The following is a 576,716-nucleotide window of genomic DNA, read 5'->3' on the forward strand; positions in this document are numbered from 1 at the left end:
ACCATCTATGCCACATCTCCTGAGCTTTTCTATGAGGATGCTATGGGAGACTGTATCAAAAGCTTTACTGAAGTCAAGATATATGACATCCACTGCTCTTCCCTCATCTACCCACTTGGTCATAACTTCACAGAAGGCTATTAGATTACAATACATGTCTTATTACTGAGCTATTTCAGTGGGGACTACTTGTCCATCACAGGTCAAATCAAGCCCTCACTTAACACTATGGTAACATTACTACATTAATAGAGAATCATCATCTAGAAGACTGGGCATGATTGGCTATGAATATTAAAAATGTGTCACATTTTTTCTTTTTCTGTATTAGTGTGTGCTTGCTTTACAACAAGAACTCACCATTGCCCACAAATTTGCAGAGGTTTCCCCCTAATTCGTCAGTCAGAAACCAGGAAAAGCAGGGAACATGCGCTCAGTACAATTTATGTATGGAAAAGAAGAAAGATTTGCTTAATTATTCCTTTTCCCCTGGCAGAATGCTATGGAGAAATATGAAGTAGGCAGTACTAGCCTCCAGTTTTCTACAAAAATCTCTCCCCCTCCAAAACAACACCTTAATACCACCTATCAAATAATTATACGATAAATAATATTAACTGTAGTATCAGACTGTATTAGTGTGATATAATATAAATATAATCTTTATGCTTGTCCTCAGAAAACATATTTTTTCATTACAACTACAAATTACAAAAGGAGAAATGTGATTAATCATTATAGTTCTTGGGATGAGTTTATAGTCAGTCTTTCTCTGCAATCTACGATTTTTCAGGATATTGAAATGTGTCAGATATCAGCAGACTTGATTCTGTATGCAAAGAGCTCCCTAAAAGGTTGCCACAGAGCAAAGCATGGATGCTGCTTAAACTGTTTTTAAAAATAGTGATGCTCAGATTTTGCAGTCTGCCATAGCATAACCTTCATGTAGTTTAGGTTCACAGGGTGGCCCTGTTTTACTGCAGCTCTGCCAGTGGTAAACCAGACTTGAAGAGGGAGTGAAAGGGGCATGTATTTTGACCCAAGACTATCTTTATCTGTTGACCTCTATGCTGACAGACGTTTGCCTCTACATGTAGTTAGCTTTCTCAACTTCTGTTAGCCTATGTTGGAAGACTTCACTATTTAAATATTTCTGTAAGCTAAGAGTAAGAATTCCTTTTTACTGCAGGAAAAGCAATTTTATGGTGAATGAAAGAATAAAGTAAAACATGGTGGACTATGGGCCATGCTATTTTATGTAAGCAAAGAATAGTTAAGCCCTTCACACCTTAAATAACTATGGAGGAGGTGTCTTTTATTCTCTCACATCTATAGGGTTTGTTCCTTTAGCAGAATCACAGCTCCACTTAGCAATGCTTTCTAGAAATGTTTTTTTATCCAGAATCGTATTTAACTGTTTTGCTCACAGGTGGAAGCACTTTTCAGTGCCTTACAGATTAAACTACATTTCTGTTACTCCGATCAGCATCCTAAAGCATCAACTTGAAGAGCAAGAAGGCCACATTTTTTCCCATGTTACATATGAGATATTTAATACTGTGTAGTTATTAAAACATACATGTTTGATCCTACAGTATGATCAAAGGCAATGACAGATGTAGCCTGTGTTGGGGTGCTATGCTATGCATCATTTATGTATGCTTCTGTAAGCATTTTAAGGTAAATATGCCTTGATTTGTTTTCAGACGATTTTACATTAATTTTTTGGGGGTGTGATTGCATCATTGTTAGGCTAAACTCCTATTAAGTGTCCAAAATGCATAAACAAAAAGAGTTCTGTTTGGAGAAAACGAGTTTTATGAGATGTACCTAGAAAGAGAAGCTATACCAAGGAAACACATAGAAATATCTAGATGGAAATTAGTTCTCATACTGTCACACAAGTAACTCTGAGGTTATCTGCAAAATCCCTGAACTCTAGTCAGTATCTGTGCAGGCAATATGTTGGGGTGTAAACAGTACAGGGGGGGTGATTATCCCAAAGTGCCTCTTCTTGAATAGTGTCTCGATTTTTGAATTCATGTAACCTCTCCCTGCTTTGGCAACAATTCTTTGCTTTTGCCTCTGATTTTGGGCATATTACTTGGAAGTACATATTACCCACAAGTATGGAATACTCAAAGATCTATTTTTTCAAGAGACAGAATATTTAAAGTAGCAGTTATCAGAAGCACAGTATGTGGAAGAAAATATGGATATTTCATTCAATCCCTGTATCAGTGTGCTTGAAGCCTAGGAATCCAATACTTAGCTCTCTTGGTCAGGTTGTAATTTCAGATACTGCTGGGCAGCTATCAGAATCTCTTTGCATGTTTATGTGGCCTATCCCCACATGCTGACAGTTTCACACCTGTAAATCTGATTACCAGACAATGTTTGACTTGATTAGTCAAGTGCAAAGCTCAATGCAGTCAGACGTTTGAAATTCAAGATTTCCTGGAGCTGTGTTAATAGATTTGAGACCTGAACTGAGTGCAAATGAAGGAACAGGAACCATACACCCCTACAAACAGTATTTGAGTTTCTTGTGCTAAAGGGATACTGAATCAGGAACCGTTTGGAAGTGACATGTCCCTCCCTTTCTTAATGCTTTAGGACAGACAGGACAGAGCTTTCTGGAGGTTCTTCAAATGAAAATTAGCAAATGTGTGTAACACTAACCAGAAAATTCAAGTTTCCTGATGACTATGGTCTGTGCATTTGATAGCCTCTAAAGGTCTAAAGGATGCTTTCAGATTATTCTTTCACATGAGAAAGGACTGTATTCTCCCTCTAGCCTTTTACAAGACTTAGCTGTTTGCAGTCTCTAAGATCATCCTTTTGTTTTTTTATTACTCTTCTGTTCCTGTGACTCCCATTTCTCCTCAAATTAATGTCAATACAAACCCTTCTTTCTCTTCTAACACTCTGTCTCAGTGGAGCATTTGTGATACCACACATTATGGATGCTCTGTGAAATCAGTTTCAGAGTAATGATACGCTATGTATGCTTAGAAACACACTTATGTTTCCAAATGTCTCTTTGCATATTATTAAGAATATTGAACCAAAAAGATGAGTAGTTCTGTCACCATAAGGAGACCAAAGAAAACACACCACTATAGTACAGATCAGTCCTAGTCTGTGTGAGAAAAAATCGTGTAGGTTTTGGCTTCTGTTATTTACACCTTCCCAAAAGACGACTAAATATGAGTCAGCATCCTGGCTTGTATTAGAAACTTCGTGATCAGCAGGAATAGGGAAGTGATCATCCCCCTCTAGTCAGCACTGGTGAGGCCACACCTCAAATATCGTGTTCAGTTCTGGGGCCCTCACTACAAGAAGGACATTTAGGTGCTGAGGCATGTCTAGAGAAGAGTAATGAGGCTTGTGAAGGGCCTGGAACACAGGATCTGTGAGGAGCATCTGAAGGAGCTGGGGTTGTTCAGTCTGGAGAAGAGGAGGCTGAGGGGAGACCTCATCACTCTCTACAGTTACCTGAAGGGAGGCTGGAGTAAGCAGTAGGCCAGCCTCTTCTGGCTGAATGTTGGGAATTATTTCTTCACAGAAAGTGTTGTCAAATATTAGAATGGTCTTCCCTGTACAGTGGTGGAATCATCATTCCTGGAGGTGTTTAAGCAGTGTGTGGACCTGCTGCTTAGGGACATGGCTCAGTGTTGACCCTTCAGTGTGGGGTCGAGGGTTGGACTGGATGATCTTTGAAGTTTCTTCCAATTGGATGTATTCTGTGAATGTGGCGCATGGTATTTTACTATCCAGTAACAAGACAAAGATCCTTGCCCCTTGATCCTGAAGGACCTAGAATATGTGAGAAATTCACACTGCCCTGAAGTAATTGCAGTATTGCAATCCTCTAATACTGGCACAGTTTGAAAGAAGCAAAACGAGATTTATTTTCATGCTGTGCAGTCTGCAACACGTTGCAATAAAGAGTCTCAGGAATAAGCTCTACTCTTGGCACCACACCTAAATATTTGTATTCAAACTTCCAGAATATTGTCCTAATATTCCATCAAAATACAGTACAAGAATAACAGGACATTATGACATAGCAGAGTAGCAGTGGAAGGAAAAAAATCAATAAATACAAAGAAAGGCTGAAAATTGCTTTGAGGCAAAGAGGGTTATTCCCACAGTAAGGTTCTTTGCATTGATTTAATTTCTGACATGCTTTGTTTTCAAGGCTTGTAATGATCTGTACTATTATTGTTCATTCCGAAGCACTGTCACAAGGCCTGAGCAAAGTCATGAATAAGCAAGAATAGGAAAGAATAATTTCATTGCCTCCATGCCATCTGTGAAGGGCAGGAATCACCTACAGCCATTAAAACATGATCTGGATAAACAGGGTAGGCAGGAGGCTGAAGTAGAACAGAGTTCAGAGAGCAGAACTGAGGTAAGAAGCTCAGGACTTAGCAGGAAAATCATAGGCACACTGCCTTAATAAATCATTGACCTTGCATTAAACAGCATGGGAAACAGGCAGAGCTCCAGAGATGTAACACAAGGCAAAAACAACAGCACCAACACTGAACAGATTTCTCTCTCCTGCACAAACTGTTTTCCTACTCATTTCTCCCTAGCCATATTAGCTGTGTCCCTTCCCCAGTATCCCAAGTCTACTCAAAGGCCTTTCTGAAACCTGCAGGGTAACACTTATATCCAAACTAACATTTTCTTTAATATGAGGGAACTACTTACCAATGAAAAGTCATAATTTTTGCGAAGACATTAAAGAGAAAATTATCCCAAACCCTAAAATTGCAACACTGTATTTAAACCGAGAAAATCCATGGAATAGCTGACTTTCATTTGGTGTTTATGTGAATGCATAAACGAATATCAAAGACTCTTCTCTGTACCATTTGCTTTATCACAAAGCAGCCACTGGGAAACTTAGGGAAGATTTCAGTGAATTTGCATTAAGACCAATGTTAGATACACTATAATTTTGCAAAGCACAAGTCAATTTAAGAATCTATTCATTTTCAGAGTAAAGCACTTCTTGCCCATAGACGTTTTCAAAATGAAGCCCATGTTTTTATAAAAAGGGAATCTCAGGGACTGACCTCCCTCTGCCATTCATATTTACATGTTCTGTCCTTCTCACATAATTCAAACACGTGAAGGCACTATTTTTTTGTAAGGGAGGTACACCTGGTGTGTCCAGTCACAGAAGAGGAAAGGGTGTATGGCTGCTGGAGGGCATGATCTTGCATGGTAGCATATTCTCTTTCCTCTTCTGTTAACCCCATGTATTGGGTAAGTCTGCTTGCTGGATCAAAGGTTCTATAATTAGAGGAAATGCAAGTGCTGTATGGTGCTCCATAAATGCATGTAATGTGGTGACATATAGAAGATGTGTTTTAGGAATTGGAATGATCTCCCTTCTCAGATCAAAACACTAGTGCACACTCCCTGCTTCTTCCACTTCCCACCTCAGCTGACCCAGTTCTCCTTTCATGATTCACCTTTCTCTTTCCACAGGTGATGGGGAAACTTTTCTCACATGGGCTTCCTTTCTCTCTCAAGTTACCTGGGTGCCTGTGGCACCTTCAGAAAAAAATCCTGCCTACTCTCCTGATGAAATACAGCTGCAGCTTATACATTGTACACACACACGCTTTGTGGGAAGGCATGAGGTAACCTACTGTTACACTGCTCTCCCAGTAGCAAAGGCTTCAAGGAATCCTTAGGACAGTATTTAATACAGCTTTGCCTTCACATAGAATACATTCACTGGAAATAAAGAGGACTAACCAAATTATTACTGCTTTGAAAGATGGGTACATGGCCTCCAGTTTTGGGAATGTCTGCCTCAGGGAAGCAGGCAGTGTGAATGGTATTTAAATGTTACCAGGGAAGACAGGGGAAGGTCAGTAGATCAAACAGGTGGGAGTGAATTTCCCTCTCATGATACACCATGGTCACCAAGTTGGCAGTGTATGTCAGCTGCCTAATCTGGGAGAACCATTGCCATTCAGCTGCTGGCACACCAGTTTGTATGAGAGCTTGTGTCATTTGATTCAGGCAAAATCATCCAGTCCAGTGTAACTCATTGGAATACGTGGTGTGAGTTTTCCTTGCTTATTTTTCATTTGAAACACCTGAGGAAGAGCTCACACAAACAGCTCTCCAGCAGAGCCATAGGAAAGGGGCAGCAACAGGCAATTGGTAGATGGTGATGGCTTAAACGAGAGCTGTTTGAAACAAGAACATCTGGGGTTTGGTCATTTGTCAGTACAGTCAGTGTTTGTCAAAGTGGTCAATGAGGCCATTTGTCAAAGCAAAACTCTGCTGAGTTCCCAGATGCCTCGTTCTTTCATGTGAACTTCCCTACGTAAGTGCAGGAATAAAAATAATGTTCTCATCATTACAAGAATAAATTCATTAAAGGCTAGAGCAAAATCCAAAACAATTACAAGGAAGCATTTGCCTCTCCACAGACAGCATCCCTCTATTGTTTTTGGCAGCAATTTGGAAAACTAATTAAAATAATGGATTATTGTGCCCGATGTTTTAAACTAATCAGTAATTCTAACATGCTATGCATTTGCTCTTTCCTATAAGCAGTATTTTTAAAAGCTTTCTTAAATTGACACTTTTAAATAAAAATAATTTTCTTGCTCTTTGTAATTATTTCTGTAAATAATAATTCTGTAAATAGTAAAGCTCAGCTTGATGATATTTGCATGAGTGCAAGTAAGCACAGGTCATTGAGCTTGGGTAGCTGAGGAGGTGTAATAGCCTTAAGTGTCTTTTCCCACTAGTTTGATCAAATCAAGCTTAGATAACAGTGACTAGAAAGTGTTAGCATTACAGAGAGACTTGACTCCCTTTCTCCAGGAGAAATGTCAGACTCTGATCCTATGATATTGATGTACAATTGCAGGTTCATCGACCGATACAGAATCCCATTAACTTAAATGGGGCTTTACACAGGCATCTGCCCTACTTGCAAGAAACAAGAACTTTATGATTGGAACCTAGTTCCTGAACAACAGGAGTTTGCATCTCATAACCTCCTTCATCCTCCATGCCCCAGTCCCATGTTGTCACACTGCCAATGATTTCAGGGAAGTTTTGAAAAATAGAAGTGAAAGTATTCACTTTGAAACTATAAGGCTGATTCTTCACTGCTGTGACTGAATTATGCTTATTGGTAAATACAGAAGTGTTCACAATGACGTGGTTCTGCACATAAACACTGGGACTACATCCACAGGAAGGCAAGATTTTAATAAATCTTTTTATACACTTGTCCTGGGTTTGGCTAGGATAGGGTTAATTTTCTTCACAAGGAGTTTTGAGGGGCCACACCCAGGATAGGCAGCTGAACCAGCCAGTGGGACATTCCATACCATACAACCCCACACCTGCTAGCATGTAAGTGGAAGGTTGGCAGGGGTAGGTGTGGTGCGTGTCTGGTGTGGTCTTCTAAATTTAAAAAAAAAATAATTAAATTTAATATTTTTTTGTGTGTGGCAAGTGTCAGGTGAGCTGTTTGTATTGCTCCCTTTATATTTTACTTCATTTTAAAAATTATTATTATTATTATTCCTGATGTTTCTTTGTACTGTTCTGTTAAACTTCCCTTATCTCAGCCTGTGGAGTTTCACATTTTGCTCCCAGTTTCTTCTTCCAATCCCACAAAGGAGTTGTTGTGTACATGGCTGTGTGGGGCTTGGCTTCCATCTGAGCCTAAACGATGATGATACCGAATATGTAATGTTTTGACATTTCACAGAATCACAGAATGTTAGGGGCTGGAAGGGATTTTAAAAGATCACCTAGTCCAACCCCCCTGCCAGAGCAGGATCACCTATACCAGATCACACAGGAACGCATCCAGGTGGCTTTTGAATATCTCAGGAGAGGGAGACTCCACAACCCCCCTGGGCAGCTTGTTCCAGTGTTCTGTCATCCTCACAGGGAAAAATTTTTTTCTCATGTTTACCTGGAACTTCCTATGTCTCAACTTCCACCCATTGCCCCTTGTTGAACACTTTTCAGATATCTCCTGGTGAGTGTTCCAAAGTAGAAGGCCGCTAACCTAACAGGCTGGAATACCTTGTCTCAGTGTTTTTCACAAACAATACATACCTGCACACTCAGCTTATCAAACATCTGTCTCTTCCACTTGCCTGAGAACTGAAATCCAAGGAAGGGAAAAAGATCTTCAGATGAGCTGTAAATAATGAATAGTTCTTCAGTGAATTGAACTTTAAAGCTTAAATAACAGAGCAGCAAAAGTCTTGGAAGCTGAAAGATATAGTTTTAATTTAGTGCTACTCCAAAAACTCAGTTAAAACATTTAAACATCTTTCTTTACTTTAACTAGACTCTTCAATGGACCAGAAGTGCCTCTGGGTAATCAGCAAAGCAGTCTGCAAGATCTAAAGATCTTGGGGGGAGGCCACGGGGGGAGCTATCTATACTTCAAAGTTTCCTTCACTATCACTATTTCAGATGAAGATTTACAAAATGTTTATTATTTATGCATTTAGTTATTTAAACAAATGTATTACTCAGAAGAGAACAAAAAGAGTTTGAAAGCATAATTTCTCTGCTGTTAAAATAATAAAGCCTATTGGACTGAAATTGCCTTTGACATTCCTTTCTCTCTCTAAAGAGATTTTTTAATAAACCAAACCAAAAATAATGGTGCATTCTCAAGGTATTTCACCTCCTCTTCATTTTAATATTATTTTGTATGGTAAGTATCTTACCAAATGAAGACTCTGTTTGTCTGAATTTCATTGAAAAATAACATGGAAGCAAGAATCCACCCTGAGAGTGCTATTTTCTATGCTTTTGATATAGCTACTCTAAAAAAGTCTGTGAAAAGAATAGAAACAGTAATTGAAAAAACACTACTTTTTAGATCTTCATAATTTACAGGCCCCATTCTGTACCTCCAACAATTTCTGTTTCTTTAGGATCACAGATTTACTATGGGAGATGTCTTCTTCAAACTAAACAAGCTAACCTTTCAAAAAACCTAATCTGTCAAGTGCAACAGATTTTTTTTTTTTTAAGTGTTAGTAAGAATCTCTCCTGTGTCATAGAATCATAGAATCAGTCAGGGTTGGAAGGGACCACAAGGATCATCTAGTTCCAACCCTCCTGCCATGGGCAGGGACACCTCACACTAGATCAGACTGGCCAGAGCCTCATCCAGCCTGGCCTTAAACACCTCCAGGGATGGGACCTCAACCACCTCCCTCGGCAACCCATTCCAGGCTCTCACCACTCTCATGGAGAAGAACTTCTTCCTCATATCCAGTGTCCTCTGAGCCTTTTCAGGACAAGTCCTTTCAAGAGAGGAGCAGTCAGGAAAAGCATGTACACCTGTGTTCTCAGTCGACCAGTTTTCCATGATCTTCCATACAATTGGAGGTTCTGCTCGGTATCCACAGGTCCTTTGGCATAATATTTTTCCTGCTGACGGACTCCTGGATGCAGTCTCACTGCTGTGCTGGGCCTTCCTCCTGACTATTCCCCCAGCTGCTCCTGCTGTGCCTGCCAAGGCTCTCTGCTGGTTTGTCCCAGTCTGCTTCACCTGCTACAGTAGCCAGGGCCCTGGGGAGCAGCCAGCCACCTGCCGCCTATCACAGAATCACAGAGTCAACCAGGATGGAAGAGACCTCCAAGCTCATCAAGTCCAACCAATCACCAAACCTATCTGATCAACTAGACCATGGCACTAAGTGCTGCTCCTCACAGGGCTTGTGCTCCAGACCCCTCCCCAGCCTTGTTGCCCTTCTCTGGACACGTTCAAGCAACTCCACCCTTGTCTTGAATTGAGGAGCCCAGAACTGGACACAGTACTCCCAGTATGGCCTAACCAGAGCTGAGTACAGGGGCAGAATGACTTCCCTGCTCCTGCTGGCCACACTATTCCTGATGCAGGCCAGGATGCCATTGGCCTTAGCCACCTGGGCACACTGCTGGCTCATGTTCAGCTGGCTGTCAACCAGTACCCCCAGGTCCCTTTCTGCCTGGCTGCTCTCCAGCCACTCTGTCCCCAGCCTGTAGCTCTGCATGGGGTTGTTGTGGCCAAAGTGCAGCACCTGGCACTTGGACTTGTTGAATGCCATCATGTTGGACTCTGCCCATCTGTCCAGCTTGTCAAGGTCCCTCTGCAGAGCCCTTTTACCTTCTAACTGATCAACACCTGCTCCCAGCTTGGTGTCATCTGCAAATTTACTGATGATGGACTCAATCCCCTCATCCAGATCGTCAATAAAGATATTGAACAGGATGGGGCCCAGCACTGATCCCTGGGGGACACCACTAGTGACAGGCTGCCAGCTGGCAGGGGCACCATTCACCACCACTCTCTGGGCCTGGCCCTCCAGCCAGTTCCTAACCCAGCACAGAGTGCTCCTGTCCAAGCCACAGCCTGACAGCTTGGCCAGGAGTTTGCTATGGGGCACAGCATCAAAGGCCTTGCTGAAGTCCAGGTAGATACATCCACAGCCTGCCCCACATCCACCAGGCAGGTCACCTGGACATAAAAGGAGATCAGGTTGGTCAGACAGGACCTGTCCCTTCTAAATCCATGCTGGCTGGGCCTGATCCCTTGGCCATCCTGTATGTACTTTTTGATTCCACTGAAGTTCCATAGTCTTGCCTGGCACTGAGGTCAGGCTGACAGACCTGTAGTTTCCAGTACCCTCCATCCAGCCCTTCTTGTGAATGGGCATCACACTGGCCAGCTTCCAGTCATCTGGGACCTCTCCAGTGATCCAGGACTGTTGAAAAATGATAGGGAGTGGCTTGGCAAGCTCATCTGCCAGTTCCCTCATTACCCTAGGATGGATCCCATCCCATGCCTCAGTACAGCATGGGAGCAAGCTATCTTCCAGCAGCTTCCAGGTCAGCAGGGGAGATGGGTGTAGTGAAGGTTCTATGCAATCTTTTACTGTGAAGGTGAGTTCCTAGAGCCTACCTAAAAGGCAGGGGTAAATCAGAAGCTTTATAATGGCATGTTGCATATATTAGCATGAGTTCAGTAGAAATGGAGGCTTTTGATGGATTTTTATGGTTCTATGAATGTTGTCATCTTGGCTAAGATATATGGAGGACAAAATGGAGTTAATACACCAATAAGACAAGAAACCTTTGCCAGCAGGGACCTCTAAAGCTCTAAATTCCCTAAGGCTGTAAGCAGGTGAAGCAAAGGTTTGGCTGGTTAATTACTGTTATTCTAACATGACTTTTATAATTCATACACCTGATGACAAATTCCTACAAAAAGAGATGTCTTGGCTATAGCATGCTTGGTTCTATTGAGAGTATTGTAATCTTAATTCACCTTTTCTTTGCTTGAAGTAACATTTACCATTGTTTAGGGAGTACCAATAGCAGGTTTCTCTAACACACTGTCCTTTATCTCCTTCTGTTATTTCCATGCCTGCTGAGAACTAGTCAGCACACTTTTTTCTAGATGTTTGTGCTTTCTCAGTTAGGGAGCGAACTTTCACTGCAATTAAGTTCTGCAAGAAGTGACTTGTTTCAAATATATCTATATTAAGGGAAATTCAGAAAAAAAACCCAAACAGTTGAATTTACTGTTTTGATAATGTTTAATACTTTTGAAATCTTTAGTTTTGAAAAATTATGTGGGTTATTATTCTGATTAGTTTTACATTATTTTTTATTATTGCATTATGGACAAGTTACCTGTCATTATTCAGCACTGAAGCAATATATTTTCAATTCTGTGAATTTCAGAATTACAAATAACCATGCAACCTGTGTCTTACCAAAACAACCTCCTACCTTTATACAGGGCTTTCTTCCAAACCTGAAAATACACTCTGGAATGTGGGAAATATGGTTAGAATCATAAAAATCTCACTTTGAGTTATGAAATCACCAGTTACTGAAATTTCTGTACTGAAAACTCAGTTATTTCTGCTTACTGTTGCCCTGCAACAGTTTGATTCAGGCTTCTCTTACTTCATGATGTGAAGGATGAGTTATTCTATTCAAAGTCCAGAAAATCCATCTCTAGTAACGCCAATGGTTTAAGTTACCATATTAAACTTTACCAAAATCCATCTCTAGTAATGCCAATGGTTTAAGTTACCATATCAAACTTTACCAAAATCCATCTCTAGTAACGCCAATGGTTTAAGTTACCATATCAAACTTTACCAAAATCCATCTCTAGTAACGCCAATGGTTTAAGTTACCATATCAAACTTTACCAAAATCCATCTCTAGTAACGCCAGTGGTTTAAGTTACCATATCAAACTTTACCAAAATCCATCTCTAGTAATGCCAATGGTTTAAGTTACCATATCAAACTTTACCAAAATCCATCTCTAGTATCGCCAATGGTTTAAGTTACCATATCAAACTTTACCAAAATCCATCTCTAGTAACGCCAATGGTTTAAGTTACCATATTAAACTTTACCAAAATCCATCTCTAGTAATGCCAATGGTTTAAGTTACCATATCAAACTTTACCAAAATCCATCTCTAGTAACGCCAATGGTTTAAGTTACCATATCAAACTTTACCAAAATCCATCTCTAGTATCGCCAATGGTTTAAGTTACCATATCAAACTTTACCAAAATCCATCTCTAGTAATGCCAATGGTTTAAGTTACCATATCAAACTTTACCAAAATCCATCTCTAGTAACGCCAGTGGTTTAAGTTACCATATCAAACTTTACCAAAATCCATCTCTAGTAACGCCAATGGTTTAAGTTACCATATTAAACTTTACCAAAATCCATCTCTAGTAACGCCAATGGTTTAAGTTACCATATCAAACTTTACCAAAATCCATCTCTAGTAACGCCAATGGTTTAAGTTACCATATCAAACTTTACCAAAATCCATCTCTAGTAACGCCAATGGTTTAAGTTACCATATCAAACTTTACCAAAATCCATCTCTAGTAACGCCAATGGTTTAAGTTACCATATCAAACTTTACCAAAATCCATCTCTAGTAATGCCAATGGTTTAAGTTACCATATTAAACTTTACCAAAATCCATCTCTAGTAACGCCAATGGTTTAAGTTACCATATCAAACTTTACCAAAATCCATCTCAAGTAATGCCAATGGTTTAAGTTACCATATCAAACTTTACCAAAATCCATCTCTAGTAACGCCAATGGTTTAAGTTACCATATCAAACTTTACCAAAATCCATCTCTAGTAACGCCAATGGTTTAAGTTACCATATCAAACTTTACCAAAATCCATCTCTAGTAACGCCAATGGTTTAAGTTACCATATCAAACTTTACCAAAATCCATCTCTAGTAATGCCAATGGTTTAAGTTACCATATTAAACTTTACCAAAATCCATCTCTAGTAACGCCAATGGTTTAAGTTACCATATCAAACTTTACCAAAATCCATCTCTAGTAATGCCAATGGTTTAAGTTACCATATCAAACTTTACCAAAATCCATCTCTAGTAACGCCAATGGTTTAAGTTACCATATCAAACTTTACCAAAATCCATCTCTAGTAATGCCAATGGTTTAAGTTACCATATTAAACTTTACCAAAATCCATCTCTAGTAACGCCCATGGTTTAAGTTACCATATCAAACTTTACCAAAATCCATCTCTAGTAACGCCAATGGTTTAAGTTACCATATCAAACTTTACCAAAATCCATCTCAAGTAATGCCAATGGTTTAAGTTACCATATCAAACTTTACCAAAATCCATCTCAAGTAATGCCAATGGTTTAAGTTACCATATCAAACTTTACCAAAATCCATCTCTAGTAACGCCAATGGTTTAAGTTACCATATCAAACTTTACCAAAATCCATCTCTAGTAACGCCAATGGTTTAAGTTACCATATCAAACTTTACCAAAATCCATCTCTAGTAATGCCAATGGTTTAAGTTACCATATTAAACTTTACCAAAATCCATCTCTAGTAACGCCAATGGTTTAAGTTACCATATCAAACTTTACCAAAATCCATCTCTAGTAATGCCAATGGTTTAAGTTACCATATCAAACTTTACCAAAATCCATCTCTAGTAACGCCAAGGGTTTAAGTTACCATATCAAACTTTACCAAAATCCATCTCAAGTAATGCCAATGGTTTAAGTTACCATATCAAACTTTACCAAAATCCATCTCTAGTAACGCCAAGGGTTTAAGTTACCATATCAAACTTTACCAAAATCCATCTCTAGTAATGCCAATGGTTTAAGTTACCATATTAAACTTAACCATGGAAGTGGCATTGTAAGAGCAAACACAGCCGTAGCAATTATCAGTTGCCAAGCTGCAGGGCAGTTTGTGCCTGGTAGTCCTTTAAACTCTTGTCAGCTCTCCTCCAGGTTAGAGAAAGGAAGAGTTATGGAGAGGTCCAGACTGCTGCAAACCATTTAATGCCTAACAAAGCATTATAAGGCAGAATAGTCCATATACAGCCTTGTGACTTAAAGGGAACTTTGAAGCAGAACTTTGATGTGAGGTTTGAAGATAGGTCCATACCAGTTCGTAATCTCTCAGTGTAAACTGTTACAGAAGAGGTTCAGATAGAAAGCAGTCAATCTGTTTTTTTGTTTAGTCTTAGGCCTAGTCTGATAAGAGTGCTTTGTTATTTTAGCCAGTATTTGTTTATTTCCTTAGAAAGTCTGTATCACTTTTTCTGTTGTATGTTGCTGCAACTATATGGTTTTCTATCAAAAATAAAATAAATCCAGATGTGCTTGGTATCTTAGTCTGCAACCACCAGATGCCTTGAACCATAGAAATATCCAGACACTGCAACACTTTGTTACTATACAGTTAAAGGGGGAATGAGTTACTTTTTATTTGACTATTTGCAAAATAGCTTTGAAATTGCAAAGAGCTTCTTCAAAACATGTGAAGATATTGTGGTTCTAACTTTGACTTATCTACAGCTGATACCAGCTTTAGTAAAACACCACTGCCTATAAACAAATTAGAAAATGAAAATTTAGCCTTAGATGATTGTTCTGCTTGCATTCTTCTTAATTTACTAAGCAAAGTAATTGTTTGATCTGGAGTGTTGCATAATAAATGTCAGTTACTTTATCAGGGAAGGAATTTTGGAACAGAATATATATTTTTTCAGCTTTTGATTCCATAAAAATGAAGGGGGCTGTGCCTATGATATATCACTATGCCACTGAAAGGATCTTAAAATATTACATATTACCAGATACTTACAAATGTGAAGTGAGGATAGCAATTTTTAGTAGTTTAAGGATGATAAAGTGCTTCTTTCAGTGAATGACTACTACTCATATTTCTTTCAGGATGAGCTAATATATTTTTTTTTTGGATAAACTGATCTTGAATGTGCTTAAGTTTGATATAGTATGTTAATTATTGGGCTATCAAAGACTGATGACAAAAACTTTGGTCAGAAATAGAGCTCTCATATGAACACATCCTTGTGAAAGGGTGAAAACATATTTATCAAATACATAGGATTTTATACCTTCCTCTCTCTTCAGAGTACACCAAAAAAAATTACTTTGATTCTGTTCTCAGTGGGGGAAAATATAAGATTGACTTTCCAGGTAATTATTGGCCAGCTGATGACATCTGATCAAAAAGGTGGGTAAGGGTTGCATGATACCCGTGGGTTAGGAAGCTCAGTGGCGTGTTTGCAAGTGTGTGGGTGCTGGCGGAGCCCAGTGGCACATTGCCCACCTCACGACCCAACTGCTCCTCAGTGGCTGCAGAAGAACCCCGCAGCTCATGGTGGCTGCTCCCACCTCATCTGTGGCAGCACAGGCAGTGCTTTCCCTGTGTAAATAGGCTAGGACAGATTGCAGAAGCCTGATAAATATTGATTCTACTAAGGCTTCAAATTAAAGTTAATTTAAATAGTACGTGTAAAGAGGTTTATGAATTGATTTCAAATGACAAAGAAATATTGGAAAAGCATTAAACTTAAGTACCATTTCAAACAATAAATTTACACTTATGGTAATTGAATGACGTGTTTCGGTGCAGCTGAAAGGTATATTCGAGGGGAAAATGCACCCTGTGATAAACAGGGGCTCCCTAAAAAGTGTCTTTTAAAGTAAAATGCTGTCTTGTGTGTGGAGGAGACTGGGGGAGGGTGGCTCAGCTACTCCAGGCTTCCCTTCCCAGCAACCTGCTGCAGGCTATTGCCCAGGGTCTGAGATGATTCTGGAAGGTGGGCTTCAGCAACTACCATTCAGGGAGCTGTCCCTTGGCAGGAGCTGGAAGCTGCCTCTTGGGCAGAGTGGGGCAGGGATGGTCAGCCAGCTGGGCTTGTGGCCTTGGGAGCTGCCATCCACATGGTGGTTGGGCTGGGTTGAAAGGAGAGGAAACACGAGCGATGTGAAGAGGCTGCCATGGTGTGGGAGGAGGGGTGGAGAGCTGGGTCAGAAGGAGCTCTTGGGACAGCCCCACAGAGACTAATGCCTCACGGGCTGGACCAGGAGGAGCTATAGCTGCTTCTTGTCACCTCTCTTGTATCCTTGTCATCTCTCACCACATAGAATACTACGTAACTAAAAACTGAAAGTTGGGAACAACCCTCCATCCAAACTCTACCACTGCTTTCAGTCCCAAGGCAAAAAACTGCTGCTGGTTAAGAGGAAATAGCAAATTCACATAAATTAGTGGTTTGTAACCTTTCTTCTGCGTCTGTTCACTGGTGGCACTGGTGCCCAAAACCTCATGGGTGGCCTTCAGGTGCTGCAACATCTTTGTGATGGATTGATTGCCTGCTGCCTTTCCTCCTCTGCCCAAGATGGAAGGGAAATGAGAGGCCTTTCTTCTCTTCATGTAGAAGGTACAGTTTCACAAAAAGCAAGCCTAGATGTTAAAACCCAAGCAAATGGAGTGCAGACTAGGCTGCCTGTTAGAGGAATTTAGTAGGAGTTATGCAGTCTCCTTAGATAATGATTTATCAGCATATTTTGTAGTGCCCTTTCATGAAGAGTTTATTGCTCTAGCACCACATCCTCTGCCTGTGCCTGGGGCAAGAATCTGTACTGCACTTTGTGCAGTCAGGCTGAAGGTCCAGTGCATGTCAGCTCTCTCTTAGACTAGGTTTTTGGATGCTCTGGGTAGTAAATCAACTGGCTGCTGGAGAGTTTGCAGGCAGCAACAAACCATTGTTCATAGTGTAATGGGTGAAGAATTCTGTGATTGTAGAGTCATAGCAGCAAACTGAACACCTGAATGCACTAAGTGCTTACCCTGCTTTGCCTGGACTAGGTTAGAAACACTACCACTGTTTGCAGGAAGATAGTAAATTCTAGGAGTAACAGGCCAGGAATGGTAACCTCCTTACCTAAGGCCACAGACAGAAGAATGTACCTAGCTGCAGAAAAAAATAAGCCAATGAAATTAGCTTAAAATTCTCCTGTTTAAAATAAGTGTTGTAATGGATATGCTTTGTTGTCACAGGTTGAGTTTTAGTCTGCTGTTATTCATACCATCCTGCTTCATGTCAGCTTCAAAAAGGAAAGTGCTGGCTGGAGCAAAGTATTATGGGGCTTGAAGTTCGGATTGTAACATGGGAAGCGACCTGTTCCAGTTGCTGCTTTGGGGTTCTGGGTTTTTTTGGGGTTTTTTTTGGGTGTTTGCTCTCTTCTGCTGAGATGGCAGTGAGACAGGGAGGGATGGGGGAGTAATTTTCTGGGCTGGGCTTTTGGCTCATTTGCTCCTGCTTGCTGCTGCTTTCCAATGTGCTTTTCCCACAAACAGGCTAAAGTAATTATGCATTTTGTATGACGATTATCTGATTTGCTCAGTAAACTCTTATCTCACTCTCTTTGTCTCAACACAGAGTTTTTTGTGTGTTGTTTTTTCCTCACTTCTGTGTTGGGGACAATAGACAGGTTAACCTGCTGGTTTGGTTTAACCTGTTGGTTTTGCTTTAAACCCTTACATCTGCCCATACACATTATACATTTGTATATTTTCTTCTTTATGCTATATGTAAAGAATAAAATAATCTTAGCTGATGGCCCACTAGTCATTGCTTTTGTTCTGAGAATTGCCCTTCCTCTACAAGATATCTGTGCTGTGAAAAGTTGGCATATGATAGGCACATAAATGTGTGAGCGACTTAGAGATACAGAATGAACTGTGACTGAGCTGACTCTGCAGAGGCCATCATGTCATTTTCACAGGTATACTGATCATGCATCTAAGTGCTTTTAAATGGGCAGTTTTATTGATATTTACTAATTATTTTATTAAAAAAAAATCTTCTCTAATGAATCCATTGTAAGCTTTAGTGGTAGAACATTAAATCTTTTTCTCTAAGAGGATTACAAAAGAAACAATAGTTGGCCTTGCAGTTTTCTGTTACAATTTGACAGTAAAATGTGTACTGGATTTTTTTTCTTTGTTCTTCTCAACTGCAGATGTCTAAGCAGAACTGTAAAGTAGAATTGCATCATGGAGTACTCTAAGCTTTTTTTGTAGCATGTCTAACAGTTTTTCATGTTAGATAATAGTACATCTTTCTTCTAGTGTGATAATATATGAACTTGCTTTTTAAAAACACTCCATAGTGGAGCAAAACTCAGAATATTTGTCCTTCAGAAGCCTCTTTGCAGACCTGGATAAACATTGCAGATGCCTGAGTCATTAGGGATTTGCTCCGCTAGCTAGGCAATTCCACCCCATCACCCTTTCAAAGTAAATAACCCTCCTTAATTAATGGAAATGGAATATGTACTAAGTAATGACAGACCAAGTAAATTAACAAATGCAGTGTAAAGTGTTGTAGTTCTGTTGAAGGCATTGGATGGGGATCTTGCTCCTTCATCTCAATAGTTTAAGAGAGTTAATATGAAGTATAAACGTAGAGATTTTTACACTGTATAAGAGCATTGAAATAAAATAAATTTTAGACTTCTGTTAGAATAAGTAACTGGAAGCACAAATAAATAATTTAGACACGTGACTGGATGGATTTGATTTGCAGTCCAGAACAGCTGTCTTTTGTACCCACAGCTACTGACGATCATAGAAAGGAAGGCCAGACTTTGAAAACCTGTTTCTGACAGTACATGATTAAACAACTGGGAATGAATTTAACAGTGAAGACAATATTAATACTACCCCTTTCCTGCTATCTTGGGATTTGGAAGATAAATGTATTTAAGCAAAAAACTGAATTTACCAGTCTGCATGTGGAGGCTCTTCTCTTCCTTTGCCTCCCCCTCCCTTGCTCCCCTTATCTCTTAAAATCTTCTAACTTCCTTTTTTATACCAGTCATCAATGAAATGCCAAATTTCCCTAGCTTGGTTTAATTATTCATTTATTTGGAATGACCAAATGTAAAAATAGAGCAACGCAGCAGGAACATAAGATGCTTTTACCCTCAGCTCTGTCTTTTGTGTTCTGCCTCCCTTTCTCCAAATGGCCATGGTTTTTCTCCCTTCCCTCAGTACTTCTCTATCCTTCCTTCAGACTTGAGAAACATCTTTGTGAGAGATGGAGGGAAAGGAATTGGGCACGGAAACTAAGATTTCATAGTGAGAAAACATAAGACAGGAGCCCTCTGAAATGTCACAATTTATCCTGAAGAAAACTAAATTTGCAGGTGCTATGTCGCTATGTTCTGGCTGTTCATAATTCCACTCTGCTGCAAGAGTGGTACCTGTCTTTTCTGCTGACTGTTGTTTCCATTTTCTCATGCGTGTCTCCGGCTGCAGTTATTTGTTCATGAGTTGGAAAACAAGTTTTTGCAGTAGGGATTGCTTTGTGGCTTTGTATGCCAGTGTGGTTCCCATGTACTTGGTATCAGGTAGATGGTGACACAAAACTATTCTCAAAATTTGAGACTGTGCTTCTATTTAAAACATGGGAAAGACTGATTTCTCTATTGAGAAATGGATCTGGAATAGCTGGTTGACATCTGGCTGAACATGAGCCAGCAGTGTGCATAGGTGGCTAAGAAACCCAACAACATCCTGGCTTTTACCACGAATAGTGTGACCAGCAGGAGTAGGGAAGTGATTATATCCCTGTACCTGGCACTGCTGAGGTCACACCTTGAATATTGTGTTCAGTTTTGGGCCTCTCACTACAAGAACAACATTGAGGTGCTGGACCATGCCCAGAGAAGGGCAGTGAATGATCTGGAGAACAGGTCTTATGAGGAGTGGCTGAGGGACTGGGATTGTTTAGTCTGAAAGAGTACTGAAGGGAGACCTCATTGCTCTGTGCAACTACCTGAAAGAAGGTACACCTTGTAACGTGTGATAGGATGAGAGGAAAATATTTACTGAAAGAGTGGTCAGGCATTTCAATAGGCTACCCAGGGAGGCAATAGAGCCACTGTTCCTGGAGGTGTTAACAAACATTTAGATGTGGCACTTAGGGACGTAGTTTAAAGTCCACAGTGGCGTTGGATTGATGGACGGACTCACTGATCTTAAAGGTCTTTTCCAACCAAAACAATTCTATGATTCTGTGATAGTGACAGTGTTAATAGAGTGTTTGGGCAATAGGTGTGTATTATCTCTTAGGTACACCAGTACTACTACTTGTACAGTATGAAACCTACACACAGCTTCTTGAAAGGTTGAACCATCTGTGTGCCACCTCTGTTTGACTCCCATATTCCAGTTCACTTGCAAGTTAGTTCTAGCATCTACACTATGGATGCTTACAACTTTTGTTCTTGCATAGGGGGGAACAAAGGAGAAGACAGTGGTCAGCTTTATTTCTTTGCTACTAAATAACATTAAACAGCAGCTTCAGAATGAGAGTGAAGCATAATGATACAGGTTAAAATACTGGTTGAAATGAACCTATTCCCTGCAAAGGCTGGATCTTTTTTTTTTTTTTTTTGAATGGAAGTGTTTTTGTCATAAATGACAGCTACAATTTATTCTTTACTACTAAGAGGTGATTTCATATTATTTGTAAAATAAGAGGTGTATTCTGCATTGCACTGTAGAAGTATTTTACAGGAATCATTAACATGGAAGGCAAGCATATGCTTTTTTGCTATAATATTTCTCTGAGTAAATGTTCCTTCTGGATGTATCCAGGCCAAAACAGTAATGATCTTGCAGTAGTGATGTGGTACAGAGTTCACTGATGGTGGTATAAAACAGCAGAAGAAGGTGAAAGAGGAAGTGCAGAGGCTTTTTAAGCATGTGAGTAAGTTTTCTTCTGCATCCTTCCTTTTGGGTACTTGGAAACTTGACATTTCAGAGTAACCTCAGACTTGTTCAGGATTTAGTCAGAACATGCTAAGCTCAGAAGTCTCACGTGCAGATCATTTTCAAAGCATCAAGAGATCATTGTGAAAGAGGTGAAATCATATGTACACACATGTACATGGAGGGAATGTGTTTTGCCTTTCTTCTGATAAATGTGCTGCAATACTGGCTGACAAATCATTTAATCCTAATCTAACATCATAAAACTATCAGGCAGAATCTACATTATTAACCTTTCCCTTACAGTTCCTCCAGGTAGTTCTTGGCCCAACTGAAAAGTAGCAGCAGTATTACATATCTATATATATGGACATTATCTGGCTGGCTGGCTAGCCTCGGGAGGGGTTTCCCCACCACTTTGTTTCAACCAGGCTTGGAGCAGTCCTGAGTAGCATTAAAGTGCTGTCTGATAGCTCAGAGCCACAGGTTTTGCCACAGGTGTAGTTTCCCCCAGGGAACTCTGGGTCTGAATGCTGGAAAGATGTCCTTTCTTGTCCTTGACCAGAAAGGAGTGAGTATTGCTCAGCAGGGGGTTTATTAAACAGCTTGCCTGTATCCATGGGGTAATATTAAGTAGTAAAATGCTAGTAGGAATTAAGTTTAGCAGGGGATACTAATTCCATGCTGCCCAGTATTAAGCTGTAAAAATCATCCCTGAAATAGGCCTCCTTCTGTGATGAAGTGGGTTATAATTCACCATGTACTAATGACTGCAGTGATACGCAGGAGAAAGGAAGACCGCTGCAGCAGTGGGAATGGAGATCACGGAGTAAGAAAAGCTAAAAAGAGAAATTACCTTTCATGACACTTGAGAATCATGTTTCAAACTTGGCTTATAATTGTATGTACTTTACCTGTCTCTAAAATTCTCTTACATATATTAATGTTACAGTGCTCTATATGAACAAGATGGGCAGTATGCCAAAGGGGGTTGTAATTTTCAAGTACCTTCGTATTGTTATTGGAGAGGGGAGGAGGATCTTCACTAACAGTGTAATTATGTGGCAATTCCAGGAAAATTGATTATTATTAGCTTTTTATGATCACACTAACAAAGTCAATGATCCAAGCTGAAATAGCAAAAATTAGTGCTTGAATGATATTCAGCAACAAGATATCACCAAGTGAGAGTGGATGTATTTGAAACCAGATAATTCCTGAAACTGAAATGGCCATCTCCCACCAATTACAACAATGGATGTGCTCTATTAAAGCCTGATCCACTTTAATGGGGGACTCCCAGGATGAGAGGCCATGTAAGTATGCAATGACACATACAGTATCAAGAAGTGGGTGGGTGTTTATTCTAAATACCCACATCGCTGGGGTATTTGTACCTTTAACCAACAGAGAGAATTACAGGTAGTGAATACAGATAAACTTCTTCAAGTTGGTTATTGCTTTAACAAAATCTTTTGTCACTTTTTCTAACATCCATCCTTAGTCCCCCAAACACAGCACAGAGACTGGATACCTGCATAGTCACAACTATTGCTTGCCAGCCATGTCTTCCTCTTTGAGGCTCTGTGGTTTTATAAATAATAATTAAAAACACTTCTCTGTGATGCAAGAAGGCTTTTTAAAAAGGAGAGTAAGTTGCTGCAATACAATAGCGTATTTTTGAAGGTCATAATAATAAAGTAGGGGAAAGAGAATAACCATTATTGCTCTTTCTTGTAATTAGTTCGCTTTCTGGTATCTCACACTGCAACTAGAACATTATTCAAGAACACCCATCACAGTGCTTAACAAGATTTAATGTACATTTATTCTTAACATGTGGAACATATAAAGATTTTATACTGAATAAATGAAATTCATTAAGCCAGAGGAAAAGGAGGAATTTACATCAAGTTTTTTCTTTTTTTAACTACATTATCTGGAAATACAAATGCAGATTCTTGTCACTGAAAAATCTTTGAAGTTGTGTTTCTTCCTTTTTTTTTTTTCTTGTATATATTTTTTGTCTGTAGACTGGTAACCATTTTCTTAAATCAATCCATACGTAACCATTTCCACACCTTGATTTATAAAGCAAATTGTGATCGGCTGCTCTCCCGAAATAGAGCATGACTTTATACATACAGAAACTTGTACATTACCCTCAGATGTTGGTTTTACTGTGTTGGGTTTTTTCTTTTTTCTTTTTTTTTTCCTTTTTTTTTTTTTAATTATTTTTTGGAGATATGGCCCAAATGAAAGAAAAAATAATTCTACTATCACTTTGTAGATACCACATCATGAAAAAGAAACTAAAAACTTTGTACTAAAAAAAAAAAAAATGAGGGTATGTTTAATGTACAACTTCTATATACATCACGGCCCTTAGGCAATAAAAAAATATTTTAAAAAATGATTAAAGGAATTGTGAAGAACTGTCATTGTAGAAGGTCAAAAAAACAGATGTAGACAAAAGACAGTTCTGGTGAGGAAGCAATTGATGTTTATCATCAGGTTTTGTTTAAAAATCTTTTAACTTGACTTTGTTTTGTTTTGCTCCTAGCCTAATGTAACCATTTCTCCCGAGGAGAAACCAGTATCGTTTTGTATTTTGACTACTGACTGACACCCTCCTTGATCCCCTACACCTACATCACTAGAATCTTCTATTGCACAGAGCTTTGGGTGATGGTATACAAGTTGTTTTTTTTTTAATTTTTTTAAAATTATTTTTTCCTTATCTGAAAAAATAAAACACACAGGAACTGGGTATGTTGGTTGTTTTTCACCTTTTTGTTTCAAAGTGGTGAGATTTTTCCATCATACAATGGTTTGCCATAACATTTTTTTAAAAAGTCACTAGTTCGCTTCCCAAAAAATATGCAATACAAACATGGAAAAGAACATTGAAAAGGATAATCTATGGAAAAAAAAAAGTGTGACCTTTGAATGTACTAGACAGCAACTTTGGTTAAAAAAAATAAAATAAAAAGATGTACTTATACACATAGACAGCAAATATTAATTTCATAACTGTTCAAATTAATAATTTCTTTAATTCCCAATTGGTAAATAGTGAATGGGGCAGAGGAGCAAAGATTCTTGTTTTTTTTTTTTTCTTTTTTTTTTTTTCCTTCTTCCTACGTTGGATAAACAAGAACAGAAAACAGCCAGTTATATGTGACCCTCTAATCTCCACTCACACATGCTTGGCTTCTCACTTATGTCATAACTGCCCAATCTGAAAAAGTACATCACAGATGACAGATGCAACCAGAGAGTTCAGGACAGCAGATATTGAGATATCCAGCAAACGACCCTCGTGCAAAAGGAACTCTGAGCGGTTCTCATCCACTCTAGCCATGGCCAGCAAGGCCTTGGCTGCCCTGCACATCATGTCTACGCTAGGTGGCTCCAGAGGTGGAGGCTGCATGTGCATGAGGTTATGCTGGCTCTGCTGGTACTGGGCCATAGTGACCCCATCCTCCAGGAAGCTTATCAAGTTTCCGATGCTTCCCTTCTGCACAGCTATTGCCCTTGCCGCTAGTGTGTCCCCCTGGGCAAGGTTCGATAAGAGCGCCATGGACATTTCTCGGCAGACCGGGTTCTTGCGGTCCCCAACGTACCTAACTAAAGTAGCGTAGAGTTTCTCCTGACGACTGAATGGGGGAGTGGCCAAGATAAGGTCCACATTATTGTCCTGGATACTGAGCTTACACAGGGTCTCCAGCACAAGTCTCTGAGGCGAAAGAACTGAGTTGGGCCCCACAGTTGGAAAAGGATCCTGTGCCTCTGCAGACGGGCACACCATCCAGTGCAGCAAGCCATCCAAAATTGGCAAACAGATGCTTTCTGTGTAAGCAGACAAGTCTAGCTGCCCAGAAATGTTGGCTAATGTGACCAATGTGTTATCCCTCAAGACCTCGAGGCAGTCCCACCACCACTCATCTTTGCTGCAGGCCACCCCTTTGTCCTCCTCCTCCTCTTTCTCATAAGTTTGCGGTGCTCGCTTTCTTTCTGGATGCTCATGGTGAAGAAGGATCAACTTTCCCAGGATCAGCACCAAGCCTGGATGTTTGGACATTTCAGTGTCGTTGCCAGGCACAAAAGACAAACTACGGACGATATTTGACACACAGATGCAGCGCTTGGCCAAGGAGTCTTGCCAGTGAGTTATGGTGCATAGAGGAGTCTCATCTCGGCTCCTTGGCTCATCCTCTAGCAATTTAATATTTCGGTGGCTTTTGGCTTGATGGATCCCAAAGGGAAATTTACTGCTCTCTGTTTGGGAGCCAGAGTTTGAGTCTTCAGGCAATGCTCCTGGCCGAGCCGAGAGGACATCATCAATGGTTGCTGTTATACTTTTTTCTTGTTGTTCCTCAGATTCACCTTTCCCCTCGAGGTCCTTCTTTTTGCTTGGTGAGTTCAAGGGAGGAGGGGCTTTCCTGCGTGGAGGAATCTCCATCTTGCTTTCAAAGTGAGTCTGGATATGCTCAGTTGTGTCACCGCCACCAAGCTGCCAGTGGAGAAGTCCACTATCAAATTCCTGAACACGTCCAAGTTTGTCAGATCGGTCAACAACAAATAGATTATTTTTCTTTACAATCTTTATTGGCAGCTTGTCAAATTTACTGGCTTGTTTTGGCCTCTCACTTGGATCAGCAATGGCACCAGGAGTGGAAAAAACAATGCTCTTTTCTTCTCCTTCTACCTTTTCATCCTCCCCTTCCTCCTCCTCTTCATCGAAATAGTCAATACATTCGTCGTTCTCCTCTTTTCCAGTAGCTTCTGCCAAGGACTGGCCATCATCTTTCTTGGCTGCTTTGTGATCAAGTGCTTTGTGGCCTGGATCTCCCACTTCATATTCCATAAGGATTCCAAAAATGTCAATCAGGCATTTTCTAAAATATTCTACTAAAAGCTCAAGAAATCCAGACAACTGAGGGGAGAAGAAAGAACATAAAAATCAGATAAATATTTTTTGTCTGCATGGAATTTTATTAGGAACACTGATGTATCCATCTGTGAAAATTTTCCCTTCTATGAAGTTGTGACTAGGCCCTACAAGGCAGAAGTTAATCAAAGGAAATCCTTCTAGCCCCGTCCAAACAGTATGTAATGTCAAACTACCACAGTGTCATTTGCTTAAACTGTAACAGCTAGGAGAAGTACAGAACTTTATTTGTATATCTCCTGTAAGCTACAGTGAACATCTAGCCTAGCAGTTCTGTCCCCTTCTGTCTAGTACTCTTAATTTTCCATACAGTGTACTGAAGTTTCTAACTATTTTTTTTCTGATTTACTTGGTTTATCTGATTTGTACTTTTATTAGATGCTTAGAAGTTACAAATCTTCCTCTTCTCAGTATCTAAAACAAACTGTCCTGTAAAAATCTGCAGTTCAAGATCCTAAGTACTGGCATTCTAGATTAAGATCATGTCTCCATTGGAACAGTTCCATTTTTTACCCTGTAATAGCTAAAAATTTTTACTGGAGCCTGAGGGCTATAAGTCACCCTTTAGAAACAGTTTTTGTCTAGGTTTAATCCTCTTAATTAACTTGTACTCACTTTCTTATGGAAAGGCAGTAGTTGGACTTGGTATTAATTTACCCTCGCTGGCTTTATTATGAGAAATTCTTTACTGTTATGGTGTATTTAGCCTGATTGTCTGGCTTCTAATGTAGGATTGTTTGTTTTTTATCATGGGCTAATAGGTTTTCAGAGAAATGTATCCTTTTGTCCATTCTGTATTCTCTTAGTGCTGCCAAACCCTTGAAGAATTAAGAACAAACTGATGATTATGAACTGCAGGAATTATCAGTCGTCAGATGAAGTCTTGACTGCCCACGGAAATACAGTCCAAGGCAAAAGTAACAAGCAAAGAGCATTTAAAACACAGGTGATATTCTGTGCAACTTGCAATGTAATCTCTAATAGAATTCAGAGAAGATTCACCTCACTTAACTTCAAACACCTGCAACACTTACACACCTAACCTAATTGTCTAGATTCCTTTTTACAATCAGTGGTCTTTTACAGGCCATTTCTAGGGTATGATTCATCTGACCTATTTTAGATCTCTGCTTCAGGATGAGATGAATCATGCTATAGATAATCCCTAGTTCTAAAGTTAGGTGGGATGAAATGTACCATTTGTGCCTGTATTTTTTTAAAAAAAAAAGGTCATTATATTTAAAAAATGATGAGTTACGCTATTAGTAACCAAGGAATGAACGGAGCAGAGAAACTGAATATTTAATTTCCACAAATTTTAGATGATGTGCATGATCAGCATATCGTCTATTACTACCACCTAACAGGCCAATGATTAGAGCAGGGCTGAAAAACGCTAGAAGGTAGTGAGGCAAAATCACACACTGTTAAATCTCGTGCTACTTGCATCCTTTGACAGCCTTTAAATTGCAAATCTGGCATGTCTGTGCAAAATTAATTACTGGAAGAAGAAACCAAACAGAAAATAAGATGTTGAAACAATTCCACAGCCTAGTATGGAACTGCTGAATAAGTCACCAAAAGGCAGCCTCAAGTCAGCTTAGTATATTTTTGCAAAGCCTTTCATGGAAACCCAAGTTAAGGAGGATTACTAATGTATTGCTGTTTTCTGGGATTGTCCTTGCACTATTGTGTGAACTTACACATTAGCCTTCTTACATTCCCACATGCTCCTTTCTACAGGAGATATCCTTCTTTCAGGTATATTATTTCCCCTTAATATTTGACCTAAAGCTTCTCTCTTGTTGCTTACTGGTATCAATCAGGAAAAAAGGGAAGTTTCACAATATTCAGGTTTCTATTAATTACAATAAATTTTAAAGGACTTCAGCATTTCTGTGGGTATCATATTTAAGTTTTCTTTCCTTGGGAAGTTGAGGAGTATACTGCTTTCCCACCTACCTGAGAGAGGTTGAAAGTAGCGACGGTGCTGTCATCATACAGAAGAATATTAATAGTGTCTAGCGCCCAGGTACTTTCAGCCAAAAGACCAGATTTAAGAGACATCATCACTCTCCAGGCCTCAGGAGTTACTGAAGAAAGAAAGCAGAAGTAAAACAGTGTTAGCACACCCTTGCAGACCGTTAATGAATTTTGAAAGACGAAACTGTGATGTTCTGAGGATGCAGAATTTAAATTAGTTACTAGAACACTGGTTAAGGCCCTGCTTTCACCACTTAGTTCTGTTCAGTTTTTCTGTAACTGCTGCTCAGCCTTCATACTGGAGAATGTTGTAACAAAGAACAGGGCCATTCTTCATGAGTTTGCTGAAACTGAAATAATCTTACAAACTTAGAGAAGCTGATGAAACCAAATAATAGGAACATAAAAGTAAAATACTGTCAGGAGTGTGGGAACTTGAAGTATGAGAACTTCAATGTATATACAATGTAACAGGAATTCAAGATAAGAAGAAACTTGGGAAAGAATAGAGGGAGAAACAAACATGGCAATAATATGGAACGAATACATGGGCCATCCAAGGGAGGCAGAGACTGTAACCACAGAGCAGAACAGCTGGCGTTTCTATGGAAGGCTTTGCTCAGCTAGATGTTGTGTTGGTGATTTAACAGATATTCTGAAGGATTTTTCAACAAATAATTTGGAAATGTGACATAAGCTTAATTTTAATGTACTTCTGGAGACCTCAGGGCTCCACTTTAACAGTTTTAATTTCCTCTCAGATTGCCTGGGATGAGTTTTACCCATCTTTCTCACTGCTGTCTGTGTAACTACATTTTTATGGAAGACAAACACATTATACCTACCAAAGTTAACTATTTGTCAAAATAGTGAAATAAGTAAATGGTAAAATAGTAAATAGTAACTATTTGTCAAAACGTAAAATAAAATCACAATCCAAGTTCCTTTCTCCCAACCTATTTTGATACCTGGGTTTTGTTTTGATGCTTACCAATATCTTTTGAGGTAATCTTTCGTCTTGGTTTCAAGACTGGTTGGGATGCTTCTACAGAGCCTGGAGGAAAGGTAATTTCTCGCCTAATCGGTGGGGGCTGGGGTGGAGGTCCTGTGACCTGTGACACTGGAACTGTGGGTATAACCTTTTGCATCTTCATGGAGGATAGGAAAGGAGACTTGCTTGGAGACATGCGGTTTTCCAAAGAGCGCTGGAAGGATGCTGGACTTGGAGCTCTGGAGATGTGGTTTGGCATAGAGGGTGGCGTCTGGTAGGATGACTGAGGAGGTCTAGTGATAGGCTGCATGGAGGCTGAGGATGACATATAAGAAGGCTGACGTTGGTTGACATGAGAAGGCCACTGACTCTCGTGGTTTATCCTCTGGTCAGGTACCATCATATCATCAGTGCGGTTCATCCCTGGATATGGCGGGGCCTGTGCAGGGCCTCCTGGACCTTGCCTGTTCTGGTAAGGGTAAGGCATATCATTTCGTGTTGGCCACATGTTCTGCTGAGGACCTTCGCTGGAGGATGATGACTGCATGGGGCCACCAATCATCTGGGGAGGTATTCCATGCTGCTGCATTTGTCCTGGGCCCTGCATCCTCTCCCTGTTATATGGATAAGGATACTGCCCCTGCATAGGCCTCCTGTCAGGCCCTGTGTAAGCATTGCTGTACTGGTTATACATTTCCTGTTGCTGGTTGCCATACTGCATGTTATACATATCCCCTTCATGGCGTTTGGCTGGAGGCCCATACATGCCATCCATGTGTCGCTTATAGTTCTGAAAAACAGTTTTGGAAAGAAGATGCAGCACTTTTAGTCCACACACAATACAATCATATTGGCTGAAAGCTCATTAAAAAAGCTGAAGGCACTTAGTTCTAGAAGGGTCGTGCTGATTCCAGAGTCAGGCATGCAGTGCTGTGATTAGGCTTGATCCAGTGCTTTCATTTTAAGCCCCTGTCTTGATGTGCTTACAATTTAATACTAAAAGTAAACTTATCCGTGGGCTATATTTTCTTATGCTTGCTCTCATTTTCTCCCTTTCTCTTTCCTTTTGCATCCACAGATTAAATTCCATTGGTCATTTCAGACATGCATGAAAAAGCAATGGTTTCACGAGTTTTTTATGCTTAGTCTACTAAGAAGAAAAATAATTAAAAAAAATTACAAACCCACTCAGTGACTCTTTTCAAGATACAAGCACTGAGTAAACTTTTAAAGTAACAGGATATGCTGCAAGCATGCATGTCTGAAACACTGGATCTTATGACAATCTGTCCTCTGATAAGACTATGTGCAGTAAATTTATTAATAAGAGAAAACATTCTGCTGCATTTACTGCTCTGTAATTCCCAGGAACAAGGTCCTGTTTGGGCCTTCTCAGATCCCTCTTCCCAAATCATCCTAATCACATTAATTTACAGTGAGGTTATTACAGCAAATGGTCACATCCAAACCTTCTGCTCTTACCTTGCTGATCAGTAATGAATTGAGGATTATAACTAACAGCTGCCACCTATAGTTTATTCCCTCTTTGTTCCTCACCCTCTCAAGTGGGGAATGTTGTGTGAGGTAAACTGTTTTACCTTGTGGGGAGCTGAGTTGCTTTTAAATCACACAAGCTTGTATGTATTTATGTTTAAGGTGACAGAACAAAAAAAGACATATTGCAGTTTGAGAGGAAGGTGGTAAGGTTTGCAGCAGTCCTTAGTTCCTGTGGGAGTTTGTTCCACAGTTCAAACCAAACTGAGTGCTCTGAAGCAAAAAAAGTGAATTAAATGGGCGATTTTTGAATATATGATCTATGGCAAATTCAAAGTTACAGCTCCCCCGGAAACTGTATCTCAGTCATACTGCACAATGTATACTAATGTACTAGAGTTAAGATCAGATAAAATTCTGCATGTATTCTATTGAATACATTGGGTCAGTTAAAACAGCTCTGGGATTCATAAAATCATCTTCCAACTTTGGTGCACATAAACCCACAACTACTATATTATATGGAAGTATTTTTTTTAAAACTTCCTATAGATTTGTTTGGCTAGCAGAGAAATACCTATTTTCAGCCTTATATAAACTTCTTGCTGTACTAAATTCTACTCTCGGGGCCAGTTTATACATTAAGAACTGACTTGGCAGTTGCCACACCTAGAAAGGTGGTGTTTGTTTTGCCACAGTAACTCCGAACACTTAAAGTAGACACTTGGGAATGAAGCATATGCCTTTCTAAAAGCAGTTCAGTGCTCCTGTAGATGTAGTGGCCGCATGTCTAATGGCACCCAGTGCTGAGAACAGTGATGCACCTGAACTCCTCTTCCTGTGTAAAGATTTGTCAGGAGACTGAGGCTACATGATGTGTCTCTCTCCACTGAGGGTGTGGAATTCTGAGACCTTGCAGAAGACTGAAAGACACCAACATGGGACACCTGCTGCATAATAGCTCTTGGGGTATGAGCATTTGTACAGGAATTGAAAAACCTGGCTCAGAGTGCTTCACTAGCCCCAGGAGTTCATGCTCCAAGCATGTCCTTTCCAGGTCATTCCCAGTCTCCATGTTGTAGATAAAGCTTTGAAAGGGCTGGTTTTCACATTCTTCCTGTACCACCACAGAGATTTAGGAAACTGAAAATAAGCTAGTGGCAATCTGATCTTTAGCTAAATGAAGAAGCGGAATCCTTTGGGAGTGGGAGGGAGAGGCTGAGGCCAGCCAGGATCCTTGCCCTTCATTCTTTACTGCTTTTTTTGCATGAATGCATTTTGCATTCAAGAGTCATTGTACAGCACTAAGTACATAAACAGCACTAAGGACAGGGCCAAATATGTTTTTACAAATTCTAGCTGTCTTCTTGCTTAAATGAACATGGAGTTGTTATATTCCCCGCACACGTTAGTTAGCATGGAATATCACCAACTGTTCTGTTATATATCTTTGCAATCTCCCCACTAACTCACCTAGACAGATAGCATATGCACTCATAAAGAACAACAAAACAGTTTTTTGATTATGCTATTTTAGAGATGTTATAAACCAAAGGGATAAAAAAGAAATTCTGAAATGTATATACATATGAGTACAGTGCAACCTATGCTGATCTATTTCAGGTTTCTTTCCCCCCCCAAATTTCCTAGTAAAACTCTATCCCAATCTGAAAAGGACTATCTGGAATTGGCTTAAAACTAGTTTACATTTTAGTTTTTGTATTATAAGGAAATGCTTTCTATTTTGGAATCAAACTTCAACTTAATTACTGTATGAGTAGAAATGAATTAGTAACATGCAGGAGGAAACTCTGATCCTACTGAAGTCAGTGCAGTTATGGTATTGACTTATAAGATGGGATTTTGTCCACAAGGTATTACTAATACACATGACAGAGAGACTGGCATGTACAAGTGTTTAAATGATTTTAACACTAATAATGTTCTCTCTCATATTTTTGTACCATGTTGTTACCACAGAGAATATGTGTAGGGAATATATTAGCTGATTTATATTAAAGACAGGTATCTCATATAATCCACAACAGTATTCTAAGTAACTGAGATTGCTGCATGCTTCACTTTGCTCCAGATTTCTGTTGGGTTCACTTGGTTTTCTGACATGAGTTAAGGCCATCAACTTGTCAGCCAAGAAAGCAGCTTTTCTATTTGTTTCTGGAACTAAAGCAGCATCACTTTACTAGCCTACGAGTTATACTTTCCCAGTCTGCAGGTTATTACCTTGGGGCAATCACTTGATACAAGCCTCAGAGTATCTGTTAAAATTTACATTCCTCCAGTGTAATGAACATATTTTCCTATAGCTGCAGGCACACTGCTTATCTGTATAGACGGTGATTTTGACCAGAACGACAGTGCTGCCATGTGCCAAAACATGCAAATGGTAGAAACAAATTTTTTATGTACACAGAATTTTGGGGTGACATTTATTTTAACAAATATTAGGAATATGGCTGTTTTCCCCTCTCCTACCTGCTGCTGTGGATACATTCCAGGTTGATGTCCTCCATATGGTGGCTGTCCTGAGGGAGGTCCTTGTCCTGGATACTGCTGTCCATATGGTTCATGCCTGAAATGAAGCACCCAAATCAATGCTTAGAGCTGCTGGAATTCACAAGTCACTGGGAAAAGTAAAGTACTCTGATCATCTTGTACCTTGAAGATATTTGCCATTTGGAAACAAGGTGAAGTTACAGTGTGGGTATGGTCCTGAGCCTGATATAGTAAACTCCGTGCAAGGAAACACGGAGCAGTGAAGATGCAATAGAGAGATTTAGAGGTAGCAGTCAGAAATGGGCACATGGTATGGTCAGCAAAGGGGTAAGAAAGGCAGCAATCAGAAATCCATCTCAGGTGTAAAAATATATGATGTACAGATCCGAGGTTACAAGTTAAAATTCTGGTGTTTTAACAAGTCAGCAAACTACTTTCTGGATTATTTAAGAATATAATCAATAATTAACTTATGATTTACACTGAAATAGTGATTTTTAGTCTGACAATAGCAACAGAAAGTGAGCACAAATTTCATTAACATATGTAACATTTAAATACAATGCTGCTGAGTAAAAATATTACTTAAAATTTTGCTACTGTCCCTGTGATTTTTAATTAAAGCTACATAATGAAGCACACATATAAAAGACAGAGTTGTGTTGCACTTGGAAACTTACCTGTGGCCTTTTAGACCTCTTAGGAGCACTATGGGGCAACTGAAATATTTTTAGCAAATCTGAATGAAATTTAGGTGGCTGAAATGAAGTATTAAGACTGATAAATAATACTGTCTTGCAGACCAAACTGCCAGTAATCCCCCTCTGTACATTACCAGTGAAAACACATCTACAATTTCAGCATAAGTAATCTACAAAGGAGAGTCAGAAAAACAAGAGGACTGGGGAATCTGACATGTTAAAAGAAGTAATGGGACCTATTTTTTCCAAAAGCATAGAAAATTCACAGGTTTTGAGAGATGACCAGTGAAATAAATAGCTGTTCAGTACCTCCTAAAATTGTGACATGGACTGAGAGAAATTACCTAATGGTAGTTAAAAGAATATAACTGATGGGAATTGTCTACAGTTGTGCAAGATGATACCTGCAATAAGACAAAACTGAGCACAGATATATGTATGTCATACATAAAGGAACACTTTCTAAATGTTCAATTTGTTAGCCACAGGATAACCACAAGCCAGGTGAAGTTGTGGAAGCTTCCAAACTGGTGTCATTTAATGCTGCTCTGGAGAACTTGGGCCTATGAAATACGCTCTAGTTCAGCGTTGGCAGGGAGATACACAAGGCAGAATTTATACTCCTAATATCTCTGAGTTTATGGCTACAAAAAGTCAACTGACTCACTCAAGCCTTTGCAGCCCCCCAAGAAACGGAACCAATGGTAAAAGCCTAAATAAGAACAAAGCAGAAGCAACACACCAAGAGGTCACGTAATCTGCTAGCTGCTAGCGCTTGTTAGCTGGTTATTGCAGATATTACACAGAAATCAGTGTTCACCTTTGCTGGCCAGGGTAATGATTAGGAGAGTACATGCTTGGGTCACTGTTTGAAGGCACCATGTTGCTTTGACCAGGTGGTCCCATACTGCCTTCAGGACCCAGCCCATGATCCGACCTAAAAAATGACAAAGGAAACCTCACTCTGTAAAAAGTGCTTATTCTCCAAAATTGCCAAAAAAAAACCCAACCCCAAAACCCAACCCTTAAAGAGAACATTCTCTGGACTTAACACCTTCCACTGGAACCTTTACTCTCACTGACTCCCCAGCAATGTGACCTGTTGAACAACATACTTCTGTTACTCTACACATCTACTACCTCAAACCACTGACTGAAAACTACTTCACCACCATACTTAAAAGACTCACACTGTATCACTTTGGCTACCACCAGGAAACAAAAAGTGAAGCTGAAGCACACAGCATACGGAAAGTAAAAGTAGGCAGAGTTGCAAAACCCACCAGAATACTCAATACAATCCCAAAATTCACAAACCATTCTGCTTGCTATGCCACTGCTTAAACATCAGTGATTTCACTAATCTTCCCCAAAGCCTTTCCCAGGCTAAACAAATTTATTTTGTGTACTTCACCAAAGACAAACTTATCAGGGGACTGATGCCCTCACAGCTCAAACAACAGACTCCAGACTCTCCAAAGACAATTCACTAACAGACCACAAACTAGACATATTTAGGCTGTGCATTTTTTTTCATAACAAGCCCACTACCAACTGTTTAGGTAAAACTGTGTCCAGAAGACTTACTCAAGCACTACTTTATGCCATCGCAGCCCAGTTGCCAGCTGAAGGCACTGTGAAACACACCTACGTGCTGATCTGCTGCAGCTTGAGTGACTTCCAAGGTGTGACAATTCCTCCTAATTAATTTCTGTGAGCAGTTTGACTCAGTCATTACCAGTGGTTTGACTGCCAGTGATTTAGTAAGATGCCATAGGAAATGTGGGCTGCTATGTTCTCCAGAAGGTGCAATGGGAAAATGAGAAGGGGAGAGAGAGGATCATTTTCACTAATGGACTTTGCTTTTCCTGAAGATTGACTCACCTCCTGTCATAGCCACTTCCATAAGAGAACTGCTGTCGCTGGCTCATACTCATGTTGGACATTGCTCCAGATGGACTCTGGTTATACATATCTTGTATTCCACTGTTAGGCATTTGTCCAGGGGTCATGAAAGGCTCATTGCTTCCAGGCACTGCAACAGTAAAGGAGATTAAATATATTCTGAGCATTTGAAGACGTCTTTCTATTAAAGGATGTATTTTAAAATAATGTTCAGATCCGTAACACTGCCAAGGAAAATTAGCTGGTGTCTGACAAGCTCTCCAGGGTCTGATGAAAACACATGAAGCAGTGCCACACCAAGATGATGATTATAACTTTAAGGAGCTGCAAGTGGGGAAAGTAATCTCATCCTATGGAACTCAGTTTATCAGGCACCAGGTAGCTTCTTCTCTGTGGTCTTCACAGCTGAAGATGAATTTGCCCTTGTTCCTTTCACTCTGAACAATGATAAGTAGGAAACTAAAAATAAATCTTACAAAAGAGATAAAAGCAAATCTCCCAGCTTGGAATACAAAGCTGTCAGAAGCAGGCTTTTCTTTTCCCCATAAAGCCCTCATATGTGTGTACATGCCATAATTTAGTTATGGAAAGGGCCTTGTATTCTAGTTTAGCTCATCAAGCAGCATGGGCATATTCAGGCCCAAGAAAAGGCATGTTGGACACTATTATCAGATATAAATCCCCAAGCAAAAAGAGGAACAGACTTTATCCTTTAGACCCTTGTAGTAGATACTGAAAAGAGACATTTCTGTTTTGACAGGATAAATATGAAATGTATGACAAAGTGCAATACACCTACTTAGTCACACATGGATATAAAATCTAAAGCTCACCTAAGGCAGAGAGGGTTTTCCCTTCCTCCAACTGTGTTATACTAGTGTCCACAGTCTAGGCATAACGATTTTAAGGGAAGATTAAAAAAAAAAAAATCACAACAGACTAACTCTCTCTTTTAAAGCATCTCCCCACTTCATCACATATCTTTCTTCCCCTGATTTCTGGACATCTTCTTCCTATTCCTCCCTTTTGTTCCCTTTCAATTTCCACTTTATTAATTTCATCTTCTTCATCTGCTCTTCTCTTTGCAGCCATTGTGAGCCCTGCTTGTGTTCTTTCCTTCCACTTTCCTATACACATGGCATGTCTTTATTCATTTAAAGCACATTTTACAATATCCACAAAACTATCTGTAGCTTAACGGCCCAGAAGGACAAGCATCAAGTTAGACATTAATGTTAATTTTGCTTTCTAAAAACAAATGAACTTTGAGTGTGTTTATCACCTTTTGTCAGGGCTGTCCAAGTGAGACTAAAGTTAGGTTTCCTGCTCTGAAAAGTATGTAAACTCACACAGAGAGCATTAAGAGACTTGCTCAATTCTGCACACTGAATTTCCATTTCAGCTGTACTACAACCAGGCATGTTGCTTCACCACTTCACATTCTAACACTAAAATCCAGCGTTTGATCTGCGGAGTAGGTAACCACCTTCAAGAAACATATAGTATTGCACAAACTCTAACCCTATGAATTTATGCCATTTCCTGAAATGTATTCCTTTAAACATTTTTAGGATTCTCTTAAATCTAAAATAAATGGTGTCTCTCAGAGAGAGAAAAATGTGAGCAGACCAGAATCAAACAATTGTACTGTACTTTTTCCTACAAGGACACCATTTTACCAATTGCAAAATCAGCAAAGTAAACCAGCTCATTCTGACCACTAGAACATCATAATTACATAGAAGTAAAAAAGAACACCTGAGCATCAAAAAAAGTAAATACCTTTTCTCATTCCACCAAAAGGATCTTTATTCGGCTCATATGGCATCCTTCCCATCATATCTGGCATGTTTATTCCCTGCTGGTATGGTGCATTTGGTGTCATGGAGTTTCGCTTTGGGAACGCTGAATCACTTACATCAGAAAAGGGATCGTGCACACTAACGGCGCTGTTTCTAGCAGATGAGAAAAAGGAGGCATCAGCATCATCATATAAGAAGTGTGAAACAGGCTGGACTGTAACACACCTAGCCTATGATGCTGCGGCAGTGATCAACACAGGATACGTCAGAGGAGGATGCAGAAAACTTTCACAGTGGGTAATCATTAAAAAAAAAAAGTATACTTTTTTTTTACCAACCTTATCTGGCTACTTACCTTAAAGATCAGGGTTTTAAATCTCATTCACTGTGTGTGTTGCTAGCATTCATATATAAGTAGAAACCTTTCTGAAATTTCACTAAGCTATTTGCCTCACTACCCCAAGGCAGTGAGCTCCACAGGTTAATCATACGTTGTGTCAAAACAGTATTACTTTTTATCAGTTTCATATTTATTACCTTTCAAATTTACCAAGCACCCCATTGCTCTCCTGCTTGAGGAAAAACTAAACAGCAGCACTTGACTTACCTCCCAAATACCATTCACTCTATGGAGAGGCACTAACCCTTATTGTTGCAGCCAGCTTTATCCTAAAGTCCTTAAGAGTCTGGCTTGGAAAATGGTGTTTCCCTGATAACTATCAGATTTATTCTTACTGCCAAAGAAAAATTTTTATAGACAGAAAGAAACCTCTTCTGAATTAAAATGATTAAAAAATGTTCTTGTTATCCTTTCTGTAATAGAAATAGAGAAAAAAAAGAACTTAGATATGTTAAGTTCAGAGTGACTCTGCACGTAGTTCAGAGCTCAGCTATATTTCCCTGCTGAAGTCAACAAGAAGTCTTTTTTACTGGAATTCAGTGGGCTAATGAATAGTGAGAAGGCTTCACTTCAGAATAAGTCAGTATGTGTGATTTATAGGGGACAGAACTGAAAGAGATCTCTTGGTCCATCCAGTGGAATCCTTTGCTATCTCAACCACTGTTACCGTATATGCTTTTCATAATTTGAATTACAGTAACACCTTAAAACCACACATTCCTTCTTCCTGAACATGAATGTCAGGACCTGTATTTGAGGGGGTAAGCGAGGCAAGGAAGACTGTGGTTCTAAGCTGCTGCTGCTGTGTTCCACCTTCCTCCCCACACCACATATTCACAGGTCTCCTTTTGTAGCGGTGTTTATCTGATCCTTCTCTGGTGTTTGTAAAGTTACTGCAGATCCTTCTCCTTCCTTCCTTCCTTTCCCTGTCTCCTCTCAAAAAAACCCAGTATTTTCTGCCACCTTCAAGGCTCTGACTGGTTCACCACAGAATCAGATGAGTGCCTGAGCAGTTGGGAAAGGGAAAGACTGTCTTAGACTGTTGTAGAATAACAGCCCAAGAAAAACCAAAGCAAATCCCTTTTCATACCTGCCACCCTGCATAGGTGTCATCTGTCCATGAGGTGTTGATGCTGGTGTTGGAGGCTTTAGATCGCCTGGCACTTCTGTCATGGAATTACTACCAGTAGATTGTGGAGTCTGCGGACCTTGCAAGGATCCAGAATTAGCTGGGAAATTAAAGAAAAAGAAAAAAATTAAAAGGTAGCAGCCAAATTCTACCAGAAATAATAATCATCAAAGAGAGATACTGGTTCTTTCCCCCATAAGCCTGCTTATACTGTGCATCTCAGGACTTTACAACTTCCTCAAAATCGTTTGGGATCAGGATATGCTGTGCAGTAATAGCCATCATCTTTCCTAGAACCATGAATTTATTCTGCTGCCTGAAGCAACATGAATAGAAATCATCTAGATGAAGGATCATTTAAATCAGAGGTCAGAGAGACAAAGTTAATTGTCTATAGTTTACAACAGAGTAAATGAAGGTTGTTCTTTGGCACAGCTTCTTTATATAATCACTATCACAACACATACGTTTAGAAGGCAAATTTCAGCCAGAAGCTTTTCCTCACAAATTTAAACTGCTATATTAATATAAATTCATAATTTCATTTACCACTAGAATGCACATATTTTCGTGGTGAAACATGGCAAGTGATTAGTGGCACACACTGCAACTCTATTCCATCTTTGAGACAGCATAGCAAAAGATTGTATTTAAGAAATAAAAAAGGCAATAAGAAGAAGCAATCATTGAAATCCGAAAATGGGATGCTTTAGCCAACACTCCTAATAAAACAGTAGAAATAGCAATGGACATCTTAACAAAATGTAGTTAAGGTTCATTGTAGAGCATATGTAGCAAGATCAGGTCAGTTCTGCAAACCATTTATTTCCTCTGTAAAAAATCCTATGCTGAGACCTCAGATAGTGATGGAGTACCTAGTGTCCTCCTTAACCACAATACATTGCTGTATTCTTGAGATGACAAGTGTACAAAAGGCTGTATGTCCCTATTCCAATAAGACTGAGCAGTAATAAGAGCATTAAGTAAATACATCACATAAGATAACGATAAAATACATCCAGATCCAGCTTTTCAAGGTTCTATTTTCATATGACTATTTAGGAGAAACATCCTCCAACCCCAAAGATCTGAGTAGTAGTTTTGTGATTTAGAAGGAGGTAAGTAGGAATTAGCAATAACATCTAAGCCTTGGATCTGACTTGCCTAGCAACAGAAATTCTATTTGAGGATAACCTGTAGGATGCAAATCTTTAGATACAATTGGGAAAGCAAAAATACCATTAGAAAAAGTTTGTAGATCTAATAGACTCAGAAAGACATGGTCTTGAGAGGGCCTTCTTTAATATGGACTGTCATGTAAGCATTTTACAATGTCTGATTATCTACATTCAACAACCAATTGACAAAACTTTATAAATTACTGTTAGAGGAAAAATTGGAACAAGCAGTATAGGCTTTCCTTCTGTATATGAAAGAAAGCATAGTTTATAATTGACTGAGAATCCTAGAACACTCATCAACTTGACAGGCAGAGCTTGTTTTTAACTGAAGAACAGCTTTTCTATGTGTGTTTCATTTATATCTGTAACACATGCTCCACTATCTGGAAATCAGTCTCAGCAGCAAGTGCATACATAAAATCCGCATTGTGTAGACCACACTGTTCCTGTTCTCAGCTTTCTGATGCATGTTTGGGTTATGCTCACATAGTAATGAAGTTCAAAAAAAGTTTAAGAAGAGCTCTCTGATTGTATTAATACAGTAACAGCAGCATTTGCAACAACTAACGCTGCAGTTGACTGAAAGCTTTTAATCTTACAATGAAACAGAAATGTATGATAATTAAAAAAATAATTACGTTTCCAGAAAACAAGGCCTTTCTACATATGACCCCTGAGTGAGTCAGGATCACTCTCTTGCCTTTGAGCTTTAAACACAATTCTAGATTACTTCTAAAAACCATGAGAGTGTTTCTGAGTGAAGCCACACATCGTCACATATTGTCTTGTTACGTTAGAGGCATGTAAGTAAACACCTTAGTGCACCCATATACTTACTGTAAACTATGATATTGCCTAGCCCTGTGTATTTCTTTTATGGTGGGCTATAAGCAGCAATTAAGTTCTTCCCTATCCTATCTAAGCAAGAACTTAATTAATATCTAAAGTAAGAAATATTTTTTCTTTATTTGTGGGCTGCATCAAGATAGAAATTTTATTATGAATATCAGTGTGTTTTATATAATCATCTTAGACAAAGAAAGGTTTAAAAGCAAAAAGAAGATATCTGACTCCTGTAGAATGGGAATCTATTGTTCCTCTGAGATGGATATTGTAAAGGTTGATTAATACTTTTTATAACCCACAAAACACAGGTGTAGAGAAGATGAGAAAAAACAAAGAGTAAATTTATAACCCTGCATTTGGTCGAAAAGTGTGGCACAAGGTCAGCTTGTGCACTGCAAAGCGAGGACAACAAAACGCTGAATTGTTGCTCATTCCCTGCACACTGTTTATTCCATGCACTAACACAGACATTCCATGGAAAAAATGTCAACGTGACTGTGTAATTAAGAGTGTATTGAACTGTATATGCACAAGGAAACATAATGAAGGTTGCAAAGATTATATCTCACTTTTGGCATTTCCTAACCTTTGAGCACTTGACTTTGCATCAAAGCAATTTATTTCAAACAGGTTTTAGGCATAGCATGTGCACACAAATGCCTGCATGCACACATGTTAAATACAGACCAGTGATGTTCTTTCACACATACATTTTATGCACATTGCTATCAGCAGTGTTTTCCAGTCAAAGAATACAAAAACAATCCTCTGCTCTGTAAGAAAGCACATATTACTTTGTCACGTTTCACCTTAAACTAACATTTGCTAAACTGCTCTATGAAATTTTTACATCTATCCTCGCAGGGTTTTTATTATGGCAGATGGTTAATTTTGATTGTGGACATTCCAAAACAGGAAACCTATCTTTAAAAGTGCTTCACAAGCTTCAGTATTAAACGAAGAACAAAGGAAGAAGACAAGCAACAATGTTCTCTTAGAATAGGTAATTTCTTGTTACATGAGCCTGCAGCTGACTTGGTGATGTCCATGAAAAAGCACGTGTGTACATAGCTCCTGATTTCTTCATCTCACATCTACAGCTAAGCAACACTTACCTTTCAAGTGTCATAACTAATTTGCAGGAATGTGCCTTTAACAATAGAAAATCCACATGAAATGAAATGAAATGAACATCTTTGTCAATGAGAAGGTGAGGCCCTACAAACTCTTTCATAGTTCACTCAACAGCACGTGCTAGTCTTGCTCCTTGAAAAGCCTGTGTGTCAGTAAGCGGTGCTTTTAGGAAAGACCTTTTATTTACCAGAACAGAAGTATGCAGTTAAAAATACATTAAAATCTTTCTCTTGCCAGCATTTTTCCCTTCAGGAAAAAAAAAATAAAAAGGAGAAAAAAAAAAAGGCAATCTTCTGAAATTCCATTAATAAAAGGCCTGACATGCTCGCTAGGATATCCCTACCTTTTGCCAGAAGCTACAAATGTATACTCTAAAGTAAACAATGGAAAGGTTACTGAAGGTTAAGTACATTCACATACTTCAGAGTGAACAGCCAGCCGCCACGCTGGGAAGATAATTTACACAGTATGAACCCAGTGCCCCAGTTAGGCCAGGCTGGGGGCCACTGGCTGTGGCAGGGCCCCCCCGTGCAGGCACGGGTGCAGGCATGGGATCACTCTGACTGTTCCCCAATGCACCCCTCCCAACACCTCGCCCATTCATCTTCTGTGGGGATTCCCTGGCTGGCCTCATGACATGCTCCATGACATCACCTGCCTGCTAATAATAGCTCTTCAAGTCAGCTACCCACCAGCAGAGATGGATGGGTTTGGTTACAGATGCACTCACTGAATGGCTGTGTTGTGTCCCTGCTGCCATCCCCCTCCCCAAGTCTTGTTTCTCTGCTGCCAAGGAAACACGAAACATACTCTTCGTGTACTCTCATTCCCTCTTTCCAACACAGACATGCAATTTTCCAGGTTTGCTGTAATGAAATCTCCATTGACATCAGGGCCAGCTGCTGAGTGTTACTTAGGAGCATCCTCGCCTGTACCACTGTGGCCATCCTGTTGATTCAGTATGGGATAAACACTCAGTCTGTAAGTTTGGGAGTCATGCCTACATAACCATATACTGTAGCTAACAATTTTAATGTGACAGTACAGTACCAGAAAACAACTTCATGCTGATGATGTTTTGAGATTTGTTCTCCAGCACCCAATAGTGCTTAGAATAATGCACCACAGAATTCTTTTCCGTTTAGAACTTGCTACATAACTTGTGCATGCTTTGGTCAAAACTATCAAACATGCATGACAGGAAGAGGGTTTTGTCTTTGCACCCATTTCTGGAAAGCCTTGAGTCCTAGAAAGATGCTTGTGAGCACCTACAATCCCTTTGTCTCTATAATGGATTTTTCTACACAGCAAAAAAGCAGCCAAGAGTTGACATGGACCTTGGCACAGACCCAGCAATCAGGACATAAGGCCAACAGGGTCTTCTAATAGCTAGCTCATCATTAGGCATCTGCTGCTGGTATTCACTGCTGATGGCATTACCTGACCCAGACAGAATTAAGCTGTGATACAAAGGCCTTGGCATACCACAAGCTTGTCTCAGAGGAGTGAAAGCCATACTAAAACACATTCGGGGCCTCACCTCTCCCTGGGAGTTTTATGAAAGAAAGAAGAGGCTCTGACAGCAATATGAAGCCAGAACATTGATTAAAATAGGCAGCTAATCCTATGCCTAATACCTTGGCTACTGTGCAAACCTCTGCTAAACAAAGCCAACAAGGCTGTCACTTCACTGCTCTACTCATTCCTTTTTTCAACTTTTTATAATTGCTGACAGTATTCTGAATTGCACTGTACATAGCATGGATTTTTTCACTCCTTTACATGTCATTTACCATATTAATACTGTTGTAAAAACCAGAAATGATGGGAGAATCCAAAATACAGTGCTCCAAGCAAATGGAATAACACATGGACCCAGATCACTGCCTTGCAGTCCCATTGTCTGACTTACACATCAGATCCTTATCCCTAATGGGTTCTTCTACAGGAACCTCCTCACTATGATTGTTGCACTGCTTCCCAGCGTTCTTGCTATGACGGTATTTTAAAGGTCATCTGTGAGGTGGTCACATAATCATCCCTTGGATGTGAGACATCTACAAGAACTGATTTGCTCTAAACTGTGCTTCAGCATGCTCCTGCCTTGCTTGACATCTGCCTGGGAACTACATGTACACAAGAACTGGATTCTTCTGCATACTAAGAAGGCTGCCAGTCCCTATGTATTCTTATGAGGAACTGAAATACTTAGATTTGAAAGTTTTATGAAGATCAGTGAATTTTTAAAATCTCAAGATTGACTTCATAGCATCAGCTGGTTAGCACTGGACAAAATATAACTCTCCCCCTTCAGATAAGTCCCTCTGCTTTTTTATGAGAATTACCTTCAGCTCTAATACCATAACTAGTTCTCTGCAAATGTATTTGGTGTCCAAGTGGCTCTGCCTACACTGAGCTAACTGCACAACAGAGGATAATGGTTAAAGCAAGGACCTTTGGAGGCTAGTGTTTCTTTTTGTACTGGGCTCCTGTTCCCTTTGAATGCCAAAGAGTAACTGATTATCTAAAGTACATCCACAACTTTTACTTCTTTTGTGCAGTTAAAATGTTAATGTTGGTATATACTAAAGAAAAAGGAGTAAGAAAAAAAAAAGCCAGCCATTAAAGAGAACAGGCTTGTACTCTCTGCAGCATCTATACCTCAGCGGGATTTCGTGTACTAAAGCTGGTACACACTGGGAAAGCCTTTCTCCATACGGAAGTGCAGTCCCATTCAGTGACATGAGCTCTTTTCTTGCCAGCAAAACAAACCTTGAGATCTTTGCTTGCTTCCCCCTCACTACGTCCTGCTGTGCTTTTATTTTAGAAAAATAGTTACAGTTCTCATAGACAGCTTGCTTGAATGTTACAATAAATTTAAATTTGAACTTTGCCATTTTCATCTGTAGCATCATGACATAAGAGAACCCTGTAAAAGTGGTACATCTGATGTGTCTATTCTCTTGTTTTGCTTTATGTATTCAAAGAATGATTCTTCATCTCAAAATTCAGACAATGTATGGTGATCATCCCCAAACCAACTACTGAGAGCAGTGCTGCAAGGAGAGGGGTAATGGAGGTGAGAAACCAAAGAAAAAATACTCTTTCATTTTTAGTACTGCTAGTTTCAGAAACAGATTAATTTCCTCTTCACCATCCTTAACAAGTCTAAAAGTTTCAGCTCCCTTTATCAGCCTTCTCAGAAGGTGATAGGCACGTCCAACACGCATCCATATATTCAGGACATTATGCTAATTTAAGGCAGATAAACATTTGGACTACGGGCTTCACTTCCAGTACCAAGTGTTTTTCTGTAAGTTCTTCTGAATCTTAATTCTTAAAATGAACCTAGATGCCATCACAAAAACAAATCATGAGGCTACCAAATAAACCTAGGTTGTAAACAGGTGAGCGAAATATTTAAGTTATATACACAGAGCTGCTTTACCAAATAGACAATCCACAATACTCCAGCAACATCATTGCCCTGAATTATACCCGTCTGACAAAACTGATCAATGCCTTATCGCCACCCGCTAAATCCCTTCCCATACTAAACAAATCACCAACTCATACATCAAAAACTGAACTGTACCCCACATAAGATTTGAGTCTTGCCAATACATTCCACACAATGTCATTCACGCATGAATCCTAGAATGCCAAAATCCATCCTATTCCATCCTACCTCACCTCGCAACCAACAGAAAAATAATTAATTTAAGATTTTCCTAAAACTGCCCTTCTAATGCAGGAAACTGTACTAACAACAAGTTACAAGAACAAAATTTCTATGCGAAACTAATTAGTGGTACTGTATTAACAAATATGTTATTAACCCAAATTAAGCCATATAATTCCCTCACGCCACACACTACACCCCAACAACCACCAAAATCAAAGGAATTTTATGTCATCCATACAGAATAGCCTCCATCACACACTCATCAAAACATCACACATCTCTTCCTGTTTAGTTAAAATGTTTTTACTTAAGAATTTTCCTGCCTTGAGTATCAATTATGACTATCAAATCTTGAAAGTCTTAAGTAAAATGAATTTAGAAAGAAAAGTGTGGTTATAAATGCCATATCGTACAAGAACAGACAAAAAGCAATTCCAGTTCCAGTTTTTCAGACAAGAAGATAAAGACTGTGGTGGTAATGGCTTATCTGACATACAAGATTATCAACAAAAGAACAGAGAGCATGCCTCCAAACTACAGGGTCTGCAGTGGGCATACACCACGCTCTCAGCTCTCTCCATCTGCCACATAGTCAACATGAGCTGTATCAGAGCAGAGAAACCAGCTAAGAGCCACTGATCAGTCCAGCATCTGCAATCATGACTCCAACTGAAGCTTTACTAACCAACGGTTGTGTTGAAAATGCAGCTTCAGAGTCACAGAAAGGAAATTGCAAGTACTAGACTGATCCTTAGACAAATAGAGGTTACTTTTAGTATAGGCTGCCTCCTGTCTTACAGTCGCAAGCACTTCTGTGCAGAATGCAATTCTTTTTACTATGCTGATATAACTCTGAATATTAAGGGTATGCTGGTGCACGTCTTTGTATGTTAGAGTGAGCAATGACTAAGTAGACATGTCTGTGGATGGCCTTTCAGCGTTAAATCTGACTTGACTCAGGAGCTAGCTCCAAGTTTGAAAACAAGATGGCAACGTACTTATTCCTCTCGTTTGTCCAGCATTAGCAAGACACCTCTAAATATATAAACTGCAACCTAAGAACGTTTGCATTCAAAAACTGGTTGTGTAAGAGGCTGCAGTATTTTTGACTTACCAGGAGATGGCGGCTGAATCTTAGGTTGTTTCTTAGTATCTCCAGTGCTGAAGACTTCTGGAGGGGGCTCCTCCCCTCGCTCAATCTTGCACTCGAAGGCAAACAGGTACTGAATGTATTGTTTTTTCAGGGAGCTGGCTGCACTGCTCGAAGTGCCGACATTCAAGGTGGTTGCCAGCTCACGCCACTTTTTGTTTTTATTAACCTAGCAAAATAAATGGCAGAATCATTGTTTTGCAGCACAGTGGGTTATTTAATGCAGGAGACAAAAAAAAAAAAAAAAAGAGGGTGGGGGGAGTGGTGGTGGTGGTGTTGGAAAAAAACCCCACACTTAATGTCTTGGTTTACTTTTTTTGTTTTCCTCTTTTAACTAATGATCATTACTCCCACACACAGTAATGTGTATCAGCATTTACAGTTATAAAACCATTAAGGACCTGCTGATAGCTACATAAAAAGCTTTGCTTGTGGAATCTTCTGCATGGTGCATCTTTTAAATGCCTCTCACTCTTCCAGGGCCTATGTTCCTCAGTTAGCAATCCATCTCCAAGCAAATTCATGCTCATTGTCCTCCACTCCAACACCCACCCACACACCCACCCACCCTATTCTAATTAAAAAGCAACTTCTAAAAATTAATGTAGAAATCAGTAACAGTATTATGCTGCAATTTAAGTGCCTGAACATTATATGAAAAATAATTTTTTCTCCAAAACAGCCACCGTCTGTCAGGCAGTTCAGCCTATCAGTCCTAGTTCCAGTCCTTTCACTTCAGGGTGTCTTGCAGGGACAGATCAATGATCCTTTGGCTAGATGAGAGGCAGAGTGAAGTAAGGCCCCTTAATTAATTAAGGCAGACTTCAAACACACAGGGCTATTCCAGCAATACTCTGTATTACAGTGCTGACTGCACAACTCTGCTGTGAGTCTTGTTTGCAGTGTAAGGTCGAGAATATTGAAAGACTCTGTTCATGAGTTCCTCGAACACAGCTGATCTGTAATAACGGTAAAGTAAATTTGTCATTCTGGATGATGCCACTGGCTTGCTCAGTTGCACGACTCAGAGCAGCCAGTATTTTTGCCTTAATACCTGATGCCCTGAAGTTCATTCAGCCAGTTGTGTAATTGCTAGGTATGATCCATGGAGGAGACACAGCACTGAAATAAATGAGCTTTAAACATCTGAGGATCTCGGCTCTTGCTGGGGAAGAACCCTGATTCCATGATGACTGCGACTGGCCCTGAGGGCAGAGATTTTAAGGACTCCAACTTAACTTGTATATCTACGAACCTTATCATTAGCCATACTATTCCTAAGCCTGCATGCCAGCAAAGGAAACATTTCTTAATATTTCGCTTGGTGTTTAATAACACTGTAAGTGCTGCCAGTCAGCAAAGATCTTTTGAGGATAGCATTAATAGTAAGCAGAGTGTTTTTATTTCTCTGGTACATCCTGCAAGAATCCAGAAGTTAAAGTAGATGAGGTTTATACCAACTGCCCCTGTTGAGGCTGGAAATCCACTTACACAGCCCTTTGTGTCTACTGACTTAAAGCTAAGTGGTGCGTAATGAACACATTGCATAATGCAAACAGAAACATTCATGCCTAAATGCCCAGTGTATTGGTATTTAAAAGAAGACTGCCAACAGCTGGTCTGTTCATGTTGGGACCCCATCAATTCCAGCTATTCAGAGAATATGCACCACTGCTGCACAGCTCCAGTCTCTGTCACTCACTTTACAAGATGTGGAGTGCAGCAGTTGGAGAACAGCTTTTTAGGGGAGCATTACAGAGCTACATTTAAATAAACCTCAGTAAGCAAAGCTCTGCACCTCTCAGTAGCCCTAGATAAACATACGTTTATATGTACACACCAGTAAAATTGGGAGCCTTTACTGTAACTGTCAGTATTTGCCACTACTGAAGCACACATATTTGTAACTAAATCTCTTTAAAAAATGAGTCTAAGTGAACAGCATTTATTCTTTGGCAATGCATAATGTCTGTCACTGCAAATCAACACTGAGTGTCCCAAAATAAAATTCATTTCCATAATAAGCAAACATGAATGACTCTCTAGAATATCCTGTCTGCCCCTCATCTTGCTTAATTTTTGATGCTAAGAGTCATACTATGGGCACAATCACACTGTATGAGGCTGAGCAGCTGCATGATACGATTTACTTGTAATAAAGTTTCTGAGCTAAAAGTAATCAAATCTTTATGGTGCTGGGGGCCATGAGCTGATCACTAAAGATGTCAGGATAACATCTCTTACCCATAGACAGCATTTAACAACTGGCAAGGTGAACTATATTAGGTTTGTCTGCCTGCCTTTGATAACAGGAATAGTTAAAATCTCTGGACTTAAAGGGCCAGTGATCTAATTTAGTAATGTGATTCAAATTCTGTGTTGTGAGGTACACTATTGAAAACAGCATTGAGAATGATACTTTTGATGTTGTGTATTTCTTTCTTGAACTAACTACACAGGTTATTAAAATGTGCTCTCTTTCTGAGGATCTAATTTGTTTGCCATATATTTTACTTCAGACTTTGTAAGTAGTGTAAAATCATATACATTTAAATATTAAATGTTACCTATTTTATATGAAATATTTAATATACGTATTTGCTTACATGCTATGCATACATTGCTATGTTTAAAACCTCATCTTGCAAAGCACTGAAAACACACACACACACACACACATACACAAAGGCTCTTAAATCCACAGCAATGATGGGTCTCAGCACTTCACAGTAGCTTCTATTACCTAGTCAGAGTGAGTACCTCAAATGCCAGGGATGCTTTGTAAAAGCATTAGGCAAGGACTTAGAATATCAGATCTAAGGCTGCAAATACTGGTCATTTTCTTCTGCCTTCCTTTTGGATGATGCTAGACAATGAAATGTTTAGTTTCTTAGAGAAGTCACAAATAATTTCTAAACATCCCTTTGCAAAACTTCCAGTTAAGTGGTGAGAACACAATCCAAACCTTCTCCCATCTGTGACTTTTTTATTCTTAGCTCTTCCTGCTTGCATTTTCCTTCATCTCAATTAAGTAACTCACCTTTTCCTTGTAATCACTATGTTTGTAAGGTAACCAAAAATATCTTCTAAGCTTTTCCGAACACAGGGAAAGCACAGTCTGTGTCTAAGAAACACATGTACCACACAAGGACACTCAAGAGATGAAAGGTTTGGGATGAAGGACTGTGTTTCAATAATACATCTGCCACTCCTCTGGAGACATTAATGGATTTGTTATAGAGCAGTATCCCTATCTGGGAATGATGGATTTCAAAATCTCCTTTTCCTTTCAGCTTTATAATCTGTTTCTTATTCATAACTTTGATCCAATAGCCTTTTCCTCTTTTCTTAGTGGCATTACTGGATTCTCCTGAACAGTAACAATTTAATCTGTCTATAGCAGCAGCCACTTTTGATTCAAACTCTAGAGTTTTAGGACAGTTATGCAGCCCAAAATGAACTCCAGACAAAAATTAAAGCACAACACACTATTTTCTTCAACAATGTTGTCAGGGTTGAAAAAGTAATGGTGTAATCAGCAGGAAATAATCTAGAAAAAATACACATGTTGATTTTTCAAAGGGTCCACTTTCAAGCATTTCTCACCTGTGCTAAACCTCCAATCTCTTTGACACAGACATAAAGCCTGAACAGGTCCAGGGGCTTCTTGCCCACAGCTGGCAGACTGGCCACAGGCGTGCCCCTCTCCTCCATGAAGGTGAGGTACCGATCTACCCACATCTTGCGCTCCGGTTCATTTCCTAGCTCATAGACTTTAGTGATCTTCTCTCCAGTTGTGGTAGAGGAACTCGATTTCTAAATTTCAAGAAGAAAAAAAAGAGTTGGGGAAAGGGTGGGGGGAGGGAAAAGAAAGTAAGAAACTCACAACATTGAAAAAGAGAAGATGTCAAACAAACTAAAGCTATCACACAACAGTCAGGAATGAAGGCTACTAGTTCAGGCACAAACAATACATTCTGTCTGTATATGGAAAACTCAGCTTTTTAAAATAAAGGGCCCAAACTCCCCATTTTGATATTTCTTTCACTGATCTGAACTTTGGATCCCAGAAGGCAAGTTTCTGATGTTGCCTCGTGTCATTTTAAGAAGAGGTATCTCTCACACAGTGGTTCTCATCCACTTGTTTCAGTGCTTTGCAAGTGTTAATTTGGATGAAATTAAAACCAGATTTGTTCCACACAAGTTTACATAATCTTAAAATCATGCCAAATTGACCCTCTCATCTTTGCCCCCTAAAAAGGGACTAGAAAAACTGAAGGTCTTCCTCCAGAACTGGACCTGCACAAAAGTAGCCTAATTGTGAGCCATGGTAAACTAGTACACTGAGTAGTACTCTTCAGAGAGTCACAAATGGTTATGTTTTACTAACTCTTCACACCACTGCTGGCTAAAAAGCAAGATCAGCAAGAGTGCCTACAGTACAAAGACACTGGTGGCAATACTCTTGTGAACTGCCAATTAGATTCCTGAGAGATCAATGCCTATGAGGAACTCCTACTCTCCTTCCTTGAAATGGGACAAGTGTCCTACCTTACAAAAGAATGTATATTATGACCTGGGGAAACACAGGGTTGTCAGCAACCAGAGCTGAACCACCACAGGAAAAAAGCAAAAGAGAAAAGAGCAAGTCTTTCTCATGTGGCAGAAATGCAAGAGTGAAGCTGTTTTCTTGCTGCTATTTGGGCTTTACAGCTATCGAAAGCTCATGTTATCTTGATGCTCTCAACTTCTCTGTGTGGAGATGGCAGAAAGTACTGAGGCTGAGACACAAGCTGTAACTTCTCACCACATCTTTTCTTTGCAATATAACCCTGTGAGCTGGGCTGTGTGCCATGTGTGGATGTTGTACACTGTTGCCAAGCTGCCTCTGATCTAAAGCAGAGAGGGGCGGCTGCTGCTACTGCCGGAAGACCTTCCTGCTGCAGAAGGTGAAGTGATTTGTTCAGCAGTGGAAGATGGGAGTTGTTCAGAATTAAATGCAAGAGAAAATGATTGATATAAAACTTTGGGAAAGGAGACATATATGAAGAGAAACATATCCTTTATGTCCGTATAGTAAAATCCTAAACTTCCTTGCTGACTTCTTTAAACTCATCTAGTCAATCACTCTTCCCCTCCTTTGCCTTTTCCTTACTTTGAACAGGAACAGCACTCTTCTGAAGGAATGGGCAATTATTTCTAGTTGAACAGCTCTAATGAAGACTCTAGCTGTACCTCACAGATGCTGCTAAACTAGCCATTTTGTCCATGTCCCCAATTAGCACTGGTGAGGACTGGCACTCAACACCAGGAAAGATAGAGTAGGATAGTATCCAAGTGCCAATGATTTTAAAAGCATGGCCATCATTCATCTTGCATGTTAGCCTGGAAAATATGACAGGCTCTGGATCTCCCTCCAGCCATTAGCTGAAACTTGGCAACACTGGAGAAGAGCCAGGAGGAAAAAAGACATGAAGCCAAAGGGGATGACCCAGTAGTTCCATGAACCATTGCTGTTCTTTCTACTGAATGGATATTAATTTTAATTAAATAGGCTCCTGTAAAAATTTCAGCCTTGCTTCCTGATACTGTAACTTCTCCGCAGAATTTGTTCATATAGACAGCTACGATTGCCTTTCTTAGAAATGATGTGCACTCCTGAATGTACTTGAGCCAGATTCTGTTGTGTTACAACTCCTACTAAAGCCAGAGCAAGGCTCAGCTTGTTTTAATACTAAGTGGCTGGCAGGAAAGTATTTTGAGATGGGCCCTGCAGATTATGCCCTGAATGCACTAACTGATTCTATAGCGGCAATCAGTTTACTCCAAGCATCACTTGCTATGTATCTGAGTGTTCAAGAAAATCAGCTTAACTCTTCTCAACAAATATACTTTCTCAAAGATATTTTGGGGACTGGGTGGAAAGAGGGAAGTGGCAAGATACATTGCTACTAATTTGATTTTATAGTGAGAACAGATAAATGATCACATAGGCTTGAAGAGCTGAATGAACTGGAGCTACCCCTCTCTCCCAACTGCAGTAAGAACAAAGTTACTCTGCTGTTCATCAGCACAAATTTTAATGTCACTTATAATGCTACAGAAATCATAAAAATGAAGGTGGAAAATGTCATCTTACACTCAGCAAACTTTGTATGTGCTTATATTCTAACACAGGAGATAACAAAATAACTTCTGTTTCACTTTTGTGGTAGTCCACGATTAAGAATGTTCAGATTTACCAGTTTCACATTTTCATTTTTACATAAGATTCTTTTTTCAAATCAGATTCAGAGCAGAATGGAAACAGTTAAGAATTTTCCATGCTAGGTTTTCCTACTATACATCTCAAATGATGCAGCTTTTCAGCAGTGTGGCAGCAGGCTCTAAAATGACAGTATAATCTGAAAACTTTTCACGGCTTACAGAAGGTAAGAAGTGTTTCTTACTGTGTGAGCTTTCAGGTTGTCATGCTTTGTAAAATGGGTGCAATTTTCTTCTAAAATGAAATGTTAACTTTAGAAGAATGCACTGGAGGGAAGAATGCTATTCCTCAAGAGTAAAGATTTTTTCTCTTCGTATTTTTACAAATGTAAACATATAAAAATGACAGATGTGTGCAAGCTAGTCTACACAGAAATAAACTTCAATTCCACATGGGCAGGTTCAGCTGGAAGCCTAAATTTGCCTATAGGTAAATGTTAACCCTCAGAAAATAAGGGTTTATTACAAAATGGTCCCATTAGTAGGTTGTTAACTAAAATGAGCACATGCCAGGCAACGCTGGAAGAATACAGATCATGAGCTTTTCTTCTGCTAAGTTTGCTGATAGAAGAATGCTAGTGCAAGCCTGTGGTATACACCTTCACTGATTTAGCTGTATCCTAACTCTGCCTTCAGTCCCCAGCATTTTTTTATGTGACACAATTTGCCACGATTAAATGGGTGCTTAAAAAAACTCACTAAATATGTGCATAGCAAAGCCAATTCTCATATTAACTATATTGAACCTCAGACTTTATTTTCAATACATCTACCACCTTTTAAAACTGTATTATGTACAGGCCCTTCTATGTTGAGTCTGCAGAATCCTCCAGCAATCGCAAATTTCTGTAGGAGTTCTTTTCACACTAAGGCAGTGGGTAGTTGTTTCTGTACATATCTTTAAGCATCTGTATTTATAGAAGGAACTTCCCCCACTTCAATAAAGAATTTGCCAATAATGCACTTATTACTTAGACCTATTTTACTACAGAACAGACTGTGCGTACACAGGCAGCAAAAACTGCCAAAGTCCCATCTCTGGCAGAGGCTGTCTCAGGACACAATCCACTGTCAAGATTTCCTCCTGAAGCAGTCTGCAAACCCCTCATAGCTATCATCATGCAGATGTAGTACTGTTCAGGTGTATTCACTGTCATGTTCAGGGGTACCTATGGACAGTGAACAGCATTTTATGGGCTTTTCATAACCTATGTTTTATGCACATTGCAGCAATCCTGCACATTCTACATTCAGACTTGAAATTTATCTTTCAAAGAATTTTAAAGCTGCTTCACCGCTATCAGGGATGCACACTATGTATGAAATTAGCATAGCAGAAGTGTCCTTTTACCCATGTACATAAAGAGCCCTCAAAACATGAACTTCAACAATTCTTTCTCCATGCCTCACTTTTATATAAAACTGCTAAGAGACAGGATCCACTTATTAGGGTCACAGGGATACTGTGATGTAAATCACAGACCATTCACCCTTGCTTTGATCCTCTGCTGGAACAGAGAAGTTGTAGCGCATGAAGCAGCTTTCGGATTTAATGAACAAATTCAAGCTGTTTTCAAGTGTAACAAAATGCCTGCAATCAATTGTACCAGTCTATGCTAGGCTCCTGTTGAAGTCAGTGAAGTTATCCAGTACACTGGCCTTCAGAGGCAGAAAAGGATCAGCTCATATACACCACTTATTTTTCTGCTGTTGCAAAGCACCGTATTTATCCATATCTGCGTACCAAGATAACTGAAGCTAAAGATGCCGCAGCATTTGGAGAGAAGGGTATTCAGAAGGAATTTAAAGAACAAACTTTCTTAGTTTATTTTTGCCAGTACTATACTCTGGCATATTTACATGCTAAAACTCATCATGACCCTGGGATTTGTTACATGCCTTATGCAATGAGCTCAGGAATGCATTATCATTTGGTAGCTTTGTAGAGGAAGAACTCAATGAGTTAGACAGCCTGTGCAGTAAGTCTCTTGCTTTCCTCTGGAAACTACCCAAATAAGCGATACCCAAAATATAACTGCAAAGAAAACTAAGAAGGTTTTGGTATCATGCCTTCAGAAATGCTGTTAAGAAAAAGATGAGACTTTGTGGGAACAAGTAACACCAGCTGCCTTCTGAGACTCAAAGTCACTGTCAAATAAACACCAAAACATTAAGGTGGTGCATTTCATGCCATGCTGCCCCTTTGCTCAGCAGAATCACTGGATGTCTTTTTATTGGATGGGTAGACATTTCCCTCTCCAACTGGCCTTCTGCTGTTTGCCCTGATACTCTTTCAGCGTACCACTTTGTGAAAATTGTTATTTGAGAGTTATTGTCAATTTAAATACACATTAACATTGGAAAAATAAACCCCTTTATATGCATTTTTCTACAGAGAAGTTATGATCATTATTACTTTTGGTAAAAAGAAAGAAAAGAAGAACAATATATATATATTTCTAATTAAAAAAAAAAAAAACACAACAAAACAAAAATGACCAAGTGGACATTTGCTCCCCATAGGCTGTTATCATCTTATGTCTGCATTCACTTTCTAGATATATATACAGATTTTATGTGTTTATATACCAAGATATATATAATGAAATTAATTTTTAGCTCCACACATATCTTTCAGGTTTTTCTTTACAACCCGTATGAGAAGGACAAAATATCATTAATCTAAAACACAGTTTTCTAAAACCGCATCAGGTTTTTTTCCTAACCACAATCTGGGTTATTTCAAAATAATGGAATGAAGCAAATTAGAAAGAATTTTGTTTTACACCGCACCTCGGTAACTTGATGATTGCATTTCCAAATTCACAATTCAAAATTAAAAATGTTTCATAAATATATATGGCAGCTTTTCCATGGTGCTGAGTCTGGAGTTCAAACATTGATGGATCTTAGTTTGAACAGGGGAGATGATTCCTCATTTTGTTTTGTTTTGTTTTTTTTCCTAAATAATCCTAGCAGCAACCAGAGTGAAGTCAGTTGTGTGAAGGAGTTTGGGCCCAGGAACAGAAATGGAATTGTCCTTAACAACACAGTTGGCATGCTTGGAAGCTGATGCATTACAGGAAGGATGTTTTCTTCACAACAACTGCTGTATTACCAGACAGCACACTTGCACAATGCACGCAATTTTACTCTTTCTTATTTCAAAGTACTGTTGGGACAAATTTTGCCCTTGGATAAGCATGCTCGGGTCCCACTGAAGCCAGGCAGAGGAACTTACAGTCATGTGTCCAAGAGCAGAATTTGAACACAGTGTTATAAAGAAAGAAAACTGTTTAGTGGATAAATAATGAAGAAAAGGAATTTACAAAACAAACAAGCAAGCATTAAAATATAATTAATTACGAAAAAGTAAACAAAACCCAAAAAAACCAGAGCCACTTACAGGGCTTGATGGAGTCTTTGGCCAGCCTGGGCTGCTAATGCTATCACTTTCATCTCCATGAAATGAGGAGATGCTAGCAGAGCTTGGGGACATTGGGGAAGGGACTGGCAGGTTGCCTGGGGTTGGGGGCTGAGAAATACCCTGAGAGCTGTAGCTATCCTGTGGTAAAGGAAAATAAAACAAAAAAATATGACAAAGGCAGGGCAAACTTTATTAAAAACAAAAAAAAATACATCCAGTTTAACAGACTGACCAATTTTTATATATAAAATATATATAAACAGAGAGACACATACAGAAAACACACACATATATAAATATTTTTATATATATATATGAGGTATTAAAACAACATTGTTAATTAGCATAATTTGGAAAGTTTGCTGGATGCTTGGCTAAAGTCATTAAGCCACCATGCTTATTTCAAGCTCACATGGAATGCTAAGCATGGGTTTCCCCTTATGAAAGAAAGGAAAAAAAACAAGCTGGTCACCTTATTTTATCAAATAAGGCAGGAAAGCAAAATATTAAAGTATGGTGCTGCTGCTGAGGCGGCCAAAACAGGAAGCTATAACTGAAGGCAGAGAAAAATGGCTGCAAGTATTGAAACCAGGCAAGACCCTTCTTTCCCACCCACCTGGCACAGCCGAATCCCACGCAACTTTTGGCTTGGGTTGCTTTGCCCCCGCAAGTTAAAATGCCGTAAGAACTAGTAACTTTCAGATCCACACAATGAAGGAAAAAAGAAAAAAAATAAAAGAAACAAAGAAATTGCACATGAATGGAAAGGCATGCAGGAATGAACAGTAGTGGGTAGGCCAAAACCAGAAGATGGAAGACAATACAGCAGACTTTTGCGGGCTGAACCAACACCACGTGCGGAGGTGATAAATACCTTTGACTTGCTCTCAGCCTGGGGGGGTCCTTCTTCTTTGCCATCTGCTTTGAGAGGAAGGGGTAGTTTGGAATCACCGGGTGTCATCATATCTGCAAGACCCATAGGTGCTAATCGGAAACAGGAGAAACAGTTAAGCATGACTATGTTTGGCTTTGTAGGAAAAAGCACGCTTCCTGCTGCAAGATGGTGTGCCATGTGAAGCAGGGGTTATTCCACCTCTGTCCTGTTATTCTAGCATCCGGAAACCTGGAAACCTCTCCAGTTGAAGTGAGGAAATAAAAGAGAATGAACGAGGGGAGAATATAAGCACCATGCAACAACAACTACCACTTTACAGAGTAAAATTAATTCTTCATGCTGTTGGTGGTCTTCAACTCTTTCCATGTTTGACCACTGCATTTTAACAGAGCAAGTCTATTTTAATAACTACTGCACCTTCCCTTTAGCAGCAGACAAATGTAAACGAAAATGATAAGCATTTTGCTTTCAATTTTGAATGCCAGAAAAAGGCTGAATTTCCCATTTACATCTGTATTAAGGTTGGTGTCCAGCAGATAATTCCTGCCCCTACTGATCTTGGTATGAATGGCTCAGCCACTGTGAGCCTTAACTACAGAATTACAAGCTGTAAACTGAGCTCTGCTGGAGAACATGCATTCAACTTCTTCCTCTCCTGCTAAAATGAGGTGGGACCGTAATGAATGCACAAATGTCTTTCTCTGATAATGGCACATGGCTGCTTCTCAGGGTCGTGTGGAGTTTGGTTTTTTTATTTGAAGATGCAAGTGCTAAGTATAGTGTTACTGCTGCTGAGCTGCTGTGTTTCTGGATTTCTAGAAATCTGCAAGGAGAAACATTCAGATAGACAGAGAACACTGGGCAGAGCAGATGCTAGGAGGTGCCATGACACCAAATCAATGCAAATAACCAGAGAACAACAGCAAGATGCGAGATGATTCTTTCCCTGCAGAAACCCACGTGCATAGCATTCCTGAAAGACTGGATTATTTTCCCTTCCTCTCCCTTTTTTCTGCCTCTCATGCCGTTCTTTCAAACAAGGATCTTAGATAAGAAAAACAAAGGACAGAATAACTTACAAGGCAATAAAAAGGCAAAAATAAAACTCTTGCAAATTTACAAATTATAGGAACTGACAAAGCATCACTGTTAAAAATATAAAAATAAAAATCAGATCATTACTAGACTAGCGTGCCTCTGCAAAATGACAATGCTGTCTTGCACTAGGCAGCAAGCACACGGCATAGCAAGCCAAAGATAGGAGGGGAAAGAGAGCTTTAAAAATACTTCACAGATTGCCCACTACAAAATGATTATTGCACATATTCATGTATTAATATGTTTTAGAAAATAATTAGTTTTAATTACAGCAGTGAGAGCACGAGCAGGACTCTGGTGAATATGCTGGCAAGCTTTGCAGTGCTAATTTGCTAATATCTTTAGCATCACTGCAGGTTGAGACTAGGGGTCTGCCAAAAAAACCTACCCAGCCGTGTGCCATGTGAGTTTACAACTGTATGCTCAATATTCAGCTTTCAACTGATGGTGTTTTTAATGGGCACATTTTCTTGTTTTTTTCAAAGAACATTTGTAGCCCAATCAAGCCCTTAAAATCATCACAACACATAAATCGTCATTGAGATTAAAAAAAAAAAAACTTGCAATACTTAAGACTTGAAAAATTGGAACAAAAAGCCTTTTTCAAGTGATGCAGCTGCAGAGAAAATCTATTGGGATCAGCTAAAAATGCTGTTATTTTTATGTATGTCTGTGAAACCTCAACAAAACAGCCAAGCAATATGATACTAGGAAGCCAGCATCTACTAAGTACTTGATTTGTACACATTTTGCCCTTATACTCTGAGTTTGGGCAGCTTGTGACCATTATGAAGAAATGGCAAGCTAACACATTTTAGTTTTGAATTTCACAGTTTAAAAAAAAAAAAAGTTGTTTTTCTTATAGAGATTTAAAAAAATTACATGTGTATAAAATGGTCAAATGTATGCCATAGTCTGATTTCAAACTGGGATGCCGAACTGCTACAGAAAATCCATTTTAACAGTTAACACATTTCATGCTGTGGAAGTGCTAAAAAAGAAGTCTTGGTTTTAGTTTCAAAGCAACCAAAGACGACCCTTCCACCCTAAAGCAATTTTAGAGAAGTCAGACAACGCAAAGTTAACAACCACAATTCTTCACCAGAATTCTGCATGGCCAAATCCTCTACTGATGCCTCACTGCTCTCCCAGTTGGCACATTGCATTTCTATTACAAAGAATATAATAATTGTGCCCACTCCTGGTAGTCCTGTTTCCATCAGAATTCATTTATAAAATCTGTTTTCCAGAGAGGTTAAAGTTAGCACCACATGTAAAGGGCAAGTAAGTCTAGTCTGCAAATTACCACACATATACTGAACGCACTAATCATGTATAGAAATGTAAAAATACCATTTTTTTCTGGCTTTTGAATATTTCCTGTTGGTATGTGCAAACATAACTATCAGGAGTTGGAAACAATTATGAAAAAAATAAATTTCCCAAATTCTGTTTCACTTTTTGTTCTAAGCGATAAGAATCATAAGAATTTTTGTTCTAAACTGTAAGAGTTTTATTACCAAACTGCAGGGTTGTGTAGTTTCCATATAGCTTTTACCTAAGATGTTTCCACAGCTACTTTTCTATCCACTGTTGAAACGCTGTTTCATAACTTCTTGCAAATGTACTCTCCAGTGATTTGCAAGAAGACATTCCTTCACTTATTTTTTTTAGCCAAGCGGCACAGCAAGAACATTTTTGTGACCCTTCCTGAGCAGTGAGATACTGTTATTGTCACGAAACTGCTAAAATAAGACACGGTCTCTTTCGACACAGGTACTAACAATTCTGTGTGCAGACCAAAGGATAAAACATTCTAGAGAGGAGGATGACAGGGAAATCTTGACTCCAAAGTGTTGTAGTGTACTGTGAATAGGTTTCAAGTACTAGCCTCTGTCTTCTTATAAGAATTTAAGAGCTAGAATGAGTTTGAAAAGTATGGGTCAAGGTCCTAAATTAACTATTCCACGCTGAATTTAATGTACTTAAAGGCAGATATTGACAAGAGCAAAAACGCAGCAAAATATTATTTTTTGCCAAAGTCTGCTATATCAGTCCCAGAAGATGATGAAATACTGTAGGAGCAGCAATACACAAACATCGTTTTTCTCTTTATTGCTAGTGCAATAACAAATCACACTCTACAAAACAGAATATTACACACTTTGTTAAGACTCTGCTTCCTCCCTTCTACTCCTCCTACTCTTATTCTGGAAAAAAAATGAAAAAGGGAAAAGAAAGCAGCAAATCTGTGACTCATACGGAGTTGGCATGAGGATCCCCACTGTTTTTATGCCCACAGGAAAAACAGAAGAGGGACAACAGCATTGCTTAACTTCCTGCCACAAATGATATTCCATCTCTGGGGAAAGACACAGCCCAGGGTGCTCAGGTACCTTATTTGAAAGGGATGAATGGGTCAACAAGGATCTCAGCGTTGCACCTCCTTTCTGCCTACCAAGTCTCATCTGAGGGATGACAAGCGCATGCAGTTTGGGACATGGGCATCTCTGTGCCAGGATTAGACTTGATTCAGAGTCATTACTTGTTTGGAGTATAGCTGATGGGATATAACAACTGTTAACAACTGCTGACATCCTGCAAAAAGTTTATTTAGGTGTGCACTATATAAAGGCTCATACAAAGATATGCACTAGAGCAAAAACAAACAGTGAAATAGAGGCCTTCAGAAAAACGTAACCGAGCTGCAGAACTGAGAAAACCAATTAAGAGTGTTTAAGAATGCTTCACATTCACAAAAGTGATTGCTTTCTTTATCAGAGCTTCACCCAAATAAAAAGTCAAATATAGATAATAATATGAAAAATAAGTGCTATATCTATTCTTAATGTTATTTTTAAGAGCACCCTTTTAATTTCTTTAGTGAAAATTACATAAAACATGGAGTTCTAGAAGAGAAGCATTACAATGATAAAAATTTGTTGGGAATAATAATAATACCCAGAAGATGGAAGGTTTCAGTAGGACAGAGGTAGTGAAATTAGGAAAGGAACCTTGTGGCAGTAAGGAGTTTAATGCCTCTTTGTTGTTTGTTCACCTCCAGAAGCAGCAGAGATTATGAGTGTCAGTTTCTGTGTAACCACAAAATGGAAATCTTTGTGATCCAAACTCCATATTACTTTTTTTCAAAAACATAATTTTCACTAAAATTATTATTTTATTTATGTTGGGGTTTTTACATTTCCTTTTATTGATATATATTTTTAAGGAAATAAATCTAAAATATACACACGGGAAACGTGAACTCATGTAATAAAAAGGACTGTGGAGTTTATCCAATTTTTCTGAATGGCAGTTTGTTCCATAATTGTGAAGGGATTCTGGCACTTTTTCCTGAAGCTTTTGTTATTTTTATGGATAGGATACTTTATCAGAAGGATCTGTCTTCTTTGATCTTATAATTTCTGTGTTCCTAAACTACTCTACATCAGCAGAAGCTGGTGATCTGTTCTTTGATCCACAGTGACTGCTGAAGTACCAGGATGCATAACTGCAACATGATTTTCCTTTCAATTGTGACGTTAATTAAGAAAAATATAGAAAAAAACTGTTAATAAGGAGTTATAAATACTACTAAAAACAAGTGGCAAAACCAGTGTTATACTTAGCTTAGTGAAGCTCCAAAACCATATGAAAACAGTTCCATCAGCATCAGCAATCTTCTGTATTTTAGAGTAAAAACCTAAAAGTGCATTTGCTTAAAATAAATATAACCAAAACTTACCTTCCTCCCTTAAAGTAGGCAACACAACTTCACTCTCTAAACCTCAGACAAACCAGAAACTGACTTTTCCCTATTGCTTATCCTAGTTTTTCATTGGCTTCTAATGGAAAACACAGTTGTTCACACTCAGTGCATGTGAGCAAGTTAACTAATGCACACTACGCTCCATCAGCAGCCACTCAGTTGCATTTGGTTTTGGCCCTACACATCGACTGAAGCCTGGTTTATTCAACAGATGTGTGACTGCAAACTAGCAGGAAAAAAGCCTCAAGAGCCAGATAGATGAACTGGTCTTTGTGCTGCAGAAAATCCCATTTTCAAATCTGTAAGAAGGTATCACTTGCAAGTTCTCCATCTCATCAAAAGCAGGGCTAGAGCTGACCCTGAAGTGCTCCCCCAGCTCAAGGCATTATAATTTTATGTATTGTATTTACACTTTGTCTTAAGCTCAGCCCTCCAGAATAGGAGGAAAAGCAGAATTTCCATTGCATGTACCCCTAGTTGTATATTCATGCCTGATTTTCAATTTTTGAGCCCGTGTCCCCCCACCCCCCTGCCCCACACCAACGCTGTCTGTGTTCTTGGAGGCCAGCTGCATAAAGCAATCTAGATGCATGCCTGCTCACACTGAGGAAAAGAGGTGCACTGAACTCCTCTAGTTCATCTCATACTCACTTTCCATTGGGTAATCTTTGAATTAATAAAACTGGAACAAAAGAAAACCTCACAAATGCACTGGCAGAAAAAACCCTGATAAATGTTTAAATTATTAAAAATCCAATATTTCAGAATGCATAACACAATAAAAAGAGTATGACTACCCCATACAAAAGACTGCTAGGATAAATGGCCTCGCATTGAACAGATTTCCACTGTATGAAATAACGAATGGCTGAATTATCTGAACAAAAAACCTCTGTGAATCTTCCTTTAAACTGGTTATTCCTTAGGAATACATAAATCTTCTTAGGCAGGGCACTCTGCCATCTGTTTGCTGTTGGTTATTTTTGCAGCTCTGGGGGGCAAAGGAAAAGGGGGGAAAAATTACTTCTGCTAATAGCAAAATAGAATTTATAGCCCAGTTTCAATGCTCAGAAGTAATTTTATTTCAGGAAGCCAGACAAAACACATAACTACACAAACAAAACATAATATTACCTGGGACAGCTCTGGTGGGGGAAAAGAAAGCTATTATCTAATGGTCTTTTCAATAGCTTTTCCCTCTACATCCAGACGATGAAGTGTAATGTTTGGACTAACCAATGGCTTCCAAGACAGCATTGTAAAAGCTCTTCTTTTTTTGCTTTTCTTATTTAAAAAAAAAAATCTTACTGATTAACAGCTTCCTTTCTGTTTCTTCTGCTAGCCAAAGCAGTAAAATAATATTCTTGAAAAATAAACACACTATTAATTGTCTCAGGACCTCCTATGTAGAGGGAAAAAGCCAAATACCAGATATACCAGACACTAGAATCTCACAGGGGCCATTTTCTGCCCAGGAAGCAGGGACATATAAAATTGATAGGGTAGAAAGACAGGGAGGAGGAAAAGGATGAAGGAATGAAATAAGCTAAGCAGGGCAAAAAGGAACATACCAAAACATAGGCTCATGATAAGATACAGTTTAAGTGGCAGGCCTCTTTAAAGAAATAAATAAAAGTAGAAACAAAACCAACTAAGAAACAACATCAAATCATCATAGCACAATTTGTCCAGCTTTCAGAAAAAAAGCCCGCCCCAACCTTCCAAAAAGGGTTAATGTAATCAATAAAGCATGCACAGAAAGTCCATGACTGGAATAAGTATTTGGAAGGATCCACTTCAGGGTCATTGGAACTCCATCCAAACCCACCCCAATCAAACAACTGATCTTTACTGAAGTATTATCTTGATGGAGGACAATTGTTAGGAGTTCACGGTGAATATGGACTATAAAATGTTTGCACAGAACTACATTCACCTCTGCTTTCTGTCACACACAAAGCTGCAAATAATTCTGAATTCACAAGTCATGACATGAAGAATAAATCCAGCAGCTCCACTGAATATGCTTTTTTCTTTTCTTTTTTTTTTGTAAAAGGAAGCTATGATTACATTTCATATATTGATATTTAAATCAGTAAATGAAGAAACCCTATATATGAATTTGGGAAGCAGTAAATTTGGCCTGTGTTTTCAGAACAGAGTAATTCTGTTAAGTGTTCAACTCACAGCAGAGCAGGTGTACATCTCTTTTTTAAATAAGTACCACATTATATATCTGAAATTGCAATCTTAGGAAGTAAGACACTGAAAAGTAACAGCAGACTCTTAAAAGATGAGATTTTTCTCCTTCCCTCTCTTGCAGACACATACACACAAATATACATATACTTGCTAGTCAACACCTACGTCAAACTGAGTCCGAGGTGTTGCTGGAACTGTTCAAAACATTGTACTCATCTACATGCTGTGCAAAAGGACTTCATGAAAAATGTATGAGCTACTGTATAAAAAAATGTGAATCTCAGCCTAGCATCAAATCACTCCAAGCCACCCAACAGGGATCAATCAAATGAAGAAGGCTGCCCCTCTGCCATCAGCCAAGGGTTGGTATTGTTAAATAGATTTATGGAGGAAAACCACTGCTGAAAGGTTACCCACCATTACCTGTTGAACTGTTCACCATGTTAGGTGCCATGCTGTAAGGAGGAGCCTGAGGGTTCATCAAGCCGGAGCTGTTGTTCATCGGCTGAGTGTAGGGGGAGCTGGATCCCATAATACCACTCTGATTCATGGCAGGAAAATTGCCTTGCCTACAAGAAGAAAAAGCACACACACGATGTCTCATTATGTACCTCGCTCCTGAAGGTGCTGTGGTTTGTCACAAGAGTACATCTCCTGTTTGAGAATAGTGAAGGAGAAAGCACATGATTAGTTCATTTAACCCTTCGCATTAGTTTTGAATCAGTTACTGCGTATCTGAGGCAGAACCGGACAGAAGACATATTTCAAGAGACATATACTATGTCCTTATACATCACAACCAATCAGCAGAAAAATACAACTCATTATTCTACAACTAGACAACAACGTGATCATAAGTCAAAATCAGAACCTAGCATTGGCATAAAAAGATTCCAGTGAATTTAAATTTTGACTGTGTAATAGAAATCCTTGCCCACTACAGCTTCAAAAACAGTGAGATAACCAGAAGAAAAATGGGTACCATGGAATCTGTTTCAGATTTCTGTATCTGATGTTACCACATTGAATACAATGTTCATCTTTTGTACATGTCACCCATGTCCAATCTTTTAAAAGACCACATACATGCTGCACTTTGTTGAAACAAGAAACCTCAGCAGAATTATTTTTGCTCTGAAAATTAATCCTGTGCCTGTATAATGCTTTTCCTAAGAGAAGTTTATTTTAAAAATTGCCCTGAATGGAGCTCTCACTTAATCCTCTACATCTTCAGATGTGAAGATCTTCAGATCATAGATTTTTGAAAGCTAAACCTTGATATACTCTTAAGTTATAAAATGCATCTAAGTACATATTGTACTTGTCAAACTCTGTGCATAAACTGAGGCACAAGGAAGAAAAATAATCCAATCCAAGTAAACAGAATGACCCAATGTAATGCATGATCCAACTTAATAAACTTTTGTTCTTCTAATGCATAATACAATTATCTACCTTTTCTTGGTATAGTTGAAGACTGCACATATTATGATATGGATACAGACTTACACAACAATAGATACATATAATTAAGAACACATGTAAAAATATACTTACTTCCATTCAGAGCCTACACAGAAAAATACGAAACTCTGACCTGTTTCTTCAATACATCCCCTGGAAGTTTTTCCAAATAAAAGAGACAAGAACGGACATCTCTTGTACATAGCTTTGGTGCCTGTCAGGGTTTTTTTTACGTCATAAAACCTAAGGCATTTAATTTTATCCTACAGGCAGGAAAAGCTGCATGTATTGGTAGCATGATGGAGTTTCGGTATAAATTCTACTTTTCATTATGATATATATTATATCATTCAAACAAAACAGACAAACCCCGAACCAACAACCCTCAATAACTTTATTGGCTTCTTGCCTTCTCCAAATCCATGGCAGGTTCTTAATGTAATTGGTAGAAATGGATTTATCTTTTTTAGGAGGTACAGAAGGAAGACCATTAAAGCACTATTTGGTCTAATTTTTCTTGACGCATTGTGAATTTCTTCAAAGCAAAAGAGAACGTGTTATCTAAATAAAGCATCTTTTTCCAGTTCAGTTTTGTCCTTTGCTTTCTGAAGACAAACTTTTCTTCACTTTTGCAAAGAGGCAAAGACTTTCTTTTGATATGGAGACAACTGCCATACAATGTCATTTCCCTGATGAAGCTTGCAACTAGTAGCAGAGGGAAAAGATTTAAAATGCACAGTGGTGTAATGCTCCAAGGGAAAATTACAAAGGGAAGAGAGAAGAGCAGGGTGATTTGGCAACAGCTTTTAAAGATTTTGGTCACACAATCAAGCTTTTCTTATGTAAATACTGAATCTTAAACACATACCCCCCCTCTTCTTAGCTAAAAATGGCTATCTTTCCACAAATGCAGTTAACAGAAGTTCTTTCTATGCTGGATAAGCAAGAGCCTTTCCATTACTGGCTTACTAGTCAAGATAAAGAAAGTGTGCAAGTGCATTTTTACACTTTAAAAAAGAAGTAATTGATCTTGAAAGGTTCTTTTATGGAGTAAGCCTGGGATTCTGGAAAAGACTGAAGTCTCTACAGGTATCAATCTCACCAATGTCCTTCTTTTGCTTTAAACATACACAAGAGGTATGCACCTTGCAGGTAAGCTGAAATTGGTCCTTATTTACTAATATTTCAATACTATTACTTTTTATAGCATGTTTATCTTCTAAGCTATGGAGCTGTTCATTGTCTCAAATTGAAGTACAACCTATTTCATGTTACCCACTACAGACATCGATCTCAATTGTAGCTCATGAAAGCATACTGATGTACAACAACTTACATCAAAAAGCAGGAAACTAATTCCAGTTTAGATGGAGAATAGAAATTAAATAAAAAGAATATAGTAGCTTTGGCAAGGACAGCAAGAAAACAACTGAAGCCTAAAAAAATTGCTTCTATACCCTGAAAGACCTGAATGGCAGAATCTAATTTCAAAATTTCATCTGGCAAGACAGTAGCTTTCCCTTTCATCCTCCCATGTAATGCTGCACTTGGAACAGACACAGCTCTCCATCTCTGGAAAGAGCCAAGCAAGAGAAAACACTCAGTACCCTCCCTGGCAGAACCTTCCCCAGTCCCCTACCAAAGCACTGACTGTAGCATGCTTGAGCTCATTCAGTAACACTGAAAGGTGACATCTTTTAAAGAGTAAATGTTATTTTATCCTGAGACTGGGTGCAGTGTGCAGTACAGAGCTACTCCACATATTCTGTTCTATAATGGTTTGGAATGGAAAGTTTCTTTAGGGAGAAATTATCAGGTATTACTTCAGCCTTTAATTCTCACTCCACAGTGGGCCTCCTTTGAGTAAAGACTGCCAACTGTGACAAATTGTGCTGCATCAGTGCTGTAAGACGAAGTGGAGTCCATTAAGAACCGAGCTGAGATCACCAAACTCATTTTGATTAACCTCCAGGTCACTAAACACTTATAAATATGTTACACAGCAGCTGCTAAACATATTTATATATGCTTAAGGTCACAGCATCATCTGTTGGTTCTGGACTTAAGTCAAAAATCTTACGTTTCCTTCTGTGCTTTCTTTAGTAAAGGCATATTCAACATACTACTTAAGTAGTTATGTCATAGCATCCTACCAGACTCTCTCCTACATCTCCCAATTCCCTCCTCCATTTTTCTGGCACGCTAAATAACAACCAAGTCTTTTATAAACAGTCTGCTGTACACATAGTGACATCTAATGGCAAAAATTAACTGACTGGCTATGAATTCTATAGCACAACTAAACTCAGTTGAGGATATGGTTTTACAGTGTTTACCACATAAACAGCAATGGCTGGGTTTCTAAGGGATGACACATGTAGTAATTATGAAAAATAGGAAGAAATTAAGAAAAGAAACAATATTACTGAGAATAATGAAAAAAAAGTCTTAATGGGGAGATGTAGCTGCTCTTCCAGGGAATGAAGGAAACCTCAATAATTGAAACTTTTGCACACAGACAACATGTTAGAAAAACATACTGGTCAGAGAAATCCTGCATTACATAGGAGCACAAGGGCAGGCTGAACATGGAAATATGTAAGGAACAGCAGAAGGGTTCAGAGGTAGGACAGTCTAGAAGAACTGCAGGTTAGAAGAGTTTGGGGCAGAAAAGATGGAAATGGAGGTGAGAGTAGATGGAAATGAAGAATGAACAACAAGGGCTGGAAGTGTCTTTCCTAAATGCTGGAGCTTTTTAGGTCCAGGAGGGTGATGATCTCCCTTCAGAAGGGAGATCAAACAGATGCAGGAGAAGGAACAGAGAGTAATATACAGAGAGCTGCTAATCCCATGATACACACACACAAGGTCCCTTCAGCACGAACATGGAGCCTTCAGCCAGGTCTGCTTGAAGGAAGGGATTCACAGGTGAGCCTCAAAAGCAGGGTGCTACCAGAGATGTGCCTTCCTAAAGCTCCTCTGCTTGTGCACTCTGCCATAAGGCAGGACCATGCTCCAAGGCCACCGCTCTGGCCAGCAGCTGGGTGGGCCCCAGTCCAGCAGCATGGCACAGTGGGATGATGCCGAAGAGGCAGTGCTGCAAGGACCAGAGCCTGGACAGGCAAACAGCTTAGGTAGGGAGGAGATGCCACTGAGTCACATCTCACACATCCTAGAATCTGCAAGCTTGCACCAATTATTATTTAGGCACCTCTGCACTGTGCTTCCTGGGACTTCCCCCAGCACCCATGTAACATCAGGATTTCTCCCAGTTATCCTGCCCTAGGCACTGGACCTGAAAAATCACCCTGTTACTGTGACTTAGCCACCTGAGCAATTGGCTGGGAGTTAAAAAAAAAGCCCACAAGCTTCTGGAAGTTTGCCATTTCTGCTCCAGATCTTTAACCTACATCAGTTTTGCAGCGAATGCAGTGCAGCACCTCAGGGGAGTAATTTGTGTAAACATTTTAAAAGGAACATTTTTTTTTTAATGCTGACACACTGCTAAGGTGGCTACTTGATTACAAACTGTGAAAATGACTGTGTTAGGCTGCAGTCACAAATCACAGTGTACTGACCAAATTGCCCTGTGCTTATCTGCGCCAGGTCTGCAGCATGACAATATTTCCTCTCTCTTTTAAATGTCAAAGTATGATTTGAGGGGTTGTTATTTAAACACACTGACCTGCACAATAACCAGAAGTACTTTATTTAAATCTGTCTTGAGCTGGGACTAGCCTTAAGCACTTATAATCTGTCATATTTTGACACCGAATGGGTTATTATAATGAGAGTAATTCAGGAGTGAGACCTGTGAATGCTTTCTCCACAGAGAATTTACACATAAACATGTGCATGCAGATACATATGCTCTTTTGTTATGGATTTTCTTTCTTGCTACATTATGGGCTTTCTTGGAGAAGGATATGAGGGAATCCCCAGGGGATACAGCAGAACTGGAGAAGGGAGAGAGAGTAAGGGAAAATAAAGCCCAACACTGCTCTGACTGGAAGTTCATTGGTGTGTCAGCACTGTTAGCAAAGGCCAAAACACACCAAATCCAAATACTGGCTTGAGCACCTATAAAACAGCATTAAAGACATTTCACAGGTAAGTAAAACAAATAAACGTAATGTCACTATATCTGAAAGCTAAGTATTCTGCTCATTAGGTGCTACTATAAGTGTAGAAACCTGGATTTACATTTCCTCCCCTGTTCAGTAGTGAAGCTTGCCGCTCACGATAACGAAGTTTTTAAAAGGCAGCCACAAAAGCTGATGATGTGACATGCTTGTGTGTGCGTGTATGTGAAAAGGGGAAACCTGAAATGCACTGACACTAAGAAATCATGAGGAAACATAGATGAAAAAGCATCCAGATTTGCACTGGAGCATGGGCATGCATGGGTATTTCTGCAGACAGCCTATCGACACCAAACTGCTCTTCCCAATGACTAGCCCTAAATGGCAATGCTAAAATGGGGAATAACTTCCTAGGATCATAATTGTGTGATAGTGCACATCACCTTGTAATCCACTGCAGTCTGGCTGAGCATGCTGCCTGTTTTCTTTGTCTGGCTGATCTAAAGATTATTTTGTAAGATACTTTTGGGAAGAATAACAGAAATAGCCTCTCTAAATATATTATTTTTCTTCTGATTATGCAAATATTTGTGCATTTAGCATCATCACCATTATTTAGCTTTCACTAAGAAACAATCATGGAAAGAGAAGAAATTAAAAAATTAGTTGTTCCGAGGCTGATTCAATGCTCAGCCCCTCAGAAAAGCAATCACAAAAACTGTTTGCTTACTTTCTATTATCATCACACTAACCATTTTCCAAGCAAAAACATCTGCTTGATGGGCTACCTATTTGGTAGTCATTTAAAGCCCAATAAAACACAGGAGTGTCACACCACATCAAGCACTGGAACAGTAACATAAGAGGTGTGTGTAAGTCATGAGTATTGGTGCTGTTAACTCAGCTACACTACATTGGTTTTGCTGAATGCATTCCGAGATTAGAATAAATCTTCCTATCCTATTTTACACATAACAAAAACTGAGGAAGAGATCCAAGAATAATAATGGTCCAAATTATGGCCAAATAATAAAGTAGTTGAATTCAGTGAGGAAAACATAGCACAAGCCTGCAGAAAAACAAATCCTTAATTTCATTTGATCCTAATGATATAAGGGTGTGTGACTGAAAAACTGAAGTACTGTAGGAGCTTTGTTTATATTTTTGTTTGTTTGGTTTTAAGATGCAGCAATTTAATTTTGTGGATTTTTTTTTAATAAAGGTCCTTCTATGTTAACATTTGTTTTTCATCTGAATTTCACAGTGATCACAGCATTTGCTCACCAAATTCTTGTTTCAAATTCTCAGGGATTCCCTGAAATGTCTTTATTCTGTGACATTCTTACAAATGCAGCAAGACCTCTGTATTTGGATTTATTATATAAGAACAAATTAAGCCTTCTGTATTCAGTGCAACCTGTACTGGGTAAATACAATGTAATGCTGTGTGACAGAAAACACGAGACTACTGAAAAGTGGGCCAAGCCAAATGGCTTGCAATCCCATCCTACTGACCCCTGCCTACCTTCCTGACAATGTGGATTTAAACAACATCTGCTTGCACACTGTCCCCTTTGGACATAATATCCCAGCCTTGAGGAGATACATTTCTGAGCTCAAGTGGAGTGTGTAATGGGTAAAAGAGGGCTGCTGTAATCTGTCTGGCCAAGCAGGACCATACATGAACTGGGTTTGCAGCAAAAAAGGGAATTTGCCCTGTATAGCATGATGCAGTCAATGTGAACCAGAAAGCCAAGAATAGTGATTTAGCGGAATGGGATTCGGTATCAAAATGGGATTGACTTGTATGACTGTCTCCCTGTGCACCTCCTATTTTAGTGCATGTTTATAAATAGCTGTATTAAAAAGTCGGAAGGGCCTATGAACTCTCTCCCAGAATGATTACTTGAAAGCGGGTAAGAGTCTGTTCCCAGCACATGAACAGCCAAGAGGTCACCAAACTATGGTGCTAAAAAGCTACAGGAAGCTAAGGACACACTGTGTGCTCTACTAATTTAATTTCCTCTGGTGGGCACTGACTTGGGAATGGTTTGACCCCTGAGCTCCTGCGTCTTCCACACGGGGGTACGGACCTCCTGCTGCCTCTCACCACATTCCTACCATGTTCAGGCACATCCTTGCACTGTTTCTGAGCATCCCTGTGGCCCCACAGATCTCACTGTGCTGGCAACCAGCTGAAAATCTAATAAAATCCTGATCATTTTGTGCCAGCTCTTCAGTGTGTCTTTTCACAGTAAAATGTCATCTGGCTGACAGTGGGCTGAATGCAACCGTGCATGTGCAACAGCATGGTGAGGAAGTTCTCCAAAGGGATTTCCCAACAGACACGATTTCAATTACCTATCTTTGCCCAATAGCCTGGAGCTGTTACACGTTTATCAATATTATTACTATTATCATCAGTCTCAGCATTTTGGCAACCCAGACAGTTTCACAAGAACAACGTGGTACATATGCCAGCATGGTGTCAGCTGGCTCTTCATGTTTGGCTCAGAACATGCCTGAAACCTACTGTGACAACTGCAACAGGTATTTAATGAGTTAGACGGATGGTCAGCATTAAAAAAAATCTTAGTGCTGGATGCTACTGTATATGATTCTTACAAGGTTACTTATATGTCCATTTAAAACTGATGCTCCCTTCTGAACTCCTACCAATATAGTGAAGGCATCTTCCCACTCATATTTCCCAAGTGGCATGGCTATAAAGAATAATTGTTTAATTTTCTTTCAACCATCACCATTTAAAACAACCTAAAGTATTCACTACTCTAAAACTTAAAACCCTCCTACCATTTTCTACGTCTCTCCAATTTTCACAAAAATCTTGGGCTGTTCAATCATAGTCTTGTACTTTTTTGTATGCACCAAATCACACAGGACAGTCACAGAATTAGCTTTCTTCATCAGCCCCATTAAACAGACAGCTATTCAACCAGTTTTTAATATTTTTTTTTGGTGGGTGTTTTTGTTTGTGGGTTGGGTTTCTTTCTTTTGGTAGTTGCTGTTTTGTGTGTGTGTGTTTTCTTCTTGTCTTTCTCCCCAACCCCGCCTAGTGCTGTGATTTAAACTGGTAGATTTTCTGGGTAATAGTGTGAAAATCCAGTTTTGTCATCTGAAACCACCCAAGAAAGAGCGCTCAATCTAAAGTCTTTCCTTATTCTTTACTCCTAGGCAGTAACAATTATTGAATTATTGCCTTCTTTAATGCTCTAAAGATCACCTTTCTCTTGAGAACTTCTACATAACACCTGACTTTGAGGCAGAATGTCAATAAACTACACAAAGTCCTACACTGCAACTTTGTTAAAAATAATTAGTACTTCTATAGAGGACAACAGCCCTCCTAAATAACCAAATCAAGCAAAAAATATTCCTGATGCAATAATAATCCAATTAGAAGTGTCTTTAAGATGAATTAAAATTCTCAGTCATAACTCTAAAAATCACCCTTCCTTCCCAACATGTTCTTGCTTTCACAATTTAAGAATGGTGACTCTCCAAAGGAGGGAAGAAGTAGGACTTTTGAGGTCTGTGGTTAATCTCTAATGGCATGAACAGTATACAGTAGTCTACTTGATTGATGAACATCCAAAGAAGAAAAAAATGCCTCCCCAAATAACTGGTTGACTGAATGAGCTCTGCAGCATGGTGACATCCAGGGCTCCAAAATGATCGATTTACCTTTTAGTAAAATAAAATTCCAGATAAAAATTTATTTCTCTTAGTCTCTCATAAGAAATGGCTTTGGTTAGCTCAGCATGTAAAGTTTCTTCCAATCCTTACATGACTTCATCAGCAATTTTAAGATGATGTAAAAAATGCATGATTTAAAAAAAAAAATCACAGAAGTGTGATTTCCAGCTCTCTCTTTACTATAATAAATACATATAAGCCAAACTGTACTTTATCCTTCATAATACACTGTAGGAAAAATAAAAGACATTTGTGGTTCTGCTTTGAAAAGCAAAACACAGGGAAAGGAAGAATCCTTTAAAAAAAAAGAAAAAAATCAGCTTGATATAAATTATTATTTCTTATCAAGAGTGAAGAAGCATAGGTCCTTTAGAAGGAAAATATGTCAATGTGGATTAATAGCTCCCTTAGAAATTACAGTTGCAGTAAGAATTAAAATTTGGATTTTTAGCCTTCAGATCACACAGAAACTTGGTGTAGAGAGAAGGTATTGCACCCATTATTGAAATACCACCAGCCCCAGGTGGATCAAGCACAGCAGCTATTTGGAGTACTCCAAAAGACTATACAGTCATTTAGGCCAGGAAGAAATACCATCCGGCTCAAACTACACATGGACTCTTCTTCTTCTTCTTCTTTTTTTTTTAAATATAATTATTTTTTATTTTGGAGGCCAAATGTAGTTTTATGGACTGAAATGTACTGCCTAGATATTCAAACAGCACTAATAGAAAGCAAAGTGGGTCTCATTATTGGGTGAGCAATCAGAATCCTTAAAGGAAATCTGAAATCTGGGAGTTTTGGGAGGAGCAGGGTAGGGGGGAATTGACCAAACACCTTCAGACTGGAGAACTGTGAATGGCCCGAATTTGAAAGGTAGTAACTGCTTCCCTGTGACTGAATGCTAAATAAAAGACCCGGCAGAAGGAGCCTTTCTGGCAGGGGCTTATTTCAAAGGCAACAGATAACATACCCGGGCACTAGCTCCAATTATGGCTACCAGTCCTATCGCAGCCTAGTTTACCTTTGGGGATTTCACAGCTGGCAGCCTTTCATCTAGAAGTAGCCTGGTTTGAATAAGCAAAGAAACTTGAATGAGTACTTAACCTTCCTGAACTTCACTCCACTTCCCAGCAGAGAAGAACAGCACCTTCAAGTTTAAGGGGAAAACAATGGAAAATATATACTCTTCTCCAGGGATTAAAGATAGTAGGTTTTACTGTAGCACTTCATGTCTTCCTGCTACATAACCACAGCTTTTAAAATCACAATCAGAATTTTAAACCCATGGTTCAAGATTAAAAGAGCAGATTGGAAAATACACTCTAGGATCTGAAACACCTAAAAGATTTCTGGTTTTTATTTATATTACTATTCTTTAGAAAAAAAAGATTCCCCATTTCTGCCTCATTTTTTTTCCTTTTGACATTTTAATGCACCATGTCCATTACTATATTTCCTCACCAGTACCTTCTAGTCTATCAGCAGTGCTGCATTACCCTGCTGTTGGAGAAAATAATACGGAAAAAGTGCTTTGCTGGCACCAGTGACATGGGATATGAATTATACATAGATAGCTGGAGAGAAATGCTGACGGAAGGTTAGTCTGCCCGTAAGTGCGCAAGCGTGTCTGCACGCGTACGCACACAGAGGCTAAAGAGAAGACACACAGAATGCTCAAACTCATTTACATTGTCAAGGGTTCTCTGTACAACAGAAATGCTCTAGTATCAGTGAAGCTTTTATAGATCAGTTTTAGGACAGAAAGAGAACTTACCTATATTCTGCTGACCTCACCGTAATGAGGCTGTCTACCTGCTAGGAAGTTTAGAACTAGAACTGCATTCTAGAGTGCCTATAAGTGTGCCAAAGGAATGCATCACTGCACATTACTATAGAGACTGAACTCCATTTCTCAGGTGGCATGGAGAGCAGCAGATAATAACGTAAATATCCACCTCAATTTAGCAACCCAATGACCAGCACTTAAAATGGCCAGACGTTGCAAATAGCTAAGCTGGATTCCAATTCTTCAGTTTAATAAATTACTATGTCTAAATCGTCTTCTCTAAAATCAATGACACTGAATTCTAAATTCATTCAATCTATAAGAAAAATTGCTTTAATTTTCAAAATAGCAACGTGCAATCCCAAGAATCGTAAGGTACTGAGGTCAAAGATGCTGTCTTCAAAGATAGGATTGCTCCTTATGTAAGCACATCAAAACTCATTTTATAGTAATTAGCTCAGGTATTGATAACTGTAGTTGCACCAGCAAGATGCTCATTTTAGCATCCAGTTGGATCTGTGTTTTACAACCAGCTAGTACTAAATTATGTCTTCCTAAGGCTGCACTGCAAACAGTATATGTCAGCTGTTTGACAGCTACATTTTTAACTTTCCATATACTACAGTCACACTGTCAACTGCTAAGAAGACATGCTCAGAATAATACTCACTGCTAGCATGAGAGATGCTTAAAATGATGATAAGTATCTAGTTCCAAGAATGTTTGTTGATTTCAGGTGTTAACCTAGTAAGTGTGCACTTACTGTAGGAGACAAAAGCCCACAGAGAATGAACTCAAAAGTTTCAAGCTGGGCAACTCCAGTTGACAAACTCAAAATCGACTGGTACTAGAAGATACTGTTTAAATTTGCTGCCTTCCACATCAACAGGGAAAATTCTATGTCATTTGCTTACAATTGTTTGCCTTTACTGAGGACTTACTGTGCTGCAGGTCCGTACACACGTAAATACTTATCTATCATTCTAAGTACATGTACTGTTGTAAGAACTACAGTGTGATAACAGACTGTTTTTTGGAGCCACCTGGTCCTCAGAGGTCTCTGATGGATTCTAACCTCCCAAGAATGAGCCCTTGGGGTCTTGGCCAACACCGATCTAAGTTTTGAAAAGTCTTCACTTGGAGTACAGTATATTAGGTTTTCAACATACAGCCCTTTACCAGTCAGTGGGTGTCCTGAGACCAAGACAGATACAGAAAGGAAAATGCTGTTTTGCAATTCCTTCACACCGTCTTCCTGAAAACAAGGGGAATTACTATACAGAGTAGTAGAAAGTTATTTAGCATTTCACCTGTTGTAAACTGTTACCCAGACTAAGCTTAAACGTCCTGGGTAGCATGAAACCACAGCTGGTTCAATGAAGAGGTCTTAAAAACACTCTCCTTTTCTTTAGCCAGACATGCTAGATATCATTTGGGAAACACTGAGCTGCTTGCACAGGACAGAGTAGTGCACTGTAAGATTTTAGGCTACAGGGAAGATATTATGTATGTGTAGAAATTAATCTAAGCTTAACATAGAGCAGGCTTCAAGATGAGGTCAAAGGATAATTCAAATGGCATAAACCTAGTATCTTCTACAGTCACCATTTTTATTTATATGATTTTATCTTCTCCTAATTAAAAAGGTGGTGGTCTGCATTGAGAATGATACCTAGGTATAAATGGCTGACACTCAGATCTTGATCATCCAACCCTAGTTAACGAACATTGATTTTCTGCCCCAGTGAAAGTGATTTTCTTCTGATACATGCAATTTAAATTCACATTATACAGCTGCTTAGTGTGGCTTGGCAAGGCAGAGGCAAACTAGCTTTCTATGCTCAAATGAGTCTCCTGAGCTGGTGAAGGATAGATCTCATGGATTAACAGCTGAAGATAAATTTCCCTCCCCTACTGGTACTTGGTTACTGATTCAACAAGTTGAACTTGAAGGGGATCACAATCAACTTGTACAGAAATACTACTGTGTAACCATGACTCTTGACACAGCCATTTCATTTTCTTCTTAATTCTGCATAGAGGGGTATGGTTTTGAATCCCACAGCTGGGGTCAAGATGTTCAAAGAAAAAGGGTGGACACGGTGTGATTGCTCACCCATTTCACTAATTTTTGCTTTTCAAACAGGAGAACCAGTAGACTTGTGACCTATTTATTTTTGTTTTGCTTTGTACTTTTTAATATATACATATATGAATGATGCTATTAAGGAAAAGAAACAAACCGGCAAACAAAAGCAGCTACAGAAACTGGGTAATTAAAACTTGTTAATAACCATGAAGGCAGCAGTAATTTGGGTATTATAGATTTCCTACAGAGGTAAAAACTGAAATAACTCGATGGCAGGGAAATTCATGAGACTTGGATTTCAGGTGAAGGTAGGAGGGAGCAACAGCCAGTGTAGATACTTTCTCCCAGTGCTGTAGTTTATGATATGGTTACAGAAACCACATGTGTGCTCAACTACAGTGCCTGTTAAGAAACCCTGTCATTACTCCTGCAGTACACTACCTCTCAGAAAGGGTTCATACTTTGGGAATTGTAGCTCACTGCCCAGGCAGCAATGACAATACCACCACCGAGTCAAGAAAATGGGGTTGCTGTGAGACAAGAACACCAAAAATGAGGGGAGAAAGATGTCTTTGTCAGGGAGAGGAGGAACTCATTCCTTCTCAGTGATGAGGTTCTTAATTTCCCTCTCAGGCACAAGGAAATGGAGCCATGCCGAAAGACATACAGGTGTATGAGCAGGTGACATGCAGAATTACACTGTACTGTCACAGTGGCATTAGTAAAAAGAAAACAAAAAATTAAAATTCCCTCTATAAATGCAAGTATTTTTGTATCTTCCACATGATTCTTATATTCTTTCAGCAGCCAAATGGCATGTTTATAAACATCAAAAAAATTGCTGAAGTCCCACAGAACGTCTAGTTTACATTGCTACCTACCCATACTAGACAGGCTGGTGCATCAAGGGAGCCTGAGGGTGGCCATAGTTGGGGTGCTGTGAAGAACACATGAGGTGTCCACCAGCCCCAGGCTGGCTGGGGTAAGCAGACGACCTAATGTATGGTGGCCTAAAGCAGAACTAAAGAGCAGCCACTTCGGATTTGCTCTGTATCATAAATATGAACCACTGACAAGTACATTCCTTCCATATGCAAGTACGGAGGACTTGCAGGAATAGCCAAAAGCCATTACACTTTCTCTCCTACATTTGACTTGAGATCAGAGGAAAATTCTGCTTGCATGTCCCTGGCATCAGAGGGGTCTGACAGGTTCTGCCCAATTTGCATTTTACAAATAGCCCTTTTGCCAGTATTTGCAACAAAGATTCCATGACTGCTTAAGCCCTTCCACAGATGCTGTATCACTGGAATGGCCAGTATATGATGGAAAGGCTCTGAAATTGTGTAGTTTTGTCCAGGCAAAGATAGAGACCAGCAGCAGTTTTACAAAACTGACTTTGGAGGAAGGTGTGAGATCGGGCTGATAATTGTTTAACCTTTTAATCAAACACCACACATTATGCCCAAAGTGTAAATGGAATCACAACTTCCCACTTAACACAAAGTCTTTTCTTGCTCTAAAGACCAAACAACGTGAGCTTTTCTTTTCATTACATGATTATAAAAAGTGTTCCTACAGCTGCAGTGATGGCCCATTTATTCCTTCCTGCCTACCTATCAGCTTATAGCCTAAACCAGACAGACAGAAACAGACTTTTGTAAATCCCACTAGGGGTCTGTTTAAACAACCAACGCTAGCATGAGACTGCTGGTTCACAGCTACCTGCTATTTTAAGGGAGTGATGTTCTATTTTACTGAATGAGAACATGAAGTACATGAAATTAATGATATTGTTTTAAAAGTTTGCTACTGGTTATCACTAGAAACCACCTGCCTTTCAAACCTGCCAGACAAGAAAGCATCAGATACAGGGACATATTAGCTTCTTGTTTCTGGTTTGACATTGTGTCTTGGAATTAGAGCAACACTAGTGTCCACAAACACTGGTCTTGAATGATAAATACCTGTCTATGTGCATCTGTGCACACATATGCACAAATAAATGCAAAATGCTTAATGCACACATACACATAAACATGCTTGACAGAACAGTGCAGCCAGCTTTGTGAATTCTCAAATGTAATGGAACTTCATGTAACAGAAGTAATAAATACAACAGATACTAAATATACCAGCAGTTATTTGGGTCCAGGGAAATGTGGAAATTATTTCATCTGTAAAATTTCCCAGAAAACATGATTTCATTGCAAGTATTCAGGAATCTTAGGAATAACCACAGATAGAAAAGTGCCTTTGCCAAAATTCATGCACAAATGGCAACATGCAGTTATGCTGTCCAAAGGGGAGACAAGAAGACAGATGGTGGCTCCAACCTTTACAATCCTGTTTGCAGGTTCTCTCTTATGGATGCATAAGTGGCAGTTACCAACTCCAGAAAACTACAGACTGCTTTTATGTCTCCTTCTGCCTTTCCCCTCCAGCTGCTCCCCTCAGCCTGCCCTTCTCTCCTAGGAACAAGAACATCCCATATAGAGAACTGGCATCAGCACTGCTGCTCACCATGTGGGCAGTATATGCAGGAGCTGACAGACAGTTTCATAAGCTTTCTTACTCTCTGGCAGGGGCCAGCTGCCAACAAGGGCATGTTGGCCTTCTCTATACCAGAGATAAAAAAATGAATATCCAACAAATCAATATTAGGTTGCAGAGGGCTTGTTTTCGACTCCTAATGTCACTGTAACCCTGTGGGTTTTCTTAAAGACTACAGTGCCAAGAACCAAATTAGAAGTGCCATCATCTCCATTGTCACAGCTGCTTTTTGAGAGGATCATTCAAACACACAATAGCATGCTTTCTTCTTACGTTTAAGGAAAAGTATCCTTCCCGTACACCATCTCCTCCCAGAGGTAATGGCACAGACAGAACATGTATTAATGCACATGCATACACCTATAGAGTGTTGCTGATTCAGAAATGACAATAAGAACTTTCCTACTTATTTAAGCTCCTTTCACCTGGATGCATACCTGCTCTGAGCGGAGTTTGCAGCAGCCTGCATCACTGCAGCAGCTGCCTCCTGTGCCTTACGATTCACAGTTGGCATAGGTGGGCCCATCCCAGGGCCTCCCTGCTGAGACATGCCAGGAGAATTGGGGGTCATACTGCTCATATTTCCAGGAAATGGTCTGCTCTGCATCCCAGTTGATGGCATCCGTCCCAAGGGCATGGTACTGCAAGGCTGGCTTGGGCCCTGTCCATGCATCTGACTGTTGGCATTTATACCCATGCCAGGTCCCGGGCCACTGTAACTTGTGTTGGGCACACCGCTGTACGTTGGTGGTCTGGAGTAGTTTCCTGAACAAAATGATAAAAAGCACAGAGAAAAAGATTAAACTTTTGTTTATATACTTCTATATAGGAAGGCAACAGCTGCAGAAATTAAACATGGGAACTGAAGTGAAGTGAAACACACTGGCCTCAAAGACACAACAATTTTTTCACCATGAGGAGAGCAAGCAGTAGAGGAAGCTTGGGAGCAAGCTGACCAATAAATTTGTGAAGACTCCCTCCTTGGACCCAGTTTGATAAAGCCATGAGTAACAAGCTTTGATCTGACCCTGATTTGAATACAAGGTCATCCAAGAACAACTACTGAGCACCCTTCCAAAATGAATGATTCTATGACCCTGATTTCCACGTACCCTAAAAAATTTTCTGCCTAACATATGTCACAAGGATAACAGTAAATACAGAAAAGCACAGCCTCCAGAGCATTAAGAATATAGCACACAGTACAAAACTGCCTTATGCAGTAAAAAGATACAAAGACATACACAGGATGTGAGAAACCCATTACATAAGCTCAAGGGAGAATCTTATTTTTGCAATTTCATGGTTTCATTCTTCATCTTTCTGCAATTTCAGAAACAGGCTACTCTCACTGGCTTCTTGCTCCTAACACTTCTGTCCATTTGTGTCAGAGATGCTTTGTCACGGACTGGTGAGGATGGCTGCTGGGCCCTGAAAAACATTGCCTCTCCCTCCTGCCCTACCCTGCCTTCCTGGTGAGTTCAAAGTTTGGCTATGCCAACCAAAGGTGTGGTAGCTTACAGCACATCTTTGGGAAAACAAGTATTACAGGAGCAATCAGCAATAGCACAAAGGTGTTAATATAAACAGGTGCCTTATGAGGGACGGCATGAAAACCTGGCTAATACTAATCTATGCTGTCACTGGAGCAAATTGCTGCACTTGAAGCAGCTTAACTCATTTGAGTATTGATTTTGCTCTCATTTGAAAGCTTGAGAAAAAGTGGGCGCACAGCATTCAGTGTTACAGAAACAAACCCAAGCAGCATGAGAAAGAGAGGAAAAAAAAAGGTAAAGATATGATAGAGAAGTATTTTAGGAAACAGATCACATTACACTACTTCAGTCATCAGTTTTGACTTGTCTGTATTTCCATCTCATCCAGATTAGTGCAAACACAACCCATTCCCTCCCTGTGGGATGCCGCAGAGCAGAGTTTCCTGACTACTCTCAGATATTCCCACGCTTGTTCAAAGGCAGCAGCCCTTGGACTCTTCCTCTGAATGTGGAGATCAGCCACACTTCTCCTCAGGCCTCAGCTACCAGGCAGAGGAGTTGGTGGCATGCAAGTCCTGTTTATATTTAAAATAAATATATCCATCCATCATTTCAATGCACACATGACTAATTCATACATTCCTGCTGCTGTGTTTTGGCTAATCCTCCTGACCTGGTAACTGACTCACTTTGCCACAAGTTCTCCTCCTCAAGAATACATGAGGCCTATGCTTCCTGAGGAAATGGAGCAAAAATTCTCTTCTGTTTTAGAGACCACGTTTATGCCGGGGGGTCTTTGCAGAAGGATCCCAAATATGTGGTTCAACAGAGATGAAAGGCTCCAGATTCAGCTTTATGCTGACTTCAGACTGGGCTGTCATTTCTCCTCCCGCTCCTTGTCTTGTTTTGGCTGCTGAGTATCTTCTGTTCAGTGAGCCATGGTCCCTAGCCAGTTTTGGTTGCTGAGAACTGCTTAAGCCACACTTCTGATCCAAGATACATGACCACAAACTGTAGGGTTCGCTGGTTTCATACTGCTCTGCTTGGTGTTAAAGGTGTAAATCACAACTTGGATGTTGCTCTGGTTCTCCTGTTGCTTTGTGCAAGAAAAATGTAATGCAGCAAGATGGGGTGTGTGTGCACTCAAAGGCTACACACAGGCAGTTAACACATTTTATGTACGTGCTATTAGTAACACTGCTTCCCGAAGTGAAACAAATTTCCTCCCTAGACGAGCAGACCTGATATCCATAATCACTGGGAGCTACTGTCAGACCAATTTACATAAAGCCAATTTGTTTTGTCAGTTAGGGTGTACGAAGTATGGTTCAGCAACATGCTTAGAGGAGCAAACATCACTGCTAAATACTACTAATACTAATACTGTTTTGATGCTATTTTCAGTCGGGACCAAAAATCTCGTCCATGCTTTGGCTTCTCCAGTACAACACAGAAAAAAACAAAAAGGCAGAATCTTCTCCATAAAAATATATGCCTTATTTAAAATAGCTCCTAATCATTTATCTCCAGGGATACACGTCCAAGAGCACAGGGAAGTGCTCAGTAAGGAAAACAACTTTCAATGTTTTTTCCATGCTTTTTTTTTCCCCCTAAGCATTTCCTCAATACCCTAAGTACTAGCTATTCTTATACCTTTCCCAGACCACAAAAAAAAGGTAAAACAAAAGCCAAGCAAAACACAAAAGGAATTGCCAGGAATGAGGAGCGCAATCTTATTTCCATGTTTCTCTAATAGATTAGTAATTTGTTGGCAGTGGCTTTGACAGAAAACAGATGGATGCAGCATTAAACACAATGAATGCAGCAGATGCTAGGCCAGCCCACATCAGCTGGACGTGTCAGGCAGCCAAGTCCAAGAGCCCACACTTTTCAAGTGGGTACAAGCTTGGCAACAGTAGCTGTACAATACTACTAAACTCCTCCTCTCTATATCTGAGAGATTTTTGATTCCAATTCCTACTAGGTGGAGTAGAATTGTACCCAGAGAGATGAAATCTCAAGTACAAGAGGAAAACTAAAAGTAGTCACTGGAATCAGGAAATTAAAAAAAAAAAGTGTAATGAAGATAAAATACAAAAAAGTCTACTAAAAACCTGCCAAAGACAGATGTTCATACTTGCTGCTGAAACCCTGATCCACTTTGTCCAGGTTTGCTGAACAAAGTGCTCTGATATCTTGCCATTTCTAGACAAGGTGAAAAGAAGGAAATATGAGAACTACCTGTTAGTTTTGTTCTCTGCTTTAGAGAATTAACAGAATTAAAAAATAGTATCTTAAATTAATTTCATTGTTTTTTTCTTACAAGTGCATTGATCCATAAAGCTTTTCTTGTACAAATTATTTAAATATATTCATCTGAAATTACTTTACCTGGGGGATCTCAGTAGATAACAGTTCATACTTAAGACTTAACTCCACAGGCTGTTGCATATGTGAGTCTGGATTAAGAGGTCCATACCCTTGAGTTACTTAGGGCATCTTATCCTTAAGATGCTACCACTTCTATTCAAATGTTGGACTAAAACCAGTGAGATAGCAAAGTGCTTTTGTGAAATGAGTTCAGCATTATGGCTTATAAAGCACAAATAATGAATTCCTTTTACTTTACCACAAACGGAAGGCAGTACAACTTACTGTGAAGTTCTGGGGTTGCAGTTCAAGTAGTGGTATCTGTCTTTGTTACGTCTGAACAGAACGATTTTACTGGTGAACTGAGTAGGAAAAGTTAGGGAGATAGGATGCATTTCTGACGTGTTTTACTGATCCACAGGGAGATTTCCTCTACCCCAGTCTTAAAAGACCCAACTGTCTACAGCATCTGACTGCTCTCCAGAGTGCATTAAAGGGACATTTTGCTGCGGCAGCAGTTTGATGCTTGAGTCATGACCAGAGCTTCATTAGCCCCCAAGCTAGATGTTGTCCAAATACAAACCAAAGAGAATATTTCTTTCAGTAACAACTTCCATTCTCTCTGCTTTTTTTTTTTTTTCTTTTTAAAAATTATTATTCTTGGGGACAGGAAAATGGTGGGATTTAATACAGAATTAAAAAGAATGTTCTGTACTGCATGCTCCTGTCTTGTATCGCAGACACACAGAAATGTGGAGCCAAAGCCACTTTTTATTATTGTAGGAAATGGTTTCCCAGGATTGGACTAGGTCCCCAGTACAGAACTGCTTCCTGGGAAAATAAATTTTATTCTTATTATAGATCTAAGTGTCATATAAACATATGAAAACCAAATAAATCAAGCATATGCATAATATGTATCACTCTGCTCTCACGAACGGGGGGCTAATTCCTTCAACCCAAACTTACTGGTGTAGTCTTTACTATGGTGAGCAATTCCACAGCAGAGGAAGGACACTAGCCTTGAACAATGTTTTTTGGGATAGCGTGCGGTAAAATCTAGCATTCAGACTAACAGCTTAATGTCACAGAATGCTTTGATGCATATATAAAAAACCAAGTAGCCCTGTCAAACTCAGCCTATGCTTAATAATATTCTGGAGGAAGACCTGTGTGAATAACACATAGAAAGCAAATAAAATCCTTGAGAACTATTTTAGTTTCATAATTTAAGAACTCAGTTGCAACCCAGATAATTTTTAATATATTTGTTGCCAATAAAAGGAAAATGAGGAAAATCTTATATATTCATCATTGCTGACATACAATTGTGCTTTGTAAGACAGTATGTTAAGAGTTGCAATTACAGATTACGTTCATTAAAAATTGAAAATGCCTTCAAAATACCACCACCTTCATCACAGATTATATTAATGGTCACATTAGCCTGGTGAAAATGTAGTATTCTTTTGCTCTAATTGTTACCTGTAGAGCTGAAAGTCTACAGGGCCCTAATTTTATGATGACCAGGGCAGAGGATCAGAGGTACTCTCCAAGAGTTGGCAGAAGAACACGCTTTTCATCCATCACACTATTCAGCATACCCTTCTGAAACAGCCTGTTAATGACAATGATGCTCATTTTCTTCCTGCCCCTCAAGTTCACTTTTTAATAGCCATTTCTTCCTGACCGCGACCCATAAAATCATTACATAGGCACTTTCATCCACAGAGGGAGGAAAAGAACTGCTGAACTCAAGCAAAAAAGCAAGTAGTATTCGGTGTGTTACTTAAATGCATTGATTTAGTACAAAACTCTTTCCATTCAATCAGTGTGGATGGCTAATGTTTTACTGCACTTGACACCCACTATTCCCATGGTTCGGAATCTCAGCAGCAGCACTACAGCTGGAAGTCAGGATAGCGCATCATAAATCCACTGGAGTTTTACCGGTTAAGCTAGTTGCTCACTGTGCAGATAAAAATAAGCACTTGGACAGCATTTTATGGTCACAAAATGCTTTCCAAATAAAAGGAAAGCACAAGTCAACTGGAGTTAGGTAATTAATCTTCACACATGGCTATAAGGCATTACTAGCCCCACTTTACAGTTAAGGAAAATGAATCAGAGAAATGAATCTAGTTGCCTAAGTTGAACGATGGTGCAAAAGGCAGAGTCAAAATTAGAAACTGGGAAATCTGGGCTTGTAGCCCTGTGCTCAGAACACTTCAACAAATGCTACCCAGAGATGAAACAGAAAGGAACATTGCGCAGGGCAAGAAGGCTTCCTGCAAACAAACATCAGAACCAGTTCTCAGAAACTTCAGAGACTAAAATAGCCATGCCTGCTATGGCTTTTGAGGTCTTTGAGCCCCCACAGAATTTCCCATCTGGCTCCAGCCCTTTTTGAGGATTTTAAGTAAGAGAGCAATAGAAGGAAGTCCTGAAATCAAAAGCTTCTTTATGCACCTGTAATCTCTTAGGAAAATAGTGCCCCTTACATATTCTGTGGCTTGACTTCAATTTCATTAAACCCCTAAACAGATGCATATTTTATAAAGGTTATCCATTAGAGGCAAAACAATAGACAAGTTCAAGGTTGTGCAGGGGCAGAAACTGTGTATTCTATTTTTTTTCTAGTCCTCCAATGATTTTGTCAAATAAGCAAAATAAAAGGAACTGTCTCTCAGACTGAAGGGATATTTAAGATTCACAAACCGTATGCATTAGAGCTCAATATTATATTCCCACAGTAGCCACAGTATTATTATGCTCGTTAGAAGACTTTAACCCTCACAGTTGCCACACAGTTTCAGATTGGCCTTGGGATTTCATCTAAAAAAAGAAGTCCTATTTTGGGATAGCTGTTGTGGCCCCTACTCCGTTCTTGATGAAACATGGCCTCATCACAGAGATGACATGCATGGGCTCCTAAACAATAGCCCTGGCAATGCAACAGATTCATCATTTCCTTTCCCAATTTAAGGACACTATTTTTATACAGAGAAAGGTGCTAATAACAGAAGCAGCTTCTTCCACAACATGCAGCTCTACTTCTGGATGATAGTTTTACTTGTTTATTTTTTTTTCCAAGGAGGTTGTTGTGCATGTTACATTTTTTTTTGTCCTTAAGAAATCACATACCTATGTACATGCATGACACATATGTATTTTATAAACATATAAATGTTTATATGTATTTTATAAACATATAAATGTTTATAACATATATATATATATGTGAAAGTTATCACATGTACTACCAGCAAGCATTTTACCTTGCGGTCCATACTGGCTCATCTGAGGCCCATAAGTACCACTTGAATTACTCTGTTGAAAGCTACCAATTCCAGGATGCACCTGGCCTCCAGGTGAGGGGTGTGGTGACATGGAAGGTCCAGTTTGCTGAGGTCCATACTGTGACATTTGAGGATTCCTCTGTATGCCTGACATAAAACCTAACAGAAAAAAAGCACCAAAGCAGAAATTAATATTCAGGTAACTGTTCTTTATTTATTAAATCTTTGACATTAATAATACTCCCATCCTCTTTAGTTATTTTCAGACTAAAGATATCCAGAAAATGCCTATATTTCATACAAACAGAAACAAATGTATCTCCAAGTCAGCAAAGTTGTCTCAACAACCGAAACCTTTATAGCAGGTTCAAAAGCTTTAACTTGTAAAACAAAGACAGGGCAGTCCTGCTTAGTTAAAAGGGGGCGCTGATTTCAAAACAATCTTTAGGAACAAAATGAAAGGTAATTATTTGTATTACCCTAATAAGTAGCAGGGAATTTGCCTGATGACTTATGGTGGCAGTATCACAACTTCCAAAATTACACATTGTTACCAAAAATTGTAACTTCAGCACACAGAAATCCACTGTAAATACTCCCTATTTCCCAGTTACTCTCCAGAGCTAAAATTTGCCTTTATGTGAAGACTAGTTATACCAGCTAGAAAAAAAAATAATTTTGATATGTATGTGTGCTCAAGGTCCTGCTGCTGGTCTTTCCCCAGCACACCTGCATCATATTATCTCCTTTTACCCTTTTGTAAATGTATTAATGAATCCCAATTTAATTTAAGGTTCAAAAGATGCAGCAAGAGACCTAGTGAAATGCTATAAAATCTAAAAGCTTCATATAAAAGAACAGAACTAAGTCTATTAAATGGGAAAAGAGAAGGGTTTTGTAGCAGGGGCTTTTACATTTTCATGAACTGGGAAAAGTCCTGCAGTCCCATCCATGAAATATCTGTACAAGAATGTTGGTTTTCTAACGTTTTACCCTGAAGGTTTTAGTGTTGTGTTCAGTGTTGAAGAGGATGTGCTGAGAAGACACTATGTTTTTTCTCTTGATTCTGGAGGAAATCCGCTTTCTTTCCTGTTCTACTTCCATGTTAAACTGCATCACCACAGTTCTCTGTGAGGCAGAACACGAGCGTGCTGAAGGACAGCATTTGCTCTGCTGTCACCAGCAGTCTGTGAGGCCGCTGGCAGCTTGCTCCTGCCCAGTGAGGTGGAGTCATGGCGAGCTGCTTCTCACTGGGCCAACGTGCACAAGCAAGTCTGTGTTTTGGCCTCATGCCTTGAGAGCTCAAGCATTGTTTGTGAAAGGTGCCTGTTTCCATGCCCCTCCATTAATTTTAGCAGTGTGTGTGTGGGGAGGTGTTAAGTTGTAAGCCAAGAGACACCTTTGCCTAGCAGCATTAATTACACCTTTCCTCATGTGAGGGAGGGAATAGATGAAAGGTAGGAGGAAAACTCCCTGACAGTGAGTGGACAACTGGAAGCTGCTGAAGGAAAAGATCAGGAATAAAAAAAAAAAAAAAAAAAAAAAAAAAAAAAAAAAAAAAAAAAAAAAAAAAAAAAAAAAAAAAGAAAGCAAGGCAAAGTTGTGAGGAAGGAGAGGTGACAGAAGGATGACTCTTTCAGAGGGCCAGGGTGTCCTCCCACTGGTTAACATCAAACACCACAAAGACCAAACACTCAATGCCTGAGTAATGAAGCGAGGTATTTTTTTCTGAGTCACGTATGGGCATGTGACCAAACTCTATCTGAAAACACTGAGTGCTAATGGCTCCCACAACCAGGCAGCTCAGAGGTCTCTCTGTGGGGACCACAGCCCCAGCAAGCACATCTTGAAATCAAATGTGTAAGTTTCTCACCCTAGTGTTGCTGTAGTGAGATCGGAGGTGACACTAGGCAAACAACCTGGCTGCCTTTCTGTAGGTCAGCCTCCCTGTTTATCCACTAGTGACAAAGTGCTGTATGAGAGGATAGACAATAGCCCATGATGAAGAAATGAAAGGTGGTGTGCACCTTACCAAGGATCAAGCTTTGAATATAGACACATGTAAACAGTTTTTGAGCCCTCCACAAACCTGTGCTATATAGTATACTTATCTATTCACCAAAACTCTCTGAGAGACAAAAAGGTCACAAGATGGAAAACCAGGAGCTGAAAATGATCTTGCACCCCCTTGTGCCCAGTTCTTTCATGCTGTGAACAGCTCAACCCATAATGTAACAACTGCAAGATCTGGCAGAATATATACAGAGTTTTCCTGATTTTCGTGCAAGCCCCAAGACAAGGAATTTGGTCACATCTGAACTGCAAAGTCAGAACCTGGCACACACTCTGGAGGAAACTGGATCACATGCATTGGCATGCAGCACAGGAAAATAACTGAGGGTGAAATAGTAGCTTGGAAACTGGTCTGCACTGGTTGGAAAACTCCACATTTCTATAAAGGAATGCTTGTATGACCATCTCTGCCTAGTTTTATTTTGAAACAGACCCCTCAATTTTTAAAATAGTTTCAGCCTGAGCACAAATCTTATTACAAAGTCTATGTCTTTTGCCAACAGTGCTGTAATGAATTTAGCAACCTAATACAATTGTATATCTGTATGAAGTAAGTGCTCATGCTCCTGACATGTACACCATATACGTCACACTCATGGGATTAGTTTAAATGAAAAATTTTGTACTGATCAGACTAAGTTTTTTGTTATAAAGATAGTAAGGTTACTCCTGTATCTAGCACAGAAGCACCATAGGCCTTTTAATCTATATGAGAAACTTTCCAAACATTGTGCTAGAGATAGAGGTTTTCCAGCCAAGTTATTATTGCAGGCAGTACTCTTCTTAACACCAGAAGGATGGATGACACATTGAAAAGCTATCGTTTGTATGGGCTGTAGCGACTTTCAGTAGTGACACAGAGATACTGATGGTTGCTGAATCTAATGGAAAACATGGACTAATGTCTAATGGAGAACATGGAGAACATAATTTTTAACCAGCTCAACTGTTGTCAGAAAGGGTCCTGAAGGGACTAGAGTAATAAGTGAAATCAATGTTTCCACTCGAATGACCTCTTCTTCAGGAAACTTCTCCTAAAACATTTCTGATGATGTGGAGTGGACTGCATGGCTATGTGTAATCATAAATAAAACATGCCAGGACCATGCCCTGGCCTGGTGAACAGTGTGGCACACTGGTGTCCATTCATTTAAACCTGCCTGCCCACTCAATCCTGATGGTATTATCTGTATTTCTTCTCTCTGTAGCCCCTTCTGCTGCCTGATCCATGTCATGGCCTGTGGCTCAGGGAACACTCTCACAGGCACCAGCCAAAACCATGCTGTAGGGCATGTCAGTAATTCAGTAGCAGAGGTAACTGTGTGGTACTACTCAAACTCATGCTTGCACTGCCTTAGATTACAGAGATGTTGATTAACACAGAACAGACTCCTTAACAGCTTTTAATGTCAGACATGAGTTTAATCATACCAGAGAATGTGAGATCTCTCTCAAATGAGGTTGGCTTTGCTATCTTCTCTTGAGCATGGACAGGTAAAGAATTAAGGAAAAGGAAGCCTGAAATTCAGGAAGGTTATCTGTCCCATATTATCCTCTATCACTACCTGCATGATATGTTGAAGCCTGGCCTTAAACCAGCACATACTACAACTTCCTTCCAGAGAGCAGAAGTCACTTCAGCTATAGTTGTGACGTGGAGAAGAAGGTAAGTTCAGGACCTTACTGTGATCTGTATTCCATTACAACAAACAGAAGTCTCTCTTCGTCCTTCTCTGTGAGAGCCCAGTGGAATGTTCATAGTCCAGTGCATGATTTTAAAGTGTTTCAAATACTTGCAGAAGGCTCAGATGTCTTAGAAAAGGAGTTACTGGCCAAGACATTTAACATTCTTGCATCACAAAGAGAAAACAACATCAATTCTAGGAATCTTATCAGAAATGAAAGGGAGCAGCTGGCATACATTCATTTTTCCTTATTTACACGTTATTTTCCCTAGTGTTCAACTTCATTTTATAACCAATACAAAAAGAAATAAATTTTCTTTCAAGAAAATTAGATCTAAGATAAAGCTTGCTTTTGTGAAGGAGGGAAGTAGGATTACATTAGAGCTGCACTGGAGTAAAGACGGAGTGATTAAACATCCAGACTGCGTCTGATGTGTCAACCTCTGTGACAACAAGGTGGGATTTTTGTCTTTTAAATAAACTGCTAGGAAACAGCTATGACTTAAGATTAAAAAACTGCAATTGCAATATGTTAATCAGCAAACAAATCTGCTCCCTTCCCTTAATATTAATGGCAAAAGAGATACAGATGACGCTTCACTTGCCTTCACAACAAGACATTACTCACGGAAAAACCACTTGAATGGATTTTGGCAAACTAAGTTATTTCAGGAGTAGGTGAATAAGGTGAGCCTGACAGAAGTATTCTCTTCCTTTTCAGTTATTTTTTGTACTACATTTACTTACCTAAAGAACAGATATCTTTAAAATCCAGCTTAAAAGCTGTAGAGTCATCTTTGCATTTTTTTAAGTTCTAAATGAAATAGTAGCACGCTATTAAGGGGCACAATGTAACTATAATAAAATAAGTTTGCATGTTTGAATAGAACATACATATAAGGCTTACAAATGGTCAGGTAGCAGCATATTTTTCTTCTTTCTTTTTAGCAAAATACAGGAAAAAAATAGAACAGGTAGTGCTCATGACAGAAGTGTTTCTGCTACTCTGATAAAGTAGCAAAAGTGAAGCTTTTGTTGTCCTATACGGTACTAACATCTGGTAATATTCACTATATAGTTTATACCATTTATAATGCCTTTGTAAAGAGTATTTAAAATCTTGGCTTTCCCTTATGCATTTATACAGAAAACAAACATGGTGGTTCACAGTGATAAGACAAGGAACAATGGGTTCAAACTAGAACATAGAAGATTTCACCTCAACACGAGGAGAAACTTCTTTACAGTGAGGGTGACGGAGCACTGGAACAGGCTGCCCACGGGGGTTGTGGAGTCTCCTTCTCCAGAGAGTTTCAAAACCCACCTGGATGCATTCCTGTGAGGACTACCCTAAGTGATCCTGCTCTGGCAGGGGGGTTGGACCCAATGATCTCTTGCGGTCCCTTCCAACCTCTGATATACTGTGACACTGTGACATAAACAACAGTAAATTACTAAAGCTTCCTGAAATTATGCACTAAGGTTGTCCTAATTACATTTGTACACTGACCGATACAAAACTATTTGTTTGTTGAATATGATCCCCTTAGCACTAACCCTGAAAAAACACCCAACAAATGCGCTGGGTGTTGCGGTAAAACCTGAAATTAGTTCTTTTGATATTTTGAAGTTTTGGCTTGAATATTTCCTTTCCAGGAAAGCAGGAGCTCAAAACACAAAGGAACTGACTGCTAAGTAAGAAGGTACTGTGTATCAGATGATGGACTGCAACTGTCTACTGTTGCACATGGTCAATGAGAGGTCTTTTGATTTAGTCAGGAGTAATGCATTGATTTTCATTAAAGAATTAAACCTGAAAACACATGGAACACACTCATTTTATGCTCAAGGAAAATTTGAAGTTTACAGTGATAGCTGATCATCATTAAACTATACATTGGATTAAAAGTGAGGAAAGATACTTTATAAAATAATAAAAAATAATAAAAAATAATTTACTTAAGAAAAAATACATCAGGCTATTGTTCTTTTTAGAGAAGCTGGCTTAGTGACAGAGCATGGGAACAAAATGACTGAAGAATCCTTCTGACCAAGGAATAAGGAAGTTCTCCTTATTCAAGGGCAGAAGCTAAAGAAGGGGCTAAACAAAATCAAATGGAATGCATTCACTAACCATCAAATAATTATAGAGAAAAAGAATGTAAAATTGTCTACTTACAAAACTGCTCAAAAAATTAAATATGTGAAAAGAGATATTTTCCACTACTTACATAAAGGAAAAACTTTGTGTGCGTGTATAATCACACAAATTTCTAATGCTTGATATGTCAGGAAGGCACTGGCCAGTACCCTTGAGAAAAAAGAGCAAATGACCCATGACACAGTTGTTGGCAGCCTTTCCTTCCTCAGACAGCTGTTTGCGTTGTAGTCACCATCTCAGGATTTTCACCAGAGAATAAAACAGAATTGAGACAGATCTTAGGTGGCAACTCCCAAATGTAGCTCATCCATGAGTAAACAACACCAAGATAAAAGTGGTAGGGCAAAGCTAAATAAAAAACCCCACAATATTCTGTTCAGTGTATATAAAAAAATGTTGGCAACTTGTTAGCATGGCAGGATGCTCAGGAAGATCACAGTTGTACTGAAATTCTCCTCACCCCAACCATTTCAGAGGGCAAGGACAGTTCAGTAAGTCTCTGGATTGGTGAACCACGTCTGAGTTTCTGCCCAGCTAAACATGTCCACAGTCAGCACCTCAGAGCACCTTGAGGAAATTTTCAGCAGGACAAGATTCACACATTAATGAAGTAGTTTAGTAATTGAAAGATAGTTAGTCTCATGTAAGGCTGAGATACCAGGACGCTAAGTGTGCAACCAAGTGGTCTGCACAGACTGTTGATGGTACTGGAGCAAACATCTTCAAATTGTGTGGTCAAACCTGGAGAAGAGCACCTTACAGACTGTAGGAGCTATGAAAATACTGCCATGCCATTGGTTTTGAGAGAGTCAGTGCTACTTGGAATGGCATCTCCCTAAGGTGTTAAAATGCATGTCAAAAAGAACACAGAGAGATTTAAATACTAGAAAAAAATCTGAGCTGGTAAAATTTTATACAAGTCTAAACAAATAACAGCAATGAAGAAACCAGGGATGATTTGACTCATGTATCAGAATATTACCACAGTAATGAAATGAAACCATGTTGATGGCATAAGAAAACTGGCCAGTAGAGCAAGCAGGCACAAGATCTCTTTACACTCAAGACACCTCAGTTCTTATCCTCACTTTTCAGAAACCAGCCTTATTAAAATATGTCCAGATGGACTGGTGACAACAAATGTGAAACCTATGTTTGTGAAACATGGAACATCTGACTTAATAATACGCACTACAGGGTCATGGGCTGGTGAGCATGAGTAGATCAGCTTGCAGTGTCAACCTCATTCAGATGGTGTAAATACTAATTCTCAATATTCCAATCCAGTTAGTAGGCAGGTAAAAAAAAACCAACAAAACCCAACCCAACCCAACCCAAACCCCAACCAAACCAAACAAAACCAAACCACAAAAAAACTTTCACGAGCAGATGGCAACTGAGATGCTAATCCATATACAGGTAAGTTAAAGCACTGCACCAATACAATACCTCTGGATTGTTCTGGTATAAACCTATTAATGTGTCCCAAGCAGCAGCACTGACATGGGTAATATCTGGGTATTGAATACAACAGATCTTTGCTAATATCCCTGCTATTGAGTAAACACTTCTGCTGACAAGCAGCTTGGGCAACTGAAGGGTAGCACACACACACACACACACAAAATACTGAGATGACTGTCATAGGACAAATTAAGAAGCTTGTTCTTTAGCCTCTAACGAGAAGGCTAAATAATCTTCTAAATACGAAGTTTTTCACTCATATAAAAGGCAAAAAATAGAAGACTTAAAAATTTTAATTTCTTTCTCCAATCACAATCTATTTTACAAAAACATATTTTATAAAAAAAGTCCCAAAGAGTTTTCAGGAGAAACTTGTTTTCCTATTAACTATGAAAGAAAAAAAAAATCTAATTTCTGCATTGAGCTCTTTTTCTGACCCCATAAAACCTTGTTGTCTTCTTCAAGTCCATCAGGGTGCCACTAAAAATAAGTTCTCTGGCCAGTGTAACAGTGACATGGTTTCCTGTCATTACCTGGACGATTTATTTCCACATTGGCATCTGCAGAACAACCACCGTGTTTCTTCACATCCATTCAAAATAGGATGTTTCTTTGCTTATGTGAAACAGAAATTACAGAAAACACCTTGTCTTAGCAAACTGGGGCTTCCTGCAAAGATCACTGCAGTATCTCTGCTTTTCACAAAAGGTTCAATGTGCTTTTTTAAGAAAAAGCACTGGATTGGTTATATTTTTCTTTAAAAGTATTTTCTTACTATGCTTTAATATCTGTCTCATAGTCTCCTCAATGTTTATTTGTCTGACTGCTTCTCTTCACAATGTGAATAGCTTCGGGGAAGATGGAAACTAATGACCTAGCTAAGGTTTTAACCCAGACCCCCTAGTGTTCTACCAGCTGTGCTATTAGGTTAACTGGCTGAATCTCCTCTGCTTCTCTCTCTGATATTACAAACCCCAGTATAGCATACAATAATGTTTAAATTTTTCCCGCCCCTAAACCTCCCTCTGCTACTGCCTCACCTTAAAATTCATATAATCTATCATTGATAAATTAGAATCCGGGGAAGGATCAGACAGATTACCCAGATGGTAGCTGGGGAAGAAATATCCAACCTTTCCTAATGAAAACCTCATGTAATGCCCTCTGATGTAAATTTTAAGTGCTATACTGAGGGCAGAGAAGGAAAGATATTTGTGGAGATGATGAACAGACATAACAAAAAACCCCCGCTGCTCATCCACAAACTTACAAATAATTTCTTACTGTAACATACCTTATAAAAATGCTTTTATTATGTTGCTTGGAAAAATCAGGGTAATGGTGAACTGCAAAAAGCACCCAGCCTACCCTCCCAAATAAACCTGAAGCGAATCCTCAAATTTGAGTAGGTAGCTTGGGCTGCCGGAATTATTCTGAGGAGCAACATGAAAAATCTGAGGAGTCCACCTTCTTCATGCAATCAACGTTTGTCTATGCTTCCCTAGTAACATTCACACCTATGAAAATCACAGAGGACAGCAAAAAAAGGAACAGCTTTATTCAGTATGTGATGTGCGAGACCTGCAGGCTTACTGGTCTAAATTTCAGACCTGAAACATTTACTCTCCCTGGAGATTCTTGTTCAAGGGTTTAATGGATCAACTCAGATCTTCCTTTTCGTGAAGTAAATATATGGAATATCAGAAGATATATACGGATTTTGTGGATGTGCCTTTTCTGTCTTGCACAAACATAAAAAAAAAATTTTTTTTTTCAAAAGTACAAAACCATTGTGTTGTCCTTAGCTCCAAAATGCCCTCATCTGGGTCTTATCTTACCATAATTTATGATTAGACTGACTTTTCCTTTCCTCCATTTGCAATTATTCCCGCATGAGTGTCCTTTGGAATGGAAGTTAGCACCCGGTGTTGCCTACTAATATATACGCTATATAGATTTCAGCTCACTGCCCTGTGTGTTAACTTAAAAAGACATGAAGGGTCTAGATCAGTAGTTCTTTATTTTGTGAAAAGCTTCATATAAAGGTTAACTTAGGTACTGAAGGAGTGTCCCAGAAACGATGGTACTGTTGAACAGCTAGACCAAGAGGAACCTCCCTGTTCATAGGCCATGATGGGGAGATGTCACAGGGACAGGGATTGTTCCAAGTCAGTTTACATCAGGTCTGGTGGCAGGAATATCAGCTGTCACTTTGTCAAGTTCTTATCTCACTCCCTGAGCCTAAAGGCAGCTGAGGGAGCTGGGGCTGTTCAGCCTGGAAAAGAGGAGGGCAACCTAATAGCAGCCTTCCAGTACCTGAAGGGGGCCTACAAGAAAGATGAAGAGAGACTGTTTACAAAAGCCTGTAGGGATAGGATGAGGGGCAATGGCTGCAAACTAGAGAAGAGCAGATTTAGATTGGATGCTAGGAACAAGTTCTTTACCATGAGGGTAGTGGAACACTGGAACAGGTTGCCCAGGGAGGTGGCTGGGGCCCCATCCCTGGAAATATTCAAGGGGAGGCTCAACAGAGCTCTGGGCAACCTGGTCTAGTTGAGGATGCCCCTGCTTACTGCAGAGGGGGTTGGACTAGATGAACTTCTGAGGTCCCTTCCAACCCAGACCATTCTATGATTCTATGAATCACTGAAGTCAGTGGAAACTTTTCTATTGAGAAGCCTCCCTGTTGGCAACTGTATAAACTCTCTCAGAATAATTCAATTCTGCTCCCTAATTTCAAAAATTTAGTTTTAAAAATTAAATAAAGATTCATCCGCAAGTTTAACAAGATTTAACATCAGCAAGAAGAAAGCAATGACTAGCTGCTAGTATACAAAATTTACTTGTGAGACCTGACTTTGGGTTTTGATTGTATGGATATTATTATCTACTTCAGATAGAAGAAGTATCTGCAGTTTTGCTCTTCCCAGTGTGGTTTACCACACATAAATCATACTCTTTCCTCCTTTGGTTCTTCTTGCAGATGGCCAATACTGCTGTATATTTCACAGAATCACAGAATCACTAAGGTTGGAAAAGACCTCAAGGATCATCAAGTCCAACCTGTCACCCAAGACCTCATGACTACTAAACCATGTCACCAAGTGCCACGTCCAATCCCCTCCTGAACACCTCCAGGTATGGTGACTCCACCACCTCCCTGGGCAGCCCATTCCAACGGCTAACAACTCTCTCCATGAAGAACTTTCTCCTCACCTTGAGCCTAAACTTCCCCTGACGCAGCTTGAGACTGTGTCCTCTTGTTCTGGTGCTGGTTGCCTGGGAGAAGAGACCAACCCCCTCCTGGCTACAACCTCCCTTCAGGTAGTTGTAGACAGCAATGAGGTCTCCCCTGAGCCTCCTCTTCTCCAGGCTAAACAGTCCCAGCTCCCTCAGCCTCTCCTCATAGGGCTTGTGCTCAAGGCCTCTCCCCAGCCTCGTTGCCCTTCTCTGGACACGTTCAAGAGTCTCAATGTCCTTCTTAAACTGAGGAGCCCAGAACTGGACACAGTACTCAAGGTGTGGCCTAACCAGTGCTGTGTACAGGGGTACAATGACCTCCCTGCTCCTGCTGGCCACACTATTCCTGATGCAGGCCAGGATGCCATTGGCCTTAGCCACCTGGGCACACTGCTGGCTCATGTTCAGCTGCTGTCAATCAGTACCCCCAGGTCCCTTTCTGCCTGGCTGCTCTCCAGCCACTCTGACCCCAGCCTGTAGCTCTGCATGGGGTTGCTGTGGCCAAAGTGGAGCACCTGGCACTTGGACTTGTTGAATGCCATCCTGTTGGACTCTGCCTATCTGTCCAGCCTGTCAAGGTCCCTCCGCAGAGCCCTCCTACCCTCTAACCACTCAATACCTGCTCCCAACTTGGTGTCATCTGCAAATTTACTGATGATGGACTCAATCCCCTCATCCAGATCATCAATAAAGATATTGAACAGGATGGGGCCCAGCACTGATCCCTGGGGGACACCACTAGTGACAGGCTGCCAGCTGGCAGGGGCACCATTCACCACCACTCTCTGGGCTCGGCCCTCCAGCCAGTTCCTAACCCAGCACAGAGTGCTCCTGTCCAAGCCACAGCCTGACAGCTTGGCCAGAAGTTTGTTGTGGGGGACAGTGTCAAAGGCCTTGCTGAAGTCCAGGTAGATACATCCACAGCCTGCCCCACATCCACCAGGCAGGTCACGTGGTCATAAAAGCAGATCAGGTTGGTCAGGCAGGACCTGCCCCTCCTGAATCCATGTTGGCTGGGCCTGATTCCTTGGCCATCCTACAGGTGCGCAGTGATTGCCCCCAAGACAATCTGCTCCATAATTTTCCCTGGCACTGAGGTCAGGCTGACAGGCCTGGAGTTCCCAGGTTCTTCCAACCGGCCCTTCTTGTGGACAGGCATCATACTGGCCAGCTTCCAGTCATCTGGGACCTCTCCAGTGAGCCAGGACTGCTGATAAATGATGGACAGGGGCTTGGCCAGCTCATCTGCCTGTTCTCTCAGTACCCTAGGATGGATCCCATTGGGTCCCATGGACTTGTGAGGATCCAAGTGGCTCAGCAAGTCCTGAACTAATTCCTCATGGAATTCAGGGGTACTACATTGCTCCTTGACCCCATCAACCAGCTCAGGAGGCCAGTTATCCTGAAGTCCTCCTGCCTTACTGGTGAAAATTGAGGCAAAGAAGGTATTTAGAACCTCAGCCTTTTCATCATCTTTAGTTACAATGTTTCCCTCCACGTCCAATAAAGAGTGGAGGTTCTTCTTGCCCCTCTTTTTAGCGTTAATACATTTATAAAAATGCTTTTTATTATTTTTCACAGAAGTGGCCACTTTAAGTTCTAACTGGGTTTTTGCCTCTCTAATTTTTCTCTAACATGGTCTAACAACATCCTTAAACATATCACTAGTTGCCTCCCCCCCTTTCCAAAGCCGATAAACCCTCTTTTTTTCCCTTAAATCCTTCAGGAGCTGCTTGCTCATCCAGGCCGGTCGTCTTCCCCGCCGGCTCGTCTTACAGCATGTGGGAACTGCCAGTTCCTGTGCCTTCAAAAGCTCCTGTTTGAAGTAGGTCCAACCATCCTGGACGCCTTTGTTCTTAAGGGCTGCTACCCAGGGAACTTTCTGAATAAGTTGCCTGAACAACCTGAAGTTTGCCCTCCGGAAGTCCAAAGTGAGGGTTCTGTTACTGCTCCTCCCTATCTCCCTGCATATTGAAAACTCCACTATCTCATGGTCGCTGCACCCTAGACAGCCTCCAACCATCACATCTCCCACCAGCCCTTCTCTATTTGAGAACAGCAGATCAAGCAGAGCCTGACCCCTGGTAGGCTCACTTAGCAGCTGCATCAGGAAGTTGTCATCCATGCACTCTAGGAACCTTCTGGACTGCCTTCTCTCTGCTGAATTAAGTTCCCAGCAGATGTCTGGCAGGTTAAAGTCACACACAAGGACAAGATTTGATGATCTTGAGACAGCTTCCAGTTGCTTATAGAATATTTCATCTGCCTCCTCATCCTGGTTGGGTGGTCTATAACAGACTCCAATCAGGAGGTCAGTTTTGTTAGGCCTCCCTCTGATTTTAACCCACAGGCACTCAATCCTTTCATCCACAACCTCAAGTTCTGAGGCATCAAGAGGTTCCCCAATGTACAGGGCCACCCCTCCTCCTCTTCTCCCTCGACTCTCTCTCCTAAAGAGCTTGTAACCCCCCAGTGCAGCATTCCAATTACGTGAATCATCCCACCGTGTTTCTGTAATGGCAATTATATCATAATCTTCCTGGTGGACCAAGACTTCCAGTTCCTCTTGTTACCCATACTGCGTGCATTGGTGTACACGCACTTCAGCTGGGCTGTTGATTTCTCAATTAACCCTAATTTATGTCCCAGTCTCTCCTCTCCAGAGAGAATGGTTTCCTCACCCACCCCCTTCAGACCTAGTTTAAAGCCCTCCCAATGAGCCCTGCCAACTCCAATGCTAGTACCCTCTTGCCCTTTCTAGATAAATTCACCCCATCAAGGTCCAGCAGGTCGGGTGCAGTAAAAGTTGCCCCTTGATCAAAGAACCCAAAATTCTGTTGCTGGCACCATCCCTTGAGCCAACTGTTGATGGTGTGGGTTCTCCTGTTCCTCTCAGTGTACACCCCTGACACTGAGGGAACTGAGCAGAACACCACTTGAGCTCCTGCCCCTTCAATCAATTGTCTGAGGGCCTTGAATTCCTTTTTAATCGTCCTGGTGCCCTTCTTATCAATCTCATCACTTCCAGCTTGGATTACCAGCAATGGGTAATAGTCAGTGGGCTGAATTAGCTTTGGGAGTCTCCTTGTGATGTCCCTTATCTGGGTCCCAGGTAGGCTGCAGACTTCCCTATGGGATGGGTTGGGGAGGACATATGGGTCCCTCTGTTCCCCTCAGGAGAGAGTCTCCAACAACTATAACCCTTCTCTTTTTCTTTATGGTGCTGGTCCTTATGGTTGGTGGGGACTGCTTTGCCTCAGGCATATCCTTAGATTGTTCCTCTTCAGCCCTCTCATCCACATTGCCCTCAGCCTGCAGGGCCTCATACTTATTGTGCAAGGGCAACGGGGAAGGGGAAGAGGGCTGTTGCAGGCCACAACTAATCAGATCAACCTAAAGCTGAGATTGCCTGGTATATGTTTGAAATTCAAGTACAGTCTGAAAACACCATCATGAAATGGCAACTGATTAAGAACTAACCTGGTTTGGCAGAGTAACATCATTACTAATACTTTCAGTCAAGAAAAGCAGGTCTTCCTGCAATGCTTGAGACAGAACTATTCACTCTCACAGCTCACAGTAAAAAACAGCAACCTTTTATCTCAAAGATCTTGATTACTAATCAAAGTAGACATGTTATAAGCTTTTTTTCTGTGCATAGCTACATCAAGTAGTACAACACAAACAGGTAGGAAAATGGGATTCTTGGGTGCTATTGCGATTAAAATGGCAAAGAAAAACTGTGTGCATAGATTAAAAAAAAGTTACACTAGACCAGCACTACATTTCAATTTACTTCACTTCCATTTCTACAATCAAATTAAAAATATAGTGGTAAAAAACCATGACAGCCAGATCCTCTTAAAAGACTGTTGATAAATTTAGTGCTCATTAATGTAACTTATTGAGTCACCAAAGTTGCTCAGCACATAGCTTTACTGCATGCTCTGTATGCTCCTCTGCTTCATGTTCTTACTGTACTACATGAGACTTGAGAAGAAAAAGAGTATGTTTTACAGAGTTAGTGCAACAGTTTCAACTGAAATCTCCTTTTCCTCCTTACATGCTGCACTTTTCTGGATGTTGAGGGCACAATTCCTCTAACCCCAGTTTTCTGGGCATGAAGATTTCCTCCCAGTCTGGTATGGTGTTCCTGTGCACCAGCTGGAGCTCAGTTTCTCTGCATTGACCCACTTGGAAAATGCTATGTGCAGAAGAGGCACTCAAACATACCTGTGGCTTTGTACTCAGAGCATGTCTCAAGTACCTTTCTATAAGAGCCTGAAACACTTCAGTCTACATCAAGTAAACTTATTACCAAGTCTGATTTAACCTTAAGTGGTGTCATCGTTAACATGGCAAGCAGAAGAATTTTAATGACAAGAAACATTTTATTCTCTGTCTCTTCAGTGCTCTGAATAGATCCCAAATCCCCAAATGAGAGCAGAAAACATACTCAGGGAAAAAGTATTTTTAAGATCTAAAAGCAAACTATAGTATCTTTTTGTTGTTGTTGCAGTAAGAATTCTTTGATCTATTTTCTCAATTCTGATTTCTTTTTTTATGAAACAGATTTCATGGAAAAGAATCTCTACCATCAAATGTCAGTATTAAGCCATAAATAAGATCAGAAACTTGATTGGTGTTCTGTGTCTTCCATGCAAGCAAAAGCATTTATATTTTTTTAGAAGAAAACACACAACAGTGGAATTTATGTGACGACTGCTTACAAATAAGCATGCCCAGTGAACAGATTAAAGGAAGAAAAATACCTATATGAAATCTAATGGGCAAATTAGGAAATTGTAGTTACAGGAATTCAGTTCTACTTAGTGTTTATAGGGAAGCACAAAGAGAACATCAAAATGCCTGATCACATCCCATCTGTTACTACTTCTAGCTGGATAACATCTTGGCTGTCAAAAAAAGCTATTTAAATTTACTACATTGCAGCTACTGATAAATATCACCTCTGTGAAGATCTAATATTAAATAAGAACTAGATCTGAGGATAAAGCTTACTAGCAGTTGTGTCAAAAAGATCCAAATTTTGTTTAATGTAACACCTGTACTCACACAAGCCTGCAGTTTCATACTCCCTGTCTGTGATACATTTTTAATAGAACATACAACTGTATAACAATCCTCAAAAGGCAGATCATGTCACCAATGGAAAGAATTACATAAAAAGGGAAAAGAATAATTTTTAAAAAGTACTGAGAGGAGGTGATGGAGAAGAGGAGGGCTACTATTTGACAATTTTGGAGGTGCTTACTCTGGGCACTTTGTACATAGATCTGACAGGCACAGAATGGTGCCATGAAACTGCCTGCAGCAATAGAATACATTTTCCAGCATATCACAGCAGCTGCAACAGCATCAATTCTGCTTGCAATCCATGTCCAAACAGAAAAGTTCTCAGTGGTCCTATTTCAGCATATCTCAAGGACTAATTAAATCCTCATTACTATCTTCTAATTATTCCAGTGCTCTGGGATTTCACTGAGCAAGTCCCCAATGGTGCATTAGATGAAAAGGGTTAAATAACCTGTGTTGATTTTGAGACTCCAGATCTATTTCAGACCTTTAGCATATCATCAGCATTATCATGAATATTTAACTATGTACCGCTGTGAAAATTATAAGGGGAAAACAATTAAAGATTTTTTAAAAATTAATTCTGACCCATATACATTTGCACTAATAAATAAGGCTTCTTTAAGTATCCCCATTATGAGAGTGCTTTCTAGAGTAATAATGTGAAGTCATTAACTTTTTTCATTAAATTCAATGGTTTTTAGAAGCTCCCAATTCACTATTTTAATATAAGACTGAAGCCTGACATGTACATATCCAACTGCAAAAGCATGAAAAATAGTACTTAAAAATAGTTAAGTTTTCCAAGTCTTTTTCAAAATTGAACCATTAATTTCTGTAGGGGTAAAAGTGCCTATTTCAACATTATTGTGACACATATTCTATCAATGTTTGCATAGTGGAGGATTCTTATATGCAGAAGGACATCTTTATTAGATTACAAAAGCAAGAGTGAGAATATAAGATAATGGCCAGGATAGAAGGCTTCTTTTTCGTGCTGCAGCTTCCGGAAATGGATATGCTGGATATGGCTATAACAGCTGTGGTATCCCTGCTGCCCTACCTGTGGGGGCTGATGTAATTAAAGCTTACAAAAGCACTGACTTCAATAAACATGGAAATTCAAAACCCTACTTTTTGATCATAGTAAAGAAAAGTCTGGAACAGCCGTATCAGAAACAAAGAGCAAAATATGTATAATGCTTCCCCTCAAAAGCATAACAAGTTTCACTGACTAGCTTGATTAGACCTGACTACATTTTCAGGTGGTATCCCCAGGGAACAGCAATTAAAACAGTTAAATGCTTATGTAGGTGAGTGGCCATGGCCACTCCCGCTTCTTCAGAAGACTTCTGACCCCAGTCCTGAGCAGCCTCCAGAGCTCTCCAGTCCATTAAGGTGTATGTAACTTCCTTTGAGTCCCCATACTTTCAAAGACACGAGAGTCGAGATAAAAAGTACATGTAATTTCTTACTGCCTAGGTAGATAATGTGGGTTGGTAGAACTCCAACAGTGTCCTTGATTTGGTGTCAAACAACAGTGGGCAGTTACTGATTCTCGGATGAGAACAGAAGTGGGCTGCCTAAAATTGCATGCTCCATTTATGCTGTCCCAGATCCTAATGTCCAACAGCTTGAGCAGGACATGAAAAAAAAGTGAATTATGTTTTAAAAGTAAGCTTTTATGCTTATTACAAATACTATGAAATAAACAATATAAAAATCAGGCTGAAGAACACAAAAAATCCAATTCTGCAAGAAATTCCCATTACTGTGCACATACCCCACTCCTTCCACACACAGAATGTACATGTGAAAATATGCTCATTGCTTCACGCTGCACTGTATGACAGGGGATGTATAGTGTTAGGCAGGCAAACATAAAAATCCCAGCTGGGTGCTGAGTAACCACAGAAAATAGGGTAAAAATCTCATCACTTTCATAATAAAATAAATGTGTAAACTTAACAGTTCAAGGTAGTGGTTTAGCATCCAGAAGTGCTACAGCTCAGACTCCACCTATCAATCAAGATCCATAATATCTGGTAAATAATATTTTTTCTTCAATTACTGAGAGGAGAGGATTCTGCTCAAGAAACTATTAGTAGTCTTTTGTGCATCCAATTCTCTCTCTAGACAAGGAAATAAATATGATACAAAGTGTTAAACCAAATAACATTACCTAATCCTATGGAAGGTCTCTGTTTTTTATGTTGTGGTTTTTTGGTTTGTTTTGGTTTGTTTTGTTTTGGTTTGGTTTTTGAGGGGGGAGTTGGAGTGGTAGAAAGTATATCAGTAAACCAAGAGTTTAAATTACTGTAAACAGATGCCTATGGATCAGGTGTTCTTAGCAACAACGATTTTCTGCTCAGGTTTTTATCAGTAAATGACAAGCACCTTCCCTTTGAGCCCCACTCCTTCCTTTCTTCAAGTTCAGTGGAAACCAGTTCAAGCACGCAAAGGAATCAACTAATGTAATAGCCTTTTTAAAAGGTGAAGTTTTCCATTTCAAAGGAGCCTCTAATCAATGACAGGGTGCAAAAGGGAATGCATGCATGTTTATGTGCATATCGCACAGACTTTAGAGAAGCTTTGGGGAACATGTTCTGAAAAATCAATATGACCTAGCTAGTTACAAATTTCGTATCTGCTGCATGAAACAAATGGACTTCTTGTACAAGCTGGGTCACAAGGATCATGACTATTATACCAGATTTTGCATATGAAGCGTGCATATGAACTGCAACATTCCCAAACACACTTTCTCTAAACATACCCACAACTCTCACCCCCTTGCACAGAGGAAGAACCTAAATCAATCTGTAAATTTTATTTCTCTCAGTGTTATTACCTGTTTGACTTCCCAGCTACGTAGCTGTCTTGTCTGATTTAACACTGAATACCTTTCTGCCTCTCTCAACCATTCAATGACCTGCCAGTTTAGTTCTACAGCTGCAGTAAAGAGGCTGAACCCTTCCAGCTCTGTCAGACCTGCCTAACTCATCCTCCAAAACCAAGAGAGGAACACACATTACAGAAATAATTGTTCCTGGGCGGTGTGACATTTGTGCCAAGATCCAGTTGTGCAACAACTGTGCACATATCACGCTGAGATGCTTAGGTCTTGTATTAGGTACTGATGCCATTCTTTTTTCACCAAACATGCATGTACATTACCTCTTAAAATCTCTTTTAAAAGAGATTAAAAATCTCTTAAGGAAAAAGTATGTCCTTTCACTAACATCTGACTGAAAAAGAAACAAAAACAATGAGTTGAGTGTGGCATTCTGTGAATGATCATTAATCAGTGTTCCTGGAGGAAGGGACATCCAACAAAGAAAACCAGCAAAAATTAAGACTCTCTCCTCTTATTTCTGAGTCTGCTTAGTTTCTCCTGGATGCTATCCCAGAAATTTGTCATTCTGTGAGTTCAACTTGTTTCACTGTGAGAAAACTTCTAGTATTTACGGTATCCCCATATGGTGCTACTTGGAATACTTCTGGTAGCACGACGTTTTAGGAGGGGCATTTCATAAATAACTCCATGTTTATCACAGTTATCATGCTTCTGTTTTGCAAGCTTGTCACTGGCACCTGTTAACCACTGCATGGACAGGATAACCAGTTTACAGCAGTTGATCATATTTATGGCCACACAACAAAGCTGTGACAGCTACTTTCCACGAGCTAGGGAGGAAGGAGCTGAAAGGAAAAGGACTTAAAGTTTATAAATAGTAGCATGAAAATACTTTGTTTATTTTTGTGAGCATTTGCTAAGAACAGTGCTGTTCGCTGTAAGGTTTTTCCTTGTGAGATCTCCAGATCTTTGAACCACTTCACCTAAATAGCTGATTTCCTTTTATACTTAAAGATACTTTTATTCTACAACTGTCTAGAAGATTAGCTATTGTGTCCACGCAAAGACGTTAGGAATAAGAATTTTAAGAACAGTACCAAAACTGCAGTGCTAATAGCTAGCACTATTTCTATACATCTTAATTCCAAGATAGACAACAAAAAGTTGAATTCTCTAGGACATGACTAAAGTATTTACAGCAAACTGCCTTTACACTCTGGGCATTCAGTGTATTTTGAGAATGCTTTGTTTTCAATTAGATTTTGGTAAAACCTGCTTTTCAATTGCTCTTTCCCCAGAAAAGGAAACCCTTCAAGCCTTTTACAATGAGGTCTGTCATTATTTCCCCTGGGAAAAGAAAAGAAATACCAGGAAATCTCACATTGCTATGTATGATTTAAAAAGAAGGTTGCATTTGGCACCAACTAAAAAAGCCCCAACACCTAACAAACCTCGGTCTTGTGGCATTGGTGACTGGCTCAAGGCAGGGTGGGAGCTGGATTCTGACTGGCTGCCAGGAGGTTGCGGTGGCATCTGACTGCCTGTAACACACAGAAAAAAGGGAAAACACTTTTTTTTTTAACATTGAAATGCAAAACCCCCAATCCTTTCTGCATTTTTTAACCACTTAAAGAAAGTACCAGCTGTACATGGTAAACATAGAACTCAACAGGTCTAGCTTTTAAAATTTGTTTCCTTTCTTCTCTCTGAAACCCATGGAGGCAACATGCATAAACACATTTAGCAACAGGCATGGCAAAATGTTCAATTTCATATTGAGTGAGTTCCCAACCTCACCGACATGATCCAATTTATAGCTGCAAATCTCCTGACATGTATTTCTGCTGAAGAGTTTAGCAAAATCCAAGTCTGCTGAACAATAAGGCTCATCCTGCTGAGCTCAAACTGGCCTCCAGCCAGGCAGACATGGACTGCTGCCAACAATATTACCAATGAAAAATGCGGTCAATACAAAAATGACTAACAACAAGAGTTTAAAAAGTATTTCAATGAATCAGTGGTTTTAATATTATTTGAACGTCCATGTAGAATATGGGAATAAAGAATACGTGGGTACATGTGGTGAAAGTGAAGCAAGTTTGAAAGACAGAAAGCGGATATCTTATTATTCAAATAAAAGCAATGGGAAATATTTGCTTATTAAAGTATCCATCCAGAACAGATAACCTCATTTTTATGGTCTCATCCAAAAGACACCCACAGTTTATTCACCGTTGTCTACCCACCCAAAGAAGAACAGCATTCACAGTGCTGCCTCTGAGGCTTAGGACACGAAATGTTGCCTTTTGATATTACTGCATAGTAAAGCAGGTGCTTATTGCACTGATGCAAGTCACTTGTCTGGGTTACCACTCACTGTGTCAAGCAGGGTGGTGCACATTACCACCCTCCCAATGTGCAACACCCCAAACATCACAGCCTGAGCAGGAGTAAGGATGAGACTTGGATGTCTCCTGGGACTCTTCTCCACTGCTGGTCTGAGACATGCCCGTTCCTGACACACTGAAGACCACCTCAGGTTAGGAAGCAAATACATAGTTTAAGCATTTAGATACTATAGTGACAAGCACGGTATAAATAGCAGCTGGCAGATTTATATCCCTCATCCTCGGAAACTGCTCAGATTGTTTTCCGTTTGAAAGAAATGGAAAGAATAAAAACACAGGCAATAGATCTGAGCCTGCTGAGACTCATTTCCTCCTGCTCAGCAGCCGGCCCTCTGCAGTGGCAGAAGTAGGAATGCTGCAGCCAGTCCTGGCGCTGGGAGCCCAGCTGACGGGGGCAGAAGAGGCTGCTCTTTCTTTAGAGCAATAAAGGGCCCCAAGTTGGGTGTAAATGCAGGAAAACAGATGTGTCTGCTCTGCCCTGTCCACTTCCCAACCTTAAAACAACTGGCTCTGAGCACCAACTCTAAAGAAAGGTCAGACTGATAAAGAAAAAAAAGAAAATCCAAAAATGAGTGTAACCACTGCCTAGCTATTCAGATGAGGTGCATTAGTACTAAAAACATGACAGTCAACATTACCAGGAGCAGCTGTGACAAACGTCTCAGAGATACAAATACTGGACTAGAGGCAGAATTCTCCTCCAAAAGACCAAACATGCCACTCAGTGCCCGAGGCTTTGAGATCCATGGCCCATTCATGAACTCTAAGGCATATGACAATAATATTCTGGCTTATGTTTTGATGTCAGTCTAGAGCAAGCTTTGGAAATGGTAAGTGCCTGCATATTATAATGAACGCTTTCTGCTTGACAGGAAGGATTTAGTGATTCAAGACAGTAAACAAACAGCAATTCCATGTTAACGCAGGGCAGTGCCACTTCCACTGTGTATGCCTGAGGCTCCACTATTAGACAGAATACTTCAAGTAGATCTGAAACATCTAAGATTTTTATCAATACTAAAGAAAACCCCAAAACCCAACCAACCAAAACCAAAAAACAAAGGCAGGGGTAGGCCTGACTGCACCATGCAGCTCCCAGTGAGATCTCCCTTTAGGTGAAGGCTTGGCAAACATCGAGAGACATTGCTAGTGTGTGGTAGATCTATGCTAGGCAACATATTTTGAATAGTCTTTAATTTTGTACATTGATAAAAATTTCAGTTATCTGGCAGGAGCCTTATCCTGCACAGGCTGATGTGCAAGCAAGGACTGGGAAAGCCAAAGCCTAAAACAGTGCGTGCAGGACATGTTATAAAGAAATTGCTTCTTTTCTGCATCCTCGGAGAACAGAGATTCAAGAGTTTTGGTACTTCACTTCAATGATCAGCCTCAGCAAACATTAACACTACTGTATTAGTTCTTTTTAAGTGCATTCCTGATTTTTTTTTCCATATTAAAAAGAACTAAAGCCTTAAAGCAAAATTTTTGTTTCACAAAGGAAAACAATTTCATAAACAAGACAAATTTACAAGAGTTTTCATTATGCTAACTAAATTATCATTGGGTGCTACAAAGTACCCAGGTGCTGGATGGGAAAGTATTGGATCAAAATGCTTTTGGTGACATTGCTGTTTTATATTTAGAAGTAATCTGGAAGGTAGAAGGAGGTTAAGTACCCAAGTATCTTTGGACACTTACACTGAACTCTTAATTTGGGTATCTAACTCCTATTGATTGGGAGCTGATGACAGGACTTTAAAAACCTTTGAAGATTCTGCCTGCCATGCTTTAAGTTTCTTTGTCATGAAACAACCTTAAAGATTTTCCATTTCTTTCTGTTAAATTATATTAATCCTTTTCTCTTTCAACCAGTATTGTAGCTGGGATTCTTGGGATATACTTTAAATAATACATGAACAGACTTTAGTATTTTATTAGGGAAGGAAAACTTCTACAGAACAACCTCTTTTAAAACAAAAATTCTACAGGTATTTAAGAGAGGACAACAGTATTTTTCACTGCCAGACTACTGCCTTCTTTGACCCAGTGATACACACATGGAAGACTAAACATGGATGACCTCTTTCCAGGTTTTGTATAGTATTGTTTCCACATTGGTAAGATATTCCACTTGCTCAAACTTACACAAATAGAACACTATGAATGTTTCACATTATTTTTATTATGAAAAATCAAAGGAAATACAATGATGCATGTTAAAAGGAAAGATGCTCCCACATCAGTTCTTCCACCTGGTTTTAACAATGGAGCAAACTGGTATCCAAACTTATATCTTGTAAAATTAGTTGTTAAAACTACCAAAAGCAGCAGCCTATCTAGTATCATATCTGCTATTTTTCTTAAAGCCAGTTGAAGAGATGAGAGAATTCTAAAAATGCTTTAATAGCACAGTTCTAAGGTGATTTTCTATTTTTAAGATTATGCTAAAAATGCTTTTAAACATTTTGCATGAGACTTTGAAAATCTGTACTTGAAATAATGTCACAAGAGACTGCACTGATCCTTTCGAAAAGGTGGACTGAGGAAAGCACTAAAGGGCAATTGCATTATGACTGCAGCCATGAAATCTGAAGTTAAAGTATAAAAAGTAAACTCCTTAGAGCCAACATAGCAAGAAAGCTAGCAAGAAAGACAGCAGACATTTGATATCCTGCCGAGGAGCAGTCCTTATGATGAATTATGGCCCAAATCAGTAATGTTGTGATACATGCCAAGGGCTCTTTGCTCCTGTCCCTGTCATGACATTGGAGGATGCTTAGCAGTGGTACCCTGTATCCGTGGACAATATCTCACAGAATTGTGCCTGAACAAATGAATTAAGAAAGCACTTCAGTGATAACAGATACCCCCTGGGAAATTACTAGTTAAGCATGGAAGGAGGGATATCAGCACAGGAATTTTAAGATGTGTGCGGAACTGGTTAACAGGAGTTCAGGGGACTGCTCATAGCCTGTGTAGAAAGAGGAACATTAGGCTGGAGAAAAGGCAGAAGTTAAAGATTTTGTGGGTTGTCTTTTGAGACATCTATTTTAAGAATTAAGAGCTAGGACTGGATTGATAACCTTGACTGATTACAAAGTAGGGAATCTTCAGTCAATATTGAAGATCACGAAAATCTAAGAAATGGGACCACCTTTTGGATTGGAGTAACAAAAATGCAAACCTCTATACTCACAGACCAGAAATCAGCCTTTTCTAACTGAAGAGCTGATAGGAAATAAAGGAAAAGCTGACCATATTTGTTGACCTACAAATGGTTATAACCTACAAATGGTTATAACTAACCATTTGATATCACCCTGATTCAAATAAATGTATTATTAGAATGAATTAGAAGACTTGTTTCCAGTAGAGGTGAGGAAACAAAACCAGAAAGCCTAATGCTAACTGGAACAAGAAGCAAGAACAGCAACCAGCATGATGTGACATAAGGCTGAAAGAATGAGTATTATTTAGCACGGCAAAAAACTAAAGCTGTGATTTTGTGATTTCTTTTTAAAAACGTATTTGCAGCTAAATATAAGGGAGGGGAAAAAGCATGAAGTTTAGGATGATAATCAAACCATTACTGGAATCTGAAACAATTTCCTTTTAGGAATAATGAGGTCCAGGAAACCTAGTGATTAAGATGAAACCTGATAAAATAATGGGATTATATCACACTATCAATGTGACAGTGAAGGCTCACAGACGGAAGGGACATTCTGGGTCTTGGACCTCTACATCAGAAATGAAAGATCATAAATAGGCTTCTGCATAGGACTGTTTTAAGTGAGCTTTTCAGAAAATTGAAAGTGAGGTGCAAATGACCTCAAAGGAAAGAAATTTTCCTACGGGTACTATGAAGGGAACTTGGTCATTTGGTTTGTGTTATCTTTTTCAATTTACAAAGCCTATGATCCCTTATAAGTAATTTTTTTTTTTAATTTATGCATTGCAACTTAGCTTCCTGTTGTATCAACAGCATTTCTTAAAGGACTGACTCATCTGAGTAAGAAGCAACGGCTGCCTGCATATCCCCCCAAATTAAGTGGTGCAAAATACCAAACCCTTTCTCTTATCTATACAGTATCCTGAGCACAGAAGCTTCAAAAGGCCAGCAACACAAGGACCACTTCAGATACAGCAGCCATGGCCCTGCTGAACCACTGTGGGGGCAATATGCAGAGTTAAGCATATTCAAACCAAGCTTTCTGGCTCCGCTCAGCAGCCTGCTGCAGTTAATAACCCCTTGTTAGCAACAGCAAAGCTGGTAATCCACTTCTGCCATCTACCTCTCAACCTGGGAGCTCAGGACCAAGCCCAGAGTCCTCCCACCTTGGGATGTTTCCAGTGGCTTGCTGAAGGCAAAATTACAAGTGGCTGATTTTGTTCTGCTGCTGCAGTATTGGCAAATATGAAGATTATCGACTTAAGACAGACTTAAATTATTATCTATCTAATATCCATCTGATAGCCACAGTAGAAAAAAATTATCAAGCCTGCTGTTGAGCCTAGTCCTGATTTTCCATATTACATCTTAAAACAAAAGTATCATGCTCCAAAGACACAAGACCCCCTAACATACACATGTATCACTCACAATCCACATAAAATCAACACAAGAGCCCATTTCTCATAAAAGTATGTAATTCTCATATTGCTAATCCCTGAAAGTCACACTCTGCTTTTTCATATTTTTGTTATATTTACCATATGTAAATGTAACTGGGTTGTGATAAAGTTCCAGAGATGTCACTGTAACCTAAGTGCTAAATTGCTCTCAAATCCCCATTAAAAAATGCAACACTGAATTAAGGTGGCCTCAAGAACCCTAGCTCTGACTTTTATCTGCACACAAGCAATAGTATAAACATCTTAATTTCATGACCAGAAGCTACTTGTTTGACAAGATATAACATTTAATTCAAAGCAAAGTTGACACTGACAGAATGAGGTAGCTATTCAGTATTTTGTTTCATCCTCATTCAGTGTGTAGTCCCAAGGTATTACTTATGGAACACCATCCAAATGTCACCCTCACTACAGAATAATTAATTATATTATGGACTTTTTGAAAAAAAGAACTAAGTAGCTGAAACTAGGGTCTGTCAAATTAGACTGTAACCTCTGAGTAAGGTACAAAGACTTTTAACAAATACTCAGGAGTATAAAGTGAAATAATTCTTAGTACTGCCTAAACTGACAATGGGCTAAGTGGCAAGGGGCAGGAAAGCAAATGTATTGCACCCCCAAGGCCAAAGCTCACTTTGTGTGGAAGGGAAAGGGAAAGCTGCAGCAGCCATTGCAAGAGTGTCTGTTTCATCCATGCCCCATCCGGAAGGTATTTGGAACTAAGTGAAGCACCAGAGGGTTTTTTTCTTGAGACTTTGGCAACTAGCCCAAAGCAAGCTGTCAATGGAAACCTTCAAAAGACTGTGACTCACCCAAATAATGAATGGATTTACAGTAGGCCACAGCAAGCATCTGTCTGCCTGAGGACTATTCCTTTCCAACAAATTTCAAAATCCTGCTGCAAACCAGAAAAGCACTAGATCTCCTCGAAATTAAGTATTATTTATTTACATATATAAGCAAAGACATAAATTGATCTATATCTAGGAATCACTGCTTCTCTATCCTCTTTAACACCCACCCCAGACCTGTAATTTTGCTTTACAGTTACGAGAAGTTTCATTTTGGATACCAAATTCCTTCTGCTTTTGCCTCTGCCTCATTCAGCATTCATTTAATGCACTATTTCCATTAAACTTGGAAGAGTTCCCAGCCCAGGGTCTTTCTGCTGGAGGCAGATCCAGAATGGTACAGCCCAGGATAGCAACCAGTTAAATCTTTTCTAATCTCCACATTCAGAAATGGTGGCTCACAGCAGCTGGCACGCAGGAATCGAACAGAGCAGGCAAGCTCATATTTCTCTCACCAGGCCAAATTAACCAAAACAAAACCTGATTTCTCCTTCTCGTTTTCCTATTCTTCCTGCTCCCCAATATTTTTCCTCTTTCAAACAATTTTTTCCCCTTTGTTTTGTTTGAGAAGCTTAATGTTTGGCTGCCTTCTGAAGAAATAGGCACAGTGACAGATGAAAGGCCGTATTCATTGCCTAATTCAGAATAGGGAAAAACCGACTGCTGTGCATTTAAGATTCTAACAACCTTACAATTTTGTATAGCCGTTTTCCCCAACCCGTTCTTTTGAAGAAATCTGCTTTTATTCTGTTAATAACTAACCACAGTTGCAGCAGCATGGATCCGATTAGCAGTTCTTACACTACAAAGGAGGGGGGGAAGGGCTGTGAACAAGGTTGCCAATTTGTCCACCTGGGTCCCCAGGAGAAAGATTAGATGAGGCGCTTGCTCCTTTCTTCCCCACTCGCTTGCTGCTCTGCACTAGACAGACTTCTTCAAAGCTCAGCCACTGACTTTTTTTTTTTTTTCTCTAAAGTCTCATTTAACTGCCCCTCCACATGTTTTGCACTCTGTGTCACCACGTGCCTCCAAAGCAACAGCGTGAATTGGGATGAGAGGGGTGGGAAAAGGCTGCAGCTGCAGCTTGCCCAGCACTTTCTCTCACACCTCTGAGGGGCCTCGGAATTGCTGTTAGATTTTGTACATTATATTTTCTTAAATTTGTGCAAGCTGTTGGAAAAAAGTGTCTATGTTCTTTAGGGAACAATCCAAACCATGTAATCATACCATTGTTTTTTTTTTTCACTTTGTCCTTTGGAGCCTTTGATAAAAATGACAGTTTTGCTTGCATTTAGACTGAAGTAGAAAATCGCAAAGGGTTGTGTGGATTTAATCATCCATAATTACCTGAGACACGACATTACATGTTTGTTAACACATATGCTCCAGCTAGAGAAAAAAACATTATCCATTTCTGTAGAAAATGTCAATTAACCAGAATATAAAATTGTAACTGATGCAAGTGCTAAGTATCTAAAACTTCTTAACAAAGACCAGGGTAGTGTTTCTTCCTTTTATTTGTCTCATTTCTTCTCATTTCTTCCTTTTATTTGTCTCATTTCTTCTTTTGAGAAATAAACCTTACCCTGCCACACACCTGAAACTTAAAATTTCAGAATTTAACTTAAAGAGATAATCCAAGTTCCAAAAGGAAGAATTTTTCATTATTAATGCTCATTCTCTAGACTGCATTTATAACTATGAGGAGAGGTTTTCTCATTGTGTCTACTGTTTTTAAAAGCCTGAGAACCACATGAAACATGGCAGACATATACTTCACGTATTTGCAACATAATAAAAACCTTAACTCCTAATTTCAGCATTACTGAATTATAACAAACAAGGTATCAACTTTCATTTATAATATTTGCAGTGTGAAAACATGTAAGATACTACGGAAAGAGTGAACGTGAACTGAAATTGCTCTTTCTTATCCGTATTTCTTTTCCCTCAAAACAGCTACACATAAGAACTGCTCAGAATAAATATTCATTATCAGGCGGCATTAACTCAAAAGACCAGCAGTGGTGAGTTTCACTCCTCCCTGCTCTTCCCGGTTCTCTAAAGTTCAGGCAAGCAGATGGAAATCAGGAAATCAGAACAGTGAACTGACAATGAACTATTTTGCTGGTCCTGTCTGCTACTTATCACACTACTCCACTGCTTGCAATTATTGGGAGTTCTAGTAGCAAATTCTATGTGCTCTCATTGACACTATCCTCAAAAGGAATAAACTCTTAGACAACCCAGGGTTTTTATTGCATTATATTGCATATTACACAGCCCTGGTCTCAATGGTTCTCAGGATGGGGGAAAAGAGAGCGAGCTGCATGCATAAAGGATAAAAGCACCTTGAGGCAAACTGGCTTCCAAAAGCCATTTGGTGGGTCTGATCTTTCTGAAGACAAGATATAACATGCCATATTTCATCTTGCCTGACAATGATAAGCTCCAAAGACCAGTGCAGAAGAGGAGCAATTCTTCATGTATTTTTAATCAACTGAGAACTTTCATCTGGTGAGCTCCCTCCACAAGGTCACACACACCACGCACAGCCATGTGCCTCTCATTGAGTTTGCAAACGCCAACTTCTATGTCAGCTTCTGTTTGGAAGGGGGAGTATCTACGTTAGCAAGCACTGGTTATATCATTTATAAACATGCAGATGTGGATTATTAAAGATTAATGCATTTTGCAATTGGTGTCGGCATTCCGTTTGTCTCATGCCGAAACCAATTCTGTTCTTCATTAGTCAACGACAACCCACATCACCCTGTTGTGGAAGAGAAATCAAAGGTGCAAGCATGGATTGAGAATAAGTGATAAAACTGATTACTGAGAAACTTAACGGTTGTAATCAATCAACACATCACAATAATTTGAGTCCGCTGTTATCTGTAGACGGGAAACAAACAGAAAAGTCTGCTGCCAGAGTGAGTTCTTTTTTGTTTGCTTTCTAAAAGCCCACTTTACAGTCTGACTTCCATATCTATCTACGGAGTTATGCTGTCAAAGGGCTATTCAAATCCTTCAAGCCACAGCTCCATCTGGATGAATTTTGTCCCTAAGTAGGAGAGAGAATACCTTGTTTTCATTAATTAAAAAAAAAAAAATCATTGAAGATCGTGAAAACATTCTTATTTGAGGCTAAATGGCTACTTTCTAGCTAGCCCAGAATTAATCCAAGCCATAATTGCAATTGCTCCTTCTTGTAAGGAGGGATGCAACACATCTCCATCCAGTCAAGTCACACACTAACTATGAAGCACAAAGGCCACTTTGAATATCTCTAATGGCAGTGATCCACAGTCCACTGAAAAACTCAAAACTGCATCTGCCCATCCCATCACTGAAACCAAACCACTAAGGCCATTTATGCTTTATTTTTCTAGGTGTAGCAATTGTCTGTCTTCAACAACAAAAACACTTTTCCGATTCACTCATCAGTCACAGCTTAGTAATGCAACCTTTTAATTTATGATAATACACAAATTAATGCCCTATTTGGCAACACAAAGAAGGAAAAAGAATCTATGCTTGTACAGCCAAATAATGACAGAATTAAAAAAAACCTCAAATGTTCAAACCCAAAGGTACGCTGCATTAAATTTCTTGGCAAAAACTGATTTGAGCAAAAAAACCCCCAAAAGCTAGAAAGCAATATATGACTTACTGATTAAATATAAACAACAATTACCCAATGATGGCCTTAAGTATACATTTAAAACTAACAACAAACATACCCATCAAATCTTGGTGGCTGTGGTCAAGTGTGTTTGAATTTTGTTACGTGAGCCAGAGCACATGCATAATTATGCAAAGATTTTAATTGGATTTCAACAGCTATCATACTCTAGGTGGATATATACCAGCATGGGGCTACCAATGACTCACAGAGCTACAAGAAGTGGCCTGCCATACGTGTGCTTCCACAGCGTGCACAGCAGCAGATGCCCCTGCCATGCTGGCCATTCAGAAACTGCCAGAATGGTGAAGAAACCTGGCACAACAAACCAGGTGTGGGCAGAGGACACTTATGGGGATGTGAGTGATACTTATCCAGCCTTATGGGGGAGCTTTATGTGAAGCCTTTTTAGGGTGCTGGATGACCCTTAGTGCCGTCTTCCTTGGGCCCTGCAGGATGTTCAGTCCCTTGGGAAAAATGTTCGTCACAGCAATTAAACACCAAACCTGAAACGTGTGACTTAAATATAAATACTGATAAATCAGGTATTAATTAACTGAAATCACTAAAAACGAACCCCCCAAGGACTACCTCTGAAAAATAACCACCCAGGGCATGCTGGGTTTGGTAAGTTATTGTTTTCCTATCTGACACTTTGAGCTGATGAAAAACAGCACGTTGATGGTACTGGAATATGAAACCCACTGTCATCAGGAAAACCCAGCAGAAGGAACTTGAACAGCATGTCTGTCTGATTTCACCTCTTGCACCTGTTCTGGGAAGACCACCTCTATGGAAAAGGACACCCCCGTGATCTCTTTGGCCAGCCTGCAAGTATGACAGCAGTTTTGATAGAGTCTTTTGTAGCATGGACTGTCCTCAAGAAACTAGATTTAGACAGCAGCTATTTCATGAAGCCTTGAGTACTCTTCAGTTGTGACCTGGGCTGAATTCTAATAGGTGTCACAGATTAGATGTGCAATATGCTGAAAGCAATGCCTTGAGATAGACCGTCTTACAATTTGCTTATCTTTCCTCTTGTCAAAAAGACGAAAAAACCTCTACATGTTATTCAACACCTTCAAAAGAAAGGAGTTTAAAATACTGCTATGTGAAACATTCACATATTTCACTTGCAAGTATTCTAGATTTGAAAAACTGCTTAATAGATGTTCTGTGCACTAGCAGTGATTCAGAACATAGCTGCGTCAATGGCATTTTGTGTTTTGTGTTTTGCTGGTCTGGGTGCCAATGAACAGCATGCATCTTCCTTACAACAAGCTGTTGCAATATTTTTGCCTCCAGAGAAACCAAGGGGGAAATATTGATAGATGTGTTAAAATAATCTTTCTAGACAGGGGGATCATGTCCATTTTGCAAGGATATAGTCCTCTTTCCTGTTTTGCATTTATTTTAGAGTATCTGTAAAAACCTCAACAAAAAATAAAGCATTATAAATTCAGTATCAGATGGTAGTCTTGAATAACATTTGAAAAGAGTCCATGCCATATAACATACCAGTAGTGATGGCCAATGGAGTAAAGCGTGTGGAATAGCTCAGTTCCAAGCAAAAGGTTTTTCCAAATTTTGTTTAAAACAAGATCTGTCTGACCAGCCTATTTTATTGCAGCCTCTTCTGGAAACTTGTCTACTTTTAGGTTTCTCCTTTTACAAAGTATTAAAGAAAGCATCACTCCTGTTCAGATTTTTGCATTAAAATGTCCTTTTGGATGATGGTAGACTGTTGCACTTTTTTTTTTCGCTCAGCATGTTAGTCACTCTAGACTATCCATGCATTGTGTAGCCTGCACACCACGGCAAGATTTTCTGTTATAGCTCTCTTTGGACATCCCATTCTTGCTCCTTTTTTCGCTTGGAGTGCTACCTGCAGTTCTGTGATTCTGACAGGTCCTGGATTTCAAGCTAGCTAGCTATCAACACATGACGGGAAGACCTCCAGGTTTGCAGAGAGCAGAGTGGATCACTGAATGGGGGACATCTACTGACTCACATAATTATGAGAATTAAAAATAGGGGGTCTTTTTAATCAGAGTAGGGTGCTGACCACTGGTTAGCCTACATTAGGATGACTGGCAATAATATTCTGAAGTGACAGTATCCACGCATGGATTTCTTCCTGAAAATTATTAACTCCAACTCTAGCAATCTCCTTGGTGAAAGAAGACATCAATACAATTGTAATAAAAACAACGATGCAGCAGATGCTTAACAGAATGAAAATAAGAAAGTAAACGTAATGTATTAAAAGTGCAAGTCAAAATATTAATCTATGTGAAAAAAAACCTTTTACATATTTCTAAAGATGGAATTGGCAATTTATTATTAGTACAGTGCACTCCTCTCTTCTAAACAGATAAAAAATGCCGCAGAGCTTTAAAGATAATAGAATCTATTAACTTGTACAAAATTGGCTTGTCCATCATGGGTTAAGGGATTCTTGGCCTATCAGCAATCTTCCACAGAACTCTTAATATTAAAAATTTTTGCTGCTTACACCGCAAGGGAGAAAGAGCTGACAAAAGCCTTTGGCCAGTGAGATCAAAATTGGGGATGGGGGGAGAAAGGGGAGTTTAGCTTATTTACATTTTTGCTTTGTTAGTAAACTGAAATGGTGGGAGAAGGAGGGAAAGGAGGGGAAAAAAAAAAAAGGAGACAGAAAAGTGAAATTAACAGCCTCTAAATCTTCTGGCAACAGCAGTGCATTTTGATGATGTGCTGTGTCAGCTTCCACTAATGGTTTAGGGTTGAATCAGGCACAGTTCAAGACCCAAACCAGTGCAGGCCACCACATCTAATTCTTTAGAAGAACACATACCCTAATTATGAAGCCGGCTACAAAATAAAGAGATCAGAATTCCTGGCAAAGCAGAATAACGATCTACTTAATCAGAAATCAGAATGCCGTTTTGAATCCCTAAAAATTATAAAGGTAAGACTTCAGTCTCATAATGAATGTGCATCTGAACAAGATGTGTTAACCTTTTGAGAAAAAAACTACTTTTCTGACAAAACTCATCACAGTTGCTTTTTCTGCTCATAGGGGTTAATCTTACTGGTCTATTCCAGTAATGTGAATGGAAACAAAGGCTGTATATATGTGTGCCACTTACCACACAAAATATCCCTCCAGTATTTCAGAGAGCACAGGAAGGAAATGCCCACTGAGCTAGGGATGTGCCAATGTCAGTGCTGCCTGTGCCAGTCCATTCCTGTGAAATTTGCGGCGTGTGGCAGAAAACATTGCGGGGCGGCAGGCTTGTGGTGGGGTGGGGAGACTGCTTAAACAGGCAGTGCATGAGAATCAGCCATTTGGGAGATTTAATAGGAAGCTGTTTGTCTGCTTTTTTGATGTTAAATTAGTCTTCAATTTTGTTGCAAGGAAGAAGGCATCGCAAAAAGGATGCATCTCTTCCAGTAAACCTTGGGAAAGGAACACCTTTACTTTAACGGCCTTCCCACCAAGAACCCCCTCCAACATTTTGGCTTTCCCTAGCCATAGCTATCAGCAACACAACAGCTGCTCATTTTACATTGACTTGCTGGAGAGAGAATGATTGAAAGAGCCAATCTATGTCACATGGAGAAGCTGTGGCACAACATCACAGGAGGTAATAGGAGAGGAATGAGGTCAGAACAAACAAGGGTAGGGTGAGAATGGAGAGGAACGTACCAGTGAAGAAAATTACTGAAGGCGAGATGCTGTGCTACACAATCTGTGTTTCAAAACGGCCACAACCTGAATGCTGCAAACAGCCACAGAAATGCAAACAAGCTCTGTGATGCTTTTTCACAGGGTCTTGTGAGCATAGCTGATGAAAAAAGCTACCAAAGTCCTAGTAATAAAGCACAACGGTGAGAACACACTTAGGTGAAAGCAGAGTCTAATTCATATGGTTTGAAAGCCTCAGTACCCGGCGGCATCCCAGTAGTCGCAGGCTTTAAATAGCAGCCTTGCTCGTGTCATTTTGTAGCTTGAGAAACGCCGCAGCAGCAGCAGCAGCAGCAGCAGCAGCAGCGCTACTGCAGCTGCCTAGCTCCCCTCCGGAGAACGCTGCATCACGCCTGGGAGTTCACCTTTAGCAAAAGAGCTGCAGAGACCAGGAGCTCGCCCACACCAGGGAAACAGTCATGGGGGATTCTGATTTAGCATCATTGATAAAAATCCTTCCTGAGGAAGAGCAGCTTTTGTGTTACTACACAAGACCAGAAAACCACCGTGCAAAATGGTGGCACAGTTTGTATGAAGGGGTAATAGGCTTCACTAGGCCAGTCAAAAAATGAGCTTTTCAGCTCAGCTGAAATGAGGAAGTGACTCTGACCTTTGGGCCCACAGCCCTTCTACTTTTACCCCACAGGGATCAATTGATTTCATAAAAAAGTTACTGCTTTTCCCTACACATTGTCCTGTTCCTGTCCTTATCTATCAGGGCTGCAGTAAAGTTATTTTCAGCATCACAACATTCTTTCCCTATTCAGCAATCAGGCTGCTAAAATGCCCATCCATTTACTTGCCTGAATCTGACTGTGGGAAAACATTACCTTTCCAGCTGGGCAGACTGTGGGCCTTCACTCAACAACAGGGATGAGTTTCTGCACCACGTACTGAGAAATAAGCTACAAATACAAAGCTACCATACTGCACATCATGAAAATACTCTGCTCTTGCTGCTGTCCCCACTATTCCTGCCTCCCTGTTGCACGTGCTGCTGGTCAGAGTGGGTGGATAGGGAAGAAATAACTACAGGATGCACATGCAGCGTCATGGCTCAACATGCTCAGACCACATGTAGCAAGCAACATTTCTGCATGCACTGAAGTTATTTCTCTTTTCTTATCTAGTTTAACCTTTGTATACAAACATATACATACATTTTACACAGATACCTTTGCACTGAATACCAAAACACAGGCTACTTACTGAATCTTAATCTGCATTTTTCCAGTACATCTAATGAAAAGGCACCACTGCTTTTGTTTCTTTTAACTGAGCTACCTGTTGATTTTTTTCATGGTTTTGTCTGCAACTGTTATCCCTAGAGTAATGTCAGCACTCTCCTACCCTTAGGAACTCCCCTAATATTCAAAATGTCAGGAAATCATCAAAACCTTGAGCATCAGAAAAAGAATAAACTCCTCTGAAATACTAAATACGTATTGCTGCCTGATCTCTTGCAAGTAACGTGCCAGAAGGGTGAGGACAAGGCAAGAGCTGGCATTAATGCATGCCTTTCCCCCCCTCCTTCTCCCCTCCTCCCCTTCTGAGTATCCTGAGAGATTTTCACAAATTTCTGAATGGACATCAATGACTGTGTGCCATATTCTCTGTGGCACAAGACAGCAAGTGGCAAGCATGCCATTGGCATTTCAATTATTACTGCTTACTTGAACTTTGGAAATATTAAGAAATATATTATATACTGTACTCATGTCCTAAATTATATTATCACAATATAGAGTTGGGGAATTTCTGACTCATCCAATGGGTCTGAAACCACCATAAAATTCCAAGAGCCAAATCCAACAAAAATACACAGTAAACCCCAAAAAAGGCCCTGCAAATAATAAAAAAACCAACAAATAGTTGACACATAAACCAAATACAAAAGTTATGATCAAGTATTCATCCTAGTTGATGATAAAGACATTTATCAAACATACATTGGGTCAAGTTCGGAATACTGAGCATTCCAAGGGCTTACCAGATGAAGTTTACATGCAATTTACCCCTGCTTAAGCACGCATTTTTTTGCTGAAAAAGACCCTAAAAATTCAGGATTCTCAGAAAATAAATTAATTTAGAACACAGGGTTATTTATTTAGTAAATCTGTCTAGTGATTTAATTTTTTTTGTAGGAACAAACTTACCTGGAATACTCGCTGGAGAAATAGGGCCGGATCTTGACTGGTTGCTTCCAACGGGAGAGCCTACGGGGGAAGGTGATGGGCCCCCAGGGATGCCAGAGAGATGTGGAGAAGCATGAGGGGAGAACGGAGACTGTGCAGGGTTGCTCTGCTCCCCTTGGCTGCTTGTAGAGCCTGAAGCACTAACAGCTGAGCTCAGGGTTGCTTCGGTTCCAGTCGGCAAGTCATCAATGGATCCAGATAAATCCTGAGGAAGAAAGAACACATGGAGTCATATAAGCTAATACTCAGGCCACAGGACTCAAGAATTGGAATGGCAATGGGGTCCATTTGTTTACTTATTGCAGCAGATAACTGAAAGGTTGTGTTTAACATTGGTTCATGTAGTTAAAAGATGGCAGAAAGTGAGGCCGGTATATGAAATACTCCACTTAATCTCTAATTCTTTCAAGAAAAGAAGAAGCAAGGGCAACAACCCAATTTGCTCAACACTGAATTTAACCTTTTTTCCATCTGGATTAAACTTTCAAAATTAATGCCACAAATTCTGCCTGAGCATACTAAAACTAATGAAAATGATACATCAGTTTCACTTTCACACAGTATTTCATTCTGGCATTTGCTACATTTGCAATCACAGCTTATACACTTCACTTTTTAAACCATCACCAGAAGCAGAGAAGGATGTGAAATACACAGTCCTTGTAACACTCATATGTAGCTCCTTAACCTTGCAGAAGAGTCGTAAGAGGCCTTGCCCTCACCTCAGCAGCAGCACAGGACCTGTTGGCCAGCTAAGGCCAAGAAAAGATGCTTCTCTATTTTGATCAAATACTAGCATATAACCCAGTTTGCCTTGAGTTTCATTTCAATAGACTGCTAAACCATTTCAGTTCATGATTGCTGCATTTTCAATGAGAAGTTTCCTGCACAGGCCAAGGCACATGTGAATTCTAGCTAAGTAGTGCTGGGCATATTCCCCAAAGCTGTAATAGGGCAAGAGTTACACTGCCTTTGGATCTGCAGGAATAATTTATTTTTTAAATAATTGTAAAATCAAATATGAAAGACAATGTCAAGAAATCTGTGACAAAGCAAGTGCATGCTCCTTAACTGTCAAGAAAAAAATGTTAATTCCTAAGCACCACAGAAAGATCTCACACAAACCGAAAAGCACAAAGCTGTGCTTCTGTGACTGTTAGCAAGACATAAGTCAAGAAGCATGTTACTATTTCTCTTAATGAATTAAGGTGCAAACGAGAGGCAGAGAGCTGCCACCTCACATATAAACCAGGTCAGTAAATGACCTTTGAGGCTTCCAATAACTGGGATGACCCACTGTGTTACTCTAGCTGATTCTGACTTCACTGGTCTGGCTCATGCAAGCGGTTACGTTGTAGGCAATGGGATTTGTCCTTGTTCCAGCAGCACAAAAAGAACTACACTGAGCAAAATACTCAGGAAGCAAAGCCCTACTGCTGCCTAATTTTCATAACAGAAAATAAAGCTATTTTTAGAAGTTACAAAACTTGGATGAAATGCAAAGTGTGTTTAGATTCCTGCCCAATGCTGACCATCTCCATTACAAGGGGGGTTCACAGCCAGTCTCCCATAATACATAAACACAGTCAGTCTTCCAAGGCATGGAAAGAGTAGGATTAACAACTTAAACACTGATAACATTCATTGGAAGCCACCTCTAAGGCTGAGTGTAATTCTCCCTCATACATGAAGGTAGTTAACACAACCCACCCAAAATAGCTCTCTGCAGGACACCTCACAGACTTTATTTCCAATGAATTTCCTCAAGTACTTCAAGCACAGCTCTCACCACAGGTTAATTTTGCTTTTTCTGACAAGCACAAAATTGTATGTGTATTTCATTAGGTATATAAAAAGCAAAAATTAATTCTGAAACTTCAGTCTTTGTGTGGACTCAGCATTCACTCATGAGCAGACTTCCAAATCCCTACAAATGGAAACGTAATTGTGAAATGGGCAATAAACTACTTTCATTGTTTCTTTTTCAAAACTATTAACTGTAGAAAATATAAACAAGAAATAACACCATCTGATACTGTATAGAGCCACGCTAGACGTTTTTCACAGTAGAATATACTCGACAAACAGGTAAGGAATTACTGCTTTTCCATACATAATATGCTACTCTTCTAAATGGAATCAAATTGCTGCTGTCGTGATGTGTAACAAATGCTGCAGGAAGTGCTGATAAAACAAATGCTGCTGAAAAGCATATAATAAACCCCTGAAAACTGAACATAGCAGAATAGAGCCTATTCTAAAGAAGTACAAAATCTGCGTAAAAAAAACAGATAGGCACCCAACTGATAGAAGATATAGAAAGCACAGGGGTTTAGGTTTAGATTAACAAAGATTTTTAAAGTGTGTGGATTAAACCTTTCATTTGTTTTGGCAAACCATGAAGTACTTGAAATGCAAACATGTCAAAATAATGAAAAGCCATGAAGCAGCTACCACTGTCAATGATTAAATTATCTGTTGTTCAGAGACATAGGCAAAACCACCTTGCAGAGCATGTGCATGGGGAAGAATTTAGGAAGAGGAACGAAGTTCACTTTTTCCATCATATCCCATCCAGTGCCTGCCTTCCAGGGATTTCCTCACCACCGTGATGCAATTTCTTTACAAAAGCCAAAAAGAAGGAGGAAAGCTTGCATGATGACAGCCTATTTAAAGAGTGAAACCACACCACTCTCTCCCAGTACATGCAGAGGGAGTGGCTGGGTAGTGCATAAAGTAGTGCCCTGTGGAAGCTCCCTACAAGCACTCAGGGTAAGCATTGGGATTTCCACCTGGGGCTGGGAAGCTATACAATCAACTTATCTGCTGAAGATGCTATGGTAGCATTCACTCATCAGGCCCATCAAGAAAGCTGGTAATGTGGTTGCTCTTAAGGCAGCATGAAAGGCGGTTGCTTGGGCTGTATGACACAACCTTCACCCTGTGTTACTGGGGGGGGGGGGGGGAGGGGAGGGGAGGGCTATAATGAGAAATACCAGCTGTTTTGCACAAAGTAGTTTGCAGATCATTAATTTGTATTTTTTGTTAACATACATTTCATGGCCTTACCTAGTCTTCAAAAGTAGAAAGGCCAAGTAGGAAAGCAACTGGGAAGCTTTCAGCATACAAAGGCTTTAGAAACACCTCTGTTATCTACAAAATCTAATTGGCAAATTAAAGAGAATGAGAAGAAAGACTTTATGTGAAGCACCCGGACAGAAAGAGCAGAAGTTGACTCACTGTTCTCCTATTATCAGTATTTTAATGCTTGCTTTTACCTCGGTTTAACAGAGCAGTAATGAAGTCATGCACAATTTCCACATGGCAAACATTTATTTAGATATAAAATACTGTACATGTATACATTATATACGTAAATCACACGGATATACTCGCATTTACTTAGCATATCCACATGTAAAGCTATTAAAAAGCCTACTAATAAGAGAAATTCACAGCGGTTTAAGCCTACAGCCTAGTTAACAAAGAAGCTCTGTAACTAATACTCCTCTAGAGGACAATTTAGTCAGCAGGGCACCAACTCTATTCTTCTTTTATAAGTACTATCAGATCTATGATGCCTGTAAAGAACAGAGAGACCTTACTTACTGCATCTCATTCAAACCAAGGCACCTTCAAGCTACAGTGCTTCCATTTATCTTGTTGGAAAGTTGGCAGGTTAGGTAATTGCTGGGATTCTTTTTAGGGACTGAAGTCCCCATACCCTAAGGCATGCCTTAAATTTTGCCTCTTTTCAGAGGCTTTATCTGGAAAGCAGTTGATTCTTCCAGGAAAATGTAGGGAGTCTAGAATTACCAGAAATATATTGTTTCTTGTAGATCTTCTTCTTGTAGAGCAATCTTATTATTCTTGTCTATAGTATTAGTATGAATGTATTTCCAAATGTGGCACCTAATCTACAAAAAAATGAAGGACAAAATATTTTTTCCCCCTGGCACAGATCCATATTACAGTTCTGTATTCTCTACGTCAGCTTTACAGCCTGTATTATTCAGGATATCCCAGACAGTTTTCGAAGTTAATTTCTAGATAATACCTTGATTAGAAAGTGGAATGTCCCTCTGCAGGATTTATCTCTTTTAGCAAAGTGTTTTATCTCTGACTATCTTCACTTCTAGCCTCACCTTCCACCCACGCACAACCTTTATTCTTGTCCCTTCGACAAGTACAAGAGCTAAAATGAACAGGATTCCATTGTGCTTGAGATTATAATGTTATGCCTTCCTGGTGGTATGATCTTATCGGACTGACAGGAGAGACAATCTTGAAACAACACACCAATTTACTATTGCAACATGGTCAGCAACGGGGAGAAGGAAGGTAGTTTGGGGCCCTCTTGCAGGGATTGTGCTGAGCGTATACAACCTGGGATTTATTTAAACTTTCTGACTATTGCCTACCAGTTCCTTTATGCTCAGGGAGTCGAAGAAAAGCAGAGGTATTCTGTAGATATTAAAGATAAACAAAACCTCCTTGTCTCCAAGAAGCTGAAAACCCCAGACTCTACCCTACCCATTTTGCTAGCACCAATCCCAGTGCTGCACCTAGGGAACTGCAGCAACTGACTGGCTGCAGGATCAAAACCCTGCTACTAACTCCATTCAGGCCTTTCTCCAGTATTTTTCATTAGGATAGTGGATGGTGCTGCTCAAAAGACAGGATCCTGCATGAAATACCCATCTTTGGATTGCGTGATATAAGCACAGTCTGCTGAGAAAACACAGCCCCATGACCATATGGCCTAATGCTCCCAGACAGCACACACAGAAAAGAGGCAAGCCTGCAAGTGCAAGAACCAGCAGGAGGAAGAGACCCCTTCAAAGCCTTAGGTATCCTTGCAGAACTGTTTCACTGTTCTGCAGACTGAAGAGAAGTACGTGTTGCATCATCTGAGACAGTGGAGCTGGGTAAGGCAGCACAATCTGCTCTCCTTACAGCAACTGGTGGCACTAGGAAAACGTAAGTGGCAGTAGTAGGTGACTCTCCACTGAAAGACACAGAAGCACCCACTTGCTGGCCTGAAGCACTGTCTAGAGAGGTTTGCTGCTTAACTGGAGCTTGCATCAGATAAGTCACCCAGAGATTATGAAAACTTGAACATCCCACTGACTATTGTTTGCTAGCGCTGTTTCATGTGGGCACCAGTATACAGCCAGGAACAGGCTGAGGACTATCTATGATTCTGTGATCTTCTTAACATGAATCACCTCTTTAGAAGTAAAATTATATATACACACAAACATATTTTACATGTAAGTATGTAAATATATATTCCAGCATACAAACACTCTGCTATTGTTTTGGAGCCATGGGGGATTATGAACAATATGCTCTGTAATTGAAATTAACTTTGAACAAATTATTTGGCTGACAAACACACATAGGCACACAAAAGGAAAAGCCACAATAGCTCTGTTTAAATTTCAAGATATTTCTAAGACCTCTTTTCATCACAAAGCTGCTTATAATAGCACGTTTCAAGAAGTCTTCCAAAGGTCCTGCTGGTCATATTGTTGAGGCAGGGAGTGAGCTAAGAGCCTCCCATTGCCTGTGCACAAGAAGAGCACAAGGGCTCAGCAACTGTAGGGGCGATGAGGAAAATCCTTTCATTTTCAAAGGCTGCTACCTCATATATGGGTGTCTTGCTTCCATGGCAGATATGTTACAACCCACAACTAAGCACATCAAAGACACTTAATGCACATCCCTAAAAAAACTCTTTAACAGGAGACAGCAAGGCTGCTGTTACATTTTTGACAAATTGCCTTTCACACTCTTACTGAAATGAATTCGGAGACAGAAACCAAAGTTCACTCTTTGAATCTTGTTAAATCAAGATTTGGAGAAAGAAAAGTAGACAAGATCACTTTCATTTCAAACACCTCCTTGAGGTAAAAGCTTGATTTTTATTGACAGGTACAGCTCTGTCTCAGAGCACACTGTTGTAAGGAAAGAATTTGTGTCATATTAAAGACTTACCTGCAAGACAAATCCAAACTTTGACAATGGCTGGGTAGAGGTACCATGAGAGGTAGTTAGTCATAGTACTTGTCAGTCTTACTCTTCTCCACTAACTAGATGTTTTAGTGTTTGTAACCAAATTTTTAACTTTAAACTCTACGTCAAACTACTCATGCACTACTCTAGATGAAGGAAATTCTGAGTATATGATAAAAACACTAGCTGCTTTCATTAAATTTAGTGACAAAGCACCACTTGCTAGAGAATGCATTCCCTTCACTCTACAGACCTCGCATGCTTCCCAAAATAACTCAGTTACTGAACTGTCTGCAAGGACTCCAACCCATATCAAAAAACCAAACCAACCAACCAAACAAAAAGTCATCTTCCGTACACTCATTCAAAAACCCAGAAAAAGCATAAGCAAACAGAGCAGTGTCAATGCTTCCTCTGATGCCTTTTCAACCTATGGATCCTGGAATTATATCAGTCATCAAGAAATTATCTACAAAAACTCAACTTGGAAAAACAGATTCATGTCACAGCTTACTACTTAATTTCTAAGCAAATTATTGTTTTAGACAGTTCTTACTACTAATTTGGATAGGAAATTCTTTACAATCCCTGATTAAAAGTGCACAGAAAACACTGTTTCCAAGAAAAGTGTTAGTCGTAATAAATAAATACCTGCTGAGAGTGGGGAAAGAGCAGAGGAAGGTTTGCTTTTTGGTTTTTTAAAACCTTTTTACCCTTTTTAAAACAGGTTCACTAAAGCTGGTATGAGTGTTTCTCCTGACTTTGACTGACTTGGGTTTTCCTCCAAACACTCATTTAACTGGAAAGTTTCACCTGCCAAATGCAAGGGGTCTTAAGTGGACTCACTGCAACGTCAGAACTAAACAAATAGTCCTACCTGGGTTTCCCCCATTCTTTTCCTTTTTTAGATAATTCTTGTCCTGTAATATGAACAGCAAAGCATACGTGATGAGTTGGTGCAGTGTCACTGGCTCAGATCTCAGAATAAGGACTGTTAGGGCTATGTAGACTGTGCAGAAGAGACTGTGGCTGAAGGCACACCTCTCACACGTGCCTGCAGGCTTGCACTTTCACTGACAGTGAACACCACTATGACAGCACAGTCCACCAGGGTCAAGAGGTGTAACTGGCTGCCTAGGCAGGACTGCCAACCTGATGAGAAATATGATTTTGTTCTGCTGAGTACAGCATATCTCACTGTAGCATTCAATTCCAAGTTCATTTAAGAAAGAATATTTTCTTAGTAAATTTGTTTAACAAGCAAAGGATATGGGTTTATAAGACAATCTTAACTTACAATAAAAATTGTTGACCTGTTGATACAGGTGTCCAAGAACGGAACACGATACGCCCATATCTGCCCGACACAGGATGAGAAGTTGCTAAGATGCACTTCTGTGCCTGCATTGATGCATGGTGGATTATTTGCTTGTCCAGACAAGAGATTTACAGCAAAAACAGCTTATGGCAATGAGAAATTCAAAACTGACTTTGTAGCTTTGAGACACCAGATTGAAGACCAGACAACTTGCACACCTTCCTGCCTGTGCTGAGTGCTGCTCATTACGGGATTTGTAGCTCCTCAAGAAGAGGGTTCCTAAGGTCTCCAGCTGCATCAAGAAATCTCCTAATGGCATAAAAAAAAGTTGCTAGTTTACAAACATCGATTTCTGTATATGAAATAATAAATACTAATGATCCATGTGCTATCAAAGCAAATTGATAATGTCTGGCAAGGATTGTAAACAGGTAAGACACAGTTTGTCTAACAACAATAAGTTTTTATATGGAAAATAAACAGTAAATCTCCAGAACAGAAAAACAATAACACAGCATCTCTCAAGATACAAACTTCACTGTTTATCTCTGCAGCAGAATGCTTACCACGTAGAATTTCTGGAAATAAAATTTAAAAGCAAGAAGCCACAAACCCTTAGGAGTCATTTGTTTCTTCTGTATTGTAGCAAAGAAAAATTCTCAGCCAACTCTTGTAGTTAAAGCATCAACTATTTATCATCAATAAATCATCAACATTTAAAACAACCAAATGAATGAAAACCACAATAAATTGCCCCTATGAAGAAGTTGCATTTGTGTAACAAAACCTAATAAAACTTAGTTGTACGCACATTATGTCCCATTCACAGTTTCCTCAATGCCACTCTTAACCATCCCCAAACATAAATCCCTTCAGTTAAGTATATTTTTATCATATAAGGCACAATGAGGTGAGACATAATAACTTTCTTCTTTTACAACCTTTTGGATTACAACCATTTTCTAGGACATGTAGCCTATAGCTACCTCTCCAGGGAGAAGACAGACTAAACCAGCAGGATAAAACAGAAAGGAAAAAGGAAACTAACTGAAGGAAAACAAGGAGTTATCCAGAACCTTTCATGCTCTCTGGAGGTTGCTATTTTGGGAACTGCTATCCTCTTCCCTCTCTGAAGTAAGCTTTGAATTTGGCCACTGGGTGATTCAACTGCTCGCCAGCCCATCCCGCTTTCCTTGCTGTTCTGGCCATGTTGAATCCAGCTTCACAAAACCACAAGGACAACCCTACATGCCTGCTATTCCTCTTCCCCTTACATACTTGTTCTACTCTCAGAGCTGATGTAGAATGAAATCAGATCAAGTAAGCAAAATGAAGAGCCTCAAATCACAAAGACAAACACGGATCTGGACAAAAGCATACAAGAAAGAAGGCGGCGGCATTACTGAAAGAACGTATCACAGTCTCACAGTATATCAGAGGTTGGAAGGGACCGCAAGAGATCATCAGGCCCAACTCTCCTGCCAGAGCAAGATCACTTAGGGTAGTCTGCACAGGAATGCATCCAGGTGGGTTTTGAAAGTCTCTAGAGAAGGAGACTCCACAACCCCCCTGGGCAGCCTGTTCCAGTGCTCTGTCACCCTCACTGTAAAAAAGTTGCTTCTCATGTTGAGGTGAAATCTTCTGTGTTCTAGTTTGAACCCATTGTTTCTAATCACTGGGTACCACTGAAAAGAGCCTGGACTCCTCCTACTGACACCCAACCCTCAGATATTTATAGACATTGATCAGATCCCCTCTCAGTCTTCTCTTCTCAAGACTAAACAGCCCCAGGGCTCTCAGTCTCTCTTCATAGGGGAAATGCTCAAGTCCCCTAAGCATCCTCATGGCTCTCTGTTGGATTCTCTCCAGTAGGTCTCTGTCTCTCTTGAACTGGGATCAGTAGAAACGAGAGACACCTAAAATTTTAGCAGGAGTAGCAGTGATACAAATCAGAAACCATTACTTATTGACTTTATTCCAATTACTCTGGCTACCATACTTTTGGAAACTTGCAGCACACACAGTCAGACATAGGTCATATCTCTTGAAACTACAAATTCAAAACCTAGAGATTTTGCAGTTGCAACTCGATGAAAAAAGAGCAAAGACCACTTCAGAATACCACAACATGAAAAGTGGTAAAATTCGCCCCACATCTATCCTGCAGTACATCCACATGTTACTGCAGAGCAGAGATTCCCAACAGGTCTATATGCAGGGTAGCTCATGTAGTAGAAGCTCTTAAACACAACCACACAACCTCACATGGTTTTACTGTGTTTACTACTACAGACACACCTTGAGTCACAACACACCTATTCTGGAATTATAAATTAACATCTTTCCACATGCGTTTCTCAGACTATGCCACATTGCACTCATAAGGTGTTAGCTGTCATGTTATGAAGCTTGGACCCACAATGCTATCTGATTTGGGGACTGCAGGACTGCAGTTGAGACAACAGAAAAAGCGTTGGCCCAATAATCAGTTGCCCACTGATCACAGAAAGCAGGTCTTTTCATTCCACAGTAAATTAGACAAGTTGATAATTAGCAAGCTGAGTACCTATACGTGGAGCACAATAAATATCTTAACTGATGAACCTATACACCTGTATGGCCAAGGTTTAAAAAGCTTTTGTTCTACAGCACTTTTTTTTTTCAATTTCCTTTTTTTGGGCATATTAATACCCTTTGTAGAGTTATGGTTTGATAAAAAGTATGTCCCAGCAGGTTACTGTGGGAATAAAGATCTACAAAACAGTTTTTCATTAGCTTAGGGCTTGTGCATGTATCATACTGTGCCTCTTTCTTCTCTTTCCCACAATACCCTGTAACCAAATACTACAATTCAATGAGATGGTAAATAAGCCACAGACATCTTCAGACTCACAGACTTCAAAAACACAGGTGCTCCAATAACTTCCTATCTCTTCCTCTTGAATCTGAAGCTGAAAGGAGAAAAAAATGTATAGACCAAAAAGTGATATGTTAGAAAGGCTTCCTTTCTACAGGAACTGAATAAGGTGACTTGCCTCAGAGAACAGTATTAGGTAAGTCTTATTTAATAAAATTGGAACAAACTGGATATGAAGTGTTATATTGGGGTATGAGGCAGAAATTAGCGTAGTAACATTTACTGCAGTAAATTTAGCTTAATTTGCCACTCCAGACTCTTTCAGCATCATGAAAGAATTTCTAATCCTCCTCCCTCTTTGTTTCCCTTTCCTTCTTCTGAATCCAACACAATCCAGCAGCATGTAGTTTGACAACCAGTAAAGCACCAACGAACAGGGCTATGATCGCTCTGATGCCACTTTGCTCCACACTTCCCACAACACACACAAACTGCTTACTCCTTTCTGAGGTTTATGGGCCACAGCAACAAAATCAAACAATTACGCTTCAAGAGTTGTTCATTCCACCCCTCCTATCTCTTGATTTTCCAGTAACCTGCAAAAGGTTTGAACAATGTTATCCAAGACAGTAATAAAGCAGAAAATAAACTTTTAGATAGTTTCTAGCTGGAAGCAGAGTCGCTCATCACCCCAAGTTCTGGAATTCACATCTATTCACAGTAATTCAGTGCTGGTTGGCACACTATTGTGCAAAATAACTGAGTGGCAAGGGAAGGCGGTATTTTGAGATGATATGGCTTTAACACACTTGGGTAGAACTTGCTCTTCAGAAACCTCTATATAAATTTCAAAAGGCTTTTGAAATTCTAGAAGTGTCTCAACCTCAGATTTCTTTTGAAATAATGTCTTGATTTTCCTAGTAGGAAGAATAACTTCTGGTGCTTCAATTAAGCTTGAAGAAAAAGTTCTGAAAGTCCAACACCCTCCTCTACTGCTAAGCATACTGCCCCAGTCATGGCCCCATCTTTGCTTTTGGGGAGGGGAACAAGCATCTCACAGCTAAGATAACAACATGGTTGTCCTGACTGTTGAATGCCTTAAGCTCATCTTTATCCAACAAGTTCATGATTTTAGGCATACTCTTCAAATCCAGCAAATGAGGAAACACAGAAGAGTCAGTACAGATGTGTTAAACATGTAGACTAGGCAATCTACAGAAAAAGCAATGTATCAGTTACTACTGTTCTTTAATTAATACATCATACAAAGGACAGATTTCCATGGTGAATTGTTAAAGTTAGCTTTCGTGAATTTTTGAATGCCTGAGCATGCTTCACATTTGCAGCTCTTTCTTATTGTAAGACATGAGTGCTGAGATCTTTTAGATAAAGTTCTCAGTAGGTTTTTCATCCACAACTTTCCTCATTTTGAAGGGAAGAAGGGTTGATATCGCACTTAACTACCAATTCAGTGTAATACTAACAAAAATGCTCTGAAAGAATTCCAAGAAATCACAGGATGTACAATTGTGATCTGCAAAAATGTGGCTGCTGCTCCACGAACCACAAAAGGTAGACATTTGGTAGAGCCTTACTGAACAGGGCACTCCCATTTGCCTTCTTGTATGATGGTGCTTTACCCTTCCCAAGGTGCCAACTGTCCTTCCCCAACACCTGCCATGCTATGTCCCTGCAGTGGCTCCCTCCAGCAAGCACCACTGCAATAAACCTCCCCTACCTCCCTCACAACTTCTAAGATCTACCTGATGGAACTATCAAACCAAATCTCATTTCATCCTCTGAGTAATTAATTAGATAGATCACCAAAAAAGAGGGGGAAAAAAGCAAATCAGTTGAGATCATCAAAGTCACAAAACACTTCTGAAGGGTGCTTGTCAGAACAAACGTACTCAAGGAATGAGCAGCCTTATGAATTAAGTGAAGAAATAAAGGGAAAACATAGGAAAATTTCAACAACCATGCCAATCTGTTGCGAGCTGTACCAGTGCCAGTGAGTGGCCTCGGGGCGCTGTAGGATTCCTCAGTGCAGTGCCAAGCTTCAGCAATATTGTTATGGTTAGAGAGGAATTTCTCACAAGAGCTAACAAAGGCAGAAGGTCATAAATAAACACAGCAGGATCGCCTTGTCAGTTCTCATTATTAGCACTGCAGGCACTTGCTTTTCTATGGGCTGCTTGCAGGTTCATTTAAGTGTAAGAGCTCCTCCCCAGAATTTCACATGCTCATAAATAAAGACAACATTTCTTAAGGAAGAAAGGCACACCTAAGTTATTTTTTAGTATTTTTTTATGCACACAGGGGCACATGAGCAAGAGCTACTCATTCTGTTTGCAGCAATCCTGTCTATACACATTCACACGTGCTTCCTGCACTGGTCAAAACCTCATGCACAGCTAACCCAGAGCAGCAACATGGTTCTACACAAGCCTTTGTCAGGCTGAACGAGGAGAGCCTTCCTACTGTAATAATGGTCACCAGAACTACATCTGGGCAGGAAATGAAGTTGAGCTTCTAAACTGATCCTGACATGCATTATACAACTAGGAAAGCACAGCTGTGTGATCATTACTGCAATTATAAAATGACATTTAGTGTTAACTTTCTTTTGTTAGTGAATTCTGAAACAGAGAGGGGGCAGTACCAGTAACTCAAACAGTACAAATGTGCAAAGAAGAGAGGGAAAAGTTCTTAAGATCTCACGTACTGGTTCTTCCTGTCAGAAGTTAACAAACAGCCAAGTGAAAGCACCTCACCTCTCATACACAAATACCTGTCTACTCCATATATTCATATCTATGTGAGTGAAAAGTGAGTTCTGTGTAAAAGTAGATGCAGTTTAAATAAATTAACACTCTCACACAGTGCATACTGATTTCAAATTGCATATGTAGTGCTCTTCAGAATATTAGTTGGAATTTAGAGATCAGCAATGCTATCTTTGGAATATTTTTATTTTCTATTTATTACACTGAGTATAAAAATGTAGGGTGCGAAGGCTCACAACCTTGGAAACATCATTGTTAAAAGTAAGTAAAATAACAGGTCTTATGTCATACAGGGGATACCAGAGGATGCCCCACAGGAGGAAGAATGCTGCTTGGTCACCATTCCTTTCAACATGAGAGGTGGCAGAGTACATAATTACCCACCTGCTAAAAAAACCAAAACCAAAATCAAAATACTGCTCCTTCCTGTGAACTGTACTGAACTCTAATGTACTGGTTTGTTAAACAGTTGTGCCTATCTTTCTAGTGGGCTAAAATTTTACTAAAATTATCATTACTATAATCTGTGCTATCGTGAATTTTTCATCCTTTAAAGCAACTCGCATGACTGACAAGCAAAAGCTCTGCTGCTTTGTACGTTTCCTGTGAGAAGCTTGGGAAATTAATTTCCTTCCAGTTTGCTTCTTATGCCATCATCTGCTAACAAAGGAAGTTGGTTTGTTAGTCCTGATGTGCTACAGAGGCAAAGCCGTGTTCAAAGAACTGTTTCAGCTGCACAGCCCTTCATTACACACCATTCATCATTATCAACATCAGGACTTGTTTGAACAGCCATTGTGAATGAAAAAGAAATCTCCCTGTTGAACTTGTTCAGTCTGCCAGCCCCACTCCCTTCTGCCTCCATGCTCAGGCAGGTTTTGTACTTTGGACATGTGGTGGTTTTAAGGCTATGAATTTCAGCCCACCACACTACAACAGGACAGCAGGCTGCTGGCCACGCTGTGTGTGCTTCTCAACACAGCCCACCCCAACAGGAGAGCAGCCTCTCTCTTCCACCAGCTGGTACAGAGCATTTTTCCAAATTGCTAACCCTGTTAAGCTGTCTTCTACCAGACACAAAACCAAAGGTGGTAGGGAAGCCACTTTCTTCACACCAGCAACAATGTCCTTCTTGGCTCTAACCTGCCCGACACAGCTTCTGGAAGTGGAGGAAGCTGGTCTAAAAGACAGATGTTTCCAGATGGTCAGTTCTTAGGGCTCCCTGACAGCAAAGTGCTGTCAGAGCACAAGGCAGTCTGTAATCCCACCTGGAAGCACAGGGCCAGAGATACTTCCTGATTTCTATCCTTTTTTACATTATGCTTTTAATACATCTAGATTTTGCTTCCCCTATCCATTTGCAAAGGATATAGGAAAACCGCCTACCCGATGTTCAAAGATCTTCACAAGTAATTAGTGATAGAACAAGAGGGAATGACCTCAAGCTATGACTAGGTAGGTTTAGACTGGACATTAGGAAAATTTTTTTTCACAGAAAGAGTGGTCAGGCATTGGAATGGGCTGCCCAGGGAGGTGGTTGAGTCACCAGCCCTGGATGTGTTTAAGGGTTGTTTGGATGTGGTGCTTGGGGATATGGTTTAGGGGTGAACCTTGTAGAGTAGGGTTATCAGTTGGACTTGGTGATCCTGAGGGTCTTTTCCAACCTGAATGTTTCTGGGATTCTGTGAAAATATGTTTGCTATCATGCCTCTTGCCAATTTGTTTCAAAATTAATAGTGATTGAGATCCCATAAAAATACTCTTAATTTTTACCCAGATTTCCAAGAACCCTAAAAAGAACGGACTTTTTCATAGTATTTCAACATCAGCATCCACAAACACTGAAATGTAGATGATTCTATCTTCTCCCTGTGCTCAGTTTCTCCAAGGTCTTGTTTCAGGCTTCCAGCTCTTGCACCAGTGTCATCTCGGCAGGCATCTCCTTTGCCAGCCATGCCAACCTGCTACGGCACACCTGCATTTCCAGCCGTGCGGCAGAGACCCATAGCGCTGCCAGCAGTGGGGAGCTCAGCATAGCAGGGCCCAAGAGCCTTATCAACTGATGAGCAGGTTGTCTGCTGCCTGCTGCTCAGGGGTCAGGGCTTAGGGCTGCACAGCTTCAAAAGACATTGTCCCTGCCATGGGCAATACACATACCCACTGGACACCTCACAGAAAGGGAATCTTTGTCCAGTAAAGTACAATCTCTCTCTTACTCAAATTTTCTCACCTCCTTCTTACAAATAAATCATCCATTAAAAATGACCCTCCAGAAAAGAAATGTGTAAACTAAGGGGGGGAAAAAAGAAAAGGAAAAAAGGCCCATAATAAACTATATTCAAAGGATAACCACATAAAGTTTAACATTTTTGTTCTTCCCTACTCACAGAGTAAGACAGAACTGAACTGGGAAGACAGCCTGCTTTGTGGACTACAAGCCATGAAGTAGGCCATCTGTGATCTAGCACAGTTCTCCTTACATGATCTGACCCTCCACAGCTGGAGACGATGAATAGTTTCATGTTGACTTCTCATAGCTCCAAAACTTCTTGACTTGTGGACCCCAAGGTTGGGTATTTCTGGGAGTGGGATACCTCAGCCAAAATAGTGCCTACACATTTTTCCTCAATTTTTCTTATGCTATTTAAAAAACATTTACCTATCAGACACGTTGCAATTAATTTATCTTCCCTGAACAAAACATATTTAGTTCTGTAGAAACACTCTTCTGCCACAGATTTCAAAAGAAGAGCTGGGTTTCAGCTCCCTCATTCAAACGCACATTTGTGCTAGTTCTTGCTTCTCATTAATTATTTTGGAAGGGGAGAATTCCTTATGTGAATAAGAAAATGACTTGAACCTACTAAGTGTTTTGTGCTATGAATGGTGGTGGACAGAGCAGATAAGGACATTTCTAAGGGGTCTCTGCAATGCTTCCAAGTTATGGTGAAAAGAACTTCAGGTTTCACAAACAAATTTTCTTTTTTATTTGTACAAATTGTTTTGTTCTTCATTGTTTGTGGCCATATTTCAGCATGGGTGTCATATTTCAGACACCTATGACTTTATGGCATTCTTTATATCTTAAACTTATTTTATGCAGCTCTACATAAGGAATTATATAAAACATTCTAAAAATGTTTCAGGGGGTTCAGATTTCGAAATTAAATAACTAAATACTTTCTCATATTCAGCTGTTACAGAAGCACCACTGTGGAATTTTTCCTCCAGGAGCAGGAAATACTCATTTTTCACAGTCTGATAAAGGTAATTTTACATTTTTTAAGAGTGTGAAAAAAATTGCAAAGAACAGTTGAAGAAGGAAAAAAGAACAGGAGGTTTATTTTTCCTAAGAATTACGAAGGTGTTTTCTTGTTACAAAATATCATCTGTTATTCTTCAATCAAAGAAAACTGCAAGAGAAGACTAAAAGGGTTGAACTGACTACTCTAAAAAATTGTGAATGTGTCAAAAGATCACAAATACCACGTTAATGTCAGAGTGTTGGCTCCCATTGACTTCTCAGGATTTTCAATTTGCTTTTTAAAGGGAGAAAAGAGGAAACAGAGAAGGCATCACCAGACTAAATCCATCCTGCCAAGACATAATTTTGTAAGCTAAAACTGCCAAACTGTGTCCAGGATCTGTATCGGTTTGTACCTGACCAGCTGTCCCTGACACTTGACCTGCTTCCGAAAAGCAAGAAGTCCAATTTAAGTCGATGGTCCTACGGGAAGGTAATGGTTTGACCCTTGGTCCCTCCACTGCAACCGTTCCAATTCTCTAATGATTTCCCTGCAGGGTTCATTTACCAGTTCTGGGTCAAAGCCCAGTGCATCCATGAAGGCAAGGGGCAGCACAAGCACTGCATGATGGATTTGAAAATAAGTGCATCGTAAAGGGATCCTCCATCAATTAGGGATGGCCTTTGAATTCCAAACAAAAGGAAGCAAATCATAATGTCTACTCTGTTCACTTTAGTGGCACACAGATAAATACGTTAAGAGATGCATTCTGGCTTAGGTGCAGAACCAGCAATCATCCTAGCACAAACAGTCTCCCTTCATGCTAAGAAGAGATGGCGTTTTGGTCTCTCTGAGCAACCTGGAAGTTGAAGGGATTCACTATTTGATTCCAAGCAAGCTTTTGGTACATCTCAGTACTTCAATATTATATGCGCTGTGACTCTTACCAGAAATATTAAGATCTGTTGAAACTAAGAAGTGAGAGATTATCCAGATCCCCTTCCACGAGGAAGTATATTTAGTAGCACAGAAAGAGATGCAGTAAGGGTATGGAAATATGAACACTGAAGAAAATGAAAGATACCCTGTGTTTGTTGCTAGTGAAAGATGGTGGGAATAAAAGTATTATGCCTCATATTAACACTGAATATGCAAATTAAAAAAACTACAAGAATGCTAAAAATAACTTTAAAAAGGTCATTGCCTTTCCTGCATGAAACAATCAGGCAAGGTCATATTAACATCTCAGATGATACTAGTCTTCAGAAGCCACGGCTAGTGGTCAGTGAGCTCTCATTTAGTGAAATCATGATTAGTTGTAACAACTACAGAGGTAGCTATATCCACCCATGCAACTCTTTTGTTGCTACAGCTGTAAACAATGGAAAAATTCTACATTTTAATATGTCTTCTTCATAGTGTTTCAACAGCAGCGTCTGAAAATCACAAGTCATCTTTAGAACTTTTGTCTACCTGCATCAGTAGCTCTTACTCCCTCTTCTCCAATATTCTGCCAAATTCTAATATGTGTGAATTATTTTCCAGAAGAAGTGGCATATAAGCCTCTACTCTGGACAAACTTCTCTAATATGACTTTCTCCAACAATACCTGTCTGGAAAAAAAATAGATCAAGACTGAGAAATATCCAAATTTAACTAAGGAGCAGAAAATTGCAATAGCCAAACTTAAAAGCACTTTTTCTTCACAAATTCAAAATGTGAATGCTATGTAAAACCGCTAGTATTGAGCACATTAAGCTCGCTAACCTTTAATCTTATGAATTACCTCTTGAAGTCTTTAGTATTTGCACTTCCACTTTACAAAAGTGAGGGATGGGCAACAACTCCTGGGATCAGATTGAACGGGGTTTGTCTATGTAATCAGGCTGCCTGAAAATAAGTTCTTGCTGCCAACCATACTGTATGTGACAGCATAACTTTTGTTAAAAGAAACCATATTGATACACTTAACAACTTGAACACCCCAATAATTGAATTTAAACCAGTTAACTAGTCACCAGGGCCTCATACGTCTGCCTCTACTGCGTTATTTCAAAGCAACTTTTACACCACCACAACCCATTCACTGTCATGATAGCTGGGAAAGTCTAGCATTTGAGCAGTTCAGGTTTTTGAATGAACAAAGGGGTTTTACACCTCTCTATAAAAACAGAAGGCACTTATCTGAGAGGTTCTCTTATTTTCAGTTCATCAGTAAGTGACACTGGTATGCTACAACTGGCTACCACCGAGAAGACAAAGTCTGTGTTCCTGACCTGGGGCTTGATCACATCAGTGTTTCTGTGGAATGTTTTGGGATTTTTAAATTTATTATTAAAATAGATAAAGGAAAGAAACAAAGCACTCAAGCCCCAGTGCAAAAAAATATTTAACACGTAAGTTTTTCAACTTCCTCATTAGCAACATTACTTGAAAGCTGAATATTAAATGTTGCAATTACAGTTTTCAGTATTTTTTTAAAAGCAGTAATTCTTTAATGCCTTTTCTCTTATTTTTCATCAGTAACATTTAATTTTCCTGTGAGTCAACAGAAGAGAGCTGACAGTAAAAGCCTGATGCAGCAAACCCTTCCGGAGGCCACTAAGCCAAGTGATTTTAGCTTATAATCAGGATATGCTATGACTTGTGTTCACAACTACTCTCACTATGGCTCCACCTCTGCTCAAAAGTGTGGTTTTGTATGATTTCCTCTAGGCTTTCTGCTTTTCTTGTTGTATGCAAAGAATGGTTCACTACAAACATTATTGGGGAAAAAAATACCTAATTTGTTTATTTTTACCTGAATTAAATTACTCTGCGTGCACCTCATTTATCTCACACAGAACACAATTTACTATTGTCATTTATTTAAACAAATTCTGCATCTGCTGAACTCCTTATTGCTGAGTACCTACAAAAAACAAAGACATTTCTCAGAGTAGTACCTCTTCCTCCCTAAATTCAGGTGGGAACAGAAAAGCTAATACCTGCCTTTATCTTAATCCCAGGTTTAAGACCATACAATAACCATACACGTGGCAACAGACTTGCACAACATTTGGGCAGCATCCTAAAAGATTGATAGCTTGTCTGCAGAGATGTGAACTTATCAAGATTCCGCTTAGCGTAGATACCCAGACAAACAGTTGGCAGCAAGGTTTCTTCTGTACTAATTACATTCTTTTCCAAAAGTTCACCCTGCCTGGGTGTCCAGGTAATTGCAATTAAGGCAGGAATCTGGTAATTAGAAATTCAAGTGCCCTGCCAAGAACAATACACTTCCTCTTAACGTGCTGCCCAAAGAACTAATTCACTTGGAAAGGACAGACGCTGATGTGAAGTGGCAGAGTAGATGTTGATTAAGCAACAACCAGAGAAATAAATTCCCTTCCCCCTAAAATCAAATTCATTACATCTCATTTAGACTCTTAGGAAGTGTTTTATTACCTTTGAAACATTTTTAAAAAAAAGAGAGAGAATTTAAAATTTCAGACCTCCAAAGAGCAGCATTTTCTGCTCCCTAGCCTGTATACTTAGAATTGCTGGGATCTCTATTTTGAAGCTGAAAATACAATGCTGGTCATAATTCCCTTCAATCTCCCAACAAAATGCTAACTTTGTATTATAACATGGCAAATACTGCTCACAGGCATTATTTGGTAAATATCAAATCACTTTGTAATCTATGACATGTTTAACACGGAAAAAATACATTTTAAGAAAAGTATAAAGCAAAGCCACTCACAAGTTAGCTGTTACTGGATAGAACAATACTGAATTGTCCTCTAAATTTCTTATTTTTAAATGGTGTCATTAGCTGGAAACACTACTCTCCTTATACATTTCTTTCTAACTCACAGTTGTCCTTATCATTTAGAACAACATCTCTTGCCCAAATCTTGGCCTTAGCCTCCTTATACTATTTTTTTCTTTCAGAAAACATGAAACCCCTTTTTCCAGTGGGGATAGGAAAACTCTTACTGTGTGTATATTGTGTACGTGTGCATGTGTGTGCATTTACATAAAGTTACATGAACACAGAGGTTTCTGTCCAGATTAAAGCCCTGAAATCATGTGCCTGGATAAAGACATAGCAGCCTCAATCCATTTTTAGATGGCTGAATAACTTAAAATTCAAAGTTGGAGAGTTCTGGGTTGATGCCATTTTAAATTATTTGAAAAGGAATGGGGTGGGGCAGGCATTCCCTCTTTCTTTATGAATAAAAATCTATACCAGTTCTACATTCACGCCAGACAGGTCAAGGGAAGTGCTCCCTTTGGGAACTCTGAGGTTCCCAAAAAGCTTATTTTGGATGACACTTCTACCTCTACTAACAAGCTACTCAGGCACTATCAAAGGAGGTCCAATTGCCTTGTCCTGTGTTTCACCCATGGGAGGCTTCGATAAATTCCCATCACTGGGATTGATCTAGGGATCAAAAACCACCACAAGCACCACTCATATAATCCAGAACACACTTCACAAATGGAGCCTAGAGCAGCACCACAAAATGTATATAGAGTCCTGATGGAAAACTATGAAAAGGAAAGGATGCTTTGAAATTCTCAAGCTCTGTTGTTGGTTTGCTTTCATAAAGCATTATAAGACCTGTTCTACTCTCCTCCCACCCCAGATATTTTATGTCTAAAAAATTACTTCATTCTCTCCTGACCTATGTTTCCTATTGCATTAGTGAGTTTCCAAGATTCCTTAGATCATACCCAGATGTAACTACTAAAGGAACAAGCTGAGATCATCAAAACCTTATGACTGAAACACTGAAAACAAAATAAAATGTACAGTTTTCACAGCCTACCCCAGAAGTACATCAAGTGCACAGTAAGAAAAGCCTATGGTAAGACATCACCTCTCACGCACTGCAGCAAAGCCTCAGGAGCTAATAATACAAGAAATAAAACTGCTGTTTTGATTGATAGATCCGTTAAAGTTTCTTATTGCTTATTTCCAACAATGTCAGTCAAGTATGCTTCATCTTTTATCAGTAACAAAACAAAGTTATTTTTGCCTCAGAATCTAAATTATAGATACTTACGTGTAGAGAAATAGCACTAAGCCAAGTGATAATTGAGGACTAGTATTTTCCAACTGACCCAACAACATACTAAACAAAAAAATAACAAAAATAAACTATTATGAACTAATATTCTGTTCCTCCCTGTAACACTTTTCAGCTGCTCATAAGCAAGGTGTTTAATTCAGGTATATTGGTTTTAAGTTAAACTTCCTGTCTTTACCTATTTTATATGTGTACAGCACAGCAAAGTAAGCCAAAATTCTCTGTTAAAGAGGCATGTGCATCATGCTGAAATACAGAAATTAACTGTATGGATTCTATATTCATGTAACACGTTTTTGCCTGTTTATCTGAACACATACAGACACATATACATTTCATGTGATTATGACCTTTTAATTGGAAAAGTACTGAAAAGTGGCTCACTCTCAATAATACTTGGCTGTTGCATCATAATGATTTTTATTTTCCTGGGTAAGTTAAAACGTATTGTTCAAGGAGTATGAAAATCCTCTAAACTGCATGCCGACTTCATAGTAACAACAAGCTGAAAGTCATCAGCTGCTTTGCACATGGCATAATAGTGGAAATAGTGCTTTGCTGGGAATTTGGACTAGAAAAGACTGAAAAAAAAAAGTTAGCAGCCTTATCCTCATTGTATTTACACATATTTACATGGGAGCACATGAATAGCTGACTGAAAATATGCAATTGGATAAGATAATTTCCCAGAATGCTAACACTATCTGCAAACAAGCAGGGCTGGCCCCATTCCCTTCTCAACTGCAGGGGTCCATCACAACCTGGAGAGCAAGAGCAAAGTGTAAACGGCCACAAAATACAAAACCAGCAGAAAGATTTTGACCTCAAAAAAGTTTTTTGTCATGTCAGAAATTACTAGATCCATTATGCTGTTTCTGCATGCTTCCTACAGGGACCAGCTCCCACTTCACACCCATGGTGCAGCTCCCCTGCCCCTTTCCATAACCTCTCTCTCATCTTTGTTCTGTCAGAATAGGACCACACCTTATATGACATTGGACCATTTTATGACAATGTTCTCTTTCATCAGCTCTGCATGGATCTTAAAGACCCCAGCAGTGTGCCAAGCATTGGCCACACTCCCCACCTCTGGCTGTCGTCAGTGGCATCCCACCTCGAGAAGCAAAACTGCCTGGATGTCTCTCTGGATGGGGAAAGTAACTTTTTTTTTTTTCTTTACATTAAATATATTATTGCAAACTAAGTCGTGTAGAATAAGCTTTCTTTTATAACATCGTTTAAAATGGTTAATAAGGGATTTTTGAAAGTTAGATTCTTCTATGTAACACTCCATAAAACAATAACATTAGGGCATTTTACTGCTTCTTCTTCAAAGATGCACAGCTTTTCTAAGAGCTGCATCCATTCAACTAATGGAAAGAAGCCAAGGTGCAAGAAGAAACACATTTTGAAATTGAAGAGGTCATTTTACAAAAATTATATTAACCAGCACATAGCAATATAAATCGCTCCATAAAAGCAGCAAACTACCTTATAAACTGGTCATTTAAAACTAACTTAAGAAAAAAAAATAATTAAGTTAACAATAAGCTGCAAAGCTGTAAAATAAGTTCCCAGTTCTGGACTAAGAGGATAAAAAATAACCATAAAGAAATTTTAGTGAATGGTAGAAAGAACACAGTGATGATTATATCTGAGGGAGTGGTCAGGCCCTGCAGACTCCACTTTAGCAGCAGAGTACTGCATCAGTCTCAAGTGGGCATCCAGCTCACAAGGCATGATATTCTAGACAAATCCATTATCATTCAATAATAATGGCTCAAGAGACAGTATTCTCTTGGGGGAAAAAAATGTACTGCAATGGATAAGTAACAGCCTCCCAGCAGTTAGACAAGTCTGGGGACAAGTCAACCACACTGGAGATCATCTCCCCCATGTTATAAAGGTTCGGTTGCAATGCAGACAGGTACCTTATTTTCCTAACTGCTAATTGGAATCTCTTCCAAAAAACCTATCCCACACATGTCTTCATGGACCAAACTTCGAATGTTTTTCTGAACCACAGGCAAAAGCTTGTGTAAATGCAAAGAATGACACAATGGGAAAATTACTAGCTGCCTTCATTGTTTTTCACTAGGTACTTTTTTATTTTTAAAGAAGGTAAGAGTTCATAATGACTTTCCCACCCAAAGGATAAGAGCTTTGTCACTTGTGAGTTATTTGTATATTCTTGCTAATTGTATTGCTGCACTATTCCAAACGCTATGAATATTCATTTTATCTCACTTGTCTCTGTGCACCTATTAACTGTGTAACACATATACTCAAGAGATGGTGTGGGTATATATGTATGTATATGTGCTCCTGATACTATTTTTGTAAAGCTGTACCTGACCTATGCACACCAAACACACTATCCAGCAGTCCTACCACAGCCCTTAGAAACGATGTTTCAAAGGTCTGAACTGCAACAGAAATTGAAATGGTTCCAAATCACCACATATCACCTCAAATAAACCCACATCCTTTTACAACAATTTTTTGGTGAGGATATGAACTCACCAAGCATTTCTCATCATCATTGTTACTATTATTTACTGAACACTAAACCATGTTTTGTCTTATATATTTAAATTCCGAGAGTAAGCTGCCTAAAAGACCTCGTCTTGTTGTGTTTGCTTCTATCTGCTGCTACAGTTTTAAAGCACATTTGCCTTTATTTCACTTTTCCACAAGCCATAAAAAAACTCATTTCTAATTCATCCGTTCGTTCAGCTTAACCTCTCTTCTCAGCAATTAAAGCACTCTGCGCATCCCTCATCTATCACACAGCCAGCTAAATAATGCATTGCGTCCTCCGCTCATCTTTTATCATCCCAAATGACAGGTATTAGCATATCTCCCCAGTCAATTACAGTGCAGCGGAATAATCACAGCATAATTGGGCGAAAGCCACTCTAATCACCAACCCTGCAAACTCGCAGAATAAAAACTGAGTGGCAGTTCAGACAGGCCTTGCTCTTGTCCATGACTCCAGCCAACGAGCTTGGCATGTTTCCATTTCCTTCTGCCTTTTCAAACTTGTTCTTTGGGGCTAAACTTCTCCACACATACACACGCAACTCATTTTGATTTTCTTAGAGGAAGATCATGGGCATTGACAAATGTTACCCAAAGACTATTTGCTAACAAATGCAAGCCTGGAATACAACACTGCTGCATTCTGCCCTTCAGATCATCCAGCAGGGCTCTGATTTCCAGACTAGCTTTGACAGATGGGTTTGTTGCTTGAGGTAGAAAGTTTTACATTTTACATTTCATGTTAGAGCAAGAAGAATTCCTCTTCCTTTAAGTATAAAGGATTTATGAGATCTAACACAGTTAGGTACTGCTTTAGATGGTGCTGCTTACTGCAGACATTAGCCTTCTGTTTCTCGACACTAGCAAGATGTCCACAAAGGATAATTTTAATTTGTTGTCTGTTTAATACATCTAGATTAAAATCTGATGTACATATTTGACCATAAAACAAATGTTTTGTTTGTTAAACAAAGAGACAGAAGTAAATTAACATCAGGTTGCTGCCTCATGTGCTCAATCTGAGCAAATGACAGTATCAACAGAAATTCTCTATGGCCATTATGCCAATTTAAGACTAACAGGCTCCTGGATGTGTGTGCTCACAGCAGCTCTCAAGTCAGTGGTGCAGGATTAATCTCAGCTGAGCTACCTGATCAGAGACCTATCTGTTCTGGGATTCAAGCCATGCTCCAATGGAGGAGCTACCCAGGAACAGTGGTAGGGCCATGCCAGACCTATGTATGCTCCTGGGATCTGCTTACCTTACAGGGCAGAAGTGTGTCAGCTCAATGCAGTCTGGGATCTTCTCAAAAGCAAGAAGTTTAGGGCATGGAAAGTGCCCCAGGAAATCAGGATATGTATTTAAAAGAAAATTTCCTGCAATATCTATTTCAGCACCGCTGAAATTTTCCAACATATTACAAATGTGGCGAAAGTCTTCTGAATTCCAACAGTCAAATTCTCATTGAAATTCTAAGTGAGATGTATTAGATTTGTGCTGCTGTCATCACTGGTAGCAGACTTGGGTTGTGCATATTTCCTAATTCAGGCCCAAAGAGAGAACAAAGCACTACTGAAGAACAGGGTCAGTTAGACATAAACCCAACAATGCAGCACATTCCTGCTGCTTGGTAAAGATCAGGCATAATCACTTGATGGGAGCAGAGTGGTTTTCTCTAAATCACTTTAGAACTTCTACCCTAGTGTGATTTTTGTCATCAACAGAGTTACACCAGATACATTTAACAAGTGGCAATCTTCTCATTGCTGTTGTCCAAAAGAGAGCTAAAAAAGATATGGACTTTCTTTCAAATTAAATTATTCTTGTACAACGTCTCATCATGTACAAGTGCTGTTCCATACAGTGAAACTTCGTGAACAAAGGACAAAGACACACACCTTCCTTACCCCATGTCTTCTGTAAGACCTATGCTACTGCTCTATACCTTCCACATATAAGATGCTGCAACCACAGCACAAGTGAGAAGGAGACAGCAAAGCTTGAGGCTGTTTCATACTGGAAATGCCAGTGGAAGATCTGTGTTTCCTTCCTCTCAACAGACCTGAGTGTCCGCAAAGAAATGGCAATTATTCGTCTTTCCATTCTGTTTCTTTCTTCTGTGCCACTGTGGAGCTCTCTGGAGGCAAAGCCTATCTCTTCCACTAAGAGCCACAGAGCAAAAGGTACTAACTGTACCCTTCCAATTCCTTTCATCTTAAGTTGCTTTTCATTCTCACTTTTGCTAAAAACAGTACAGAGTAGCTATAGAAATAAAATTTTCACTGTTTTTAAAATCCCAGTGTTACTCTGTTGCATTGCCTTCCAAGTCTGCTTATTTCACACAAATAGATGGACGACTCTTTCCAGATTCCAACTTACTACCTCTTATAATGTCAGGCACTGTGTTACTTCTCAACAGATTCCCTGAAAACAATGCAACCTGGGGAGAAGCCAATCAATGGGGGAAGAAAAGGCCATTAAAATTTGGCTTTACATCTGGGTTTTGAACCGATATACACTTTAATTAAAAAAAAAAAAATTCTCTCCTGTGATTGCTGATTTCACTTCTCCTGCTCTGCATAAATGCCAGCAAAGTCAACGAAGGCCAGTCCCTGAGGTTGTAACAGGTTATGTCAAACCCCAAACCAAGTTAGTTGCTGCTACAAAAACCTTTATAAAACCCTATAGACATTGCTTTTCTTTTTGTACTTTATTTATTACTTGTGAAAACTGTTCAATAGCTATTGAGAAAGAGGTTTCTTCATTTTCGCAATAGAAGTGAAACACAGCATCATGGAACAAGCCTTGCCAACACTGCCCTTCACATAATCCTCTGCTAAGATATGTATCTGCTTTGCTTTTGTTTTTCTTTTTCATGCTTCTGTTCTCCTGAACACCAATGTCCAGCTTTATGAAATGAACAACTTCTCTGTGAAGAAGCAAGCTAATACCAAATCCAATTTTGCAGAAGTATGCAAGTCACCCTAATTTCTCAACAGATACATCTGGCCAAGCCAAAACCCAAAAGATTTGGCAGTGTGGGATAGAAAACCTTCCCAGGGATTGAGGTGCAAAAAACCTTGTAAATTTGCTTCATGTATAGGAACCAAGGGCCTCTGGCTGTTATGTGGCTGGTAGCTTCTGGTAAGTAGCTAGGGTTAGTTAACACTTTGTGCACTAACATCTGTCAGAGGACCTCTTGGTAGGCACCTAACCTAAACAATGCAGAGATTATCCTCAAAATCATGCAACTTAAATTCTACAATTATATTAATAACATGACCTGTCTTGGCTGGTTGATTCTGTGATCTGAGGAAGCAAATAACAAACAGGCTCATCACACTATCATCAAAAACTTAGCCTAAGTTTTGCATATTACCTACTTGATGACACATCCAGACATATCTTTAAGAAAAGGATAATTCATCTAATAACAACACCCAAGATCACATGCAAATAAGTAATTTCCATGGGGAATATGAAAGGCTCTGCAAATAGTAGCTAAGACAAGGTCCTGGAACATCAGATGGAAGGAGAATATGTGATATAAACCCCTCCAACCAACATCTGGAAAGAAAAAAAATGCTTAGAAAGAAATTTCCAAATCTATCTTATTTGTAATTTAGGAAACAACATTTCCTTTCATCCATGAACATGATTCTGTAAGTGATGAATGGATCAAGTTCCACCAAGATTTCCTAGAGATGCAGTATTTTAATGTCTTCAAGCTGCATGCAAATTTCTATCCAGCACGGGAATTCTGTGTTGATGCTTACAAAGTGCAAATGTGACATGCTGCAGCTGTCTTGCACATTAAAAGACATATTTTCATGCTCTTGGACAATGCCTGCCTACCAGACTATAAAAACAGAGAGACATAAACTATATAACATTGTAGTCAGAGAAAAAAGGGAAGGAGGAAGCATGAGTATGTCACCAAATCCTGCTCTACAGCAATGACAGAGGATTCTTTTTGTTAGTCTTTGCTTCTATGAACATTACTCTGCTGACATTACCATAGTCTTTGAATGCAAAACAAACAAACAAACAAAAAAGGTCTGCAGAAAGGCAGGGAAGGTAAATCCAAGAACTGATGGGAAGATGTATTTTCAGGAGTAGTGTTTAGTAGGGAACCATAATATGCTACTCAAACTAGACTACTGAAAGTGTGAAGATCTGCAAAGTTTTGTCACACAGCAACTCCTGGATGCAAACTCTTCATGCTCTCACTAAGGACAATGCCAGAAAACTGGACTGAAGTACAGCACCTTCCTTCACTACTACACTGGTTTAGGTTTAACAAGTTAGGCAGCATCATCCCTTTATCACTGAACTTATTATCACTGTAGTACTATATTAGAAATTCAGGTTCACATTTGTTTTGTAGAGCTTGAGAAATGTTAAAATACTGACATTTTTATTAAAATGCTTTTCTTTTATCCAACAGGTCTTACAGCCCTAACACTTATCTTTTCAAGAATACTCTAATAGTGTGATAATGATGACCTCTGTTCAATTGACTTGATGACTAATGAGCCTTCTGTAACCCAAGTAAAAATTCCATGAGCTTTGGTAAATTGGCATAGATGTAACGTTGTAGCAACACTCAGCCACTACTTTTCCAGAGTGAAACAGAAGTATCAAGACAAAGCTGGGAAGGATGAATGTTTTTCCTAGAACATGTTTTCCCGTTTCCCTTTTCCTTTTTTCTTGGGAGTGTGAGGACAGAGTGGAGAAAATATGCATTATGCTCCAGCCCCAAAATCCTCGAATCTGAAAGGAAGGTTGGAAACAATGAAAATCTCTTTTAATTTAAAAGACTTCCTATGCTAGCTGTATTCTACCATTAACGCAAATGATGCCTCATTTTTCCCATGGATCTTCCATCACAAGTGTCTCCAAAGCAACGGCATTCTCCATCCAAGAGAAAATACAATTGTTTTGAGTTCAATCATCAGAGAGTGTAATACTCTGCAATTTAGCTAGTGCTTGGAAGACTGTAAGAAAAACATACGTGGTCTCAAAAAAGGGATTAGAGCTCCCTTTATCACAAGAATTCCTCTAAATATATGGAAAGCAGTAGATTTTTACACATAGCTATTCCCATTTCCTTGCTATATGTGCATGAACAAAAGTAGGCACATGTGCTTATCTAATTTCTTAGCATACACACCATATCAAGGAAGTGACACAATCTTTCATTATCTAGGACTCTCAAAATTTACATTATTGAATAACTTTCATCATCTTAAAGACAGGTTAAAATTCCCATGGTTTTGTTCTATACGCGGTGTTTAAGAAATGAGACAAATTAATAAAGCAACTGAATTCAGAGAATGGTCACCAAGAGTATTCTCTCCAAACGGAATCATTAAAAACATCCTATGACTCTCTTCCTGAGAAATATCCCCAAACCTGGATAATGTCTGAACAGTATTTTGCTCATCACATCAGCTACCTTACAGTTTCCTTGCAGAGTGGTTCCAGGCATTAACAATTTGGTTTGGTTTTTTTTTTTTTTGTTTTTTCTTTTTCAGTCAGGGATGAGGATCTATAAGCACAAAAAAATGCTCTGCTTTTAAAACATTGCTTTCTTTCTGATTTGTAGAATCATATGTATGTAAGAATAAAACCATTTGTAATCCTTGATGTCGATTTATGATAGAAACACCAATACAAATTACTATCACAGCATATCAGAGGCTGGAAGGGACCTCAAGAGATCATCAGGTTCAAGCCCCCTGCCAAAGCAGCATCACTTAGGGTAGTCTGCACAGGAATGCATCCAGGTGGGTTTTGAAAGTCTCCAGAGAAGGAGACTGCACAACTACCCACGGGCTGCCTGTTCCAGTGTTCTGTCACCCATCACACAGCATTTTGAAAAACAGAGACACTACATTCTGATGTTGAATATACTTCAATTATCAAACAAACTTTATAAATTAATGTTAAAAATTTGTCTTCCCATTGTTGCACAATACTTGAAAATGGGAACTTTTCTCCTTTGCTCAGGTATGGCAGGTGCCACCTCTGGGAGGAAGACATGCACCAGAAGTTTGCAGACCTTTTGAAACTGAGGGCTGGCATTGGCAATACTCTTCCTAAATTTATTATGCTCTTTTTTTATAGCTCAGCGGTGACACATAAGCAACAAGCAGAGCTGCAGGCAATCTACAGTGACAATCTCAGAGTTATTTCATGTCTACATTTAGCCCAGTTAATCTATCACCTGATGACCCCTAGCCAGCAGAGGAGGGGAATCAGAAAAAGGAGAGATCCACAGGTTGAAATGAAAATGGAATTAATGAAATAGTCAAATTAATATCAATGCCAATACAAGAAATGTAAAGTTAAACTCAATTCAGCAAAAGTACAGCCGTTATGATATCCAAGAAAACAGTCCTCAGGAGGAGGGTGAGAAGGAGCCTGAGGAACAGCACAAGAAGGAGGGTCCAGCAGTAGGTTCCCTTCTCCTCAGCAAACGGTCCCCTTTACTGAGTATGATGCTAATGGTACGATACACTCCTTTAAGCCAACTTCAGTCAGCTGTCCCAGTTGACTCAGAACTGCTAATGATCTATGGCCCATGCCTAGCCAGCGATTCCCTCCCAGCAAAACCAGGACATTTTCTTTTCACTAAAGAGTTTACCATTACTGCTATCCATACTGCTGGGACACACAAAATGTACCCAAGGTACAGAAAATCTTTGATTTTGTTACTTCCATATGAGCATTACAGCTCTATAGATATGCAGTCAGAACTTTATATACAGAATTTTTTTCTGCAAGATCTTCTCAATGAAAATATGAAAATTCAGTGCACAATAATTTGAAAATCGACAGAAACCGAACCTAGCTTTTCCACTTAGGCTTCTTAGCACAAACTTTACTGAAGAGGTGGTTGCCATAACTCTCACATACTAAGAAAAAACGTTGCATTTGAACACTTTTCCCTGTTATTTGGGATTGCCTCTTGCTTTTGATGTCTCTCTTTTTTTTTCCTTTTTAAATAATGAAATGACAAGGGGGTAAAAGAAATTATAGAAAAAAGGCAACCTGCTCTTAAAACTCATTAGCCTAGATGTCAAAATAGTCTTACTCACTTCTACTAAATATCTTTCCAGCAAAGCATATTCACTCTCTTCTAGACCAAGTGTTATGTGCAAGTGTACCTATGCAAACATGTACACTTCAATCTACTGACTGATGTTTGATCACAATTTACATAGTCGAGTGGCTCACTCAGACTCTCTGTGCTTTGAGGTTGCTTGTCCCAGAAGGTACTGAACTTGTTGGCATTTGGAAAATTACTTTTAGAAAAATGGATTACTTCACAGTTCTTTCCTTTAAGTTACTAAAATATTTAGGTGTAAAATATTCTACATCTAGATTAGGGGATAAATCAAAGATGAAGACAACGAACTTCAATACCAGCCCTTCTCTGCAGCTTTCATCTCCTTATCACAACACAGAGATGAGCCTTCAGTGAAGCATGCCCTGGAATGAGACAGTCCGAGTCTGCTGAAGTATGCCAGGAGACCGTGCTACAATGATCATATGTATTTGAGTGTAGCAAATCCCACCTTTCACTTCTAAAGTAGAACACACCAAACTCAAATAACTCTGAAAAGCAAAACTGGAAATGCAAGACTAAAATTAGAGACCACTTTAACCAGGAGAAAGATCTGAAAAATCTGTCCAGACCTGACAGGATTATTTTTAACCTTAAAGATGTTTCAATGGAAAAACCCAGAAGACTGACTTTTCTTCTCCACTGAAGCACAGCAATCACCTAGGCCTCACCAGAAGTCCATTTCAGATGTTGCACAGTGTAGCCCCCAGTTCTAGGGAGAGTTCAGGCTCCACAAAACTCTGCATTTGAAAAATCCCTCTAATTAGAGGGCTGTTGATATATTTAAGGTTAAGCAGAAGCATACTGCCCAGCATGGCACCTTGGCCTTGACAGAGCTGTGGCACCCAGCCCACAGGGTGCAGGGTGTGCTCAGAGAAGCCAGTGCTCCCCAAGAGGTAAGGTCAATGCTGCAGTTTATCAAGTAGTATTTTACATTCTGATGGTGTAAAGGTAAAGCACCCAATATCCTAGGCCAATGCCACAAAATAACAGGTGATCTTAGTATGGTTGTATTTTATGTGTGTGCACATTTGGGATTTGAAATTTGTATTTTATCAATTTAGCAGAAGGATGTCCTTTGGCAGAACGTGATGGAAAGGTATGTATGGAATGCAATCTCCAAATTACAATACCTGTCATAGTTTAGAGCATAATTCCTTTTACATCAGGGCAAAATATCATAGAATAATCTACCAAATCTTAGTGAGCAATTCTCTTACATAAAACATTTATTTGCAGCAAAGATCAGCAGAGAGAAATGGTGGCAATAGTTGCATCCAAGGAGAAAAAGAAAAGGGACCAGGTGATGCTATCTAAATTCTTGTTCATAATTACTGTAATTATTTCACAAGGTAAACTAATGTTTTCAGAATTCCTGTAAAAAGAATGCATTCCATACTTCCGAAACATTTCTCTTTCAGACTGAAGGTTTCATTCTGCCTGGTAGTCTGAAGGAAGGTAAGTGTGAGTGAGAGGAAGGAAAATTTTGCTGGGGGTTTTGGAAACATAGAAAGGATGCAGTTATCTTTTTCCCTTTTAATACAGGTTTTCTAAGTTTAACTAAGATTATTCATTTCAGATTTGATGGAGATATGACCATAGCACATTACCCATGCACAGCTTCCTTCCACTAACCCTAAAATGTTTATGAGCACCATCCAAACAAATGAGGGCACACACTTTCCTGGGAAGGATGTATTTTAGCTTATATCCAATCCAACTTATAGCTCAATTCCACTGAAATCAAACCTGTGGTGTAGAAAAATTGTTTTGCTGTCAATTCTGATCATAATGGGCCCTTGCAGACAGATGTGCTGCCAGCTCATGAGCTGCCCTGTACTGCCCTGCTCACTCGTCATGGAGCACCAGCTTGCTTCTCTGCGCAGTACCATCAAATTCACTGATGATTTTCAGTCCAGATCTCATCACAATAAAAAAATACCTGAAATTAAGCCTAGGAACACATTGGTTACTTCAAATAAGGCTGAATCCCTGTAAAGCTAATGGAAGAGTTGTGGAGTAAGTCATTCCCAGTTGAGTATATTTGAACATCTCAAACAGCAACTGGACCTGTGCTATAATGTGCATTTGTGTACACATAGGCCTACTAATCACAATGTGTTTCACATTACCTTCATGGAAAAAGTACAACATAGCCTAAGGTCTACAGCCACTGTTGCAAGGCAATGTCTGTGCAATTGCACTTGCTATGCTGTAAAACATTTGGGAAAAAAAAAAAAAAAGAACTGACAGATTACAAATTTAAGGTGATATGAAATTAGAATAAAAATAATTAAGAAAAAATATACTCTCCGTAAGAGAAAAACTGAACACTAGAGCATGCCAGTGGGTGATTAGGTGCAACTCTAAGCTTCTCCTGACTGTGGAAGGGCCCCACTGGTACCTGGTTGACAGGAGGTAAGGAAGGGGAATGGTAGTGAACAGACAATCCTGAGAACCCCTTTGCAGACATTGCAGGAAGATTTACTGCACAGGTACAGTACAAAGCAACTTAAAAAAAAACATACAAGATCTACAATTACCCCTGCTTTCAAGTCATGCAAAAATCCTGTCAAAAACAAAAGAAAAATCCTAAGTAACTAAACATAAATATAAAATAAATAACATTTTGCATATATATTTAAATACAGCTTTTTGTATACACATTCTACATTTTTCTCTGTGCTACAAAAATATGGTTTTGAGTATTTTAATAGAACTGAGCACAAATTGATTTAAATTAATCTCTGAACATACTGCAGAACCAGTACAGTAATTAACTGTGTTATTTATTAATTATTATTATTATAACCATACCAACTGTCCTTTCTCTTCATCTCTCCAATAAAAACAATTAATCTCTAATTCACTACAGCTGCAGAAACTTTTATGAAACATTACATAAGGTAATAAAATAGCTCGTTTCAGGCCTGTAGGATCCATTTCTGGCCTTCAATCATTCATGTCAGATTACAATCTCCAGTGAAGAGTTTCATGTTATTACAACAATTCAATACCTCACTGGCACACGTACAAAAAAATTTTTTTAAATCACACAGCAATAGTCTGGACAGGAGATCAGTCACTGAACAAGCTAAATCTGCATGAAGGAGAAAGACTGAAAGAGGAGGGAGGGGAGAATGCAGTGAGCAGTATCAGAAAAAGCAAAATAGAACTGAAAACGGAGGAGGAATCACAGAAATGTACCTTAGTTGAAAAGGTTTCTTGCAGTAATTGCTTGCAGTTCTGTTTTATCTGTGCAACTAGTTCCCACTGTTATTCTATTGCAGTCAATAACTTGAGTGAGCATAAAATAGAGAATTTATAATGTTTTAGATCAACAAAGGATGTAAACCACAACTGAAATATATTTCCATGTGCTAAATTCAGCAATGATTATTGTAACCCAATTGCTTATATAGCATACTTTGACAACTGAGGTGTTTGCTATTGGGAATACAGAGCAAAAAGGAAGACAGAAATATGTTGGTTCAGATTACTGCTCACTGAATTTACTTTTAATTTGCTAGTACATTGCTACATCCTTTTTTGTGTTTCATAGGAAGACACACATTTTGAAGACGTTTAGTCATAACAAGTTCTTTATTTTATTTTTAGTTTACAACGCCTATAATTTGCACACCCTGACACCTGCTGATTTCATGCCCTGTTTTTTCCCGTCAAAGCCCCTTCTTGGCTCTCCACACAAGGAAATCTCATTTATCAAAATTCTGTTAGCGTAAGAGGAAGGGCTATGCTGAGCTGAGCCATGGCCTTCATTAAACATGCAGAACATAAACTGCTGACACTAAGCACAGTCAACTTGCAGCACGGCAGGGGGCAGGGGTTGCAGAAAAGAGCAATGAGACAGAAAGAATGGAGCAATGGTGAGATGGGAATAAAAGCCACCGTTTTGCAAAGCATTTAAGTTGTACTGGAGTCAGTGAGATTTAATCACAGACCTGAAGTTAAGCATGTGCTTAACTTTGCCAAACAGAAATAGATCACTAAATTATGAATGGAACAATCTATTTCTGTTCCCAGGAACACGGACACTTTGTTCTCCCAACCATTCCATCAGGGAATGAAAAAAGTGAGAGGGAAAAATGATAACAAAATTGAAGAAAACAATCCTTTTTTCAGCTCAAAATGCCAGTCCAGATAAAGGAACTACAGAGTATATTTAACATAACAAGATTAAAAAACGGTTGGTATCCATCATTTAGGCTCCAGAAGAGAAAAAAGAGCAATTGCCATTACAGTTACTAATTTCAGTAGAGTACCAAAGGTGGGTGGTGCTCTGAACAAGAAGAAAGAAAAAACTGTAAATTTGGAAGAGGCAAGTATGAAAATAGAAATGCATTGAAAACTGGCATTAGGGCCGAAGGAGAACAAAGTGGCTTTTTAGATTTCCACTTCGTTTACTGTTCTTGATTGTTGTTCTTTTTTTCCCTTTAATTCTCAAAGATAGCTGTCTAATGCTGCCTACAATAGAAACTTGAATTTAATAGGCACGAAGCAGAAGGTATGTAGCATTTTCCTCTGATCACAAGGAACAAGCACTTAGCTGTAGGAGAGATCCACAATGAGTCACTGCAGGGAGGAATCAAATGCATCACAGGTACATGCATGTCATTTTACTATTATTGTACCAACCAAAAAATTGTAACTTACAGCTTTAGGAAAAAAAAAAAAACAGTTTCAAACCTTCCAGCCCCATAAAAATATAATACCCCCATCATATATGCCTGCATCTATGTATTTTGAACAGAGGTTAAGGCAGATGTAAGGGTACAGGTGTGTGGGAGTGGGAACCAACATTTCCTCTGTAAGCCTTTATTGTTATTTATAAATAAGCTATGATAATCTACTTCCAAATTGAAACTGCCTCAATAACAAAATTAATTACTTTCCATCAAGTTTCAAACAGCAACTTAAAGCTATTTTAATATTCATTATGTGAAAAATAATACAATATTTACATTTTCTGATACTTTGACACCTCTTAAAATAGTTCCCCAAAGTTAATCCGGAATGATAAATGCCATATTAATGCCTGGATTCTGTTAACCCTTCCCATATTGAATACCATCATGCTACAGAAAAAATGACGACTTGATTTTGATTACCTAACTCTTAACACAATAATAATTTTTCTTCCGTCTTCCAGGATTCTGCATACATGTAGCTTAGACAGGAAAGAGCACAAAGCAGACACATTTGTGGTGATGAGGCATGCACATTCATCATTCCTCAGAAGTAATTTCTGTATTTTTCTTTTTTAAACCAAAGTTGCATACATTTAACAGAAACCAATAGCTGCTTTCATAGTGAAAAAGCTCTGATAGAGTCGTTTTTCTTACCACCTACAAAACAGAATAGGATGGCTCAATTCCTCTACATTCTCTTTGGACTTGTAAACAGTGCTGTATTTTCAGCTTTTTTAGCTTTATTCTGGTCAACGAGATATTGTAGGCTGCCATATAAAGCTGCACACCACATGGCACCATAACTAGGTCAGCTTGCATTTTTAATGTGCTCCATTAGCTTTCTCTTGCTCACTGTATCAAGTTTGAACTTCACTTTCTCACTTTCAAACCTCTGTATAACTAAGCCAGGCAACACACAGGATCCTAAGAGTACCACGACCATATTCAACATCTGTTCCAATGATACTAGTTCTAATCTTAATTAGTTTCCTTAATTTCATGCCATTTCCAAGCCTAGCATCCCCAGATTTCTCCTTCCAGGATCCTTTTTCACAACACTGCTGGTAAAAAGAATTTACTTAAAAAATAAGAAAGTTGTAACTAATACAATTCCTCAGTAATATTTGGAGCACTTTAACAACCTTGACCTTAGCAGCATTCTGCACACACCAGAGCTAAAACCTACAAATTAATAAGCATATAAACAGCCATACCTACATCACTGGAAAGCTTCTGCACACAATTGTATGTGCTATAATGATAGTTACTTAGATCCCACAAAAGCCAGTTCCACATGATTCACTTCATTGCTTTCTTTCATAAACAGCAGTTAACACATTTCTCAAAATACATTTATTAATTGTTAAATTAGTGTGCATTCTAACTGCTCTTCCCACGTGTTCTAAGGAGTCCATCCCTCCACCAGAGCACAGCCCTTGCGCAAGGAGTGAACCACTCTAGATACAGATGACATTTACAAGGTACATATGTTCTGATACAAGGAATAACACTGTGAGGAAGCTATACAGGAGGCTCAGTGAGATTCAAAGAGATCTTGATAAAGGGGAGGAAAATCAGATGGTGGAATGAAAGCAGACAATAAATTGAGCAGTACAAAAAATGCTTATTTTGCTTCTGATTAAAATGTTAAGGCAAGCTTTACTAAAGAGACTGTAAATCCACCTTTGCTTTCTATTTCAGGTAGTAGCAAGGATTCCATAGTAAAACCACAGAGTGATTGTTACACTAGAAATACATCACATGGTTTACATGTGTATAATATTAAACAATTTAAACTACTGCAACAGTATGAAAATCATGCCAAAACATCTGTAATATTGCTCTTCCTATATAAACTGTTCATAAAATAAATGACCTTGAAGATTTCCTAGTATCATTCTAATCCAACAAACTTACCCATCAAAATCCTAATTTGACAGAAAACCCTGTCTTACAAGAAGAAATTCTTAAAAACCTAACAATAAAATAATTGAAGTTTCAAAGTTATAAAACATTGGTTTTAGTAAAAGAAACAAACATTCAGCAAAAAGCCCAAGATTCTGCATTATTGTCATGGTATTTCCCTCTTTGAAATCTGTGACATGTCAACAGCCCTTTTTCTAGCAAAGTACAGCTCTGAAGTACAACACACACCTGACCTTGTCTCAGGGTAAAAAAAGGGGGGAGGGGGGGAAATAATGAAATGCTAAATCACATCTGTCTACCTAACAACTTTCTCATGTTCCTCTTTGCAATTCCTATTCCTCAAACCTACCGTCAGTCTTAACAAGCCAACTATGCAATCAGGGGAAGCAGCCACATAGCAGAAATCTGAATGTTTTTCTATACATGAATTTTATACCATTAAAAAAAAAAAAAGAATGCCATATAAAAAAGGCAAACAAATTAACTTAATTAATTTTTTTTTTGGATGGCTTCTTTGTTGTTGCTTTTGAAGTCACAATATGAATTGGAGCATGCTTCCTGTAGCAAGGTGGGGTTAGTTGCTGCAGGGAGCAGTTCTGGTCCCACCAGTTTTGCAATCAGATAGAAATTACAGAAGAAATCTCGTCTAACCTGCTCTTCTAATCAAGACAGAACAGCAAACTATTTGCAAATACTCTGTCCTGCCCTCTTCCCACCCCCAAACAAAGAGACCACCTGTCTCAACATTTGTTTAAAATATGCAGGTATTTACAAGCAAACACAGTGCTCCAATGTTAGGTGGCTTCTTGGCAAATATGATACTCCATCAATGTTCAGACCAGCAGTATAAACGAAAAGGGCCACACAGAACTGTAAAGAACCCACCCTATCATCCCAGTTGCATACTAACAGGTGGCAATTGAGTGAGCAGCATACCCAGCCAGACACCAACAGCCAGTGCAGGCACCCCAAATTCAGGCCACTTAGGTGTGCCTACCAGGTAAAAATGTAGAGAGGATCAGAAGGAAGACTGTGGAAATAAATTACATTTTTTGATGGCAAATTCTAATGCTGCAACATAGTGACTGGTGCAAAACGGTGGTCAAATCCTCAAGGTGATGCGTGTTTCAACCGTGAAAGCAGTACCAAACTTTGCACTTTTCTGGCACTTCCATGGAGTTTGGAAAGGGCAAATCATATTACACACTGTCTCTTCAGAAAAGCAATGGGAGGAAGTATGGACTCCTGCTACTACTGCTGCCACAAGAGCTGGATAGTCCCAAGTTGCAGTAGTTAATTTAAACAAAGTGGTAATGTAAACTGGCATAGAACTGACTGAAGAAGGATACTCAGCAATCAGAAAATCAAAAACAGTTGCCAAGCCTTCTTACTTCCAGACATCACTTCAGCAAAAACTGAACAGTGGCCTTGAAATGCACAAGCATCTGTTTCTGAAAACTGCTCACTGATTTTTGTCCCTTTGTCCTCTCAGAAAGGTGGTGAGAGCTTTCACCTTGTACCAAAACCGAAAACGTGGCCCCATCCACAGTATTAGAGATGAAGGCTGTTTGTTATGTTTATGTTTGCCCATAAAGTAAAGACAATGCAGGAAGAAAGCTGGCAGTTCTTGGTTTTGGCACTAAACCCTACGGATTGCAGGGCACTGGGCAAAACGTGACAGCAAAGTTCAAGGGTGCTGGGGAGAGCATGATGTTCACCAGCTGTGCTCACACTGGCTTGCCACAGAGTGCTCAGGAGCTTTTTAAAACAAATGTTACCATGTACTGCCTAAGTCTAACCCTAAGGCCATTGGTATTTATTCTGCAAGCATCATGAGATGCTTCATGCTGGAAAGAAGCATTAAACATGTATTTATCCCTACTTTGGGTCACTGGCAAGAGAATAAACAAGGGAATATCCAAGACAGCCTGACACGCTGTACCTGCACAGGAACACTGCCACAGGAGTCAGTTCCTTCCCAAAGCCTTGACTTGCCTTGCCTTTCCTGAGATTACAGTCTAGGAGTATCAGCTACAGGGCATGAGGAGGAAAGAACCAACTGTTACTACACCATTTATCCAGCTTGATGTTCTCACATCCTGGGGGTTCTCAGCTAACACTTGACTTTTTCCCCTATTCTATGCATCATTTCATCTTTTCTTCTCCATGTAAGATTGTTTTGGAATTGTCCAGAACCACCTCCACTGCACAAGGAGGTGTCAGGACCTCTAAGAAGGCCTCACTTCCACAAATCTTTAAAATCCTGTCTATATGGGAAGTGGGAGTAAGCTGTGAGGAGTGGGGCAGCATAACAAGCAGGTGTTGTTTGGAATGGATTTTGATACAGTACAGCATTTTCGTTCCCATTTCATCCTCCATACTCAAAAGTGGTTAGATCCAGCCCTCTACAGCTCACAGGGCTCAGGACAAAGCTGAACCACAGCCAGGACTGCACAATGTATGGAGAGGAACTTACAGATCCAAATCTCTTCTTGTACCTCAAAATTTATACAAAACAAATTGGGAAGAAGCCTCCAAACTACTGAGATACTTAATAAGACTAAACCTACCAGACATTAAGAACTATTAATAGATTTAAAAGCCAAAAAAATGATCACAGTTGTTCAGTTTTGCATACTCTTCATTTGTCCCAAATAACATAGGAGTGATAACGTTTAAGTCAGGAAGAAATGTGTTCAAGTTGCTGCTACTTAGTCATAACTACTTCAGCACTTTGACACATCTGTAAGGAGTCCCTAAAAATATTAAAAGAGCATCTTGTTCCCACTGTAATGCTATTCCCTACTTTAGAAAACATGTGGTGCAGAAGGCACTTCAGCAATCCTAAACCACAGCTTTTTAAATGATTGAAAGGAAGAAGGTTGGTGAATCCTTTTAGTCAACCAAACACCTCAGGTGAAACAACTCCACAACCAAAACAGTTACCACAGAGATGGGGAAACATGTAATCCTACTTCTGCTCTGAGTAGCAAAACAGAAGTTACTGGAGAATAACATATTTCTTCTAAGCTGAAACAAATAAAAAAACCTATTTACAACCCTGATTTCTACCTATGTCAACAGTGCACAGACATGTAAATGAGGACTCATTTCTCTATACTTTCCCATATAGTAAGCAAACACATAGACACTCCAAGTGTCAACATATCAAGACAGAGATAATTCAAACACTTGAAAACATCCTCTTCAAGGATTAATTGGCTTTAAAACAATTTAATTTGGCTTTGAAGATGTAACTTTTACTAGCAACCACCAGATGGCAGAAGCAGAGGCTTCTTAGCTCTTCAACAAAAGAAAGCTGTCTTAAAGTGTGCATTAAAACAATTTTAAATGTCTTTTTCTTTTCCTTTAATGGCTCCTTTTCTCCTTCTTGCCAACAAGTAAGTACTTTTTGTTGAAATCAAACTAATACAAATTAAAAGAAGAAAAAAATCTCTTCAGAACATGCTTTCTCAATTTTATCAAATGGCATCTCTACTCCACCTCATAGCTCAAGGCTTTTGTGTTATGGATACTGCTAGAAGAAGTTTCCTTCTAGATTTGCACAGCCATAACTCATAGTCACCCATCAAATGTATTCCCTTTGGTATCCTATGCTTCAAACTAAGAAGCTGACACATAGCTACACTGTGTAGATTGATTTCCCCTCAGGATTTGAACTGGTTATCTGGAATTGTGAAAATAAGTGGGCTACAGAAGATGTAACATGATGTGCTGTGTGTTGCAATAAAGCAGCATTTGAAAGGTGGAGGAAAACAGGAAAAAAATAATCTTAACAAACTCAAGTAAAAGCAGCATGTTTTAGAGGTAAAAAAAAAAAAAAAAAGATATTTTAGTCCTAAGAACAGTTGCTTTTTAAAACCAGGTAACCTGTATCAGAGAAAGAGCATTAAAAAAATGCATCTCAGCAGTACATACTTTATAGGAACAGACTCTCCCAAGAACTCCCATTTACTAAATTATGAAGATGAGGTCATCACATCCTGCTGTGTCACAAAACAAAAATACAGCTACTTCCACAAACAATGCTGAAATCTCCACTGCACAGACACATCAGAAGCGCCACCCCTGCTGCATTTCTTTAATAGAGCTATGTCTCCATTATGCTGATTTCTCAATCAAAGAGAAAGCTTTTCTCTTGTATTTGTCTTTTGCAAAGGAAATGCAAAATCACTCCTACACACACATCCATCAGGAATGATTCTCTTTCCTCAATCCCAGCAGCAGTCCCAGAAACCAACAGGCAAAGCTCACTTCTACTTCAAGACAGTGTTAGATGCAGTTGCGTAGTTAATTCTGCCTCTTTACACTAGCAAACAAGCCGCTTGCAAAATATGAAAGGCTTTCTTTCTTCCCTGCCTCCCTCCCTTTTTAAATGACACCTGCAAATCACTAATCCAGTTGCTGTTTATTTCCATATGTCAAATTACAATCTTAACTTCTGCAAAGTAACATAATAGTAATGATTAAGCCAATTACATCACAACACAGCTTAAAATGACACACAATGGAAGGATTAAAGCTCACTACCAAATAAGAGAGTCCTGTTCTTGGTGGAGCTCCCCCACTGTGGGAATATAAGTGTCTCTTTTCCTGTTGCACAAAGTTGTGAGCCTTCTGACATGTAGCTGCTGGACTGTCATTAACAAACTTATTTATATTAATGCTGCACTAAGCTGGGATCACTGCACCTCGGCATTAGCTGCGGTAGGCGGGCTCTGCGGCTGTCTCTGCAAACAGAGTTTATGGTACTCTACACGTCCACAGACAGGTTGAGACACGTGGACAAGGTGATCTCATCCTGATTAACTGAAGGAAGCCTGCCTCCTCTACCTCTGTATTATTTGGGTCAGGTAGATTCTGACAGTGAAAGCCTTAGGGAAAGGGAGAGAAAGAAAAGCAGAGTAAACATAGTGCAAATATTTTAAAAGTCAAACATCTCACTCTTTAGGTAGGACCAGACACCATTTGTAGCCTGTCTGGATGGAGATGTGTGCTACTGCATTTGACACCATAATTCCAACTGATGCCAATATTCAGCTCCTTCAACAATAAAATGTGGTTTAAATCCTTGTATAATAACCAACCTTTCAGACTAAGATTTTCAACTCTACCTCAGGGATTAAAATGTTCTAATGGAAATTGAGCATCTAAATCTCTTAGGAGGATTTAGAAAACTCAGACACTGTTATTTTTATTTGTTCTTTGCCTTGGTGTTTAAATCAGCATCATTCAAAATGGTTAAATCTTTTACCTTTTATTTCTGCTTTGTGAACCTTATTCTTGTTTTTCTCCTCCTCCCCCCCCCCAGCTTTGTATCCCTCCTAATTTTCTCTACCATCTGGGAATACTGGGCCCATCTGCTAAAATGTATCTTCCTACTCCAGCTAAAATAAACACCAAATAAATTGGTACTGTTAGTATTTCACTTGTCATTGTTAGGCTTTAATAAGATTAATGGGACCGAAAGCTTCCAACTTTGAAATACATTCCTGTGTTGACTGCAGACTTGGGCTGATACAACTCTATCTATTTAATCTCACTCTGTGTTAGTTTCTTGGCAATTAAGGTTTTGAAGAAACTTATTATATATGTAAGCTTATACTTGGCAGAATTTGAATGAATCAGGCATAACTGTTAAATCTGTCCCAGAACACCTATCAGCTGTTTGTGATCTGCTAGGTGGTCATTTCCTCTACCTCTCTCCATACACAACCATCTAAACACTGAAACAGAAGGATCAGTCAAAAGAAGGATTTTTTTAAATCTTATTTTCTATTCTTTCAGATAAAAAAAAGCATGCACACAAATACAAAAATGCATGTGTAAATTAAACTGGACACTCTTTTCCAACCTTATTGATTGTGTGATTATGTGCACCATCTTCAAAAAAGCTGTTACAGCACACTAACAGCTTCCTCCTTCTGCAAAGATAGTTGCAAAGAAAGCGGAATTGTTGTTTCTACTTTTCAACCAAAGGAAAAGCGTGGACATCAACGCTGTCAAATCTGTGCATCTCTATACTCCTCAAAAAACAACTTTTATTTAAACTGATTGAAAAACTGCTTGCATTTTAACAGCCTTCTAAAGAGTACTGGTCTTGCATATGCACAGAAGAAAATGGAAAAAAATTTATATTAACACGGTGTTTTTTCTCCAATAAATGCCTTATAGTCTACCTTCATTTTGGAGAACGACTTTCTTATTAAAAAGGTGAGTTAGAGGGAACATTTGGAAGCGCTGTTGATGATGCTCTCCAATTTGCAAATGTTCTGTGCTTAGGGAGTAAAGATAAAGTTTGGTCCTTCAAGATATCTGCTCCCTGTGTATTTCGACAGTGGGCAACAATAGCTTTTGCTTGAATTTTCTTTTCTAAAATAAGATTTTGTCCAAATCAATATGCATACCTTGTATCAAAATTTTTCTGTAGCTGATTTCTATACACACATCATTGTCACCAGAGACTTAACTATTCAAGGGGCAAACTACATCAGCCAGATCTTCACCAATGATAACTACAATGATGCTAAACAATGTTCTGCCATCTCATTCAGGGTGTTTCCTTGGGAAATAGCCCCATTGGCTGCCAGTATGCATGAGACAGAAATCATGGGAGAATTTAAAACTAACAGATAACATTGTAAGCTCATTCAGCAGCCTAGAAATAGCTTTTAAAAAACAAAACAAAACCCACAAAACCCCCCAAACAACCAACATTATTCTAGCCTCTACAAGCAACACAGTCTGTCAACAAATCTAAAAATTAGTGGTGTCTAAGGATTGGTGGAATATAGTTAAGAGTCGTCTCCTGCAGCAAATTATACTTACACTTCTGCATATAGAGGATATGTTCTACAATGTTTCAAGATAAGGAATATGATACACCCAAACCCATAAAGATAGCTCCCTCAACAGTCTCCAGCAGACCTGTAGGGAAATTCAGGCTAAAACCTAGTATCAAGGACAGCATTATACAATGCAAACTCTTAACTATTAAAATATGAAAAACTTGGTTCTGAAGTTGTACGTTATAGAAAAGTTGCTTGGGACTCTGGAGGATGATGTCAAGGATTAGTGACAATACTGATTTAGTTCTGTAAAACCGACACTTGGTAACAGAAAATTGTTTAAACTTTGGGTAATAAAAAGGAGTTTCAAAGGATGACTCCAAGACTGAAAAAGACCTTGAAAATCTAGCCATGAAAAAAATAGGAAGCCTCCTCCATAGTACTTCAGTTGTGAGAGCAATTGGCTACAATAATCTTCAGTAATATTTCTGTTTACCCACCTAGTCTGAAGGATTATGGAGATGAGTTCACAAGAGCTGACCCTCAAGGTTTATTAAATATTCAATGAACATTCTGCATGCATGCTGGATATTAAATAAAACCCAGAAAATACTGCAGACTACCATATGTTAAATACTTCAAATAATACTGTAGTAGCTCTGTTTGGTTTTTAATAATTTATTTAAATCACTTTATCACATATCAACATAAAAAGTACAATACAGACAATGTAAATTCCATTATCATGAATAATTAGGTGCTTTTAAAGCTTTTTTTCTTTCATTAATTTTGTTCATTATATTCTATATAAAACTTAAAGAACTTATTTAATCTTTTCTTGATTTTTTATCTCGATAGTAATAGCATTCTATTTTCTCACCTGAAGTAGTATCACAGCATGTGGGCCTTTAGCAGTAGGAAACTCTTCACTGTCATGATTTAGCCTATTCATATAATCCCTTTATTCCCTTCCCCATCCACACTCTTCCCAGCTAACTAGGTAGAGACTACTCACAACCTGCACTGCTTAAAATCATCTGCTATTAATGCTCAATCAAAACCATGGTTGTCATAATAATGCTCTTTGGCCAACAAAACTTGAGCAATAACTAGGATACAGTCATAGCAGAGCCAGTCTAAAGTGGTCTCTCCAACACGCATACTGTGTACCATACATTGATCTACAATTGAACACAGGGTGATGCAGCTGTTCAATCTACTACTTTCTACTTGAGATGCACTGTGAAAGGACCATGGCTTAGTCACAAGACTGCAAAGCAGGTAACAACTATGAATTTTGAGCTGCAATTATATGGAACAAGAACAAATTCAGCATTTGTGCAAGTCCAATCTTAAAAGTGAGCTTCCATGTGGGCTTCTGCATGAAAAATTTGCTCATAGGTTTTACACCAAATAACAGGATTAAGACACTGTGTGTCACTCTCAGATTATCTCACAGAGGGAAAATTTTTAAATTGATGGATGTAATTCACAGGAGCCTCAATTCTCAGGTTGCTAATTATCATCTTCTGCAGCATCACATCCAACAATTTAAACTGATGGGACCTATGTAACAAAACTGCATCAAACTACACACCTTGTGTCCAAATGTAGCATCCTCGGAGGCCAATACTTCAACCTGAAATTATAAGGAGAAAGATAATTTCAAATTTAGCGACCACCAAGAACCTCTCTCTCATGAGCACAGCACCACAGTCCTGGCAAATAAAAGATCTGTAAACGAAGACACCAGCCCTAGGAAACCTACACACAAAAAGACACAAACAAGGTTTCTAAACCTAAACCATGCAAAAACTGACATTTGTCAGTGCCCCAAAATTTACTGTAATACAGCTGGAGTATTGTTCTCCATATGGAGCTTTGGCTACACCAAAAAGCTGCCTGAGTACAACCAGAATCATCTGCCATGACAACTCCCTGCAGAAAAAGCCTGGAAATATCTTAACTCTTCCCCTTCCATTATCCTCTAACCAGGCTGGGTACTCTTGCACCAGAGCTCCTGCAGCACTGGTACTCCAGAGCAGAGGACTTGCTTGCAGGTTCGTGTCCTGTCTTGAGCACAGCAAATTCTTTGAAAACCACAGAATTCAGGGAACAAAGGTTGAGACTAGCTGGCTGCAAGATATAGTGAATGTCTGAAAGCTTGAAGAAAATAAGTGCTAGGTCATCTAGTAGAGCTCCAAATCAAACTTCTTGATGGTTGCCACATACCACACATCTCCAAGAGTTGACACCCAGTCATCTGGGACAATGGGAAACAAGATGCAAAAAAGCAGGCATGCTGATTTTTCATTAAACTTCTTAAAACTACTTCATACTTCAGCACCTTTCACCTGAGTATCTCAGTGCTTTAATGAATCCTAATTAATTAAGCTTCCCAATATACCAGTGAAGTAGAAAATGTCACCATCCCACTATACAGACAAAAGTGTGAGGCAGAAAGAGGTTAAATAATCTCTTAGTAGTTAAGTAGCAAGCCAGGGACACACTCAGGAAAAGAATCCCAGATTTCTACTCCCAGGCTCACAGTTTAACAACTAGGAAATTCTCTATTTCTCTGATTTACATCCTGTTTTAAATGCCTACTGCCACATTGTAATTTATACAACTAGTATAACTATAACTAATGCATCTAATCTCCAGTTTAACTGAAGAAGAGTGGAGGATTTAAAGCAAATCAAGATAGAAAAAATTAATGTCAAGTTTCAGCCTGAAGCACGTTATAATACCAGAGTTATAAACCCCTGAACAAGAGGGTTTATAATGGAAAGGCTGATAAACTAACAATGATGGTAGCACTTAAATATATTTATGTCATGATCTAGCAACATATGGTATCTTTTCATCTCTAAATTAAAAGAGGTGGGGGGAAAAAAAGGGGAAAGGGGATAAAGCATTGATAGGAACTAGGAATCAAAAAGGAAAATGAACCTGGCCACCCAATTGTGTGACCTGTCCAACTGATTAAGAATGGCAGTAAGAGGCTGCAAAATAGCATCTCAATCAATAGGAGGAAGGGGGAAAAATTCAAGTAAATAAAATCAATCTGAAATGATATGTATTAGCTACTTATATTAAGCTTCTAATCCTTTAGGCACTTTATAAATATTAAACAATAAGTCCTGGTGAGACTGATAAATATCCATAATATATTTTACAGATGAAGAAACAGACAGAGGGTTAAGTGACTTGCCCAGGGCCAAAAAGAGAATAATCAGACACTAGATTGGAAATAAAAGCATGACTGCCTATCATAATACAGAGCCTTGCTCAGGTGCTCAAGTGGCTTCTGAAAAAAGTCCTTTCGCAATCAGAAGTAGTATGGTTAGGGTTAATGTGCTACCCATTTACACTTTGAATGCTCATCTTCACTAGCCTTACTGTTTTTGCACTACATTCAGCTATCATAACTAGAGAGACCCCAAAATTTGAACAATCTTGTTCAAAACTCAGTGTTCTTTATCCAGTATTGTGCCAGTCACATACCCTTGATACTACCTCCAGACCCACTGATGCTTATAACTCTGCCACTCTGTTGTGGAGATTCATTAGGAAAACCGAAGCCTTCTCTGCGTCACTACGCTTCTCTCTGACTCCCTCCCTGAATCCAGCAGGGCTGCTGACACCTTGAACGCCCCAGCACCCTGCTTCTCTTGCCCTGTCAGCAAATAGGCCAACATTTAAGCTCCCACTCATTCAGGCCAGGAGAATGCTTGCAACTACCACGGTTTCAAAACAAATGAATTAGCATGGCACAGCAACCAGCACATACACAAAACTCATTCCTCGTTCTTTTCACCAAGAAACTGAGAAGAGAAACAACCTGTGACATGAAAGAACAGAAAAGTTTAAGCCCACGTAACATACTCTTAAGTCTCTTACATATAGAAATATTTTCTGTCATGCTTAGAAGTTGCAGAGACAATAAAATAGCTAGAGCACAGATACTGGTGTAGATAATAATTGTAATGAAAAATGTTATTGAACAGGTATGGTAATGCCAGTTCTGTTTTTCCAAGGACCATCTCATCTTCTGTAGTCTTTGTTACTAATGTGTTTACCAGTGTATCAGTGTGCTTGTCCATTCATTTCAGTTTTCACCTCTGTAGAGAAGACAATTAAGATCAGTAAGAGATAAGTAACTGCTGACATCATAAGATATGCAATACTAGGACAATGTGAGGTTTTCCTCAGGCCAAGTTTAAAAAGCAAATAACCAACAGCAACAACAACAACAACAAAAAAAGGCCAAAACGCAGTACAACTTCAGCTGAGAAGACCCTGCTCTAGTGGGAATGAGAGTGTACTTTAATCAGCACCCACATCACCCGAGCAAAAGGGAACATTCCTTTAAAATCAGGCAAGCACCATCTCTCTCTTAGTCATCTTCAAAATACATCACTTCCATTCCAATAAACAAAAAAATGAACATGAGATTCATTACTGCTTCAAGATAATCAGACGTTAATTAAGAGCTTATTGTATACTTACTAGTGGTTATTAAATATTTCCTATTTCAGTTATTTTAGCTATCTCTTCTGAGCACACATACGTATATACATTATCTTGGGAGGTTCTCCTTTTTGTTTTACAGTGAAAAATTCACTGCATCATTACACAAAGCAGACTGAGTCCTTAAATGAAGCACTGTTGACTTTATGTATATGTATCAGATATGGTAGTTTTCCCTTAGGCACTGCTCCGAATCTTTGCTTCAGTCCACTTTCCACTTTTCACGGTGCAGCACTGTAACAGAATGGGCCTGTTTGCCCCACACTTTATTTCTATGCAAAAGCAACCTTTAATCACTGTTCATTGGTGTTTTTTTCCAGCTTATCTAAAGAATCAAAACAGCCTTTTTGCTTCTAAGAAACAAACCCAAACCACACTATTATGTCTTGCAATTCCAGGCTAGAAGGCTATCGTAAGCAGTGAGGGGTAAATGATGGAGTAGCATTCTAGAGAGTGTGCATGCTAATCACACACCGTGGATCAATCATGAGACACAATCAGCAGTTTAAGCAGTAGCATCCCATAGCTGACAGAAGCCACTCCTGCCTGAGCAATTCACCCCTCCTAGAGCCTGCTCCCTGCTGCTGTCCCAAGCTGAGGCACTCCAGAAACCAGGAACTGGTCAGAGGGCATCCTCTCTGGGGCTGGCCAAGATGGTGCCAAAAAACCCTGCAGGTCCTCCCCAAAATATGACAAGATGAACTTCCCAGCTCCCTACACAACTTACATTATCTCCAAAATAGGCAGCTGTGACCAAGACCACTACCACCTATGTAGTATTCCTTAATTTAATAGTAGAATAGAATAGCATTTAGTATCTTTTTATTTTACAAGATGGAAGAATTCATAAACATGCTCACACCAGCCTGAAGGACCCCTGATGAGTAATGTGTGGAGTACCCTGAAACAAGCTGGGGAGTAGCCCTGAGTCTTCTTTCTGCCAGAAATAATGAGACTTAGTATTTTTGTTTTGCTTTTCAATAAAGGACTCGTACAACTCCAGCAAATAATATTGCATCACAACCAAAAGATGTGCATTAAATCACGCAGAGAGTCATTTTTATCTCCCTGTCATAGAGAAATGGAGTTGAAACACATCAGAACCTCGAGGAGCAATGCTGAACAATATCTTTTAAGAACAGAGTTGTACAACCTAGTGATCAGATGATATAAAGAATTATTATAATCTGGTCTTCTCCAAAGCCATACTTGGCAATGATTTGGTCCTCAGCTCAGTTCAGCCCCCTTCTTCTCCCATCAAGACTTTGTTTGAGATAGGATTAGGCGGAACTGAGCAATAGCCACAGAAGTAGAATACCGTTAACAGGAAAAATTACAGCTATGCTTAATACCCAGACTGTTATGCAAACAATAGAATGTGAAGTAGCAAGTACACAAGGATAAAATAACTAACTCACAGAAGACATGGGTCACAGAATGCCCTCTCCACCTTTTTTGGGGGAATCTGAAAATACAGACTAGTATTTACTTCTGATGCATACCAATTCCCATATCACATCCTGTTAACAGTAATGCTGAAAAGGAACATCGATCTGCATTTAACTACCCAGGCAAAAAATTCCCAATACAACAGACACTTAATGCTGCTCTCAGCCTTGGGTCGGTGCTCCTCAGAGTTCTTCTAATGGAGTCACTATACTTGCAGCTGGCAGGTGAAGGGGTTACAGCTACTCTGGCAAGGAATGCAGTGGACTGGAGCAGCTCTGATCAAGACAAAATATTCTGCACATGCACTTGCAGTTTCTGTCGGTCACACACAAGAATTTGCCCAGCTGGCTGCAAATATTATAGGCTTTCTATTGTCATTTGTTTGACATTATTATTCTAGGAAAATTATAGCACAAGGCTTCTCTGATACCTTGAGGGTTTTTGCCAACTGCCTGCTTGCCATAAAGGCAGGCCTCTGGCAGTTTAAAATATGTTCAAAATAAAATAAATGTGTATATTAATACTCCCATTTTGCAATACTTTTGTCTTCCCTGTTCAGGAAAGATCAGTCATATCAGAAAGGACTTTCTTGTTCATGATAACAAAATCTGTAAACGATGAGGAAATAGAGGTGCTCTCTTCTGAATTACTGTCAAATTGTCTTCTCGTCATTGGGGTACACTTCTTCCTTAATCGTGGCAAGATAAACTGAATCACACTGCCCAGTTCATAACCAAACTGTTTGCTCTTGTACTTGTGTTTGGTCTCTGACCTAGACAGGACCTTCATGGCAGGTGGGAGGAGCCTCTCTAGTCTCAAAAACTTACAGATGAGACTCATTAGTCTAGATCCAGAGCAATGCAAATATAACTCCAACTTCTACACACCAATTTTGCTGAGCTGTTTATGGGAAATAACCTGCACAGAGTGAATCATGGAGGATGCTGTAGTGCCTGGTATAGATGGACCCTCATAATCCTTTTCTAGTTCAAATTCTCAGATTTTAAGATTTTCCCATCAGCCTAACCACCAGTTCTGAACTTGACTGTTTTCAACAAAGGTGACAAAAAGTTAATCCAGTTTTAATTTTTCAAAGTCCATAGAAACTTTATTTCAAAGATGAATATGGCTATAACCATTCCTACCTTTATGAAATCCAGCCTAACTAGCTATAGTAATCTCCTCCCTTTGCCTTCCTTTTGAAAGAATTTAGCATTCAACAATTGTAGAAGATGTTGTCCTTATCACTGGAACAGGGACGAACCTACATGACCCACAATAGTTTCTGGCAATTCTTCAAGGACATTCTGAGGGTAAACACTGCTTTTAATGTATGCAAAACTGTAGGAATAAACTTCGGTAACTGCAATGACCCTTCATTCCCTTTTTTTCTGCTACCTGCCAGCAGTTTTGTTTATTTTTAATGGTAATCATGCAGGTACTTCAGGCTTGGTTTCAGATTTGTAGTAGCTGAGGACTAAGCACATTCCCTAAGCAATCCTTGAACAAATACATGAACGACACACCTTTGTTACCACCCTGAATCTAAGCCTGAAATAAAGGCATGATAGTCACACAGTATAAATCCCATGAATTAAGGATAGATCAGCTGAGATATCCTCACTTTCTGTATAAGTCTGCTGAGACTACTTATTCAAGGCCTTCTGGTTAAGTAAATGCCAGCTCCTTACAGTCTGACCTAAAAATTGCATACAATGTGACTCACTTCAGGGCAATTATTCATTAAATCTGGCATCCACTTTTTTCGTAGAATTTCCCCTTAATTATTTTGCTTGTTCTTTCTGGTATCAGTCATTTATCAGGTCACTGGGTCTAGCAATAACAAAGATCAGTGTTCTAACTTTTGAAGCCACAACTCTGAACTCAAAAAATACAATAAGTAACAAAATAATCTCTTTTTAAATGATAGAATAACTTTGTGTGCTACTTTGTTTCAAAAGGTTTGAAAAGATGTTTAAAGAAACTATGCTCCAGATCAAAATGCTTATTAATTCTCCTCATTCTCCTTATTAGCATGTACAGACAACACGATGGCTCAAGGACGCAGCTCTCTGAAGCAGCTCTGTACTTGGTCAGCCAGTGTTCAAGATAAAAGACAATCATGCCTTTTACGTTCTTAAAAGCTGTTTAGTGGAACAAATCTGTCCTGCTCATATTTTTAATTTTATTCTTAAATGCCAGTGTTTTTCGAGAAGCTGATTTACAGCAACAACAACAACAAATATTCACGTCTTCAACACAGTGCCCAAAACACTTTCTTGGAAGTGCTATTGAATAACCTGCTGGTTCAGTTTTCTTTGCAAATATTTTGCAAAATCCTGGGAACAAGGCCAATCCCTAAGAAGCAAAAAAATTATATTCTAGATATTAGCTAACTAGAAGCAATAATCATCAGACTTATGAGATACAATACTTATAACAGAATTACATATATTAGAAGCAAATCAGGAGAAAAGAGTTGTGTGCTATGGGGCAATTCCTGTAACAACAAAAAGACAGAAAGGTAAAAACATATTTAAGTCTGCACCAGGAAGTAATCATTACAAATCCCAAATAAACTGACATTTGTGATTGTGTACATGTGTGCTTGGTGCACGCTCTCTGCAGGGGAACCGATCTGTGAGCACTCTCCCAATCCCTTACAACTCTGTGTTAACTTATCCCTCTTTAGGTACCATATAAAGAGCTGATCAGCAGCAAATTCATGACACTAACACATTCATCTGCTCTTGTCATTTGAAGATGAAACAGGTAAAATATGCATGCACACATCCACGTTTTTCTTCTGTAAACATATACTCAAAATCTTTTGTAATTTTCTGTCATACTGTTTTTCAAATATATATATATATGCAAGGATGTGTAGCAAAATTAGTTCTTTCAGACCAGAACACTGCATCAAACAGAGTAGCTGCACAGAAAATTAGCTTTTGTTATTTATCTGTTTGACAAGGTAGAGATAAAAATGATTGTTGTATTTAGACTGAAATCTCAGAGCAGTCATCATAGAATGGTTTGGATTAGAAGGGACTTTAAAGATCATCTGGTTCCAACCCACCTGCCATGACCAGGGATACCTTCCAGTTGCTGTTTAATTTCCCTCAAGAAAAGATTAGTAGATATAATAAAAGCAAATTTCCAACCTTTCAGCCTCACACATTCTAATATATGGGAAATCCTGAAAAACTGTTACTGTACCATGTAACATCGGCACAACAATTACTGCCATCAGTAAGCCTTTTATTTAGGTGGTGTGTCTGCACCTTTTCTATTCCATTTATATTGTTTCCTCTCTTGTTCCAACGCCATGATTTCATTTTAGTTCTCCACTTCCAAAATGGGGAATCATAAAACCTTGTCTGCCAAAATCCACCACAAAGGGACTCCACATCAGCCACTTCTGTGTGCTATCATACTGTCAGACTGTAGAGTGATCTTGCTCAGAAAACACTAAAAATGGTTAAAATGTTGCTGCCCTCTACTTGCAGGGCTGGAGACTCCCACTGTCACACCCTAAGGGGCCACCTGAACACCCCCTGATAGTCAGGTTGCTTAGCATAAATATGCCACCTGCAAGCAACAAGAGGGTGATACTGAACAACTGCAATGCCATAATGCTTCTCACTATTTCAGAATGTTCCAGAAAGACATGTTTTTAAAGCCACCCTCACCAAAAACGGAGGGAGAGGGTTTTTGCTGTTTTAAGGTCAAAACTGTAGAACACTCCCCTACTTCCTTTTCCTACCTCTTTACATAATTACTGCATGTATCACCTGTAGAAGTGGAAACAAATTTAGTCATAGCAAAAACTGTACATCTTAACACTCTTGCCTAAAACAAGTCAAACAATTTCCAGAAAAATTGAAGATAGGTGACCAAGGACAAAATCTTTACAGAAACAAAGCTTAACGTTTAAACTCCACACCATTCTGTCAGCAGCTTTCTCATTTAATTGAGCCCGTATACAACCCACATCAAAGATACTACGTTATTTCGTGCTGAAAATATTGGAAGCATGTTCGGAAGAGGTGGCAAACAGAAAGGATCTGTCAAAGGTAACAGATGTATCAAGGGCACCAAGTGCTGTGAAGAAGGCGTTAATTATCTATGCTGAAAAAAGAAAAGGTGTTTGAAAAACAGACACTGTTTTCAAAAGATTCAACATATTCCTATTGTGCTCAGGAGAAAAAGCTTCTTGCACCATAGACAACATTATTTTGGGTATGTGGACTAAAGAACTTTTTTTTTTTTTTACTTTATATTTTTCAGGTGAGGAGGCACACAGTTAGGAAGCACTCTATTTTAAAGTTAAATATGGTTCTAACTTCCAAACCTTTATTGTGTCTCACAACCAATTCCAACTGTAAATTGCATTCTTGATTCCTGCTTTAAATGTTACGAGTAACTTACACAACCTAGCTGAATGTCAAAAATAAGAGTAAGAGAACCTTTTTGTAATTTAGCACAATCTCCATAGTATTTGCAAACTTGTGTTTTTCATTTTCCCTTTTATCTGAGAAGTGGTGCTTTTTCAGAATAAAACACTAATAAGCAAAATAGTCACATCAAGGCAAAATTTATCACCAAATCTATCCTATAAACAGGTTATGTTCTCGTTAACTTTTTTCTATGTTGTGTACAGTTCTACTTGTGCATAACCTAGTTCTGAGGTAGCAGAAGAAACTGCTTCTTTTTGATTCTTACGCTCCCCCATCTCCACCTTCCCTCATAGGATTGCTGAATTGGGACCTTCTAAAGCACAATTTTAAGAAAACTGCTTAGTAAAAAAACTACTCTTTTCATCCGTAATGGGCAAAAAAAAAGGGGCAGATCAGAATGGAGATGAGCAACAACTAAAGCACAGCAACCCTACACCTTTTTTTTTAAAGAAAAAACACTGAAGCTTATTTCTCTGGAGATAATTAAAACATACAAAATACATGTCTGATAGTGCATACTCCTAAATTAACATTGTTGCCATAGAAGTGTGATGTGATCAACAAAAGAACCATGGTAGTCCATGCAACTGTAAACCACATTGGGAAATGGTCTAGGCAATTTCTAGCACGGATGCCACAGGGTCTCAGAACCCAGGCCCCACCTTCACAAGAAGATAGCTCTTCCTGACATCCTCTTCTTTATCAGTATCACACTATATCCCAACAGTGGCTAGTAGTGACAATATGTGGGCAATTCACTTGGGCATCATCTGGATATTGTCAGATCCAGAACACAGGCTTGGAAGGGGTGGTTTGTACAACAAAGTATCGACACACCTGCCAAACAGCCACGCAGGAGGAATCTCCTGGGTAATGTTCTGTATTTCATATTGCAACTGGAAAAGGTAAATATGTGGAACAAAACCTAGTTGAAATGATTTTTGACAATGACCTAAGCTTTTATTTTGAATTGTTTTACAGTGCATCCCTATTTCCCCCCCATGAGGTATGAAGATTGATAAACACTGCTGGATTAACTGCTGTAAAAATTACTCAGATGTCACTGCTGGGCAGCTTTTGACCCTTGTAGTATCAGGATTTGAGAGTTTACTGGGAAAGAACAAGTGGTCCAGTCTGTGCTGTAATTCCTGCACACTCTTACAGATCACAATAGCAACTCACTTCCTCAAAGCTGAAGGAAAAATTTGCTCTCGAATCTGGTCCAGCTTTACACCAAACATTTCAATGGGGTAGGCAAAAATACAAACATTCCTAGCAGTCACTTCGGTCCTAAGTAGCGTGCATAATAATAAAAGTCTAAACAAACTGACAAAGTATTTGTGTCGTTTGCCCTTTCACTTCTCTCTCTGTCATAACAGATACATGTTCCACAATTTACACACACAAAGCCCGAAGTTACACACAGGAATCAATTAGGTTTCTCAACTTCTTGAATTACTTACACAAATTGGGACTTTTGGTCACCCAAGTGCAGAACACATGATTTTGCAGACTGCTTCAGTGTTTCACTTTTTTGCTATACCCATTAAAACCAACGACAAATTATATCCAAAATTTTCTTGAAGTTACTTGTAGCAAATAGCAGCTTACTTATAAAAGCCTGATGAATTGCAGAATCTTGGCTTTGGAATTCAATTACATGTTAGAATATTAAAAATTCTAGAGTCCATAAACAATGACTATAAAACTGTTTATAGCATTTTTAGATTTTATTTGAATACCGCAATATAAACTACAAATGTTCTTTCTCCCCTCCCCCTTTTCTTCTTATTTGTTTGCTGCAGTTTCTTCACACCAATAGAACACACTCAGGGAAAGAGGAGAGGAGAAAGGATGTGGGAGGCTATTGACACCTCCTCACAAACTCTGATTCTTCATTATGCTTTATGCTGTTATGAGAGTTTTATTCTGGGTCTACAAGGGTGCTTCTGGATAATTACAGGATACAAGCTAGCTTTTTTTTTCAGGCTGTCTCAATTTCAAAGTAATCCCCCTATTCATGAGTTTATTATTATTCAAAGTAAAACAGCAAAACAAATCAATTTGCTAACAGCGTTGTGCAGTTTTCTAAACTTAGCCTGTCTGTACGGTGGTGTGCATATAAGGTATTATTTGGTGCAGCAATACATGTCCAGGCATGAGGGCCTGGTATAAATCCTCAACCTCATTGACCGTTTTTGTAAAGATTTCTTCTTTTTGCACATACATATTGGAGAATACAGCAAGTACCTGAGTAAAGATTTTTTTCCTATAACTTTTCCTGAAGAACTAAATCCCAATACTCATCCTGTTCTCTAGTTATGGGATCTACACCAATAACAGTAAGCTGGAAATCCCAAATACTGCCTTTCATATATATATATTTTTTGTACATACATATTTATTTATTTATATATATACACACACACACTTATTTTAGGCTCATTTTAGGCAGAATGTAAAGAAAGACTTGAACTACAATCTCAAAGGTGAAAGACTAGAGTTTTGATTACTGAACTGTGTTGCCCTGGCAGGTCTTTTCACACTTTAATGTTTTGTGAGTCCATTTTGTTTCTGTATTTCTGCTAATGTTCTCCTTCTCCCTTTAAAAGAAAGAATACATCACTGTATTTATAAGGAAGCCAGTCAGGGACAGGTTTTGCTGCAGCTCATTTATGTCTCATTCTGAGTTTACAAACAGCTGTCCCATGCATCTCCACTGGATACAACTTTAGTCTAGACAGGGGAAATCCAAGCTACTGCTGCCCAAACAATGTAAACACAGGAAGATTTTCAATCAATCATTTCATTAATAGGAACATGTGTAATAATATCAGGGGAGGGTGTTTTGGAAGAAAGCCTATTTCAAAGCCTGAAAAGAGTGTAATTGCATGGTATTGTTCTTGTGTTAGACAGGGCTATGGAACAACACTCACAAAACAGATTTTGGTACTATGGTAGATTTCAATAAAATAAGCCTTCGTTCTCCAACAGAAGTGGCTTTCAAGATCACTGACATCTTTGGATTAAATGGTAAACAGACAAAAGACTTACACAGCACTGGCATTCATCCTGGCTTTGATACAATCAGGTCAGTGCCCACACAAATATATTTCTAGCACGACCATTATTTCTAGTTTTCTTCAAATTGTTTTACCTGGGAAACAGCATTAAACACACCAGTTGCTAACATACCAATTACATTCTCCTTTTCTCCCTCTGTGCCAGCCTGTGTCTGTCCCCAAACATGTAAATGTCTAAAAATAAACTGCTTCCAATGCAGTCATTTCTATGTTGCTACGCTTTTAGAGAACACTGCAGCATCCTTTCATACATTTGGAGCACCCACACAGTAACACCTCAAAAAAGAAAATAAACATTAACACAATTATCTCTCTTTTTTTTCCCCCACAGTAAGAAGGGTAAGAAGCTCTTCTTTGGTCCTCACTTAATTTTTTATTCCTGAATAATAGCTGTCCTTCATCAAGAGGTTCAATTTAGAATCATGATCACAGATCAACTTTTACCAGTGGGTGTCAGTGTAACAGTGTAATGGTATAACGGGGGGGAAGACAGGGAGAAAGCACATGAACAAACAAAGATTAAGTTTTATTTTTAAATACCACATTTATATTAAAAGTGAAGAGTGAAGATGTTTCCTTTCAGAATCAATTTTACTGCAGATGTATTCTGCAAAGATGCTCTAGCTCTGCATGTGTTTGTGTTTACATGCCCAAAGTAATTCAGTTTTCCAAATCTATGCCTGTTTTGCATACATACACACATGCACACAGACATGCAGTAAATGTTTGGTATATAAATCTTCTTCATCGTTTTGGCAAAGTGAGACTGTCTCTTTAATTCAAATTTCACAGTGAACAGTTAACAGGCTCTGTGGACCCCAACTTATTAACCTGTGCCAATTTAAACCAGTATTACTCAAGAGGTTCAAAAACCTAAAAATAGGTGTTAATCTGTGCAGACTGACAGCAACTAATCAGTACCTGCCCTGTCACAACTTCTGTCTGTCCTACTCATAAAGCAGCAGGGGGGGAGGAAATACAGCACATGGGGAAGCCAGAAAAGGAGAATGCCAGTTTTGGTTGGGGGAGGTTGGTTGTTGGTGTGCGGTTTTGTTTTTGTGTGTGTACGTGGTTGGGGTTTTTCGTTTTGTTTTGGGGGTTTTTTTGCGCCCCATTTTTTTTAGACTACATTTATCTTTTCTGAAATAACAAAAAAAAAAACCACCACAAAACCCAAAACTGGTAGCGATCAATTTGAAAACTCGTTTCTGTACTAGTGAACAACGACTTCCTGAAATCAAGAACTGCTTGAACATCTACCAAATTAATCTACCAAAGTGATAAACACCTTTATTTTTACTTACCATACAATCAAACTTAAATAAACACTGTCCTTAGTTTCAAGTCTAGTTAGACGTATTTGAAGTTTTAAACACACAACTTTTTCTCTTTTCAAATGTTGCTACATTAATAACTTGGCTCACAGTCTCTCCCCGCCAAAGCAACGAAGATTAGGTACATAAACCTGAGCAGGTTACTTATCTTCTTCACTTGCCCAGTTCCCTACAGTAAGCTGGTCCTGTGCATTGGTGGCAACCCAGTTATGTGCTCACATTCTCAACTGCCTTTTAGTAACACAATTATGTGCTGAACCAAAATCGATTCATGTTGCAGCTCACAGATTACTGATTGCTGCGGCGGCAAGGATAACAACTGTAGTTCTGCCCCCGCCCCCCCCCCCAGCACTAGAAAAGTGGATTAAAGAAGTCAGTTGGACCAGCTCGTTACTGAATTGGCGAAAAATAAGCAATGATCTAGGTTGAGTCTTTCCGTATATAACTCGTGCTGTCCGAGATACGCCGGACTTCGTGAAAGAATTATTTTTCCGAGCAAGCTGTGACGGTCAGATTCGCAGGAAGTACCAAAATAATGTAAAACAATCCTGTAAAACCATTGTTAAGAGAAGGAAGTAAACAACACGGGATTGAAGAAGTGGGGAAAGGGAGCTGAGTACTTTGCGAGCCTCGTTTGTGTATAGCTCAGAAGCAGAATTTTTGGAAAGGCCCGGAACAGCCCTTCCCGCCGGCCGGGGCCCGGACTGGGCAGAGGCGGGCGGCGGGGGAACAAATGGCCGCGGCGCGCGGCGCAGTAACGGCCGCCCTGCGCCCGCGCCCCACCGCGCGCCAATGGCGGCCCGCGTGCCCCTCCCCCGCCGCCGCGCGCCCAGACCTGTTTTTGTCTGCTTCAGCAGCAGCGCTCCAGCTCGCCCGGCTTCCTCGCGCTGCCCGCCTCCTACTCCTTTCCCCCTTCCCCCCCCCCGGCCTTATTTTCCATCCCTTTTCAGCCATCATCCACTCATTTTAATTACGCACGACGAGTTGCAACTCATCCAGCCTCAAAGTTATATTAAAAAGAGAGAGGGAGTGTGGGGAAAGAGGACGAGAAAAGGAGAGATGGAGACACAGAAAAAAAATCAGTTGAGGGTGGAGTTACAGCTGGCGAGGGCATGATAAACAATGCTCCTTGCCTTATAGTAAATTTTAATGCAACGTTTTATTTTCAGCTTTCTCCGAGGTCAGCAGAAAATACCCCCTCTGTGCTTCTCCTATTCTCCTACGTCCTCTCAGAAAAAAACACGTCTTTGGTGCTTATCCCTTTACACTATCTAAATTCGCCCCGAAAGCCAAGCAGAAGTGAGGCTGGGCTGTGCTGAACGGACTTTTCTCCATGAGTTTCCAAGTTTCCGTATTTAGGCCGCCTTCAGGTTTCACTGCTCTTTAAGCCACTCTGAGGAATTAAACAAGGGCCATTAAGAGCCGGCGGGGGAACTGCGGCTGGGGGGGGGAGGGCGAAGAAGGGGAGGGAGGTGCGGCCTTGGGCAAGGAGAAGCTGCCTGCCATTTGCCTCAGTCCTACCCTCGGAGGGGAGGTTGTTTGCCCTCAGCACGCAATCCTCCTCAGCATTTATGTGGATTTACAAAGGCACATCTGTGCGTGTTGGAGGGCCAGCCTGACGTGTTTTCTGCTCGGAGCAGCTGCGGTTTCTGAGGAAACAAGGCTGATTTTCTAGTCAGGCTGGAAGGGCGCTCCACCCCCCCGCCCCGCTCCCCAGCCCCCCCGAGCGCCTACGTGCGGGGGAGGGGGACTGGGAACGGCGGGGGGAGGAGAGGCCGCGCCGCAGCGGAGCCTCTGGAGTAGCGGGGGAGGGGCGGCCCGGGCCGCGCGAGGCCTGCCGGGAATGTGGCAGGGCTTGCTTTCCCAGGGCGGCTCTGGCTGTCGCAATCCTGTCTCTGGGGTGTTGGTTTTTTTTTCACTTCAACCTTTGGAGGCGCGATGCTGTTGAGCGAGGGCTCAGAACTGTCCAGAGGCCAAAAACCCCTTTTAAGCCTGCCAACTTCGGGGCGGGGGGGGGGGGGAACCGTTTAACTCAGTCCTCGCACTTTTCGGTCCTGCGAAGCGGATTTTCACTCCGCTTCCCCTTTCTGTCTCCGAAGAGACGAACTCCTCCACTGGTAAAAACCCGTTAATTTAAACCACTCCACTTATTTAAACCGAGGGCAGAGTTCCAAGGCAGCAACATTCTGCATGGGATGAGCACACCTGAGCAGGAGGATGTCATTCCCTCGTTCTCACGTTTACTGAGTCCCTTTTTCAAAAACCCGGCCCTTGCAACCAGTAAAATCAGATAAATTCTCGTGCCCGTGAATGATTAACCTCGGCCAGTCCGCCTAGAGGAGACGGGGGCAGCAGCGAGCGAGGGGCCCGCGTAGGGAGGCGGCGGAGCCGCATAAAACCACCGCCCCCTTCAGCCCCCGCCCCGCTTTCCCGAAGGCCTGCGGTACATAAGTTCGCCTTCCCAGTAAATTTCATAACGCCTGTGCTACCTGCTTCGCCAAAAAAAAAAAAACAAACCAAAACAAACCCCAAAACCAACAAAGCCCAACCAACGAAACAAACAAAAAAAATCCCCAAACAAAAGAAACTTTAATTAAAAGGCTGTAGAGTAACCCTGAGCCCAAGAAAGACATGCCCGGCAAGATGAAATGTTCCAAGCTAAAAACGAGCGCAGTCCGTCAACTCCTCCGTTCTACCCCCTGCCCACTAAACCCCCCTAACTAAAAAGATTGGCGGGGAGAATAGGAGGTGGGGCTGCTGCTGTTCTGGCAAAGACGGGCAGAAGAAACATAGTAGAAAAAATGCACGTGGAAAGACTTTTGAGAAATTCGGTAAACGACTAATTGAGTGTAATAGGCAAAGGTGGAAGGTAAACAGTTGAGCTCTTTGTTCTGATACTAAAAGTGGCAGATGAAACTTTAATCCCTTGTTGCTGTTTATTTTTAAACTGTCCAAATATTTTCCTGTGCATACACCATAACAAATTAAATTTCACTGATGTTTAGCACTTCAGATCACTGTATCCAAGCAAGGAACTGATTCTGAGATATAAAAAGCTAATGTTACAATTTTTTCAAACTGTTTGCCTACTGTTAGATACCTATGTTCATATTTAGTCACTGAAATAATTGGCCTAATTTTCAGAAATTATAACCAGTCACATTTTCAATTAATTTCACATCTCTGAAAATTAGGCCATTATGTATCTAAATCTGACCTAGGTTTAAAAATTCTGGTTGTATCTCTGGAACAGAGAAAAATGAAGTGATTATAACCAAATCCTGGCATGATTACTTAAAGGTAGAGAACCCAGAAGGGAAAATTATTTACTGAACAGTGGTATACAGTTTACAAAAAACTATGTGGATAATTGCATTCAAACTACTCCAAACTCTTACTCGAATCTGATACTTAGATTGGTTACAGTTATTGTTGGGGGGGGTGGGGGGGGGTGGACAGGAGGGGAAGAGAGCTAACAACCACCACCACCAAAAACAGCCAACCAAAAACAACCAAACCAAACACCAAAGCAAAACAAGCAAACAAAACCAACCACCACCAACAAAAAATTCCCAACTCCAAAACAAAACACATACACACACACAAAAATAAAAACCCAAACCAACTAACCCCAAACCCAAACAACTGTCACCAAAACCAAAAATAGCCCACATCTACAAACTGTTAGTACTGATCCAAAACGTTGGGACCTATTAAGGACAATGCGCATTTTCCCCACAAAGGAATAAACCAACCCAATCAAACAAAAACACCTCCCCAAAACCACCACCACAAAAACTCCAAAACCTCTGCTTTAAAGAGGAGAAAAGGCAAGATTGGGTAAAGATTGCATGTATGTTATTTCAGTAAATCCAATTCAACTCTTACTTCTATCTGGACAAGGACTGCTTTTCCCACAATTTGAAATGAGCTTTTCTGTATGTTTGAGGTAAAAACTAGTATTAGAAATAGAGGGAACAAAGGTTCTCAGGAAGTGCAAAAAAACCAAGCCAGTTTCTTTCCTTCTGCCAGAACTGGAATCAGTGTTACCAAGAGGAAGCACTCAAAAATCCTCTGTTTGGGCTTAGAAGAAGGAAAAAAAGCTTTAAAACACACAAAACTTTTAGTGAACAACTTTGAATTCTTTTTATACATCTGATTTTTAAACCTGTAGTAGGTACTTAGATAATTACTCCCACATCCTTCTCATTGTATTTTACAAGAGCTAAAAAATGCCCCCCTACAAGCACTGGAATGTGGAGACTGAAGGGTTGTTTTGTTGTTGTTTTCTTAAATTATCCAAGGAATAGAAATCCAAACTCTGTTCCATCCTCATCTTGTCTTCCACTTTACCCTCCCTTGAACACTCTGAAGCAAACTCCCAAGTCAAAATGCCAGGGGAGCAGTCAGGGAGGCTTCCTAGAGTAGGCAGGATTCTGCCTCTGCTTTCCCCCCCATCCAGGGCAGCAGCAATAATCGCTTCTTCCTTGTGCAGCGTGCACAAAACCCAAGGTGAACCCAGTGCTCTGCTGTAATCGTTAGGCAGTATCTTAGCTTGATCTAGGTCCTTTGTGCAGGGAAAAATCAACTGCAGTGGCTTTAAAAGCACTGGAGTTCTTTCGTTGTTAGCAGGCCTACCCAGGCATATAGATTTGCAGGAGACAATTTATGGGTTTCTTCCAGGAACCCTCTCCCAGCCTTACTGCAATCAGGAAACAGAGCAAGCAAGGACGAGTTGTGCTCTGCATTAGGGATGGCCAGCATAATGTAACATTTCTAGCCACAATCATGCAGTTCTCAAATGATTTAACAAAGTTGAGAAATCCTTAGAGAAACCTAAGGGTTACCTTGACCTGCTAAGTTGAAAAAAACGAAATTATCTCATCCTCATCATATTACCTCATGGTACTTAACTTGCTAAGAATGCTGCTCTTTAATGACAAGTGCTTAAAGGCACAGTGCAGAATCTTAGCCACTGTACTTGCTATCCTCCATAATAGCTTTGGGAAGCCTTGTGGGAATGATGATCTGTCACTTTGTATGCTTCTGCAAGCTCTCTAAGACTATTAATGGTCAGTGTAATGGGCCAGGGGAAGGGAAAAATTCAGGAACTGAACAACAGAGGAAAAATCTAGTAAGCTTCTCTGATGTAGAGGGCAAAACCACAATTGAAGGCCACCACCTTTTGGAAAAGAACACCTGCTCTTTATCAGTACTTTAATATGGACGAAAGTTCAGACTGACATATAAGCAGCAGATGTGACTTCAAATAAGGCAGAAGATTTTTTTTTCCAGTTTTGTACTATGTGGGCAATAACAATTGAAAAATTATGCAACTATAGCTCATGTACAGAAAGCAAATGGTCTGTTTATACTTGAAAAGACCAAGCATCTAATATGTGGAGTATATTGGCTTACAACCTTTTCAAATGAAAACACTAATGCTTTGCATGCATGGTTCTCTAGAACTGCCAACAAGACCATTATGAGTTACGAAGCGTAAAAGACAAATGCCATCCTTTCCAATGCCTGTTAAACAGAAAGCAACCCCAATTCCTTGAAAACAAGCTTTCCAAAACTCTAAAAAGGGAAGAAAATTCCCTTGCCGGTAACTAACTCTCTATTTCCAAATCTTCCAAGATCCAATAGCAACACTTAGCACACACAATCACAAAGCTCTGAAAAATGCTTTAAAAAAAGTTCTAAGACACCCTGTGCTGCCTCATAGGAATTATTCACATCTCCTTCCAGACTGCGAAACTTATACTTGAAAGGGAAAATAAGGTATATATGCATAAATATTTGACATACTGGTCCAATCCTCTTAAAACGTATGAAAATATAAAACATGTGAAAGGAGTCAACCCAGACGAGTGTTTGCATGATTAGATGAGTGCTGCCTTCCATTCCCTTCCTTTTACCACTAAATGAAATTGTCATTAGCAGAGTGTCAGTCCCAATATCATCAACTTAATAAAGCAAGATTGAAATAGGAGACTAAGCCAGTTAATGCAGTTCTCCAAATGCAAACCGTGTCAGAAGAAAACTGAAAGACATAGTGCTGCTTCTACTGGAGAAACTAACAGACTAGACAATAAATCTTGTGGGGGAAAAAGGCAAAGATACTTGTTTTACTGTATAGAACATTGAAAACCTACATCTGATAAAGTTATGGGTAAAGAAGAAACATGAGAACAATACAGAAAGGGGCTACTTACAATTAATTTTAAATATCTCAAACTCTTTAGTAATGAACAGCAGACAAACAGTAGCTAGGTTAGGCACTAACCACCCTTGGGCACTTTAAGAGACTAACATTGAGATTAATTGCCACTGCTCCTGGATATTTCCCTTTTTCTCCCCAATTTGAATTGGTGTCATCATCACTGTTCACATGGAGGTGGGAAACACCCCCAAACCAGAAACAATTTCCTTACTGATCACACCAGTCCACCATATGCAAGGAAAATCCTTATATAGACTACACAGACTCCCTAACATGGATTCTCTGAAAATAAATCTATTATAGTAGATGTGGGTAAAAGTGAGAATTCATCATTGGAGAAGCTGAGTCTTCTTTAGGGACTGGAAAACTGGGATTTTTTTTAATACTGTACAAAAGCCAGGCACCCAAATCAATATAGAGAAAGCCAAACAAGTTTCAGCTTAGCGACAATCTACTGAAGTTCTCATCTTGTACCACGCATCAGAAGATTTACAAACAGAGTTCTACATGCTCCATAGCACAATGGGACCAATTTCTGAAACAAGAAACCGGTAACAAAGCTAATTTATTCCATAAGAATGAAGTATCCTTCATTAGGTTCCCCACAACCTTTCACAAACATGGCTTTTATTTGAAAATCTTCAAGCATAAAATTCTTCAGTGATTTTTTTTAACTGTTTTTTACAGTTATAGGAAACTGTTCTTGTATAAATATTGCCTATGTGTACATTCTCATTGTGAGTGAAACCACAGGCAAGCATCGTTAGCCTAAGAATTTTATTTTCTCACCAGCACCTGTCAGAGGAGAGAGACAAACATAACCTCTCCCCTGTGCTCTGCATACAGCTATGAAATCAGTGGCTTATGCTCCTCCCCTTCAGTACCTAACCTGAGGATTTTTTTTCTTAAGAGACTCCAAGGAGAAGGATAACAGGGTGGTTTGTGAAAATAGAAAAGAATAATACACCTTAGAGGCAGCATGGCCATGAGTAAATAACCTTCCCACAAAACACCACTTGCCTAAAGGAAGATTCCAGAGTTCAAGGGAGATTGAAACTCTGCTTTCCCCAAACCAGCATCAATCAGCCAGACTCCAACAAGGTGCAAAGCTTGGTAAACATAGGGAAAAAACCACCAATAACTCTAGGCAATATTGAAAAAAAAAAACTTGAGAAAGAAAACGTGCTGCTATTGCCTGACCTTTGGTGGGGCATGCCTGGGTCACCAAATGCCTTTCACTTTCCTAAATGACCCTCAAGCATCATTTAACTAGTGTCAGTCTCTGTGTTGAGAGCACCAGACACTAAGACTTTCTAGTCATCCCAGATCCAGAAAGCCAAGGGAGTCCTCCTGATAATTTTTTTTTGGTCTTGATCACAAAACATGTAAGATGTAAAAGGAACCCTCAGGCCTTCAGAGGAGAACATCAGCAGATAAACTGTGAGGACTCAAATGGAGTTTTGACTTGGCCTCAGGGAAAACTTAGCTTGTGTCCTAGAAGTTACCTTGTTCAGAAGAGTACTTAATTATGGTCCACTACAAGGCCCTCGATCTTTCCTTTTGGGCAACATTAAACAGACATGAAGAAAACTATTGGCTTCTCAGTGAAAATAATAGCAAGGACAGGTGGACACTGGCTGTAACAGATGAATAATCCAGAAGGTAAGTCTGATACTGACAATTCATGGAGGGACCTGCTCCACAGCCAGAGAAAAGACCGCATGGATCCTTTAGCAATCTTGAGGGTGGGGTGAATTAATTCACAGAAAATATCTCCTTGTGAGTTCCAGAGAGGGAGACCACATGCAACTTGAGCAAATTTAAGAGGCCCATTTCTTTTTGGTCAAGCAAATAATCCAGGATACTGGGCAGAGCAACCTGAAACAGGGTTGTGTTTATTTTGTTCCTCTGCAGATACTGCTGAGGAAATAAAAATTTCTAGCTTTCGCTGCTTGCATATGGGTTCACTCAGAATTTAAGCCACCCACCAAGCTGAAAAATGTAGTTTATTTGGCTATACACATCCATTTAAGATATATTCCCAATCTTCAGTGATTCTTAATTCAAGAATTGCTGAATCAGAGGTCACAGATCTTTGTACTAAATAGCATTTGATGGAGCTTTCATCCACTAATTTGTCTAATCTTTATTTTGAACCCATGTACTTTTTTTTTTTTTTTTGCATCTGCAACATCCTGCAGCAAATATATCTACTGCTTAACTTGGCTCTTTTTGGTTACTTTCAGCATGCTACCTTGCTTTGGAAAAAACAGAAGTCTCTGAAATGGCACCTCAAGACAAGACTTCTGCACATACGCATTTGGCTCCAGAATGCAAGAACATGAACTTTGAGTCCTAAAGCACTTAATATTCTTCCATCAGAAATATTCCTTATAAGCCAAATACCCAAATACTGATATTTATCTCTCTGCACAGACACATATATATAAAATGATAGCTTTATGATCAGGGGACCTGTTTCTGTGAAGATGTTGGCTGGGAATTAGAGGATTACAGGTGTAGCACAGTTCCTGCATCTGTCATTTGTTTTCATTACTGGGGCCAGAGCAACAATTGCAAACACCAAAACTGGTACCCTGACACTTTTTTGGTGCTGCTATTACAAGCTATCAGCACCCAAAACACATGCCAAGAAGTTGAGGGAGGAGTGTGACAACCAGAATACGTTTTTTGTTGGACAGTCTATGTCCAGGAAGCCACTTGCTGAAAAAGCCAGCCTATCAGTCTTGGAAAGCACAGCTTGAAAGATTAAGTCACTTTGATATTTGAGATATAGCAAGTATGTTGGACTACTAGAACTGGTTATGTTGACTAACTCACACTTGCCTTAACAGAAGAGAAATGTTCATTAAACTTGCACTAATCAACTACTAATTTACTTTAACTTTTAAAATCATGGCATTTCCCCAAATTTGAATTCAGCATTGTTTCTAAAGTAAGGTAAATACCTCTTGAAAGAATTACCAGAAATGTGGAATGACTGCCAATATTTCATTCCTTTATGAAATACATTTTCGGGAGAAAAAAACCCAAACAAACTGAAGCTATTACTATACTCTTAAAAAAAAAAAAAAGAGAGAGAGGAAAGTATAGGTTTTCAGTCCTATCCATTAAGAGACCTTGACCAGGAGAATAAGTTGTTATAAACAGTTAAAGTTTTTTTTTTATTTTAATTTCACTGCCCCCATCCCAGTTACACTTTTACCAAGAGTTACTGCAATAGCTTTTTGATAGGGCATTAATGAGAAAAGAAAGCAAAATTGCTGTGATTCTTTCTTCTGTTGCATGTCTTTAAGAAGGCTTGCTGAGTATGAAGACAATGAGTTTAACCTAATCCTATTTGAAAGGGGCAAAGTAACTATTGGGCTATAGAGCCAGACTTCTGGGCTAATAATGAAGACATGCTCTTCAAAACAGGAGTAAAATACAAGACAACTTACTACAGAAATGGTGTTAATTCAAATCCAACTATGACAGCTCAGAGCTATCAGGCAGATGTCTTCTCACCTCCACAGCATTAGCATCTATCTGAGTGCATATAAAAATAATTTCTTAATGTGTTTCTTTAACAGAAACTACTGTTCACAGTACTTTACAACTTGGACGGCATTTTAGGCTGGGAAGGATGATGACTGCAAAGGTGAGGCAGATTTACATTAAATGTAGCTTTGGTTCTCACAAACTACCTTTCAGTGGAAAATCATCTCTATTTACAGGGCACATAATTTACTTGTCTTCATGAAAGACAGCTGACACTAACACTACAAATACAAGACTGAGTCTCGATCACATTAATGAACTCCATTTGGCCTGGTGGGATTTTGTTCCCTAGCCTTGCTGCACCCATGCAATTTGCACCAATGCAAATTCTGAGCTCAGTCAGAACACAAATGACAGCAAATGTTAGGTTACTGGTAAAATGCCTTTCGTTATACAAACACACATATATGTAGTTCTCATCAGACCTCAGTTAACATGATGTAGAAATTTTTGCTTTTCAAGAGCTAGAACTTGTGTTGTGTCTCTCAGTACCAACTGTTAAGCCGAGGTTACTTTACTGAAAAACCATCCAGACCTCTGTGCCACCACGGCAAAATCTCAAATCCACAGGTGAGCAAAATGTGATCCACGGAGTTCTACACTGGAGATACCATCATCTTCAGTAACAAGCTGTAGCCTGCAAAGGGTGCATGTCCCAGCACTCAACACACCTCCACAGGGCACCTCTGCAGCATGGAAAATTAGGACAGCTGCACTAGATCTGCTACATTTTACAAAACCCAGCAAATAAACACCATGCTTACTATAGAGTCGGTATGTTATAGCCTTAATATGAATCTGTGTAAAAACAGATTTTGTTTGCATAATACAGGAAAAACTAATTTCCAACAAATCAAAAAACTTCAAATCATATAATCCAATCAGCTTTCAGTCATAAAGACACGGAAACTAAATTTTCACAATTATTCACAAAAGCTGTTGTTTAAATCAAGTAGTATTTTCAAAAGTAGGATGCAACACATTAATGCTATTAATTTTTTTAATACCTGGTATTGCGTTTACGCTTCAGTATGCATTAAAGGAACAGAATACAGGTATGTGAGATGTGATGATACTGAATTTTCCATTTTTCCTCTCCAGTTCTCTATGTGTGTATTCATGTGCATACACACACACACACACTCTCCCGCCTCCTCTAACGGTACTCATATAGTTACAATGTTTCACTGAGTAAGATTAAAGAACATTTCATTTTCCCGCCCCAGCTTTTTTACACTTTTTTAAGCATCAAGAAGTGTAAGATAAGAAAGAAAGGTCCTAATAATGATCCAGTTGGCTTCAAGTCATCAGCATCTCAATTTTCATTTCATGCACACTCCCCATCTGGTGCACCTAAGTGACCATAACACAGAACCTAGTAAGGCAGTCTATTAATGAGAGGAAGAAAACAAAGAAAAGGTTAATGGAAGACTGCAACTCACTCATACTCACTTTTCAGCAGCATTTGTTAGAAAATAAATTAGCATAACAAGGGATATATTCAAAGTTATATGCTTAATCACAAACAGAAGAGGACAAAGAAAAATTATTTTTGGTGTAAGATGTCATCCTATTGGATGGCTCAGTTTGTCTTTGGAACGAACAGTATAAGCAGGGTATCTGAGCTTTAAATATATGCAGTTAATAAATTAAAACTTGCTGTCAGTAACTCTCTCCTTAATCTTCTAAGTACTCTTCCCAAAGTCTCAAAGAACGTTTCCCTAAGAGTTTAATATTCTGACAATCTCTATGCCAAAAAATCTGCCCTATTCTACAGTTGTTGCACAGCAATAATTAAATTGATTCTTCAGGGCTAAATAGCAGTAATACTTGACTTCTACCTACAGTCGATTTTCATGCAACACACATTGTTCGCTGGGCTGATGCCTCAGGAGAGTGCTCCATTCAAAATTTAAGTTCTGCCTGTCCTACACAAAGAAGCTGATGTAAATCAATGTCTTGCTACGCCTTGGCTTGTTCTAAAAATCAAGGAAAACCTAAACCTATTTGTCCTTTACGGACTGGGTTTAGGAAGGTTTAATTCCTTAGCCCAATAACCTAAAAAAAATAAACCCCACAAACAAACAAAACACAACAAACCAAACAAAAAACCAAACCCAAGAAAAGCCAAAACAAATCACTAAAAAAACAGAAAAAATTCTCACCTTGGTATCTCCCACACAGCAGACCTCAAAATCAACTCTAGAGTTGTGTTACATCAACAAATAGGCAAGAAAATGAAAAGAGAATAGGGCAACAGGCTTGTAAGACACATACTGCAAGTAGAAAGTTAGCTGTAAGTGGCATGTTAGCTTTGGGGCCTTCTTCAGGCTCTGAAAGAAAGAGAGCAATTAACACATAACCAAGTTGAATGTTTTGTTTGTTTCTTTGGGGTTTGGAATTTCTGTTGAGTTGGTTGTTTTTTTTTGTTGTTTATTTTTTAATGCTCAAGAAGAGAGATTATTCATAATTTGCAGATTTCCTCAAAAGCCAAAGCAGCCAAGTAATATAACATTGTTATTTGTACTTGTTAACAACAGCAAGCAGAATAAGCAATAACAAAATACTGGAAGAGACAGTAGGGAAAGGAGTATGATGTTTCCTTTCTTCTCCAGCATTTGGAGAATGGCCTATAGGGAAACAGCACTGATTATTTTTCGTAGAAAAAACAACAGAAACTGTGCTTGGTCCCCTACCACTGAGGATTAGCTGCTCAAAGAAAAGATTTTTCATTTTCACACATGCACACGCTTCTACACGCACTTGGTTTAGATAAATTTGCACAAGCTGCTTTAACTAAACTGATGGGAAGCTTGGCTGCATCTGAAATACATGGTAATTCTTGTGGACAAGAGGGTGGCTACTGCATGCATGTTGTTCAGAATTAGACAGCAATTTAGGACTTCAAATTGACCTGGGAAGAGCAACCATGCTTTTATTCAATCACTATGAAGCAACCAATATTGTGACCATGGTAATAAACTCAGATGCAAGTGTGTGTGTGCAGGTGGAAGAAGAAATAGGACATCCTCTGATTTTTTTTTTCCGTTTCTAGAGCTCAACAAACACAACTTCAATTTCAGCATAGGTAGAGCCATTTAGCTGTCTGTTTTGTTTCACAGGAAAGCATGACTCAAATTCCTCTCTCCTCTTTCCCTCCTCCTCCTCTCCTCCCCTTTCATTTGTACCCTCTTTACATGACTCCCTTATAGTCAGATTTGATAAAACCTTAAAATTTTATTATAACATTGTCCAGAAGCTACATAAGAAATATGTCTGAAAAACCTCCATGACCACGCAGCTCACAGGGAGGTCACTCACCATGGCCCACTGTTTTAATGTTCTTTTTTTTTCATTACTAATTGCAGTTATATCTCTGCAATATGCTTAAGAAAGAAACTTAAAAAAAAAAATCCCAGCTCAGCAAGTGCCTTTTCTGTTGTTTGCCAGATTGAAGTCTGCTCAAAAACCCAGCGATGATGGGTTCACGATAGAGTCCACTTATCCTCCACTAGTAGAAAAAAAGTCCAGTGGGATCAAATTGTGGGAGAAAAAGGAGTAATATCCTTGTAAATTCAAGTATAAGTCTGATGAATTCTTTGAAACACTATTTAACTGCAATTCTAAAGAGACTTTTACAGACTCACACTTAGTGTAAGTCACATATGCTCTGTATTAAATGTAACAAAATAAGCTTTAATCTTTGAGATAGATTAATGTTGTAATATGTGAGAATGTAATCTTCTCTAAGAATATTTTCGCTATTATACACATTTTGAACTTGTACTAGCCTTCCCCTCGACTATATGGTATGTACATTTTGCTTAATTTTTAGAAGCATTCCTGTTTGCATATGGTATTCCCAAGGCAGATTAATGGCTTCCTATAAAATACATAATTCAGCTCTCTTTTGCCCTCTGCAAATACTGCCAACTGTACTTTGGTACACAATTTCTGAATATCATAAAACTACTCACACATAACATTTTCCAGTAACCTCAAAAACCACCACAACAAAAAACAACCACCAAACAAAAAAAACCCTCAAACCATCACAAAACCCAACAAAACAAAACAAAAAAAAAAAACCCGGCAACCCTCCTCCCCACCCAAAAAACAAAACCAACACCCCAACAAACCCCAACCCAAACCAGTTTTGTGGCACTCCATATATAATAGTAAATTTTTTTAACTCCATGCAAAGTCTGTTATAAAGTAAGGACATGAGAAGGGATTTTCAGAATAGTTCCTGTTTCTGTAGACACCATTTTATTAATTATTGCTTCATATACATGCTAAAAACCTAGGCTCACTTTAAATTTTTATAGATGTTTTCTACAGATGAAGACATGAAGGTACCAAGAACTTAACTTAATGGTAATGCTATAGCAAGAAACAGTTGCTGCACCTAGAACTCTTGATGCCTAAGACCAGAAAACCTTCATCCTCAACTACATAGAAATGGCAACTGCTGTCTGACCCCAAACTAAACTGCTCAGTCTCTTCCAACACAAAAATCCTCAGTTCTCTTCCTGGAAGCACTGAATAGCCTATTTACCAACATGCTGCCTGGAAATGGTGCAATCCATTGCTACTGCCAGGTCTGCTATTGCAGGAACTTCTCTCCTGGGGTCTAGTAGCATGGAGTAACTGTACAACACGCAGAAGGAAAAAAGCTACCTGTCATGGTGCATTTTCCCATTACATTTAGTCATCAATAAATCAAACTTGTATGCTGGGGCAAGCTTCTATCTCATGTTTTAGTTCACCATGGAACCTGTCATGACTACAAGAGGGCCAGGACTTTGGGTTTGCATCTGACCTGAATGACAGGGCCAGCAAAAATTATACTGTCCACTGAAACGATGCTGGTGCATTGACTCAGCATGGGTTTAGAGGAAAGAGTGTTACCTACTGAATCACAAATACCACTTACTAGAGCCATTTTTCTTCTATGTGTCACATCTAATCAGTACAGTACAATTCTCACAGCTGCTAGGAAGGCTGATAACATTTTCTTTCAAGGAACTAAAATTTAGTTTTGTTCAGGCAAGATACTAGCATTGCTGGAAAGAAAGGCTTTTACTGAGATTTGGAAAATCATTAATAAAATGTTATAGGGCCATGTGACCTTCAGTATTCTGGCCAAGCTAAAGACCATTTAGGGGTAGTCTAAGATGTGGAGAGTTTCACCACAATGGAAAGATCTCTGTGAGAGTGCAGAGATAATGAACGTAGAGATGGGTGACACATGGAGCAGCACAGTCACACTGCTCATCAGATCATTTTTAAAGTAATACCCAGGATTTCTTTTTTAGACCAAATTTGCTATTCAAAACATCCTAACATGAATGTTCTTTTAGTATTAGCGATAAATTTGCACAGCCTCTGTGCAGTGTGGAACACTGAATCCATGCTGCTAAGAAACTGGTTATGCAAGCAAGGCATATGCTTGAGGGGATGAAGAAAAACTGGCAAGATACAGCTTGCCAAGGCATGCCACACATTAGTTCTACTTTAAAACTGTTAGGAAATTTCAGCATTTGCAGTTCGTTTTTCTCTAGACACACAGAACAGGATGCATCTTCTTGAAAGAGTCATCATAAGACACTCTCCCCTCCCCACTTCTCCTCTATTTTGATCACATCACTTGGAAATTAATGCCCACCTTTCCCAGATGAGCTCCCTGAGCTAAATAACACCACCCTCTTTATTATTTAAAGTTAGGTATTTAAACACAAGCAAACATTTTTTAATAAAGCAATTACTACACATCTGTGAGCATATAACATTGTTCTTGGAAATGGCTTAAAATCTGTACAAATGAGTAAGAGAAAGATTGCACGTATAGTATACTGTAATGTTATTTTAAATAATTGCTTTACCATAAATTTTTCCCCCCCTTTTGAACCTGTTCTGAATCGTTTCAAATTGTAATCTTGGGGGTTGGAGGAGTGGGGAGTAGAATCAGTACCAGAAATCTTAAGGAATCAGTATCACCTACAGTGTATCTTAAGTAAATCTCTTAAGATGACCAACCATACAAACTATCTTCTGTGTTTATAGCATGAAGGGAACTAAAAATGTTAGAAAAATGTTATTTTATTATATAAATAGTTTAGAAAGTAGATATTAGGCATTGAACCAATCTATTAACATTTACCACAGCGTGGTGAAGTACAAAAATTTGTCTGAAAAAAGAAGCTAAAGAAAACACAGAAAGGGAATACAGAAGAGGAATTGTCTGGAAAATAAATGAGAATGACAATGAAGTAGATAATGAAGCATCAGATTAAATCATTAAACGTCAGTATTTACATTCCAGTCTATTTTGCAAAAATAAAATTTCCAGAAATGTTTAGAAAAACTCTATATTTTCAATGCATATTGAAACAGTTAAAATAAAGTAATAGGTTGTTAAAAATCCTGTTCGATACATCCAGACTATTTTTCCTCCTCACCAAGGTTACAATTAGCTTTCTGCTAACCTCTATCAATGCAGTTAGCATAATAACTGAGCAGCATTATATTTAAGCTTCTGCTTTCAAAGTGACCATATATATTTTGAGTGTTGCACCTGGAACCCTGCAAGCAAAATAGGAAGAGAAGGGGAAAAAAACCACCAAAAAACCCCCAAACCCCACCAAAAACCCCACCAAAAAACCCAAACAAGTCCCTTAATATTTTAGATGAAAAAGCAGCATTTGTCCAATTTCCTGCCCCCCCAAATTGCTTTAGTGTGTTCTTGTTATTTATATAGTTAAAACATTTTTAAAGAGGTAAATTAATTTAATCTATAGTAATGATGTAGCTCTTCTTTCTTCTCCCACTCTACCATTCTTTTGAATGGAGGCAGATGAGTTACTGTGAAGCAGAGGTTTTACCCCAAACTTCGAGTTCCACTCACACTGTAACTCTATACAATTTTACCTTATAAAGCAAAGCAAAGCGCAGAGTACCTTCCATGTGACCCCTTTATTTTATCCCCCAATACTTATTTGCAGAAGACAAAAATGACCCCATTAAACAGTTTGGGGGAGCTGCAAAGCTATTACCCTTGCTAAACACTTAGCAAACATGTAATTTACCAGGCAGCATTAGACAGAGTTCAAGCTCTTGCCTGGCATGCATTTAGTATCCCAGGCCCATGACATTTCAATGCAAAGCAGGCTTCCTGAGAAGTAAACTAATGCTAATCAATAGATCTGACTCAGTGGAAAGTCTTATTCTGATAAAAGAAGGCATCAGACATGAAGACAGATCATTACCTTGTCTAGCAGCTGTCTGTCTTTTCCAGAAAGGTGTAAGAGTGTTTCTTAAAACATCACTTTAACTCACTTCAAACTGAAACACTATTTCAAAAGCCAGCTTGGTGGGTTTACTGCCACTATCTTACTAAAATTGGTCAGATCCCATTCTACAATTGCCAGAAACTATTGTTATTAGCACTGCTCAACACTTCCACGAAGGCTGTTTAAAGTCTCCACAGACCGGTATTTGGATATCCCCTTCAAAGTCAGGTACTATAAAGGTTTAAATAAACCAACCAACCAAAAACCTTTAAAAAGGCAAAGAGTTTCTTGCTATATAAAAAGCTGTGGTAAAAACTGATCAAGTTTTCTCCCATTCTTCTATATAACAGACATTAACAGAGACAGCAGTTAACCCTTGAGCCCAAATGCATTCCTGATAGAAGTATGAACTTTCAGGAGCTCAGATAATCTTGGCTCCCACTGTGAATAACAGCCTATCAGTGGAACATTTAAGGTATTTAAAATTTTTATTAAGAAGTGAAAGGAGCTATATTAACATTTGGAAGGAAGATAAGAAAGCTTGCATGAAATTCTACCTCTTTTGTGTAAGATTTATGTGCCAAAGTCATACTGAAAGCTGGAAGAGCGTGATATCAAGTAAGATTCATAGGTAGCTTTGAAAACAGTACCTATGAGTCTAATAATCATGTTGAAAATCAGCTTTCCCACCACTAAAAAGTCTTTTGGTAACCTCATTTGTTTTAAGTTAAGCTTCCACGTCAGTTTGCAAGTACCTTCATAGACAGCCAACCAAAATGGAGGTTTTGCAATATAAAAATGATGTGCAGTTCTCATGAAGGCAAATTTCATATATATTTGCCTCAGACTGCAATCAGCTTATTTCAAAGAACCCTTCTGTCTAAAAAAAATATACAAATTTCAAGATACAACTTGATTGTTTAGAATATGAGCACTGGAGGTCACGAATGAAGCACATGCTTCATGAAATACAGGCTGTGCTTTTTTACAAATGCTTATGCAGTAAGGATATTCAATGTTCTTCCAAGGTCAGTTATTTTTAACACCCTTACGCACAGAGCCCTGTATGTTAAAACATTATATTAGGTCACAAAAATAGGATCAAAAGTTAAGATGTGAAAATTGAGGTTGCCAATGTCAACCTCATGTGGACTCCTTTCCCTGTCACCTCCTAGTTTGTGTCCTAGTCCTACTACCTTTCCCACGTGAAACTCTTTGTCTTACTCTCATGGCAAACCTAGAGATTTCACTCTTCTCTGAATTTCTCTCCACAGCTCCCAGTTTCTGCTCTCCCTACAGTCCCTATCTGTGGGGACTCATGCCCTGCACTCCCTCTGCCTTCACGCAGCAATACCCCTCCTCTTTCTCTGTGTCCGGATTGCTCCCTTTTGCTAGCAGCAGCATCACTTACAATGCTTATCTCCCACTCACTCACAGCTCCAGCCTTGCCATGGCTCCGCATTAGACCTTGATTTCTTCCTCTTACTTCTGGCCCCTTCCTCCAGCCAGTCATCCTTTCTTCTCGCCCCCATAATGGATTTTGCTCCTTTCCTGGAGGTGCTAAGGATCCCTCTGTACCACATCCTCAGCTCAGGTCTGCCACCTCCCTTGGCTTTCAGAACAGCCTGCTTTCTCCATTGCCAGGCATTGCCTGTTGCTGCTATCACAGGTGCGAGCACGATGCTGAAAGGCTGTTCAGGAATTTAGGACTGAGCAGGTGGTGTTATGAACTCGGATCTGCCAGGTGTGAGTAACATGGGCAGATTTATGGCAATGGAAGTGACCTACCCTGCATGTCAAGTACAGCAGCAGCTGATTTTTAAGTTTCTGCTAAAAACAATGGGTCTGCAAGGTCTCTTTTAAAGAGGTTGTGGTGTGGGGTTTTTTTAGTATGTCTAAGCCTGTTTTCTTTAAACTCATTTTTTATGAAGCTTACCCATTTTCATTAAATTTTCAATTTTTAAAAACACCTTACCTGTAGGCAACTTAAAACAGGCTCTTACAGTAGAAAAAGTTAGATAGCCTGAATATTAGTGCTATCGCACCTGTCCATAGTAATTTCCAAATTAAATTTAGATTTCGTGGTATATCTTCACCTAAACAGATTTCCATAACCACCAACCAGTAACTCTTCTTTTAATTTAGGAGTGGTGTGTTAGATGAATTTGTTCCCAGACTCAGACTCTGAGGCTAGCATCCCAAGAGACACTCCCACCTCTTCCTGGGGATAAACAAACCAGTCCTGGGAACATGAAACAAACAGCAAGAAACACTATTTAGCTTTTATAAATTTTAATAAACTAAACCACAGGATTGGAGCTTGAATTTTTTTTTTTTTTTTTTTACTACTAACATGAAGTGAAAATGGTGGCGGGAAGGGAACGGAGTATTTTTTTGCATATGCTTTAAATACAGTACACTTCCTATCTACCTATCCTTTTTGGCTTGCTTTGCTTCTTAAGTGATCTGGCATTAGGCAAAAATCTACCTTATTTTTATGTATAAGAAGAATGTATCTATAGTAGGCTTCATGATCCTAGCAAGTTGTTTTCCTGATCATTCTTCACTGCGAATATGGCAATTAAAAGTAAGTTGTGTCACTGCCATCATCACGTTGAGCACCACATGTGAGAAGTTACTTGTCCTACTTAGAAACTTATTGTGGGTCTGTCTTCAGAACTGCACATTGCTTTTTATTCCTTCCCCCATTTTTATATTATTATTAACATTAATCTCTATACTCACATACTTCAGCTAAATAAGCAATTTTTGACATGCCTAAATACTGAAGTTTACAAAGGATAGTGGTGATTAGAAGGGCCATCTTAGTTTGTTTTATCATTGCATCACTAATACTTATACCTAAGGTGTTACACAATGCATGTAAGGCATGTATTGATGGGTGGGAGAGGACAAGGGAGAACATGAGGGTACGTGAAATAAGTAACTTTGAAAGAGCGGAAGACAATAGATTACCAGGACATTAAATGTATGTTGTTGACACTGGGTTATTACCAGCTTTTGAAATTCAGCAATTGCTCTGTTTTATCATATAAATGGGAAATGAGGGAGCTGCAGACAGTAATTGCTCCTCTGACCTTCACCTTCCTGGGATAAGTAGTCAGAAAGGAAAACTGTAAATACCATTAGTTGGAACGCAACTAATCAGAAGATCCCAAACTACTCCACAGTGGGTTTCCAGTGACCCATACTAGTTGGGTTTTGTTTTGTTTTGTTTTCCCTGAAATGGGCAGTCTCCTCCCATCTTTTGCAGGCTCAAAAACTCAGAGATGAGAAAGCTGCCCTTTCAACATCAGTACTTGAACTGTGTTCTTCTCTATTCATTCCCCCAGCTATCATTCACACGTTCATTCCACGTGGTCGAAGAGACTCATCTATTTGAACTTGTCTCCACTATTTTCAAAAGGATGGGGGGCAGTGGAAAAAAGAAGAGAGGGAGGGAAGGAAAGAGAGAAAGAAAAAGAGGACACATCAAGGTGAGTTAGATTTCCACATCGCTTATCCTACAAGAAAGTACATGCTTTAATCTACCTCAAGCCAGACACAGGCATTGTCATGGTTGCATTTTGTCTACAAAGCTAAATTAGCAGTGAGTGTAGTATTATGCTGCTGTGTCAGTCTAGTTTGACCAGTTTCACAAGTTTGCTAGAAAAGGAAGTGTGACATTTTAATTTAGAAGAACATGAGTGAATCTTAAAAACGTGGCTAGGCATGCTGGAGTAAAAGGGACGACATGTTTCTGAACAGGAGAGAAGCTTGTTTTAAAATCAACTGAACATTTTAACAACTGATGACAGATTTGCCTGAACTTAAAATCTCAAATGAAGAAAATCTTACTTGAAGATAATTGGAGAAAAAGGAGAGATTTCAAACAGGGAAAGAAAGGTTATATATTGCCACTCCAGTTCTTTAATATTTACAGCTCATAGGTACACTCTTACAGCAGGTACAGATACAACCTTTCACTCAGGAAGGATGCCCTGTACCAGTACCTGCCTGGCATACCAGAGTGGTCCTTCCACATGCTTGCTCTCCTGTGCATGTAAACTGGAACATGCTCCGTGTCATGCCAGTTTTCGATCTGCCTGCACTATCCCAAAGATAGGAGTTTCAAAAAGCCTTTAAGGTGGGAGACAGAAGTGGGGGGAAGAGGAATTCAAACTGTGACTGTTCACATGGCTTGTGTGTTGTAAAGATCAGTTACCAATAAGTAATATTGGTTTTCAAACACTTATGTTCAGGAAAGGCAAATGAAGAGGGGTCCAGGAATAAGCCCCATTTACACTCAAAAACCTGGTAGTGGTTTCAGTATCTTTTAGGTAAGGAACTGCTCTAGGATCTTCCTCCCAGAGTACCCTGGGCACCAGGGTGGTGCCCAGGAGTTGAGCTCCTTGACGTTTTGGACAGTTCCAGGCAGGTACTTCAAGGACATCAGGAATGCTGGTATTCCTCAGTGTGTGAACATGCTCTGATGACTGAAGGGAACACCACCTCAACAGTCTTAAAAAGAGACTTTAATGCATCTAATTATCCAGTTGAACAGTCTCACACAGATACGGTTATGCTCTTTGTCCTTTCATTATTTACTATAAACGTCCTTAGGGACTGATCTGCTTCACTATAGAAAGAACAAACCTTTTGACACTGAGGATGCCAAGACTGGCCTTGACACTGGAAGTGCTTTGGCTATAAGGAGGTTGACAGCTGGGCTTAAGAGGAATTTTAAAACCACCTTGCAGAGAAACTACAAATGTGGCACAGGAGCACTTTGTTCAGTGAGAGTCCTGTCAGGGAAGGATCAGAAATAAGGACCTGCATTTCTCCCACCCTCCCAGAAAAGGTGATTACAAAAGGAACGTCACCTTCACAAGGTGAGAGAAGAAACAGATTCTTGTAGAATGAAGGTTGGGCCAAAGAGAATTGAAAGAGACTACCTGGAGATGGGGTTATCCATTACCACACAAACAAGATAATTTAAAAAATAAGCCAATCTCTTTCATGTGGTCCTGTCATCACAGGCAAGGATAAGAAAATTCTGCTCCTGCAGCCCTGTGTGTTCACAGCCAAAATGTGCTCCCTCATTAAAAATGAAGTATCTGTCACAACATCTCAGACAGAGGGGAAGGGTTTCTAGTGTTAGGGCTGACCATTGCTGAAGAACAGATTTCCTTGCTGGAATGTGAAGTGGTTGTCCAGAAACAGAGATGTCTATGAGAACCACCCATTCCTCACAAATCAGGAAATACTCAGGATTTTAGGTTTCACACCTGTTTATGAAGTTACGTGCTTTAGGAGGTTTGCACAGAACCATATTGATGGGAAAAAGGTGAGGACACCAAGGCAAACAACACATGATCTAAACCTATGCTGCTGCGAAAACCTTTGAGTCACTGGATCCAGATAATCTTTAAAGCCTGGATGGAGCTAACCTGTTGCTTTTTGGCATTCATCTTTATACCTCTAGCTCCCAAGGCATAAAATGCTGCTACAGAAAGGCTGTAAGATTCTTTATTGAAGCAGTTATTCAGATAAAGTAAAGAAGATAGAGAATTCCCCTGATAGTGAGTTCCCCAGCTTTTCTTAAGGTGCTCACTGTAGTACACAAAGAATTAGAAATGGTCTTTCCCCCTGCTTAGACATAGAATGCATCTGCAGGATGTTCTTACAGGGTCCCTGTCTTGAACTTGCAAACTATGGTGTTTTCCTAAATACAGAGCAAATTTAGGTCTGCTATTTCTCTTCAATTTCATTAAATACCTGGTTTAGGTATGTCACACACCTCATAGTGTATGAAAATTATATGTAAGGCAACCTATGACCAGTAAGATATTTATAATTTATGCAAAATAATGCTAATAAAATAGTCAAACAGGTTAAAAAAGGTTTGTGGAGACAACATACACACCATGAAAAATAATGGTGTGATAACGGTGTGCTGGACCCATGAATCTGATGCTGCATATGCTCCTCAAAAAACTTGATCTCTAAAGATAAAACTGCTGTGCACTTGCTACACACTATCACTGCAGGTAAAGAGAGAAGACTATACAAAATGTATTCACATTTAATCTACATCACTTCCCAAACCATAATAAATTTAGAAATCAGATGCTATAGGTAACATAATAATCAATGAGAGTAAAAAGGATGCCAGAAGTTCTGAAATACTGGATGTTGTGTTATGAATGGTTTCCAAAACTATTACTGTACAGAGAACTACTCCTATCTGCAAAGAAATTAGACTGCTATATTTATGTGCATCATTAGTTACAGATGAAGCATACCTGTGCAAAAAACTTACAGTAAAATAAACTACCTTAATTCAAATGATCAGCAGATAAACATGAAAGACAGCTAAAGAAGAGAAAGGGCAGTAAGCAGAAATGAGTAAAAACTCCCAATAATAGCTGTGCATAAATTTGAAGTGAGAAGAAGTTCCTAAGTAATGGTGTGACCTTCCAGTCAGGGAACTGAATAGATGAAGGTCCCCATTTGGAGTGAGGTAATGCAATGTGTAAAGGTTCCTCATCTGTGCCATGTGCAGAGCTGTTCCATCATTAAGGAGTATGCCTGTGTGTGTTGTTAACCTTGTCATAATGTTTACTTCAGGGTGAATGTAGAAGAATTAGAAAATAAGGAAACAGAAGTAATTTGCTTTCTCATTTTCTCCCTTCTTTTCCCCTTTTTTTTAGGGGTGAAAAGAGAGATGGAAGGGTGAGAAAGGGGTAGAAAAAAAGGCATGGGGAAAAACAAGGTAAGAAGGTATTTTAAACAAATCTAGAAATATACAGCCTGAATTACAAGTAAAATTTCCAGAACAGAATATGGCTGCCTGTACTTCTAAAACAATATAGATATATTTTTTTAAAGCAATATAAAAATGATGTGTACAACTTCGCTCTGTCTGCCCTTCCTCAAAGGCATGCTGGAGACATAAATGCATTCTCCTAAAAAATTGTGAATGGTGGAAAGATCTGTGTTTCAGCCTCAGGCTAAAAGCTGAATCTATTTCTACTGTATCAGTTTCCTTCTAAATACCAATAAACATCACAAGTCCTGGGTGATTCCTTGCAAGACTTACTGTTTCTGCTTCTCTTCATCCATTTATGTTTTCTATTATATTTCTGGTTAAACATATTTTGTTAATTATGCAGCAGGATAGGATAAGTCTTCCATTCACATGCTTTTAATTAAAAAATAAACACATGGCAATAGAGTTTTTTCTAGTTATTTTAAGTCTTTAAGTTCAGGTCAAAGCCTACCCACCAAATTATGCAATTATGTTTTATTTTCCTGCACCTACTTCTTCAGTGCAAGAAGAAAATCCAATGATAAAGACTTTTTCTTCATCTATTGCTGAGGAAGGACACACTGCAAGGCCAGAAAGAGAAATTATTGAAATCTGTCTTCATTACACTATGTTTGGTGGGAATCCTGGGGCAGGCAGCACTCAAACGTGATCACTGCCAGCCCATGTAGCCAGCTTGTGGCACATCACGAAAACAACTCAATAAAAGCTCTGGGATGCGAATACTGGTCACAGCACAACTGGGAGAGGTTTTGCAAAGACACCTCCGAGGCCAGAGACTGTGAAAAAGAATTATCCAATATTATCCAATATAAGAATTATCCAATCCAAGCAATTGTACAGAAGTCATCAACAATAGACACGCAAGTTATTCTTCCACAACACAGGAAACAAAATTATCTGACAACTTCATCAGCTAATACCTCATCTCCCATCTCTCTTTCATCACCAAGATCAGTAAGCTTGCTTCACCATGCCTTTCCATGTCCTCACCTCCATTTTCACCCTCTGCTTTTTCTAAACAAACTTCTGCTACTGGATCTCAGCTCTAACTCTTTTTCCCAAGAAGGCTTTTGAGCTTCATCAAAGGCCAAAACATTCCCATCCTCCCTTGTCTGCTCCAGCAGCCCTCCTCATGAACCCTCCTCCTCCTGACAGCTTCCTGGTGTCCATCGCTTTCCAGTGTTAACCCCACATGCAGTAACTTCTTCCATGTGCTCCTTGGAATGCCACTTCCACTCTTCTGCCATCTCTCCAATAGATCTTTGAGTTCTGGACACAGCATTTCACAGCAAAGACTGGTGCCTTAGAATGGGAAAACACTGAGCCAGGAAGACAACTGAAGTAAGGAGAAAGTAGCCAGAGAAAAACATAACTGCCAAGCTGTACTTGTATAAATCCTACACTTTTTCATAACAGACTGCAGAAAATGGCATTTTGGAGCACTTGAAATTTAATCCTTGGCATTGATATCTAAGTAAAGGCCACTGACAGAGGTGTTGCTCCCGTTCCAGTCTCACCTTTAGGACGGAAGATGACAAATAAGGCAAATGGACAAGCTTAACAGGAAAGACTTCATACGCACATATGAAAAGATGTACTGGGAGCCATCAAATCACTAAAAGGGAACAGGTTAACATATACTTTTAGTATGCTATTTTCAGTTGTTTTAAAACTCCTTTGTAATTTAAATAGTATCTTTCAACATCCTCAGAGTCTTATATTTATGTAAATTCTATTTAAGTGCTAGATTTGACTGACAGTAAATTTCAGTAAATTCTACATTATTCAATTAATCCAGAAAAAAAAATAGCACCAGAATTTACCATGCTTTTCTCTCACACCATTTTACATATCCTCCCAAAATATCACTGTTTTAATCTCCTAAATTCTGACACCAGAATGTTTAACAAAAAGTACTTTTACTGACTAAATGCAAGAATTTACATCTCAATATGAACTATGGCACTGCTTCCATAGTGCTACAATAATTAGAGTTAACATAATGAAAACTTAGGAAAAACACTATAAATTCACCATATGAGCACATATGGATGTGAAAAAGGAAATCAAATGAGTTCTCCAAACTAAAATTAGATGCAAAACAGAACAGTGTCCCACAGAAATAGCACAGGCCCAAAAAGTCTATATAAATTTACTATGCCAAATCCAATTTTATCTAACATTCGGTTTAATCTATTGATATTGCCACAGTATATTTAAGGTATTGAGACTAACTATTCACGTAAGTCTGTGCTGCAGTGTAGCTACTTCAGATATATTTTTGTGTTTGAAGGAAACCAGAGCTGGGTTCATCAGAGAGCTACAAAACCATGGAGCCCAGTCCACTGAGTTGTGAGTGTGAGTCTCCTAAACAAAGTTCTGCTCCAATGTTATGCAGTGCTTGCTCTGCTAATGTTTTCTGTATAACTGAGTCTTTCTTTCTGAGGACTTCAAGACAATGATTCATTTAAAGTATACCTTCTGAAGAGTGGTCTCATAAAAAAGGAGAACAAAATCCATTTATTCTCTGCTACTGTGTGTATTAATCTAAATACGGTATTAAAGCATCTGTGAAGATAAGCCATCTTTCAGCTCAAATAAAAACAGTTTTTAATACGATACTGCTTTTCTTGTAGCCTCTGAAACTTTCAGCCTTAAAACTTGTGTAAAAAGCTTGTGACAGAGCTCTGAGCAGTTTTTGCTTATGCTGCATCCTCCATGTCACTTCAAATTGCTGTGTCCCACATCTCCTAACATGTCATATGCATTGAATGTCACATCAAGCAGGGAATCAAATCAAGCAGTAGTAGTGTGTCCATTTTGCTTCTGGACCGCTCCAAATATGTTTGCTGCAACAGATGTCAATCATTACATCAGGATTCTATGAAAATTGCAGGCTCTCTTTTGGTTTTGTGGGATAAAACCAGTTTCTTCTGAGCTGTTTGACTACTTCTGGGATTTAGCTTTTCTTTAGAAAAGAAGTCAAATAAATAGCAAAGCTACACATCTATTGATGCAGCTGCAAGAGACACACAGCAGCTGAGGATCTGCTGCTGCTTCTGAGTGGGGAACTGCAATTAGGGACAAGCCAGTTCATCATTCTTGCCTAAATCTTTTGGTTTTGTTGCTTGGATGTGTGGCCATCCCATGTTTCACAAGCATCCCAAAATATTCAGGTCCTCTTTAATATATGAAAGAGAAACTACTTTAACAGATGATTGAAGATTCACATCCCTCACCTACAAAGTCTTATTTGCTGGCCCATTTTACAGGGTGTTTCAGCATTTCCACTGGTCTGCCATACATATGCTCCCCCATCATCTTTCTATTCTTGTTCCCTCTCTGAACTTTTTATCTTCTGCTGCATCTCTTGTTCTCAGCAATCCTTCTCTCAGACCTTCTAGGCTCAATGGCAGAATCTGTGTACAAAATACTGTAAATTGTTAAGGCAGAAATTATCTCACTACTTTTGTCAGTTAACAAGCTATGTAGCCTTGATAGAGAATGGTAATGCAACCTACCACATGGTTTTAAATAACCACTCTACTCATAAATTATTTGTAACAGCAATAGTACGCCTACACCAAAAAGCAGTAGGAAAGATCACATACAGCCGTGGTCTCTCACAGTCGTCCGTGCCATCTGGAGCTTCAAGCAGCTCACTCTGCTTGGCGGTCTGTGTGCGTATGAAAATATTTCAGGACTTCACAGTTCCTTCCCAAGTAACACATTAATAATGATCTTCCACCCATAGCTAGCACTTCCACTGCGAACACACTGCTGTTGACGAAGGCACAACAGGTCCATTGGGAAAAGAGCGATCAGCTTTGTCCACAGTACAATGCCCTAGAGGCAGCAAATGTGCCCTTTGCTCAAGCTGCCCAAGCTCTATCATTGTCCTTGCTGGCAGGTCCAGTGGGGCCTCTTGAGGGGTTATGGTAACTCTCTGAGGTCCATAGGCCTCCGAGAAGGAACAGGCCATCTTCTGATCCACAGCTGGGATGAACGGATTAGTGGTGAGCCAAACCAGCTGCTGTAAGCTTTATCAGTGTGCAGCCCTGACAGATGGGAGCCCATTGGAGAAGCCTCCTGCTACATACAGCCTGCATGGCCCTCATGCTGGCCTTCTGCTCACCCTGCGCTCACTGACATGAAAGCAGATATAAAATACATAAAAGGGGCAAACACATTTTAAAATACATGCACCCAGTGAGGGATGCTGCTTAGGTTCAGGAACACCATTTAAGGTGCCCTGGAAGAGCAAGCTTGTTTACTTGTGGTGAAATGCTTAATTTTTGTTTGAATTTGCAGTTATTAGGATTTCTAACAGATGACACTTGTTTCCACCAGAACCAGATCATCTGATGGCATTAAAATTGCATACATGAGGACTGCAGTAAGAGACACAAAAAAGACAGAAGAGACTATAAACCATAGAGATTAATTCAAACTAGACTATTTATATATCTAAAGTCACAGATGCTGGGGGGCAGGGGGAAAGAAGGGCATACCCCAACCTGATCCAGCAGAAACTGAAAATTCCGTGTTTCAGACAAGGTATATGAACTTGACTTTTAAGTCATGAAGCATGTGCTATTATTTGCTATTTTATCTGAGATAAAGGGCTGCAACAAGACCAAAGACAATTTTAAGTGTTACAATTTGTATTCATGAAAATTAAATATCCTTTTAAAATAACAGAATTCAAAAATTTCTAAAAAAGAAAAATACCTTATCACTGCCAAGAAAAAAAAAAAGAAAGCCAAACCCAAAGCCCAACAAACACTTTACACTTGATTATGAAGCATGTGCTACACTTATGCATAGCAAATCTCATTGTTTCTATTTAAAAAAGAAACTGTTAACAGATTGTTATATAGTCAGATAGAAGCCCAGCAGAGTCAGTGGCAGCCTTTGCATTCATTGCAAGGAACTTTTTCCCAGGCAATACATTATCAATATACATAGTTTCTCTTGCACTACATTTCATGAGTTTACAATTCATTTCTTTTTCTGTGAGCACAAATGTGAACAATATTCAGGGAAAAAAAAAAAAAAAAAACCATAATTTTCTAGTCTGGTATTTTCACCCTTTAGCCTCAATTTTCCCCCTCTCTTGCTTCTTGAAAGGGGTATCACATGAAAGTATATTCCAACTGAAGTCTAAAGCTCTTTCACTGCAGGAGAAACTTGAAAAAGCTGCCTGTCTCCAAGTAAACACAGTATTTAGAATTTATACAAGTTACACTTGTATCAACTTTCATTTATGTTTTTGTAGGTGTATTTCTATTATAACTCAAAATCAGCCTTGTAACAGCCAAGAAATCTTTACATCAAAACTCTTGATTTCTGCCAGTGATTCCAAAAATATAGCCCCCAATCAGTCAATGCAGCTTCAAACTAATTTCACAATTTCCTGAACTTTAAAGCATATTTAGTGCAGAAAAGTCAAAATACAACATTGAGAAAAAAAGCTAGAAACAAGTACTGCAATGAAACTTGCCTGAACTTTCATTGAGTCAAGATGTCTAGAATAGTTTATAAATTACTCATCCAGCTCAAACCTGGCTGTTTTATTTACATTTAAACACAGTGATTTTTATACTCCAATGCAAGTACATGTTGAGGACAGCCTTCTTATGATGCATTTTCCAAAAACTGAATGAAATAACTGTCATCGATATATGGAAAGCAAAGACTAAAAATCTATTCAGGCAGTGTCCAACTCTATAAGCAGATGTGGCCAGTACTTACTTCTAAAGACAAAGCAAGATTGCTTCAGCAACTACATCAAAATGTATAAAAATACCTTACAGAATATGTACTGAAGAAAAAAAAGATACAGATAAAGGAGTAAAGAATTTATTGTAACTCTAAGTATTTGACCTGAAACATCAGAATTCTTTATGGTATGTTCAAAATCAAAAGCAACACTTCAGCAAATAAGAACATACGCACCTAAATCATAAGTAAACAGCATTTGAGTATATCATGTTTATAAAAAAAATAGTCTTTCAAAAATTGTTATCAACAGGAAAAAAAGTATTCATCCCAAAAACAGCCAACAAAACAAAAAACTGCTAATGGTTAGGGAGACATTAGACTCCCAAAACTTTACATTATATCATTGCTGCAACATGGACACTTCTGTATCAGGAAACAAAGATACAGGTGCTCTCAAGACACTTTTGTTCTCATTATTCAGTAAAGGAATTTGCTTTAAAGCAGTAAGTACTTAAAAAACCCTCTAGACCAGATATAAAGACCAGTTAAAGAAGGTAAACGGTGATTAGGATTCCACACTTGCATTTACACTTGTGGGACTTCATCAGTTAGAGCTGAAGCCCATGTTTTATAAACACATCTATGAATACTATGTGTCATTTATAAATGTAGTTTCTGACACATGACTGAACTCAATGCCTGTGTCTAAGTGATTTCTGAAGTAAGTAATCTGTAGATCTCAGTCATTCACTTTTTAAATTCTACAACACAGAGAATATTGGGGGAATTTATGAATATTGCCAAGGAAGTAATTTCAAATGGAAGACTTTGGGGGTTTTGTTTTGGATTTGGGAGAGAAGAAAGGGTATTCAGTGCAGGAGGCATCTGTATATCCATATTTGAAGCCATGCAATGTTTGTTTGTAGTACACTGACCTAGTTAAATCTGGTGGCAGCGCTAACAAATACGGCAAACAAATGTAACAGAGGGGGAACATTCACCTTTCACATGGAAACAAGAACAGAGGGACAGCAAAAAATACAGTAGTTCTCACCCACTGATACATTAAACATCCAGAGCTGACTAACATCATTACATCACTTAAAATGCTCAAAGTCCAGATGCACTCTAATTCCTGCTTGTTACAGAAGCCTAATTAGTGTTGACAGACAATACCTCACAGTGAAGGCTGAAGATAGTCTACTTCAAAGACAAAACGTATAGAGAGGAAAAGCAAAAACACACAAGAGATGGGTTTGGGCAAATACTGGAGCAGCAGGTGCAGGTAATGCAACCAATTTTAAGACTGATCTCAATCAATCTACGAAAAGACCTATATGCTCTATCTGCCTACAGTGGTCCTTGGTTTCCATCACTCTTCTGCTACAACAGCTAGTTCAACATGTCCAAACATGACGTCCTCATGCTTGATTGTCTACATGGATCAAACCAGACTTTTTGTGTCATTTTAATAGATTAAGCTTGTGGGAGATCACAAGGAGGAAAAGAAGAGTAATGACAGAGAATGAAATCTCTTCAGGCAGGTCCAATGCTGCTCTGTTGTCTACCACCTTCATCAGATGTTCCATCATAACCACAACTGTATAATAAACGAGCAGTGGCAACACACTGATGTTCTCTCTCCCACTCTAAGTTCTCTGTGCCTTGTGACTACAGCTATATACACGAATCTGTACATACAATCACAAAAAACCCCAAACAAACCCAAACCAAACAGAAAGCATAAAAACCCCACCCCAAAACCAACAAAAAAAAACCCTCCAACCAAACAAAACCCCACTAACACACAAGCAAGCAAGCAAGCAAACAAACAAAACCCCACAAAAACAACCTCCCAAAAAACTCTGGCTGAAGAGCAGATGGTACAAGATGACAAGAATACATATATATAATCTGAATTCAACCACAGTTGAAATGACTAATGGATAAAAGACAACAGCTGGATAGAGAGAAATGAGATAGCACATTTAGTTGTTCTGCTCAGCAAATTTTGGAACATCACCATTGGACAGCATGATGAGCACCACATCCAGGTGTTGTAAGGCAGCAGAATGTTGCTGCTGATGTGAAAAGCTTTACCTGCAGGCTTTTCCTTTGCAGTGTGCACCTTCACAGCTGATTAAAATACTCTGACAGTCTCAAAGCTTGCTAAACCTATGAAATGTAAAAGTATGGATTGGTTTACAGAAAAACTAGAATACTGACTCATTTGTCTGGGGCAACCTTTTGCCAATGGTACTCTAACACAACAGGAATATAGCTGCCACTATTATTCACAGCTGACTGACAATAACGCAGTACAGGTGGTACACAGTACTCAGAGCAGAAAGCACTTCTCTCTTTGCCTATTCCAAATACAGTTGGAAGCCACTTAACTAAATTCCAGTGCCCAGCCCTGGTAAACAAAGCATGGGTTATGTGAACAAGTTGCTGCACACCAGGAGTCATTGACTTTCCTCCCTTGAGTGCTACAATGACAGCGCAAAGCACCAATGGTGATGGCATATCCATGAACAGTAACTACAGATTTGGAAAGGCATTGCAAGCTCATGCCCTGCAGGATGTGTGCCTGCACATGGCAGCAGGGGCACACAGACGTTGAAGACACCACTCTGCTCCAGCAGAACCCCTCAGATGCCACACACCATTCAAGGAAGCCTTGTGACTGTAGCAGCAACAGACTTCCAGTCAAAAAGCCTGTTTTAAGATTTGTTTATTTCCAACAAGTTATCAACAGAGAGAACAGATGGGAAGAAAAGGAGAAATGGTTTAAAGGAACAAAACAAAAATAAAACAAGGTGTGGGATAAGCCAAAAAGTAATGCCAGCATTTAGTTAATAAGGATGAAATATTTAAAGTATGATGAGAATAAAAACTTAGAAAAAGCAAGGTGCACAAAAAAGTATGGCTTTGGTTTGCAGCGCAGATGTTTAGGATTTACAATCAATATGGTTTGCTTTTTCATGCTATAAAATGCATATACAATTATGCCCAAGATGTGTGTAAATGCTTAAAAATTAAAACAAAACAGATATTCTGGATGTTTGATGCTTGTTTCTGAAAAAAAAAAAAAAAAAGCTATTTTACAATGATTCCAAGCACTAACATGGAATTAGCATAAAACAAACAAACCAGTGCAATAAAATAAAAAGCTTGAAACCAAGTTAACCAAGGTCATTAATGTCAGTTAAATGGCAAAGATCCATGCTAGCCAACATTTAAATATCAATTAAATGAAAGAAGCCTGCCTTGCAATTACACTTCAAAGATTTATTTCCACTTCTTCTATGGTTTATATTGTCTCTAGCAAACATACACGTGTTTCCTTAAATTTCTGAACTTTAAGTTTCCTTACATAACTTATCACAATACTCAAAAATTTCAGCTTTCTTCCTTCTAGTAAGTAGGACTAGCACTGATCTGCTAGTCCTACTTACCTCTTCCTATTGTAAATCTGTAACTAGTGAAACCATACGTTGAACTTCTCTATTTGAAAGAGAGAAAAATCTTGCCCACCTCTTCCCTCCAAAAATACCTCACAGCTTAAAATCTTGAAACAAAAGGCACAATGCACATTAGCACAAATTTAGTGTTTTGCTGACCATAAAAAAGGTCCTTAGATGAATAAAAACGGACGTCTGAAAGAAAACAAACAAAATCCCAAACAAACACTAAAAAACAAACAAAACCCCCAAACCAACCAAGCCAAAAACCAAACAAAAAGAACAACAACAGAAGTTTTGAAGTTTTTTTCATCCTTTGCCTCTGAGTGATACTGCCTGGATGGAATTTACAGAGAGCCACAGTCTAAAAATAGAGGCTAGGAACAGCAAAGCAGCTCCATGAATTACACTCAGCTCTTATAACCCTTCATAGTTTGATAGGAAAGCTGACTGCCAAAGCATCCATCAACAGAATTGTTCCTTCTCCTGCCTTGGAAAAACAAAACAAAACCAAAAAACATAACAATTTGAGGAGTTCAGGTAAAACATACCAACCACAGGAACGCAAGGCCAAGTACTGACCATTGTACAATGCCCACATAAAATATTCTCACAGGGAAATATCAGCACTACAAGTGCACATAGAATATACACAGATCAACCAGTGGAAACATCTATGGTATTTTTTTTTAATTCAAATTTTATCTTTTTTTTTTTTTTTAGCCAATTGGAAGTGAGGTAGATGTAGCTGATAGGCATTTTGTGGTAATAACAACAGGGGAAGCCCAGTGGTCTGTGTGCCACTGACACAAAGCTACCTATTTAAAAGAACAAACCATAAATTCTGATTTTTCCTAACTCTCAAAAGAAGATTAAAAAGGAAGATCTGGGGTGTACAGGTCTGTCCCCATCCCCTCCCTTTACTACAGTGTCCTAGGCAAGTTTGCTTATGGGCTCTATACACATAAGATTGTGTCAGTGCTCTTCACCAGGATTAAAGCAGAGCATGGGAGGTCTGCCTTTTGACTGAAACAAAACAGTGCCTACTATACCTTTCTTTCAAGGGGTCAACAGAAAGACAGGGATTTTACTAGCTGTCCTGGCCTTTTCACCTTTCTGTATTCAAAAACAAGTTCAACAGCCAAGTTATTTATGCTGCCAGTGGAACTATTTCTTATGTTTATGACTGTGTAAGCAGTTGCCTTTCCTTTACCTGTTGACCCTTGGGGTGTGGAGTTTTGGAGGCCTGGAGGGTAGCTCTTCCAAACATGCTATCATCTAAATGGGTACCTTTTAAAAGAGGTTATTACCTAATTTGATCTTATTGATTCTTTTCCTGGAATAGGAAAGTTCAAATCTGTCCAATACAAAGAAGCAACTCAATTTAAGAAAGATGTCCCTTGCTTGGTTTGCCTGCATAGACACACTACTACCCTGCTGTGTAAGAAAGGATGTTCATACAATGCCTGCTTCAAGGTGAGAAAGATCCTTTGAGCAGCACTGTGCTTGGAAATGTCGAAGCACAGATTCCTTATATGCTTAAAAGATGCTATATAATTCTTCAGCTCAAATTGGCTCTCCAGCCCCTGAACTGAAATCTGTGTTCAGCTAAATGTAAACCATATGCACCAAAATGTATCTTTCAAGGTATAATTTCTCTCAGTCTATCAGCAAGAAGAGCACTTTAGGTAAAGCATATTGCTTTCTCAAGAACTGCATCGCAACCATTGCAAAGAAGTCATTTACTCAAGTCAGTCACTATTTTGCCTTCCTTATAGTAATGCTGAGACAGAAGTATCAGGTCTTCACAGGAATCACCAGCTCAGAAAGCTCATAAAGAGAAAAGTATGCCTGTATTTCAGTGAATAATTGTAATGCCTCTCCAAAATAAATCAATCATATTTGTAATAAATGAGCTTTCTACAAACAGACACACAAGAACTTTCTTGTGAAGCCACCACCAGGCCCGGACAACCAGGTTCCTAATTCTCTTGACATCAAAGCAATCTGCTCAAAATCCCATCCTCTAGGTAACATGTACTAGAAATCATCTGAAAGAGACCTGGAAGAGCAATTTCTCTGGCATTCATGTCAACACCTTGAAGGACCACACAGTTGGGTAGGGTAGAAATCAGGCAGATCCAGCAGCAATGCAGGATTGTCACAAGGCAATCCAAAGACATCAGAAGATGTATGGACAGAGATGTTCTTTTCCAGGATGGCTCTTCCCTGAAAACATACAATAGCCTAGCTTTATTGCTTAGACATCAAGGATGAGTTTAATAATATCAAGCTTTTCTGAAAAAGACCAGTTTTGAAACAGTGCTACCACCTTGAGAAGAGATCAAAGGGAGTAAGTATCTATTGTACAGAGATATTAATAGCCTTCTTTCAGCTTCCACTAGGAATGAGGGAGAAGACACACATGCAGTAGAACTCAAGAGTCCAAACAGTCCCCAGCCCTTTCCAGAAAGAAATGGCATTGACTCCTCAAAAAATGGAAATGTACTTTGTGCAATGACAGCTGTATCCAGACTTTCAGAAATTTGGGAGTATGCAAATGAAACACACACACACACAAATTTAGCTTAGGTGTGTCCTGACTGAAAACAGAAACACACAATGAAAATCTCTGACAATTACCAGCCTGCTCTCAGGGTGAGAAAGAGGAAGGAGTCACTAGTCACCCAGTGTTTGTAGTAACCAGTACATAGAAGCATCAAGTACTCTATAAATACATGAAAGCATCAGTACTGGATAGCAAGTAAGACAATGGAACTTTAAAATGTTTGGAAATTGAAACATACGGGTTTTCAATGCAGATATTAAACCAGAACTAGCAAATTCTTCCATCTCATTCTCCAATTTATATAGAAAGCCTCCTTTTGCTTATTTCATCTTCAGCATCTGCCTAAAATTAAATATTCAAGATTCCAGAATATTCTAGAGACACCCTTAGATTTCAATGAAAGAGTAAATGAAATCAAAATAAGCCAAACCACCCCCCCACTCCCCCCCACCAAAACCAAACCCAAAACCAACCGAACACCACTCCCCCACCCCCCAAGAACAACAAAAACAAAACCCAAAAAGAAGAAAAACAAAAAAAAGTCCCCACCAAACCCAAACCAAACTCAATAGTGGGAGGGTTCCCCCCCTGAAAAATTAGTTTTTTGTTATGCTTTTTAGACAAATAATTTCCTTTCCATGTATTTGGTCAGTAGTATCCTTGAATGGTTACAAGTATAGTCCTTTTTTGAAAGCAATCTGAAAAACTGGGTTACCCTGGAAAGTAAATTCCATCTGTCCTGGTTGTCATCAGTAAAAGATACCCATTCACTTCCTTTCAAGCATATAATCTAGTATTCAGCCTAAACCAGCATCTTAAAGACTTCTGTTACCAGCTTTCAGCCTTACTTCAGTAAGCAGAAAATACACTACTTCAAGCTGGTGCTATACTGAAATTAGAGAACTGAGGGTTGGGGATTTTTTAATTTTATTTTTTCCACAACAGGTACGGATAATACAGGAGGTCAGTGCAGCAACAGATGCAGAGAGAATCTAAATACTTTGCAGTTACAACAGTAGGTACCACAAGCACTTGAAAGAACCACACAGTGGGAAGCTTGGGGAGGGGGATAAGGGTCTTGAATGATTATTACAGTCTACATTTAATACTTCAGTGGCTAGAAGATTCTGCTTATTAAACAACATTTCTCTGAATAAATCCATTTTTTAAAAATCTAATCATATTAAATAAATTTTCCCATTTCACTGGAAAGACAGCATATGAAATTTGGGGAAAAGGTTCCTATCTTCATGAATAGTGAAAACTGAGAAAGCTGGTCCAAATGCACAATATTTTTTCAATTATCATAATTTTTTCAATTTTCATCCATTTCCTTACAAAGTTTCCAGGATGGGTCACAGTTATTTACTCAGGACTATGAAAACAGCAATGGCTCAGCTTGCACTGAAATCTGTTTCATTCCCTACAATTCCTACACGATTCTCATATCAGTATAAATCTTTAGAAGCAGAAATACCTTCGGTCTCAGATACCTTTACAATTTGATGAGATCACACCACACATGAAACACAAAAAGTGTTCCTGTAGTTAAAAAAACAAGGCAATAACGAATAGCATGTTATACTATCCCTCAATAGGTGATGTAAATTCTTTAACATTTCAACACTGCTCACACATCCGGACAAATTCTTAAAAACCTCAAAGAGTCTAAAACTTACTTTACCATTTTTATACTTTCCAAGATTTTGGGAGGAGTCAGCATTGCTATACATGCAACTGAACCCAAGGGGTTTCACTTGTCAGCACGCCCGCTTATAAAAATCAAGACTGGATGTGCAAGAAATTAAAATGTATGCAAATAAAACAAAGCAGCATATCAAGTCTTCAATAAGTTGCTCTTCAAAGGAAAAGTCACTTGAGAGATGTGGTCATTTCTGTGACTGAAGAAAACATAGCACAATCTATCTCTTAGCTTCAGTAGGGTTTACTGGGAAAAAAAAAAGAAAAAAAAAAGAAAAAAGAAAAAAAAAAAAGAAAAAAAAAAAAGAATGGGAGACTCTCAGCAGGGGTGCTGGAGAACCAACTCTCAGACCCCAGTACAGATGAGGAGACTTCCCCTATCCTGGCCTGCGGACAGCTGCAAAAGACCAGCTAGGGAGAGGAAAGCCACTGAGATTAGATAGAGAAGAGCAAATTGCCAAGCCACTACTGAACCTTTCAAATTTCAGCAGCCACTCCTGCAGAACTTTTCTTTTTTTCATACCCAAAGTCTCAAGCCCTCTAACTCAACACCCTGACTCCAAGCTTAATCCTTTAGCAACTCCACTGACTCCAGCACTCACTGAAGCATCATTTCTGATAACCAATAAGCACCTTGTCAGCTCATCCAAATTATAATTGCACAGTAAGAAGGTCAAATGGTTGTTTTGAAAAAAAAGCAATGCAAAACCAAACAGGTAGGACAAGCAATAGTGTTTGAGCACTACAAGACGGTGGGCAGCTACCACTAAACCATTTCAGCTAATGAATTTATAAGGCAACGTTACTGGTTTTACTCAAATTTCATGGTAATGATAGTAGATGTTATAGAATTAACAAATTAACAAAATGGCTGATTTTCTCCCCTAAATGTTCTCTGTTTTGGAACACCTCATTTAGTACTTGGTAGGTGTTTCTTTCAAAGCACACTGTGAAAATTCACTTTCCACTCTTCTACTCATTTCATGTGGACTGAAACCCATGCAAGATTTGTTACATTTGTAGGTCCTCAAGAAAACCTCCAGTATGAGAATATAAAGTCAAATCCCCAGCTATTATAAACTGACTTTTACTCATGTGAACTAAGCAACTACTGACATATGAGTTAATATGAGCATACCAAACTTTATTTAGGAAAGAGAAATGGGCTATTATAATTGTATTTGATTCCCATTCACTTACGAGATCCACTCTGGAAAATGAAATAAACCATGCCAAAAGACATTATTTCCCTTCAATGTATCAGAAGTACTTTACAGAAGCAGTGTAAAGAGAAATAGCTATTGTTCTTATTTTATTTCAAATCCCCTCATGCTCCTTACTGTTATGAGGATCAAATTCAAATACACCAAACAGCTATTTTGAATGTTTGCAGCCCTAGTGAAACAGAATATGAGCACACTGCAGCTACATCCTAACTTGCTTGCCTGCCATCCACCCGTCATTTGGATGGGTAATTTCTCCCCTTGGGACCATATGCAGTGCTCGAAGCTGAGTCAGTTTGCCGTATGGCATTATACTATAAAAGCAACATGGCTTTGCTGGAATCTGACCTAGGAGGGTAAAGGCTTCTACACACTTGGCACAGTAGTTGCTAGACACGCTGAAGAAACAAAACCCAACTAAACGAGATTTCAAATATTAGTGTAATTCACTTCTTTTACACTGCATTTTTCCTATCAATAAGTACAGGCTTTACACCATTAAGAAGCAGAGTTGTGAACGTTATTCTTGTTATTACCTACCTCAGAATGCATATAAAAAATGAAAAAAATACAGAATGTACAAAATAATTACATTGCACTTGTATTATAGATCTACAGCTAAATTATAAAGCCACTGAATACTATATCTAATGAATTATACAGATTTTTTTTTTTACTTTTGTTTCATAATTTGCACTTTCCATCTCTATCCAACTGTGTTTTTTTTTCTTTTCAAACACTTTATATAAATAATTTGGAGATCATTGGACATCAAAGGCTTCTAATAAATGGCTGATGGTTGCAGGACTAGCATATTAGAAATGTTTACTAATACTCTCCCCCTTTTGTTTTACTGCAGGTACCTATTTCAGCTTTTTACTGAGTAGTGCAAAAATAATTATTTCATATTCTACAGAAAGAATCAATGTTTCTTTAAATCTGTCTCTTGAGTGGAATATAATAAAAGCAAGACAAGAAAGGGATAAAAACCACCACATAAGCAGGGGGTTTCCTTTTCACCCTTAGTCTTGATTTGTTTTCTGTTGCAATGCTAACTTCATTCAAGAACAACAGAACCCAAATATAATAGGAACAACCCTAAAACCTTTACAGATGCTTTTAATTCTGCTGATGTGCATTTGCCAATCTGTATAAGAAATACAGTTTTCATTTACAATCACATTAGACATCATAGACACCAGTGGTTTGCTAAGATAAATACACTAAGAGGCCATGTATCATTACCAATTTCTTTCTGATCCCTTCTTTTATAGAAGTTTCACTATGCACATGAGAAAGAGGATAAGCATTGTAATGTACTTGTTAATATAGGTGAACCTCTGCTCCAGACAGCAGGTACTCAGAAGGGGTCCAGCCAAAAACTGAATACGTGTGTAGTGCAACTCACTGGCCTTGACCACGGGTATTAAAATATTCAATATTTCCTTCTAGTGTCACTTGCATACAAACAGCTTTTCCTCCCCCTTTGAAACATTAACCTCTGCTCTCCCAGGTGATACCGACTGGTTGCAGAATTAGCACTGCCTTTCCACACAAAGCACCACTGAGCTAAGAAGGGAAACGACTGTCAAGTATTGACTTCTGTCTCCTCTGAGCTCAAAGATCTACTAATTACAGCTTACCCACTCCACCAGAAGATGGGCCAAAACAGGGTGGGGGTTTAAATGTAGATGTCTGCTCAGAAACAAAAGGAGAGCTACACTGGTCCCCTAAACTTCATCCCTAGGTTAGCCACTCCCTCTCTCCCCACTATCCCCCTTGCTATGTGCATTCACCATCAAGGCTCTTTGCCAGAGGAAGTTTTATTTCAAAACACAAGATTCTATAATGCCTCCTTTGTGGCACACTGAGGAATATGAATAATAAGCTGAGGGTTCATATGGCTTTATTATTACAGGGGTTTATAAGATAAAACACCCAGAAGAATTAAAATGAAACAAGAAACCTTCTACTGTAGTCAGTCTAAAGTGTCTTGATTAGGAAGATATTTAGATTAGGTATTTATCTTTTTAACATAGAACAGAGAACTATATTCTTACCGCCCAGAATGTTTAAACCCAGAATGATGCTTCCAAGTTGGGGGTGAGAAGGAAACGCTTAACCAAGACAACACCCTCTCACTCTGCAAACAAGCAAACTCATCCCCCATGTCCACCCTCTCTGGGGCACTTAACAGGGCACCATCAATCCCATAATGAACAGTAACATTTTTGAAGATGGCTGTCCCCTGGGAAATCACATCTGTATTGGCCCAGACAAATAGGGCTGGAAAATCCTTACTTACTAAGAAAATTCTATCCAAAAAACAACTGAAGCTTAATTCTGGCCACGACACAGCTACCCCATGGAGGCAAAGAGTGGAAGGAAATGTCCCCTCTACTGCTTTCACCACTGCTACCCATGGAAAGAGATACAAGGAGCATTACTTCAGCATTTTGCTTTTTCTCAAGCATAATTGTCACAGTGATGGATGCATCAGAAACATACATAAACCAATTTCACCATTGCGAGCATAATGTTCTCCCCCAAAGCTGTGCAGCATGCCAGTTACTATGCTGGAAGCAGAACTCAGATTGGTAGGACCATTAGACTGAGCTCTCTTACTATAAAAGCCTGCAAATAAAAGTAGACTAAAATAAACAGCAAGTCAGATGTTTTATCTGGGGATGTTACCTCATTAAAGGCTATATATGCCAACTCCAATTCAATTTAAAGTAACCTTATGAAGGAAGACATCTCCCCCCTCAACCAGATTTAGATCCACTTGATCATTTTAATTATACTGCATTGCTCTTTTCAAAAGAGTCCTGTGAGCCTTTATAGGCGGCTGTGCTCCCCTTTGAAATTAACAAATTAGGCTTAGTAATTAGAGAGTCAAAATGGTGTGTTACATTGTTTGGGGGTGACGAGGGATTTAAGAGTGTTTCATTCTAAGCCATTTTCAAGGTTTGAAGGTAAAATACTATCACTAATCATGTGTGTTCCCATTTTCCACCTACACTGATTAGTGTCTACACAGTGCACTGAGATAAATTTATTTGCATCTTAATTAAGAACATTTCAAGGCAGATTCCTCAAAGTTCTGTTCAGCTGAAATGATGCTGCAAATATTTTTTAAATGCTATTTACCTAAACCTGAAACAAAACAAATAAATAAAAAACAACACACAAAACAAACAAACAAAACCGCACAACTCTTAACTTCTCAGGTATAATAGTCAGTAACAGTTTATCCCGGAAACTACAAATTATTCTTTTTTTTCTCCTTAGGAGATCTGCTGTCAAATCTCAGCAGGGCACTGAAGCCTAAAACATCAATTCAAGAATACAGCTGAGTCACCCTTCCTTCTGAGAAGGGGCTAAAGTTTCAAACAGAAACTTTGGTAACTTACATTTCAGTTTCCATCACTTAAGATTATGTTGCAAGCCCTAAATTGATTATTATTAACTACACTGCCTCCACAGAAAGATTGCTGTAATTTATCACTTCAGGGACTGACGTTCAGTTTCACTGGACAACATCAACATCAGATCTGTGCAAAATGTGCCCAAATTTGGAAAGATTGCCCTGAGAGGTCAAAAGAAAATATTAATAGTATTGTTTCTTTCATCTCACACTCTCAAGCCTCTTTACATACACAACTCACAGGTAGTTAATTTCTTTTGTATGGTAAAACATTTGGCAGTCTTGGTCACTGATAAAAAAAAACCAAAACCAAAACCACACAAAAAAACCCCAAACAAACAAACCAAACATAAAACCCCCACCAAAACCCCAGAACAACAGAGTTAAAGAAGCACTGATACCTCATGCCACTGTCTTCCCACAGAAAGCATGGTACAATATGTTTTGATACCATGAAATTTTTCACTTATAGCAAATCTAGAATTAAAACCTCTGATGCTGATGTTTTATTCGTTTTTGATACATTTATTTTTCAGCAAAGCCACTGACTTTCTGACAGTGCTCAGAACAAACACAACATAGCAGTATTTCTCACTAAATTTACAAAACCTAAAGCATGATGTATTTTAATTCTATTCAAAGTTTTAAAGCACAGAGTATATAGACTTTCTTTCTCTGAAGTACTCTTCTAAGCTGGCATTGTGTAACAGTAGGTGAAAAAGTCAGAGAGGAGGAGGGAACTTCGTTCCCATGTATAGGATCAAAGAATATAAAACATAGGAGACAATAAAAAGAAAGCAAGCAAGAAAAAGGGGTATAAAAAGGGTATGATGAATGGCATATACATCCTTGTGATAATTCCTTTCCTGCTTTATTGCTCGGTAATGATCATACAATACTATACTTCATTGATCACTGCTTGAAATCTAAGCTTCATTTCCTTCACATACGTTAAACACCTTTGACTTGAATTCACTTCATGTAACTTTTCAGTACTTTCTTTTTAGTGTAAAGGGAAACTGAATATAAATACTGAATGGGGATGGGGGGGAATCATTCAGTATTATTGTTCTCTAACATCTATAGAGCTAGATGTCTTTGAGGTTCAAACGTGTCTGCAGCAAAGCAGGGCACCACATCAAGGCGCTCTATGTATTGAGTGCATGTCTTGGACTACTGATTGAAAACCCACTTTGACCACGACCTGCAAAGACTGAATGCAGATTTCCGTGCAGCCAAATCATTCAGTGTCTGGTCAGGAAAGAGAGATCCTCCTTTATGATCCTACAAACAATTACATCTCAGGGGCAGGCCAGTGACTGAGCCAGTCCCACCAGCTGCTCCACAATCTCTTCTCTCACAGGGCTCAAGGCAGGATGAAGTCTCCCATGCATAGTCCATGTACCTGCATTATGTACATGGCAGGTTTGTACAGACACTTAATACAGACTACTACCTAATGCTTTTTGACTCTGTGCACTTTTTCAGATGCCAAATGAACAAATAGAGACTCCTTTATACACAGATAAAATCCAGATGGAAGGACATAATTTATGGGTAGTTCCTCACTGCATATACTTCCCTTTTAATCAGCTGCTAATGGTCACTGCAGTGCTCCCCTTGGACAGCCCCATCTCCTGCTCACTGTGGAGCACAATGACTCTAAACACGTGAAGGCATATAATGAATCAGCACACCACTAACAGCTAATATTCTTTTGATAGTTTAATTGTTCATCATGATGAATTTTTCTCCCACAAAAACATTTTGGGGAAAATGTTAATTAAAAAACAACAACAAACACACAAACTCAAAACACCACCATCACCCCCCCACACACACACAAACCCCCCACAGAACAAAAAAAGCCAGTGTATTTTGCTTATATTGCATTTTCATCATTCTGATTTACTTGATGAAACAAACTGCAACTACCCATAAACTTGGAATTAATATATATATGAAAGGATAGATGGCACTTAAGACAGAAGTTCCTAAAAATCTTTTTTCACTAGGTTTCTATCCAGGACAAAAGGCACAGTAGGTAAGGATTGCAAAAAAAGCAAATTATAGCTTTCAAGACACTGCATGAAGAGTGCCCTTTTAACTAAACAAAATCACAAATATTAAGAGGTTATGGTCCTGTGAATAAGGCATCTGACCTGGACGCAGAATATCTGGATGCAATTCCATCTCTGCCTCTCACTTCCTTCATGACCTTAGGCAAATCAATTAATCTTTCTGTGCCATAGATACTCAGCAGGGATAGCAATAATACAACTTCCTGCCTCCCAGGACTGTTGTGAGAAGAAATTCACTGATGTTTGTGAGGTCAGCTCCCTCCCTCTTAGGTCATACAGATTAACTCTATTTTGTTTATATCATCAGAATACTCAACACTACCTAATTCTGAACATCAAGGCAACTATTTCTGCAGACAGTTTTATGCACTAAACTTGAAATTCTGAAGAATCCTGAATTCTCTATGTGACAGTGTACACTTGTGACCACTAACCACACACGTAAGAAGTTGAAAGAATCAGTAAATCCTAAGCTTCATCACATATTTATGTGCTTTACTACAAAAGTGTGTTTGAGGGATCTGAGAGATATCTGCATTTCACATTCAGAAACCATTTAATTGCGTAGACCAAGATTTCAGCAGTAACTCTAAAGTGGGGGAAAAAAACAAACCAAACCAAACCAAACCAAACTACACACCAAAAACAACCAACCAAACCCAAACCCTACCCAAAGAACTGGAGAGCATAACATACCAGAAGAAAATTATAGATCAAAAGTAGATTTAGCATAGAAAACTCTGTTTTTCTCCTACACATATGGAAAGACAAGGGAAGTGGCGATGACAAAAGACTCTGTAAAATAGAGCATGAAACATAAGAAGTTCTAGGCAGGAATATAATTTAAAGATTTAACAGTATGGACTTCATCCTGTTCATAATTTCCAACAATTTCTGTGTTTCTATATTAACTGTGAAGTGAGCAACAGAAAAAAAAAAAAACAAGACACTATTTTTTCCAAATGGTGCTACAGTCAACATCAACTAAGTGGACATAAGACATAAGGAAGTGATTTGTACTTAGGAATAGGAGGCAAGAGCAACTGTGTCATGAGGAGCTTATAGATTCAATACTTGATTTAAAAACCTACACAAACATGTAGGCCATGTGAAAGGAAAAAGAGGCACACAACAGATAACTCTTTGATGTAATTACTATTAAAGAGTCTGCCCAAGATTTGCTTAAATTTTGAACACTGTGGTACAACATAGAACAGTACATGGCTAGAATAATGCCCTAAAACTCTCTTTCTTGAAAGAGCATTGATTGTGTTTAGCTTTTACATTTATAATGCTAGTTCAGTATATGTGGGCACAGACACAATGCATCGCACTACTCAATTCCAGGCTGTCTTGTGCCTTATATATGAAATTGAATGACTTTTAGAGATTTATTATTTTTGCTATGAAGGAAAAAGACAAACATTATATTTTGTAGGCTTCAAAGTATACTATGAATATATTGTAAAATACGAGAACTAAATAACTAGACAAGATAAATAAGTCTGTCTAGTCAAAACATCACTTGGTATTTTGATAAATATTTCCTTTATTGCATACTTCAAAGAAAAACACATTTTAATTTTGAACAGACTGTACAGGTGAGTACTAAAGGAACTCTTGAACAGAGGAAGAGAAAAAGAAACTAGGGCGCCTTAAGGTCATCTTTGCGCTTCATTTTCAAGCCAGTTTGGCCCATTAGTAGAATTGCAAAAACCTTTGTTTCATTTTCATCCATCTGCCAAAGCACTCAAGAGATCCAGAAAGCAGACATGAGTCAGCTTAGCAGTGCTACAGAAACTCGCCAAATTCAGGGTCTGAAGCACCACCCTGTTGCGATCCAAAATTTACCCTAAGCCAGGGCAACTGTCAAACACCTATACAGATCACTATGGAGGTACAGATGCAGCTAGATAGAAACCCATTGCCCAGCTTTTCTAGCAAAAGGAAGCTGTACTAAGCTTGTATTTTTATGTTAACTTTCATTGTCCAGGAACAAAAATTCATGAGTAGTACAGGTGTGCTCTATCACTAAACAGGGTTTACTGTCAGTGGCAGAGGTCCATAACAGTTGTGTTTTCAGTTTAAATTCAGTTAAAAATACTTTAACTCAGTCATGTAAACTGCACTAAGAATGAAATTAGAACGTTTTAAGAATTTGGGACTAATTTTACTAAAACTTCTGGGTTCTTCTAAGCTCTCAGACACAAGATTAGCCACTCATCGTGAAACATTCACAAGTATTTTCTTGCTCATCCATGGCTGAAAACAAGAATAGGAGATGAGGGGGGAATAAAAGGAATTTAAAGCTGCTGAAAACTAATGTCTAACACATGAGGCACAAAATAAGCATGCCGTTGTATATTTGATGAAAAAATAACTGTTATGAAATATTCATTTGAAAAGTGATTAAGCTTTGCAATTGAAAAGCTAACCCTTCACAACACGAAATAATCATGCAGCTTGGGAATGAACACATCCTGTGTCCTCTGGTACTCATAATTTATGCAACATCTCTACCCCAATACTTCAGTTGCTTAGATATTTTCCTCCTCTTCCCCCCCCCCCCCCCCAATTCTTTTTCTTTTTCTTTTTTTAATTTGAAGTTAAAAGATCACTAGAACTTACTTCTTACAATCATTCTTCAAACTCCAAGAATCAGATTTACCATCCCCATACGTTCCCAGCCATGGAACAGTAACAGTGTCTCTGAATTACCTGATGGGGAAGAGCAGCAGACTCTCTGGGCACCAGTGCAGGGGACCCAGGACCCGGTACAGAATCCCACCTCTCACTCTGCAGCGGGAAGAAGCTTCTTTCTTCAAAGCTATTAACAAATTTACTGAGCAGCACAACATACCATGTCTCTCCTAAGGGTTAAAATGAATGACCTGTAGGAAACTACAGAACAGGCAACCTATTCCCTAAACTAAGAGCAATTAATCCACTGAGCAAAAGAAATGTTTTACAATCCCATCTATTTTAGCTAATTTTCTTCAGGGATATTTAATTTTACATATGAAAGCTGTACTTTGTACACAGTATACATGCAGACGCATCATTTATTTACAAATCCCAAGCACAGGAATCATGAGTTTGAAATTTTCCTTACAATGAATTGCATAATTAGTCCTTCTGCAGTCAAGGCACATAGAGAGATCAGGGATTATTCATTAGAGGAAGGAATTAGCAGGATTTTTAGGCTTCAATGGCCTGTACAGACTATTAGCTTGCATTTGGCTATTAGGCGGGTAAGCAGAGTGGTCTCTAAAGCGTCAGCAACAGATAACATTAAATTCTCAAAATGAGACTTAACAGCTGTTTTCCTAATCTTGAAGGGAAGGAGAGAAAAAGCTGATTTAGTGGTGGCGCAGCACCCCTTACAGCTCTACAGGGTCCTGGTATCAGACCAGCAGCACCCTGACAACTCTCAGCCAGGGAAGCCAGAGGTTCTGGGATGAGTGAATAAGGCACGTGGTCAAGATCGTGGCAACACCAGGCCCCAGCATCAAAAATATCCTCTACATCATCAAACAACATTTCTTCAGATCTTCATGATGGAATGCAGGCTCTGAAACTGCTTCCCTCTTACAGAGGGGGTTTTGAAAATTAAACAAAAGGATAGTAAATGGGGGTGGCTTATTTAAGGAGTATCAGCTGGTCTCCCTTCCATCACTTTTCAGTTTAAATTAATTCAGGTCTGGATTTCAGAGATGACAGAAATGTGGGGATTGTAAATGGCTGATGGAGAGACAGCCACAGGCCTGTCCTGCCCATACATTTGATTTATTTATCCTAAATGCCACCAACACCCTCCACCTTCTGATAACACATTTTCTGGTAACACCAGCCTGGGCTTTCCTTTTAACAAACTAATTCATTGCTTCAAAGCAGATGGGAAACATAAGAAAAGTCTAAAAAAGTTCTTTATTTTACTTTATTAAAGCTAATGTGCTTGAGAATGAAGGACAGAATAGTGCCTTTATCAAAAATAGAACATAAGTTCCTCATCAGGACCACTTTGGATACAGTTTGTTCACAGACAGTAGAAAACTGAGAAATTTTAATTTTTCTCCCCACTCCTTTGCATTTTAAAGAAGCGCAGCAATAACTGCATTAAATAGAGATCCTAAGAACAGGAGTGCTGACAGATAAGCATCATGAACCCGATCAGCAAAACATCTCACAGCTTAGTACATTTCATCCTCACCTGGATCAGCAGAGTATTTCAACCAGAACAAAAAGCACTACCAAAAGCACAACCCTAATTCACCACTGCTGCAATTTTGTATCTGCTGAAGTTCAGTGATTTCAAAGTAATTACAACAGATGTAAAACAAGGATAACTGCGATAAATCAGTCCCAGTGCAAATTCAGAAGAACTCTTCCATGCACATGTACAAATAGAAATATTAAGACAAACCATTACAGGAAGACACACACAATTACATATAATTGTAAATGCACATTCTACTAGATCCCCATGTCCAGTGATGAAAGAGAGAGACCCTTTGTTCCCTAGGCTGTTTAGACTCCATTATTGAGGTATACACCTGTTTTGGAAAGGGGAAACAACAAAAAAGGAGCACAGGTTTTTGCAATTTAGGAAAGATGAAAAACAAGTAAACAAAACAGAGTAAATAAGCAGAAGTTCAACAGATCCAAGCTGTCCACATTAATTTCTTAAAGCAATAAGCTGATTGCATACTTCACATGAAAGGGTTCAGAGGAAGCAGGAAAAGGAAAGTTTTTCTGGATACTGATCAAACAACTTATGTGATAAAAAAACTGTAATTGCACAGAAAACACGAGTTTACAAAACTTTTCTGGAAGAGAGAAAATTTTGAGAGGAGCATGTGAGATACAGGGAAATGGAAAGAACTGGTAGTTTTGTTATTCCGTTAGTAGGACAATAAAATGCCTTATATTCCATCCTCACCCTTTAAAACAAACTTGAGATTTGTTAAATGGCACTGGGTTTAGATGTATGACATCACTCATTTCAGGTGACAGAATCACAGAATGTATCCGGTTGAAAGAGACCTCAAAGATCATCCAGCCCAACCTTCAACCCGGCACTGAGGGGTCAACACTAAACCATGTTTTGGTTGCACCAACCAAAACTCCACCACTGCCCTGGGCAGACTATTGCAATGCTTGATAACCCTTTCAGTGAAGAAGCATTTCCTAACATCCAACCTAAACCCCACCTGGCGCAGCTCGTAAACATTTCCTCTAGTCCTGTCACTTGGAACACTGAGTTTTTTCCTTCCTCTTTCCTGCCTTTTCACTTCCAAACTGTGAGCAAAGCTGCTGCTGTCGAGAATGAGTGGCTTACCACACCATTTTGAGAGGAGTGGATAGTTGCACTGTGCAAATCTCTCTGTTGCTTGTCAGTGCAGTTCAATCAATGAGTCAAAACTCCTCTGATAATTTCAACCTTGGACCCTACTTGAACAATGAGTACTAATTTTCTGACATTTTTCTTGACAGGGACAAAAGGATTCCAGGAGATATCAAGAAGCTCACTTCTATTTGAGAACCAATCAGACTATTTGAACTCAGTTCTTTAAAAGGTAACATTTTCTCATTATAGAAAAATCTCTGAACATCCCTTTTCAGATCACAACCAAATCATTAGGGCCTGCCACAAAGCCTATTAAAGTCAATGGAAGTCATTCAAAGACTTCAAAGGACTCTGGATCCAGACTTTATGTAAAACATCCAGATGCGGCCCAGCAGCATTTTGCATTGAAGGGGAAGGTTATGCCAGCCAGAACCAGCAGTGCAGCTCTGCAGGAACCAGCACAAGTCAGGGAGCTTGGTGCTGTGCCCCCAGCACTCATTCCATACCCCTGACAGAGGATTATCCTTTGGGCTAGCCCAGAGACCACGTACCCACTAGCAGCTGGAGCGCATCAGGCAGGCACCTGGGGCACATTTTTCAGCTTCGTTTCATCCAAAAGGAATCCAGCTTGCTCTTTCCCTGATGAGTACCATGAATCAAAGTATGGTAACAGGACTCAACTGGGACAGTTGCTTCAGAAGCCTGCTCCCAACGCAAACTGGAAATTAAGTCCCACTCCAGCACCAAACAGCTTCAGTAGCCACTAAAGGAGAAAGACCAAGTTTCTGTAAAGGGAGGTCCTAAGAGGAATTGAGCAGATGTGCAGAAAAACTGAGGACTTCAGGGCCTGTGGCACAGCAAGTGCCCTCAGGAAGAGTTCGGTTGACAGAGCCAGAAATACAGCTTTTGTTCAGCAGTGACTGATCGTCAGTACTCAGGACTGACCCTGAACTTTCACATGTAGTAAGAAAACCATGGAATATTACTGGCCAAAAAAATCTAAATCTGATACTTAAGCAAAGTTACTTTCTATGAGAAGCAAAGTTCATCTTTCAGAAGTTTCCACAGTGATAATTGAAGATCAATGGCAGTGCTATGCTTTTTCAGGCTGGCACAGAATTTTCTGTGATTTTCAGATGGTTGACTTGTAAATCATGGAAATTCTCAGCACTTCCCATTTAACTTTGAGAAGCCCTAAGCAAAAATTCAAATTCCTATTCATTGCTAGTACATTAAAAAATAAAAAGTAAAAAGTAAAAAAATAGTTCAGAAAGAAAACAAAATATTCCAGTGCTATCTTTCCCCAATCTGGCTCCAAAACAGTTTCAGTTTTACAAAATCAGAAATTTCAAAATTCCATATGGGTTCTTCTATGGGTTGTTTAGCTTAGAGGAGGCTCAGGGACACCTTATTGCTATTCTACAAGTGCCTGAAAGGAGGTTGTAGCCAGGAGGGGTTTGGTCTCTTCTCCCAGGCAACCAGCACCAGAACAAGAGGACACAGTCTCAAGCTGCACCAGGGGAAGTTTAGGCTGGAGGTGAGGAGAAAGCTCTTCACAGAAATAGTAATTGGCCAGTGGAATGTGCTGCCCAGGGAGGTGGTAGAGTCACCATCCCTGGAGGTGTTCAAAAAAAGATGGGATGTGGTACTTGGAACTATGGTTTAGTTGTCAGGAGGTGTTTGGTATTGGGTAATAGGTTGGACTTGGTGGTCTCTGAGGTCTTTTCCAACCTGGTTGATTCTGTGTGATTCAGTATGTCATCACACAAACACCTGAATTTCACAACATACTTTATAAGGACTTAATTTTAGACTACAAAGAGAACATAAAAAGGTAGGGAATTATATGTGTTCCACTGATCAGCCCTTCCCCAAGCTGAAATCACATTTGCTATGGTTTACTAAAAGGAAATTTATGATAAACCAGAGTGTTTCCACTGGTTTAAGTAAATTAACCCTAGAATAACTGTTAATTATTTTCATAAAATACATTATGATGTTCTGTACTCTGAGCAATCACATCCTGATTTGGGGATACAGTTCTTTTTTGAAGTATAAAAGCAAACATAAATAGGGACAAATTAATGTTGTCTTTTCATTTGGTAAGTGAATAAAATTAAAATACAATTTCATTATGGCAGTGCTACAGGAAATGAGCACAAAAAACACCCACCAAAGCAAAACCAAAGTATACAGTTAACCTAGTTCTGAAAGGACACATGAAACCAAAAATGACAGTGTTATATCACTATTATTAGCTTTAGAAACAAAGCTTTTAGGAGTAATTTCAGATTTTAGTCTGTTACCGTAAACGACAGCATATGTAAAAGGAGCACATACAGAAATGTAGTTTGGAAAAGATTAAAAGATTATTTTAGAAGCAAATCACTCCATAAATAAAGCATAAAGGGAACACAGCATCATTCAGGAATGGACATCTGTCACCCAAGCAGATACCACATCACACATTCGCAGCTTAGTTCTGAAAGTGGAAAAACAAGGCTTAAAACAACACATAGAGACTTACATGCACTACACTTATTTTTAAATTTCCAGTTACCATAATTATCCAGACACCATCAAGAATTATAAATATTACACACAGAGGAAATGGCAAGGAATGAAATTAACAAAGAATAGAAGAGAAAGTCATATGGAGCTGGAAAAATCCAGCTCTGTCCTTAGTAGTTCCAGTGCCACTTTTCTATAGTGGGGGAGGGAATGAAAAGGGAAGAGAAGTCACATCCAATGTCATCTTGACAGTGACCTCTTATTCAAAAACTATTATTTTTCTGCCTTGAATAAGAGAGAACCAAGTGCTCTTCATAATCACATAAATGACCTACCACACTCTAAGTGCTCTCTCTTAGATCAACAAAGAGCTATTGGAAGCAGAAAGTATTGCACACTACTCCTCTGTCGTCTCTACCCAAGTCATCAGCACAGTTCAACTTTACTGTATGAGAAACATTGAAAGGCCAAAAGCTCTAGGAAATACACTTAATAGTCTATACTTCCTCCTTTTGGGAATTTTGTGGAGTTTAAATGATAAAGACACAGGGGAAAAAAAGAAAGTTAAGTGAAAGACAGGAGAACCATGATGGGAGTTAAGTTTTGTTTTTCTAGGCGAACGAAATCAATAGCTTTAAATTAGCATTTAACAAGAGTGGGAGTAAAAAATACAGTTGTCTTTAGGGGTTAGACTGTTCCCTAATGCTACATTTCAGAAGACTCATGCAATTAACTAACTTAACATGAATGTTCTTATTGCAAGGAATTCTGTGCAAAATGACAAAACTCACCCTCCCTTCTCTCTGAGGGGGATCAGAAGAGCCTGTAACCATAAGGTCAACAGCAATGGTAAGGATCTTTATTCCAGAAGAACTACTGGGGGGAGGCAGGAGGGGGAAGGTGTTAGAGGTATGGGGATGTACTGTTCTTTTGTTGGGATTTTTTTTTTCCAGGGAAGGGTGAGGGGAGAAATGCCATTCATTTACTTGTCTGTGGTTCCTTCCATACCTTCCATATAATTAAACAGGTAAAGTACCGAGGGAAAAAATGACAACTGTATCATGTGAAAGAAAAAAAAAATGTGAAAAATACCCTCACCTCTTTTGGACTACTTTACTACTAAACATACAAGTATCTCCCAGAAATGCTTTGCTGTTATGTTGAAATCCAATTGCAAATTAAATTAGCTCAATAATTAAGAAGGATCTGGTGCACTGAGTGACTCAGCAAGCCAAACCTCAGGCTAACTCACAGGGTGGAAATAAAGGGGGAAGCCCATATCCCATATATCCTGCCCTTTTTACATGCTCTGCTTTGCTACTGCAGCTGTTCCAAGTCACTCCACAGCTTCCTGTTCCACCTGTGAAGAACAACATGGAGGAGCACACAGGGGAGGACAGGGACAACAATCAAACAAAAGAAAAAGCCAAAACCCAACCATCCTCCATTTTTACCTTGGTCCCCCAAAGGCTTAATCACCAGTGCTGAATCCTTTTTACCAGCAAGCCAGCCTGAAATATGGACTGGGCAAGAACTTTCATTCATCCATCCAAATCACCAAAAAACATGCAAAACAATGTTTCCAGTAGATGGATTTGATGGAAACAAAAATCCTCTCAAACAGAATGGTGAACCACAGCTGAGAAGTAACATTTGCTGAAATGTTCAATGTTCAGAGATGTAAAACACTCCTTGCAATAATGAAGAGGTGGGGGAATATGCAAGGACCACGGCAAGCACTAGGATGGCTCAGAACTCTTTAAAAACTAAATCCATAAATTCACCTCTACCACTACCACAAAGCAAAGGGATTAAGCGTACATTATCAGTAGGAGGAACCAACAGACCATAATGATATCTTCTGTTTCTAACAGGAGAGAGTATAATAAGTCACAAAGGAAAAAGCAAATATGAAAAAACCCTAGGAGAATCCTTGCATCTGACCTTCTCTCCATATTCTCCCTCTGTCATCCTTTTAGTTTTTTTTTTTTAGCTTCTATAAAATCCTTGCTGTATTGCTGACTGCAGAACATTTACTGAAGAATGCAAAATTACATCTCTTTAACCCCTTGCTGTCACAATGTACATACTGTGCTTGAACCTGTTTTTTTAACATTTCCCTCCCTTTTCTCCTCCAAATGAATGAGGAGAATTTGCACAGGCTAGCAAGCCCAAAAATTATAAAGATACACCTAATGTGGTACTATAACCAAAGATCTGAACCCATACAGATTAGACTCTCCAGTCTAGTATTTCATTACTAGCTCCCCTCTCATGTATTCTTCTCCACTATACTTTCTTTCAGACTGTTCAAGTCTCCACAGTGGAGTCAGTAAAATTCAAGAAATTTACCATCAAAGGAACTGAATTTCAGGCCCAGTGGTTTCTGTTCATGGAATCATAGAATCAACAAGGTTGGAAAACACCTCAGAGATAATCACCCAGCACCTCATGACTAACTAAACCATTGCTTCAAGTGCCACGTCCAAACCTTTTTTGAACACCTCCAGGGACGGTGACTCCACCACCTCCCTGGGCAGCACATTCCAATGGCAAATCACACTTTCCTTGAAGAACTTTCTCCTCACCTTGAGCCTAAACTTCCCCTGGTGCAGCTTGAGACTGTGTCCTCTTGTTCTGGTGCTGGTTGCCTGGGAGAAGAGACCAACCTCCACTTGTCTACAACCTCCTTTCAGGTAGTTGTAGAGAGCAATGAGGTCTCCCCTGAGCTTCCTCTCCTCCACCCTAAACACCCCCAGCTCCCTCAGCCTCTCCTCACAGGGCTTGTGCTTGAGACCTCTCACCAGCCTCATTGCTCTTCTCTGGACACATTCAAGTATCTCAATGTCCTTCTTAAACTGAGGAGCCCAGAACTGGACACAGTACTCAAGGTGTGGCCTAACCAGAGCTCAGTACAGGGGCAGAATGACTTCACTGCTCCTGCTGGCCACAGTACTCCAGATGCAGGCCAGGATGCCATTGGCCTTTTTGGCCATCTGGGCACACTGCTGGCTCATGTTCAGCCAGCTGTCAATCAGTACCCCCAGGTCCCTTTCTGCCTGGCTGCTCTCCAGCCACTCTGTGTGAAGCTTGTAGCGCTGCATGGGGTTGTAGCCAAAGTGCAGCACCTGGCACTTGGACTTAACTGTGATCATGCTGGACTCCACCCATCTGTCCAGCCTGTCAAGGTCCCTCTGCAGAGCCCTCCTACCCTCTAACAGATCAACACCTGCCCCCAAATTGGTGTTGTCTGCAAACATACTAATGGTGGACTCAATCCCCTCATGCAGATCATCAATAAAGATATTGAACAGGATTGGGCCCAACACTGATCCCTGGTGGATACCATTAGTGACAGGCTGCCAGCTGGATGTGGCACCATTCACCGTGACTTTCCACATGAACCTTGTAGTGTGTAAACGCAACAAACCCTTTCAACATGTCGATCCCTGCACTAGAAGATCTTTGAGAACTACACTGGAGACAACAAGGACTTCCTGTGAATTTTAGTTTTCATCCAATGCCTAAACCAATAAGCAATTCTTCAAATTAATAAGTAATTTGAACTATTATACTCTGAAATGATGTTTTCTCATAGTAATAATAACTATTTTTGCAGACCCTAGCTGCTGCTGATAACTGGACAATGATAAAAATAAATTAATAAATAAAACCCAATTTAAAAGTACTAGCTGTGGTGTTTCAATGGACAGGAGCCCTGAACTAATAAGCATACGTGACCACAGTGGCAGTCAACTGAAAACAATGGGAAAACACAGATCCTAGCTTAAAAGACCCAGCTTTTCACAGACCATGAGGAGTAGGGCTTTTTTTTTCCCTCCATTTTGTCTTGATTTCCAGCTAGTTAGAGGAATAGCTGGAGCCTAAGGGGTCTGAATATAGATATTGTTTATATGTGTAACACCGGTTTCTAGAGAATTTTTTTTTTTTTTCATTCCAAATCCTTGGTGTCAAAGACTGGTCTGAGCTACAAATAACCAATATATTGTTTTATTCCCACGGCAAAACCTAATACAATATATAGACCTTTCTTATCTTATTTTTCTGTATGTTCTTCTGTATTGTGCATTATTACAATTAAAGCTGAACTGGTTTTAGTTAAATCATTTTATGTTGTCATAGTTTAGCCAGTCAGAGATATGACAACTTGCAGCAATGAAAGGCTTAGCCAAAAGAATGGAGAAAGTGAAAATACCAGGAACTCCAGAAAAACCTGAGGAAGGGATAATTTTAAGTTGTTCTGAATTCTGCAAATACAGCACTAAGAAGAACATTGAGTACCTAAATAATTAAAGTTTATCCTCTTTATTGAAACAGTCCATGTTTGAGAATTCATGCAAGTTTTAATGTTTAATTAAGGGATTTAAACATCGTTTTAAGCGAAAACTCAGTACAACCTTAACTACAGACCCACCAGGTCACCTCCATAATGCATTCATGTTGGGAGATCTGAGATCTGGCTTTTACCTAAGTCAGTTACTACAAATACACAGATCAAATATCAGTCACAAGCATGTGAAAAATCAATTTACAAGGAGATGAAAAAATAAATGTTCTAGGAGATAGGATATGCTAATAAAAATTAGCATAGTGTGTTTGCTTTTTGTCCACATCCAGGTTTTGGTTTCACACGCAGTGACTGCTGGGACATCTTTATTTAGTGATTAAAAAAGAGTAAGCAGCAACGTTAAAAAGCCCTCTGTGGATAAAGATATGCCTGTTTTATAAGCAATTAGTAATTTCTTATTAATGTAATGTAAACTGTTTTGTCTAATTTCACCAGAATTTGCAGATTTAAGGAGAACGCAACTCAAATGATTAACTTCATACCAACAAACCCGGGAGATGAGAGAAAAACCCTAGTCCAACCTAGTTTATGTATGCAATAGTGTATCCCCACTTGGAGCAGACTTCCCAGAACTACTCGGGGGGGTGGGGGGGTTTTTTAATATTTAAACAGACTCTTAAAAAACACATACATAAAAGAAAAACCTTAAAAAAAAAAAAAAGAATGTTATTGTCACATTCACCAACACTACCACAAAACTCCACACTGGGCCACAACACAGACCACAGCTGCTGTTGTCCAGGAGTAGGGATGGGCCTCATGCTGGTCTTGGGTGGTCAGGGAATTAGGCTGACTGCCCATCTTGAATCTACCTCAGGGCCTTCCTGAGAATTTCACTTGAGCTTGAGAAGCAGTGTTATTGTGATGGTTTTACAGCTATACCTTTAATTTCTTCTCACAGAGTTCGAGCAGAAAAGTGAAAGAATGTAAATAAATCACAATTGGGTGTAAGAAAGCAAAATAATGATTATTGTAAACACTTCCACTGGAGAGATAGAAATGTTTAAGAGTCAGTACTCAAAACAAAGTACAGGCAGTCTCTCTGTCTTTCTGTCTGGTGTTTCTCTGCTGGCCAGTCTGTGTCTCTCTTCTGGCTTTTGGAGATAGCACACACCCGCATACCGACCTTGAAAAGCTAAGTTTAACAACCTCTCTGCTTCTTGGCTTTTCTTCCCCTTATGCCTGCTAGCTCTGGGAAGGCGGGGTGGGGGGAAGAAGCAGGGCCCCTCTGGGGCCAGGGGTCTTTGTTGTGTTTTTCTGTTAATTGTACATATTTGTAAATGTTGTGAATAGTGTGTATTTGTACATATTAATTGCACTTCATTATAGATTGTAGTTTTGCTTGTAAAAGGCAGCTTCATTTGCTTCTGAACTGAGCTAGTCTGGAGTTGTTATTGTGGGAGGGGAATTTCAGCCCACCACACTACAACAGTTATTTACCAAAAGCATCTGAAAAGCTGCATGCAGGAGCAAACACAGAGGCTGAGACACCAAGTGCTGAAGATGGATGAGTGAGGGGACAGCAAGAGCTCTGCAAGCACAACCTCCCTGTTGAGAGCAGGGAGCACCGGTAGGTGAAAAAAATCTCAAAAGTTTTGGGCCTATGTCCAGAAGCTGAAAGTCCATCCCACAAGAAGTACCATGTACATCAACATCAATAACAAGAGTACAAAAATTGAGGGGTATTTGCCTTTGCCCAAGATGTCCTTAAAAGCATTTAGGAGAGCAGGATCTGTGATGCATACAGACAGACGAGGCAAGGTGCCAGTACACACCCTATAACACTGTAACAACAAATTCACAGTTTGAAAGAAAAAGAAAAAAAAACAAAAAACAAAACAATGGGGGGTGGGAGGGAGGGAAATTACGAAGTTTTGCTTGTGAGCCTCCCAAGTTTTTAATAGAGACACCATTTGAGACAGTAGGGATGACTGAATCCCTGTATCCATAACACTTGAGTTCACTCGGATATATGCCTCCTACTAGAGACTAAAATGAAAGCTATATTTTAGAGCACTGGAAAAGTGAAATAAAGCCTGCAGTTTGTGTTCATAATATCACTGGTCTAGATGTATTTCACCGGCTCCATGTTAATGAGGAAAGCAGTGAGGATAAATAGCATGGCCCCAGGATTGTTCTGGATTTTTTGGTTCCCAGTCCTTCAACCTCAAGGTGCCTCTCTTTTGAAGGCTGCCAACAAAACACAGCACGTACAGTGGGGTGACAACAGTAAAGGCAGAAGAGAAGACGGGCACACAAATTAAAATGCAAGACCAAAATATCTCCTTGACTCAAACTCTTCACAACACTATCAAGGCTCATGTGTGCTCACTTCAGCATCTGCTTCAATTAAATGACAAGAACAGATCCATCTGCATCCCTCTGTAGAATGCTTCAAAAAAGGTAGAATTCTTCAAAACAGTAAAAAAAAAAAACGAAAACCTTTTTCTGTTTTTAAACACATTAAATGGGACAAATCTGAGCTGTGAGAGCCTTTCCTCCAGGTTTTTGAAGCCACGATCAAGGAGAGAAGGGGTTAAGTCCTGAAAAATAAAAGAGCAACAGAGCAAATCTGACTACATGTTTGAAAGAGCCTATAAAATGTTACAAGCAAAACAGGAAAGCTTGTGTTAATAATGCATAAACCAAAGGGGGCGGGGGGAAGGCTACCCATTTAATGGAATAACGCTTTTATCCTTGCAGTTAAAACGAAATAAACCATGACTATTAATCTGGTAAGGCCATGCGAAAACGCAATTTTTAAACATTTTCTAAGAGGGGACAGTTCAGTAACCGCTCTGGAGAGCGAGGCCTTGTGCAGGGCGCGCTCAGCGCTAAATACCAGCCTCCGCTCGGCGAAGGCCATTACCCGCCCCGTCGCCATGGCGACGCTAACAGTGCGCCCGACTTCAAAGACAAAGATGTAATTTCAGACTTGCAGCAGCCAGAGGGAGCGGTGAGAGCTTTCTGCCCGGGCGGTGTCAGCTGATGATCAATTATAAAAATGCCCAGGACGGTTTCGAGGCGGCCTAAGCCGCCGCCCGCTCGGCCTCGGGGGAGCCCCCGCCGGCTCCCGGCCTGGGGGAAAGGCGCAGAGTGCGAGACCCTGGCCTGCCGTCTTCGCTTCTTGCCCTGCACCAGCAGGAACGGCACCCACCGCCCTTCCCCTCCATCAAGTCCGAGGGGCTCCGGGGAAGGATGATCGCTCCCAAGGACTCTCTAAACCACCTCCCTAGAGCTTCTATCGCTGCCTTTGCCGGGGAGGGAGGGCGGGGGGTGAGGGGGAGAGCGGCGGGCGGCCTAAGAGCGAGAACCCGAATTTGCTAAATCAACATGCTTTTAGCTTTATAGTGCCATTCCAACAACTATAACAGAAGTCGCTTTCACTTTTTTTCGGGAGTCCTACATGAAAAGAGTAGGGATACTTGCAGGATTGGTTCAGTGGAGAAAATTCTCACAGGTAAGGAGAAAGATCACTTTCAAATTTTGCCACTATGTGGATAATTGCAATAAAAGAGTAATTATAAGGGCAGAAAAAAAATTTACATTAACACAGCTTATATGCTGTTGTCTCATCAATATGCTCTTACTAAATGTGAAAAAAATATCCACTTAGAAGTCAATCTCTAGAGTGTGCCTGGTATTTTAGCAATAGCATGGTGCGCTGCCATGAATTCTAGACTGGATGCATTTTGTTTTTCAAATCCATTTAACTGACTCTGAGTGTTCTTCTAGGTGCCATGTTCCCCACAGCATTACAGTCGTGTGCCAAAATCAAGATAGAAATATCATGATCCCTAAACCTAACCCTGTTCTGCAAAAGTGAACACTTTGGTTCCCTCTCGTCAGGTCACCAAGTACCATCAGCTTTTGTATACTTACCAGAAAGGCACCTTCCCACCTGACAGCCCAGAGGTGTTCAGAGGCCTAAACCTCAAATACAGTGATACAAAGCATGTTAGTTAGCCAGCAAACAAACCCACCACCCATGCAAGCACTTCAGTCTAAGATTACATGTCAGCCCTTTAGCTGAAGGCCATGGGCACTGCCAAGAGAGCAGAAACGCACACCATACACTGTGTCCCAGAACCACATTCTCCCAGACCAAGGCACAAAAGTGGGCCAGCACCTGCTCTTAGGCTTTGTCACTCAGCCTGATGCGACCGGGAGGTACACAACTCTCAAAAGAGTGAGCTGGATCCTGAGCGTGACTCTGAATGAGTAACCCACACTAGGAGGAGCATTAGCTGCCCACTCTGCACATGTTTAATCATAAATATATGAGTTCTTTGAACTACAAAATTCAGTTTTTGTCAAAACTGAGTCCATGTCATCTAAAGTAAGCTATGCAAATCAGGAGTCTGTGGTAAATTCATTTATACATAGAAGGGTATACAAAATGTCTTTGATTGCTCAAAAAGTAGTAATTTTAGAAATTAAAGACTAAAGAAATAAGTGGGTTTGGTTTTGCTTTGTCTTCCTCTTAAATAAACACATTTTTGATTTTTTTTTTTTTTTTTTGCATAGCTGATGACGTTTGGTTTCCAAATTATATTTTTAATGGATGTGGGTGGTGGGGGGAAAATACTTGTCAATCTATAGGTCCTTTAATTACTCTTCAAATCTGTACTTTCGTTGCATACTTTGAGTGACAAAAGAAAGTTCCCAGCTTGCGTGGCTAGCTGACTGTAGCCCTCTGATCACATCTCCATGGAAATGGAGGTCAAGTGATCAAAATTATTATGTAAGAGGGGAAAGTTTGTTTTTCTGGCAAAAAATAAGGTGAAGGACTTAACAGGACTGACTTCAATTTGACCTGTACTGCTACAAATACAGGTATTAAGAGGTAGGCTCTAGAAATCACTGGTTTTAACTGGCAAAAATTAAAAAGCTAAAATGTTTGTTAAGTGTATGTATGTGAGTGGGCACATTTATCAGCATTTGATAGGATCTGGTACCTAACCTCTGTTTCTTTGCAGAGGAGAAAGACAACTCTGCAGGTAGACTGAATGGCCCCTCTCACACTGAACTGTGGCCTAAGCAATAGAATAACCCTCTGTTCAGAAGCAGCCAAAGACTTCCAGAGCCAGAGAAGTCCTTGTACTTCATCATACCTCAGAATGGAAACAAAAAGGCTGTTACCATGATTTCCAATGGAGAAAAATGTCTAATGAGCTGTGCAGGAAGAATCAGCAATCATTTTAAAATACCAGTAGTGTGTATATACAGCCCTCCTAAGTGTTCTTTAAAGGCAGCAGCAAAACAAAGGAAAGGAATAGTTGCAGAGAAAACAGACTATGAGAGAATCCAAATGAAGCCACAACTATGAGATGATACTTAGAAAAACAACAAAACAAAACACCACAGATTCTTAGATTTTCTAGCCTTTTTTCAATAAAAGTGAAGAACACTGAAGTTGTTCAGTGCAATTTTCAGCACTTTTCTCTATCATTTTGGTGTCTAATGATAAACAGGATGGAAAGAATTATGTTTTTATGAAGCTTTCATTAAGACCTATCATTAAAATCTTGACATGGTCTGTAAATTAAGTAAGGGAAAGAGGTAATCCAGAGTTTTTCTTCCATCTACACTGCAGTATCATATGAAAAAATAGTAAGGCTTTCAGATCACAAGAAGTCAAAACCCAGAAGATAACAGTTTGCATTGTTTTATCCCATGCCATAATGAATTAGCTCACTATGGCCAGTGTCTGTACTTAATCCATACACCACTTTATATGCCTATACAATCTTGCTAGAATTATTTTGATTTTAGCAAGTGGGCCTAAAAATCTCAGATCACTTTCAGTTCCTTTATTTTCATACCTTTTAAAACCAAACCAAAACAAAAAGCAGTGGCCATTGCATAGATTTCAGTTTAAGAAACAAAAATCATAATGTTTTAGAACTCTTTCTTGTATAAGACACTCAGCATCTATGATACTATAAATGTGTCATACACTATGGCATGAAACAAGCTTTGTTCTCTCAACTAGGTCCACTACTATTCAGCAAAGCTTACTAAAGCTTATTGATGCATAACATATTACTACATGCAAACATAAAAATACAAACTCTCATGTATGCTTATCTTTATATTACTTCCCAAAATGATAACTTCAATGGTATGGTGGAAGATAACTATTAAGTGAATTTCCTCCTTAACAAGGGACCAAAAAAAACTCAACCAACCAAACAAAAAACCAAACCAAAACAAAAAAGGCACACAAAAACACAAACTAAACCAAACAGTACACATTCCGTTACAAATTCATGCCATTTAACTATAATGTGAAATAAATTATCCAGATTGGCATATTTTTCCTATACTAAGGTAATTACACAAATGTGCCTCAAAATAGAGGTCCTAACTCTAATTTAACACAAGTTGTCTCATTTCACAGGTTGAGAAGATTAAATGGGTCATCTGCAATTGTTGCATGGAAGGAAAGAGGCCTAAACACTGGTAACTGAAAGCAGTGTTTTCCTGATGTTATCAAGCTTTTCTATCTTGATTTCAATGCACTGTGATGGTTCAGCCCTTGAAATTACACTGCTGATTCAAACAGGACCCTCTCTTATAAAGACCTGTGGCAGCAGAACTGTGTCTGAAACTGTATGGGAAATGGCACAGAATAATCTGCATGAAGTTAAGGAAAACTGTTATAGTGCTTTCAAAGACATGCAGGACTCATCCTCATTTAGTGTGTACATGTATACATTTTAATTTTTTTTAAAGGTAAATTGATAACAGAAGGCTATTTACTTGTAACGCACTTCAGAAGCACTTTTCACACATAGCACAGATTCTGTAAAAAGTCACCATGAGTTGTTGTCTTAATTCATTGTGAATCTAAGATGTATGGCTCCAGCAAAAGAAGGAAAATTTCAGAGGTTTAAGCATTAAGACAGTAGGTTTTAATAAAACACACTTCAGAGAAATTTAAAAACTTGTTTCAAACCTCAAAAAAAATAAAGCATAATGGGTGAGTGTCTTACACTACACATTAAAAGACTGACTTTATTCAGGATTCCAAAGCAGTACTACAAAACAAGTAATACACTGCACACACTTCCTGTTTGCACTGTGATGGTGCCTATAATCCCCAGCAATTATGGATATACGACAGACAATCAAAGCACTGTGAAACCTGGTGTAGTGTTAACACTATTGACCGTGACTGCACAAACATCTGCTTACACAGAAACAGCAAGTGGGCCAGGACCTCTCTGATGTGAGCTTCACATCAAAGACTAGTAATTTTCCTTTTGTTTGATTTTTTTTTTTCATTTTGTTTGGGTTTTGTTTTTTTCTTTATTTCTTACATGAAGGCTGCAACAATAACACCAGAAGCCAACATAATCCCAGTAAACTGGAATGGAAAGAAGAGAAAAACAAAAGCGATCTACTGGTAGGCTTTGGATGTGTTGGCCAGTATGAGTTACTGTGTTTAGTCAAGGTTATGAAGCTGAGGTCACACTTCACAACGGTTGGTGAGCACAAGTGAAGGAGTCATTCTGGAAAAAAAAAATCCTATCTTACAGGAATACATGTGGTAAAAATAAAAGCAAGAATGTTTACAGTGTCTCAGGTACTTCCCAAAATGGTATTCAAGTGAGTAATACTCTTTTGTCTTACTTTCTGTGTTGTAATCCAAATGTTCACAGAGGCATGAATAAGAGACATGCAGCAGTGAATATATTAAGTTTTGGAATTTATAGTATGCTATCAACTCTAAATTTACAAATAACCAAGCAGGTAAGACATGCACTCTTTTATACACACTACAATTATGCACACCCATTGTGTAAAATGCTAAAAAGATAATAATTAAAACCCAAACAAAAAAAAAACCTAAAGGCATTGACTTGGAAATTTAGGCAGATTGAAAGGACAGTTAGTGCAGGTACGTGCCTTTGAGGCACCACTCAGAGGCACCCGTGCTGCTCCTATTTATGGCCTTGCATATTGAAGTAACTTTAGGGGCTTTCAGCTGGCCTCTCATTTAAAATGACAAGCTTTGGTTGTTGAGGGGTTACCAGAAGCATAGCTCAGTTGCCTTGGTTATGGAGGAAGAAGCCTTTGTGGGAAGGAACAACTGGAGAGGGGCAGGGTGGGGAAGGAAAGGGGAAATACTTCAACCACCCACACTAAATCTAGTTTCTTATTTTTCTAATGGGCATTAATATTGCCCTGGTACTTGGAGGTATAAAACATGTTGATGTAACTCCTCATGGCTTCAAAAACATTACAGGAGAAAAGCTATTAATATTTCAGTATTCCACTTAGGACAACATTGGCTTATTCAAATATAAGTTTTTGCAACCTTAACCACTACTGGGATCTATAATCCCTTAGCAGGTTTCCCACATAAGTTATGTATAGAGGTCTGACTAAATATTTCTCAATCTATCAAGCAAAATCAAGTAATGTTGTAAAGCACAAACAAAATATTAACAATAGTACCTTCCATTCCATTCACATTACAAATTTTAATTTTAATAGCAAGAATACGTAATTCAAGAATTAACAATTTTGGTTTCTATGTTTCAGTTTAACGCTGTATGAACAACATAGGCCCGGGGCTGCTCTGCACTGCTTTAACCGTACTTTTCCCCAAAAATGGGACTTAAACTGAACGTACAAGTTGACTCTCAGACAGTGACTCCATTTGATCACCTACATGAGATCCTGGCTTCACTGAAGTCAAATGTAAAACTTGCACGAACACTGAGTGGGTTAAGATTTTCAGTGACATACAAAATATAAGTTTACCCCCTGATAACGTCACCCATGTCAGTGCAATTGTGGCTCTCACTGGATCTGACCCACTACTCTGATCGACACCAGGACACAAACATGAGGCCATGTATGGAATCCATAGGCACACCATCATCAACAAAAGAACATGTTTGGCACTTCAGAGACACAGTCAAATAGATACACTTGGTACATGTGTGGTATAAAATTTGTTCTTGCTACTAGGTGGAATAGCAAGAAAAGCAAACAAACCCAACCAACTAGCAATGGCACTTAATCTAGAATTAAAATGGCATGGAAAACATAGCAAGTTTTGCCAACACTGTGCATAAAGGCTAAGAGAAGCCTTTGAGAAAGCTTAGTCACTTCTTTGCAACTTGAAGCTTTTTTTCCTTTTATTCCAGGCTTAAACAAAGTTCAGTGGGGCATCAAACTGCCTCAGTTTTAAATTACAGTCTGTACTTTAAAACAGAATGCATGCACCACATGTTCCTGAAGCTAGAGGGTGGGAGTGTTATTCACTGAAAATTGAAAGCTTGTTGAGTCAATAATATTCTTTCACAGAGTAACAATTTTCAGCTAAAATTTCTTGACCCAAACAAAGGAAAACAAGATCATTCATTTATTTTACAACATTGCAGAAAAAAGAAGGGAAAGTAGGAAGGAGGCATACCAGTCTTATCCTGTTTGATGTAAAAAAAAAATGATAATTTAGTTCTCAAATATTACATACTCACATTCTTTCTTGATCATGGTTTAATATACTCCCAAGCAGTTATTTTCAGACGGACACATGAATAGAAACAAATAAATACAGGACCAAATTGCTATGTAGCACACATATGTACTGTACCTGCATCTATCAGCTAAGAACTGCACTTCCCTCCTAAGAATTCCCAAGAATCCACTCACATGTTTGTTTATTTTTATCCCTCATCCTTTCTCAAATCAGAAGCAATAGTTTTGATTTTTTAAAAAGCACTTATTTATATCAAACTCTCTAACTTGATTACCTGTAAAGAATCCAACAATGACTATCAAAAAATAGGGTTTCTGCATCACCTCTCCTTAACAAAAGAGGCTACAGTGGTAATTAACTTTTATACTATGGTAGTGCCGACAACTTTGATCACAATTAGGGCTTACTGGACTAAGTTCTGTATAAATGTCACCAGTGTCTCTTGTCCCAGTAGTTTAACATCTGAGAAAAGAAAAATTATCTCTTGCTAACTCTCAACCACAGTTTTTCAAATAATGCTGGAAACTATTTTTGTAGTCTATTAAGACTTCACCCATTAAAGGCATTTGTTCAGGGAGCAGTGTTTGCTCAAGATGACTTTCCAAGCTACTGCATATTCTACAAGTGAGACAAGGGAATGTGGGTTCCCAAACCATCCTCACAGCCTGAACCTATTATAAGATGCATCTGAAATGATGTTGTTCCATGAGCCCAGTATATCTGCTATACTTGTATTTAGAATTTAGTTCACTACTAGTTCTCAACAGAAGTCCTATGGAATCTAATCCTTCCACAATGAAAAAAGTGTGTTGACCAGAGAAATGACTGCCCAGCACATGAAACATTCTTTAGAGGCTCATTAAAATGAGGTAAAACAGAACTGTGAAACAGTTAATAAAATCAGGAAGGGACTGTTGATATACAGTTCTCCACAGTACCAATCATAATAAAAGAAGACAACTGGCATCTTAAAATGTTTATCTGTCCAAGCAACAGTATGTATTATTTGAGACCTACCTGACACTGAAGGTCATATAACTATGGATGTTACGGAATGACAATCAAATGTCTCAGGTCAAACCACTGCACAACATACAAGCAGCACTCTACCTCCATTCCTGGCCACTATTTTTGTTTTGCATAGAAATTACTCTGCCTCTGAAAAGCCCCAGTGAATAACTGATATAGAATCATAGAATTGTTAGGGTTGGAAGGGACCACAAGAATCATCCAGTTCCAATGCCCCTACCATGGGCAGGGACACTTCACTCTAGATCAGGTTGCTCAGAGCCACATCCAGCCTTAAAAACCTCCAAGGACAGGACCTCCACCACCTCCGTGGGCAACCCATTCCAGTGTCTCACCACCCTCATGGTGAAGAATTTCTTCCTAACATCCAATCTGAATCTACCCATTTCTATTTTTGTTCCATTCCCCCTAGTCCTATCATCACAGAATTAACCCATGAACCCAGAATTCTGAGTGACCTAGTAAAGCAGCAGTGCCCTCAACTCAACTCCAGACACAACCTTCTGCCTTCAACAGTCACAACCTCCAGTAAACACAAGATGAACCTGAGCTAAGTTGCAAGGCTAAGGCCACAATTTCCCTACAGTTTATACCAATGCAGCTGAGGGCCACCTTCCCTGCAGCCTCCAGCTGTGCATGCTCACAGTTCCAGGCTTGCAATCACTGACTGTATTAAACAGCCCAGGGATATAAACTGGCAGAAAACTTTGCGATACAAAAAAGAAGGAAACTGTCTTCTGTCTGTCTGGGGCTCCATGACTGCTGCAGGGCCTGACTGTGAACACTGGGACCTGCTGTACCACCATGTCTCAGCTGACAGGATAACAGCATCTTAAATCCTTCCAAAAAGGTCTTACAATCTTTTAACACATGACTAAAGTCAAAGCTGCAGTCCCCCATTGTCCCCCTTCCCATGACAGCTTCTGATTTCCACCTCCTCTTTCACTGATGCCCATTTAATTACACAGCAACTCAGTCAAAAACTAACTCTCAAATAAGGAGTGATTATTTCTCATCCGGCTCAATTCCCCAAGTGAGATTCACCTGCCAGTCCCAGGAGTGACAGTGAAGGAGATGGGACAGCACAGCCAGCACATGGTGGGGCACACAGCAGCACTGCAGTTGCCCTGCCTTACAACAGAACTTTACCTGCAGGTTGCACAAGAAAAACTTAGCAGAAACTTGTGTTTCAAAAGCATGGCAACTTTAGGTAGGCCCTTTGACCTCACACCTCAAACAAGCACACCTGACAGTAGGCAAAAAAGCAGCTTATTAAAACAAAGGAAGTACTAGCAAACCCACCAATGCCTATCTGAAATTGCTTTCATACTCATTACAATAAAAAAGAAAAAATAATCTGTGTTTTCTGCTCTTCATTCTATCAACACAATTGAAAAAAACACACTGAACATTTTCAAGATTCCTCATTAAAGACAAAATACAGGATTTGTCTTCACAGACACACACAGGCTATGGCTCACAATCTCCTTGTTGTTTCCTCCCGAAACAACAAATTTGCAGGTATGTAATTCGTAAGTTTTGTCCTGTGAGCCTTCTCACAACAACAGAATTCTGAATTTTGCAACTATCCCTTAAGTCTCAATAAATATATTCTTTAGTAGCTGTCTTTCAGACAATTTCATTCTGGACTCTCCCCCTTTATTCCTCCACTCTAATAGGGAGCAGTTTCTGTTTATGACTTCCTTTCCTTCACAGAGTACCTAACTCCCATGTTTTCTCAAAAGCTCGAGATTTCCTTGTAATTGTGACCCCAACAAAAGCACTCAGAGCACTGTTCTGTGCAACTTTTAATTTGGGCTCTCAGTGACTCCACGTGGTCAGAGACCCATAGGTCAAACTCTCCACATATCAGAGCAGTTATGAAAAGGAAAGCAAGCATTGTATATAATTTGACAGGCCACTAGAAGTAGCTAATAAAGCCATATTTTGTTTGTAGCCATTTGTTACGATCCCACACTACAAATTTGTCCGCTTTGAACTTTATGGGAACATTCATGTCAGGACTTTTATATACAATGTGTGAAGGAAACGGAACAACTACTGAGCTGTGCTTACTGTGACACAAACCTGCTGAAAAAACTCCCCCAATGGATGACACAAGCCAGCATTCAGTGCCACAGAAAGTGGTCAGCTCCTCTTCAGATCCATCAAAGGGAAAGTCTTTTTTCAAAGCCACATCAGAGAACACAATTCACCATTTAGAATTACATCTCTTTTGTTGTTTTTAGACACTTGTATAAGCTTGCTATGTAGCTGCTGTGATTTTACACAATGCCCTTAGAGAAATAAAAAGCTAATGGGCAAATTGTGTAAATACCAGAATACCATGAAACAAAACATAACCAAATTTTATTACAAGTATAACACCATTGCTATAATTTCCAGATTCACTGTACAAGGACAACTTACTGACTACTGTTGTGAAGAACAGCATTACCTTGAAAACAAGGGATAACAATTACAGGTATTCATAAGCAATTCAAAACTGAATACAGAACTCTCTTGCTCCAGGGAACCATTTTCATATGGTCAAGACATCCATATCCCAAATCGAGTTATATTAAAGTATTTATCATGTTCACCACACATACAAAAAGCCTTGTCACCACATATGAAGGATTTCAGTTTTTAAATTTGAAAAACAAAACATGAAAGCCCCCACAACAAACCCACAAAAATCCCCCACAAACAAAACCAAAACACCCACCCCAAAACAAAACAAAATACAAATTAAAAATACCTCCTATTCCCCTCCATATCCAAACAACAGGGGTTTTGAGTACATGAAGTACACTCTGGCTATACATCAAAGCTTTTCAGTAATGAAGCCTCACAATAACAGCATTTGGGACCAGCTCAGAGTTTAAGCCATGTGGCCAAAATGGTTAACATTCACTCTTAATACTATCAGCTTACTCACACCTATAATAATAATGAGCTACTAAATATACCAAACACTCAGGGACAGAGATAATACCCAATACTCTGCTTAGATATCATGATGAAGGTAGGACAGAGCATGGATTAAAAGTAGGACAACCATTTGTGAAACAACACAGGCAAATTAGCGTAATATAAGTTGATAAGTAACTTAAGTTTATCTCTACCCCTATGCAAATGTTCATGAAAAACTGAGAGGTGAAAAGTCCCTTCTAATATCCATGCTTTCAGTGGGTAGTTTAGTAGGCCATGGTTTTAGTGGTAGTTGTTGGTGAAACAGTTCAATGTCCACAGTAGCTACTATTTTAAAGTAATTGCCCACAATGATTTTTGAGACCTTTTCAGAGATACTTTTAAAAAAGGTTTTGTGAAAAAATGTCAAATTAATAATAGGCTCAAAGCAAATGGATCTCTCTCCTCACACTGGTTTCCATAGCTTCTCCTGAGACACTCATGTCTCAAATGTTATATAAACAATCTGTGACACATACACTCTCCTACATGACAAAGATATATAACTTTATAATACTAAGATGATGTTTATTGCCCTCTTTTTAGGGATTGACAATAGTGCCAAGTGGCAGACTTAAAACATACAACACACTACCAGATTTCACAAATACATTTGGTCTCTTGATAAGGGAAGCTCTTCATTGAGGTCCCTCAAACTGCAAATGAATACACACCCAGTGAACTGCAGGAAATATCCTAGATGTTTATGATATGATTCCAAGCCAGAGGTCACATAGTTCATGACAAGTTTTCACCATTTAAGCTGAACATACTCTAGTTTATTTAAATTCATGCTGTTTTACTACCAACAAACAAGAAAATCTCCAAATCCTAAGCAGAGCACAGAGACAAGGCTAGGGAATACTTTGCCCATTATGGTGAAATAAGCACTTCAAATATGCAAGCAGCTGCGGTGTCTTTGCAAAATATATTAATATGTGCAGTTTTCCCACAGCAGACTGCATAGAGCCCAGAAAAACTAATAAATTCAACCAAAACTAACAAATTCCTAGCCAAAGATCAACCTATCCCAAGAATCACTACCTACGCTTCTACCTCTGTAGTAGTAGATAGTAGCAGAACTAAGGCATCAAACTCATTACTGGTGCTCAGGATTTGGAGCAAATAAATCCTGGCAACAGTATTCTAAACCAGAAGATACTGAAATCCTTTCAAAAGCACACAGAAAAAAAGTCTCTTCTTCACCAAATTGTTTTGTGCAAGTATGGAATTCCTAAAGCTCAAGAAACAAATATCAGTCCATTTCCTCTATGCAAATGCACATGTGCACAACCACAAAACATTCATGTGCACTATTTAGTGCTGTTTTGAACCAGAAGAAGCCTAAGCAAAGTCCAGTCATATACAAGCTGTCTGTTCTCATCAAGTATTTAACAAGTTTGTGATCAGCCTCATTTAATATTTCTTCTTTGAATACTTCTCATCTGCTCATTCTAGACAAATTCTATGTGAAATGCTTTCAGTTTAAAATACTGAACAAACATTCATTTCTTACTGGTAAACTTGATGGTCTTTCTTGCTGGATTAGATTCAAGTCTTCATGGTTAGGCTTTCCGGTGGCCATAGGGGGCTGAGATCTGCTTCCATAGCCTTCCTGAGACATGTCCTGCAACAACAGTTGTAACAGAATTATGAAGCTGATTAAGTAACTACAACTGAATATGCACCTGAGAAGGGTGAAAATACAAAAGCTGAATGCTTATGGGTTATTTTATCAGAATCTTTTACTAATTAAATCTTCTTGATGAAAGCGTCAAGCCTGCATGGGTACCACTATGACCTCCAGTGTTTGTAAAGAAATCCAGGGAGCAGAGCACTATGCTGACAAGCGGTAGGGAGTCATACCACCAGAATATGGCAAAAACCACAACAAAACTCTTAAATAACCCCATTTAACTGCAAAACAGCAGCAAGCACAAGGTGGTCAAAACACTCATCCTACATCTCTCGATGTATTTTTGAGCATTTTGATGAAGTAATGAGCCAGGTGGAAGACTGGACTTGAAAATAATATTGTAATAATGTGTGTAATCAGACTCCTGTAAGAATGATGGATTTACCATCATTACTGCTGGCACAATGTGCAAACAGGCTATCAGGCTGTAGCATACAGTGTAGTCGTTGCATCTGCTGGAGGCATGTTTCATCCAATGGATTGAAATGAAAGTCTCTTTGATCAAGAGTAGCTCCAAAGCCTGGACTAGCAACTTAGGGGCTTTCCTTCCTATACAAGACCCAGCAGTCTTAGGTAATCATCTAACATAACACCAACCACATGGGGGGGGGGAGCAACAACACGACCTTCCCCATGCCATCCCCCAGCCTGCAACACAAGCTTACTTCACACATGCAGATACTTGTCCATTGCAAAAGTTTAGATTCAGGCTTCACTTTAGCTACTATAGCAGCTTCTATGCAAACTTCTTCAAAGAAAACGGAAGTGCAATAGCAATTTCAGCATGTGTAACTAGCAGGGAAAGTTGAAGAACCAGTTCCCAATTGCTAGAATCTCACCTTGAAGGTTTTCTGTCATTTTCAAATAGTTTAGTTCTCCTCTCCGCCTCCCAAGTTTACTGTCGGTACCTGAAAGCACACACATGGCCCTGTGCCCACACGTGAAGGGGCAGGCAAAGCTGTCCACTGCCCCATCCTACCACAGCTTGAACATTGCCTTGCTGCTGCTCCTTATAAAGGGCAGTTCAGACATCCGAGTTGCTCTATCAACAGTTACTGCTCAGGCACAGACTCCAAAAGACAGCTGAACTGCCAAGCAGCAGAACTTTCTGCCTGTTTGAAATCTAGCTTCTGACAGAGGAAAATTTGTTAACAGCCATACTATTGCCATTCAGCCCCTTCCACCACTTTGGACTCTCACAAATTATTGTAAGGGACACAGAAAGTTAACAGGGCTAATGAAACAAACTCCATCAAACCTGATATGATGCAAACCCAGCAATAAATGATCTTATCCCTAAGCCTGTGCCAAGCAAAATGAAGAAACACTTAAAAGGCCAGCACTTCAATGTGGTTACCAGCATAGGGTAACAATTAGGCTTAAGGGTGACAAAGGCTGATGGTTGAATGATTATTATCCCCTGTGACCCCCCATGCTCCCCCCCGCCCAGACTTCCACTTGTCACACAGCTCTCCTGCTGTGCACACCAGCAGGTTCCTGTGGATTAACAGTGAGGTTTAAAATCAACAAATGGCACAAGGCCTCCATTCAGCAGCCTTCACCCCAGTACAAAAGAGTGGAAAGGTGCAGGACAGCTTCACAATAGGCAAACAAATGAGCAAACCTCTGCTTCCCTTTTTATTTAAAAACGTCCATGCACACGCACACACACACGCCAGGGGTTGTCACTGTGTAGGCATCTGTAATAAACCCAGCAATCCCAGATTTTAACTTCCAGTTCTATGTTCAACTCCTTTCTTAATTATTAAAAAATAGAGCAAGTAAGAACTGCTTGTTAAAATAACAACAAAAACCCACCCAGAAATGCCAAGAGTGGTGAAAAAGGATAAAAGGAATATTCGGTTTAGGAGACATCATTTGAGAAATGCAGCTGCTCCTTTTTCTGAACAGACATTATGAGATTTTGCTGGGAAACAAAATATATTTTGTATTTTGAAAAATCAAGAACTATTAATTCCTTACTAAGTACCAAGCATGCTTTTTTTCCCACGTTTTAACCTTGCTTCCTACTGAAAATTCCAGGGGGACCTGCAAGGAGAGGGAAGAGACAGCATGCTTTCTCACGAGAAACACTGCATGTTGAGAGAAATTTACTTTTACCTGGGTATTTGAAAACTATCTATGAAACGTCTTTCTACACACTGAAGAGAACATTTAAACCCCCAGGTATGTCACCTTTGTATTAAATGTACTGTTTTCATAGTGCTTTCCTTTCTGACTGTAGGAAATCAAATGTATTTGCTCAATTCTAGATGAGGCTTGGAAACAAATACTGCAGACCTTCGTGTTTGTTATGATGTAGATACCTGTGCATTCCAAAAGGGATTGAGATCACATACTCTTGCTTACATTCTCCATAAAGCCATTTAGATACTTGGATCTCTGGAAACACGCAAAGTGGCTCTTGAGAAGTAAAGAATCAGTTTGCTCTCAGTAAGTTTCAAGCATGGGAATCTCCCAGATGAAATGTACACAGAGCTATGTGTACCATTTTATGTGTTCATGCATACACATTGTCCCATAAAACAAATCCATTTGTACACTAAACATAACAACTATTAAATAATAGCATATTTCACTAATAGGTTGGTTTCAAAATCAAAATAGTGCTTAGTATCCTTTTCCTTGAAAACTAGAGCAAAGAAAATCCCTATTTCCCTTCTGCAGTTCTGCACTATGAAATTTTGTTAACATACAGCATATTACAGAATAGATACAACAGATTTTCATACGTAAATAAGAAATAAGGACAGATGTATAAGGGTAAATTGTCCATTGCTGAACAAATACATGGAATTGGCTATTCTTACTTTCAGTTTATAAAGGCAATTTTTCTTTCTAGCAGCTAGGAATAAATTTATCAGGGACTAAACAGAGGAAACATAAGGGGAAGAGGCACATGTTACCATGTGTTGTACTGCAGTCATAGCTGAGGAGGCCCCCACTGATAGCAGAACTCAATCTTCTCCTGGGATCTGATTGTTTTTCTTATGACACCCAATATTTCATCCATCAATCACAGTGCCTTTCAAAGCAAAGCTTATAATATTTTATGAATCACAGAAAATCCTTCTTCCCATAGAAGAAGAGCATTTGTGCAAGACAGAAATCCAGGGTTTTATAAACAGAAGGCTACAAGTTTCCACTCAGAACTTCCCAGCTTGGCACAAACCCAATCATATCATAGCTGTTATAGCACAAACTGTCAACAAAGTTGTAAAAAAAAAAAAAAAAAAAAAAAAGCAGGGTTTCCCCCATCAGGTTTTAGACAAGGCACAGGGAAAAATAATCAGCAAGTCATAAACATAAACTCAAAACAGCTGAAGTTTAGACTTTTTAGACTTTTCAAAAAAATGTTCAAACTATGAAACATGCATTAGAAGGGACTCCCTTATAGACTGTATTAAACGCTTACACGTTGTATTACAGTATATACAATATATCAACTCTATACACAGCCTAAAAGTGAGCTGTTCAGAAATCAATCCATATACAGTTTTCATCTTGGGGTAATAATAGCAACCAACTGATTATCATCCACTGAGCCAGTGGGTTATTTACCTTTTGTACACTTTTGGCTTGCTCTGCGAATTGTGGTATGTGAAGCTCAAGGTTTGTATAGTCTGAGAAGTAAGGGAGGAAGGAGGATGTTTTCTTCCCTCATGTTCTCTGTTAATGTATTCATCTTACAAACTTTTAAAGTCCCTAATTTTGGTGTGGGATTTCACTAACACTGAGGCTTAAAGTGACCAAATAAGCCAGTGTACCAACCTGCAAAAATGTCACCTTTGTTCCCACCTCCCACAATTCTTGCAGTTGGACATAGATCCCCTTAGTTCGTGGTAGTGGTCTTTACTAGACCACGTTGTGAAATGATGCAATTTAAAACTTGCCAGAAAAGTTATCTCTTTCCCCTAAGCTTTACCATGGACTGCTTAGCAGAGATGGCTTCAGGACAGGCTGGGTGAGTAACAAGAGGAAAGGAGCTTCTCTCCTTTGCTAGCAGTCATCCATGAGCCTGACTCTCCCAGACACCAAACTGTAGCCCAAGTGAACCATACTGCAACCACTTTGGAGTGGGCCACTGGCAACCTTCTCCCTTTTGATGTTTAATGTTAATCAGTGCCATGCTTTCATTCTCTAGATGAACTTAGTTTGAAACAAGCATGTCTGTCCACATTTACATGTTCTTTGCAAACCTGAATGAATATGATGCTGATAATTCTTCAAATGCACATTTGTTTTAAGTTCTGCTGATAAAGATAAGATCTAATTATTAAATAGCTTCAATTCTTTTTAACAGAAAATGAAAGCATAGTGAAAACATTTAAGGTTTGGGTATCACAGTATATCAGAGGTTGGAAGGGACCTCAAGAGATCATCAGGTCCAACCACCCCTGCCAGAGCAGGATCACTTAGGGTAGTCTGCACAGGAATGCATCCAGAGAAGGAGACTCCACAACCCCTCTGGGCAGCCTGTTCCAGGGCTCTGTTGCCCTCACTGTAAAGAAGTTTCTCCTCATGTTGAGGTGAAATCTTCTATGTTCTAGTTTGAATCCACTGTTCCTTGTCTTATCACTGTGAACTGCCAAAAAGAGCCTGGACCCCTCCACTTGACACCCAACCCTCAGATATTTATAGACATTGATCAGATCCCCTCTCAGTCTTCTCTTCTCAAGACTAAACAGCCCCAGGGATCTCAGTCTCTCTCCATAGGGGAGATGCTCAAGTCCCCTAATCATCCTCATGGCTATCCATTGGATTCTCTCCAGCAGGTCTCTGTCTCTCTTGAACTGGGGAACCCAAAACTGGACACAGTATTCCAGGTGTGGTCTCACCAGGGCAGAGTAGAGAGGTAGAAGAACTTCCCTAGACCTGCTGGACACACCCTTCCTGATACTTCCCAGGATCCCATTGGCTCTCTTGGCCACAATAGCACATTGTTGTTCCATGGAGAACTTGCTGTCCACCAGCACTCCAAGGTCTTTCTCTGTGGAGCTGCTTTCCAGCAGGGCAGCCCCTAACCTGTCCTGGTGCCTGTTATTCCTTCCCACATGCAGGACCCTGCACTTGTCCTTATTAAACTTCATGAGGTTTGCCTGCACCCAGCTCTCCAGCCTGTCCAGGTCACATTGGATGGCTGCACAGCCTGTCAGGTGTCAGCCAACCCCCCCAGTTTTGTATCATCAGTGAACTTGCTGAGGGTACTCTCAATGCCCTCATCCAGGTTGTTGATAAAGATATTGAACAAAACTGGACCCAGTACTGATCCCTGGGGGACACCACTTGCCACAGGCCTCCAAGTTGACTCTGTGCCACTGATGACCACCCTCTGAACTCTGTTGTGGAGCCAGTTTGCAATCCACCTCACTGACCAACCATCTATGCCACATCTCCTGAGCTTTTCTATGAGGATGTTATGGGAGACAGTATCAAAACTTTACTGAAGTCAAGATATATGACATCCACTGCTCTTCCCTCATCTACCCACTTGGTCATAACTTCATAGAAGGCTATCAGGTTAGTTAGACAAGATTTCCCCTTGGTAAAGCCATGTTGGCTACTCCTGATAACCTTCTTGTCTTCCATGTGGTTAGAGATGACCTCCAGGATGAGCTGCTCCATCATCTTTCCAGGGATGGAGGTGAGGCTGACTGGTCTGTAGTTGCCAGGGTCCTCCTCTTGCCTTTTTTGAAGACTGGAGTGACATTTGCTTTCTTCCAGTCATCAGGCACCTCTCCTGTTCTCCAGGACTTTTCAAAGATGATGGAGAGAGGTTCAGCAATTGTATCAGCAGCTCTCTCAACACTCATGGATGCATCCCATCAGGCCCCATGAATCTGTGTGTCTTGAGATGGTATAAGAGATCTCTAACCCTTTCCTGACTGACCAGCGGAATGTCCACATCTCTCCAGTTCTGCTCCCTTGCTTCTAGAGACTGAGGTTCCTGAGGAATGGTCTTAGGAGTAAAATCTGAGGCAAAGGAGGCACTCAGCAACTCTGCCATCTCTGCATCATCAGTTACTGTATCTCCCCTCTCATTCAGCAGTGGCCCCACCTTTTCCCTGCTCTTCCTTTTGTCACTGATATATTTGAAAAAACTCTTCCGGTTCTCCTTCACCCCTCTGGCAAGATTCAGTTCCAGGAGAGCCTTGGCTTTCCATGTTGCATCTCTGCATTCTCTGGCTACATCTCTATAATCCTCCCAATTGACCAATCCTTTTTTCCACATATTGTAAACGTCCTTTTTGTTTTTGAGTTTTACTAAGAGTCCCTTGCTTATCCATGCAGGTCTTCTGTTTGTCTTATTTGATTTTTTTTTCAAGGGAATACATTTCTCTTGAGCTTGGAAGAGGTAATGTTTGAACATCAACCAGCTCTCTTGGCCCCCCCTTCCTTCCAGAGCCCTAGTCCACTGGATATTTTTAAGTAGAGTCTTGAAGAGGGGAAAGTTTGCCCTTTTAAAGATCAGAGTTTAAATTTTACTTATCACCCTGCTTCTTTATCTATTGATATTAAACTCTAACATGTCGTGGTCACTGCAACCAAGATTACTCCCAACCTTGACATCTACAACCAGTCCTTCTTTGTTAGTTAACATCAGTTCCAGCATTGCACTTCTCCTTGTTGGTTCTTCAACTACTTGCAGGAGAAGGTTGTCATCAGTGCACTGCAGGAACCTTTTGGACTGTTTGTGCTTGGCTGTGTGATCTTTCCAACTAAAATCCAACACATTTAAACACATTTAAAGAAAGGCTGGGTGAGAAATGTCATTCAGGCTTCATCCACTTCTACCACAGCAAATTTCAGAGCGATAGCATGACCACCCAAGAAGATAAGTACCATGACGGTTAAATAGAAGGAAAATAATTTATGGAAAATAATATACCAGACTTCTTTCTGAAAAACCCATTAAAAACTATTTTAGCTCATGTTCTTGATTCAGTTGGTTGATCCTTAGAAGACTTAAAAGTGTGAGAACAGAGAATTCTACAGCAATATGACAACAGCAAAATTGAAAGCAAATGTTAATTTTTTTTCCCCCCTCAGACCACTTGAGAATGGAAGTTAGGACCCAGTACAGAAGCCAAGAGTAGTGCAGAGCCCTACAATACAAGATTACTTTACTCATCCCTGAAAGGATAATATGGAGTGGAAAGAAGGCAAGTGATATATTAGGGGCTATAGAAGGACATTCCTTGTTATCATTTAAACAAGTATGTTTGGCTTGTGTAGATAAATACATACACCTTTTACCAGTAAAAAGCTACAATAAAACAACAAGAAAAAATTACTTACCATAATAATGACATATGCTTATGCAGTCAACTTCTAGCCCAATACTAATACCTAACATGTCACCTCCCAAACTGTATACTTTCTGGCAGCACAAAACTGACAACCAAGGACAGCTAGGCTCTTGGAGGAATTTTGTAGCTAAAGCTGCACTCAAGAAAATATCATGCCCAAGGGCACAGCCAACACCGAGACTCACGCAAGTAGCCAATGGAGTGCAGGCCTGTGGAGAACAATCCACTAAGGACAAAAGAGCAGAAAGGTTTGCTTTAACCCAGGGCAGATGTTCTGCAGAAGTCCTGTAAGATGTAGATAGACTCCTGCAGAAGAACCTGAGTCAAGAAAAAATGCCTATATCTTGAATTTTATGAATCAGCAATGAAAAACAAAAACAAACCCCCCTAAAGTCTTGAAGAAAACTAATTGGCATCTTACAGCTGGAAAGCTTTGTGCACAAAACAGCAAGGAAGCCTCTTACTGCACAGAGGGGACAGGTGATTGCAAGAAAAAAATTGTTTTGTAGGTGCCACAATCTTAATACACCAACAAAAAAGAAGAGAGTGCTAACTACTGGAGGTGGATTACTAAGGCAGTCTGGTAATCCTCTTAAATATGCTAGTCTATGTTTATGTGATGAGGTGAATAAACCCTGCTCATAATCAGAATATGCAAACCATTTCAAGCCAAGCCCCTCTCACCACCATGGAAGCCCAAATGGAGACAAGGAAAGCACCTGTACTGAAGTACAGCAAGCAACAAGCTGGCATCTCCCTCAACATGCTGATGTTATTTGTTGACTATTGCTTCAGTGGGGCTGCCAAGCAGAGACTGCTCTTCTTTCAGTTGGCTATCATTTACCTGCAGTCAAACCAGCACAGGATCATGCATTCAGAAACAATGATGACACTTTGTCTTTCCAAGTTAATTTTGGTCTTTATCTTAATTATAATAGCAGGAGAGGCAAGAGCTTCAGAGAAGTACCAAAACAAAACAATCCTTTCTCTTTCCAAAAAATGAAAATTCATCCAGAAATCATACCTAACACTTCAGTGAAAAATCATACCATCTACTTTCAGAAATTTGAGAAACCTGCTAGTTGGGATGCCTCAAGTATGAACCAGTCATTGTCAGCAAGGCATCACTTCTTCCTCTTCTTAAACATTATTACTTATCTTCCAATATACCTGTAGTTTCATTCTAAAACTTACTATTTCCTTGATTCCTTTTTTAAGCTAGTAAAAAAAAAAAAAAAGGGAACACCATTTTATCTCTTCAGGATCTAAGTTATCACAGAATTATATCTTAAAAGTTAAGTTTTAAGACACTGGAGGGGGAAGGGGGGAAAATATACTTTGTGTAGTAAGCAGTGCTTGATGCAAAAGAGTTAACTCAGGTAAGCACATATATTATGAGGTTTAGTCCATTGAAACTCTCAGAAAGTTATTAGAAACTCAGCCTACCTAACTATGGAAGGTTTTCCCCTGCAGAATACACTGAAAGCATTTTAAGCAGATAGGGTTAAAAAAACTGCCCTGCCCCCGACACACACACACACACACACACACACACACACACACACACACACTTCTTGCAGGAAGAGCAGTTTTGGGTTAGCGCAGCTTCTAGTCACATACCAGGTAATCTGAGCCAACTAACAGGAGAGAAGAGTCTCTCTTCCTAAGTGCTCTAGTCCATTTTTACGTGTATCATCCTTGTGGCCTTCAAGAGCCATGTTAAGCAAAGGGTGCAGGAAGAGCTCCAAGACGAAATCATTCTCAGAAACGCTTACCTTGCCATTCTCTTTCTGCCACTACTGCATTCTATGGATCACAGAGCATATCAATAATGAATTTAATCAGAATCAAGACATTTCTTCCAGTTTTCCTCTCTCATACTTGTAACTTGCCACATAAAAAAATAAATAGGTGAGTTTGATGTTTGGATTAAAATGGGACTGTTGCACATAGCATAGCCTGATAAACAGCTGTCAGTTCTTATTTACAGGCAAACACGGTAGCTTATTTGTTCTACAGATGTAAAGTTCCAGTATGAATGAAGAGATGAGAGAGAACCTGAAGAGGTAATCTGAGAAACACAACTTGGAAATAAGATGTAAACCAGGCATTTTCTTTCCCTTAATTTTCCCATGTTTATAGAGCTTTTAGAACTTTTCCTAAAAAGCCTTACAAGGCTGGGCAGTCCAACCACACTTACATTTTTTACACCCACTCCTTCCTCTCCCTATCCATCCTTTCACAGACATAGCTTGCTGCCTTTCTATTTTTAAAAAAAAGGAAAATAAAGAAAGAAAGAGAGAGAGAGCACACAGCACCCTGGCAGTTCACATATCCTGTTCTTCATAGTCACTTGGGACAGACTACCACATTAACGTGAAGACTTACAGGTTTTGAGCCATGCAACATCCTGCCACACTAGTCCTTCCTAAAACTCCAGGAAGACTGCCTCTCTTCAGCAACCCCAAGCTGCAAAGCTGGGCTGAAAAAGAGGTCTGCACCCCTAAGAAAACTGCTGAAGTGGACAAAACAAAGAAGAGGGGAAGGACTAAAAACCTGCCATTTCTTTCAACTCAGCTGCTGCAGAAGTGAGTAGCTGGGTGGCTCCATGTCCCAGAGGATATCAGCCTGCCCAGACTGCCTGCTGCTGCCAAGGAAGCTCTCCCAAGCATACGGCTCACTGGCAGAAATGAGGTCAGAGCACTGCCTGCAGCTTACAGCAGAGCTGAAAGCCTGAAGCCAGCTTACAGAATAAAGAGAAAAGCTGCATTGAGAGCAGCTGCTACCTCTAGGCTAATCAAGCTAGGTACCTAAGGATGAGACTTCCTCATTTGAGACCAGGAAACATTTCTTCAGCATTTTCTTAGGGGCACGTCTGCAACTGTGCTTCAAGGTAAAAGCCAGGACATCATCTGAAGGCTCATAAAATACTGTATATCTAGGCTCATGAAATACTATATATCTGGCAGGAATGGTTGCAAGCAACACCCAAAACTTCACTGAGGTGACATTAAAGGGAAGGAAAAACAAACAAACAAACAAACGACTAACAGAACAGTGAGGTTTGTTTTATGAGTGTTTCCTGCCTCCCCTCAAATAAAACTATACTATGTTAAACACAACATTCATATCACAGCCCAGTTACACTTGTTAGTCATTACTCAATACTCCATCACGGAGATCTCTTAAAAGAAATTATTGAAATGATGGCATTCAACAAGTCCAAGTACCAGGTTCTGCACTGTGGCCACAACAACCCCACGCAGAGCTACAGGCTGGGGACAGAGTGGCTGGAGAGCAGCCAGACAGAGAGGGACCTGGGGGTAATGGTTGACAGTAGGCTGAACACAAGCCAGCAGTGTGCCCAGGTGGCCAAGAAGACCAATGGCATCCTGGCCTGCATCAGAAGTATTGTGGCCAGCAGGAGCAGGGAAGTCACTGTGCCCCTATACTCAGCTCTGGTTAGACCACACTTTGAGTACTGTGTCCAGTTCTGGGCTCCTCAATTTAAGAAGGACATTGAGATACTTGAACGTGTCCAGAGAAGGGCAACAAAGCTGGTGAGAGGTCTGGAGCACAAGCCCTATGAGAGAGCTGGGGCTGTTTAGCTTGGTGAAGAGGAGGCTCAGGGGAGACCTTATTGCTCTCTACAACTACCTGAAAGGAGGTTGTAGACAGGTGGAGGTTGGTCTCTTCTCCCAGGCAACCAGCACCAGAACAAGAGGACACAGTCTCAAGCTGCACCAGGGGAAGTTTAGGCTCAAGGTGAGGAGAAAGTTCTTCATGGAAAGAGTAATTGGGCAGTGGAATGGGCTGCCCAGGGAGGTGATGGAGTCACCATCCCAGGAACTGTTTAAGACTAGACTGGGTGTGGCACTTAGTGCCATGGTTTAGTTGATTGGACGGTGTTAGGTATTGGGTAATAGTTTGGACTTGATGCTCTCCGAGGTCTTTTCCAACCTGGTTGATTCTGTGAGATTAACCTACTGTTTTATCAACAGCAGCATCACAGGAGAAGAAAGTGAAGCTCAGATGCAAAGAAGCCCATAATAATTTAGGTAAAGAAGGTTTCCTCAGCTATTCTCTACTGTTCTGGTTAACTTAATTTTTCAGTATGTGAGAAGGTTAGCATGTTACTTTTAGGGATACCAGAGGTAGAGAATTAGTTGCATGACCATCCTCTCTTTCTCTGAGGTCTGAAGACTCAAAGGATCTGTTTGACAATCTTTAAAACCAGCCACCATGTGGAAAAACATCTTAGACCAAGAAGTGGAAAGAAAACAATTTACAGAACAAGAACTGGAATTTCCAGAATGAAGCACCCACCAGCAGAAGCTACTGCACAATACAACAGTTTAAGACAAGAGCAGCAAACAATTTCTTTAATCTTTGAGATAGAAAAGTCTTCACCATCACCTCTACAACAACAGTTTTTTCAAAAGAGTGTATTTCCAACTGGGCTGGTGTTGGCAGTGACAAGAGGACAGTGTGAGGGGGTGGAGAACAAGTGAAAGAAGTGATAAAAACTTAAAACTCTGAGAGCAGGTCACCGAATACTCTTTAATGTAGCAACAACAAAAAAGACATTTAATTAGAAGTTTATGAAGGATACAGAAAATAAATATTAATAATTGAAGATGTTCACTGTATATAAGAAAATTTGGGCAGACAAAAAAAACTAGTGGTAAATTTTATGACAGGAGTTATTAGCAAACTTATTTCCCCTACCTCTGAGAAAAATAGTGTTTTATTTTAAAGACCATAAAGAAATACTGCTGCATTGCAAGTAGCCATGAGGAGTAATTTACAAGATCACTGAAATTTGGAATATATACTTCTCATACAGAACTAAGAGAAACAGAATACAAAACAAACAAAACCTTCCTACTACTCAGATTTATTAGTACTTTTGAGACTTCACAACTTTATCATGTAATTTGTACTATAATATTTGTATTTTACATTTCTTAAAAAAGAATTTGTGCATTTATATTGTAAAACATTTGTGTAGACAACTTTGTCTACAAACAGCCATCAGATTAATGGATCACAATGTAAATGACTATTACATGATCAAGTATCTTTTGATAAACACACTATCCTGTTTAACTTAGTCTTAAATTTCAGAGGTACAATTATTTCTGATATACTAATTTTGCTCTCAGAATAACAGTTTAAAACTCATCATTGAGTTACAAGGATAGTGGTACGGAGAGCAACAATAGTTAAGATTATTAATCTCAAAAAAAAAAAAAAGGTTTTATCAGCCTACATTCCAATAGTTTTACTATCAAGTTAATTAATAGACTCCTATGCTAATATCTAAATGCCAGACAATTAATGGCACTGAACTATTAATGGCTTTGTCTTTGCTCTTGTAGAGTTATTTTATAAAGCAAATGCAATTCTATCACTTCACTGATTTAATGCAGGCTTTGTGAGGTTAATATTCCCAAGTAATCGCAAAATAAAGTACTGCTTTAATTAACCTTCTGTAATTTAAATACTGAGAAAAATCAGCAACTATAAATAATACCACCATCATAACAACAACAATAATAAAACTCTGTGGATCCAAGCCAAATCATTGATTTAAGAACTTTGAGAAATACACTTGAACACGTGTATCTTTCTGCATTTCTCAATTCATTAAAAAGACTTTTTTTTCTTGCAAGCACAAAAGCTGTGATATGTCTGCTAGGTTTGGAATGATACAAACCCACAAGAATAAAAATTAAAAACCAGCAGGGTACAGGTGGTCATGAAAATTCCTGCCAAATGGGCTTGCAATGTGCTCTGACCCATCTCATCTGACTATCTGGCTAGATACCATCAAACCCCCAACAGCAGCAGATGCCTGAAGAGGTGCACTTGCTGCTTTCTCAGTAGAAGAAAACTGACCTTCAAAATTCCTCCTTCAAACTGCAAATGGCAATGGTTTTCTACTGAAAGTAGGCTTTAATAGACAAATACAACAAAAGCACAGACAGACTGGGAAAATGTTTAACTACAACGAGGGAACTGTAAACTATAGGCGCCATACAATTGCTGAGACAACACAGAGGCAAACAAATACTTTTCACTGACAGCCCTTCGGAAGATTGTAGGACAGAAGCATAAAAAAAGCTTCCTACATTTTATACATATACAGTAATAACACTTCGCAAGATAAAATACTCCTTTCCCTGTAATATCACTTAAATTCCAATTACTACGAAGACAGATAACATGTGAGGGGTAATTGTATATGCTAACTTTAAAGGCTTTGGACCAAATAGACAGGGGTTGATTTTATTTGGCTAAGTTGATCACCAGATCTGTAAATGGTCTCTTTAAAATAAAAGGGTAGGAAAGTCTCCTTGAAGTCTGAATGCAGTTTTTTGGGTTAGGTCAACATACCTTCAACAAAAATAAGCCTGCACACCTGCAAGTGCTGCTCCACGCTAGGTTCTCAATTTTGTGTTCATGCTCAGGTGTGAGCTTACAGACAATTATCCTTGCTTCTTCTGCTTGCGTATTCCTGATAGCTCCTTGGCTCTGAGAGATCATTCTCCAAGTCTGACAAGCTAGCACCTATTGCAATCTTAGAAATACAGATATAAATCACTGAGGGGATAAAGAGGAAGGTTTGACACGTTTCCTGGAGTGATATAAGCAATACTGAGCAAACACAGCATTCCACAAATGCACAATAATCAGCTATTCCCACCACTGCAAAAAGATGCAGTACAACAGGAGTCATGGTTTCATTGAACTCCTGAGCTGAGAAGGCAACCTCCAGCACACAGATCAATAGCCACATGCTTAACACTTATTTCCTATTATAGCACCATTATGATTATTAAATAAGACTTTATAAAAGCAGAAATCTAACTGGCAAAGACTTCAATCAGTTAACTGCTCATTGAACCAACACAGGTTCGAACTTCCTGGAAACATCATGTGGCTAACAAAGGCTCAAAAAGGTTACATTAATTTTATGCAGAAGACCAGTATGGGTCTGAAGTATTTCAACAGTTTGTTTTTTAAATCACTTCAGACTTCACCACAGGAAAATGACAATCGCCTTTCAGAGATGCTGGTCACTAGTGTCTTGTCTGGAAGCCAGGATATTTCGCTTGTGGTGTGCAAGTGTGGAAGTCAGCTGCTGAAAGCCTGCTCTACCTCCCTCCCCTCAAAGTCCAGCCAAGCTTTATTACAGATAAAAATGTCAAGACTGCACTCTGCCTTTTGATATCTATGCAATCTGTCTGAAGCTTGCTGGCAACAAAACACTAAGAGTACCAAAACAGATCCCATCATAGCGAGTTATACTGGGTTTTTCCCCTGGTGCCACAGAAAGTGTATGGAAAAGCTGGTACAAGTACAAGAATTTTCACCCAAGTGCTCTCATTTGGCATGTGCCTGCTCAGTACTAGCCAGCAGTTCTGATTTCTGAAAGCCAGCCAACAAGCACACCTCAGAAGTTAAAATTCTTAGTGACATGAATTTGGGTCAAATGGTTTAAATGAATCACTTCTTCCTTATACCTCTTCATTCTGTGAAGAAAAGAATTGCTTCTAAGCTAAAACCAAGCCCAGCATTTCAACGACAACGTGATATATACAGGGCATTAGGCACCTCTGTTGCTGAGACAACAGAAGCCGTGAAGGATTTATGGTACACAACAAATAGTAGTGTCAGCCACTGATGATGATGGCAGGCAAAAATCTCTTCTGAACATTACATTTGATTGTGAGAGCCCATATAACTCTAATAGCCAACTTCCACAAAGCATGCTTTCCTACATGCCTGCAGCAAATGTCAGATTAACATACAAGCTTGTTCTTTCCCAGATTTCCTGTGGTTCATAATACAACAAATATTAAGTGCAACCACTCATCTAGTGGTAGATTATTACAGATGAAAAAGTTAAAAGGACAGAAGGAGCAACAGGTTTTATTTCAACTTTAAGAAGCAACATATATCTGGCTGCAGCTTAAAGAAGTTTAAATTGTATTTGTGACTAAACTACAGTACAGTAAACTGCTAATTCTGTGCCAGCTTCTAGTAACTTAAGAGTGAAGATTTTGTTAAAAAAAGTAATTGCACTGAGGTATAAAACTTAAATTTGGACTCATCAAGGATTGTCTGTACATACTAATGGATTTGGTATTTGCACGTAACACGATTATTCCTAACTCAGAACAACGGTATTTCTGCACAGTGTTACACCTCAAAACAGCTTGACAATGTTAATTAACATGCTTCTTATTAAACAGTTAAGAGAACCTTTTTTCAGCTTACATTGAATTTAAAAACAAGACTTCATCCTCACTGCACCAAAACCCAATTTAATAATTTGATGCATTTTGCCACAATACAATTTGTTCTGTTTTCATGACAGTCACACAGCTTGGACATGAAAACAGATTAATTAGTTTCACATTTTGCTCATATTTTCAAAGACTGTTTCAAATCAAGTAGTGTTTTATCTATTCTACCTTGCACTGACTCAACAGAAGAAACAGATGTCTGTGCAAGAACATTCTCATCATCGTTTTGGGCTTGCGACGGAGATTAGTTCAAACCACTACCACCAGTTCCAGAACAAACCTGAAATGTATGGCATCCATTGCTGCCTGTTCAGCAAAATGGAGAAAAGCTGCAGACCCCTGTGGGAATGTTAAGTGGTCCCCAGCTAACTGCCCAGAGACCAACCAAGGAATAATCAGAGATAGCTCACACACACATGATCACACATGCCATCTTCCTGCTTTGGATGCCTTTCTACCTGATACTATCAAAACAACACACAAATGCTTTCCAGTCTGAACTGCATTTGTCCCTAGCCCACTCCCAAAAAGACCAACAAAACCAAACCACTAGTTAGTCTATTATATTTGTCCTATGACAGTCTACCTTGAAAAAAACAACAAACCAACCAACCAACCAACCAACAAACCCCACCAAAACAAAACAAACAAAACAAAACCCACAACCAACACCAAACTCATCAAGGTCAGTAGGTCTCATCAACAGGTAAAGTATTATACAGGTGGGAAAGGAGGTTTTGGGCAGCTTTTAAAATATTTAAATAAGGGCTGAGAGTAAGGGAGTCTTGTTTGTTTGCTTGTTCATAAAGCATTTTCTCCTTTTAAATAAAAAGACTAGAGTGTCTGAACTACCTGAATATTCCTTTAAGGCACTTAAAAATTTAAAAATAGTAGCCACAAGTGAATGATTTAGAAACAAACACAGCACCTCTTCATGCACACTGTTAACAAGAAGACCAGTGCTAAGAAGAGTGCACACATGTGCCCCACCTCAAGGACCTGCTACAATTTTCTCCTCCTTTAATCTCATGTTTGTATGTGAGAAAAGGCATCAACATAATCCCCATTCATAATGGAAACCAGAACACTCCCATGAACGTTTAATTGAAAGAATGACTTCAGGTTAAGAGTAGCAGGTGTAGAATAAATTCACTTTTTTGTTTAACTAAGTGTGAGACCATAATTATTTTGCAGATCCATTTCAACTGTCAAAAAATTATATGGTCCCAACTCACAATAATAAACCTCAAAGGCACGATCCTATCCCAATACATACGAACACGTGCTACATAAAAAACAAGAAAATATACAAACATGTCTGTTTAAAAGCCATTTGGAAAACATAATAACCCAAAATATACATCACACTATCTTAACAAAATAATGTTTAATGATGACAGTTTAAGTTTGCAATTACATGACATTCTAGAGCAAAATATCACTTCTACTTATGGCAAAAGATTTAAAACTGCAAAAACAACTGAAGCATTTATTCATTTAGATGCCATTTCAAGATGAAAAACCCTGCCAAGGGCAACACTGTAGTAGTGTAGCACATCTTTTTCTCCTTTTTTTTCTCTTTTAAAAAAGAGCAGGGAAAGTGAAAAGAAGTTTAAAAAAAAAAAACAAACAAACCCACCACAAGGCGATATCTACATCTACTGGCAATATCTAATAAGCAATGAATCTACTACTGCAATAAATTTGCTGAAAACAAAGCTCTTCCTTTAATGGATTTTTACACAGCAGGCTCCTGATATGAAGAGGGGATGACTGATGCTGGCTTGCAATATGGCTCTATAGTAAACTATGCCAGTATTGCTATCAAATCACCTCTTATGAAACTCCCTTTTTGCCCACAATGCAATCAATTTAACAAAGATCTAAACAACTTACAGTTCAAACATTCAAATAAATCCCATTCTCCTCCTTCCCCTCTATGCTTACAAAAAGAATGGAAAGTTACCTGTCCCTGGAACAGTCCCAGGAATTATTTTATCTGTTTACTTTTATTGACAAGATTGCATATTGAATTGAGGTGAGTCAAGGAAAAGCATCAATGGCTTCACACTTCCACAATACATGAGAATTGAAGACAAGAACCAATTCCAAGACAGAACACTACGAGTCATACCTGACTACAGAAGCTCACTCACATTATGTCTAAAAAAAAAAAAGGCAAAGATAAAACATTGTACATATGAAATTTTATATCAGTTTTCTCCCCATAATAAAGGAAACCAATGGCAAGGAAAAGTCCATCATCCATCTAGAATAAACACTATCTTCCAGCTTGATAATCTCCAACACAAGGGAAAAAGAAAATACAATCAGGAAAAGAAGACAAATTGAGAACTCCACTTTCTCTAGTCTGCCTTCTCTCTTCTCCATGCCAGTGTAAAAACAGTTTACTCATTTAAATCACAAGGGCAGCAGTCATGCAGACTGCTTATTCACCCTAAAACAGAACATGAAACTTCTTCACCTCACAGCTGCACCCCTGCTACAATGGCACGTTCAGTTTCCAATCCACCAGGCACAGAACAGCCTGCAAAATCCTTGAGGCAAAGGCTACCTTTTTGGTATGTAGTTGGAGAACAACCACAATAATAATATCCTGATCTGCAGCTGTGGCTATCATGAATTACTTCAGCATTATCAGTGATCTCTTGCTTTATGATCTAGCCATGCTCCCCAGTAAAAAAAAACTTGCAGTTTAAAGTTTTCCCCTAATTCTGGCTAGCCAGCATGAGGCAAAACCATCTTCAGAGGGAAGTCTCTCTTCTTGATGCTGACATCCTGAAACAATTGACTTAATACATTCCTCAAAGTTGTGACCATTCAAAACCAGGATTTTGCACCAACGTTGAGGGCAAAACCCAACAAAATCAGTATAAATGAACAAAAAAAAAGGTAAATGGAGAATACAGACAAAAAACCTCTTTTGCAAGCTGGAAAGAAAGAGCAAAACTAAAGATGACAGACTGTATGACTTAATTTCCTAATCGAACAGGACATACTGATATTTTTAAGAGTAAAAACAAGAAAGATGCACCAGCTGGTGCAACAGGTATTACATGATTTTGTAGTTAATTTTTAAATTCTCATTAGAATATGTAAAGCCAGTCATAGCAAAGCAGAATCACATAGGTTACAAAAGACCTGCAGTGGGAAGTCCTGTAGTCAAACCTCCAGTTCAAGGCAAGTCTAGTGAGAGTATGGCATATGAGGGCCTTGCCTAGCTGCATTTTGAGTATCTCCAAGCATGGAGATTCCAGTTTCTCTGGATTCCTTCCTGGTTTTGAAAACTCTCATGGTAATTTTGTGGTTGTTTTTTTTTTTTTTGCTTCTGCCAAGCTGTAACTTCCCTTGTTCCACAGTTTGTCCCTACTGTTTCTTGTCCTTCCATTGTGTACCTCTGATACAAGTTTAGCTCTGTTCTCCTCTACATCCTCCCTCAGACTTTCTCTTTGTGAGGCTGTGCGATATAAAAAATTCAGTGAACTCTGCCCTTAAAACTCCTGAAACTATATGAATACCTACTTCTTTTTTTCTTGCTATAATCTCAATCAAGTAAATTCTAATTTTTAAATTGTTTTCAAAGTCTCATATAATGGGTCTCATATAAGCAGAGACATGTATGCTTAAATGATCACTTTTATAAATTTGTCTCAGTAGCAGAATTCAACATATCCTTTCAAAGTTTTTGTTATCCTAGTATTGATTTTACTACTGTAGACTGGTTACCACTTGACAGTAACTCTACTATGTATCACCAGCACAGAAAGAGCACAGTTGCTGAACTATCCAAGTATAGACTGCAACTTTGTGTTAGGAATTTGTTTTCTTGATTACCAATTCTCAAAGAATGGGAAAGAACACAGTGGTGAGACTTTATGGAGAAACATCAGAGTGTTCATCTGATTACCCTTCTTGAGACAGGGAGTGTCTATGGAATTAATCTGGAGATGGTGAAAATAAAAGGAGCAAGCCCCAAGGTGTTAAGGGCTACTGGACCCAATGTACCATCTGAATTTGCAGATTCTGGCAAAAATTGACCTTGAGATGCTTGTACCACATTTGGCGCCTGGATTTAGACGCTGCTTCAGTGCACACAGTCTCAAGCTGCGCCAGGGGAAGTTTAGGCTGGAGGTGAGGAGAAAGTTCTTCACAGAGAGAGTGGTCGGCCATTGGAATGGGCTGCCCAGGGAGGTGGTGGAGTCACCATCCCTGGAGGTGTTCAAGAGGGGATTGGACATGGCACTTGGTGACATGGTTTAGATAGGCATGAGGTTTAGGGTGACAGGTTGGACTCAATGATCTTTGAGGTCTCTTCCAACCTTCTTGATTCTATTCTATTCTATTCTATTCTATTCTATTCTATTCTATTCTATTCTATTCTATTCTATTCTATTCTATTCTATTCTATTCTATTCTATTCTATTCTATTCTATTCTATTCTATTCTATTCTATTCTATTCTATTCTATTCCATTCCATTCCATTCCATTCCATTCCATTCCATTCCATTCCATTCCATTCCATTCCATTCCATTCCATCACATTGAAATCCTCAAAGAAGAAATCAGGCTACATAAAGGCTGGTATCTTCTACTTGTGAATTTGTCTCCTTTCTTTTTATCCGAGTTCTCTAAACTCCCTAATATATCACCAAACCATAGACTCATACGATGTTTTGAGTTGGAACTGACCTTAAAGATCATCTAGTTTTAACCCCCCTTGCATGGGTAGGGACACCTCTTACTAGATCAGGTTGCTCAAGGCACCACCCAGCCTGGCCTTGAACACTCTCAGGTTAGTGTCCATAACTTCTCTGGGCAACTTGTTCCAGTGCTCCACCACCCTCATGGTGAAGAATTTCTTCCTAATGTCTAATCTAAATCTAGCTTCTTCCATTTTGAAGCTAACCCTCATCCTGTCACTACAAGCCTTTGTAAAAAGTCCCTCTCCAGCTAATTTGTAGGGCCCTTTCAAATATTGGAAGGCTGCTGTAAAGTGTCCCCAGAGCCTTCTCCAGGATGAACAACTCCAACTCTCAGCCTGTCTTCATAGGAGAGGTGTACCTGCTGACCTTCTCATCCACCAGCACCCCTAAGTTCTTCTCCTCAGGACTGTTCTCTATCCATTCTCCACCCAGCCTGAGTTCAAGCTTGGATTGCCCTGCACTTGGCTTTGCTGAACATGGGATGCTTTACTCCCACATTTTGCCTTTATCCTCATCTACGATACACCCCTTCATTTCATTCCACAAACCTTCACTTTATTGGCAATGAGAGCAAATTATGTACTTGAAACATGTATCAACAGACAAATCAGTATCTTGCTATTTCACGAGTCTTCTACAGTTGGTCTGGTTTGAGTATTTTTTAAACTTAAATACTCAATCCATTCAACTGACAGTATTTAAGATACAATCAAGTATCCAAGACAGGAAAACAAATAAAAAAAACAAACAACAACAACCACCCAAAAAAAACCCCACCAAAACATTTCTATTTCACAAACTGTGATATGTAGACATGGTAACATCTATGTTTCTTCTATCTCCTATGCTGTACTACTAGGACTTTTATCTGCTAAGAACTTACCAATACGCCTGTGAACAGCATTTTTGAGTCAGACAAATCAAGCATTTAAAAAGGGAGAAAATTAAATTTAAAGACACAACTGCAATCTTTAAAGTTGCAGTTACATATAATCCAAATGATGGAAAGTGGTGACATTTACAGGAATATCATAGGTACAATTAAGAAATCTATTTCACAAACCATCCAGCATTTCAATGAAAAAAAGTTAATTCTCAATGGAATTTTAAAATGTAGATGAAGAAAAATTACCATTTAATTACAGACTGAAATTACCATAAGTTTATTTTAACAAAATCAAAGGAAGAGAGCTTCCTGTATCATTGCTACTTATGGCTACTTTTGTTAGCGTATATTACAAACATTTCTTAGTTCAAGCTAAGATTTCTACATTGCACCAGCATTATCCCAAAACGCTAATCAGCCATGCCTGACAGAATTCCCCAGTGATACGCAGCAAGTGTTGATGCTTCCACTAATACCCAGTCTTGAGCAACTCACTTTTGTTAGATTTCCCAGGATGGTGAGTATGCTTTAGCTTCATCTTTCCATTTCCAGATCACCTGTCTGTGATTAACAGAGCTGAGACTGCAGACAGAACTGAGCCTACACGTTCAGCCGCATCAGCTACGCACATCCATTTTGTTTAGTATCTAAATCTGGGTGTTTCTCAAGCTCTGGGAAGCAGACCCGTACACCATCCCTTCTGATCTTAGTTACAAACAGAATCACTTTAAATTAATTTTAATGGCTAACACAAAGCACAATCCAAGAACAGCAATGGATATTGAATTAAGCAGTTTCCCTAATTGGGTGTGCAAAATGACAATATTCAAATTAATAGCTGTAATATCATTTCAAAATACCTCTTAAGAAGCTCCCTGACAAGGCAGATACAAGATACCTTGAACTCACCTACCCTCAAATGAATTAAAACGAAAAAACAGTAGTGACCATGATAGATGAAGGAGCTCTCCACAGCATCTGTCTTGTGGGGGGAAAACAAAAACAAAGCAACAAAACCCCCCAGCCTCCACTGAAATCTGATCAAGAAACTGCTACTTCTTCTTAAAAGCAGAATTAATAGTTGCTGGGGTATATACACTGGCTTTATTTTAAAAACTGATACAAAACAAACCCTGAAAGTGTGTACAAATATATCTGTGTGTATATCTGCAAAGACTTTTCAGAAGGATGCTGTCTGATTCCATGTTTACTTAATTTGTGTTTGAACACTTCTCTCCAAAAGGGATGGAATGGGTTTTGTTCACACCACACAGATAATTTTCACACTTTCAGCTCCATGGAGACCATCAGTAGCAGAGACCATCCTGCTTACCTGCTGAGCCTGATACCTCTGCTGGGCCTGTGACAGATATTGTGCCTGGGGTGGCAGATGCTGAGGCTGTGGCTGCTGGTTGTAGTACGGCTGCTGGCCCTGCTGGCAGTAGCCACTTACACCTTGCTGACCATACTGAGGTGGGATCTGTTGGAAGAACCAAGAAAAGTAAATGAATGAGTTGAGGCAGGAGGCCATGAAATCAAGCTATGTCACACCTGTACAGCAGTCTGATCAGAAGCAATATCCTCAGCTATGCACCTGACCCAACAGTCCTACTCGTTTACTTTGCAGTTGATGTAAGCTCTTAGATTCTCTTGCTTGAGCAGGAGTAAGCCTGAGTGCTCTGTATAGTTACTCTTTTCAGGAAGAGCTTCTAAGGAAAATTCTATGCTTCTGAACATCACAATCCCATAACACCCAGCCCTACAATGAAGAAGCAGTTATTTTAAATGTTTGCTCTCCATGGGCATGCTACTGAGGCAAATTGACAGAGGAATTCTTCTGGCATACTGACACAAAAGTAAATTTGTGGGGGAAAAAGCACAACTCCAAAACCAACTTTGAAAGATAATCCTTTCCTTTTGTTGTAAAAATAAAAGCACTAATTTTTGTGAAATGTTTTGCCTACAACACCCAGATTTTTAGCATTTCTGTATTTGAGCCTTACACAAAAAACTTGGGATTTGTCAAGTTTTTGTAAACTTCAATCTCTCTCAATCTCCCTTAGTAATATATCTTTTAAAACAAACAAAACCCCCCAAAACACCAGTGCAAACAAAATAATCTGTTATAGGTACTATGAACAGATAAATCAGCACACGTATTGTGTACTGAGACCCTCCCTACACATTGAGAATTTAAGTTATAACCAAATCAAGTTAATTACAATGTCAGTCTGTCTGTAAGCTTTGTATCAACAGCCACTGACATGTTCTTGGGGCATCTGAAAGAGCACACTTTCAACCAGCTCCTCCTGATCATGTCTATATTCCCCAAATTGTAGGTGCTCATGCTTTTCTCCAAACACTGCTGTTGAGTACCATTTTAGATGAATAACTGATGTAACATAGGCCTCTCCCTTCTAGAATCTACCTCCTGTTGGTGCTGTACATCCCTGCTCTAAGCAAATGCTCTGATCCCTGAACTGTTCCCACTAAGTTTCTGAAACACTGATAAATCCACTTACTTAACTTGTAAACACATACCTGTTCTACCTGAAGATAACTTACTACATTAATTAATACAGTGATATTTGCCAGGTGATAACAGTAATACAAAGACAAATGTAAACACCTGTTTAGACTGATTTTATTATCACAACTTGATTTGCTCCTATTGCCAGAACTTGGTAGTCTTACTTCTTGCTGACTTCAGGTCCCAAGGCACCATAACCCCACTTCTGCACCTGCTCTCTTTGCTTGCACTTCCTTTTGCTTAACCATTATTTCACAGGCAGTGAGAGATTTCTGTGACCAAAGCAATGCTTTCTGACAAATACCCTCTCCCTGCTGATGCATAAATGAGACTATTTAACGCAAATTTAAAAGGGTGTGTTGGAATATCATCGGGCAACAGACAGCTGGAGCCTGGGATCTTACAGAAGACCTTGGTGATCTGCCTGTCAGCTGCAAAGGTCACAGAGCCTGGACTGGTTCCTAGGAAATGTTGAGGAGAAACCTATGTTGTTGTCCATCTGAGTCCTCGTAACAAGAAGAAAAGGAAACATATTCTGACAGTAAAATATGGGCTTCTAGAAAGATGGAAGAAGAAAAAGATAATTTGAACGTCTGGCTCATAGGATGGGGACATAGAAAGAGATCAGATTCATCAGAAACTGGAGTATTTCCAGGATAAAAATACAGGAGTAACAGAGCACACTTGAACACAGGAGTCAGGATGTTGGTACCTAAGGATCAAGAAAGTGAAATTTAAACTGAAGAGCAGGAATTAAGAGAACACACGATTCAAAAGTACTGCATGGAGATTTTGGGTTGTCAAGCAAAGGTGCGAACAGGAATCAAAGAACGAAAACATACAGTCAACTGCAAAGTAAAGAGGGTTTTAAAGAAAATCCAACAACACATGGTCTTCTACACAAAAGAAGGGAAGTAGAAGATAAACTGGATCATTGTAATATCAAGACAAACAAAAGCACTATCAGCAGTTGTACAAGAAGACTGAGTGTGGAGACCACCAAGCATGGCAAAACCATGGCAACGCTAACAGCAGCACATAAAGCAAGATCAGCAAAGGTATAGTGCAAGACTGTATAGAAGGATATTTCAAGTCCTCCCATGAAGACTGAGCAAGCAGAGAGACCAAAGCACAAGACAGAGGTGGTTCCATGGAGCTGCTGCTTAAGGTGTCTGCAAGAGGAGCTGCTACCTTTGGCTCAGACCTGAGCAAGAGTCAACTACTTCTGCATTGTATACAGCTGCAGAACCACTATGTACCAATGACCATAACACAGCTAAACTGAACATCTCTACAGGAACACTGAAAAGACAAGCAAGCAATCTACTATTATTGTGCTTCAAAAAGTATAAATACATAAAAAAGAGAAAGCTTGTTAAAATGAAGTTCTAACAGACAGATATGAGGAAAAAAATCTGACTGGCAGCATCAAAGCAGCTTAACAACAACTACATGGAAAGCACAGTACTAACATTCACCATTTATTAAGAGAGGCTTGAGAAGAGCAAAGGGACATGCCTGGCTCATGGCAGGTTTCTAGAAGCAAAAAAGGCATCCTTCAATAAGCCAACACCACATCCGAATGCAAACTCTGGCAGTTCAAATGTAGTAAGACCAGCCAGAAAGAATTGGAGGAACAGCTAAGATAGGGAATCAAGTGAGTAATGAATCATTCCTTCAAACCCATCAAAACCTGGAGATCTGCCAGAGAGTCTGAAATGCCCAGTGACGATCAAGGTATAAAAAGAGATTCAGAGAAATGAGACCATCAAATATTAATTTTTTTTTTTCCCTTACTGTGCACTGTGGAATAATCCTGTGAGGTTTCCATGCTGGAGTTCTCCTTTGTGAGGGGCTCCATTGAGGGAATCTGATGGGACTATTCATGGAGCAATATGACAAATGAACAGTGAGAGATGCTCAAGACCACACAGAGGTCTAAACAAGCTCCAAGAATGAAATAGCTGAATTACTACTGACAGTACACAATCTACCTTGGTACCGCCTTGATGGGTGAAAAATGGAGTTATTGCTTTAAAACAACCCAACAAAACAAAATCAAATATTTAAGACAATAAAGGACTGATGACTCTTCTGGATAAATTAGTACAGACAAGAATCAAGATTTGAATTAGGAAACATCAACACAGCTTTTGCAAAGAAAAAATACCTCTCTACAGCCTTCTTGGATTTATTAGGAAGGGTCAAACATAAAGATTCAGAGAAATGCAACAAGAATGATCAAAGGTATGGAACAATTTCTCCATAAGGAAGCTATAGTCCAAGAAAAAGATACCAGGATAGAAGCTACAAAACCATCTTGTCCAATACAACAAATAGGAGATACTAAATGAAGCTGGTAGAAGCAAAATTCAAAATGAGAGGAAGGTTCTCTAGTCACAGAGGTAGTGGACCTTTGAAACCCCTTGCAAAATTATGTTTCGAAAGATGAAATTTTGTGTAGGCTCAAGCAAAAACTGGGTATGTTCACAGAAGACACATTCTCTAATGGTTACCAAACACATAGAGCCAAATCTGACTCAGGACATCCCTGAACTGAAAATAGTTGGAGGCTTGAAGAGCAGTGCGGGAAGTATTGCATGCTTACTTTAATTCTGACTTTTCTCTAGGCATCCAGTTAAAACCACCCCTGAAAGCAGAATATGAGGCTACAGGAATCCTTGATCTGATACGGTATAGCCATGCCTATGTTCTATCCACCTCTCTGCAATACTTAACTGTGCCCTCTGAAAAAGTAATTTGCTCTGTGAGGTATTAAGCAACAAATATAAGCAACCTGAAGAGGCAATAACACTTTGATTGCTAGAAGCTGGATGCCTGCTCCAATTTCTGAAATGTCTACCCTACAATCTGCTTCCGGATACTTTTGTTAAAAACTGTACTGGGCTCTTCCGACCTTATCTATCAGCTACTATGTTGGAATTTTCCTCTGTATTCTCCCAGGTCATCTCTCCAATGCAAACTGGTTTCAAACAAATAAAAATCCCAAAGCAACAACAAAAAGCCCCACAAAAAACCCCAAAACCAAGCAAACAAAAAACCCCGAATCACCAAACACCCTCAAATTGCACCAAACAAAAATGCAACATGTACTTCTAGATGCCATATTCTTCAGTGCAGAGACCCATCACCACTACCTTAGCAGAACACTTAGTATAATTTCTGTGGGTATTTAAATAAATAAACAACAACATGCAAATTAATCCTCCTGCTTTACTGATGGGGATCACAAGATACTGCTTATGGACAAATGTTTATTAAACAGCATATAAAAAAGCCTAATTAAAATCTCCCCAGAACAAAACAAATCTGAAGGCAATTACTTACAACACCTAAGAGTGAATGACCCAAGCATTTTTCTTCTTCATAAGGTAAACACTCCCTTCCCTTTCTCCCTTACACCCACATTCTTTGTGGCCATATAACACAGGAGGTAACAATTTGGGAAATTCTGTGTGTCTGTTGTAACGTTTGCATTCTTGGGTCAATTTAAGAGAAAATAGGCACAGGTTTGAATCTATTTCTAGACAAACACAGAAACCGTAAAAATTACTTAGCTTCCTATCTGACTTGCACAGTACAAAAAGCATTATTTGGAAAAAATATGACTGACCATCAGTGATTAAACCACTCTGAACATGAACAAGGAAAGGATGAGAATGAAAAAGGAATAAAATTGGCAGTCAGAATGAGGAAGTGCTAGAAATCCAATTAAACCTCTAACTTAGCCCATTATCTCTAATTCTTGCTTGAACAAGGGGTCCTGTACCTGACACTCTCTGTCCAGGTAATACCTAGATAGTAATGGAAGCGCTAAACAATTTTTGCATGCATAATCTATAACTAATGTCAAAGAAGAAGGATCATTAGACAGCATTACGGTCATTATATTTTGTTTTTTATTACAATGAAACAGAGTTAGCCTGTTAGCATAGGTACACTAATAATACCAGCAAGATGCAGCAACTGCACTTATAAGCCATCCTAATGGCTAGATCTAGCCAGTAATGGAAGAAACTTTACATGTCCCTTATCACAGAAAGCTCTGTCAAGGCACTCTGGGACCCACCTGAGCATGCCAGTCACCATGACATCCTGACTACACAGAAAGAATCCCGGGAGCATCAATCATTGCTTCCCCTTGCAATCTATTTGTGTCCTAAAAGTAAGGCAGACCCTGGACAATGTCAGTAGCAGGCAACAGCAGAGGTCAGAACTCTTGAACCACAGTATAATGATATAAAAATCAGGGTGGGGACACACACACAGTGGTGTGTGTGGCCTGATTAGCACTAAGCCCTACTTACAGAGAGAAGAAAATCTTAACTCCAAAGGCAGGGGTAAGGGTGGCAGTCAGAAGAAAGGACGACACTACCTGATTCAATGGCCTGCTTCCCTGAGAAACAGTGAAACAGACATGAACATTGTGAAACAAGTGTCATCTTCAGAAATGTAATCATCAGTAATGTTCCACTTTCCTTGTAACATTATAATTACATAGAAATTAGAATACTCCACAACCCAGTACTTCAAACCAGGAGTTAAATAGCACACACATGCAGTCAACAAGACATTATTGTCAAAATTAATTCTTTTAATTTTACAGTGGTCACTTCAGTAATCATTATAAAGCAAGCTGTCACACTGTTCCCATCAAACCTTCAAGTAAAATTCTTCTATTTTTCTGAAATAGAAATTCTGGAATCCTTTGTTCTTAGATTTACAAAGCTAGACTTCTGCCCAAAAAAAAAAAATTTTTTTGAACCATGCATTTCTTCATACTTTTGAATAGAAAGTTGTAAGGGGAAACTAACCCACTGACTTTGATGTACTTAAAAATAAAATTAAAAAAAAATATATATGTTTCAGTTCATATCTAGAAATTCTGAGTTCACACAAGTCCAGGTCTTCATCTGTATATTTACCTGGATTACAGAAAGAAGAAAAATATGCATATACAGTATTGGGAAATCCTCTGGCACACATTCAGGGGCAGGAAAAATTTTATCACAATTAGCACGGCATGGTCTTATGTCTCAAATCACCATGCCCAAGTCCAACAGGCTTAACAAAGGCTACAAGAATGCCTCTGACCCCAAAAAAAAATTAAAAATCTAAAATGAAATTAAATTTTAAAATGGTAACACCCAAGGCTATCAATCAGAGGTAAATCAGAAATCTGCGTGCTAAGGCATTTTATTCATACATTTTATAAATTCTATTATTTCTTATCACTTAGCTTTGACCTTTTGACAATACATTGATCACAACATTCACTTATGTCTTTCCTAGACTGTTTGTTTATACATTGAAATATGAACTTTAAAAATCTTATTAAGAACCTTTAAAATATTAACACTGGGTCTGATACAGGTCCACCCTGCAACTCAAAGCAAGGAAGCAAAAGAAGAAAAAGCATGTTTCTGTGCCACACAGCACAATAATTCCCATTCCAGAACCTGGAAGGTAGCATATTTTGCAGAGTCATTAAATGTAGGTCTATGTTGCAGACTACACTGCAGTACACAGATCTGCAAGCTAGTTGAAATATTTGAAGGTGCCTACACCAAATTTGTATCAGGTTGCTTTGCTGTGCTGTGTAGAAGAGTAAATTAAGTCAGAGGGGGATCCAAACTCTTGTAGATCATCTGCTTCTTGTACACAAGCAAGCAACTCTAGCACAGTTCACTTAAAAAGGTAGCTGAAACGTTTACAATACGCTGCAGCCTGCAATGCAGTCATACCCTGTACTACTGTTAACATCCAGGACAGAAAGGATAGGACTTCAAACACATGCCTGAAGCCCTCATTTCCTCTGAAAGTGCACAGCAGCACGATTACACCAGTTGTCACTGCAATGTATATGGCATCAAATGTGTACCTGTCATGAGGTACTCTCTATATGCTGCCTTTTACTGTAGCTTAAATCAAAGCAACATGAGCTAATTAGCACAGGCAGATTTCCCCTCTTTTAAAAAAGAGAGAGTATTAAAAAAATTAGAATGTAAAAAAAACTACAAAGATTACATGATTAAAAAACTCTCCAGTCAAAAAACATAGATGTTAAGGTTCCAAACCCAACATTAACTAAGCCATGTTGCACATATATAGCACCTTCTCTTTCTGATTTACGTTGTCAAAGGCATTTCATAAAATGCAGAGGATGTGAAATGTGGCTCAGTTAATGTGGCTGCTAGAATCGTATCATTTATGTTTTCTGGCTTCTTAGCTGTGCAACCTTCACATCTTATTAACATAGTTTTTTGCATAGACTGTAGTATGGAATAGTACTTATGTTTTATGTATTGACATATTTTTGATGTACTGAGATTTTGAATAAGTTTGCTATTCTTCATGATGAGAGCCAAATAAATAAAGACTACTACCACAAAACAGTCAATCATTTATAAGGAAAAGCAATATCTCTCCTTCCAAAAAAGAACACTTTGATTCCCTTGTCAGAAATTGATGAAAACTACCTCTGCCGTAAATGCTAAATCTACACCAGTACCACAACCACTTCCCACCCCTGCCTTCCCCTAAAAACAGCAAACAAACAAAAATAAAAAATGTCCATGTTTTATATGAGCTAAAATTAATTTCAAGGGAGAGGTAAACAGCTGAGTCTAGAAACAATACGCAGAAATCTTTCTTACACAAGAGCCTGATAGTGTTGATTTGTACAGTGCATTACAGTTTGAACTAATGCAACATTTGGTCCTTTCTACAGTTTAAGGGATGAATATATGATAATGACCAGTAAGAGATTTCCATAATGTTATACCCATTCCCTCAGAGCAATACTATAGAGAAGACTGAAAATTTGCAATAGAATTTTTTTCAGAAGTTATTTTTATATATTGTATTTAAAATAGGAATCATAGTGCCTATATATATACACACACACTTAACGAGTCAGATCTCTATTCTTATACGCTGCCTTCTACTTTTTAAGTGATCAAGACAATTAGAAGGGATCATGTAATCTTCTTAATTATTTGATTCCATTTTACAAATCAGCATAAGAAAAGGCACATCAGAACTGCTAGGACCAATGTAAGCTTCACCTGACCCCTACGGTGTTTCCAATAGTTGGTGCTTTAGTAAAATGCATTTTGGAAACCTTGTGTCTCACTCCACTAATAGCATGAAACTTACCAAGGAAATGCCAGCCTTTAGTCAAAGAAATATACAAAAGCCTGTTTTTAACCTGATTTTTAATCCTGTAACAAATAATTTATCACAGGCCACTTCTTATGGAGCTATGAATGGACTACACAAGTCTTGGGTGACCAAATACTATATTTGCCACTTATTGTCCAGGAAAACGTGAACCATTTTGATGACTATTTCTTGAATGGTGGTTAAAATAAAATATAGTTAAGAAAATACATGCATATAAATTTTTCTTCAGACAAGTTTTGCAGTGCTATTCAGACCTTCTAAAGCAAGGGAGACAAATGAGAGGTATGGGTTGAGTCTGAATAGCAGGTAATCTAACCACATGAGTAATCCTCCATTTTTATGCATTAATACACAAGAGACTCCCAACACAGCTACTAGAGACTGAAAAATCTCTCTGTAAAACAGCTTTCACTCTGCATTTCTTCTGGCACACAATCTTGGTAGCTAAAGGAAATGTAAACATTATTTTATTGCAGTAATGAGAAAAGGCAGAATACATGCATACACTGTTAAGCATCACTTCCCCAACATCTTGCACACCCTTGAGTTTTCCTTTTTGTTTCCAGTCTCTTTCAAGAGAAAAAAAGGTGCTTTTTAATTCCATAACATGCTCCTCCAAAGATAACAATCTTGTAGAATACTGTCTTTACCATTCTTAAGTTTGATGGCTTCCAAAGCTAAAACATGCCTTTCTCCTCTTCCCAGCCAAAGTGTTAATTTCCACTAGGCAATCAGCAAACACCAAGCTAAACATAGCCAGCAGCATGCCCTTCCCACAAAGGGGGTTAATGGTATCTTGAGCTGCATTAGATCAAGTTCTGCCAGTAGGCCAAAGGAGTCCTTCATCTCAGCACTGGTGAGGCCACATCTGGAATACTGTGATCAGTTCTGTACCACTCAGTTCAGGAGAGACATAGATACACTAGAGAGAGTTCAATGAAGGGACACCTAGATGATTAAGGGACTGGTGCACCTCACAAATGAGGGAAGGCTGAGAGAGCTGGGGCTGTGTGGGCAGGAGAAAAGAAAGCTCAGGGAGATCTCATCAGTGTATAAAAACGCCTGAAGGGAGGGTGTGAAAAGGACAGAGACAGGCTCAGTTCAGTGATGCCCAGTGACAGGGCACAATCTGAAACACAGGAGGTTCCATCTGAGCATCAGAAAATACTTATTCACTGTGAGGATGACAGTACTGGCACAGGGTGCCCAGACCAGATGTGGAATACCCATCCTTGGAGATTTATAAAAGCCACATGGGCAACCAGCTCTAGATGGTCTCGCTTCAGCAGAGGAGTTGGATCAAATGACTTCCAGAGGTTCCTTCTAACCTCAACAGTTCTGTGCTTTAATAATATAAAGCTGCTCTATACATACTTCATTCTAGTGCCTTAGTATAAAGTTAACAGCCAAGGAGCACACTCAATTTCAGGTGTTTTACAAAGAACTCCTCTCGTGGCCACATGTGTTCACAGGATCGCTACTTACAAGTCAGTCTCCACAGATCTGCCTTCCTAGGCCTGACTTAAATATCAGAACAGTAGGCTGCTGCTACACAGCAAGTCCCCTCTAGTTCCAGTCCTTTGCTTTTCTAAAGAATATTGCACTTCTAATAATGAAAATCTCGCCATGCACATGTAGTGGGAGAACAGATTTACAAATCTTTGTGCTTTCATTATGGATTTCAATCCTCAAATATTATCCACAGCATAGGAGGTTAACACAAAAGAAAAAGGCATGACCACCCACAGCTATCATTTAGGTTCAGCAAGTTCTGTGACAAATGCAGTCATTTGTACAATCCAAATTCTGGTAGTTTCTTCTGGTACAGCAGGATCAAAATTATACTTTTCATCTGGACACTAAAAATTCCCCACAGCAAGGAATCCTGAGGCAAACAGAATGACTGGCTAAACCAACTGGATAAGAAAATTTGATTACATCTCTGCCAGTCCCGCATGATTTATTGCAGTGTAGCATTAACTGTCTAAGATCAAGATCTCACTCCCATGGTGCAGTCCCTGAACAACATTGCTACAGACATGGGCAAACACACTGGAGTACTGATGCTTGCTTAGAAAACTAAGAAATACAGAGCAATCCCTATCCAAAACTACTTCTGCAGAAGAGTTTGACTGAACAGCATCAGCAATAAAGGGAAAACAAACAAACAAACCCAAACAAACAACAAAACAAAAAAAAAGAAGATGCAAGTCTTTTTTTGTGCTGGCTTCTCTTTTCCTTTCTCCATTTGAGCAGGTAAAAAATACTCAGCTTCTTAAATAACAGTACTTATGTAACTGTTCAAATGCTACAACTTCCAGCTGTAATACAGCCATGACTTCAAATACTGCTGCAAGTATTTTTAAAAGAAAACTTTCAAATCCCTCCTTGAGAATTTAGATATTTGATTTATTCCATTTCTATTATTTAATTTGACCTATTACTTAGTTCTGGAAAACATCAAAAGAACCCTGACAGAAACATCAAAGACACCAATCTTCTAAATTCATGGAGGAAACTGTATAGCACATCAGAATTTTTCAAATAATTACAGTTTTATTATACTTAAAATAAGATGATTATTGTAAATTATTCCTCATATCAGCTACAAGTAAATCTTATAAACATCTGCTAAATGTAAGTATGAGAATACAAATAATAAAGTTCATGAAGCATTATCCTCAAAATGGAACAGAAAAAAAAGAAAAAAAAACCACACCCAAGAACCTTTATAGTCAAAACATCACTTACCAAAATGACCCATTTGGATTAATTGAAAATAGCCCCCTTAAAAACTAACATTGCAACTAATCTCAAATATTACGCTTCAATTTTTATAGTATTTACAACCCTTTGAAAGTACCCAAAAATCTCTGGTATATCCATGCATGCTTCTTCCCTTTCTTGAAAGCTTAATTCTCCTTTCCCTCCAAGTCTAATAATCCAAACCTCTATTTTGTTTGAGCATTCATAAAATTCTTACACTCAGAATAAAATGTTTCCTTTTCATTTATGGCCAGACTGAAGTAATATCTATGTGTACACAAAATTAACACATAAGTGTATAATTGTAGTTGTATGCTCAAGTGCCCCAATTATGCACTTTAAAACACTTTAAAGAATCCATCAGGAATATTCAGTACCTCCAAACTGTAAAATCTAGAAGAGTATCTTTTGACAAGACAGCTGCATTACAGAGAAATCTTTCTGTTAAAAACAAATAAACTAATCAACTTACTTCTTTTTTTTTTTTTTTTTTTTTTAAACCTCCAAGACACGCAGCCTGTGAAGAATGAAGGTCCCGTCTGGTGCAGCTCATTTTGCCACAAGTAACAGACAAGCAGGAAATGGAATAGTTAATTTTGCTTTTGTGTAATAAAGGTGTCCCAGGTAGCCTTTGTTCTCAGTGCTAAGCACAAAAGTGGCCCAGACTTAACCTTATTCTGAAAGGTGATTAACAGTGTGTGCACCAGATAAGTGAGGATCCTACACCTTTCTCATTTCACTCCCAAGGTAATTGCAACTGTCCAAGTACAATCTTTGAATATTCAGTCCTTTGTGTTCCCATTTCTCTCCTTACAAAAAATTGTTCAGAAGCAGTCTTTTCCAAAAAGGGCTGCAGGAGGTGGTCAACATTTTGCTACATTAATGAATTTCTCTGCACATATGGTGAGAATGGAAATCGATGTTAACCTATCTGGCTTTGCACTGAAATGGATTACAAGTGCTCACACAATGCGTTAACCTGGATTGGTGATAAATTTGGAGATTCTTGCACTCTTTAGTTTATTAGAGCAACTTAGAGTGGTGGGGCTTGGGAGTGGCTTTTGCTCTCAACATCGAACGGATATAGGTGTCCCTGCCTGTGGCCGTGGAGTTGGAGCTAGATGATCTTCAAGGTCCTTTCCAATCCAAACCATTCTATGAAACTACATGAAGAAGGATAAGAATAAAAATACTTTTGTTGTTTCCTATGACAAACGTATCAAATTCTTAATAACTAAGAGGTGGGGGAATCAGGAATGGTTAAAATACTAAGCATAACAAGAAGGTAGACATTTTACTGCATTAAAATGCAACATAAAAAGGGCTTCAGGGTGACTCAAAGATGGTTCAATAATGGTCATGCTAACAAATAACAAAATACACATGGTAACTTACAGTAAGAAAATACAATGCTCTGTGCAGATGATATGGGATTTGTACCAGCTGTCAGGTGCATATAGTCATTGTTTGCTGACCACCACCGAAGAGATGAGACAACTTATTTAGGGGTCACAGTCCTCAAAGACAGATTACAAGCATCAGGCAGAGCGAGTCGAAAGAGCAGTTTTTCCAGAGGCTGACAGACTGCTAAGCTCTTCCAAAGGTGATGGAAAAAAGCACAGGTTCTCAGGAGAGAGCCATTCAAAGATGCTCTAAAGGAAACACTCATTTGAGAAATGCCCCTGGGCTTCCTATCTAATACACAGAGTGGCTTCCTGCTTTAAGCCTGCCCACCTTTGCATGCTGAGGGACCAGGGAAGGAAAGGCTCAACTGATAGCAAGCACCACACAAACCAGGACACAGCAGGGGTTGTTCACCCTTTGTATGATGCTCCAGGGGCCAGAGCACCAAGACAACTGGTCTACAGTTCCAATCCAATCTATCTACTGCTCTAGAAGTCTTGCTACCTTCTCCTTTCTTCTGTCCTGTCAGTTCTCTCATTGCTGGTCTAGTCCTCTACTGAGCCATTCCACCAAAATGTTAATGGAGAGCTTTTTGCTGGCTTAGTGCACATCAAAAAAACCTCAATATAGATAGCCTAGAGGCAATGAAAGAGAAGTGGCACTGCAGCTACCAGTTGGGTCAGTTTTGGCTTCTGCTTAACTCTAGACGTTTTGTGTTTTCTTTTCCTGGACTCTCATGTCTCTGTTGAATCCAAATCACAATTTTCACTTCCAAAAGTGCACCCTATACAAAAAGTAACAACTTCTACCTCTCCGCAACATAGCACATGCAGAGCCCTCTAAGATATAGGTGACATGAGAAAGCTGCAGCCCAAAGTGGAGTTAAAAAAAAAGTTTCTCTTCTTGGCTTTCAGGGAGGACGTTGGCTTTTCAGATGTCCTCAAACTCAAATACCCAAATTTTGCTGTAAAATTTAACTTGCTTGAAGCAGGAAAGTAATCACTGCAACTCTCACCCAGAATGGCATATAAGGGGAAAGTAGTGAGGCAGTGAGGGACACATAGCCACAATTCTCTCTCCTTTCCTTGCAGAAAAGAGAAACAAAAAATTAATGCATTTCAGGGACATTATTTGCATGGAAGTAAACCCACCTTGTAAACTGCAAGTGAGCAATGCCCTTTTTGACAATTCTTGACTATTGTTAGGTCAGTTGTCTGTTGGTAGTCAGATATTTAAGCCTCCAACTTGGACTGGCAAATCTTTCTCTGAGTCCTAGTTGTACTTCACCAGCTACAGGTTCAGGCAAGAGTTTCAAAGACTAAACTAAGCTTCTGATTTTACAGTTGCATAACCATTTAAAATCTTTCGAACAACAGGTCAGTATTTCTCAGCAGTTGTATGCACCTTCCAGAGCACATCCTGAAGAACAACAAGCAATTTGCATTTGAAGTTTAAAAATAGATATTTTCACTACTTAGTCTGAAGTATATAAATAGTATTTTTTGGAGAGTATAAAACTAGGGAGAAAAGCTTACAAAGCAGCACTGTCTGTGTTGAAGGGAGTACTTACCCATCTGCCCTTCTGGCCAGAGGTTTAATAGATTTCTATTTTTATAAAGGACATAAGGGGAGGGGGTGGCTCCATCAGTTTCCTACAGAAACCCAGCTGCCAAACTGGATGTGCCAAAGGGGAATTTTAGGGAATTTTAAAGAGATAACCTCTGCTGAGACTGCAATGTCAGCTTTGTAACCTCGTGACTGGAACATGTGCAGTGAATGCTGGATTGAAAAAGCTGTGCTATGGGAGTTAGAAGAAAGAAAAGGAGAAAACACGAACAGCACAAACTGGGATTATTACTCTGTGATGAGAAGGGGACTGAAGCTCAAAACCACTGTTAGTTCACTATGAGAAAAACACATCTATGGAGTAAGCTTACTTTGATTTGGGTATTTATTGATAACCTCTGTGCACTTCCATCCTCTCAGACCTAATAGAGTCTCTGCATGTTATGCTGATGCTGTTATTCCATTTAGCAGTTCAGTTGCAGTGTATTTTAAACAGACCTCAGGTTTAAATATTCAGCATAGAAATTGAAGGGGATGGGGAGTGGGGGTTGGTGGGGGTGAGAAAAGGCAAGGGAGAGGAGCAGGAGCAGTGCCAATTAAAAGCAATCAACAAATAAAAAAAAATTAAATGCTAAAATCATTAAGTAATCCATGGTTTTTCAGTCTAGTCCTTCAGTTTTTACTCGGATTTTCTTTCATGTCAAGAGGTAAAAATAAACTAAATCCCCTGGGTTTAAAATTATCAAGACTCCTAATTTTACAAAAAATAGATGAAGAACTATGGCATGTACTAATATTTACTCACCAAGATCAAAATGTTTGAAGAAATTTAGTTAAGCTAAGAAAGCTGCAAAACGTTTGTGATTCAAAACTAAAACCACCATTCAAAACAGTAATGATAGCCAAAGAACCCACACAAATACAGTAGCTATAAATACCTTCAAGGGTCTGTAAAAATGTATTACCAAGGAAGGAAATAGCATTACAAGTCTTATGCAGCAATTAAAATGGTGAAATTAGTGATTTTCACTTAGACAACTAAATTTCTACACTAAATTGCAGTAAGGGAAATCTCTTTTGGGTAAGACTGTGTTACAAAACAATTCCCGTGTCCACCTGTTTGCTTCCTCTCCTCACACACAGCAGTGTGCTTGCAAAACCTAGCCCTTTTACTACGTTTTAAATAGATGGAAAATGATGATGTCATCACATTCACCTAGAAGAGAAGCAGTAATAAATATCCTCAAAATTAAAGCAGGAATGCTTTATGATAAAAAATAACAGTTCATTAAAAACCCAAACATTTCAAAGTAAACGGAGTGTTAGAAAGGTAAAATAAATTAATAGACTATGTTGCTAAAAGCAATCTACAAATCTTTATAATCCAATTTCCTCAACAGCTGTGGTAGGTGGTATCAGTAAATTATCAATCTAAGAGAAGAAGCTGTCTTCAAACTTAAAGATGTATGCACTGTTTAGCTTAGAAATTTGGGAGTGTTTAAAAAAAAAAAAAAACATTTTCTGAGTATTCTGAGCTAGTGCTAGTTTTAGGGGATTTGGGGATTTTTTTTTAAGCAAGCTGCCAAATGAGGACCCTTAAAACTAGCTGATTTTATAACCTCATACTTTAAGACACACAAGCCTTGCAGTACTAGATCCTATCTTTACCTAAATGCTAGTTTGTTTCACCAGTGTTTGTTATTCCTGGGAAGCCCTTCACTGTGGACCCATTCCCTTGAGGAAGGAAGCTGCTTCAGTGCAGTGTAGCTCAACGTCTCTCCAGAAGAAAAGCCATGCAATCAAATAATTAGCATCCAAAGTAACCATTCTGTGCATCGGAGAAAAAAACCTAGGCAAGCACCTATTTAAAACCATTGCCTCTTCTACTTTGTTATCTGTAACTGATCTGAAAATAATCTTATTTCATCTTCTGAGTCAAAAAGAAAACAACTTGTTACATTGCAAGAGGCTCTTCCACTGCCTTGCAGTATGAAAGCTTTACTAAGTCAGAAGATTTTTGCTCTATTGAATAAAAGTATTTCTATGATGTATTGTAAATCTTTACCTCCCTCAATTGGGAGGTAGGTTTTTATGCCTTTCAAAATTTATTATGTCTGCTTGACTGTGCTTTCCTAAAGATCCCCTTCAGCTTCTGTTCCAACTAGCAACTGAAAACTCTCTCAAGTGCAGTAATATAAAAGGGGTAGGAAAGAAATTCAGCACATGAACAGCAGACTCACATTGTAGTGCAGTGCTTTACAGAGCTCTAAAAAGCACATTACGGCTGGGTTCATGAAATACATGAATTTGAAGTACTTGCTATATAGGTCTTATAATTTATTAAAGTTTATATTATAAATAAAACCATGAAGTCAGTCCCAGTTGAAATGCATACATTTCCAAAGAAGCCCTACAAACTCAGCGAAACCTTCTGCCTTTTCTATACATCTTTCCCACCCACACCCTTATTTATTTTCATTACATGCTATTCATGTTCCAACTCTACAAAGTGCTATGCATTTTTAAATTTTAAATCATATGAGTAGTGCCACTGAGCTTAACAGGACCAACATTACTGCTGTAACTAGAGATGCACACATGAACCTATGAGCCAAGGGATTTATATTGCAATATCCTTGGGGCAAGGAATATGGATTTGTCTACACTTCACAAAGCAGCACATAATTTAGCTGGCAAACAGAAAATAAAGATTTCAGGTTTAAAATTTTCATAGATCATGAACGTAAAAGGTAACCCTCCTGTTACACTATTACCAGCAAACCCAACAAGGACAGCAGAAAGCCCAGAAAAAGCTCTGCAATGTGTCAGACTAAAAGGATCTCCCACAATCTTGCTGATGACAATAGTCAGGAAAGGTACTATACAAGCTATGATACACAAATTTTGCTATTAATTGGAAGACTATTCAGGAACTGATTTTTCCTGATAGCCACTCTAGTGTATTTCTGCACCATAGCACAAAAAGGGAGACACGAAGCTGAAACATGACTTTACAGACATAGCTTTACCAGCACACAGTATTGCTTTACAAATAATGCTTAAGTAAACAGAATCTGCATATAAATAGCATTTCTCACATAGACTGTTTAATACACTGACAGTACCAAGCAGTAGTAAAATGCTCCTTATCATAAAAATTTTGTTTTTATTTTAAATATATAAACAAAGTATTTATTTTTGTTACCGTCAAAGCAGGCAGCTGATTTTTTTTTTATTTTGTCTGTGAGAAGCACATGCCTACAAATAAAGGGAGATTTTAAAATAATGCGAAAAAGAATGGGGAGAAAAGAAAGACACGAGTAAGCCTTCACACTGTTGACAAAGATTATAATCCAGAAAAATCTACCGTGTGAGCCAAGGCACAGCAACACAGTGTTTAGGCACATCAAGGAGAAATGATTGTAAATTCCACTGGTCCAGTGAGCAGAGACACAGTTTTCATAATTTTATCATTGTGCTCCATGGCTGAGCGGCTGTCAGGCCAATGGCAAGGCACAGGTTCCCATTTGAATGACATATGGGTTCACCCAACCAGAGAGATGTTAGAGTATTAAATACCACAAACAGACAGGACAAGAATACAAAAAGCCAAATTAGCGCTCGCGCAAGGGCGCACTCTGGCAGGGAGCTGGCTGCTCCCGCCCAGTGCGTCCGCCAGCTCCCAGGTGTCAGGGAAAGCTGTGGCCTCCAAAAAACAGCCTCTTGCCTCATAAAACTGGAAGACATGCTAAAAAAACACCCTTCAAAGGGTGGTGTGGAAAACAAGAAAACATTTTTAAAACACTTGGAAATGTAGACTTACATATGTGAGGAGAAAGAAGTGAGCAGGAATTACTGCTTCCCACAGTAATTCTAAAAAGTGCCATGGAAAATACATTTTACCTTTGTGGAAAACTGTTCTTCAGACAGAAGTGTTTAACATGTTATATAAACATGTTATGCAGCGAAATGTAAAACACAGGGGGATTTTCATCACATTTATTGCATTTGTTAGCCAAAATGTAGTAGTCTTGTAATCACCATTAATGCTGCAGTAAAACACCTCAGTAATATTAACAAAAACATGCTTTCAGTCCAGCTTGTTGAAGAGGAAAGAGATTATAGGGAACAACTTGGATGTAAAGAAAACAACAAAACCAAATAAAAGACAAGCATGCACCAAGAGAGCACAGCCTGATTTCACTACCTTTTGAAATCCCTTTTTGTGAACATACCAAACCCAAGTCACAAATTACTGAACAGTGCATAAGACATGAGCTGTCCCTCCCTCTGCAAGACAACAGAGCAGCACAAGACACACAATGACACCTATCCGCACGAAAGGTTCAGACTTTGGGGAGCTGATAGAGGAACTGCATTAGCAGTTTCTAGGCTTTGGCCAATAAACACAAGCAAAGTTCACCATCTCATGTATAAGAAACACTGTCCTTGCACAGCAGCGTTTGCAAAAGCAAAACCACAGCAAGAACTGCACTCAGACTGCTGAACAGCCCCTCTCTGTTTACAGCCAACTTCTTGGGTGAGAAGGATGGAGTGGGTGCTCTTGCTTTTGCAACCAGTTAGCAGCAGCCTCCCCACAGCCCCTATCAATCAGGGATATGCCAGAGGTGGTACCTTCCACTGACTTTCAGGGAATTTTTCTTCTCAGTCTTTCTGTGCTCTATTTTCTCTCACCGGTATCCCTTCAGGTTTATTTTATAATACCAGGATCCTCTTCTGTTAGTACTGCATTTTTCCTGCTTTCATCAATTTTACCCTTTCAGCACCACCACTATGATCTTGTCTATGCAGAAGACTTGGGCGACTTCATTGAGATCTGCAACATTCTCCAACAATAAATTTAAATAACTGGGAGAGAAGATTATCATTAGGTATCCAGTCAAAATAGCTGTTCAACTTGAGGGTCCCAATTAATTACTGCAACTCAGAAGTCAGCCATGATCTCTTCCCAGACAGGAAGTAACTACCCAACGCAGCGATCCATAAAGTTCTTTATTAAGAGCTATTTAAATCACACAATTTATTTTAAGTAGCTGAATTTGTACTTTACTGACAGAAAAACAAAATTTTCCTTAAAACAAAAGACCGAGCACAATATCACTCACTATCATCTGTCATCTCTTATTTATTTTCAGTATCTCCACGCACATTACCCAGTAGATCCCATTAAACTATATTAGAGATCAAGCTCTGTCCCAAGGTTTATCCCAGCAATATCTTTTCACTTCTGAATTTATTTTGTCTGAGAAATTCAAATTCCAGAAGGTTTTTCAATTGAATACATGCAACAACTACCCTCTCATCTTATTTTCTTTAGTTAATTACTAAGAACCTGTTTCAGGACTATGTACACCAGAGTACTGGAAAAAAAGCTACTCTGACTCAAGGGGAAAAACCCAAACAAATCCATTTAAATATTTCCCTAATTGTTCTTCATATAAGCATGTAGCATGCCACCTGAAAGGATAAGATGAAGAGAAAATGAATCAGAGACTATGAAATATATTCCTTAGTTATTTTAACATCTAACAACAGAAAATTATTTCAAAGCAACCAATATATACACAGAACAGTGCTGGCAAAACACAGAAAAGCGGGTATGAAGCAGAATTGTCAGCGATGTCCTCCTTAAAATACTATCTTAGAGAACAACTCTCATATCCTCTAGGCTAATCCATTCCTATGCACAGTGTTGGAAGATGATGATGCTCATATTAAAAGATCCATCAAAGCCCGCCCGTCCTCAGACAAGAAAAAGAAGACAGCAGAGCTAATGGAGAGAAACCCTCCGAGCCATAGGCAGAGCAAGCCCCCTTGCCATTATCTTTCCCCATTCTACCATGCTAGGGAAGCTGGCAAACAGAGACAGAATTCCCAATTCAAAAACAAGTGCTTTCAAAAAAGCTCAGGGAGTGGGGAGAATAAGGCTAAAGATTAATAGGATCCTCAGACTCAAAGTGCAGGAGGAAAAAACAAAATAAACTGATCTCTATGATGTATCAAAATAAATCCTAAGAAAAATGTTATGCACTTTTTTTTTTTTTAAATTACATGGATGCAAATTTCAATGCCTGATACAGGGATGTCAAAACACCTACAGGTTATTTTGGGATGTTTTGTTTGTTTGTTTTTAATAAATTGATGTACCAAATAATTACAGAAATTATTACATGTTTTTAGACATTTTCAACTCAGAATGAAGCCAATTCTTACACATACAAGAAAAAAAAAATTAGTCTGTCAAAACAGAAAATCAAAGAAGTTACAAATTTGAGTATTCAAACTTGACTACAACTGTCAAAAACTTACAAGTTATAATTTACAAATGAAAATAAAATTACTGAAAAGAAAACCACTATTCTGAAAACAAAAAGATGAAACAAAACTTTTCAACTCCCTCTTCCCAAACATTTATTTTTAAATCAATTTTATTTCAACTGCTGACAGCAAACTGCATTTGCCACATTTTCCAACAGCTTACAGGTATCCAGAGTAATGTATTTCAGTATACCAGCCTACTTAGGTAAAATGTGGAAATACTCAAAATTAGTAAGTACTTAATACAGATAAAAATAACAGAATCATAGAATCATTTCAGGTGGAAAATACCTCTAAGACTGAGTCCAGCTGTTGACCTAATACCACCATGACATTAAGCCATGTCACAAAGTGCCATGCTTACATGTTTCTTGAACACCTCCAGGGATGGTGACTCCACCACCTCCCTTATTCCAATGCCTGACCACTCTTTCAGTAAATACATTTTTCCTAATATCCAATCTAAACCTTCCCTGGGACAACTTGAGGCCATCTCCTCTTGTTCTATCACTTGATACTAGGGAGAAGATACTGACCCCTACCATACTGCAACCTCCTTTCAGGAAGTTGTAGAGAGCTATGAAGTCTCCCCACAGACTCCTCCTCTGCAGACTAAACCCCAGTTCCTTCAGCCCCTCCTCATAAGACTTATTCTCCAGGCCCTTCACCAGCTTTTCTGCCCTTCTTTGGACATGCTCCAGCCACTCAATGTTGTCCTTGTAGTGAGGGGCCCAAAACTGAACTGGTGTGGCCTCACCAGTACGAAGTACAAGGGAACGATCAGTTCCCTACTCCTGCTGACCACACTACTGCTGATACAGGCCAGGATGCTGTTGGCCTTCTTGGTCACCTGAGCACACTGCTGGTTCACTTTCAGACAACTGATGATTACCACCCCTAGGTACTTTTCTGCTGAGTAGCTTTCCAGCCACTCTTCCCCAAGCCTGTAGCATTGCATAGGCTTGTTGTGACCCAAGTGCAGGACCTGGCGCTTGGCCTTGTTAAACCTCATACAACTGACCTCACTTGATTGATCCAGCCTGTCCAGACCCCTCTACAGAGCCTTCCTACCTTCAAGCAGACCAACATTCCCACCCAATTTGGTGTCATCTGCAAATTTACTGAGGGTGCACTCAATTCCCTCATCCAGATCACTGATAAAAGAGAAATGGCCCCAAAATTAATCCCTGGTGAACACCACTTGTGACAGACCATCAACTGGATTTAACTCCATTTGCAATGAGTACCTCAGCCTTTTCTTCATCCTTTGCCACTATGTTCCCCACTGTATCCAATTAAGGATGAAGATTCTCCTTAGTCATCCTTTTTGCTGCTAATACATCTGTAGAAGGATTTCCTGTTCCCTAACACCTAAAGCCAAATTAATTTCCAGTTGGGCTTTGGCCAGGTGTACTAAGTCAAATTTATATACATTTTTTTAAATGTAGTTTCCAGAAACATGTAGGCAGATACATACTAAATTGAGTCGGAACATGACTTTTAGATGTTAACGTAATTTTAATATGAAAAAATGCTGTGCCATCTACACAGCTCCAAAACACTGACCAACTCTTTCTGACTCTGTTTCTCTTGAACATCAGCAAGCAATCGTTCTCACAAGGTTAACGACAATGGAGCTACTGTTTTACTAAAATCAACCGGTATCCTCTTTCCAAAATTAGTTTGAAACTAAAGGCACCAAAGACTTGAATAGCACTGGTGGTAGTGGTTTTGAGTCAGAAAGAAACATAGCTTGATGCTTAATGTTTGAGCCCAGCTCAGGGCCTTTTTACAGATGATGCTTAGTTGAATCCTAAGCTTTCAAGGGGCATGAATCCTCACAAGCTATTGCTTCTTCCACCCTAGTGCAGCAACACACCTGTGTGAATATTATCTGATTTCCTGACCAAATAGGTACTACAATAAATAAATATGGCTTTTTTAATACTTACTAGTGTACACTTGAAAAATATTTATCTTTCAAGGTTTAAAAAGAGTATTCAACCACTCACATCCCCTCCTACTCCTTGCCCCAATTTGTGTAATGACTGGAAATGGTAAGAAGGATACAATAGTGAGTGGCTGTAAAAACAAACAGCTGTCCTTGTCTAGCTGAACAAAGATACAAAAAAGTCAGGACTGCACTCACTCCATCTCCAGTGTTTTTCAACTGATGACCAAGCAGTGCTTAATGGAGTGACAGAAGATGATGACTGAAAAGGGGGTAGGCAGAGGGAAGCATGTTAACAAGGCAAAAATGCCTGTGCTTCAAAAATACTTTTTAATTTATCATAAACTGCAATACTCAGCTATAAAGCTGTTTCTAGATTAAGAGTATCTTTGGAAAAATACCCTGCACTTCTGCTTTCAAAGCCAACAAGACAAACACGAAAGTCCCATAGGAAGATAAGTAAGTCCTAGGCATTCACCCAGAAGGAAAAAGGTGTTAGGTATTAGGATGTAAAATTACACTGAAAATACCAGCTAGGTAGAAAGCTAATGATAGTTTGATAGACATGATTTTAAAAACACATGGATAGATGGCAGTCAGTGCCTATTATTGCAAGGCTTGGATGGAATTATTTTAATTAATGTTCTACCTAAACTCTTCCTTCAATAGCTACTAATTACCATTAAGAACTAGCAGCTCTATCTGCAGATTAAACATTTCTCACCACCCTAAAGACCCAATTTTAGAAGCTGCTTCTGCAACAAATCACTTGTTATACTGTTTACAGTACCACAGAAGCTTTCATATCCATTTAAATTTGTGGTAAGATCCTTTGATGTAGGTCCTTTACCAAAAAATCCTTTTTGAACAGATACACAACCAATGTCTCTTTATTGCACAGCGAAAGAAGAAGGTGAAAAAAATGTCAATATACTACATAACTTTAGAGCAAAATTGGAGGACTCCCAGTATGTGATGCAATTTTCAGACTGACTTAAATCCTGTAGCTTTCTGTTTCTGAATACACTTAGGAACAGAGAAATAAGAAAGATCTTGTCTTGAAGATGCAATTTTTTTTATAGACTGATCTATTCTCTTTTAAAAGGATATAATTTTGCAATCCCTCATAGGTGAGACAGTGGGTTTAATATCTAAAGGAAAGTACATATTTGTCTTTATGTCAGTCTACATGAAAGAAAAATCACTGGGAAAGTAACAATAAAACACATGCACTGCAAGGATCCATCTACGTTCTTATTTTGTGGCTCAGATTTGACATATTATTTGCTGTATCCAGAAATGTAGTATTTCTGTATGCACATAAATCTTGACAAAAAGATCTTATTTCAGTCATGCTGATCCTGTTTTTGAATTTATTTAATACTCAGCTGTAAAAGGCAAATACTATGCTATAACTGAAAAGGACGTCAGAACTGAGAAATATTCCTGACTGAAAACACTATCTGGATAGATAAAAGAAAATTCCTACTGCCTTTCTTTATTTAAAAAAAAAATATATATATATATCAATAGAGTAAGACAGATATATACAGAGTTTGGAGAAACTAATACACAAATTGCTAAAGTCTGACCAGTTTTCACACACACACATTTTAAATCTCAATCATATTCTCCCCCACAGTATTGTGAATTTAATGGAAACTGCACTGTATACATTTATGACATACTTTGGTTAAGCATTTTTACATCTGTTCAAAGATAGTCACACACACCAAAAGAAGTGAAAGTTCTAGTAGAGAAACTCTTTGGGGGAAAAAAATAATTTCTTCTCCTGCAAGACAGAATCTCTCATTTTATATGACTTAACTGAGAAACTCCGTAAGAATATATTGGTTATAACACAGGCAAAGCAACAGCATTGTGTAACCATGTGCTATCCCTCCCCTAAGAAACAGTGAAGAATGAAAAATAACTTTAAAACCAAACCCTGGACACGAATTATGACCCAAAAAAAAAATTACTATTAGCACAGCTACAATACTTCAGACAAGATTTCTAACAGCGTTTGTTGTCTCCATCTGTCTCTTTTGAAGACTTACTTCATCAGTGAGTCAGGTTTTGGACAACATTTGATGTGGTGCCATTTAAAAAGAAAGAAATAAGAAGTAGGAAGAGATTTTATGAAATAAACTCTGCCATAATCCAAGGCATATCTGGAATATGACAACAAATTCATGTCAAATAACAGTATGCCTGATGTTTAGATTGTTAAGACTTATTTAGGAAATGTGAAGAAAAAAAATAAGCTTTCCAGAGAATTTTAAGGCACTTAGATTGCAGTGCATGCAACATAATATAAGAAAATAAATAGATACATGGCATTTAATGAAATAATTCTGTATTTACCTATTGCTGTAATACACCAGAGGAATCACACACTTGTATCAGATCTCTGTTGTTTCAGTGACTTCTGCAATTTTTCTTTTCTATGTACAAAAGTCACTACACATCTACAAAGACAGTAGCAAGAGGACCAGCTGCAACAGTTTTTACCCATTATTTACCTTCATGATCAGCATTTTGGTGAGTGGATCTCCTGAATGGAGACCAAGCTCACAAGAGTGCACTGACAGCACATTCACTTTACATTAAAAATAAAAAAAAATACTAGCCCCTCTACAAGAAGTGCCTACCTAAACAATGCTTTTCTAACAGGCTGCCAAAACATGCCAAATCAAAGCCAAAACTTCTTGTGCAGTGACCTCATTACTTCTCACAAATGGGACTGCCAAAGAAAATCCTATGCTAATGGATTTTATAATCGTTATCCATCAGTAGTTGTCCTTCTGAATACAACTGGTTTCAGAAGTCAGACAAAGCATCTTGACAAAACACTCTTCTATAAACAAAGTAATGGAAACTTGTACATTTCTTTCAAGCATTTATTAGGTCCAGAATGGAGCTGCTAGACAGACTAGTATGAGGCATCATGCACAGCTTTGGCAGACCAAGTCACAGCCACCAAAATGCCTTGTTCAAGGACATGAGCCTTAACTAGGAAATTACCACTGATTTTCAAACTATACTCACTGTGACAATGCAGCCAAGCAAGCTGATCAAACTGCCAAGTGCCAGAGATTCACCCCCCTCTCCATTCTCCCAGCACACACTCCCTACTTTTTTTTGCACAGCCCTGGCACCAGTCTGGGCACAGACTGAGCCATTTCAGTGCCTGAAACCCGTAGAAAAGTAAACCTCCTCCCCTTCTTCCCAGTTGGGATGGGGGGGTGAGGGGGTGGGGAGGGAAGAGAAGAGAAAAAAAAAGTCTTACATCCATTCAGAAAAACTATACCCAGCTTCACCAAAATTGCTAAGACACTGTACTCATCCACATGGAATGCAGGTAATCAAAACTGAATCACTGTGCCACTAACCAAAATTAAGGAAATTTGCTTCCCATATTCCCTGATTCTGAATCATATTTGCCACACCAGCAAAATACCATGTAACAGTGATGTGACTTACCACGTTGTATTTTGCATCACACAAATAATAAAAAGCATAAAAAGACCTCAGAGGCATTTAAAAAAATTTTAAAGAAAATCACTCCAATATGCAAGACACATTAAATACAGATATACACACATCCAATTGAATTCTGTTAGTAATTACTCCTTTATTTGAAAACCTTAAAGAATTCATAATTGCTGACAGACATTATCACCTCAGTAGAGACAGAATAATAAAGCTGTTTTTCCAATCTATGGCAGAGCTATGAAGTCCACCATTTACTCTCAGCACTTTGGAATGAACTCTCCCTAAACAGAATTACATTTTGACTGTTTATCTTCTGATACCAATTTAGTTTTCCAAATATTTTTCCCATTTCCTTTCTTCCAAATACGTTGTAACATGTCTAGCACACTGTAGCTTTTTAAGCACTTGGGTAGTCAATGCACATATATAATCCAGTTTTCAAAGTCATAACATGCCTTGAGGGATGTGAAAGGTGTTAGGAAAAATAAATAAGGCAGTGAGAGTTTTTGGTTCAGTCAACCAGCCTAAAGTCACATTTTTGTAATGTGTATGTATTCTTAGCCACTTTTAAGTATGTGTTAAAAACACAGAAACAAAGAATTTGTAGCTCTTCCATGAACCATGAAAACCTCTGCAGCTCCCTGGTGTAAATGCTGAGGGTAACAGATGAAGAAGAAAGAGGGTCACCTTCTTACTACTAACCGGTTTTCAGTGTCCAGCCTGCTTAAATTCTTCAGTAACAACTTGCTTCAGTGGTTAAACCAAAACCAATATTTAACAAACTCAACAAATTTATAACAAAAGCTTGCTGAAAGCGCTGGCAGAGAAAAGCCAAAAATTGTCTGAAAGTTAGAGACTATATAAATTAAACCATGTTGTTACGATATTGCCAGCACTCTTCAGACATAAAAGGCTGACATCTTATTTGTTCAATTTGAGCCCTGTATGTCTAAGATTGTTACAAAGCTAAACAATAACATTTTAAATATTTTTTCCTAGAGTTTTTTTAGTTCAAGAACCGTTTACTGAAAGATGCAACTGTCTTGTAAGTGAACAACCAGAACAACCCTAAACAGCTGCAGAAAACAAGGAGGAATGAAAGAGAAAGACAAGCTTAGATGTTTAAAATATTGCCGTTACTAAGGACATCAAGGTAAAAACTGAAAGGATGAATTGCAGGTATGCACAGTGCTCAAAGCATGCTTCTGAAATACAAGATAACCATTTGTCAGAGAACATCTTCTCTTTATCTCCCTCAGAGGGCTGTAAGATTATTCATCTTCAGAGCACAACACACTGAAAAACTACAATTCCCGATGTACCCTGCAGCCCATTCAATTACTACAAGTTACATGAGTCCTTGCTAAGAGGAGGCAAATTAGTTTCAAGAAAACATAAACTAAGCTCTGCTGTGCAGTTCCCAGCTCTGAGTGGCTAGGCATGTATTTTTCCAATGCTCAATTCCCCTTGCAGAAAAATAGAGAGAGAATCAGCTGAGAGAGGCTGAATAATAGTTTCCCGTGAATGAACAATCTCAAGGTGATACTGCAAATACACAGCCACTTTTCAAATGGATTTTGGCAATGTGTTCAACTCAACTATGATACTGAAATGGTCATCTTGGAGCAGAAGGGTATATTACTGGGTTTCCACTATCCCCCAAAACGCTTCAAAGCTCAAGCTGTAATAACAAAGTGGCACTTGGAAGCATGAACAAATCTTCCTGGCATGGCTCAGAAAATAGGATCCAACCTGTACAAACTGCATTTGCCCTCTCTGAATTTACAGCTACACCTGTGGTCCAGTGCTCTGGAACCATGGAGCAGCTTCTACAGACAGGAAGAATGTCTCATCTACTGCTACAAAAGAAAGCAGGCACACAGCACACATGTGCATGCATATATACGGATGATACCATTTGAGACACACACATCCTTTCCAGCCCTGAGATCACAGCTACCACACCAGGGCTTGATATGACACATAGGTTAAGACTAAGAGAGAGTGCAACTTCACCTGAAACACCTCTGATGCGTGGTTTTTCTGGGAGGTTAAATGGGGTTGGTTGTGGGGAAATTAGGGAAGAAATTTTTTATAAAGAGGGTGGTGAAACACAAAACAGGTTGCCCAGAGAGGTGGCAGGTACCCCATCACTGGAAACGTTCAAAGTCAGGTTTGACACGGTTCTAAGCAACTTAATTCAGATAAAGGTGTCCCTGCCTCAATACAGCAGGGTTGGACTAGATAATTTTTAAAGATCCCTTTCAACCCCAAACATTCTAATATTCTACGAAACCATCATATGGTTTGATTGAGCATCATGACCTCATCTCTGTTCCACTGCCTGGCTCCTCCATCCCACTCTCCAAGCTCAGGAAAGTCAAGGGGTGAATTAATAGATGGAGTAGAGGAACACCCGCATCATGTAAGCACAAGAGCTCTAGCAGCACCAATCTTTCAACAAAGTCTCCACAGCGTCCATCAGTGCTAGGAAAGATGTATCTAGTCACTAATGAAAACAGAAATCTCACCAATGTAAGCCACAAAAGTGCACAAACCATAATGAAGAAGTAACTAATTACATTTATTGCATCCATTACTTCATCAGAAGGGGGAAGAACCCTCATGTCATACAGAAGACCAATGTCACTCTCTGGAAAACCAAGGGAGAACATGGTTTGGGAAGCACACAGAGGAACCATCTGCCACCCACAGAGAGGACAAGGAATCTCACCCTGGAGGTGGGTAAGAGCTGTTTGTCCCAGAACCCCAGTGGGTCAAAATAAGTTGGATATTAAATTTTACTTCGCAGTTGATATAAACAATTGCAGTGTAGTGCCTGTGCCAGTACCTATAACCAGTGGGGAGGGGGCAGCTGGCATGTATCAAATTTACTGCCTGACACTGTAAGACCATTAATTTATCTTACAGCTCTTTTATTGACACAATCTCCGCTCTCTAATGGTGCTCTTTTCCTGACTATGAGAAATTACTGGGCAGTTTGTGCTAACTGCTTTCCCATCATGTTTCATTTCCAAACATGATCTTCTGTCAGTTTATTCCCATTCAACCCACAGTGACTGTCAATGTGAATACAGATGATGTGTTCATTTTAATAATCATCTAATTTTAAGTGTAGTTTCCACCTCCCCCACCCCTGGAACTTAAAAACTAACCAGACCCAAGTGCAAAAAAACCCAAACCAAACCAAAACCCTAACAAAAAACCCCCATAAAAACAAACAAAAAACCCCCCACCAACTCCAAACAAAACACAATAACAGAAAAAAACCCCAAAGCACTAGTATACTAAAACTCAGCATTACAGGAAATATATTCTGCACAATGTCATTAACCCATTTACCTTCCACTTTGAGAAAAGCTAAGATTTGGGGGAAGAGGGGGGAGACAGCAAATAAAAGGGGGAAAAAACCAACCAAGCAACCTCCAAATCACACCACTTCTCCAGTGTTCTATCTGTATATGAACATTTTCCACTATAACTAGACATTGTTGTTTTTTCTAGTCCTGCTTATTCCACTAAATTTTAGCATTTAACCAAGAGGAGAGGATTTTCCTGAGGGGCAGAACCCTCACCTCCTAGCACTCACAGACTTGCATCCTCATTGGAACGCTTTCAAAAGGCAGCAAAATCCAGTAAAGATTGGAGGGAGGCACGGGAGGGTTAAAAAGAAAATAAGGAATCCCTGGAAATGGTCCTGCACTGCAATTATGTAACTGAATATCAAAGGTGCGAAAGCTAGAATGAAAATATTTGATGTGACAGCTCTTCACCTCAGTTGTAGCATGCCCTATCTAAATAGTAGGAGACCAGATGGTAATTTTCAAGCACATTTAGACCGGAATGCAAACGATACTTAAAAATAAATACATAAATAAACAAATAACAGCACACATGGAATAAATAAAGCAAAGCATGTGTAGGGGGAGAGAGAATGTCTTACTAGGCTAACCAACATAGCTGGGGAAAAAAAAAAAAACAACACACCACATGCACAAATTCAGTCACACAGACCCTTCATTCTTCAGATCTGCCATGTACAATTTATTTCTAAGCTAAACCACCAAATTGTGGGGTAATACAAAGATGCATACACTTGTCCTGGCAAAAGCTTTGAAGTTCATTGGTATTAAATCTGCAACCTGATAAGCTGTGAAAACTCTGTCCTTTCAAATGAAGCAGCTTTTGAATACTTGTTTTGAAAATTTTAAGTGAATGAGCAGACTGCATAAAATTTGTTCAAACACCCACCACTACCTACAGATTTATGCAATGTCAGATGCACTCTCAAACTCAAATAATTTTTATAAGAAGCAATAAATCATTTTAATATTAATAAAGACTGGTTTCAAAATGCGCTTGCTCCACAGATAATTCTGAATAGTTTTCCAACTGTCCAATCAAATAAATCAATATCTAGGGTCATGGCAGAGGTGGATTTGTGAACTATACATGGTCTGTATTTAATTGTCATAGTAAATCCCAGATTTAAAGCATCGCTACAGCTGACAGAGCCAAGAACAGCCAGTGCCGTTACTAAGAGTGGTGCCTACCACTGCCCAGGAACCCATGCTGTCAGGATGTTTCTGGATATGGAGATATATACACCAGCATATATATATATATGTAGGTGTATGTATAATACATCTGTGAATATCTATGTGTATATATATATTATGTCAAAGACAACATTTAAGAAAACTGAGACCAGATGAAGAGAAATGACAGGAACACATGGTAGGTTGTTCTTAAGGATCTACTAATCACCAGTATGGCTGGTGGAAGGGGATGCCCACACACACATACTTCCCAATTCTACTCATCTACACAGTAGGCCAAAATGTTTTTCCGATAATCTTTTCAGGACTGCCACCTATTCTAAATGGCGAATAAATGACAACCAACCACTGACAACTGAATGGAAGCTGCTACAAACTTGATATGTTTTTACAGAAAAACAAACAGTTTGCCCACTTCATAAAGCTTCTCAAACTGCTTTTACACATACTGTTCTAAGGAGCTATACACATACACATGCCCACTTCAATATCAATCTTTAGGGCTGCAGTAACATCCTATGTCAATAAGTCATGAAAGAAAACATAAAACTAATCTTGCCTAAACAAAACAGTGAGCATTCTTACCTCAACAATGCTGACATTAATTATTCCAAAACCCTGATGCTTCATCCAGAGCAGCATCACCTAAAATTAACAACTTCCTCTGCCTGCATAGCTACCTATCCCACACATGCCCTTGTGAGTTTAGGTCACAGTTACTGCAATGCTCCTTTCTGATGTGGTCACACCAGTTTTATTACCCCACTATCATACACTGCTGCAGACACCTACTTGACTCTGCATCAGCCATATTATCCCTTGTGTATGTCTCTGTTCGTTTCTGCTTCCCCTGTTCATCCTCATTTTCAAAGGCCTACTACCCAGTTCAACTCTAGATCTTGTCCTATGTTGCTAGTGCCCTAACGCATGAACTCACGTACAATGCAGCGAACTCCTGCTACTCTGAAAACAAACCCAGAACCCTGGTGCTGCAGCAGGGGCGGGGGGGGGGGGGGGGGGGGGGGTGAGCAGAGACTGGAAAATTTTCAAGACAGGACTGTATTAAAGCCTGCTAGACCACCAGCATATTTAAAACTCAGGTTTCACTTCCATATTTCTGCAATTCAACAATTTCTGCTCAATAAACATTATTTGGGTAAAGTGCTACTGAATATGCAGCACCAGGTAGGTATTTTATCATTTATTTGCAAGTATCATACATTTTGTAATAAGTCATCATAACAGTTCAGCAGCAGTTAAAATTTGTACCCAAGCATCCTAATTACCAGGATTCTTTCTATATTTCAACTCTAATGTGTTAACCTCATTTGCTCACTAGTATGTAATATACATGCATTACTAAAAGCATACAACAATGAAATTATCATAAACATGTAACTACAGCTACACTTTTTAAAAATTTTTTTAAACCTAATAAAAGAAACTTACATAGAAAATTGTAATAATTGTGTATTAAGTTTAATTTACTCTCCAAAATACTCCAGAAAGTTCTAAAGTGAAGAATTATATTTCATATAAAAAGTAGTAATAACTGTCTATTCATTGTCTAAAAGAAACAGAGGTTATAATCTGAAATAACTTGAGCATATTGTAGCACGGTTCTCAGGCATAAAAAAAACATAGTCATTTATGAGCTATTAATATAGTCAGGTTAAATTGATGTGATTAAGTCACAGATTAATCTACTGTATAGTTTTATGAATTTGCTTCACTTACTTCCTTGTGGTCAATTTTGTAAAGTAAACTGTTCGTCAAACAGCATTAAAACCCTTACTCCTAAAGTACACCGAGACAGGGAAGAACAGATACAGACAAGTGCTCAGTATGTGTGCACGTGCACACATTCTCACATGGAAATTGTACGCTAAGCTTGTTTTTTGTATTGTTTCTTGGTTTTGATTACACAACAAGCAGTGAGAATCAAAATAATCGAAAATGCAAAAAATCATTCTCCAGAAGTGCCTCCCACAAATGCAATAGAACCTTCAAGTCCACACCTGACCTCCTTCCTCGGAGAAACTCTGTAATCATGTTCATCTGGCAAAGAAAAACAGAGTCACTTTAAAACAGAAGAGCTTCACAGTTTAAATAGGCTTTATGGAACTGGACCCAGTCAAATTCAGGAGAAAAACCTCTGTGTTTCCCCTTTGTTGAGTCTCCTGGTCAGAAGTCCTTGCCAAGAGCTGTGGCTGTCATTAGTGACACTCTTGCCCATGCTGTGGAGACCACAGTGCCCCACAGACTTGCCTGTCACCTCACAAACCCGTTTTTCTTTTCTGGACAATGCAGGTATTATCCTGCTTGTGATTCCACTCAAGATGCAAAACAGCATCTCTCTTGTCTTCTGCATCTTACGGTTTACCTGAGGTGTTTTAGAAGAAATAAGAATCCCCCCTCCCCACCCCAAGGCATTTTTATACCTTCTATACGCATTTTAAATTACTTGCCTGATGGAACACATCTCAGGCATAGAGAACCTGTCTCCACAGGAACCACTCACTTTTGCAAAATTAAGAACCACATTACATTATTTTTAGTAAATGGTGTTCCTCGTAACAATGAGCTCCAGGTTTAATACATTGGCCACATTGCTGAAACATGAGATTCACTAGAGAAAGAAAAACAAATACTCTGATTGCAATAATGTAGAAAGAAAGTGATTTCACATTCATGTCACTCAATACTTTAAAGACCAAGTTAATTTCCAGATCTTTAGGGGTTATTTTGATCATCTGAAGATATTCTCTAACACTTGAGAAGAGAGCAAGCATATTACATGCCATCTGCCCACAGCCACAGTTCTCCAGTCAACATGCCTTCCTTGTCTGTGAACGCATAATCCATGCTATAGGCCTGTACACTGGACTAAAAAAAAAAAAAAAAAAAACTTTAAAATTTCTGTTCCACATATTCAATTACACACAGATTCAGGCCAGGAGACTTGGATCACTTCCTTTTAGGTTAAGAGGTTATTCAGTTCCTGGGAATTCTTATGATAGACCTCATTCTCCAGGTCATTGCAGCCATCCTAATTCTTTATCTGAGCTCCATTTGCACTAGCCCTTTTGAGGGACTCAAAACCAGATTCAGTTTTCCAGTACCACTTTCTTTTACTGAGCCAAAAATCATATTAATGTTTTTAAACTGTAGGACTGCACAAGGAACTTGCACTCGACTGATTATCTACTATGACCTTCAAAGTTTTCTCTGTCACTACTTTTCCAGAAGAAAGCAATATGCTCTAAATGAGACCTGCATTTTAGTTCCTGTATCACAGTGGTTTTATTCAAATCGCAGCATTGTATATTAGTCTAGTCTTATCTTCATTTAAATCAACAAGCAGGAAAATGTGGTATGAATAATACATTCTAATCTTGTGCTGCACTAATTACTTTTTTGTTATATTTTAAAGAAGTTTAGTCTCACTGATTGGTAACTACTGTTCTGTCTTATTGCTAGCTCTACCTTTTGCACTGCATTTGGCAAGCCTTTTTGATAACCAGAAAAAAAGGTATTTAAATGTCCACACACACTTACTGAAGGCAATTATGTACTTAAACTAAATATTTATTTAGTTCTTAAATTTAACATGCTTATTAAATTTGAAAAATGTTAAAACAGAACATTTCTTTCTTCACAGATAATTTAATTCACAGTTAGTGCTCATTTACAGTTGAAGGAATTTGACTCCTTATTAAATGGGTCTTTGTTAGTTAAAGAAACCGCTTTAAAACAAACTTGATCCATATTCAAAATATTCTTGTTAAACAACACAACAAATAGCTTTGGAAGTGAAGCTTTTAATTCTAAAATTCTGACAGATGCTGAAGACAGAAACAGCAGGAGAGAATTAAGTTTTTCCTCAGTTATTCATTTACTGAAAAACCTTTAAGCCATTTCCAAGCATCCTCTATAGAAAAATAACTCCTCCCAACCCATTCATCCTAGGACCATTCCCATCTTTGTGTTGTTTGTCCCTCTGAAAGTAGTAGACAAGTTTGTATGTGCACACTATATATCTACCAATCCATATGCATCTGTGGTCATTGAATTTATGTTCTTGCTCAAGTTATTTAATCTCAACTTTTTCTGCCTAAAACATAGTTAAATCAATTTGTGGTCCTTACAACTGAAAAACTGCACAAGTACATGTTAGGAGCTGACTTGCTGGCAAGGAGCTCTGCAGAGAAGGACCTGGTAGACAAGTTAACCATGAGCCAGCAGTGTGCCAATTGTATTCTGGGGTGCATTAAGGAGGAGTGTGGCCAGCAGGTTAAGGGAGGTTCTCCTCCATCTCTACTCTGCCCTACTCAGGCCACATCTGGAGTACTGAGGCCAATTCTGGGCTCCCCAGTTCAAGAGACAGGGAACTACTGGACAGAGTCCAATGGAAGGCTACAAAGATGATTAGGGGACTCAAGCATCTCTCAGAAGGAAAACCTGGAGAGACCTGGCTGTTTAGCCTGGAGAACAGAAGAGAGAGGATCTTACCAATGCTTATAAATATCTAAAGGGCTGGTGTTAACAGCCTGGGCCTAATCTTTTTCAGTCGTGCCCTGTGATAGGACACTGGGCAATTGGCACAAACTGGAACAGAGGAAGTTCCACCTAAAAATAAGCAAAAATTTTTTGACTGCCCATAGAGGTTTCAAAACCCACCTAGATATGTTCCTGTGCAACCTGATCCAGGCAAACCTGCTTTACCAGGTAGGTTGTACAAGATGATCCCCATAGGTCTCTTCCAAACCCTAGTACTCTGTGATTCTGTGGAAAAAAATACTAATTTAATTCTATGACCAGTACTTTTCCATGTGCTTTTGAATTCCTCAGTGTCAGATATGATGTTTTTACAGTCAAATTGTCACCTGCATTTACACACTCAGTTTTTAACAGAGGTTCTTAAGGGTTTCAATTCTGGCAGCAAGTGGTGTTCAGTCCATGCCTCCTCTGACCTCCCAGTGAAAGTAACATTCTCCAAGGACTGGTCATCCTGTTCTACTATTTCAGTGGTATCTAGCATCCACTAGCCAATACCCTCATCTCCTGCCTTCTCTGCTAGAACAATAACTTGGAAGCATTTAAGATCATTTGCTTTTGCATACTCAGTGATTCAGAAGTACATAACACCACTCCACTCTTGATATAGAGTACCACTTTCCTTCCCCTTCTACCAATTCAATTCTCTCTAAATGGGTTATAACCATTTATTTTCATATTCCAATCCTGTGAACCTTCCCACTAGATTTCAAGTAATACCAAGTACATGAAATTTATAATCACAAATGAGAAATTTCAGCTCCTCTTGTTTATTACCCTGGCTGCCAGCATCAGAGAATAGGCAATTAAACGGTGGCTTTTTTTTTCATCCTCCCTGTAATGTCTGAATACCTTGATCCCTTTTATTCACAAAATCATGATTTAGATTTCAATGTGTGCTTACAAATTCCTGTAATCTCACCCTCTACAACCACTGTCCCAGCTCACAGGCTCTTCCACCTGTCCACGAAAATTGCTTCTTCAGATACTGGATGAAGCCCACTCTAAAACACACACTCTTCCCTTCACAGATGATAAACAGCTTCTCCAAACCACTAACAGCTTTCTATACAGTATTATTCACCCCACCAGTGGATCACTTCCAGGATCTTTGCTTTCATCCTATTGGGAAGGTAGGCTTTTTGAGCATGGTAACTAGGGAAAGAGGCTTTAAAAAAAGCTGCTGCCTCCTGGTGACAAGCACGGAAACCCTACTTTACTAACATGATTTTTTCCACCAAAGCTTACAGACAGGACAGCCAAATGTGGCTGGGGGTTGTAGAAGGGGAAGAAAGAGGTAAAGGTTTCTTGCGATAAATGGAAAAGGCAGGGTTTTTTCCTATTTCACGGGAATTTCTGAGCTTGGGAATGTCCCTTGATCACCACCTTCTGGGAGTCTCAGCAGCCTCAAGAGTGTGAGTCATACTTTCCCTTCTTTAGGTCAGGAAAAGTCTGTCTAGATGCATTTTCTGACTAGTGGAGCAATTCAAGCATCACAGCTGCAAAGTGCAACATGCATTTTTAGTCCACCCATTTCTGCTAAGTTTCTGAGAGAATCTGTTATTTTTTTCCTACACCAGGAAAAAAAATAGCCACTGCTTCAGCATGCAGTATGGTTTCAGGAAGTATGAGATTCCAAATTAGTGGTACTGGTAGGGTGTCCAAAAGTATGACAAGTGGTCAGTAACATACACTCACCAAACTCTTTCAGGACAAAGATTATTAATATTATTTTAAGAGTTGCATGTGCATACTTATTTTCACATATTTAACTCCTCTCTTAATAGTTATTAAAATATACCTACATCCAAATGGCTGATGCATCAAAACATAGTTTCTATAATGTTGATCCCACTGTCCTACTCACTATTTTTACCTCAACTGTCTCAAGCAGAAGGCAGACTTTTGAGACATATCTGCTCACAACCACTGCAGTTTTCCATTAAATAACTCCATGAAGGGACAGGTTGCCACACAAAAGGCTGGTAGCCTCTCCCACTGCCTGAGAAGGCAGTGCTCCCCAACAGACGGGAAGGCTCCTGTGCCTCCAGTTGGAAACTGCAGCCATAAGCGTAAAATCTACATGAATAGCACAACTTTAGGCAAATTTTGTTAAAAATCATGCAAACCAGGGAAGAGCTAATGGATAGTGCTAGCCTTCCTGAACACACACAGGGTTTCAAAGGGAGGCCCCCACAGCAATTCAATTTCCTCATCCAGAAGGGAAAGCAAACAGAAGACTGACAGAGCATCCATAACACCTCTATCCAGAACACAGTTTTGGCCTTCCACTACTCACTTATTTTCCTGTGAGCAAATACAGTGTAACTAACAATATTAGCGTAGCAATAAAGGCAAACATGTACACCTCCGCCTCAGCTGACAAGTATATTTGCAAGGCTCATTTCACCTGCAGCTAAACAGAGGAAGTTGCCCCAAGACAAGGAATCTTAAGGGAAAAAAGACAAGAAAAATCCCTCAAGGCAACTACTCACAAATATTCCGTTGTATGTTGCTTGCTCCAATAAGCACTTACACTGGCTTCAACTGCAGCAAAAATTATGGGGCGAGAGTGAATTCACATCCTTTCAAGAGACCCTAATGCCCAATTCATTCTACCTTTTTCAGCACAATTGAGAATTTCACAGTGTATCACATTCTGGTGTCTGAATATCTCAATTTCCAAAACAAGATGTTAACAGTGCAGATAAAGAACTCCAGCAAGTGTGTGAAAACAAAACTATGTCTGTTTCAACCACTGTTTAAATACCAGCTACAATCTCTTTCCAAGTGTCTGAAAATAATAAAGGCATCTCTTTAACAAAAATATTAAGTCTTAACATTTTTATTGCACTCTTTAAATGAGTCACTCACACTATTTGTTTTCAATTGTAATTAGATATACACTATATCACGTGCATTACTATATGAACACTACTACTCAAAGCAACACAAAGAGAGCAAATATTTCATTCCAGAAAAACAAAGACAGTGTAGCAAAAAAAATGTGCAGATTTATGTTAAGATTCTCTGTAAAAATATCTCCAGGGTAATCACAAACTATTATAGAATCCTAAATACTTCCCACTGCTATTGTCTTCCTTAAATAGGGGAAGAAAAGAAAAAGAAAAAAGCCATGATTCAAAATGGAAGTTGAGTAATTATTTACAGCCCAGTATGTAATCAGCAAAACGACTGGCAAAGTTCTTAGCACATATTTCAGGCGTATGTAAGCAAGGCATTCCTTCCTTGTGGTAAGCACTCCATGTCAAGCAGCTATGTGCTAGAACTTGTCCTGTGCTACCTGTTCAAAGAGAACTGTGCAAGAATATTTCAAGCTCTGACAGATACCACTTTGTGCAAAAGCATCCACAGGAGCATTAAAAAAGGAAGACATCATTGATGTTTCAGCAACCCCTGTGTCAAGAATGGTACCCTCTTGTATTTTTACTGATGTGCACAAAGTGAATGATGATCCTTGTACCATCAGTGCCACTGCTGCCAATACGGCTCCTTCGCTACAGCCAAGAGTCTTTCCATGCTTTTACCAAACCTGATTATTTAAGACTTAGTGCACTTCTTTTTTTCAGAGATGGTACTGAAACTGCCAAAACATAATCTGAAAATTTTTGCATCTCTGAAATAAAAGTGCCCAACAAACCCACAATGCAATAAAACCTATGGTTTGCAGCATTTCATTACTACAGGATTAACACATGCTAAGATGTGCGGTCCTTTCTTTCAGCAAGTATCTATAAAAATTTCGATGACACTAGCATTTATTACTTGAAAGTATTTTGGGGACAGTCTTTCCTGCCTATATCTGGAAGCAGAATACATGAGATCAGGCCCACATATAAAAAGTGCTTTTCAAGTTAAAACATGTTTTCTCCCCTGAACAAAACACTACAGGCAGCTTACATCTTCCCACATAAACAGCCTTACAACCAGTTTCATAATATTAACACATTTTATCCTCTAGGCTAAAAACTTCTTTTTGTTTGCATTTTAAAACCCAGCTTTATAGAAAGCCAAAGCCTCATGAGTTCCTGCAAGAGAATCTAAAGCAACTCCAGTAAAAACAGAGCAACTTACACACACACGTGGAATATTCTGATGTTTAGTCATGTTTTCATTCTGCTACGCAGGATCTTAACGCACAGCAAGAACAGCAATATATTTTAAGTCAGTTCTATGTGTAAAACACAAAAATGGGATGGCAGAACACAAAACAAGAAAGAAAAGCCTACACCAAATACACTCAAAGTGCATCTGATCTTTTCCTGGATATTCTTCAATTACACTTCTTGGTCATGCTCCTCTTATAATCCCTGTCTTATAGGCCTGAAGCAGTGTTAGAAAACATTATTTTTCTTGTAATGTATAAAATCAAAAAAGAAAGGCCAAGTACCGATACAGTCTTGGCATTTATTGAATCTACTCTTCACCACTTGCTGCAAGACTGCAAATTTACTCAGGTCATAAAACAATCTTCAGTATGAGACAGATACAGCATCACCTCAGAGGACTAAAAACCCTCCAACATCAGGTACGATTTTTTCCTTGGTGACTGCAAGGTCTAAAGTATTTTCTGCAGAACTTAAGGTTCATTTTAGAAACAGTAGTTTCCTCCCTAGAACAACTTTCCAAACATAAAAGGACCATAAATCTATGAAGTACACACTTCCCAAATCTGCAGGGGGATATCTTGGCCTCTGGTTTTCTTCAGTTTTGCCAACTAGCAATAAAATGAAAACCAAAAACCAGTTAATCTGCATCTGTCCTTTTAAATACTCTTCAATACAGTGGAAGAGTCCAAACACATGCTAATTTTCAGTGCTGCCAGCTGAGAAAGCTAGGAGGGACAGCAGAGGTGAGCAGCACAGAGCTGCTCAAAAGGGACAAGAGGAGCTCAAATCAGAAGTCCCTGCCCTGCCTGCTTCCTCCATGCACAGACTCAATCTCTTCCTGGCACAGACTCATCTGTGCACCACTTGCACAGCACAGAACAGCTCAGAGAGACAATCCTGTGAAAAGAACACGGCAGTTTTGCTAACCTGTCCTGTAAAACACGTATTTGTCAATATGGCCTGTAAAGCACACATACATACACAGACCCAAGGTAAGCAACATTAATTCTGTAACTAAAACATCTTCCCTAAGTGGCAATATTAGCCTTGTTTTTGATTGGACTCTTGTCTGAAAGACAAGTTATTAAAGTTTGACAAGAAATACATAGAAATCGCTTCATCACTGTTCTGTGAAATAAACTAACAGCAAGCGTAATTTGTCCCTTTGACATATATAGCAAAGCTAAATTCACTCATTCTCCAAAAGGTGTATTTAAGATTCAAATATGCTTTCTATTATGTCCAGTCAGTGAACTGATTGTTATCTGTTATGTGTCTTGTCCTTAACACACAAATGCCAAAAATATTATTGAGAAACAATGTTCAGAAAAAAAGGAAAAGGATGGTGGTGTACAAAGCAAAAAAGTCACTGATTTTCTCCTCATTCCTCTTTCCCACTTTCCCACTCCCCAAAAAAGTTTTAAGATTCAGAGATCAAATACTTATCAGCGAGGATGCAATGCATTTAACACGATTGTTCTATCTCAGGCAAAGCAATGAATAAGAAAAGTAAGTACCAGACAAGCATCCAAAAATTGGGTCACACAAGGTGGTAGAAGAATAAAAGCCTACAAAAATTAAATTAGATGTAGCTTTAAGTTACTCCCTAAGTTCTTAAACCTTTATTTAATCAGTCTCGAAAAACAACAAAACACAAAAAGCTTAAAGTATTTACATTAGTATCTTTACATGCACCTAGTCAGTATAAGGAGCACTGTGATATGTTTCTTCACTATAAGGGTGATGAGGCACTGGAAGAAAGTTGCCCAGAAAGATTGTGGATACTCCATTCCTGGAAGAGTTCAGGACCAGGCTGAATGGAGCTTTAAGCAACCCGGCCTAGGAGAATGCACTGCTGCTCATGGCAGGGAATTTCGAACTAGATGACCTTTAAGGTCCCTTCCAACCCAAATAAGTCTATGAATCTACAATATGAGCACACGTGAGTTTTGGAAAAAATTAACTACAGAGAGCGTTAATGGCCTTAAACATATTTAAGATTTATTTAAGATTTTATAACTCTTCTAACTCCACAAAAATCTCGATGTTTTTGTGGTAGCAGACACAAAACTGAAGCTGGTTGCTGCGCAAGCTTTGATTATACTGACACCCACATAATTTAAGACTGACTACATAAAAATGTGTGTAAAATGCTTCTGATTTTTTGCAATACTTACTAACCTATTGTAAAAGTAATTTTTACTCAAGTTTTGCTGAATCTAAGTGTAACATAAATCTCAGTTAAAACAAACAGTTGCTGGCAGCAATATGAGTCTAATACTGAGCTACTGAAACATCAGCTATTTCTTTAAAGTCTGGTGTTCCAAGAAGAATGCTACCTAACTCCATCCCAGGTTCACCAAAGTTAAGGGTACTGACTTGTCTCATTCTGAAATTCCAATTATTTTAACTAGAATTTTAATTAACTTGGAGAGCTGATTCCGCTTATGCTGCTGTCAACTAGAGACAAGTCACCCAACCCCGACGACATGGCCCTCAAGTCATAGCTCCATTGAAGTCGCAAGCACATTTATCACTGTTTTCAGGCAGGTTTCACCTTATCTCCAGCTCTGTTTTCAGCTTGGGAAATGCACTCCCTATTTCTAAAAAGGCAAACTCTATTGCCTCTCTTGCTTCCTCTGAGAAAGTTCAAATTTACAGACAATTGATAGTATTTTCTGAGAAACTTATACCAAGACCTAAAAAAAAAAAAAATAAATAAAAAGAGTTGCCCCCTCGGGGACAGTATAGAAAGCATGTTTAAAAAAAAAAAAACTTAACGTGTTCATGATGAGTCTGGATGACATTTCAGTAGTTTGGAGTGTCGTTTATTCTTTGCTGAATATTATTAACAGAAAACCTCTATGACTGTAATATTAGGGGTAACAGTTAATTATTCTTTACCTACACTTTAAAACCCTCCTGGTACAGTCATTATATGGCAGCTGTTGCACAGAGTGATGCAGCAGCCTTTTCTTAAAGCAAGATGCTTATTTTACTTCAAATGTAAATAAACATACGTCTCCTGCTGCCATGTAAAATAAGCTGTTCATAAGTAAATGATTTTGTATCTTCCTAGTGATGCAGCAAATGGCCCTCAGTTCTCCACTTTCCCATCACCAATACATATTTCTTGTCTAACTCCACTGTAGACTGACAGCTAATACTGCCAGCAACCCAAATTCTTTAACAACAAAATAACTGCTGCTTCCTTAACAGAAACCTTTTGCAGAGCACCAGTGCCTAGGGTTGTGTGCTCTCACACCCCACCTCCAAGCAGAATAACACATGTGACTACAGCTATTAACTATTCCCACTGAAGTACAATCATTTAGCAGTGACAAAAACACATTTTATTTGGCATAGTGTGTTGATGATTCTTAGGCACTTTCTGTACAAATACAGACTGCCATTTACTCCAGGATGGATATAAAAATTTGCATTTACTGAACATCGGTACATAGTAATTGAACAGATAAAAATGTCAACTCCATCTCATTTCGAAGCTTTCACTTACCAGCTGAAGGATCAGTTCATTTTCCTTTTTAACCTGCATTTTTCTACATGCAGTTTAAAAGAAATGATAGAAACTACTGAAATGTTTCTATTTACCATAATAATGCAATTCCACTACTTTAGAGATTTTACTTCAGTAAACAATCTCAGATGACCAGCACTGAGATGAAGAACTACGCTACGATAAAGACCCCAAAATTATGTCAAATTTGATCCCATGATTATCTGTAATCTTGTACACCTCCCTCTATAGAGTGAATTACACTCAGTAGAAGGGATAATTCTACAGGAGACAATACAACATAAAGCCTTATTCTGCCATGAACCAAAGTAGCAGCCTTTTTTTTTCAGTTTAGTCAATAAGACTTAATATCCCAAAATAACCATGCTAAACATTTCCCTACAGTTTGCACAAGTACAGTATTTAGCATTTTCCTAAAACTGAAATTTAAAAATCCTGTTTCTTTACATGACAAAGAGAAGAAACTTTTCTTTGCAATTACCAGCACCTGATCATCACATAATCCATTCTGAAGATGACCTTACAAAGAAGACAAATTGCTGTGACATCCCATCCCTTTCTCTGATTCATAAAAGGAGGGATTCAAGCCTTACACTCTACATAAAATACTCCTCCTACTTATTTTATTGAAATTTTTTTTTTTTTATCTATCTGGAAGTTTATAGCAGTTCCACATGATGCTAGACATGTAATTCAAATAAATTTTACTGAGGAAATTTTTAATTCAGAGAAAGCTGGGAAAAGCCTTTCTCCTTTCCAGGAATTACTTACAAAGTCCATAATCTACTAGCAAGAGCTCCAAATTAATGCCCAGGGGAAAAAGAAAAACAAAGCAAACAAAATAAGCAAAAAAAACCACCAAAATAATACAGACACACATTAAAAAAAAAAACCAAAACAAATCCCCTAAAACAACCAAGGCAAATCAAACAAAAACACAAAGCACAGGCTGATCAAAGCATCACACTCCCTTTTTATGTGTGTGGATGAAATGCATCTATCAATCTTTAAGAAAAGCAATACGTCTCAAATGTTTTGTCCTCTGATGACTGTTTTTGAGATTCAATCATATTGATTTGTTCTCTGTTCTTGAAAAATAAATAGGCTAAGAAATTAAAATGCTGCTTATTTTCTGTGTCTACTCCCTTATCCAATACTAACATTAGCTGTGCTAAAAGCTGCTTAGAAGCACAAAAAATTGCAATCTATTCAATATTCTTTAGCTAGTAAGGGCAATTATACACACAGAAGATGACAAACATATCACTTGACTAGTATTCATTGTATGCATGCACCACATTTTAAGTTAATGGTCAAGAGCAAAACATGACAGCAAGTCTCACATTCTTGGTATACTTCAATCTTCTAGAAATTAAAATTATTTCAGTAAGTAACACACACAACCAGCCTCTCAGTAGTAAACACATTCATGTTTGCTAGCTTTAAAACTCCACCTGCCAAGCCGAGAGCCAATTGATTTCCTTGGCGTAAATTCGACATTTTCAATCTGGGACATTACCCAACAAGAGCACTGTAAACCCTCTCCTAAATGAGGTAATCGCATTGGTGCTGCTATGGTTCTGGTTGACTTGCAGTTTCCATTACAATAAATCCTTGCTGCACATTCTCAGAGGTTTTACAACTTCTGTGCCCCTTAAAAAGAAAACCCAGCCAAAACACCAAACTACTCCAAGCTGAAATTTGCCACGTAAGACCTCAAAACAAAACAAACAAAAAACACAAACACCAAAACCAACCACAACTACATGCCCACAATAACAGCAAAACCCCCAACAACAAACCCCAAACAAAACAACAAACCAAAACCAAAACAAAAACCCTACAACCCAACATATCTTCCTTAATGATCAAAATAATCTGTACATTAAAAAAAGAGGGAAAAAGAAAAGGAAAAATGTTTCCCTGAATATTTACGGTTCCACTTTTAAAACTATAAGGACACTGTTTATCAAGAATATTAAAAAAAATGTTGAAAGGACAAGTAATTAGTACCCTTTCATCTTACATTTGTACAGAAAAAAAAAAAAAAGAAGAAAGAACAGACTGAGGCTCAAGCCTTGTAACCGACATACTGCAAGCAGGATCAAGACACCTGCACAGTCAGTAGTGGAACAACCATCGTAATGAAATACAGCATTTTGAACAGCTTTTAGGAATGGCCAGTGCGCATATCCGCAGAACATCTTCCATAAAGAGTTCACTGTGCATAATAGCAACATGACCCTATTTACACAACAAGTTGTTGTTCCAGTCCATCAAGTACACAAGGAATTTTAATGCATCCTAAAAAAATCAATTAGGCAATGATCATCTGATTAAATGGGCACATCACACCATTCAGTTTTTTTAAACGTACACATAAATCCAAGCCTTTGCTGAAAACTTCCAACACCTACACGTGGGTCTTTCAAGGAGACAATTTTTAAGCTTAGTGAAATTCTGCAAAAAATAAAGTATTGCATGCAGCTAACATGAAAAGGCAACTTCAGGCAATAGAAGAGAAAACGTAATAGGTACGCAGAAGTATGTCTAGTTTTAGCAAGAAGGTTTTTACAAAGTATCATAAAGCTTTCCCACAGCACATCAGGCTAAAGCACAGAAACACTTTGACGGTGCCATCAAACCAGGCAGAAACTGATGAGGGTACATTATCACTTGCTGGACTGTGGTCCAAAAGCAGTCAGGGAAGAAAAAATAATTTAAATGAAAATGCAATTACTGTCTTTATAATCAGATCTTGTTGCTCACATCATAGTGAAATGTACTGCAAATGAACCCTGAAGTTTGCAGGTGTTAAATAACCCTGTGTATTAGGACTTTCCATTTTGACATCACTTCTTTGTAATTCCAAGAAACGTTTAGGAAATTAGAAAAATGAAAGCTGGTTTAATATATACACTGCATTCCTGGGTAAGGAGTAATAATAATCCTAAAATTACATTCATCTCATGCAAAGCAGGAGAGAGAGTACAAGAGATTATGAGATGGCAGTATTAAGATTTACGTACAAGATCAGCATTTTAAATCCTTGGGATGCAAACATGGACCTTGTTGAAAGTTGTGTTTCAACCATGTTGAAAACTGACAACATAGGCAGAGGTCAACTTGCTCCCAGCTTTTCCCTTGCCTCCTTTCTCTCACCAAAAGACAGTAAGGAGACCCTGAAATTTTCCTTTCTCTTTGTAAGAAATTCATTTACCAAACAAAACAAACTGAAATTCTATAAATTAAGTATCAGATTATTAGCAACGCCTTCCTTTCTTGTTACTTCCCCTTTTATATAGGTGCAGAATAATTTGATTTTTAATCTCCCAACCCATTAAAACAATTTTACCCAAATCAGTTTAAACACACACATGCATATATATATATATGGCTCACACTGGAGATGCCCTTAGAATTTGACAAAATGTGGCATTCTTCCAATTGCTTAGCATTTTGTCACAACAAGTTATCACCTATCTTTACATGACAAATCTGGATCTCTGTTGTCAAGTGCTGGAGAAGAAAGAGAAAACCTTGGGCTTCATCATGGATTTAGGTCTCTTTCCTACATGCTTACATATATATATCAACCCCTTTATATTTGGTTATTTTAGTGAGTAATGCAAAAAGATTGTTTGAATTTCTAATTCAGCCCCTCATATAAGGCTTAGTGTTTTGGTTTGGGGTTCATCCTTGGTAACTCATGAGATATGAGTTTCAAGCTCAGATGCTTAAGAGATCTGATATCTCTCTTCACAGCATCCTTTGCAGCCATGTCTCAAAACATATTCCATACCTTCCATACTCTCTTCAACATCCTGCAATTTCCACACAGAATGTTAAGAAAATTGGGGGGTTTATTTGCACCTTCCTGTTTGGTATTAAGCATGCCTAGATCAAACAGCAGCTGTAAGAGAACACAGCATTACCTAGGTTAGCAGGTTATGCTTGACACCCATGCTGCAGATATGCAGAATGACTGCACTTCATAACATTTTATCTTTTTTCATCCTCTTTGATCTTTCACTGCTTATGCCACAGGCTTCCTTTCCTGCAAGTGAGCTATTCTACCTCTCTGCTGCAGTATGACATATACCAGCTTACCCACATCTAGACAATTATCTTCACTTCTATTAATTTTAGCTGGATCTTTAGGGTGTTTTCATCTTTATTTCTTCATTTGCGACATTCTAAGGCAGAGCTTGCAAGTTGAAATCTGTCAAGCCCCATAGTTCTAACCTCAAGCCACAGCACTCGCTGACAAAGAGACAGATTTAAGATCTCACGGTCTTCAAAATTCAAAAATCTTCGTATTATAACAAAAAGCCTGCTTGTTTCATCCAAGGAAACAGAACTGACACCTTTGGCTATCTTTGGGCAATAGCAGGCTATAACTTAAAATAAGAAAAACCTCTCCCACTGATGTTTCCACCCTTCCTACAGGCACTTCCACTCTCATAATCCACCTACCCAATACTCTGAACAATACCTTAAGCACTCCATGCAGTGTCTCTTAACCCATCAAGTTCCTTGCAGCACTTTTGCTAAATTCAATGTGGCACTGTAAAGGACTCCTATTTCCAGAAAGTGCTGAGATTCATCTTCTGAAACTTCTGGCAATATCATTTATTTTATATATATTATATCTGGATATAGGTACATGCTATACAGCCATTTTTAACAAGCATAGTTAGGCTCTCCTTATTTAATATTCATGTCACAGGAGTAAAAATCCAGCCAGGAATCAAACTGTGGCATCCTGTGCCAAAGACAACTTACCACTCAGCTGGTAAGTTGGCAATTCAATTTACAAACCTGCATTCCTGCATTTTAATCCTTTGTAGAAAGGTGGTAATATATGGGCAATATGAAAAGAACTGGATTCAGATCATTAGAGGTTCACAAACCAAACACATGAAGCTTTGGAGGCTGTCCAAAACAAAATCATGCCTAGGTGGTGATGTCCGTTCAATAAAAATTCAATGTCATAATTATCTTCTCCCTTTTTCCCCAAAGAGCATTAGAGCTCAGAACTGTGCTGCTGCTCAGCCAATTACATTAATGCTGTGAGGAGATGGATAGGGCCAGCAGCCAATCGCTGTGCCAGGTCACTGCCTGCTGATGGGTAATTTACAATTATCAAACAATTAGCAAATGAAGTAAAAATTCAACACTCATCTCCACATAACACAGAATAACTCATTTTAAAATTAAAAATATGTTTTACTAACATCATTTTGGCTGCAGCCAGCCAGAGAAAAATAAAAGCCTATTTTGTTGGTTTTTTTTTTAATTTCTCCTCCTTTTACGACTGACAAAATGCTTTGCAGTCTGAATCTAGCAACCAAATATAGTTTGACATCTCTAAACTAAATAATTTCATCCTAGCAAGTAAATATCTATTTAACAGAAAAGAATAAAATGAAGGCTCTTAATAATGGTACTATCCATCCAACTACTCTATTTTGAAGCTATATTTGCTTAATTAACTGCCTGATTAACATCCTGTCCAGGTGGATAGGTGATAACAAGAATTAGCCAAGCACCAATCTACCAGGGAGACTAAAATTTTCTTTTCTTCTCTATACTTAACAATAAATTACTTTTTAAAAAAAAAAAAAAAAAGATAAAAAGCTAATCTGCAACTAGACAGTTGCACAAAACAAATATACTTTCACATTAACAATCAAGTTATTACTCTGTTGTGCTCACAACAAAGTATAAGCTCCCACTGCCTACACTCACATTCCTAATTTTAAAAGAAATTAGTAAAACACAACTTCTTGATAATCTTGGTTCATCCTTCCCTATTAGTATATGGTATGAACGTTGTAATCAATCTTTAAAAGCATACCCCAAAAAAAAAAAAAAAAAGGGAGGCAGAAGATGTTTACCATCAACAGTGAAACCCAAATAGACAAAAATAGATTTCTGTGTCCTATGATATAAAAAATAAAATATCCTGACTTTATAAAGTTGGGACTGAGGAAAAAAAGCTACAGACTCCTACCAAAAGGAGGACAAAGAAACAAAACAAAAACAAACAAAAACACCCAACAATAAACATTATATAAACAACAACATTATGGACAGTGCTTCATCTCACTGTACTTATGTCAGATCTAGGTTTTCATCTTGCATTTAAACATATCTCAGCCAGAGAGCAGGAGAATTTAGAAACACAAACAAATAATCCCACAAGAGAAAAAAAAAAGGCTGGGGGAAAAAAAACTGATGGCATTTGACATGCTTTTCTTTCCAATAAGTTACTAACAACAAACTAAACTCTTTTCTGTCTGTATGGGGTTTCAGAAAACATTCACACTGTCAACGTATTTACTTTTAAAACCTTTACCTTCCTTCTGCACAAAAAATACTCATTTCTGAACTATTTTTTTCTTACCACATTACCAGTGTCAGAAGGGGAGAGGAGGGAAACCAAAGCAACACAAAAAATCCTCCACCAACCTGTTGCTGTGGATACTGCATTCCTCCCATGGCTGCTGGGGCTCGGCCCTGCATTCCCACGGGATAGCGCTGGGGGCCGGGAGGGCCGTAGGACTGCCCGGGGTAGGGGCTGCTCTGCTGTGTCTGAGAATGAGGGTTACTGCCCATGCCGTACAGCTGAGGTCTCTTCATGACCATGGGATCCATTGGGTTGCCCTATTGTTAAACAGAAGCAAAGAAATACTTCAAGATATGGAAAGAAAAAGATGAGAAAAGTCATGCTTACCATAGACAACCTACACCACTGACTTTATTATAAAGTGTTTTCTCAGTGCTTTATACATCAAATATTGACTTGACATACAAACAGGCGAAGTACCATACTCTGATTCTCATATTAATTAGATGAGGTTTTGAATTTTAAGTTTGGGATTTCCATTGCACTTAAAAAAAAAAAAAAAAAAAAAAGCTAATTTTGCACTCAGGGTTGCTTCTTACCTACAGAAAAAGCAGAAAAACTGCCCAAAATTTTCAGCTTAAGAAAAAAATTAATTATACTGCTGTAAACTAATTAGCATCACTGACTTTAAACACAAATAAAACTTCTATCCAGAGAGATAGAAGTAATGGACAAGCCATCTAACCTTGAGAAAATTACTGTTTTCTTAGCTTGAAAAAGAGAGAAATTGGAAAGAAATTTTCCAAAATATGCAATGCATACAGAACATTGTATTTCACAGTTTTCATATTGCTATCACGTGTATTAGTAAGTTTCCAGGTTAAAAGGCAAGTCATAACCCACATTTTACATAAAACTTTATTTGCCTCCTTTACAGACCTCAGAAAATCCAAACTGCAATCACTGATGTAGGGGGAGGGTAGGCAAGGGAGGAAAGTTTTATTTTTAGATTTTTTGGCAGCACTTACCAGGCACTGTAACAGTTTCAGGACAGGTGTCAACCATTGTGTGGTATTACTCTCATGTTTTATTACTGAGGACTAACTGAACCAGAAAAAATATCATACTTTGTCAAGCGCAGCACTGTATTGTTAAGATGACATCCATTTTTTTAATTCCTGAGTGCTGGCTATATTCATGGAAGAAAGGGAGGGGATGAGAGGGGGAAGCTTTCAAAAAGCCTGTGACAATCCCATCTTCATCAAAAAGACATATATCCCCCACCCCTTCTCCCAGGGAAAAAGACCTACCTACTCAGCCAGGCAGCCCACCCCTGGGCAGGAAGCTGGATTCCTTCCCATAGTACATTTTGTATGCGTTTTCCTACTGTGTACTGCTGATCAGTCTCATTTTGCAACCTCCTGTGTAAGCCTGCTTCTACAAGTCCCTTTTGGTTATATACCTTCCAACCCAAAACATTCTGTGATTCTATGCTGATCTAATAGCTATTACGACAATAAATTATACTTCTCCCTTCCCATCCCTTTTCCTTCTCATTACCGTTGTTTTATACTACAGCTTTTTTTTTTTTTTCCTTTCTCCTATACACACAAAGCATGTGTTCTCCAAAGCAGCCACTGCTTAAACTACTATACATATAGATATTTATAAAGCATTCCAAATGTCGACATACTACACTGGAGGAGGTAGAAATGGTAACCTCCTCAGAGGAGGACCTCCATTCACTTCAGAAGAGGATTGCCCTTTCACTTCTAATTTTAGACAAGTATTACTCAGCAAATTTCCCAATATTATTTGGCTTCTTTGTGGTGAGATCAGAAGTTTCTATTTTTCATCACTGAATGCCCCTGGGTAGTTTACTATTTATATTTCATACTTTTCAAAATCGATGGTTCCCTACACACTTCAGGCCACCTGACCCATAACAACACTCTCACCTCTGTTTTGTTTTTAGGCTGTCCAGCACTCTCATCGCACTTTAAAGCAGACAAAAAAAAAAAAAAGGAAAAAAAAAAGGTTCAGCAGATGAACTAGCAATTCCTTCTAACAGGGCTCCCAGGGGACAACTTCAAGTTCTTCCTATAGACCAAGACACTTTATCTGTATTTCTGTTTTTAATGTTCATTCTGCGCACCACTTGTCATATTGATCTTCTCAAATACAAATCCCTGTTCAAAGCATTCATGAGATTCTCACGAAGCACAACAGCACTGTTCATTGCCACCATATTCTGTTTCAGGCTTTTGTTTCCAGGTCTCAACTCCAGTAACAACATTCAATTCAAACTGCATTTTATAATCTCAAGTGTAGTATCTTCTATTCTGCACCCAATAATATGAACAAAATATAAACAATGCAGGCAGCAACATAGCTGAAACAGTCTTGACACTTTCCATTATTAAGGCTACTTTCAGGTGCATATAAACTTTGCCAAACTTCAAGCATTTAGGCTGAAATTTTCCAGGCCATATTTATGCCTGAGGCTGAAAATCTCTGGAAATTTCACCAGAAATAGTTCATCTATGTTTTAGAATGAGGTCACAGGAAAATACATCGTTTATGTTCTTACAAAAAACACTTGAAAATGCCTCTTGAATACCATGCTTTGGGGCAGAGAATTTTAATTTGCCAGGGTGACATTGGACTTTTGGAAAAGGCAAGGCATGTGCCCTCTCAAGAGAGAGCACCTGAACGTCACCAGACCAGAAGGAAGAAACGGGAGTGCACAAGCAGCACAGCAAAATTTCAGAGATGTTACAAGGTGTAGGGAGGAAGCCTCAAATTTGACAGTCAGAGGAACAATGGGTTTTAAAAAAGCAGTGGAGACAGAAGTGAGTCAGGAAGAGTTGAAGGGAGAAGAAGGAAACAAGGTCAGAAAGTCACATGGATATAAGCCAAAGAGTATCTGTCCTCTGCACTAGTGACCTCCAAGCAGTGGAGGCTTTTTGTTTGTGTGTGTGTCTGTGTGCCTGGGTTAGGAGAGCAGGCACTCTAACCGGCTTCACTGCCACTTCCTCCTTCCTTCCTTCTCTTCTCACCAACCTGCTGTCTCTCTGCTTCTCCTTGTCCTCTCCAGGTGACATCCCTCCACTTCAGAAAGGCAGAGGGATGAAGAGCCTGAGATACTACAGTCTACAGCAGCTCTAAGTGACCCACAGAGCACTGAAATTGCTAGGGCTTGGGTATGGGTAATGAGGGTCTTGGGCATACTCAGAACTTACTGCAGGGAATCATGGAGTGGAGGTAACTAATATGAAAGTGCTCCTATTCATATGACTAAGAAAGTGGTAAATATCCCTAGGCAAATTACAGGAACAACCTAGAGAGATCCACACTAGATGACAGTGCTGCCTGTTTCCCTCCTCCTTCCAAGGTCTTTGGGAAAAAATAAACAGTACAGTTCTCTGATCACCTTTAGGCCTGCAAAAGACAGAGCCACTAACAAAGTACATCTAATCCCATGCACTGGCCAGTCCCTACAGAGGACGGCAACTTGCCACTACTACTCCTGACTCCTTTCATTAGATCCCAACTATCTGTGCAGTGCAGCTACATCTACCAGTGGCTGTCAATTATTTCTGCAAAGCAAAACAAGACAAAATAGTTCACTCCTCCCCAGGTTTAAGACACAATACCTCTGCAGAAGTTAAAAAAAAGTTTGCCTTGCAATATTATATGGGTCTCCTTCACAGATATAACTGTTATCAGTCTTTCAATATATGGTCATGCTTTTGTCTTCCCAGGAAGCAGAAGTGCCTGCTCCAAGATCAGCTGAAAGTAGTGCAGTGAAGGGGCTGATGTGTGCTATAGGACTAAATGCTTCCTTTATCACAGGGGTAGTGAACAAAGCAGAAGATGGTCTTACCATTAAGGCAGCTGTAAGCTGCTGAGGCAGAACTGGACTCTACCTCTGCAAGCTGCCAGTTTTTCACTGGAACAAAAGAAATCTCAAAATTTACCAATCTCTATGAATCCACCACTTTCTGACTTGAAATCATGGGATTTAAACTGCAGAAAACACTGCATTATCTACAGCTACTTCTGAATTTGATGAAAGATGTGCATGCACAGTTTTCAGCTTTAGCATTCTTTTCTACTTCCAAGTTTCCTTCTTATAGCAAGATTTTACCTATCCATGACACTCTGGAAAGCCACTTAGCAGGAGCTATTAGTTGATAAATATGTATTTTAATCTACCTGAAAGTTCTTTTAACACTTATTAAGTTTAAGTATTTCCTTTAATGTCGATTCCAACAGTTTTCAAAGAGAAGATTATGACAAGTAACAACCTCTTCGTGTGGTAGCAATAAACAACCAACCCCTCCAAACCTACTCTCTAACATTTAACAAAAATAAAAGCATCGCTGTAACTGCATGACATTCTTCTAAAATCCAGTAAGCATGTATGACCATGAATGGATGATGTGTACATTTTCTCATCTTCCACGCCTTTTCTTAATTCTATTACATGCTGCACCACAAAATTTTAATTACATTTTACATTTCATTTTAGTGTCATTGCAGTCATCAATACTTTAATTTGTTTCCTTCTCCTTCCTTTATGGAAGGCTCCAATTTTCCTCTAGTGCTATTTTGCTCCCAATATCACACAACCTTTTTACTAACTTAGCTAGGGTTTGCTCATGCTATTTTTTACTGCCATATTCTGCCAGGCAAGTCTGAATGGACTCTGCCTTTTGCTTCTGATTCTGCACCTCTTCATCAACTTGCTGCATTTCATTTAAACTTTGCATAGATCCGCAAATGCTCAAAATACTTCAGTCTTGTTCTCTGCTTCAGTCCACGGTAATACTATCATTTATAACCCCTTTATTATAGTGCCTATCTTGTGCCAGTATCAGATTCATTTACACATGTACTATCAGGCTTTGTAAGAACAGAGCATTTCATAAGAGTCCTTGCCTTGTAATGTGCCTTGTATTAAAACACTCAACAGAACGTTTGCTAATGATTTCAATAGGGGCAAGGTTTCATGTCTGGTCTTTAGACTGACACTCCAACAATTAAGGTAGAACACAGAAAAGCCTAAAACCCACTATTTGTAGGCTGTTAAGTGCCTTCCCCTGCAACCCCAGCCCACTGTTTTGTTTACAAGAATACATGAACTCGGCATTCCTGCTATAAGCAGAAGTGGATAAATTATTATTCTATACTCACTTGTAAAACTCTGTATCAGCACCACTTCCACTCTCCTCCTAGCAAAAAGAATCAAGTAGATCACGTCTCCCCGAAGTACCTAGACAGTCAATTTCATCTTTTCTAAAGTGAGAAAAACCCCAGTACCATTTTCTCACATCATTTAACTCATGTTTTCCCAGATATCTGGTCTCCACATAGATCTGAGGCACACTAGAGTAACCTAAGCAGCAGTCCAATCAAGATGCATCAGCTCTTCCTTTTGCTACATTACTGATGTATGCATTACACATACGCTATTGAGTTATCAATGAATGTTTCACCTCTAAAGCCAAAATCTTTATTTGAAAGACATTCACAAACATGAGGAGCCGCTCACTGTCCCAAAATATGACTTATCCATTTAAAGATGGCACAAAGAACACCAGCACTGTAGTCTTGAGGCAGAGAATAGTGGGAGAGACTTTACAAAGGTCCCAATGGGATTCTGATGTGACAGTAGAGCTCTTATACAAGGCAGAAAAAGCAATTCACTACAATAGTATTCATATAAGATATAAATACTCTTCAAGTGAAAGTGTGCTTTTTTGTTTACCAAAAAAAACAAATTGAAAGCAGCATTGGTTTGGCTGACAACAGCAAATGCTGAAATTTAAAGGGACCATAAGCCACAGAGCATCCCAACAACTAATGATACATCATTTATGTCTATAACAAAACAACATGAACTCAACACTCTCAAGTAGGCTTGCCCTCAAACTCCTAGAGCTACTGAATACAATAATGCTTTGTTTATTCATTGATCTGCAGCCAAAGCCTCTGTCTCCATATTAAAAACAAAACAACCCTCTTTATTAATACCAAATCCTTGAAAGCTCATAATAGAGATGGATGACAAGCAGTAACTGACATTCCAAGAGAGACAGGCATGGAGCTCCCAGCTCTAGATCAGGCACCAAGTTACAAATTTATCACTAGAGATAATCATAAGTATTCACTATAATACAATGACAGAGCTGGCATGAGGATGCAACTGAGGAAAAGATAACCCATTCCTAGATAATGCCATCATTTGTATGAACATGTACAAGGCCTCTTCAGCCAACGTTTTTACACGACGAAAGCATTAAGTATCAAAAGCCAACTCTAGTTAAGTGTGTTTTAAACACCCATTTAAGAAATAGTCAAACAATAGCATTAAATTCTGATTTAGATTAATATTGAAATCCGAGATGTAACTGGAAAACATGCCTCCTATTCTTTTGAAATAAGAAGTCAACTCTCTTTACTAAAATTTACATTTAAAAGTCAGTTGCACAAACACAACACGGAATAAGCAAAACCAAAGAGCTAAGTTCAACATGGGCCTATGATGAAGGAAAATTCAGTGAGTAAGAAGTGTTACTAGCACAGATTTAACAAAACAGTAATTTTTCTTGTCTTACAGGTTCAGCATACTGTCTGATTTCAGCTGCAGGGAGACATCAGAAAGATAATTTCCCACTCAAAACAGAAAGTAATTGAACAGAGGAAATACAGAAACTAAAAAGCTATGCCTCAACAAAAATCAACTACCACTCCACTAAACATTTACAAATAATTATATAAGCAAGTGCCTCCAAAGGTTTGAGAAAGATATATATATGCCTGTTCTCCAGTTTTCTGAGTCCTCTTCAACACAACCTGAAAATTGGAAGGTCAGTCAGTCAGTTATTCTCTAGTTATTAATTTTACACAAAATGACTATTGAAAGTTCACAACAAACACAGCAAAGAAACCTGTTTTTAATGAAGCATACACAACTAACATCTTCAGTTACCAATACCAGTGCAGACAAAGCTTGAGACAACATCAAAAAGCAATTATACACATTGATTGCACCTGATGGTCAAAACAATCCTATGTTTGTGCCAAGTCTACATGGCTATGCAGTTCAGAACTTCCTGCCCCTCAAGCTTTGTCACTGCCAACTACTGACATACAGGTAATATATATCCTGGCTGCTCTTAAGTCAAATGAAGGTGTCCCCATCACACCAGAACACACAGATACCTTCTGTAACCTACCTTCCTTATTCCAAACTTCTTCCAGGAGTACTCAAGAATTATTTTCCTGTATTCATGTTTGTTTTCTCCAACATGGCTGCTCCATAAAGAGGTGACCACCTTTCTTTAGGCATGCAGAAGGTCTAGTCTCCCAGCAAAACTGCTCCCCATCAAGCTATCACAAAATCTATCTGCAACCACACGTCATTAATTCCAGTTCCTTTTCCTAACTGCTGCCCAATCGTGACCATGCTTTACCTACTTCCATCCACAATCCAGCATCTGAACTTAAAACTGTCCATGAAGGGTTGTTTTGCACCAATACAACAGCTTTGGAAATGGAAAGTGAGACACAGGCAGAGTTCTTAGTTTACCCTTTCTGCTACCAAAATAGTAACCTGTGGTAGGACAGCAAGGCAGATAGCAAGAGAAAACAGTATCTGAAAAGTTCTCAGGCTTGATTCTGCTGAGGACATCTCACAGCTGTAAGGCCTCCTCAGTAACCAACACTGTGGCTCAACAAGGAAGAGAAAATCCATTCATAAACACAGAAAACTCTAAGTTAAAAAAAGAAAAGCCCCACCCAGAATACCAGTTACTTCTATTTTGTCTGGCATTGAGGTTGTCGGCTTCTTAGACAAGTAAACACCTTCACTCACTGTGCATGGCTGCCATCTGGAACTCAAAAAAAATTCCCTTACCTACTTCGCACAGCTCTTACACAAACACAGGGTTAGATGGACAGAAAGGGATGTACTAAAAATAGTGTCCACTAGGCAAGGAGCAGGAAGCAGCCTCGAATGGAAGAGAGGAGCTGTGCAGGAAGGCTCCTTGCAGAGAAGTACTAGAGTAGGAGGGGAAAATGCAGAAAATCCTGAAAACTAGTAAGTAACAGAAGGGGGTGAGGGGATTACATTAAAGAAACTCTATGTCCTCTTCAAACTTTAAAGACAAATAAATCTTCCTAAACCTAATAAATATTAAAGCAGTTCTGAATTTACTTTCTCAGTTACTTGACTTTATTAGCAAAAGTAAAATTGAAAGTTGTATTTATTTGTTAGAGAGTGCATTAGCTGAGAAAGTGACATTATGGACACTGCATTAAAAGAGTGCACCCACAGAAATGTAGAACAAATCACATCTAGGTCACAAGTCAGAAGTACATATAGTTAGCCGCTAATTTTTTCCACTCCAAGCGTTATATATAGTTCTATATTGACACACACACACAAAGGTATGCTGGTCATATATCCTCAGCATTTATGGCAAATTATTAATCAAGTCCCACCTGAAACAATTTGTTAAATTGATTTTAATCACTGGGCCTCTCATGTGAAGCTTTGTATAATCAGCATTTCATTTACAAAATTAATTGCCTGATTGATTCTCAAGAGGCAGTAGCTGTCATTACACTGCTGTCATAACTTTTGAGTAGGGGTGTCACAACACTGAATTCTGACAGTACGAAGAGCACTGCTATTTAAAAATTGAGGGCGGGGAGGTAGGGGGGGGGAAACAAATACGATGATTTCACAGAATTGCTCTTTAGACCGACAGAATGTTAAAAACATTTCCCAACCGTTTCAGCCAGCCTCCCTGTTTTCCATTCATTGAATAATGCACTACTCAGCTATTCAGTCTCTTTTCTTAGAGGCAGGTTCATTTAATTCAATTTTATCATAGTTGCAGTTGCATAAAATGAGTTTGTTGTTGAATATACAAAAGATTTAATCACAGGCCGCTCTAAGATTATTTGTAGAGCAGAGCTTGACTTTCAAACATGTTGAACTGTTTTTTCACATTCACAAGCTTCTGGAAAAATGAAATTATTTTTGTTTTTAAACAGAGAAAAGCAAGCTATAAACTCCACTTTACCAATCGTATCTAGGAGCTTCTTTAGAAAGCTTAAAATACTGGGGGAGAAAAATCCTATGTAAAAGCCTTCAAGTCTTAGAGCTGGAAGCAAAGCTCCTATACTTTTCTGTAGTTACTTCTATACCCCATCGTTACTACATTCTTGGAAAAGACCGATGCTGCAGAGAGGCGGCGTAAGGCAGTGCTTAGAGCACTGAGTCATAAGACAGGGCTTCTATTCCTGGCTCAGCAGCTGACCTGCTATGCAAACATGAGCACAACACTTCACCTTTCTGTGACTGGGTTTTCACCCTCCTCATAACAAGTATTATGTGCACTCTTAACAAGGAGACATGAAGACTTGGGGGAGACTGATGTCAGTTATTAACAAGAAATAGGACTATGAGTCAGAAATCAGTAGGCTAAGGGAGGCCAAAAGAAAAGAAAAAAAAAACAAAACTCTAGAAGGTTTTTAAAAGGAGAATCACATCACAGGCCTAAAACTAAACTTTCAGAAACCTATGTTCAAAAATAAAAACGGGGTTTGGAAATCTTCAAAAAACAAAATAAAAGTCACAAAACAAAAACTGAAACCGAGCACCCTAAATTCTGCTAGATCACTTGGAACAGTATTAATGCCGTTGAGAAAAATAACCTATTTCTACAGTAAGTCCAAAAATAAGCCCCTCAGCTTCTTGAATTCGACCTTATGCACTGGAGTTCATCAAGTACTCCTGAATGAAACATATTTAAATTTTCTAGGCCAAGCTCTGAGATTACACTATTACAAAAAAAAAAAAAAAAACTAAACCCACACATAAAAATGACAACTCTTCAAGAACTGAATTAAATCTACTGCTGGCACTTGTAATGGACCTCACCAGAATGCAATTCCAGAATAAATCAGAGTCCAGATAACAGTAGAATCTACTAAACATTTAGTCTCTCTCCCCTTCCCACCCCCCCAGCTCTCACTCTCATCCCTGACTGCCGTTAAGGATTATCTTCCACTCCTTTCTGCAAAGTGCCCTGCCACTCTTTCTGACACATAGCATAAGTTGCTTTGGTATGAAGCTTCTAATGCAATTTTCTTTTCCCTTTGCAAGTTTGAGTTCATGATGAATAAAATCAGGGGCACAAAAAAAAAAAAGAAACCAGCAACACACACAAAAAAACCACTGCTAAAACAGATAGGATACTGGAATAAAGAGGCATAAAAAGGGGTAACTCCACCAGGCAAGAAAAAAAAAAAAAAGCAGTCGGTTGTTTTCCTTTACCACAGCCATAACATGAGATTGCAACTAAGGAAAGTCCAGAAAGTTCTGGCTACATCGAGAAATGATTGCCAACAAGTTTTAGGAGCTATATTCTTCTGACACACTAGGAAGAAAAGAAGCTCAGAAAAATAAGATGACCTATTCACCCTACTCACAGCAAGCGACAGCAGACTGGGATGTTAAAAAGAAGAGTAAAGTGCTGACTTTCCCTATTTGCTCGTTTCAAGCCTCAGAGGTAGCTTTCTCATTAATCTAGCATTTTACCTTTTTAACTCTTAACATTTTAATTTTTTTTTAAATAGGTTAGAAATGGTCTTAAACAAGTAAGAAAACAGGGGGGAAACCCCTAGCTAGATCCAATATATGCAAAATTCCTGAAGGATATATTTAGGATCAGGGTAATTGAGAGGCAAACTCAGCTCTCTAACAGGAGTCCTGTCACTTCTTCCAACTGCCTAAAACCTGCTTCTCTAGGCTAAAACCATTTTCTAGGCTAAAACATTTTCTAGGCTAACACTGTTTCCTGTAGAGGCTGAAAAAATGTGGTTGTAAATAGTGTAAAATATTAATAGTTACCTGGAAACTAAGAGGTTCATCTTTTTTTACCATAATTCCATTACGGTCTATCATGTTGGCTGAACATCATAAAAATCTACTGTCCCAGTCAGAGACATAACAGCACAATTCGAGGGTCAACTAGATACAATGAATCTTGAGACTAGATACTTGTACTGTGGAGCTGGAGCAACAGAAGTCCAGTCAGTATCTACCTGTTACCATTTTGCATTTACAATGATCTTCCTCATCAACACAGCCACTGTCAGGAGCATGGAACTAACATTCTGGGAAGGAGGAAAACAAACACTCACCAGCAGCAGGTGATTTAAAGCATTATAAAGCAGCTTTTTTTCAGTAGTTAAAAACTACAATCACCACAGAAAAACTACAGTCATGAATGAAAATTTTCATTTTTGATTGAAAACATTTAGTAGTTAAGTATTAAATTAGAAGAAACAGTAGACTGAAGGTCAAAGTCCTTGTATTACTTGAAAACAATGTGATTTGAAACCATGAATTCACACACATGCCTACATTCACACCAGCTCTTTTGTATAATGTAACTGATTCCCAAGTATCATTTTACAATTCTGATTAGGTCTTACAGAAATCTTGTTTATTAAATTGCTTTCTTTAGGCATGCATAGCTGCTAATTTGTTTCCAACTAAATCATGTATCATCTGAAAAAGATTACATTGCAACAACAAAACAACACTCCTGGGATTATGCTTCATCTGGATTTTAGAATTAAAAAGACAAATACTGCAGGAGTTGTAAATTTCCCTTTAAAGAGGGTGGTGGCAAGAACACCCTGAAATTGGGTAATTCCAGAAACATTAATGTACTTAGCATTTAGCAGCCATACCAAGAGATACACATTGCAAGTCAAAACTTCCAGTATTAAGGGATCTGTTCAGCTTTAAACTTTAATTTCTACAGAGGGGAAAAAAAAAAAACACAACAACCCCAAGGGCGCTTTTTAGATTAGCACGTTTTTATACAAACATATATTGCAAGAAAAAAATAAATAATAGTAGCAAAAAAATTAACATTTCCGCTGATACAAAAATATTATCAGCTCTAATACCCAAAGGTTTTAAACTCAAAAATTTAAAGAGATTTGGGAACTACTTCCAAAGAACTCTACAGAACAGACCTCCAAATACATGGCTGGATATTAACACAAATTTTCATGTGGCTTCCTGAGGAAAAAATTCTGACCTGGGTTTAAACTTTTGTTTTAACCCTATTGCCTTCACCTACTTCTCACTCAAACCCAGCCAAGGTTGCTAAGCCTTCACTGCTCTGCCCACAATAATGACAAAAGCAATAAATTCTTCTACAAGCACTGGCAGCCACTGAAACATCCCAGAGCATCTCAGCACAAAGAAACACATGGGTAAATGCAGAAATAGGGATGCAGGATTAATCATGAGTAGAAACACCTCTGCAACAAATTAAGAAAAGTGTGTCCCGCAGGTCTAGGGAGGTTCTTCTCCCCCTCTGCTGTGCCCTGGTGAGACCACACCTGCAATACTGTGTCCAGTTTTGGGCTCCCCAGTTCAAGAGTGACAGAGAACTGCTGGAGAGAATCCAGTGGAGAGCCATGAGGATGATTAGGGAACTTGAGCACCCTCTGTTTGAAGAGAGACTGAGAGACCTGGGGCTTTTTAGTCTTGAGAGAAGACTGAGAGGGGATCTGAACAACGTGTATAAATATCTGAGGGGTGGGTGTCAAGTGGAGGGGGGCAATCTCTTTTCAGTGGTACACAATAATAAGACAAGAAACAATGGGTACAAGCTTGAACATAGAAGATTTCCCCTCAATATGAGGAGAAACTTTTTTACAGTGAGGGTGACGGAGCACTGGAACAGACTGCTCAGAGAGATTCTGCGGTCTTGTCTGGATGTATTCCTGTGCAGACTACCCTAGGTGATGCTGCTTTGGCAGGGGGGTCGGACCCAATGATCTCTGGAGGTCCCTTCCAACCTCTAATGTACTGTGATGCTATCCAGAACCTAGAGTTTCTACTCAAAAAAAGCATGTGTTTTCAATATACAATTATAGTTTTCTTTTAATATTGCACCATTTAAAATCAACATTCCAGATATACGTGGTCTGAGAAATATGAAAGCAGAAAAGCTGATCCATTTCTTCAGTATTTCTCATCCAAAAACTATGACATAACAGGAAAGCTGACTACAACACATTCATAGAATTTCCTCCCTTCTCCTACAGCAAAAAAAACCCATCATTTTTAAATTCTGCCTGCCTGATAACTCTTGGCTTCCTTCCACTTCTATGCCCACTTCTTACTTCCCAGTCCTTGAAAGAGTCCGTATCAGCCATTGTGTGAAAACACTAACAGCCTTCCCAAAAGCACTTCAAAGAAACTCTCAGTTATTTTGTAAAGAGGACATTCAGGATGAATGACCCCACTTTGGGCACAGCCCAAAAACAGAGTATTACCAACTTCCTAAAATTACCAAATCTATAAGAGAATTAAAATTAAACGATCAGGTTAAATGGGATGGAGGAGAAGGAAATTACTGCCTTCATGAACACTGGAGCAGTACAGGTATGGGGAATCATTCCTGTACATCTGAGTAAGCTATTTTTGAGGGCAACAGCAATTTGAGTATATTTACATCAAATCTTTTTCTCTTCTCCAAGGCTGCAACTTAGAGCAGCCTCTTCCTGCAACTGATGAGAGCTGAAGACAGTTCATTCTGTCAGAATCACTTGGCCTAGTCAGAAGAGGTCATTTAGCAGCAAAGACAGATGTTTCTCAGCTGATATAACTAAAAGGCAAAACACAGCAAACAAGCCCAAAGACTCATTTTAGCAATAGGGTATCTGCAATTCCAATTTTAGGTTCTGTCCAATTTAGAAAGATGTTATTCATCTGACACTCATTTGCAAACTTCAATTTAGGATTAAAGAGCTGCAGATACCATGTGTAAAAGCCTGAAACACACATTATATTTGTTCTTCAAAGAAAAAACTATCTTTCCTTAAAGCCATATTATTCACTACATATTTAACCTGGCTAAAGCCAGCTCTTTTGCAAAGTACTGTGATTTCTTGAATATATTTGTTCCCATCTCCCTTTACACTCCTAGACCTATAGTTTTTGCTCAGTTCCTTCACACAAAAAGAAACTGAATTTTAAAAAAAGAAAAAAAGAAAAAGAAAACTGAAACTGATTACACATCAGAAATACAGTCATGTAAGAAAAGGAAGTATCACACAAATTTAAACTAAATTGCTCAATGCCTGTGGTGGGTTGAAAATCTGTGAAAAAATTTAAAGGCATAGTCTAAAACTACCACAATGTCCAAGAAAATGAAACACAGCTAACACAGAAAAATAGTAATTTCAGGAAAAAATACACCCGAACAACAGACTATCAGACAAAATAAGAAATGGACATTATACTCAAACCAACATAAACATCATTAGACTGTTTTGGCAGAAAACATTATTTCCAAAAACGAGAAACAACTCAGATACTTGAAATAATCCTGTATGAATCCAGGCATCCTCTCACACCAATTCTATGTCAAGTTCAGCTTGCACAAAGCTTTTGGGGCATGGGATGCATTTTTATAATTTTTGCTCAGTCTCTTACTACTAGAAGATACAGCAACACCTGTAGTGAAGATTTAGGTCTGTCTTACCCTGCCTCAGGGCAGAGGGATGGATTAAATGACGTCCTAATATCCCTTCCAGCCTTGCTCTTCTATGATTTGGGAGTTATTACATCATCTCTGCTTTATTTAAGACTTCTGCTTCTGCAATTTGCTTTTCATTTGAAGTCATAATCCTCAATCTCTAGCCCAATAAGACAACACAGGCATTATAACACTATAAACATACTAGAAATAATGATAAAATAAAGAGGACCAAATAAAAGCATCTATTTTCAAACCAGTAATTTCATGAGAAGTAGAAAAGATACACAAAAAAATGGTTTCTAAGGAATTTAAGTTGACATTTGCAAAAAGATTGCTAAAATACTGCAAAGAAATGTTTGCATATTCCTGTTCTGGGATAGGTGTTAAGGTAACGATGAGACACGATGTATTATAAGCAGCAAAGGAGATTTAGGCAGAGCAGAATCAGAGGAAATGGCCAACTTCAGAGCACTGTCCATGTAAATACCTCGCTAGTTATCCACTTCTGACAGAACCAGGCAAGAGACATCACTCCTCCAGATATTCTACAGATCAGCCTTCCTCTGACTACATCAAATACCAGAAGAACACTTACACTCTCTCCTCCCTCTGTATCCAATTTGAGTTGCTCCTTGTATAGCTTCTGCTGAGCAAGGTCCTAACTGTCTTGTGTGAAGATCAATAAACTTCAGCAATTCACCAAATTATTAACATTTTTGGAAACACTTTTTTCAACTTCATCAGGAAAGCTTCTTTCTGTGATCCACAGAGATGCATGTAATTATAGCTACAGCACAACAGAACTCGAGGAATAACGAGAAACAGGAGATAAAAAAAACATCCAATGCAGAATTCATTAGACAGCCACAGACTATTCCACCTGTTGTGTTGTACATGGTACGCTTGGTAAAACCACACAGGAAGGGAGGAAAAAGACGGCATATGTACCCAAGCAGCTAGGAACATGAATTTTGATCCCTTTTTACATCCTATTGTTATCCACAGCCCAGGAAGCTGTTAATTGGCCTAAGTAATTGGTTTAAATACCCAAGTCCCATTATAAAAATATACTATGAAAATGCTTAGACACTTATCACAACCAAGAAATTCTTAACTAAAGTTCAAAGCTGAAAATGCACTAGGGACTTGTCTACACTGAAGGGGGAAAAATGCATAATTATACCAATAGAACTAGCTGAGTGTGAAAACTTACTCCAGTACAGGAGTATCCTTTCCAACTTAAGCTTATGTGCTTTGGAAGCAGAATAGGATAAACCATGAAAACTCTTATTCTGATGTAAAGGAGTCTCCATAGGGAGTTATACTGGTATAATTATAGCATATAATTATAGCACATAGTTGTACCATTATATTTCCTTGTGTAGACAAGCACTAGGTGCCTGGTCCACATGTATTTTCTAGCAAAACAAATGCTTATCAAATTTCAATAGAGGCACATAAAATACTTAGCTTTTATTCTTGTTTGATAAACCTTCTTCATTTTAAAGTGACAAATTACTTCAATTAATCTTCCTTGAAAACATTCTTCTCTCTGCTCTCCTACATGGCAATAGATTATTCGTGTAGTGGAGACATCATAGACTAACACTTTGAGAATGGCTGCAGTATCTCCCACACTGATTTAGGTTCTCATCATACAAAGCAAGTGGTGAGAAATTAGGTACCAGGAAGGAATAAGGTGCTGTTTACACATTTGACTGTCAGACTCACACCTTTTATAGTACATCCCCAGCTACTTTAAACAGTCAAGCACTTCAATAATTTAGTCTCTGTCCTTCTGACAATTTCATTCTCACCTCATTTACTATAGAAGTTAAAATATTTCAGTCAACCTTGAAGAAGCCATGCTTCCTCCTCCTTCCTTCATGCACACACAAAGGAGAAAAGTACACTACAAACCATGTCACTAGTTGAACTTCAAGCTATACCAGAGAACCATAAAAGATACACAGACTACAAAATTACCAAAGACTCTTCAAGAATCTTTTGAAAATAAGCAACTTTTCAGAGGATACTGAGCTCAGAAACTCAAATTTAAGCCTAATAAATTGTCACTGTTTGTGAAAAAATCCCTCAAAAAGGGAGCAAACAGAAATACTGTTATTCCAGCCTCCAAAAAATGGAAAATGCTGACACTCTGCCACAAAGGTGTCAGTAAAATTATTAATAGCAATAATACCTCAGTTTGAGCATTTTAAACACTCAGAAAGGTTAAGTGACCCCAGAGGTAATTAAGGACCACTGTAACCATTTTGCAGGATGAGTACGTAAATCTCTATTACAAAATTCTCTTTAACAGCTTTGCAGAAAATTGCAATGCCAAAAAATGTTCTTTGCAGGATGGGCATTCCCATGTTTTGCTTTGTACTTCTGAACAACTTCATCACTTGGCACTGCATCTGCTTCATCACTTTGGTTTTGGAGGACATTCATAGCACTCCAAACATGTCTTGTTGGCTCCCACAGACACTAGTTTCTTTGGTGGCAGAGATCTCTTGACTGGGATGCCCCTTCCTTGCTCTCCACGCTCAGCACAGCCCCTCAGCCCTGCAAAAGTGCTTATCAGGTTTGCTGACCTGCATGGTGCCTCACAGATCCACTGGAGCAACTGGCAAGAAGGCTGCCAAGCTGGAGAAAGCACCAGCACTGAGAGAGAACAACCACTGTGGCAGTTCCTTCTGAAAGGTGCCCATTTTGCAGCAGCCGAAGTGACAGCAACAGGCAAAGAATCCTCAATGGACTGTAAAGCAGCATCTACACAACAAAACTGCTGCCCTTTTTCCAAATCAGAAGCTTGCATCACTGTACCGAAATTCTGTACCTAATCATTAAGGTCAACTGATCTGGAAATTCATCCTGATTATCTTTAAATTTGCCTCATGTCTGCAAACATGCTTGAAAAGAAACACTGACAGTTCTTACATACAAAAATTTTAACATATCTAAAGGAAAGCAACAGCAGAAAAACTCTGAATAGGTATTATAAAAGACAACAACAATAAAAAAAAAAGAAATGTATCAAGATGAGCAGAAGATGGATACTAAAACCGTTAGTTAGCAGGATAATAAGAGGAAGGTTAGTCCAGAACTCCAACAGAAGTCTGAAGTCATTTGTACGATTTGAAAACGCTATAAATAGTGGAAGGAATTAATTTCACCTGCCCCTTAACATCAGCACCTGAGCTTATCAGCTTAGAGCTTCTTCAGAGCAAGGGAAAAAATAGGTTAACTTTAGGGGCATGATTCATTAGACCTACATTACATGTCTACTTTAGAATGAGATGATTCACACCAAGAAAGGACTACTTCTTTACACCAAAGAGAAGCAAAGCCCCCACAAAAATATTAGGTATAAATTCCTATAATACATATGGTTAGACAAGTCTCGTCCTTGAAATCTAGTATTTCAAAGATACTGAAGATTAATCTGGCCACTGCAGTCAGTGTATTCTCTACAACTACCACCTTGGCAAAAAAAAAAGGAAGAGGAAAAAGAGAAAATAAGAACACTCAAATCTTTTAATCACTGCTTCATCTTCTTTCCTTTTTGAGATGGGGACAATTATTCCCTGCTCCAGAGAAAAGTTGAAAATACGCTGTTATTATTTACAGACTAATTTTACACTCAAGATACAGGGCCATGATGAGCTGAAGATGATACTAACCTGTACCACCACCAATCCTGAACCCCACGTTCAGCTGAACACAACACTCCCCAGCCTTACCTCTGTTCTGGAAAGATTGTGCTGCAAGTCAGATCAGCTCAATGATCTGGCTGAAAGCTAACCATTCACAGGTTTTGTCTGGCAGGATTAGATTTCAGACAGATCAGCGTGCTGATGCTACGCACGACACAAGGGAAGCAGCAGGGAGCTGATAAAAGGGTGCGACAGGTCTTTTCAGCAGAAGTGAAGTCTTAGATCAGCTTCAGACTATCATTAGATTCATCCTCTGGTGTAAGACCTTTTAGGAACACAAAACTCGGTGAGAGTGCCCAAGGAGTGTAACAAAAGGCTACAGAAAAATGTCGCGGTAAACAAATTAGGCTTTCAAGTTTTCTACAATTTTCCCCAAAGAAATTCTGGCTGGGTATCTACACAAAAGGCACATGTCCATTTAGTTCAACAGTATCTTTCTATACATTTATGTGCTACAACCTTTCTCCCGCTAATTTACTTTGTTGCAGCCTCTGATCTTCGAAAGTCAAGAAAAACCTGCCTTTTTGAGAGATACCCACCTGGATCTTCTGATGAATGTCTAAAGAATGAACTTGATTTTAACAAATATTCCCTGCTTATTCCCAAGTATTAATCTAAGAAATGACAGATGAAACATATTACTTAATGCTCAGTATCAGATAAACATTTGGGGAAAAAACCACTAAGAACAAAAAAACCCACCACCACCAAGAAAGAATTTGTGTACATTGTATCCTTCAGTCTACAACAGGATATATAACCACACTTCTGGAGAGAAAACTGCATTTCTGCTTATTCCTGGCACCTTGGCTGAGACAGCTTGCTTGAGTAAGAGAGACAGTCATTATCAAGTTTAAGAACTTCAAGAAAGAAAAAATGTCATCAGAAATTGTAATTATTTAAACCTCCTGTTATGACACAACAAACTGCAGCCTTTAACAAAAGGCTTTACTTTCTTTCTCTATCTCTTCAAGGACAACATTAGCCCCAAGCAAAGAAAAAAATTAAACTGAACATTGAAAAGCAGTAGGAAAAAACAGGGTAAGCTGGAGTCAGCTTTTTCAAACCTAAAAGATAAGTAACTATCATAGGTAAGTCTGAGATCTTTTCTTAAGCAACAAGATTGTTGCAATAAACAGGTAAGTCTTCTGAGAGGTGAAGTAATAGAATTTGGAAACTACCTTGCAAGAAGAAATTTGCTTTTGCTCTTCTCTGAATACCTATGATATTTTCCTTAAACAGTGAAACCACCCTAATCAACTTTTTTAGCAGGTTTAATTCACCATCTTCACAAGCTACACCCCCTAAAAGAAAATATGACACAGTAGAATAACAACCAACAATCGTTGGCAGCTTGCTTCTTTCTACATCCACAATCTTCTGAGAATTAAGATGAAATCTATTAAATTAAATATTAGGTACTGTAAAATTGCACAGATTGCATCTAGCACATCACGTTCACTACTGAATATAGACAATTAAATACAGTTTTTCCTCTCCTCAGTTCTTGCCTTTTCCACACTTCACACATATGCAACACCACCTCACTTGAATTTTCATGCTGACATTTTTTTCTGTATTTGCCCAAAACATTTTTGAAAACAGATTTTTAATTGCAGCTGCCACACCAGGTGAAAAAATAAACTGTGCACGTCAACTTACATTCCAAAAAAAAAAAAAAAAAAAAAACAGAACCATCACCCTCAGACAACTACTTGTACAATATCTCCTATTACACTTCAAAGCCTTGCTTGTTTTGGGGGATGGAGGGGAGTGTTTGTGGCTTTATTTTTGTTTTTTTTAGTGCAACTTGACCTCTGGTCACCAGAAGAGCCTACTCAGGAAGCTGGATAGCTAACACACTTTCCCTGATGTCACTCTTACCCAACTACTCTTGTGCACAGATTCCCTGGAGGACAGAGAGGAGCAACTGCAAATCAGAGCAAGGGATGGGTACTGGGGTCACTCAAAAGCTATTTTCTCCCTGGATACATGGTCACACTACTCACTCTCTTGCAACTGTAAAATGGCAGAAGACAGTAAGAATTTTTTCCATCGCTCCAATGGCTTGGAATGTGAGAAAAACAGGAATTTGGGTATGACATTTAAAGAAGGAAAAAGAAGTAACACATAACAAAGGACCAAGACCAATGATTACATTTGGATAAAAGAAAGCAGTAGAACTTTGGGAAGAAAAGAAATGAGACAAAAATAACCCACAAATCAATCTCCCACTCTCTGCAGAAGAAAATGCAGAGGAAAGCTTCCAGAAGCCATATCTCACAACACAGCTGGCACGTGATAGTATTGGTATCCCTAGAAAAAACAGAGGAATGCATCCATAGCTCTGCCAACCACATTCCAGCAAATTAACAGCTCACCGAGGCCCTGGCTGACCTTCCTGCTAATAACAACATGTGTTATTATTACTATTATTATTATTTAAATGATCTGTGAAGAAAAGAAAGGGGGCTATACAAAGTCTTCCTGGGGCAGCCAATCCCTTCTCCATTTCTTATTCACAAAGTGCTTCACATGGCAAACTCTTCATGAACAATCAAATCCCTAAACGCTACCCCAACGTAAGAGACAACCAACCATTGTACTTAAATCTAAATATTTTTTAAGGTCTCCATTCACATCCAGAAAATGTTCCAATCGTCATCAGAATTCACACATAAAACTCTTGATAATTTAAGCTGTAGTAGCCCTCAGACCCCAAGCTAATTCTCGGGAAAACAATTTATTTTGAAATGTTAGCAACTATACCAATACATTGAGCACCTCAAAAAGGCTGGTCTAAAATGCAAGACCGTTTGCTTCAGTCACTGCCCAATTAGCCTCTTCTCTTTAAAGGAAGAGCTCAATTAAGTCAGGAACTTTTCTTCTGAATTATTTTAAATGTTTTTTCCTTCATTGTGGTTGGATCTCAGTTAGTGTAATTGCTATTTATATCTAAACATTAAAAGGTCTGGTTATGGGGTTTATTAGAAAAGCAAAATGTGTTTTTAATACTTAAAAAAACCCACAACAAAATACTTTGTAGCACTGTTTTCCTCTGTATTTGCATACCACATGTTCAACAACAAGAAGAGTATTCCACAGAAAGCTAACAATCTCCAAACTGCCACTGAAGTAGTAGTTCCTACAGTGTGTTAGCAGGAAAATCCATTCTGTGCCTAGCTGGTGGGACTATCACAAGTAATTCAGGGTTTAAAAGAATAAAATATATACTGCAAGCCAAAATATACTGCAAACCAGAAACAAATACAGTATCTTTTTGTTAGAAAAAATACAATTTTAAATCTAAAATAAAATGTCCTTAAAGAAAACCGCTAGAAATACTCCATGCAAGCTTATGTCAAAGTTGTGATGGCTGAGGGTGACACAGGAGAAAACCTTCGAAAGGCAGCTAAGTGACACACAGTCAAGGACTATTGTTGGAAATAAACAAACCGTCCCCAACCTTTTCCCTTCCCAGTCGTGCCCGAGGCAGCAGCTGGGCTTCGTCAGGTGAGGCAGTGCACACACCGCCTGCCGCCCTGTCTGCCATGCCAGTCCCACTTCCTTGCGTCACTTCTGCCCAAGGCAGGGATGAATGGCTGTCAAATTCCCCGAGGAATAAAAAGAGGGGGAAAAAAAAAAACCAACCACCCCACAACAAACCCCACCAGCCTTTCTTTCTGAGGCAGCAAGTTTCAATGGAGGGAGCACATGGCTAATCTACATATGTGAAGGTCAGGGCACTCCAGCCGAGGAGGGGAAGAATGGAGCAGCTCACGTAAGGGGCCGCCTCGCACGCCCTGGCTTGCTGCCCGACAACCGAGATTGTTGAAAAGCAATAGATAGCTTCTGGCAGCGGCAAGGGGAAAAATATTTTGATCATGTGACGCTATACAAGCTAACTAGTTTGCTTCATGTGTGAAACTTTTACAGACGCTACAAATACCACGTTTGTAACCGGCCCCAGAACGCAGCCCGCCCTCGTCCCTCCCCGGGGAAACCTCAATCGTCAGTCAGCGTTTCTGCAGGCTGGAAATTCCTCAGTCAAGCAAAACTACAGCTTAAAATAAATTATGGAAAACAGAATACAACCAGCTAACAGTTATCTTATATATATATATATATATATATATATATATATATATTTTCCTGGCACTTTCCATCACTACTAACTATAGAGCACCATGAAGTTACCTGCCTCACAGAAATCAATCTTTCTGTATATAAGATAGACTTTCGAATATAAGTAAAACTGCCAGGTAAAATTATTTTGCTGTTGCTGGTACACAACTGAAGCAGCCTAAAATGTACCTACCTGCATTTTTTTCCAGAAATATTTCTTTAAATAGCCTCTATCTATGTCCATCCCTAAATACCTTAAACAGCAACAGCTCTAAAGAGCAAGCTCATTTTTCTTGACTTGGGAATTTCAAGCATCTAAGAAACACTGAATTTAAAAAAAAAAAAAAGGCACAATTATCTTCCAAAAATCATGCCTGAAAGCAAAACATCAATACTACTATTTCATATGAACAGTATATCCAAAATATTCACAACATAGAGTGCTACACAAAAAAAAAAACCCAGAACTCCATATATTCTACCCAAATCAAAGGCTGCAAATAAACCAGCACATTTCTTTGATCCTGTCAAAACAAACCTCCTTATCTCTATTTTTAACTTTAAAAAGACTAAAATTTAAGAACTAAAAATCCTGTCCCTGTGCTTTCAAAAGAAATTTTCAGAGCTGATGTTTTAATACCTTGCTTACAAGCAAGCAAGTCTGACAAGCTAACCAAATAACATGATCATTGCTGGGAACACCTAGACTCAGATCCCATACCAACAAATACAGAGGGGAAAGTACAGTGCAGAGCAGATACCTTCACACATAACAAGTATTTAGACTGCTTATTTATTTTGCACTACACTGTAATTAAAACTGCACAGCAAACTCAAATCATTACATAAGACAAATATTATTATTTTAATATAGGGAAAATGAAGTATTCAACAATGAAACCAGCTACCTTTAGGTCATGCAATCAGCAGACAGCTATCCAGCATTTCTGTACCATTTCTATACTATTTTCCTGAAGTCACATAATTTACTTACCATAGCTGAATTCACTGCTTGTGTAAGGAAGGCACTATTCCACTTCAGTCAATCTGTGAATTAAGCCACGTCCACACTAGGAACAGCACACACAAGTACAATTATGTTTTAAACAGGATCTGTGCTTTAGAGATTTTCTGAACCTATTTTCTTTCTTAAAGAAAAAACTACACTCAAACTTCTGGTCCTTCTGTGAAAGGCAGCTGTACCAGGGACTGCACTACAGCAAGACAGGCTCTCTTTCCTGCATAACAGATCACTTCACACTTTTAAAATGTGACCAAAACATGTTGTGGAACTACCTACCTCATAAAAAACTCAGCAAGTTACCTCTTATCTCAACCCCACCTCAGGAGAGACTACTTACAAAGGCTACTATTTTGCCAGTGTAGACACACTACCACTCCAATGGTGAGCTAAATACAAAGGGGTTTACCACAACAGCTATTAGTCAAGGATGCAATTAATTCTCTCAACATCTATAGAACAACAATAGAACTTCACAGTGGACCTGGCCACATGGTCTTTAAACAGTAATTTAATTGAATCAGTAACCCGGCAGAATCAAAACCATTTTGTAACTAACACAGGTGAAAAAATTACTAACATCCAATAGAAACACTTGCTACTGAAATTTTTTTTTTAAAAGTAGACTGATGCCTAACATAAACACCAAACAAAGCTCTCTCTCAAAAAAAAGTACAACACTTTTAGACACAAGGCCCTATTAGTAACACAACACCACTTCCTTAAAACAAAAACAAACAAAAAAGTCAAATAAATCCACCAAATTAAGTGGGTTTTACATTAAGATATTTTCCTCCCCCACAAACAGAAATCCTATTACATCTAATTTCTTTTTTTTTTTTTAAAGGCAGAAAAAAGATTTGCAGAAAATTCCTCCCCTACTCCCCAATGATCAGAGACTGATGGGAGTGGCAAGGGGAGATCAGCAACACAGCCCTACAGATAGAAGTGTCAGAAGACCTATCACTCAGACAGATGTCTTCATAAACAATTATCAGATCACAAATCTAAATTCAGTATGTTTTCAAGCCTGACAGGGCTACAAAGCAGAGGGCAAGACAGAGCACAGCAATGAATTCTTAAATGCAGAACACCATTTGCAACTGGTCAAGTTCAGACACAAAAGATTAACTAAATCTTAAAATTGGAGGAACTAATAGAGATTACGCATTTCTACACATGCTCAGCCACTATAACTCTAATGAAAGAAGCAATATGTAAGTAGATCAAAAACTACTGAAAGCAATTCCTTACACATCATCCAGAACCATCAAACTCTGGTTTATACCCACAAACTGACTACTACCCATTCAGAAATTCAGCACAGCTTTCATGACTTAGTTTGGAAGATTTAGTAAACATAAATGAAGCATTAGCATAATGAACTTAGGCTACACAATTTTCTGCACACTTGTAGGTGCCTTCAGATGAAGTAAGGTACCTATACAGGGAATACAAAGTTTGATAAAAGATACTTTACAGTAAGAACAATTCCCATAAGGAAAGCAATCTTATAACAAGACGCAACAACCGTGATTTTTGCATCAAATTTGTTCACTTTAAGATAATGTATCTGCCAGATAAAAAAAAAAAAAACTTGGTTGTAAGGCAGCCTGTGCATGCACACCCGCACCCGCTCAGCACATACTTGTGCTTTGCGTATCACATTCATCGGAAGGCAAGTTCTGCACCACCAGCTAAGCTCCTGGGCACTTGTTCAACTCAATTTTCCTCAGAGCTTAATTTCTATGAGAAATCCAATGACTTTATATAGATGACATTGAGTGCATAATGATAAAACAGTGCAAGGAATACTTGAATTTTAGGTGACTATGCCTTTAGTTTAAGGTGACTATATTGACACAGCAGACAAATCCCTCATTTCACTCAGTCATTTGTCTTTTCAGTTGTTTGAATATAAGCCTTTAAAGCTTAAATTCTTCCAGAACAGAATGTGTTCACAGTTAAGACTGGATTTATTCAAAGCCTAAAGTTTAAGGCACCAAGACCCTATTTATTTCAAAGAAACCTCTGTTTTCAGTTGTGCCGAGGTGTTCCTGCCAGAAGCAAGGTGTGTATTATATGCCTCAGTTTCCCCACCCTGTATAACAGAAAGCGGACTCTTTCTCCAGTACAAGGCACATCAGAAAGATAGTGTAGAGATCAAACCTACTTGGCAAGTTGTTACTGAGAAAACTAAGTTAGTTAAAAATAATCCCATACAAATTAGCCACGTACTCTCCCTAAAATGCATTGTTCACAAATTACATAGGTATCTTGGGATACTTTCATCTCTGAGAATTCCTTGACTGCATGCTGAATGGGTTTGGCCCTTTTGGAGCAGACATGTCCCTTGCAGATCACTGGATGCCACACTCTCAGAATTGGAAGTACAACAGAAATCCTCCAGCCCACCTGTAACACGAACACGGCAGCACTGTGCCAGCACGTTAACATTTGTGCGTAAAACTAAGCATGAATAGTACAGCAATAGCATGAATAGCATTGAATAATGCAAAAATTCAAAAAATAACCTTATGATCATAATGGCAAAGCATAGAGGTACAGAAACCATTCAGGTTTACTAAATTAAAATAATATTTAAATTTACTAACAGGTAAGGCATCTTTAAAGTGAAGTCTACTGTAACACGATTTGCTTCACAAGATTTTCCTGTATTACATTTATTTGCTTCTCTCTGCACTAAGCAATACAAAAACAACACTGTATAGCACCACTTTTCTATTACTAGGTTTTCAAAACAAATTTTAAAACCACTAAGGTATACTTTTAATTGAAGTTTAATTAATGTCCTCATTCAATCCTACCGAAACATGTATTTAGCACTATGTAAATAGCCCCAAATTGAAAAGAAAAGTTTTTTCCCAAGTATCTTAATAATCACAATTCAGAAACATATTCTATCAAGTTAGCCTACCACAAACACATGCTGTTGAAATTCTGCAGCCTTGAGCATGCATGTACAGTGAGTGTGGCAACACTACTTTGCATATCCACAGAGAACCTTCAAAACCTCCCAATGAATGGCACATTTTGAAAAAGTACTGAAATGTGACTAGTTAGGACACAGGTACAATCTTGAGGACATAAGGATAAATGAACTATTGCCATTCTCATGTTACCAATGAGAATGTCAAAATACCTAGGATGAAATATTTGAGGCGCAAAATTAGAAGACATATCTACCAGCTTTCACTGCAGGAATTTCACCTACTTTAAACTGAGCTATTATTTCAGAATGAAACAGTATCACCTAACAGACCCTGCTTAGTGACATCAAAAATTTTGCTACATATGTAACTAGAAAATGTTTCAACAGATTCCAATAGGAATGCCAAAAAGACAGTGACTGAGTGCTTAGCAATAGAATCCTTACAGAATGGAGGCAGCAATACAGTACAGGTTTGCATCTCCCTTTCTTTTTCGTATCTCATACACAGGGTCCTGCTCTTCAACATGCAGGCATAAGCACTACTACAGAAACCAATAACTGAACACTAAACCACAAAATGTTAAATACATGGTCATAATATATATAGAGATGCTACTGACTGATAACATTGCTATTCGCTACTTCTAAATAGAAGCAATGTGAATACTAAATAGTATTTATTTGAAAATGCACAAGGAAAAATGTATTTTATTCTCCCATCGAGACATCAAAAATCTATTCAGCACACTAGCAGCTGTTTAATGGCCTTCAGGCACAGGACTTGATTCTGCAGCCCTGGTTTAGCCATTACTCCCAATAGGGGCAATCTATCTGGCATAAAAAGAGCTGTAGAATCAGGCATATTCCGAGTTTCTCTGCTGCAAAACAAATGACTGATACACACACAAACTCTGAGTACCTTGACAGGTATTACAGGTATTCTTTCTAACACTTGCTATGCACTTTATGTGATACAGGTACTCCTGAAGAGACACAGGTTCTCTTGTGTATGTAAATGTTACATGCACAATGGCAAAAGATGTATATAAAAGCACACATACAGAGGCTGGCTAATGTGCTAAGCTACTGCAGTGTAAATCATAAGCAGAGAATAAAAGAAGCCTCGGGACTCTAAAATGTCTGTAAACTGACAAGGAATTAATCAATAATCAAAATAACTCAACGACAAGGTACTGCACTAGCATCACACAACTCCTCCACAATCAAATCAGTATAGCCACATGAGCAATATCCATCTCTGAAAACATGTGTTTCTTCAGAAACAGGCCTTTTACAAGCTTATGCCTTGTCTCACAATTGGGTAAGGAGATTAAATGAAATGGAAACAAAATTTTCTTAAATAATCCAGTAGTCTGGACAAACACAGAAGTTTGTTCCGACTGGGATGCCACAATTCTGCATATTACAAAAACTACCCATGCTGAGCCAAGAATTTCCTGAACAAGTATCTCAGATGTTGTAGCCTACTGACAGTCCTTGTTCTCTGTTCACAGTGCAATAGTTTCTTATAGATGTAGGGGCCAATCATCATCTGCTTTGCAAAGACACATGACAAGTGAGTGTATTCTAATGTGTGTATATGCATATATATCCACACGTATAATTAATGATTAATTAAAAAAAAAAAAAAGGCTGCCTGTTCAAATGCTGGACTGAATACTCCTTTTCTCTTCTTCAAAAAGCAATCAATTTATTCACCTAATAATATACATAGAAACTGACACGTGGAAATAATGATTAAAATAATGTACAAAACTGTGTTCTGTAACCTAATGGTAAGCACTTATTTTTTACTTGACATATTTTATACATTGAAAATATTAACTTAAAATCTAAAATAGTTTCCAATCACTTACTGATTAGGTAGAAAAATCATAATATAAAGAACACTGACTATTTGCCTCTATGACAATTATTTTGAGGAAAAACATAGTAACAGTTTAAAAATGAACAAATAAAAAAGATCTAAGAAATTGTGCCCTTTCCAGTCTATTCTTTACAAGCTGCATCTTAATTCTTTCAGTGAAAAAAACACAAAACAAAACCCAAACAAACTATGAGAGGATGTAAACCCATAAATATAAGGAAGTATTTCTAAGGGTCATACTGAGGACATAATGAATCTACTCTTGCTACTCCAATAAAAATATAATACTTCAAACAATTTCTGCCGTGAAGGAACAGCACAGTGAACTAACACATACTACGTCTATCTGGCAATGATTGTTTTAGCTTTTCAAACCATAAATTCTGAACTACCTGTGTTTAAAAGCAAGCAGATGAAGCAAATATTTTTACATTAATTATGAAAGGTTATGCATATGAGACCTTATTACCTTATGGCTTCCAGTGACCCTTTCATCAGTGTTAATTTTAAAAAGGTAAAAATTTAACACTCACAAAAAAAAAAATCTCATTTCCTTGGAACAAATAGAAAGTACATGGAATAAAAACCAAAAATGTGACAGGAGTGGTCTGTTGGAAGGCTGGAAGTAGACAAACGCACACAATGCCAGCCCATTCAGGATTTCTTTTTTTTTTCCAACATTAATACACCGTTCACAATATTAAGCGATGTTTTCTTCAGGTTCCCTTCATTGCATTATGGAAAAGATCCAGCCGTTTGATGATCCCGAAAGCATACACCTGCATTTGTTCCTGTCAGTCCTCACTGTTAAAAGCTATTAAAAGATTTAACAGTTCTTAATAGAAAGATCTTGTTGAAGGGAAAAGAAACACATAAAATTCTAATGCACTACTCCATTTAACACAATTCACTTTCCTACTGAGAATTGAAGCCTAATCTCACACTTGTGTAGAACAATAACGAGATCAACAACTCCCGATGCTTCTTGAAGTATTCTAAACACAAGTGAAATCCAAAAGCACATTTTCCCCCAAATATCTGTATTCGTCGCAGATGAAACAAATGCAACCTCTAACAGAACGCTCCTTTTTCCCTTCTTTGTACAATACACGGCCTTTTCTCACCCACAGCAGCTACATGCAAACAAGATTTTGTTAAGAGGCAAGGTATCAAGCTAACAAAAATTAGTAACATGAAAATCAGTATTTGCATTTTATTTTTACAAAAATCTAATCCTTTGCGTAATATCCACAAGCTGCAACATTACAAAATGTTTTTAGAGGCACAACCGCAACTTGAAATCCCGAATGCTCGTCCAAGCACTGTTGTTACAAGATACTCCCTACCGCGTCCAATTAGCACGGAATTAAAAATCTAAAAATTTAAGCAAATCGATGCCCAGAAGAGCCACTCCATCTAACCCAAGGGGGCGCGGGAGGGGGGAGGGGGGGCGGGGGGGCGAAGAGGGGCGGGGATGAAAGGGGAGGGGTGGCGGGGGAGATGCCCCTGGCTTTCCACCGCGCCGGTGGCCAGCAGGGCCGGTGGCGGTGCGGGGACCGTGCGGGTGCGCTCTGCCCCGCCTGGGCTCAGCGGCGCGACTGCCGGTATTATTTGTGGCGGGGGTTTCGGTGGCTGCGCCGCTCAGCGCCTCTATTTACATCAGCGGCGCGAGGTGCCCAATGGCGAGCGGGGAGCCAATCAGATGGCAGATTAGATGTCAACTCGGAGGCAGCTGTCTGGAGACGGTTGCAGCCAGTTTACCTCCACAATTCAAATTCCTAACCTGGCGGAGGGGACCCGGCCGCTCCTCGGGCCCAGCCGTCAGTGGGGCCCGGCTTCCCGACCCGACGCCTCTCCGCGCCGCCCCGCACTACACCGCACCGCCGCTCTCGCCCCAGAAAGGCGCTGCGCTACGCTACGGCCCGTCGCTCCGCGATCATCGTGCCTATCTATCGATCTATCGGCCGAGTTACCGGGCTACGGCAGGGGTGTGCGGGCAGCGGTGGCCCGCGCCCCTTTGCTGACAAGGACTTTTCCGTCTTTTTTTTTTTCTTTCTCTTTTCCCCGTTTGGATTTCCGCCTGTACTTGGGGAGAGTAGCGCAGTTATGCGCGCGCGCACCCACGCGCTCTGCCGGTGGGCCAGTCCCCTTCAGGTCACCGGACCCAGGCGCCCCACGCGCCCCGGCCCGCGCGGACGGCGGCGCGGGCACACGCGCGCACACGCGCGCTCTCTCCTCAGAAAGAGTCCCGGCCACGCTCCACGGATCTCACTGCGGTAACCCCATCGGGGACAAACTAATTTGCTGAGAGCGTGCAACGGCGCAACTCGTTCTGTTAAAAAAAAAAAAAAAAAAAAAAAAACCAAAACAAAACAAAAAACAACCAAATAACATGTTAAAGAGAGAGAGGGGATGGAAAGCCCCGTGAAAGATGGACGTTTATCCCCCGGGAGTCCCCCGGCTCCGACACTCCGGTTACAAAATCTACATCCCCCCCGCCCACGTCCCGAACTGCCTTGTACTCCGGGCCCTGCGTCTCTCCGTCACTATTTCAAAGTGGAGGCAAAAATATTAATTTGGTCTGAGAACAACCTAATTTCGACAGCGAAAGCCGCACTCCAATGCCTCCAGCCCCAGCGGGGCCGCGCATTGTGCGCTGCTTACCCTTACTATGGAGGCAGTGAGGAGTAGAATCGGCCCAGAGGCGGGGGAAAAAAAAATAAAATAAAAAGGGGACAGGGGACAGGGGGGGGTATGGAAAAAAAGTGAATTATAAAGAAACTAAGACCCCGACACGAGTCGCATGGAGTCGAGAAGCCGTCATTAATCGAGCGTGGGGGGTTACCTGGGTCCTGCTTATGGCCTGCCCGGTGCTCCCAGGGCTCATCGCTGGGTGATTTCTTTGTTGTGCCGCTGCCCAGGCCGGGTTTGCCGCTCCATACTGGGCGCCCATGTCCTTGCCCATGCCCATGCCTGCCGCTGCCTGCTGGCTTCCCGGGGCGGCCGCCGCTGCCTGGGGCTGGGGCTGCGGCGGTGGCGGGGCGCTGGGGTTGCTGTAGTCGGGGTAGCTGCTACCGTAGCTCCGCATCATGGGGCTGGGGGACGTGAGCAGCTGGTTCAAAGTAGGGGTAGCCCCGGACGGGTGCTGGTTCTGGCCGGAGAACCGCGCGAAGCCGCCGGCCGCCGCCGAGCCGGCAGCAGCCTTGCCGAGGCCGGCCCCGCCACCAGGGCCCATCATCATGCCGCCGCCCGGCTGCCTCGGGGAACTCAGCACCCCGTAGCCCGCCGCGGAGCCCCCGTAGCCACCGCCGCCTGCCCCAGCAGCCGCCGCCACGGCTCCCGCGCCGCCGCCGCCGCCCGCGCCGCCGCCGCCGGGGCCGCGACCGTAGCCCGAGTAGTGGTTGTACTGGCTGTTGGGGTAACCTTCGTGGGAGTTTTGCAGGGGATCCATGCTGTTGGGGGCCGCCGTGGGGTGCATTATCCCCATCCCGGGGCTTTGTTGTCCGCCATGTTGATCAAAGCAAGGCCCGGCGCGGCTCGCCGTAGCGCTGCTGGCAGGGGCAGGGGCAGCGTTGCCATAATAGCTATTGAACTCCGAGACACCCACCGCGGAGGGGCCGCCGCCGCCTCCCCCGCTGCCGCCGCCGCCGAGGCCGCCGCCGCCGCTCCCAGCGCTCGCGGGCGGCTGCTGGGGCTGCTGCTGTCCGCCCAGGGGTCCCAAGCTGGGGTGATCGTAGCGGCCACCGATGGGCTCGCCCATCTTGCCAGGCATCTCCTCCTCGTCGGCGCTTTTATTCAGCATTTGCTGCGGCTGCTGAGGGGGCTCGGCCTGAGCGCCCAAAACACTGTCTTTTCCTCCATGTTGCTGCTGCTCCATGTCTGCACTGGGCTGAGCAGCGCCGCCACCGCCACCGCCGTTGTTGTTGCTGCCGCTGCCGCCGCCGCCGAGGCTGCTGTTGTTATTCTGCACGGGATGGTGCTGAGGCGGCGGCTGCTGCGGCGGCGGGAATTGATTTAGCTGCTGCTGTAGTGCATGGTGGTGGTGGTGCGGGTGGTGGGCATGGTGGTGGTGGGCATGGTGATGCGGGTGGTGGGCATGGTGGTGGTGGGGCGGCGCGGCGGGGTGATCGCCTCCGACGCTCTTCAGCTTGTGGTTGGGGAGCAGCCCCGTCTCCATGGCCGAGCCTGGGTTGGAGGAGGAGGAGGAGGAGGAGGAGGAGGAGGAAGAAGACGAAGAAGAAGATAACGCCGAGGAGCTTCCACCTTCCTTCAGAGCCGGCTCCGAGGAGGAGCCGCCGCCGCCGCCGCTGGCGTTGTTGTTGTTGTTGTTACCGGCAGCGGCGGGAGCCGCGTTATTGGCCATGTTCAGCGGCTCGCTGTGGTGGTGGAGGAGATGGTGATCTACATTATTCACGCTGCTGCTGCTGCCGCCGGCCGGACTCCCCTCTCCAACCCCCAGCGCGGGGCCCGGCCCGGGAGCCCCCGCGGCAGCGGCCCCGGCCCCCCCTGGGGCCCGCTCCGGGCCCAGGCTGCCCGGCAGGCTCGGAGCTTTTCCCTTGCTGTTGTTCGCACCCGCTGGAGCCGCTGCAACTTGCGCGGCCATGATCATCGCAACATTGCGAGTCCGGAGGAATTAGTACTGATAATAGTTATCTACAAAAAAAAAAAAAAAAAAAAGCCAAAGGAAAAAAAAGGGAAAAAAAAAAATACCCCAACCCTCAAAAAAGGAGGGCGAGTAGGGGCGGGGGGAGGGAGATGAGAAGGGCAGAAAGAGAAGCGGCCGGGGAAGGGACTTGACTGAGCCAAGAGTATCCCCTGCGGACCGGTCCGCACGCACCAAATTACAGAAATTTCCCTCCCCGAGTCTGTGATTGCTATTAGAAATGGTAAGAACGCCTTACGGTCTGTGCCTGTTCCTGCTGTGTGATTTCATGTTGAAAGTTTTTTGTTCAGGTTTAAATGAAACTTTTTTTTTTTTCTCCTTTCCTCTCTAACCCGGATATGGGTAAACACACGTCTGGCGGAGCCGCGCTGGCCCAGCATGGCATGAGCGAGCGAGCGAGCCAGCGCCGGCAGCCATCGCCCCCTCCGCCCCGATCGCTCCCGCGCACTCGCAAAACGCGGACTGGACTCCGCGTGGCACTGGCTCGTTCCCCGCCGCCGACACCAGCGCGGCGGACTGGGGGTGGGGGTGCGGCCCCTTCGGGTGCCCCTGCTCGTAGTCCAGTTCTACGGGGCGGCGGCCAGCGTGGGGCACCCCCCGGGCTCCGCGGAGGAGGCTCTCAAACGCCGAACTCGCTTCGAGTTGCTGTGAGTCGAAGAGTCGAGGCGGGCCCCGCCGGGTGCCCCGGCCCGCCTGACTGCCTTCTGTGGCGGAGTGGAACAGACCGGCATCGGGACTGGGACTGGTCCCGACGCTGCGGGGTCAGAGGTGCCGCCGCCGGCGCTGCCCCGTGCGGGCATGTGCGACGGGAAGGAGGCGAGGGAGCAGTCACGAATGCGGAGCTGTGTCTCCAGATGTGATGGAGCAGAGGCGACGGTCAAACTTTTTGGGACCGCAGGCTGTGTCCGAGCTCCGTGTGTCGAGTTTTAAAGGCTTGTCGTCACATTCCGAGGCCAGGAAAACGTTTGCTATGGCACGGAAAAATAGGACTTCTTCCCCCTTCACGAAGATTTATATTTGTGTGTGCAGACAGTTTAAATTTTTAACCTAAAATTCTGCAACGATAAGGTCATTGCAGTTGTCCACATTGTCCAGCTGTCTCCAAATCCTAACGGTCATTTGCACTGATGATGCTTTTATATATAGGGCTGTTTTCAAGATGTTCGTTGTAGTTATTTGCAGATCAACAGGAGCTGATCAAAGAGAGCAAGACATTTTCGGTATTGTAATTGTTTTCCCAAACAATGTAATTTCCAGAAGACACTCGTGAAAACCTAGTAATATAAAAAGACAAAATAATATCTAAGTAACTCTTGCTCCAAATGGGAAACTGCTGCTGCTGACCTACATTTTATGTTTTCTTATAACTATCTTAACACAAATTATACCCTAACATTTAAACAGAAAAAAGAAAAAAAGGCAATAGTCACACACTAAGTTCAGTTAATAGAAGCATTTGGGAGTTCAACCACTTGCCTATGAATATAGGAAAGTGGGGTATTAGTGAACATTAGTAAGGCTCTAATCGACTTTGTTTTAAATGAATATATGTATCCACTCTGTTCAAGGTAAGCACATTTTCAAATTTCAAAATGAATAAATAGGAGATTCAATAATAATGGCAGAGGAAAATGCAGCAAGAAAAGATGCTGTCATGAGTAGGTAGGCTTTTTTGAATCCACTGTGAAAACATTAAAGGGCAGAAGCTTCATGCTATAATGTTGAATTATATGCAAAGATTATTGATAAATATATCAACAGTGTGATTTCAGTGGCTGTTAATTGTAGTTATGTCTGAAAAGTCAAATATATTCTGATTTCCATTATTGAGGTAGTTTTGAAAAGTCTCTGTGCTCGTCAAGTGCATCTTGCTAATACTTCTGTTACAACTGTATTTTTATCTTCTTGGGTTTTGTTGGGGTTTTTTTTGTTTGCTTTGCTTTTTTGGTAGTCTTTGCAAGTGCAAAAATGTTGTATGACTAGTAGAAAAACAAAGTGTGAAAAAAAAAAAGGTGAGTAATTCTAGTGGGGGGAATCAGGTGCATACCCAAGGGTCATTACAGTCTATAACAACAACAAATTGCTATTCTATGCAAACTGCTAGAAAGGGGTATATCATCTTTGAGCACAGAGAATAACAGAACTGTAGGATGAATTCATGCCAAATCATTCATCAGCTTTTGCCAAGAGAATACTACATCTTTGTTAGTGAGCCTTTTTGACATTTTCTCCTGGATTTTCTTCTTTTCTGTATTCAAATGCACACTAATTATACACATAAGTTGATTTTTTGAAGTATTTCATATGCAAATGTAAGTATAGATGTCTCCTTGTGTGTATTTATTTACATGTGTACTCTAAAATAAAATGTAAAATCAACTACACATTTATAGTTTAAGTCATTTGTATTCAAGCAAAAATATATATATTGAAAATCCGATACAATATACTGATAGCGCCTCAGCTGTGAATCACAATACTTCCTGACATGCTCCGCAACTCTTTCTAATCAGGAAAATAACATGCAAAGTTTAATGCAGGTTTACTTTGAAATGTTTTTCCCCGGGAAAGACAAAAAAGATGAGGCTTTAAACCGAAGAGTTTATACTACTAACTCCTTTTCCTCCCATTTGTTTCAGCAACTCGACTACAAGATTGGAACTAAGAGGCTATAAAATAGAGGCCCTCAGCACAATGAAATCAGTCTGCTATAAAAGGCAACACATGCCAGTTTTTCCTCCCCAATGGCAGATGCCACACCCTAAAGCAGACAGAAGGCACTGCAGTCTGTGCAAGGGAAGCACAACACAAAGCAACAACGATGGTTCAATTTTTTAGATCACAAATAATGTTGAAATTTCTTTTGCCATCCTTTGCTCAGATTATGAGTGGTAGTGTTTGTTAAATTCAAATGCTCCTTTCCAAAAGCTCTCATTGTATGCATGAATTATGAATTTATTATAATATAATGTAAAAAAGCTCTAATTGCCATGCATATTATCTGCTGCAAAATGATTGCATTGATATTTGATATTGCAAGCGCACACTTTCACTTCGGCTCCTTTTTCATTGTTTTTTCGATTTAATAATTTTCTACAAACCAGTGTTGTCCAAGCATGGTTTCTTTCTCTTCATTTTTTTTCCTGATAAATTATAAATTATGGTGCTCTGGGATCTCTTTCCAGGACAAGCCACATCACTTCCTAAACTTTGTCTTGGTAATTTGTTTATTCCATTGGCTACAGTATCCACACAGATCTAGGCTGCCTGTCTGCAGCTCAACCCCATGAAAGTGAGGCATCCTTCCCAACAGTATAGGAGCCATTCTTCCATTTGATCAGAACAGTGGCTTTTAAATCAAATGAAGAGTAACACTAAAGAAAGACACAGAAACCAAACAGATGTTGTAATAGCTCCAAAATGTTTAGAGGTATTGGGGAAAAACTTCAATTTTTTTGTGAGGTAAAAGTTCAGTCAGAGGTTCAAGAGCCTGTTGCATCTGACTTGGGTACCCACAAGGGTCTGAAAAACTTCTGCGTACAAAAAAACCCTTTCTGTTGGGTTCTTGTCATGCTTTATGTTTAAATCCCCTGCACAGCTCAATGAAACACTTGTCAAATTGACTGTAATTCTCAATTTCTTTCTTTCAGATTGATGTTAGAATCAGTGAGGAAAGAGGAGAGAAGTATATAGGCTTTTATTAAATTGTCACTTGTTTTACTAGTTATACATCCAATCAAAATCATTTTGAATTCGGCACAAATCTTATAATTGATTTCAATAAGGCATAAATCAGATCACAGAAAAGTAAGCAGCCAGTTCAGAGCTCAGCTTTATGCTTTAGCTTGGTACTTAGAGCTATAGTGATGAGATTTTGCTTTTAAGAGAACCCTTATGTGGTCAATACATAAATATAGCATAGTAAGTAGTGTTTTCTTTATTACGTAATATTTACATTTCAGGCACAAATGTAATATGTAAACTACTGCAGCAAATATCCACCTGATAAGCCAGAATCTGTTAGGTGTAAAGCCTGTAGGTAAGTGTAATATTTTTTCTTTTAGCTGGTCATAATGAACTTTGAAAAAACACAGTTTATGCCAACAGATTGTGGCCTAAAACATGTAGAGAGTGACACATTCTACCATTTAATTAAAATCCATTCTTTAGCAGCCACTAATCCCTGACAATTTAATCAATTTCTTTTGGCAATGTGTAAATAAAAGGACTTCAAAACATCATCATCTGGATCTCAAGAATGTCATACACAATTTTATTGTGGAAATGCAACATTAACAAATTTTTTCCTTGCTGGATTTAGACCACTTGAATAGAATGTTTAAATACCTCAATTTTACAAATGCAAATCATCCATTGAAGTCAATAAGATCACTCACTTCCTTAAAGTTAAGCCCTGATTAAGTGCTTCTGTGGACTGAGGCCTCGAGGAAAACAGCTCTTGAGTGTGTACTTTAGTAAGATAGCAGCCCAACCAATTTTCTAAATCAAAACAAAATCTTCTGCTTGGCAGTAATAGTAGGAGTAGTCTATTTCTGGGTTTACCCACTGGTGAAATCTGAGCCTTTAAACTGAATTACACTAATATTTCTAGATTCTATATTATTGTTTGATAACATCATTGCGTTGTGGAGAAATTTAGGAAAAGGCCAAGCTTTCCTTGAATTAAGAATTTATGATCCTGTTCATTAAATAAGTTTCAGTACAACTGTAATCATAGAGTTCTATTCCAGTGATCTTTCGTGCTCTCCTTTTACAAAGCGTTCCTTTGCTGATGTGCAAGAGACACATGGAAAACCAAAATAAATATTTACTGTTAGCTACACCTTGCTCAGAGATCCTTTCTATGATCAGTTGTAGCATGCAGGATTCACTGATACACTGAAGAAACAGTCAAACTGACAAGACACAGCTTTCACACTCAAAATAAATGAGACCAGTACCTTAGCTGTAAACATGCTGGATCTTTCAAAAAAACAAACAAACAAACAATTTTTTCTTTAATAAAGTTTTTCCACAGTGTAGTTATGCATTTTATATATCACAATGAAAATATTACCTATAGCCTGCAGGATCTATGAATTTCTGTTTCTAGAAACAGACTATTGTGGCCTCTGTGACTTCACCAAGAAAAGTAATCTATCTGTAGGATGTTTTTCTGTACAGCCAGAAATGCATGGATTTTAATAGGCACAATTTTTTGCCTTTGCAAACTGAATTTCTTTTCTACAACTACAGTGTATACACAATTACAAATATCTGCAAGGGTGACCAAATTATGATTTTGCCTGATATGCTGTATTTCTTACTATTTCTGTTGTATTTGACCATTCACAATATCTAATACAACAGCTTTAAGTCTATTAGCAAGAGTCTCACCTTTCTCCTTCACTGCAGTAGTTTGTCATTCCCTCTTTCCCTCACCTTACCTTCTTTTCACAGCCTTTTACAGGTACATAGATGTTCACTCTCTGGGTAACCCCAAATTCCTGCAGCCCAACTTGCAGCTGCCTTAGCCTCCCAAAATATAATCATACTGTATCACACGTAACAATCACTCATATTGTGGCTTTTTCTCCAAATAAATTGTACCCTCCAAGTTCCAACAAAGTTCACCCCAGTGCAAATTTCCTTCAGCCTTTCTGTGTAGGGGACACAATATGAATGCTCTCAGGGAAGAAAAGGAGGAACTGCAAAGGCTGGAAGAGGATGAAAGAGGAGACAGGTGGGAGAGGCCAGATGAAATTTTCCTGAGCCTTCTCTATTCCAACCTGGTACATCTTGTGATTTCCCAAGGGGGCCGCTTCCTAGTTTGAGAGTCGTTGCTTCGATGCATTTATCCTTTAAGCACTCTTGTAAGCTGAGAAGTCCAGTTACTCCCACTTCACTCTCAAGGAAATGAGGCATAAGGGAGGAATGCCAGAACTGCATGAACATTTCTTTCAGCTGCAGTGCCAGCTCCAGTAGCTCCAGGTGACTGCTGTAACCACCTGGCATGGACGTTGGGGGTGATGATGCAACAGTCTACACAGCTGCATGGTGTGCCAATAACTCAGGGGGGAAAAAGAAAAATTATTTTTATCCAGATCCTTGCACTGACTCAATCAACGGCCCAACCAGTAGTGCTGGCATAACAGGAAGGGGGAAGAGACAGGGCAGAGCATATCAGGCCGTTACCCACTTCTTACTGTTTGACCAAAGAGGTCTGGAGCAGGGAGAGATGAATAGGACCTGTTTAGTCATTGCTACTGTCAAAAGAAATGCATGGCCTAAGATAGTAAATGTGTGCTGTTTTCCAAAGGCCAGCTTAAACAGTGAAAAAAGTTGCCATTTTTTGTTAGCTTCACCCCTGCCAGATAATAATGTTTCTCACATCTGCTGGTGCAGTTGCTCATATGTGTATTCCTCAGCCCTTTTCAGATTAAATGAGCCAGGTTACCAGACTTGCTATTTAAACTATCTGCATTAGCTCAGACCCATTTGCCTAAATAAGATTAGGATAAAGTGAGCCAACAGATCTGAGAAGACAGTGGGACAATAACAGTTGGTAGGTGTCAGTAACCTCTTCAGTAAGCATGACTTCTTACATAGTGAGAGAGTCCATCCATTTAGGTCCTAAATGTTCGTCATGGTGATGTAGAGACAGTTACATGTCAGTGAAAGGAATTTATACATTTTTGGATGACTGGTCTAGACTACTAAAAGCTCCAGGGTGTGAGATTTGCCATCTTTTATTTATTTTACTATTACTGTGTCATAGGGATGTACACTTATATGCTGAACTGTATGAACATCTCCGAAGTCCCAGGTTTGTATTACAACCACTGGTCCTATTCTCTTTGCTCCACAGAACCTCTAAGCTTAAATGCCTTCAATCTCATAGGGAGAGGTTAACTTGGATGAAGATGCACAACACACCAGAAGGAAAAGGGGTAGCCATGGCTTTCAAGGGGTAGCCATGGCTTTGTTCCCAGTGAGCTGCAGGAGAAGGCTGTGCTTCTGAAGGGTGCAGTAGCTGTCAGTTATGCCTGCAGTCCCCACCAACACGTTGAGTTTGCTCCTGTCCTCAGCAAACAGGACATCACCACCAACTGCTGTTTGAGTGCTTCACTTTCACATCCTCTCTTCCATGATGCATCTGTCTGTCAAGGCCACAATTAAATCCTTCTTATGAGGGTAAAGTACTTCTTTTAAAAAAGCATACTTGATGGCTGGCTGCCTGGCTCAAAGCTAAGAGTTAAACTAACCTAAAAGAAGTGGGGGTTTATGTCCTGAGAGTAAACTGACTCAAGACATGTAGCTCTCAAAAAGATCTCAATATGTTACTAGTCTGGGACCTGATCCTGGAAATGATTAGTAATTCATGTATCCTTACTCCAGTTGAGCCATGAAACTTACTGACAGACTTGAGTAGCTACTATGTGGCTAGGACTGGTCTGTTTAAAATATAAATTTTTTGTTGCTTAAATTTAAAATGAAATGTTATTAAAATTAAGCTGACCATTTTATTAATTAAAAAAATCTACTTATTTAACAAAGACTTAGCAATGTGAGTCATCTGCATTAACAAATACAGATGCTATAATCAGAGGCAGCAAAGACTCAGGGACTGACTATATGCTTGCTTTATACTATGATTAATTTTTTTGCTATTTCTTTTTCATTTCAAACAGATCATCCCTAATATTTTATCTCTCTTGGTGGATTTTAGGAAAATTGTAAGTACACAGAAAAATGCCAAGTTTTCTCTCTTTTTTAAAAAAAGTAATACATAAATACTATTAAGATTTTTCTAATCTTGATTTTGTCTTTTCAGTGGACTTCATAAAAAAATGAAATGTGTGCATATATTTTTGCTACGTTACAGCTGTTTTCTTCTCATCCAGAGGATTGGACAAATGTGGGTTTCATTTAATCACATTTAAATTTAAATTGCCACAGCACTCTATGCTGAGTGTAAACTTACTATGCATATGTGTAAGAAGAAAGGAGCCTAATTTGGGAACCGCTATCCATGGTGATTCTCACCAGCTAGAAATCAGGGACTGCATTTGTTCTGGGAAAGGACACATAATGTAAAATCATCAAAATCTTGTAATTTTTGCACTTCACTGAAGGGCTGGTCCTACTGTCTGGGAATTTTAAAAGTACCTTGTGAAAGAAGAATTAAAATTGAGCAGGAGCAAAGTGATGCCAGAATGAAACACTTTGCTGATTTGATTTTAATATATATAATTTTTATACAGGGATCTTATTTGCACAGCTCAATGGAGCTACATATTTGAAGAGCACTGCTGTTTAATTAGATTGGTTCAGTATGAATGAATGAAGTGATCTCTATTTTACATCTGTTTTGAAGTTCACTGTTGTGAAATTCACCCCATTCAGTGCTTCATCCTGTGTAAAAGACTTATTACTAACTTTACTTGGGCAGGAAGGGGAATAATTAAAAGCACTATGCAAGCCTCTTGAGTATGGTGGGTTCTGTTACAGTTGTATAAATCCAGCCCATTAATCAGCTAGGGGGAACTGACTTTCCAGGTAGGTTTTGAAAACAGAGGGATCATGAGTTGGCAGGTGTGAAAACTGCAGTTTTTATGGACCAGAGCTGAACCTAAGTTCTCTGTTCCTGGGGTGATATCTGCACTAGCTTTAAAACTATGTTATTGTATGTTACGTGTTTTGCTTTTTTTTTTTTTTTTTTTTTTTAAGACCGCGGAAACAAGTAACTCCAACTATTTTATCTCAGCTCTTCAGTAAAAACAAATCAGTGTTTCACTGAGAAATACAACTAGGGTGGAACACGTTAGTCTTCAGTTTTTGCTTCTTTACTTCCAGTTCAGGAGTTTCTTTATTCAGTCTGATGTTAAATCTACTTGTATTAGAGAATCCTTTTTATCTGAGCAAATCTTATTCCTTAGCAATGAATCTCGGAGCATTGTGGGGTGATTGTATAAAGCTATTGCCTTTTCTTTATTGCCCACTAAAGAAACATTTATGATTAAATGGGAAAGGGAACTATTTCATTCTCTTGAGCTGGAGATATTGGACTCAATAATGTCCTTCATACGTGTATGCTCTATTTCAGCCAACCTGTTAGAACTGCAATATAAAATTGTAAATCAATGGCATCAAACACCTGTGAAAATGAGTAAGATTGCAAGCCATTTCTCAGATAGATTTGGAGAAATAGCTCACAGAAAAGAACTCTTTTACATGTTCTACAGTGTCTATCCTAAATTACCCCAATAAAGTCACTTGTCATACATCATACTGAGAAAATTGCCAGCTGTCTGATGTCAGGTACTCAGAACACTATGCACAGGGACACTTGGACTTTGAGGTATGTTTCAGACAACTGGATGTTAATAAAAATTGAGTTACAGATGGGTATTTACAGAGCTAAAAATTCACTCTAATGATGAAAGTAGATCCTTAAGAATTTGTTCAAAGCTATTCTGTTTAGCTATGACTGCAGAAAATGCACGCTTCTCTGTACAAGGTACTCCTCTGTTGATTACTTCAGTGAAGATATGAATGGTTAAACCCATATATAGGACAGAAAGAATGAAGGTTAGGAGGAATTTTTTGTTTTTCTTGTCTTTCTGTAATTGCAATAATTTCTCTTTTAAGCTTGTAATCTTTTCCTTGGCTGATTATCTTGTAAGGGCATTTAATAATAGGCATTTGATATGAAGCGTACCTTTTACCTACAAATATACATCAGTCAAAATCGTAACTCTCTGCATTTAGGCATAAACTTGTTAAGATTTATATATGTGATATATTCCCAGACCTAACAAATGCAGATTTGTTATTGCTCAGGAATGTTTTTTTACCTTTGCAGCATGGAGATCAGTGCAGTATAAACACTTGGCCACTAAAAAATATAACATAAAAAAATACACTCCCCAACTGATGGTATTTCAGCCCTGCTCATGCAGCTGATAGTACTCACTGAGCACAATTCAGTCACAAGGGTGTTCTCCCACTCCCTGCAGAGAACACCAGAAGGTGGGGGAGGATATGTCTTACTGTGTCAGCCTGATGGTTTATGCTGCTTTGGAAGGGTGATGGCAGGTCTGCTGCTGGAAAAGGGATTACAGTGTTACCTAGAAAAATGCATCTAGGAGTCAAAGAGTGATCAAAGAAAGGATCAGAGAGAGAAGGAGCTCCAAGGAGAGGCATCTGTACAGAAAAGGGCATCACAGGGGTCAAAACGTCTTATTATGGCTCTGGATTCAGTAATGTGAGGCAAAAGTTGTAAGATGGTAAGAAAAATGGTGAATTCTTCACTTTGTGTCTTTGACTTAAAAAGGGTTTCTAGAAGATGCTTGCTCGTCTATGAGTCATGAGGGTTAATTACATAAAATTGCTTGACCTGTGATCTATCCCAGGTTGTATGACCTAAAGGTATCTTTCGGCCTTAAATTTATGAATCTGCAATAAGTAGCTGTAAGAAAGGAATGCCAGAGTAGAATGTTGTTTCACTGATTTGAATTGCAACATGTATTTGCATCTTCATTTGCATTTACTACATTAAGAGTAACTGTACTGAATGCAGTTGTGGGATGGAGTTGTCACTGTGAACTGAAAAGACGTGAATGTGTGTTGTGAGAGACCAAAATCACGTTTAGAGGACTGACATCTCCCTGCATAGCTATAAAGAGATGCCAGCCCTGACAGACATAGCTGTGTCAACAGAAGGCTCTGGTAGAGACACAGTTGTATCAGTGAAACTGTGTTTTCACTAGTGGTGGGAAATGGTTTTGTTCTATTAGTAGAACACAGTTTTGTATCCACACTAAACTGCTTAAGATTTAAGTATTCACAGCAAAGCACTCCCCTCAATGATTCCTAAATGAATCAATTTTGTTTGTGCTGCCAGAGAAAGGGCATGCAGCTGGCTCTGGCTACTGTCAGCTTTGTGGTACCATACATGACAGCATTTAATAAAGGGAGAGTGCAGAGAGTTTCAGGGAGCAGCCCAGGCTAAATCTGTTGGCCAAATAGTTTCATCAGGGAGGAGTGTGGAAAGATCAGGCTGAACAAAGAATAAACAATGAGTAACAAAAAAGTTCTTTTTCTAAAATAGTCTCTGTCATTTAAAGCAAAGGTTTAATACTGTAAAAAATGGCACTAGAATAAATTGCATCAACCCCATGGTTTTAGTAATTACAGCCATATTGGAAAAAAAATTATGGTGTAAACTAGCTCTCAGAAAAGACCCTAGGGGAAAGGGTGAAGGCTAACAGCACTCCATCCAGGTGCAGGGAATGAGGAAGGTCTATATGTGTAGGCCAGATACACTGGTCCTGATCACTCTCAAGCCTTGCCTATGCAAAGTGTGGGTGTTACTGTTTAATCAGAACAGTTCAGGGAGTTCCTAGGACATGGGTGTGAACAGCTTTAACATCAGCCTAGCAGATGCTGTCTCTAAGTGAACGGATGCTCACAAGTGCAATTCTTACTTTTCACAGTTCATATTTAGGTGCTGCATATTTTGGAAGGGCATGACCAGTAATCAACCTTTACTCCACCTTAATAAGATTTTGCAACATTCCATGGTTGTTTTGGGTTTGGTTTTGGTTTGTTTGTTTTTTTCCAAATAAACTTCTCAAAGACTTCCAGTACTCTGATGCAGCTTTTCTTTCACTGCTTCTGCAACTTTAACAATGTTTCTCCTTGTCAAAGTGATTACTTTCACTGCATCTACATGACTCACATCTCAGCCCTTCTCCTCACTCAAAAGGACTCAAAGGCTGAACCTCAGAGCATTCTGAAACAATTTGGAGGCGATTGTGGAAACAATTGTTGGGAATTCCTTCTTCAAGCAAGGGAGTATGTGTGGGTAGTTAGGGATGAGGGTTTTGGGGAAGCAAAGTTCCCTGGCTGCTCCAGCTGCTTTTTGTTTCTCACCTTCTTCCACTGTTGAGCTATTCATGCCTTATGGCACTGTTCAGTGCTCACCCACCACAGGACTTTTGTCCTCCGTATTTCCAGCATTATAGATCTGGCTCTTTCCTCATCCATCCCACCATTACTCCCCTTACTTTAATGCCTGTTGCAGCAGATTCTAGTCTCACATGCACATGTAGATATGCCACATAAGACTGTGTGTTGCTTTGCTTTACTCTTCCTCAGGGAAAATGTGGAGGACTGGCAGTGAGGCAGGAAGCTGACGGAGCTGTGAGGGGTGCAAGCACACCTCAGGGCAAGCAGAGATAGAGGCCAGGAGAAGCAGAGCAATAGGGAAAAAAAATTATGATTTCTGCTCTAAGTTTACGCCTTGCACCTCAAAAATGATGGCACTGGCACACAGGAGGTCTGGTGAAGACTGATGCGATCCATTCCTCTCCACGAGGTTTTCAAAACTGCATGAGAACCCAAGGAGATGAACACAGCCTGGGGAATGGTGAATCACTCTTTTCACTTCAGTCACTGTGTGTTCTCACTTTTGGGGAGATTTGGACTCCCACAGTCCAGGAAACTACAGACCAGTGAGCCTCACCTCCATCCCTGGAAAAATGATGGAGCGGCTCATTTTGAAGGTCCTCTCCAGGCACTTGGAAGAGAAGATGATGATCAGGAGGCAAACATGCTTGACTAATCTGATGGCATTCTATAATGCCATAACTGAATAGGTAGATGCAGGGAGACCAGTGGATGTAGTCTGCCTTGACCTTAGTAAGGCTTTTGACACTGTCTCCCATAACATCCTTGTGAGCAAGCTCAGGAAGTATTGGACAGAAGAACAGACAGTGAGATGGTTTAGGAACTGGTTACAAAATAGAGTCCAAAGAGTGGTGGTCAATCGTGCCGTGTCCAGCTGGACAGCTGTAACTAGTGGAGTCTCCCAGGGATCAGTGCTGGGTCCGGACCTATTCAACATCTTTGTCAATGACATTGATGATGGGACAGAGAGACAGACAAGTCTGCTCAGCAAGTTTGCTGATGATACCAAACTGGGAGACTTGGCTGATACACCTGAAGGCTCTGTGGCCATTCAGCAAGACTCGGACAGACTGGAGAGCTGGGCAGAGAGGAACCTGATGAGGTTCAACAAGGACAAGTGCAGAGTCCTTCATCTGGGAAGGAATAATAAACTGCAGCAGTACCATTTAGGAGGCAATCAGCTAGAGAGCAGCCCCATGGAGAAGGACCTGGGAGTCTGGTGGATAACAAATTATCCATGGGAAACCAATGTGTCCTTGTGGCCAAGAAAGTAAATGGATGGGATCCTGGGATGCATTAAGAGGGTTGTGTCCAGCAGATCGAGAGAGGTTCTCCTCCCCCTCTACTCTACCCTAGTGAGACCTCACCTGGAATATTGCATCCAGTTTTGAGCTCCCCAGTTCAAGAGGGACGGGGATCTACTTGAGAGAGCATGTGCCCCATGAGGAGAGGCTGAGAGACCTGGGGCTTTTTAATCTGGAGAATAGAAGACTGAGAGGGGATTTAATAAACATTTATAAATATACGAGGGCTGGGTGTCAAGAGGAAGGGGACAGGTTCTTTGCAGTTGCACCCTGTGATAGAACAAGGGGCAATGGATATAAACTACAGCACAGGAGGTTCCACCTCAACATAAGGAACTTCTTTACTGTGAGGGTCACAGAGCACTGTAACAGGTTCCCCAGAGAGGTTGTGGACTCTCCTTCTCTGGAGACTTTCAAGACCTGTCTGGATGCATTCATGCATGGCCTGTGCTAGATTCTATGGTCCTGCTCTGGCACGGGGGTTGGACTCGATGATCTTCAGGGATCCCTTCCAACCCCTAACATCCTGTGATCCTGTGTGATCCAGTCAGAGCAGCAGGGGTCAGCTGACAGTGGAGACAATACAGTACAGATCCTAATTCACTCCTGTGGAGGGGCTGGTGAGGAACCAGATGTGGTGGTGGTGGCGGCCTGCTGCTGGGTATGTTCAGCACTGCCTGCCACTGACCTTCTTCACCCAGAAGGGATATTTGGCTCGTTTCGGTTAGTGTGGATGAGATCAGGACAAGGTGTGCATCAACAGCCCTCTCTGAGTTAGTGTGGCTCAGGCACGGCCAAAGCTGTGCCAGATAACTCCTTAGGCAAGAGGACCCCAGCTTGGACTGCAAGCACTGCACAGCTGCTTGCTGAGGCTCCATAGCCAGGAGCAGGTTTTGGGGAATTTGCAAGACTCCTATAGAAATGAAAGCAGTTTGGCTAGAGCTGTGTTTGCTTTTGCTGGCATGTGAGAGGGAGATTAAAAAGGAAAAGAAAAACCAACAATGGCTGAAACAGTGAATTCAAGTACCACTTATACTCGTGTTGCAAATTTTCTCACAAAAAATGTCATTTTAACACAAAGATTTTGGAAGTGTGAACAGCATAGATCCCAGACTATCATAATACACTTCATATGTGAAGAAATATTTATATGGAAACCTAAGTTTAGTAGGTAAGTAAGCCTGTGTCTTCAGTTGAATCCAGTGCAATACAACCGCCCTGAATCTAGTGCTTTTTATAATGAGCCCAGAACACTTTACAGAACTAATAGTCACCGACGCGACCGCCATGCCAGCCACAGCAGCCCACCGGGCACGCCACCACTGCGCGCCGCCGTTCTGCTGGGCGCCACCTTGTGGCCGCCCGTCAGGCGGGCCTGCTGCCCTGCGTCCCGCGCCGGCAGGGGCCGCGGTGCCTGCCGGGAGCGGCAGCCATGTCGCGCACCACAGGCTGTGAGAAGGGCAAGGAGGGGCGTCTTCACCGGCTCCTCCCCATCCGTCATTCACTGCCCACTTACCCATGTCTGCCCTGTTGTAATCAGGCTGGATAAGAGCTAAAGCGCTTCAAGTGCGTTGGATGTTTACCTTCTTTTCATATTTTGCGTGTGTTGTGCCAGATCATTTGCCACTGCCAGGTAGCCTGGTGTCACTGGAGTTGCAGGGATTTGTGGTGCCTTTGTGCCACCTGCTGATGTGGTAACACTGGCTTTCTGGGTTGGTTTGGGGAGGGGGCAATATTTTCCCCTATACCTGTGCATGTACCTACTGTTCTCCTCAGAAGTGTTTTATTAAAAGACACGCCATTTAAGTTCCACATCGTGGGACTTGGCAAACCATTGTCTGTAGAGAAATGCTTGTAAGAGTAGGAGTTACAAATAACAGTTATTTTGAAGAAGTATAAATGGAGAAAAGATCAAGAGACTTAAATCTTCATTTGGGGCATAAGGAGCACAGAAGTGAAATTTTCAAAGGGTTACAAATACCAGTGCAAAATCATTAGGATTAAACATGAGTATTTGCTTTATCATACTTTGAATACAAGACCCCTAATAATCTAATAACAGTTCTCAGAGTATTTGCCCTACAAAAATGCAACCATTTTCTCTCTAGATATGGAAGGACTGCTGGTGGTTTGCCATTTGGTGAGTGTTGTTTTTTTCTTGATTGTAGAATCATTCAGATTGGAAATGAGCCTTGAGATCATCAGGTCCAACCATTAACCCTACTCTACCAAGTTCACCACTAAACCATATCGCTAAGCACCACAGCTAAATACCCTTAAACACATCCAGGTTTGGTGACTCAACTACCTCCCTGGGCAGCCTGCCCCAATGCTTGATTATTCTTTAAGTGAAAAAGTTTTTCCTAATGTCTAGCCTAAACCTACCCTGATACATCTTGAGGCTGTTCCTTTTTGTTCTATCACTAATTACCTGTGAGAAGAGACCACCACCTACTTCTCTATATTGTCTTCTCAGGTAGTTGTAGAGGGTGATAAAGTCTCCCAACAGCTTTCTGTTCCTCAAACTAAACAGTCCCAGCTCCCTCAGCTACTCTTCATAAGACTTATTCTCTAGGTTCTTCACCAGCTTAGTTGCTCTTCTTGGTTGCACCTGCTCCAGTGCCTCACTGTCTTTCTTGTATTGTGGTGCCCAAAACTGGACAACATACTCGGATGTGTGGCCTTACCAATGCTGAGTACAGGGGGACAATCACTCCTTCTGGTTACATTATTTCTGATACAAACCAGAATGCCAATTGCTTTCTGTGGTGGGTTGAAAATCTCCCCCAACATTAAATTTTGCCAGACCAGCTCAGTTGGAAGCAAATGGAAGCTGTATTTACAAGCAAAACTACAATCTACAATGAAATGCAATGAATATGTACAAATATACAATGTTTACAGGTATTTACAATTAATAAACAGCACAAGGACCCCCCGGCTGAAGACCAGGGGAGCTGCAACAGCTTCTCCCCCGCTCCCTCCCCCCCACTCCCTGTGTAAAAGGGACAAGAGAAAGGAGCAGAGAAAGTTGCTGTTAGACTTAGCCAAAACAATGCAGCCAAGGTCAAGCAGAAGCCAGTTACTATCTCCCAGCTCGAGGAAGCGAGAAGAGAGCTAAATTGTTTACATTACTAGCTTAAGTCTGTTATCTTTCCATTGGGATTGTTTAGAATTATCATTATTTTCCTTTTTACAGCCAATAGTGATTTATTTACATTTTACTACTGTCTGTTTGAGATCTGTGAAAAATTTTTAAGGGCATAGCCTAAAACTACCACACTTTCCTTGCCACCTGGGCACACTGCTGGCTCATATTCAACCTCTTGTCGGACAGCTTTCCAGTCACAATTCACACATTGATGTGTGATGCTTTCATAGCAATCCAGTGTTCTGCAGTCTTTTGAGAAATTATTTTTTTTCCTTTTTAAAGTAAGTTTCCATGTCTGCAGTGACAAGGATAGAAATGCTACTGAAGTATACTCCTCAATGTCTGTAAGGCCAGAAGACCCAGACAGTCACAGTTTACTTTTTATTCCTATAATTAGAATAATTTTGGACTGGGGAAGGGGTCTGAGTCCAGATTTTGTAGATCCTTGGGTTAGCAATAATACTGAAACCGGACTGTATCGTAATGTAGTAGCTCTGTGTGTGGACAGGAGTGTCATGTGTGTGACAATATGCTGCTGTTGACAGAGGTGTGAGGCTCCTGGACAGACGATGATAGTATTTTTCCTCACAGAATGTGGTAGCCCTTCTAGTGTCCAGACTTCTGAAGCCAGGAGCCACTGCCTGTCATGGACACTTCTCTCAAATCACCAGAGCTCACACTTCTGTCTTTGCTTTGTGTCATTCATAAATTGTCCATGTTCTGTTCCTTCTCAGCTGTAGGCTGCTGATTCCTGAAGTAACAGAGGTGTTTTTTTTCTTCTACGTTGGACATCTCAGGTATGGTCTAACTGAGAAGAAAAAGTGAGCTTACTGGTTTTGTGTGGTCCTCTGTACATACACCTACATACGTGGATGAACCAAGAATTCTGAGTATCTCACCCTCCAATATAAAATAAATATTTTGTTTAATGTCCTAGAAAGAAATTTCCTATGTCTATAAACCAGCTCTCTACTACTTAGACTAGAGAATAAGATTTTCTCTCTTGGGTTTTATAAAATGTACTCAAAAGGGGGGCCAGAAAGAACATCTGTAAATCAGCATATTGAGATACAATATGCTGATATACAGATAGATTAGAGACAGAAATATTGCAACCAATATGCATTGTATGTACTGTCCGTAGTTCCTTTATCTTATCCATAAGCCTAAATCACATCAGAGATTCCTGAACATATAACATAGGAAATGTTACATAACTGATAATCAAGAATGGAATGATTCTGAGGAATATAACTGTGTTTCAAATCTATGATTGCAGGGAATGGGAAAACAAGTTTAAAGAGTACAAACGTTTTCTCCTTTGTGAAAACAAGAGGAACCTGAAGGATGGTGTAAGTTTATAATTCAAATTGCTCAAGCACCTTTCTCTAGAATTTGGAGGAAAGAACATCTTATCCTGCCACTGTTTAAAAACAGACAACACAAAGACTTTGTATATTCCCCACTGTGCAATGTATCTTGCACAGCGAATATAACTTTGATGGTTTATCCCATGTTCAAAACATAAAGAGTTCCCATGCCTTCTGCTCTAACAAAAGGTTTTGTCCAAACTGAGTATACTTGAAAAGCAGAGGGGGAAATGTACAACTGAAACTGAGCTATATTGTACCTGTACTGTAATTCAGCTGAAAGAATATAAATTCCCAGCTGAAATATTGAGACAATCAAAAAGGGATCCTTCAGTTAAGACTGGATTTTTCACAGATACAGTATATAGGAAAGAATATTTTTGCCAACATTTTCTTTGCTGAGTGTCTTTTTATGTGGTTATCATGTAGATAACAGCAGGGAATTCCACTTAAGTAGATCCTTAATGGATTTAACTAATGGTTTCTTTGTGATGCTCTCAGACAGTTCTCCTGTAATGTGGATCTTCTAAATATTTAAATCCACCATTGAAGCATTTAATAGGAAGAAAGTCTCCTACCACTAGAATAAAGAAAAGGCTTTCAGCTGGAAACAATACCAAAACAAAATCTGATTTGTACAACTGCATCAAGTATCTAAGCTCACTTACTTTCTGATACAAAAAGGACCTAGGGTGCCAGGTGAAAAACAAGCAGTCATTTGTATATTCAGCCTGTCTCTGTCCTTTCCTGTTTCTCTATATCCTCCATATTTTTGAGGACTGTTTGTATTGAATAATGGCTTGAATGAAGAATAAAGCTGTTAAATTAATATTGCTGCTTGCTGTTGGTACAAGGTAACTGCCTAACCTGGGGGCTTGTGGAATGTTGAAAATAATGAATGGGTTAACCTGGGATGCTTCTTGTTTCAAGTCTGTCTTCTGACACAGTCTCAAAATAATCTTTCTTACTGCTGTATCCATTATCCTCTTATTTTATTCTTTTTACAAGTGGAGCCTGTTGTTTCTCCAATTCCATAAAACAGTTGAGCTGGAAGGAAAAATCTTTTAGAAGTCTGCTTAGAGTATTGTCAAGACCTGTTGGGTTTTTTTTCTCTTCTGTCTCTTGATTCGGCGCAGCAGTCGCTTCAGAAACTAACACCGCTCTTTAAGCTTTCTTCTTAGCCCTGAATTTCACCATGTTTCCCTTGCACAAAGAACAAAATCTACTGTTTTCAATCTAGATTGTTTCTGCGAATGAGAAATAATAGAAAAATAAAGGTTCCCTGTAGCTTGCATTCAGTGGAACAAAAACAGAGCTGCAATTGTCCCACAGCTGCTTTTGTAGTGTATAAGATATATCACCTACCTTTTGAATACTTAAGACTCCTCAAAAAGAATCACTCTCAGCTATATGCATCTGTTTATTCTTCTCTGCACATTTTGTTCAGGGAAGCTGATTTCTGAAGATGATATTAATAAATTTGTAGATATTTTTCTGCAGCCACTTCACAATTGGTATCTATCTGCAATTTATCTGTATCTAGCCCCTAAACACAGAGTTTTTAAAGTTTACTCTCTGATATTTCTCAGAATTAATTTCTGCAATTCAGTCAGTTGAAATGTAAACCCATTCTGAATTCCTTTGTGCACAACCATGTTATAAATAATACACAACATAAGCAGTAAAGTTTCTCACTTGCTATGGAAACTGACCATCCAGAAAGGGCAACTGCTCCAAAGTGGCACCCTCGTTTGGCTGTAATGGAAGGTTCTCTGATAAAATGAGCATGCACTTAGATTTTCCTTCATGTTGCATCTCAGTGCTGTTAGGGATAATGCAAAACTATCAGCATGTTCCTCTTATGCCTGTACTTTATGTTGCATGGATACACTCAAAGGTTCAAATTAAAGGTTTTCTTGTAATCCTGCCTTCTGCTAGAAATGGAGTGCCAGTTTTTAAACCAAGCCCGTGATTCTTTGTTACTCTGTATCTCCTGCAGTTATTTAAGCCAAAGAGAGTCAATGGGAAATGGCTGTTCACATCTATGTAAATCCTTGCAAATGCTGAACTGATAGCATTTTATATTCCCTTACACACCAGACTATGACTACTCCAAGTTAAAAATGGGGTGAAATTTGTTTCAGGTGAAGGAACATGCCTGGGTATGTTATTTGCATAGTGGTTCAAAAGCAGAGAATGCAAGTATTAAATTTCTGATAAAGGCCACTTGGGCACTAAATCTTCTTTGTGCCTTTGAAGACCTTCTTCTCTTACCTATTTTTCTGATGTATTTGCTTTGGAAGATGTTGCATATTTTATCCATGAAAGGCTATAATACTAATTTGAATTGGTACAGGAGCAAATGCCTCCAAAAATAGTGTAATTTTTTTTTTTAAAGAGGCCCATCTGTGAATTGCTGCTTTGTGCTGACCTACAATTTATGCAGTTTTTGCCCAAATCTATCAGATGAAGCTCTTTAAATTGCTTAAAAATAGTTTGTAAGTGTTATAGGCATTCAGTTAAATTAGTCACTTAGTCAAATCGTCTTTTCAACTGGTGCTTTCAGCAAATGGTTAAAACAGCATTGAGGAAGGACCAGGTGCATGATCTAATGCCTGAAAGCAGCCCATGCTCAATGACATAATCCTAAGAATAAATGCATTGTAAGTATATGGCCAAACACAAGAGAATATCTGTCATCAAGTAGCTGGAAGTGCCACATGGTTTTTATATCACTGAGCTTCATCTGGAGCCACTGAGACTTGTGCAGCACTTTCAGCTCCTTCTGAGAAAAATACCACCTACTGCTTCAGGAGTTCCTGGATCCAGGTCAGATACTTTTAAGAAATCCTTAACCAGCAGAAGTAAAATCCTACTGAGTATCTTCTTCTAGATGGAAGAAACTCAAAATTCACAGAATTTTTTTAATTATACAGCTTCTAGTGACATATATCCAACAGGTTGTGAGACAGTGTCTCTCGCCCTGTTGCGTCAGTATAGCCAAACAGACAGAGGACACCACAAGTCCTATGTGCAAGGATCAAAGTCTGGGTCTCTCAGTGGTGTACATGATACCAGGTTAGTCACTTGGCCCTGCTATGCCCTGTTTCTACTAGTGTATCAGGAGAATATACAATGTAGACATTTGGAAGAATAAAACTTGGAAGAAAGGAACTATACTATTACTATTACAATTAATAGTGCAGTTGCAGTTGTACTCTCAGAACTCACAATCAACACTTTATCACTCATTTAATGATTATTCCTGATTTTTCCAATAATACCTATCAGACTAGCCCTCATTTTTCATTTCTATTTCTTCACTGTGAATGTGTGCAGCTCTGTCATCACTCTCTTTAAAGGTAACTTGTAACTAGAGTCATTGTCTGTCTTCCTGCTTGTTCTTGCTAATCAGACCTTGCACTAGACTTCCTTGCATGTTTATATTTTTCTTTTCCTGGGGAATGGTGTGTCTCTGTTTACAGTTTAAAAACTAGCACTTAAATGGAGTGTTAAATCACTTCTGGAAACTGGGCCTAAAATAAACAGTTGTACTCTATGAAAAGCTGCACCAACCTTTTGACCCTGCTCTTGCCTCTTTTCAGAGGCATGTTAGAAACAGCTGTGTATACAAATTGAATGTACTCTCTGTCTTCAAACCCTTAACTAGGACTCATCCTAGTATTTGAGTGTTCATTGCAACTCTATGACTGTTCAAATTCATCCTCTTCAGCTAACCCTGCAAATAACTTCTCAGTTTGCCTCCCTCAGTTTCCTGCCTTTCTTGCATCCATTAGCATTACGATCTGCAGGTGATCCCCAACCCACACCTCCCCACCTCCTCCCCCCCACCGGCTCAGCCCCAAACCCCTCCTGCATGTCACTCTCCTTTCCCTGGTGAGCCCTCTGACCTTCTATAGCACTTGAATTTACAAATAGTAAAACTAAAGTATATATTTGAGGTAATTACATTGTTGTATTAAAATTTGGACAGCAATGAACCAGAGCTCAAGTCAGCATGAATTTTGCCGTTTCCTAGAGTAGAGGGGGATTTATGAGGTTTATTTTACACAAAACTGGGCAATTCTTAGAAAAGTAAACATCCTTAATTTTCCATTATGGGGAAATAAAGGAAGAACATTAACCATAATAAACTGAAAATAAGAATGTAGAATGGAACCTCTTTTGTGGCCACAGTGGCACTGGTGAATACAGTTCATTCAGCAAGCACCTCTGCTGGCAGCAGATGACAGTTGTGATTTTTCTTGCTTCTGGATAATTGGTACTTGTGGAGTGAATAAGAACTGGGAGGCCTCATCTTGCAGCAGCCAGACCCAGATTCTCAGCCTAGTTTCACAGTAAAAGAGAGTGGAAAAAGAAGGAGGAGGGATTTTTTCTGCAGTCTTTCTTCCATGAAGGGAAGTGTGAACAGGTGAATCCTCACAGCGGCAGATAGAGATGGGTCTTTCCTCTTCTCCCTGGTACAGCAGCTGAACCCATGCCTGGGATGTTCACCAGGGAACTCTTGTAGTCTCCTGATATGGGGAGTGGCCAGCAGTCCCACAGCCTGCTTTGTCATTCAGGACTAGAGGTGCTGTTTGAGCAAAGGGCTCAGTGTCTTAGGGAGGCAGGGATAAGAAAAGAGATCATTAAGATCGTCTTTATTTTTCTTGACATGGAGTTCATACCCTGATGCATTTTTATGTGTAAGTAAATTGATATCAGTGGATTTAGTGCCATGGGAGGAGCAGCAGCCTGTCCCACAGGCATAGTCACAGGATGTGGAAGAGGTCTCCCAGGGGCCTCCTGAATTTTTGAAGGCAGTACAAGACTTGATCTGAAACGTGAAAATGTGAAATAGGGGGTGCGATGTTTCAGCTCATTAGTGATCGTTAAAAAAAACTATTACACTGTAAGTACAAACAGTATGGAGTATGCTTAAAATGAGATTGAGCAAGATGCTTCTTCATGACCGAGTTATTATATATGGTCATCTACAATCATTGCTTTTTGGACTGTGGCTTTCAAAGTGTGTGAAAAACACTTTATACTCCTGTGTGTAGCTAAGTTGATTTCACACCATCCAGCCCAGTCACCATATGCAATCATTTAGTGATTACTTTGTGTGCCTTTCTAATGTAAGATGCTTTGAGCAATGGCAGATACTTCATTGACTGCTCTTTTTGTAAAGTATCAGCATTCAGCCAGTAATCAATTTATTACCAAATGTTGCTTGGAATGAGCAGCTTTCTCCCTGACAGTAATCTCATTGGCTGTGAAAAGATGATGAGATGACAATGAGATCTTCTCAATAATGCTGCAGTAAATCACACTCAATAACAATAAAGAGTCTTGAGTAAAAATAATTCCGTTTTTCTATTAACAAAGTCCTTCGCAATTGGCAGCCAGTGCAACAATTGCAATTCTGCAGGCACTGCTGGAGGAGTGAGAGACTGTTGTCTATAAGAGAAAAAGTTTGTAGGCAGGTCAGTTTAACTGGGCTTTCTACAAGCACTCATTTGTCACTGCTAGCTCTGACATCCTTTTATGGGGTGTGTCTCCTCCATTTTCCTCTTAGTTGCTCTGAAACTGTCAGGCAAAACATAATCCACAGTATCTGTTCAGACAACTATATCTATCTTACCTCCATGATATCTTATCTAACAATTATGCACAGAAATAAATGTTTTAAATTATTTATTTTGTCAGCCTTATAACTTGAAATTAGCATTGCATTTGTTTATTTCTCATATTATATTGCCATTATGTCTACTGGACCCGAAGTGGTCACATGGCAGGAAGATCTATGACTGTTGAAGTGTTTTTGAAAGGCGATAGTTCCATATTCAGCTTTCTGCTTCCTATACTGACACCTTTCAATCTTGTTGCAGACAATTGTTTCAGAGAGATGCTTTGAGAAGCCCTGTTAGCGTAGGCTGAGGAGATTCCTAACTCACTCTCAATTTTCCCACAAAGTTATTTGCAAAATAACTGAGAATCTTAAAAATCATTAAACACGGTGGCTTAAGAAGATACACCACCTCTAGTCTGTAGTATAAAAAACTGTATTTTGCATGACAGAAGCTCCTTCCCTGATGCATATGATACTTGAAAGCCACAAACGCATGGCTGTACTGTTCCAAGACACAATGTCACTGTGCTCAAGAGCAGGTGCTTCTTGACTGCGTTTGGTCAATTCAGGCAGTTACTGCAGTGCTTTGTTGCTTGGGCTTCAGTCTTCACATGTTGATTTCAAATAAATTAATTCATCACAAGTGCTGGTGGACATTAAGATACTCTTCATCATGCTGGTACATTGGCCTCCGCCTGAGTGTGCAGATGACCTGAAGTATTGAGAACGTCTGTATTTTTCTCAGTTACGCTAATGCTGTTAAGCATTAATTCTGGCCTTTTAAATCCCTCAGTCATTAAGTATCACTTCTTCTGGAAAAAAAAACAGTGAATAAGAAAGATTGAACTGTGAAAACCTGCGCTGTCTACTCTGAGTGGCCTATATTGTATCATAGATAGGCATGAATGGCTATTTAGGATAGCAGAGAAGGCTGAAACAGGACCATACTATATTTTTCTCCAGTAGCTCCCAGCTAAGAAGTAACATCAGAAAAGAAAAATGTCCTGGATGTACCAGTTCTTTAAATGAACTGTCATGGTCTGGACATACACTATGTCAAAACTCAGCCACCTTGATGAAATAAAATGCACAGTAATATTACAGAATCACAGAATCACAGAGAAGTTCAGGTTAGAAAAGTCCCTTGGGATCACCAAGTCCAACCATTAACCCTGCTCTACAAGGTTCACCCCTAAACCATATCCCCAAGCACCACATCCAAATCACCCTTAAACACATCCAGGGTTGGTGACTCAGCCACCTCCCTGGGCAGCACATTCCACTGCCTGACCACTCTTTCCATGAAAACATGTTTCCTAATGCCCAGTCTAAACCTACCCAGTCACAGGTTGAGGCCATTTGCTCTTGTTTTATCACTAATTACGTGTGAGAAGAGACCAGCACCAGCCTCTCCACAACATCCTTTCAGGTAGTTGTGCAGAACAATGAGGTCTCCCCTCATCCTCCTCTTTTCCAAACTAAACAGCCCCAACTCCTCAGTCACTCTTCATAAGATTTATTCTCCAGGCCCTTCCCCAGCTTTGTTGCCCTCCTCTGCACTCGCTGCAGTACCTTGACATCTCTCATGTATTGAGGTGCCCAAAACTGAACACAATACTCAAGGTATGGCCTCACCAGAGCTGAGTACAAGGGGACAATCACCTCCCTACTCCTGATGGACACAGCATTTCTAATACATTTAAATTAAGAAAAATATTTTCATTTGCATTTCTGCAGATTTAAAATGTCTAAACACAATTCCCAAATATTTAAAAGAAGCTCCCTTTGGCCACAAAGTGTAAATGGAGGAGTTGTAACCCCAAGGTGGTATTTTCATCAAGACCTTATCAATCTGGGAGCTGTTGTGAAATTCTTTTTCTCATCTTACCTTTACCAAATGGATTATTTTTTTCTTTCATCCTCTTTATGATACCTCCCACAGCTGAATCTGAGTCCATCACTAAATTCCTGATTGCTAAATAATGCAAGTTATTATTTATTGTTATTATTACATAAAGGCAGAGCTGCTTTTATCTGTCTGGAGGGTCTGCTCTGTGCATTGCTACTACATTGGAACTGAATACGCCTCAGCTTCATGCAGATGCACTGTCTCAGAAAACATCTGCTAGTTGCTGATTTTATATGTATTACAGAGACTTTATGTAATGTTAAATGGACCACTTTTTCATCCCAAACCATAATTTTCCATGTGGTATAATTTGATCTGTCCTCACTCTGACATTTGGTTTGATCAACTAATTTCTTCCTTTGCAATATGTGTTGTAACTGTATATGTGTGTATCTTCTTTGTGAGTGGAAACTGCTACAGTGCTCCTGTCATGACAATATGGTGGTAGGGCAAAACATGTCATTTTAATCAATGTATTTTATTTCCATTAGTTTCTTTCATCAGTGAGCTTTACTCTAGACAACTTAGGTCTCATAATGCCAACTGCCTCCCAGCTACGTAGTAGCATACAATGATTAAATGTACATCTTCAGAAGTACCAAGGATGTAGGTTTAGAGTAAATGCAGGTGATGAGGAAAAGCATGTCTTCCACACAGAACTTCCCCGGGTCTGTGCACTGAACTTGGGTGTGGAAGAGGTAGAGAAGTAGCTCATTCAAGTCACTGCTCTTTGGAGACACATGCATCTGGACCCTGCTGTTGCTCTCCTGGGAGTCAAGCTGCAGGACCACAGCAGGAGAGGGTGGAGGAGGCAGAAGCAGGGATGGGCTCTCTGGAGGTGGGGCATGCTCTGCTATAAATTGTTATGCTTTGGTTTCCCTGTCCCATTTAACTTTCTATCACCTACTCTCCACTAACAATGATGCATGCTGCAATGCAGTCATTGCTCCGTGGTTAAATTTGAAATTACTGTGGAGTTACCTTGTAGAGGCAGGCTGTTCATGACTTCTCTGCATAGGCTGTGGAATGATGGCCCCTTGCCTGTCCATTCTTAGGAGTCATTCAGACAACAAATCTCCTCTGTACCTGTTGAATTACAACTTGAAATTAGTACAGCTCTAATTACAACAGAGAAGACAGTACTTCTTTGGTAACCTTCGGTCATGGTGACATTTCCAGAAGCTACAAAAAGAAAGATGTAAAGTTTGAATAACTAGTGATAATTTCTTACATATGTAACAATCAGGAGCTGGAGCATATACTGCTAGGGAAACATTTTTGCCAAATAAAACATCTCACAATCCTTCTTGGCATGCAGAGAACTCCATTTCTACATTAAAAAGAAATGAACACATAGATTTTGCATATTTAGTGATTTGATCATTTAGTTGTGCTTGAGGTAACAGTCAGGGAACCCAGCAGTGATAGTGGTGGAGATACTGGGGCTCTAAGCTAATTTATGTGAGTGAAAAAGGTTGGTTCCTATGCCAGACGTTTTGCAGTCCAAGTATAGGATAAGATACAACAGATGGATACAACAAAGAAATAGAGACATCACGAGTTTACAGTAAGAGGATTACAATTACTGTAAGAAGTGGTGGTCATAGAACACCAGCTGTTTAACCATTCTCAGACATTTTTTTAGTCATCACAACAGTGAGCGTAAGCGAGAGATTTGAAGTAGGATGACAAAATGACTTCTCAGATTTTTTTAAGGCCTTCTTCACATGTGAACATAGTTGCATGAGTAAAATACCTTCGCAAGAAAATGGATGAAAAACATTCCACCTTTGGGTGAATAGTCTGATTTACCACATAAAATCATGATGGATGGGACAGGGATAAGCCCTGAAGAAAGAAAGTGAAGTGAATTTGAGTCTGAAGTGAAATGCAAAGTATAGGTATGTCGTGACAGTGAAGTGAGGTGACAGGAGTGAAGTGCCAAGGCAGAAGATGACAGGTGTGTTTCAACAGAGCAGTTTGGTAGAAGCTATTGCAGTTCTTAGGCTCTAAGAGCATCTGCTTTTCAAACTCTTTGTTGAAAGCACTATGTTTCTTGGCTGTTGTACACGAGGTTGTAAGGACAGTCTTCTAACACTAACTTTCAGTGTTCTCCATGACATGCACCTCAGTTCTATGCTTTACAGCTGTTTTAGTCTTGTGCATGTCACTTGCAGTCATACTTGGTGTTCAGCTAAAAGAGTCACTGTGTTTGAATATGTTCCTTAAGACCCAGTTTAAAACAAAGAGAAGGAGTAAAAATTTACATAACACTTTCATCTCTGATCAATGTGGTCTCTTGTTCTCTCATGGTAAAGCCTTTTCCACACACTACTCCTGAGGCTACAGATACTTTGCCATATTGCCATTCCATCCTTTTCAGACAGCCTTGGTAGCTGCGCATATCCACACTGCATACCAAGGTGTAATAGGAAGCAGCCCCATGGTGGTAGCACTGAGGTCTGCACAGATTAAAAAAAGGGACTTTCAAAAAGACAGTAACCCTAATTTGTGTGTTATTTCCAGTGTAAGCATTTGGGTTGTGACTAAGCAGTGCAGGTATTTGATGGGAGCCTTTCTGTTGCCTGCAGCAGGTTTTGGACTGGAGCCATAACCTGGATGTCTCACATGCATATACATCCTTATTCAAAATTTTCTGAATTGCTGTTACATAACAAGGATTCCAAACATCCCATGAAGTGTTTCCTCTTAGGCCACTGAAAAAAAAAAGATGCACTCAATAGCTTATCATCACAGTTAACATGAAGTATAGCAATTTTCTCTACTGAGTTTCAAGAAGACAGGTGAAGTATTGGTACATTGAAAACACTAAGAGAATGTCCTGACATCTGCATACTTAGAATTTATAAACAAAGTTGCTTTACTGTAATTTTCACAGAATCACAGAACCACAGAAATGATAGAGGTGGAAGGGACCTCTGGAGTTCATCGAATCCAACCCCCCTGTCAGAGCAGGAATTTGCCACACTACACACATGTATACATATATATGCCCTCAGAAAGTTATGATCAGCTTTAAAAGCAGGCTTAGAATGAAAATAATAAATCAGCTTTAGATACAGCAAATGCTTCTGAAATAATTATATTCATTCAGTTTGCTAGGTGTATTTTAAACAAAGTATTAGCTTGCTATGCCTTTTTACCAACAAGAGTTGCACCCTGTGACAGCTGTCCATCATTAGTCACAGAATCTTTTTACGCTGACCTATATGAAAAAGCTGAATGAGACCTCAGTCAAATTCCCTCTGCTGGGCAGTAAAAGCAGTCATTCAAGATTCTAACTCATTTTATTTTATTTTTTTCAAACAGGAAATACCAATCTGGTCTCAAAGAAAGGGCTCTGACTTGGGTTTCTGTGACATGCTTTTTATTTCTGGCTCTTTCTCTGAGTGACCTTATGAAAGTAATTTTTATTTACTATTGTTTTTAAATGGAGAGAAAGGTGTCTCCTAGAAGAATGGGCCAAACATAGGCACTTGTTTTCCATTATGCCTCCTAAAAAACCTATCCATGAAGAAGCTACACACCTGTACACATACAAATGCCGGACAAATGTTTGTCTCAGATAAGCTGCTCTGCCCTCTCTGTTTTGTTCTTTATATCATGAAGGGGTCATGTGGACAGTGGATGCCTATATAATGTTCTTTAAATATACATAAGGTGAAAAGCCTAATTACATATACACATTTCTGCTCCAGTAGTCTGAGGTGACTTCTGAAGGCAAATACAGTGTGGACCAAAGTGAGCTTCCCAAAATATTTACGGGCTTACAATACTGTTACATCTAATATGTGATAAGTATTTTTTTGAAAACTGTCTTCCCCTTTAGCAGTATAACTGTCAGACAACAGTTCATACAAAGCAACACAAAGTCATAACTTGGGAAATAATCTTTTATATGCTTCTAACAATATGCTCTGAAATCCTACATTTAAAAGGGTTTAAAGCCATACAATACCCCCAACCATCAAACAAGCAGTAAAAGTAACATGCAGAACCAGACACAAAACCAGAATGAAAAAGATTTTTTATTATTCTCCTCTGTATTACCATAAATGACATGCTATATTTAATTTTACAGTGCCCCTGGACAAATCATCAAATACTTTAATAACTACACAAACATTAATATTTAAATACAAGAGATCCCCTCAGTTACTGAATAATCATAATGCTGAATTGATAGGGTACTAAATGGAAAAATCTTGTTTAGACAGTTGGGGGGGGGAGGGTGTTTAATGAAACAAGTTTGATGGTCTTGTCATCATAAAACTGATAGATATTTGGCACAATTTATATCTTTGCTGAAAAGAAGTTTGAGAAATGGAACAATTGTGGTGAAGATTAATTTTCCCTTCTGCTGTGAGAGCACAGTCCTTTAGGTCATTAGCAGGAACGTGTGACGTAGATTCCGCTTTACCCATGCAAGCCCTCTTGGATAGTGCACTTGTTAAATAGCTGTGACTTCTGTACTTGTGGGATGGGCTGGCCAACTATCATCACAGCTAGCTAGACTCATTTTATGACGAGTGATGAATTTAGATGGTAGAAGAGAGAGCATAAGGAGTTCTGACTGTCAGTATTTGTTAGACCTGCCCACACGTTCTACCCACTGTGCTTAGTGGGAATTTTTTTTTTAAATCCAGATTTTGTATTGTCATTTCAGCTACCCTCACAATTAAATGTGCTACCTAATGATGGAAATCTGACTCTAAAACATAACCTGAACAGTGAATTCCAAGATATTTCTGATCCCTCCAGCACCAAAATAACCCACCCAAAACAAATCTGAAAAACTACTCAAAGTCACTCACATAAATATCTAAACCAAAAGTGTGAAACTTTACTAGACTTGTAGGTCTCCAGATCTGGGACAGTGTTTATGTATGTGTACTATGTGTCACTAAGCACACATGATACTAAAGCTTCTTCATTACTGGAACAGATGGACAAAGGCTAGGCTTTTATTTGTATCATAATATATTCTGCTTGGGTGCCACAGCATTTGTAGCTAAATGAAATGCTTAGGGACTGGGAGGTGGGCTGCATTCATTTATCAGTTCTTTACATTGTGTGACTTCATGCCTGTTCCTAGGAGAGTCTGTTTCAGCTACTCATCTTTTCTTTTCCATTTTGCAGTGCCTGCTGAGACTCTGTACTTCTCAGATTTCCTTCTTCTTCTGTGCATTTGAGTTCCATGTAGATGATATATCTCTGGCTATATTATGTTTCCTGGGCTATTCTCAAGTGGGAAATAGCCATCTGAGAGAAGTTAAAGGGAAAACATGGATGTCCCTACATTCTAGCTTTAAGGGAACAGAGAGAAGGGAACTGGCACAGAGACATAAGGCTTCTGAACAATAGGATATGGCCTTTGAGCTGGTAGAACCCACAAGCAACACCATTAGAGTACTAGTCCAGATGGGGATAGCTGACAGCCTTGGTGAGGGCTGCATCAGGCTAGTTATGATGAACTAACTAAATATATTGCTCCATTTTAAGAAGGAAGTATGGAAGAATCTAGAGCTGTCTTTAAATCACCTACTTAGCTTTCTAGGGTGGTAGTGAACAGAAGAAAGAGGCAATGGGGCAAAATTAAAGGACTAAGACTGATGGAAGTTCCTGTGTTAGTCAAAAACTGAGATTGTCACCACATCCTAATTATAAACAACTATGGAAGCTCCAAAGCTACAGACCTGAAAACAGACCAAAGAAGGTTAAAACAACGTAAGAAGTTAGCGTGAGCACTGCTGCACAGAGCTGAGCAAGTATTTAAGTAATCAGTTCTTTCTGTCTCAGCTTTATATTCTTAATCATAATTTATCATTCAATGCTTGTAACTTAGTTTATTTTTCCCCCTTTTCCTTATTATAAGAGAGCAATAAAACAAGAAGTTAGAACTGAGTTCTTGATATTAATAAAAGGGCTGATTACTAGCAGAGACTGACTCTGGGCTTGGGCTGCCTCCATCTCTGCTGCTGCAGTAGTAATGCATGTTCCCTTGAGAGGACAGATTTAGCCACTGAGCACAACCTCTTTTTCAGAAGAAGAAAATGTAAAGAGACAGCAGTTTCTAGCAATAAAATAAAAAAAACAAACCAGCATAAACCATTTCTCTCCCCTTCATTTTTCTTTACCTCATTTCAGCTTTTCTTGAAATGGGCAACCCATGTCCATCAATGAGATTTTGAGCTGTTCATGATTATCTTTAGTGCTTCAGAGAAAAGCTGATTTTGCACTTATATGTGAACAAGAGAAAATACATTTTCACCTCTTTACTTCACTCCAAAAAATCTACCTGAAACATGCCTAGAAACTAGAATTGCATTCTTGTAGATGAATCTCATTTGAAGACATTGAAACGCTGGTGAGGAATGAAATTTGACAAAATTGTATTACTTCATGATAAAATTGTGAATGCAATGTACTGGAATGAACAGTTGAATTCCCCAAATTGCAGTGTGTTTTCTCCCTTCCCCTGTATGCACATAGGTGCAGACAGAGAGCAATAGAAAGCTACTGTAAAAGTATGGTTTAGTGAAGTAATTTCAATTTATTGTTAACAAAATTTTTTGAGATGCACATACATTGTTCTCCCTGCAAAGCACCCTCTTTCTAAGGCATCTTCAAAGTCTCACAATTTGAGGCTTAGAGTGGCTTTTCCATATGACTTAACTGTGCAAAGTGCTTCCTATTCCTTGACAGAAACAGAGATAAGCAACTATTTTGTGAAACTACTTTGATCAGCTGAAGTAATTTCTGGGGCTAGGCATAGTCTCAAGGTATGCTGGAAACGTGAATTAATCCTACATGGACTAGAAATCATAAATGGAAATGCTGGAAAAGTCTTCTGTTCACCAATAATGCAGCTCACAACAGACACACTACCTTTTCTCGAGCTTTCTGTGAAATAAAAGGTACAGATGGCTGTCTATGTGCATAACATCAATGATGTCCAAAGCAAAGGCATTAGAAATATTTCACAGAGCTGTTATCACCAAATATGCACTCAGGAAGAAACAGAAAGGCAAAAATTAATCTCAGAATTATAGAAGATGGTTGTGGAAGTCTATTTACCACACTGTTGCCTGTTTGTTGCCATGACCTCTCAGAAAGCACAGACTGTTTTTCTAGGAAGGTTTCATTTGCTTATTTATTTTTCCTAGAGCAAGCTGGATGTTACTTAGGATATCATTTTACACTGCTAAAGTTATATTTAACTTCACAAATGAAATGAATTGCTGGAAACCACCTTACACAAACTATGGAGAACAATTTAGTTGGCAAATGCAGTGGTTGAAATCTGTATAATGATGCTGTACATAAAAATCTGGCTTCATGATATAGAAACTTCCAGGTCGGGTTCAGGGAAACACCATCTCCAGCATATTGGTTGTGCTTAGCCAGGATACCTTCCCAACTCAATTTGTAAATTGTGGCTCTTTCCTATGGAAGTTTGCAAAATTGCATATGACAGTAACTGAAGTTATTATTTTTGCTTCACTGGACGAACAAATTATGAAGATAATTGCTGAAGTATCAAGAAGTTGGTGCATACATTTGTTAACACTGTAAGACCAGAGTCTGACACCCTGCAGACGAAACTAGCACTTCTAGATGTGCCTGTAGATGCCTGTATCAGGTTGAAGAGCTCCAAAAGTTGCCATTTTTGTGATAGTCTCTCTATACTTCTAATTTTGTGCTGCTCTTTGTTTCCCTGTCTGGCATTCTCTTTTAACAACACTTAAGTATTTTGATGAGATGTGGTTTATCCTGAGCTGTTTTCCTTCAAACATGGTTGGGTTGGTTTTTTGTTTTGTTTGTTTTGGGGTTTTTTTTGTGTGTGTGTTTCTTTTTTATTTTTTTATCCTCTCTAAAGATAGATCTGTATGTTTTTATATTAATACTGAAGGTAGATTCCTTTACTGTGTAACTTCATTTCAACATTCCGTGTCAGGAAGTGCATGTAAGTATATCCCAGAGCTGAACAGCCTGGAAGGTTCTCTCCAGGAGGAAAGAAAATACACTTATTTGGGAACATAGAAATAATTTCTAGATTTAAGTGCTAAATGAACTGACATTGGTATTGTCAGTTTCATCAGGTAGCTCTCATTCAAATATGGCAGGAAGTCAGTCTCTGTCATCACCTCAGTCACAAGGAACGCTACCAGACTCTAAGAGACCTCCATCCCTGTGCTCCAGGTAGTACAACTGTATCCACTAGTTTTGATTCTTGATGGTTTATTTCTTGTGTCTCTTTCTGGAATGGTCTGAATAATTTGCTGGTGTTTTGCTGGTGGATGTGATTACCCTGATCCTTCTGAAGCACACGATGACTTTCATCTGTTTTAATAGCTGCTGTAAACATGCAGGCAAAGCAATGGTGTACTACGAATACAGAAAATAATCAAATGATCTGGTTTTGATGAAAGTGTGTAAAACTCTATAGCACACTTAAAAAACATGAACCAAAAGTTTATTGAAAATATAAAGCAGCTTGTCCTCAGCAAATTTATGTCAGATTTAAATGCACCACTTGGGTCAGCTTGAGAGAGTTGGCTTTGAATGTCTGGAATAATATGTAAGGTGCAGGAAAAAATGTGCATTTCCAGCAAATCTGTTCTGATGGAACAAGCGCAATAATGAGGCCTCAGATCTTTGAGCTGGCTGGTGACATGAGAAGGATCCCAGGAGCTTATAGATCAGCAGACAGATGGCCCGTTTTCCAAGACAGGTAACATGGCTGCCTCTGAAAATCACACTGAGAATGCTGATATTTGTTGCAGAGTGCAGGTCCTCCTCCAGCCAGCTATCTCCTGTGGCTGCAAAGAAGCAGCATTCATTGCTATGTTCATTTGTAGAAAGCTGTAGCTCTTACAGCAAGCCTAGCCTGTAAATGTCCCTGGGATGGGACTTTGTATTGTACCCTGGACCAAATATAAAAGAGACTTTTCTACAGACAGAAGAGTACAAAACTCACCATGCTTAGATCTCTCTGCTCCAATGACTGCTCTCAGATGACGGCCATTACCACATAGCTGAAAGGAAAGTGTCAAAGCTGAAGGAGTTCTCTTCATAGTTAAGACTGTATTAAAACCAGAAGCAAGGTTTAATTTACTTTGTAAAGCTGTTATTATCGCTATGATAATTCTGAGTAGTTTAGTCTTAATGCTAAACTTGATAAATTCTTGGCATCAGGGACTTCCAGGAGTGAAAGGCTTCCAACAGATAATTACCGGTTACATGACACCATTCCCTCATTAGCTTTGAATTTCTCACCTCTGAACTTCATTGCGTGTCATTTTGTTCTTGCATCACGATATAGGGAGAACAGAAATTCCTGACCTACTTTTCCTATCCCATTCATCATTTTGTATCATGCAATCCTCTTCCTTCTTATTTGTCTAATTACTTAATTAAGAACTCCTCCATCTACTCCATTTCTCATTAGTTACTTCACTTACACAGCACTTATTCTTCTGGTGACTAAATTGTATGCTACAAATGGGAACAGGAGAAAGTGAGGTGCCTACAGGTCTTTGCAGGGGCAGGGAACGAATTCTATGATGTAATTTTTTGTTTTGTGTATTCTTCTAATGCATGTTGAGCAAAAGTCTTTGGTGATGCCAGGTCTACAAGATGGCCGTGTCCTGTTCTGAACTGGTACCTCCCATGAAAGCACAAAGTCTGCATTTATATCCTGATATAGGACAGACCAAGAAGGGAAGAATTCTGTGCCTTCTTGCATGACTTCATATGAAAGCACCAGATGCAACCTAGACATGGCAAAATAATTGAGAGGTATTGACTATTCAATACTAAATAAGACCTCCCAAAATGCTCTCTTAGTGTTTTGGTTTTGTTTGCTTGTTTGTGGCATTTGTGTGGTTTTTTTTAATAACAAATAAGAAGAAAAGTTTTTGCTGTACGCCAAAATGTGTTTCCCATCTCCAAACCACTTATTTAATAGAGGTGAAGTAATGATATTAAACTTTTGTCTGTTCGAGATAAAAATCAGAAAATTTGTGTCTAGAACACCAATTTTAAAATAGTCCATTCAGTAAAGCTTGCTATTCCGAGCCTCGCTGTATTCTCAGTTACAAGATGTTGAAGTGGAAGCACTTTGCACTGAAAATTCAGGGCAGTGTAGGAGAGAACAGAATTAGGCCCTCATAAAATCTTAATGCTTTGTGAAGCTTTCCAGCTCACATATGTACCCCAGTGAGACTGGGAAAAGCCTAGTTCAAAAAATGTCTAGCAATGAGAGGATATGGTTCAGTTCTGTTGTGATCTAATGAAAGATGAACCAAGCTTCTTAGAAGTCTCATAGGATTTTTACCTCAGTTATAGACAGGTATGTAGATGGTACACCTAAGCTGAACAAAAGAGGGAGGAAGAGAAAGGTCTGGAATTAATTAAAGGCCTTCTCCTGCAATAGCTTCATAAAACTTTTGTCTGATTAAAGTCCCTAAAAACAAAGAAAAAAAAAGAGGCGGCTTACTAAACAATTAAAAATAAAGCTAAACAAAAGGTGTTATAAAGATGGCATCTTATAAGAGAGAATTTCCATGAGCTTTTGGCTTAGTTGGCTGAAAGCCTTTTCTGAATGGCAAATGCTTGAAGGCTTAGTTTTAGGACAGGTTGTTAGTTGCCCAAATTGACTGAGTGCTCCCAAAGGTTGTTTGAGTGTGTGGTTAAGGGCTTGCTGCTCAGACAGGCTATAGAGAAACACTCAAAGGACTCTCTGTGCTTTGCCAGATCCTGATTTATTTATATGAATAAGCCACCAGGCCCAGACTATGCTCTTCAGACACTACCCATTTGTAGGTCATTCTGCACATTACTCTTCCCTTACAATCACCAAACAAATTAATTTTAGTGTAGATATGGAAGACTTGCTTTTGTTAAAAACTGAGCACTCAGTGTTGAGAGGGCTTTGGGATGTAACAGAAAATCTGGGCCAAGACCTTCCCTTTTTAGGAAGGGACAGACATGACTCTTGGTGGTGTTACTGACTGGGAAATACAACACTGACAGTAAGATTGAATCTCATGTTTAAGCTGGCAGACATGATGGGGAGGGATTACACCATTGTTTCTCCAGGTAATGGCCACATTGTGAAGGGTGGAATACAGATGAGTTGGGCTTGGGCCAGTGGCTGCTCCAGGAACTGCCTAATGACGTGCAGAAAGGATGGGACATGTTCAACAATCGGTTTTTAGTGCTTTGATGTTAACCATTACTTGTAGTCACTCTGCATATTTTTCTGTCAGCAGTGGACAGGTAATAAAATACCAGTGTGTCAGGTTTCTCTGTCTGCCATATGCATTATCTTCCCCTTGGTATGAGTGGGAGTGAACCAAAAGTAGTCATGAGATGAACTAATTTCCTCTATGGGCTTGAATTCAACTTCCTAAATTAATCTAATATCCAAGTTGCTTTGCCTTCACTGTCATTTTAACTTAATTTAGCTAACCCTGGCTAGTTCACAAAGATAGGATCACATTTTCTTGTTTATTGTGACATGTATCCCTACTGTTTTTTTTTTTTTTTAAACCTGTTTGGTTGCTTGCTAACTATGAACAAAGCCTTGGATATTTGCTACTATTTTCAGCAACAAAAAGAGAACAACCACATCTGACTTCTCAGGTGTCACTACAAACTGGTAGTCAACAGACTGGATATATTAAAGCTTTTATGCAGGCAAATCCTGAGTTAGCCCACAATTTTATTTATTTATTTTTAAAAAGTCCTAATTTTTTTTTGCAATAGTAGATATGAACTGCTAGCCACACTGGGTCCCAGCTGGCTTTGAAACAACCTGACTCTACAGCCATTTCCTCCTTTGATGGTCCTGCCAGAAAGAACTGGGTAGCCAAATTCTGAGTGGAATTGATCACTAATTTTTTCTTAGCTGTATAAGGATGGTATTTGATAGGTAGGTTTTGGAGAGCTCAGAGTCAGAAAATACTTAGTAGATGAATATTCTGTAGCAGGATCAGGAACCAAGAGTTAAACCTGGCAAGTAGGAAGAAAGATATTTAAAGAGGTAAGCAGTCATTCCTTCTATGTATTGAAGGAGTATTGAAAGAGGGTGACCTAGGAAGTATTTTTTCTTGCCTCCACATGCAGTAACCAAAGCATTTTTATGAAATATCCCTGATGAGAAGCTAAGCAGTGTATTGTGGTGAGAAATGCCATCTCTGGGTGACTGTGCCGGCAGGAAGGAGTTATTCACAGAGAAATGCTTAAAGCGGAGACTACTCGTGAATGACTGACCCACCAACCATGTGTCCAGCTCTCCATTCTCCAGGATGGTGCTCACAGAAGTAGGTGGGAAAGGCTGTCAGTGAATGCCAGACCATGCACTTGCTGTTCCAAGATAGCCAGACAGCTGCTGTCTTCCGGACAGCTCCATGACACAGGTCACTTCCCAATTCTCAGTGTCCTTCAGCTGCTCTCATTTCATAGGCTCCTCTGTGAAATTGCTCTGATAAGGCATTAGAAGTGCAGATGCCCTTGGCATTTGGAATAGGCATCTGCAACATTTGATTTTCTTTTGCTTCCTTCTGCTTCTTTGCCCTGTTATCCCTGGATCCTGCCTCTCCCTCATTCTTGGTCCTGTCCCTGTTCCAGCTGCTTTGGCCAAAATGCTCTGATTGTCACTGAAAACCCTTCCTTATATGCCAAACATCTCTGCATGAGCAGACCTCATTATCATGTGGCAAGAGGTCATTTACATATGCAAATCAGGTTAATGAGAGCAGAACTGTAAAAGGCTTCATTCCAGAGGCATTTGCATATCTCGCTTTAGAAATATTTGAGTGCTCTGCCCCTAGCTGTGCAACCAGGACACAGAAGCCCTGGCAGTATGTCTTCAGTGGTGATTATATCCACAGACAGCTGCCGTCCTGGTTTGCAACAGCTACAATCTGACATAGTGGCTTGTTTGAACACAGAGGGTAGTTGTGTAATATGTGCTTCTGCACCACACTACTAAGAGGCAGTTAAGCCTTGGCCCTTATTGGGACAACATGTGGACTTCTGACAGGTAGATATGTGCAATTTAGCATGAAGAATACAATTTCCTATGGTGCTGTCACTAACGCATGCCCAGTGTATGATGAATGAGGAAAACAATACAGGTACCAGGCACGGTAACACATACACTAAGAAGAATATACTTTGTGTGACATGGCACCACACAAAATACTGACTGTATGTGTTCTCTAACTGGGCCTCTAGCACCCCAGAGTACAAGGAGAGCTCTCTTTTGGATGTTTGCAAATCATCCATGAGAGAGCCCAAATTCCCTCCTTTTCCATGGACAGAATAGGCAGCCAGCTGTGCTTCTCTTAGGTTACAGACAACCATCTTAGGTGTCTTTTCAGTGTTTAATTGTGAAGCAAATTTGCTCAAAGAGTTCCTTAGAAGGACCATCTTTCGGTAATCCTTTTTTTCCCTGGCTGTTTTATTTTCAGGAGAAAACATGGATTTTTTTTTTCCATTGTGAAGCTTTCTCAGGTGTTGCTGTCTGCCAGGGACTTCCATGCCTGGTTCCACATAGAAAAGTCATAATTTCTGAGAAAAGTGACTGATTTTGCCTTTGCTTCTGCCCATTCCTCCTACATTAAGCACCTTTCTGGCACATCCCAGTGACTAATTCTGTACAAGACACACCTTCTTGAAGGAGGTAGTTCACTGCTGTAACATACACTACTACAACCTTCTACATGGCTGCCAGGCAAATGTCAGATGGGTAGCCTCAGAATATGTGACACAACCCTTGCTATCTGTAAAAACAGAAAGAGGCTTTTACAAGTTCTTCAGAACAAGCTATTGCTTTCCCTGTGCCCTCAATCAGCAGGCAAAGCTCTACACAACATCTTGCAGCTGGACAACTGTGTAGCAATTCTGTGTGCTTGGTTCACAGTTTTGGTGATGATCCTGTACGTATTAGACTGGAATGAGTGGATATCTTTGGCAGCTCCCAAAGCACAGGATCTCTATTGAATCACAAAATCAACCAGGTTGATCTAAAAGGGAACTGTCCCATTCATGCCCTCATTTTATCTCTACCTCCACTTATTCCTGAGGATTCCTGTCCTGATCCCATGTCCACATGCAGATCATGGAGAATAACCTACCATAATTCAAACAACCATGTCCAACAGTTCAACAGTATGTCCAGTCTCAAATGCAACTGTCCATGGTTTTTCTGTCATTTGGCCTTCCATCAGCATGGGTCAGACTCCAGTACAGTAACTCCTTGGAGTCATTCCTGCATTGCAATGCTTTGCCTGTAGCTATTCTTGACAGCTCTAATATGACAGACAAGATGAATTATCTGCACCCATAGGAGCAAGAATTGCACCTACAATTTTGTCTGTATTTCCTGTGACTGAGTTGGTTAGCCCTATCAGCTGATGATTATCACAGAACACTGCTTCTGTCCATACAGAAATTTTGGCATTTGCTTGCTTCATCACAAATCTGTGGCTGGATACCACCATCTCATAAACAAGCTGCTTTTTCCATGGAGTTGGTCTGCAAACTGAAGACAAGATTTTCACACCTTGGAATGAATCACAAATTTACCAGTGTGCCTGAAGACTGGACACTCTTTAAGGCCTAAGCCATTCACCCTGTGTGCTCACACGTCGGAGCAACCTATCTTATTGGTAGCACAGCTGGATATGGTCATGACTTCAACACTGACAGCTCACAGCTATGAGAATTCTCTCATGTTTAAGAGCACTCAAGACTGAGCAGTCAGCATCCCTGCTGTGCCCCCAGATTGTCACCTTTGGAAGCTGATCTCTCAGAAAAGCACCCCATCATTTCAGAGCAGAACTCTCCTCTTCTGCTCAACAAACTCTGCCATGCAGGTTTGCTAAGTGAGAAGAAAAGCAAAATACAAATTGCTAAAATAAATGCCTGTGTGGCTAAGGAAAGTTGATTTTTTTTCCCCTCACATTTGAGTTCTACTTTTCAACTATGACAATCCAAATACAGGTAGCTCAAACTCACTTTGTTGTTTCTGGAGGTGAGTTTTTGTTTTAGTGAATATCCCCCTTCCATTACACTGATGTTTAAAGCTCCTTGTGTAGCGTGAGATCAGAAGCCAGAGATTCTGTTTAGTAAATGAGGTGTTCTGGTTTACATAAGCAATAGCTTAAAAGCAGCCAAACCAGAAAGGCAAAAAAAACTGAATAATTTCTAGGAAAAGGGATCAGCCCTCTCATTATCATTCACTTGCTGGAAATATATATATGGATTTTTAAAAGTATGTATAACGAACAGTTTTTCACTTGACCACATTTCAGGCTGATAATATATCTTCCATATTTTGCTTAAAATCCAGCCTTTCCCATCTTAAGAGCACTGAACTGATTTTATTGCCAATTCTGAAAAGTGTTAACAGGAGTAAATCACCCCTCACATTACTGCTGTTGTTCCTTTGCCCTGAGCCAAATTCACTGCTAAGCACCTCTGACCACACAGCTCATATAAATGTTCATAACAGAGGAAGAGTCTCACATCTGCTTATTCTCACACAATTAGAAAAAAAGCCCAACATATTACAAAAAGCTATGTTGCTGTAGGTTTTGATATATACATACTTATATTATTGGTTAGAGCTTAACTTCTTCATGCCATATGATCAATTTCAGCAGAAAAATTAGAGTCAGATATACCGATGTCAAAAAATGTGCGTAACATCAAGAGAAAAAAAGAGAAAAGAGAGAAACTAAACCTGTTTGGTGGTGTCAATTTTCATTGTGTGCTACATTGTGAGAGAGCTTTTGAACTCTGGTACGGAGGAGGTTTATTAGAAACCAATTCTCCTCAGTGACCTCTGGAGGCCTAGTCCTATACAAGAGCAAGCCAGGTGCCAAAATGAAAGGAGGAAACTCATTATGTAGAGGTGTATTTCTGTGGTATGAGCCAAACACAGTGAACTGCAGCAGGGAGGATTGCTACTGATGAGCCTAAAATAGTCTTGTAAGAAATGGCAGACATTTCTTACCTTTTTAAAAAAAATCTCTCTATAATTTCCCCTATTTATTTTACACTTGCAACCTCCCCTTTGGCTTTGTTTTTTTTTTTTTTCCCTCTCCTATGATATACTGTTCCCTTCTCTCCTTAATCTTTTCTCTTCTGATGTCCGCTATTTCTCTATTTCCCACTTTATTATAGTCTTTCTGTGTGTCCTTAGTTTATTTCCTTCCTTTCCTTGCTCCCTCTGACTTAGAGTGGCATATGTTCATATAAAAGCTTAGCAATGTAACTATAAGCTTCTAGGGGAAAAAAATAAAAAATAAAGAATAAAAGAAAAAAAAAGAGGAAACACCAACTGACTTTTTACGATATTAGCTGGAATTAGTAAGCACCGTTACAGAATTCCAGCTGAACACAAGTGCCATCACTTATGTATCTGGAGAGTTAGGAGTTTCATTTCATTTTCAGTACTGTACTTGTCTCAGTCTTTGCTGATAGACTGACAAAGCCAAAGCAACCTGGTTGAAAATGAAATGGTTTCAACAACTGTGAAATACTGCACGACATAATGGCCAACATAAAGCCATCAGTCTCTGTGTTTACATTGGTACTGATTCTTAACAGCATGCTGTTAATCCAGCATAAAGCTCTGCTGCTCTAAACCAATTCAGGTACAAGGACAAGTCTTTTACAGCCTGTCATGCTCCAACCCTATAAAGAATTATTATATCAATCTAAATTGGCATGTAAGTTAATGCTCACCTCTTGGCATCTTAAATCTACATTGTGACCTACTGACTTATTTATCTCCCAACACTGAGAATCGTAACCCCATGATCACTACATGCACATCCACACTATCCCAAGAATCAATGGATGATACAGTATTACATGTTATCAAATCCAATTGCTTGTCCATTAACCCAATACAACATCTGCATGGAGGATTTAAATAAGGAGCATCATATTATGTTGTGTGGTCGATAAAGTCAAAATGCAGGCACTGACAAGGCTTACCATTTGGCCTGCTACCACTGCATCTGTCTCTCTGAATGGAAGTTATTTATGCTCCCACTAAATTATCTCTTGTATTCAAATATTGGCAAAGCTGCAATGTAAAAAAAAAAAACAAAAACCCCAAACATCTACAGTATGCTGTGGTTGGACAGAGCTCTTGGGGATATCTTGAAATTTTGAGTAACTTCTCCTTAAGGAGTATGTCTGTTCTTCCAGGACCTTTGGGTGGATGCTTTTCACCTTAGACAAAAAAGGTGCTACTGAAAAGAGTATCAGAGTAGCAGATGTGTTCTTCGGCACATACGTCTACAGTGGAAAGGAGATCTTTCACAGAATTGGCTAAGCAGAAGTTCTACTAATTAGAAAGAATCCTGACTTTCATAAAATAGAATGAGGTTCAGTTTTTTCCCCCCTTAGGAAAAGCAAACGAGCTGATGAGGATAATAAAATGCATCATGTTGACAAATGAGTTGAATCTGGACACCGTAAGAAAACTAAGTTCCTTTATAATTTAAAATAACAAAACTGCTCCCACTATAATGAGATAGCCCACCTGCAATCAGTGTGAGCACACGAACAACTGTCCTCCCAGTTAGTCTGCTAGCAATGGCAATGGCTTCTCTGGCTGGAAGGACACCTCCTGCTCATGAACAAACTCATGATCTACAAGTTCTGAATTAGAGAAAAAGAACTCTCCTGCTGCTGATGGGCTACAAACAAATGAGACAGAGTAAGTTTAATGGCTTCCTGCTATATTTAACTCAAAATTTAGGCTCTGTGTCAAATAACTTTTTTTGATTTAGCCATGATAGAAGTGTTTCCATTAAGCAATATTCCAGTGGAAACAACTATGGTTAAAAAATAGATAGACATCAGCAGTGCCTGCAGAACAAGCCTGCAGAACAAACCTGCAGCATGGCACTGCTGCATAAGCCAGACATGTGTGTACTAAAGGAAAGAGAGGCTGTCTAGTGTCTTTCCATTGCTCGACTCAGAAGAAACTCAGAATAGAAATACAGGTCAGAATCTTGAATTTGGGAAGTGATTATCTACACAGTATTGTAAAAAAACACATGCTACTGATGAAACCCATTATGATTTCAGGCTACAGATTGCTAATACCAATCTCCACATCCACTGCCACTGCAGACAGAAAGAGCTATTCTATTGAGTTTAATACTGTAGGCTAAAAGGTTCCATTAAAGTTTATTTTCCTTCTTCATCTCACTCTTCCATAAAATAATGCCTGGTTCCTAATGTTTTAGTCCCACCCTTTTGTATTATTTCAAGCTTTTAACATTTCTCAGGTGAATACATGACATACTAAGCCCTATAAACCTTTATAAAGACAACATTCAAGTCACACCTGGACATTCTCAAAATTTGGGAGCTTCCTAAATCTGAGAATTTAGTTTGATACAGCAGGATAGCAAATCAAAATGTTTGCCTCTAAACTCCCTAGATTCACAGGTGTCCAAGTGTGAAGCCTCAGAGGAATCACACATCTTTAGGAAACAGGCAGCATAAAGATCAGATTATTTTTTCTGTGCTTTCTTTTTCTTTTCTTTCTTTCTTTCTTTAACAAGAAGTGAGAACACAATGGAGATTTTGGCTTTATAAAAATTTGGCTGACTTAACAGGACAAGGCCTTTCTGAAAGAGAATTAAATGAACCCTTTTCACCTCTCCCTTTTGCTCTGTTCTTAAAGTCCACTGCATTATATGTAGCCCTCCACTCATGTTTAAAGAACAGCTGGTTTTGCACTGGTAAGGATGTATTTTACTGAACAGTGACTGGTGCATCTTACAGCATGCTTATTTCTGGAGTAAGTGTAGCCTCTGAGAAACATGGATGCTGTGGAAAACTGGGAAACTCACAAGGCTGCACTTGGAAAGTGTTGCCATGGTTGCAATGGAGTAAACCCACTCCTTTCTCTGGTTCTGCCATAAAGCTTGCAGGCTGTGATGATGTTGCAACCAGCCAAACAAGAAGGCCCAAGGTAATGGGAAACAAAAAAATAACTGCAGAGAGATTGAGGCGGTCAGTGGAGGTGGACAGTGGATGGGTGCCCCAAACTGTGACGTTAGCAATGCAGCCCCATGAGAGGGGATGGCCACTCCTCTCAAATCACACAGCAAGTATCTTCTGAAGAGTATGTGTGTGTGTACACAGGTGGGGATTGTTAGCTTGCCTGTGACCAGGTGAGGAGTCAAAACTGTTAAGAGACAGTTAATGTTCTCATGGTAAAAAATAGTAAGGGAAAATTTGCATAATAGGTATGGAAAGATGTAACAGGCTATGATGGAGAACTAAGATAAGACAAAGTAAACCTCCATAAACAATCATCTCTTCCACTTTTAGAGTTTGCATGGTAATGTCTGAGAAAAGAGGGGCTGAAAAACTCCTGAAGATCTCTCCCATGGCAAACTGAAAGGCAATAGTGTGACACAGCTAGAAAAAAATGGCCTCTCTCCTCCTAGTACAACACAGACTTCTACTGAGATACTAACCTGTAAATTACTTATTTTTACAGAAAAGTAATCACCCAAACAGGATCATATAGTCACCTATCAGAACTGAACTCCCTCAAAGCAACACAATAAGCACACATCTTGATTTTGCAGAGAAAACCACCATGACTGTGTATGAGTGTGTGACAGCTGCAAGTGTAAATAGTGTAAGCAGTAAGTAATAATGCTTATTTGTCTCACCTTAAAATACTTGGAGACATACAAGCAGAAGAACAACAGCTTGTATAAGCTGCACACGTCTATTTATCCCTTTCTCAATACATTAAGTACTGCCAGGCCGTAAACAACCAGGGAGGCAAGTACTGAGAGAGCTTAAGTAAAACAATACCAATGATGCTCACAATGATACATTTACGTTTCTTTTCCTTTTGGTTCCAGTGCTGCTATAGGACACAACGTAAGTTTCTGCCACAAATAAGAGGACCAGAAACAGACTATTTTTCCTTGCAAATGAAAGCCAAAATTTTAACTTGATTTGTGGAACTGGAGTTTTACAGAACTTCTACCAATTTTTTTCCCCCCAAAAAAATCATGAGAGCTGACAACACTGTATTATAAAAAGTCCATTTATGAAATGAGAAAAATTTGCACACCGACGTAAATCACAGCTACACCTTGTTCAAAAAGAGCCACATGCTCAATGTCAAAAATGGGCAGAACTCCAAGTAAGATGTGTACTTGTCAATTAGTGGATGAAATTTAATATGTAATGGAAGAAACATATTGCACGGGAGAGAAAACGGCTCAGGGAGGGATAACATCCACACAAAACCCCCTCTCCATTTTCATTGGAAATCTGTTAAGGGTAGTGATAGTGGTGACTATCAGATGGAGAGCTTTTGGCTGGCTCACATGAAAGCAGGCAAACAAAACGTACACAGGTCTCCTTAGCTCTGTTGAACTGTCAGACTGGTTTGTGCAGGATCCTTGTCTTAGCAGGTCCTGGCGAGTTTTGTGGCATTTAGGAGAACACTTGTATGCATTTTTGGAAAGGACCTCAAGGCTTAAAAGGGCAGGTGCTGACTCACCCCCTTTGTGATGGTCGGTAGGATAATTGAAGCAGGTTGTGTAACAGGGGGTCGTGGTGGTACCACGGCTCAAGGGTACCCAGCACCCCTGAGACAGCAAGCCTCAAGCCACCCATGGGTGGTCTGTCCAAGACATTTCATGCAGTACACAGATGCCTCTAGTCTTTTTCTTAAACCTTCTTGGCAATTAATTCTGAATCTACAAAGCATTTCAAATTTAGGGATGCTGAAGACAGGTGAAGCGAGAGCAGAAGGCCTGCCCGGTGAGGGAGCGGGAGCTTCATGAAGGGCTCAGCGGGAGAAATCTCAGGCTCACCTAAGCCATGACTTACAGAAGTTGCAAACTGCCCGCGGGAGGATACGTGTCGGATTTTAGCCGACGAAGACTCACTCCCCGCTGGCACCTACGCCTCCCCACCACGCCACTGAGGAAGCCGGAGGCAAGCCCCCCCACCTCCCATGCTGTCCGAGATGCGCTCCCCGGCCCCGTGCCGCGCTCCGTGCGCCAGGCAGATCCAGGCCGCGATTTGGGTGCAGCCGACCTCTGGGCGCTGGAGCCGCTCTCCCCGTTGTAGCGCGGCCGCGGGAGGCGGGCCGGCCGGTGGCGCGCGGGCGGGGACCCAACGGGCGCTGCTCCGCCCCGCCCCACCGCCAGGCTGAGGGAATGCGGACCCGACCCAGTGCTGGCCGGCGCGGTGCGGACGGGAGGGAGCACCCAGCGGCAGCCAGGCCCCGAGGACTCTTTTCTCTGCCCGCGTCCCCTTAGAGGCCGCGGTAACGAGCCACATTCCTGAGTTGGAGCCGTCTCCCCGCAGTGTGCTTGCGGCTGTTCCTCTCCCTCCCTCCTTCCGCTGCTCGCGGCCCGCCCTGCCAACGGGAATCGGGCGGCCCAGGCCTCCGGCAAAGTGACCCGGGCTCGGTCGAGTCCCATGTTTAGCCCCGACGTTTGCCAGGAGGCGAGTTGGGCTGTTCACGTCCATGATTTCCCTGAGAGTTGCCAGGAGGCAGGGGGCGGGGGGACTCTGCCTGCTATTGCTCCACGTGCATCAATAGTTGTCAGTAAAACCAAACTGACGTCATCCTTGGGTAAAAAGATCTCTCTTTTGTTCTCATTCCCTCCCACCGCTTCACCCTCCCTCCCCCTACCCGAAAATGAAAAGTAAGAACATTTGCAAAAAATAAGAATTCCTCTCCCCCACATTAATTGCAATGCAAAAGGAGATCTTGCATTAAAGATCCTGCCTGGGCTGTGCTACATTTTAATGAATGCATCAAGCCTTTTGATCTCTCTGAGTCAGTTGGGTTCAGTGCCGGAAGGTTAGTTGCGTATCCTGGCTGATCTGAAATTCGATCAGCAGAGGGGGCAAAGAAAAAGAAAAGCATTTTAATGGGAATCAATAGAGGATCATAGGGTCCTGGAAGGAAATAGGTGTTGATTAAAAATGCTATGTGTTTGGTGTTGTTTTTTTGTTGGTGGTGTTTATTTTTTTTTTTCCATGTACACGACTTGTTTAAAAATAAACACCAGGAGCAGCCCGGCAGAAAGGAGGGAGGGCAAGCTGAAAAACAGCTTTCCCAATCACTCGTGTGTTTGTGTTCCAGGGAGGCAGTCAGCAGACCAAGAGTTTGTGCAATGCTTCAAGCTACACCGCGCAAATTTAAAGCGGCAGACTCCAAAGGATAATACAGATTCTTGCTGCACTGCATTTCTGTGCCCGAACTGTTTTCTAGTGCATTATTAAATAAGCCCCCAACCCCCGCCCCAGCCAACTTGCTCCCCCTCCCTTTCCAGCCTGCTGCCGAGCCACAGAGATTCCTGATACCCGACACGAAGGGCAAGCCTGTTTTGTTGCAGTCACTGTTTTTTAGAGCTAAACTTTCTAAGCACGTTTTCGCTGTTTAGGAGATACCGAACTGGAAGGTTCTCTATGCATTCATTGCCTGACTTTGCATGAAACAGAGGGAATTACAATTGTGTTGAATATTTTTTTACTCAGAGGAGGTGAGTCAACTTCCCACACAAAGACTTGAATCACCTGCCCTGCACATTGCAATAAAATATGACCTCTTTTCCAGTCTCGTACTCGTGTATGCACACACATGTGTGTGAGAGAGAGTGCACACTCACGGATGTGGATTGCAGGTAAAGAGCAGGGAGAAGAGACTCCACACAGAAGGCTGTACGTTCCTGGCAGGAGTGTGCACTGGCAGTCATCATAGAAAGAGGACACTACATGGCAATCACAATTTTATCCAAATGGAAAACCTTCCCATTAGTTCCAGTTTCTTGTTGAGTTACCATTTTGTCTATTGTTACCTTCTGGTGTAGCCCTCCCTCAGCGCTGCTAACGGCTTCTCCCGTGTAATTCAGAGCTGTTGCTGTTAATCATGCTACAGTAATGTCTGCTATGAGTCCCATATAGAACATGCACCATGGTACCAGCTTCATGCCAATGCTCGTTAACAGGCAGCTTTTCAAATGAGACAGAGTGGGAGAAAATACAGAATGAATGGTTTGTTTAGAGCCACAGGGGTCTCCTGACTCCAAAGTAAATGTAGGCCGTGTTGTCTCACCATGTGGTGTTTGAACATCCTTATCAATAGGTGAATTGCAGTAGTAGTGATGATTTCTAATCTGAATAAGAAATGGGAAATACTTTTTCTATCTTTATAGTTTTGGGCCAATGTTTATTTAAACAAAAAAGTTTTAGGCACATCTTTGGGTGTTCCAGCAATGTTTGTAATTTTCTACCACGTTAAGATCACCTTTCCTCAGAGCCAGGTTTGGCATTGACAGATATGTGGGTGGTACCGACGACTTTGTATAATGTCCTTTTCTTTTTTTTTGCATCTGCCAGGATACACCAAAAAGGTGTATCAACCCTGCTTTGGTGGCAGTTTTTAAAAATTTTATTGGATTTTTGTCTGCATTTCCACCATATGTTAGCTAATCTTTAATTCGGTGGTATTTGGAGGAAACTGGTGGGAAGGCAGCATTAGATAACATGACAACTTGAGGATGAATTTTTTTTTAATGGGACAAGAAGTTCTTCTACTATTAGATGTAATTCATTTATTGCAAAAAGACAATGACAACAATACTCATATTTCTGCAAGACAAACTGCAGTAGAATATGGGATACAGTGAGCTGCCATTGTCACTTACTATCCTGCAAACACATGGAAGGCAATGGAAGACAATGGAAGGCCAAGTATCTAAATTAGCTTTTCTAGGTTTGTGCTCATGGAAGGTACCAGATTAATAGCTGAGGAGAAGGAAGGGCTTCTTTTATTCTCAGAACAGGTACAATCACAGGATCTTTCCCACACCTTACCTTATTCTTCACTGCCTCAAACCATTTTGGGGATAGACCACAATTATGCCCAGAACCTGCATAGGCTTGTATGCTTAAATTTATTTGTAGGGCTAAGTCATTAGTATGAAGAGGCTGTGGAGTCCTGAGAAGCTGCGGAGGCTGAGCTGTCTGCTGAGAATGCTAAGAAAGTTGTGAATTATTCAATTTTTATGTGGATACTTGTGAAATACGACTGAAATGTTTCATAAAAGACAACAAACAGTCAGCAGATTACCTGCTTCCATCCTGGTCTAGATTTGATCTATGAATGAATGGCTCTCAAGCCCTTAAAAGTGCCCTGGGCTATCCTGTTCTATTATCTACACCATTGTTTTTCCATCCAGATACCACAGGGATGAGCACAATCAGTGGAGAAAATCAAAATCAAATTGCCTACCAAGAGCTGACCATATGGGGCAGCTGGTTGCTGCTTCCCAGCCCCCTGCCCAGTGTCTCTTCCCTGCCTTAGATGAATACTGAATGCAAGTCACTCCTCATCACCCCTTCCAAGTCTGTTTTATGCTGCAAACAAGAACATTTCCTCAGGTTTTATATTTTCTGAGAATGTATCCTCACTTCCCTCTGTTTTCCTTGGGCCTCTGAAAGCTGCAGTTCTTTGTTTAGTGTGTGTCCCGTCCCCTATTCTCCCCCCCACCGCCCCTACTTCTGCTCCCTTGAATGTGAGCACTGGGCCTAGAAATAAGGAAAGGAGGCCAACACAAAAATGTGTCTTGCTGAGACTTGCCAAATATCCAAGTTGCATGTGGAGAGACAGAGCTTCAGCTCATGTGTCTGGCTCGGACAAAGCATAGACCGTTAAACATCCTGTTGCCTGTCTCGCACTGGGCAGACAGCACAGCTCTTTGTGCTGACACCTGGAGGGGCTGGAAGGGCTGGAGGAGAGGCAGATACTGCCATGCTGAGCCAAGGTAGATCTAGTGTGTGAGTCTTGTTCTCTGCACCCAGGGATGCATTTTATGTTACATGTTAAGAATGAAGACACTGGAGGAAGGAGAGGTATCTGCAATCAAATACCATCACCTATCGCACAGAGAAGTGCAGTGTGGGTTTCTTCCTGCCAGCTTACCCCCTTGATTTTTGCAGGCTTCTGCAACCCTGATGTGTGGTAAGTTGCTATTATTGTTATTATTTACTCATTGCGTCATGGCAGTTCACATTGCCCATTAAAAACTGGATTTCATTGTACTTGGCACCATGTGAACTGTGGTACTGTGTCCTGCCACCTGAATATAGTTTAGACATGACAGGCAAGGGCACGAGAGAGAGGCATGCAGAAAAAAAAAACTACAACTGCCAAACAAACTCGCATTCACTGACTTCCACACTGTCTGTTCTTTGACAGTTCTAGAAAAAAAGTGGACTTTAAAATGTCTGTGTTGCTGAATAAAAACACCCTTCTACCCCAGGCAAATTAACAAAAATTAACAGAAAAAATGCTGAGGTGTGTCTGCTACAGAACCTTCACACATTTATCTGTGCTTCATTGTTCTCAGTCATTGTTCTGAGTTCATGGAGCACACAAGATTGTGCAACACCTCTGACTATACTAGGACACCTAGGTTAGCATGTTACTCACAGTAGGCCAAAGGAGGAACTCCGCAGTGGCTGTAGCTAAGAGTGCTTTACTTCTCTTGGTTTGTGTCCTGACTTTCAGTAATCTTGGGGAGCCTGAGGACATATGTACATTCATCTGTCTGACAGTTTGGAAAATGCCAGCATTCCGAAGGTTAATTTTTCTTTTTTTAAATATATTTGCTTGGTCTGTAATTTATTTTGTTCAGTAGAAGTATTTTTACAGGACTTTCCGTACAAATACTACTGACTTCATTGATAGGAGGTAGCTAACAGCATGTACTTCCATTAAAAAAAAAAAAGATAAACCCACTATTATGTTAATAGTTTGCTGTGACACAGTCATAGGATTAGTGCAATGACTAGCCACGTCTCTGTCCAAAATAGCAGGCTCCTGGTTTCTCTTTCTTTTCCCACTGGCTGGCTACATCCATGTGTGTAAAGCTTTTGATTAGATCTGCTGTTTTGCCTATGGCAATCTTCACTGCAAACATCCTTTGTCTGTACATCATTTGAGCATCTATACATGATAAGATTGCCACCTTTTATTACAGTAAAAACAGGAGCTTTCTTCTCAATAAGCTTTCCTCCTACCTCAGCTCTCCAACCACCCCTAGGGGAAGTGAGAAAGACAGGAAAACTTTGAAAAGCCTTTCACCTCTTTGTTCTCCTTGGAAGAATGTGGAAACAGTTTTTGTAAAAGACCAAGGTATACATTCATAAAAGGGGACTTACCTGGGTGGCATGAAACTACTGGGAAACTTTGTAAAGTATGTGTATGTAAATACACACACAGAGATCACTGTATTGATAAAGTCACATTTTTCTGCGAAAGGAGAATGGTATCTAGGTATTTCTGAACTCACATACTACTTTCAGGCTTTGTTTCCCTGTAACTTTTAACACCAGGGTCTTGCAGCATTACAATATACTTCAGCATTAAAAGCTTCCTTTTTCACTATGAATAGACCTCTACTGTAACTAGGAAAGTTCCAATGTATTACTTGAGAATAAATAAAGATGTTAAAGTGTGGGCAATGTGAAAACTAAAAGGCGGTAGGCATGAATAAGCAAATAAATAACTTAATCCCATTTTCCTTTGAATATATAAAATAACTTTACACTGAAGGATCGCATCACTAAAAAGCCCATGCTGGCTGAAAAAGTATTTTTTACATGAAGGCTGGTCATACATCTGTTTCTCTCTGAATACTTTAAATACTCAGTGTATGCATTCAGTTAGCTTTTACTCTACAATTAGACTTTGGGCTGCTTCTGAAACATATGTGATATGCATTCCCATGAAAAATACCACTTTATGTAGGAACCCATTAATAGAGCAAACCCACTAACGGGTCTGTATATTGGGACAGTCACAGAGTCAGGGATTTTAAAAATGCAAACTACTCTTAGGCCAGGTATCTTAACTTGCTGCAACTGTACAATTGTTCACTAGAGTTTGCCTTTCAGTGCTTTATCCTCTCGAGTTTCAAGTGCTTTGTTTGATGGGATTTTTCATGAAGAATGAAGAATTTGAAAATTACCTGCTAGACTGAATCAAGTGGTTTCTGAGAAACTTTGTCCAAATGTTGCTCTTCCTTAGTTTCATCCCATTCCATTTAGCTGTACTACTGTGTGTTAGCATCTTTGAAATTCCTCTCCATTCTCTTTGTTATCTTTCATATATTCAAGACACTTGTCATTTTGCCCTTGTCACCTAAATTAAAAAATCAGTCCTTTTCTTTGTCTAATCAGTTTTGTTGCTCTTCTCTGAAGTGTTTTCCAACATGCTGGCATCCTTCTGTAATGGAGGTGTCTAGAAGTGGATGCAGCATTCAGCAGAAGTCTTCCCAGATGCATAGACAATAATTTCCCTCTTCTGATGTTATTCTCCTGCATATGCAGCCCAAAATTGCGTCAGTCTTTTTAACTGATGTATCTCCTTGAGAACTCATATTCAATTTGTTATTCAGTGTCATCCATACATATATCTTTCTGTGCAGATGCATTCCAGGTTTTGCTTTCTCATGGACAATCCATGTTTCTGATTATTTTTCCCCAGTGTATTAGTCACATTTTTCCAAGTTGAACATAATTTTATTGCATGCCTAGTTATCTAACCTTATTAGTTTCCACTTATATTATTGCTACTCTCTCTGACATTTGCAAGCCTCCTGCTTTATTGTCTTTTGTGAATTTCATTAATGTGCTATTTACCTACTTTTCTATGTCATTAACTGAGATACTAAATAACAACAGACCAAAAACATACTCCTGCAGCAAACCAGCTCAATACATCCCATCATTATGGGTTGCTTACAGTCCTTTGACCATCTTATCCATCCAGGTCACAGGATTCAGCTTCAAGTCAATTTCAATTAGATTTTTGTAAGAGACTCATTTCAGTTTTTAAAGTGTTTTATAGGATTTAGCTCCATGACCTTTTCTCCTTTTCCTTCATAGCACAGGTGGGACTGATGCTCCTTCTCTGTGTTTCCTTAGATAGCAGTAATGAATTAGACAGTGATACAGGAAGAGGAATGGCTGCTTTTGTTTGATTAACCTGGTATGTAAAATTGTCTCTAGTCTCCATATATATATATATATATAAATATTTTTTTTTTAATGCACGTCAAAGTTGTAATAATTTTCCTTTGCATGTATCCTGATGGGTGAAGGTTTACTGCTTCTCTCAGGCTCATGTTTGTAAACATCACGCTTATTTCACTTATTTACTTTGGTTATCTGTTAAGCACTTCATAATGATGCATGCCTCTTTTCTCTGCAGATTTCATCTAGCTTTGAACATGAGAGACTGGCCATGTCTCCATTATGTAGATAAAATCAGCTCTGTGAACATAGTCATTTTTGTTTTTGGTACTTTTTATGGTAAAAATCAGAATGTTCTTAAAACTGCCTCTAATGTCACTTTCTCTTCACCTCTCCTTCAAGCTTCCCATCCTTTCAGCATGACTGAAAGCCCACTGGAGTGGGAAGAGACTCATACTTCAGTGGGCTTGGGGTCTGGTCCTTAAGCTCTGACACTCCAACTGCAGTGTAACATCCAGGGAGGGAAGAGGTGTTCACAGTTACCTTTGTAGTGCTTTCAGTGACTTCTATATCCTGTGGGATCTCTTGTGGCAGCCATGTTCCCAAGGGCTTCTCTGTATTTCGCTGGAACAGGTGGCCAAAACAAATGTGTGTTTCCAACAAGTGTTCTGGGGAAGCAGCTTTTTGCTGTTATTTAAGGACTGGAGTCTTACTGTGCTATAGTAGGAATGTTCTAAGAGCTGCATGGCTTAGTAATGACATTGTGAATTTAGCACCCAGTGATGGCCTGCAAACAACATTTAATAGTCAGACAGGTTTTGGCAGCATGGATTGTGGAGGGGAGGGGAGTATAAGAGGCAAGAATGAGGAGAAACACTGTGAAAAAAGTTTTTCCCTGTTGTTTCTTTCCTTGGCTCTACTTTTTGTCTGAAGACTGATAGATAAAGTAGCTGCACATAAAAATGCCTCCAATAGAAACAAGTCATCCTGAAAAACTTCAGCATCTCCTGAGGTTTTCCCTGATTCCTTCCACTGACATCCCAGGTGTCTCACTGCTGCTGGTTTTCCTTCCTTTTCTGTTCTTAGTCACTCTTTCTCCTCGTTTTGCTTTTATTGATGTGGCCCTGCAATGTCCTCATGCCTAAAGAAAACCATTTATGCAACCGGATTTTTGTGAAGGTAGACTGTGATTCCAGAATTACATTTTGAATCAATGGAAGAGCAAATATGAGCCCTCTTTTAGGGTGCTAAAAACCGGAATTATATTTGGCAAGTGTATTCTGGGTCTATCTGTGGAGTTAGGTATATCTAAGTATCTTTGAGAAGCTAATTTCTTGGCTTGGAAGAGGCAAGATTCAGTTAGTCCTGTTTACTTTGAAGATTAATTTTCTGAAATCAATCTCAGTCTCTTTCATTAAAAGAAGAGAAAGATCTGTGACTGACCTTTTATCCACTAATATTAAATATGACACTGGACAGTCTTAAGTATTGAGGGAAGGAAGCCGTGAAGTCTGGTAACATCTTTATGCCCATGACTTCTGATTTCTATTCTTGCCTATGATCCTAATGTTATATTAAAGAATGTACTTGCCACAGTTTCCCCATCTGAAAACTAAAATAATCATACTCTCTCCCTGTCTCACTAGGACTCTAAGAGACTTAGAACCAGTCAAGTTTTCTGACATGAAGTTACGGAAATTAATAATATTGCCATTATCTTTGTCGAATACCTTTGAATACTGTCTTTCATAATTCTGTCTGTGGCATCTGATTTAACATCTGTTGAGTGTCCATTGCTTGTGTTGAGTTCAGCACTGATCTGATTCATGCTGAGGCAGTGGAAAAGGAATCCAAAATGTTTTTTTCTGCTGCTCCATAGGTGTACATTGTGCAGTGCAGTCTTATTTTTTTTTCTTCTCTTTCTTTTTAAAAGCAAATAACTGTAACAGCTCTAAACATAAATGTGAACTATAGTCCTTTGAAATGTTTATTATAAAATGTTTTGCTTTTTTCATTAAGCTGAAAACCTGTCTTTTGGGTGAGATGTAGGGTAATGTTAGAGGCTGCTGAGAGAATAGGGTGAGGCAGGAAGGGGCAAAAGTGATAGCTTGATCGGTGAGGGCTAGATCTCCACTAATCTTCAAAGCAAGATACAACTCAGGATTTTTCTTCTGTTTCTTTCCAAACGAAGGCCATTGTGTTTCCATCCTTGGCTGTGTCAGCAGTGATAGCCCTTTTTTCCAACATTGATTGTTGACTTCCCCTGACACCATATCACAACCCATTAGTGCTGAAAACTGACAAGCCCAGCTGCAAGAGCAAAATGGCAGGTTTAAAAGAAAATATACAAGGGACAGACACAGAATGCTATTAGTATAAAAAAGCAGTTAGTTTTTGGTTTACCTCTGTAAAGGTCAAGAATGGAAACATTGTTTTTCTCCTGCTAGCAAGAACTTGTGTATTTTTTAAATTAGGGAAGACATTCTCTCTCTCTCTCTTTTTTTTTTTTTTTTAAATTCAGGCTATAACGTGGGTTTGACAAAAGCAACCGTTCTGAGGTATAGTGAAGAAGAATCCCTCCTTTAGGAAGGTTGCAGGGAATATTTTGCTTCCATATGTCTGGAGTGTGGGTTGTTGTAAGGCAGAGACATTTCAGAGAAATTAATGTCTCAGCAGTTCCTGGGTTCTAAGGTCCCAACTTGTAAGCTTTTGTGTGTCTGTAGAGTGAGATGTCTTTCTTTCTTTCTTTCCTTATTTATTTATTTATTTTAAATATTTTTTGCTTCCCCCCTCCCCTTTCTTTCTTTCCTTATTTATTTATTTATTTAAAATATTTTTTGCTTCCCCCCTCCCCTTTCTTTCTTTTTCCATTATGTTCTATGGTGGGTGTCAGCACTCTGAAAGGTACTGTAACGGTAATGACAAATGTTCCTGCTGATTGTGCAGCTAATTCCCCAGGGGAAGAAACCAACAGCCTCCATAGTTCCAATGCTATGTACTAACAGAGATAACAGGGCTATGGACACAAAGGACATTTATCTGAAATTATCTATTCAGACAATTCAGTCATCACAAACATAAATGAGTTCTTTCATGAGTTTGTATTGTAGTAGCTGGTAGAACCCCCATTTTGCTAGGGTGTTGCAAAGCAGTATTTTCTTCCCTGAAGTACCTGCAGCTAAAACCCCACTCATCAGATGAAGAAAATGATGCTCTCATCCCAATTTTATGGGTGAAAAGCTGAGTCTTATGGACCAAGTAACTTATCCAAGGTCACACTGTGTACCTTTCCTGAAGAATGGTTGCCATGTGCTAAGATATGAATTTACAAAGCCGAAGTGGTAGCTTTCTGGGTGATTCTGTAAGGATCTATTAAAATGTTTTTGTGTGGCATCATTAAAAGTGAAATGTGTAGGTAGAGAGTGACCACATTAGGATGTACAATTAGGGCAGAGTAGCTAGAACTGAGTCAGTTGTCATCCTGTTTTTCCACATGGCATCTTTCTCATTTGTTCAATCCCTGGGTTAGTGACTGAGGATGAGCTGAGTTCCATTGCTACAGAACTAGTCAGCCTTTGAGGTTTCCCTATTTATTCTTTCTCTTCCACTTGCTTGACTAACCCAAGAACTTTCTGAAGTACTCACACATTCAGGCTTAGTTTATATTCACATGATAGTTACAATTTTAATTGTGTCTCTGATTACAGAGAGATCAAAGGCTTTTTTCATGGGTTTTATGTCAGGTATGAAATATAATACAAAATGGGCTTATACTAGATGTGAAGTTACAGTCACAAAGAAGTTTTGCTATGGCAATCCTACTCCAGTCTTTCATGGTCAGTCTCCTCCAAATAGCCAAAATTTTGGAAGCACTGCCAAAAAAATCCATCTTCCTGTTTATTTACTTCAGTCTTACACTAGTGTGACCCCACTGAAGCTGGGAGAACAGTAATGAATCAGGCTTCAAACTGCCTTGGAGTAGTTCCCTCCCACAACGAGAAGGAAGAAAGCAGAACTTCAGTAGTTAAAAAAGGGGAAAACAGTACTTGTTTGCTTAGTGCACCTAGCTAATACAGTTGTCTGGGTCTGATTACAGAGCTTGCTGCTAGTTTTTCCTATATGAAAAGTCAAGTTTATGTCATGGGTTTGAACACATATGAACTGATTTCTGAGATTGTCTATTAATACTCAGTCATCATTGTCGACTTTACAAAGAAAGCATGGAACTACGTGGCAGGAAAGCATGTAAGGAAAGCTTCTTGTCATCAGAGTTAGGCATTTCTCTGTCTTCTTTGAGGCTCAGTACTTTCACTGAAATTGCTCATGTTTCAGTGACCCATTCCAACACCACCACTCAGGGAGATTTCATGTGTCTGGTTAACCATTGGCTTGAACTGTGTTAAAGCTACCACAGTTACCTTTAATTAAAAAAAAAAGTCAGGCAGAGACAGAATGCAGAATAAATGATTGTTTGCTTTGGAACCAATGCCTATAGAAGAATATATATCTGTGCTATAGATGATGAATTGAGGATGGCCCTGAGGCCTGATTCAGTGGCAGTGGTGAGGTTCATGCATTTACAGGCAACCAGGTAAATGCAGGTGGACCTTAACTTGTGTGGTACTGGTTCCCTCTTCTATTGGTATTAAAAGCCTGACATACTGTTTTCCAGCTGTCTGTACTCTTGAACAGTCTGTCAGCCATACTCCACTTTAACAGGTATCTAAAATCTCAGCTATCTGAGCTGCTCTGTTCTGTGCACTCCTTTTGTGTCTTCTGAGACAGCATAGGAAAGAGTAACAGTGCAGACTAAGTGTTCCACACTGTTTCAGATATTTAAAGGAAACTGGGTATCATGGATGTTTTTGCTGGAAGTGTACTGTTTCTTACTTTAATCAGCCCTCTCAGTGCTAAAATAAACACTAAATGAGGAAACAAAATACCTTTGTCTGTGAAAAGTATCTGAAACTTTGCTGTTCATACGTATCTTTCCTTAAGAGCATTAAGAGAGCTTCCACTTTAAAACTGACTCTGTGTATGCTTCAGCAATTTTTTTTCAGAATTTCCTTAGGCAGCTGACAGGTTAGGAGTAAGATAAAGTCATATAATGTGATCATTTGTTTAATTCAGTCTCAGTTCTCCCTGCTTCCTTTCCCACGAACACAAAGTAAGTGTCCCTCATCCACTAAACATGTCCTGGATGTTTTTTTCACTGCTGTGTGGGCAGATGGTCTGTATGTGACACAGCTTGGAATATTTTCTACTTTTATGGATGAGGCTACATTTTGCTGGAATAGAAGTCCATTCTTTTGTAGAATTACCCTCCTCCAGAAATGACCTGCCATTCGAGTCAGAAATAATAGTAGGAAAATGGAAGGAAACTAGGTTCCTGGAAGATCTTACAAAGCAGTTAATGTGCTGAATTCTTTGGTCAATAGGTATCTCTCAAAATGACACGGACTCTGATTCAGGCACAAATTAAATGAGAATTTTTAAAATTAGCTCAGCATACTGAGCTTTGCTGGTGACTGAGGTTTGAATTCTTTTGAGCCTCTGTCTCAGAGTAAATCAAAAGCCATTAAGACCTGGATTCTTCAGTCTTGCAGGATAACTGCCTTGGGGTGGAAGCTTACCTTGGGGTGGAAAGGCAAATTGCTTTAGGTCTTTTACAATCGGTAGGTGTTTGTGTTAAATGAAGACCCACAAAGCTGGCTTGCCAAAGAGCTGAAGGAAGGAGTCCTGTGAAGGTAAGGGGGTCCTGCTTTGGCTAAAACTGATGAAGCAGGGCTAAAATAAGATAAACACCCAACTTCAAAAGAGAACTTGAAGGCCATAGTACCCAAGGAAAGACCTTTGCCTAATTAACTGCGATTTTAATATTAAAGTTAATAACTTTCAGTACGCTACCGAGCTAAATGGAGCACACACTAAACATATATTACTGTGTTAGTCAAATCTCCACCAAAATCATGCTAAATATCACCTAGAAGGCAGAGGCATCTGGGGCTAGGCTATAAAACCCATGAGAGGAACATCTTGTGGTGTGCAGGGGCACTGCACCAGTGGGGGTGCAGGGGCACCAGCGCAGGTGCAGTGTGGTCAGCAGCAGCCGATGGGAGGGAAAGACAGAGGTGAGGACAATCGATGCGTTATGCTCCTTTTCTTCCACCCAAGACAGGGACATCTTTCTTGGTAGGAATTGCACCTTCCTACCTTCATATATAGCTTAACTTTTTCTGCATTCCTATTATATATTGAAGCTATTGCAAAGGTTTACCTCTCCAACTTTGTCAGGCATTAAACCAGGATTTATTATTCCTGAGTAAAGGACTAGTAGTTAATAGTCATCTTGCAGCTAGTGCATTTATCACCGCCAATCCCAAATCCGTTGTATCTGTCACTTTAATAAATTAAACCACTTGATTGTTTTAACTTTCTGAACCTGTGTCAGTGCAAGCCCTTATTGAGGCACTGGAAAAGAGAGGCAAATGGTAATTTTGTCAGATACTTCCAGCAGGAGTCCTGGCACTCTGAGGCAGGCAAACACCAGGATTTACCCGCAACACGACAAGTCCTTTCATGGTTTTCAGGAACTTTGCAATGAAAAGTTTCCCTTGTAAATGCCTTCTTTCCTGCTTAGGAAGCAAACTTTTCTTACTATTATCAGTGACATACAAATGTCTAATAGAGGTTATATATGAAGGTGTTTTGTCTGTAAAGGAGAAATGCAGGTTACAGGTGTGATGGGGTAAGCAAACTGGGAATATCCCCTGTGGCCTTAAAAAAGTTAATTCTTGTACTCCCTGTACAGCACCAACTGATATAGGAGGGGGTAAAGTTGTCTACTATTTCCCTTTGAGAAAAGCAGCTCTTCAGGGGTGCTAGCACTCCCTCAGTGTGAATGTCGATTTGGCAGGCAGCTACAGAATAGAGACATCTGAAATGGCTTTCAAACAGTTGGGGAGCAAGGCTCCCTGTGTGGCTTTGGCTACACAGAGCTCTATAGAAACAGGTATTTTATTTGCTGACCCAGCTCCTGTGTCTTGCTAATACCCTAGAATGTAACCATTGCCCTTGGAGATCCATGTTTCTTGATACTCTTCTGATGTGAAAAAAAACAGAATTTGGCCCCACTTTTGTTCAAGATGGTTACTGTTGTAGTGGTTAGCTGTGAATTTTCTTGCATTGTGTTTGAGCAACTAAATAATTAGTCTGCTTTGGAAAACGCTGAGTCTACAACAGCTCCCAGTGAAGAGAATTACAGACTACTCAGCAATCTGGAAAATAAGACCTTTTGCTTATTAAATATGGAGCTGGGAACAGAATTTATGATTTTTTTTTTTTAAATTTGGAGCTGTGTAGACTACAGCTTACAGTAGGACTCTACACATACAAAGTTACTAAAGGACTAGTAAATAACTAGTCCCTGTTTCTACAAATGACTGATCAGTTGCTACAATGTCCAACAAGGGTCTTTTTTTGTGTGGTTTTTGGTTTGTTTGTTTTATTTGCCTTTTTTTTTAACACTGCTTAAAACTGCCTATAATAGATGCATTCATGAACTTTTAATATACCTTTGACCTCTGTAACATAAAAGTATTGTTCCTTTGTCAATTTCACATCTCCAGAACGTCATGTGTGGCATTGATATATTTGTAGAAGGGATTCTTTGGAGTGGCTGCTGACTTAAGTCAACTGGGGCTGATTTCAGTCTGGCGCAAGAACCTTGTGCCAGATAATGGGGCACTGTAGTCTTGTGGAGAGCTTAACCGGGCAGGGAATGGAAGCAGGTTCTTTGAATAGCCTTTGTCCACCATCAAGAAATCAAAAAGCAAATATTTTGAAAAACACCAGACAATAATTCCCACAGGGCTTTCCTAGACTCATCTGTCATGGAGAAAATCTAATTTCCCTTCTTCCTGTATTGTACTCCAACAAGCCCTGTGACCAGTTAGGTCATTTTAGCTTTAAACGTTAACGTGGCTAAGACATTTTAAATTAGTAGATGCTTTTCAAAACCTAGGCTTGTAATCTTCCACTCATGCTCTAAGAGTAATGATTCATAGTTTTTATTAAATGCTTAATGATTTTTGAGTGAAAAGTATTTTGATTATAATCCTACTCTTGAATAACAGTAATTAGTAGTACCATTGTAACATATATTTTTAAAGGTCTAGGAGGTGTGTGTCTTCCCACTACAAAGCTGATCTGAGACTGTTTTACTCTGTCAAAGTCCATTTTTATGGATATTTATATGGTAATAAAGTGTCAGGCCTAGTGTTTCAGTTAGCCTATATCCCAGTTACACTGAACTATTAAAATGTTCATTCGTTAATTCGTTCATTTCCTGACTCTTTCCACAATGTCCTACAGAGATATTTTGCCAACCCTGTTTACATAAATTCCCAATTGTGCTTTGCATTTTTATTAAATAAAGGTGGTGTTTGAAATAGCTTGTAAATTGACAGGATACAAATTAGTATGAAAGCAAACGTTAAAGACTGGGTGATGTCTCTTGGTGAGCTTTGAAAAACATTCTATTTAGAATCAATTGTGCAGATGTATCATTTGTTTTTTTTACTTCTCCCCTTCATTTGTTATAACTAGGGAAATTTGCATGAAAATTGGTTGTGTGTTTTTTTTCACCGTTTGCCTGCTTTGACTGTTTATTTTATATCTATAGTTTTAATGTTTGTCTTGTGACATCACTGCTTATTGCTGGGGAAATGACAATGATGTCACAGAAATTACAGTTTATAAAACTGAATGATTTTTGAGCCTGGGAATGACTATAAACCCTTTCTTTCTCTTGGGCTGTTGCCATTGCTAGTCAAGGACTGTCATTCTTGTGTAAAGCCCAAAGCAAATGGACAATGGTCAACACCTTTGTGCATGCATATGTGTCACAACATGGCCATTCTCTTGAAAACCTCACTGCAGGAAACCAAGCATTCCTGGTCGTGGGAGGGCACACTTCCTTGTTGTCCTTACTCAGGACACAGATTTTTTGGTGGATGAAGACTTCACTGATGTTTGTCTTGTGTTCTCTATATCATATTTTTTTTTTTTTATTAAATAGTCACCTCTGTCTCAATCAATTCAACTCCAAAACCTTTCAGGAAAATGAAACTCCCCTAGTTCCATTTGGAGAGGGTGGTAAACTGTGGCTCCAGGTCAAGGAATAAGCAGTAATGAGATTAACCATAAAGGAAAAGCCCCAGTGTCTTCCTTTGGTATATGGGTTTATATGAATGAGAAGTGACAGAAACAGGACAGCACAAGAAGAAAAGATCTATCTAAATACAGCATAATTTCCAAAATGTTCTTGGAGTTGTCAGAAGCTCCTTAAAAGCATCCCATATCTTTTCCAGTAGAAGATGGACCACAAAAGAGAACCTTTGGGAAACCAACCTTCCTTAGCATCTTCAGACAGTGGATCTGATACATCCAGTTGTTGCTGTACAGAAACTGGAAAGATGGTGAACATTCCTTTCACTTTTTTTCCCCCTTATGCTCAAACTCATTTCCCACACCTCAGAAATCTCCTACTGAAAGTGACCTATTGGTTAAGACACAGTCCCTCACCTCCAGCAAAGTAGAAGGTGGCTGGATTGCTCCTTTAGCAACCCTTGCTAGTAGCACATCACCAGTTGCCCCACAGGGCTTCTTACAGAGTGACTTGGGCTGCTGTGGCCTCTCTCCGACGACTCAGTTTATCATTTCTGTCAGTCTGTGGCAAATACACATGCACAGCAGCTGCCAGTGGCCTGGGGGTCCTGGACACATTTTTTTTTTTTCTGAACTCACTTCTCTGGCTCACTGGTTGGTTACATTGCAGTCTTTTACCTGTGATATGCTCTGACCTTTCTGTGCATCTTAAAACGCCCTGCCGTGTAGCACCAATGGCACTCAGACATTTGCCCTTTTCGCTGGTGTCTTTCCCCCTGCTTTCAAATCACCTCTTCAAAGCCTATTTGGTACTAGTGCTTGGGTTTTTGTTTCATTTTGGAAGGTGGTAGTTGTCCTTGATAGCAGGATTTTCATTTTTTTTTACTCTGAAGGAAGTAAAAATATACTTGTCCGTTTTAGGTACATTTGAATAATTGCTAAAAATAAAATGAAAAAAATCAGGGCTCTGCTGTGCAAAGTAGTTTTCAATCCCCTGAAGAGTAACATGGCGCTTTCTGACTCCACACAGGCAGACAGGCCTAATTCAGCTGTCTGTTGCATGGTATGTTTAAGTGGTTTTGTAAAACAGTGTTCCCTAAATGTTGACAGTTTAATGGATTTCATTAGTGCCTGCCTACCAGCTGAGGGCTCAAACCTGCCCCCACCAGGGTTAGCTCGGATGAGTTCAGAAGTGCCTGTGTGGAGGACTACCCTCATCTCTGTCAGAGAGCTGCATCTGGAGCCCTAAGACAAGAGCAGGTGTCTTCTGCCTTTATGCATCCAGAGCACAGGGTGGGCTTTGCCTAGTGGATGCATATAGAGCTATGTCCACTCATCTTTGCATTCTTCTCATCAGGAAGAAATGGCACCATGGCCCCGTTGCAGACCCTTCTCAGGGTCTTCCAAGATATCATGCAGGTGAACAGCCTCATTTCACTATCCTGAGAGCTGAGGGAGTGTCTCTGCTATGCCTAAACATGCTGATGCTTCACAGAATCACAGTCACAGTGTTGCCTAAATTGGAAAAGACCTTTAACGTCATCAAGACCAATCATTGTCACTGACAAGTCTGTGTGCCTGTGAGACTTCTCTCTGCCTACAATGTCTAATGACCCTCCAAGTCTGATTGCCATTAAGAAATGGTGTTTGTGATTTTGTTCCAGTCACTGCCTGTTGAGTTGAGTAACACAGGAAAGATAGCCTCACCAAGGTAAGCAATAGCTACATTGAGTCTTTGTCTATAGTCTATTGAGCCAGGGGTTTGCCTGTGACAAGCTGTGAGAAGACACACCATGGTCAGGGATTGGAGTGCTAGTGAGGGCCCAGGTATGCTGGGGACACTACTGCACACTTGAAGTCCTGTGGTAGTAGGAGCCAATGTGGAAACACTGGTGAAATACCTCAAAGGTGTTAAGGGGAGTTCCTCTGAGAAGGTGCTGCTGCTGACAGCCCATTGCATGCAGCATGGGCAACAAGTGGGAGGAGCTGGTAGCCACTGTTCTGCTAGAAAGCTCATGATCTGGCTGCCATTAGTGAAACTTGGTGGGATGAATCCCATGGCTGGAATACAGCTATTGGTGGCTACAGACTGTTCAGAAGGCACAGGTGAGGAAGGAGATGTGGAGGTGTTTCCCTCTCATCAAGAGATGAATCACAGAATCACAGAAACATTCAGGTTGGAAAAGACCCTCAGGATCACCAAGTCAAACCATTAACCCTACTCTACAAGGTTCACCCCTAAACCATATCCTCAAGCACCACATCCAAACCACCCTTAAACACATCCAAGGTTTGTGACTCAACCACCTCCCTGGGCAGCATATTCCAATGCCTGACCAGTCTTTCCATGAAAACATGTTTCCTAATGTCCAGTCTAAACCTATCCAGTCACAGGTTGAGGCCATTCCCTAATTACCTGTGAGAAGAGACCAGCACCAGCCTCTCTACAATGTCCTTTTAGGTAGCTGTTGACAGAAATGAGGTCTCCCCTCAGCCTCCTCTTTTTCAGACTAAACAGCCCCAGCTCCTTCAGGTGCTCTTCATCAGATTTATTCTCCAGGCCCTTCCCCTGCTTTGTTGCCCTCCTCTGCACTCACTCCAGCATGGACAGAATGTGAAGAACTGTCCCTGAGGAATAGCCATGAGCAAGTTGAAAACTTACAGGTAAGAATTACGGACCAAACAACAGCAAAAGGAACCTTGTAGTTGGAATCTACTACAAGCCAGCTGATGAAAATGAGCCTATTGATGAAGCCTGCTTACTCCAGCTATGCTAGTCTTCGTGCTTCTAAGCTTTTGTCTTGCTAGGGAACTTCAGCCTTCTGGACATCTGCTAAAAAAGTAGTATAGCAAACTGTAGGCAATTCAAGACACTCCTGGAATGCATGGAGGATGACTTCTTAAGTCAGGTAATAGCCCTACCAGAAGGGATGTGATACTGGACCCAATGGTGACCAATGCAAGTGAGCTAATTGGTGATGTCATGATTGGAGGCAGACTGGGCTGCAGTCTGGTTCACAGTCTTGAGGGAATATGGGCCAGGTGAAGAGTAAAGTTAGGACCTTGAATTTTAGGAAATCAAACTTACAGCTCTTCAAGGAGATAGTCAATAAGACTTCCTGCGAAACAGGCCTTAAGGACAAGGAAGCAGAACAGCACTGGCAGATCTGTATGGACAGTTTCCACAGAGCACAAAAGCTCTCAATCTCCAGGTGTAAGAAATCAGGTAACAAAGGCAAGAGATGGCTGAGTCAAGACCTGCTGGTCAAACTAAAGGGCAAGAAGGAACTGTACAGGTAGTTCAAGCAGGGACAGGTATGTTGGGAAGAGCATAAAGGATGCTGCCTAGTTGTGTAGGAATGGAGTCAGGAAGGTGAAGTTCCAAATGGAGCTGAACTTTTCAAGGGATGAAAAGAATCATAAGGGCTTCTACAGGTATGTCAACCAGAAAAGGGAGTTGAAAGAAAGCATACCTCCCTGATGAGTGAGACTGGCCAGCTGGTAAAAACAGAAGAGAAGGCTGAGGAATTGAGCAACTTTTTGCCTCTCTTCTCACACCCCTGAGTGGAAGGACAGCAAGACAAGGATGTGGGGGAGCAAAGCCCCTCCCTCTGTAAGAGAAGATCAAGTTCATGACCATCTGAGGAACTTGAACATACATAAGTCTATGGGACTGGATAAGATGTATTCCAGAGTCCTGAGGGAATCACAGAATCATAGGATTAGGGTTGGAAGGGACCTCAAGGGTCATCTAGTTCCAACCCCCCTGCCATGGGCAGGGACACCTCACACTAGATCTGGAACTGTCTGATTTAGTTGCCAAGCCACCCTCCATGGTATTTGAAAACTCTTAGCAGTCAGAGTGAAGTCCCTGGTGCCTGGAAAAAGGGAAACATTGCATCCATTTTTAAGAAGGGTAGAAAGGAGGACCCTGAGAACTACTGGCCTGCCAGCCCCACCTCTGTGCCTGGTAGAATCATGAAACAGATCCTCCTAGAAGCTATGCTAAGGCACATGGGGAACAGGGAGGTGAATTGAGACAGTGTGGTTCAGGGGCAGGGGAGGGAAGGCACTTAAGGGAGATACAGCCTCTCCATATGCAACATGCTCTATTGCCTGTGGGCTTAATCTTTCCTGCAGCCTTCCTTCGCTGGTGCAGGTGAGGCAGTCGGTGGTGGTTCTTTCATTCCCTAGCCAAGCTGATTAAAGAACTTCTTAGGACCTGTACTGCCATACTACTATCACCATATCTAATGTACACTTTTTTCATTTTTTTGTTCTGCAGTAGCAGCTTTTTCAGGCCTGGGTTTCTACTAAAGTTCAGCAAGAGCAGTGACACATAAGCAGGTCTTTCATACTCCAGTAGAGGTCAGATACCTACCTAAGGTAAAGGAGCTAATTCATTACAGCATGATAGATTATAACAGCTTATTCGGAGCCCTATTATATAAATCACTTAAATGTGTATTTACATAACATTCCTATTAATTACCACAAAGACCATAATGACTGTGAGCTGTTCCAGTTTATCTTGTAAATATGTATTTAAGTGTTTCTGTAACAGGTAATATTTAATCGATAGACCGTAACAGGCCTATTAATCATGCCAAATCTTTGTGTAAAAATGAATTGATACTGGTGGAACATAATGGATCCTTTGGAGTACCATTTAACATATTACACTACTCATATGAAAACTTTACAATGCCACTAATGATATATGTTAAAAGATTCGGTGTGACCTCTGGTATGGTAATTCTGTGTATTAACACATGTGAGCATATTTTTCTTGAGGAAAAGAAGCCAAGAAATTACTCAGCGGTGGTCCTTTTGGAGCAGCACACAATAGTGTTGTAGCACATCAGTCCTAGCAATGGCTCCAGTAGGTAATGAAACATTAGGCTCATCCTTACAATAGAAGTGAGGTGGAAAGAAAAAAAAAGAGACAGGTCATGTAGAACACACAGAACACAGACATGCAACAAAGGACTTGAGATCTAGCCCATCCTGCACTATTTCCATTAATCAGATAATCATCCTTAATTTACCTGAGTGTAGGCAGGTAATGCTGCTGTTTTTATGGAAATTTATGATGTGATCTCAAGGGGAGCATGTGGATGTTCAGGAGCTGGGATTTAGGTGGTAGTATTTTGGTGGTCTTCACTAAACTCTTCAAAACACAGGTGCAGAAACTGACATCATCATCAGTGTCTTCTTTTTTAAAATACTTGATGCACAATGCAAGTAGAAAAGAGAAAGTAAGAACCTAAGGTGCTTTAAAATGCTCCAATAAAAGTCTGAAGGTTTTTGTTTCCCTTACAAAGTACAGAAGACAAGCCATGTTGTCAGCAAGTAGAGACCTTGAGGAGGAAATCCTGCTTAGTTTACCTGTGCCAACACCCCAACTGATCTTAAACAGACTGCTTGAGAGAGGGAGGTGAGCAGGATGTTTCCGCAGAACTGAATTATCAAGTATTGTAGCTGCACCACTGAAAATCCACATGATAATACTGTATGCATGCTTGCCAAACTGTCCTGGGAAGATGATTTCAAGCTGTAGATGAAGTCATAGCTAAAATTTAAGAACCAAATTGTCCTCACGTAATTTGGTCCACTAGCATCATGCAGGACCGCTGCACGGTTAAAGTAAGCAGAATTGGTTCCCAGACTAGCAATGTAGTTCTAGAAACTGTTCTACATCGTAAGCATGCCATGCAGTTTGTGGCAAATAGCAGTGCCTGCTCAAAGAGGATTCATGACAGAAATAATAAGAAAGTCTTAGTCCAGGACTGTAGTGCTGTGGCACTTACAGGAAGTGTGTGCGTTACTGTCCATGGCCAACTCCACTGATCTCTAGCTTTCATAAGCACAATTCACTTAATTTTTTCTCTTTAAAAGCTTTTATTAATAGTTCCTTTGGACCTTTTGCAATCTGTTGTGTAATGTAAGCTTTGATTAAATTAAAAGCAAATAAATATCTCTGCAATAGCAGTTCTTCTGTGTAATAACTAATCAATATATGCTAATCATTTGCCAAATATATTTCTTACAGAGAAATGGTTGTGAAGTTAGGTGACTGCCAAAAAAGAAAGGAAAAAAAAAAAGAGAAAAATTAAAAAGCTTCTTTAATTCCTTAGTCAGTAAGTGTTTGTGTCCGTAAAAGATTAACCAGTTTTGTATTTTTGCCAATTAGTATAGAAATTTTATGAGCTGGCATGAATATTGAGTTCTGATGGTTTTTTTACAGCTAAGTTATAAAGCTGTAGAAAACATGGGAGGCTAACTCAACCTTGAATATAGTGGTGAAGCTGAGTGCTACTACTGTAATAAAGTAATCTATTAAAAGGTTATCTCTCATATAAGATTGCTTTCCCTAAGCACCTAAGCATATTAACAACATCTGAAATGCACTTGTAATTATCCACACCTCAGAAAAGATTTAAATCGCCTTCTTTGTCCACACTTATAAAAACATCTCAGTCACTCTGTGATCTTATTTTACCTATGCACCTTAAAGCTTGTAAAAGCAAAATGGAAGAAGCAATCACCCATCAGAGAATTGCTCATAGGTGAACTTTGGCTGTCTCTAGTGGCATTAATTTTGCTCTCTGTGAACTGCACTTGACACTCTTGTAAGGTCTGGAGAATTTTTCCCATCTCTGACTGACCTACATGACTATTTGCTACTAATTTGCACTTTGAAGAAAATGCACTAGGAAGAAAAGAAAATAGTTCATTTAGTCTCTGACAAACAGTTTTATGGCTAAAACCTGCAACTATTTTGAAAAGTCTGCTCTTGTCTGCTCAGTGACAGTGAGATCAGCAGTGTGCTTACATGACTGGGAATTGCAGGAGCGAGTGTAGCAGCAAAATGGAAGGCATGCTGCTTTAACCACAGCATCCTCAAGTTTGAACTCTAGCCTTCTATTGCCTTCTTGCTGACCATACTAATGAATCTAAATGCTCTGCAACATTGTTGCTGTCATCTTTCCCTATACTGCAGAAATATATCGCGTATAACACGCTAAGAAACATCTATAACTTCTTTGCTCCTGACATGGTATTTAGTTTCTGGACCAGGCACCAAGACCAGAAAAATGCAGTTTCTGAAAATGTAGTCCCATACAGTGGAAGCAGAATGGCTTGATCAAGAGATTACTGAGATTTTTAGACAAAGATAATAATGATAGTTTTAAAGCTGCTGTGCCTCTTTGCCTTGCTAGAGATCTGATTTTGCTGTCCTACACAGACAAAAATATCTTTTAAGCCTTTGTAGAAATTCCATTTGAAAATTTTCTGCCAGCTCCATTTGGTAGCTAGGTTCAGGATTTTACCTATCTCTGGTTTTCTGGGGCTACTTGTTATTTGGTGAAGAGCATTTGAGCTAATGGAGTTCACTTGAATTCCCCTTAGGGATGACATTCTTTCCTGAATAAGGACTGTGGGATCAGTTATCAGCTGTCCTGCTGAATAAACTGAATACCCATGGAGCATTTTAACTTTTCCTTTGTGAAACTCCCTGCTTTTAGAAAGGTCTGTGCTGGTACTGGTGATTTTTATTGTGGTAATACTCCTCAAAGCCCAGGCACAACTGAGAGCAGTACTAATATACACCACATGCTACCTACAGAATTGCTATGGCAGAAGCATGAGGTCCCTGCCATGAGTACTTCATGGTGCTGGGGTTTTCAAGACAATTCATTGCAGAGTTCTACTTCCTGGATTTTATTTCTAAAATGGCCTTATTTCCAAATGTTAATTTTCACAATGGAACATCAGTTATAAATGTATATGTTATTAGGGCATTTTATCATATTTAAGAGGATCTCCTAGCATCTCCTTTGGCAATTTTATTAAATGAAAGTATTCATTTCCTGCTTCAGAAGGGAGAAAGCTTTGCAGTTTGATTCTAGCTATAGCAAGCTGATGGAAAACTTACATAGAACTTAATGGAAAAATCCTGCAGATTTAAAAGCAAAATGCCATCTTCACCACACAACCCCTCTGGGATGATTCAAAGCCATATGAGAAGAGACTAGCATAATTTTACATCTCTGTATTTTAGGAGCAATTTCTTAAAAGATGAATATTATCTTCACTGTGAAACTTTTATCAGTGTAGAGTCAAAGAAAACCATTATAATACTTTAACACATCCCAAATCAAGGTTGGAGGCAAGTGTGATGGGAGGTTGAGGGAAGGAGTGAATCTGTTGCAATGGTGTATTCCTCTGTCGTGTAACACACAAGAAGGAAGGAAATTCAGCTCATGAACTCTCTTTATTCATGCAGGCCAAGTGGAAGAAATGCCTTTTCAAGACTGAGGGAGTGCATTGGATGTGGTGGATTCTGTCATTAGAGCTGTCAAGACTTGCGCTACTCAAGCCACACCTGTATGGTAGGTGACATTTGATAAGATGGTCAGAGTGGTCCCTTTTGACCTTAATGATATAGTAAAGACCTGTAAAGCATTTGCGTAGCATACTGTCAGCAGAATGCTTTCATTTCTTGCAACATTTTATGAAGTGTGTAAAATCATATGCTGACTTGAAAATGACTGAGTATTAGGCCTGTCTTCTACTGTGGTGACACATGGAGGGATTAATTAAAAAAATAATTCTGGTAAGTAAGTGGAGGACTAGAAAGTGCCTGCTCTTTCAGACAGTGCAGGAAAGTCACTAGCTCTAAACCAACTTCACTTATGCACAGAGCAAGGGAACAGATAACATGGAAATGTTTTAGCTGCTTTTGTTGCAGTATACAAGTCTGTGGCAAAGGATTAGGTTTTTCTGTCCAGCAAAGGAAGGAACTGAGTGTCAGCAGCATAGTTTGACAACACATGGAGTGGCACAGCACCGCCCCACAGAATAGTTTCCCAGTGCTCTTTCCAGACTGCTAGTTATGAGGATGCTGTATGCTGGGAACATTTTTGTGGAAGCACTCAGGCAAACAAACACAAATGGCTGCAATTGCTATCCCCCCTGCCCTTTCCCGGTGGGTAATCGGCACTTTAGTAAATCACATAATTATTGGGGATAATACTGTATTATCAGGTCAGGCAAGTTTTCCTCACGAAAGCTCATCTGGTACGTACTGCATAGTGATAGATGAGTTTTGTGTTGCTTCATATTACTTGGGACTGGCGCCAATCAAATCACCTCCTGACTTGTGTACCAGGTAATCAGTCACACCCAGGCTATGTAAAGCTGTGCTTGCCTGGGCCAGTCTTCTATGAAAACAGCTGGGAAGTGTGCCATATCGAATGCATTCCCGCAAAAAGGCAGGTAAAAGCAGCTAGAAAAGTTCCACTGTGTTTAAGTACGTGATGGTCCTTCTGGTGCTTGAAGGAAAAAAAAGGCTGAAGGCTGGGAGGAGGCTCAGAGACAGAGCAGGCAAGTGTGCAGAGCAGCCGTGGTCACAGCGCAGCGGTTGGCTTTCAGCTGGGGAAGGAGAGGAATGTGGGATGGTTCCCACAGCATCTCCCAGCTTTGGGAACCTCTTCCCTTCCAGCGCCGCATGCCCCATGCTGCCTCTGCGGGCACAGTGGGATGCTTGCTTGTGAAACAGCTGTGGTGGTTTAACAAGTTACTGCTTGATCAACTATTTGTTCCTGCTCCACTCTGCTGAGGTGGTGTAACCAAATCTGTGAACTCTTCCAGACTGTTGCAGCACAGAGGGAATCAAGCTTTCCTTCAACTGTTTGCAGGTACAGACAGTTATCACATCTGAACTGTGGGGACAGCAAAAAATAGTTAAGGGGCAGGGACTTTTTAAGCAGAGACAGCTGTCTGCCAAATGAATGTCTGACTGTGCCATAAAAGACGCTCAACACCATTAAACATTGGGCTGTCAGCAGTAATTACAGAACGTGTTCACACTGTTTAAAAAAGCAAAAACTTCAGAGAGGAAGAGAAGTGACATGAAAATTCAAATGTGAAGAAACTAAATCACTACACTTGGAAAAATAAAGTGTTGCTTATGTGACTGGAGAGTGCTGTTCCAAAACCAATTTACCAGTGAGCCTTTCTCATAGGAACTGGGAATGATCGAGAGAAAACCTGCATGCCCCTTTTACTGTTTGCCCCTTTTTTGTCTCTTTCTGAGACTTGAAAGGTAAGCAATCACCACTGCAGTTTTTTAATGCTGATATTTTAGTGTACATAAAGTAACATATTTGGCTTATATAACTTTGTCTACCTCAGTGTAAGTATAAGAAATTTCAAGGTACATCTACACTGTGGAAACTAAACAGTGAAGTCCATCTCTGTATCTTGTAGTCAACGAGGTAACAGTTTCAGTGGAAGACTCAAATTTTAGGCAGTATGTGGCTTTTTATCTATGATTGTCACAATTCATGTCTCTAAGATCTCCCAGTCAAAGAATGGGACATGAAAAAATGTCGGTTCTTGACTGGTATATGCTAGGTGTTCACTTTTATTGTAAGTCAGGGCAGATGAGACTTTGAGCCCTGCTTGGCAGGGGGTTTGAAACCTGATGATCTTTAAGGTCCCTTCCAACCCAAACCATTCTATTATTCTATGATTTCAGTCCTTTATGGAGTCATTTGGGACTGCCTGTGACCATACTTCTTTCCCAGCAACCTAGTTTTGGCACCTTCGTCTTGGGTTGATATGTTCCAACTGGTTTTTAACATATTCACTTGAGCTTCAAGAACACAGTAGGTATTCACTTTGGCCACACTGTGCCAGGTATCAGCACCAGGTATTCACTCTTTCTATACCAAGCACACCTGGAGTAGAGCAGGTATGCACTGGCAGGACTGACAGTGCAAACTGTTACAAATGCTTCTGGCACTAAATCCTGCATGGGTATCCATCTATGCCTGCCAGTGCCTTGCAGCCTCCCATCATCTCCTGCAAATAGTGTTTAGACTCTCTCAGAAAGACTCTTGACTTCCACTGTGTGCTGTTTGGAGCAGAATGTCTTGACTGAAGGCTTCATGCAAATTGTCTAGAAAGTGGTAAATCAGTTCATTAGCCTGTTTACAAAATCAATATATCGCAGAGGGAGCTGAAGAAAACTTGGCAGCTCGGCCGATATTCCCTTTGCACCTGAGGGACTACTGACCGTTGAAAACAGCCCACTCACTGTGCCCTTAGGAGCATACAGCAACCATGGATCTCACCAGGATTTGCAGAGCAAGCTTTACATTTTTGTACATAGGATTTTTCCTCAGTGGTACTGGAGCTTCACATAGACGTGGAATGATCTTGATCCCTAGTGACTCAGATCTCAGAGCCCAGGGTTGTGTAGGATCAGTCCTCCTGTTGGTTCCAACCACAACAGAGAGGTAAGAGAGGTAAATCTGTTATTCTCAAGTATTTAGTCTACTTTCTTTTGTATTAACCATAAGGATTGAAAGCATATATCACAGGAGAACCCACATTTCACAAGCACCATCATCATTTTCTCATGCAGAATGGCTGGTTGAAACATGGAGCTGGAAAAGCGCAACCCCCTGTTTAATGCCTGCTAGGGTCCTCTTGGTATTAGGCACTGATGTTAAAGGATATGGCTTTCCTGCTGTCTTCAGCGAGAGGTAAGGCTATTTAAACAGTTTTCTCCAGCGCTGCTTTAGTCATATGCTTTTCCATGTGCAGCAGGGTTAAAAGACTCAGTGCCCTTCCTGACCCTGTACCTCACCCCAGTGTTTGAAAGCAGTGGTGGGGGGCAGCGAGGAGAAAAGGAAGGCATTAGAACATAACGAGAAGCCAAAACCAAAAGACTACCCTGTGCTGCATTTTCCCACTTCTCAGCAACTGTGAGTCACATGCATAAAACACATTCCCGTGCTGGTTGTGTGACTTGTCCCTAGAATGCTTCAAACTTTTTATAGCTGCTCCCACTTGCTGCAGTGTCACCTGCTGGTGAGATCAAAGTAGTCAATAGCATGCTCCCCCGCGACACGCTAAACAAAGTCACCAAAGCCCTTGAAAACTCCTACAGATGTTTCCTCTCTGAAGACAAAAGGATATTTTTCTCCCCTCCCTTCCTCCTTCACACCAAAGAACAAATCCTATGCCTCGCTGAGTTTGTACCACCTCAGATTAATTGGCACTAATGCAAATGTTCGTGGCTGTGTGGGGGATGTTGCTGAGAGCATAATGGTTGTTGTATTTGCTTGCATGTGGTTACTCCACTTCAGCTGTGTAATTCATTGCTTTATAAAGTGCTTTACAATGCACTACAGCACAGGAAGCTAATCATATGCCATGGCAGACAATACAGCAGAGATTCAGAGAGGTACTACAGGTCTCCTAAGGCCCATGCCCTGAAGTCCCTGGTCCTTTTTCATCAAAAGTCCTCCTTGAGCGAGTGTCTATTTTGCCACCTGGTACAAACTCTTAGAACTGCCAGAATGTCTGGAGCTTTTCTGCCAGCTCCCTGTGGGATTCCCTTTCATTTCTCTTTGGTCTAATTCCCCTTCCCTTCACTCCCACCCTGAGTTTCTCTCTCTCTTTTTAGGCATCTTATTGGCAGAGTACTCCAGGCATAGCAGTATGAGTGATGCATGAGAGTTTCCATTCTGAGGGGGTTATTTTGAGTTGCTTATATTCCTGGCTGTGATTTTAAGCATTTGATACCAAGCCCAGAAGCAGTTTTTTAATTGGAAAGTATAAGCTGAGATAGATACAAGAACAAAAATTTCTTTAAAAATTATTCTTGCAACTGTGTAATTTTAACAGTTGCCATGGATGGGGGGCTAGATTGGTGTTCAGTTCTGAGATATCGCTCAGCTCTTCCTGGTGCAAATGATTGTTACTGGCTGGTGCTCACAGTGTGTTTTCTGTGTATGCAGACTCTCCTCTCTAGGTATCAAACTATGCTGATGCCATCTCTCATTTCTACCTTAGGAAGTCTCTCTCTTTGACTAGTAATGCATTGAGGAAGAAAAGTATTCTTCTGCACTACACAGGTAACAGTAGAAAAGCGGGCATGAGCAGTCAATTTGCTCAACTTGTTGCTCAAGGTTTTGCCTTGGTCTAGTGTGGTGGCCCTGCAGAAACTGAACCATGTAGAAGTACATAATTTCATTTATTTTCTAGAAATGCACAAAATTCTACTAAAAGCCTTACATGACATGGCTATCAAACTGCAGACACTCAAAGGCTAACAAAATGACAAAACTGAGCTTGCCTACCCAGCCTTAAATTCTGTTTCCTTGCTTGTATAGTTACAGTAACATTTAATTAGATTGTTGCATATTATTTTGGGAAGGTGTTGGAGCTGGGCTCCCTTCTCGTACAATGCTAATGCAGTGTAAGGCAGTTTTTCATGAAACACTGAGGGCCAGAGTACCTCAGTTACTGCAGGGGCTGTATAATGTGTCATAAATAAGACTGGTGTTTGTAGCAGGCAGGAGCTGTATGGCATACTGTGAACATAGAATGATAATGAAGAGTTCACACAGGGACAGAGCAACCACTTACTCCTTCATCCTGCCAACCACTGACTGCTGTTCCGGTCCTTCCAGTTCACAGCTGAAGAAAACCAAACTGGTACTCCCATACTTGCTACCTGCCTAACACACATTTATCTCCACGCTCCAATTGCATGGGAACCATCCAGCAGAAGATGTCAGGACGTTATGTGTCATAATTCAGAGATCAGTCCTGTGGGATGTGCTGACCCTCTTAAGTGGCCCATGGTAAATTACTGCTCCGGGAATGACAACTGCTCTACATCTCTCTGAATCCTTCACTTTAATAATTGTCATTTTGCTCTGTGGTTCTTCATAGCTAGAGAAGGTTCTTCACTGCTCAGGATAAGTTCTCTTTTCATTCTCAGGCAGTGGTACTCATGAAGTTTCATGTAATATTATTAATTCATATTCAGGAGTAATTATTGCTCCTAGCAAATGAAGGTTTATGGCCATTTATTTAAAGGGTCACCGGTCAGTCTTCCCCATTCCCAGTTAGAGCTGGCATTTGCTCCTCTGATAAAGATTGTATATTTCCTCCCAAATGTTTTTCTGTTTATTTCTGATTGGTTTTAAGTGCTGGAGTGAGTTTTCCTTTTAGCTACAAATACTGCTCTTTGAAATTGGAGTGAATGGCAGTAGAACTTAAGCACAATAACAGAAGGCATCTCTGCTCCTGTAATTTTAGTTGCCTCCTTCCCATGTTCTTCTTTAACTGTAACAAAATGCTGAATAGCTTCAGTATTTCATCTTCTGAAAGCTAGAAAATATAGCTAAGGATGCTGAGCCACACTGATATGAGAAAATGCTCCCAGAGCACTGAGAAATGTTCCAGTTCTTTTAGGTTCAGCCAACCTTTTTCTGCTTGTTGCTTCAACTTATGCAAATTACTAGAGTTCAAGTAGATTTATCATCCAAGACAAGAAGGGTCAGCCCTCCTTTCTTCTATATTCCTTCTACTGCATGTCACCAAGAAGATTTGCAAGTTGTTATTTCTGCGGTCCCTCCTCCAAAGTGTCTCTTTTTTTTTTCTCTCTCAAATAGTAAGATCTAAGGAGTAAAGCAAGATGACTACAGTTGCTACATAACAAGACTTAAAGTCCATTTCCTTTTTTAAACCTCTTAAGATTCTTAAAGGTCTCTGGACTAATTGCTGAGTAAGGTGCATCGTATTAATAATGGTGATCTGTGAATGTCCATCAGGATCCCTCCACGAGATCCTCTTTCTAAGGTGAGATATTCATATTTATTATTTGGAGACGTCACTGTCTGCACTGAAAGAATGTGTACGTGTCATTGTTCCACATGCTGAGCACAATGCACTCCTATGAATTCTCCTTATTTCAACAATAATTAAGAACATTTATCAACTTGTAAAGCTGAGTGTGCTGCCAATATAAAAGCCATACTAAAACCCTGCTGTTGATTTGCTTCAAAAAAACAAAGTCTTAGACTGGCCTGGGGCATGGTGGTTTGTCATATCAGCATTTTCTGGTGGTTCCTACAGAATATTGGCTTTTTAAAGAGCATTTCTCCATCTGGTTACAGGGATTACATTTTTACAAACCAGATTCAACACCCCTCCACCAGTCCAGTCTGTGAATAGCAAGTTCTGTGCTATTCCACTCACATTTCTGCCCTCGACTTTCTTTTGCTCTGTGTATCAGGTTTCAGAATACATAGGGTCTTCTGGACATCCATGCGTCCATCCACAGCTTTTACAGAATCACAGAATCAATAAGGTTGGAAAAGACCTCAAGGATCATCAAGTCCAAGCTGTCACCCAAGACCTCATGACTACTAAACCATGTCACCAAGTGCCACGTCCAATCCCCTCTTGAACACCTCCAGGGATGGTGATTCCACCACCTCCCTGGACAGCACATTCCAACGGCTAACGACTCTCTCTGTGAAGAACTTTCTCCTCACCTCCAGCCTAAACCTCCCCTGGCACAGCTTGAGACTGTGTCCTCTTGTTCTGGTGCTGGTTGCCTGGGAGAAGAGACCAACCCCCTCCTGGCTACAACCTCCCTTCAGGTAGTTGTAGACAGCAATGAGGTCTCCCCTGAGCCTCCTCTTCTCCAGGCTAAACAATCCCAGCTCCTTCAGCCTCTCCTTGTAGGGCTTGTGTTTGAGACCTCTCACCAGCCTCGTTGCCCTTCTCTGGACACGTTCAAGTATCTCAATGTCCTTCTTAAATTGAGGGGCCCAGAACTGGACACAGTACTCAAGGTGCGGCCTAAGCAGTGCTGTGTACAGGGGCAGAATGACTTCCCTGCTCCTGCTGGCCACACTATTCCTGATATAGGACAGGATGCCATTGGCCTTCTTGGCCACCTGGGCACACTGCTGGCTCATGTTCAGCTGCTGTCAACCAGTACCCCCAGGTCCCTTTCCACCTGGCTGCTCTCCAGCCACTCCGACCCCAGCCTGTAGCACTGCACGGGGTTGTTGTGGCCAAAGTGCAGCACCTGGCACTTGGACTTGTTGAATGCCATCATGTCGGACTCTGCCCATCTGTCCAGCCGGTCAGGGTCCCTCTGCAGAGCCCTTCTACCCTCTAACCGATCAACACCTTCTCCCAACTTTTAAACGTCATTCTTCAGCTGCTCTCACATAGTTTTGTGCAGAATTTGTTCTGATGTTCATTCCTTGTAGTCCTAGTTTCACAGAGGACTGCAGGGCACATTTCCTAAGCATGTTTCCTGGTTCTTGCTCTCTTGCAGGTTAGTCCCCGACTGACAAGTGCTCCAGGGCTGTGTACGTGCACTCACTCTAGGACAGAATTGAAGGTCAGTAATTCAGTTTTCAGCTTGTATTAGAGTCCATGTCCTTCTGGCATGCCTAATGCTCATGTAATCAATATTTCATGATTTATTGCAAAATGGCAAGTGTGTTTTACCAATGGCTTACATTTTTCTGATCTTGATACACCTTCACTGTTACTGAAAACTTTATGTGGAGAAGACCTAGCTGTTGTAATTTCCAATGTCACTGTAAAATCTCATGTATCAGGTATGATACATACTAGTGACTTTTTTGCTTCATTCCCTATATCTCAATCCTTTGAGATGAGCCACATCACTCGTGTCGTCAGTCATGATGCTAGGCCTTGCACACAACTACTGGAGGATGAAAGAATCTCCAAGTCAGAACATTTGACATGGGCTAGAGATCACAAAATGAGAGGCTCTGATAGTAAATGGAGAGTGACTGGGGCTGATCTTGCAGGCCACAAGCTATGCTAGATGTTTTGCCAAGAATGATCTAGCATTGTGGCAGGTGAGTTAGGTGACTTGATACAGGAGAGGACTTGGGGACTGTGTTTGCAGTTCCAGGGCTGCAGAGGAAATGATTACCCTAAAACCCAAACAAAGCAGGTGTTTTCTTCTGATAGATATCACACTGTAAGAAAACTCTGGAGCATGTAAAGAAATGAATATGGATGTATGTGTGCATTTGACCCTCTGATCAGTCACAACTTGTTAAGTGAAGGCTGTGTGTGAGGGAGGACTGATTGGGCTCATTGCCACAACTGGGCCAGCAAACCAGTGCCTGCAGGGACAGCAGGAGGGAAAGAATTAGAACCAATCGCAAGCAAAATCTTAGACTTCCTTTTTAACCCACTGCAGTTGGGGAAGCTGGGGAATGGAGCCAGTGATTGGAGTGAGGACATGCACACACACAACTGTGGAGCACAGGAAGGAACAGCATTTGGAAAGGGGAAGCTTTTGTTATGGCTTGAGGTAAAGAGCAAAGGGGTTTATATGTTTCTTCCTGGACAAAATTGGAGATCAAGGACACTGCTGTCATGATCAGTGGAGAAGAGCAAAGTCTTCTGTCACTTCCTAAGAGCTGTTTGAAGTAAGTGGAGGAGATGCAGAGAAGCAGAGCATGATGGCTAATATGGGGAGGAAGACAGGGGCTGGGAAAAACATGATGCTTTGGGGCAACTGAAGTATAGGAATTTTGCAACTTGGCTACTCTACTACAATGAAATAGAGGAAAGGGTTGTCAACAGTCATCGTACGTGGTTGGCTCAAAAGCTGGGACATGCTCCCCCTTTTATTATCAGTACAAGCAGCCCAAAGTACTTCTTTCTTAAGACTGCATTTGTTCAATCTGTAAGAGGAAGAAGAATAAAGTCAGTCATATGGTGCCTTTGAATTGAAATGGATCCATCCAACAACTAAAAAAAGTGCTGCAAATAAGAGCAACTAATTTATGAAGAGTATAGAGTATATGTTTGCAGAATAGCAATTTCCCTTTCCTCCTTTTCCTCCACATTTTCCCCTTAAAATCTTGTATATGACCATGATGAATACCTTTCAAATAAATGGAAACCCTTTGCTTATTACTGGCTAGGGAATATGGTCATTCTACCTGCATAGCCATTAGGTGTGTACTATTTTTGAGGAAATAAATTTTGAATGTTACTGTGACTGCAAATCTACCAAAATCACCAAACAAGTTTCCATGTTGGGCTTCAGTGTCCTCCAGGGTGAGGTGGTTTTTCCTCTCAACTTTGTGCAGCCTGTGTAGCAGTTGAAAATACCCCAACCCCTAAAATATGATCAGAGTTTAATTCACTCATTAGATGGTGTGTGTGAGCACAGGTATTATACGTTCTTTAGGTTAGATGATATGCACATTTGACCTGAAAAGTTAGCCAAAGTTCAGGGTACTGCTGCTCTTTTGTTAGGAGATGAGATGGATGAGGCAATGGGGTAGTCTTCATGAAATCCTGTATTATGACAAAGAATGCATGAGGAACTGCTCTCTTGAACCCTGGGGGAATCAGGCAGGAGATAATCTCTTTACACACAGAGTTGGGTATCTCTGCTCCAGCCCCTCTTCATCCAGATGCTTATTCTGTCCTGTTTTGTCAGAATAGTGATAGGGTCTTTTTTTGTCTTCCTCCTTAGCTGTTCTGGTCTCGCTGTTTCTGTCACACACAATCCTTCACAACATAATTTCCTGTGAAACATCTCTGTCCACATGTGTCTTTGATTTGGGAGATGGCATTAGTTATGTTTGGGGTGGAGATCATTATTGTTTCAAACATCTGGCTTCATAAAGAACCTTCATGTCTTCTCTGAATTTATTCTGAATGAAAGGATGAAGTGTAACACCCTCTATCTTCCACTAGCTTTTACCCAGCTTGTAGTGATGAAACTACTGGTAGCTGCACAACCTGTCAGGATGCTTATTAAAGGAGGTGTCAGGAGCAGATTGTTAAACCCCTCTGCTGACTGACCTATGCAGCAACTTGTGCTGAGTGTTTGAAAAGCAAAGTTCGGGAAACTCCTTGTCTTACAGAAAGGGGTACACTGCTTAGGTGGAGCAGCAGGGACATTGCCCTCAAGATAAAGGCAAGGATTTCCCAGTTAGTGACTGTGTTGCTGTGACCTTGATTGCGTTCCTATCTGGAAGCCTGCTGTGGGCACAGAGCTTGCAGGAAGTGGCCAGCACCATTGCTACAGACCTGTGGAAGTTTCAGGCAGGATCATAGCTCATGGCAGCTCTCTGTGCATCATGGAGTCATACGTAAATCACATCCTTTTGCCCTGAGAGGTGATGACTTGCGTAGTGTGCATCAATCTATGTCCTGTAAGTATGGCTTTGAAATACATATATCTTTAATGTGTGTTCAGGTGGGGAATTATACTGTTTAAATGCTAATTTATACGTTGGAGACACAAGTGAGTAGTTAGTTCATCCCCTGACACCAGAGGAGAGTCCCGGATAGAAAGTACAAGAAATATGAAACAGATACAACACTTGACCTTAGCTGGTGATGCATGTAAAGAGTGATACCATTACTGCTTTGGTGGTGGTGGTAGAACAAGGTGCTCAGTGGTGCTTCTGAAGGTTTGCAATACAGTGCTAACAGGACTTGAGTGTCAAGGACCTTGTACCTCATCCATGGGAACCCTTTTACTGGATAGAATTAAAGAAGAGGAAACATAGGAAAGCTGCTGTTAGGATAGCTGACTAAACTGAGATAAAAAATGATTGGTTCGTGGGTGGCCATAGCCCTGCTTCTTATTTCCTTGCTGTAAGGCAATGATGCTCTCCCCTGTGGAGCCTTAATTTCTGGTTGTTTATGTGGAGGGTCTTAGCATTTTCTGGCAAGCTGCTCCTTCCAAAGTGAGACTGAGCTAGTAGAAGAGAGCTGGTCCGCAGCATGCTATAGAAATGCATTATACATGACATTGTACAGCAGGGTTCCCGATGGCAAACAAACAGGAGAAGTGGTGCTTTATTAATAGGAAAAATGGGTAACAATATAGTTTTATAGGCCCTGTCAGCTCTGGGTCTTACAAGATATTGTAAAGAGAGGTATTAGGTAAAATAATGTGATGCAAGGATTGTGGCCATTTTACAAACAAGAGGTGCACTGAAAAGTTAAGACAGTGCTTTCAAAAGCCTTTGTGCTCAGTTTAGTAGGTTCTTTAATATTACTCATCTGTTATTTGGAGAGGACTGGAAAGTATGTATGTGTGTGTATGTGCGTGTGTGAAAGTAGAATATGGTCAGAACTATCTAATAAACACATTAACAACACAGGGCAACACAGGATTTGCCACTGGCATTGTATACCCAACCTTCCTGTTCTGAAGAAGTAAAAATTTGCTCCCCCACAGACATTGTTGAAAGCATGGGAGACTTGAATTGATCAGTGTTGAAAAATTGGGGTAGCAATAATTCCCAGATTATGGCAACTGTATTTGAGTGGGGGGAAAAAAAAAGAAAAAGCATAAATAATGTCCTTTTCACCTCAAGGTGAAAGATGAATACACTGCAATCAGAGAATAAAGCAGTTTTAGCCTCTTCACACTGTTGTCCTAAATGCAAATTATGCCATCTCCCAGATAGAAACCACTTTTGATTTTGCCAAATTACTTGATGTAATCATTGATCTATTCATGGCTGAACATTTAATACCCTCAACTGAGCATTTTCACGTGATGTGGAGTTACTTGCTGTGTTGTAATTCAGAGGTGCACCTTTTTGTTATAAACGTGTGAGTGTTCATGTTTGTTGCTGTGTTAAGCACTCTGTGCATCAGGTTTATGAGTCTAATGGTCTTCTCAAAAAAAATCACCTCATCACATGGAGCAAATTGCAAAAACACCCTCAGCTTGCAGTGTTTTTTATATCTTCATGAACATTGCTTTTGCTATTCAAATTAATCTTCTGTTGTGTTTTATGTTGTCCATACTACAACAAGGATAAATTCTGCAGTTAAACTAGTTCATTAGTTCATTACAGATGAAACTAATAATTGAACAGAGACATTGGAAAATAACAATTCTCCTTTGCAGCAAGTGTGCATGATTATCAGATGGTTATGCTGGATATAAAAAGTAAAGGAAGTGCATGAATCCTTAATCTTGATGATGGGAGAATGTTGCTGGCAGGAACAAAGGCCATTTTAGAGTCCAAGAGTCTAATGAGTGGTGGAAAAGAGCAGAAACTAAGAAAGAAGCCTGTGAACCTACGACAGTGCTATAGGTTTGGTGAGATACTAGGGCAAGAGTTACAGGGACATTTAATTTAATGTCTGGGGCCAAAAGAGCTGAGAAATATTTATTGTTGGCACACTACCCTTCACCTCCGTATTTCTTTCTGATCTCATTCCTGGCAATTAATGTGTAAGACAGGGACCACATTAATTTTCAATCCAGGAATATGTGGTACCTTTGTTCTAATATGCATAATAAGCTGGAAAGATATAAGGGAGAAAGAGATTAATATGGGGAAGAAAGACAGTATTTTTGCAGGCAAGCTTTAAAATACATTTTCTAGTAGAACTAAGAATCACCATTTAGGCCATGCTCATTTAAGAAATAAAATTGAGTGTTTCTTCTGCAAATTTACTATTTTCTCTCTTTGCTCTTCTATGAACTCTCAGAGATTACCCACTGTAAATCCCATTAAAAGGAAGACAAATTAACCTGTAGATTTTGCTTGAAATTTAAAATGCTCACGTGAAAAAATAAAACTAGTATGAAGGGATTACATCACCATAAATGTTGTTTTGGTTAACATTTTCACAAGTGCTCAGCCGGGATACAGAAGCCCAGTAACAGCTACTCTGCTTTTGAAGGTGTGATGCTTTGCATCAGTCCAGTCTGTCCTCGAGGTACGTGGATGGCTTCCACTGATGTGAGCTGCAGCTGCACAGTGTAAATGAAGGCCTGTATAATTAATTTCTTACCTATTATTAACAGCTGCAACCCCAAATTTACCCACAATGCTTCCTCCCCCCCGCCCCCACCCTGCTCTTTTCTCTTTTTAAAAATACAAATATTTTAATTGGAGATTTCAGGGATGAGGAAGCCATTTTTCCTTGGCCACCATTTTGGGACACATGGGTAACCTACGTCTCTTGAGTTTGTGCAGTCCCCTTTAATGGACATTACAGTTATTTACCTCCCAAAGATATAATGAGGTGTGACTTTTGAATGAGTAGGAAAGTATTTGGAGAGAAAAGGCTTTGTAGAAATGTAATTTTAAAAAATATATTTGCTTTTAGAACAACTGAAATATAGGGAATTTGTTAGACATTAAAATGAAAAATTAGAGGCCATTATTCACCATAGTGAGCTTCCCATTGGTTCCAGGCTGCAAGAGAGACAAGGCTCAGGCATCTTGCTATTACACATCTAAATTTTAAACAGACTTCAAAAGAAAATCTGATCTGCACTATGTGATACCCTTGTGCACAGCTAATTGCAGCTTGTGGAATTCCTTTTCCTGACATGGAATTTTGCAATGGCTGTTCTTAAAGTGCTCCACGAAGTTCGTGGTTCTTCTGCAGATCAAGGCTTTAAATACAAAGAGTCACCTGGGAATTGTGGACGTGATGGCTGACGAGAGAGCTCCTGCCTCCCCAATCCCAGGGAAGCTGTACCCAGGAGACTGTTTTGCCTTTCTTAACAGGAATTTGAAAAACTCCCCAATTAGCATTTGCCTGAGCCCCGCTTCTCATTCCTTTTCTACTTTCTTACAAGTGTTAATTTTGCTAGCATTGTGCAATAATATCTGAAAATTATCTTTGGCACTGGAAGCATAATTCACTTTGCTGTTTGGTTATCTTTCTCAAGTACATGCCATGAGTCCTTTACTTGAGACAACAGCCTTGTTGAGGTCTGATAGTTCAATTCCTAAATATCACGTCCCTTTTAAAAGACACACCAAAAAGAATACAAAATGCTCTGTGTAAAACAATATTTCAGAATACAAAGAAGCTTACTTGGTTTAGTATTCCATAATAACATGATTATTTCTTACAAAACTAGTGCTATGTATATTATATCCTGTTTGAAATATCCTGCTTTGCATTTTTTAAAAAATGTATGAAATAATTGGCTTTGCACAGCAATATATAGCAAAAAATACTTGAAGACCCCTGTGCATTCTGCCTCAACTGCTACATTTCTTCTCTCCAAAAGAAAAAGACCTTGGATGTTTTAGATACATTAGTCAGCATCCTTCAAAAGACAAACTTAAAAATTATCTCTGATGTGATACAACTAAAATGCTGATGGTTCAGTTTTTAGCTGTTCAGGGTTGATGATAGCTGAAATAAACTAGCAACACAACTAGAGCTTTTTTTCAGGAACACATTTAAGCACATGCTTACATTTGGGCATACATGTAAGGTCTGAGATTTTTAGGATTTTACTAAATTAGATCTTTAGTTCCCTGGTGGTGTATATACAAGAGATTTCCCTCAGCAATATGGATGTTTCTCTGAGCACTGCCAGGGTAAAGGCGACAAGAGGATAAAGTTTATGAAGGGTGCCTCTCACTTCCATGTTTTTGAGGTTTTTGCCTTAAGCATAACTTTGCTTCAAAAGGTTGCATTTTCTTCACTCTAAATTTCTCCTGTTTGATTTGGAAGATGAAGCTATGTATTTCCTTAAGTCCTTATTAATGTGGAGAAACATTCTTTTCATGATCATAAAAAACAGACACATCTCAGCCAGGCCCAGAACATATGCGACTGGTTCCATTCTCTTTACAACATATTGCTGTGTGAAATAGGGAACATGAGACAATCATCACTTTCCAGTCTCTGTGGACTGCGATGCCAGATAGAAGGCATCCGTCCATTTTTTTCCTCTTTTTTTTTTTTTCAGTCCTTATTCTCCCACACTGATTAAATTTGAATAGTCATTTTATTGCCAGTTCCACTAGCTATGGTCATGTCTTTTTATGTTATTAAATGAAGCAAACTGAAGAGTAGCAGAATCAGGCCCTTTGCTTGCCTGTTGCTGGCTTGGAGGTTGAAAACAAAACCCACACCTAACTCACGTCTGTAATTTACCTTTAGAAATGGTATTGTTATTAATATTGTTATTTGCATATGTAGTCACCTAATTTACATATGAACAAATAGGGATCATGTTCTGCACCTTTAAAATAAATTAGAGCTTTGCCATTGAATTTGGGGAGTATCAGATAAAATCCTACCTGTAAAATTAGACATCCAGTTTCTCATGTCTTTCATGTCTAGTGATCTTGAAAATACTAGTTTGACTTGGATTCCTTGAGCAGCTGGATGTATTATACAGTATTTGTCCCTGAATGAACAGTCATTCTCTTATGCCAGAAGATGTCTAGCTCTGGCTCACTGGCAGTAAAGACAGAAAGAAAATTTTACCTTTTGTCTGTTGGTTCTAATCAGGAGTGAGTGAATAAATTTAGTGAGGCACATAAAACATTGAAAGCTGAGAGGAATTAGATTTGTATTGTACGAATAGGATATGACTTTGAAGAGTCTGTTCTCTATTTACCTCTGTTTCTTTGTGATTTACTGGCTTCTAGGCAAACTTGTTTGCCATGTGGTACAAATCAAACTGAAACTGCTGAATTTCCCTGACTGGGAACCAGGGTACCTACTGTCAGAAAATCTGCAGAACTTTTAGAATTAGGAGACACACAAAATGTTTATCTCACTTGTTAGCTTGGTAAAAGCCCACTGACTTTCTGAAATCACTGCAGTGAGCTGTAAATGATGTGTGAAATGAAAAGGCTTTGCTCACCCAGCAAACACAGAGAAAACATTGAGGAAGCTGTGCCAATGGGCTAGGCTTGGCGAAAAGGATAAAAACAGCTGTGATACAAGAATTAAACCCAGAATATACCAGCAAATACAAAAAATAGATCAAGCTTGATACATTTTTTATTTTTCTATGCAGGGTTTGATTTTTTTTTTCCTGTTTCTGTCTTGCTCTGTTTCTTTTTGTAGAAAACTGCATTGAGGATTGTGCAAAGATCAGTGGTTCTGGTTTATGTGTCTTGCATGCATAAAGTTTTACATTTGAAATGATCATTGATTTGTGCATTGTGTTCTGGTATGTTCTCCTGCATCAGAAGCTTTGTTTTGTTTCTGTCCATGTCTGTGTGTTTTAGTGGAAACAGTTTTACCAGAGAATTTGTGATAGAAAGCTGACTTGGATAGTAAGTGCCAGTTTAAGGGCAGGATCATTCATCTTTCCTGCCTTCAATCTTCTGATGTTCTGGGAAGGAAGGGCAAGCATGTGAGGGTTTGAAACTTCAATGAGACTGAGATGAAAGGATGTGCCACACTTTCAGTTTAGATAGAGATGTACATTTAAAAGATCATACCCTTTTAGAGGACCCTGATACTGAATCCCTTGTGGATATCACTAACCTAATGGGAAAAGGAGAATAAGATGAGAGGTTTAAGGTGGGAACCACAGAATCTCCTCATCAGCGGTGCCTGTGGGTGCCAGCAGGAATCACACATCTCTGCCCCTCCCAAAGTTTACTCTGTTTCCATACCATCTGCTATTCCTAACACTCCATACTTGCTGGCCTAACCCCATTGAACATGTGGCCTTGCACATGCTGGAATAAGTAGACACAGACCACTACATGACTGCTCCATTTAAGGACTGATCGAGGGGAATGTGAATATATAAGTGTAGTGTTGGCTGGGGCATGACACCATGTGAGGATGGTAGCATGAATAGAATCTGAATAGGTTCTGAATAGAATCTAGCTTGCACTGCCCAGTTCTGATTGTGAGGAGAGCAGCCACGTGGCTGGCTGTCCATGTAAATCTACTTTAAAATAGTGTTTTGCTAGACATTATTACTTTTCAAACCCTGTGTGTAAGGGTGCTAAGTAGTTATACCTGTCCCAAGGGTCCAAGCTTTGAACTGAGGCTTTTCATTAGAATTAGTTTTTATTTACAAAGAACCCTAGGATACTCTGTTGGGATGATTGTGATGATGCAGTTTAGTTTTTTTTCTTTTTTTTTTGCTGCCTATTAGCTTGTTACTGTAAAATACTGTGACAGATGGATTATCATCTGTCAACAGTTTCTATCTGACAGAGTAGAAATTATTGCTGTGATGAAACTATTGATCCTGTATCTTTATATTCAGGAGCAAGGTCGATCTTATACTAGAATGAAAAAAAATCAAAACTGGTCTACTTTAGGATCCAAAAAGGATTTTACTCTAGGAAGACCCTTACTGACTGGAGGTGGAAAAGATTTTAGTCTTGGCAGACAGTTACATAAAAGCTGATTTCTCTTAGCTGTCTTACTACTTTTTATGATATGTCAACAGCAGTATTGATGTAACCATGAATCTTTTGCATGTGTTTTTAAGGCAGATAAGAACTAGGAAATATTTTGTGTGTGTGTGTTCAATTCATTCTCTTTGTTGGGAACCAATATGCTTCTCTGTATAAGATCCTGAAGTAAGGGGAGAGCCTAACTAGCCAATCAGGAGAAACAAAAGCATCATGAAAAACAATAAACAAAAAAGATTTGGGTTTCCAAGAGCTGGTTGGCACAGATATGGATGTGGCACTAATGTGGCCTAATGTGGCAGCAATTATAGTGCTAATGCCCTGCTATTAGTGCTTAAACCCAGGATGACTCCTTATTTTAATGTCCAGTGGCTTTTATCAGTGATTTACTACATCATTTGCTAATATTCTTTCTGTAAGTCCTTATGCTGGAGAAACAAGAAAAGGCTATGCTGAAATGATGAGAAGGAAGGAAATGTGAGGATGTGTCTGTTACCAATGATGGCCTTGTGCCTAAATGTACCTCCTTAGACTGACCATTGTACTGGGGAACAGGGCTTGTCTGAGCACAGAAGAAAGCAGCCATCAGCAGCCAGGAGGTAAAATGTCTTGTTGGTAGTATTCTGAAACTGTTAGAAAGGTGAGTGGGAAGCCTCGCTCTTTTCTCCATGAATTTTTGCTCCATGTATGTGATATTTAACTGCTTTACAGGATATAGGTTAATAAGCCCATTCCTTAAAGCTACCCTGCCTAGTACTTGTAAGAAGTAACCATTCTAATCCCTTCAGCAAATAGTGATGGATTTTGGTGCCTCATGTGATTATTCTCAAAGAAAATCTGCTGCCTGAACATCTTCAGCCTTGAGCTAAAGCACCTGTAAACCTTGATTTGAAAATCTTAACATCATGGTTTTCTCAGGTAATTTCTTACTACAGCTTTTTGCTGGGTCAGAAATACAAAGAAACAGTTAATTTGTCTCTGCTTCCTTTAAAGTAGAAGTACTTTTACAAAAAAAAAAGTATCCAGCCACATTTGTGGACAGTGATTTGGATTGGTTCAATGCCTGTCCATTCCCAATAGTGAAAGAGAAACACTATTCATTAGATGAGTTTAAAAAAAACCCAAAGTTTAGAGTGTCTTGGAACTGCACTGAGGTGGATTTTCCTGCCAGAGAGTCTATTAGTAAATGCTTTTATGGGGCTCTTCACTTCTTCAGTGTGAATAAGTCATGCATCCACAGTTTTGCAAAGCAATCATCTGTGAATTGTACATGAAGTGCAGGGGAGGCATGTGTGGTGTGTGCTCCAATGGGACTATTCCCTAGCCACCACTTTCTTCAGAAATTGTGTTAAAAAGTACAATTGTTGGTCATTAGGGTTAGCCTTGCAAAGCAGGCATGACAGCATTAGCAGGAAATGCTTCCTTGATTTCAATTATAATGCATAAATTATACTACTCTTCTGTCTTATCCTTGCAACATTCAACAACAGCATTTCCATCTTGGTCTAGGGAATAGGATTTTGCACATGGTATAACTTCCATTGCCTTAAATATAGCCTTCCCAATTTTATCACTGAGCACTTACAATCTTCATTATTACAGTTCAGCCAGCAGAAATTAGTTGTGTTTAGATCCCGGTAGGCTATAGGCCACATGCAGCTTTCAGATTTGGCTTCCATTTAGCCTTGGAAAGCAATCTTAAAGCTTGATGATTGAATTACAAGAACTGCTCAGACCCCTCTGCCAACATTAGAGTAAAAAAAGTAGAGCTGTCCCAGGGTGTGAGAAGCAGGAAAAGAGAAAAACGGGGCTAGTCATTCCTTGTTATAAAACTGAAGCATCTATGGGAAAACACAGTTCCTCTGATTTGCTTTCGTCTGACAAAATCATTGTATGGAAAAAGGGGTTGAGGTAATTACATCGCAGAGGTCAGTTTATTACTTACAGAGGTCTACTCATGAAGCACAAATATGTAGACTGCTGATCTTGTCCACATGCGATATTTTATCTGCCTTTATCTGAAAAATTTGTAATATTTCTCTGGCTGGTTTGGGTAGCAAAAACTGTGAAGCCTCCTTGAGCATGGGCTTCAGCCATGCAAATATGCACATAAGGACCTTGATGGGCTTGCATAACTCTCTTACACTGTTGGAAAGTCACTTCTCTTAGTACCTAGGCTAGTTCTCCTAGTACCTGGGCCAGTTAATTCTTCCTTTACTATCATCCTACCTCCAGTTACAGTGCAAAACCAGCTCACAAGTATTAATGAGCTCAAATTGCTTAGCCTATGAACTTAGTAAAATCAGTATTTCCTCTGCCTTTTGTATTGAGGCATTTTTCTGTGTGTGTGTGTGTATGTACTTGCATTAGAGGGTTGTGCTGCTTTGCCTACATTTAGCAGATATCTGCTTGGTGAATATATCCCAGTTGAAATGCCTTTGGGCATTAAAAAGAGGAGTTTAATCATATTGTCTCTACAGAAGGAATTCCAGAAAAGTAATGTGAAGTGTTCAAAATGGAAAGGATAACTTACTTGATACTGAAAAAATACAAGATCATGAGTTTTCTTCCAAAGAGGAAAATCACTTACCGCTTACAAATCTGCTATTCGCATCTTTTAACTACATTGGAATTGTTCCATAGTTATGTCTTAATCAGTTCTTTCCTTTGTTCACAGAGAAAGCAGCAGTTTTCCAGATTTGGTCCTGAACTTCACAAAGCCTTCATGTGCATTATAGAAATAGGTAATCTGGAGAAAACTGTTGCCTGCTCTTCTATTTCCAGGTATTCACAATTTCAGCATTGGAGGAAGTACACCTAGCACTAGTGAAACATTAACACTGTAAGCTTTGCACAGTGAAGTGCTGACTTCAAATAATTTTAAGCTCTGGCATGAGTAAAAAGTAGTTTTCAAGGAAAAATACTTGAGAGTTCATACTATGAATTTGCCTTCTTTTTAACTAGGTGTAATGGTTTAGTGCAAGGGCTAACCTGCCTGCTCCCCCAACATAAAAGTGAGGGAAAAGTAACACAAAAAAAACTCAGGGTTGAGGCAAAAAAAAAAAAAGTGAGATAAGAATAGAGTTTACTGATCAAAATCAGAAAAATGTGGTACAAAATGCATAATTACCTTAGCCTCTTGGCAGAACAAGCACAGCACAAAGCAGGAGTGAGCAGAAACTAGTGACCTAAAAACCCAAGTCAGAAAACTATTTCCCCATTCCTCCTTGTCCTGCCACAATCCCCGTGGAAAAAACAACACCTAAGAATGTGGAGCCCAGAAGCAGCGAGTGGAACAGGAAGCCTCCCATGTTACAATCTGAGCTTCAAGCCCCATAATAGTTTGCTCCAGCCAGAACTTTCATTTTTGAAGCTGGGATGACTGCAGCATGGTACAAGTAACAGCAGCAGGTTCAACTTAATCCACAACACTGGGATAATAGAGACAATCCTTGTGATCATGAAGGAATAGAAGATGCTTTATTCCCTTTACATTTTAAAAATACAGAAAGCTCAGTTGTGCCATGACATCCAACAGGTGCTGACCAATAGCCAGTAAGTCAAGGATTGTGATGACTGCAACATTTTAATGCTGAAACAGCCAAAACTGACTTTTCATTTCCATTCTTCAGAGGTGGGCAGCCCCATTTGAATTGGTTTTCTTTCAAGTCTCTGATTTTCCAAATGTCCTTTTGCTACAGAGAAGAAGGGATTTTATGCTGTGTTTGAGGAACATGTTAGCTACTGTATAGTGTTGTAGACCTTGTGCAAACTGGAGAAAAAAGTAAAAATCAGCATTTTACATTTGTAAAGCACTTTCTGTTTGTCTCAACTCACTGTAGAAATGTGAGCTCTGAATTAAGAAAAAATTCTATCATTATACCCAGCCTAGTGATGGGTAAACTAAGGCAGTAAATGGTGTGAAATACTGAACTCAGCTATGAAGAAAATCCAGGAACAAGAAAAAATCTTAGAAGACCAGAAATATTTCCCATTGCTCATTCCACTATATCAACTGAATATGTAAGAATGCAGTGTTTTCCTTCCCTTAACAATATCTGGTGTGGTAGACAAATGAATAACGTGTGTTATAAAACAAGTGCAGACCTTTTTTTAAAAGAAAAATGTAGCTGAGTAATAACTCTATATATGGCTGGGTCTGGTGATCTATTTTGCGTCTCAAGTCAGCACAAAACCTTCCCCATGTGTGCAAAACAGCTATGAGCTTCTCCTTATCACTGCTTTCTTGCAGCTGTTCCATCAAGCCCACACTTGATGGCTACAATTGGTGTGACAAAGAGTGAAGTTATTTTATATTATGTGCTACTGTTTACAAGTGGCATAGGATATTACTTTGCACTTGAATGTTGTGTGTGTGCCTTCAGCTAGTAAACAAGCATTTGGCTCTGAGAAATCTTTGCTTTCTTTGGCTTTGAGAGGTCTTTGCTTTTCACAATCAATGACCACAAATAATGGTCACTGATGCACAGAATCAAACTATTTGCTTGGCTGTTTCCTTTCATTATGCACATTGTATTTTCCATTCTCACTTGCAGAATATCTTTATGACTTCCAATGTGTCTTGTTAATCTGGGTGCAGGAGCAATACAGAGCAAACCTGTGTCGGAGAACCCAGAGCAGAGATATCCTCACACCCACAACCCACCTTTAGGAAACATAGAGAGTAAGTCCAGCAATGCCTAATTTCATACTGACTGGAATTGAGGTGACCAGCTGTTCTGCTCTTTTTGAACTTTTTCTCCTCAAGTATTGGCTTAGGTCAAGCTTGTAAAAAAAGTATAGTTTGTATGCTGCAGAAACAGGCTGTGGCTATCTTGAACACTATATGGGCAGCTGAAATGTTGCTCTGTATCTTTCAGTAATGGGGTTGTGCTGTTTTTTCACTTTACCCAGTATCCTGAAGCCTCATTTCTAAAACAGCAACACTTCTCTTCCTTATTTCTTAACATTGCAGCATTATTCAAAGTTTTATAATCTCTCCCACCATTGCAGTCATACAGAATTCATGTGCTTTTGCCCACAATACACAGAATGGAAGACCTGGAATGAAAATGTAATTAAATCGTATGCAAATAAAAAATGCTGCAGCTGACTTCATAAGAAGGAGACTGTCATATCAAATACCATATTGTATTTGATTTCAATATTAACTGATAGGATTAGCAGAGATGAAATTTACTTTATAAAGGTGAGCCTGCCTAGAGTCGCTGGTGGAAGGATTTCAGTGGTTTTGCAGCTTTTGCACCCAAGACCTTTTTTGTTCCTCATTTTGGTGCAAAGAGACCTGTTTCATGGCAGCTGAACATTTCACTGCATGAGTGTCACTGTACCTGTGTTTCCATCCAGCCTGGTCCAAGCTCAGGCTGACGTCTGAATATGGTTGAGGGGCGCATCAGCCTGCTGCCTTTCTGGCAGAGGTGCCAGGAAAGGGCTGGGGAGTTTGCTGCTTCTGCTAAGTGGTCTGTATGGGTAGGTGGCCTGTAGAGGCTGCACACACTGGTGCAATGCTTCTCTTGCACCAACACTGCACTCTGTAGACAACAAATAGAGGAGTCACAAAAGGCTTCTCCTTTTTCTCTCTGTTGGCCCTTGTGAGTTGTCATCGTGCTTGAGTTTGTCTTTTACAAGGCCCTGAGAATGTCATATGGCTTAAAAGTGCCTTGCACCTCACATACAGGTCTGCACGCTCTGGCCCCTGTGAGCAAGGTACCACCTGGCTTTTCACTCTCCCTGGGAGTGCAGAGCCTGGCCCTGTGGTGTCACAGATAACCTCTCAGCCTGTGCCACCTCCTGGTGCTGCTGCTCTCCCAGACTTTACATCCTGGCTCAAGGCATGCTCCTCTGACCTGCTGCTTTCATGAACACTTGAGTAGCTTTGCTTTCTGTGTGAAGGGCCTTGGGAGCCCATTATGAAAGGTATTGTAGAAATGTAGGTTTGATTTAATTTGGTTTGATTTACAGTTTGAAAAATGAAAATCTTTCTGCAAAGCTAAGACCCCTGAACAATTATTCCAGCTTGCTTCTGCTGCTTGCAAAGCTACTTGCATTCCCTTTTGGATCACTGGGGATTTCCTTGACACATTTACGCTCCTGTTCTCAATAACTCCATACTTGGCCTCATGCTGACACTTTTTCCCTTTCTTTCTTTTTTTTTTTTTATTTATTAAAATTACCTGCTCCACAGGTATTAAGCATAACCAAGCCAAGTAGAATAGAGGCCAGTCATAAAAATGATTGCATTTTTCTCTATTATGACCTACAGCAGGCACTTATGCCTTTAAAAAACTGCTACACCTTCAAAGCCTGGAGATCTGAAGGCCCCAATAACATCAGAGGTTTAAAAAATATTGCAGAAATTTCCTTTCAAATCCCTGTACTTCTCAAATTTTCTATCTTTATTTTTCTGCTATGGTGTCACTGTACTTGATGTGGGATCCCATACTGGCAGGCACTCTACAAACCTACAGGAGTTGCCCCAGAAACCACACACTTAAGCAGATAAAAATATTGCCAAGAAAACAGAAGTACAAGAGAGATGAAATGATTTGTTCAAGGCTACAGAGCAGCTCACTGGCAGGGCTCACCATGGAAGACTGACTTTCTGATGCTGTATCCACTACAGTCACCTGCTTCTAAGTCTCTGAAGTCATCTTTTTATCCTTTGGCATTCATGAAGTTAAAAGTTTTCTGGACTTGAGGAAACCAGATGGTCCCTCAAGTGGAATATATCAAAGAATAAAAGCAATGCTTGTAAAATTAAGTTGGGTTATTTAATGTATGCCTAGCAGCTCATGTCTCTGTAAAGAAATACAGGAACCTTCATTCCCTTGCCAGTTTTTCCTGATATGTGACAGACTTATGGTAAAGGACAGGAGAAAAATGTAAATGATTTTACTTACCACAAAGATTTGCTAGTGTTTGATATATAGTAATAAATGGAGCAACTACAGTCAAACCTCAGCATGTTTGACACAACATTGGAGTTATAGCAAGGAATCTATCTCGTATGTTTAAACAGTGGAGAAGTGTTTTGGGGCACAATATGACTTAGTTATATAGTAACCAGAATAAAAACCTCAGCAATTAATTTTGAAAAAATGGGGTGCAGTTTTAACACAGGCAGTGTTTCAGTGGAGACATTGCACTTGCCAGTGCTGTAAACTAACCCATTCTCTACCAAGTGATATAAACTAATAGGGCAGAAAGGTACAGGACATGGTGGGATAGAGGACTGAGCTGGGTCATCCTTAGCTGACACGAACGCTGCTTTGAAAGAATCACTTCAGAAGGGACTTGTCTCATCTGGCTTGTAAAAGGCGTCAAATCCAGGCTTGTGGTCTGAGGCCCCTCTAGAGTGGCAGTGCAGCTCTCTCTGAGGAAGGCACAGCCCCTTCAGAGGACGATTCATCCTGCCTGCCTCGGGTGTCTGTCTTAGGAAGGGATGAATTCCTCTCTAGAGGGATTGCTTCTCCACTGAGTATAAAGGAAGCTTGGATGAATAGTGCTCTCTTATAGCTGCCTTGGCTTACAGGGAGTTATAGCTAGGGGAGATCAGTTCTGTATTTTCATGTCCTCCTTCATGTTGCCATCAGAAATGCAGGCTCCACTTGTGAGCTTTGCACACTGCAAGTTTTAAGAGTATATTCTATGTCACTCTCCAAGGTGTCACTGGAATGCTGTTGGCTTCATTCCTGTTGCATCCATGTTTCTTTACCTCAAGGCAGGCTGCTGGAGGGGGAATTTTTTGTGACAAAACACAGCTACAGCAAAACAGAGAGACAGGTGGGGATGTCTATTTTTATTTTTAAAAGTGTAGGTATGTGTATGTGTGTACATAGAACTGCTCAGGTGAGCCAGGATGCAAGGATTAATCAAATCCTACACTGGTCAGAATGCAATTTGAGATGTGCTTGGTTTGATGTTATGTTTGTAACCAACGTTATAATGTGGGTTTTTTTTTTTCTTTGTTTGGAACGAAGGCAGATTTTTTGGAACAGAATATTTTCCTGCAAAAGAAAATTGGGACTCTCAAAGGCTCCAATATACTTTGATCCTGCTGCTCTATTCTTGGTACTCTGTTTATCTTCCCTCTCTGTACACTGTGCATGGCAAGGCCCCTTCCTCTTGTTATGCATGTGCCAGGGAAGCCTTGGTTCTCATTGGTGCTGAAGATACCATCCCATTAAAATGAATAAACAGGAATAGTGACTATGAGAAACATTTGACCAATCTTATTCTGTTTCAAATGGTGTCAGTTTTCAAAAATGAGTGTCTTCACTATCTTATCCCTTATGTCTTTCTATCTTGTCTGTGTTATGTATTGAAATTACCCATTTGCCTCTCAGCCCAATTTCCTCCCCTTGTCACACTCACAAGGTGGCTCCTAAACCAGGCCTGGCTTTCTGTGGCTCTCCTTAGGGGGAACCACCAGGTGTTCTGAGAGTACAAACCCCAGTTCCCATCTTCTGCTCTGCAAGTGTCAAGTGGCATCAGGTGGGTGTAGTGAGTCAGAAATAGCTTCTTCAAAAATATGCATTGTTCTTATTACTTCATTCTGAAAGGAAAATATTTGCTTTAATCGCTGTTCCCCCCCACCCTGCCCCAAATTTTATAAAAGCTTTTTTTTTGGTAAAAACAGTAGAGCTCTGTGTGTATAGTTATGCTTCTTAATCTTTAATCTTCCCTTGCACGCCCATATTCTCTGCCTGCTTCCACGTATTTGCTCACCTGCTGAGGAGCTACATGTGACAGTGTATGAGCAATCCTGCTTATGACATCCATTCTCCCCTGCTGTACTCCAGAGTCAGGATCCTGCATTGATTTAGCATCTCTGTTTCTAAGCTTAGCTTAGGAAAGATGCAACTGTTGTTGGTATGAAGATAGCCAGTCTCCAGCAAAGACTTTTCCCCTCCCCAGGGACTGTCAAGCCCTTCCTGGTTGCTTCTTTTAACAAGTTGTTTGACTTTGCTGGATGCATTGAGGCAGGAGAATGTGTGCTTATGTGATGCATGAGACTTATTTAAAAACATATGCAGAAAATCCCTTTGCCTTTCCAGGGGCTAAGGGTGGGTAAACTGGGAGATACCTCCATGACAAAGTGAGTTGTGGTAGGTACATCATTTCAGATGTTCTCCTGCAAGAAGCCCTAGTCCCTCTCTCTTGCCATTTTCTTTGGAGCTTTCACCTCTAAGTTTAGTCCTCTGTTTTTGTAGGTAGGAGCCATACTGACTCTCCCTGTTGGAAATCCCATATACAGGGGAGTCTCCTGCTGTAGACAGTTTCCCGTACATTCACCCATTGTTGCCTCCTTGTCCACTCCCTTCCACACCAACAGTCTCTGCCTCTGACACCTTCTAACTTGAAAGAGGCCTGAAGAAAGCAAGCTACAAGAGGATATCCATGCTGGGGACCTGATAGGAGGTTGTATCTGCTACTATTTTGAAGCCAAGACAACAGTGCTTTTGCTGTGGCAGAAGGAGTTTGTAAAATCTAACATTAGCCACATAAATAGAGGTTCTCTTCCCCTAGGAAGACCTTAAACTCAAGCTTCCTTGGGTTTTCAGACTGCCTTAAATAAGTCTGTGGAGAATCCAGAGGAAGGTCTTATATGAGGCAGAAAGGGGATGGGAGGTGTTTAAATCATTCACCTCTGAACGAGGTACCAAACAGACCTGAAGCAGCAGCTGAGGCTATGGAGAAACCAATCAAATGAATTGTTTCTTTTCCTGAGGGGAAAAAAAAGAAAGGCTGAAAAAAACAATGGAAGTAAAATATTTCCTTTGCTTTGCATATTACAAAAGGAAAGAAAAGGAAGCAAGCAGGCAGATGAGAGATTTCATTTCATCCCCATCAGGGTGCCAGCTTACCAGTGGTAACCTCGTGGTCTGCTGATGTCATTCACACAAAGCAGTTACTTCTGAAGAGACAGGTTTCCTCAGATTTTACCATCTGAGAAAAAAAAAAAGGGGGGCAAAATTGTTTGAAAGGAGAAAAAAAATGTTAAGGTGTCTGTGTTTTACCAAAAGATTTGCAGGAGGTTATTAACTTCAAAAGAAAACTAAATTTATCATAACTTCTCTCCCCTCTTCCTGTGTTTCTGAAAAGAGTGCTTGCTGTGATTGTCTGAGCCATTAAGGGCTCTTGGGAGGGTGACCAAGTCTCACACTCCCAGGTCTGTGTGCTTACTGATTTATGAACCTCTCTGTAGGTAGAAAGAAGAAGGTGAAATTTCCTCTTTGGTGGCAGATGGGCTCGAAAGGCTAAAATACAATTATTATGCAGACTCTCTACATGTACAAAATAGGAAGAAAAAAAAAATCTACCTTTAAGACCTGTATGAGGGAAACTTTCTTCTCAAGCTATCAAGGGAACAGAGACTTCATCACCCCAAACTTTTTCTTCTTTTAGAACAATGATTCCTTGAAAGAAAGACAAGGTTTAAAAGTAGTTTCCAGAGGTGAGCCATGGCTGCCATCTGTTCATTTTGAATGTTAGCCTGGGATCTGTATGCACCTGCTGCACTATCCATGTACCTGTGTGACATTCTGAAGCAAAACTTTTTAAAAAGTGTCTGTGCTGTGGGACTAGCAGAGGGGCATTTATGTTTTCTCTCACATTGCACTAAAACTGGGTCCAGTTTTGTTCAATATCTTTACCAACAACCTGGATGAGGGCATTGAGAGTACCCTCAGCAAGTTCCTGATGATACAAAACTGGGGGGGTTGGCTGACACCTGTCAGGCTGTGCAGCCATCCAACGTGACCTGGACAGGCTGGAGAGCTGGGTGCAGGCAAACCTCATGAAGTTTAATAAGGACAAGTGCAGGGTCCTGCATCTGGGGAGGAATAACAACAGGCACCAGGACAGGTTAGGGGCTGCCCTGCTGGAAAGCAGCTCCACAGAGAAAGACCTTGGAGTGCTGGTGGACAGCAAGTTCTCCAGGGAACAACAATGTGCTCTTGTGGCCAATAGAGCCAATGGGATCCTGGGATGTATCAAGAAAGGTGTGTCCAGCAGGTCGAGGGAAGTTCTTCTCCCTCTCTACTCTGCCCTGGTGAGACCACACCTGGAATACTCTGTCCAGTTTTGGCTCCCCAGTTCAGGAGAGACAGAGACCTGCTGGAGAGAATCCAATGGAGAGCAATGAGGATAATTAGGGGATTTGAGCATCTCCCCTATGAAGAAAGACTGAGATCCCTGGGGCTGTTTAGTCTTGAGAAGAGAAGGCTGAGAGGGGATCTGATCAATGTCTATAAATACCTGAGGGGTGGGTGTCAAGTGCATGGGGCCAGGCTCTTTTTGGTGGTTCACAGTGATAAGACAAAGAACAATGGGTTCAAACTTGAACACAGAAGATTTCACCTCAACATGAGGAGAAACTTCTTTACAGTGAGGGTGATGGAGCCCTGGAACAGGCTGCCCAGGGGGTTTGTGGAGTCTCCTTCTCTGGAGACTTTCAAAACCCACCTGGATGCGTTCCTGTGCAGACTACCCTAAGTGATCCTGCTCTGGCAGGGGGGTTGGACCTGATGATCTCTTGAGGTCCCTTCCAACCTCTGATATACTGTGATACTGTGAGAAACCATAATCTGAAGGAGACAGTAAGGTTGGTGTGCTGTTCATGCCATTGCTGGTGCAAGTGAGTTAATTTGGCATGAAGGAGAAGGTGAAATATTTTAGAAAAAGCTCCTGCCATGTGGTACTGGATTCTGGTGCCCAAACATGCATTTCCAGTCAGTGTGAATTGTGCTGGCTTTATCTTCAAGGAAAGCTCCTCCTGATGCCCTAATCAGGTCTGTTTGCTGCTCTCATCTGTATGAACTTGATCCTTATGTTCCCTGACAATGCCATGGTTTAGCAAAGTTTGCCTCTTCATGTCCCAGTCCTTTGCTTGCAGCAGGTAGGCTTGTATTCAATGGCTGGTGGCCTTTTCAGGAGGTACAGGTTTAAGATTATCCAGTCGGTGCTGACCAGCTCTGATGGAAAGAGTGCTGGCAGGGAGGCAGGCTGTCCTGTGTTCTCCATTCAGACAGACTCATGTGTGAGGCTGGGTTTGGTGCTGCAGAGCCCTGTGCTTCAGGCAGTTTAGGGGCAAATGAACACTCAGCTGTACCCAGCCTGGTGATCTCAGGGTGAGAAAATTCAACCCTTTCTTAAGGACATGCATGTTTCAAGCTGGAGATGCAGCTGCCAACCAGCATCATGAGCACTGCCAGCTACTCTGGAGAGGATGTGAAAGGACAGGAGATCAAACTGGCTGGGGCTGATGGGAATCAGTTCCCGTGGTGGCAGGGGGAACACCAAGGTAGATGCTGTGGTACTCACCGGCCGTGGACACCCTGAAGCAGGCAGGGGAACAGTGTGGAGAGCACAGAAAACAAAATGAACTCTCTGCTGGTTTGTGCTCACCCTTGTTATAGTGTGTGCCCCAAGTAATTCCAGTGGTGTTACTGGATGGGTACCAGTGCAAGTGACAGCCTAACTCAGCTCTGTGTTTTCTGTGCTGCTGAAGTAATAATGGTGCTTAGGAAATGGGTAGTTAAAAAGCCCACATATCCCTGAAGTAACCTTAGCTGCAAAATAAGTCACTTAATTAGCATACAGTAGATACTTATTGTTAAGTGAGAATGCCATCCCCTCCTGCAGGGATTTGAGTTAAACATGATGATTGATAAATTGTTATATTCACACAGTGTCACTCAGAGATATAATCATGGCTTTTGTAAATATTTAGTCAAGAGAGCAATCCAGCTGTTCCCAGCCAGGTTTCATCCAGTGTCAGCCAATGATCAGTGCTGCTGATTTATTTAATGTGTTGCTTAAGCCTTGAGTAAGATCACATTTTTATGAGTCTCAAAATACCTATGGTAATAAATAGTGAGAGTGCTGGAGCTAATGACAACAGCAGAAATAATTATGCAGAAGGATATTGTCCAGGGTCCAGAGTATGGCCAAGTGCTTAACTGTAGTTTTCCAGGACAATTGCTTAGCAGCTTTTGTCTAGATTTACAGCAAGGCAGCTCTCACCAGATGATGCTGAAAGGGGAAGCTTAGCAGGAACCACTTTTCAGAAGGTGGCTAGCATCTCCCTAGGCTTGAATTAGCTGTTGACAGAGGGCTGAGGTTTAAAGCCACCTTGGGTAAGGAATGGAAATTTCATTTTGTAAAGGATTTCAAGTTTTTGAATTTTACCTCAGGTTCAATTTAGAATGAAAGTCCCAGAATTTGAAATTCCTCCTCACAGAGGAGGATTCTAGGAAGGATTCACTGTGAGTGAACTGTGATGGTTTTGCTATGCAGTACAGCAGCACAATGTAACATGTATAAGTATATTTAAAATGAGAAATAATTTTAAGATGAAGCACTGACATTGTTAGCTCTGAAGGTGTCCAAACCTGACATATTCATGGTGTTGGAGCCTTCTTGTGTTTTTTCCCTAAAACACATTTCTGCAAAATTGACAATTTTGTGAGGCATTTCAGTTTTAATGAATACACATTTCCTGATCTCTCTTTTCTGACCATGTTCTTGTTTGGAGGAATATCCATGAAACTTTTCCTCACTCATCTGTCTCACTTTTATTTTGGGAACTCTTCAGGAATAGCTTTTGTTCTCATGTCAGTTCTTTGTTGAGAAACTGTCTGTTGTGATGTCCTACAGCCAAGACTTGGAAGTGATTCATAAAAAAAGAAGGTTTAAAAAAGATGATACCCAGTTTGGGTTGTATTGCGTATTTGAGATATCATGCTTCACCCACAGGACAAGATGGTAGATGCTGAATTTAACTTATTCCCAGTAAAGAACCCCTTCAGCGACCCATATAGACACCTCTTACTGACAGCAGAGGAACAAATTAACTTTACTGCCAACATCTAATTTGCAGAAAATTCAGCTTTTTGTTGCAGTTTACTTTCTTTCTGGTTAAGAAGCAGGTTGTGATTGCAGAGTGTTTCTAGTTTTCCAGGGAATGTGGACATTTTAAAAAGAAGCACAACATTAACAGCAGTAGCTTGAGTGCCTACAAAAGGGTGGGCTTAGATCAATACACACACAGCCTTTTGCTAACTTGGATCTTAAAGTAGGGGAGGGCGATGACATGCTCCAGGAAGGGAAGCAATGTCTAGGAGGTACCTGAAAGCAACTGTAGCTCACTGACAGAATGAGGTGAGGTCATCCTACAGCACTGCAGATGGAGTGAAGCAGAGACTTTTTATTCGTTGAGTGCATGGAAACATTCAAGGAAAGGAAAAGCTTTTTCAAATGGGCATTAGCATGCCTGTTGGCGCTCTCAGGCTGATATCAAGGGCGCCCTTGAGCTCAGAGCCAAGTGGAGGTACACCCCTTGAGAACTCGAGGTGACAAAGTGCAGGTGGAAATGCTGTTCAAATGTATATTTAATGGACATGGGGATGAGCTGTGTTCCAGACAGTGAAGGTAAAAAAAAAAAAAAAAAAAAAAGAGCACAAAAACCCTCTAACAATATCTCATGGTTGATAGCACTAATGGGAAGTAGAATTTTGAAACCAATAGAATTACTCCACAGCTAACAAATTCAACTGCAGTGGATGACTAGCAGTTTTTTAACCCACTGCCTAGTGGGTTGTGTGTGTTACCCTTTGTGCCTGAAACATGGCGGAAAGTGGAACAATTAGAGTCTTCTGTTGTGGAGTCCAGCTCAGGTCACATGGATTTATTTTAGTTATTTATTTTTTAATTTTTCCCTACTGGCTCTTCATCCTGTTTTTGTGATGGTTATAAAGAGGAATTACTCAAATTAGTAAGGAAATAGAAATTGCTCTTCTGCCATTTTCTGGCAATAATCACCATTTTACAGTAACTGACAGCAATAAGGAGGTTACTTGAAATGTGCATGGTCAGAAAATATATTTAAAATACTAATGCTAGTTACCTTAGCAATATTTCCTTGATTCTCATGAAGGCCACTTCATACAGTTGCAGAAGTTCCTGGGTATTATAAGCCAGTTCTTTCATCCATGTAGAAGCTGAAAATGTAGGGTCTATGGTTTGCTCTTTCTTATTTCCATTCAGCTATCATGTGAAGTCTTCCTACTCACCTTTTTTTTTTTTTGTGGGCTAATATTCACAGGTTTGGCATTCATCTCACCTAAAGTTATTAAAAAATTACAGAGTTATCTAAGCAAATAGTTGGGGCGGCCTCTGTAGTCAGTGGTGAGACTTGGGCAGGGTGATTCATTCCATCCTCCCAGGTATCACCCTCTGGAGGTGCCCCAGTCTCCAGAGGGAGACAGATGGCTAAGGTTATGTGAGGTGAACCTCAGCCCCAGTGCTCAGCAATAACTTCTTGGCATGGGTCCAGGACACCTGGGGTTCCCTGGGGAAATCACCCCTCCAAAAGCTAGTTAGAGCTTGCACCTTCTAGCATCCAGAATGAAAGGAGTTTATGTGCTTTCTTTCGATACAGTGTACATGTAGGTTTTGTGTGTACTAGAGAAGACTTTGCCCTATGTTTGACCTATATAAACACAAATAAAGCCTTAAATTACATATTCAATATTTTTATACATCTGCTGTCTGTGTGAACATGCACATATTTTCTGCATAATAATATTCAGATATGTGGTTCTCTATGATATTTTATTATTAAAGTGCTGGCAATATGCTCAAAGCTTTACAAAATACAGATAAAAGCAATTCCTGTCAGAGGAGGTTGTAACAAAGATGAACATTAGGTTCATAGGAAGTGAGAGACCAGAAGATTCTGTCTTCAGTGTTCTTTAGAAAACGAAGTTTCTTGGAGAATGAGGTTCCTGTGTTGTACAGTAAGTGAGGTGAGGCATGTAGCTGTCGTCTAACTGACCTTTGGACCAGCTGGCCAGCTTTGGCCAAATATAACTAAAATGCAACTTGTCCCAAGAGACAAAGCTCACTGAAAATGGGCAACTACTTATAAGAGAGCGTGCCCTCACTGAGGAAAAGGTACACTGAGAGCCAGTATTAGGTATCAGAGGATCTACACAAGAATCTTATGCGGAAATCCAAGTGTGGAAAGTGCATCACTTGTCACTGGTTTTGTGCTCATTCCTAGGGAGTTGGGGAAGAAGACATAGAGGAAGCAATGCATTACTAATTTTGTTGCCTGAGAAACATATTTTATGCTAATAGTAGCCTTTATCTTTGAATTTTCCTTAAGAAGGAAAGATTTTAAGAGTTCTCCCCACTGTGGGAACAAAGCTTAGTAACAGGGCAGAGGCAGTGGAAGACAAAAGATGAAGCTGAGGGTTGGTAGAATCGAAGTGCGAAAAAAGGATGGAATCTGTTATTCCTACAGGCCTCTGCCATTTTCCATTAGCAGAAATATATATCAAGTCTATTCAACATCACATTAACATTAAAAATAGTTTTTCCCAAGTTTTGTGTTCTTGGCTACTCTGAGCTGTGCATTGTGGATTTCTGCCTTGCATTCTGTGATAGCTCCCCACGGTTTTGTGGAAAGGAATAAATCTCCCACATCTGCTCTGACATGATTTCAAGGTACAGCTCTATCAGCTTATGAGAAGAGCTGCTAGGTGTGACTGTCAAGAAAAGCAGAGGAAAGAATCTGTTGGCCAAAGAGGTCAGTTCCTGGCTTGGGCATTCTTATGAATACAGGTGTATCAACATGCTTTATCAGCAGCAGGCGGTTCCAGGGTGCAAATACATTTTCATCCCTGTCTGCTGATGGTTAAGAATTAGAAGTATCTTTATCAGATATGAAGCATGTCTCTAATGTCCATGACGTCTGTTTTTATTTTGATGCTGATGCAAACTTCTGTACTACCTTGTGGCTGTTATGAAGATGAGAAGAGAGGGGTCAGGTTTCTAACTTGAGATATTCTTCCTATATTCCCTTGTCTTTCTCAGCACAGGGGCAGGTAGGCTATGTGTGTGGAAGTGGGCGGGATGTAGCAGATGTTGTGCTTCTACCCCACACATAGCCTCAGATGTCTCTCAGGGCGTGGGTCATCCTGTGCAATGCAGTTTGCTTGGGTCTGCATGTGCAAGATGCTCTGTGGATCTTTTTCCAGACTAACTTGTGGTCTTTTAGGCAAGGTGTTTACTCTGTCTTACTGCTATTTTTGGGCTTTGATCTTCCCAAGAACTCTTTCCAGAGAAAGCTAAGGGAGAAAGAAACAGCCTGGGAGACGGCAGTGATGACAAGTGGTTTTGGTGTGCCTGCCCACCTGCAGCTGCCCTTGAAGTGGTAGAAGCTTCCTAATCAGTGGAAGGAATTGTTAGGTTACAGACTGCAGGGAGGAGAAATGTCTGCCACTTTCCTCTACATTTCCTGTTGCCTTCAGACACATCCTGGGTGATTAACCAAGATCATATCACCCAAAACATGCTGCACTTAGCAATTGGTGAGGTGTATCACTAGTTTTCCTCTTTCTCTAAAACGTAAGGTACTGTTCACTAGATTTGGTTTACAATTAAATGGCAAATCCTACAGTATATTCCCAGGAGCCCAGGAGTGATAAGTCATTTGAGTTTTATTTTTAGCAGATTGTTATAAATAATTTTTATATTGCTGTCATTGAGTAAGGTGCTTTAGAGAAACAGAAGATTGTACATTCTCTGTCCCTAGGAGTTTGCTTGCTAAGTACATCTTGAGGTACAAAAGGTACTTTGTGTAATTTTATGCAGTGCGAGCCCTTGCTACTAATGACAGTGCTATAAATGTGGCCTATATCCTGAAACAACTTAATGTGTGCTTAAGAGTGAGGATTTAGCATGCCTCCAGATGACTGTGGTGATTCATGCTGGAGAATACAAAAGACTGCCTTGTCGGCTGCACCTCCTGCCCTTCTGCCAGAGATGGCTGCCCTGCTGCTGAGTCAACAGATGCAAGGGTGTGCTGGCTTCAGCACTGCTGTAGCTCACAGCCCAGGATATTAGCTCAGGGCTTACGAACAGCTCTGCTAGGTCAGACCAAAGGTCCATCTAGCTGACTGTCATCAGGTTCTGACTACAATGACCGGGAAAAGAGCAGAAGGAATAGGGCAATCACAAAATGACCCATTCTCTGGCATATTATCCCAGCTTCTGACAAAGAGCATTTTAGGGACTTTGTGAGCCAAATTTTGTTTAATGGGCTGATGGAGCTATCTTCTGTGAGTTTAAGCTTAAGCTGAAATCGATATTGTTGCAGTGTGGTCATATTCCAGCCTGGCTAATTCCATTCTGCATTTTCAGCTTCCTTTGATGCATCTTCAGATTAAACATTTGTGCCCTAAAGCTGTAGTGTAGTGTTTGCTAGTGCAGTTTTATAGCAGCTGCATTCCACCCCAGAGATAGGTGCATTTTGGTGGTAAGTGGATCTAAGATTTAAATAATCTATAATTCTTTGGAGCACCTTTTGGGCTTGTAAAAGGTGTTATACAAATCAATGAATAATTTTCACTTACCATTGTTTATAATATATTCTTAGTCCTCAGCTGAAAATAAAATTTCTTTTCCTATTGATTTTCTTCTTTTATGCTTTGCCAAATTGATTTTTCTTTTTCCTAATGGAGCAGAAAGTAACATACCTGGATTTTGGTTACTTCACCCTTTCTGCTTCAGCATTATTTAGGATATCAGAAGAAACAAAAACAGCGCTAAGGAATGGTATTCATTCATTAACTTCAAGGGAGCTGACACTGTTTTAATCCATTTTGAGGGACAGTGTATCTTTTGGGGGTTTAAATTTCATCAGTGGATTTGTAGCTATTGTCTAAACAGGTGCTAAAGAGACAAGTATAAATACGATGTTACGATTTTTAAGGGTAAGGTGGGAGAATTAATCAGTGCTTGTTTTGGCTGGGATAGAGTTAATTTGCTCCATAGGAGCTGGTGTGAGGTTATGTTTTGGATTTGTGCTGAAAACAGTGTTCATAATTCAAGCATGTTTTAGTTACTGCTGAGCAGAGCTTACCCAGTCAAGGCCTTTTCTGCTTCTCACATTGCCAACTAGTGAATAGGCTGGGGGTGCACAAGAGGTTGAGACACAGTTGGGACAGTTTACCCCTACTGACCAGAGAGATTTTCCATACCATAATATAGCACCGTGCTCAGCATATGCTGGGAGGGGAAGGAAGGGGGGACATGACTTTCAGGGTGATGATGTTTGTCTTCCCAAGTGTTACATGTGATGGAGCTTGGCTTTCCCGGAGATGGCTGAACACTTGCCTGCCAATGGGAAGCAGTGAATGAATTCCTTGTTCTGCTTTGCTTGCATGCACAGCTTTTGATTTACCTCTTAAGCTGTCTTTATCTTAACACATGAGTTTTCTCACTTTTACTCTTCTGATTCTCTCCCCCATTCTCATCAGGGAGTGAGCGAGGGACTGCGTAGGTCTTGGGTGCTTGTTGGGATTAAACCATGACAGTAGGCCATATTGTTGGGTTGCAGAAGAAAGGTTTGGTAACTCTCACTGAAAATGTAGACAGTTCTCTTGAAATACCCCATTTCTGTTGAAGTATGAAATATCTAAAGACAACAAGCACTCCTTTTCATTTAGGAGATTAAGGGGGCCTTTGAGCATCAGGTATCTGAAAAACAACCTGAGAACTTCTAAAATGATTGGCCTGAAAAGATTGTGAAAGACTAGATTATTCCCCTCAAATAAATAGCATTATCTGAAATAAATAGTGTTACCAGCTTCTGAATCAATGTCCATTTAGAAGCTCAGCTATCATTGGAGGCTTGATACAGCCAGTGACTACAAGATAATAGTTCAGGCTACAGTAGGAAAAAAATGAGATTAGAAAATATTGAGATAAATGAAATGTTTTTTAATTCATCAGTTCTTATGGGGAATTCAGCCTGGGGTAGAGAGAGGCAGCGAACTGGCTCAATCCCAGAAAGCTTAGTGTTTAACCTCAGAAGTCATGAAGGACAGGAGAGGTTCCAGAGGACTGAAAAAGGGCAGAGATAGTGTCTATTCACAACAAGGAGAAAAAAATGAATCCAGGGATTTGTAGTCAAGTCAGCTGCCTACAAATATGTGGAACAAGCAATCAAACAATCAGTCTTAAACACCATGAAGATAATGAGGATATGAGCAGAACAGCCAGCATGGGTTTATCAGGAGCAAATAATCTGAAACCAATCTCTTTTTCTTCTGAGACAAGGCAACAGACTTTGTGGGTAGGGAAGAACCTACCTCGGATAGTCTCCTTGTTCCTCAGGTCATTACAGGGACGTCACTAACTACACGCTGAGTAGGACAACACACGAGTTGCACAGTACCCCTCAGTGATCCAGCAATTTCTGTGTGAGTGGTGGGCATTCTACAATCCAAATAAATATGTAAATGTAAAATATAGGAATGCTGTCACTGATTTGCAGGCAAAACAGCAAAAGCATAGCTCTGCTTGTTTTCTTAAGATTGGAGAGTGGCTTGAGAAATGAATAAGTAGCTGTTTTATTTCAGGCTTCACCCTTAGGACCAGCGCTCCCTGATATTGATATTTAAAGAAGCACTTTCTCCAGCATGGCTACAGTCCAGGGTGTGTGGTGGGTTCTTTTTTTTCTATGCTGGCTTGAAACAAGCTGTGGGTGTCTGGGTGGGTGGGTTGAGTGACATATTAGTGAGGAAGCTTCCTCCCCTTTCAGAGCTATGTGAAGAAGTCAGAAAGGCATCGTTTGAAAAAGTGACAGGCAGCTCATGTTGGACTATTGCTGGTGAGAAAGGGTTTAAATCCATCAAGAATCTGGAATTTGGAACTGCACTGCTACAAAGAGTGAGGTGAAGTGAACTTCACTAACCTCTATAAATATTATCTGTCTTTTAATTTCAGAGATGCTCCTTGAAAAGTCTTTCAAAATGCACACTCCCTCCTTTCAGCTCCTGGCATCCAATCAAACTAGCTATCCAACAACAAGAAGCGAAGGAAGTCTGTCCTTCGTCTCCATTTATAAGTGAAAGATTCCCCCTTCCCTCCCACCCACTCCCCCACTCTGGCTATGAAGGCCTTCCAATTATCTCCTTTACCTGCCACATTAAAAAGTAAAGCATTTGAGTTGCCAGAGATACAGAGTCTGAGGACAAGCCACTGTGGCAAAGCCATGACATTAGAACAGATGGAAAACTTCTCAGGAACAAAATGTGCACAAAAAAATGGGTTCTGGCTTTGAAGTGTATATTCACGGTGGGTGCTTTCATGTCTTTTGAAAAGCCCTTGCTCAAATCTGACCTACTTAGGCAACATTCTTATTTATGTCTCCGACTAAGGAGCTGTATATTTAGCAAATGAGAGGAAATCATCCCCCTGTCATGTTTATAGATTGGAGCAAACTTTGCTGTTTAATTCTTCAACAGATTTGTCTCCATAAAAGTGGATGTAATTTAAACACTGTTAAAAAAAATCAATAAATTCCAGAAACTTAGGATAAATGGAATCACAATTTCAAATATATATATATATATAGTATATGTATTATATATGTACAGACATACGTACAGAGAAAGAAAGAGAGAACAGCTATTCAGTAGACTGCAGTTACACCGTATTTCAAGAGGAATGGGTAAGGCTGAGCAAAGGTGGACAGTGAACAACAAGACTTCGCCACTTTAATTGATGCTAAATGCTAACAATGTTCTGTAAGACACCAAAGAAGAGGGAAAAATCTTAACTTTTCATAGACTAGGTAGGCTTATCTATTAGAATAAATTAAAACAAAATTGTAAGATTCTTAAGTTCAAGAAATTGAAGCTGAAAGGCATCTTAGAAGGTCATCTAATCCATCTCCATCTCCCAAAGGCAAGATAAATTAGACCCATATTATTCCAGAGTGCTCACTACTCATACAGGAATTGTTGGATCATTCCTGGGTGCTGTGCAGGCTAAACGTTGCCCTACTCAGTGTCCAGTTGGTGACATCTCTGAAAAGGCCTGAGGAGCAGGGGTTGCATCCAGGCTCTGGGTCTGGCACTGCAAGGAGCTGGCTGCTGTGCCAGAGTTGATGCATCATCAGTGTGGAAGATGACACAAAAGCAAGTGAATGGGTTATGAAAGAACTAGATGCCAGCAGGAGGTAAGGAAACAGGAGAACTGCAGACCTGAAGGACATGTGTATATACCTGAGTATATCCACAGCACCACACAGAAGGGCTGAGCTCATCTGGGGTAGTCTGCAGATCCCAGGACTGCACCTGAGAGAAGACTTGCATGAAGCACAAAGAGCCTCTCTGGTGATTTTGGCATATTGGGCAGGCTCAGTGCCCAGGGAGTGAAACCTCTTTTTAAATATCTGAAGCAAGTCTTCTGGGGCTATCTGCATCTTCATGCCATGAGGCTGGTAACATCCACTGCTACTACCACTCTCACTGCAGACAACTCTGAGACAAGTGAGTGTGCTTAGTACATCACTACTCACATATATAGCAACTTTTTGGGCAGGTTTTTGTATTTGCTGGTCTCTAAGGAAAAGGCAAACTGCCTTTCTTCCTGCATCTTGAAGTGCCTTCATGACACAGTCCTAGTAAACCTGTGAAACACAGTCAAGATTCAGAGCAGGATGGACTTCCACCTGTTCAGAACAAAATCTGGGAATGGTGTACATGAAAACATACTGCCATAAACAAAGAAATGAATGTTTTACCCTTTACAGAAAGAAAAAGTAGCATAAGGATTTGCTTCAAAAGACAGAAATTAAGAACAGAATGAATACGAGTTCAGCAAAAGCTGTGCTAGATGCAGACACAAAGTAATTCTGTGTGTTAATTCCACTTACACAATGCTGGTCCTATGGCATTTGCTGTCAGTTTGTGAGGCTGTACATGCACATGCATGCATATGCATCAACTTCAGTGCAATTTGGGGTTTTTCAGTACCAGATATTCATCATTGGGTGCTTTTAATATGTCTCAAAGTAAACTGGAAAAAATGCAAATAATTTGCCTTTTGACCCAGAGATTACCAGTATAGACACTGAGCATAAAACTGGCTAAAAAATTGGAATTTCCATTTAAAACATGATGTGTATTAAAGCAAGCAAGCCAAAGAAAAACTGAAGCAATTTCCAGCAACTCTGAAGACTTCAGTGATGCTCAGCAAAACAGAGAGGACAGTGGAATATAGATCTGTCAATGAGCTGCTGTGGTGGCTCCAAGGCCCTGGCTCCAGGGCAGCTCTGCAAGAAAAGAGACACTAAGTGCTGAAGTGGTGTCTCAAATCCCACAGCTTGTCTCAAAATATGAAGTGAAGCTCCCAAAAAGCTGAGGTGTTGGGTGACTTTGCTGTCTACAACTACCTGAGGGGAGGTTGTAGCCAAGTAGGGATCAGTCTCTTCTCCCAGGCAACCAGCAGCAGAATGAGGGGACAGTCTCAAGTTGTGCCGGGGGAGGTATAGGCTGGATGTTAGGAGGAAGTTCTTCACAGAGAGTGATTGCCCATTGGAATGGGCTGCCCAAGGAGGTGGTGGAGTCGCCAATCCTGGAGATGTTCAAGAGGAGACTGGATGAGGCACTTGGTGCCATGGTCTAGTTGATTGGATAGGGCTGGGTGATAGGTTGGACTGGATGATCTTGGAGGTTACTTGCAACCTGGTTGATTCTATGATTCTATGATTTGGGAAAGCAAAAACTGTTTGGGAATGAATGGATTTTTTTTTTTTAGGCACAGAAAATTTCTGACCAGCTTTGCTTCAAAAGGCTTTGGCGTTATTCTATTTGTAGAATGGGAAAGCTGCCGAATCCTCTCTGAAGCCACCCTGAAGTCCTTAGACATCCTGTCTCCATCTGAGCATCAGAGCCTTTGGAGTAGATTATGGCAGGTGGTATTGCTGCTGAAAAATAATGGCTGGATTGCTTTGTGCTCTGGCAGCTCTAGGCTTGCAGATGATTCCCCAGGTGATATTTGTAGCCAGTTAGAAAGACCTTATCTTGCTTACAAAGAAGCCCAAAGTGTAAAGCTGAGGGTTTTTGTACCTCTACTGCACTCTGCCTTTTGGAAGAGCAGCTTGCTCAGCCTCGTGAGGGAGACTCTGAGGTCCTAGGAGATAGTTGGAATGTTTTAGTGAAAGTTAAATATGAGGACTGTTGAAAGAGCTGCTAAATATATGAATGTGGAGGTACTAAATGTATAAGGTGCTTCAGGCTGCTTGTAAAAAAGGTGGTAGTAGTGGCAGATTTTGTGGTGCTGTAATGTGATTTACTCAGCATGTTTCCCATGCTTACTGTGACTTCATTTACCCACAGTTCCTCGTATTGCTCAGGCTGTCCACATTGGGAATTTTATGTACCTGGGAGTGAAAACATCTGGAAATGAATGAGAGTCTGAGGATTCAGGGAAGGAAAATGAGTTGCCAGTGCTGAAGACATCCAATTTGAGTAGCTGGAGACAGCAATATGCTACTGCTTGTAAGGCACTGATGGGAGATAGGGAAACAGAGGAGCACAGAGGTCAGTTCTATTAACTTTGTGTGTTGTATGTGTGAGTGAGAGTAAGGCTATTTCAGTCTGAGATATTAATTTTTTACCATATTCTGCTGATTTTTTTTCATCTTCATTTTTAATAAAGAAGATACACTTTTGATGTGAGCTTGGAAGCTGCCCTAGGAGGAATTGAGTATCATCCCATTGCTGAATCACAGAATCATAGAACATTAGAGGTTGGAAGGGATCTCCAGAGATCATCAAGTCCAACCCCACCTGCTGAAGCAGAATCTAGTAGTGATCTTGATGAATTCAAGTGGTTGGTCCCAGTGACAGACTCAGGGGTGCAGGATCGGCCTCCTAGGGGTCCAGATCTGCCTGGTTTCTTCACTTGGCTGTTTGGTTTGCCTGCAAAATGCATAAATTGTAAGCACATGGAACAACAAAACATAAAATAAATTCAGAGTCCTGAGGTGCCCAACAGTAATAACTACCAGCAGCAAAGCATGGTACAATGGTAATTAACTTCCACAACGGCAGCTCTGGTATTTCACTACACATTGGATGCTATGGGAGCTTTGGTGTGATGGACTGCAAGTGATGCTGAGAAGGGCATGGGGCTGGCAGCTGGGCCCTTGGCACTGGCAGTACAGCAGGGTGCTGGAGTCAGGCAGCATCATGGGGAGGAGATAAAAAAAGTGGTGCTTTGGTGCCTTCTGTGTTTCACCTGCACTTAAAAACATCACAGCTGCTCAGGCTGTGAAGAAAGAAGTTTGCTTCTCCTGAGTGTTTGCTGTAAACAGTGTGTACAGCAGTGCTGATTATACATCAGCTCGCTGGGCTAACTATAGCACAGTAATTAAAGGGGTGAGAACATTTTGGAGTACTTTCCACCACTTGTTGTCTGTGTAATCCCCCTGTGTTTGGCAATAAATAGAACTTTTAAGTTTAATTAATATACACTTAGCTGGCTATCCATTTAAAAGCATGCTTCAGTGGCCTGAGATGTTATCCACTTACACGTACCAGCACAACTTACCAGTGCCGCTGGAGCAGTGCCAGTGAGCGAGCACAGGGCCAGGGCAGGGGGTGTGGGTGCGCCCCAGAACGGGCAGCTGCGGCTCCTCGTCTCAGGGAATGTAGGTCAGTGGGCAATCCCGAGCACACGCTGACACAAGCACACAGGCACTGCAAGAGAAGAGAGTAAATAAACAGCTTTTCTCCTGAATGCAGGACAGCTTGGGCTATTTATAAAATTTCTTTCTGAATGCTGAGTTTTGTAAGTGAGCTCCTCCCAGGCTGGGGGGTCAGAGGGTCAAACAAGTTTTGAGAAAGAAATGGCATCTTGTCTCTCTCTCTCTCTTTCCCCCTCAAATTTCTTTTGCGTAGGACAGTACAAACCACTTATTCTTTAATATTTCTTTATGAGTTTAGCAGAAACAACAAAAGAAAAGTGGCTTGGATCAGATAAAATATACATTCCTTCCCTCCTCCTCCCCTCTAGGGATGAAACATACAAACAAATCATGCTGGTTAGCACCATTGTGTCATTTGCCCCCGAAGGAGCCATTTCACTTTGTGCACTTTTTGAAAAGCAGAGGGAAAGAACAGCTAGAGTTTCATGAAACTGCCAGAGGACTTGGACTCCAGTCTCAGCTCCAGCAAGTGCCAAGTTATTTATCTGCAATAGCAGGGTGTCAGCAGGAGCTATTTCAGGGCCCCTATTCGCTCCAGAATCCATGTCAGGTTGGTGTTTGCAAGATTTTTCTGTGGTGAGTGTGCAGGTGAAGGAGTGAGCTGATCTGCAATGGGTGCATGAAGTGAGCCATAGAAGAGCAGAAGTGAGAGCTGGAGGAGGAGGAAGAGATTAAACTCCCAGTGAAAAGAGAAAGAGTCAGGAACAAACCAGTCTCCACAGCTGCAGATTCTGCTTTTTAAATTTCAGTTTCTGCTAATATTTTTCCACTATCTTTCCTGGTCCCTTGCCCTGGGCCTTCTCACATTCTATTTCCAGCCCATTCTACCTTCTCAGCCTTTCCTTCTGAATTGGGTGCTTTAATTGGAAAGTTGAATTTATTGTGTTATGGTGTAAACTGATTATTTATGCTTCGTAGTGGTGAGCATACATACATGACTGTATGTCTTGGAGACCTAGTTGTATGTGATCAGCTTTAATTTTCACAGGCTTTTAAATTTTTTATTTTTAAGTCTTTATGTTGGAATAAATGCTTCTTTTTTTGAAATTGCTCTGCTATGGATAATTCACTAGCCTATTCTGATGGGTGGAGGGCAAAAGAAATGTCCTTTCTCCTTACTTCAGTGTTGAGTGCAAATAATTTGTGCCATTTTCCTTCAGTTCCAGAAAGAGAAACTGTTTCCCTAAGGAAATAAATTCTCTTCATTATTTGTAAAGGACCCCATGTCACATCTTGTGCCTTTCCTGGCCTGTCGCTGTGACCTTCACCGATAGCTGCCAACATCAGTTCCCCTTCACAGAAATGGTACAGGTCTTTGCTGTAAGGAGACTTCTCCTTGCTTTGGGTTTCCCTTTTATATACACTAATCATCCACCACTAACTATATGTAAGGACAAGGAGAAGGCTAATTGTTTAAGGAGTACTTCCTTTTCTTCCCGGTAAGCAGAATGTTTCCTCCCTGCACATCAATAACCAAAGGCCTATGTATGCTCTTTCACGTTGTGAGATTTGTCAGCTATGTATGCAGAACGTGTCTTTCTTTTTTTCTAAGTCTTTCTGTTTTGTCCATTCTCAGAAATATCTTGGTGTTCATATTGTGCCTCCAAATGCCCGACTCTGGCTTTATGTATGTGCTTTGTAATGACCCCACTTGAGAGGTGAAAAAGGAGGCTCTAAAGCCCAATTCCTAGATTACAACAGAGAATCAAGGTGTAAGTGTGTAAAGTGCTTTGGGAGCCCTGTGATAAAAGGCCCTATAAAAATATAAATGTAAGCAGATGGTAGTCTAAACCTACCTGGTAGAAGCAACACACAAGCTCACAGAGAAGGGTGCAGACTCAGCCCCTTCCTTGGGTTATCTCAGGCAACAATAAATGTAATCTTTGCCAGAGCTTGCTTGTTTCTAATATAGACCCCTATATTTCTCACCAAGTTGCCTCAGTCTCAGAGACAAGATAAATCATTTGGGCTGCAGCTCCAAGCATGTTCAACTTCGTATGAAAAGTGGTCCATGACTGTGGCACAATGCCAACAGCAAAGGCTGTATCTCAACCACTTTGATGTTTATATCTTCAAGCACAGAAAAGAATAAAAAGTCCTTGTATATACTATCACCAGTTTGTAGTTAAGATCAATCTGGGGCATGATGTACAGGATTTGAAAGAAGTGAAATCTAATAAGTGAGACATGCAGTAACATGTGTTTGCTGAGGAAAAGGGAGGGCTGATCTTTTTCTACTCTTGCTTGTCCTTCTAAACACCATTTTTTCCAAAGGATGGATTTTCTCTTTATTTAAATTGGCTTTTTTTCCCTGCTGTGAAATGTTTTGGGTCAGATGATATTTTGCTAGGCTTTAGAAAACTGCTAAGAATTAATTAATCTGTAATTAAATTGATGGGGAAAAGACATACAGAACTGTTAATAGAACTGCAACCTCAAAAGGAACAAAACCAAGACAGTTTCCTTTCATTCCTCTTTTTTACAGTTTGCAGTCTGACAAATTTCTGACCAAGTTCGAGTTTAGACAAAGTGCATGTGGCGAAAGTTGGAAGTGTTGTAATGCTGCCTACTGTGATTTGTATAAACATTTAGGATCCCCTGGAGAGGAATGTAATCCAGGGTTCCCTGCTTACACAGAAATGCTCAGAACAATATAATATTTGAAAGAAAAGAAACACTTTTAATTGGATTTGTGCTGACTATTTTTGAAATACAAAGAAGACACTTTATCCAGCAAGCTACAGATTTTGTTTGCAGTCACAGGGAATCAGCAGGCCTCAAATTAGCCGCAGCACAGACCTCGCTCTTGTTGTTTGAGCCCAACAAAATGCAGAGGTTTGAAGGAAGAATACTAATGATAAGAAAAGGCTATAAAGTTCAAGCCACATGCTTCTCTAAGTTTATGCAAATTAAGCTAAACAGATCATGTGATTTCCTCATGCATTCTTCAAATAACAAAAAAATGAAGGCAAAAGTTGTCAAGTTTATCTTCCTTTGCACTAGAGATTTGCTCACGGGTGGGGCAGATACTGACATGTGTTCTGCTTTGCTCACCTAGGGTAGTGCTGCCAAAGGGCAATCTTGGCTTGCTTCCCAAGACCTGCCAAATCACTCTGAACTCCTATTTCTCTTTGAGGATGACCTTCTCTGCTCTTTGTACCTATTCCCCCATATCCAGCAGTAGAGGGGTAGCTTGAGGCACTGCTCATGGTTTCATGTCAGGCTGCCTCTTTCTGGTTTGTATTGAAGACCAAGAGAGGATTGCTTTCAAGCAGAATGAGCAGCAACAAAGAAAAGAAAATTGCTCTCCAGAGAATGTATCCAGATTTACAACATCCCTTGTTTTCTGTAGCAGTAGAGGGATGATATTAGAGGTTTTTAATAAAGGTACAAAGCCTGTCTCTGAACCTTTGAAGCCATGACTCCAGAAAGCAAGTGGATGTCCACATGGAGCTTATGGCACATTGTTACATTTTCTTCCTTCTTTGCATTGATGATTGGTGAGCTTCATCAGTAATGTCAACAGGCCTAATTTTGTTAGATGCAGCACTCTCCTTAACATCAATGGCATCAATGGCAGCTGAAGAATCACCAAACTTACAGCAAGAATAGGCTTCAGAGAAGATGTATAGCCCCAAAACAACTGAAAATTCTGTGCCCTTGTAGTTGTTTGTATTTATTGTTTCCAAGTAAAAGAAAAATGTTGATGTATTCCTATAAAATGAAAATATATAAGCTGAGGTTCACCCTGCCTATATTTTGGCATTTAATAAATAACTCAGAAGGAGGAATATTGCCACTTAGGCTTCCTTTTATGTAATTAGTGAAAGAAAGTTAGTATCTTCATGGGGCAGTTAAAACTGTGTAATATTTGAAAGCCTGTCTGGAGGTGACTGTTCATTGGTTCAAGTGACTACACATCTAAACTAGGTATCTCATCCAAGTACTTATGGTTAGGAGGGATGAGTCTAACCCATGTTTGCTGTGATAAGTGAAACCCAGGACAGGACAATTTGCACATGATAAAATCCTGTAAATGCTGTTTAAGGAAGGTGCACACTTGGATAGTTCAGGTAACTGTTTGACAGAGTTGTGAGATTATTAAGTCAGAATTAATACAGACAGCTGGCTAGGAAGGATTTTTTTTTTTTTTTCAGGGACTTGAATAAGGACGGCTCCCAGAGAGTGGGATTTAAGGTGGGACCAGAAGAAACAGCATGGGAAAGAGGATTAAGAATAGGGGCTTGGAAGAAGGGACAAGAAAATTAAGCTGAATATATGTAAGTAACAGGTAAGTGCTTATGATCATATCACCTCTTCATTAAGAACCCTGAAGAAAGTTTTTAAAGAGGAAGATGATAGCCTCTTTTGTCTGCAGATGGTGGTCTCCTGCTTCCCAGGAGGGTACACAGTGTCAAGAAGTTGAAGCTAAGATAGGGAGGAATGCAATAGGGGCTCATTCTGCAAGACAGCTTTTGTGGGCATCACCCTTATCTCATTCAGCATTAGGCGTCTACAGATACAGATGTCACGACTGAGCTAGTTGTCCTGAGCTTCCTCTTCAGAGGAGAACAATTGCTGCTTTTAGGGTGCAGTTCAGCTGAACTATTATATATGTCACTTTAAAAGTGTGATGAATCCTAACTTGCCCATTTCTTTCTATTGATGAAAAAGAAACTGAGGGAAGTTAGATGGGAAGTCTGTGGTTTATTAGATACTATCAAGCGATCTTTAAACTTGCATTCACCTCCAAACAGCTAACAAAACTGCCAAATATTGTTCCTTCTGGAAAAATATTACTCTTGCATAGTCCAAGTAGCACTTTAAGGTAGTGGTGAAGATTTTCAAGGCCCATATATTTAAAAAAAAGACTAAATGAGATATTTTTTGTGAATTGCATTTCCTTATTAGTCATCCCTTCCCTTTTCATTCTGAGAAACTGCCCTCTTAAGATCTGTTTGTTTTATTTGGCAGAAGTGCAGACAACTCCAGATGTTGCTGATTCTTTTTCAGTTCATTGCCGTAGGAAACTGCAGTTGCACCTGAGAGAAAATAGAAGCCAACCTGGAAGAAAAAGAAAAGAGATATATAATAGCCTTGCTGGAGGAAATGGCAAATCAGACTAATTTATATGCTCTGGATGATCTCTAATTGTTTCCCCGAAGATGAATCAAAAGCCTTTTTATTCGCAAAGAGTTGAGTTCAGAGCTTTGTACAACTCCGATTAGAGTTGAGAACATCACTGATAAAGAGTTGCATTTTTTAGCTTCCTTTAAAGGTCTGCTATTGCAATGGAAAACATAGCTCTAAATGTGGCAATTGACAGGTAAGTAGAAATGAGGATAAGCTTTGATATTGAGGAGCAGTCTACTTGGCTGATATAAATAGGTGTCATCTTCCGACTTCAGCAGAGCTGTTCCTTTTTACAACAGCTGAAGATGTGGCTCTGTAGTCTTATCTATGGAGTGTTGCAATTTTAAATCTGGAAATACAATACCATGAGTTTTACACTTTTGAAGCTTGGCAGAGGATATTCTTGTTCTTCTAATCTATTAAGGATAAAGCCTGAGAAAACACTGACCATCGAGTTTTTTCATTCTTTGAGATATATTTCCTTGCTTTACTTTCTCTGTTGTGTCAACAGAGGATGAAAGGGTTAGTGGCATACAGACCTTTTCCCCTCCAGAGTAGCAGTTCATCTCTAGTTAATGCTGCTAGCTACTGAAACTAATTTTATCTGAATAAATAAATCTTAGCCTAGTTCATGGCAGGTACGAATTCACAAGCCTGTGACCACTGAGATGGAGTTTTCTCTGTCCCTAAGCAGAGTGAGTGGGCATGGAAGCTGAGTAATATGCCAAAGTTCTCTTCCCTTGACACCTCTTGAAAGCTCAGCAGACTTTTCAGTCCAGAGCTGGAAGACACTGAAGTTTCCAGGCTATTATCTTTCACTGGAATAACATTCAGACAAAGATAACTTGTGCCTTCCGGTGAAAGTACTTCCATATAAATAAGTGAAGGAGTGGTATTCTTTGGAAAGCAGGCCAGTATCACTTCTGACAGATAACAGCAGTTGTGATGAAGAGTAAACACCTCAGTCACAGGGTGATGTGAAGCACGCTGATGCACACTGGAAGCAAAACCACAGAACCGCAGCTGAAGGCTGAATCACTGCTGTACCTAATTAGGCACATCAGTTAAGATGTGCAAGCCTCCAACTGTCTGAGAAGGGCTGAGATTGCTAATACCAATCTGTTATTGTCCTCACTGCTTGGAAGAGGTGATGGTTGATAAGATTAAAGAAACAGCATTTGTGCTGGTGCAGTCAGCAGCTTTCTGGTTGCTTGTTGGGGGATGGTGGGGCAGGCAGTTAAGTAATGTTACATCCTTTTCTGATTTGGCCCTCTGAATAATGTCAAGGTAAAGAAATAAATTGCTCATATTTAAAGTGCTAGCGAATAACAGCAGCCCCTTGGTTTTCTAATGCAGTGTCATTTGAATTGTATATGTTATTGAATCAGACAAAATATGTATTTATGCATTAGCTTTCTTCAAAATTCCTCGTGCGTTTTTTAACAAGATGCAGGAAAAATAAACTGAAATGCCGATCTTTTATTCCTGGGTTGTTTGTGACAGCGTCAGCAATGCCCTGCGCTGAATATGATTCATGTAAGGCGCAGGCAGCGGGTACTGAGTTTGAAAGGGGCCTAATCAACAATCTTAGGAATAAAGAAGTATCTTAACTCAAAAATGTTGATGCACGAAAGAATGTAATTCTCTGTGCACTGAGTTACTGTGTAGGGGACACTTGTACTCTAGCAATCACACTGACTCAGTTCATTGCCATTCACAAGAAAATTAAGTTGTAAAATCTCACTGTATGTGTACCTGTGTGTCTAAATATCTGTAGAGAAAATATTTATTTATGTATTTTCTGCTTTGCTTAAATTTTTTTCTCTTCCAGTGTACTCAGCTCATCCCTGGAGTCACTCTATTGAAGCAAACAGTGGGGTATCAAGAAGTCATTTTGTTCTTCTCCTATATTTATAGGATAAACCTTTCTAGGACTAAACTACACACAGCTGTATGATCCAGGCAGAGGACTGATTGGCTGTGGAGAAAGGTCTGCTCCAACAGCCCTGGAGGCAGCAGAAATCCAAGTTGTGTAGTGTATAATAGAGCAAAGTAGCAACGCGGAAATGCTAAAGAAGGTTCATGTTCTGGCCCTTAGGCTTTTAGAGGCACTGTGATGAAGGATGTTGGGTTAATAATAATAATAATAACAATAACACTACTAATAATAATAATTTTATAACTCTGTTAGCTGAGCTGGTGCAAAGGAGAGGTAACCAGCCATTCTTGGGGATGGGAGGTGACAAAGGTGAATGTGAATGGTGAGGGCAGGGATAAAATCTTAACCAACCAAAGGATTGGAAGCATTATCCACTCTGAATTAATAGGGATTAGATTAATCTAATGTTGCTAAAAATCTGATGTACAGATGGACATTGGTCATGCCTGGAGATCAATAGCCCTGTCCTGTCAAATAAATCAGCTCCTTACTGCTGAGCTGCATTTTACATTCTCCATGAGGAAGTCCAGATGCCCAGCCAACCCAAGTGCCTGTCTCTTAGATGGCTAAAGTGAGCTCAGTTGAACGCTATTTAAATAGTTCATGTATTGTCTAAGTTCACAAGTAAATCCATTAACTAGCTTGATTATAAACAGATTCTCTAAGCACCTAATGTTGGACCTATTTTGATGATGGAAAAAACCCTCTTGTCTGTAGGTTACATTGTTAAAGAAATATGATCATCTTCCATTTTGTGTCATCACTCGCCAAATATAGTTTCTTGCCAACACTGAAAAATCATGTTCTGCTGGAGGAAATTCCTTAAAACTTGACATCTCTCAACATTGCTTCCCTTCTCTATTGTTTCTAGAAGGAATAAAACTCCAGAGTGCTTTAAGCAAAAACGACCACTGCTTCTCTTTGTGTTTTGAACATGGCTTAACCTCTTCACTAAGGACAGCTTGGTTTCACTTTCCAGTGGGGGCTAAAGTTAAGAAATGTTATTGGAAAGCTGGAAGACCTTGTCCAAACCCTCATTTTATCTAATCTGGCACCATATCTGCTGTAGTGACCGTCACAATTTTATGTTTACTGGATATAATAACCATGTGCAGTGAATGTTCTGTGTTGCATATTGCACACAGTAAAACCAAGGCAGAATTCAGGTTATTTAGGTACCCATTTCTATATAATTTGGAACTATTTCTTGGGTTTAGAACACTTGGTTAGGAGATGATTACACAACCATGTAAAAGACACTTTAAAAGATAAATATGTATTTGGTCATATGGCTGTCTTGCTAGATTTTTTGTCTGTCAATTATTGTAGCAATGTAATACTGTAACTCACCATTATGGCATGTAATATATTATTATTACCTGGCCATTGATCAGATGAACTGTTGGCTGTTTTTCTAAGCCAGCTGAAGCTGGTCTTGGTTTCCAAACGAAATTAGTGCAGTAAGTCCCCAGTGGACCAGAAGTGTTGTGTTTGATTTGTAGTAATTACAGTAAGGTTGTCTGTTCATAACTAGGGGATTGCTTCTACTTTTCTTTATATCCTGTTTATAAACTAGTTTAATTTCATTACCATTTTCTTACCTGGAACAACTACAGATACCTCTATTAAACTCTTGGTTGTTGCCCAACACTTTTAATAACACAGCTGCAGACTTTGTTCTCCTGCAGGCAGGAAACAGAGGTATGTATTTAAAATAAGTCTGCAGTATTTGTGTGGCATTATGTGAGACATTGTGGAAGATTTTGGTGTCCAGAAAGTGCAGATCACCTCTTTTTTGATGGACAGGCTTATCAAAGTGTCCCAAAGTGGATGTTTAAACCTCATATGTTACCTTTGAAAAGATGAATCAGTCTGAGATTACTGGTAACTAATTTCCATTATTTTTATTCTTTTCCTTACATTGTGCAGAATAAAAGGAAGAAAGTAATCAGTTTTCATGTGCCCTTTTTGTAGTTTGAAACTTCTGGGTTTTGTTCTTTCCAACCCTAACATCAGCATAAGCTGCTATACGCAGGTTTCCCTCTTTCTTTCCCATTAGTCGCTCTATTAAATATGTTAATTGTAGTGTCCCAGATTACTGGGAGCTCCTTAAATCAAAGCCATGAGACTTGGTAGCAAAGCGCTTAGCTATGAGCTTTGCTGATGATAACTGCATCATATGAGTATTCATACAGAACTGATTGAGCCCCTGAGGCCAGATGCTAGAGCTGTTTTGTGCTTCTCTGGCACCATAAAGCAAACTTCCACAGAGTTTACAGGTCTGCCTGAAGCCTGTTTCCAAGTGAGGAAATCCCACCATAGAGGCTTTGATGCTGTCTCAAGGCTGGTCTATGTCTTGCAAAACTCAGCCCTCAGTGGAAGGAGGGAAATGAGGCTGAAAGATGTAACTCAAATAAGCAGGCCAGGAGGGTCAATCCCATTCATTGCATACTGAGCTGAGGTGAGCTTGCGTGGTTTCAGTGGACACTTTTATGTTTAAAGTTACAGACTTGGAAAGGTCTGTTAGAAGCTGTCTTAACATAATAATAACAATAATTAAAAATAAATAAATTATTATTATGGAGGAAGAACTGCTATGGTGTTTGATGATGTACAAACATATTGCATCTGAAGAAACTTGTACTGGCAGCTTTAAAATTTCCCTTGCTGTGCATCTTTAATACTGCTTTTGGCTTTTCCCAAGGTATATTTGCTGAGTTGGGCTTGCACATGCTACATCTTAAAGAAGGTACCAAAGAGCTTTTTTTGTACTGCCTGTCATTTCAAGCTGGAAGAATTCAGTATCCATCTCACTGCCTTCACCATATGCAGTGGGGTTTTCTCCTTCCCCTCTGTAATTCTTCTGGGCACACTGCACAATGAAAGTCTCAACTTAATCAAGAAAATTCAACATGTGGCACGGCAAGAGAGAGCATCAGGATATAAAAGCAGAAAGCAAACAAACAAGCAGACCCTTGTGATGTCAGACTAATACATTTGCTGCTGTGCTCTCTGGCTTTCTGGTGTGTGTACAGTTTCTCCTGTACAACATTGTTCTGGGCTTTGTTTCCTTCAGCTGCTCAGCCTGAGAAGGTTTGCTGCTGCCAGGGGGGCTGCTGGGACACCAGCAGGTGTCTGAATAATTGGAATCAAAGTTCTTTTAGAAAGAAGCAGCTCATGGAAAAGAAAACCTTGTTTTAGATTTAAAAAAAAAAAGTAGTAAAAAATATAAAACCCATCAATTTCCAGGGCCATTAGTAGCATCAAATCTTTCTCTCTTTTACTTAGAGATAAAATTAAGACACACATGAAGGAGCAATTGTTCCAGATTGGAGCAGGCTCAGCATAATGCATGATGTGGAGAGCTATATTCTGTGAGCTTGTGGGAAATAGAGGCTGCTTATGGTGTAGGGACCAATATCCAAATCCTGAGCTGGTACCACCAAACATGTCTGTGATTTGTCACGCTTGGCAGTGCTGTTGTGTGCAAAGCCAGCACATTTCTGGTAGTCATCCCTGGCCCCATCCCAGATGCAGTAGCATTGTTATCTAAACCCCCATTTCCCATACCTTTTTTAGCAGCAAAGATCGACTGCTGCAGCAGAAACCAACTGCTTGGGCACAGGTGGGTGTGGGTATCTTTTGCTGCTTGGGCACCCAGTAGCACTGAGTAGTCCAAAAGGACATCAGTACTGCAGGCCAGTGTAGCAACTGGAGCCAGATGCCCTGGCTAGTGGGGGTCCCTCCCCACAGAGGCGGTGAGCATCTCTGACACCTTCTCCCTTCTGTCCAGGCTGCCTTGATCTGTTGTGACGACTGTGCTCTTTTTTGCTGCTGGATGCATTTGGCCAAGCAGAGGGAGGGGAACTCCTTCCACTTGGCATAAAATAGATGTGGAGCTGGATGTGGGGTGGTGGATGCGGGGGATGCCTGTGCCCCAGGTTATCTCACCTGCTCCCTCAAAGGCTTTGGGATGGGTGTAAGGAGGCAGCTGAGCTTACAGGTGTGGATGTGGGCTGGAGCAGCTAAGGAGCAGTTATTTGTAAGGACTTTTGGTGCTGGGCCTGAAGGAAAGACCTGGGCCATTTTAAGGCATCCCTGTGAATTATGTGGTAAGTCAGGCAGGAGCATGCAACTGTCTGGTGGCAGAACTACTACATTGGAAATGGGTGACTGCCTCAGCCCCGAGGAAGGACAGTTGGCCCCCTGCAGCATCAATCAAGGTGGAATTGTGGTGGGAGGTCTTGGGAGGCATCCTGGGATTGGTGGTAGGAATGGAATTTAGTGTTAACACACTGCACACCTGACAGAGGGATAAGGACTGCGCACAGCATCTGTGCAAGGTTCCTTGGGTACTGGTTTGCACTTCAACCCCAGGGACAAATTCAGTCTCCCTTAGATGTTACTTTTCCTTCAAGGCTATCTCAGAGTCCTGCACAGTGTGTAAAATACCAGGTAGCCCACCCTCATAAAAACCAAGATAGTAGGATGAGTAATGGTTAAAAAAAATCTCTGTGGAAGGATAGCAAGAGGGCTGGGTCCTTGCATTTGCAATGGGATGGGGAGAAAAGGGCTTAGTGGTTAAGCATTTAAGAGCCCCACAGCTTCTCAGATCACTTTGGCATTCAACATGTTTATGAATAATGAAATAAACTGGTGTGACATGAGGGAATAAGCTGTAAAGTGTCACAAAGCACCAGAAACAAAATCCATCCAAAACGCTTCTTTTCTTCTTGAGGAAAACCTAAAACAACTTTTCTGATTACCTGACAGTCCATTTAATCCCCAGGAAACATTCCTTTGTTACAGTTTCAAGGAGAATTACTTGAAATAATCCTTTGTACAATGTGCTTCATTCTATTTTAGTTTTAAATCATGTTCCTTTTTGATTTTTTCTTTTAAAGACAAAAAGGAAAAAGGCACCTAATCAATGCCTATGGAAGAGCTGAGGGCAAATCTGAGGCTTTCTGGTGCAGGGATAGCCTTTGTGAGGAGACCCTTGCTAAAGAGACCGAGGCTGTAGCGGTTGAACAGGAAATAATGACACCCTCCTGCCACCCCTAAATTGTAATTACACAGAACAGACTTGGCTGTTGCTATGTCCCTTGGAGGGGGAATGGTCCTTAGCATGTCTGTGTCACACACAGGTGCCTTTAGCAGGGCTTTGTGCTGCTAGTGACCCAGATTCAGGAGGAGACCCGTGGTCTCCAGCACAGACATCTTCAAGGCTTTTGAATGACACATGGTCAAGGAGGAGAATTAGACTTGTCTGTGGCTGCAGCCATGTGCCTGCCTTCCAGCAAAGGTCACTCCAAGAAAGAGCCACTTCGCCCCATGGAAATACGTAGTGGCATGGTGAAGGAAAGTAAAAGGCAAAAATCTCATAATAGCACATATTTTGTTGTTGCATTCTGGATACCATGATATAGTAATTTTAACAGTAGCAGAATTGTATTATTTGGAGGATATTTGGGTCTATGACTCTGGCATTTGAATGCTCTCATCTTGTCTTCTCTCTCCCACTGATTTCTGGGATTCATTTTCCTTCCTGTAATACTGACGTAAATCTTATTCACCTCGTAGAAATGTGTCAAAAATTACTGTATCCCTATTTCCAGACATCTGAGGGTATTTTAGATGTACACCCTAAAGAATGTTTTTAGATGAGGTGTCTTGATGAAGGCCAAGGGCTATGTTTTGTGAGAGGGGGTGTCTGACCCTTCCTCCAGGGTGGGCTTGGACGATGGTGGCATTTTTCTCCTCACTCAATCTATTCCCTGAGTGGTCACACTGTTGGACATGGAGAGAAGCTATGTGTTACTGTTTATGGTCAAGGTCTGGTTCTCCTCTCATCATCCATGACTGTGCTCTTGGCTGAGCCATGAAACTCACTGCCACAAGGTAGTGCAGAAACCAAGTGTTTAGTAATATTTCAGGAAAAGCCAGGCCTGTTTTCTGGATGAAAGCTTTCAGAATTATATTGAATAGAACCAAAAAAAATCTCCCCAGACTGATCAACACCTTCATCTTCTAAGGAACGGGATCAGCACCAGCTGGATCAGGAACTTGAGCTTAGCCTTCAAGTGGTTGTGCAGTGATCTGTGGGTTTTCTTGCACCTGGGTCTGCAGCACCAGGTCCCAGGCACATCTGAGAGAAGACACTGGAGTTCTTGTGAGAGGCTGGGGATGACTACTAAAAAATGCTCTCTCCTGTTATGGTTCAGCACAGGTTGCATTGGAGGGAAGAATTAATAACTACTGTCTAGGCCACAGGTTATTCCCCTTTTTTTCATTCTCTTTTTTTTTTTTTTTTAAACCTTTGCTTTCAGAAAATTCATTGCTTTGTCCACTCCTGGAGAAAGAAGCTCCTTTTGATCTATAAATAGCTCCGTAAGTCAAAGCGATGGAGCAACCTTAAAAATATGTTATGGAGACCTCGGTAGTGACTCTGTTGCTAAGGTTGTGTTGAGGTTTGAACTCAAAGCACAACTAATGTTATTTCTTTCACACTCCAGTGATCAGATACAGTGGCCAGATTTGGCACAGGATGTCTTCAGAGGATTATTGCCTTTGCTGTGCATTCCTTTAGGGAAACCTTGAACCTGCACCCTTCTTCTAAGATACACTTATGCACTGACATGTGTGTGTTGGGTACTATTTGCTCGCTTTTGTGCATGCAAAGTGGCTCATGTGAGGGATTCCACTTCCTCAGAATGACCTTTTTTTTGGCCATGTCAGCTACTTCCCCTGACCAGTGCTGCAGGGCATTGCCCGTGAAGAGCTGTGCTGGATGGGACTGGGGTGCAGTAGAGGAGAGATGGAAGGTGGAGCAGGTTGGGACAAGGCAAGGCAGGGGTTGCAGGGTAGAGTGGGGCACTTGGTGCAAACCTCAAGAGCAAAGTGTCCAGAGAAAGAGGGAGGGAGAAGGACAAAGTGAGAAGCTGTGTAGGTGGCTGGTACCTGCCCTTCCAGTGTGGGAGGATGGAAGGTGCATGGGAACAGAATGATGTAGCGAATACAGAACTCAGGAAATTCCAAAGTGCTCTTGTAAGCTGCAAACTTTTTGAAACACCTTCTTAAAAAAGGCAAAAGACTCCTGGAAGAGGGAACAGCGGTAACTGCAATGTTATTTTTTAAACAAATATCTTTAGAAATAATATCCTATTTGGTTCAAACAGAGCAGGAAAAGAACAACTGAAAAGGCAGTTAACGTGGAATGCACTAAATGCTTGTGTGAAGTTGCCAGCACATTATCCTTGTATCTTTAACCAGGGAGGACTTCACTTGCAGAAATGGCTCTTGACAAAGTTAAGTGGCCCTATATATTGTTTGGGAAATTGCCCTTATTTTGTGCGCTTCTTGTTCCAGTAATGGAACCCATGAGCAGAGGATAATTGCAGCAGTCTCATCTGTCAAATAATATTAGAAGTCAACAGCTATAATCTCAGCCACTTGCTTTACACAGCTTTTCTCTGTATTTTCTGTTCAAATTGTCAGTTGTTACCATGTAAGTGTCCCCATTCCCTGGGGCTGATAAAAGTAAAAAGATTTAAGTAAATCAGGAGGAGTGCAGAGACAGGGCTTGGGCAATGGCTCTCAGTGCTAGCACAGTAAATCATATGACAACAGCACACTGGATATGAAAAATTACAGTCTGAGCATAGTGTTACCTGTTACTATTATTGGCAGAGCAGTGTGGCACTGAATGGTTTGGCTTTGTAGAGGGATTCAGGAAAGCTACTGATTGGTTTTAGCTTGTGTAGGTTTGTGCTTTTTGAGCTTGGATTCTAGTTTTGGGAGATGAATGAGTCCCTGAAATACCAAAACAGAACTCAATTGAAACCGTCTTCTCATCTGCAGGTTCAGTCAAAACCATTAGAAAACAAATTTGTGGGGATGGTCATTCATCAGCTCACTGCATTCACTGCAACTCAGGGCACAATTTCCCCAAATCTCCCTTCACCTCATCATCCTTATTCTCCTTTCCCTTTCCAAATCCTAGAAAAAGAAATATAGATATGGTTACAGTGATATAGACTGCCTACTTCCCTACCTCCTGATGAGGCTCTACCTCTGCTCCTACCTTGTAGGTGGGAGGAATGCACCTCCTGTGTCTCTGCTGCTTGCAAAAGGGTAAAATCAATGTTAGCTGTGGTTTTGCAAGCATTTTACTGCTCTGTTAGGAGCTGGTTTGAGATTGTCAATGTATTTTTTATGGTCATTGAATAATTATCAATTTGCTGAAGCTAGATTGTAAATAGTCAAAGCCAAAATCATCCTCCTGGCTGGAGGGAAGGGGCTTTGTTTGTCATTACCAGTTCTCTGCATAGCAAACAAGGCAACTGCTTCCACAAATAGCCTGAGCCATGTTTGGCAGTCTCCTGCACACAGAAAGCAACTCCTCCTGGTTTTACTTCGTGGCGTAGGTTACACAAATCATTACTGAAATACTGTGAGAAATATTTTCAAAGGTAGGTTTTCAGTCTATTGTGATATAGAAGTTAAACTCCAGCTCTCCGTATAGAAACATCTTCTACCTTCAGACTACCTTGTGTGAGTTTACTTCAGTTGGTGTCAGTCTGCCAGCTTTCAAAACAGTCAGAGCCATTGTAGTCTGAATTCACACCCTCCTGTGGTTCACAATAGCTTCCCTGTGTTGACAAGACCTTAGTGGTCAGAGCTTTCTCTTATGTTGCTTTCTTATTGATTGCATCCTGGGGCTATCAGAAATCCTTGATGTAAAGCCATATGATAAGTCCCAAGTAAAGCTCTGGATACAAAGCTGTTGCCTGGGCTATGTGACTGAATAGTTGTGGCTTAGATGCTCTGATAGCATCAGCTACCTCCTCCTGCTGAAATTTATGCCTCAGAGTTAGTGATAGGGTGATCCCATCAGCTGCTTCAGCTCTTCCTCTGGTACTTATTTCAGTATGTCTGTAGCAAGCTTTTTGGCTTTCTTCAGTGCAATATTTGTATGTACATGGTAATACAGCTCATGATTAATGGGCTCCCTGCCCTCTCTCTCTCTCTTTTTTTTTTTTTTTAATGTCAGAATAATAAAATATCTGGCTTATTAGATTGTTTGCCCTGATTGTTCAGCTAAATGCATTTAGTATCTGAGGTAGAGCTAGCATACACGTATGCGAATACCATTCTGGCAATTATTGTCAGAAGTGACAGCTGATTGCAGGTGTTGGAATGATGCAACTTGTTCAAACTTAATGTTATCTATTATGAACTCTTCTTCATGATGATAATAGCTGGAAGGCATTGATTTTGTTTTCTGTTACTTATCTCAAGCCCATACATTTTGCTTGCATTATTGACTTTTCTGATCATTTCATGCATCATCTCTTCAGAAGATGTGTAAATCAATGTTGACTGTGCAATGTATGTTGTTTATTAAGCTGCCGCATAGGTTTACACCTTGAAGAGAATCATCAAATGAAGTCCACATCACGTGTCTTGAATAATTATTGAGCAGGCCTGGCAAGAGGGGGCAGCCTTGGAGCATGCTGGCACTGGTGTGGAAGAGTTCAGTTAATTATTTATCTGGGCCACAGTATTTGCATGCCTATATGAATTTTTTATGAAGTTAATTAGCTTTTCAAGATGTTGAATCGGTTCAGTGCTGCAATGATTGCAGCCCGACACACTGGGCGGGTGGCTCAGAGAGAGATGCTTGAGTCACAGACAGGAAAAGAGGCGGTGGGGAATGCAAATGGATGGGGGTGCCTTTGAACACTTTCAACAGGTGGCCCTTTTTCACCACAAAATCTATTGTGTTTGTGGTCAGCAATTTGAACACGTAATACAGGAAGGGACTCAAATTTCGCCTATGTCTCAGGCAACAGATTTAGACATCTAGGCTGAAATAAAACTCCACCCACATAAAACCCAAGAGTGTGGAATGAAGAGGAACTGGGGAAATTAAAACCCATCCCATGAGATGGCCCAGGCTGCACAGCTGCTGCACAGGCTATTCACTCAGAGCTGCTCTTTCAGACCATGGATGGAAAAACACAGTCATCGTCTCTCAGCACCAGCTGAGACCACTGCACAGTACTAAAAACAGGCTGTGTGAGTCAGGACTCAGGATTGGGAATTCAGCTCTACATCTGCACTGGGAAGTCAATCCCATCAAAATGTTGGGAGGCAAACCCAGGGCCAGAAACCAGCAAGGACTGAGACTGCAGAGGCTGGTGCTATTCCACAGCATCCAATGGCTATTTCTTCTACTAGACCGAGCAAGGCAGGGTGGGCTGTCAGAAACTGGGTTTGTCAAGGTTGCAGGTCTTTGGCTGCTTCTGTTGGGGCCAACGGCTGTAAAATACAATCCTTATGCTGTAGGTCTTGTATGCCATTGTTTTAAGGCTTTGTGCCAAAGTTTAAGGAGGAATATGGGCACCTAAAGCAGCCTGTGTTTCTATGTAACTTGCAAATAGGGTCTGATAAAGAGCTTCCTATGAGCACCTCCTCCAAGAGTTAAGCTCCCTCCCAAACACTTTGATCTGCTCACTGTTCTCCTCTATTACCATTCCTGAATGTTTGATGGTGAATGTATAAGATTTGGAAATATTTATATTATTTTCCTAGAGGTCTCATTGCACTGAAATATTGCAGTGTTATCCACAGCAATGAAAAGTACATTGTTTAAAAAAGAAAGAAAAAAAAAGAATAAAGGAAAGGCTACACAAGATCTTTAGCACTGTAAACAAACAGTTACTATGTGGAAGATGGACCAAAGTCTTCTCACATGTGTGGTGATTTATTCAGAGAACAAATATTTTAGCATTTGGAAAGAGTCCTAGCTTTGACTAATACCTCAAATCCACCTAAAGAGAAAAGAATGTCAAGCAGGCCATATAAATCCCATTGAACTAATGTTTTCATAATCTATATTGAAAAACTATGAGAATAGAAGAATTTTTTTTTTAAAAGTGGCTGAGTGTTAGTTATTGAACTCATTTAGAGAAATGAAATCTTCACAGGTCTAGAAATGGCATAGTATAATTGATATCCATGAAGATTAAATGAGATCTGGAGCTAAGTATTGTTCATATTTAAATGTTAAATAATAATTTGGCCTCCACACCAACAATGAGTTTCACCTCCATCTGATTTTATTGTTGGCTATGCAGGTTATTCTCTATTGATTAAAATAGGGAAGAAAGAGCCTGACTGGGGAACAGGCCACAAAGACATGGGGAGATGAATGAGAGACACTGTGTTGTTTTGGATGTGTTTGTGAGCATAATTTTTTCCAGAAATCCTGATGGAAGTGATTTTTGGGCCAAAAACTCAATCAGGGCTACCATGGTTCATCTCAGCCGTACAACTTGCTCTACTTGCTTGCATCCAGTACTTCATCTGTGCTTTTGAAAATGTTTGTGTTCTCAATTTTTAGCATTGTTCTTCCTCATTTTCCCCTTGGAACGATTACCTTGGAAATTTTCTTAATGAAAAATGAACAAACTCCCCCACCAGGTGCCTCATGGAGTAGCTCTGTTCCTGCCAACCGATGAGGGCCTCCATGCACTCTCTACTTCTGACACATAGTTTCCTGCCTCTCACACTTTCATATCTAGAGATAAAGCTTTATTTAGCCATGGGGATTCTTAGAGAAAAGTCTTTGATGGAAAGTTTTCCTTACTGATTGTCTGCAGACTTAGATGCATGCTGGACTTTGGTCATATACTAGATTTGCTGCTTAACAAAATATCCTGCTCATAGTGCTTCCTGGACTGGGTATTATTTAAATCAGTATGTGAATGTACATATATGCATACACATCAACTGAGCAGTACTTGGGAGGCAGTGGACATCCAAAACCTTTGGTCTTATGTAACCTCCACTCTCCTGCAGAGTTTCCAGGGAATCAGTGGATTGGTATCAGTAACATTTGATCCTCTTACTGAGATTTCTGTTCATAGGCATTCAGGATTCTTGCTGAAGGACTCAGGAAATGTTATGCAAAAAGATCTTTAATTTTAAAGGGAAAAAGGATGACAGATATGACTACTAAATGAAGGAGCTCCTCAACCATGCTAATTGTGTTTATTTAAAGCAGTTTGGGTGAAATTGGGACCAAGAGTTGGTGAGAGTTGCCTCTGAAATCAGTAAAACTGGGATTTAACCTTTAATGTCATCCTCTTTTTCCAGTCTCATAAGTTGTGGGTCTTATCTACCAGGTCTTTGTGGATATCTCCAATACTCAAGGCTTTGAGCAGTATACAAATCCTACTGAGGGTCTGTATCTCTTTTCTGTCCTGTAACAATATAAAAGTCTTTAAGCAAAAGAAATTATTGATTATACATGATTCCTAGAGACAAAGGAAAATGTCCTTAATATCCTTAAAATAAGTAGGACAAGAGTTGAACTACTTATTTTTCTGTAAGTTCAGGTATTCATATTCTCTCAGTTAAATAGATATATTTTAAGAAATGGTATCCTGGTTACAAAATCCTTTCTCCCAAAAGGTAGAAGACCTCAAACTTTCTCCCACTTTCTCTGTTTCTTCCTGGAATGCAATCTCAAATGGAAAGGAGGGCACTTAATTTACTAGTTCTTATAACTGGCTGATATTTTTGCTAAATACACATAACTTAAAGCAATGGGGCTTTCGTTCTTCATTAGTCCTGCTGTGGATGTTTTCATATTCCTCTCATAAAATGTACTGTAGACATCAGGATAATGCTTCTGGTTTCAAGGCATGTAGACAGGCAGGTGTATTGGGCATTCAGGCTGAGAGGTAACTACTCTCCGTACAGTCTGGAGTCTGAAGTGGCCTAAGATACTCTGGGTACCTAAGACTTCCACAGACAGCAGCTGCTGCATCACACATAGGAGATCCTGGGGGTTGGACTCCTAACATCCTGTGATCCTGTTATCTCTGCTCTTCTAGACTCCCAGCTGGAGCCCTCTTCCTTCCAGACATTTCCCAAATGACCAAGTGCATCCAGTTCTGGAGCCCCTGTTACAGGAAAGATCTGGACATGCTGGAATGTGTCCAGAGAAGGGTCATGAGGATGCTCAGAGGGTTGGAGCACCTCTCCTATGAGGACAGACTGAAAGAGTTGGGGCTGTTCAGTCTGGAGAAGAGAAGGCTCCAAGGATACCTTATTGTGGCCTCTCAATATTTTAAGGGGGCCACAAGAAAGCTGGGGAGGGACTTTTTAGGATGTCTGGTAGTGATAGGACCAGAGGGAATGGAAAAAAAATAGAAAAAGGTAGATTCAGATTGGATGTTAGGAAGAAGTTTTTCACCATGAGAGTGGTGAGACACTGGAACAGACTGCCCAAGGATGTGGTGGAAGCCCCATCCCTGGAGGTTTTTAAGGCCAGGTTGGATGTGGCTCTGAGCAACCTGATGTAGTGTGAGGTGTCCCTGCCCATGGCAGGGGGGTTGGAACTGGATGATTCTTGAGGTCCCTTCCAACCCTAACAATTCCATGATTCTATGAAGTGCCTAACCTTGATTAACTCAATTGAACCCATAACATGTCTGTAGCACAGTTTACATACACACTGAAAATCAGGAGTCTTAATCTTGAGCTCTCAGGTAAAAAGGCAACTAAAGAATGACTTCCAAATCTTTAAGTGGTTGCAAACACCATGCTCCTCCCTGCTACCCACATTCCCATTCATTGTCTGTGACCTGGGTTTCCTGTTATTTTAATTCTCCCCAGTTTTCCAGGCAGTTAGTGAGCACAATCCTCAGGTGGTGCGAACTGGATTATCTCCAACTTTTTTAAGCCATCATTTAATTTGCAAATGAATATTTAATTGGCTATTGAATGCTCAAAGGGATGTGAGAAGCTTCATATGAATGGTATAAAGGAATATCTCTAGAAAGGCAGCGGCTAGGATGGCATGCTGGGACCTTCCCAAACTGCAACCTGAGCTATCAGGTTGCTTGCCATAAAAATTTTTTAAATTTATGTTTATTTGCATTTTAGAACCTTGTTATTGGTAAGGAAAGAGGAAGAAACTTTGCATTTTACTAGCTTGGGTGAAATCTGCTCTGCAAACTACAAAAAATACTGAGCTATCCATACTCATGTCACAATAGGATTGGGTAATTGTGAATCACCGTGTTTGCATTTCCACATGGGTGCAAATCTTCTGGTCTGGGAGACAAAGTCATATTATACACAGACCATTGCAAAGTAATAGAGATTTGAACATGGCTCCCTATCAGAATGTGTGCTCGCTACTTATCAGAAAACAGCAGGTGTTTGATATTTGACAGGTCAGAAAAATGTGACAATCTACAAGGAAAATAATTTTGCTTGATTATGTCTTTTCTGACTGCTGAGTCTGTGAGATAATTCTATTTATCTATATCCAGATACAGGTTTGAGGAATTCTGTATTTTCCTGTACATTCTTCTTTTCCTGTCATGCAATCTATACTGATGTTGCATAGTGTAGCTCTGGCTCATTTGTTTGTTAGATGACCTGTCATGAATAAGTAATACTGTTATACAAATAAACAGCAAGACATTTTGACCTTCTATACATCTTCAGTAACATACATGTGACTGACAGGGGATGTGAAGGGCTTCTGGTGAGCATACACATCAGAGCAATTTCACCTGCTCCAGAGAAGACGACCTCCTGGACTCTTTCTGTCCTGAGAAGAGGAGACAGACCAAGACAAACCAGGCAGGACTGAGAATGGGAGGGAAAAAAAGAGGCAAAGAAGCAGTACAAGGAAGTGTTTACTCTCTGACTGGTACTAAAGCAGTTTTGACTTTCTGTCAGAATATCTTCTGATATGCAGCTCGATCTTTTTAGAGGAAAGATGCTGACGTTTCTACTGGGTGATCTGAAGTGGGAGTAGGCAGGACAGTGGCAGCCTGGTTTTCCCAGGCAGTGCATGTGTTTGCGGGTAGGGGAAATTGTGTTCCAGTCATCTTACCATCTGCCAAGCACAACTTTCTGCCGTGCATCTTCACATAGGGATGTTAATTCCGTGGGGTGCAATATGTATGACATCAGATGGTGCCGTTGTTTTGGGTTCTTTTTAACACATGTTGGCATGTGCATTGGTCTACTCATAGAAATTGCATTACTACAGAAGAAAGTATTTTCTTTTCCAACTCTAAATATATTTCTGTTTGGAGGTGCAGGGTTTCTAATAAACTATTGCATTTATCAAAAGTTAAAATCTAGAGAGATTGTGTTAGAGAAATGACTAATGGAGTTTGTGGTTCAAGAATTTAGGTTTCTATATTTTAATAACTATTTATTATTCAAAGATATCTGTTCAAAGTTATTACCACTTAAAAGTGAGACAAGAGAGACCCAGCTGCATGATTTTAAAACTATTTCTCTGCTAATAGCTGAAGGATGAGCACAAGCACTACGTATACTTCTCAGCACTCTGAGGAACAACATTCCTGTTATTTTCTGTTGCTGGAGAATCTCCATTGCAGGGAGCATTACTCACTCATTAGCATGGCTCCACAGGCAACGGCAGTTGTGATTTGAAGTTACATGCCAGTGCCCTGGGAGCCACATGTTGCTCTGCTGACACCACTCTCCCTCCATGTGCCACCCAGCCAGTGCCATATCATAGCATGTCTTATTTCACAGGACATGGTGCTTACTGCCCTACCTAGCTTTGACCATTAGCATCAGAGATGTTCTTGTAATCCATATGACCCAGTGTGCTTATTCATGCTACTGGGGAAACACAGTGGTGCTTGCCTCCTGCTACACATCACTACCCAATTACAGCTGATATCAGTGCTGTGGGAAACCTAGGAATCACAATCTCTGTGTAATGGAGCTCAGCTTTTACTCTGGGATTTGCTCTTTATGACTGAGTAGCCATGTCAGATTGTACATATTATAGGTAGTGGGTGCTTTCATGTAGAAAAGCCCATCAAAATATGTTTATGGAACTATCAAAATGGTAGTGTTTTTTTTTTTAAACTTCCAAAGGAAAATTTAAACTTTTTTAGTAAGACAGGAAAATGTCTTTTTTATCAGGTATCCTGATACCCCTTTTCCCTGACACCAGCCTAAGAAAGAACTGTGCAACCCATCCCAGTGTCTTGCACTGCATCAAACAAACTTGAGAACCATGTGTGTTCTTCTACTAAAGGAACTGGCAATGGTATACCTAGCAATAAAAAGACAAGTAATCACTGATGGGTTTGTTTACTTAAATACTTCACGACTCCATTATGAGCATTTTCTATGGACTTAGATGTCACAACACTATCCATGCTACTTTCACAGTTTGAAATCCTGAGAGACTTTTCTCCTTGAAGATGTCCCAGATTTTGATTTGTGAAGTAGATAATAGTCTTTCCACCTGCCTCATGTCTGCAGGTTGTTGTTTTTCACTTGAGAGGATACATCCCTAACAGCAAAATTGCTTCCCAAGGAAGTGAAAAATCTTGTTCTACAGTCTTGCAGGAGATTTTGGTCATCTAAGCATTTCCTAGCAAATTATTCTGATCAACATAAAGAGTTGTCCAGAGAATTTGCCCCTTGTTAGGAGCTATTGGCCAGGAAAATGACCTTTCTTTCCTGCAATCTATAAATTACCTTTTAATGTCATTTGCAATAATCGTTAGAGAACAGAGGCAGTTATGAGAAAGATGTATAGGAAAGAAGGTAACATGGAAGAGGAGCTGTCAGTAGACACTGGCCACAAATGCATTCTAAATCCTTTTTGTGTCATTGGGAAATGAAATCTTTCTGCAGAGGAAATAAAAGGCAAGGTAAGTTATGATTAAAAAATTAAAGATCTGTTTAATTAGCTTTACTTATCTTTAGTGATCATCGGAAACAGAAAGGTGGTGAGAGCACAATTCTTCAACTGCAAGTGAGGAGCTGTGATAAAACTCAACTTTGTGGTAAGCATTTAAAGGGCCCTTTAATTAGCTTTTCTGGAAAGTTCACTGATGATATGCTGGAATAATGATCCCATATGTTTGAAAATGTCTAGTCGTTAGCCAGCATGGTGGCTGAACATACTAATGCCTTTGCCTTTTAGACATCTCCAGAGCGGCTGGTGCTGCTGCTGGGGAGGTCAGCCCTTCGTTTCGCTAAATCACATGGTGGCTTTCAGAACTGAATCATTTTCCTAGTCGCACCGTGAACATCAGTTCCCAGCAAAGAGAGGAGTATCATCATGTTTGGAGTGGAAAGGGCAGAGGGTTCAAGAGGGATGGGTTTCGTGTTGTTCTTTTTTTGTTTTCTGTCCTCCTGGCCCTGGTCCTTCTGCAAGGATCTGGAGCAAATTAGTGGGCAAGTGTGAGTGGGCGAGTGTGAGACTGGCAGCCAACTACCAATAAATTATTGACAGCATGAAAAACATTTTTATTAACACTTAGTCACTAAAGCACCTTAGATTTTCAGACTGCTGCTCAGGTGTATTCTAAAATAAATGCCCTCACTGCATCTTTTTGTAGTGGTGATAAACCAATATCTTGTCTAACAAAGCTGGAGGCTGAATCTATGACTTGCTAAGGACAAGAAATCTCCTATCTGACATCTCAGCTGTGAAGTTACTGACTTTCAGTCCTTAAGTCTGTGTGCTAGAAGACTTGAAGAAGCTGAATTTTGGGTGTGAACTGACCTGATCCAGCTCAAGTCAAAGGACAGATTTCTCATTGACTTCAGTATGATATTAAGCTCAAGTTAAAAATAAGGAGCAGGGGTAGAGCTAAGCTAATAATGAACAGCAGAGGCATTTCTGCAGTTGGGATTTCAGAGAGGTAGGTTTAAAGGCAGAGACTGATAGGAATGCTGTTCCAGTTGATGTGACTAAGAAAGAGACCTTGTGTCAGTAGCAATGAGAACACATGAAAGAACAATCTCTGGAGCCTTTCAAAACCCACCTGGGTACACTCCTCTACAGACTACCCTAAGTGATCCTGATTTGCAGGGGGGTTGGACCCGATGATCTCTTGAGGTCCCTTCCAACCTCTAAGATACTGTGATACTATGACAAATAAGTGTTTTGGACCAACAGAAGACAGGAAGTGACAAATGGCACAAGTAATTATCACACTTTGAAAATAACCAGGAGATCTTCAGCAGACCTGATTTTCAGAAGGCAAGGAAAAAAAAAGAAAATAATATATACTAAAAAGACTCTCAAGTGTAATATCCCAGAAATAAGGATCTCAAATCAAATTTAAGATGTCTACTGAAGTGTGGGGTTTTTTACTTCTTACAATTTCCTTTTTAAAGTCTAGAAGACAGAAAAAAAATACAGAGTCAATAAACATAAACCAGTATCTTTTTATTGTTGTCTACTGCAGTGTTTGATGGCATGAAAAGAAAAAAAGGAAATGTGTTTCTCAGAATAAAGTCTAAGATATTCTTTTTAATCATATTTCAAAGCTGAGGCAGTAAGATTAGCTATTCTGTTCGTACCATGGGTCCTTGGAACAAAGAGTCTGAGCTCTAAGGGACATTTTCCTCTTATTATAGCAGAGGAACCCACATGAAGTTCGTTTTTTATGACTTCCATAGTCATAGTGGATTGTGAGAGTGTGGGAGCTAGAGTTAATTTTAACTGAATTGTGGCCTAGAAAATATACTTTCTTAATAAGCCTGAAGTATACATCAAATCAGAATTTCCATTTCCAAAATTTGGAATGAGTTACTCATCTGTGAAGCTGACAACAGCTTCCATGTTTAAGTGCTAAACAGCTTTTATTGAGCCAACTTTTAGAAGGTGCTAATATCTAGATCTACACGTCTTCTATGTTTGCAATGGCGGATACTCAAAAAGCAGTGTAATTTGGCTCAAACTGAGTTGATATAATAAAAAAGTTCACATTCTTCCTATGTCACTGCTGCCTGAAACAGATATAGAGGCAATATATTCAGCATAAATTATTGCCAGCCTTAGCTAAAATAAACTTGCTCTGTGAAGATTGTGTACGTAACCAAAGGGAGCTGTCTGCTTACATCTGGATTTGCACATCTTTCAGATTGGGGATATTGTGTCATCAGTAACACTCTCTAGGGATCTCATAAACCAATGAACAGATCACATCCATATAAGTATTTTTTTTCATATGTGACAGATGCAATATTGATAAGATTCTTCATCGTAATATTTAATGACAATCTTCATTTAATAATTGATGGTGGTATAATTTGATGCAAAAATTTACTTATAAATGAGGTTGGAAAAATGTTCTTTTTTATGAGCTCTTTAAGGACACCTTGAGAAAGAAGAAACAAATGAAATTTTTTATGAAAAAATGAAGAATATAGATTGGTCTGTTGAATTGCAGTGCACCATTAAGCATAGTTAGACATGTGAAGTGGGGCAGATGCAGGAAATCCAACATAATTTCCTTTGCTTTTAGCTAATTTATCAGTTTGAGGCACAAATGCACGAATCTGCTTCAGTTTCTCAGTTGTCAGAAGCATGTCCTGGCCTTAAATAACTCTTCAAGACTGTTGCTGCTCTTTCAGTGCCTTGTGACCAGGCAACCTCAGTGCAAGACCTCCAGTAATGACCTGTGTTGTCTTGCCTTACCTGCTCTGCTCCTTCTCTGACAGCTACGGAGGATGATGTATTCAGATTTACTTGTGCAGGAAGAGGAGAGGATGTGTAAGACTAGAGATCTCCAGCTTTTCATGGAGGGTAATAATAAGCTTTATATTATTTTCTTTTTTTTTTTTTCTTTATTTTTGCTAGAAGTGGTTTGGGTTGAAAATTATCTGAGGTATGTTGAAGGGCTAGGGATAGAAAGAGCTCTCTTTCTCTGGAGATACTCAAAACCTGCCTAAACACAGCACTGTGCAACCTGCTGTGGGTGAACCTGCTTTAGCAGGGTTGTTGAACTCAATCTCCAGAGGTGCCTTCCAATCCCTACCATTCTGTGACTCTGTGAGCTGTGTTTGTTGTTGTTGTTGTTTTTCTTCAATTTTCAGCTAGCCAGCTGTGCCTTTGCTCACATTTCTGTCTAGTTTTGCAAGAACATGAGCTGGAGTGTTTCCTTTTCTAATGCCCAGGTACTTGTGCAGTGCTTACACCAATTTCAACCCAACACACTGCCTCCAGGATGGGACACCTTGCAGAGAATGGGCTTCTAGGATATGTGGATGTTTTGAGGAATATGTTTGTGTCTTCTTTCTTTCTGGTAGTCTATTGCAGACAGAGGTAGAAGAATATGTATCAGTCATCAAGTCTTTGCTCTTTGGGAAATAGCAGGCCTTTCAGATGTGGCCTTCTGTTGAGCCCACATGTGCTGGAGCCAAGGAATGCAACCAAGGCATTCCTAGTGTATGCTAATGTAAACAGCTAGTAAATGTGATCTGGGGATTTTCGAGTCTTATTTGCAACACAGTCCACAGTGGAGTAGTTTTCAGCAGACAAGGTGTAAACTTTCAAAGTCTTAGGTTACAGAGTCCAAAAATGACACCTTGTGCTTCTGTACTGTGATTTACTAAAGGAAAGATGATCTCAGATTCATCCTCAGCAGATGTATGCTCTGCCAGTGCTGGCTTTTGTAAGTAGACTGTTACTCAATGAATTTTCTACATTTCATCAGAACAGAGCTGTGGGAAACATCACATGAAAGTAATACAGCATATAAAAGATATTAAAAAGGTGAAAAATATACCTGTGGGAATTGTCTCATAATTTTATTATCCAAACCTCAAGAATTTGCCAAATCTCAGAAGGCTGGCTAGCTCACAAAATTTCCACTGCTTTGCTGAGAAAAAAATAGGGCAAGTGCACATTTTAATTTTGAGCACTTTGTTTCTTCTGTTTCTAGTCTGTAACTGTGCAAAGGAAGTGCAGAGGTATATGAAAATGAAACCAAAGAAGAAAAGGATCTCCTTTTCTAACAATCTTGGTGCTTGGCCAGTTCTTTCAGGTAATGTAAATTGGAAAAGCTGTGTGGCAGCTCTAGTTTATACCACATGGGAATCTGGTCCATAGAACTTGGCAGGTTTTATGGAATTTAGATTTCAGGAGAGACAGTGTAAGGCTCTTATTTAAGTACCCAGGTAAAAATACAACCTAAGCTGCTCTTAGTTATCTGAAAATATCTAGCTCTTTACAAATATGCTCAGATGAGCAAATATGCACACATGAGCTGGAGGTCCTCGCATATCGATATTATCGCGTCACTTTTGCATAGTCACACCTATCGTAGTTACTTGATGACTACCCCCATAAACCCCCTTTTTAAGATAAATTCAACTATAACTTACTAATTAAGCAACTTTGAGATGTATTTCAGAAACTATTGACTAAGAAGTTACAGTATTCCAAAGCTGGAAGTGTTACCTTAGGAGAATTAGGTCAGCCCTTTAAATTTTTTATCGGCATAGTTTTCTGTGCAATAGGTTTTGAAATACATCTCAAACTCACTTGATTAATTATAGTGGATTTTAGCCCAAGTGGTTGTTTTTTCCAGGCTTGGGCACTAACTAGAAAGGCTTGCTGCAGGCATGCCACTTGCACACCTGGCTGAGTATGCCAGCTCTGCCACAAATGCAGAGAGGTAGATGATGGTGAGTTGCAAGAAGCTGGTATTATAGATAAGGCACCTTGTGAAAGGGTTTATGTGTGTGCTAAGTATCTAGCGTTGCCTCCCTGGCTCTCCTGGTTGTCATGACTAGCTCACCATCAGTAACAATGGAAGCCAAAGTGTGGCTGATGAGAGCCTATTGCTGTGGAATATTCTGCTGAAGAAGTGTGCAGGACCTTTGCAGGTCCAGTATCATCTCTGACCGCCCTGTACAGATGCGTCAAACACTCCAGGAAAACTCACATAACAAGTGCTTAGTAACTGAAATTGCTGTCTTGTGTGCCTAAGTTTAGTGTTGCTGTTGCTATTTTTCTTTGTTGTTGTTGTTTGGGTTTTTTAAATCTGGAGCTAAATCTTGCATGTCAACCCTGTACTGTGGTGTGCCTGAGCATGCTGACCTCCCTGAGCTGTTCTAGGCTTGAGAGAATGCTCTGCCTGCACCTGGTTTGGATGGTGGGGCAGCAGAAAAAGCCCTACTGCTTTGGGCTTGTAAAACTTCCCTCCTTCCAATCAGCAGCAAAGGTGCTCTGCTAGACTCCTGGTCTCTCCTCTCTGTGCTTGCTGTCCTGAACCCACAGTGATGTCCTCCTTTGCCGTCAGAGAGGAGAGCATTTGAACAAGTATTAGTGAACTGCATGATTAATTATCTGTATATGCTACCTGAAACTTACTGGTTTTACACTGGAAGAGTAAATTCACATAATTCAGCAGCATCCTCTGCCACAAAAATTACTTAAAACAAATGTCCACAGATGTCACATTGCCCTTCCAAAACAAGTGTCATCATTTATCAGCACAAATGATTTGTTAATAATTACATTAGCCATTTTTCTCACTGCAGGCTATTATTAGTCAATAACTTACTCATTTTCCAGTATCATAAATACAAAATTAATCTGTCTACTAGTTTTGTGGGTACTGGTTTTTCCTGAGTCTTGTCTACTGTGGTTTTTTCTTCAGAACTGTTTTTCATTTTCTAAAACCATACAGAGATATATTTTGGGAAGGACTTTGACTTACACCTGTTTGACCTGCAGGTTGAAAATCTTTTCTGCTGGTTCTACACTGCCAGACTGAAACAGTACAAAACTACACATGGACTCAAATGATTACTTCTGAGTATTGATGTTTTGAGCAGGATTTTAAATTTACCTTCTGAACCTAGGGCTGAACCAGGGACAGAACTGATCTGAGAACTTACCAGAAATTATTGTCTGTCACTGTTTCTGTTCTTTATTTTTTCTCCAAAGTTCTTTATTACCTTTTTGAGTACTTTTGAAGCAAATTTGTGTTTCAGACTATTCAGGTTCTCTGTGTCTACTGTGGTACAAGGAATAATTCAAGTAAAGCAAAACCAATTCTAAACTTCCCTTCAAATTAAAACAAAGCTCACTATAAATAATTCCACATTATTTCTATGCTCAGCAGCTTTTGAACTCCTTAAAATCTATGCAAAGTCATAGTGAAAGAAGAAGGCAACTCCTTCCTCCCCCATTATTAAGGAAAATGACTGTAAAGATAAATTTCACAAAGTTATTTCAGTTACCCAAAACTGAACAAATGTAACTCTAATAAGTATAACTGGAGCAAAGCCAACATTAACAAAACTGATATCATACTAAAACAACCTTAGTCAATCCTGAAAGTCGTAATTGGTCATGAAAATAAAGTCAGCAAAATACCTATTGTTTCTTTTATGAAGACTTGATAGAGAGGAAGATAGGAAGTTTTTTGATGAGTAGGGTAGTGACTGTGCAAGACCCAGTGAGGCTGAGAGGATTGGTGTGCCTGTGCCAGGGCATATTTTAATTTGAGCATGCCTGGAGTGCCCAAAGGCATAAGCAGCCTCTGATTGCCACGAGTGCTAACCAGAATATCTCTGTGTCCTCCAGCACAATTTTCCACAAATCTAATGCTTTAGCAGAGCTATCTGAATTACATACCAGGACTGCTTTCTCCTGCTTACAGCTTATCCATAAATATCTTTGAAATGTCTTTAGATTTTCTAATATTTTCGTGGGTATAAATAAATAAATAAACGATCACTGAAATAATTAGTTGTTATGCTTAGTTGATGTTATATATTTATGGCATAGGAATAGTCTCTGAGATGTGGTGATACTGTCCCTGCTCCAGAACTGGGCAGTCTGCAGTTTATATGCAGTAATCTAGTTGGGGATGCCTCTGCTTACTGCAGTGAGGTTGGACTAGATGACCTCTAGAGGTCCCTTCCAACTCAGTGCATTCTGTGAGTCATGATTGACTCTATGATCTCTGCCCTCTTCAATGCATTCAGGAATATTTGTTATTCCTTGGAAACAAAGTAATAATTTACAATGCTAATAATGTTATAGATGCTTTTTTCTAACAGTGAAATGAGTGACTGGGCTTTATTATAGGAAAAAAAGGATTACATTATAAAAGCTGCTTGCGATTTCTCTGCTGCTTGTGAGATCAGAACAAACTGCTTATAAGAAGATATTAGTCATCAAAGAAACAGAGACAAAGATAGGGTTGGGTGTTCCCTATAGCTCTAGGAAGAAGTAGTATTTATGGGTGGAAGCCTTTGCTATTTTAAAACATTTGCAATGTGCGGGGGCCTAGTACTTTGTTGTCTTTGGCCAGAAGCATTCTCTGACATACTACTCTGACATTCACAGAGTATTATGAAGGGCTAAATGAACTATTTGAAATGAAGGCATAGTGAACATTGTTGTTTTGCTGGTTTTATTTTCCCAGAAAGCCTGTTTTCAGCAAGAAGGGAGTCTTTTTTTTTGTTTGCTTTCAGAAAACAAGGATTGATAATATTTCATTATACCAGTGTGCCCCCCACACCCCCTTTTCTTTCATGTTTATATACGAAAAAAATATTTCCATAAATTTTTAATTCTGTTCACAACTTTCCCTGAACAAACAACAATATCCTTTCCTTACTCATGTTAGTAAGTAGAACTCACTTGTAATGAGCCAAAGCAATATTTGTGTCACAGCAGCGCAAAAATTTAGTCTTTTAAAATGATCTCGAAAGGTCAGTACAATCAAATGGGGTTCCCTTTATTAATGAATGCTTCCAATGATCAGATCAATTATCACGTGTGAATAGTTCTGTTGGACTGTTTTGACTTATGCTTTCTTCTTCCTGCTCTATGCAGTGTATTACTCTATTTCTTTATCTTTTGGTTGCTGAAAGAATATTTAAGAAGATGAGCTGAATTTTGCAAACAAGATTGGAAGTGTTTTTTAAAAAATTTATCAAACAGTGTTCTGGACACAAAAAATATGTTCAGACTGGCTAGATCTTGCCTCACTTCCTTGGAAACAGCACAGTGGGAAGCCAGGCTATTGTTGTGATCTTTCCCCGCTAACTCTTTCTTTCCAGGAATGGGATTGAGTGGAATCACAACGACCTCACCACAAACAAACCACTTGCCCCAAGTCAAGGAAGATAACTAGTATCTGGCTTCCACATAACACAAGAATATCTCTTGACATTGTTTTAACTTGTTGAGATATTGGTGGATTTCTTTTTTTGTTGGGGGTGAGTGGTTGTAATGACTAAACCACTATGGCAAAATACAAATGTGGGAAACCTTATGCCACTCTGTTATGGGGTCTCCAGTTTGTTCAATTCCAGTTCACTAATTCTCCTGCACCTTGACCCTTTTGTGCTCAGCAAGCAGCCCAACCACTTACCCAGTGCACCCAGGACGAGTGATTGTTGACAACCTCTGCCACAGCAGCATTAGACATGGGGCATCTCTGGGGAGAGATGCCTCTGCCACAGGTGGACCACCATGGAGGTGGACCACCATGGATTACTCCCCATGGTAGCCAGGGATCCATCAGTGCTGGAGTGGGGCTGCCTCTGGCCCTGGGAGTCTGCCAGGGTGCCAACCTCTCTCATGGTGTTAGAACTTTTTCCCTGGCACATCTCAAGGTCTGGATCATACACAGCATGAGTGTTCAATTACTTCTGCACTTAACAACCTTGTTCTTAACCTACCACTAGTCCTATATAAATAAACCTAATTAGTTGTCTTTTACCTTTAGACTTCTGAACAATGTGCCAACTTTTCCTTCTCTTTTTCTTTTCCAGACAAAGGGGAAATTGTGACCAAAACTTAAGAGTTAGTAGCAATTTAAATTGCTAAACCAGATATAATAAGGTGCTAGGAGCATTCTTGGACTAATTATAGGATACAGTATTTCACTTTATTCTAACCCGTTCAAATCCAGCCTGGATCAGTGGTAACAAGGAGTCTGGGATGACAACCTGCCAGTGTTATGGAGTGTAAAATTAGAGAGCTGTTCCTTGTCCCTATTCCTCCTGATGGACAGACATTTCTACAAACTTCCTCACCATCTTCTCTGGCACCCATTGGCACGCTTGGTCAAGGCATTGCTAGCCAGGAGGGACGGTGGCTGCCCTGATTTCCCTTTCCCTTCCTGGGCTGATTTCTCCCCTGTAGCCCTATGGCCAAGTCTCAGGTTAGGGGAAACTTTTCCTATGTAGGCTGTAGCCCCAGAAGTGGCTTTGCAGACAGTCAAAATGTACCACATCATGCCAAATGCACTGAATAAAATCTACAGTCAGCACAATGCCTAAAGGTATGGCTGGTTTTAAATAAAATTGTCCAGCAGACATCAAATTAAGCTCACTCTTTAGTACTGTGCTGCTTTCAAGATTGGAAAGAGCAGTTTTAAGTAGTAGACATCTCAGTGGCTTTCCTTTCCCCTTTTTTTTTCAAAGGAGTAAGTAAATATTTTATTTGTTTGGAAGGATAATTCTTTAGTTAGGTAATCTGCTGTTTTGAAGCATTTTGCTTCCTTGCTTTTAGCAGGGAAAACAGTATCTGTATCTCTCTTGCTTAGCTATTATCTCTGCAGTGTCTGAGAACCAAGCATGGTCACTAAGACTTGCATGGATTGCTAACCTCTTTAAATCCTAAATGAGAACCATGTTATGGGATAAATTCAATTTCATGTCTTAATGGGAAAGCTAGAGCCTTGCTGAAGATGAGCTGGGTGTTGAATCCAAGCTGTATTAACTTTGTGTGCTAGAATTTCACACACAAACACCCCTTCCCCCCCTTCTCTTTTAACATTCTGTTTATTAGAGATTTTAGATCTTGATAGGTTATAAAGTTTGAGGAGGGGGGAAAATGGTATAATAAACCCAAACAGCATCAACAGAGTGAAAAGCAAGAACCACCTGCCACTCCATGAGCTGCAACTGATGAAGGGTACAAAAAGAAATGATTGACATGGGCATACAAACACATGCCCTGACTAGACACAGCAGTATAACTCAATAGCAAAGTTACAGCCTGTGACGAGATGAAAGAATACAGGCTTTAAAAGTAAAACACTTTGTGAACATTAACTCCCCATATATTGTAGCGAGTCCCTGAGGAGCAGCAGTGTGGCCCGCGCCCCTCCTTTGCTCCCACTCACTATAGATCCTGCTCCACAGGCAACAGGCAAGTTCAAACAAGGTCAGAGTGTCTGGCTACTTGGCAGGAGCTGTCCTTTCTGCAAACTTAATAAATGGAGTCCAGGTGCAGAATATGTTCTTTGCAAATACATTCTCCACCCTGCTTGTAATGTTTTCCATTGCCTGGGCTGTAGCAACCAGGTTGTATCAGTCCCTTACTGATCAGAAAGGGGTCTGACAGTGACCAGTTGCCAAGAGACAGAACTTGATCAAATTAGAACACCTAAAAATTAACACATTAAGGAAAAAAAATCACAACAAAGCCCCCACAAGAATTCAGAGCTGCAGGCAGCTGCCTAGAGCAGAGGTCTTGAACACCCTGCCCAAAGGCTGGAGTTTTACCTCTTTGTGGGCCATATGGCACATGAAGCTTGAAAACATTTTTACTTCAGAAATAAATGCTGCTTACCCACCTGGCTACAAAGCTAATCTTTAAAACGAAGATAAGCACAACAGATAAAGAGTTCTCTTCCTTATATGAAAGGAAAGCTCTGGGAAAAGTAAATTCCTTCCCAGTTTCCTTCCTTTACACTGCACTGCATTGAGATGTTCACACTGAAGCCTAATAATGATACAAATCTTTGTCAAAATGACCAGGGTTTGTCTGATGAGCCAGAGACCAAGAATAAAAATACAAGACTGGAGGAGATCTAATCCAACAAATGCAGTTCTCTCCTGCACTGATTAAAACCCTTACTATACTGTGGCCAAACAAGGCTAGTTTGATAATGAGTTGAGAAAGAAATGAAGCTGCTGAGGTAAAAAGTGGGACTTGGTGATGGGAGGTAAATTCAGAAGCACGAAAGTTAGGGTTGGAAAAAAGAAACAAATAAGAAAATAACAGTGGAAGGAAAAAAGTAAAAAAATAGACAAAATGTGGCACAAAGTAAGAGGGCACCAAAAACTTGGCACAAATGTTCAAAATACTCCAAGAGGCATATTTCCTTGCTGGTAGTAAGTGGTGTGACTGAAATGACTGATGATGACAGCTATGAGCCCTGTCATTGCATATGAGACATATGCCACTTCTTATTGTAGTATAACTTCCTTCAGAATATTGTCACTATTGTGTAACAGTTATCACTGCTATTATTTACTTAAAGTAGCAGAGGGTCATGCATTTCTGCTTCAGAATTAAATTAATCTCCCTATTAATATACAGTTTTGCAGCCACATTACATATGAATTTTCATTTGATGGTGTTTGGTTCCTGGGAACTTGTGAGTTTTATATTAAAAAAAAAAAGGCAAAAAAAAAAAAGAAAGAAAGAGAAGTGGTATTTAAGTGGTATTTTATCATGACTTTTACTGAAAGCAATTTTTAACTGTACATTTGGAGACACAGGTAGTGTATTTGCACAGTCACATGCAGGTTATGTCTACTTATGGACCCCGAGTCCAGAAATGGCATTATGACTGGGTGAATCATGCAGCCAGGCAATATGGGTCAAAGCCTGAACTGTAAGATGCTGTGTTACTTTGCCTCTGTGGTGTCCAGTAAAAGACACAAAAACCCTCTATAGAGTTTAGATGGCTAGCCCGCTCTATAATCATCCAAGCCATTTGCAAGATACAATTTAATTGTATTTTCATAACATTTGCAGCTTAAAACCAAACTTTATTATTGGTTCACTCAAATGGCAAATACATTGGAAGTTGTGAGCAGCTTTGGGTGAGAGAAAAGAACCTAGTAAATCCATCATCCATCTGTGTTAAGGAAGCAGATTTTTTTCCGTGGAGTGTTTGCTTTCAGTATGCCCAGCAATGCTCCAGTTTTCTATGGTTTTGGGGTAGCCTTGAGCAGAGCTAGCAACAATACCTAACTCACTGATAGCTTTGTCCTATGCAGAGTGGCTAGTAGGCTGGTCCCAGCAAGTTTACTTTCCTTTGCAAATTGATCAGGACTTGTATCTGTCTCCTGTCACTGCCCCTCATTTCACATTAACCTTAGCTGATGCCCAGAAGGACCTAACTGCAGAGCACTGGAAACAAATGTACCAGAAATCTATCCTTCCACAATTTTACCACTAGGCATTAGATATATCAGAGACCATTCTATTTAATTTATGAGGTGTGAGAATCAAATAACCTATATAAAAATTTATGTTGTGTCTCAAGATGTCCAATTGAGATTGAAATATGTCTGGTTAACTTCCAAATAAATTGACTCCTCCAGAGTTTTCTCTGAATTTTTCTCCCAGGCAAGAGTATGATTGAGTTTTATAGGTCTAACATTGTGAAGTAGCACCTTAGAGAGAGTAGAGTTGAGACATTTGCCCATGCCATAGGTGTATGCTATTGTTTCAGCTCCAGTGAGGGGGACTCATTTTAGAGGAGGTTTAAGACTTTGTATGTAATTATTGATTAAATGGTACCATAGAAGTATTTAAAAAGAATGAAGTCCAATCTACTGAGGGATAGGGACAGTGTTGGGGGAAGTATTTATGGACAAAGTCTTGCTCATTAGCCAGCACAAATTCAGCTGTCATCTTCAGGTTAACGGGGATGGGAGAAGAGGAGATGTAATTACACTCTTGAGCCACATTGTCCCACAGAGGTGAACATAGGATGTTGACACTTGTGAATCCATTTAGCCAAAGACCTCTCTCCTCAAAAACAGCTGTGAAGGCAAACATCCTCTTCCAGTGTGCCCCTTGCAGGGAGCCCTGCAAGCTGCTGGGCAACTTGCTTGTTGGGATCCGCTCCTCTTTCCTCATGGCTGAGGCTGGTGCATCAGGCTGCACTAGACTTTTGTTCCTCTAACCTGCAGTGCCTAATGGCAGAACTGAACATGAAAAAACTTTGTCCAGCCTGGAAAGGCAGGTGTACAAAGTGAAAACCAACATCCTTCTGGCCATGGGTGTATGTTCTCGCTTTGGTGCCTTTATTTTTGTGTCTGATATATCACCATGCCTTGAAAAATATACAGTAGCTCTATTTGTATGCAGAAAGTTGAATTTTTGTGCATATAATGTAGTTGAAATGAGGACATTATGAAGGACAGCAGTTCTAACACAATCAGTGCTTTGGTATTCATGGGGAGATGAGCTATGCTGGTAAGAGGACACCTTCAGCAAAAAAATTGGCTGTGTGCACCCTGATTGGGAAAGATTAAGCAGAGATTAAGCCTGTTACAAGTTCTTCAGCATCACTGAGCCTAAACCCTGCATTCTTTACACTCTTAACCCATCTGTAGCAAACACTTGGGGTACTGTTAATCACACCATACTAACTGGAAAATGAATTTGTTTAAAGACTGCACCATCTTCCTGCTTGCTCGTTGTTCTTAAAATGGCAAAAGATCACAGAACTGGCAGAACTGTGGTCTCACAGTCCACTATTTTTAACCCTGAAATATCTCCTATCCTCTTTGGTAAACTTCTGGCAGATGTTTTACATGGCTGGGAAAGGGAGCAGGGGAGTTTGGCTTTCCCTTTCAAGTTGTGCAACATTTCAGAATTTGGCTTGGTGATTTTAATGAATTTTGTGAAAAATAGCAAAAGAGAAGCTTTTAAATACCTGGGGTTTTTGTGAAAATTTACAACTGTCACACTGATTACACTTCCTCAGGGCTACTAATTCCTTGGTCATCCTGAAAACTGCAATAGGTTTCATTGATTGTGTGCAGTAAATTTGTTCTGTGATTCCACTTATGTTTTCCTTTAGTTTGTTTTAATTCCTGTCCCTCCACTTGTCTCTTTTCATCAGCTCTTGCTTAACTTTATCCTGCCCCTGATTTTTTGATGGAGTAATCTAGCTCTCCTGGGCTGGTCTTCCTTAGAAAGGAAAAAAGGTTACCTAATGTGTCTTACGTAACAGTCCTGTTTTTTTCCAGTTAAGGTGAGGAAGGCAGTTTACTTTTTGGGCCTGCCAATTCTTGTCTTTTCTTCTGAGATTGCTTACCAGCATGGAGATGGTTTTGTGTTGCAAATTTCTATTTCACAGTTCCGCTCAGAACTGGGTTATGACCATCTTGTTGTGCCTAGGTCACCATGAAGCTATCCATTCAGAAAGATTTCAAATGACAGCCAGCAATGTTTTTGCTTTGAAGTGCTGATAATGGCTATTGTTGGACTCTTCCTGTCCTGAGTGAGTTTACATAAAGGATTGTGTATGTGTGTGAGACAGCAAAGGAAGAAGAAAAGGAATGGAAGAAAAGTATAGCAGCACTGGGGACTGAGTGTACAGCACATGAGTAAGGGAAATGCTAGGAGAAATAATTAGTGCTGTAATCTGATTTGCTAATAATCCATTTATAAAACAGTTATGATATATACTTGTAGAAATGTGACTGATCATAACGACAAATGGTATTACTTCCTCCCCTCCCACTCTGTATTAAGGAACCTTAATTACTTGATGGCTCAAGACTGTGGGTGACTCATGCTACAAGGAGTCAGATGCTAGCAGCACATAATGGAGCTCTTGAAAAGCTTTCATAACGATGGCTAGCTCACACTACCTCCCTCCCATACATGCCTCTTTGCCAAAGAGTTATTAGGTAATTTAAAATAATTAAAAAGGAAATAATTAAAAGATTTTACACACACAGAAATAGTACTTGCAGCTAATTATGTAAGTCTATCACTTCTAACACTGGAACACTATTACCATTATCAGAGAATTGCGATTGAATTGTGACGGCTAATCCTCTAGTCCCATGTTACGCTCCTGCAAGCGGGAGCTGGGTGTCTAGGTTTTTACAGAAGAAAAGAGGTGTATGGAGCCCATCCTTTAGCCACGGCTCTGCTTTACAAGGTTTCTTGTCAGCTTTGTGTCTTACTGATTTTTGCCTAATTAGAACATACCAGGGAACAAAAACTCCTTCATCTAATTTTAATATGTTTGCACAGAGTGTTTGGCGAAACGCACAGGGATTCCTACATGCTTGCAGCTTCTTGTGGGCTTCAGATATTAGAGTAACTTCCTGAGAGGGGGACGGGAGGCATGGATCATGCTAAATGAAGTAAATGACAAAATTATCTTATGGTCTTGCGATAAGTAGTGTGGACATTGCCTCCATAAATATGGTGATGGGGCTATGAGGTAATAATTTATTACATCGATCAGCAACAGAGAGCTACCTTTCATGTGGATAATGGCAGCTGTTTAACGGTGCAAAAAAATTACATTCTAGTTTTATGACAAGAAGCTAATATCTTACCCAAATAAAGCTCTTGACATTTTAGGCATTCAGAATCTAATTATTCAGAGTGAAATTTAGCCAAAAAAGTGAGGTGAACCTCTTTCCACCTTTGAAAAATACCTGTAATACATCAGTGCTGCTAATCAGAATGCCTCTGCCACCCAAAGCAAAGAGCAGGTTAATGCCAATCCAAAGGATGTGGCCAAACTCTGAAATTGGAGCAGAAAGTAACAGTGGCCATTGGATTTATGCATCTCTTAAGTATTTTTTTTTTAATTGTGAAGGTCTTGAAAATATTCTCAAATAGGCATTGACTGCTAAAGGAACAAATTCATCTTTCCCTGTATATTTTTTTCTGTCTGAAATAGTGTCCCCGAAACTACAAGTGAAACACAGTGCTCAGGAGAAGAACCTTTAGGTTGCTAACTTTCAAAAAGCGTTTTTTTATTTTGGCTGCATTCAGTTCTAGTTGATTGCCCTCAAAAAACCCTTTTGGAAGCAGTTAGCCCAGGTGTATTTCAGTGGAAGCTGTGAACATATGGTATATCTCAAAACATGCAGTGCTCAGAACAAAGGATTGTTTGAATTGGTGGGATTAGTTCACAGGTTAGCAAACCACCTTAACCTTGAACAGCAGAGGCAGGATGGGACTGTACAGCTATTTGTGTAACACAGCCAGGCACAAAGCCTGGGGAGGGCGGGGGAGCAACAGCCAGCTGTGCTTCTGTGACTGGCAAGGGTAGCAGCAGGAGATAGAAAAGCACTTGGTCACAAGGCAGCAGCAAATGTGTCTTTCCATGTTTCCAGATAGACTGAATAGCTGCTCCAGGGCTGTGACTAATATTCACATGGCTGCTGCCAGGCAGCTCCATAAAGGTTCAGGGTCTCCCAGATTTGAATGAGGGTTGAGGAGGTCTGATAGCAGTGACCTGTAAATTTCTTAGGACACAGTAAAGGCACTTGCAGTTCATTCCCTGGATAATAAAGAGATGCTGAGGTAAGAAACTAATGAGTATGTGGGAGAGAAACCCAGCAACTGTGATCTAGATACATTCATCTGTGTTTGGTTTTGATCTCTCCTCCTCAGCTTCCTGCAGTCCTGCAGCGGCTGCAGTCAAAGCAGGCTTTTTGTGCCTGCAGAGTCCTGATCTCGGTGTGTATGCAGAAGCACCCACCTGGAAAGGCTGGGTAGCTCCAGTTTTGATGCCATTTTCTTCCTACCTGCCCATTCTTCATCCACACCATGGCATTTTGGCTTGTATCAGAAATAGTGTGACCAGCAGAAGTGATTGTCTCCTTGTACGCAGCAATGGTGAGGCCACACCTTGAGTACTGTGGTCAGTTTTGGGCACCTGAATACGTGAAAGACATTGAGGCACTGGAGCAGGTGCAAAGAGCAGTAACTAAGCTGGTGAAGGGCCTATAGAATAAGTCTTAGGAAGAGTGGCTGAGGGAACTGGGACTGTTTAGTATGAGGAAGACAAGGCTGAGGGGAGACCTTATTGCCTTTTACAACTACCTGAAAGGACAGTTGCTTGTCTCTTCTCACAGGTAATTAGTAATGGAACAAGAGAAAACAGCCTCAAGCTGCACCAGGGTAGGTTTAGGCTAAACATTAGGAAAAAAATTTTCACTGAAAGTGTAGTCAAGCACTGGAACAGGCTGCCCAGGGAGGTGGTTGAGTCACCAACCCTGGATGCGTTTAAAGGTCATTTAGATGTGATGCTTAGTGATATGGTTTAGTGGTGAATTTGGTAGTGTAGGGTTAATGGTTGGACCTGATGATCTCAGGGGTTTTTCCCAACCTGAATGATTCTGTGTGAGGCAGATATTGTCTGAGGGATTGCTTCACTGCAGAGGCTTAACAGGAGGTTGTGTGGAAGAAGGAGCCTGGAAGGACTAAACATTTTGGAATACCTCTGGACTAGATGATATTAGCCTATGGACCAGTGGGTGAGGATGGGGCCTCTTTGATTCTTCCTGAATTGACTAGATCACAAAGACCATCACCTTCTGGCAGTGCTTTCTAGGCTGTGGCCAATGGGCCACTGAATCAATCATGGAATCATAGAATTGTTTTGTTTGAAAAAGACCTCTAAGATCATGGAATCCAGCTGCTGACCTAACACCACTGTGACCATTGAACCATTCCCAAAGTGCCATGACTACACTTTTCTTGAATACCTCCAGGGACGGGGACTCTCCCACCTCCCTGGGCAGCTGATTCCAATGCCTGATCACTCTTTCCGTAAAGGATTTTTCCTTAATATTCAATCTAAACCTCTCCTGGCACAATTTCAGGCCACTTTCTCACCTGATACTAGAGGGAAGAGACTAATTCCTACCTCATAACAAACTCCTGTTTAGGTGGTTGTAGAGCGCAATGAGGTCTTCTCATCACCACAGACAGTGACAAGGGCAAAGGAAGCCACAGGTGGTGCTCTGTGAAGACATATTGAACAGGGTCTTTCACATCATCCGCATATAATCTTTTACTGTAAAATGTCAGTTAAAATTGTTGGGTTTTCACCTGAGAAAAATACTGAGGATCTACTAAAAACCTAACTGGGGAATTAATTCTTTCTTATTGATACTTAAGTTTCCCGGCACAGAAAATTGCCCATGTGCTAAGCAAGGACAGAGACCCGCCATATGCTCCATTTGGCAAAGGGTGAACTCAGCTTGGTTTGGGTCCCAGCTCTCCTTTGTCAAAGTCACCTCCTCAGAGGTATTTTCCAGAACCTTCCTGATAGAAGGGTTGGGGTCCCCTAAAGGGCTGTTCAGAGTAGGAAGCTCATTTAAGCCACTCCAAAACAGGCTCTAGAGAAGTTTGTGTCTCTCTGTCCTTTGCCTATTGATGAAGCACAGGGAAACATTCTTTGGTTGTAATACGGCATAACAGTATTTTCCTGACACCTGAAAGTGTTTTTGAGATATGGATAGATTGTGCTTTCTAAAAGCTAAGTATTATTATGATCATGCTGTACTTTAGGAGTGGTGTAAGGAGAGGTTGTATTAAATAGCATCATTAATGATCTAAAAGAAAAAAGTGAGAAGAGCATGATTGCAAAATTCAGAGGATATTGAATGAGGAGGACTAGAGAGAAAATGAGATAATAAAAAGGGACCTAAAGAGATTATAAAGGTAGGCAGGGGTTTTTATAGAAAGTGAGTTTCATCCTGGAAAACTGCAGGATAATAAATTTGAGGGAAAAAAATCTGAAACACATATCTCCAAGAGGAAGAATCTACCTGGGAAGTAGTATTTCTGATATAAATAAGATAATGGGTAACAAACCAAGCCTGAATTTGAAATACCATAAAGCTGCAAAATGTCCAATTTTATGTTGCAATGTAATTTTAAGTTGCAAATGCCAAAGTATCATGTCATGAGACCAGTAACCTTTTTTTTTTTTTTGCAAACAGTTTGTTACAAATGAATGCAGAACAGCTCAATCAGTTTTCAGTGCTGAGCAGAAAGTTTTGATCTATTTAGTCCTGCACAGGGTACTCACCTTAACCAATACTCACTTTAGGTGCTTAAAGATATTTACCTAAGACTAGTGAGATGTTATTTTGTTTGTGCTACTGTGCATGTCACACTGATCCACCATGGTTTTCAATTACTATCCTCTCAGTTGCATGAAGCAATGTTGATGACCACTGCCACATACTTTCATTTCTGCTTTTTGTATTGAGTGGATGGAAACTCAAGGGGAAAGAAGGGAAAGATCCTTGTATAGTATTTTACTGAAATGTGCATAATGAGCAGGTTGAAAATTAGCCCTTCACTTGGAATGCAAAAAAGTAGTGCAGTTTGTGGTGGTTTACTTCCAAAAATTTCAGTCTGCAATTGAGGTAGGCTCAGAGCTCACAGCCAGGCTATTACTGCCCTTTCTCTGAGAGTGAAAACTCATAAATTTGCAGTAGTTGATGACCTTTTGCATTGCATTGCACAGCCCTGGGCCAACAACTCTCTGTGTTGTTTCCATTGAGCCACAGTACAGTAGAAGACATCAGAACTTGTTCCTGAAAAGTAATGTGATCCCTTACTCCCTGGGCCGAGACTACCAGGTACTTTGCAGATGAATTAGGACAAGATGAACCTGCTGCAACAGGCAGTGAGAAGCCAGCACAGTTAGCACAGGACAGTAATGGTATGTTCACAGCAATGAATATTGCTGAGAAGGAACTCAGCAGATCAGCTGAAAGAACTGTGTTGCTGTGTTTGATTTCAGTTGTGGTTTTTTTTTTTTTTTTTAAGCACTGAAGTTTTCAGACTCAGGTAAATTATATTTACAGTCTCCCTATTAAATTGTCATAAAGTTTTAATGCTGGGAATATGACCCATTCACAACCCCAAATGTAAATAGCAAAGGCTTGGAGTGGTTATTGGAACTGCTGTCAGTGTGAATCATACCATCTTCCCCCAGAAATAAGCTGCTGGATTTAATAAGGCAGAAGATGTGGAAATGAATATCTCCTCCAAGTAAAGCAAAACTAACATTTTACCAACCTCTGATGCTTGAAATTTATGGTGGCAGCTAAGATATGAATGAAAGTTAAATAGTCCTATTAATTTGATTACTTATTTCCAGACCCATCAGACATGTGGAAAGTAATATCATATGGGAAGTGGTGTAAGAATTATACTTGCCTGAGAGAAATCACGGCTCCGTCTATCAGATTTGATAGGTGTCAGAGGGACTTTTGAAAATGAGTAACAAGAAGACTGAATAATAAGAAAGATGCTTAGCTGTTTAAAACTTTTAAACATTTGGATGAATTTTTAAACTGATTAAAACAAAAGTTTAAGTGGAAGTTTTGACAGATGACTGGATGTGGTAGAACTGCTTAGATGAATGTGAGAATTATCTCACACTTGATGGTATATTTGAGGGCAATTTTTAAGGTGGAAAAAATTTTAGAGCCATTCAAGTCAGAGGGAATTTGACTTGAGTTTGTACCTTTATCCTTTTATGCTTTCACTGTACAAGAAATCTCAGCCAGGTTAGGACTCTGCTGCCCATGCCTTTGTACAGACCCAAGCCATTTTGCATATGCAACAACTCTCATAAATTACACTCCTTCAATTTATTTTATGTAAAAATTTGCTAAACAATTCAATGTAATAAAGTCCTTCTGGCCAGGGCTGTGCAATGGGTCCCAACCGCGCTGGGTCACAAAACCATGCTGATGAAAGGTCCGTTTCTTGCTGATGACAGAACTCCTTATTGAATTCATTGTGAGCAGTGTCTTAAATTCTGTGTAAAGGAGGCTTAAAAAGACTTAACTGCCCTGAGCAGTTGAACAGGCACTTGTTGTGTTTCACCTTTGTGCCTTCTCCTGTTGGGCTCAATCCTTTCTCTGACTGGCCTGTGGAAGTCACATCTTGCAACAAGGAGCAGCAGGACACTGTGGTGCAAGAGCTGCCTGGGAAGCAGAGTGATGTAAAACAAAGCCTCATTCAGAGCCTGTTTCCCATAGAACACCAGCAGTTGCTGTTCAGCCTGGCACGGAACAGGGCTGGATTAGTCTCTTATTCCTTATTTGAAAAGACTCTGTATTAAAAGACTAAGGTTTAGGATTTTACATCCATTTAACACCTGGCTAAGAACTGGGGGTATATATTCAGATATTAATATGACTAAAAAGATACATGCTTGGGTTAAGGCTTTTTTTTTTAAAAAAAGAACCTCTGTCATTAATAATTTTTGGTCAGGAGCTCTACCCATCATCAGGAGATAAATCAGCTTGCAGCAGCTGTGACAGCTCTTTAAGTCTGAGGCCTGAACGGCTTAATTGGGGAAATGATCAATTCTAAGATGCATAGTCAAGATGACATCCTTGGTGCAGTAAATTCTTTCAGGAATGAACATGAATAAAATGAATATATTTATGGAACAGTGATGTAATTCAGAATCTTGGCTGTTAGGGAGCCTATGCATCTTCATCCTTTCTGTGCCCTGTAGTAATTTTCCAAGGCTTCAACCTCAGATAACTGTGAATGGTCTGGAAATTGCCCTAGGTGAATGAAGATTTTATAAGAGAGTCTTTCAAAATATTATGAATGAATAAAAAGTTCACATTTCCCAGTGGATATTATGAGTTGACTGTACTTATTTTTCCTACATTCACGGTAAACATAAGTTCTCAAAAACTCCCACCTGTAAGTTGCTGAAAAATATTGCCACTTTACAGGGACAATACAACACAGTCCCCATCCACAGTAACATCAATCCTATAAGCAGACCCAGGCAATTCTGTACTTGTGCCTAAGAAGCATTTGAAAATCCCATGGCTTAGTCTTTGCTCCTTTCTTTAATTAATGATTCATTAATCTGAGGTCACTTCAAAAAAGAAATACTGATTCACACTCTGGGGAAAATGTACTTGCTTCAAGGCCCTATCAGCCAGCTCTCCCTCTCTGCTCATCTTCCCACCAAGGAGAGCAACCTGTGGTATGTACTACTGCCACCTGTAAGTACCTTGCACAGCAAGGTAAATTTGCTGGACCACTTATGTCTAGGCAGAACTGAGTGAATACTGAAAACAATTTCATCACATGATTTAAAGGAAGCATGGAATCCCTCACCAGAAAATTTGGATGAGGATCTTAGGGCTCCTCAGATATGAGATCCTGTGACTGCTGTCTGGTTAGGAGCCTCATCCTGGTAATCAGGGGTACTGGGGAGGGTGGTGAGGGCAATGTGAGAGGGACAGTGTTGGAGGCAGATCAGGCGAGTCCTGACATGGGCAATGGATGCAGAAGAAAGACTCTGCCTGTGCAAAAATGGCACAGTAAAGAGATTCACAAGTAGCACTGAGGACGTTGAAAAAGGAAAATATTTGCATGGAGTGCTGGGCTGAACCCTGTCTCTGAGGGGCACTGCTGGGATTTCTACATTCTGTATGGTGTCCTGCTAGTCAACCAGGGAATTTCAAAGCCGTGTGATTTGTAACAAGGAACAACTAATGATCTGGCAAGTTTTCCTCTGGACACTGTTGTCATTTTATTCAGACACCAGAAGCACTGGCTGTTGGCTGGAATTTACTTTGCAAGGGAGGATGGCTCCCATCTGCTTGTGTATATTGCTGCAATTTTGAATCCTGCATGCACTGAGTGCTTTTTTCCCCTGATGAGAATTACCAGACACAAGACATACCAGCAGCTCTGGAGAGGTTCTGCTGCTCTGCCTCACTGCTTGATCTCAGAGTCAGGGCTCATGCAGGGGTGGAACCAGAGCAGGTGCAGAAGACGGGGAACTGCTGCTGTCCAGGGTTTCTGTTGGTGGGCAGGAGGTGGTTGCTGGTGCTGTAGGAGACCAGGTGCTTTGCAAAATGTCGGTGTTGCTTTTGGCAGGGCAGTTTGCTGGTTCCTCACTGTAAAAATGAGCTCTGGAGTCTGCTAGGTGCATAGCAATCAATTTTGGTTTTAAATTAGGTTATTTTTATTCTTACAACGTGCCGTGTGCCTGTACATGTTCCTGGGGATGACAAAATGCTTACAGAAGCCATCCCTAAGTTATCAATGGTGACTTTATGCAGAAAAAATGGTTTCAGGTTATGTGAAGACCATCCATTCATACATAGGTTCTTGATTAACCCTGCAGGTTCCCACTGAATTGTTACAGTGAATAAAGAAAAGGGCCACACGAAAAGCACTTTCATACTGACATAAAGTGAGAAGGCCAAGTGTTCTTACCATGTATTTTGTCAAAATAATTTCCGTGCTGAAGTTTAAGCCACATAGCATAAATACTTGCCAGCTAGCAGGCAGTGATCATGAAGTACACACTGGGGTGTGTGAGTCAGGCCATCAAAGAAAAGCTTTAACCATGAACTGTGTGAACTCTAAGGAAAAACCTTTGGTTGAGCTAATATAATGTATTGGAAGTGACTTGGATACCTTCCCATCTGTGATGCACTTTAACGAAACCTGTCCTCTCCCGCTCTGAATGTGTGTGTGTGTGTGTGTGTACTTAATAGATATAGTGCAGCAAACTCCCCAGGATTAGCTAATGAAAATAGCACTGTAAAATGAATTGAGCAAATCGATACAGCTGGAATTTTTTGAGCACTGTGACAAATGCACCAACCTCAAACTCCCCTCTCCCACTGCAACCAATATTTTACGTGCAAATGTGTGTTACAAACTTCTAAAATCACACTTCTATTTATAAATTAAAATTGACTTTGGCCAGATGTGTGTGCTCAGGGAAGCAAAGGAGAAGGAGGAGCTTTTCAGGTAGTGGAAGATGGGACTGCCCTTGAGAGCTCTTGAATCTGCCCTGGGGTCATGCTTGCCATTAGAAGGAAGCTCAAAGGGACCCCCCTAAGCGATGCTAGTGTAAGGAACTAGGTATAAATGTGTGAAATAAGACAGGGGCTGAAGAAGCTGGGGTATTTTTCCAGGATCCCTATTGGCTTTCTGACTCCTCTGAGGCTTCCAACCCAGTTGTGAGAGCACTGGGGCAGGAAGGAAAGCTAGCTGTGAAAGCAAAAGACTGTGGATGGGGTAGCAAGGGACAGAAATAAATCCTGGGTGCATTATATAGTCACACCTTCTAGGGCTTCATAAACACATCCCCCTGTTCCCTCCAATGCTGCAGGAACCCTCCCTTTGAAGAGGAAGTTCAAACTTGCTCCATTTCAGGAGGAATTTTTAATCTTTCACACAGGATAAGTGAAACATAATTTGAAATGTGAATGTCATAATTAAGTCTAATTATTTTACCATACTTTTGCCTTCATTAGACATTGTGTTTGTAATAATTGCTGTAATCAACCATATGGTTAGTGTTAACTCCTTAACTACGAGAAGGCAAATGATCTCTGCAAGAGGAATAGAGGACTTTCAGGTCTGGAAGTGTCATATTGAGGCCCACCACCCCAGAGAGCAGTGAGGGTTTGGTTCTCCTTCACCTCTCACAAATGAGCAGGAGGACTATGCTTCAGATACTTCACGTAGCTGAGCAGGTTCAGAAGATGTGCAAGCCCCAAACCTGGCTGTTACCTCTCCAATGCCCCAAAATACATCTCTGTGGGTACTCTTCATTCCCAGGGAGCAGGGCCAAGCAGTGTTTTGAGTTGTGGCAACCTCACTGGGCAGCTTTCTCTGGCTCAAAGCTGGACATTTTTGATGAGCAGACTGTCCTGGTTTAATGGAAATATGAAGTGAGTACGTAGAAAAACTTCTCTCTTCACTTATGTTTATTGACAGCCCCAGCTTCAATCTTGTGCCATCAGCTGTGATTTCAGGGAGACTCTACTAGAATCTGAGTATGCAATGATGGCATCCAGCAAATAATTCGATTTTCCCTGGCTTTCTAATAATTCTGTCATCTTGTTGATAATGATTCCACTCTCAAATTATTTTTGCAGTTATATTGTAAAAAAATATAATTCATATTAAGGACACTGTAATTGCTGAGGATATATGTTAATTTTTCTTTTGTAGTGTACCAGGCTGCCAGAATCATTTAATCAAGTGTTTATCTTTCTGTGTAATATTTGCAATCTACAATATTTCCTGAGTAGCATTTTACCTGACCCACTATTAGGTGCCTTGTATTTTCACTGATCTCTCTGTAAGAAGAGTTTGTTTGGCTATTGGGAAAATCATTGAGTAAATTCCATTTTTACTACAGTTTTTCACCCAACAATCTCAGTCCCAACTGACCTTAGCTGAAATTTGGTCAAGTCCAACCAGAGAGCCCTTACAGCTGATGCCTGATGAACACCTAACTAATAGGCATTTCACTAGAGCTAATAAGGAATGATTTTAAGCTTTGCATGTTGAACCTGTACTTCAGACAAATAACAGAATTGGGGTGATGTGTCCTTTGTTACAAGGAAGGGATCTTTGCCTCCTGTGATTTGTTTCCTTCCCTTACATGACAGAAGGTTTTGAAACCTGGGAAGTGAAAACTGCCTACCATTTGCCTCTTGTCCCAGTGGCACAGTCTGAGACTGCCCTGAGCTGCAGGAGGTGACAATGCATTGTCCTGCTCGATTCTCCTTTTGTGCTAATGGAAAGAACTTGCAGGGGCTATTCATCTTATTACATAGATGAGCTGGGACGTTAACTTTACAGTAGGTTAACAATTTGCTCCCTTGGCCCTGTCCCTTTCCAGGCTTAAGAAGGCAGTGGGGACAGCACAGAGAGGGATACCTGTCTGAAAGGTAATGTATTCTCTCTTTCGGTTAGTGACAGTGACAACAGCATTTGATACAGAGACATTAATTATTTAAATAGGCTTTGATAGCCTTCCATGGAGTTTAAGTTGTTGATTTCCAAGACCTTTTTGACCCAGACATATGTTAGTTTTCCCTTCTGCATAATTCCTTGTGATTTTAATAATTCTTTTTTGATTTATTGTGATTTGTAAGGAGTGGGACCTGTACCCACTGTGGGAAGAAAAAAGGAGAAACTTGTTTTGTTGTGCATATAATATAGAGGCTATGTTATTTCTTCCAATTGCAAAGGTAGTGAGTAGAATTGGGGACACCTTTTCATGGGGACATAAATGAGAAAGGTATGTCATGGTAAAATCTCAAACACAGACTGAAAGGCGGCAGGAAATCTGTGGCTGAATGTTCACAAAGCTTGTGTAGTGTTTGCAGCAGGCTTGTGTCTTGCAAAACATACAAAGCCCTACCAAGCATGGAATAACCACTTCATCATTTTAAATGAGGGCTATAAAAAATTACAGTCAGCACATAATAGGTGTTTTGCACCCATGCTAAGTACTGCCAAGAAAATGGTTATCTAAGTAAATCAATAAAGTATCATTCTCTCCCAAGGTCTTCCTGTCCCAGTCCCTGAACCTCTCATTTTGGAGGAGTACTGAAATCTGTTCAAGATTTATTTTGATGAAAATAAGTATCTCTGCATTATCAGGCAGTAAAGAAGTTGTTTACTACTACTACAGGAGTGCTGAAAAATCCCTCTGAATACATACTCGCATTGTAGCTATCATAAAAATGTCTACCAGCTATTGGAGCTCCCAAATTGATTTTTTTTTTCTTTTCAGAAAACAAAGAGTTCAGCTCAAGACCTAGAAATTGCTTCATAAGAAAACCATCTGTGTTGAGGGAGATGGTCTGAGGTGTCCCGTCACAGACACTGTTCAAGTTTGGTATAAAATATTTTTATTCATATTCTGCCAGCAAATAAGCCTGGGTTGAGGTAGCAGCACCTGTTCTGGGTTCTTTTCCTATAAATCAGTCTAGATGTTTTATATGTTCCTCATTACCGGAGCATTTGAAAACCAGCAATACACCTGAAAACCAATTTGCTGGCATAAAAGCTCCAACAAAGTGGTGAATTTTCAGCTCACACTGTCGTCACTTATTGCAGGAAGCAAATTTTGACTTGGCCCTTGTCAAGGTTAATACAATTCACAGCTATACTTCTCCAACCAAGCTATGAAAATGCAGCGTGCGGATTTCAGCATTGCAAGAGCCGGGATTCTACATTTTTAACACATGCAACAAAACCTGTGCACAGGCACTGCATATATAAAATGATTTTGTGAAAAATTTCAAATAGCAAACACATTGAACAAAAATCTTCATCTGTTTTCAAAATGTGTGAATGTGAGAAAAGCTGACTCAGCTCCTGGCTGTGAAAGACTTGCCCTACTCTCAGTGATATTACGCCAAGCAGTTGGCAGAGCAATGCTGCAAAGGGGAAAATGCCTTGCACCCTGGGGATTTGCCCCAGAAAAAGGTACTGCGACATCCCCTGCTCTGCTCTTGAACTCAAATCTGTTTTGGGGGATTAATAAGAAGGCGAAGAGGAGGAGTGCTGACCTGCTTGGTATAGGGAAGTAGCAGACAGGTTTCTCATCCCTGTCTCTCCTTCTGGCAGGCTTGAGCTCCTGAGGGGTGATGCCAAGTGACCAGGCTTCACAGACCATCTAGAGCCTTAAAAGATCCCCGGGGGCTGCATCAGCCTTCCCTTTGAGCAACTGAGCATTTTGGATGAGGTTCAGCTTTGTTCTAGTCACCTGAAAGTTACCTGTCTGAAGTTACTTATTTAGGCTTTGTACAGCAACTTCTTGAGTTTTGACTTGAAGCTTTGACTTGGTCTGGATGGGTCCTCTCAAGATCCCAATCAAGAAATGGGATTTTGTGCAGATGTAGAAATGACCAGACTTCTTCAAGCCTGAAATCATTAATAGTTTAGACTGCATGAACACCCTTGGACAAGGAGGCAATCTTGTAGTCATATTTGATCTATGATGAGTGAAGGAATGAAAAAGTGACACTCATCATTGGAAGGATACAAGCACTGTTTCTTGTACCTTGTACCTGTGAGTAGGGTGAGTCAGGTTTTAGCACCAGATGCTGTGAGCAGCTGGTAATGCGAACAGTTCAAAAGATCCAGGACAGCTCTTGTATCTGTGTTTGAAAAGACCCACTACTAGAGAGAAGATGGTAAAGGAGTGGTGAAAAAGCTAGGAAAGAGCAGATTTGACATAGGAATTGAGAGTGAGCTTTTCACTCACACAGCTGGTGATTCTTTTTTCCAGACCTGGCACAATGTCGGCACTTCACCATTATCTTCCTTCTCTAAGATGGAAAGCGTTGTTGTCTATATTCCTGCAATCACAGAATGTTAGGGGCTGGAAGGGACCTCAAAGATCACCTAGTCCAATGCCCCTGCCAGAGCAGGATCACCTATACCAAATCACACAAGAATGCATCCAGGTGGGTGTTGAGTATCTCCAGACAGGGAGACTCCACACCCCCCTTGGGCAGCCTGTTTCAGTGTTCCATCACCGTCACAGCAAAAAAAATATTCCCTCCTGTTTCCATGGAACTTCCTATGCCTCAGCTTCCACCAATTGCCCCTTACCCTGTCATTGGGCATCACTGAGAAAAGCCTGACTCCATCCTCTTGGCACTCACCCTTTACATATTTATAAACATTAATGAGGTCACCTCTCAGTCTGCTCTTCTCCAAGCTAAAGAGCCCCAGCTCCCTCAGTATCTCCTCATAAGGAAGATGTTCCACTCCCTCAATCATTTTTGTGACTCTGCGCTGGACTCTTTCAAGCAGTTCCCTGTCCTTCTTGAATTGAGAGGCCCAGAACTGGACACAATATTCCAGATGTGACCTCACCAGGGCAGAGTAGAGGGGGAGGAGAATGCCCGAGCATGGTCTCTTTTTCAGTAAACTGAAATACTGGTTTCGGAGCAAGTGTTAGTTATGATTTTTTATGTTCTGTGCCCCTTGTTTAAGCCAAAATTCCTTCACCTCCCCCCCCCCCCCCCCCCTCCACTAAACTACAAAATAAACCAAATGGGTTTTGGTTAAGTTCTTCATTTTCACATCTTGAATAAGCCTCTCTTATTGATGTCTGCCTTTGTATTTCTATGTACAAATCTATCAAGACCATCAAGAAATGGTTTCCCAAACAGAATTTATTGCAAAGCTGATTATGTATTAATATATACAAATGACAAATCTAAAACACAATGTCAAAAAGCAAGAAAATGCAATCAAGAATTTATTATTCTCCCATTACTATTCAGCTGGGAAAATAGCTGCTCTGCTTCACCAGAATAACTTCCCCCTCCCGAACCTCACACCCAACTGGGGTTTTCTAAGTAAGTGCCACAGAATTATTTGTAATAAACTACTTTAATATATAATAATATGAGAACTTCACTGTAATTTATCCACCAATTTTTCTCACTTCCATATTCCACACAGGCTTATTATAAAAATTTATTGTCACACATATGCATTGTGTACGTGTATGTGTATCTCCAAACTTACTGGTCCGTTTTACAGATGGAATAAGTGTCTTCTGCATTTCATAATCTTGCATGTTGTTCTCTTTTTTAGCTGTTTTCCCAATGTTGTAAATAAGGTTTCTTCTAGAAAATCTTCATGCAAGTTCTCTCCTGAAAGTGCCTTATCCCAACCCCAATTTAACATTTATTTTCGTAATTAAGATCCAATAATTTAAATAAAATGCATTTGAAAAAAAATAATGCTTTGCTTTTCCCGTTGGAAGGCAACATCATGACAACGTCTTATCTACCATAGAGTTCCATTTTATACCTTAGGGAATAACTGCTCCTCAGGCTTTTTCCAACTGAAGGACTCATCATGCTGACCGTTTTGTTACCCCTCTCATGTTGTCAGCTGTCAGGAGACATGGGAAAAGAATTATGTCTTGCAATGTCTCTGGTTAGCAACATCACCACATGTTTTATGGACACTGTCATAATGATCAGTACCAGGTATTGCTAATTATGGGTGTATTTTAGATCCAGCAACTCCTACACATCCACACAGCAATTCATGAAGTGTCCCTCATTTGCCGTGGAAACATCTTTACTTTTCAGAAGTTCAGGGCAGCTGTAGCCTTTCATATGAAGCTTGTTCACTGCTGTATTGTCTGAGAGAGTATGGTGGTTCCAGATGAGAGGACCGATGGGAGAAAATGCACACATGCAGGGGTGCAGACACACACACAAACACACACACACACACACACACAGAGGTTGTATAACATACATGGTATACTCCACTAATACATCCATGTGTGCGTGTGTATTTGTGCACTCACGCACACACAGGCTTAGCACTGAATTCTATGAAGCATCCTGAGCACAATGCAGAAATTATCTCCCTGTGTTTCACATAGAGACAATCTGTCTACAAGCACATACAAGAAGTCATTATAATAGTTATGCTATTTATGGAGAAATGTGTAGCTAAAACATAGGAAAATTATTGTTCTCCATATTCTCACTTTTTTATTGAAGAAACAAATCACACAGTAAATTACATCTGATTTGCATGAAATGTTGCTTGTACCTAAAGCTCAGCATGAAACTGGGAAAAGACATTTTTTAAATTCCACAGCCTTTATGCTGGTTTGTTTGTTGTTTATTTATTTTTTAAAAATATAAATTTCTGAGCTATAATTCTTATTTGGCATCTCTTGTATTTGATAGACCCTCTTGGGTATAATTTAACATCTGGAAATTGCCATGGTGAGTGAGAAACTGTAATGCCCACTGCCCAAGAAAATGTAGAGGAGAAGCAGGAGGGAGTACATACCTGCCCCATGGCAATGATGGATGCTGCCCATGCTGGAACCTGCTGCCACTTGCTGAGGAGATGCTCAGAGGGAAGGGAGGCTTCCTTGTGAGGTGGTGTCTGTCTTGAAACAATTTGGTTGCATCAGCTGTTTGCCTTGAGCCAACCCAACATACTGAAGGCTTTGACCTCTCATTTTCCTCCAGTTTCTTCCCCTTCATTTCTCCAGATATTGCAAGTGAGGAAGAACATGAATTTCCCCACGGCAGGTCCCCTGGGGTGTCTGAAAGCTGCAGAGTGGACCCTACACATGTATATCAACGTTAGGACACATCTGGGCCAGGTCCAGAGGAAGGTGATATGGTTGGTGTGGTGGTGCGCCTACACTCTTTGACTTCACTGGGTGAGCAGGATCCTGGCATACATAGGCTTCAGGAATTCACAAGCCTAGTCTGAGAGCTGTCAACAAGACCTGAGCAATAGGTCTGAGTGAAAATTTGCTGTGTAATGGAAAACTGGGTTTTTGATAAAACACTTTTATTTTTTTCAGCGAACGAGCATTTCCCATAGAAATCCTAGTGCTTCCTCTAAGAAACCTATGCTTGAATATTGAATTTTTTTGGTGGACCTACTCTGCCCTGTTCATGGAGTTGTAAGTGAACAGAATCACAGTATCATAGAACCATCACAGAATCACAGAATCATCACAGAATCACCACAGAATCACAGAATGTTAGGGGCTGGAAGGGACCTCCAGAGATCATCTAGTCCAACGCCCTTGCCAGAGCAGGATCACCTATACCAGTTCACATGGGAACTCATCCAGGTGGGTCTTGAATACCTCCAGAGAGGGAGACTCCATGACCGCCCTGGGCGTTCTGTTCCAGTGTTCTGTTACCCTCACAGTGAAATAATTCTTCCTCTGTTTCCAGGGAACTTCCTATGCCTCAACTTCCACTCACTGCCCCTTGTCCTGTCATTGGTCATCACTGAGAAGAGCCTGGCTCTATCCTCTTGGCACTCACCCTTTACATATGGTTTAGCCTTCCTTGCTTCTCTCTGCTGCAACATGCCCTTTGCCTTGAGTCGTGCAATAGAGGATAGCCCTGTGTCACTGGCATCCAAGGTGGGAAGAAGTGGCATGTCATACATACATATTGACACAAACTCTTTGCAGAGCCCTTGTGTTGTGCTCAATTTCTCTTTGGAGCCAGAGAAGCCAGCACAGGGCTGCACGAGTGTCCAGTAACAAGGGGTTGTGAGACTCCAGCATGAAGGTGGTAGGGAAAGAGCAAGAAAGAGCAAAGGCAGAAGTTTTTGAAAAGGATAGTAAAGGGTTGAAGGGTAGTAAAATGCTTTATTAATATCTTTGTCTCCTTCTTCCTTAAGTCTACATCTGCCAGTGCTTCTTGGGAGGTATGGGTCAGCTGATTTTTATTTTCTGCAGTTAGCTAAGCTGTTTCCTGGCTCTGCCAAAGGTTGCTATGATTCACCATTCATTCCCTCTCTACCTCAGGAATGTCCCACCATGTTAGGCACAATGTGATGAGACAGCTCAAGCTAGGGAAGAGAAAGGGAAGTGTGCAGCATAAGGCTTGTACTCCAAATTGAAGCATTTTGGGTTTGAGTCACAGTTCTCCCAAAGTTAACTGTTCCCAGTTTCCTAGACAATGGGTTTTTCAGAAAAAATGTTTGAAGGAGTACAGAAAAAAACCCAAAGTGGACAAAAATATTCCAGCTAAGCTGATTAACTAAGAGGTGATATGAAGGACAAATTGGGAGGATGTAAACACAAGAGAAGGAGGATTTTGTTTTGTAATTCAGAGAAGTGCTTAAATGAAAGTTTTAAATGATATCCTGGATGAGAATCTTGGTAAGGTATATAAGGCTACAGTTGTAGAATAAAACTGAGTAAATAAATAGCTTCCCAAAAAGTCTTTCCCTTGGAGTTAAAAAAAAAAGGAAGAAAAAGGAAAAAAAAGAAAAAAGAAAAGGGACTGCTTATAGCATAACCTCACAAAAATACAAAGCAGCTTGTGCAAGGTCTGTGGAGGGTGCAAGTTTCCCTGTCTTAGCAAATGAGCACTTGCTTTCTGATTTGAACTCTGGCTGGCAACAGGCTCCTGTCCTTCTGCAGCTGTCAGCAAAGTTTGTGTACTTCTGCTCTCCTGATGGTGCCAGATCACTGCAGTGCCTGTGCTGTGTCTGTTTCTTGGTGTACTGTAGTGTAAGGAGGACAAATCTGTCCCATGTTTGGTCTTGGTGATGAAATGGAGGTACAGTGAGCAATGCCTCACAGTCAGCACTATTTTACAGAAATATCTTTTTCTTTCATATGTAATTTATCTGAGGGAGCTTCTACTTGGTTTGAATGTGGAAGGGTCAAGGTCATTTTCATATTTGTATGTACATGTGTGTAAGAGAGAGAACACCTCCCCATACTCTCCCCAGAATAAAAACCCATTAAAAGTTTTTAAGCAGGTATTCTATACTTCGTTCTTTTATGTTGCTGAAAACATACTAAAATCTGTTTAGTATGCTGAAGGACTCAGAAACTCATCTCAAAGTCTAGCCTTGAAGGGTGTGATTTACTGCAATTAGAAATGTTTTATTTTGCAATTACTATTACCACTTGCTTTTACCTGCAGGCATAGAAATAAATACCTGTTGCCTGTGGATATTTTTACCCTCTAAATTCCTGTGACGAAGGCAGTCCTAACTTCAGCAGCTCTGCTGGGGTGAAGCCAATGCCTCTAACTATCCCTTACATCTGCTGAAAACTACTGCAACCACATCTGGGTTGTAACTATGATCACGCAATTATTGTCACCTGTCTGTAGCAAAAAATTAGAAAATAAACATACTTAGAATACTAATCTAATCTGGAAAGTCTAGGGATTTCTGCAACAACCTAGTTTTGGACATATAGTGTGATTTCCTCACCTGTAGAATATTAATGCCCAGACATCTTCTGCACTCTTTAGCATTTCTGCAGGATTATCTCAGAATTACTATGTATGTATGTATGTACCATCCCTTGCTTTTGCACATGAGTACCCATTTTCATCAGTACTGTATTTGTAGATCTATCAGAAATGAATAATTATCAATTAGTTCATGGATAAGTATGATGACATCAGTGTTCAGGTTCATGCTGGCTCAGAAGCGCTGAATCACTTAGATCCTCCTCTGCTGGACACAATTTGAGTGGTATATCCAGGGGGTGGTTTAACAAGGGTGTTTTATCCAGGGTGCTATGGCAGCCCCTTCACCATGTCTGTCCAGATCCATCAGAAAGAAAGGCTGCAGGAAGTAGCTGGTACCCAGCTCTGCGCTGCTTAGCAGCTGGGGGATGAGGAAGGAATCTGAACAAGTGATTAAAGCCAGGGTCTGCACAGGACTCTTGGAAGAGTGAAAGTAAATTATTAGCATGAAGTTCATAAGAGCGTTTGTGTGTCTTTGCTGTTCTATATCAGTTTCTGCATGGCCTGGAGTTTTGAGGCTATAGGCTGATATGGGCTAAAAATATTCCCTTTCACCTTGTTCCCTGCTTTTTTTTTGCAAGCTTGGGTGAGCTCATCATTCCAGGTCACCATGTGCTCCCTCACACTGTCAGTGCAGTTTAGGAGCTGACAGTCCATGCATGGAGACAGAAGTGTGGAAGGAACATTGGTCCCTGAGCCCTCCTGAATGACACCACCATGGACCAGACCTCTCCTATCTAAGTCTAGAGTAAGTCTATGAGAGGGCAGAGGCTGGCATAGCAGAAAGCTGAAAATATCCAACGTCAGAAGCTGCAGGATTTGACAGAAATTTTCAGACCTGATGAAGGAGTTATTTAACTACCTAAAAGCAGATGGTGGCATTTGCTGAGAGCCGTGTGTTCAGTGAAATGACTCTCTCAGCCCCTGCCTAGACTGACTGCTGTCAGATGAGACTGCTGAGACTGGAGACAGCGTGGTGGCGCTTGTTGAGATTCGTTTGTAGGAATGAACCCTCGTGCTATTCAGGGCAAGTCGGGAGCACATGCTGGGGATCAAAGTGTTTTGAGAGCAGTTAGTTTGATTGGAGGTGAAGGTGTTTGCCTTTAAAACAAGATATAAAGAGAAAATAATTTGCTTTGCCACTTATGGTGAGTTAAGGGGATATAGCATCTCCTGACTATTGCTTCCCAACCAGAAACCACAAGTAAATGAAATTGAGCAATAAGGGACTGCTGTGTGCACCATATACTTGTCAGGTTAGTGTATGATGCTAGATTGAGGAGCAACTCAGTGTAGCTTTTTGCCACAAAACCGTTCTGAAGGAGTGACTCACTGCATTTCAGTGCCTTCTCTAGTCATTCTGCCTTGTAGTTACAAACTCTGGAACAAAACCTTTGAACTACAACTGAGAATGGCAACCTTTTATTTTTTTTTTCCCCAAAGAAAACAATAGGATTTCTAAGGTAAACTTTTAATACTGTATCCTTTGCAAACCTATTCCTTGAGCAAGCTGAAGGCCTTACTGGGTAGAAACAGGTGCTTTTCCAATTATGTCTTATAAATCCCATTAGATGATTAAAAAAAAAAAAAATCTATTTCTTCCTATCAGACTTCTCAGGCACACAAATGCTGTCACCACGGTGTTGTTTGCATCCTATATAGTAATATAGTTCAGAAGAGTTTGTTGTTGTTTTGGGGAAGCAGCATAGTGCTTTAAGCCATACACACTGCAAAGCAAAGTGAAATGTGTTTTGTGGAGTAGTAAGAGAGATTTCTTGCTGATAGGTGAATGTAGGAGATAAAAATACAAAAAGAGCAAAGTTAATGCTGGTGATATTCACACTTTCACCCTTCTCACTTAGTTGACTAGATCCTGCTGGCTTTTCCAAGGGGGCTTAATCTTTCCATGAGCTGTCCCTAGAAGTGGCCTGCTGTACTGTGGGTTCTCAGGGCCCTCCATGGATGGGGAGAGAGGGAAAATCCCTGCTCAACCTGAGAGGTGGGAGCATCAGGAGAAGGTAAAGTCCATTTCCTTCTTTCTGTGTCCTTCACTTTCTCCCATTTTTCTTCTCTCTTCTGAATGACACAAAACCATCTCCTGCCCCATATGAGGGGCTATTGCTACACATTACTGCAACCACCCATCACTCCCAGCAGAGCTATTTACTTGACACAAGCGTATACAACATAGCTGTAGGAATTGCAGCTTTGCTTGTCTTGCAGCATTACTCATCAGCAAAGAGAAAAACCTGCCACAAATCCTACAATACTGAAATCTGCTCCTTGGTTTTGTATAAACAATTTGCACGTTATTGCATCCTCTCACACATGATTGTCTGAGGCACTTAAGTAATACGAAATTATCATCAATATAGCTGTCACAGGTAAAAAAAGCCTACAATGTGTTTATGATGCAGTTGAAGCTAGTCATTGATTTCTGGACCTACTGTAGTCCTTCAGGGCATATCTTAAAGCCAGGCAATGTCCTTGAGAGCCAGCTTTTGTATCTGTATTTCTGAACAAGCAGGAGAAGTGTTTTAAAATCTTTGCATGACCTGACTCACAAGTTTGACTTCTTCCACTGAGGGAAATGTGTATGTCCCCTGTAAGCAAGTGATTCTGATATACCATGAGTTTGAAAATTTGAAGACCATATACATGAACTGGATATCAGGAACTGCCTTAGTTATTAGGATGTGATGAATTGAGGCATGCTGTACCCTCCTCCAGTTTGCCAGAACACTTACAAAAGGGAAATGAAACAAGAAAATAATATATGGATTTTCTTCCCTTGACTACACAAAATTACCTACGTTTTCAGTGGACATATAGACTCCATGCTTTTATACAGGGCAGAGAAAAGTAATTCTCTTAATGGGATTGCTGGGAAACACACAGTTCACACCTTGTCTTCAGTAACAGGCTTTATAGTGAAACTCTGGTTTAATGCTTTTCTAGTCTGAAGAACACATACTATGATCAGAGCTTCCCAAAAGAGGTAATGTGTATAGCACAAATATTTGTAAGAGAAGTCAGCTTCTTAAAATTATGTACAAAGAAAACTAAAATTAGTTTGTTTTAACTTTTGGATGTTCATTAGTTATTTTTCTCACTACCTTTTAAACATTTGTAAATGTTAGTTTTATCTGCCTGTTTTCCTTGCTTATATAGATTAGAAATGGAGAGAGAAAAGGCACAGGGAAGCCCAAAACCTGGAAAAGTGGAAATTGTTTTACTTGGTAAAACTTCAAAAATTATGAAATGAAAAAATGAAAAATGTACAAGAAAGAAGTTATTTCTGAGGGGAGAGAAATTTTTCATGTTAAAAAGTTTCGGATAAAACTATGACTTGATCTAACAATGTCAAAAGGCTGAAACCCATTCCCTAGGTCACAAGCTGGGTCTACACAGAGCCTTGCAGTATCATTTCTGCAGGATAAGTAGCGTTCTTCCTGACAGGAGCCAGAGCAAGGAGGTCAGGTTTCAATGTGGGAAGCAAGGGTAGGCACCCAGAATAGGGGTTATCTGTAACCAGCCTAGCAAGTTGTAGGATTCTGTCATTCCTTTAACCCTTTACCTATAAATGTATTTAACTTGTTGCAGAGGTAAGGTGGCCATTTCTGAACATAATTTAACACTCACCTACCTTTCTATTTCCACTGGTTTGAAAACAGATGCTGTGATGACTCTGCCACTAGCGGTCAAGTAGACATAGATGAACAGTACTGTACTCTGTGTATGTACAGATGTAGAATTATCTGTAGATTCTGTGGGCTTTTCCCCTCTTTCAGCTCTTAAGAAGTACCTACCTTCTTAGATGGGCTGCTTACTCTGAAAAGAAAGGACTTGTTCTATGTGTCTTTCTGTTGCTGTAACATTCTCATGCTTCCTCTTGGGAGAAGGTTTGTGGTAATTGGTAACACCATTAGAAAAGAAGGAGGCTTGATGTTAACCAGTTCGTTTGGTTTTCTGCCAAGAGATATTTCTTTTCTCATTCCAGCACAGGTTTGAAGTGTGACTATGAGTAACCACTTTGATCCAGACTCACACAAGTCTATTGAAGCAGCTAATATCGGTAAAGGTCTGTGTTTGTCTCTCAGTTCCTCTAAGGATAAGCAGTATGTTAGCACACATTTTATTAAAATGTCTGTGTTATGGGCAGAAAGGCCCTTGGATAATGCTGTGTTGGGGAATCAGAGAAGCTGAAATTTGTCTTCTTGATCTCTGATGTCAGGGTGCAGGTTTGTGTGAGCATTTTCATATTTTTCAGTGCTTCCAGTTGATGAAACAATGTTGGCGCAGCTGGGAAAAGGGGTTAGTTTCCTGAAGTCACATTTGTTATGCATTCTCCTAGCCAGTTCCTAAGCAGTCAGCAGTTTTGGTTTGGACTGCTTGCAGTTAGTAGAGAAATTCTGCTGATAATCATTGTGCTTTCAAGAGAGATATTCCTAGAAGAAGCAATGATGGGGGGGTGGGGAGGTGGGGGAAGTTACAAATTAACGTCAGTGGTTCCATTAGAGTTGCACAAAATTAACAGAAATTAGATCTCTAGTTACTGAAGAGAATCTTCTGTAGTGAGATAGCTATTAAAATAAAACAATCAGAGATTATGGTACATGAGAGCCTTTTTAATTGTTAATTTGCCCACTTCAAAATGACCATACAGTGAAATCTCTGTCTTTTTAAATAATACTGTTTTCCTTAAAATTGGTTTCCCTTTTCAGCGTTATCTTTCTGAGAACACTGTGGTGATATTGTTGGGAATTATCTATCCCACACTGAGGAGAGCCTATCTGAAGCTAACACAGTCCTTGCAAAGTGCAAGGTAATTAACCATTCTCCTCCCCCTATTTATCTTGATTTTGGCTTCCATCTAGTTGTTTTTCATGCTTGTAAAGTATAATTTGCATAGAGTTTTAGCACTTTCTTCCTACACAGCTCCTCACTCTCTCTCCATAACACTGCAGTGATCTGAGTGCGAATCATTTCAGAGTAAGGGTGGGTGAACTGTTCTGCCTGAGCACAGCAGCACTGAAGACAATGGAGCACAGCATCAGCGTTTGACACAATTCTTTCCTTTAGAGATGTTTTGTATGCTAATGAACCTCTGATGGCAAGACCAGACTTTTTTGCTGTTAATTCTGGCAATATCTATCTCAGATGGAAACCTAATTTCCACCCACAAGGATCTTCAGAAGAAAGGAGTGAGCAAAGAATGATGCTGAGTACTGCTGTCTCTCTCTTCTTGGCTTCACTCCTATGTTTTGCCCACAGCCAGGAAAATACAGCCTCTAGACCAAAGCACAGGGCACCTGGTGTTTACTTATAAGTGCTTGTATGAGCCAGGCTCCTTTCACCATTGGAACTTCTCTTTAAAACAGCTGCTGCTTCCTTTGTAATTAACCCACAAGGCACATCAATGTAGCCAGGAAACATTGACATAATATGTCTAAGTGGTGGTGATCAAGACCAAGCAGCAACCATGAAATGGTAATGCTGGAGACCAGCAATAAGGCACTTTGTTGCATTTTTTATGCTTTACGCAATGTAAAATGAAGGAAACACAGAGGTACAGTGAGATTCAGATAACCATGCTTACACACTCAGTATCACATGCAAGGCATGACTGTGTCGAGTAGCCTGGCAGAAGGTTGAACACTCAGAGCAATTGTTCCCAGCCTGCTCTTAGCTTGAAATCTGTGGCTTTTATTTCAGAACCGAAGAAGGGCTTTATGAGAGCCCTAGTTTGTCCGTTTTTCTCAACTAGGTCAGCTGGTTTAATTAGAAACTGCCTCTCCCTCCACAGCTCACTTCCCTAGGCTACTCAATTGTTTGAATAGATAATCCCAATTCCTAATAATTACAGCTGCAATATTATATATTTTGCAGAGAGAGCTCTTGCAGCTGAAAATTTAGAGCTGCTGTTTACATCCTCTTGTTTTAGTCCTCTGTCGCTAGGTGCATCCTGGCTTTTCTTCTCTTCCTATGTGCCATGCTTTTCCTAGGACTGCAAAATATCTTGGTCTTCAGAGATGTGATTCTACACCAAACCAGCCAGGCTGGTAGGATTGCTGTGGAGATTCATGTATTTTTGTTTAAAAACAGGCTATGGCAGTTTGACTGGTAACTCTACATTTGCAGGTGCAAGTTAATCTGATATTAGCCAGGTTTCAACTGATTTAATAATGTTCACACCCAAAGATGGTTTAATTAACTTGGATTTAGTCTGGGGTGTGAGGGAGGCAATGTCTGTTTGGTTATTAATCAAAGGAGTAGGAGCAAGCAGATCTATTGCTCTTCCATTTCAGGTTCTCTGATAGATTAGTGATGTGACCTTGGACAGATCTCCTGGCATGTTTTTGCCTTACTCCCCTCAGCCTGGATATAATCAATTTCTCAGAATAGATGCAATACTGAACTCACAGGTGTCTGGGAAACTTAATCCCCTGTATGCAGAAAGGGTTTTGGCAGCTGTTAGGGAGTGCAGCTCTGTTTGGAAGGGGCAGGGCTTGCCCGCTGCCTGTTTCAGCTCCTCACAATGTGATTGCTGCCAGCAGCCATAGGTGCTGCTATCCATCACAGCAACGGAATCTTGCTCTAATCCAGAAGTGGAAAGTACATGGAAGTGCATTTCAGATAACTGGGATGGTCCTAACCAGAAGTTTGTGCTCCATTTGCCACTACAGAGAGAAAGTCCATCCAATGGACATAAATATTTGGGCTTTTTTTTTTTTTTTTTTTTTTTTTTTTTTTTTTTAAATAGGGAAAAATATCCTCTTTGGGAAAGCAGCTTTTCCCCCTGTTTTGCTTCTTTGTGTGGAACAGCTGTAATAAAATACCTGACCTGTGCAGGGATCAAAGGGCAGAGAAATCACCTCTCTGATAAATTACAGCAAGTGCTACTCTCAGGCATGCACAAGTAGGGCTGCTCCTATGTCTCTGCATGGGCATGTGCCTGCCTCCTTGCTGGTCATGCCTCTGCCAGGAGAGTACCTCCTGCTGAAGGCCTGCTCCTGCACACCACTCCATGTGAGTAATGTAGTCATGTTTACTCTTTAGCCAACACTGCCGAGCCAGCTGCAGACGATTTTGACTGATCCAGCATTGCTGCCTTCTGTTTTCCCAGCCAATCTGTCATGCAAGGTGTAAAAATCCTCAGTAGCTCTCTGTACGTCTCTGTCCTGATGTGGGTTTGCCAGGTACCTCTGATTCATATTTGCATTTCTACTTATTGTTATTCTGGTTTAGACTCTTTGGTTTGTTCCTCTCAGTCAAACCACAGTTTTAAAAGTAAGGGAATGGACTTACAGGCTGATGGTACTTACTAGGATTGTGTTAGGGTCATAGTTGATGCATCAGTCTTGCTTTGAAACATCAGAAGGAATCTAGGGATATGAATTGTGGTACCTTTCATTTTTTTCCCCCTCAGAACTGATAGTGAGAAGAGATTCACCTTTCTTAGTTGTCCACATTGGTCCAGCATGAGCTGCTTGATCAGAACCCCTTGATAAATCAGGTACTTCAGCCTCATGCAGGGGTGTTCCAAAAGAGGTGTGAAATGAGAAAACTAAGATATGGCTTTCTTCTCAGAGCCCACTTCTGGGGTTTATTAAATAGATGGGAGTTTGCACACCTTTAACTAATTATGAGAAAAAGGCATTTCTTGGGGTGAAAAGTAGGCCTTCAGAAATCAGTACTCAGTCTCATTTGAAGGGCAAACACTTGACACTCAACGTGAACTTAAGCAGGAACAGACTTTCAAAGGGAAAAATGTCTATCACATTTAAGCCTACACACATATTCTCTTCAATGTTTGGGATTCAAAGTTCTTTGAAGGTAGTCTCTTCACTTCCCCACAAAGCACGTTTTTGTTCAACTTTGCAGTAATTTTCTTTCTTCCCTCTTCCCCCTCACCCCTAATCCCCTTAATGTTACAAAAGAATTTGCTTCTGGGATGAGATTTTGCTTGCTGAGTTTCAGCCCCAAATTATATTTTACAGATGACTTTGAAATTCCCTGTAAGTGTGCTCTCATTATTGGATACCTTTGATACAACTTTAAATACAACTGTGCAGACATCTCTGCTACTAGTGCTAGGGAAATATAAAACCTACACAGAAAAAGCAACAGTCAGAGCCAAAAACCCCTGTGACAGATAAAAGTAGAGGTATGTTTCAGATAGGGGACCCTGGCCTCATAAACACTGTGAAGCTCTCTGAATTAGTCACTTCACAGAATATTCTTAGGGGAGTTTTAATCAGCCTGTATTGTGCAGGGTCTCGTCCTGAATGTATTTAGCCCAGGGAAATTACCCTACACTGGTGTGCCTTTTTTTTTTTTTTTTTTGACATTCCTCTCTTTTGGAGATCAGTACATCAAAAGCAGAGAAGATACCAAGCAAGCAGGCCAATCAAAGCAGTATTGTGCTCAATAAGAGACATCCTTGAAGCATATTGAGTACAAGCTGCTACAAACCACATACCTTTTTCAACAGACTGGAGGACTGGTCCAGAGTTGAATGGAGCTACTGGGAATGTGAAGACAGTGTAGACATTGCAATTGTGTAGAAACTCCCCATCACTGGTGTTTCTTCCAACAAGTTAAGGTATTTCTGTATTTTTCAGATGACTCAAACACCTGTTTCCAGGGATCAAAGCAAAAAGGCTAAACTCATATGGAGGTGGAATCTACTGCCCCAACAGTCACATCAGAATGGACAATGACTTACAATCCCTTACCTTCATGGATGGAAACCCTATGTATTCAGATTTGTGCACAGGTATCCTGCACAGCTGGGGCAGAAGTGTGCAGTAGAAACCATCCATTCCTCCATACATTTTGCCATAACTCGTGACAACACCCAGCTCTGCCTGAGAGTTTGGGGATTCTCCTGGGAGAGGTTGCAAATGTGGTGGAAGAGCTGTCATAATAGACCAGGAGAGCACCACCAGAACTTTTCTTAGTTTTGTTCTAGAATGGAAATAGGAGGCTTTTGGTTTTGCAAATTTTTTGTGTGCTACAAAACTTTCTTTGTACTATATAGAAATAAGTATCATAACCCTCACTCTTTCAGAGTATCCTTATGTAATAAGTGCTTTGAGATCATGGTCCCAGCACTAAGAAGAAAAGTAGCAAACTTTGAAAGAGGTTTCTTATAGCATTTTATGAACAGAGATTTATGATAGGCAAATACTCCCAGTAGGATGGAAGTTTCTGTGGTTCGCATGTGCAAAAGGACCTGCCAAAAATTCGAAGTTCCCTCACTTGAAGTGCTTTTTAGCTGATTTGCTCTATCAACAGTGTATGTTGTACTGATCCTCAAGAAGCAGGAAGAGCTAAGTGTTTTTTAACTGTTGTGCCATTTTGAAAAGGGGTATTCATGTAAGAGATACTCTGAATCTCTTATCATCAAGCCACTGTTCTGAATATTTCTGAAATCTTCATACTGTATTGTTTTGAGAAAAGTTATTTGTGTACCATAGATCACTTAATGCTGAGCTATTGCTTTACCATGTCAGAGATGACAGAAAGAAGCAGATAACAACATGACTATCACTGGTGGAGAAAATGCTATTAAAGCTCATTAGAAGCAGGATCGAGGGTCTCTTATTGGGTTGACATAGAAAGGATTCTGTCTTAATAAGCTGATGATGTTTTTAAGTCAATCACGCAAAGAACTGGCAAGAGAGAGCTGTAGATATACTTTACTCATATTTCATAACCCTTTTATGACAGTAACAAACACAAAAAGGCTAATGTGTAGAGTCGGCAGTATGGTACAGGGGTGATGTTTTTGAGTGGATTATGGGGTGGTCTCGATATAGGCTACAGAGAGATCATACTGCTTTCATGTGACCTGAATGGAGTAGTAGAGAATTACAAGGATAGGAACTGGACTGGATTTGTTCCTTTTATACTGCTTTTCTGAGGCCTGAGGAAGATGAAAATACTATAAAGCAAAAATATTTGCACCTAATGTAGAAAGAGGGAGTGCTGCTAGTAGAAATAAGCTACATGCGTTTGGAAAGATGAATGACCTAAATAAAAATAAAATAATGAGGAACTGGACAAAACAGAGAACTGAACTCTGGGAAATCATATGCTGCAGAAATGCAGTTCAGTAAAATATAGCTTAAGGGTAGCAGAAGAAATTTGAAACAGAAGGATTAGAACAGGTGTATGCACATGCAAAAATTTGCAGATATTTTTGCAAATTTTGCTTAAATAGTGGGTTTAAGTATCAAGAAATTCTCCCCCCCCTTTACTAACACAGAGACCACACTTGTACTATCATCCTCATTCCTGATCATCTACTCCTAAAGAATTATTTTATCCATAGACAAAGTAAGAACAAGCAGAATAATGCAGGGATTGGGAGACCCTAGTTGTCCCAAATAAACCAAAGAAATTAGGGCTGTACTCAGAATAAAAAAGGAGACTGAAAGGTGAGATCATTTTGCTTCATGAAGTTCTTGAGGGAATAGGAAGAATAGTTAATGCAAGACAATTTGAATTTGTGTCAAATTCATGAACCAGAGGGCACAAATTAAAGTTTTGCACTATATGGAGGGAGTTCCCACAAGGAATTCAGTTTAGAATTCCTTTATGCAGAGAGCAGATAATATACAAGATGCTGAAAAGCACACTCTGCTATACAAAAAGCCCAATGGGAACAAAAATTTTTACTGCTATGTTCACCAAAGCCACATCTTTATCTGAAGAGCACTTTAAAGACAGCATCATTCTTCAAGGAAATACAGGAGAAGGCTGTGAGAAAAAGTAGCCTATCGCATTCTCGTGAGAATACTCAAAGTTTTTCTTCTAGATTATTGGTAGTATTTTTGGGGAGGCTGGATGTCTGAAGCCTTTCAAAAAATTCAGCTGTGAAGGCATTGTTTCGTGGAAGAACTAGTGAAGCAGCTTTGAAATTACACAGGACTGGAGTTAAAATTATGAGACCCTTTGGGATGTAGGACTGAGAAGACGGAATTTCTGCTTTGACATAGTTTTTGCAAGTTTTAAAGGATTAACGGTATTGCAGAAGTGGAGATAAAAGGCACATAGCAAAGTCTGCAAGACACAAATGAAATGTGGCATTATTTGAACGAGGCAAAAAAAAATATTCAGATGATACATAAAAATATTTTTAAGGGCTGGACTTGATGGTGTAATGGCTACAGATGATTTTACCAGTCCCTCTGGCACTCATGTGATGGATGGATGAAAACCTGATGTTTAATAAGAGGAGTCTCAGGTCCCCTCTAGATGTCATTTTCCTTCTCCCTCTCTCCTATCAGTTAAGTAAAATAAATCTGTAAGGGTATTGGATTATTGTAAATAAATAGATTCTTAACTTTTTTCTTCACTAAGTAGTGCCAAGAATTTTGTATGTGAAGCAAACACTTGTAAAGGTTCTGACTTAAAGAAATGTGTTTGACTTCTTTTCTGCCCCTTTCATTAGGGGCTCTGTGGTCTTCCAGCATCTGAAGAACTCCTTGACCCGTCAGTGACATCGCCTCGCATATTACGTCTCAGCCTTGCACACAAACTGCTTGGAAGTCAGTCTGAACCCAAACCTCTGAAGCAGAGCAGCAGTTGTAAATGACTCTTTAATGTGAAATAGAAAAGAACTAACCCTATTACTGTACACATCCAAAAAAATGTAGGCGGGAACCCTTTGGTGTCTGCAACTTTATTTTCCTTTTCTTCCCTCAGTGGGTGCACCATTGAGCATCACTTGCTGACACCAAGAGATTTAAGTGCACAAACAGAAAGGCACCTGATTCAGTCATTTACAGCACAGAATATATACTGCTGCACAGTGAATTATTTTTACATAAGTAATTAATAATGGAGAAACAATGCAGTGACAATGTTAAGTCCCAGGAGAAAAAATTGTCAGCCTATTTATTCATTTATTCTTTTCTAACTAAATTGATGGGATAGTCTGATGCCTTTCTGGATTCCACATGGATGATGAAACTGCAAACAAGTTTCATTTAAATAACAGGCAAATCTTCCAATTAGTCAGTGCCTAATTTTTATGCCTTGTAATGATGAACTGCACATGCTGTGGCCTCTATCAGATTGAAAGGGAAAAAGCTGCCCAACAAAAAACCTTAGACATTGATTTGAATATTTTAGGCACTGAATCAAATACACTAATCTAGTGTGATTTGCCAAGATTCTACAATTGTCTTCTGTATTCCTAGCTTCATGTTAAATGGAATATTGCTAATTCTTTCATAATATTGTTTTTTTAGCGACTGAGAAATTTAAGGTAACTAAAGTACAGTTCTGTGTAGGTTACTACTGAATTCTGCTCTCTAATTTGTGTCTGTGTCCAGTCTTCTGTGTGGTTTATATTTTCAGAAATTACACTCTGCATAGCAGACATCCCAGTGTCAATAGGGGAGAGATTTTGATACTAACAAAGTGCTACTAATCTAAAAAGAAGCTAATGGCCAAAGAAGCTAAACACAAAATGAATATCCCATGGCTATTTCTGCCACGAGTCATGTATTCCTGGAGGTAAAAACTAAGCTCCCAAATGCATTTTTAAAGTGAAAAAGGTTGTATGTTTTTTTCTAGCATAACCTTTCTCAGATTTTGTTGCTACTTTCTCATCTGTTTGTTTTCCCATCTTTGTGTGTGAAGGATCACCTCTACTTCAACATTCTTGCATTTTTTAACTGCAAGCTGTTGGCTAGCATACATGTGGAGCAAGTATCCCCAGAGCACAGTAAATAAAGAATGATTTTCACAATCACTAGCTACAGCTGAATCATGATAAATCATACTATTGCATTGAATTTTTCTTCTGAATATTAAATTTGAGAAGCTGTGTCACATTGAAATATTGAAATATCTCCAATATAATTCTCTGTAATCCATTGTTGGGAGTTTTGAAGGGGAAAGGGCAGTGAGAGAAAAGGTGGACTGGCATTAGATACCAAATAATCTGCACAAGCCCTTGGAGCTGGCAGCAGAGCCACAGTCTCAACACTAGTTTCAGCCTGGCAGCAATTGCCACTCCCTGTACCAGCTATTTGGCTGGAACTTAAATATGTCACTTGGCACCAAGAGTTGATAAAAGCCCTGTTATTTTCCAGCCTGAGAACTAAGCAAGACTGCAGCCTTCCTAATCTATTACACAGTGCTTATAAGGAATTGTTGGTTTATGTGAAGTAATTTAATCAATGTGATCATTAGACGAATCTGCTACTTCCACCCTTTATTTTAATTGTGTTTGTTTATATGCATATTACACTTTTGCCCAGTTATTTAGTTCTAATTAATAAATTGGAACCGAGCATGCTATGAATGTCTGCTTTCCAAAGAGTACCTTCCTGAAGTGGAGGAGCCTGCAGGGAAAACAAACAGTGTGGCAAGACCGCAAGGTGTTCCCCAGAGCCATCTTTATAGACTGCTAAAATCTATGGCCCACGCTGAAAAATCCACAGTCCATTGAAGTCCTGGCATCTAAAGCTAATGCATTTCCTCTCACAAGTCTGTGCGTACTACATTGCTTACCTTAGCATCATTTATAGGGGGATTGTTAACATTTGGGATATAAGCACTGCTGAGGACAGTAAAACACTGTTAATCTAAAGGAGTATGTCAAGGAGGCCTAGTGTGCCCCTTCACTACTTGTTCTCAGAATGCTTTCCTTTCCTTGTTCCCCTGCTGTAGGACCCTTTGTGGCTGCACTGTCCACCACATACCACTTTGTTTACAAGCCAGTGGATAAAGTAAGCCTCTCTTTCAGGACAGCATTAGGACTCATGGAATAAAGGTTTCACTGTGAAAGCTGCAAACTCAAAGATTTTTTTTTTGAGGGAAAAGCATGTTTTCTACATTAGGTCTTTTTACGCTGAAATAAATAGTAATCTTATTTTTGTTTATTCATGTATCATCTATATGCACATATGCTTTGTCATCTTCCTGAGTAGAGAGATATTGTTAAGGAATGTATTATTCCTTAATAAACGATATGGCAAATATTAATAAAATTATTAATATTTTTTATTAATATCAAAAAACTGCCAAAACATATTAAATAGGTTTTATGTACAGTTAGAATATATATTTACAATGGGAATGTATGGTAATCTAGGCAATTATAACAATTTTAACAATTTTATGCAAACTGATAGAAATAAAACAGAGAGAATCCCCGGGAGTGAAATGGTGCTCGACCACACGGAAGGGGAGACTCAACAAGAACCCTTAAGCCAAAGAGGCAATGAATTAATTACTCACAACTAATTCTACCCAAAAGGGGGAGAGTGCTGCTGCTGTGTATTAGCTGTTGAGGCTTTGGGGCGCTCTTGTATGGCGCTGGCACAACAAGTTGCTGGCAAGAAGGTGCCACATGGCCTCGAGCTGGTTTGGCTTCAGCAGACAGCGGGCGGTTTTTGATGCTTTCTTTGCTATGGGCTCTTGCTTTGTCCTGGGTAAACTGAAGCACAGCAATATTCTGGTTGCAAGGGGAAGCAGGCTTGGCTCCGGCTCCTAAGCTCGTGGCTTCTCTGGCTTGCTGTGTATAGACTCGTGGCTTTATCCCAGGCTCTGGACCAGGCAAATCGAGGCAGGGCAGGGCAACTCGAGGCAACTTAAATCAAGATAGGTCCAAGCAGGTTCAAGCAAGGCTTGAGCAAGGTTTAAGCAAGGTTTGAGCAAGGCTTGAGCAAGGTTTGAGCAAGGCCTGAGCAAGGTTTGAGCAAGGCAAAGGTGACTAACAATCAGCCTGTATATATAACTTGCCCGAGATTCATCTGGGCCAATAGGGCAACTGAAGCCAGCACATAGTTACCTAATCAAAAGGGGTTCTGCAATAAAAGGCAGAAACATAGGCCTGGTCAGAGAGGAGCAGTGGCCAGTACACCTGCTCTTAGCTCAGAAGAGAAGTTGTTTACTGGACACGCATGGTCCTGTCCCCTTTGTTCCTTTTCCCACGTTACCCTGACTTTCTGCAGGAAGGAGAGGGGAGAGGAGGACCACTTCTAAACATATCAGGGTCTGCCTGGGTTTTGTGTTGGGCCTGTATGGTCCTACCATAACAGATACCCTGTAACTGAGAGACAAACTGTGTGTTGTCATCTCTCTCTTTTGCCAAGCTGGTGGCATTTTATTTACTGTGCAATGAAGTAAGACTGTTGCTTGGCACAGCTTTGTAGTGCAGTGGTCTTCTTTAGCCGTTGTCAGTAGGAAGCTACTGACTTTGAAGGAGGTCAGACTTGGGCTTAAATGTGCAAGAGGAGGAGCTTCACAGTGCAGGGATACATTACTAAATATGATCAAGAAAAGATTTCTTCAAAGTTTTCAAGAGTATGTACTTCTCTTCACCTTCTTTTGTACTGGGACGAGGTCAGAATCTTTTGAAACAAAAGTCTGAAATACTACACACAGATGGAGTCTTTGGAAATAGCATCTGGTCCTTGAGATGCTCTTCCGGGAAACACCCAAGAGAGGTACACCTTGGAACCCTTTCTTGTTTAAGGTAACCCACCACACAGCATGTAAAGACTAGGATACCTGAATAAGAATAAGGACCTCAATCTCAGAATAAGGACTGGTAGCAAAGACTGGGGCCTGATCTAAGATATTGGTGTGTGGTTGTCCGCACTGTTGGATTATGAGGGTACTCCCAGCCCTGTTTTGGCCTATGTCACCAGCTGCTCTTAAGTAACACCCAGGCAAGGTTTGGAGGATGGCATAGGTAAGGATATCTACCCATAGGCAATACAAATGAGGCAATGTAAAATCTGGGTGGGGAAAGAGTCTGGAGACCTCACGAGTCATGCTGTGGGAGGGAAGTGACTACAAGTCATAGTATCATAGATTGATTTGGGTTGGAAGGGACCTTAAAGATCATCTAATTCCCAGCTCCCTACTGTGAGCAAGGACATGTACCACAAGACCAGGGTGCTTAAAGTCCCATCCAGACTGGCCTGGAACAATTCCAGGGATGGGGTATCCACAGCTTCTCTGGGCAACTTGTTCTAGTGCCTTACCACCATCACAGTGAAGAATTTCATCCTAGTGTCTAAACTAAACCTACCCTCTTCCAGTTTGACATTTTTGCCCCACTTCTTATAGTGAAAAAGCACCCTTATCTTCCCTGTAGGCTCTTTTTAAGTACTGGAAGGCCACTATAAGCTCTCCTTGGGGCCTTCTCTTGCCCAGTCTGAACACCCCATCTCTCTCAGCTTGTCTTCATGGAATAGGTGCTCCATCCCCCTGGTCATACTCATGGCCGTGTTCTGGACCTGCTCAAGCAGATCCAGAGCCATAGTGCTGGCTATGCCCCACTGTGTCCCATACTGGGGCTCGGCCTCTTCTGCAGGAACTTTTGCAACCTCCATGGATCCTGAGTCACTGGAGCTGGGCTGTGAGTTGCATTATCTCACATGGGTGTGAATTCCTTAATCATTGACTAGTAATTCTTCTGAGGAGGAAGCCTTGCTCTCCTCTCTTGCTTTGACTAAAAATACCACGCTAATTGAACTTGTGCAGTTGTTCCCATTAAAAATGTTAACATTGAATTTGTGGAACAAATGTCTACCAGAAAAACTCCTGATCAGGTCAAATATCAGTTTAAGTCTTATTAATTCTACAAGCCTTCTCGGTTTTTAAAGGCCTCTGGGAACAGTATATTTTAAGCTTACTTAATTTGGAGAAAAAATATGACTATGGAAGGAAATGGTGTCAGTCATAGAGGGATAGGTTATATGGAAGGTGGGGGGTAAAGCTCTTGCAGAAGAACAAGAAGAGAAAGGCAAAATGTAGTTCAGGAGGTCTGAAAAAAAGAAAGGCAAGATGAGTTCATGAAAACTGTGTGTTCAAAATAGTTGAACTAAAATATACTCTGTACTAGAGCATAAACCGTGTACCAACCTCTGCATTTAGTGACTTGGGAGCTCAAGGAGTTAAGGTTTTTTCCTGCGTTGTTTACTGTTTTTCTGCCCCTCCGTGGGTTATTTTTTTAATGTCAGATCTACATTGACACTCATATCAAAAAGCCTGTGATAGATCAGCTTGATAGATCAGCTACTGTGAGGGGGTAGGGGTGGGTAACTGACCCTACTATTGAGATATATGATGCTTATTTGGAGAAATGACATATATTCTGGATGAGATGCACAGGCATAAACTGCACACTTCTCATTCAAGGTTACTTACGCAAAAGGAGGCAAAGAAGTTTTGTTTATTCTTCTGCTCTCTTTTATTTAAGTCACAAAATGTGGTATTTTCTTTACTAGAAATACTATGTGCTGTGGATGAGTGAGAGAACAGATGAACTGTGATACCACTTGACATTTATATGGGAACACTTCATCAAGGATAATAGTTTAAGTTATCTGAAGGAGGAATTTGGGGTGGCATTTTTTTTTCCCTTCTATGCAAATACAACTTCAGTTCATATATCCAAATGACTAGATGTCACTTCTGCAATTAAAAGATTCCCCGTTATTTCTTTCAATAGTTCACAATTTTGGGAAATAATACTCTCCCCAAGTTTGGATGATTCTAACTATTTGAAAGAGGGTAAAAAAAGATTCATAATCTCTTAGGCAGGTGAAAAGGCAATGAAAGGGCATGCTAAGCCAAGCCTGAAGATAAATTGAAGGTGATAAAACTCACCTGCAGAGGATCATTCGTTATTTTGTTTGGACAGGAATTCTGAAAAAGTCTGGTTCTATGAGATTTCATTTCTGAGGCCAGAAAACTATTTGCTGCCTAGCCGGCCTAACTCTGCTTTTTAATAATGTCTTGGTATCTTTCTCAGAAAGCTTACAAATAATCAAAATTTTCTGTATTTTGTTTTTTATGACAGAGAGAAACTTGGTAAGTTGGCTAAAGATTTTTAATGTTGTCGTCGTTGTTCACAGCTCCCTCCTGGACCCCCAACCCAAGCTCCATTGTTAAGAACTGTGGCATGATGTTTAACTTAACAGTTTTCAGTAGCAAAGAAAAACACAAATGCTGGAAATAGGCATTAAAACTCTCCATGGCAGCTGAAAAACAGTCTAAAAGAGTTGAAAATTTGTAGTCCGATCTGCGTTCCATTTGATACTATTTTGTATATTAATTTTTGGTTTTAACTATGACAGTTTTTGAATGGCTCATATGAAAAGTATTCTTGGAATCCCTTGCCTTGTACTAGACCAAAACCCCCAGACCATCATAAAATGTGTTATTTTGTGGTGTTCTTAATGAACTGAAAGTTGAAAACCAGGCATTAATCCTTAACATATGGTAAAAATTTGAGACATTGCTCTTTATTGTCTTAGTGTCATTGAAAAATAAGGTAAGAGATTCTTTCACGAAAAGCATCAAAGACATCATAACATAAAAAAATGAAACTATGAAGAGATGCTTGGGTACCAGAAAGCTGGAGTGATGAGCAATCTTCATCAAGGTCTGGGGTTTGAATGGGAGTACCTGTATAAATCAGGGACAAAGGAAAATAGTTCTTCTTCTTCCCCCCCACCCCCCCTCACCCCGCCCCCTGAAAGAACAGACTGTAGCAGTAAAGGGTTTTTTTGTTTTGTTAGTCCTTCATACTTAAACAAGATGAGGGAAGAGCTTTTTTTTCTCTTTGGTTTGATTTTCCCTCCCTTACTATTACATTCAACCCTATTATTTAGCTAGAAACAGTCTATTTCCATCAATACTAATACTTTACTAGTGAATTATGCAGCCACCGCAACAGGACATTGGAGGGAGTAACTGATTTCAGTGTAGCTGCCAGTGTGACTAAATGAAACATGGGGATTTAGAACATGTTGATGTGGCCTCCTCTAAAATTATTCAGGTCATTTTCAAGTTCATTGCAGTTCCCATTGCAGTCCACTACGTATAGTTATTCATTAATCAGATACTCATAAATATGCAATGAATGGAGAGAGAGCTTCAATCTGTAAGCAACCCATCTGCAAGAAACTGTAATTAGGGCTACCATATTTCTGAAAGATGTCAGACCTGCTGAGTGTGTGGACCCCAGGTGAATGTGTGTTAGACTTAACCAGATGACTGCAAGCACTAGGCAAATATAGAAAAATCTTGAAATATGTCCAGAACAAAGCGTGCTTTAATCTATAGTAGCTAACAATGCTGCTTGAAATTGGGGGATTATAGGCAAATCAACAGTATTATCATGAGATGGTATGTGGGGTTTCATTCTGAATGTGAGATGGACCAAATGGCTGGATCCAATTCCACCCAGGGGTGTATTTAATCCCACCATTTGTTGCAGCAAGACAAGGAGGTCTTGTGAATCACCTGAGGCACTGTTGTCATGTGTGAATTCAAATTGTTCCCATTAGTCACTGGAGACAATCACCTGTGTTAACAAGAAAGTGTGTGGCAAGTTCCAGGGGAGTGATGAGATTTACACCTAGACAAGTGTCAGCAAAGGAATGCCTTGGATTTTGTCTGGTTTGAATCTTTAATTTGTAAATATGAAAATCATTCTTCAAATCTTCACAGTAGCTTTTAATGTTTGTTCCACCCCCAAACAGCTGTTACCAGTGACTTTTTAGCAAGTATATGTTAACGTTAATTTAATGTTTCTGAGCGTGCTCTGAATGTCTGTATTGTAGACAACGTTGAACGGTTTGAATTTTGGTTTTGGTATTTAAGCCCCATTTCTGATTCTTCAGCAGAATAGATATCATCTTGTGATATCTTCCACAGCGCTTCGGCAATACAGTTGTTATTACAAATTATGCCACTTCAGGCAGGATAGGCACTAGCAAACTGTGAGCTCAGAATTGCCCATTGTAATCAAATTGGCTATTTTCCAAACAATTCACAGTCTCTCTCTCACTCAGTCTGACCTTTCAGAGCCCTGCTCTCCGCGAAATAGGGGTATATTACCTTTCATGCACTACTGTTCATTTTCAAGAGAAAGACAGGATTATTGTTCAAATTCTGTAAAATTACACCTGAGCATCTCATTGTGTTTTAGAGGGAGGGCACAAATGAATTGGGTTGGCGTTTGATACAGAGATGTGTCTGGCATTGCACACAGCAAGGCCTAAATTGAAAGGGTTAAAAGCACACTGTAAGAAATATGTGACAAACTGAGTGCCTAGAAAGAAAGTGGATTCTGTTGCCCATTTAGTGCAGTTATTCTCATCTCACCTAGATGATAATTTCCAGAGGTGTAATTGGACCTAATGTGTATGTTGGGCAGGAGTTGGTGGCAGCGGCAACAAAGATAACTTCTTTAATATATTCACCAGTTACCTAAATAGGTAAAAGAGGACAATGGGATCTAGATTTAGGGATCCTTTAAGTTGGGCTACTTGGACCTTAGGCTGTTTCCACTTTCCTCTTTTCTCCTCTTAGAGATCTTTGGTTTCTATAGATACTTAAAAAGAATTCCAAATGATAGACTGCCCAGCAGAAAATTATTTTCATGAAAACTCCTGCCTAAGCATAATTTCTCTTGAGATGACATCTGCTTTGAAAATACAACACAATTTCATCTCAGATGTGAAAGTAACACCCTCCCCCTTTTTTTACTCTTTTTTATTTTGCTGACACCAAGAGATACAGAACTTGCTGACAATATGTGGCTGATAGCTGTATCAGTCAATCCTAAAGAGTCTAGAAATCCATGTACAGCATAAAATATAATTGATTTATGTAATTGGGAATTTTTTAGGAATACCGTTTTGCATAGTTATGTTTGGTTTTCCCTATCCAGAACCATCTTCCCTGGTGAATCTGGAAGCAGTCTCTCATTGTTCAGAGCCACTATTTATTCCACCTTCATGCTTCCCCTGAGCATAAGTTATGATATATCAGCATTGTCTTTGAGGTCTACCGAATCTGTGGATATGCAATACACTGAAGAGTGGAAATGGAATGAAGTTGAAAGGATTCATGAATAAAATGTAAGTGGGTGCTACTTCAAACTGAAGCACAGATACTGCATTTCCTAAATGGAGAGAAATTGCTCCTTTAGCTCAAGTAGGAGCAGTATCAGTAACAATAAGCTAGGATTATTTTGGCCTTTGGTCTCAAGCTCAGTTGTTATCTGAGACTGGCACATAGCAGCTACTGGAATACTTTCTTTCCACATGATGATTGCAGCTGAACTTTGGAGAGGGAAAATAGATACCCTATGGGTACAGAGTCTTTCAGACCTGCGAGAGAACTTTTCCCAACTCTTAGTGATCCCCCACAACCTGCAGAACCTACAAAAATAAATAAGATTTTCAGTCCTAAATTCTTGATAAATGGAAAGCACTGTTCTGCCCCTGGCATTGTCAATTTTCTGTCCTTTTCCAGGGAACCTGATTATTCACACTCAGTATATAAATATACTGCATGAGGTAAATAGGTACCAAGGCTAGTGTTGTTTTTGAACATAGATCATCATTTTACTTACTCCCTTACATCATTTAACTCTGTTTTGGTGACCCTGGGACCTGGTAATACACACTGCAACCAATAACCATAACTCCATGATCCGTATAGAATATGTGAAGGATGGTGGCAAGTATATAATTTATTACCTTCTGTAGTGCTGTGTTATTATTATGTGACTGTTATAGCATTCATAGTTTGACAGATTCCTATTAGCTAGTCAGTCAGAGTATGTAGTGTATTATTTTACCAATACCTGATGCATATCAATAAAGTGAGTGAACACTGCCATAAAAGAACAGCTGAATTGGCTTGGATGGCATAATTTCCCTGAGTTCTCACCTGAAACATCAGCTTAAGATGATGCATACTTTTATAAGTATGAGAAAAAATCTGGGTAACTTTCTTCCCACCTTGTCCTGAATCCCTAAAAATAAGAAAGTGTCAAAATAGTACAACAGTTTATTTTCATCATACTCCCGTTCCAACAGCAGAAGCAAAAATTGCAAGAAAACTTGTACTGTGAGACAATCTGTTCTCACAAGATTTCCAGCCCATTAACTCAAGAATCAGAATGTTTGGATTAGGTTTGCACAAACAGCTAAGCTTTTCAGGTGCTTATTCAAAAGGCATTGAACCAAATCTTTTGAGGTTTCCCTACATACTTAATATATTATGCAAATATTGACTATATGTGGAGACAAGAGTAAGATGGGAAAAATCTCCTTGTCCATGACAAGCAGGATTAGTTCTTGCTGGACAAGTAAAGCTGTTGTGCTTTCTACTGGTTGGAGAAAAAAAAAACAGCAAAAGGGAGTGGAAGTACAGACAGAGAGAGCCATGGGGCTGAGGGTGACTAAAGTGCTGAATAAGCCTGGAGATAGAAAGTGGTGGGCTGCTGGAAGGTGGGAGAAGGAGATGAAGCTTCATATAACCATGAAATAGTTTGTCAAAATATGGGAAATACTGAGCTTATAGAAGAAAAGGATATGAGCAGGAATAGCTGTGATGTTGGGGAGAGCAGCTGAACAATATAACTGCTAGTCCAGCATGTGGCTGGAGCTCATCTCACAGCTAGCAGCCTTGATGGGGGCCGTATCGAAGCAGAGCATGGGAGTGTCAGTCCTGAAGAGATGGATCTGCTGCACTTCTCCTAGGGGTGGAATAGCTGGCAGAAGCCTATTGGAGTCCTTCATCCTCCTGCACTTCCCCAAAGGAGAAGGAGTACATCAGTCTGCAATGTTTGTTTCCGGATTGTGAGGTATAATATTCTGCTTAGGTGGAATAGGTTTAAAGAGCATCACTCAAAACTTAAGAGACTACATTGCGAAAAATGCAAAGACGTGTCCATTATGCAGGCAACCTGACACGTGTTGCATGCAATTTGACCATGCTCTCAGTTTTTACTGGGAATGTAATCAATATGATCAAACAAATTTTAATCAAGATGTCTGAAACAAAGTAGTTGATGTCGAATAGATTCTTACCTAATGTATTACAACAATATGTTAACAAGCTGTTGTGAAGTGGAAATCTTTAAGTTGAAACAGTCTGACTGTTAAAAGACTACAAGTCCTGCATCCCCCAACGCACAATTGGCAGTAGCACAGAGAGAAGAATTTGTAAATAAGGTAGTCCTACTGATCCTGCTTCTGGGCAGTAATATAATAATAAAGTACTGGCACAGCTGGGTCTTGTTAATGATTTCACAAATGGTCAAGCAAACCAAGCATGATACTGTATGTTGTCTCATGATGAACTGCTAAGCAGAGATGCAGTCATCAAGGAATACAGAGAGGCTGTTTTTGGCTTGACTAGAGAACATTTCTGCAGACACCTGAGCGTAAAGTGAACAGAGTTGTACAAAATCATGCCACAAGGGAACTGAAGTGCTACTTGCAATTCTGGCTAGTTCATCTGAGCTAAGACAGAGGACAAGATTCTCTCCACCTATCTTTAGGCATTATGTGGCAAACATCTTAGGGATTACAGTCACCATAGTATCCTTTTATAGTCTGTGAAGAAAACCAGGTATTTTTGGGGAGATATTATTTTCATTTGCTTAATCTTTTTTTTTTTTTTTTTTTTGGTTAGGATAATTATTGACCTTGTACTTATTGTTCACATCAATGACTATAAGATTCAATAAAAGGGACTACACTTATGGTGATGTTTAGTCAGAAGAATATATTTTTCTCCCTCACCACAGCTTTTAACATTTTCTTATTGTATCTTGCATCATCTATAATATCACAAGATGTTTTGCATGAAGGTATTCAGAATTTTGAAATAAACATACAAAAGATGTTTTATTTTCTCAATGTACAACGAGAAGCATATTTCACATCTTCCCTAAGGTAAAAAAAAGCTCTGCCAAGATGAGATGGCTAGAAGAAATTATGCAAGTTACAGCATCTACTTCCACAAGGTGTTTAAATGTCTCTTTGAGAGGAATGTGAGTGGGATGCTGTGCTGGTTTGAGGCCAGACAGATCCTCTTTTGCCCTGAGAGGGACGAAAGAATGACACTCACACAAACGGATCGGAGAGTGATTGAAAGTTTAAATGGAAAAGCGATTGGTGAAGCTACAAAAAAACTACACGCATAGTGCCGAGAACGTCCCAAAGCATACAGAGTCCCTTATATAACACCCAAAGGCTTTCCAACTCTTCCCTTCTCCCCACCTGAGGGTATAACCAAACCCCCAGGGCTCTTTCTTACACCCAATTGCCCCTCCCACTGCTAGGCTGGTCTCAGGCTGGCCAGGTCTGAGACTGCCCCTACCTCCTTTCTCCTCCTGGCATTCAACCTAGACAGGCCTAAGAGGCCTTGAGATACTCCCCCACTGTTACCCAACAGGGAGCATCTCCCACAGGAACAGAGAGGGAAGAAAGAGGCAGAGAATGACTTTGCAGATGGATTTATGGGTAGAAATATGCCGTTTCCTGTGTCCACCTTATTGGGTTGGACACTTGGGACACTGGAGGTGTAACTTATGTGGCAGTAACAGGAGGCACCCAGCCTAAATTGCCACAGATGCTACTCTGTGTAACTCTTTTCCACCATTTTGATGCCAATTAAAAATTTATTCCTCAGTGGCACAGCAGTGGTTTTGCATTTTGGTAGTCCACTAGAAAGATTGAGGGCATATGTGGATAGAAGAATGAAAAATCGTTATTTCCAGGGAATCCCTTTATGAGACCAGGCACTGGGACAACGTTGTCAGTGGGATCACAGAAGCACAGAATTACAGAATGTTTGGTGCTATAAGGGATCTCAAAAGATTGTCTAGTCCAAGGCCCCTGCCAGAGCAGGAGCACCCAGAGCAATTCAGAGAACTCATCCAGACTGTTTTGAACGTCTCCAGAGTAGGATCAGTAGTGCCATTCCAGAGTGGCTGTCCTACTTCTGACACAGATGTTGCAACTCACAGATGTTGCTTTTGGAAGGGATTTCAGCACAAACTACCTACTGCAGTAGTTATTCACAGTTCTTGCAAGACCTGCATACTGAGCAGCTTCAGTGATAATTCTGCTATTTACACAGAGCCTGCTGGGTTCTAGCTGTCTGTCTACAGCCACAACTTCACAGATAGCCAAGGCATACCCTGGAACAGCGAAGCTGAGCTAGGTAGCTCACATGCATGCTGTGCTCTTAAATAAGTAGGTGGAGAGATTTTGAAGTATTTATGTTTGTTCCAGTGATGTTATTGATGTTAAGCTAAGTATATCTCAGGAAGCACACAATCCCACAGTAAATAGGAAGGGAGTCTGCTGCATCACTGAACACAGTCCTCTGAAATCTCAGAAACTCCCATTTTATCATCCTTCCATTAGAAGAACCAGTTCCATTTGAGAGGTATATTCTCCCACTGCTTTCTGCTATTTTTGTGCACAGAAGGTACAGGGACCTGTGAAGAGTCATCATAAAGTGCAGATACTCAGCAGATTTCCCAATTCTAGCTCATTGTCATGGGTGGAGTTAAATTTGCTGCTGTTATTCATACCATGCTGCAATGATGCCAGCTTCAAAAATGAAAGTGCTGGCTGGAGCAAAGTATTATGGGGTTTGAAATTCAGATTGTTACATGGGAGGCTTCCTGTTCTGGTAGCTGCTTCTGGGTTCCAGGTTCTTGGGTGTTGTCTTTTCCACTAGGATGGTGGCAGAACAAGGAGGGATGGGGGAGTAGTTTTCTGACTTTGGCTTTTAGCTCACTTGCTTCTGCTTGCTGCTGCTTTGTGCTGTGCTTGTTCTGCATGTTGTGCCATGTTTTACTGATTTTGCTCAGTTCTTATCTCACTTTTTTGTGTGTCTCAATCCTGAGTTTTGTGTGCTACTTTTCCCCTCACTTCTGTGTTGGGAAAAAAGAAGTAGGTTTACCTGCTAGTTTGATTCGACCTGTTTTGTTCTGCTTTAAAGCACGATCCCTACATCTTACTGCTGAGTGCTTAGAGCAGCCTTCAGATCTGGGTTCACTCTACATCGAAGCACATAATTGAAAGTAGCCTTAAATTGGACACTCCTCAGACAAATAGCAGACTCCTAAAGTCTTATGGTTTCTTACCAACCACTTATTGAAAGTAGCCTTAAATTGGACACTCCTCAGACAAATAGCAGACTCCTCAAGTTCTTACAGTTTCTTACCAACCACTTAATGCAACTCCCCATTAGGCTTTTGAATCTGTTTTTGGGAATGTACAAATCTCCTCTTTGACTGTATGGGGATGCTAATTTTGGCTTAATCAATTAATGATGGGGCTAAGTATTTATTTGTATGTGCCATAATGTTTAACACAAATGTGATGAGTAGGCACCCTGGGTTTGTACTTTTTCATTTATGAATCAAATGTTCATAAATATTGTGAAAGCCATGGATGGAGATATTTAGTATAGTTTAGTATAGTTTTTTTCACTTTTCATCATAAAAATTAAAGTTTCAACTGATGCACAGCAGTAAGCTGGTACTTTATTATTTGTTTATATTACAAATGTATGCTTTAGATCTAAGAAGAGCTTGCTAGAAATTTTCCAGTATGGTGGTTGTTTGCATGGATTCATGCTCTTCAAGAGTGAAAACTAAAAAAAAAATGTAGTGTTCTTCAAAATGATTCATTTTTTTCCACAAGAAAGTTTTAGTGTAGATCTGTTAATCTAAAATTGAAACTTTACATTTGCTAAAGGAGGTGGCAATACTTATTCTGAGTCAGTACAACTGCTCTTTTCTCAGGAGAAGGATTCAGGGTCAAATGTCATGTCCATGATATGATGCTGAGCAGGAATTACAGGGCTGTGGCACACATAACATGTCCTTTCCACCAACCAAAATGAAACATGTCAGTGTGGGAAGGATAAATGGCAGTCTTTGGCTGTCATGTGCTAGGATCTTATTATAGACACAGAGATAATGAAACTAATGTATCCTGAGGCAAAGTTACTTAAGAGAGTGTCAGAACAGGAGAATGTGTGCTGAATTTCATTTACTGAGACTTTTTTTCTGGTGTGTTTGGGGCTAAGTTTCAGCAAACAATACAGAGCCTTGGTTCTTCAGAAGTAAAAGTGATATTTGGATAGCTGGCAACAGGATAAGGCTACACAGCGTTCACATACTTGTGAAGCTTTTTTGGTCAGGAAATATATATATACTTATGTGACTCCCCTCATCACTTAGTCCTTCAATGAGATAAAAAAAGTAGAAAGGAAGATGCAAAGAACTGAATCCCATACAAGTTTTCCACAAAATATTTGTATATGTTAATGCAAATGATAGAGAGGATAAGAACAACTGATTTGCAAACTAATAAAGGTAACTGACTGTCCTGGTTTTGCTATGACAGAATCCCAGGCCAGGCATGGGCTGCAGGCCATTAGCAGTTCTGAGTCAGCCAGGAGAGCTGGATCACAGCTGTAGCCGATACCATGGGCATCACACCGTATATGGAGGAGTGAAGATCAGGTTCGTGACCATCTGAAGAACCTGAAAGTGTTCAAGTCCATGGGACCCGATGAGATACACCCATGGGAGCTGAGGGAACTGGCAGATGAGGTTGCTAAACCACTCTCTATTATATTCCAAAAGTCATGGCAGTCTGGGGAAGTCCCCACTGACTGGAAAAGGGGAAACATAACTCCCATTTTCAAAAAGAGAAAGAAGGATGACCCAGGGAACTACAGGCCAGTCAGTCTCACCTCTGTGCCTGGTAAGATCATGAAGCAGATCCTCAGGGAGGCACTCCTGAGACAGAAGAATAATGAAGAGGTGATTTGGTGCAATCAGCACAGGTTCACCAAGGGCAGATCCTGCCTGACAAACCTTGTGGCCTTCTATGACAAGGCCACAACATTAATAGATAAAGACCAAGCAACTGATATAATTCACCTGGACCTGAGCAAAGCCTTTGACACTGTCCCACACCGCATCCTGGTCTCCAAGCTGGCAAAGTCTGGCTTCGATGGATGGACCATTCAGTGGGTAAAGAGCTGGCTTGATGGCTGCACCCAAAGAGTGGCTGTCAATGGGTCCATGTCTAAGTGGAGGCCAGTGACAAATGGAGTCCCTCAGGGATCAGTGCTGGGACCAGTCTTGTTCAACATCTTTGTTGGCGACATGGACAGTGGCACTGAGAGCACCCTCAGCAAGTTTGCTGATGACACCAAGCTGTGTGGTACAGCAGACACACTGGAGGGAAGGAGTGAAATCCAGGGGGACCTTGACAGGCTGGAGAGGTGGGCCCATGACAACCTTATGAGGTTCAACAAGACCAAATGCAAGGTCCTGCATCTGGGTCAGGGCAATCCCAAGCACTGATACAGGCTGCACAGTGATTGGCTTGAGAGCAACCTTGAAGAAAAGGACTTGGGGGTGCTGGTGGATGAGAAGCTCAACACGAGCCAGCAGTGTGCACTTGCAGCCCAGAAAGCCAATCACATCCTGGGCTGCATCAAGAGAAGCATAGCCAGCAGGGTGAGGGAGGTGATTCTCCCCCTCTACTCCGCTCTGGTGAGACCCCACCTGGAGTACTGCATCCAGTTATGGAGCCCCTATTGCAAGAAGGATCTGGAGGTGCTGGAACGTGTCCAGAGAAGGGCCACAAGGATGATCAGAGGGCTGGAGCACCTCTCCTATGAGGACAGACTGAAAGAGTTGGGGCTGCTCTGTCTGGAGAAGAGAAGGCTCTGAGGAGACCTTCTTGTAGCCTTCCAGTATCTGAAGGGGGCCTACAAGAAAGGTGATGAGGGACTTTTTCGGGTGTCAGGTAACAATAGGACTAGGGGGAATGGAGCAAAAATAGAAATGGGTAGATTCAGATTGGATGTTAGGAAGAAATTCTTTACCATGAGCTTGCTGAGACACTGTCACAGGTTTTTAAGGCCAGGCTGGCTGCGGCTCTGGGCAACCTGATCTAATGTGAGGTGTCCCTGCCCATGGCAGGGGAGATGGAACTGGATGATCCTTGAGGTCCCTTCCAATCCTAACAATTCTATGATTCTATGATTCTAATTTTGCTGAGGAAAAGAGTCTTCTGTTAGGCTTCCCTTGTTTGACCCCTCCCCATTCCTTTCCTGTTCTTTGAGGGCTGCCTTTCTGGGTATTGTGCCTGCTGCACTTTTCCTTGGCTGTGTATAACTTTATTTATTTTCTATTGACACTGGTGTTAATGTGGCTATTTTATTAAATATTTTTTTTCATTTCAACCTGTGTCTTTTCTTGATTCCCCTTCTCTGATGGGGAGGGGTCATTGGGTAATAGAGTAACTGCTACAGTTTAGCCCCATATATGGGCTTAATGTAGACACCAATGGAATTTTTGAAGGTAATCTGATATGACGGAAATGAAATTATTCTTGTAAGTTATCTAGAGCATATATGTTTGGTTTTAGGTAGATTCTTGGCCGTAAGATTTTGCCTTGTGCCTCTTTCCTCCTGAGAGATTAGTGTTTTCACAGGGCTGGTTAGGATGCCTGCATTTGTTTCATGTCTCCATGTACAAGCCATCTGTGGGCTGCACTTTAACGTCTGAGTGGGCACATCTCTCTCTAGCAGCTGACTTAAACTATTGTTACGTACAGGAAGCATGTTAATCCTTGTAATTATCACAATTCTGGTGTCAATGCAGGTGAAGAGATTTAATACAGCTTTTATGTTTACTCATGCCATTTTCTTCATCTTATGTCCACCTTTGTGTCCTCTTGAAATACTTACTTGGCATAACTTCCTCCTGATGCCTCAAATGCTCTGCTGTCACTGACAATTATAAAGGGAATAAAACAATCTGAATGGAAAATTTCCATATGGGAAACCTTGCCTAGCAGGTTGAGTTTTTATTTGATCATATCCATGCATGTAGCTTGAGATATTTAGCTGTAGACTCACCTTCTGTTGAAGCTTTGAAGCTTTTACGACCCAAAGAATTAAAGCTCTGTAAAGCCCCATGTATGTTGGTCTGTGACATTTGCTATCTGCTGCTGAGAAACTGGCTAAATCTGAGCTCTGTTACGCTGTGCACACTTCAAATATATGATAAAAAGGTGACTCCTGTCTTCAGAGTTTAAGCATTCAATTTGACTGGCTTATGAGCACATTAGTCCTGTCTATGGCATGCTGATTTGTGGTCTTCATCAAGTCACTTAGTTCCTTACTTGCTTAAAAAATAAATTACTCCTGTATTTGAATGTATGGTAATTCAGTAGTCACTTGCAGAGGAAGAGTGTAGGACTAAAATCTAGGCCACGCAAACAATACCCTCTTCTGGGAGCCTTTTGCTCCCAGCTGGATCACTCTGCCCCCCCGTCAAGCACACCTAAGAGCTTACCACTTAATTTAAATCAAACAGAGGCATGCTAAAATGGCTTTGCCTCCAAACCCTAATACTTAAGCTATGTAGCTTCTTTGGGTTGATTCAGATTTGGAGGAAAGCACAAGATGAATTCAGTTAGCAGGTCTGACTGGGTGACAAACTTAACCAGGTGCATGGATGACAGCCAGGTTGGTGTAGGGGGAAATGCAAACCTTTGATGTTGGCATGCCTCTACCTAGAGAGACAAGAACGTACTGCTTTCATCCTTTTATTTCTGGAGTTTGAGCTACATGCTTGGCACTTAAAACTAAAGGATGCTGGCTATTGTCTCTACAGACTGATACTCTTAATTTTAGATATATGTAACTTAAATACATTGAGTCTTCCAGATGAAATGTCAAACTGACACACTTCAGTTATCTCTATGTTTCTCTTTAAAATTATCTCAAGAGTATTCAGGTATAAGTGAGGAGCATAATAGTGAGTGCAAGAGTAAGATTTGGAAATATAAGGAACAACTGAAAAAAGCAATTGGGTTGTGTGGCAAATGCTTATATAGAATGAACAATAGTGGAAATGACTGTGAAAGAATCTTAAATTTGAGGAAGGAATGCATGTAATGGGAAGAGCTGAGCCATGAAGCAAGATAGACAGCTACATCAGCTGAGCTGTGAATAAGGTGGAGTGTATGAAGAGTGCTGTGGGGAATTCTGGGTGGAAGAAAAGCTTGTAGTGTTAGAGTTCTGGACAAACATCTGGGCAGGAATGCATAAACATTTAGAATTGGGAGAAGAAGTAAGAGTGACTGAACACTAAGATGTTTAAGAAAGTAAGAATACCATACTAGATACAGAAAATCTTGGTTTTTTAGGTAAGGCTTCTCAAAGATGTACCTGTCCAGAGCTAATAACTTATTAGCTACCCATCTATTTAATCCTTGTGGTTTTCAGTGTCTGCCATAGAACTAATTTTTGTTCACAACCCAGAGAAGTCTGACTTCTGCAACAGTTCAACATGCTCTGAAAGAGGCCTCTGAGGATGTGGGCTGAAAGAATATCCTATAAATTTCAGCACAATATGTACCTGTAGGCACCATTCATCCTTCACAGGTATATGTCTAATTGCATTTATTTATTAATCTGAAATGTAAAGCATCCAAGAAGACATTGGACATTCCCATTTTAAGCTGTTCTCTCATCCATCCAAAAGAGACCCTGAATGTTTGTCATTTGTCAAGGATTTTATAATTGGCAGGGGAAAATGGCTTTGGGCATATAAGTTCTTTCCCTCCCTGTCCTAAATATTGTGATCTTGTTTAGCTTTATACTGTCATGTCAGTTGCTTCTGTACTTGCTAGGGTTCAGCTTGTATCTTGTGATGGTGCTGCAGAAGGTATTCTTGTCACCTTGAGCACTTTCCACTGTTTCCTCATGCTGACTGCTGTTTCCATGGAAGTCTGTGATGTTTTTTATTCAAAGTATAATTTGTAGAATGTTTGCTTAGAACAGAGAAAGGGGAAAATAACTTCTTCAAAGCAGACTGAAAGAAAATGTACACTAAATTAAAAAAAAAAAAATTGCCTTTCCTCTAAACCTTAATCCCTGGCTCTACTGAATCCCAAATTAATACCAGTTCTGTTTAGGATGGAAGTGTTCAATGACAACACAAAGGAAGACATGTCAGGTCACAAATGCAGAACATGCAATATCTCCCCTCTTGTTAATTATGACCCAGCGTTACCAAAACCCAGATGGAACTGCATTCAAAGCTTTGTGTGTGTGCATATGTATATTTGTCTTACGAATGGCTAATTCAAATAAAATCTGGGATTCAAGTCAAGATAACAGCTTCCCTGCCTGAACCAGCTTGTTTTGGTACTCTTTTCATTACCAAAAAGAAAGAAAACTGCAATCAAGTATCATTCAACTCCAAAGAAAAAGAGTAAATCTCACACTTTCCACTAACAACCTGCTACATGACAAACATATGGAGAAGTGGAGGTTGGGGGCTTGATGCTTTTCAAAGTTTCACAACTAATTGTAGCATCTGTAGCTAGAGTAATGCATCTAAACCCCCAATCAACCTGTCTCTCTTCCCCTTATCCTTGTTATAAGGCTACAGGGTCAAACTGTATTTATTTATGCATAATAAGCAGAAAGATCCATCTGGTTATTTGGTGATGTGCAGCACTAGCCATAGTTGCTCAGGACCACCTCTCTACTCTACACCAGCTATAGTAGTTTGTCCAAAAGACAGTTGTGCCTACCCCCATTCCTTCAGCTCAGTCTTCTAAGTAGTGCAGGACCATAATTCACGTCTTAAATCCTTTTGCAAGACCTTGTAGTGTAGTTCATTACTAAGTGTCAGGAAGACATAACAGAAGTGGGTGCCTCTAGACTGCAATAGCAGTGCTGTTAATTGGCACACTTGCAAAAGATTGTCATATATGTAATTGCTTTCTACTATCCCCTAGTAACACCCCTAGAAAAACACAAAATGTTAATCTGTTTTTTTTTTTCTTACAACTTACAGCTGTTTTACAGGACGCTCCTTCTCTTGTCACTCAGAGTGGATACTGTTCAGAGGTATTTACAACCCAAAACTATTTTCTGGGACCATTGACATTGGAACACAAGCATTAAGAATAATAAAACAAAGAAATTCCAGATGAAAAGAATGGTTTAATGGCAGGAAGGTAACATATGTTCTTCTCCGCTTGCTCCAACTGGGTGACACTCTAATAGGTTTCTTATTCTGCTTTCTCCGCTAAGAGACTGGAAGACATATGTCACTTTTCCACCTTAACTGTGCATTTTCTAGTTTGTTTGGATTTATGTCATAACCTTAATGGGACTTAAATGGAATTTTTATATGTGAATAATACTCTGCATTAATGCAAGAACTTTAGGTTGCTGTGCTACCAGCCTGATTTGCATAAAGGTTTTTAAATATGAAAGAAGAATAGCCAGGCTATTGTAAATGAAAAAAGATCCCAACATAATAGTAAGGAGGAAATAAACCCTTCAAAATGCTGGCTGGTGGAAGGGTTAATTCTCTAACTCTTAGGTACAACCAGGTGTGACAGAAAAGCCTGGAGGTAAAGTTAGTCATGAATATTTAGCAGCTGGAGGGTGAAGGCCAGATTAAAGGGTGAAGCAACCAGGTCAGTGTCATAGATTTATACTTTCTTATGAAACATTCTGTATTCTAGTGCACTGTTTGTGATCAGTAAATGTAAATTGTCTGTGTCAGTGAGTAGCTCACATGGCAGTTAACCACACCTGGTGTGCAGAAGTGTCTGTTTCCTGTAGGTATATGCTATATTGTGCATTTTGGGAGATTAATAAAACTAATGAGGTTTTCATGTCTTACATTGAAAAAATGTACTCTTATGTGATTACATATTATTTATGTTTAATATACAGTATGTTGGTCCTCTATTTCCAAGTATTTGTTTAACTTGAGCATATCATTAAGAGAGTACTTACTCCTTTGTATTAGTTTTTTCAGAAGGGGAATCTGGGGCACAGAGAGTTCCAAAGATTTGTCCTGACAATTTATTTTTTTTTTTCGTGGCAGTGCTGGGAGCAGCACTGCAGCTCTTCTAATTCTTGGTCTTCTACCTTAAACAAAATATCATCCTTTTGGTTTTCCCAAGCTTGAATTGTGTGCAAGTAGCTCTGAATTACTGATGGTAGTGCAGTCTGTGAACTTTCTTGCTGGTGCATTTTTCATTCTTAGTGTACCATTATTATTTTTAAATTAATTATGTCTATAAAACTCAGGGTGTGCAGACTGAGTGATTTGCTTAGCATACTATCATGAGTAATCTGTTGGTCTGCCCCCAAACTAATTAGATAACTTGATAAATAAGGACAATAGTACATAAAGGTTTAGGAAGAAAGAGGTTAAACACAAGCTGCTTTGGATTTGATTCACTTCTCTATGGCAGTGTCTGCTCAGAAATGCTGTAAAGGATGGGGTTTGGACCCTGAAATGAAGAATGTGGGATTTCATCCAAACCTTGTATTTCACTGTGCATGTAGCCTGTGCTCAGGGCAGGTGATAGCCTTGTCTTGACCTAATTATTCTCCTTAACGATGCCTTTTGTAGTCAGTTACAGAAGAGTCTCCTCAATTGTCTTTTCACAGTAGGTGAAATTGAATGTACACACATAGGTCTGAAGAGCACTGGAGTGGGATAAGTTAAACTGTGCTGTTTGCAAGCAATTAGCTGATCGTCCAGCATGGTCCCATGCTCAAGGACTTATGCTTCTTGTGAATGAGTTAGCTCCCAGCCTGTGGGAACTGCAGCAGCCAGGTCTATGTATGACCTTCACGTGAAAAGAGCTTGACTAGGAAATGATGCTACTTTGGAGATAAGTCCTGGCTCTTTTTGTCACATGCAGAAGCAGAATATGCAGTACAAGGATGCCAAGACACTGATCTTGTGCTCTTGCATGGGAGCTCTGCAAGGTGAGGGGCCAAGCACTGAATTTCTGAGATTTCATGTCTTGGTACAAAGGAACTTAAGGCACTTTATCAGAGTTGAGGCCTAGATAAGCACTGTTTGAGTATGATTAGTTTCTATAGAATAATAATGCTTGAAGATCACGTTTATACTGCCATAAGGGATGCTTGGACTTGTAGAAGCCACCACTGACCTTATTTGCATGGGGTCTGCATTTAAAGGCTGCCATAAGGTACCAAGACCTTGGCAGAAAAGAAAAATCCATGCATTTTTGTCTGCGAGGTGACCCAGGGCAGATTAGCAGTGTAAGTGTGGCTGTGAAAGGCAGAATGGAAGTACCTGTAACTGGCTTTGGAAACTCTTGACTGACAGACATATTAACATAGTGACATAGGCACCCTTGAAGCAGATTCCTGGTAGCTGGCTTCTGTTTGCATCTCTAGGCTGAGATTTTGAGAAGTCCACTTATAAACATGGACAAAATGATTGCCTTGAATGATCATTTAAGGTACTTATTTCAACAACTGGTGCTGTTTGCAGTGTGGAAAGGGTCACAGGCAGCTCAGTAAAGTGGTATTTATTTATCTGACCACTGAGATGGAAAAGGGTTAGATATCTTTCACTAACTTGGTCCCAGAGGAAAACTTTTATTAAATGCAGAGGCAGGTCTATTTTATTCTTACTGTAATGCAGAAGTAAGTGGGAAAATGAAACAAGGTGTGGGAAAAATAGCAAGGTGTTGGGCAAAATAAAACCTTGATTACAAAAATCTCAACACAAAACTTGTTTGCCATGTTAATTCTTTTTCTCTCTCATGTGTAGTACTTCTAAGAAAATATTTCTTCATGCTCAAATGAAACAAAAACATCTCACTGCAAGTGTGTATTTTATGTATGTATGTATGTATTTATTTATTTATTAAAGGGAAATATATATCTCAAAATCTGCAGAGATGAAAGTTTAATTATGTCTCAGGTGCTTGCTGTGATTTTTGAAATCAGTGCTTTAGTCTGAGTAAGCACTTGGTGGGTTATAAAATGCCATGATGAATATTTTGATTTCTCATGTTAAAATCTAGTTTTTGTAAGGTAATTGGCAATAATGGAGTTGACACTGTATTAACAGAGGCGACCTTATGTTAGAATCAAGAATGGGAGCTTTTTCAGGAAAGGAATCAATGAAAAGGAAAGAAAATAAAAGTACCATACTGTGGAAGCAAATATACTTCCAGCAGTAAGGATTAATCCACTCATGTTTTGCATGTCAATAGAGCTGCAGATAAAGATATGTGAATAAGCTAAAACCCACATAAGCATTTTTTATCCTGGTAGAATTTTATGAGGACTAGGCTGTTAGACTGCAGAAATATTGATTTCTATTTAAAATTATCTGATACAGAAATATTAGTTTAGACACAGCTCATGTGAATATATAGTTTAGGCACAGTTGTCTCCACTCCCTGAGGAAAATTACAGATGAGAGTGGAGGTTTCACACAAAAATGCCAGGGAACATGGCAGAGGGAGGGACAGAAAACAGGGACAGCTCTGAGGAGAGGCAGCAATATTGCTGATGGGTGGTGGTTGGACAGATGAAATTGGGCCCGACAGGCAATTTAGGTAGAAATTGACCTGGGCATTTCAATAAAGCTTACTTTTTGGTAGATAAAAGTTTGATGGCAAGGCCTGTCTCCAGAAATACTCTTGCTTTTGTGGCCTCCTAATTGAGGATGATGTGGTCTGTTGTTTAGACTATACAGGTATGTGTTTCTTCCATTGCATATGTTTGTATTGTTACACAGTGCACCCAAATCCTTTAGAGTGCCTCCTCTTTTACTGCCAAACCCTCAATTAATAGATCTTTCTCTGAATGTGAATTTTCAGAGGATACTTCTGGGCTTTTTAATAGGCCACTTACATTGCCCTCCTTGCAGATTCCTCCTCAGAGAGACAGAAATAAGAATGAGTGTGTTCAGAAAGATTTCTTTAACTGAAAAGATGGTACTTCCATGTCAGGAATTAGATAAGCTTTTTTTTCCCCATGAGTTTCCAGCCCCTTTTCAGCCCTGGACATAACTAAAAGTGTACTTTAAAGACGGAAATAATCTCTAGGAGTTCAGTCTGAAAACCAGAATCTCTAGGAACCAGACCAGGAAAGGCTGCCCAGAAAGGATGGCAATCATACGTATTATGCACTGGAAGTCTTTTCTCAGCTGCAGAGGAAAACTGGAAAAACGCACAGGCTTCACATACACTGGCACATGCTTTTGCTTTTTCTCTGATCCTCCATCAGAGCAACTGGTGTTTGGCACATCTCAGTGAGTTCCTTCCTGAATAGGTTGACTTGGATAGACTGGCAAATGCAAAGATCGAAGGCTGTGAGACTTGCTTCTGACCAGAAAGCTTTTAGAGTTTAGCTTCCTGCTGAGTAATCCTGATACATGAAGAATCAATTGTGCTAACTGCTTTAGGGGAAAATACCTAATCACTACCTTAAAACATTTCCCTCTTGACTGGGGCAGAATCTTTCTTGTAAAAACTGAGGGCGAAAACAGGACAAGAAACAAGATAGTAACACTCTAAAAAAGAGCAGATTGGTTTGCTAGCCATGGTAAGTGCTATAATACTCTTCTCAGATCTCTGTAACTCTTCTGTAATACAAACAAATTCAACTTCAAATCCATCTCCAGTTTTCTTGTAATGTCCTGTGTGTCTGATCTCCAGTTTATTTATATAAACAGTTTTTTACCCTGTGTCTTCTGTTTTGATCTTGAGGATTCACTGACAACCATTTACCTAATGAGTGTGTATGAGCCATGTAGCACAACGTTCATGGCAGGCTGATAAGCGTTGCCGTCAGAATGACGTGAGTGTATCCACCCTACCCTTCTGTACAATGTAACAGGTGACAAAGTGAATACCCCAAGTGCTCTTTTGTTAGAACATTTTTATTAAGATGTCACTATTAAGTGGTGTTTTAAAATAACAATAACAGCTTTTTTGCCTTTTTTTCTCTCTCTCTTTTTTTTTTTTTTTTGTTTTTAAGGATTTGCCAAGGATATAACAATGAAGTGCATAGAAACAGGAAATAGTATTTAGGCATCCCAAGACCTCTTGAATACTAGAGCAGAAACACAGCTCATGGCTCATCCACCAGTGCAAAGTGACTTCAGTCAAGCAATGCAATTTGTGCCAGCTGGGAATTTCTTCCTTCCTGGCAGCTCTTTGATTTTGATTGTGCATTTACATACTTGGCTTTTATGTGTTTACTGAATCATGTATGAGAGGATCTGTAAACTGGGCAATGAAGTCACTTGATAAGGAACATGGGAAGGGTCATCACAGAGGGTCATAGAACGGTTTTCAGCTGTGCTTTTTTCTTTTTATTTCTTCCAGCATCCTCTTGCAGTTTTTTGCCTCCTTGCTGATCTCTGTAGTTGAGCTGTAGGTTTATAATGTCTGTTTTAGGGTTGATTAAGTGCTAGCCACAGGAAGTTTTGTGTGCTTGTAGAGTTTGAATGAATCTTGGGATTTGGTGCAGAATAGCTTGTAACAACCATAAAGAAGAACTGTCATGAATAATATATTCAGCATGGTTCATAGGTTAGTAAAAAATATGATTCTCTTTTTCATCCGTTGCTCTAGCTGTTGTTAGAAAGGTCTTAAGGTGGAAAATATTTTTTCCAGTTGACCAGTGGGTTATTGTAAGATTTCTTTCTTATGTAGTATTTCAACACTGTACAAAACAATGGAGTATTGCTAACTAGTTCATATTGACTCCTCTTACTTCATCTCCTCTGTTTCTAGCATGTTATATGACATCTTGTCTAACACATATTTAGACATATTTAGCTCAGTGATTACATTATGATTTTAGAAATGGATATATTGAGAATATAGAAATAAAAACAGAGGTGTAGATAAAGTCAAACATAAAAATAAGTGTAGAGCCATTTTGAAACTGAGGAATGGAGAGATCTGGTCTCTGCCGTATATATGATAGCTTGAACATGGATTAATTGAATACAGAATTTTCCTATCTGATGACTCTGAATTGGTGCTGAAACAAGTGGGATAAGCCCTTGTGATGGTGAATATGGTATCATTTAAAGAACTTTTAATAAGGATACAATTCAGGCCTCAATGGGTGTATAGAAAAGAAATGAGGAATGCTCAACGTTTGGGTCTTCTAATAAGGTCAGGGTAACTCAAGTGGTGCATCTCAAAGGAACTTTGGGCTAAATAGTGTACCATATACCATGGCACCTATACCATTTTGGTATGACTTACATCAAATGACTGCTGTGATTTAGACTCAGTTTTAATTCTGATAGTTGCTCCTTTCTTTTTTTTCCTCTTTTTTTTAAATTAAAGTATATAATTCTTACATTTAAAGATTTTATAAAACTCATAAGGGGAGAAAACACTCAAGTAAAATCTCTGAGTTTGAGGAAAGTTTTTGCGCAGCTCTACTTAAAACCTCACAGCCTTTGTTAAGACCTCATGGAACATAAAACAATAAAGTTAAATCAAGAATGCTCTGGTCAGGGCATTTTTTTGTGAACATAACCAATAGGAAAAACACAGTTTCATAACTGGAATAACAGTTAGATGGATAGTGAAAGGAGTCATAGTTTATGTTTGAATTCTGGTAACTACATCTCTCTGCAGACATTCAGAACCCTTCTGGACATGTTCCTCTGTGACCTACTCTAGGAAATCATGCTCTGGCAGTGGGGTTGGACTAGATGAGCTTTCAAGGTCCCATCCAACCTCTAGTGTTCCGTGATGTTTCTGTGAAAAATAGAGGTCTTATGCTGCTGATCAAAATTAATTAAGAAATATATATTTTATTCAAATTCCTAGAAGTCAATTATGTGATTTCTTATAATCATGTCAGGTACTGTTACGGAAAACTGAGCTCTTGTGACTATTCCAGACCTGTTTGATGTTACTGGGCAGCCTGCCAAAGTCTGTACACCAAGATGATAATTATTGACACTTCATAGGGAAAGGATTTCAAGTAACCTGCGTCAGTATTTCTTCCACAAACTGAAAATGTGACTACAGAAAAGAGATCCTGAAATCCTTTGGGATTGTATTCCTGGACTGAATGAAGACTAGAGACCACTAAGAAACTTAACCTCAGGCAGACAAAACAAGGCTATTGTGCAGATGCCTGGAGTGGAGCTTGGGCAGAACTAAATGAAGAGAATAAATCTAGTGAGGAGGAGTGGGAGCTGGTGAGAAAACTTTGTATGTACAACATATTATCTTTTAGGGTTGAAGGTATATAAATCAAAACTATCATTCAGGAAGGGACTGAGGAGCTTGACTCTACATCTCAGGAGTAAATCACGAAAGTGAGGGGAGGTGGCACCATTCGCTAGTAAGGTTGAAGCCATCACTTTCTGTGCTGTCAAAGTTTTATACCACATCTCTTTGTGGCATTTGACTGCTTATCTTTGGTTTTCCTCATAGTGTCAGGAGCCAAATTAATTTGGGTTTTTTTTAAGATTAAGATTTTAGGGTGAAGGAGGGACATGCTGCAGAGCAAGCCGATTTTAAATCAGGATGTGAAGTTTCTGGTTGTTCTGATCCCTTTCAGATGTGAATTTTACCACTATCACTAGATGTTATGATGGGACTGTCTCCTGCTTGTGTGAAATGTGTGTGCTTGGCTATTGAGACCCACAGCTTCACAGAGGGATGTAGAAGTTTATGTTAATGGACATTAAGAGGTCATTCTTTGTCAGTCACAAGCCATGGTGATTATGATTTCTTTTGTGCCCTGTTATCTGAATTCTTTAGACGTTTGCATATGGTTATCACATCCTATCCCCTGTTCTGTCAAGCTCCATGTGCTTAAGATGCATGGCTCTTATTAATCTTTCCTCATGGATCCCGATGTGTGCCACTTGCAATGCTAGCAAATAATTCTAGAAAATGGAGGCTACAAAGTTTGAATCACTACCGATTTTTGTTTCGCACTTTGAACTCTTATTTCAGATTCTTTCTTGGTTAGAACTTCAAGAAGATCCCTCTTAACTTGCCTGCCAAGTCATAAAGACATTTATTCAATTTTAGAATTTGTTTGAATTACTCAATATATTTAAAAGTTACTGAGGAGGGGAAACAAACTGACAGACAGGAGGCTGAAGTGAGCCAGTGAGTTGTGAAAGTTTTGTTTCTTTAAGAAACCCATTAAAAAGTTAGAAGGAAAAAAGTTATATGGTAACTGTTGCATAGTTACATTTATATGAGAGCTGTTAGATTCTCTGTCTCTGTGCAAAACATTTTTAGTTTTGTCATAGGTTTGTCTTCACTGTGGTGCTAGCTCAAGTATCTGCACTGAAGCTGTACTGTTTCAATACAGTTTAGTTCAATGATCAGACCAAGAAATAAGAAAGGCCTTAAAATAAACAATTAACAGATCCATGTTTTAAGACAAGATAAAACTGGTGATGATTTAGCCCAGAAAGGGCACATTTACTGTGGTGGCTCGGGAGCTGAATGCTATGTTGCTCAGATTCCTGCACAGTGTGATGGGGAAGGTCAGGCGGGGACTCAGTCAGCACTCCGTGCCAAGCTGTCCTCTGCCTCTGCAGGCATACGTCAGCAACTCTGGTTGTGTGCTGTCAGCAGGGGTGTTTGTATTAGCACAGGATAGTCAAGTTTTTGCTGCTTTATGAGCTGGAAGGTCAGCTACACTTGAGCTTCGATCCACCATCTCCTGCCCTCCATTAAGTCAGCTGCCTGGAGCTTAAAGCACAGTTTAATACGTGATAGAAACTTATGCAAGCCTGCTCAGGGGCAACACTCAGGCTATACCTCAGACTAATTCAACAATCCCCACGAGACAGTGGGGATTTCTTAAGAAAGATGCTAGATGCTGAGAAGGTGTCTGTGCAGCCCAGAATAGCTCTTTATGGTGCCAGAGAAGGAGGGTGAAAAATTCACAGGACAAGCCCTGGGATGACTGCGATGAGGGGAAATTAGTTTACTGCAAGGGACCATGCATGTAACAAATGCATGCATAGTAAGTCATTCTCATTCATACTAGTAACAAGTATGTTTCTGCCATTGAAATGGTTTGCTTACCAAATCTGTGAAGAACTCTCACAAAAAAAAAAAAAAAAAAAAAAAAAAAAAGACAAGAATGAGAGAAAGACTTTGAACCTGTCACTGCAGAAATCATACCCAAGGGGACAAAAGCCTATGATGTCCATAGCGTGTGTCTGCCTTGGTACTGGAGAATGACTTGACCAGCTTCTTAGCTGGCCTCTGGTCCAGGCTAAAGAGCAGACAGTTGCCTCTTCAGTGTCTTATCTTACATTCCACTTTATTCAGCCTGACATCTAACAAGCAGTTTTAGGTCCTTGGCAATGGGGTAACCAAAATGAGAATAGGGCTAACACCCAATCTGGTGAAATGGACAAACTATTTCAGAAGATGCTCTCTGCTCAGCTATCAGCCAGCCTGGAGCTGTTTGCTCACTGTGTAGCAGGCCTTCAGCTTTGCCTTGCTCTCCTGGGAGCTCCTGAAGTTACAATACTGGAGACAGGCCACCAACTCCAAAACAGAGGAGTTTCAGTCTGTTGAGCATTGGGTTACTGTGCAATCCTAGACCAAGTCCCTGCCCAAGGTGTCATGGGACATGTCTCACTCTATGCTATATGCCTCCTGCTCCTCCCCCATTCTGGTTTTATTTCTCTCCTTTAAAAAATACCAAATGGATTTTCCAAGCTCAAAGTGGCAAAGCATTTCTTCTCCTAAGTCTGACCTTTCACCAAGCTTAGTGGGAGGTTTGTAGCTTTATGAAGAGACAGAGGTGCAATTATATTGGTTTGGAATTTCATGTTTGAGAATTACTACCAACTACAGTAAAATTTAGTGTGGTTACATGCTGTAAGTTATATTGCCATTCTGCTCTGTTAAAGTAATTAAAAGTGCTTGCACATTAAACAAGCAAACAAACAAAAGCAAGGTGTTAATCTGCTGTATTTCAAAAGCAGTTGAAAGGAAAATGATGCTGTCTAAATGGTTTGGAATAGTCAGGCCTGTTCTATTCTAAGTCTGTAGCAGCAGGATATAACAAAGGTAAAGATTTAAGGCATTTTTGACACCTTAAAGCAGAACTGTTAGCACTGCATAGACTTTCAAATCCAAAGAGGATTCAGCCTGCTCACTTACTGCCTTCCACATCTTCAAAGGACCATGGCCCTTTTTTAATCTTTCTGCTTTGCTGTGAAGCCATAGGAAGTTATTGACTTTACAGGCAGTTTTAGTACACAATCAAGCAAGAAAAAAATGCTGGTATACTCTGAGGCTGTGAGTTCAAATCCTCATCTCTTTGTGTCACTCCCTTGTCTGTGCCAGGGTAGAATTTAAAAGTACAGAACAAATGGTGAACTATTATACAAGGTTTTGGGTTTTGACCCCCTTCTTGAGCCAAAATTCTCTGAAGACTTTCAAGGAGGCTTCAGCTACCTAACAAATCTTCTGAATGTAGTTGGAATAGGTTTTACACAACAATACTGCTTGATTATAATTAGATATAGTTTGAACTCTGAATCTGAGCTCCAACAATGCTGTTCTTAGGACAGTTCTTAGGTAAGTGGAGCCTGGAGGGCTTCCAGGGGGCATGTGTTTGCTCACTGGTCAATGTCTGGATGGAGTGTTGCCTGCCTTCCTTTCTGGCCAAGTCTAAGGGTGCTTAAATTTCCCTTTGCATAATGCTAGAAAGTGTTATTTAAACTGATGCTTAAATCATCAACCATCTTGGCGAAAATGGAAGAGAAGTTAAACCATGTGTTTGAATGGGTTTTCCCTGAGCTCTGGGAGCACAGATGTTTCCACTGTTTCACTGAGGTGAAAAGCTCAAGTTTTCTCTGGCCACCAGGAAAGAAATAGAAAGCAAATAGGAACAGAAAACCAAGAAACCAGGAAGGGAACTGCTTGGATGGTGGCCCCAAACAAGTACTCCTGGAGGCCCTTCTGCCCAGAGAGGTTCTGGAAACTCCTCCTTTAGAGATCTTCAAAACCCACCTGGATGCATTCTTGTGTGACCTGCCCTAAGTGGTCCTGCTTTCCAAGGGGATTGGATCTCTGGAGATGTCTGCCAACCCCTAGCATTCTGTGATTCTGTGACTTTGAGCTGAGACCGAGTGAAGCTGACCTCCATTGTGCAATCTCCAGTGTGAAGAGGGAAGGAGGACTTTGTGTCCATCTGTCACAATTATAACTGTATAAAACAAGCTGTTGCCAATGTCCCTACCTCAAACCCCCTATTAGCAGTTTGGTCTAATTTCCAAATAACAGACATTATAAAAAAATGTATAATAAGCGTGATGAAGAGACTCAAGAATCCTACACCAAACTATGTAAAGATTAGAATTTCAGTTTTGCATCCTGCTGACTGATGGTACTTCAGCAGTACAAAAATCAGCTTGCCTGTGTCCTGCAGCTCCTAGTGTGACACTGGACTAACTTTCCTCCCAAGACTGCACATAGCCTTGTTTTCTTCAACTGCACAAGATGCCACAAGATACCCAGAGGAAGGAGTTCAACTGGACTTTTATTCTCACTCTTCTCCCTCTCCCCCCACTCTTAGCTTCTCAATAATTTGTTGCAGGAAGACTTAAAGCCTTGGGATTCCATCTTTAGACAGAACTGCTGCCCTTCAGCAGAAGATTTTGATGAAGTCTAAATACAAGGGCATAAAGGTACATTAACTTAGAATCATAGAATCATAGAATCATAGAATCAGTCAAGGTTGGAACAGACCACAAGGATCATCTAGTTCCAACCCCCCTGCCATGGGCAGGGACACCTCACACTAGATCAGGCTGGCCAGAGCCTCATCCAGCCTGGCCTTAAGCACCTCCAGGGATGGGGCCTCAACCACCTCCCCAGGCAACCCATTCTGGTGTCTCACCACTCTCATGGTGAAGAACTTCTTCCTAACTTATTTTGAAATTCTTCCTAACTTAATTTGAAAGCATAAGATCCAAAAAACATAGCAGTGATGACTAGCAGTTTCAGATGTCCCCACTTTGGGACATCTAACTTGAAAACTTTAGAAGAATCTTTTATAGATGGGCTAGGTGCTCTTGAAAAATTTATGTAGTGAGAAGCTTAAGAATGAAAATATTTTAAGCCTCTAATTGAACTATAGCTTTAAAGAATTTATGAACTGCATACTGAAAAACTGAGAAGGAAGAGTTCTGTGATATCTAGGTCTTATTTAGCATTTGTCTTCTCTGTTTAGAAGTACGGACAAACAGCATTAATTACATTTCCAAATGCTTCTAAATTTGGAACACTTGCGTATACCGTGGAAAATTCTATGAATGAAGGACTGAAAGTCTGTCTAAACACGTTCAAGGGATAAAAGTGTTAGTATCTGCTTGAACATTAGTTTACGTAGAAGGAAAATTATGACAAAATTGAAGAATATCTTTCCTTCTAATAGAAATGAGGCACTTGGAAAGTACAGATACTTACAGAAATCTACTGGGGATAGCAATGCTTTTCATGGCTTGATATTATACTCTGCCCTTTATAAAAATGACAAAAGTCCTAACAGTGTAACAAGAAGACAGAACATTTTTGTTCTCCTATCTTGACAGCTAAGCATTAGAATGAAGAAGTTTTAAGAAGAAAGTTTGATACACAATTAAATTGGGCGAAAGGACTTGCTGTCCTCTCAAGGGCCTTTACAATCTTATTTTCTGGGATTCTCTGACACGCCATGAGAAACTCAGAGGAAGGAGTTCAGTTAGACCTTTTGTTTTCTCTATTGCAGTTTTTCACCTGTTAAATGTGTGAATCTCAAACAAGTGAATTCATAAGGAGGTTTTGAATGAGAACAGAATAGTGCTCAGCTTTATAAGGTTAAAGAGATTGCATTTAGTGAGCTGCAAATTAAACAGTTTGTCATATGAGATAATAAAAAATGTGTTAAATATCATCAGGATGGATGCAGGCTCAGTTTGAATGAAGTAGGAAGCTGTACCACTGGGCTATTGCCACTATATTGTGGGCAGAAATTCCATATTTGAAAGCTATCAAACATGGCTAAACGGAGGTGAGAGTACAGTCTCATTTCTCCCACAGTACATGTTTCTTTGTTCACTTGTGTTTCCATAGATTTCTTATAGAGCAGGGCACCATTTCTTCCAGCTTAATGATCTTTTGCATCAGGTCTTTAGATATTTGGGATTTCTGGAATCCAATTGTAAAAAATAATAAATAATCCCCCCCTGCCCCCACTTCACTGGCGACAGCATTTAGGAGTCTAATACAATATGTTCGTGTTTGAATTTCTGGTAATTCGATTCAGGATGTCAAAAATTCATCAGCTTTTGCCATCCTGTGAAGAAATAGTACCAACTCTATGCTTCTGCCCTCTTTCACTATTAGATTTGCATCCTAGTACTCTTCTCACTTGCATCCATACCATCATCCTCCTGCACAACCCACTCTAG

General features: G+C 39.8%; 1 protein-coding gene across 1 annotated transcript; it reads right to left on the reverse strand.

Annotated features, from left to right (window-relative positions):
* Nucleotides 1-24,357: 24,357 nt before the first annotated feature.
* ARID1B (AT-rich interaction domain 1B) lies at nucleotides 24,358-359,457 on the reverse strand. Its single transcript, XM_054394179.1, is given in 25 exon segments — nucleotides 24,358-26,110; nucleotides 28,088-28,218; nucleotides 29,100-29,889; nucleotides 33,087-33,183; nucleotides 34,629-34,745; nucleotides 35,693-35,843; nucleotides 37,496-37,668; nucleotides 39,006-39,144; nucleotides 47,005-47,209; nucleotides 50,647-50,856; nucleotides 56,711-56,869; nucleotides 57,606-57,715; nucleotides 65,113-65,264; nucleotides 80,827-81,154; nucleotides 87,534-87,713; nucleotides 107,583-107,672; nucleotides 123,597-123,840; nucleotides 169,653-169,694; nucleotides 254,259-254,369; nucleotides 277,029-277,175; nucleotides 326,235-326,429; nucleotides 357,255-359,059; nucleotides 359,309-359,356; nucleotides 359,359-359,388; nucleotides 359,391-359,457. Coding segments are annotated over 25 exon segments (7,434 nt in total). The 3' UTR covers nucleotides 24,358-24,397.
* Nucleotides 359,458-576,716: the final 217,259 nt, after the last annotated feature.

Source organism: Indicator indicator, chromosome 2, assembly GCF_027791375.1.
Source record: "Indicator indicator isolate 239-I01 chromosome 2, UM_Iind_1.1, whole genome shotgun sequence".
Taxonomy (NCBI): Eukaryota; Metazoa; Chordata; class Aves; order Piciformes; family Indicatoridae; genus Indicator; species Indicator indicator.